General features: G+C 39.1%; 11 protein-coding genes and 1 long non-coding RNA gene across 25 annotated transcripts in view; 6 read left to right on the plus strand and 6 right to left on the minus strand.

Annotated features, from left to right (window-relative positions):
• The window catches only part of KCNB2 (potassium voltage-gated channel subfamily B member 2), a 193465-nt gene extending 186767 nt beyond the window's left edge, over positions 1 to 6698 (plus strand). For both annotated transcript variants that reach the window (XM_085221277.1, XM_085221276.1), the window contains one exon: positions 1 to 6698. This exon is cut by the window's left edge and continues 2974 nt beyond it. The gene's annotated coding sequence lies outside the window, so the exon portion shown is untranslated.
• An 8808-nt stretch (positions 6699 to 15506) lies between these two features.
• On the plus strand, positions 15507 to 41745 carry TERF1 (telomeric repeat binding factor 1). Of its 3 annotated transcripts, none has more exons than XM_085221279.1 (10): positions 15507 to 15732; positions 19599 to 19694; positions 21548 to 21678; positions 23135 to 23221; positions 24906 to 25055; positions 27607 to 27713; positions 28967 to 29007; positions 29537 to 29601; positions 36473 to 36621; positions 39532 to 41745. In XM_085221279.1, the coding sequence occupies exons 1-10, from the start codon at positions 15561 to 15563 to the stop codon at positions 39551 to 39553; spliced, it is 1020 nt and encodes a 339-aa protein (XP_085077405.1). In that variant the 5' UTR covers positions 15507 to 15560; the 3' UTR covers positions 39554 to 41745. The 3 variants fall into 3 exon arrangements, with proteins under 3 accessions (XP_085077405.1, XP_010707354.1, XP_085077407.1); XM_085221281.1 differs by lacking the exon at positions 15507 to 15732 and adding an exon at positions 15763 to 17288; XM_010709052.4 differs by lacking the exon at positions 39532 to 41745 and having other exon boundaries at positions 36473 to 38111.
• SBSPON (somatomedin B and thrombospondin type 1 domain containing) lies at positions 38535 to 50296 on the minus strand. 2 transcript variants are annotated; one of them, XM_085221278.1, is made up of 6 exons: positions 50091 to 50296; positions 48468 to 48955; positions 41327 to 41521; positions 40595 to 40682; positions 39628 to 39804; positions 38535 to 38909 (listed from the first exon to the last, which is right to left on the minus strand). In XM_085221278.1, the coding sequence occupies exons 2-6, from the start codon at positions 48949 to 48951 to the stop codon at positions 38792 to 38794; spliced, it is 1062 nt and encodes a 353-aa protein (XP_085077404.1). In that variant the 5' UTR covers positions 48952 to 48955; positions 50091 to 50296; the 3' UTR covers positions 38535 to 38791. The 2 variants fall into 2 exon arrangements, with proteins under 2 accessions (XP_085077404.1, XP_003205161.3); XM_003205113.4 differs by lacking the exon at positions 50091 to 50296 and having other exon boundaries at positions 48468 to 48972.
• A 45150-nt stretch (positions 50297 to 95446) lies between these two features.
• Positions 95447 to 111800, plus strand: LOC146544748 (uncharacterized). Its single transcript, XR_014882565.1, has 5 exons — positions 95447 to 95599; positions 97261 to 97423; positions 101334 to 101424; positions 107308 to 107420; positions 111523 to 111800. It is a non-coding gene; the product is annotated as an uncharacterized LOC146544748 (long non-coding RNA).
• Positions 111801 to 119892: 8092 nt separating this feature from the next.
• On the minus strand, positions 119893 to 126496 carry RPL7 (ribosomal protein L7). Of its 2 annotated transcripts, none has more exons than XM_003205114.5 (7): positions 126335 to 126496; positions 125483 to 125585; positions 124493 to 124659; positions 123712 to 123849; positions 123338 to 123447; positions 122100 to 122310; positions 119893 to 119955 (listed from the first exon to the last, which is right to left on the minus strand). In XM_003205114.5, the coding sequence occupies exons 1-6, from the start codon at positions 126346 to 126348 to the stop codon at positions 122102 to 122104; spliced, it is 741 nt and encodes a 246-aa protein (XP_003205162.1). In that variant the 5' UTR covers positions 126349 to 126496; the 3' UTR covers positions 119893 to 119955; positions 122100 to 122101. The 2 variants fall into 2 exon arrangements, with proteins under 2 accessions (XP_003205162.1, XP_085077409.1); XM_085221283.1 differs by having other exon boundaries at positions 126277 to 126395.
• A 596-nt stretch (positions 126497 to 127092) lies between these two features.
• RDH10 (retinol dehydrogenase 10) lies at positions 127093 to 152162 on the plus strand. Of its 2 annotated transcripts, none has more exons than XM_085221282.1 (6): positions 127093 to 127771; positions 128098 to 128333; positions 146835 to 146933; positions 148326 to 148471; positions 148818 to 148949; positions 150772 to 152162. In XM_085221282.1, exons 1-6 carry the CDS (start codon positions 127492 to 127494, stop codon positions 150893 to 150895), a joined length of 1017 nt encoding a protein of 338 aa, XP_085077408.1. In that variant the 5' UTR covers positions 127093 to 127491; the 3' UTR covers positions 150896 to 152162. The 2 variants fall into 2 exon arrangements, with proteins under 2 accessions (XP_085077408.1, XP_003205167.2); XM_003205119.3 differs by having other exon boundaries at positions 127099 to 127771; positions 128095 to 128333.
• A 39002-nt stretch (positions 152163 to 191164) lies between these two features.
• STAU2 (staufen double-stranded RNA binding protein 2) lies at positions 191165 to 356123 on the minus strand. Of its 5 annotated transcripts, XR_014882566.1 has the most exons (16): positions 355156 to 355286; positions 336149 to 336356; positions 334541 to 334671; positions 330269 to 330428; positions 327522 to 327657; positions 304682 to 304841; positions 300378 to 300485; positions 294054 to 294266; positions 290490 to 290627; positions 287182 to 287313; positions 283017 to 283077; positions 271104 to 271411; positions 255781 to 255894; positions 213808 to 213880; positions 193141 to 193229; positions 192276 to 192296 (listed from the first exon to the last, which is right to left on the minus strand). XR_014882566.1 is itself a non-coding variant. In XM_085221287.1 (15 exons), the coding sequence occupies exons 2-15, from the start codon at positions 336345 to 336347 to the stop codon at positions 192203 to 192205; spliced, it is 2043 nt and encodes a 680-aa protein (XP_085077413.1). In that variant the 5' UTR covers positions 336348 to 336356; positions 356011 to 356123; the 3' UTR covers positions 191165 to 192202. The 5 variants fall into 5 exon arrangements, 4 of the variants coding, with proteins under 4 accessions (XP_085077413.1, XP_085077410.1, XP_085077412.1 ...); XM_085221287.1 differs by lacking the exons at positions 213808 to 213880; positions 355156 to 355286 and adding an exon at positions 356011 to 356123 and having other exon boundaries at positions 191165 to 192296; XM_085221284.1 differs by lacking the exon at positions 213808 to 213880 and having other exon boundaries at positions 191165 to 192296.
• On the minus strand, positions 354044 to 355149 carry LOC146544749 (uncharacterized). The gene is made up of 2 exons (XM_085221289.1): positions 354335 to 355149; positions 354044 to 354149 (listed from the first exon to the last, which is right to left on the minus strand). Exon 1 carries the CDS (start codon positions 354916 to 354918, stop codon positions 354481 to 354483), a length of 438 nt encoding a protein of 145 aa, XP_085077415.1. The 5' UTR covers positions 354919 to 355149; the 3' UTR covers positions 354044 to 354149; positions 354335 to 354480.
• Positions 356124 to 369029: 12906 nt separating the features above from the next.
• UBE2W (ubiquitin conjugating enzyme E2 W) lies at positions 369030 to 402238 on the minus strand. 4 transcript variants are annotated; one of them, XR_004159285.2, is made up of 6 exons: positions 401760 to 401982; positions 384229 to 384320; positions 377994 to 378096; positions 375516 to 375671; positions 373742 to 373836; positions 369030 to 370251 (listed from the first exon to the last, which is right to left on the minus strand). XR_004159285.2 is itself a non-coding variant. In XM_085221291.1 (6 exons), the coding sequence occupies exons 1-6, from the start codon at positions 402096 to 402098 to the stop codon at positions 370238 to 370240; spliced, it is 456 nt and encodes a 151-aa protein (XP_085077417.1). In that variant the 5' UTR covers positions 402099 to 402238; the 3' UTR covers positions 369030 to 370237. The 4 variants fall into 4 exon arrangements, 3 of the variants coding, with proteins under 3 accessions (XP_085077417.1, XP_003205172.1, XP_085077416.1); XM_085221291.1 differs by lacking the exon at positions 401760 to 401982 and adding an exon at positions 402084 to 402238 and having other exon boundaries at positions 373742 to 373817; XM_003205124.5 differs by having other exon boundaries at positions 373742 to 373817; positions 401760 to 401807.
• A 7869-nt stretch (positions 402239 to 410107) lies between these two features.
• On the minus strand, positions 410108 to 424175 carry ELOC (elongin C). Its single transcript, XM_085221294.1, has 4 exons — positions 424025 to 424175; positions 416686 to 416745; positions 414733 to 414876; positions 410108 to 412679 (listed from the first exon to the last, which is right to left on the minus strand). Exons 2-4 carry the CDS (start codon positions 416687 to 416689, stop codon positions 412489 to 412491), a joined length of 339 nt encoding a protein of 112 aa, XP_085077420.1. The 5' UTR covers positions 416690 to 416745; positions 424025 to 424175; the 3' UTR covers positions 410108 to 412488.
• Positions 424176 to 424684: 509 nt separating this feature from the next.
• On the plus strand, positions 424685 to 428854 carry TMEM70 (transmembrane protein 70). Its single transcript, XM_085221292.1, has 3 exons — positions 424685 to 424958; positions 425871 to 425982; positions 427052 to 428854. Exons 1-3 carry the CDS (start codon positions 424785 to 424787, stop codon positions 427498 to 427500), a joined length of 735 nt encoding a protein of 244 aa, XP_085077418.1. The 5' UTR covers positions 424685 to 424784; the 3' UTR covers positions 427501 to 428854.
• A 5434-nt stretch (positions 428855 to 434288) lies between these two features.
• LY96 (lymphocyte antigen 96) lies at positions 434289 to 441038 on the plus strand. Its single transcript, XM_010709049.4, has 5 exons — positions 434289 to 434673; positions 436112 to 436201; positions 437258 to 437386; positions 438545 to 438597; positions 440495 to 441038. Exons 1-5 carry the CDS (start codon positions 434580 to 434582, stop codon positions 440594 to 440596), a joined length of 468 nt encoding a protein of 155 aa, XP_010707351.1. The 5' UTR covers positions 434289 to 434579; the 3' UTR covers positions 440597 to 441038.
• Positions 441039 to 501708: the final 60670 nt, after the last annotated feature.

Here is a 501708-nt window from a genome sequence, read left to right on the forward strand (position 1 = left end):
ATTTTTATAGAATACTGCCAACATTTCATAACTAAGAAAAAAATGTTCCATTTTAAATTTAAACAGCAACTACATAGAATTATTTCTGTGGCAATAAATAGTGCCAAATGGCTACCTTGATCTCAATCTCTTAATACATTTTATATTAAAAGAAATATTACTCACATTCTTTTTTCCACTGATTTAAAATATTCGCTTCTATGTGATCTTTGAGAACTCTTGATAATTCTTCTTCCCCTCTATCTCCAAATCCCCTTCTTTACATACCACGCCCATACTTCACTAATGGCAGTGCTATTGAAGCCATTATCGTGTGAAGACATAAGGCACAAACTTGGACTGACAGATGGTATTACCTGACACACCAACTTTGCCTCAACCCATTCTCCAGTGGCTGTTCCAAAAGCTCAGTATATGCTTTTCCCTATGCATAATGAAGGGAAATGTCAATGCTTCCACTGACATCTACTAAACAGCTTTGCTTTCTCTGGTATTCTCCAGCTTTATAAAAGAAAAGTGCTGAACCAAAGCCTTCATTACAAACAGTCTGAAAAAAAAGCTACTAATTTTTTATTCAGCACCAATAGCTTCCTATGCTATAGTCATAATAATAATTAAAAAAAAAGCATAGATTGTTTCAATTTCCTAAACCATAAAAAGTTCATTCAATTCATTAATCCTAATCATAAGCAAAAATGCAGCTACACTAATGTGCCCTATGAAATGTTCTTTTTTTTCTTTAGGAAATCAGAATGCATGTCTTTTTGTTTGCTGTCCTCTGATTTCTTCTGAAACTGGATGCTCCCAACAGCTTTGTCAGTGCAGTAAGTCCAGCCTCACAGCTAAAAAATAGGCAGAAGGCCTGGCAGAGAAGTCTGATGAGCATCAACTCCCTGCTGTTCTATAGGTTTATTGCCTGAGACTGAGCCTCTCGCATCCCTATGCACAAAAGGGAGATACTGCTTCTCTCAGGTCAGGATTATTACAATAAACCTTGTAAAGGCTGTGAGACAACAAGGATGGGAGCCTTAAAAGCACTTTAGACCAACCAAAAGCTGGTTGATCACAACAGGCTTCTACTTTCCATAGAGGAGCTCAGTTAAATTTTGCTAATGTGTCATTTTCTGTTACGTAAATTAGTATAAATCAGCACCTAATGCATTTGATGTAAAAGAGCAAGCATTTTATTGCAACATTGTCCTCTGCTTGACATGGCTGGGCTGATGTCACAGCCTGCTCCACAGAAAAGAGGCAAGTTTGAAAAGCACTGGTGGCTGGACCAAATCATGAGTATACCACAAATTCTTTGCTTAAGTAATCAAGTTTTGTAAGATTAGATTTCCATACAAACAATAAGTTTTCTCCTCACTCATTTGAAACACTGGGAATATAATGTTGTTTCTTCAGAACAGTGTCTGGTCATTAATTCTCAAAATAAAAATGATATATATATATATTTTAATTAGTTGCAGTTCATTGCAACTTGTTGCTGCATTCAATTTTAACTATTTATATGGCATCCTGCTTAATCATGTTGTGTCTCACTGTCCCAAAACTTAGCTCTTAAGTATTTTAAAGTCGTTAATCTTCTATATTTATTTTTATGTTTTCTTGCTAGATATTTTCAGTGACAAAAACTAAATGCCAGTCAATTTTTATATGCCTAAAGTGTTGGTCTGTATTTTCTATGTGCAGTTTTAATGAAATCACATGGGCCTGTTCGATCTGCCTTTACATCCTAGTGGATAAGGAAGACCAAATTAAGTCCAAATGGGACCTGATCCCACGCACTGGATCTACAGAAAAATCCCATTCAAGATAACAGTGTTGTTCTGGCAAGGCTGAGGTCTGTGTCCTGTGTCTAATGTGTGCTTTTTCTCCCCGCTGACCCTTACACTTTTGGAAAGCCCTCTTGGATCAGTGTCATTTTTGGAAAGGGAGGAGTCCAGCCATAGGGAACTTATTTCAGGAGCAAAGATTTAATTCTTTATGCTCTCTTGAACTAAACCAGTACTTTATGCAAATTTGATTCTAGCCTATGGAAAGTTTAACAGTGGTAAAATCAAAACCTCAAGGACCACAGTCCTTGTGCAGATGAATTCCCCTGAAACCAATGAGTGTCTGCCAGAAAAAGGGACTGACTGTAAACAAGGACAGTAAGACTCTCTCTTGAGTACAATCAACAGGAGCTTTAACTATTGTAAGCCAGTTGAGAAGACCAGGCCCTTATTGACTGCCATATTTAAAACATTTTCAGAGAAGCACAGTTATTTTGAAATTATACAAGCAAAAGAAATGCAATTCTCTTTATTAACAGATGTTGTATTTTTTTGAAAGCTTTAAAGCAAAAAGATCAAGCTTTAGAAGTGCTTTTGTTATAATTTCATTGATTCGTTACATACTTTTGATTATGCTGAATATTATTTCCAGAGTCAAGGGATAGGACATTTGGTATTTCCTGTCTTGGCTGCATACGTGAGATCCAGTCCTGCATACCTAGTTCAGGAATAACTCCTGATCAAAATATTTACTTGACTAGTTACAGGACTGGATCTGGATGTGCTGCACTATAGCATGTGCAAGAAGTGCAGTCCAGGACCTCTTCATTCATCAAGAATATGAATTGCTATGTAGCAAATTATGCAAACTACCTGAGTGTATTTTTCTGCTTTTCTAAAATTTCAAAGCCATTTCAGACCTATTTTCCATTTGCCACACTAAGGGGAGGGTTTTTTCAGTCCCGGAGTCAGCCTCCAACAGTTGTGGAATTTTTATACAACTTAAGGAGCCCTGAGACAAAGTTACTCCCCTGCACGTCTGAGAGGAGTCTGACTCTTCGTATCGTTGGAAAATGAAGATAGTTCAGGGAGATAGCTTTGCAATCAATCTATTTTTTACATTTTATACTAACTGCAGAATCCTGAATCAAAGTTGTAATTAATTTTCAATGATGAAACCAAATGAACACGTTTAAACGATGCTCACAGAGTAATCAGAACAATTTTTGAGTAAATAGGAACATGAATTCAAATGGAGGGTGGGGGGAATCATGTATCGCACAAATTGCAAAGTAAGTTCATACAGGAAAGCTGTTTACAGGGGAAGCATATAAAGAATGTAACATGGTGTAGAAAGTTATTGCACTAGGGAATTTATACAAAGTACAGTTTTTTTAAACAAAAAAACACAAAAGGCCTTTTAATGCTTCAATGTCTAGAATATAGGAGCTTCTGTGCTAATGCAGAAATCTAATGCACTGTGTCCTCGCCTCAAAATTGGTCTCAAAATTCAAACATTAGTGCTGTCAAAGAGGTGATATCTGATCCAACACTAGAGCAACTTAAAGAGCTGTTTCTTTTTAGCACAAGGTTATGCAGCCAAAAGCATGTACAGAAAATTGTATTTTAGCCTATAACATGTATACAAATCACAGTGACAATTGGCTTCTTGAGTATTTCCATAACACCTGGCCATATTTTTGTTCCTTGCTCACTTCTCTAAGCGATAAGCAACTTGTTCATTTAAAACTAGGTTTCTTCCTCTGCGTATATCCTGAGCTTAGATCTGTTTGAAACAAGATTTACCTTCAAATTACCTAATTAACTCCTTCACTCTCATCCCTAAAGCACAGTTCAGTACAAATGCTACTTGTCTTTTTCAACTCCTACTGCAAACAGTCATGGCCTACCTAACCATTTTTTTCATTCGTATGATTTTGGGGTCAATTCATGCCCCCCCAAAAAACCTTTTAAAAGTAAAAAAGAAGCAAGGAATATGTTTTTTTCAAGTTAGCACAGATCAAGCAGGAAAAGCATTTAAAGCAAAGAGGGAAGAAAGACAAAAAACCGTAAGTAAACAAGGCATGCTTTAATACTGTATAGAGATATAATAAAACATACATTGATCATACTTATTGAAACAAAAGTGCCAGCAAAAGTTAATTTCAGACCTACCCCATCTTAAATTTTAACGTGGAATCAACAGGTCTCTACTGAAATTTTCAGTGATGTTGTTATCCAGTTGCCTAATGGAAACATCTGATCTGTAACTGCTTTTCAAAAGACTTTCCTGAAAAAGAAGATACTTATCACTGTTGATCTTTGGATCTGTTCCCCTTGCCCTCCAAGCACCAACCTTCTCCTCTGCTTGGGAGCCGTCAGAAAACAAACACGATGATAGAAATGTCTTGTTTTTCAGGAAAGTATTTTTGTACTCTGATGCAAATGGTCAGATAGATAGTAACTCTTGGAAGTCCATTTATTGCATTCAAACTGAAGAACGGGAAGAACGGTATCCTTTCATTTCTGTTACTGTTGCAGCCAAACCCTCTCACAACTTTACAAGTTTTCCAGCTTTAAAATGCTCTATCTTCTCTGGTGCGCCCCTCATCCTGCAAGATGTTTCAATGCATTTGTTCAGTGCTTTTGAAGAGCTTGCTTTGCTGAAAGAAGTTTATAATTCACTATTTCATTAAGATAGCCATCAGTGTTTTTGCCTTTTGTCCAATACATTCTTATTAATAATGATATTCAGCTTAAACTCTGGCCGAAACGCTTTCATACTGTAAAACAGATCAGGTGTTCTGGGAACCAAATCCCTTGCAGCTCTATGAGCAGATTTTTGCTGACAGTTATCAGTTTCCTCACTGAAGAAAGGTCAGATGACTGGCAAGCATAAACAGAACTGTATGCATCATGCAATGTTTTCTTGCTCAGTAATCATATACCATGTTACTTGACAGATGGAGTAAAACAGATATCCTTGTATTTCTTCCATTTAAGTTTTTTTTTTTTTTTAATGTTGTGTTAGGATATTTAAGTATTACCTTTTAGCTGCAATGGAGATCTCTTCCAAAACAGCAGCAGTACCTCATAAATCCATATTATTATTGATTGCTATTTAGTTTTCTTTTATGACACCTAGCACAAACCCAGATGGATCTCACTGTACAACAACGAAGTAGCACACAAATATTATTGACCTATTTAATTAGTAGCTAAAAAACATTTAATTTGAAAGATAAGATTATCTTAATTATAACTGTGAACCAAACTGGGTGGTGATGTCACTATGCTAGACATTGACTGTAGGCCTGTGATTAATGTAAAGCCTGAACCTAAGAACAGTCTGGGTAATTAATTCCATTTTATCACTTTAGTTAATAAATTTTTACCTCAAATATACATATGGTATGAATAAAAACAAATGCCTGTGCAAACAGCTAAGCAGTGATGGAAGATCAGAAGCCTTAGTATTTTTTCCCATCTACCATGCCTCGGTATCTTTCCATTTAGATGTCAGTTGGAATTGATTTAAGCTGCAAGGTTAGAGGGATTCAGTGGTGTGCTTAGTTGCTCTGATCTCTAGGCCATATCTCATAAAAGGTATTTCAAGAAACAGTTATTCCTTATTCAATGGCTTTTATGATTGCAAGGTTAAGGCGTATGTTCTATATTGATATTTTGGCTCTATGTTTTGCTCAGATAGCATCTCTCAGTGAAGGTTCAAAATACAAAACATATATGCCTACTTTTTAAGTCCTTAAGCAGAAAGCCAATGGGAATTCTGCCTGTATAAAACTGAAGGAAGGAGCAATATATTATAGCTTTAGGCAAAAGGAAGTTTCTAACACATACTGCAAAATGAAAAAAGAAATCCATCTGCTAGGATGCAGACTTCTGGATTTATACCTCTGAATTTTCAAAGTTATGCAGTTTTACCTATGTAACTCTCAAAAATCAAAGGAGCCATGCTGATAAGCTGAAACATGGAGGGACTGGTGTACAAAGAACCTGAGAGTTGAATACACAGCCTATTGCTTTAAGATCACTGTAAATATCAACTAAATATGTACTAATTCATGTTTATAAGTTATTACAGTGTTAGTTTCATAGATCCAGTAGCATGACTATTATTAGTTCTGTTGAGTTGATGAACTTTATTTTGTATTCCTCTGTGAATGCTCTGAATGCTGCAAACAAAAAAAAAAAAAAAAAAAAGCACAACAGTATTTTTCAAGTTCTCTTGGCGCAATAGCAGTGTCTTCACTATTGTTCAATTTTACAGAATTAGCAACACTTCATCGTAAACCGCTGTATTAACGACGTACCTTTCTTTTATGGAACTGTCGCTAGCAGATAAAAGCATATGTGATAAGTCTTGTCTAATCTCATTCATCTGCCTTTACAAAATGCCCCAGACGTTTTGTGGGAGAATATGCTGCTTTTGCTTCACGCATTGTTTGTATTCGGGGGCGGGGCAGGAAAATAATAGGGCATTTTGCAATGGTAATTGCATCAAATACGCTTTTTTCATTATTATTGTATTTGTTAGAAACATTTGGATTTAATTTCTTTTCGTAGATAACTGTTTGTCAGTAGCTTTATTTTTTCAGCTAACCATCTGATTCCATTAGAATAACTTCTCATATTTAGTGGTATTTGTATCAATGTCTCCATATCAGCTGCATTTTAACTTCATAAAAAAGGAAATGTGGTTATTATTTTTGTCATACTAGATTTTGCTGATCAACTAAGTATTTCTGCACCAATCTACATATTAATATGCATGTTGTAGTCTGTACAACTGTTCAACATCAAAATATGTTTAATTTATGTCAAATGTCTGTAAAATAAATGCATTGTTCTCCATTTCAGTCTGATAGAATAAGCAGGATAGTAAATAAATGTGTAAATGAATCATCTGTGTCTCATTTCAGTTTTCTGCATGAAACCACTTTACATTGAGCATTGCATATATACCAAAACAATAATCCATAGTGTCTTTAGACTTTTTACGTGACTTGCCTATACAAGAATCTCTGGCAGACAGTGTACATAGAAAATAATTTGGCGATGCAACTAAAGTCAGAATCCACCATTTATTAAAAAAAAACAAAAACAAAAATGAAAAAACCCTACAGCCTTTTTTCTCTCTTCAGCATTACTGCTAATTACTGATTGCACTGACAAAGATATAAGATCTCAGATTGCTTTATGAGGGTGAGTAAACATTCCTGCAGAAGCATGGAGGCAGCTGGTTCTGGATATTCAAGTCTCAGCACCTCTGCCTAATATTCAGAGATGGTGGATAAATCAGGATCTTGTGCATCTTACTAGAAACAAACATTCGAGCTTGGACCCCAGTAATTTTTGCCTAAGTAGACCTTTTTTCTTTTTTTCTTTTTTTTTTTATAGCTCAAAAACTGTGAGAGAATGTATAAATTGTATTTGGAATAAGGTTTTTATTCCTTCAAGATGAGTCAACTAATCTTTTTTCTACAGGCAAAGTTTTGCTGCAAGTGGAACTTTAACAGAGTACTGGTATGGTTCACAAAATAAGGAATGTGATTTTTCATCTTTAAAGTAGCTGATTTTTAATTTCTACATCTGAGCTGTATTGTAAGGAAATAAAAATGCAGGACCAAATTCTGCCCTTTGGTGAGCATGATGATTGTAATTACTATGAGAGAGCTTAGAGATACACTTCAGGTTTACACTGATTTTGTTTTACGTACCTTGTGACACAATCCATTGCACTGCAGAATTTTAACTCTTTCAGCTTATAATCTAGGGGTTCTTTCTCTGAATGAGTTGTACTACACATAAATTTAAATTTGTTCCATCTTACTTAAACACATTCCTATTTTCCTCTCTTCTTTAAGAACAAACATCACATTCTTCTGATTGCTTCTTCCTGTCTCTTCTTAATATTGACCTGAATAACTGCATTTGAAAGAGAGGATTTTGAGTTTAGCCTATTACTCCATAAACAAGCAGTCTGCCACCCACACATCTATCCATACCTTAAAGTATTTCAAAAAACAGGTCAAGGTGCACATTCCAGCTCCAAAATAATTCCACTCCACAGAACATCTCCAGTCTTCTGTAGGCCCTTTGATCCTGCAAATTTTGACTGCATGGCAAGGAAACTAAGCCACAGAGGAAAAAACAAGAGCAGAAACATTTTCAAATAATCACTGACTCTGGACAATCAAGGGACCTTTTTTCTATGTCCTCCTCTCTCTCTCTTCTTGTTTACAGAGCTCATTTCAAAAGACGAAAATGAATTAATAAATAAAAAAACCTAGCACCCTAGTATCTCATCTCAATTCTACAGCAGCCTAAGAAAGAAATGGACTTAATGCTATCAAGAAAAGGCAAGTACAGAAAATGCACCACTTTACTGGAGCAATCTGATCTGTGGCTGAACTCAAACACAGATGGAATGCAAGCAAACTATTTTATGCTAGACTGCAAACGTGAATTGTCATAAGATTATTTAAATGGGTGGATAATGAGAGGACAATGGGGAATGGTTTTAAACTGAGACAGGGTAGATTTAGGTAAGATACTAGGAGGAAGTTTTTCACATAGATTGTGGTGACGCACTGGAACAGGTTGCCAAGGAGGTTGTGGATGCCCCATCCCTGAGGGGTTCAAGGCCAGGCTGGATTGGCTCTGGGCAGCTTGGTCTGGTGGTTGGTGACCCTGCACATAGCAGGGGGGTTGAAACTAGATGATCATTGTGGTCCTCTTCAATCCAGGCCATTTTATGAATTATGTCCTAAGGGAAGAAGTATTAGCAGACCTGGAATAGAGCAGGTGGTAGAGACAAAGTACTGAGATGTCAGAAGGTGAGGGTAAAAGTACCCCCCTGCAATGTATACATAGTGCTGTTTATCTTGCTCCACAGCTTCTGCTCTGAACAATTTTTCTTGTATTCCCACACAGTAGGGAGATCTCAAACTTTTCTAATATAAACATTAGGGAAGAAAACAACCTAAACTATCAAGAGATCACCACATTAAACCTTTATTTACTGTAGAGGCTTAAACTATGTTTCTGCTGTCTCTATCAATGCAAATTTTTGTTGAATGTAAAAAAACTGTGTAATGTCTGTTCAGGTGTTTTTAGTCTCTAGGAACCACATCTACTCCTGGATCTTTATAAAAGACTGAAATGGGAAAAAAAAAAAACAAAAAAACAAAAAAAAAAAAATACATTGTAGTATGTAGTATGCAGTAGGTTGGGTGCTTTTTAAAGCTTCCACAGCACCTCATGGATCACAAGCCTCAATTGCCCGCATAAGCAAATGGGGAAGACAAGTGGCTACAAAAAACTTAATTACCTGTCTGTGGTGCATACAGTCAGTTTCCAGGCCAGACAAAAAAGAAAATAGCTTTCTGAAAAAAGCCTGCATTCTTGACTGTTTAAACTACAGTTTTCTTCAAATAAAATGCTCACTTTCTCGGTTATATTCAAGAGTGGTTGTTAACAGAGCTGACTCATTTTCAGATGACAGCCAATAAATCCCCAAGTAAAATAACTCAAACTGCTGTTCAAACAGCATTTTTCAGTTCTTAAAGGTTCTCATCCACGCACTGAAATACAAGCAGGCATCTATGGGCAACAGAGATTCCACAATTGTAATTACATTCATAAACAGCCAGTACATTTCCATATCAGTTTCACATAAATAAGCAGCCACTTTTCAGTATTTCAGCACTGTTTTCTCCTCAGTTGCACAGTGTAATGATACCAAGGTTACAAAACATAAAGTTACTTTCTTTTCGTCAGCTCATGGTGAAAACACAGACTCTCCTCAATGAATGCCCCTCTTTTCCAGCTGAACTGGGGGTTAGCTGGGCTTGGAAGAGGCTGAACCTATCCTATGTCCTCATTTGCACAGAGTATGTAACAGGACGTGTGACTTTGGTTCCTACAGCCAGAAATGTGCAGCGCAGGGCCACAGTCTGAGGGAAGCAAAGCCTGGCTTTCAGCACAGAACTGGCAAATGGGCAGCTTCCAATGCTTGCTTTTAAAACCAGGACTGAATTCTACTCTGTTCTCCCAAAGCCACCATCTTTGGATACTCGACATTGTACAGGAAGCACTGGTTGATCTGAAATCCAACTAAAATAAGTCGATGCTATGAAAACAAGAGCTGCCTTAGCCACACTAACATTCTTCATATTTTAATAACCATGTGTTAATAAAACCCTCCTTCCGAGCATGACAGTGCTGATCACTATGAGCCAATGAAGCCTGAGGACCCACATTAATGGAAGGTTTAATCAGAGAACCTAAATGATTCAATCTTGAATCATTTACAAAATCTTTTACATAATTTGTTCCTTTGGGCTTTTTGGAAAAAAAAGCACAAACAAGAAGGCTACATACCCCTACAAAAATATATATAACTGCATTATTTACTCATGGTGGCTCATTCATCAGAAGACTTTATGACTTTGTCTTAATGAGGATTTTAGCTGGTATTAATTGCTACAGGTATACCGAGATGGAGTTAAACACATATTTTTTCTTCCTAATGAAGACAAGACCACAAGGAGCAGGGTCAGAGAGACAAAAATATTTGCTAATCACCAACATGCCTTCAAATACATTCATCCTAAAAAACCTAAAAAGCATTTAATCATATTGAACTATTAACAACTACAAAGCATATCATATTTTACTGTAGAAAATAAGGACAAGCCAATCATGAACATTGCCAACAGGAATAAATTTTAAAATTATAAAAATAAGCATGATTTAGTATTTCTCACTTTTCATCCTCACATTTTCTACAGATATTAGCATGCTTGTCACACCATAAATCTGCACAGTGACAATACACTGCTAATCTCTATGAAATTATCATTTAAATATTTCTTCTGAAAAAAAAATCAGGTTGAGTAATTCTACTCACTGTTATTTAAACTATTAATGAAATTGCTATTTTTAATTCACAAATCTACCTGTTTTTATCATTTGCTATCTTACATTATGCTTTTCAAATGCATATTTGCAAATACAACTTATAGTTGCTCTTAATCTCTTCCACATCAATTTGTTTCTACTTGATGGGAAGATGTGAGCTATTGACTGTGAAGTATGAGTACAGTATCTATATCCATACTATTAAAGTTAAAAAGCCTCTTGAGAGATTATTACAACTTAGAGATTATTACAACTTGGAGCATTCATTAAGAAAAAGAGCTCAAAGTGAACTTCACTCTAATTAGATGCCAGATAATCCACAATGACCATCATGAATGCCTTAAATTCAGGGAATGTTTCACAGTTTGCATGTTCTTAAGCATATATGAATCTAAGCACAGAGCACAGACCATAAAGACATCGACTCATTAGCTCAGCCCCTCAAGAAGCTACTTGCATTTACCATATTTTCAACTGTAATGTTTTCATGTTGTCAATTTAATGATTTAGTAGGACAGAGTGAAAAGCAAGTGAAAAGCAAGTTACCATTCTTAGAAAGGAGCACTGTCTCCAGTTGCCCAGTCCTTCAGCAGCATGATAGAAACATCTCATCTTTGTGACTTAACTTCCAGTAGGAAGTCTGGTGACTACTTGAGCAAGTACCTCACACACTCACACAAGGACACACACCCCACACGCTGCAAGTGTACAGCCTGGCACTGTCTTAACACAGTGGTCTGCAAATCAAAACTGTGCAATGCCTCTCATGTGCTACAATGTAGCTGCAACCTAAAGGGGATTTTGCACAGTGGACAGAAAAAATTCTTCCTGACTTCTCATCATAAGAAAGCCCTGTTTGATCACTTCCAACATCTTCTATAGGTATATTTCCCTTAGCAAAGACTGAGAAAAAGGAGGCATCAACACTTCGGTCTGCAGCTACCTCAGTTTTCTGCAAGAAATGTTTCACTTTAGCATTTCCCCACAGTTAAAACTGAAAAGGAACTTTGGATAATCAGCATGTCTTCTTAGAGTTTTTAATCATAACTTCTGCAGAAATAAGGATTGTCAGAAATGTATTCAGAATTCTGAATGAATAAAACTGTAATTTTACAATTGGAAGAAGAGTATTGTTACAAATTATTTTGACATTCATTGTGATAAATCTGATCAGGGCAAACTATTTACTTACTTTGTACATGCTCAGAAGCACAGCCTGTCAAAACAGCTACTAAAATCAGATAAGATCTACTAACCTCTTGGTTTTTACATTTTAAACAGCAATAAATTATTCTCCTTTGGTTTGAAAGCTGAGGTTGGTGACAGCACTAGATTCAGTCTCACTCATACAATTGAATCTAAGATCATGTATTCAACAAATCAGCAAAACAAGAAAATATTATTTCCAAGACCTTTTTTAGCAGCGTGTAGAGTTTCAAAGCTATTTGTCCCTAGCACCCAGACACTAAGGAATAAACATGTAAATTATGACTTCTAAATTAAGTAAAGTTTCCAAAGGGTCTCCACAGAAATGGTGTTACCTAAGCAAAAACTGCATCCCAGGAATAACTTCACAAAAAGCAGTGCAAAGTCTCAGTCATTGAGCACACCACAGAGATTGGCACCTGACTAGTAATTCAGGGACTCATTCTGACTATCTTTCCCGAATAATCTTCATTTAGATAAAATGTAATCTGTAAAGACCACTTAAATTCATTCAAGCATTGAAACACCATGAATTTGCTTAATTGCTTTAAATGCCTTACCCTGATGATAAAGTCAAAATGTAACAAGAATTTGCATTGGGACTGCTCTCACCACTATCTAGCATGCCAGGTCATCTTTTCTTCTTTTTTTAATTCTTCTTTTTTTTTTTTTTTTTTTTTTCTCCTGCTAATGGGATCATTCATGCATTGTAGTAAAGGTGGTTTGATACTGAACAATGCAAATGCTCCAGTGGGCTGGGCATTGAATCATTGGTGACAATGTAGTCAGCCATCTCACTTCAACTCTTATTTGACTTATTCAGCCAGGGCAAAAAATAGCTACAAATTTCTTTTCTGTACATGAATTTGCCTCAGCAAAAGGGACGAGACTCCCCTAAATGCATGATATTGAATACCTTCATATATTTATATTTAAATTGTGCCATATTAGCTAAGAATAATGCAAGTTCTGTTCTCGCACATACATATTAGCTTAACAAGCTGTTAAGATGTCTAGTATTCACAGCACACAGTGTGAGCTTTAGAAATGAAATGAGTTAAGATGTTAATAATACAACATGTGAAATACAGCCTTTCACTTACTTCTCATTCCCCTCTCACTCTATCTACAGAATGCACCTATTTGCAAATGAAGCAGAAGCAATCTATAAAACAGAATCAAGTAAGCCAAATCGGGAAAGGCAAAATGTTGGATAATACCCAACTGACAGCGAAGTGCCAGGAAATTCCACCCATTTTCTCTCACACTTTCTCAATTTCAATACCAGGTGGCTCTCCCTTTAGCCCTGAACAGAGTCCCATAAGGAATCTGAGCCTCTGAACACAACAACATCCAGACACATAGGTGTCACTTTCTCTGCAAAGCCCAAATTGTCTGCACTCACTGCAGGGACCAAATACAACTGCAGAGCTGCAGAGCTGTAACTATTTTTTACTGCAGACCAACCTAACCATCATTACTTTTCTCTCACAAATTTACTGCCTGCTTCTAATTACTTCTGATCAATTCCCTACACAATACCTATAAATCTGTGAAATTTCTGTAGGATATCATCCTTTCATAATCTTGGCATAATCATATGTAGAATCCTTCACTCAATGGAAAGTTACTGTCAGTAATTTCTAGAAAGAGGTGATTTTCCAAGGTCTGTTATTTTTGACAGCATTACATGAGAACTCTGCTATATATTTTATATATATATAAATATATATATATATTATATATATATATTATATATATATATATTTATATATATATATATCTCCACTATATATAGTGGATAACTTCAGTAACATTCTTTTAACTGAAATTCAAGGCTCTGTTACTTTGATTTTTCCATCACTCCATACTGAATAATTATTAGCACTGAAATAATTTAATGAGGTAGAGAAGTATTTTTGCTGATTAAATGAGTATCAAGAGTAACAAAACCCATCTCTCCCACCTTTGTTCCAAAATAACAGCATTTAAAACTATATAAGGGTTATCATAATTAAATGTATGTTTCCTGGCATTGAGGATTTTAGTATACTTTATTCTGAAGTATACTGACTCAGACTAATGGCTCGGTGCTGCAAGTAGGATAAAACAAGAACCTGTGATGCAGTGTTCAGGAGAAGTGATAACAAATGAAGCAAGAAGCTTTGTCATGCAACAAAATGTAGTACAACATTCTGAAAATGCTCCACACCTTTGAAAATGTGCATTTTGGACAGAAAGGAAAGGTTAAGAGGTAAATTAGACTAAGTCTACAAAGACTTCACAGAATGGCTCAGGCTGGAAGGGACCTCAAGGATCATGAAGTTCCAACTCCCTCACATCAGGCAGGGCCACCAACCTCCCCATTTGATATTAGACCAGGCTGCCCAGTGCCCCATCCAACCTGGCCTTGAACACCTCCAGGGACGGTGCACCCACAACCTCTCTGGGCAGCCTGTTCCAGCACCTCACCATTCTCATAGTAAAGAGCTTCTCCCTGACATCCAACCTAAATCTTCCTTCCTTCAACTTAAAACCGTTTCCCTATTATCTACCCTTGTGAAGAGTTGACTCCCCTCTTGTAAATGACTTCTGTAAATGAAAGGGGCCTTGGAGTTTTCAGTGTATGTCTTATTATTTTCACATCATTAGCTTTTCTGGTAAGTTTTGATTAGGACTCTTGATTCTGGTTGAGGTCAGATAAAGTATATCTAAGATCAATCCACAGAGAGATTTATAAAATGAAGGTCTTCAGAACACGAAGGACACATGGACACTCACATCCAGGACTGGCTCTTCGCAGCCCCTCTCCGTCTTGTTCCCAGCACACTTCACCCACCCAGTACTGCGTTCAGGTTGATGTCTGTCAGTGATCACACCTCGCTCACTCATACTGCAAGTACCACAGCACACTGTGAGCCCCTCCACCCAGGAAAGGCAGAAGCAGTTTTAATAAGACAGGACGGACTCCACTGATCAGGCAAAAACAAGGGTACCAGCCAGCTGAACATTTTCATATAACCCTTTTATTCTTTAACAGTTGTGTTTTTCCACAGCTGTCCCTTCATATCGTCAAAACTCCTATTTTCTGTTTGCCATGTAATCATAGAATATCAAAAGTTGGAAGGCACTCCTAAGGATCATCGAATCCAAATCCTGTCCCACACACGACCACTCAAAAAGCAGACCGTATGTCTAAGAGCACTGTCCGGACAGTTGAATTCTAGCAGCGTGGTGCTTGGGAAGCCTGTTCCGCCACACTCTGGTGAAGAATCTTTTCCTCATATCCAACCTGAACCTCCCCTCTCGGGGTCTCTCCTAAGAAGTCCCACAGCCAGCTCTGTGCAGACCCCATGCATTCTTCCCCAGCACCTTGGCAGCAACTCCTCCGGTTGCGAAAGGCGCCCCCCCATCACACGGACCACGGCGCACAGAGCCGCCGCCGCCAATGACCCCAACGGTTCCTGGAGCGCCGCGTGACGTCACCACCACACTTCTCTCACACAGCCCCTCTCGCCGGCGGACGTTACGACACCGAGGGCCGCGCTGATTGGCCGAAGCGCCGGAAGGGGCGGGGATAGGGCGGAGGGACCGTTGGTAGGGGCGGGGGGAGCAGTGGCGCCCAGATTGAAAATGTCGGAAGCGGGGAAGGAGCGGGAAGGTGGTTTGGTTCCCTTCGTGCCTTCAGCGTTGGTGGAGGCTGTGGCTGCGGATTGGGTGCTGGAATTCAGCTGCTGCTGCCTGTGCCGGCATTTCGTGGAGGAGTGCGGGGCCGAATTCGGGCGGTGGAGGGACGTGGCTCAGGGTGAGAAGCCGGGCCTGGGTTATCCTGTAATAATCTCCAACCGAAGACAGTCGCGGTTGTGGAGAATTTTTCAATTGTAGTTAAACGAGACCAAGGAGGGACGCGAACCAGTCTTTCAGTTTGATGGAGGGATGTCTTCTAGATGCTCACGTGAATGTAAGGGAAAGTCATCTGCCCCTGTACTCGGCATTAGTGAGACCTCACCTTGAGTACTGTGTTCAGTTTTGGGCACCTCAGTACAGAAAGGACATTGAGGTGCTGGAGCAGGTCCAAAGAAGGGCAACAAAGCTTGTGAAGGGCTTGGAGAATATGCCCTATGAGGAGAGACTGAAGGAACTGGGGCTATTCAGTCTGGGGAAAAGGAGGCTGAGGGGAGACATTATTGCTCTCTTCCAATACCTGAAAGGTGCTTACAGCAAGAGTGGGGTTGGTCTCTTCTCACTGGTGACAGGTGACAGGACTGGGGAAATGGCCTCAAGTTGTGCTGGGGTAAGTTTAGGTTGAATATCAGGAAAAACTTCTTTACAGAAAGGGTTGTTAAGGACTGCAATAGGCTCCCCAGGGAGGTGGTTGAGTCACCATCCCTGGATGTGTTTAAAAATCGTTTGGATGTGGTGCTCAGGGTCATAATTTAGCAGAGGGTTGTTAGAGCTAGGGTAGTATGGTTAGGTTGCAGCTGGACTTGATGATCTTTAAGGTCTTTTCCAACCTGAGCAATTTTGTGATTCTATGTGAATTTGAATGTTACTGCCATCTTCATTCTAGAGAGCTTGAATGTGTAGTATGAATACTTAGACACCATTTTCAGTCACAGAAGCTGAGACCTCAGATGCTGGTAGTTCAGGGCTGCTTACAAAGTTGAAGTAGGTTTAGTGGAAAGATAAATTTGTTGTTTGTTTCTTTAAAAAAAAAAAAAAATACCGTTTACAGCAACTTACATATGTGTATTCCTTGGGTTTATTTTCCGGTAGAATGCTAGAAGCATCTCAAGGAATTATAGGTCAGTAAATAGCCATGGAATAAAGCCTGATGGATTTTTGAGTGGAAAAACATGGACATAAAATGAGGAATACTTTAAGAGTGACAGTAGTTATTGTCTAGATACCAGACTTGATGAGCAATTTTATCTGTTGGCAATCATTATCCTGAAGATACAGTACTAGGGCTTATGGGGATTTTTTTGTGGTTCAATTTCTTGACCAAAGTAAATGCGGTATTGTAACTTAATTAAAACTGTAAAACACTGAATACCACATCGTGCTGTATAAATACTATGGAAACTAATAAGGGGAATTGCTAAAGTTAAGAAATTTGAAGATAACTAAAAATAGCAGATGTAGGGTGTATGGGGCTGCTGAATCACGGCCTGAACTTTTGATTGATCACCTGAGGTGAGCAATGAGTCTGCCATGGGAGCACAGGTGAAGGCAATTCAGAAAGGGGTGGAGCCTGGCTCTACCTCTCCTAGACCTATTTAAGAGCTGACTGCCAGTGGGGAAGGATCTCTCTCTGGAGATCCACTCCATCAGGAGTTCATCTTGAGAGCCCAGGACAGGGTGAGTGACTTTCTCTTATTTCTCCAATATAAATTCTATTAGCCAAGCTCCTGGATATATATCTATACCATCTGTATATCCATTGATTAAACATAGGGTGTGCTAGATTAAATTACTGATAGTGGTTGGCCTTGGGACTGTGGCTAATTGTTATGAAGTGTCATTAAGAGAGGAGGGAAGTAGAGATGCTTGCAAACACAAATATAAGTTAGAATATCTCTCCCAAGAAGAATGGGAAGACTTTAGAAGTATTGGTAGAAACAATTCATTTATTTGTGCAGAGGGCAAAGTTAGATAGAACTAGGATCTAACAGCAAACTTGAAATGTGAGAATTCATCTACAGAAAGAGCAGCATGCTGTAAGATTACTAAGTCAAGAGTGTATTAATCTATGAAAAAAGCTAACTGCACCTATAAGATTGCATTAGAAAAGGCTTTTCTTGTGGGAATGCAAAACGTCTGCATAGATCAAAATAAGATTTTACAGAAGTGATGATTGGCTTTCAACGGGAAGGTCAATTGAAAAAGAAGCAAGTGCAAAAGTTTAGTACAAATAAAGCAAGAAGAGGAGATATTTTATTAGGAGCTAATGTTTGTTTAGAGCTCAGTATGCTGCCAGGTAGAAATTGGTGGGATACCTTGCTATTTAGCCTGGAGTTCAAAGGCAGCTTGTGAGGGGTATGTGCTTTGCCTACCTTATCTTGCTTTGGCAGAACTACCTTGTTCAAGTATCTACATGGCAAGGAACAGGGCTTCTAGCATCTCTCATGAAAACCGACAAATATATTTAAGTGACTGTATGGAGGGAAACAACTTATGGTTGAGTGTACTTCGAAATGAATTAGTACTACACTGTTCTAGAATGCTTCTCTAAGTCTGTTCGTCTGCATTACCTAAGAATGACTGAATGACTGATGCTGTGGACCTGTTATCTATGCTGCGTAAGCAAGGTTTCTTTTCCTTTAGCTGTGAAGGAATTTAGAGCTGTGAAACAAACCAAAGCACAGAATGTTTTATGTAACATCTCCTCCCTGAATTGAAGTGCCAGTGTAGGTGCAACCTGGAGGTATGTGGAGGAACAGAGAAAGCTTAAGTGATCTCAAGCTACTTGCCATGTGGACCTCTTGTTCTTTTGCATTGTTTAGCTGCAGCTTTCTTCCTACTCAAGAAATTTCCAAACTCTGGCTCCATCTTCAGGATACAAGCATAGCACCCACCTCCAATAACTTAAATTGTTAAAGCTTGCTATCCAGGCCTGTTCTGACACTGAACTCTCTTGTTTGCTATGGGAGATGCATAAATTTGTGGTTATAACAAGTGGCACTTTTTTGCTGTTCTAAGCAATATCCTTTATCTTGTATTTTAGCTAAAGCTCTTGCAATTCTGTTTCTGAAAATAGATATACAAATGTGTTCTTTGAAACCCAAATGATAATATAATTCTTGATATTAGATTGGGTATTCGTTCAGGCTTTTTAATTAGTTTGTAAATGCATACTTCTCCACTGTTCCCTAGGAGATGATCATACAGTAATAAGCAAGTAGGCTGAGCACTTCCAAGTAAAACAGTGGTGTTGTGTCAGTGAAAACCCCATGTGGGAGGATTCCCATGCTGCACAATCCTGGTTCTTGCTAGGCTGACACTGGGAAATGTATACAAGCATGACCTGGACTAGGGTGCTCAGTCTTCAGCTGTCTTGGACAAGTTGACCTGTTCTTCCAGACTGGATGTGACTCTGGGCAGCGTGGTCTGGTGGTTGGTGACCCTGCATGTAGCAGGGGGGTTGAAACTAAATGATCTTTTCAACCCAGGCCATTCAGTGATTCTATGATATGATTCTCCTAACCTTGTAAACCCGCAATATAAATCCTTATATTTCTGACTAGGCTGCTCTTGTAGCTTTTACTGCTTTTGATCTGTCAGTTGTCACAGCAATACTGTATGTTACCAGTTAATGTACTCATGTTGTGCTCCTGTTCCAGGGAAATATTTTCTTGAAGCAGTTACCTGTCTCCATAGTACGCTACTGAGTAAAATAACGTCTTATTTAAGATGATGTGGTGATGTTATGAGTTAATAAACATGAGTCTGTGATCACTTCGCAACTTTTGAGTTATTGTTACGAACTGCTTCAGAGGAATAAATTTGATTTTAAATATATTTAAGTTCTTGTAATACAGAAGAATAAGTGATCATCCCCTGAATTTAATTTGTTAGGGATCTGAGGAAGCATTTTTAATCTGATAATAGTGTGTAGTACAATTGTAGCCACACTGTGGCAGTGTTGGAGCAAGACTTTTTCTTTTCCAGCTGTTTCTAATGGCTTCTCCAAAGTAACAACACATCAGAAAAAAATGGTGTACCTCTGTCAGCTTCTAATAAGAATTGCAGAAGGAAAAAGACTTGGTAAGTACTGTAGTTTATTGGTTTTGTTCTTTTTCCCCTCCCACTTGCTGTTGAAGTAGCTTTGTCTGAGCTTGCATAGAGGTATATTATGCTTTTGCACAGCTTCTGCTCTATATGTAAAATGACTGAATTCTCTACTGTTGGGTTGTTTGGTTCACATATTTGAGCTATATGCTGGACAGGTGTTATTACTCTGTGCTAACTGATTTAACTGTGGAGTTTGAATGGTTATATGCTGTTCAAGTTGTAGGTCATCTTTTCTCAATGATATCAATGAAAGAAATATACTGGGGAAAAAAGCCTAACCTTAGTGAGCAACATCTACAAGCGCAGAAAAGTGCTCTCTGCACTTCCTACGTTTAAATCTAGATATGTAGGCAGACACAGCATGTATGAACTTAAATGAGAAGAGTGACTTTCTTTTTACAGAAGGCTGCAAGGCTTTCAGCTGGCAGGGAATCTTTGGTATTATTGTTCACTACTGTCTTCTGTTTGGCTATGGTCACAACTTACTGGTTTGGCCAAGCTGATTCTTTGTCCATGCTCAAGTTTTGGGGGTACTTAAGTTCTCTGCTGCAAGTTTTTTTTTTTTTTTAGGAACTTTAAAAGCAGTCTTGTGGCCATGAGCAAGGAAGAACAAAGATGTATTTTAGCTTAGCAGTATCACAAAGGCTTGTTTTCATACAATTAAAACTTTTATTATCAGGTAATAACACTTTATTTAGTTCAACTTCAAATTTAGCACATGATGAGTTGTTTTATATGTAATGATAGAAATTTCTCAATATTTTAACATTGTTACTGTATGTGTCATTAGGGAATAGGACTTCAATGTGTTTTTATCTATTGCAGTGTAAGGGACCTGTGTGGAGAAAAAGACTACATGAGCTTTGTAGTTAGTATACCAGATGTAGTTGCATAACATATCTGAATAGCTGATGTATTTTATGGTAGCTTTCCCAATTCTTTGTTTGATTAAAATAAGGCTCAGTAAAGATTAGAAAAGGGTAGGTTGTTTCAGATGCCAATTCTTGAAGAGGTAAATGCTTTGGTATTACCTTAAAATAAACTCAGTGTGGAGTGTCATGTTAATTGAAGCAATAATTAGGAAAGCACTGAAGTGTGACTTCTTTCTTTTGTGTGTATGTATATATACACATCATACTGCTTAAATTTTAACAGTTTGTGTTGTAGCTGTTTTCAGATATTTCTGCTTTTTCAGTCTTGCTTATGTAGCTGTTACCAAATATTTTTGCTTTTTTTTTAGTCATGCTTAAATTATTTGCCTTCTGTCTGAAAAATACTTACTGGAAGGAGTAAGAAGACACAGAAATTATCCCATGGTGCCTTTTAAAGTAAAAGTATACATGAGGCTATAGTTGAGTGAATACTTTCAGCTAAGCTGGCATTGCCACAGACAAAAGCTGACTTGTACTTGCTAGGATCTGGTGCATCTGTTACATTGGTGCACTCACTCATGCAGGTGCCCAGTGATCAGCCTGGGAAACTGTAGACTGCAGAAGGAGTGGTTATCCTGCTAGGCTAGACTTCTGTTAGAACTGGTCACTTTGATCCTTTGTGCTGGGCATTTGCACAAACCTTATTATTGGCAGAGTGACATGAGAGGATGCTTCTACTCTTCTAGTGACAGCCTTTTGTTATGCTATTTGAATTCCCCTTGGTTTAAACTGTTCAAGAAAGGAAAGAGAATTCCTTCTGATCTTGAAAAAATACCTGGAGAGAGAAACTAAAAATTACTTGAGGAAAAATGAATTGAATTTTTCTTTGTATATATGACTTCATTGTGAATAAATAATGAATATACTTCATTTTCTATTGCTTTTCCCTCTAAGAATGCCAATTTGAAAACGATACAAGAATTTCACCTTTGGAGTCTGCTCTGTCTTTTTGGACTTTACTTGAAAGGGAAGAAAGTAAACTAAATACACTTCATGAAGAAATTCGTCGCTTGATTCAAATTCAGGTCTGTGTGACTTATTCAAAACTCTTCAGGATGTAACTATTCATGCTATTAAAACAGAGCTTGAGCTATGAACAGGCTGAAGTTAATTTTGAGTTTCTTCTATTTTCAACTTTAGGGCTGTACAAGGGAACTTTTTTTGGTTCTGGTTTGTTCTTGTTTGAAGTACTTGAAAAACCTGTCAATTTGAAAAAATTAGATATCAGTTGAGCACTTCAAAACATTGCATCTTTATCTTTACAATGTACTTTAAGTAGCTTTAATTTCACATGAGGCTTCTTGTCTAAAAAATATTTCTCTGTATTAGAGAGCTTTGGATTTCAGAGAGAAACACATAGAAACTAACCTGTTCCTAGTAAGTGTTTCTTTTTTGTTGTTTTTTTTTTTTCTTGAAGTGTATTTTAAGATGGTGTTACAGTTGGAAAGATTATTGTGGTGGAATGGAAAAAGAGACAGAGAGAAAGCTCACCTGTATCTGAAGATCTAGGCTCACGGGGTGGGAAAAACTCCACAAAGGAGGGATCTCCAGGAAGAGATCCTTCTCCAGTGGCAGTCAGCCCTTAAATGGGGGCTAGAGTGGAGTGTGGAGCCAGGCTCCACCCCTTCCAGTGACACAGGTGAATTGCCTTCACCAGTCCTTTCCTCAGGTGATCAATCAGTGGCTCAGGCTATGACTTAGCAGTTCCCATACAGATTGAAAGCTTTTGTAAACAAATTCTTAACCTGCTCTGAATTTTTTGAGAATTCAGACTTTCTTTTGTACTTTGTATTTTGTACTGTACTGTTCCAAGACACTTGAACAGCTCTATTTTTGCTTTTTTTTTCCCTGGCATGCAATAAAGATGAGTGTATGCATGCTGAAGAGCTGGAGTTAGAGAAGATAGGATAGTTCATAGTCAGACTTCTAAATTAAAAAAAAAAAATCACTCATTGAGAAGTTCCTACAAAATGTCTGAGCTTAAACAAGGGATAATTACCAATTGTTTTAGGATTTGGTGGATTTTTTGTTCTTGAATAGTCATCTAAAATATACATGTGTTATTATTACAAGTGGACATCACTGAATTACTGAATTCAACATGTCCTCTTTTAAGTTCCACCTAATAAGAAATGTCAGATGATCACAGTACTGAGAAATGCATTTGTTGTACTTTAATTGCACTTAAGGAAAAGTCAGCTATTGGACTGTGAAAGTCCTTCAGAGGGAAGATCTAACTACTTAGTAGGTAAAGGAAATTTTGCATCAATTAAGATCCTTTTAAATGTCTGGTTTTAAGCCTTTATACATGACACTTAATATTTTTAGAACTTGCTCTAATTAGATAATTATTAGTCATCTTGAGATACTTCAAAATCCAGGGCTGTATATTTACAAAACTGCAGGAGGTGACTCTTGTTTTCTTCAGAATTTCAGATCAAATGTTTCAGCGTACCTTGAAAATGTAACTTTTGATTGTAGGTTGTAGCAGTCTATATGGAAAAAGGATATTATAAGGAGGCTGCTGAAGTTCTTGAAAGGCTGTTCACAGACTCAGAATCACATAAGGTAATAACTGCTTCGTTTATGCTTGTTTTTGTTTGCTTGTGTTAGAGGAAAAGAGAGAGGAACAGTTTCCCAAAGGTAACAAATGCTACCTGCATAGCTTCATCCTTTGTGCAGTCACTTTCACAGATGTGGCAGCTGTCAGTACAAAAGAATTTGGACATAGGGGAACAATAGGAATAACAGGTGACTTGTGGGAGTGAAGCAACTCCTCCTAGATGCAGATATTCTCTATTGTGGGCAGCAACACTCCAAACTACATCTTTCCCACTCTGATTCTGGGAAAGTGATACTGCAGTTTTTTTTTCAAGCTAAAGACCATATAAACATGCTGGTAGAGAAATTAAGAGTCCTTTGCTCTAATTGGGCTGCTGACCTTTTCTGAGCCACTGCAGTGTGCTTTATCTGTCTTTTCCATTGATTAATTAGCATTGTAGAGGTTGAAACATCAGAAGGAAAGAAAGGTCATTAGCATCCATAACATAGAGGAAACGTTGTTATGCCTCTATCTGGAACTGCTGACATCTGGGTATGATTATCTCTTGGTTTGATGTTCACTGCTTCATGTAGATGCAAATCTTGTGTATCAGTTGAAAATAATAGGTAATGCACACACCTGAATTTGCTGAAAACAGTAAATATAATAAAAGTGACTTCAGCAACCTATAGACTACTGCAGTAATGGGGGTGGCTTCTAGGAGGTTGAAAACCAGGGAGGGGGGAAGAAAAGGAAAAATAGATTGTATATAGGCTTAAGGGATTTAACTTTTCAGTGTGTGCAGGTTCTTCTTTACTTGTACTTCATTAGCCAACTGAAAAAACTTTTGACATCCTCCTTTCCATCCCTCATCCCGCCCACCTTGTAATAGCTACGTGTCATAAACTGCTGAAACAGGAGGATCTCTGGCATTTTATGGAGACAGAAAGTGATGCTTTTTAGTATGCTACTCTTAGGAAAACAGTATAGAGAGGAAAAAGTGGAAGAAGGCCAACACTGCAGACAAAAAGAAGAGTGATAGCAGTTCTAGATCTTCCTCTGGTATATCAGCATAAGTGCTTTTTATAAATAGAAGTATGTGTATAACTTACTCTTCAGAAACCTTTCATTCAGAAGACTTAGCTGTTTTGAAACTGTAGGTTGTAGTATTAGTATTCAAGTTCATAAACAAGTGCAGTCTGAATAAATATGTTACTTTTTGACTGTATTGATCTATTAGGATTCAGGGTGGTTTGTGGATGAATGTGAGGTTGTGATTAATTACAGGTGTTTTTGTCTTTAATGCTACTATAATAAATAGCCCTCTTCCTGATTACTGTAGACTCCTTTCTGTAGCAGTTTGCATAAGGAGCAAGTAGGAAAAGAAACCCAGTAATGAGTGAGCCTTTCTGGGCGTACGTTCCGCTCTATTGACTGTACTGCTTTCAGTCTTATTTGTAAAGGAAATGAAAATGTGCATCTCTGGAAAGTTGTACTTACTGCTTATTGAGCATATAATCAGAGCAAACTCCAGGTGTTCAGTCTAGTCCACTGTAGAATCCTTTCAAGCTGTATCATGAATTTGTGTAGACATATTCAGAGAACTACATAATCATCTGGTTTAGCTTTGTCTATCTCCTATTTATCATAGATGCTAAGATAACTGCAAGACACATTTTTAGCTTGTCATATATAGCTGTGCTTTTTTAGCCTTTAAGGATGAAGCTGGCAGCCATAGTCAAAAGCAAGGATCCATATGTTCCCCTTCTCCAGAGCTTCAGTTACAATCTTTTGTTAAGCAAAGTCAAGTCTTACGTTGAACTTTTCCTGAAAGAAAATGGAACTAACTTCTTACTACAGGTAAGTGAAAGCTATTTTCAAAACTTTTTTTCAAAAGAGGTACATGATGATAAGATGAAATAGATGCATATTTTCAAGGAAGCTGTTTAGACTGTATTCAGTTGTTATCTTAGATGAAAGAGAAGCCTTATCTTTCTATGAAACATATTATTAATTAAAAAAAAAATTAAGGTTGAATGTTTAAGAGAATGTAGGAATAAAACTCTTCTAAAATACTTCAAATTTGTCATCCATACCTGTCTTGACTAGCAAAGTAATTTAGAGGGTAAAAAGGCTGGGGCTGCCACTAGGACCTGTTCTGATCCTAGACAGATAATATAATTGTTTTGCCTTATTTAGGTCCTAAGAATTATAGTAAAATGAAAAGATCAAGACCTCTTAATTTGTTTAAAAGTTTGGAATGTCAGTGGATTTAGAGATGAAAGACTATTACTGCTTTTTCCTGTAAGATTTTCTTTATTTACAAACGGTCTTGCTCAAAAATGATTTAAAGTTGGCGAGAACAGCATTCCTCCAGCAGTTCATCTTCAGGAGGATTGTAAAGAATTTCTCATATGTTTACTTGCTGTAGAAGAGTATTGAGTTGCTCAATTACAAAAACACAAACATCTAAAGGTAATAAGAGGTAAACTTTAAAGTAAACAAACTGGAAGTTCCTCTGGGGTTTTCATTTTATTGTCAGAAATGGACTAGGCAATCTCTCAAATGTATTCAGAGTAATACAAGCAATACTCTCAAAGTCTTGCTGTGCTGTCAGTTCTTAAGATTATTTTCAAAGCTGTATCTTTTGAACCTGAGAGAGATTTGGAGATGTTAGGGAAGGCTCCAGAACTCCACAGTAATATACTTAGACCCCCTCTCTGTATACACATCCTTCCTAGTGCCTGTGCCATTGTTGTCGTCTTCTGAAGTCTTTTTTTACTTTTCCCTGAATTACCTGGGATATGAAGGAGGCAAGAGGAGTGAAGATTACACTTGGCTGAACAATTTAAGTAACTGTTTTCCAGTACTGTACAACAGAAAAATACCCTAGCTTTAACTATTTGTTTGTCTGTCTTCTGGTGCCTCATGAGGAAATTCAAAAAGGTCTGTGTTACTAGACTGTTTCGTAGGCTGCTGTTTCCAGCTTACTGGCAAGCTTGGAATCTGCAAATTTGCAGCTACTACTGTTAATTAAATTTTTTTTACCTGTAAGTTTCTTGAAATTAAACTGTCCTAAGAAGAGTCTGCAGATACTGCAATGCTGAGAAAAGACCAACCAGCTAGGGTCACTCAGGAACTAGTTTTAATTTTTACTGTGTAATAACTTCTAGTATTCTTTCAAAATAATTAGTTTTAGGGACAAATCTGAAAGCTACTGTTACTTTCTAAAGTATTTAACTTCATGTAGTCTTCTCAGCTAATTTATTTGTTTAGGAACTCATCCTCACTTCTTGACTGTGGCTAATGATCATGAAATATACAGAAGACAGACCTTTTGAAAATTAACAAAAAAAATTCTTGCAGATGTTGAGATTCTACAGGTTCCTGTGAAGGAAAAGTTAAGATTTCTGGAGAATTGAAAACTGTTCTGACAAGAAATTACAGGAGGCAAAAGCATATTTTGAAAGAGTGAATAATTGAAAGCAACAGGCTAAGGAGAAAGCTTACATCAGGCTTGCAGTGAATTTGTCAATTGACTTGTTTTGACTAATAATATTTAAGCGCTGTGAAGCAGATGTTATGGATTGGATAGATGGTGTTAGATAGAATGCAGAGTGCAGTGCTTAGTACTGGTGGTGCACAACTAGGACTTCTAGGTCATTTGACCTGTAAGTATGCCTTAAGATAGTAGAGAAGAAAGTCAGCACCAAAGTGACCTGAATGACATGTGCACTAAGCTTGTTGGTTTTGTTTAGGTGTTATTTATTATAGCAAGTAGATGAGAGGAACCTGGGGATGAGAGGAACAAGCACGAATCTTACAATGTCTTGAAGTCTGTAGCGTTCCTTTCTCCACTTGGGAAATGAGGAGAAATCATCTTAGTTTGTGGCTAAAAGGCTTTAGGCAGTATGTTAAATGTCTTTTTGTGAATGTGGGAAACCTATTTTACAAGCTAAAAGTCAGATGCATCTTTTGAAAGTTTATAGGTATTCTTGATCTTGACACACTCTGAAGTGAGTAGAATTATATGAACTTGTAAGGACTGTCAGCTTCCAGTTTGTACTCTAGTCATTAAAAAGGTAGATTTTAGAGTACCTCGCTAAGATTGAGGCTGCAAATACAACTTGTTTCACACTATCTGTATGTTCTGTTACTATGCAAACATTCATTGTATTTCTCTGTGTACATACAGATGTTACTTGTGCCTATTACTAAACCTTGATTTACTGGCTGGTGAATGTTTTATGGATCTCAACTTGCCTCATTGCAATTGTTTTTAAACTAATTATTGATAATGCCTCTTGAAGGGTCTGCAAAATATGCACTGTTAGAACTAATGCAGGCTACACTATTATTATTTAGGTTCTGGTTGGTTATAATTGTGAAACATGAATTCCATTTCTCACAGGCAGCTACAAAACAAGTGGAATCTAAAGGAGGGGAAGTAAGAGTGTTGCAAAACAAAACCTTGAATGTCAAGGAAGAGAAAGAAAATAATTTGGAAGCAAAACAAAGGTTTGTATTTAGCAATATGTTGCTGAGGATATGCTTGGATAGTAATTTGAAATTTGTTGAACTACAAGTAGGTAGAAGGAAGGCCATTAAATTTTGAATTTCTTTCCAACAGACAACGAACTACAAATGCATTCCCTATTTTTAAGTATTGGCTTTTCTTTGGTTGTTACTCTTGGCATTTACATCAAATAGTTTGATACTAAGTACTTGCTCAAAATGCACATTTCTCAATTTAAACAGCTGTCAGTCTTGTGTAACAAAAACATTGAAATACTTGACATATTTTCAAAGGAGCTCAATCAAGAATAGTTCTTAATTTCAGGCTATAGGTTGTCTGGAAAAGAAGACAGGGAAAAAGAATTTCTGGTTTTTGTTTTTGTTTTTTTCCAACTAAACGTAGGATTCATGAGTTTAACAATACTGGTATTAAAGTAAATATGTAGCTGTGTTGATAAAGCATGAAGCATGACTAGCAATATGAAGTTTCAAAACAATTAGATTCTTTTCTAAGAAATACTGGGGGACCTCAAAGCCTGGTTTCTTTTTCTTTCCCCTCCCCCTCTCTCTGACAAGGTAATATTCTAGGTTTATCACAACTTGTTTTTCCATGGAGAATAAACTGTGGGCTTTAGTCATGGTAGAGTTTGTATTTCTGCAGTTTTATACCTACAATTCTTAGCATCATTTAGTTGAGAAAATTGACTGACGCAGATAGAGTGTACAGCCAGGCACGTAAGATATTTTTGGAAGGAAAGGTCCTGACACAGTTATATCTGAAAAAGATATGGGAATATTTGTTGAAAACTGTTGGTAACAATTCTTATTCTGTAGAAAGAGTAAGGTATAAAAAAAGTAGATACTTAAAATTTAAGAAATTACTTCATGGAACAAGTTCCATGTTTTTCGAGGCCGTTGGTATTGGCTAGTGCTAGTTCTGGGAATAAAGGAATTGATGCAGTTCGTTTTGGTCTACTCTGTTTTTGTAGAGAAGTCTTTGGTTTTTATTTTATTTAGATATTGTTGATTCACTTGAATGACAAGTTGCTGTTTAGAAAATTATTTTTATTTAAGACTTACAGAAGAGCTGTGGAGTACTACAGATTGGTTAACTGGAACCATAGCATCCATAATAAGGTTTAAAATTAAAAAAAAAAAAGAAAAGATTTTTAGGAATTGGTTTTAGTCTTAGATATTTAATGGTTTTTCTTGTATTTTTTTCTTGTATTTTTATTGTAGTTCTGTGTTCTTTGCAGGCCTTCTTCAAAAGAGAGATGCAGAACAAGCAATGTTCAGAGTGAGTATTAGCTTATTACTTTGAAAACAAAATCACATCAGACACTTTTCCAGACCATTTGTTGGTTCAATGACTGCTGTTCAATGTGACTGGTTTCATGTAAGAATGATTATGGTGAAAACTCTTAATTACTGTATGCAGTTTCTCCACAAATGCACGCTTGGTGGTTGCCTCATTTAGAAAACTGAAATGATTTAAAGTTCCCTGGCAACTCATTTTACAAAATCATTCTTTGTTTTTTTTTTTTTTCCTGGTATACTTTGTTAGCTTGTTCTACTAGGATTCTGGTATTCTGTAGAGAATGTAGCTGCCAGACTAGTAAAAAGACTTACCTAGGTCAGAAGCCAAAGAGACAAGTGAAGGAAGGAGCTAAAGAGGCTCCTGACTAAATATAGTGTATGTGTGTATGTGTAATTAAAAATGTTCATATAGATTGAAACATCCATGTGTCTCATAATTGTTTGAATGAAAAACCACTACTTCACTGTTAACTCCTTATTGGTCTGGATGTATATTTGTTGCTTTCTAGGGCTGAAAGTCTTGAAAAATGTAGACGAACGTGGAGATGATTTGCCTTGTGGTCGAAGAAGACAGGTTTGTAATGCTTTCTAATCTAAATGGTGTTGAAATGAATTTGTAGTGCAGTAGAATCTTTTTCCAGCTGTAGTAGACTGAACTTTGACAATGCCTGGGATTAAGCTTCTTCATGTTATTCAAGCTGCTCTATAGTGCAAGTTTGCATCCCTATCTTTAAAAAAAAAAAAAAAGCATTTCTGTTGCAGTCTCTATTATTATTGCTCATGAGGCTTAAATTTTTGATTATAAATTACTAAAGCTAATTCTGACTCTTCTTAAACATATTGTTTTTGTAGAGCTGTAAATGTGCAAGTTTTATAATAATAATGATGAAAGTATTTGAGTTAAAGAATCCATTATGTCACTTGCTCATAAGGCTTTGAACATCAAAGAATGTCTTCCAATATGGAAGCTTATTGGAAATTAAGTAATTTTGTAACTCATAGAATCACAGAATCGTGGAAATGCTCAAGTTGAAAAAGACTTCAAAGATCATCAAGTCCAACCACGACCTAACCACACTACCCAATTCTAACAACCCTCTGCTAAATCATGTCCCTGAGCACCACATCCAAACGATTTTTAAACACATCCAGGGATGGTGACTCAACCGCCTCCCTGGGGAGCCTATTCCAATGCTTAACAACCCTTTCTGTAAAGAATTGTTTCCTGATATCCAACCTAAACCTTCCCTGGTGCAACTTGAGGCCATTTACCTTTGTTCATCTGAGGTAAAAACATTTACTTGAGAAACTATTTTAATTATTGTAAATGAAGTGAGAGGCTTTTCACAGAATCACAGAATCGTAGGGGTTGGAAGGGACCTCCAGAGATCATAGAGTCCAACCCCCCTGCCAAAGCAGGTTCCCTACACCAGGTCACACAGGTAGGCGTCCAGGCAGGTCTTGAACATCTCCAGAGAAGGAGACTCCACAACTCCCCTGGGCAGCCTGTTCCAGTGCTCCGTCACCCTCACTGTAAAGAAGTTCTTGCACACATCTGTGCAGAACTTCCTATGCTCCAGTTTCTGGCTGTTTCCCCTTGTCCTGTCTTCACACACTGCTGAAAAGAGTCTGACCTCGCCACTCTGCCCCCCACACCTTCAATATTTATAAACCTGGATCAGGTCCCCTCTCAGTCATCTCTTCTCAAGGCTAAACAGACCCAGTACACTTAGCCTTTCTTCATAGGGGAGATGCTCCAGGCCCTTCACCATCTTTGTGGCCCTCCGCTGGACTCTTTCCAAGAGATCCCTGTCTTTTTTGTACTGGGGAGCCCAGAACTGGACACAGTACTCCAGATGAGGCCTTACCAGGGCAGAGTAGAGGGGGAGGATCACCTCCCTCGACCTGTTGGACACGCTCTTTTTAATGCACTCCAGAATGCCATTGGCCTTTTTGGCCACGAGGGCACACTGCTGGCTCATGGCCAACCTGTCATCCACCAGGACACCCAGGTCCCTCTCCGCAGAGCTCGTCTCCGTCACATCATCCCCCAACTTGTACTGGTGCATGCAGTTATTCCTCCCTAGACGCAAGACCCTACATCTGCTTTTGTTGAACCTCATTTGGTTTCTTACTGCCCAGCTCTCCAGCCTGTCCAGGTCTCGCTGAATGGCAGCACAGCCTTCAGGCGTGTCAGCCAATCCTCCCAACTTCGTATCATCAGCAAACTTGCTGAGGGTGGCCACTATCCCCTCATCAAGATCACTGATGTCGAACAAGACCGGACCCAGCACCGACCCCTGAGGAACACTTTTCATAATTTATGTTTCAAATAGTCCTTGAAATTCCCTTCACGGATAAGCCTACTTCTCTGCATTACTTGAAAGTACTTGTTAAATCCAGTAATGTTGTAATTCTGCAGATGAAAAGTACAGATAGAAGTGAATTTGAAGTTGATTTTATTTTAGGAATGAACTACAAACTGATCTTGTGTATAGTCATTTTTTTCTTAGGGTAAAGTGATAAAGCATTTGAGTTAAGTTAATACTAAGTTAATTCCTCTGTAAAGTATCTCTTTAGAAATAATATGGAGTCTTTCTGCTGACAATTTACAATGTTATCTGAACATGTCCAATTTAGTGCAAGTTATTTCATTCTTCTGTTCATTTTGACACATTTTCTCATACAGGAGAGGAGAATATGCTTATACTTTTTTTCAGACTCCTTTGTGAGGAGAGCTGTGCTTATTTCTTGCTTAAGAATTTTTAGTGGCTAAATCTTCAATGGTATGCTTTTCTCAAAATGGATGAGGTCCTAATGGGAGCTGTTAAAGAATGATACTGCTGTATGTTCTTGGAGGTTTCTGGAGGCCCCTGCTACATGAGAACACAAAATTCTTCATTTTCTCACAAATTTTAGGGATATTTAAATCACTGTAAGATGCCTTAACAATTTGAAATACAGCTAATGCCCTTAAAAGAAAAAAACACACAACTATTTTCACATAACTTGCCTGTTGTACTCAAAAGCATGATTTTTTCCTACATCATACTTAAATAACTGTTGTTAGCCAGTTGCTGACAAGCGTGCATGTTTCATCAATCTTGTTTCAAACTTGGTAACTAGTTGGACAACAGACACAGAATTAATGGCAGCTTTAAGTCACCTACTTACTCATTCAGGTGGTTTCTTTGTAGTCAGCTACAGACCTAGGGCAAATTTCACTAGGAAAAAAAACACACTATTCTTTATTATAAATCCAGCATTATTAGAAACATGAATTTATAGAATCTTACAGAAAAGGACATCTGATACCCTTGAACTTGTTTTAAATTTTGTTTTTTTTTTTCAAAATTGTGAGTTTCTATCAACAACTTAAAATATATATATGCATTTGCTTTCTGCCTGATACTTATGCCCCTTAGCATCAGCAAGGGCTCTTAATATTGTATAGAAAGCAATGATAATGGCTTTAATAATAACTGCACTTCTGCTTAATTATGTGCATTATATAAGGTTGTCCACATGCTTGAAAGAATGCTATGGACTGTGCGTATCAGAGCTGTTGACTTCTAAAACTTCCTTTTCCATCCAGTTCCTCTTTCAATGTTGGCATTGTTTGCTCTTGTTTTGTAAATAACATTTCATTGCGGTGATTCAGTGCCTGTTTTCAGCCTTTCATTACTGTTTTCAGTTAGCTGCAAACAACAGCCTGGAGTGCTGCTGAAAGGAAATGTTTTCTTGTTCCTAAAATAAACTCCTGTGGTCTGCAAGTGTCAAAGAATTTAGGGAGCCCTTCGTTCTCAATTTATCTTGTATGCATGTCCAGTCCTTTTTGTTGTCTAAAATGAGTCCGAAAAAAAATTTTGACTGAAAATCTGGGTCCTGCTTACTACAAAACTATTAAAGGATATTTGGAGCATCTGCCTTCTACAGCAGTTCCTGTCTAAGGTTGCTGGAGCCCAGCCTGGTGTACCTAACGATGTGGGGTTTCTGCACAAGCTGAAGGATACAGGTGCTGTGTTCCTATTTGCAATTCAAGCAGTAGTAAAGCTGAGTCATATGTCCCAGACACAGGCACTGATGTGGCCAGTCACAGCGATCACCTCAAGCACTGCCATCAGCAATGCTCACTTAGGGAAGACTCACATAAAAGCCCCTTCTTCAGCTGGCAGAGTTTACTTGTGGCAGCACACACATTGGTGGATTCCCCCAGCTACTTGTATGTCCCTTCTGTCAGCTTTGTACACCTGCCTGAGTCCTGTTATGTGCTTTGTGGATCCTTTGTTTTTCTTGCTGGAACAGACTGATACACCAAACATAGCACTTGTGCACTTGTCCCACTGGTGTCTCACACTTGAGTTGCATTCCAATGTGCATCTCTTCATGCAAAAGGCAAATCATGCTCTGTGCTTTTCTGGCTGTCATTTAAAAAGCTTTACTTAATATTTCAGAAAGGTAAAAGTGATAAAACCCATGGCTTGAGATAAAGACAGTTTAATAAGTAAAAAACTGCACACAAGCAAAGCAAAATCAGGAATTTGTTAAATAATTCATTAACTACTTCTTGTTAGCAGATGCCTAGTTATTTCTAGGAAAGCAGAGTGTCATCAGGTCTAGCTGTTTTTTTAGGAAGACAATGTTCCCATCTCCTTTCCTCTTTCTTTTGCTCAGTTTTTACTGCTGAGCATGACATCATAGGGTATGGTCATTTTGGGTTACCTGTCCTGACTGTGCCCCCTCCCACCTTCTTGTGCATTCTCCTCGTTTGTTCACCAGAGGGCAGCATGAGAAGCAGAAAAGACCGACATTGATGTGTTATTAATACTGTTTTTGTCACGAATCTTAAGCGTAGCACCATATTCTACTATGAATAAAGTCAACTTTGTCTCACAAAATCAATACAGTTGCACAACCTATTCTTCACCAAACCTAGCAGATAAGCAGAACATGGTAAACAGGAACAGCAATTTAAATTCTTCGGAAAAGGGGGCTCTAGAAAATACACACTTGTAAAAGCAACCAACTCTTCACTAATTAAATTGTGCTGACTGTTGGGACTGTTATTTGCAAATGCTCGGTGACTAGTGAGACCTGCAAAAGCCTGAGACATTAGCTATTTTGCTTCTATGTATCAATAAGTGTGAATATGACTCAATGATTGCAGTGCTTTTGATCACTAGTCTGCATAAACTTCATAGTGCTCTTCTGAGCAGGGCTATTGACTGGTTTTGCTATTTCAGTGCAACTCCAAAATAAGGCACTGGTGAAATGCAAAAATAAGAGACCTTCGTGGTTGGTTTTTCAGGACTTACGGTCACGATATGTGCAAGCACACATGCAGTTTGGATCATCGTGTATTTTGTAGAAGTCCATTAACTAGAATTAGACTTTTAGTTTGGAAGGTAATGGTACTCACAGAAATGCCAGTGTGAGGTCAGTAAAAGTTGACCTTTTGTATTCTTTTGTAACAATTGTGCTTCATGAGACCATCAGGAGCAGCAGGATTCTTCCAGTGAAAGAAACACAAATTAACAGAGATTGATTAAATGGAACATCTGCAGAATTCTCTATACATCTCGACTCGATCTCAATAATGTTTCTGAGTTAATGCTCTTTTCTGTAAGTGAAGTCTTTGTTTTTTCAAAATTTATTCCCCAAAATCTGGAAAGCATGTTGTAAAGTGCCCTTTCGAACAGAAATTAATTCTTACTTTTTAGATGTATTTTTCCTAAACTGTTCCCCCAAAGGGGATTCTGTTCTCTTTGTAGAAATGATATACAATTTGATTTGAGGGGATGTACACTGGTATGATCATGTCCTTGTTTTGGCTGAGATAAAAGTTAAGTTTCTTCACAGTAGCAGTATGATGCTATGGTTTGGATTCAGAAGAATAGTACTGATAACATACTGATGCTTTGATTGTTGCTAAGTGGTGCTTACTCTAAGTAAGGACTTTGGATTCTCACACCTCCCTGCCATAAAGGAGCTGGGGAGCACAAGAAGCTGGGAGGGGACAGAACCAGGACAGGTGACCTAAATTGGACACAAGGGTATTCCATATGACATCATGCTGAATAATAAAACTGGGGAATTGGCTGAGGGGACAGCCACTGCTTGGTCTGTCTGGGCACTGGTCCTTGAATACTGAGTAATTGCCTGTGCATCACTTGTTTTTCTGTGTATATATGTAAAACTTATTATTTTTTCCCTTCCATTTCTGTCTTGTTATAAACTGCTTTTGCCTCAATCCACAAGTTTGATTGTTTTCCAGTTCTCCATCCCACTTTAGGAGTGAGGGGTAAATGGCTTTATGGTACTTAGCTGCCTGCCAGGTTAAACCACAACAAAAGGAGGTGAAGACATGTGGAGGATCATATTGTGGCAGAATATATTTTTTCTAAATAATTTCTTTAAAGTTGTGAATTGATATTCTGGAGTGAAAAAATTAGTATATGTTATTAGAATAAAAATGCACAGGTTAAAAATAGCATGATTAGTTTAAAAATAGCATGATTAGGATATGTATGTTCTATAATCTTTTTATTACATGCATGCTTTTTTCTAATAAAGCTACAATTAAAATATTTTTTTAAAAAAATCAAGTACTAGACTTCAGTTTTCTTTTACGTCCACTCTTAAAATTGTATTGAGATGTTTGTATTGAGAACCAACTGAGGAATAACTGCTTACTGAAGGAATTGTTCACAAATATGTAACTGCAAGTAATTTTCTCTCCTTTTATGAGACAAATGGCCTCCCTTACAGATTAAAAAGCTTGTAGATCATGACAGTGAGATATAAATAGTAGGCTCAATAAATGATCAAATATCACAGAATTGCAGGAGTTGAAAGGGACCTCTAGTGCTCACGAGTCCAACCCACATGGTTGAAGCAGGTACCCTACATTAGGTTTCACAGGTAGGCATCCGGCTGGGTCTTGAATATGGGGTTTTTTTCCTTAACCACGCTAAAATGTCATTGTTGTTGATAAGCAGCATATTGATTCTCAGTTTCCAGGCTAAGGTATGACAAAATACTTTCTCTTGTGACACGTGCTAGGATCCAGCTAAAGTTTCTCGCAGCTTAGTTAGCCAATAAAGTAAAATTCTGCAAGGCTCTTTTGGAACAAAACCAAACTTTACCCACTGTCTTTTTTCCTTCTGTAACTTATGAAATTTGAAGTACTTTTTTGGTTTTAAGTGATGCCTGCTACTATACAGAGGCCTTGTAATGCTTCTGTTGTAACCTTTCATGTTGCATTCAGTGTCAAGTTATCATGCTCAAAAGAAGTCAAAATGAGCCTATGGACAGCTAACACATCTGTGTTGTCTGGTAATAACCAGACAGATATGTAAATACTTGCTTTAATGTTTACTATAAGTTCAGTTTTTACGTATCTTTCTCTGTTCATATATCCTGTATTTTCTCTGTTCTTCCCCTAGCCATGGACTTATGAAGAAGATAAGAAACTGAAATCAGGAGTAAGAGAGTTTGGAGTGGGCAACTGGGCTAAAATTCTGATCCATGGTGACTTCAACAACCGAACTAGTGTCATGTTGAAAGATCGGTGGAGAACACTGTGCAAGATCAAGTAAGAATACTTTGGACATAGCATTTGATTATTCCTGTGCTTTCCCTACATAAGGAGCTAGTCTAGCTGTTCAGAATGATGAATTCATAGTCTCAAGAGTATCCAAAAACATTGTTCTAAAACATGAAAAAGGTGTAATAAAATTTAGCCTTCTGTCTGCATGCAAGAGGTAGGTTAATTTATGCAATGTGGAAATGCTTAGGGTGATTACGTAGGCAGGAGTCTTAAGTGGCAACGTATCGACTTTATAGATGCTCTTAATAAAAAGTCAAGTGCTCTGTGTTTTTAAAGGGTTTTATCAGGGCAAGGTTTTATATGCAGTCAGATAGAACTCTTTATCGTTTTGTATTCTACTATAGTCTATACTTATCTGATTTATTTCACTTTGAACTTTGGGTTTGACTTGTTATCTCTTTCAGCAGGTTAAACAAAAAATAAGTATGTCATTGCTAATTTAACAAATTACATTTTTAACTTTAGCAAAAAAAGGAATATCTATGTACATTTATATTTACAAGTAGTAAAAGTGCTACATGTGTACTGGAGAGAAAATATGGGATTTTTTTTATTTTTGAATCAATCTTAAGTTCTAGGAAATAACTTTGAAATTATTTATGTTGGCATAATAACAGTTCTTACCTTGCAGAAGATAGTGGAAAAGATGTGAGAAGTGATAACATGATGCTAGCTCTTAACATCTTTTGATTGTCTTATGCCATCTACCTTGTCTTGAGGAGTGGCATTATTCTAGACCAGCAGGAAAGGGAAAGCTCCTTTCCTGAGCAGCCCAAGTGGGGCTCTGTTTTGGCAGCGACAGCACAGACCATGAAAAATGTTTCATCTGTGCTCTGTTGTCTCTGCAGTGCTAGCAAGCAAAGACACCCTATTCTGGTTAGCTAGCCACATAAAGGTTTCAGTTGATCACTGTAAACATTCTGCTCACGAGAGACTCTGAGATGTTTCAGATTGTATGGAAGACAATCCCAGAACCTCAAAAAACACATATGCTTTCCACTATCGTACTGGTGTGAATCTAGATACCAGGTACTGTAGCATTCTTACAGGGCTTCTTGCATTAAGATTAAATAGTGATGTACCATTACAAAGGTTTGTCCTATTCTGAATGCATACAGGACCTTAAACAGATCACCTAATTCCTGCCAACTGATGCAACATTTCTTCTTACAACTGTGGTAAGCAGTTGCTGTAAGGTTCCACAGAGATGCGCCACGTCTTAACAGTAAATTTTCTCAGCCTTAAGGCATCATTTTTTTTCTGTAAACATGGTGAATCTCAGAAGCTTGAGCTTAATCATTGCACATATAGCAGGTTTAACTAGTAGTAGGTGATTTTTCTGACTGTCAGCCAAAGCTCTACTTATGATTGTTCATTCCTGTATGTAAGATTGTTGCTGTTGTTGAAGCTTGCTAACTGCTGTAATACAATCCTACTCAAGGCAGTTTACAATAAATTACTGTTCATTAAGAAAATGAGTCTCTTCAAGACTTAGTTTATTTATGGATGTCTTGTTTAGGTTTGTCTGCCATAAAATTCACACTGTATGCTAGAGATGTGAAATTCTTAGCAAGGCTACTTCATTAACAACACTGACTAGTCTCACATTTTTATGAGGGTGGCTAAGCAGGGAAACTGCAACGTAGACAAAGAAATACAGCATTCATACTGTAAACCACTGTCTAGATGATATTGATACTGGGAAGGAACAAAGGATCTAAACTGAAGTCTGGTTTTAGCTCTCAAACTTCCATTTTTATTCATCCATTACAACTTAATGATGACAGTAACTATTTCCAGACTTGAGAATGTTTGGCTGGCTCACTACTGAAAAGGATCAATGCCTGTACACAAGAGTATAGCCTGTAAAGAACAAGAACCTTAGGAAAAGAAGCTACTACAGTTAGAAACATTTGCTCTTTAATCACAAAAGAGAAATACGGAAATTTGCTTACAGCATTCTAATACAATAGTCAGTCTTAAGTGTTTTCTATTAAGGCAAAAAGAGTACCCAAAAATGCTTGTTCCAGAGGCTTAACTCCTTTACAGTTCATTCAGTCTCCACAAAATACAGACAAAGATGTAGGTTTCTTGGCACTTGTGCTAATTTTCTCAATTTTTTTTTCCTGATGCTATTTAAAGGTCTTTTAAACTCTTACGTAAAAATAAAACTGTGCACAAGGGGACATGAGCACTGCTCCAGTTGCCGAATCTTCTTCCAGGTTCCTTGGCACCGAGAGTTGCCAACTGCTTCCCAGTGTAAGATTTTACCTCTGAAATGTGACAGTAAATGAGGAATAAAAAATTGGTGCATTTACAAGCAACCAAAAAAAGTATACTTATGTTCAATAACACAATTCAACAGAAGACTACAATCAAGACTTTAATTAGCTCATCTTGGTCTTAAAATGCTTTTGCTGTCATAATACCTGCGAATATTCCAGAGCAGGCACTGTATTCCTTTGTATACAGGATGGTTGGTTGAGTAAATGGTTACATATGTATTGCATAGCATCTTAATAAATGTATAGTTATGTTGACATGTACAAAAGATATACACTAAATAAAAAATCTGTTGCAAATTGTAAAGGTCTTATTTCAATATCAGCATTCTAGAAACAATATATATAGTTTAAAGCTGAAATCTGATTTGGATTATGGTGGGAAGTACATTTTTCTAAGTAAAAGAGCTACTTTTAAGAAGACGTCTTGCACTACAGAAGTTGTGTTGTCCCTTTACAATAGTAAATAAAGCACTGAGATTTAATTCATGTATTGAAATTATTCACTGATTTTATCTGTATTTCAAATACATTAGTTCAAAGCCGTTTGTATGTGAACTAGAAGGGTAAATCTGAGCTCTGCGAGTGATACAAGCTATTTCTTTTTTTTTAGGCATAATCAACACAGCTTTTAAAGAGGCCTTGAGAGGTCTAAAGTTCTATACTAGGTTCCAATACAGAAGAGACAGCAAAGAAAGGTTTTCTTTACCCATCTGCATTATGGCCATCTCCGGAACAACGGTGTGTGTCAGTATTCATAGCTGGTGGCTGGCAAGCTACACAAACAGTATGTCCTTCTCGAAGGTACTGCATCCATCGAGCATACGGCCGAGTCTCCAAAGCGCAGTAATGGGAAAGTGATTCTGTTTTGAATTCTACACAGTATCTGCTCAGAAGGGAGAGAGTTAAATTAGCTACAATAGATAAAGTATAAGCTAGAAAGAAACTTGAAATCTACTTATATGTCATTTAGGTGGAATTTATGAAGTGAAGTGCAAGTTTGATGACTGACAGCTAAGAAGTTTGTTTCTGACCCTAAGCTAATTAATGGATTCTTAAAAACATTAAGCAAATTGTTTCTCACATTCCATGCCCCGTCCAGTACTTTATGTATTATCTCACTTTCTGGTTGTGTTCCATATTCTTAAATTACGTTGGAGAACATAACTCAGTAACCTGTATTTTTTCTTTCATGACTGCTAGAAGAGTAAATGGAAAAGATGCTTCAAGAGTGCCTATAAGCTTTATTGTTTTGGGCAAAGCATTATGAGCACTACGGAACCAGTGATAACACTCTGCTAGTATCCAAAAGAGGTCTTCACTGCTTGTCATTTTTTGTTAAAAACAAGCACTTAAGACAGATTGCATTCAGCCCATTTTGTCTGTTCAGAGATCTAATTTCTTGGGCTTAAACTTATGGATATATCCAGTTTTGGTTTAGCCTTATTTATGGATTTGCTTTGAGAAGCATCTGTCCTCAAATTTGCTGTGACCACAATACTTAATTCAAGACAATTAGCAAGTAACAAAAAACATCTAGAAAATGCAAATGACCTGCAGGAGACAATAACAAGCTGTAGTCTGTTGAATTATGGCAAATTTAATTAAGTTTTTCTCTGTAGACAGATATTGGCTATGAAACAAGATGACCCACATGCACATGATAAATAGATTACCCGGTTTCTTTGTCAGAGGGCCAGGGGGATGCTGCTGCTCTCAGTTTTCTTTCTTTACCATATTCAGAGGTAGTTATGAAAGCGGGAACTGGGGAAGAAAACAGTAAGGCAGCAAGACACAGTTGAGTCATATTTCAATTAGTGTAACAGTGGATACATGAATCAGGAACTTGTGGATGGTGACACTGACAAACTTATTGAAAAAATGATAAAGGATTGGCAACACTGGACCTCACAGCTAAGTTCTCTCTGTATAATGTACCTAGAAATGGTTGCCATCTAGTGCACAAGGAAATAGGATGGGCTGGAATATTACAATGAGCTCTGTTTCCTGTTTCGTAATGAACTTATGTTCTAACTTTGCACAGAGATAACTTGATAGTTAATGCAGGGTTTAAATCAAGAAACTGAAGAAATGCGTGCAGCTCAGTTGTCTGTTTAATAGAAATTAATCAAAAGTGAGCAGCAACTTGACAGCAGAAGATAAGGATGGAGGTGTTCAGGTTGGATGGGGTCCTGGGCAAACTGATTCAGTGGGTGGTAACCCTCACCACAGCAGTGGGCTTGGAACCAGATGATATTTTAGATCCCTTCCAACCTAAGCCACTCTGTGATTAAGTTGCATTTTCAATCAAATAACTGCAGATTGCTGCTTTTTCAATTTCTTTACGTCAATGGAAACTATATATAAAGGCTCTGATGGGAACAGGTGTGCAGATAAAGAGAGAATACCATGTTCATGTCCACAGTCCTGTCCCTGGTAAGTCAGGTATTCCAAGCAGCCAGCCTTCTCCTCCAGAGCAGGACAAGGTTCCCCAGCATTTGTAGGTTCCTGTTGCACATAGCGCCTACGTATTCGCAGACTGGGTTTACATTGTTCAGCACAGCCACTCCAATGACTCCACTCCCCCACGATGCACGGATGAGCTGAAAAGCAGCAGTAAACACATAGCTAAGAGTTAAGACTTCTGTTTGATCCTAATTGCTCTCCAAATCTAAAGTAATAAGACAAAGCCATGATTTTTTTTTCTTACATGCAATTTGGATTTTGTGTATTCTCAAAACAATGCAGGGATGTGTGTATCACATTTGTGTGTTTGTGTATATACAGATGTAGATAATTAAACATAATAAAATGTTTAGAAATATAATCTCAGGTCCTTTTCTTCTAATTTCCAATTAGAGAACAGTCCACTGAATATGTGAATTTTAGTCCTCATGGATCACAGACTTTCTATGAATTTGACCCAAATGGGTACCAAAATGTTATGGGGAAACTACCATTATTTTTCAAGGGAACTCTGAATCATAAGAAATTACAATTCCCTCATGGTTTTGTATTCTGTGGTATTTTTCCGATGTCTGTTGAAACCTTTAGCTCGCTTAGGAATTTTGACACCTTTTTTATTAAAAACCATGCAGGTCTATATATCGCTAATTATAGGTGCTGGAATGGACCTCTGCAGATCACTTTGTCTAAGTCCCTGCTAAGCCAGGTCCTGTGGAGTAGGTTGCATAGGAAAGTGTGAGCAAACAACCTGTTGTGATATGAGCACTTGGTATAAAAAGCAAGCCTGACACAGAGATTGCCAGCTATTTGTATCAATCCAAACCAGAACAGGCAAACATGTATCTCTAAATTTCAGAAAGTGTAGACAGTTCATGGAAGACAGATTATTGCAGAGATAGTAAACATAGACATTTTTTACCTTTCCAAATATATCAGCTTTAGAAAGGGAAATCACTGAATGATGGACAGTGATGGAAGCCCAGGCTGATTCCCAAATACACTCAGTGATGGACTATGAGGTCACCCATGAAGGGGTTGTGATGTCAGCATGATGTGACCTCGCTGTATAAATTCAGGTACTGTCAGACCAGCGTAGACTTGTGTCCGGAGCGCATCTGTGAGACTTGGAGTGCTGAATGAGGCCTTGGTTGGGTTGTGCTCTTGGGCTGCTGGCAGTTCTTGGTGCCCACAGCACCCACAGCATCACCAGTGTTACCCCAACCCTGCCTGGCTCAGGCAGTCAGGTCCACACAGGGTGCTCTTGCAGCAGCAGAGGTAAGCGCTGGGAAGACACAGCCCTGAGGTGGCCAGCGGGGAGTAAGGGCCACAGGGATTTGCTGCTGAGGGCCAGGGGCATCGCTGCTGCCTGCCCCAGAGACAGAGTGACCATGGACTGCTCCCCTCTTCTTCAGTTTGTGATGCCTGCCGCCCACCGCAGCATAAGTGAGGGGGCATTAACAGCCCATTATAGCTCCCAAGCTGCTCCTCAGCCTCACAATTGGCCTACTTATTCAGTTTCCATTTCAGATAAGGTGTAGATTTCTGTATTTGAGTGAAAATTGTTAGGGCAAAACTTAGCTATAATTTACCTGACATGACAGTGAAAACAAATAGCATGAATGACAAATCCCTTGTCATTAAAAGAAGATATAAAGCACAGTGACTGATATTTTGTATCATATCTTAAGAACTTTCTTTTTCCTCAGCTAAATCATAAATGTATTTGTGAAGGCTGATAATCCACCCTACTGGCCCTCACTTCCCTTGAAGTAACACAATGGTGTCATCAAATAATGTAAAGACTGACCCATGATTTCATGTTTGTTACTTTTCACAGCCTTTTCAGCAGAAACAAAAATGACAAACTAAGCATCTGCTGGATTGGTACTGTCTCAAAACTAAGAAACACTCAAGATCTACCATATTTGTTACCCTCTAGCCATTTCCTTATTTTATATTCTGTGGTGTGTCTACCAACAGTGGTAGCTCTCATTTACGTTAAGCATGATAACCATCTATACTTCTCCCTTCTCTTGAATTTTCCATTTATATTCTGGCAAAACGCCCTCTGTCTTAACCTAGCCAGTGTAAACATAGACAATGTGTCAGCTATCTTCCACGTAGACGCAGATATCTTCACTAGAATAAAATGCTTTGCGGTCTGATTGCCAGAAAAGAGGTGATGGGCGAGTTGTTCCTGAGAATGAAGCTCTGAGACAAGCAAATCTTCATTTGTCCATTAACCTCCCAGAACAAAACACAACCATCACGTCACATCTTCATGAGACTGAATTTCCCTTAACTCCACCTCCACAAACCCCAGGTTTTAAAAACTCTGTGGCCCAACAACTTCATTTTTAGAAGTCAAAGAGAATACTGTAGCTCTTCAAAATGGTTCTGAGCACTGATCCCCTGGGACTAGATGAATATAACACTAAGGTGCTTACTGAGAGAACAAGTACAGCTCCTCCAAGGAAGAACTCCATGTCCACACAGCCACGGCAGGCAGAGCAGTAAAAGCAAGAAAAATGGCTCAAGCATGGGTGTCCATCATGAAGAGTCCTCTGAGGACAAGCAGTAGTTTTTCTACACGAAGAGCACTTACCCTGTGTCCTCCCAGGACATTTAACCTGAGCATCAGCCCACTGCCAGCAGCAACTTTTCCTGGGAGCTATGTGGAAAGGTGACCCAGGCTGAACAGACGTATTCCTCTGGGCCATTTCCCTTCTTGTAAGTGCATGTGTCTGGTACCTGCACACCATGGTCCTGAGTGAGCCAGGAAAGGCTGTGTCTCCTGCCTACCTCAGCCATGAAGTACTGTGTACTGATCCATGCTGCTTCCCTCAGCATCATTAGCTGCATTTTGTCCTCTGATAGGCTTATTTTTTTTAATTATAATTAGCATCATGTAATTGAAATACTATCAGAAGTAGTTTTATAAAAACCTGAACATGTCTGTGTTAATATTACAGTTTTTCTTATTGATTTGGAAATTCCCCAGTTCTTCAGTGTTTTCATTGCACATTGCAAATAGGTTTAAAATTATTTTTTGTGTGGTATGAATCACATTTTACTTTGCCTTCTCAGTCTTTGCCTCTTAAAGGCAGGTCTTCAGCATGGTACAAAATATATTTTATAATCAGTGGTTGGGATATCTTAAACTGGTTCTGAATTGATTGGAATCTTGCCTCTTGTTAACTATACCTAAATGAAGCTTATGCCTTTTCCACTAACATGCAATGGGAATATACCACATGTTTTGGATCACATTTTTTCCTAAGTTTCCTGATTACAACTTAAATCCCCACAGGAAGCTTTACAGCTTAACTGTTAGTTACGTTCTTTTATCAGGGTTGCAGGAAACTGATGGGACCAACAGAGTCATTCAGAAAAATATTGCATGCCCTCTGGGATGCTGCCAGTATGAGACACTGGGAAGAAGCAATAAAATGCAATAACCTCTGGTGTTTGTAACTGGTTTTGTATAACAGAAATCTCTGGGTTTCCTCTCTCACTAATTCTCTAATTTCTCAGAGCACTACAGACATCATAAAGCGGGTAAAATCCCTGACAGAGGCTACCTGGCAGACGTCCATACCGCACTATTAAAGTTCCCCTGCACTCCTCTCGTTTTGCACCAGACCAACCTGCCCACTTTAAGGATGACTCGACAGCCCAGGTAGGCAAGTGGCCAGGGATGCTGCAACTCACCTTCAAGGAGCTGTACAGCTTGATACTGCTAACTGAAAGAGAACCAAAGAGCATCCTTGGGGACTCAATCACTGGTTGTCCACCCAGATTAATCATCGGCATCCCCTGGCATTTGCTGCTACTTTCCGACAAACACTTTCCCCAACATCCGGGGTATGATTAGTAGAACAATGAAGGAAGCTGGGATGGGAAAAACTGCATCAGACATTGCTTCATCAGGAACTGTGCTCCAGCACCTCTAGCACCCTCAGGTTGTACCCCAAAGCACATCACAGACACTCTGTGACAATAAAAGCAATGTGTCTTTTTATTTAACTGTACAAGCATTGATGTTGATGCCTCCCACAGCTTAACACCACCTAGAGTGCAGGATATAACCATCATCTAGCCTGGCTTCCTTATCTGCTGACTCTGTTCCAAGCTGGCTATTAATGACCTGCAGAAGTAAGAATTTCCATGTAATTTTAATCCCACATTAGCACCCTCACATGCAGATAACATCATGGCTGCATCACATTTTCCACACAGAAAACTCCCAAAGGGATTTAGCAGCTGCATAACAAATAAAGGGATGACTTTATGTCTTCCTGGAATTAAACCAAGCTGACAGTGAAATACTGGTCATCTGTAGCAATATATGGCAATTTTATGATCATAAAGATTTAGAACAAGAAGTCTGAATTGCCTCAGTCATGTGAAATAATAAGAAAACTGGGTTGCTAGAATGGAATTCAGCCAGAGGGATAATAATCATGTCACTTGCAGTCAATACCCAGAAATCATGAAGGGATAGTACATCAATTTTGTGCCTCATTGGAAAGATGTCAAGTTCTCCAATACAACAGAGAAATTGGTCTCAGAGCTGACATATAAGGAATGGTGCCATCTCTTGAAATAAAATAAGTAAAATAAAATAAAATAAATTATCAGAGACCCAGATCTACGTCTTCATGGTCCCTGTCTATGCTTTCACTGGTCCAGTTTAGTCAAACCAACACTGACAGATGATCACTCACTGAAAGAATGAGGATTAATTTGGAAGAGAAGGATACAAGATAAAGGAATGTGAAGGATGGGTTGTGCTCAGGTACCTACAAAATGTGCATGCTAATGAAGCATTTGGGGCTTCAAAGATACCCAAAAAATTGCTTTGCTGTCCTATGAAACGTAACTTGAATTCTCAGGACTTTTTAATATATGTATATATTAAGGACTGCAAACCATACATTTTTTTCTGAGTTGCACTCTATTTTATTTCCTCTCATCTCTGGAACAAAAGGGTATCTTCACTGAGTCACCGCAAAACATGCGTCATAACATATACGGTGAAAGTCTGTGAACTTTCTTAGAATAATCATTTCCATACAAGTGACATGGTCATTCTTTTTTCAGGCTTTTTCATTGGACAGTATTTACAAAAAGTCTTTGCTCATTGCTAGAACTATAAGGAAATTTTTTAAAAAGTGTAAGGAAATTTACTTAAAAACTGCTGGACATAGGTTTGGCAGCCCCCAGACTTCTGCTGAGCCATCTATTTATGAAGTACCAGGCATAGAATGACTTTCAGGCATGAGAAAATTTAACCATAGTGTTGGCAGAACTCCCTGCCTTCCATTGGTTTCTAATGTTTTGGAGTATTGCTTTTGCACGACTCCTTGATCAAATATATTTAATGATGTAGGTATTTTACACTTTCCCCAAATACGTTGTCCTGTAAAGTATTTGCAAACCGATTAAATGTCATTTCTGCTTGTGCTGAAGTCATAAGTAGTGAACAGGATGACAAAAAAGCTGTAGCACAAGAACAGCTGGCCACCTTTCCCCGCGTTTCTGTTTGAACTTGTTTTACCTCTGCTTTCAGAACAGCATTTTAGAGTGAACTAAGCCATAAGCACCCTTGGTTTCCATCAACACAGACTGAACTAAGAAAGGCATCATGGTGAATCTTCAAAATCCAACAGGAACAAAAAACTCAAACTACTTTAAACATGCACACTATCCTTGTTTACACTGAAGAGTCCCACTTCATTAGAGTTTTTGTTCACACCAGACATACTGCTGCTTGCAATAAAAAGTCTCTCTCCATTTACCTTCTAAATAACGGTTTCTGGTGATCCATTTTGCAGTTTAGGGATGTATGAGCTATAGGACTGCCTGGCTGGGCTGCCAAAATGCTGTCCTCCCATACCACACTCACAAATGTCCTGCTGCTCATGGCTGCACTAGTACTGATGCTCATGGAGCCAGGCAGCAAGGGATTTAAACCGGTCAGAAAAAGATACAGCAACAAACAGCATCAGCTTCCCAAACTGGCCCACTAGTGGCCTCCACCCTGGTGCAGGTAGACAGACAGGCAGAGACAGACGGACAGACTCTGTGAGGCTCTCTGAAGTCTCACTAAGACTTCACCTTCCCGCCCAGACCCAAAGTACCCATAGTCCCCATGGGGCATGGATCACAGTGTGAGGCCACCACCACTGGGCTCAAGACAAAAAATACCACATCGATAATAACAAGGTTCCTGATCAGAGTTGCGGAACGAAAACTGTCCGACCAGAACCTTTCACACGCATCTCCTTCAGAGTCCTGGTGTCAGCTCTTCTGCTCAGATAGCCGTGCCCACTCCCCATGCCAGGCAGCCACAGGCCAGCTCAGGTCCCGCAGCGCAGCCGCCATGGCGCCAAGCCCGCTGATACGCCCCAACTGGCAGCACCGCGCTGCCCAGGCGATGGCCTGACGGATGCAGGCTGGCACACCTCCAGCCAGCTCCGAAGGGCCGCCGGGCTGCCTGAGGCCTCGCTGTGTGCCAGAACACGAGGGCAGCGTCCTGCGTGGCAGCGGAGCAGAAGCAGAACACCTCCACTCATGGGCAGCACTGCCCAGGCAGCCCAGCCTCCCCTCGCCAGCTCCTGCCTCCACAAACGGGGCCTCTCTCTAGAGTTCCCCAAGATGTTTGCTGTTTGTTTGGCTGCACATGAGGAATCAGCTCAGCAACACTGCAGTCCTGCGTCCACACTCTAATGGCTGTGCACTGGGGATGAATGTGAGCAAGAAGGAAGAAGTGCTGCATTTCGGAGGGAAAAACAATGTCTGACAGCAGAGCTAGGCAGAGCTGATCCACAAACCTGGCCAGCACCCAGCGTGGCAGCCCTGCAACAAGTCTTCAATGCCTCCTCATTGAGCACCTGCCTATTCCTCCCCCCTGGGCTACTGACAGCAGGAACCGACGTGTCCCTTACAGCTCGAAGAGGCTGCCTCAGACCCAGGAGAGCTGCCAGCCAGCGGAGCCCCAGCGGCAACGAGCAGCCCACTCACAGCCACTCTGGGTGATCCCACTCGGGGCACGGGACGGGGCCGGCCCGCGATACTTACCAGGGCACGCTTGGCTGTGGTCGTGGCAGCAGTCCCGGGTACGCCGGCATCCTCCGTCGCAGTAGCAGCTCCCGTAGCCCCCGTCCTCCCTCCAGCCGCTGCTGACACACGCGGCGTCCCGGCCCTGGCAGCACCGCTCCGAGCAGCTCCCGTCGGCCCCGGCCCACAGCCGCCACAGCAGCCCCAGGCACAGCGCTCCGCTCAGCGCCGCGCCGCCCATAGCCCCGACGGCCTCCACCGACACCCGGCGGCGCGGGGCGGACTGGGCAGGCGGGCGGGCGGCGGGGCGGGGGGGTGGCGGCCGGGGAGGCTCTGCCCGGCCCTTCCCTGCCCGGCCCTCCCTGCCCCGACAGCGGCAGCCGCGGGCTCTGTGCAAAGTAATGGCATGTGGGAGGTGTGGGGCTGGAGTGGGTGTTGCTGGAGGGTCAAGCGCAATAGTGACCCGTACAGCGATGTGCCGCACTGAGTTGTCCTGCATAGCCATGACCCTGCATGGAATAATCATCGTCACAGAATCATAGAATGGCTTGGGTTGGAAGGGACCTTAAAGCCCACCACCCAGTTCCAACCCTATCACTATACTTGCTGATAAAAGAATCCTTCCCCATCTTTCCTGTAGACTCCTTTTAAGTACTGAAAGGCCCCAAGGAGGTCCCCCTAGAGCTTTCTCTCCAGGCTGAACAAGCCCAGCACCCACAGACTGTCTTCAAAGGAGAGGTGCTGAAGCCCTCTGATCATCCTCAAGGCCCTCCTACAAATCCACTCCAACAGCTCCACATCTTTCTTGTGCCAGGGGCCACAGGTCTGGGGACAGTACCTCAGATGGGGCCTCACAAGGGCAGAGTAGAAGGGAACAATCACCTTCCTTACCCTGCTGGCTACCCCTCTTTTGATGCAGCTCACGATACTCTGGCCTTCCGGGCTGCAAGTACACTCTGCTGGCTCACGTCAAGCTTTTCATCTACCAGGACCCCCAAGTCCTTCTCTATCTCTAGGCTCCTCTCTATCCCCTCCTCACCCAGATTGGATACACATTTGGGATCACCCAGACCTGGGTGCAGCACCTTGCACTTCACCTTGCTGAACCGCATGTTGCTCCCTGTGGGTGGCATTCCTTCCCTCCAGCATATCAGTATCACAGAACCATGGAATAGCTGAGGTTGGAAGGGCTCTCTAGAGGTCAGATGATCAAGCCCATTGCTCAAACAGTGTCACTTAGAGCAGGTTGCCCAGGAAATTATGTCATGTTTGCCAAGCGATGTCCTTCAAAGCAACATGTGGGTGATGACACCCACACTGCACACAGCAGTGACCCTCATAGCAATGTCCCTCATAGCAGTGTTCCATACACTGCACACAAAGTGATGACCTTTGCAGTGGTGTCCCCAGCTGGACTGATAAATGCTGCAGTGTTCCACACAGCTGTAGCCCACTTTGTCACACTCACATGTCCCACCATGTCCCACACAGCTTTAGCCCACTTTGTCCCACTCACATATCCCACCATGTCCCACACAGCAGTGACACACACCACAGAAACCTACAGTAGCAACCCACAGTGTTCTCCACAGCAGTGTCCTGCACAACAATGTCCTTCACAGCAATGTCCCACATTGTACTTACTCCCACAGCTACATCCCTCACAGCAGTGCCCACACCCTTATGACTCACAGCAGCACCCACATAGTGACGTCCCACACAGTGACATCCCACACAGCAGTATTCTGCACAGTAGTGACTCATGCAGTCGTGACAGCTGCCCCTGAGCTCCCTGTCCACTTCCACACAGCCAGGATGACCTAAGGGCACCGGACATGCTTTATTGGTACAGGCACTTCTCATTTCAGGGCACATCCCACACAGCCAGGAGCATTTGATTCTGATATGTTTTCATTTTTCAGGAAAGAGAGAAAAATTCTCTTTCCTGAACAGACGAAGCAAGCTTGCAGGTGCACAAGGAAAGAGAGATAGATCCCGAATAACTTCCTGAAACATGAAGATTCAGGTTCTGATTTTCAGTTATCTCCAGCTCTGAGAGGTCTCTAGGATTAACGGGACCTGATCTTTTTAGCCAAAAATCAAATCCCAAAAGCAACTGGTGATGTGAGTGTGAAATTATGTTAGCTTCGCACACTTCCATTTGCAGATATTTAGCTACTAAGGCTAGAGACATCTGGTCTCCCAAAGCTGCGCAGAGGCAGGAGGTAACAGTCTGTTATATTATCTGCTACATGTGGGTACTTGGACCCCCTGAGACAGCTCGGGCCAGCCAGAGTTTAATTTCTTCTAGCAGTCACAACACCAATGTTAAATTGTTATGTAAAGCCCAGAGAGCTGGGTCTGTGCTGCTCTCCAGTGTGCCACTAATGAAGTCACTGGACTTCTGCCAGCCTAAAAGTTGACCCTACGAACAGAGTTAAGTCGGGGGAGTTCCTGTGGTGGGTGAGAGGAGAACAAGATGTGCAGCCTGCCGTCCTTAAAGGCGGTGTATGAGTAGGAAGGCCTCATTGTGTTTTCTGTTATGGGATTTCTGTGGTTCACCTAAAAGGCACAATATTAGCAAATTGATGTAGAAACTGCCTTTATAAGCAGATTAATTGTGTGCAGAAGACTTATGCTAAAGAGATAATTCAGTAAAATTTGGATGAGTTGGGAACAAAGTAAAGAGCAACTTTATCTTAGAGGATATGTTTATATTAGAATAAAAAATCCACCAAAATTCTGCTTCTGCAATGGTCTATTACAAGAAGAAAGGAATGAAAATTTCTACTAGGTTCAGTAAAGCAATTTCTTCATTGCACCCAGAAAGAGGAATCTCAATTACGGGAGAGAAAAATACTCACTTTATTGTAGCAAATACCTTGCTTTTTCCCTGTTCCAGTTCCCTGCTATTAGGGGCAGTGCTGGGCAGCTTCTGAGTGTGAAGGACAAAAACACAACAATGTGTTCTGGGGCACTGAAGCAGTACTGAAAGCCCTACTGCCAATTCCAGCAAAACAGGCAGAGATTTCTTTCTCTTGACATGAGGGGGTCCACAGAAAGGAGGTGTTGCTCATACCCTGCCATTGCTTATCTTTGTGCCATGGAGACATCTTTAATTATAAGGAAAAGCAGTTTTGGAAAGGCAGACGTAAACAGGATATGTAGGTAAGCTTAGGGAATGAGCAGAGCCTTTGCTCTGTCCTTGTCGTAAGCCATGGAGGAGCACTGTTCTGCACATGCTCTTGGTGCCAAAATAATTTGCCTTGTTCACAGAGGTGAGGAGGAATCTCAGAATCGTGCTGCAGCTCTCTCAAAACTAGACATTTCTGCTAATTTTGCTGCTACCCTCTCAAGCTCAAGTTGCCAGCCATTTTTGTATTTTTCTATAATTTCTGCCCTATTTTAGTTTTGCTCTTCAAAAGGGAAGTTCCAAAGCTACAATATAACTGCAGAATTGTGTAGTAAGAGGGCAGAAAAAAATAAGACTGTGAAACATGCTTTTCAAGTAGTTTCTCTAATATGTAAATGGTTCCAGTGAGCCTCATTCCATTGTTTTTGTACTTCCAAGCAAATTGCTCCCATTGCCTTAAATGGAGTTCTCCTTAGTTTTTAATACCACAAGGACAAAACTGAGCCAAATGAGTCCCAACAGTAAATTAGGAAGAGAACTAGTCTCAATTATTTATTGTACTTACCAACTCTTCTCTTTACCATGGTACTTATACTCTGAAAGAAGAAATGTGAAGCAGAGCCACACTCTGTCCATTCCCATTGAACACCTCTGTCTATAACATCAGACAGAAGACTGACAACACCTGCAACTGGGTAAGGCTTGAGTCTGGGAACAAAATTATGTTTGATAATAAAATAACTTTCTTTTATTTTTCAGGTTTAGCTTACAGCAAGTGTGCCTTTGAAGGCCTGATATAGAGACTATTCAGTGCAACTTCAAAGTCCTTTTCAGATATATTATCTGTCAGCCCATAGCATTCCTCATGCCCACACCTCCTCACGAGCAAACTCTCTCTGGAAAGTCCTGACTTGCACAAATGGAGCTCATTTTTGTTTGCTGCTAAGAGGTTAATCGGAAGGCAACTAAGTGAGAAGACTTCAAAGATCTTGCAGGGCATTTTTTTTTTCTTTTAGACCTGTATTTGCACACAGTTCTTTATTTATTTTATAAAAATGCCCTTCTGAAAGCAACCTGCTTCAATTTTAAATCGGGACTACGCAATGAATGATGTGACCACAAAGGCTGTGGGCTGTCTCTGTTCTGTAGAGATATGGTGCTTGGGAACACCAGTCAGCCACAGCCCGCACTGGCTTCAGAGGCCTTTGTTCCCATTGTTCTGGAAAAGCAGACTTTCTCCTGATAAGAATTAATCCCACTCAGGTGAATAGCCAAAGCATGGTATTGCTGACATTGCTTAAAGCAACAGCACCATTTCATAGGTAAGAAAAGCGAGGAGCAATTTGTCTTTGCTAACAACTAGTCACTGTAGGAACACTGCAGATGACATAAAAGAAAGCTTTTATGGTTTCATAGTCCATACTGTTAGATATTCAATGACTAGCTTGAGCTGTTGTACACTGAACTGCTGTAAGAGTGCATGCTAAGTACCTGGGGAAAAGTTATCTGCTGCAGAAACAGCCTTTACCTTGCATCCGCTTTGCCCTAGAAGCCCTGACAGATGAAGTCCTGCCATGGGAGCCACATTTACATGCTACATCTCAATTACAACCATTGATTTTGGCTGGGACTGGTAATGATGCATGAAATTGCTTGAGTTCTGGAGGTTAGTGGGAACAGAGCAGAGGTATTTGTCAGGATAATTTTAGCTGGTTTCTAAAGGCCTTCACCCTCCTTGAAAGTTACTGAAGAAATTTCCAAGTATTGGGATCAACACAGAACTACTGCTGAGCAAAAAATGTGAGGCAAATCTGTACGCTCAGCCTAAGAGGGGTTGAAAATTATTCCTGCTGTGGCTTCTTTGGGAGTTTACCTTTCTCAGGTTCAGCTGAACTGAAGTATGTGAGCCAGTACGAGGATGGGAAGGCAGCCCAGGTCAACAAGGTGATGGGAAGCAGGACTGCTGCAGGGCTGCGTCCACCAGCAGCAATTTGCAGTTACACTGGCTTGACCCTCTTGTGGGACTTTTCCCTCCGGCCACAACTATATCTTTTGTCTGAATAAAGAGAATGTGGATTATGAAGTAATAGTAGCTCAACTGTAAGTATACTTCTGCATGTTAGTTCTTATTTTTTAATCCTAACTGCAGTTATAATCTAGAAATGCCATCATGAGGCCATTCCAGTTGTTCGTTTGTTGTTGTTTTTTCTTTTTTTGTCTTAGTGATGTTGAGAACAATATTCCCCAGGGATTGCTTTTAGGAGAGCACAGTAAGTACCTGGCTATGTTTGACAGAGAATGTTTGTAGCAGAAGCAGTGATGCATAAAGTGATGACTTTGCTAACTCCTGGTCCTGGAAAGTCAGCTTGTCCTGATTCTTCAGGCTAAACAGTGTTTTCAGAAACTTTGCTCAGGTGTGAAGGCATCTACTCACAATGCATGATGAGCAAAGCCACTTGATTCCCATTTGTTATTTCCAGAGTTTATCAGATGGTTTTCTTTTTCAAATGCACGTTCAGCCAGAGTAAGATAAGGTGAGTATTTAACACACTCCTCAAATCAGAACTATTTATAAGAATTAGCATCAAGATATTACTTCACATACTCCCCTATTTTTCCTGCTATTGAGTTGTTTTGTACCTACAGGCCTCACCTTTTCTGTAGCTGTGACAAAATCAATTACTTCTCATCTTGATGGAAGTATCATTGTTATGATTACCATTATAAGGTAAGATAAGAGCCAGCAATAGAGAGATACAGCCACTATCCTGCAAAACACTTGAACACAGGCATAACCTGATTACACCCCACTGGTAGGACTGTTTGCTCCTTCTAAGTTATGTGATTTACTGAACCAGGGCCTCCTGCTTTGCCTGAGGGCTCCCAGTGACACAATTTCCCACATCCCAATCTCTGCTCCCCTGGCATGCATGCTGCTCTGTCACTTATGGCAGATGGGAGCCCTGATATTGGCCCTTTTGCCTGCTTTTGCATCAGGTTAGAAATCTGAAGAGATGCATAGCTTATCCTCAAATTCATCATTTAAAATAATGCAAAAATCCTCGATAACTCCAGATCACCTTTGCATTGCTTGCTGGTTTAAGCTCTAACTATTGTTAGCATAGTACCAAACTGAATCTGTTTATTCCTTTCTCCATTTTCACTTCTAGTAGCAAAGATTTAGCATCTTGGAGCTAGTGAACAATTTTGACGTTGGTGCATTTTTCAGGGAGGAATGCTGCTACCCCTCCTGCTGTTGATGGGCATGCTGTGTTCACAGTGATAAACACCCTTTCCTGTCAATGAGGAAAGCAGGAATAGCAGTGAGTGCATGAAATTAGAGCACTGAACAGTTGAGAAAGAGAGTCATTTTTTCTGATCATAATCCCACTTTTAAAAACCTCTGCCAATCTTTCCACTGGTCTAATGAAAAGGTGGATTTTGCTGACTTGAGTAATTTGTAAGTAAATGATGATTCTGTTGTCCAGAGCTGGCAGGGGAAGCTGTTTATATAATTCTGGGCTTGCTAATAACCCTCTTCATAGCTAGAAATGGTGCCAGGGAAGCTGCTGGCTATGTAAAAATGCTTTCACATTTCCTTGCCTTTATTGTTTTCTATCACAGCTTGTTTTTCTTTTTTAATTAGTACTTGAGCTATTTTTAGTGTCTGTAGATAAAAAATGTATTGTTCAGGCTAAAATGAGGCCAGGTACCATGAAAATGTATTCAGGAAAAAAACATTTGGAGCCAGGGTTATTCTTTGGCTGTGCACAGCAAATGTTTGCATGCTTAGCCCAATTAGTTACAGCTTTGTCACTTCACCTAAGTCAGGGGAATTTTGTCAGTGTAGAAGGGCCAATTTTGGCTCTCAGGCTGCAGGGAAGTATTCTGAACTACACACACCTAGCCTGTGCAGAGTCTAGAGTATTCTGAATGATTTCATCTATCCAAATACCACACATATCTTGCTGCTGAAGAATAATGAACAAAGCTTTTGAGTCGGATGATGGAATCACTAAAGTTGGATTTTTGATGAGACAACTCTCTGTAACTCATCTAACTAACCCTCCAGAAAGTCTCTGATCTGTAGGCAGATCATATGCTGCCCGAGTTATACCCATGTGTTTAGACAAATGTGCTTGCACCTTGCAAGAAACAGCTCAGGGAGATTTTGTGAGCCCTAATGCAGGCTGAAGGAAATTGAAGAGGCTTTTCTTGTTACACAATCTAGGCTGAAAGGCGGGACGTCAAGCTTCCACATCAATTTCCTGTAGGTCTTCTAATCAAGCTCAAAGGCTTGATCTTTTTCATCAAGACTAATGGTTGCCCAAAACCCAGTCCCAGGATATGCTGCTGCTCTAGTCAGTCTTTAAACTCTTCTAAGGTGATGAAGGCTCTGCTACAAGACGAAAGCTTACATGTGTGGATGTTGTATCAGGAATGGAGCTCATGAGAGGAATCCACCGGAATTGAAGGGCTCTACCAAAGAACCAGGTGCCTTTTATATTCCAGCCACTGCCTCCTCATTCTTTGATCCTGCTTAAATAAAAAACATACATATTTACCAAACTGTCATGGTTTTATGTTTTTCCTTTTGCTTTTCACGATGGTGGTGGTTCTGAGGAGGGCCCCTCGCCTGGATCTTCCTCCACCTCCTCCTCCGCTTCTTCTCTTTTCCGTTCTAGATGCGTGGACACTCGTTTCCATTTCTTGCCTTCCACAGGAGCAACTGACATTGTTACTGGTGTCTCTTGTAACTGAGCAGATTTGACTTGGAGATTCTCCATTTTGGCTTGAACCTCAGCTCGGAAACTCTCTCTCTCCAGAATAGTATTATATAGGGCGCGGTAAGCACAAGCCAAACCCCAAATAAGTTGTACCTCCTTAGAGTTATGTAAGCCGCGCTGTCCCTGACTCAAATACTGACTTAGTTTCTCAGGATCCCACAGGTGTTCAAGAGTAAAATCCCACGACATTGCGGATCCCCTTGCTTTTAAGATCTTTCCTAAACCTCTCCATATTCCCTGCCAGTCAGCATTCTCTGGTTCTGGAGGAGACTCCTTCCCTTTGTAAAGGAATACAATCCAGGAAAGCAATAGCACGCACCCCAACATGAGTATTAATTCGAGATTCGAAAACCATCTGACAAACCGATAAGAAAGCCTGGAGACTGGTCTGAACATCCTGCTGTTTGTAAAATTAGCCATTCCATCTGGGATGTGAATGTCAAAATTCAGACCATACCTCATTGCATACAGGTACCATGCAGGTGTCTCCGTCAATGCCCTTAGGTAGTTATATATGAACACAATTCCACAACAAGTAATTATGACATTGATAATTCGCCAATAAGTTGAGAATAGCATATCAGTTGCTCCTGTGGAAGGCAAGAAATGGAAACGAGTGTCCATGCATCTAGAATGGAAAAGAGAAGAAGCGGAAGAGGAGGTGGAGGAAGATCCAGGTGAGGGGCCCTCCTCAGAACCACCACCATCGCGAAAAGCAAAAAAAAAAAAAACATAAAACCATGACACAAACATATATGAACAAAAATCCCTTCAATATACATGCTTCTCCTGCTACAAAAACAAAAAGAAAGAAGAAAAGAAAAGAAGAAAAAAAGAAAAGAAAGGAAAAGAAAAGAAAAAAAGAAAAGAAAAGAAAAGAAAAGAAAAGAAAAGAAAAGAAAGAAAAGAAAAAGAAAAAGAAAAGAAAAGAAAAGAAAAGAAAGAAAAGAAAGAAAAGAAAAGAGAAAGAAAAGAAAAGAAAAGAAGAAAGAAAAGAAAAGAGAAGAAAAAGAAAGAGACAAATATTATTCCTGCTGTTAAACACAGCAACACAGCCATGGAAATTCATCCAACACTGTGGTGGCAAGTACAGCAGAAGCAACTGTTCAGAAAAGCAAGACATGTCAAGTTTAGGATCAGTTCTAGCTGATGTTTCCTGATGCTCTTTTCAGTAAAAGAACCCAAGTGTATCAGACAGAGGAGTTAAAAAAGATTATTTCCAGTCATTTGCTGTCTGTACAATGCAGCCATTCAACACTTCACAACATAATTCCTATGCAGAAATAGATGATTTATGGTAGCTGTACTTTAAAATTGCTGATGTTTTCAAGTTATGGATTCCTAAAATATTCCCATAAATGCATAGATCTTTACAGAAATCTTACCATATCTAGCAAAGAAAAGTTTACTTTTCTTAATCATCTTAGAAATAGTGCACAGAATAGCCACAGAAATCACGAGCTGATAACTACTTAAGCAGAGAAACCCTTTCATGCAGAAATGAAGCACCAGTTTAAAGGTGGGAAACAATGGAAAAGTCACCAGATTCCATGGTAATCCAAACAGCCATGTTTTGATACACGTAGCTTCAGCCAGCCACCCCTGAATCCTTCTTGTAACATAACTACCAAACCTGCTGCAGTGCTTCAGCTGGGATTAAGCTGGTGAGCAAAGAGAAAAAGTGCTGTGCAGATCAGCCCTGGTGTTTGGCTTTGTTGGAGCCAAAAAGTGGAGACTTTAACCCCACTGCCCTCTCTGGCCTTTCATATACTACAGGATCTGAGTATAGTTCTCCACCTTCAAGTGCCAGAGGCAGGACTTGTAGGTCCACAAGGGATGTGTAGGTGCTTCTGTAGGCAAGGGAAGCTCAGAAGTATTGAGTTAGTCCAGTCATTGCCACTTTTTTCTTGTGTTCAAATCTGTCTTGATAGCAATATCCTTAGACTAAGCTACCAGAGAACCACAAGCATTTGGGCTGCCTAAGGGCCCTGTGCACTTCTTATCCTTGGTTTGTGGCTCGTGGGTAGAGGTAGTCAGCTGAACTCAGGGAACATTTTAGCAGAGACCCTGACTGATCGCTGCCTGGCAGGCTACCTCGCTCCTCTGCTTTGAATGCTCTCCTTATGGAGTTAAGTGCCCCCTCAAAGACAAGAGGAGAACACATGAGGGACCCGTGACAGAATTTGTGTTTTCTTTGCATTCACTCACCGTCAGTGCTATTACATGCTTCCTTTTCTGAGTTTTCAGTGAAAGGTACTTCCTCACTTGAAGGATTAACTGAAAGTGCAGGCAGGAGTGGTGATCACAGAATACAAAAGGTTCCCCTGCTGCAAATGTAAATATTTTTGAGTGTTTTGTAGTTCAACTTACACAACCTGGGTATTGTTTAAAAATAAATATCGTGATCTTCAAATAAGAGGTCAATGTCCAGCCTCAGCTGACCTCAATCCGTGACTTCCATGGAAATATGCTATTTTCGTATATGTCTCTCAATGTTTTGACTAGTTCACATACTAAGAAATTTTCTGGATGCGTTGTGCTTCATAAAATGTCCCTAAGTAAATCTGGGGTTCTTCCTGGTGTTCTTCCCGATGTGCAATAAGTGTATCTGAAGTCTCTTTTTCAGAACGAATTTTCAAATATTATTAAAGAGAGTTGGAAATATCTTCCTCCAGCTTCTGCACGTACTTGTGTCACGTTGGTCCCATCAAAACTGAACTTTTTTAAACAAAGCCTTGGCTCAGCCTGCATATAAATGTAAGCTATCCATTGATCTTAATCAAATAATCATACGCTTCAAATTAAGTGTGTGCTTATGTTTTCTAATGAGTTAAGACTGACTTACTGCTCTTTCCATTTTTGTCTGAACCTACTGATAAAGGGTGAGACTGAAATAAGGTAAGGACCTCGCAAGCGCTGAATTTCTGTTGAAACTACACAGTTCAGAAATAAGAAACTTCAGACAAATTAAGTCTAACTTGTTGATAATTAAATTATTTGGAAAAAAAATAAATGAAGACAAGCTACACTTTAAAAATGTGATAGCATCAAAGCAGAGGTTTGAAAAAACTAAATCTTTCTATGGCTCTGAAGAATTGGTTTGCAGTTTGTTGTCACTGCATGGCTGGAAGAAGAAAGAGGCAGTGTCCACACAGGCAATAACACGGCAAGGATTCGCATCCTGCTGGGGAGGATAGACCAGCCCTGGCAAAGGCAGACCAGCCCTGTACTAGACAGATGGCAGCTCAGCTTTCCTGCTGCTATGGAGCAGAATAGATATCAGCCAGTGCCAACACGAATGCCAGCTTTTCCCAACCAGGAAATACACTTATTCACAGGCTTGAATTTATCTCTGTGTTTTTAAATGTATGTATTATGCATACAGCTGCATAAAATTACAGAGAAAAATGATTTTAGAGCTATATTGTTTCTTGATTTGCTTATTTCTTAATTGCCTTCTTTTGCTGTCTAGCTCAAAGATTTCAGCTGTATTTCTGTCTCTCTGGATTCTCTTACTGGGGTAGTAGCAAAAGTAAAGGTCTGCAGGGCAACGGGTATCTGCAGTTATATACCTCTATATTTGAAAAATGTTTTTCAATTCCTCATGCAATTATCTGCACATGAATTTCATTTTATTTACATCAACACTGCATTTCTACAAGTCTGATATTGAAACTCTTTACATAGGCTTTTTGTACAACTCAAGAGATAAGATATCCACTGAGAGCAAAACTAGACCTATCACATGCAGATGTTTATATTTCAGAGGGAGAGAAAGGACTTTTCTCATGGGATCACGTTCTGTGTTTGTTTGCAATTCATGATATTCACAAAGTCATCCTACTGCTGCACTCAATGTATATCCATGCAGATTGGACTGGTTTTTGTTTCGTTGTTGTCTTTTTCTTTTTTTTTTTTTTTTAAGTTAGCAATCTAGCTGTCTATTTGCATGAAGAATTAATTTCTGAAACTTAATATACACTTCAAACTCATTATATAATTCAAAGACCCTTCGGTGTGACTTTCAAAGGTCCTGAACACCTACATCATCCAGGCCATCCATTCATAAGTATGTTGGTATGTTTTCTGGCAGATGAAGATCAGCCTTGGAGAGATATTTCTGTTCACCCAAAGCAGTCAAAACTACTGCAATTGCTCATATGTAGACAAATGTATACTCACCCATTTTGAAAGAATGCCTTCAGATTTTTAACATTAGGAAAAGTCTTGACAGCACTGAGTGTTTGATCTGCAAAATGATTGTAGTTATCTTCACACTATGCACACTTTATTAATGCTAATGGGAACTGCACCTCCAAGACTCGCCTTAAAATGCTGGCTGTAAATTGCATCCCAGTTGGATAATTAAAGACCTGGTAGAAGTACAGCAAGTTCCAGCAAACATTTTCTCCCAAGGTAAGTGATGATAGAATTTGGAAAAAAATAATCAGTAGTTTGCCTGATGAGCTGAGCACAGGTTTTACAAACAAGCACATGCACAAAATATTTTTCCAACTTAGTTGGTGTATTTTGTTCAGTTTCTTAGCCTATTTATCTTTTCTTCATCTTTTTAATTTGGCTTGACCTGAAGTTCAGTGCTGGTCAATGGTCATTATTATAACAAGATCGCCTATTCCCATTTCTATTTCCCTCACAGTGGAAACTACTGGGGAAAAAAAAAATCAAATCATTGCCAGAATTTTTTTTTTCTCATGGAATAGAATCATAAAATCACCCAAGTTTGAAGAGACCTCCACAATCATCTAGCCCAACAAACTACCTACCACCAATATTTCCCCACTAAACCATGTCCCTCAACACAATACCTAAATGTTCCTTGAGCACCTCCAGGGTCGGTGACTCCACCACCTCTCTGGGAAGTCCATTCCAGTGGCTGACCAAGCTGAACCTCCCCTGGTACAACTTGAGGCCATGCCCTCTAGTCCCATCACTAGTTTCTTCTGCTTAGTCTTAACAGAAATCCATGTTTCATCACTGGAGTACAACTGTTGGAAGACAGTCTATCTTCTGCCACGATTAACTGAATGTTCTAGAATTATGAGGAGGGATTAAAAGATAAAAACAACAAAACTGATTGGTTGGTTGGTTTTTTACTATTTCACAGAAGTTTTGAAATTTCTAGGTAATATTAAAGTCCTTGACACATGTCAGCTGATATAAGATGTTCACACAACAGCTCAGTTACCCGGGAATCTATGAATCTCCACCACCGATAGCAGCATATTTCAGACTTTGCTTCCACCCCTTCCTTGTTTTGATCTCAGATGAAAAATGTTTCCTTGCAGTGTTATTTGCCTTCTCAAAATCCTTGCACATCAGCTCCTGTTCCTTCTGGAAGTGTCTTGGTAAGAAGGTGAACTTTTCCCTTTAAGAAGTTTTCATTTGTCTACAGAATATGATTTCTTAATCACCTGTACAACTCCTCTGAAACCAATGGACCCTCTTGTAACTAGATCCAACAAACTGACAAAAATGGGGTCCTACTTCTTTATATATCACCAAATCTAAAAGTAGCAAGATGAGTAATGCCCAGCACAGCTCATTAAAAGCAATGGGATTAAAACTGCTCCTAGAACAAGTAGCAAATGGATTCATGATGCACACACACACAACATAGAACAAGGCAGTTCCAGTTCCTAGTTGTGCCCTAAGAACAGGTGGTGTGCTTGTTGGAATTATTGGTGGTAAAACCCAACCAGCCAGCAAGCAAACAGCCACAGCCTTGTGACACTGCTCATGCAACACAGTCTCAGGAACGAACATCTTTAATGATTAGTGCTGGTTTGTTGTGGGAATACAAGAAAAACTCTTCAGAGCAGCAGCTGTGGAGCAAGATAAACTGCATGAGAACCAATGGCACTTCTAGAAGAAGAAGGAATGGCGCACAGCTCTGACTGGATAAGCGCCTGCATGCACGGTTAAGGAGTGTTTGTAGAATACTCTGCTGACATGTAAAGGTGGATGGGAAAGCTAAAAAAAGAAAACTTGTGAAGGTATATAAGTGATGAGAGAACTTGTAATAAATGATTTGGGTCGTTCACATCTGAGTCTGTGCATCAGACGCTGCATTTTGGAGAGCTTGAAGTCTAACCATAAGCAAGCACTGTCTCCCCAGAGCAGTGTGGCAGGATGCTGCAGGATTGCTAATTTCCAGTGGGCTCTAATGGCTGCTGTTATCACTTCTTTTCCAGAGCTTAATCTCTGGAAGAGAACAGGCACATTTGTCACAGTGAGAGTGACAGTGGCACTGGAAGTGATTGCCCAGAGGGGCTGTGGTATCACCATCATTTTTGGAGATACTCACAATTAGACTGGATAAGACCTGTAATATCAAACTTGGCCATGCATCTCCAGTGATAGGAACTGTGCCATATTCTTTTCATAGCTTGTCAAACATTTAGTGACCTTGACAGTATTCTCTGTTTCAGAGCCACCAGAACTCAAAGCATCAGCTTTTATATGTTGCCTGGCCTTGCACAATATACACCAATTATGTACAGAGAGTAAATTGAGATGTTTGGACTGCACAATGTTCATATTGTTTCTTTGGACTGTGTGCTCTATTCAGAGAAACAGCCAAACAGTGGGACAAGAGCCTGCTTGAAAAAAGATGGAAACTACAGATGCCTACTGCATATGGAAACATCATAAATATGAACTTAGAAAAGGATTTGTCTTAAAATGTATTTTAAGTACTCAATTATTTATCAAGGATATAGTCAGCATCAATGAGGAAAAAATAGCTGTTTACTGAAAACTGTGTGTCTAAGCGTACTGAACTGCTGTGTATTCAGTTGCTCATATTAAACAGCTGTTGGTGTATCTGAGCTTACATGTCATTTAAGTGTAGTAAACACAGTTAGCTTTAATGTCATGCCCCTCCTTTACAGCTGCAAGGTAGAAACCACTGCAATATTCAATAGATATTTCCCTATACTCAAAGATAAATGCAACACAAATAGATGCATTTTCTGTTCCACAGAAGAATTTCATGCTAATCATAGAAAAAATCCTTCCTTTATTTTCCAAGCACTGATTTTTGCTTACTAACAAGGAGAATAGTAGGGAATTTGCTTTGTGATATATACATTTTTAAATCAACTGCTTAAAATTTTCATTAAATGTGTGCAACTCTCTGCTACTGTAAGTTACAAAACGCTTTGTTGGCAGTTACATCAGATTTTTCATTTGGTTCCTAATGGAAATCTTGTCTATAATATTAAAATTCATTTGATTTTAGGTACGTAAAAGTAAGATAGCATTAAGAACAAATAAGCAGCTTAATAAATGAAAATTCAAAGTTTTGCCCTCTACTATAATGAATAAAACTAATGCTTAGCTAGATGCTGTCGTGACTTCTAAAGTGTTCTTTACAGTGATCACATTCATTTTTACTACATTAGTCGAAAGCAGACCTAAGGAAGAGAAATGAATTCAGCCTTCATGCTTTCTGCTTAGCACCTGGTGGACTGATTTACACCTGCAGGAAGAAAATGTGAAACACTGCCAAATGAGACCTGTCAGTTCAGCTGCTCTGTTCCTTAAGGCCAGTTCCTGCAGGCTGGAAGGGTTTCCTAAAGAGCAAGGCAGTGGAAAAGCAGAACCATTCAAACCACCCACAACTTTCTGACCTGGACAAATTTGTAATGTCAGGGTTTATTTTCAGGATTAGCTTAACCTTTTTTAAGGTTTCTGCTGAAAGGATAGCCCTACCTTTCCACCATTACTCCATGTACACTTCTGCTACTGTGTCTAATATTTGGGACAAATAGAGGTACAGGTCAGCTTACTAAGTCAGATAAATGTTGATCTTTATTTATTTGTTTGTTTATTTATTTAATGACCTGATTTGATTGTCAGGCAGCTGTGCAAGGAGATCCAGCAGCTCTGAGTCTGCTTAATTGCCAATGCTAACGAGAGAGACTTGGTGGGCACACACAACTAAAGTATATATGACAGCACAGGCATTGCTCATGGTAATGTGACCTTGTGTAAGTTTAAGATATTACCTGCAGAATGTATTTTGTGATGTTAAATCTGACTTAGTACTTGCATCATCATCATCATCATCTTGCTTAAATGGTACTGAATATGCAGTACTATATACTCTTGAAATGAGTGCCTTAAGCTACAATGTTTTAACTTATTTCATCTGATTAGGTTTGTACCCTTTGCTCAATTAACTCACTTTCTTGAATAAATTTCAAAGTTTTAATTTAATGTTCTAAAATCAGCTTATCCTAATAATAACTAGAAGCACAATGTTCAGTGTGAATGATCAGATACTTCACAACAAAGCAAATAAGCAGAAATTCATCTTGATAAGGAAACAGTAAGAAAAATATTTGTCTACATCAGCATGCTTCTCAAGAGGTATAGGCTTATCAAGTCCAAGGATATTCAAAATTAAATCTGGTGCTAGAGTACTCTATTCCCTTGAGCAGACCCTTAAGTGAGCATGCTATTTTAATGCTGGAGTCAATGAGAACTGATCTTGCAATTTGACTTCATTGAAACTGTGAGTAGATTTTTAATAAGAGATTTGTCTTTTATTTCAGGAAAGAAAGCTGACTGGGCAAGAATGTTTCCTGCTGGTTTATCAGTCTTTGCACTTTTTGGCATTTTTTGTTTCAGCTTCAATAGAAATGAAGAAAAAGCCTGACTGAGGTGTTGCCAGCTCTCAGAATTTCATCACGAGTCTCATTCTGTCTAATGTTTTTTTCTTAAAGCCTCAAGATTCTGCCTGAAAGCTAAAACTTTCTTATTTCATAAGAATGTCCTATTGCATAAAAAGAAAAGCTTCTGTCCTTTTAACTTGTGGACAAGGTATGAAAAGAATGAGATGAGTACACTCTCAGAGCTGAAAAGTCCCAAGTCACTTACAAATAAAGTGTTATTTTCTTCTTCATGACTTCTATGCTATTTCAAGGATATGAGTATTATATTCCTGTTTTCTTTACACTTGTGGCTGGCAGAACTGCAAGCACAGCAGGAAAAACACGTGAGCATCTTTTATCTATTTTCAGTGTGACCTATCAAACTGATAAAAGTGAGACTGGGATTTATGAAGCTGCCTCCAAGATTTGGACAGCTATTAAAAATGGAAGGAAATGGTGCAGATAAATGAAATTGCTTTTGTGTCAAGGGAAACAAGATTTTTAATACTCAAGATGTTGGTATTTTTTGTTTATTTCAACTTAATATTTTTCAACCCTAGATCATTGAGGTTGGCAGCCTGTGAAAAAGGCAAAGGATTGTTGGGAAATGACCAGCTTTTCACAACTTTATCTTTTGTCAAAGATGCTTCATCTCATAGTAAAATTTCCATATACAGTGAGTAATCTGGGAATAACAGAATAACAATGAAGATAAATAAATTAATAAACAATCCTGCCTTATCTGTGTAAAAAACAGCAATTGGTTGGTTAATAATGAAGAAAAAATAAAGTGGTTTTGTCATCCTATGACATTAGCAGAGACATCGTAAAGTTCATATTGTCTTCAACATTCAGGTTTTAAAAATTAGATCATGCAAAAGCAAGAAGAGAAAAGTTGGTATTTCAAACATTCTTAATTGTTATTTCCCCCCTCCATGTGGCCTGTTTATAGATAGACACACAGCCTGGCAAAGAATAAAATATTATTTCCCATCTTTAGGTGTTCCACCTAAGTCACATAGCAAGAAAATCCAGAGAGCAATTTGCTTAACTAGTTCCATTAATGGAACAATTTACATGGCTCTCATGAGACACATATTTTCTCTGCCGTTTAATTTCAAGTAAACAAGCACTAAGAAAGATAATTGACACAGTTATGTAACTAAGCTAAAGCTCATTAATCAAAGGCAAATACTTATTTATGTGTTTATATAAAGTAAAAATGCTACAAAAGTGGGATATGTTCATGGTTTGGACTGCCAGCCCTCACCAGTCTGGCAGCAAGCCTCCTCCTCCAGCTAGTTTGGCCCTGTGTAACAGTCTGTCAGGGAGAATGATTACTTTTCCTTCCTCTTGCCTCTTCCTCTGGCCACACGTGCTGCAGAAACAGGGAGATGCGAGAGGGTGGCTGGAAATTTTCTGTTAGGGAACGAGTTCTTGGGAAGATAGAAGATGAGGTAGGAAACTTCATTCATGTACTTTCTTTAAAATTTTCCCATTTGTAGCATCTGAAACTTCTTGTCTGTATCCTCATCTAAAGCTTTATTGGATCTACCAGCCCAAAAAACATCACACACCCATTTAACTATCCCAGCTCCTTGGTCTGATCTCATCAAACCTCTTCTGTTTCTGTTGCCACACTGGACCATGCTTAACCCAGGACAGATGTTAGATCTGCAGAAGAGCGCTGTCCTGCTGAGCCATGGTCAGAGGAACCCTCTCCCTGCTGACCTGGAAACATTTTCAGCCTTATGTGCAAACACAGCAATTCCAAACACGCTTCCTTTTCTTTTGGTTTTTGTACTTCTCATAGTTTTTATAAAGGGAATGAATTGAACTGGATTCCCTCCTACAGAAGAATCAATTGAAGCTTCATATTCAAGTGCTCTGGAGGCTGCAAAACAGGAATGTACATGGGATAAAATTTTGCTTGCTCTCCTAGGATGATATTGTCTCCTGCTTCCACAGGCTGAGATGAATGGGATTTGTCCCTTGTCCTGCTTGGTGTGCAGTACCATCATGTCCAACACATTATTTTTATTGAAGATCAAAATGGCATTCATGTAAATAAACCGTATCTCCTTTAGGCTTTTTGGAACACGTTCTCATGAAAGGAGTAGAGGTTTTCATAATATTTACTAGGAATATTTATTTAAACTTCGGAGGCCTTCAGCACGTACAGTTTTACTGTTAACATTTCCCAGACATTATCTGCAGATCACCTACGCTAATTTTATCAGTTCACACCATATGTGGTATGATATTGGGGTTTTTACAGGCTGTTGCCCATTTTTATGTATTTTCCTCACTGGTAAAATAAAGCAATTTTAGTTGTATGGTTGCCTCCATTGTAAGGTTTTGGGTTTTTTTATTAATTGTTTTGTCCATACAAGGAAATGTTGAAGGCTTTAACTCTGAGACCAAAAATAGAGGGAAGGAAAAAGGGTTGCCAAAGTTGTGACCCACTTTTTCCTTCATTTATATTACAGTCCTCTTAAATACATGAGAAGAGCTATGAAGCTTTTTTGACTAAGCTCTATAAACCAGATTCAGAAGGCTGTGGAGTTAACTCTAGATTTCCATTACTACAAAGGAATTCAGAACAGAGAGTTCATGTTGTATTTAACATATGCCCTTCATCTGAAGAAAAATATCCAACATGATCCCTGATCATAAAGAAAGAAATGGCATTCAAAGAAGCTGCAAATAAGATGCCATACCACCTTTTGCAATATGCTTTCCTATGCCAATATTGTTGCCTTTTCTCTGCAGGACAGCAATTAACAACTTTCCTTCAACTTTATTCCAGAATATATATATATATAGTGCCAAAGTGTCCTGGACCAATTTTATGTACATGAATGCTCTTAGCTCAGAGGTAAATACCATCCAGAAACAGTGAATGGTTCCTGCAAGGATTAGAAGTGGGCAAAACATTTCCATTGTATATGATTCTTGCAGCACAATAGACCTTTAGAAAGATGTGTTCAGTCCAGACGTGTGGACATAGCGATTGTCCACTTTCTTCTCACCGGGTTCCATTAGCTCTATTGCTTCCAGCAACATAATGGGCAAATATGCTCTTTCTCCTCAAAATATATCCTTTTCTGTATTTCTCTGCCAGTAGCAGAAAGCTTGCCCTAATATCTGGAAAAATTAATTTGTCAAGTTCAAAAATATCAGAGGAAACTTCTTAGTTACATGATTGAAAATGTCAAGGGATCACTGAGAGTTTTTCAGATGCTGTTCTGTGCTAACTTTTTTGGGTCGATCTTCGTCCAGGCTGAAGCTGACATAATTACAAGACTATGGCCAAATAATTTTTTGTCATAAATTACGTCTTGCATTGTGTTTAGTTTTATGTTTAGTTTTATTTAACTTTTTTTTTTTCTTTTTTTCTTTTTTTTTTCGATTTGGCAAAAGTCTCCCAAAGTCTCCCAATCATTTCAGATGGAGGTATTATCTGCTGCAATGTATTTGTCCAGCATTATACAGTTAGCACAAATAACTGAAGAGAATGTTTCTGACAACTCCACGGCACCTATTGGTAAGGTAGTTAAAAAATGTAGCACAAGAATTTGGGAGAAACATTCATGCAATCTGCTGAAAGAGTACATGTGTTACTCAGATTAGCAAGGAAGCAAAATTTGCATACCTTCTCTGTCTCATTTATTTTTTTAACTCAATTAACACATGTTAACAAAGATTTTACATCTGTTTGAAAACAAAGGACAGAGAAAAGAAATGTGCTTGACACAGAGAGAAATCTTGAACACATTATTTTCTATAGACTTTACTAAAATTGGAAAGTGTTGAGAATCATAGAATCCTATAGAATCACCAAGGTTGGAAGAGACCTCCAAGATCATCCAGATGAACCATCCACCTATTACCAATAGCTCTCACTAAACCATGTCCCTCAACACAATACCTAAACGTTCCTTGAACACCTCCAGGGTCGGTGACTCCACCACCTCCTTGGGCAGCCCATTCCACTGCCTGACCACTCTTTCAGAGAAGTAGTATTTCCTAACGTCCAGCCTGAATCTGCCCTGGCGCAACTTGAGGCCATTCCCTCTAGTCCTATCACTAGCTACATGAGAGAAAAGGCCGACCCCCAGCTCACTACAACCTCCCTTCAGGTACTTACAGAAAGACCAAAGTGATTCCTCTGTGAAGGAAAAGCAGTTTTAACAGAGCTGTGTTTCTGCTCTGTGATGCAGCCTTATCAATGCAAGCTGCTTTTCTTGTTCAGTTGAACATAAAGCAGGTAGAGAAAGAACTGATTATATTGCAGTAAGGAATGGAGTCTGAGTACAAGAAGGAATGTAGCATGCAAATCCATGGAAACTATATTCATTTGTTCAGCTAGTCATGAAATAAATATTTTTTATTAAGATGAGTAATTGCACAGATTTGTTTAAAGACCTCTTTCTCATTTTTTGGTTGAATTGTGTTGAGGGATTCATTCATTGCTAATAAAAATACTGCAATCCAACATACAGTGCCAAAATGTTTTCCTGAAAAAGATCAGACAATTGTTTTCAGGTGGAGTATGAGTCAGCAAGTACAAAGGGTTAGCTGTTAACCAGTATAAAGTTGCTTGAATTATCCTGAAAGACAAAGCTTAATGTTCAGAAAGACTAGATAACTAGCAGCATTGATAGAACTACTGAGAGATGGCTGAGACAAAGTAGTTTGAATTGAGAAGGAAGAGAAAAATATGTAAGATACAGAAGGTATTGAAATGTATTTGGGTATTTACTTTTATTACTAGTGCTCAAATAAAAATATGTATTTGGATGGATGGAGAGGAAACTTGTAACTTGACAAAGTCACATGAACTGAAAGATCCGTGAGTTTTGCATGCTTTTTAAACAAGTGTCACCCATAAAAAGGATTGGGTTGAAAGCCAGAGATAACAGGAAAGATGGAATTAGCCACAAAGATCTCAGTGACTGTGTGTTTATGTCATTTATGGCTATAATTCGACTTCTTTTCTCAGCTTTATAGAACTGCAATAGAGAATGTCTGCACAATCATTTGAGGGCAGTCACGAGCTTACACTGCCTACTGACTGGGAACCATGTTGCTGTGCTAAACACATTCCTAAGCTAGTACTAAAATACCCTCTGTTAGCTGGGGTTCAGTACCACAGTAATGTAGCATGAGATTTATGCCCTATGAGAGTCCAGGGAAACGGAACTTGTGTTTAGTTGCAAAAAACTCTATAGGCAACAGTAGCTACAGGTAGATATTAGCACAATTATAGAAACAAACCATCTGTTTTAGCATGCTTTCCCCAGACCAGGCTGGGTTTTTTGGGAGGCGGCAGGGAAGAATGTGCCAAATTTTGCATGTCGTGTTTTGATGAAATTCTGATGGCCGTTTAGCAAATATAAAACCAGTTTTAACTGTTACATTTCCATTGGCAAAAGGCCTGAAAGAACTGGAACAAAAGGAGTTTGACCAAGAGAGAGATATGCACAAAGCTGGATTAGCTACCTATGAACACATTAACAATTTACAGCGTAATTGCCAGGCCACAGTCTGAACCAATGGCTAAGCACCAGGTGAGAAAGCATGGCTCAGAAAGCTCAGCTGCAAGCAATGCACTTGAGGAACCAGAGGGGGTGGAGCCTGAGCCCACCCCTCCTCACCCTCATTTAAGAGTTAGCAGTCAAGAGATTAGTATCTTTTTAAATAGGGATTGTACTCCTGTTAAGTTATCATCAGTTGTTGGAAGGGGGTAAGCTAATTTTCATTCTTTGTTGCTTGTTGTTTTTATGTGCTTTTGTTTGAGATTAGGATGTACTGTTATTGCTTTTTTTTTTTTTTTTTTTTTTTTACCATCTGCAGATGCTAGCAGTTCTTAATACTAGTAATCTTATTTTAAGTAAGTAATGTTGTTGCAAGGGCAGAAGACTCATGTTCTTATTGGCTAAAACTGCTTGCAGGAGCAAACATGCTCAATGAGTCTCTGTTTCAGACAGTTTCAGCTGTCCCAGTGTCTAATACAGATATACTGGGGAGTGGAGTAAGATAGCTTATGCAAGCACTTGAACGCTCCTTAGATGTTCATGCAAGGAGCAACCACAAATGTCCTTTACCTTTCAGATTGCAACCTTTGAAGAATTACCCATCTTTATCCATCTTTTAATTCAGTGATGTAAGAGAACTGTTGTGCTATGGCCTGACCTAATGATTGAGCACCTGGTGAAGAGGTGGCTGGCCCAGGAAGTACAGGTGAAAGCAATTCATCAGTACTTCTCCTGTGTCCAGAATGAGTGGACCAGTGTCCACCCCTTCCTGAGCTCATTTAAGCCCTAACCTTTGAAAGGAGAACATTTCCTGGATGAAGACCACTTCCTGAGAAGGAGCGATCTGTAGCCAGTGTTCCTATCATGAGTTGGATGAGTGGACTTCTTCTATATGATTATTGATATTCCTAACAACACTTTGCCTGTTATATTAAAGAACTTATTAGAAGCAATTTCACTGCTTCAAGGACCTACAAGTGGCATTGCTCTTTTATGGTCTTATCAATGGCACCACTTTTTTTTAATCCTGTTAACAATATCACCCTTGTGTGAGTGCAGCTCTCTCCTGAAGCTCTATTTATCTTGTGCTGAAGGTTGGACAAATTGGATCTTCACAAGACCATTGTGCTTCAGACAGATCCTACAGACTTTAACTCTTTAATGCCATGTGTAAACATCCCATATGTCTTCTAGAAGCACAGCATATTTTTATTAATCATATAAAAAGCTGAACTATTTACAGAAAGCAGCAGTTGTGTAGTCAAGAAATAATGACTGAGAGGTCAGGGAAGTTCCTTTGATAGCATACTACTTATTCAATGTGAATCTGTCTGGAGTTTTTCCAGATAAACACTGGTATTTACAGCTTCAATAAATTGTTATATCGTCTGAAGTGTTTGGATGTGTGTATGGAGAAAGGAATAGCCTACTTAAAAGCCAAAAACATAAGAACCCAATTCTGACGTCTTTATATCAGTTTTGTTATATTCACCAACAGGAGCTGGCAGGTCCTAAGACAGTACCAGAGGCATCTGCAATTTTGAATACTTCTCTGCAAACTGTTGAAGTCAATTCTATGTTTTCATCAGGTTTTTCTTCTTAAGTACAGCCTTCCTGGTTTTGTTGGATGCTGACTGTGGTTCCCCAGTCTTTCTGAGGATTTGTATCTGTCTGGGTGGAGCTTCAGGGGATTATTTTTAGTGAAGTTACATAACATTTTTCTAAGACTACATCTTACAAGACAATACCATTCAGTCAAAGAATTCTTCAATAACTTAAACTGAAAAGCTCAATGAAGGAAGACTGCCTTCTTCAGAATATTCCCAGTCAACAGGCTGTATCCTCAAGAAATATATATCAACATGGTGCTGCAATACTCTGTGAGGCCATGTTCTAGCTGAGAACTTGTCTTGCAGTCTTCAAGTGCAGTTCATGTCCATAAATTTGGTAGATAAAAACTTCTCAGGGTGTATTTTTGCTGCTTATTAACCAATTCAGAAGAAGCGGTAAACATAAAAGTTCCTCGACTATCAGATACCTTGAGCACTAGAAGGTGTGAACTTCAACCTGAGGGCTGGTCCCTGAGGGGTTGCTTACTTTATGTTAATGTAGTTGCTTTGCCCTTTTCTTTCAGGGGAGCATAATAAATAATTAATTCTTTCCTGAAGAAAAGGAAAAAAATCAAAGAAGTTTTACATCTAGGATAGCTGGAGGTTTTTACCAAGGGCTGTGCCTACTCAAAGATCTAAATGGAAAGAAACTTTCTGAAGGGTAAGGCTAAAGAGACTACTTTAAGGGGAAAAAATTATTCCACAGATGTATTCTCTTCTTTCATATCTATCTTATTTTCTTATTCTGTTAATAATACTGCTGATTATACTATAAATATATCTATTATTTTCTATAGAGAAGATGACATTTGAACTGACTCCTTTAAATGTCACTAGTTAGATGAATTCTCAGGTACTGCTGAGACTTCTCAGCTTATGAGTGTAGTTAAGACTGTATCTGCAGTTAATGGTCACAGAAAATGAGTTTTACTCTTGTGAGGATGTGAAGCAACAGTAAAATGCAACTGTTCCTGGAAAAGTCCAGGCTGTGCTGTAATGGTTTCTGATTCTCCTGTGAGTCTTTCAAAGGAGACAGGCAACTCTGTCTTTAAATAAACTATCTAAGGAAAGATGGAAAAGAAATTATTTTTATCCAGTGTTTACAGGATGAACCTCTAAGGAGAAGTGTGTTGACAAATGGTTACCGAATGAATGCTTGCCCTCTAACTTTTTAGGAATAAAGAATCTTAATTAGTTGCAATTCAACATTTATTTTCTACAGCAGCTATTAAAGAAGATTGTTTTCAAAAGAAAAGTTTAAAAAATACATATAAGCTTGTCTTCTATTTTACTACACCCCACTGAAAGTTGAAAAGTTCTAGTAAGGAGTAGAAAATGTGCATTGTGGGAGGTATTCAGATAATCCTCCTGCAATTAGGAAGAGTTTGAGATGCTATATGGAGCTGACCTGTGCAAGAGTCTGGCTTAAGCAGTCTGAATTCCTACAAGTCCTGTCTTTGTCCACCAGTAAAAGAAATAGTGCAGAGTGACTTGGTGCCTCATGGTTGGTAGACATGTGCTACCTAGGCTGCTCTCTTATGCCAGAGTGAAGGTTGTTCATCTGAGCTGGATGTTGGCCCATAAAAACCTATATTATAATAACAGACGCTCTCATTAGCTAGTCTAATCCTCACCACAGTTTAGCTGTGTTGCTGTCCCATTCCAGATATATTTGTCTTAGTGGAATGGCAGGATATCCTGTGATACACATAGTATTATTAGAGCAAGTGCAATGGCAGCAGCATTAGTAATAACTATACTATAATCCAGTATAAGAGAGCATCCACAACAGGCCCAATATTATGCATACTGCACAAAATGACCATAATCTGTAGAGGAGTTCCTCTTCTTTATGTGCATATGTGAAGAGTTATGCAGCAGGATCTTACAAATTCCAAAAATTTTGAGAACTGAAATTGTTATTTGACATGATGAAGTTTAATGACAGGTAGTGAGTAGATTCCTGTTACTACCCTCTCCTGCAATAACATTCATGATGTACTTCAGCACCCCGTAAGCAAAGAAAACATTATTAAGCATAGAAGGTATAATGAACCACAGTCGTCAATTGTCATAAAGAGAGAAATCCAAACGTGAAACAAACAAGGCAAATAATCCAAAGTGTGAGACTTGTTCTGAAGAGAATGAATGATACTTTTGCAATATTATTGTTCTGAGACATGTACCATCAGAATGCCTCCTTTTGTGACAAGATGGCACACACTGTATCATATTGATCAGTTATGATTCTAAATAACACCCAAAAGCCAAATGCCAAGTGCCTGGAAGATACGTTTGATTCACACCTAATGATCTGACCTTCACACTGTTGAATCTGGGCCAAATTAGAAACGCTGAACTTGTCAGGTTTCTTCCAGGCCTAACCCAAGCAGCATCAACTACAGCAGAACTGAAGAACCAACAAGATTTTCACCACGTGGGGGCAGAAACTTCACCCATCAGTTAATCCTGGATTTACTTGAACTCTGAAATATAAGCAAATATGACTGGATTCTGCTTGTCTTTCCCTGCCTTTCACATTTCAACAGACACAGAAGTCTGTTACAATCTGGAAAAAAAAAAAAAAAAAAAAAAAAAAAAAAAAAGATGCAGTTGCTCTTTCTGCCTGCTTTATTGTATCTGAATTTAGCATCTCAGCATGTGAAAGCAATGCTAAACAGGCACTGGTGTCTGCCTGCATTAAAAGCGTACAAAATCATATCTGTTTATTTTCAGCAACTTTCATTTCTATCTCCAGTCGAAGCTTTACTAAGCAGTGACTCAAGCCGAAAGGATCTCTGCTGTGAAATTTCTCTCTGATGGTGATTTATTTCTTTGCACCATCTGGTGGATTTTTGGACTAAGTGCAACAGATTTCAAGATTGCTTCACTCTATGTTGTAGTGGGGTGGTGGAGGTGTACCTTGCAAATGGTTGTGGGATGATGCCGAAGGTAGCACCCGTCATCAGATCAGTTACTAATCTAGAGTGACACAAATCCTTCTGGTGTGACAGAAATCCTGCTTTTTGATTCAGGTTGTTACTCCATCATTCTGATCACAGGCCTCTTCACAAATGCATGGGGAAAGTACAAAATGAAATCTGACCAAATTGTATTTATAAGAGGAAAAAGAATTCAGTCAAGGCTTAACAAGTGCTTTAATCAGGATATTCTACAAAGCCTGCCAGAGGTATGTGCCAGCTAAAAGCAACTTTCGACCCCTATTTTTGGCTTCATTGACTCTTGGCACTCAAACAACTTGCTGGCTCAGCACTCCAATGAAGCCGACCAATTGAATCAGATTGTATTTAAGTGTTTTTGGAGGAGGACAGCCATCATCATTAGATGATTAAAAAATCTTAGACTCAGAAGTAGTGTAACAAATGCATGTCGAACTAATTGACTATAGAGCACAGGTCAAGGAATAGCTTAAGCAATTGAGGAGGAAAAAAGCATGGAAAGACATACATGTCCCCATAGGAATGCATGACATTACAGAACAAGTCATGTCTTCACTCTCTGCTTATGAATCCTGGAGCTGGTGACTGCGGTGAAATGGTTTAATGTCTCAGCTGCTGAAAACAGCAAATCAGAGAGGATCTGATTAGACAAGTTCTGCAGACTCTGCCAGATGCTGAATGTTGCTCAGTAAAAACCTGGACTAACTCCACCAAAGTCAGTGGAGTAACTAGGAGCAAATAAGGTTCCTTTAGCCCAGAATCATGTCCTCCCCGCACTTCACGTTATATTGAAACAGCAAGATACCATGCCTTGATGCTTTGAAAAACTTTCTTTATGCAGCTGTAAAGTATTTCTGCACACCCAGATGGTCTCTGGAGATGTGGAAATGAGTCACAGACCAATGGGACTCATCCTTGGTGAATATCCTTTTGTAAAGGGCAGAGCTCTCAGAATGGTGGCTGACGGCTGGTTTTTGCGATACCAGAGATGCCTCAGGAGATGGCACCAGTGGAACTCAGGCTGTTAGTGAAGCTGTCACCATGCTGTGGCTGTGACAGAGATAAAGAACTTCTTGGGAGAGCCCAAGGCTGCAGGAAAGTTCAGAACAGGCTGAAAGTCCTTCATTCCTCTTTGCCCTCTGCCCTCCTCTCCACACCCACATCCACCTTCCTACAGGGAGCAAAGGCTTGCTCTCTTTCCCTCCCAGCTCCACGGCGTTTTTTATGAGAGGCAAAACAGTATTTGAACTTTCCAGCGTGGCAGGAAAATCTCTATCTCCTGTCTTTTGTTGGGTCATATCATTCCAATATTAGCTGCCAAGTCTTTTTCCCACCTGGACATCTGTGAGAAGGACCTCACACACTCAGGTTGCCCTCTCCCATGAAGGCTTTTCCAGTAAGACGCACCCTTTTTGAATCTACGTGGGATACAATGGAGGCTTTTCAGAAAGTATTTCCCATTTCCCTGCTTCTTACGTGGAAAGTTGTAGTTTCTCTGCCTTGCCAGTCACTGACCACTGCTCAGTGGAAAATGCTGTATAGATATGGCCTCCTGGAAGGAATATTCAAACTGCAGAAAAAGTTGATAGATGTACTGGAAAGTAGGTTTATTTTTAAATAAAGATCTCCGCGGTGTTCCTGTCTGATCCATGAGATATCTCTCTGTTTATTACTGATTTTCTAACCTAAGAAAAACTCCTCCTGAACTCATTTTCACAAAAAAATGCAGATTGACCTTCTATTTCTGAAATGGTAATAAGTGTTTTTCTATTTTTGGGGTTGGTGTTATTTGGTTTGTAGGGTTTTTTGTTTGGTGATTTTTTTTTAAACGTATATTTTTAAGTTGATCCAACATACAGATGCAGAGCATTATATGCTATGAATCCATCTTGAAAACACCTTTGCTCACATTTAGATTTGTGAGCGGTCAACTTTAAAAATAGATTCATTTATCAAGCTTGCATCTACATCTGAACTCAGGATAAGGGTTTGGCTCTGGTAAGAGCACAGTTTCTGCTCTAAGAGTCTTGCCTATGATGGGAAGAACTTTCTTTGATCTGTTACAAACTGATCAAGGCTTAATAGTCATCTAGGAAGGTCTTGGTTCGTAATTCATTTTTACAGCTGATTTCCTTTCATTTGTTTTGGGTTTGTCTTGGGTATGAGGCCCCTGAAATGGTTTTAAACTTTTCCACAAAATTCCGAATGTAAAATCTTCTGTGAAGCAATCCAGTTTCTGTGTTATCGTGATTAATCAGGCTGTGATTCTCCAGCAAGGCCATCCCAAGGCCACAGCAATTAAGAAGCCTGCATCTTTTCGTGGTTCCTGTTTTGTATTTGTTTTTATATACTCCCAGTAACTACCAAGTCATTTCAGTTTAATCACTGCAGCTCTTTAGTACTCTTCCCTCCACCTCCAAAAAAGAATTCTTCATGAACTTTTTGTCCCCATGCGCTAATCTGTTTTTGTGACCTGAATAGCGTTTATCCCCTGGTCATAAATGAAATCTGTATTTCATCACATTCATCACTCTGTTCGTGCTACAGCCAAATAGCTGCACTCCTACAGCTTCAAATGATGGCACAGAAGAGAATTGTTAGATATGCACATTCCAGCTATCCCACATCTGCCAGGTCTGTTGTGGGCAAAAATGAGGAAACTGGAGCCAAAAAACAACCCTGCTTTGTGTGTATGTTTTATTTTAAACCATTCTGAAGCCAAGAATGTGAAGATCAACCAAATGCTGACATGCTAGTAATATTTTGTTTTACACAGACCTATAAATATACTTATCACTGTTTAAACTACAACCGAATATACTGTAGTCATAAGAAACACACATGTTCTAGAAGACAGATAGAAATAATTATATGAAACAAAGACTGGAAACACTTTCTTTTTCTGGGTGGGGTTAGATTTCCTATAAAACTTGATTGGGGAAAATCTTCCATTCCTTGTGCAGGTGTGTTTAATGGGAGTTTTCTCGAGGATTCGGCCCAAACACAAATACATTATCTGTGCCTTTAGTTTTCAACTTTTCCGCAGACTTCTTTCATTCTGGAGCTGCTTCTAAGCTGTCTATAGCCATGAATAGCAAAACTATTTTCAGTAAAACCAAAGTCGTTATATTGGTGCATCTTTACTGGGAAAAAAAAAAAAAAGAAAGAAAGAAAAAAAAAAAGGCTCCATAAATTCTCCCATAAATTTAAAAAAAAAAAATGTTCAAAAGGAAGATGCAATTACCTCAAGCAGGGATCAGACATGATTAATCTAGTCTGCTCTGCTGTCTCTGACAAAGTCCAGCACCAGCCACAAGGTAGAATACTGGCATGGAAGGATATAGCAGGATGGGGAAGAAAAAGGATAAAAAAGTAGTAAGTGTTCTACTGTATGGACAGAAGGTACATTTTGACTTTATGAACTTTCCATATGCTGAAGATGAAGGAGAAAGAATAGGCAGACTTGACTGACTGTCTGTGGTGAAGGTGAAGAGAAAAAGAGAAAAACAGCAGTAATAAAGAGTTGTAAGCAAGGAGAAGAAATACCTCTGGTTTTCTGTCTTGGAAGGGAGAGAGCAGGCAGGAATGGTGTCCAGTTCATCTAGTGGGAAGTGTGGGAACCCCACAATAGATTCACTGGACCCAGTTTGAACCAGGGAAAGAAATGCATTCAGGGAAGTCAATGGAATAGTCACAGGTAGGCTGACAAATAAGCTCATCCTTGAAGACGAGAGGTCCTTGAAGAATTTAGATGGGACAATTGGAATAAGCAAGAATATAAGTAATAATAATATGAGTAATATAATTAAGAATAATAAGTAAGATGGGAAAAGTGGAATGTAGTAAGATAGGAAGATAATAAGATGGGAAAAGTGGAATAAGTAAAGATTGAAGCTCAGTTAAAAATGGTCACATTTAAATTTGTTATGGACCTTGGACTTCAAAAGGTAGCATGTAATAGAGCAGGAAGGATCTCTAGGAAGGGTATTATGAAAGGAAAAAGAAATATCAATTAGACTGAAGAGCAAATTATCCCAGAGGAGAGAAAATTAGAAATGTCTTTACTGAGGAAAAATCACATTCACAGAATTATATATTTATTTATTTATTAGGAAATGTGAACAAAGAGATCCACAAATAATGTGTTAAAATTGGGAAATTAGGAACCTACCAACAACCAAATTGTGAAATAGACCAAGTGAAAATGAAATTTAAATAATAATAATGACTGGGCAAAAAAAAAAACCGGAAAGCCTTAGAACCTAGGACTGAATAAAGGGTAGATTTTTGTAATCTCAGGATTAAAATAACTGAATCTTTAGACATTAAGTAGATCTTGGGGCATGATCAGTAGAATTTAAGCTAAATCTGTTGTGAGATAAGTACAGTTTATAACCATTGACAGTACAGTTGACAGAAAATAACTGATTGATTGATTGATTGAAATTGAAAGGTTGTTAAATGATGCTTTGTCAGAGAATTGCCAGTATAGCAGCTATTATAATCTGAGATTTGTCAAATTTTAGATGATTATGTGCCTCTGTATCAGTGACTGAAGAGTATTTCTGTATCAGAAAAAGAAAAGGTCCTGAAATCAATGCCTGAAATAATGAAAATGTTCTGGGCTGAAGAGCTCTGAACTGAGAACTATGCCTCTGGCAATAGGGTACATCCTTGTATGAGAACACTTTCCTTAGGTCTTCTGGTGCAGCTTTGATAGCTCCTGGATCTGAAACCAGAAGAGTGTACGCATGGAGACATGCATCAGGAGATGAATTTGGAGCTTTCTTTACTCACAGAGTAAAAGTGGCTGGTTAACTACACATCAGCCTGCTCGCAAGCTCAGCAAGAAGCAGCCAGTTGTTGGTGTCAGGGAGCCAAAAATCCCTTCTCTGCTTGCTCTGAGGAAACAGCAGTGAAGCAGGGGAAGCATCCAGCTACCCATATCTGACTTGCATGCTGGCAGTTGGACCACACTGGTTTTGCATATGGTCGGTAAAATGAGAAAACCTTAAAGTGGGTATTGATGAAGTGTGATTTCACCCTTATAATGCAGCTGAATTCACTGCATCAGCCCAGGCAAGTGCCAAAAACATGAGGGAGCTGCGGCAGTATCACATAATCTGTGCAGTGAATAAACTGAGAGTAAAATAGACCTCACAGCATGCATGTAGAGACTATGCCTATCCAGTGTGAGAAAGGCTCAGAATACAAGCTAGACAGAGAGATAATTCCTATAGGAACCTGATCAAAGGAGATATCTAAAGAAATCACAGACCTAGGCAAAAACCATCATCACCACCACTTCCTGGCAGTAGCAGGGGGATATTGACTTCATCAGTTCATAAATAGACACTGGTAAGGTAGCACCCAACCTGCATACTTTTTGCACATTTAAACTGCTCAGTCCATGGAAATGTGTCTTCTCTGTATCATTCTATTTACTCCCATGGCCCCAGCAAAAAAGTTGGCTAGGAGGGAATGAGAGGCTTTTTTATTTTATTTTTTGCCTTGCTATCTTTTTTTCCTTAAGAAAGAATCAGAATAATCCCTATTTTTTCTTGTTGTTTTCTGTCAGCAGATTGAAAGATGTTATCAGATTGAAAGATGTTATCAGATTGATAAGTTTTCTGAAGATTTCTCTAGGAGGTTTATCTGAACCAAATGTAAATAGTAAGCAAGGAAACACTCGTCTTTTTTAATTCAGTGTGGTTACAGAAATCGTTAAAGCAAGTTGGCTTGGACTGAGATCTGTAACATTGTTTTTGGTGTTCATCAGAGTTCAGTAAGTAACTTGAGAAATGTTCTTTGTGCGCTAATAAACAAAAACAAAAATTAAGACCAAGTCTTTCTCTATGTCATTCCAAAGTGACACATTTTAACTCCCTTTTAGGTTTGTCCTTCTCTTGGAAAATATATTAGAGTTTAAAAATTGCCATACTGACAATTGACAGACTGGCATGCTGAAACTGGTGAGGATATTACTGATTCTTTATGCTCCCTGGAGCATGACTGCTACACTTATTTGGTTCTCAGTTAAATGCTCATGTGGATAATTCCACTGCAGTCTTCCAAGAAGTTCAAATACATTGGGATTTATGCTCTTTCTGATTCCTGAACTTTGCTCTATAGACACTGTTTGTACTACACCTGATGTTTATTAAATGCTTGCTGTTCATGAGCGTCTTATCCTTCTCGTGCAACAGCATCTACCTACTGTTTATCAAAATCCATGTAGATCTAAATAAATTAAGTCTGCGAGTGTATCATCATGACAGACAACTACAGAGGAGTTAACAAAAAAGAGCTGGCTCAGACTTTATTTGTAATTAATAATTAAGATACGTAACACTGCAAACCCTTCACTCCCACTGTCAGACTGCTACTCATCAAAGCATTTTCAGCGCAGTAAATGAAAGGCGTGTAACTGCTGACAAACATGAAAACGAGTCTGCAAGTCTTCAATACTGTGTGTACTCTGCAGAGTCCTCTGTCAAATCTTGTTGCCTTTTTTTCAGGACAAGCTAAATCCATTACATGGCTGCTACTCTGGAAACAGCTCTTTTTTATTTATCTTTTTTTAAAAGAATATGCAACTTTTTTTCCTCAGGTGTTGAGGGTAACTCAGGCATGTCTACTGCATATGTGGCTAACAATTGGGTAGCACATGTCAGTAACTCAGGCCAGTGTGGAACTGGCGAGAGAAACTGCTTTCTGTGGAAATAACTCTATTGCAATTCCCTTTGATGTCTGAAACCACCCGTGCATAAAAATTGTGCCAGAAATCTGACCTAATGTGTTACAACATTCATATCCTGACACTGAATAATGTTGGCTACATCCTTAGTAAGCATAAGAGGTTGAATTTCTTCCACAGTCAGCTTGTTTTATTTCATATATCTGGCTCTATAGTTGATAACTCATATTAACTACTGGAAACTAAAATAAAGGGAATGTGTGACAAACTCCTTCTCTTGAAAGCAGCAGTGACAGAGACACTGTGACTGCCCTCCCTCTTAGTAGACTTAACATCATAGGGTGGCTTGGGTTGGAAGGGACCTTAAAGACTACCCATTCCAATCTCGCTGCCATGGGCAGGGCTGCCACCCTCTAGATCAGTCTGCCCAGGGCCCCACGCAACCTGACCTTGAACATTTGCTGGGATGGTGTACCCACAGCTTCCTGGGCAACGTGCTTTGAGGAGCAGAGGAGAAGGTGGTCTGTTCCATTCCTCTATCTGCACTCCTTTCTTACAGATTTCTTACCAACTACTACACCATGTGCTTTGACTTTGGTAGTACCTTTTATGCTCCATAAGTGTGAATGGCTTCCACCCATAACAGACTCCCCACAAGCATGCCAGCTCACAGTGCTGTTCTGGGAACCCAGAACACTGTAAGAAAACTCTGGCATTGGCTCTGATTCAGTTGATCCTTGAACGTTTGCACAAGTTTTTGGAAAAACCTGAGAACACATAAGAACAGAAGCATCAGAGTAGCTACATGACCACATGTTCACCACCCATCAGCCTAAAAAATTATTGTGGTGTCTAGAACTTTGTGTTTAATTTTCTCATGCAGGTAACAGTCCGTGTCTGTATGACCAGTGCCCTGTTTCCCCCTGCTGGCACCACTAGTAAGGGGGCACTGAACTCTTAATTTTAGCTGCCATGTGTTAATAAGTTAACACAAACAAGTTGTGGATTCAGACATCAATGTGTTATTCACATTTAAATGTATGGTGGACTACGACAGGACACAGAAAAATAATTATGTGCTTAGTGTGAACCTAGGTGGCACAGAAAACTACCATGTCCACCAGAAATTTCAAACTTTTCAAGCATCTAGAAACGTGCCTTATTCTGCCAAGTACTGAACATTTGTCTTAGCAAAAAGCTGCCTAACACATTTCTAAAAGTTGAAATAAAGCATACAACCTCCTCCCCTAAGTTGTTGAGAGAGATAGCAAGATGTCAGTGTGTTATATTTCAGATGAATGAAGGTTTAACTCTGCTTTTTACAGTTTGAGTAACAAAGACATCTTTCTTTACTAATGGAGAAGTTGCTCTTTGCCTCCCACATGCTCTTGCTGCTGTTTCTTATAAATACATGATTATTGGACTTGAATTTAAAATATATTAAACATCTAAGGATCATAGTATTTCAGTGGGAGCTCTGAGTTCTCAGTATGTAAGGTCCCCTACTTCATTCTCTGATCATACAGACCATTGTTTTCTTTCCATGAAGTTTCTATACCCCTTAATGTCTCGCTCTGAAGAGATTTTTTTCCTTCACCTGAATGCTAGTAACATATAGCTTTTGAGGACATTATTTCAGCAGTTAGCTACTACTTATTACTTCACCTGTAAGGTAGATGATAAGTATTATTATCTCCAGTTTTAGTAAAAGAAAATCTGTGACCTGTGGGCAAATGGGAAAAGGTTCCTCCTCCTTTTTATAAACCTGTCTGTGTATGCTCCTGCTTCCTACTGATGATTATATGGGGTTCCTCTTAAAACTGGTATCAGTTCTTTCAAACTAAAATTAGTTGCTAGATGAAGAGCAGGAGGGTGAAGATTGCAGTGATGTTAGTGGGAAGACTGCTGTACCAGCTAGAAAACTTAGCGATTAGTGAAAATTAATTTTGACAATTACAGTGGTAAGACTAAATCTAAAAAGCTTGCAGGTTTGAGGCACATCACAAACCATAAGCTGACATTAAAATTTTTTAAACCTGTTATTTCATTGCCTTTAAATAAATTTCCCAAGTGATTTTTAGAATATCTTTGGAAATACATTCTTATCTTAAAGTTCTTGAGCAACCTTCTCAAAAAGCCTGACTAATAGAACCCAGGGAGTCCATCCACAGTTTTAAAGTGTATAATGTAATGATACTGCATATAGAGCACTATTTGTACAGTGAGACTGTAATTGCTAGGTAGAATGGCATCAAAGCCACTGGAAGCACTTATTTGCTGAAGAAACTCTTAGAACACTAGGAATGTGTTCTAACACCTAATGACAATGGAAAAATCTCTATTTCAGACTTTCATACAACACCTATTTCTGTCATGAGTACAACATTTATCTTATACACTCCTATTCCGAATAACTGTCCTGCTTGAATGCATAGGCCTCCCAGGGATAGCCTTGGATGGCTGAATCTGAATATCTGGCCAGTATCTCTAACAATTTTGCTTCTCTGTTTCATGAGAGAGAATCCAGCTTTATTAGATTTTTTCCCTATTTAATATGCTGGGTATGTGCATGGTTTGATGTGCAGCATAATATTTGTTTGGTTTTATTTCCCCTCTGTGACATATAAAATCTAATAAGCAAGCCTTTTTCTTTCGTTGCTATGGCAGAAAGATTCTTGAAACACTTAGTGATAGAAAATAATTTAAGAAAACATGGAGTGGCATCTCACTTCTATTTTTGGCAAGTTTGTTCACAGATGTGTTTACAAAGCCAGAACTCTGAAATGCTCTAAGCTAAGAGTTCCACAGTGAAACGAAGCCAACCTCATAAAGTTCAGTTACTCCAGAGTCTAAATTCTTATGCTAAATGTATTATTGTTCAAAAGCAACTTGTGAGGATCATTTACTGGGAAGGCATGCCTTCTTAATAATTTCCAAAGAAAGCATTACCTTTTTGCCACGATGAGGCAACACATAGGGCCCATGCTTTACAGGCCATGATTTCAACCCTCCAGCAGTTCACTACTCCAGAACCCCTTTGACATACTTTCCCAGAAATTTGCTTGCCCACCTCCAACTAAAGTCTGGACATTTTGCAAAGTGTCACCATTAAGGAAGTTTCTAGCAACATTTATACTGCTGAGTGGTTCTAGGTTTCAGGGGGGTGCACCACAGCCTGTGGTATCAAACCAGTAAAGTAGAAAATCACAAGGTAATGATTCTGTAAGAATCTTGTTAGGAATGCCACCATGTCAGTGGGGCACTTCCTGGCTATGCAGTGCTTTAACTCAGGTGATTAATTTTAGTTTGCAGTGGTGTCTGATAACTAAGTGTTGCTGGATGGAAAAGATAAAATCTTATTATTGATTTAATGTCTTTATCTTCTCTCCTATATATTGTTCCCATTTGCTTTCCATTTTCATTTTTCTTGGCCTCATTTCCCATCTTGCCCAGTAAACCTCCACATTTTTCTGCAGTATCTATTCTACCACGAACCTGCTTTAATCAGCCCAAGCTGTCAGTGCTCTGCACCCATCACCTCACACTGCTCCCAGAACACACCCATGTGCCACCTGAGGCACCTGGGGGCTGGAAACATCAGGAGAGAGCACTTTGCCAGGGAATGTGTGCAGGGAGTGCTGAGGAAAGCTGTAGAAAAAGCGAGTCCTTTTGCTGCGGTGAGGTCTTTTGTGTTCCCAGTGCTTTCTGATACTCTGGCTTCATGCAAGACTCTTCCTGAGCTCTACATTTAACGAGAAAGAATAAATAAATTGGAGCACTTCAAAACAGTTGCAATTTGCCAAGTGATAATAAAAGTACCAATGATCAGACAACAATCCTAATTACCCCTAAAAGAAAAGGCATGAATGCTCCATCTCAGACAAGGATTAGTGTATGTTCACTTCTCCCAAGCATGCAGAGCAAAGATTTTTGCTGGCATGGAGGAAATGAAAGTTTGGGGTAGGCAGAATGTTTTTAAGTCAATAGCATTTTTGCTTTGAAAAAAATGGCAGTTCACAGAGGAGTTAGGAGCTGTTCTTGTCTTTGAATGAAGGTGTGAGTCGTCCCTGGAGATACTCCAGGTCAAGCTGGATGGGGCTCTGAGCAACTGACGGAGGTGTAGGTGTCCCTATTCATTGCAGGGGAGTTGGACTAGATGACCTTTAAGGGTCCCTTCCCACCCAAATGATCCTATGGTCCTCTGTGTCTTTTCCTACATAATTCTGTCATAAATGCTATTAAAACTTGTCTGATCTGTGCAGAACAGTGGACTGCAGATACTACACTCATGTCTATTTTTCTCCCAAAGTACAGGAACTGCTCCCATAATATTGATCTGAAAATATGCATTCAGGAAACTGAACAGTAAGTTCTTATAAGAATGAGTTTTCTAGCATATGAGCAGGGGCCAAAACTTTAATGGCACTAAACTGATCAGAAAAGAACAATAAAGCATTGTGAGACCTTATCACAGTCACATTATTTACTTACATACAGAGAAAAATTTCTCATGCCATTGAGCTGCAGGTGTTACATTTAGGCTCCCCTGCAGGCTCAGTGGCTATCATGATTCAGATAATTTGAATTTACATTTTAATGTTGTAAGCAGCACCAACGTAGCCAAGTAATTTCCACTTCTTATCATAATCATAGCATCACAGAATCTCCAAGGTTGGAAAAGACCTACAAGATCATCCAGTCCAACCGTCCACCTCTCACCAATAGTTCTTACTAAACCATGTCCCTCAACACAAATCCAAACGTTCCTTGAACACCTCCAGGGTCGGTGAATCCTCCACCTCCTTGGGCAGCACATTCCAGTGCCTGACCACTCTTTCAGAGAAGTAGTATTTCCTAACATCCAGCCTGAATCTTCCCTGGCACAATTAAGGCTGTTCATGAGAGTTACATGAGAGAAGAGGTCGACCCCCTGCTTACTACAACCTCCCTTCAGGTAGTTATAGAGAGCAATGTTCTCCATAATTCTGTATGATTTTTTCATACATTCAGAGGATTGCCAAAGAAGTAGCTAAGCATTTGAAAAGCTCATTTTTGGTGAATCTGCTATCAAGAGGCTTGACAGCTCCTCAGGCAAAAGCAGAATCACGTATTTCCCAACAAGCATCCACTTCAAGTCAATCAAGTGTGTCTGCCTGGGTTAGCAAGAAAGCCATCAGAGTGATAAGGATTCTGGCTCACGTTAAAAGAAATAAAATGAGCTTACAATACTTCTAAAAGTAAATTTTAATGAATGAATTTTTTTCATGGTGTTGCGAGAAGTATCCAAACACAGTAATATACTGTACATGTTTGTATTTGTGTTTTTTTCCCTCACAATCCTGGCTGCTAGTGGAGTCATGTAAGAGGTTTCGAAAGTACAAGATCTTGCAATAGATGACTTTTGAAGCTAGGCCCCAAGAAGCAGACAAGCAGAACTTGATAGCTCTTCTAAAGAGTTCTAGAAATAGCTGATGCCAGGAAAAATTAATATCCTCTTTTAATGTAAAAATAGTTTTTATGGGTCAGAGGTACAACATCGATATCATGCAAATATTTTCATGAGAAAATAATGAATTTACAGTATTTTGCTGAAATGTTATCTGAGGAAATGATGTAATTACTTGTTTCAATGAGAATCTGTTTTCTATTATTTTTCTCCAACTTTACTCCATGTCCCAATTGCAAACAATGCCACTGCAACAGCATGTACAGCAGAACAGAAAAGCAAGTTAGAAACTAGGATATCTGCATGCACACAAAGGATGTGTTTCACCAGCCTGTGAATTAGGACACAGTCGCTGAAATTTCAGATTTCACTCTGGAGAGGTCATTTTGTGACAGTGGCTCTTCGTTGCTTCTAAGTACAATGGGATGAAAGTCTCTTTGCTATTTGAAACTGGAGAAAACAATGAAAACAAAAAGATTACTGGGCCTGTTAAAAGTGTATAACCTGTCCTCTGATAAGATTCCTAGAGAAATGGAATATATTACTTGAAAGGTGCCTCTAAAGTACCCAACATCCAGTCACTCAAATACCACTACCGCAGACCAAGTTTGATCCCAGTATCCCACAGCAGTTCTTGATCTTGGCTTGCAGCTACCTTAAAGCAGAGTGCAAAGGTCACATCAGGATCTAACCCTACATTTATGGACAGCAACAGAAACTCTACCCCAGTGTGGGAATTCCTTGGGAACATCAGACTAGGGTTATCATAGGTAGAAGACCAAGTTTTTGTCTTCTGTCTGGTAAAGTGTGGGGGAAGGCACTCAAGGCTATCTCTGATTGTTCAGGTTTGAGAAGTGCTTGTGAAGATGGGAAGGGGGAATAAGGCTCTCTTCCCTCATCTTGCTCCATCCTGGAACCTGTCAGCTTACCTGCCGGCTGTATTGTTGAGTACCTCTTGTTGAGGGGTTCGAGCACTTTGCTCTTCCTTTGCAAAAGAAAAGAGGAAGAAGTGGTTGGCATAAAAGGCCTCATCAAAATACAGCTATACTTAGAAATATGAAGTGATTTATTGTGAGTGATAAATTGGAGTAACTGGAAACAGCCTGTTAGAGGAGTGTGAAACATGACAGTGGTGTACAGAATGCTGTACAACAACCTGGAAGGCCAATTCAAGCATGGCTATCATATGTGCAGTTGGAAACCCAGAAAGTCTGAAAGAGAGGACAGTATATAATTACTGGGAGCAGGGTCTTAAGGAAAGCAAACCTTAAAGTCTGTTGGCACAGTGCAGAAGCTGGTGATGAGTTCACTTTTAAAATTGACTAACATTTAATTTTTTTTTAAATATCATTAAGGCTTATGTTTTATTTTAATATTTAAAGGTGGTTTTCTGGATTTTTTCACTTATTTCCTTCTGCATTTCAGAATCATATGCAAAAAATTCCCCAAGACCTTCATTTTTGTCATTAAATATAAGTGTTTTATTGTTGTTATGTAGTATAAACAGCAAGACACCAGTGAGATGAGATGCAGGATCTGTTGCACTAAAGCTGGACATGGATGTTCTCTGAGCTCATCAAGCTGCTGCTTTTTTATAGATCATTTCAGTGAAAGAGGCAGTTCTGTGTTTCGAATCAGGAGAAGACTGGATCACCATTGTTACTGGCTTGTATTAAGATTTAGCATTATGACAGCATCCCACCACGCAGTGTGAAAAGGAGAAATGTGCAAGCTTGATGATGTCCCAGGTTTTCAGTTCGGGGAAAGATAGGAGCATGTTTTTTGCTTCTTGCTCTTTCCAAGTCTTCTCCTCTTCCTGCAATCTGCTTTTCAAAACGTGGTGATATAATTCTAGAAATTTAGAGAGGTGTTTATGGCAGACAGGTTGTAATTTTTTGCATTGTGTCCTTTTGGGCTGAGGTTGTGGTGTTATGTTACAGTTAAACAATGTGACGGTGAGCTGCTGCCAAACAGAATAGAATCACTACAATTCACCCTCCATCTGCAGTTTGTGCTCTGGCCCTAGCTGCCAACTCCCTGTGTTTCACTTGCATCCCACCTCGTGTCTGTGTGACTTCAGGATTAGTCTGTTTAGGTGGCCCATGCCACAGGAAACTGAATCTGCTTCTTCCCCAGGGGGAGTTCTCCTGGATCGGTCAATCCATGGTTGCACATTCACTAGATCAAAAACACAGCTATGATTTTCAGTCGTTTGGATATTGGGCTTTGTTGGTGGTGGTAGTAATGTGTTTGTTTGTTTGTTTGTTTGTTTGCTTTTGTTCTATTTATTTAGTTAGTTGTTTTATTGTAAACACCACAATAACGTTAAATTTTTGAGAATGTAGAATCTCTATTTCTTCCACTTCTGTCTATGTGCTCGTCCTCATTTCCAGGAACAGACTAATGTAAATGTCACAAGGGGCATTTGGTCTGTTAAGACTCTTGAAAAATTAAACAAGAAGGGAATGCAGTGCTTGTTAAAACTTAAAGGACAACACTGCATGTTTTCCTGTCATCACTTGTGTCTTCTCTAACTTTGTTAGGCTGTGATGAAATATATGTCCAATTAAAAGATTTGCGAACTCTCACTGATATTTGTATACCTCAGAAAAGAGCATTCTTAACTGCTTTGCTTTGTGGATCCTTGGTGTTGCAATCAGTTCAGGCAGACATGGAATTCCAAAAGACAGAAGGCCACCCTCAATGATCAGACTTGTCTCTGGCCGCAAGAATTTCGTGTTACCGCCTATGTGGGTCAGAAGCAAAAATTTCTGCTGGATAGGCAGCATGATTAAAGAAGCAAGATTTGTTCCTCTCAAAAGCAGCATGGATGATTTGGAGATCTGGCTGATCCAGATGGTACCTGCTGGTTAGGAGTCACATGGTGTTGACAATCACACCTGATATCTTCAAAAATTCACCTCACAAATACAAGATGTCATGACAGCCTTGGTAATGGAGACCAGATCTCTTTATAGCTGACAGAAACATTTGTTTGCATTCCACTGGGTGATTCTGTTTCCCATCACAAAGAGCTTAAAGAATTTCTTGACATTATGAGTTTTTTAATAGCTTTTCTTTTTATTAACTTAAACAATTTTCCATTAACATGCCAGTCTTCTAACTATTTGTTTAATGTCTGAGGGTGATGTAGAATCACCTTAATGGCTGCTTTATCACCATTTTCTATGCTGGTCTAGTCTTTCCCCAGTATATATCTGAAATAATCCTATCTGTCAGCATCCTCTGTTCTTGTTGGAATAGTGTGCTGGCATTACAATAAAAACAATATAAAGCACAGTCAGCCTCATACAGGGTCTTACTCATAAAGAACACAAAACCGATATCCAAAGGATTTCAGGATGTGTTACAGGGTATGTTTTTGAAGAACAAAGAATTTCATAAATAATTTCAGCTAGTTATAAAAGTTTTCTATCCTCTGCTGAAATCACAGAGATCTTTCTTTGAAAACTCACATCTACTTTTTAATCTCTTTGCTGGTGTCCCAGTGTTTTTAATGACAGTTGTACTGACAGGTAGAATACTTCATCATTACATAAAGTTTTTATGGAAAGGGTGGTTGTTGTGGTTCTGAATCAGTGCGGGTCATTTACATTCATGGAAATTTATTCAATCATGCTTCATTTGGATTTACAGAACATAAATGATTTACCCAGAAAGTACAGAGGTGTACATAAAAGCTGTAAGTTGTAGAAGAAAAACTTGATTGATACGTTCAAATTTATTTTTTCCATTTAAAATATGTTAAATCCCCCTCTTGCTTGAACAGTCAATAGACGTTGTCATAAAATACAAAATTGTCATCCATTCTTGTTGACAGTCGTTTGTTATTGTGATCCACAAATCTTTTGACTTGTTGAAAAAATTTAGCCAGTGAAAAAAAATCAGCCAGAAGGATAACAGGGCAAACAAATGTGAGGGGCTTCAAGAACTTGCTTGTGTGCCTGTCAGTAACTGTTGAGCTTACCGTTGTATGTTGTGAAACAGTTCCTGCCTTTTCACTGCATTCATTGGTACCACCGTGTCTCGTGTTATAGTAGATACACACATACATACTTTTATTTCTAAAGGTTAGAGAGCAAGTATGGATTTCCTGGGGAAGAACACTGAATTATGAATTTCTTCACTATTTCCCACATCTTTTCCTTCCCTTTGCAGTTTACTGACACACATTGTTTTGGAGATAAAAATCAACACATTTGTGCATTGTAATCTGAGAAGAAGTGAGTTTTGAGTAGCCCTGATCTAAGATATCTACACATGTGGGTTCTGCTATTCCAAGTGCATTCCTTGGCATGAAGGAGACTTTCAGTGTGAATTCTGCATTTCCCTTGCACAGATCATGCACTGTCTGCCCATAAGGCAGTGTGAGTTGGCTGCTCACCTGCCTCAAGCCGCAGCGTCACTGTTAACTGCTGAAGGCTGACACACACTGCTGCCTCACTGCTCCCTTCTTTGCTCATGGGTCACTCTCTGAGCAATCACAACAAGTCATTTTAGCAGAAAGCTAACACTTTATATTAACTTTGCTCATGTTTTAATGGAAATAAGATAGAAAGCATTTACACAGCATCTCTAGGTGAAGAAGCAATGCATTTGATATTAGTGGCAAAGAGGTACAGATGTCTCCTGCATGTTCCATAGATGAATTCAGACAAATGCTATTTTTAGAAGTTGCTCGTAACCAAGTATCTCAGCACTGTGAGACCAGCACATGAAAAGCCTCTTTCTCAAAATAACATGCCTCTCATTTTAAATTTATACAAGGACTTTAATAGGAGTTAGTTCATTGATGTTCTTAAATATATCCAATGTCATCATTATGATCTAATGTTAATGCTCCATATGTGTCTCTCTAAATATTCTTTTTAAGCAGAATATACTTCAGTTTTTCTTGAGGCATAGTGAGCAGAGTGATGCAGTACCTTGTCTTACCGTAAGTCTTTAGAGCTGCCAAGCCATCTCATCTTTTTTCTTTCTTTAGACAGAAAAATCCCACCAAGGTCTGGTGCTCTGATTTCCAACATGGTACTCCATATATATACTAAGAACACAGAGATATAATGTAGATATATACACACGTCAGTTTTTTACAGATCACATGCAGCATGAATGATACTGCTTTGCTATCTGTCATAACTCCCTGTAGGTGCTTAATCCTGCAATTTCAGTTATTACGTCCAGAGGATAGCAAGCTAAATATAAAGTATAGCTATGTTATCATTTTACTCCTGAGTGATGTTTATAGAAGAATAGCAGTTACACTGGATACATAATTCTGAAAATATGTTTCTGTGGAGCCAGTGAAAAGATGATAAAATTTACCTTTCCCTTCCAAAACAGAACAAATCCCATAGTACGTTCTAATCTCTAATTTCCAGTATAAGTTAATAGTGTCATACAATTCAACCTATCTTCATGTCACTAAACAGCACTGCTACATGAGAAGACATGGATAGACCTGCAGACAAACTGCCAGAATCGCACTGCTTGTTGTTAGTGTAGTTCTGCTACTCCAACAGGATTTCTTCACCTTGTTCTTACAGGCATTTTACATAAAGAAGTGTTTTTCTGGAATAACATATCCTTTGTAGGATGTCATTGTTCAGCCATCTTGACAAAAGAGTACAAGACAGGCCTGGCCTTGGAATAATGGAGCATGTTCAATATTTCTTTCATTCTTTCTTCAAAACCTTATGAAACAAAGGTCTTAATAAGCTCCTAAAGCACTGTAAATGTATCAGTGCTTTTGTGTTGTGCTGAATTAATGGCTTGTGGAAAAAAAGTTTCTACCTCAACAGGGAGAGAACAACTCAATCTATGGACATGCAGCTCTACCTGCGTGTTGGACAGTTCTGTCCTCTGGTGCATTTCAATGTTTTAAAGTTTTCACATTTTTCTTCCAGATTGTCCCCCTGACTCAAATCACGGTGTTTCCTGCTGGCAGATCAGCATGGAGGCAAGACACAAGCATTAGGGTTGAAGGCTGGAGACCAGAAGCTCTTTTAATCAGCTCTGCTGCTTTCCTTATGTTCAATGTACATGCATTACTATACATTAAGTTATTTATACAAGTATTGCTTAGTTTATTGAAAAGTCAGTTAGGTTCATGTGAAGTAATACATACTTCTTGCAGTAAAACTTTTCCATCCATCAAAGATCATCTAGTTTCAACTCCTCTGCTATGTGCAAGGTTACCAACAACCAGACCAGGCTGCCCAGAGCCACATCCAGCCTGGCCTTGAATGCCTCCAGGGATGGGGCATCCACAGCCTCCTTGTGCAACCTGTTCCAATGTGTCACCACCCTCTGTGTGAAAAACTTCCTCCTAATATCTAAACCTCCCCTGTCTCAGTTTAAAACCATTCCCCCTTGTCCTATCACTATCAGCCCATGTAAACAGCCATTCCCCCTCCTGTTTATGTGCTCCCTTCAAATACTGGAAGGCCATAATGAGGTCTCCCCAGAGACCTTCTCTTCTCCAAACTAAACAAGGCCAGTTATCATCCACCCAAAACTGAGCCTGGGCTTAACACTGAGTGCATTATCTACCAAACAACCATTTACTTTTTTTTTTCCCTGCTGTTTTCTGGAATGGCACGTTTGTGTGACTGGCTTGAATCTTATAATAAAGAAGAGTTAGGGTTTTTCTGATAATTTACAGCAATATTCCAGATTGGATATATTTGTGTGATCTGAAGTATTCGATGCAGTGATGAAATAATTTCTCCAGTACCATCTATGCCAGCTTCAGTATCTGAGAAGATTCAGTTCTTTTCTTTTCATGTTCACACTGACAAGAAGACATTGCTATGCTGATAACTTTTGCCCAAGAAAATCCAAGTAGCTGGCCTCAGCCTCTCTCTCCTTTTATATTACTAGTACTAGGAGCATTCTGGATTTTAGATAATCTAAGTCAAACAATTTTTCAGCTGTTTATCCAAATTTCTATTGAGGCAGAGTTTAGTATTACCCAATCCTGTGGGCACATTTCCTTGCTGCCCCTTCACACATATATGTCACTGATGAATGTGCTGGCCTTTCTGAGAGTCTTCACAAACCTCTCCTCTTTACTTGCTTGTTTTAAGCATTAAGTAATCTATGTTGACTTCCTCTTCACTGTTCCTTCTGAAAAAGTAGGAGAGTTCATGCTTCAGAGCTGTTCTTTGTGGTAAAGACAAATAGGGAGGCGTAATTAAGCACGAGCCCATATAAGTCATCCATTTTGTCTTTGCTGGAAAGGTAGCAATGGTGAGAAACAGAATGACTACACGTTTTCTTCATAACTGTAGTGGAGATTAAAATCTAATCCTCTTCTGTTACTTTCTGAAAGACTACTCATCATGGATTGAAACAACTACACTACGCTGTACTCATGCAAGGGAAGCTAGACTGTATTTATCGATATAATACAGATACAATATAGTGATTTCACAAAGTTTAATTGTAAATAAGGCAGCGACTTAACAAGATTAGAGATGTCTGGATACACTTGATTATTAACTGTACAGAGGGCAGAGTACATACACTCATGTAGGTGACCCTCTTGTTGAGGTGCAAGGTTGAGAGTGGACCCTCGTGGTTCCAAGACACCCTGAACCACTAAGGTAAGGAGCCTAGGTGTGGGTGAATCCAATCCTAGTCCCAGAACTGGTCTGTAGTTTATGGCTAAGGGATTATACGTGCACAGTCGATCTAAGATATAATCTTTGCAAAGCTAACAAAGTCTAAAACTAACTGTTAGTCACTTACTGAGGATTTGTGTTGGCAAGATATCATGCCATAAAGGTGTAAGGGATCTCTGTACAGGTGTAACCTCGAGAGGCTTGCTGGCTCAAGCAGATATCCTGTTATGCAGCCAGCTGCCATGCAAGACAGCTCCAGGGGCTCTTGGGCTGCTCACTATTAATGGAGTAAGATGACTGACTCATAGTCATAAGGTTGCTTTTTAGACTCATGCTCAACTGGTCCTCAGTTGTTGAACCAGGTGTCTGCTATCAGTTCTTTCAGCTCTCCAGTCTGAGACAGATTTATAGTCGTTAATCTGTTCTAGCCGGAGTGTTATGAGTACTGTTGCTCACTGTCTTCCTGTGCAAGGCCTTCTGTGCAAAGCCAGGCCAAAGGAGGAAGCTGAGAGAAAGAAAGAAGGGGAGGAGCACATTATCACACTACTTCTTTCTGCAGAGAAGTGGACCTGTGATGGGAGCAAAGCATCTTGGTACTCTGGCGCAGAGGAGACTGAAAGTATGCACAGAGGAGGAGCAGAGTTGCAAAACTGGAGGTAAATAATTTGTAGTAAGGCATATAATAACTTTATGTTACATTATATATGAATAGAATATTAGATATCAGAACATTGCAGGAAACTGGGAACAAGCTACGAGAGAGAAATAGTAAATAGATTTTTGCGAGTTTGATTCTCTAGATAGGCTCACTGATCAGAGGAATGCCAGAAAATCTCCCTTCTGCTACACTCTATGTCTGCATTATAATATCTGGAAAAATTTGGAAAGAGTAAGATGAGAAAAGAATCTGTAAAAAATACAGTAGAACTGCTGTGAGGAAAGAAGAGCTCCTACAAAAATAACAGAGACTCTGTGTTTTTGTTATTGCTGTGGGGATGCATTGTTTTCTGTTTTTGTTTTTGTTTGATTTTTTTTGACAATAGAAGACATACCATAGAAAATTCTGTCATCTTTGGTTTGGCTTTAATACTCTGTTTAGCAACACAGAAATCTCTGGGGTTTGCTGAGCTATAATTTCCCTGTATGGAATTTGACAAGGAAATTGGATGCAATTTTACATGGATAAGAAGCCATACTGAACAACAGGCAATATCCTTCATCTAAGTACCCCATCAGAAAAATAAAGGAAAGCAAGTATATTCTAGCAGATAAAGTGGATAAAACTGTTTCAGGTTAACAATTGTACACCTATTAAAGAAGCTCTTGGGGAGATTTTCTAAACCATGATGATTTAATTGGCACCAGACTTAACACTGGCTTTGGAAAATACCTGAGAGACATAGAGTGCTGTACAGGAGTGAAATCCATAACTAGAAAGGAAGGAGATTCCTCACATGAACTTCTTAAGTAGCCATGAGCTCTGTAGGAAACAATGGAGCTATACAGAACAACTCCAGGTATCGCTGTTTGTACTTCATATTTAAGTACGACGCTAACACGTAACGTTAATCTTAAGGCTTCTTGTTTTAACAGAACCATAGATCCAAGAAAAATAACATTTATTTATTTATTTATATTTATTTTTGTAGTTGCGGTGGGAAGAGACTGAATGCAAGACGTAATAATTGTAATGCAGGATGTTCAGCACTCAGAATGTCATCTAGCCACTAGTCATCTAGTCACTGGTCATCTTGTCTAGAAATATCACTTAATATTCCACATTTTGCATGAGATAGGCAAAACTTGAGAAAATGTATGGGTGGTCCTATTAAAATACAAAAGCTATCATTTATTCACTGTGATGCTTTAATAAGTACACAAATGCACCACATATTGTGGGCCAGGACTGAAGGAGTACATTTATTTCTGAGAATAAAGGAGAAAATAAATATAGTAAGAGACTGAAAGATCAGCTAACTGGCAAAATCAAGTTCTTAAAAATGTCACTTTGTGAACATAGTTGTTTTTTTGCTGTTGAAATCCCAAAATTACTTCATTTTTCCTTAAAGCTTTACTAATGTATTTCATACATATCACAATTGGGTGATACATATTTTATATGTATATATATCTATATACATATAACTGCACCATATTCAATTCAGTCTGCTGATGAATTACTTTGCTGGTAAATTTGCTCTATAATAGCTTTGTATTTATGTAGATAGTTTTTTTTCTCTTTTATTTCTGACTTTATTGACTTTATTTCTGACTTTTTGAAACATCAAGGAAATCCTCTCCCCTCTCTTCACCACAGCACATTTTCTTCTTTAAACTTCCACTGGGTGGCATTGCTTCTCCCATGTAACAACCCAGTAAATGTGATTCTCCTCCAAACTCTGTGATTCTCCGGTAAACTTGGAACTTACAGCTTCTCTGCCTCTTGGACAACTGTTGTTGTTGCACTGGTGGCATAGATGGTAAGAGAATGTTCTCTCTGGAGTATGCTTCTTCTGTCTATTTATGGCAGTCTAAAACAGTCTCTGACTTAAGTTTTTCCAGGCTATTCTCAATAGAATTGCTAAGTACCTTTCTTCTGTTTTCTCCTTTTCTATCCCAGGCATCTGAAGAAACCAGCATATTTGTCACAAATTGTCTTGTATTTTACAGAGCCTTTTATTGAGAAGGCAGGATTAATGAAAACAGCAACAAAGAAATAATGGAGGAAAAAATATCCAAGAACTATACTGTACAAGGACCACGCAGCAGACATTTCAGTCTCTTTCTAATAGCTCCAGTATACTGGCATCCAAAGCTGCTACTGAACACAATAAAAGAAGCTTGCATCCACGTTGGAAGAAATCTCAAAGGAGTACAGACTTTAATTGCCTCCTCCCTCCCCCCAAAAAGGAAAGAAGGAAGGAGAAGGAAGGAAGGAAGGAAGGAAGGAAGGAAGGAAGGAAGGAAGGAAGGAAGAAGGAAGGAAGGAAGGAAGGAAGGAAGGAAGAAGGAAGGAAGGAAGGAAGGAAGGAAGAAGAAGGAAGGAAGGAAGGAAAGAAGAAGAAAGAAAGAAAGAAAGAAAGAAAGAAAGAAAGAGAAAGAAAGAAAGAAAGAAAGAAAGAAAGAAAGAAAGAAAGAAAAAAAGGAAAGAAAGGAAAGAAAGGAAAGAAAGGAAGAAAGAAAGAATATGCACAAAAGATAAATTGAACTGATGGGGGTAGGAAGTATCTCCAGTCTGTAGAATTTGAAACTGAAGCCTGTAAATGTACTTGCTTTTGTGAATATTCCTACACTCATTGTTAAACAGTGATACTATATCCCTAACTTTTTACGGAATAACTTGGAAATCTTCTTGACGTAATGTTCCTGCTCAAGTACAGAAGTGCTGGTGAGAAGGAACTGAAATTTCTAAGTCCTCTGTTAGCTTTGGTCAGCATGTGTTGTCATGGGACACAGAATCCTAGACCTCTTCTACAGCCACCAATTGCCTAATGTTAAAGTGTCAAATGTTCTTCTATATTTGCCAGTGAAAACTAGTGAAATAATACTTGTGCACAACTAGGAATATGATATTTCCTGCTTTTTTTCCAGGTCTGTGGATGTATGACTTGCCAAATTATTTTATATACAAGAAGACAATTTTTGGCATGTAGGGTGACAACTATCATCTTATTGCTAATTATTAATTATTAATTTCTCCATACTTTCTGATTCTTAGTGGTTAGTTCCTCCCATAATATATCTCCACTGTCTTACCCAGATCTAATATAAGAACAACTGTCTAGTTCTCAAAAATAAAAGAGAATTAAATATTCAGGCAATGGAAAAAATAACTGCTTCATTACATACAGCATCATCCAGCTTGAAAATCAGAAGGAGCTCAATTTTAATTTGACTACACGCATTAACAGATGTGCTCATTCACTTGTGACCCTTTATGGTTCAAGGTGGTATTTTGGATAGGATGGGTAGAAGAGCAATGAACTTCTGTTAAATATTCTATCTCTGCACATATCTGCTTTGAAAATGAAGTACTCCATAAATGCTGCATGCTGCTGTTAGACAACCTTTTTATTACCAAATAATTGGTCTTTATCTAAAAACTTCTTAAGAAATACCGTATTTAGTGAATAACTGCTTTATCAATAGCCTGCAATTAAGCAGAAGATGTGTCATGATTTGCAGAAAAATATCATGATCTGCAAACAAATTTGACAAAACATGATTAGTTGCCTTGAGAGCAATTCAGATCTTATAAATGCTGACAAATGTCTCACCCTACATTTAGCTGGTTTAGGAAGATAACACATCTTTTTTAATGCATGGAGCCAAACTGTGAGGAAATAAGTATGCTGAGTTTCATTATGTGGATGGCAGCTTTAGGAAAAATACGAAAGCTTCATTCTGATTTCTGCAGCATTCAGTAGGAGCTGCAGGTGCTTAGCATTTTTAAAATTCTGACAACATTTGCTAAACATTTTCAGTGAATGAAATACTTAGAAATGTGGTAGTATTTCAGAGGATAGTAAACACTTATTATATCTTAGAACCCAGAAATTGAGGTGACACATAAAGAAAATGAAAAGCATTTATTCCAATCTTTATTAATGTATAATATTATAGTGGTGCAAGATTAGAAAATGGGATCATTCAATATATTCTACATGTACACATTAGTACAAAATGAAATACTTATTTTGTGGAATGTGCATCCAAAGAACATCCCAAGATTGGTATGTCTACAGGGTGAATTTTTCAAGTGACTGGATAATGTGTGGAGTAAAAAAGGCCTGCAGGTAGTTAATCTGATGTTAGGGAGATAAATCTTTGCTTCTCCCTTAAGTTCTAGAATTCAACTACTAACAAGAGAAACAAGTATGGTGAACAAATCGTTAGGTCTTGCAAAACACAGAAAACAGATTTTGCTTGCCGAATAGTTATCCTTCTTTAAAGCTAGGAAGTATAAATGTACATAGGTCATTCTGAAAGTAATGCCTCCTATTTATTTCCATGGAAACTACAACAACTACAAAGAGCACAATAGCACTATTGGACAGAACAAATTCTAAGCTACAAAACTCTATTTTTCAATAGTCACCATCATTACTTATGTATTTTTGTGACCAGAAATGATACTATCCAGGAAATTGTCCTCTTCAGCCTCATGTTCAGTGGGTCCTGACAAACTGACATATGGTGTTTCTGTTCTTGTATGAGAACTTGTGGGATCCACCTGGCTCAAACTTTGGAATATTCCAGCACTGGCACCATTGTTTCTAACACATTGAAGCTGCTATTCAGCTCCGTATACAGTTCCCTGGTTGTAAACTGACTCAAGTGGATTAGCTGATCAAGATGCTCTTCATGTTGTGGTGTCGCAGTTGCACATGGTGGTCTGGAACATGGCTTATCTTTCAGACCATTGTCACCACTGCTGAAACACATCCCCACCACTTCACTGTGCTCACATCCACTATTTGCTCTCCATAAATGTTCAGCAACAGTCTATGACTGTCAATGAGTGCAATTTTTTCCAAAGAGAGGAATTCAATTCCACACAACTGCTCTGTACGCACTTCTGTGTCAGACATCATTTTGTCAGACTACCCACTGCTGCTATCTGTCACACGGCAACAAAATGAAATGGACTACTGATGGGAAGGTTCAGCCTCTACTGTCTTACCACCAACATCTGCCTCTGGTGTCACGGGCCAACATAATAAATTAGGATGCATTACTTTCAGAGCAGGCTTCATATTCCATTTCAGGCCTTCATTTATGGGTCATATAAGAAAGCGGAGCAGGTAAAAGTGTGTGAATTGCACTGTGATACCTTGTCAACTGTGATATAAATGTGTATACACACTATTCTTTGTATCTCAGTATTACAATAACATATATTCACAAATCGCACTATGAGCCTTCAGTCCTTCTCTGTGAGAGTATTTGATGACTCAGCTATTAAAGTTGCAGGGTTTTTCTTTTTAGTATTTTTTTTTGCGCTTGCAATGGAACTAAACAGAATACTTAAGGATGATATTCAAAATTAGCTTTAGGGAAGTTTTGCCAAAGAAAAAAAGGAATCGAGTGTCTAAGCAGGCCTGGGTTTTATAATTTGAAAAACCTGTACTTTCTTGTCTTAGTTTTTTATCCACTGTCCCATGTATCTCAAGATCTTTATATACTTTTGTCTGGATTTGTTTCAAAGAGTGTGAATCTTCCAAGTGGATATGGTCATTCTCTAACATGGTGAATTTTTACTTGTATCAGATTTTGACAAGACTTTTTTCTGTTTGCCTGGATTACTATGATATTTTTTTCTAACATTTTAGTGTTGATGTCTTGCCAATATGTGTGGTACACATAATAAACTCTATTTTGTTTTTGCAGGATATTTCCTCTATAGCTGATCCTTCTATCTACTTAGCTTAAAATGAGAAAAACACTTCATTCATGACAACTCATCATAACTTCTGGGCAGGTCTGTGTTTTCAGAAGCTTTACCAAAAGTTTTGCTATCTTGTACAAATGTAATTGAAGAGCATGTCTGATGTCTGCCTGGACACAAGGGTGTCAACAGAGATGCTGGACGAGTGTGTTGATGGTCTTAAAGTTGAAAGATATCTTCTTCTCTCTCTTTTGTTTCTTCTTTTCACAAGGAACTACTTCTTGCATTTAACAGAGTTGCATGTTGACATCTCTCTGTCCACTAAAACTCAACTCCAACTGAAGTACAGATAGTTGTATTAAGCTATGTTTTAGTTCAAGTCAAAAACATTATCTGCTTAACGTTTTCCAATAATGTTTCTTTGGAATTTGAATGTCTGACTATGAAGTCCTTGTTCAGAAAACTCTTATAATCAATCTCTGAAGACATGACTCATGATTTAGTTTCATGGCAGCAATAAAAGAATGTTCCTTTTCATATCTTACATGCCAAGTAATAAAGTTTTTCTTTTCTGTAGTTGAATTATTTATCATTTTGCTCTGGCTCTTCTGAGTTTCAGATAATTATCTTGTCACTCTAGTTCTCATCAACTGTCTAACTGTAATATCTAGCAGTCTTCTCAGGAATCTGAAACACAACCAAGTCGTGCTATGGACACTCAGAACAATCTCTTTCCTGAAAAACTTTCCTACTATTCGACATGGGCTTCTTTGTTAAGTAGAGCTTCAGGAGTCATTTATCCCAAGTGCTACTACTGATGCCCAGTATGTAAGTCTAAAACTTTGATACAGGGAATGCCACAGTTTGCACTTAAGGGACAGGGTTTAGTGGGTTGTATTGGTGACAGGTGAATAGTTGGACTAGGTGATCTTGGAGATCTTTTCCAACCTTGGCGATTACATGATTCCATGACTTTATCAATAATGTTCTGTCCTGGGATGAATCCTTCACTGTGACATAGAAAATCCTTTTTTTTCCTATGAGTCTTTCCTAGAATATCTGGGACACTAATATCCAGGTACTGTTGTACAACTATCCTTAAGCTAGATAAGTTTCAGGATTTGGCTTAGCCAAATAATTGCATAGTTTTCTTTTATAGGCAGAATTTGATTCTTAAAAAAGTTTTTTCAATGCTAATTGTAGGGTGTTTTGGCATAATTAGAAGGTGTTGGCTTTTTAATTTAAATAGCTGTTATGCTGTAATCCGTATAAATAAAATGGGGGGGAGGAGGGAATATATTTACTTTCCTACTTTTCTTGCTAGAATCCAGAAAACTTTTGTGGAAACTGCGGAGAATAATTTTTAACAGCTGGTTCTCAATATGATGATTGAACTGTTGTTTAACAGTATTGAAATAAGTGGCTTATCTCAATAAACTAAGCAAACTGCTGCCTTATTTGGTAAACAGTCTTGAGTCTGTCAAAGCTAGAAATAGATACAACCCTTACAATAAATATTTAAGACTCCAGCAGAATTTCTAGTGATTTTAGTTTTATAATATGCTTGGAGTTTTTGTGCTGATTCTTTTGTTTAAAGAGCACTCACTTTATTTGCAAGCATAAGAGCTGTGGTGTGTCTTTTCTGATTGTTTGGTTTTTGTTGTTGTTTTGTTGTTTTTTTGTTGTTGTTGTTGTTGTTTGTTTGTTTGTTTTGTTAAAAGAAGTGAAAGACAATATCCCAAAAGAACTTTTCCCTGTCATTATATTAGCTTTTGCATTGACCTGTATTAGGCAAATTGCTTTAAAAAATGTTCTGAAATTCTTAGTACATTCTAAATGGTGAAAATCTGATCAAGTTCAGTATCTGAGTTTCCCTGAATCTGTGCCAGATAGATGCATGAACTGAATTGTTCCATTTAAAACTAGTCCCAAATAAACAACTGGCAACAGAATTTAGATTTAGTTGGGTAAGTAAGACAGCAAAACTACTTTAGAAAATCACCACAACTTCAATTTTCTAAGCTCCACTTATGTCTCATGTCTCACCAAAATGACATGTGAAAAAGGAGGAAAGGTAGGAATTGATGAAGAAAAAAGAAAGTTGGGAGTTTTTTACTCTCTAGTTTGGAATGTGGAATGAGGGAATGAGGAAATACCTGAGATGGAGAACCTTTGGTGTAAAGTGTATTTTAAAAGCAATCTCATGGCAAACCATCTCGAACTGTGTAGGTTTGGCCTTCATGGAGGTGGATAAGGACACTAGGTTGTGCCTTCCTAATCAGGATCTTCCTTCAAAAATAAGGGTTCTATTTTTTTTTTTAAATAAAAATTATTTCATTGTCAAAAAGATTTTTTTCAAAACAAAAATGTAAATAACCATCAGCCTTCCTTCCTCTCCATCAGAAGAGGGGTGGCCAGCAGTGATTTTCCCTCTCTACTCTGCCCTTGTGAGGCCCCATCTGGAGTACTGTGTCCAGGTCTGGAGCCCCCAGTACAAAAAAGACAGAGGGGTGTTGGAGAGGGTCCAGAGAACAGCCACAAAGATGATCAGGGGACTGGAGCACCTTTCCTATGAAGACAGGCTGAGGGAGCAGGGTCAACCTGAAGAAGAGAAGGCTGCAGGGTGACCTCATTGCAGCCTTTCAGTACCTAAAGGAAGCCTACAAACAGGAGGGGAATCAACTCTTTGAAACGACAGGACAAGGGGAAATTGTTTTAAGTTAAGGGAGGGAAGATTTAGGTTGGATATCAGGGGCAAGTTCTTTACTATGAGGGTGATGAGGTGCTGGAACAGGCTGTCCAGAGAGGTTCTGGATGCCCCATTCCTAGTGGGATGATGGCCAGATTGGATGGGGCCCTGGGAAGCCTGGTCTAGTATTAAATGTGAAAGTTGGTGGCCCTGCTTGTTGTGAGGGCGTTGGAGAGTCATGATCCTCAAGGTCCCTTCCAACCCAGGCCATTCTGTGATTCTGTGATACCATTTTGACATTTGAACTTAACATTACTTGAAATATTTTGGAATCCTATGAGAAAAAAAAAAGTCTTTTAAAATGTGAAGATTTTCATTATCCTTCATTACTGGTCTTTTACTTTCTTCTATCGTAACTATTTTTTGTCAGCATTGTTGCATTTTGTTTTTTTTTGTTTTTTTTTTTTCCTCTATGCATGCAGAGGTATGTTTTTTATATACACTAGCTAGACAAAACTTGTATTTGTAAACTCTTGTTAAAAGAAACATCTTTCAAAGAATAGTAAGACACTTGCCCTATTAGCAGCATAGCCATACTAGCATGGATCCATCCTTAATTAATAAATCTGGGTAGTTTTAACCAAACTGCTATTTGTCTGTAGTACTGTTAATCCACAACCAGAAAGACAACTCAATAAAATAAGAGGTGGTTCTGTGTTTGTGTTCATTCTTTTGTCACAAGTGCATATGAAGTTGACTTTTCTACATCTTGCTTTTGTAGATTACACATGCTGGTCTTTCCTAGATGGTGCAAGTCTTGGGTTTATTAGGATGTAGCTTTTACAAATATGAACTTCAGTGAAACATTAGTAATATTTTAAAGCTGGTCACAAAAATGGGCAATATTTAACACTCAGCCTTCAATTATTGAGTTTATCTGGGCATGGATTTCAACCATGCCCAGAAGTGATTTCATTAAGAGCCAACTTATTTCTGGCCATTCTAACTACCACAGTATTCAGATGAACTAAAGAGCTATGTGGATTTCAGCATTGCCATGGTTACAGATTTAGCCTCACTTTTCCTTGAGCTGGTTCTATGTGTAGTTGGAGACTAACACTGCAGAGGCAGATTTTATCAGATTTTATCATACCAATACTCCTTAACATCTTTATCAGTGACATAGATGATGGAATTGAGTGCACCCTCAGCAAGTTTGCTGATGGCACCAAGCTGAGCAGTGCAGTTGACACAGCAGAAGGATGCGATGTCGTCCAGAGGGACCTCGATAAACTCAAGTGGTGGGCCCTTGTGAACCTAATGAACCTAATGAGGTTCAACAACACCAAGTGCAAAGTTTCGCACTCGGGTTGAGGTAATCCCAGATATATATACAAACTGGGAAAAGAACTCCTTAAGAGTAGCCCTGCTGAGAAAGACTTAGGGGTCCTGGTTGAATAATAAGTTAATATAAGCCTCCAGTTTGTACTTGCAGCCCAGAAGGCCAACGGCATTTTGGGTTCCATCAGAAGAGGGGTAGCCAGCAGGGTGAGGGAAGTGATTGTCCCCCTCTACTCTGCCCTCGTGAGGTCCCAACTGGAGTACTGCATCCAAGTCTGGGGCCTCCAGCACAGGAAAGGTGTGGAGCTTTTGGAGAGGGTCCATAGGAGGGCCATGAAGATGAATCAGGAGCTGGAACACTTCTCCTATGAAGACAGGCTGAAAGAATTGAGCCTGTTCTGCCTGAATAAGAGGAGGTTGCTGGGAGAACTCACTGTGGCATTCCAGTATTTAAAGGGACTTTATAAACATGAGGGAAATCAACTTTTTACATTGGTAAATAGTGATATGACAAGAGGGAGTGGTTTTAAACTAAAGAAAGGGAGATTTATGTTAGAGCTAAATCTCTCATTTAGAGGAGGAAGTTTTTTACTGAGAGAGTGGTGAGGTGCTGGAATAAGTTGCCCAGAGGGGTTATGGATACCCAGTGCCTGGAGGTGTTTAAGGCCAGGTTGGATGGGGCCCTGGGCAATCTGATCTAGCATTTGATCTAGTGGCTGGCAGTTGGAACCTGATGATCCTTGAGGTCCCTTCCAGTCCAAGCTGTTCTATGATTCTATGAGTGCAGTTTGATTGCAGTGGGTTGTAATGAGTCAGTCTCAGCAACGATCTGCTGGAGTTATTCATATTCCTCTTGTCTGTGCTATTCTCTGACCTTTAAGTTCCCATAAAGCTTGTTTATTTACTCTCTATATCGTGTGAATTTTTCAGCAAGCCCTAGTCTGGGATTCTGCATAGAATAACAAATCTTCTGTGGTGTGCTGGATAGCACAAGGAACAGCCTGCAGTGTTGCTGTTCAACACCTACTTCCAAGTTCCAACATTAAGCAAGAATTAGCATGAAGATGTTCAGTTCAGGTTGAACCATTTCAATGCATAGCTACTCAGAGGCTTCTGCATCATGCTGTCCATAACTTCTCTCTTAGACACCATGTTTTCATGTACAGTTTTGTCTCTATAGTTGGAGACAGTGCAGCACATACGACTCTATATACTCAGAGGTTTTTGTATATGTCAGTACAAAATGTGCAAATTTGCAATTTCAGGAGTGTGTTTAACCATGCTGTAAACACTTACCATTTCCTATGTGAAGTAATGCAGTTGTTAAAAGAAAACACTGAACAAGCAAAAGGAGTTAACCTGATTCCACTGAGGGAGAATCTGCTTATGAGAAATCTCTACAACAGACTGAAATCTAGCTGCTGTTGGTTTATTTGCTGGAAGAAAACCAGACCATCATTTGCCCACTTCCCAGAAGTGTGTCTGTGTGTGTTCTCTTTTCTCTCTCGCTAATACTAGAGTTGCAATCTTGCAATAAGGCCCAACTGTTAAAAAGACTATCTCAAGGAAACCATCGTTACAGAAAATACTGACATCAGCCCAACTTCTCTGTTGTTGTACTTGTACTCCTACTGGTGCCACAAGAGTAAAGACTGGGTTGCTTCTTTCTTGGAACAAGAAATGCAGCAAGAATTGCTAAGCCTAGCTTTAATTCTTTGCTGGGTTATTTTGTTTACTTAAAACGTTCTTTGTCCCAACCTCTAATTACATGTATTCTGTGTAAATATAGATTAGAGAAAAAAATCTTTACGAACACTGAGTTCTCCAGGAATATGAAGATGATGGAAAATGCCTCATCCCACTTGTATTTGTGTGTTCCAAAAATAAAGCATGCCTCTGTTTACAAAAGAGATATTTACAATTGGTATTATTCCTTCATTCAATAGGAGAGGAAGCAACCACCAACCCTGCAACACTGTGAACTGGGTTACTAAAGGAAACATGAATTTGTGAATCTTTGTAATACTCATTACAGTAGTTGAGTACCCTGCATCAGCAGGTAAGTGCTGTCAGTTATGTCTTTGGACTGTTATGAATCCACTAAGAAAAAAAGAAAAATAACAACAAAAAGTAAACGGGGCTTGTATTCCCTTTATAATTTGTTCTGCTTCCTACTGGTAGAAAAGGTCAACGTTAAAGGATCATTGCTATAAATCTTTAGAACAGCCACTTTCTGCTCTAGTTGTGCTGTTTTTAGCTAGTTGTCACTGTCCATCATCTGGAACCTTTAGAGCTTCCTGCAAAACCGTGCAAGAGAATGCTCCCAGTCTGAAACCACTTTCACTGTTGGATGAATGGAGCTGGTCTACTTTGCCTGAGGTGATAAAAGATTATTTACTTCCCTGTATCAACAGGTTTAAGAAGATGGTGACAAATATTAGTGTAAAAATATTTTCATCACGGCTTCACAAAGCAGTTATCCCTCTGGTTAGTTTGATATAGTCTTTCCCCTTCATCCATGAAGACTGTGTTCCTAAAAAGTGCTGTGATTAATAAGTCAACGGATATCAAAGCATTTTTTTTCCCATAAGAATGACTGTTACAGATGGGAGATGCAAACACAGACTTAAGTACAATTTATATACATGAGGACGGTGTGGGTGCTGTGACAGGTGAAGAGGCAGAAGCAGGATTATGAGCTGGAGGAGATGTTGGATTTTGGACAGCTGAGATATTTCAGAGTGATCCGCCACACTGTTTAATACCCTGTTCTGCTAACTGTCATCATTATCCTGTTTTTCATCCTTCATTGTTGATAGGTAAATGAAACTCACTCAAGTTGGAGGAAGATAATGACAGTGATGAAGGATGCATTCAGATGTGGACTCTTAGTAGAGAAGATATATGAACCTGTTGAAGTGTGTCCAGAGGAGGGCCACAAAAACGATCCAAGGGAGGAAACACCTGCCCTACAAGGACAGGCTGAGAGTGCTGGCGCTGTTTTGTCTGGAGAATAGAAGGCTCTGGGGAGACCCAAGAGCAATGTTTCAGTATCTAAAGGGGGGCTATGAGAATGAAGGGGACTCTTTAGCAGGGTCTGTTGTGATAGGACAAGGGGAAAGGACTTCAAACTAAAAAATGAGTGATTAGACTGGATGTAAGAAAAATGTTCTTTATAGCAAGGGTAGTGAAGCACTGGAACAGGCTACCAAGAGAGACGGTGGACACCCCAACCCAGGAGGCACTCCAGGTCAGGTTGAACAGGGCTCTGAGCAACCTGATGTTGCTGCAAGTGTCCCTGTTCATTGCAGAAGTGTTGGACTAGACGACCCTTAAAGATCTCTTCCAATTCAAAAAATTCCATGATTCTATGAAAAACCAACCAGAAACAGGCAGCAAAAGGCAGAAAAGGTTTAGGTCAGGCTTTTGGCCTTGTGACGTGACAGAGTTTGATAGACATGTATGGTCCAAAAGAGCTCAGCCACACACATCAGCCCCCTGGAAAGCAGGCATCTCCTCCAGCTGATAAACCAGATGATTTTACTGCCTCCTTCTGAACAGTTATGCTTTCATCACTGTTGTCTTTCTCAGATGAATTAAGGTCGATAAATTATGAAGGATGGAAATGTTTAACGGTGGTTAGTAGGGAAAGCTGTTAAACGATTAGTGATGCTTTTGATGAGCAGCTTCTGTCTAGTTTAATGGCTCCATAACATAACCGTACTAAAGTTTATATCATGGAAGTCAGATTCTTTGTTCACTGACCATTAGCACAAGCTATTACATTGTCACATCATTACACAGTCCTAAGCTTTTTACTCAGCAGCACTCTTGCCTCATTTGGTGTAGCAGATAAAGGATGTTCACTCAATGAACAACAATTCAATACTGTTTCCCCTTGCTTACTCAGTGTGTGGCCTTCAAACTGATTTATTGCATATTGTTTTCAAGACAGAGCTATGAAGACTGTTAGGAATTTTCCTCACTAGGGTGCACACGCATGTCTCACAAAGGAAATTATTTTACTGTTGTTATAGACAAGGGGCTACACCACACAAGGATTACATTTGAAATTATCTGCTAGTTTTGGTTGCCTAATCTGAGGCATTTTGGATCTGGTTTGCTCAAAGTATTTGTAATGAATAGGCCTTTATATGATAAAATACAGATTTCATTGCTCTTACTGCAAGTGCTGATAGCTTTTGCAAGTAATAGCTTGAGTTCTCCAGCCAGGCACATAGAAAATAAGTAAGTATATATACTTCCAGTCATTTAAATGCTGTAATTCAATTCTTTACAGTGAAGTAGAATGAACTGAGATCTTTCTCTCCCAGCATCTCCATATCTTAACTTACCATCGTTGCTAGATGCAAAAGGTGTGAACAAACTTGAGGGCTTACAAGAGAATTAATGGGAAAAAGAGGAAGGATGTCACAGAACAGTGACCAAAAAAGCACCAAAAAAGCTCTCATTCAACCTATTTTTTTTCACTGATAGTGCTTGCTGGGTTACCTTCTGAGGGAGACAGAAGTCCCTATATGTTGCACTGAGCTGCTATTTCCAGAGGTTTACTGCTTGCCTGAGGCCTATACTGGGACACTGTGGAGACCTTGCTGAGTAATCTTGATTTGAACTACTGTACTTTGCCTCTCATCCACACCTGCATGGACACGAATGATACTGTTCTCCTAGTGCAGTCATTGAGCAGATTACTGCAGTCCTCTCAGGGGCAAGAGTGAAGAGTACGGAGCTCCAGGTAGTGTTTTCCTCAGCCTTCTTGTCAAAAGAATTATAGATTCATAAAATTAGCAAGGCTGAAAGACCTTCAAGATCATCCAGTTTAACCATCTACCTACCACCAATACTTCCTCACTAAAACATGTCCCTTAGTACAACAGCTACATGTTTCTTGAGCTCCTCCAGGGACAGTGACTCCAACACCTCCCTCCCTGGGCAGCCCATTCCAATGCCTGACCATTCTTTTGGAGAACTTTTTCCAGGTGTTCAACCTGAATCTCCCCAGGTGCAACTTGAGGCCATAATACTCTGTGAATACTCTTGGATGTGTGGAAATGCTGCTCATTATTTGTGTGACCAATGTTATTAGAAGGGTTTTGACCCTATGACTATAGGATTCTGAAGAACGAGAACTGCCAAGGAAAGATAGGGTCCACTTCAAATTGTGGAGAAAGAGCTTATTTGCCAACAGACCTGCTAACCTTGTGATGTGGGCTTTAAACAGGGTTTAAGAATCATTTCTTCAGAAATGATATGGGGATCCCGGGAAGCATGAGCCCTCCAGTGTACCCTTGCAGTGGTGAAGGCTTTCTGTATACTGACCTGTGATAGCAAGAGCATGTCCAGTAGACTGAAGAAGTTGATTATTCCCCTCTATTTGGTACTGGTGAGACTACATCTGGAGAACTGGGCCCATTTTAGGGCCTCTCAAAAGATATGCCAAGAAACTGCAGAAAGTCTAGAAGAGAGTCACTGAGATGTTTAGGAAGATGGCACATTTTGTTATGAGAGACTGGAGGAACTGAGTTTGTTTGGTTTGCAAGAGAGAAGGCAGAGGGGACTGTAACTGCCTCTAGTTAGAACTAATTATATGTTGGAGAGAAAGATGGAGCCAAATTCAGACTTCGTGGAGGCACACAGTAAAAGCACAAGAAGCAAATGCCATAAGCTGCAAGAAGTAAAATTAGTTACATGAGAGTAGTTGGGTAATATGGAGAGAGGCTGTAACATCTCCATCCCTGGATAACTCTAGCAACAAGGCTCTGAGCCTGAGCTAACTTAGAGGTTATTGTGTTGTTAGCAGGTGATTGACTTCAAGAGCTCTCATTCAACCTATTTTTTTCACCTCTATTATCTACTGAGATTACCATTTACTTAAAAATTATCTTCTTGTCATTACAGAGCACACTCTTCTGCTACATAAATCACATTTCAGTGTTGCTCTGAGGCTAGAGACAACGTCCTACTATTTGATATTGCACTATGAGTGTTTATCTGGCTCATTTTTTTGCCAGGGATCATAGAGGAATATTGTAGTAGAACTAGAGCTGCCATATCACCTAATGCAGTTATTCACACTGAACAGCAGATAATGGCAAAGACACTGTGCGTACATTTACATCTGTCTCATTCTCTCTTTGCAGGTCACTACAATGGTAATAAATCACTGAAACAATGTGATTCCTATAATTGCTTTCACTTTTTGTGTTGAATGGACATCTTTCATCAGAAATAGCCTGAGCAAAGATATTCTTGCCCCGCAAATGAGTCTGCGGAGAGATGTACATGTTTGCAGTTTTTCCTTCAATCACAAAGTAAGGATCATCAGCTAATTCGGGCAAAAAGTTTCTGGGTCAATATGAATGTGGGTACTATTGTCTGAAAGGAGGATTTATCTCATGCAATAAAGACAAAAATAAATTGATGAGTCGTGGGACTTTTGACTGAGCAAGTAAGGGTTACTTGCAGTCTTTGCCAAAGCCATTATTTACTATTGTTGCAACATCAGAGGAGCAGTTACCAGGAATTAGTGCCAGTTTGGTTCTATGCAAGGCAATGCTCACGGTTCTCAACATGTCTCACTGGATTCTGCAGAATCTGTGAGCACAATCACTGGTGGTAACTAACTTTTTTGCCAAGGTAGGAAGAAATTGCAAGGCAGTGAGGATTCACTTAGAGATTGTGCAGTCCAAGTAGTAATTAGGTTCAGTGCAGAAAGATATCCAAGATATAACTTTTTATTAGTCTTACACAGTACGGCACAAGTTCGCTGTTTTGATCCAGAATTGGCTGGTGGGGCCCTGTTCTATTGTACAGCTACCTTCAGATTCAGTGGAAACGGAGAACAGAGAAGGTTCTCTGTCAGAAAGTATCTTGATAGCCCAAAAAGTTGTTTTAATTTGGTCAGTTTAACTTAGATGCCTCTCTACTCTTCCAAATATAGCAGTTAGCATTGTGACTCTATAAAGCCATGTATAAGGTTTTATGAGGAAAACATGAAAACAAAATACAATTTTGAACAGTCTTTTATTATGGTGTGGCCTACTTAACAAAAATAATTAAGAATAACATATAAAATTAATCAAAAGTTATTTTACAAGCGTTACATTTGTAATTCTCAAGGATTTTTATCTCAAGGATAAAAAGCATCTGTCTGTCCTAAAATATCAATAAGCACTTGTGGCAATAACAATGTTGGGATTCCTAATCCTGCACGTATAACATGGCTTGTGATTTTAAAAACAGTGCACATGATTGGCAAACTAGATATCACACCATAAATACAGGAACAAAAGGGAACTTTTATGACAGGCAGTTGAAGAAGCTGACAGTTCTGAAAATCATTAACGTGCAAATACATATTCAAAGAAAAACCATGAGAGTACTGTATTGATTTTGTGTATGTGATGGATGCACAGGTGAAGATTTACTCAGAATGAGGGATTCTAGCTTTCCATTAGCAATTACTATGTAGTAAAATGTTGTGATTTACAGTTGTGTAGACTATGTGCACTACAACTTCCTGAGCTTAAAAGGCTTAAAAACCAGCTAGAAACAAATAATTTTCAGGTGCATATAAAGAGCCATTATGGAATGAGATGGTTTTTCATAGCTATAGGCCTTCAGTAAAAAGTCTTAAGGTCATTTCTTTGCAAAACTCACACATTATTAGATCTGTTTTGGCTCCATCTAGAGATTCATTTACAAATTGACAGCAGTGCAGTCATCCACTGTATCCATGTGGGCTCTGTATAAGAGACCAAAAAAATTCAGTATTTAGACCTATTTTGCTTAGATTGCTGTCAGATAAAAACACACACATGGCCTTTGGATCCCAGAAAACATGCATACTTAAAAGGAACTCTTTATATTTAAGTGAACTTTAAGAAAGAGTAAAACTTTCTGCAGTTTATAGGCTGCCATGAGCTTTGAAACATAGGTACTCAGCAGTGACCAAAAGCGTAGATCACCAGAACTGCATTTCACTCATGAAGGCTCCAGATGTTGGAGCTGGGGCTATTTAATCTTCCCATCCAAAGCCTCGGGATGAAATTCTACTGTTAATTTCATGTAACTAGTAGTACTGCTGGGTCTTGATATAGGCACAATGCTTTGAAATTAAACAGTTTCAACATACTGCAGCAATTCAGTATTCTTTTTGTGGCCTTCAGCTATACGTAGCACTGTACAGGAGTGTTACCAGGAAGAACATTTACACAGTATGTTATTGCAGAGGAGTGAATTTGCCATAGCGGTCAGTATCATGAGCTTTGGCATCTTCATAGGATCCTGATGGTCATAAAGAGATCCTTATATGGTACAGCAGTGCTGTAAGTAAACTTGTAGCAGTTCTGTACTTCAAGAGAAGACATTGCAGATGTTTAAGCAATAGGAGGCCCTGTGCGTCAAAGCCGAACTCTAACCCATAGAATAATCTATAGAGGCAGATTTTTAGTTTACAGCAGGATCCTCAGTACAACATTCTTCCAAGAAAGTATGAGTATAGTTTTAGAGAAAAATCTGCGTGTTTAACTCTGGTCTTGGTTTGCTACTCCAAAAGAAAACCAACCTTATTACTAATCTAGATTACTTGTATGATGGAGAATCAATGGACATGTTAAAAAAAAAAAACAAAAAACAACAACAACAACAAAAAAACAGTATGTTAAAGGGAAATGACTGCATTCCTTTTGCTTTTTTTTTTTTCCCCCACTCCTCCAGTTTTATATAACCAAGCAGCAAAAGCTGTAAAAAAATAAACCAATTAAAATAAAAAAATAAAACCAATTAAATTAAAAAAAATATCAAGTAGTGACCTGAGGCCTTCCTCCGTTCAATACAGCTAAGGAGAGCAGACCTAGAATGGAGTATTCCAAGGATGCTGCCCCTCTGCTGTTCCAGCCCAACCCTCACTGCAGGTGAAAATTTCCCTGACTTGGATCTGTCTCTGGATCCAGTTCTTATTTGAAAATAGGTACCTGCATTGGTATTTAACTGGGTACATGTACCTACATGCTTAATCCTAAAGTACGAGAGCCAAAAGTGTCACCTAAATTCTCCTACTGTGCTTGTTCCAAATAACGAACATTTTGGCAGGGCAAAGAATCTCAGTCTAAGTTTGCTTAACATTCACAATACAAATCTATAGACCAAAGTATACTCAAGCCATTAAGTTAACTTATACCATATGTAATGCTGAGGTCAAAAGAAAGCATTGCTATTATCCAGAAATACTCACTTTTCTAACAAGTATACGTCATTTTTGCCGTAGGCAGACAGATGTGAAATTGAACCCTCAATCACAAAATATTATTTTGTATATATAGAAAACTTCTTCACAGGTAAGTACACTGCTCCAATCTGTTAAGAAGAGCAGTTACCATCTGTCCAAGTACTTTTGAAAACCTAACCTAGTTTTATGTTTGAGAAAAATAAATCTGGGACAGCATTCTGGACAGTCCCCACTCCACCTACAAAGACAGTTGAGCTGGGCAGCTGTGGGAAGATAGGAAGCAATCACATCTTTATAACGCTAGATTTTGAGGTTTAACTCCCTTCATTTGTGACTGTAGTGACCAGGCATCAGAGTCCTCCCTGGCCCTAGTACACCAGCTGGCACAAATCCCTTCATTGGCCTTCAACAGCTACCTGTTCCCTAGCAGCACACAGAAGCTTAATTCTGTAATTCCAGGCTGTAGATTCCACTCCTGCTCTTTTAGGATGAGTCCTGGCTCACCTACTAGCTTGCCATGTAAACCATGGCAAATTGTGTTTTCCACTTAGGCTTTTCTCTTAGCAGAAAGAAGACAGTAGTACTGATATCTGATAATTACTTCAAAGTCTGCTAAGAAAAGTGCTGACATACAAAGGCCTTAGCAATGGAAGCTGTAGAACAGTAGTTCATTTCAGACATACAGTGATTGTAATCCAAAAGAGGAGAAACAAACAGCTTGACAGCAGGAAGCCAGATGTCAGGCAGACAGGCAGCAGGCAGACAGGCTAGAAGAAAGTTAACTCAGTCCTTCCAGGTATTGGAAACGAGCTAGCCTGAAGAACTATTCAAAATGTGTGCCTCTAGAGTCATTCACTTCTTCCTACATTTTTAATTATATACGGTAAGGAAAACAAAATAAATAAAAAGAATAAATGAGGTTTTCTTTTTGTTTTAGACTTTTCGTCTACCAAGTTTCACGCCCTCAAAACAATTACTTGAGAGCAGCAGTTTCAGAGGTAGTAATGAGAAATAAAACAGCAAAGATCATGCAGGAGCCCCCCAAAACACCAGACTCCAATCTAACAAAGTGATCATTAGAACTAAATCACAGCAATAATAAAAGCAATGCTACCTACCAGTTAACACTGTGCTGAAGTCAGAGATAACACCTCCTCATCTTCAACACTTTTGATTATAAATAAATGCAACATTTACATCCTAGATCCTCTAGTCTTCTAGAGTAAACAGTCTAGTGCTCTGTACTACCAAATAATTGATTTAATTTCTTCTTAACACCTTACTAGCACTTCCTATGCCTAACCCAAAACAACTGTACCCTTGCCCATTATTTATGCTGATTTTCAATTCTTCTGGCTTCTCTTACAAAGGGAGGATATATCAATAGACTGTTTATATAAAAGAAAAGCTTACCACAATTTTCCTTCTTTCTTTCACCAAAAGATATTTCAGTATTAGAAGATATTAGCAAAATACAAGATTATAAAATATTATTTAAAAAAAAAGCCAGTATTACAATTTACACTTGATTTTACACATTTAACATTTAGATGTGTCCTACAGTTCAGTTATATTAAACAACGCCTGTCAAAAGACAGTAGAAGAATAAGAATCCACCTGTTTTTCAAATTAAAATTAAAAAATTAAGGAATCTTTGTGTGGAAAAGTGTTTCTGGGCATCTCTATTCTTAGTATCCACAATTCATAAACTTAGTACTTGATTTTTCAGACTACTTGGTCATGAGAAACACTGCTTAAGAGCCTGCTTACATCAAAACTTGTCTTTAAGCACCATGAAGATACTTTTGGGATCCCAGATTCTCATAGTCTGGTGTGGTACAAAAGCTTTTAGAAAATAAACAAGAATGCCAAGGAGAGTACAAACTCCATAAAAGAAACAATCAATCAATTTAAACATCACTAATGAAAAAAGAAATTCCTACCGCAACCTACTGAATGAAACTAGTTTCGCAGAATATATTTTCTAGGATCTGGGAGACTGAAGTTTTGTTCCCTTTTAAGCTTAACTCTTTTCAGATCTCTGTTCTCTCTGTAGTTTTCAAACCTAAGCTAAAAATCCAGATCTTCTCACTGCCATAGACTTGCATGTAACTTCAATAAGGAGCAGCGCAGAGATTTTCTCACTTGTAATTCTGTGGACATTACTCTGAAAATTGGGAGATGGAAGGAATGTATTGAACAAAACACACACATCCAGCTTCCAAGGTGTAAGACAGTTACTGCACAATGCAGACTCCATCCTCCTTCCTTACTGGAGACTCAGAACTGATTGTGAGCCCTGACAATTCTCTAAAAATAATAAAAAAATAAAATAAAATCGGTCCCAGTCTTCCAGTGAGATCTGCAAGATCTGCATGGTCAACAGGCGGAATCAACAAAACTCGTTAAAGATAGGCAAAAGCCTACCATTGTTTTCCTGAGTACTACGTCCTGCTAAGACACAACTGGGTGACTTCCCACTGTGTGTGCTGCCTAATTCCAAATCCCTTCTAAGCACATACTATCCACTGCTGTAGTTCTCAACTCCACTGTGAGTTGCAGTTATCTGGAAGCAAGAGCCTAACTTCTGTCCTTTGAGTACCTTAAGAGCTTGCAATAGTAACTTTGACTAAGAGAGGCTCTTACTCAGAGGCTGTTTTAAGGGGAGAAAAAAAAGAAACAAACCTTGATTTTTAGAAATAACGACCACTAACAAAGGACCTGGCGTTCTACTGGTTAAGTGTTCCAGCGGCTAATTATCTGTTATTAAAAATGTTTAATTTGAAGCCAAATTTTATCTGGCCTCAAATTCAAGACATTTCATCGTATTATAACTCTGCTAGATCAAATAATTATTTTATCAAACTATTTTTCTCCATGGAGGAAATTAGAGGTAGATACTCATTTTGTAACCACGTCTGTATTTAAACTGAATAAATTAAGCTCTCTTAATACTATAAAGCATGTTCTTGATTCTTGGCATGAGAACTGGATACTGCATTTGGCACTAGCATCAGCACTACTGGAACAAAAGTAATATTACCTCCCCCATACCATTTGATATTCCCTTTTTAAAGCATCCAAAAGTTGCATTTGGCCAAGTGGGAGCGTATGTTCAGCTGACTATCCATCATGTCTCCTAACTTTCTCTCAAAACGCTGATGCCTGCGATGGGCTCTCATTCAGTTTCCAGATGTATGACTTTACACTTAGTGATAGTGAAGTGGGCTGTAGGAGCTGGACACCAGCAAAGGAATACCAATCAACTGTAAAGCCTATAAACCTTAGCATGCCTGAAAACTTTATAAGCAAGTTGTTAGTGTTTCAGAAGTCTCCTGTTGCTGTTCCAATGGCTATTAGGTAAAGCTTCTGGCTTCAGTTCTGAGAGGGAAAAAAAAAAAAAAAAAAAAAAGGAAGATGATGGCCATTCCAAAAGAGGATAAGAGTTCACAGAAATTTTATTCCAGAACGTGTCGAGAGTCTGGCAGTTGTAAACAGTGAGAAAGTAACATGTTTACAAGAACCCAAACTTTATCATAAAGGATTTACATTTTTTATTGCTTAGGGACCAAGTGATTTTCTTCAGCATCTACATTTAACTCATATTACTTTGTAAATGCTCCAAGATGTATTATTCATACATTGTGTAAACAGATCATGCCTCATTTCCAGTACAAATTCTGATCTTAACTATCCAACCACAAGCTTCTTCTATAATTGCATACTATGAAACATGCCTGGCGAGCAATATTAAAATCCTTAAATTTGTGCTAGCAGAAGGGATGACCAACCCCTGAATCTTATTGCTTATCTATGCAGCCTTAAGCTAAGAGAATCAAGTCTGTGACATGACAAGCTGAGAACTGAGGTTTCCCATGATTCTAATAGCATACGTGTAATTTCCACGGGAAGACAGTTTTCTCTTCGTCCAACATCTTCATGACAATGCTTTCTCACTGCAAATCAGACTGCATATCACATTAAAAAGATGTTTAAAAAACAAAGTACTTCAATGGTTTTCAATTCACTCACCTAGAAATCCACTTATTTACCCCTAATATTTATTTAATTGCACTGAAAATCCAAGGAACTGATACAATCCAATTTAGTACAGTGATCAGCTTAACTGGACAGAGATGGTGTTACTTTCACTTTTGTCACAACAGACTGCGTTAATGCATTTTGGACCTCCAAAGTCACAGCAGGGGAACCGTCAGGCATCTTCAGGTTTCATAATTTAGTTTGTTCAACCTGTAAACACTGTTACCAATAGACACTCAGCCCTTTCAGCAATTTCTTCCTAGTGATTATTGAAAGCACTCAACTTTTTCCAGTGAAGCCACTACCTTCACTTGCTGAGCCATTTACAAAGATGTAACAAAATTAGCCTTTGACGAGCCTTAACAATCTGGCACTCCTGCTACAAGCTTTTGGAAAAAAAAAATGGAAAAAAAAGTCAGCACCAGTAATTTTTAAATCAACATCCTTCGTTAGTGCAATACAGTGCCACAGCTCACCCTGAGAAAAACATTCAGACAGAACAGATGCAATCTGTTCATCTATTGGACTAAATGTCTCAGCAGGCTAAGATCCTTCAGTTAGCATAGAATGGCTTGGGTTTGAAAAGATCTTCAAGACCATGTAGTTCCAACCCCCTGCTATAGACAGGCACACCTCCCTCTAAACCAGGCTGCTCAAAGCCCCATCCAGCCTGGCCTTCAACGTCTCCATGGAGGGGGCATCCATAATGTCAGCTTGAATACAAGTTCCATTCAAGAGTCCTGCAATTTTAACAGTCTCTCTCTAAGATTGTTAGTCCTACACATCAGCAACAATTGGTCTAATCCAAACTAATCTTGTGGCCTCCAATTCTGCAATATCCAAAATAAAACACTGCAAACATATTAGGTAAAGCAGAGTAATTACTCAGAATGTTTAAAATACTTTTTGCATATTGTATTTTATTTTTCCTTTGGTGAAAAAAATAATCATCTGAAGTCATTAAGAGCAAGAAGTAAATACTATGACATTAAAAACAGCATCTTTATGTTTTAAGAACAAAAGATCTAACCTTGACTATTCTTTATATAAAGAAATTCTCACATACTTGTTGTCACTTAAAAAATAATTAATCCCTTGCCTGTCTGAAGCTGAAAACAGTATTAGTTGCATACTGGGGATTCAAAGAGTAATTCATATTTTTAAAGAGGTTGCTCCAAATTCTCTTATCAACTAATGCTGCTATGAAAAAGGGTTACAAAAAGAACAACTGAGATGACTCTTTTGTGCAAGAAGATTTTATTAACAGACCAGACTTTGAAAAACTGCAACTGGGCATCTGAATCTGAAACAGAAAGAAAGAAGTATCATTAGACACACACAGATCTGAAACTACTTTGGCTACCCAAAGAGTTCATATACTGTTACACTTAGTAATGCAGACTAAAAACACTACTTTTTCTTTACCAGACTTAAAACTTTGCAAACTTTAACTTCTAAACTGACATCTCTACACTGAAAACACCAATTTCCATTGAAAGAGCTAACTGAATTAAACACTTCTACCTTGAAGTATTGCTATCACTTTTCCTATTTTTCTGAAAGCTTAGCAGAAGACAATTCTGTACATGAAAACATCCTGAGGCACTGAACGTATTTAATATCTTCACCAATAACCCTGTTTTCAGTAAGGTTCAGGGACTTAACACAGAATAATTAAAACAAAAAGCAAACTTGTCTCAAGTTTCTTTTAAAGTCTGCTTAAGAGCTAATAGCGTCCAGTAGCTTAAATTGAAGCACAGAGTAAGGCCCTGATATCTGCCAGTATTGTTTAGATGCTTGACAGAGAAGATGGAGGGCAAAGAATCCACGCTGACAGCAAAGCTACAAAGTTTGAATCAAATATAGTATTTTTCAACTTATGCTCAAAAACCACACAGAAACACAATAGTAGTTGTGCTCAACCTTTCTTTTGAAGACTCACAGATTAACTTTAGAGAAGCATCTGTGAGAACACAACATTTCTAGAGAATGCTACCAGGAGCAACGTAACACCACCCAAGGCATCAAACATAAGAGCAGCTCACTCTCTCAAAATCAGTTCTTTACATAGGCAAGCTAAAAAGCTTTATGGGAACATTGTCCCTATTTTCCTGAAGTGCCAGGCTTCCATGTGCTGTGTAATCAGTACTTCAAAGGTCCACCTCTTCATACAACAAGACAAACAAAAGAATATGCCAGAAGTTTGGAAGAGTGAGAACAGAGGAAGAACAGCCTACACATAAGCTTCAATAAAACAGCTCAGCCAGACAATTGGAAGGTTATCTCACAAGGCTCTCTGGCTTCTTGCACAGAGAGTAGATATGAAAGAGCTCAATCTGCTTAAAGAAAAAACAAAACAAAACACCACAGCAAAGCCTGATTAAAAAGAAGCAGAGATCACCTTCCCTTCAAAAACATGTTTCTAAGAACAATTTATTAGCATTTTTAATAAATGTACTAATAATCATATTAACAACAAATAGCTTCTACTCCAATTTTTAGCTCTAAAATCTCATTACTACCTGCTATTTATATTAACCAAGCCCTTGGAAGTTACTAGCTCTTAAGCAAACCACAAGCTTCTTGCCTCTGAGGAGTTTGGGGAAAACTGCATTTTTGCCTGTTAGTTTTTCCAATCACTCTGAAATAACAAAGCTTTCTTAAATTCTAGAATATCTGGTGTAACAAAAAGGCATTTATCTTTGAGGGAAAATTGATAATGGCAACATTGAAGTTGGCTTAGTGTGTGAGAAAGATGGAAAGATGGAAAATACAAGACTTCTGAAAAGAAGTTTTGTCTCTGAATGATTTTTCACCAAAACAGAAACAGCAGAATGACAACCATAAATAAGACAGACAGTTTGAAGCAGATACTAATTTCAGGCTTCAGCAGCCACTTCCAAACTGCTTTAAGTGACGTGTCAATAAAACTACCCATTTCTAAAGGATAGCATATTCTAAGTGGCAAATTAGTCTTTCTAAATTAAAGTCTTAGTTAACATGAAAGCTTGAATTGAATCATTTTGAACAAAACCTTAAGCTGAGAATTCAGATCATTAAAATGCTGTAAACTGAGAATTTAGTTTCCCCCAATCCTAAATAAACTTCCTTCTTTTTTGGAGAAATCAGAAAGTATGAAGAAATACTGTATTACAATCACAACAGTAATTGTATCAAGCGTTTATTAAAGAGAACTGAAGCCAAAAATCTGAAGGCCTTCCATCGTAACATATAAACATGCTACTGGTGAAGGGAAAAAATTACTGTAATGCTTCCACTTCATAAACGTCTCATCTATAATCAACATTTAACTTCACAAAGACTACTCTACTTGGCTATTCCAGGTACCTACAACTCAAGCACTAATGAACTGTCAACCAGAAACAACTCCAGCTTACGTAGCAGAGATAGAATAGTGGATAATGTTAACATTTGGTAGTATCTTACCATTAGTTCATTCTCCTTATCAGTCTGTTTATCTGATCTTCTCTGTTACCAGCATCTCCACCCTCCACAAAGTGGATTGTTTTCTTCTTCATTCCACCCCGAGGAGAGGATAACTTGAAGGGCCAAAGGAAGTTGTTCACAACTTTGAAGTTTTTGCCAACAGTGTAAATTTCATGGATCACATCTTCCATGCAGATGATGCCAAGTTTTCCTAAAATTTAGAAAAGTTGTTTCTAGAAGGTCTACAGAGCCACTACCAATGACAAGCTAAAAATTATATATTTCTAACTGCCATATCTATCTAGCTTAACAAAATTCACTAAGTGAAAAAGCATCCACTCTATCAATACAGCCCATGACTGACTTTTCTAACAAAAATGCATCAGCCGTAGCTAACTCAACATTATTTTGTTGATACTTTTTTTTGTAATTGAGTCCAGCAATGAGGAACATAACAACTGCTCAGCGGCTCTTCAGAAAATACACTTTTAAATACAGATGGATACAAGTTACACGTAGCTCAGGGAAATTCACTGAACAACTCTTGTTGTTGAATGGTGCAATAGCATGTTTTCTTCATGCCATTCCAAATTCTTCAGTGACGTGTAACGAGTGAACTTCATCAAATACAATGCTAAAAAGGCAGGTGATAATAACATAATACCTGTACCTTCAGAATTTGAAAGCATAAAACATGACACTTCTGACTGGAAGGAAGATTTAGACAAGAGAGACTTTACAATTTCTTGGCATGACTGGGAAAAAAGGAGCCTCTTAAGAGTTCAATCTGACAACTGACCACCACGCTGTGCTTTGACAAAGTACACTGATGGCTTTTTCTTCTCACAGAAACATTAAAAGGCCTGTTTATCAGAGCATGGACATCTAAGACGTAAGTAAATTCCAATACTAAATTTGAAACTTCAAGCAACGTATGATAAACTTCCTTCCTGTTCCAGCACTTTCTGCCTACAGAAATATCTCCCATCCCATTAAAGGTCAAGAAGATTACAGTCAAAACTTACAAATCTAAAATCCTAAACTTTGGTTCTCAACACTTCTACTTTCAATACTTCCTAGTGAAAATTACTGCATGCTTTGTATTAATACAGAAAAAAAAACCTGTTAACTAATCAATTCTATTCCCAAGAGACAAATGCACAACTGTCTAGCTCAGCACTAGTTGTCCAACTGCAACTGGTTTGGTTTTTGTTTTGTAGAGTGAAATTTTTGTTTACCAAGGCGCTTCCGAATCAGGGAGTTATCGGTCAGAGCAATGCGCTTCTTGTTGATCTTGCCATAACCACGCTTGTAGATCAAATCATGCACAGACTTCAGATTGGGATAACTGAAATAATAGTCAGGTAAAAGCTATTAAACTATACAAGCTGGATTCCAAATGGAATTTCAATAGCAAACAACTCAAGGTAATTACAACACATCCCAAAAGTAAACATAGAAGTAACAGAGACATAAATCTTACTTCTACTGAGCTCGCAACAGTGCTGGCAACAGAATGTAATCATATGTAGCAAACACTGCCTTAACCATGTTTTTGTCTTTCATTCCTTTGATTTCAAAACATCTGAGCACAGGAAAAGCAAAATCTCACCCCCATGCAATATAGGGCTCAACAATCCGCAGCATGTTGATAGAAGCTTTGTTGAGCTTCACGAAGGTGCCATTAAAAATCTGGCGCAGGCGAAGAAGCTGTAACACCTTGCGGACCTTGGGGCTGACACCATTGATACTAGAGGAACACAGCAAAAAGCCTCAGTTATCTACATCTGAAAACATATAGTATCATCACAGCAGTAGCAAGCATTAAAGAAACAAAAACTCAAACAGAAAAATAAACAGTAATGTCTTCCTATCTTAAAGCACATCACGATTTGACCCCTTTCACAAAGTAAAGTTAGTATGTTATCATATTTATGAATTCCAGCATCAAAGCAGATGTAACTCCAAGAAAATAATTCAAACAAAAATTACACTTCTTAACTACATACCCTTGTGTTCTCCAGCATATAATTCATTCTCGTTAGTTTTCTCTAACATTTTTACCAAAAGACTAACAACACTCAATAAGGAACACTGGTATAAAATTTTATCAAGATGAACTTAAACAGATTAACAGTTTGCAGTCTTGTTTTGTTGTATTTGTTAATAAATCAAGGATTCCCAATGGCAGTACACACAAAGCAAAAGGACTTTTCACTCAACTGAATAAAGTCACTAATGTATCACCAATGTGACTGCCAGTGCCTTCCCAAGAACCCTGTCAAAAGCTTGCATTTATTTACACGTTTAAGCCCACAAAACAAGGAAGGTGACAAAAAAAACAGAGACAACTTCAGTGCTTCTGAATAGAAGCAATGTATTCTTATTCTTACCCTCTTATCCTGATGACAAATGCAAGCTTGGGTTCAGCTGGAACATAGTAATTACCGGCTTTTCGGGCCATCCTGGCCATACGGATCTCCTGTCTATACATGTGTCTGTACTCCTTATGGTAAGCTTTGGCCCTTTCATAGATGATTTTCCTTTGCGCTTTACGAAACTGGAATAAACCAAACATTACTTAAGGCTATATAATGCATTTTAATATATGAAAATCAAACTTCAAATAATGCAGCACATTCCTGAACTCCCCACAGATATGAGGCACATGTTCCTGTAATGCGGACTTCAGGATGACCAATAGACAACAAAAATGTGGAGAACTCTGCCACCCTGCAGTAGTGCCTTATTTTGAACATTACCACATATCATGCTTACCCTCACAAACATTGCAAAATCTTTCCTTGCTGAGCATTAACTTTTACAGATGCTTTGTCTCTGCTCTGCCTAAATCTAATTCTTTATACCTAATTTTGAGCCCTTCTAGTGAATGTTTCAGATCTACATATACAGAAAATATTGTGACCTTCCAATACTGGAAGGGAGCATATAAACAGGTGGGGGAACAGCTGTTTACGAGGGTGGACAGTGATAGGACAAGGGGGAATTAAACTTAGACAGGCCTTAAACGTAGACAGGGGAGGTTTAGGTTAGATATTAGAAGGAAGTTTTTCACACTGAGGGTGGCGATGCACTGGAACAGGTTGCCCAAGGAGGCTGTGGCATCCTGTGTGAATCCCTGGAGGGATTCAAGATCAGGCTGGATGTGGCTCTGGGAAGCCTGGTCTGGTGGTTGGTGACCTGCACATAGCAGGGGGGTTGAAACTAGATGATCATTGTGGCCCTTTTCAATCCCGGTCATTCTATGATTCTATGATATAAACACTACAAAGTCCCTGACTGCTTTATCAGCAGTGATAGCAGCTTGCTCAGCTGCCTACAAAACAGACAGCAATCCAAGCAAGGAGTCATGCAACACTCACCTTTTTTTGTGCCAACAGCCTCTTCAAACGTTTGGCTTTTGCAGCTGCATAAGCCTGTCGCCTCTTCAAGAGGCTTTCCGGGACAGATGGCACCTTCTTTGCCCTAAGTGACAAGAAAAACACTCTTAAAACTCACATTTACTAAAATCAGCACATCATAAACACCAAAAGCAACAAAAAACAACATATACACAGGCCTTGCTGTCTCCAACCAGTTTACTGAGGCATACAACTTGTCCTCACTGCCACTAAGCTTTGACACAGCCTGACAAGATCACCTTTTGTATTAAGACAAGGAAGTCTGACATACTATTTTTTGGTTTCTGCACACCTATCAAAACTAATTAGCAATTCAACTTCATGAAACATTTAGCAAGTAGCTTTAGGAAGAGAAAAGCCTGATAATTTAATTAAATTTTACTTTCACGACGTTCAAGCTTACTTGCATTTCAAACTCCTTGATGCTGAAACACGTGCAAAACTGGCGTTTATACGGTACTAACAGCTCGGGCCTGAGCCTGGGCCTGTGAGCCCTCCCAACCCAGCACAGCCCCGACTACATTCAGCCCCGCAATTCCCCCACCCCGCACAGCTGTGCCCGATGCCGGATCTACCTTCCTCCCCCCCCCCAACCTCACGGCAGCCCGCAGAAAGGAAGGGACAGAGAAGGCAGCCGCATCCCCACCGCGCTCAGCCCCAACCTCCCGGCGCTCCTAGGCCGCCCTCCAGGTCACTAACAGAGACCCTGCAGCCAGGGAACGGCAAACAGCGTCCCGATCGCAGAGGCTACCGACAGGAGCCGCCACAGCCGCGGATGGCAGCGGATTGTCGCGGGGCAGGGTGGCCACTTACTCCTTGTCCGCCATGATCGGCACCGGAAGAGAGAGAGCAGGCGCATGCGCGGGGACAACTCAAACCGCCTGCCTGCGCGGGCAGGGCCCTGAGCTGCGGAAGGACCCCGCGTTTAGGTGTCCAAGGCGGTGCCGGAGCGCAGTGCGGAGTCCGGGGTGGCCCATGAACGCCTGCGTCGCTTGGGCGTGCGGTCCGTCGTGCGAGCTTTACGTGGTTCAGCCTTAGATGCCGCGCTCGGCACTAAGGCACGCGGGTCGCCGCCTCTCGCTGCACAGCTCAGCACAACTCAGCACAGCACAGCTCAGCTCAGCTCAGCCCCGCAGCGCGCCGGTGTGCGGGAAGTTTCCTCTTGCTGCTCGCTGCGAACATCTACCCGTTTCCTAAGCCACCTTATACCCCCACTGAGCTCATTAAAACTATAGCGAGGAACGCAAATAACTTCCACCAAAGCGCAGATGTGCGATAAAACACCTATAAAATCGGGGGTAAGCGCAGAACCCGCTTTTCCCTCCGGCGGCTGCAGAGCGCCCTCCGCCCACCTCCGGCGGACCAGCTGCGCGGCGTTCCGGCCGCCGCCTCAAGGTGGCGCTGCAGCGCGCGGGGCAGTGCACGCTGGGACATGTAGTCGGGGGGCGGACTCGGCCCGAAGTCCGGCCGCTCCGCTAAGAAGAGAAGCCGCTGCCGGCAGGCCGGGCCTGGAGCGGTCGTCGGACCCTCCCCCGGCGGCGGGGAGGGAGAGCGGGGCGAGGAGGGGCCGCGGCGGGGGTAGGGGTCCCGGGAATGCGGGGCGGGCCCGGGGGAGGGCCGGGAAGCCCGGGAGGAGGGGCCGCGTCGCCCGGCCCGCCCTATATAGGGCGCCGAGCGAGCAAGATGCTCACTGCCAACAGCGGGGCTGCGGGTGTGCTGGGACGGGGCGGGTGGCGAGCTCCTTCCCCGTGCTCCTTCGTCGGGTGTGGGGTGCGGGACGGAGCACGGGGCGTCCCGAGCGGCGGCGGGTGGAGCGGGGCAGCCCCGGCGGCGGTAGCTCCTCCGGGCTGTCTCGGCGAGAAAAGCGGCCCCAGGTGCGGAGCCGGGCGAAGGGAGGCTCCGCTCCGCGCCGTGCCCGCCGCTGCGGGCGGGGGTGAGGGCCGCCGGGCCGGGGGCGGGGAGCCGCCAGCATGAACATCCTGCTGGAGCTGTTCGTGGTCACCTTCCGAGTGCTGTGGGCGTTCGTGCTGGCCGCTGCCAAGTGGCTGGTGCGGCCCAAAGAGAAGAGCGTGGCGGGGCAGGTGTGCCTGATCACCGGGGCGGGCAGCGGCCTGGGCCGTCTCTTCGCCTTGGAGTTTGCCCGGCGCCGGGCGCTGCTGGTGCTGTGGGACATCAACACGCAGAGCAACGAGGAGACGGCGGGCATGGTGCGGCACATCTACCGCGAGCTCGCCGAGGCCGCCCCCAAAGGTAAGCGGGGCTGCGCGCTGCCCCTCGGAGCCCACCTGCGGCCGTCCCGCCCCGAGCTCCTAGACGGCGCCGGGTGAAGGCCCTCCTGTCAGGGAGTCGGGCTGTACGGCCCGGGCCGTGTCCCGGGTGTCCCTTCGTCCCCGCGGCGGCTCTCGGAGCTGGCAACGATAGCGAGCGGGCGAGTTCTCGCGTACCGCGGTGACACCAAAGTAAACAGAAGTTTTAGTGCTTTGGAAGTAAGTTTGCTTTTTCGCTCGATTCTTTATTTGCCTGCTGAAATCCAACTGAGAACTTATCTCTTTTCTTTCCTCTGTGTTCCTTAGTAGCTGGAGACGGAGAGAAAGATGTGCTGCCCCATTGCAGCTTGCAGGTTTACACATACACCTGTGATGTGGGCAAAAGAGAAAACGTCTACACAACAGCAGAGAGGGTCCGCAAAGAGGTTGGAGAGGTTTCAGTCCTGGTTAACAATGCTGGCGTGGTCTCTGGGCACCACCTTTTGGAGTGTCCTGATGAGCTGATTGAGAGGACCATGATGGTCAACTGTCACGCGCATTTCTGGGTAACTATAGTTCATTCATCCTCCCTTTTTCTGACAGTTAATTTGAGGGAATCAATTGCTGTTGCTTAACTCCTGTCTCCTTGGGTTTTGCACAGGGTCCCTTTCATTTGCAAGCTCTCCCCTTTGCAGGCTTCTCTTTTAATTTAACTTTCTGTTTAAGGTAATGGTGGGTGTTGAAGTTATTAATAAATTGCTTTGAATTGGCTCTATGCTCTTAGAATCTTGAGTTCACAATCTCATACACTTATTTAGCCATGGATATGAAATCTGTTGCAACCATAACTTCTAAATTTACCTTAAAGGTCCTTGCTATTAAGGAATGATTTTGCTCCCTCCTCCTGTAGTAGAGCAGAACGTCAGCAGCTTTAAGATGCTGTTTTGATGATGGCTACAATAGCACAGTTGCACACTTCTGGAGAAAAAGGCTTATTAGAAGCCCTGCTGGAGATCTTGTTTGAATTGCCTTGGAGGCAAATTGTTGGTTTGGTGGCTGGGAGAACAGGCCAAGAAATCAAGCCAAGAGCACTTTTTTGGGAATCCTGTGTATTTGTCTTTATAACTTTCTCCTGGGGCTACTGGTAGAAGTAAGAAAAATCTTCAAAGTTGATTCTGAGGTGATAATGTTTCTGTAACTAGCAGATTGTTATCAAGAAGTTATTTGATGAAGCTATTTGATCTTGCTCTTCTTATCTGCCTAAATCTTGTTTCCTTGCAAGTTTTTAATCTCACTGTAGTGAGCTATAAAAGTCCTCGTGTTGAAGGAGGGCATGATGCACACTCGGGTTAGCATTAGCTGTCAGACCGAGCCCATTGTTAGTATTGAACTGTTCTTTGGTCCTTCAAATAGTGTTATGAAATACACTTGCATAACAATCAAATGATTAAGCAATCTGAAATATGCTTCAACTTGAGCTTTCCTTGGCTGTTCTTACCTTTGGATGATAAAATTTTGTAAAATCCCCCTCTTTAAAACGTAGAAGGGCCTCACAAACCTGGGGCTTTAACATGGAAGTTAAATGCTGTTTCATAACCCTAAAGGAGCCCCTTCAAATCCGCACTGTGAAGTACTTAATGGCAGAGCAGTCTTTTTCCAATGTATTGTAAAGCTTGCAGAAAGTGTGCTTATACTTCAATGCACACAAGATTGTTTAGAAACTATTAAAGTGTATTTTAGGGCAATTTAGGTAATTTGAAAGTTTTGAAAAAGTGCATAAGACCTAGCAACAACTAAGAGCTCTGTGTATTCCCTTCATAGAAGTGAAACTGATGCTGAAGCAAACAGAGATGTATGCTGGATTTAATGACTGTTATTGATGTGGTTTAAAAGCAGAATTGACAAAGTTTCCAAGAACTCTAAATTATGACATCACCATGAATTAAAATATGGGAGGATCCTAAATGCTCCAGCTGTTCTTCCTTCAGGCCTAAGTCATACACTTATATATAACATTGTTTCAGATACCTTTTTAAAGCATCCTGTGTGTGTTCTTTTTCAGTAATTAACTATTAAGCTCAGTCTAGTATTGCTGTGACTGTTATTTTCATAAGTTTCATTCATCTCTAAATGTTAGTATCAAATGAGTTTAATTATACCTTTTTAGATTACTTTTTTTCCTTAAGATCTGAACTATGAAAATTGAGATCCTGGCATAATCTTCTAAGGAGTAGTCAACACTCTTTCTATTTACTTGAGGATCTGTTCATATGTACGCTTCCTGCAGATCCTGTGTCCTGCTTTGCTTTTCCTTTTATTTATTTTTTTGCTCCTGGCAAAGCTTTTTCCTAGTCTTCCCCTTCCTGATCTCAGAAAAGACTGGCTTGGCCAACAGTGGGTGGACTTGTATTAGAAAATAATACTTAATTCATAAGATATCATCTGAATCAGCTGATTTGAAGCCAATTTTTTTAATGTAAGTCAATGCTGACTTAAATAAAACAATCTGTCTAGATGTGTGAAGTCTTATGCAGCTAGACTTTTCCATGTCAGCTAAACTGGTGGTCCAAAAGCAAAGCAAATACTCTGGAGTATTATGTAGACTTCTAACTATTCTTGAAGGATGTTTCATCCAAAAAGCTGTGAAAGAATTTTGTATTGACATGAATCTTCCCTGTAATATTGCTCAGTAGTACAGTGTTTGTGCTTTTGGGATCGTCTTGTTTTTTTTGTTGTTGTTGTTACTTCTTTTTCCTCTCTCTCCTTTGTAACACAGAACATTTTCCATCATGTGTTGATCAATAACAAGCCTCAGTATGCTTCTACATAAAAATGTCAAATGGAACTATGACACTGTCCCCTTGAAGCCTCTGAAATGGGGTTGACTGCACATTCTCTGCAGGTGAACTGAACTTCTTTTTTGTTAGCAGCTACGATTTGAATGCTGCTGAATCTCTGCAGTAGGCAATAAAACTAAAGCCTGTCACTGGTTTGCTGTTGTGACTCTAACTGGGCTGTGTACCATATCACAAACTGGCAGTAAGGAGAGCTTTAGCAGCATACCACAGCCTAAACAGATGCTTTCCATTTTGCTGACATCCATGATTTGTGTAGGCCTTCCTATGTGTGTTCTATATAAACATGTCACCAATGCATCATGTAGCAATTTCCACAGCATAAAATCCATTGCAGTATTAAAAACCTGTTATTTCATGCTGTGATAACTTGAATGCTTCTGATATTGAAAACACAGGGACAAAATCCATTCTCAGTTTGAAACAAACCAGCTCTGGTATACTATAATTTGCAGATGCATAAAACTGTAGCAGTAATGTAACAGTATCTTTCTTGCCAATCTGTTGCAAGAATAGCTAACTTGGCTGCACTTGTCAAATACTGGAACAGGACTCCTACAGACAAGGGGTTCTTTTCCTTTATGTCAGGATCCAGATTTGAAATAATATTTAGTGCAGGATTAAGCAGTTGTTTTACCTATTTGAAGCAAAGTTTTGTATAAGATTTTACAATAAAGTCTAAGTGAAATATCAGCACACTGTGTTTTAGATCATAGAAAGTGTTCAATAAAACTACTGTACAGATTATTTCAGGATGGATTGAGATTTCTTGTATCTATTGTTCTGCCTGAACATGTAGTTATAAAGCCACTGCTGAATAGACAGGTATTAGTATTGTACCTCAGTGTAGTTCCTGGTGACTTCTCCCAGATTCTGTTGTTGAACAGAGCGAGATGATGATCAGGCACCACAAAGTTCTGTGGTAAGAAGGTCCTTCTGTACAGCAGGTCTTCGGCATCCAGCTCTGAGAGAACAGTGATACTACTTCTGCTTTTCATTGTCACCTCAATCCTCTGAAACTTTCAAGTTGAAGCTCTCCTCCTAGTGAGTTCTCTTCAACTTACCAAAAGGGGGAAGCAAAAGCATTTAACTCCGGCTCTGTCATATTTAAAAAGCGGAAGGCTAAAGCCTGGACTTGTACACTGCTACCTTGCTGTTCATTCACTTATAAACTACTCTACTTCTGAGGTTGTGTGTACGTCTCCCTTTGCAGGGATGTAACAAATTCTAAATGGTCCAACACTGATAATATGAGGGGAGAGAGGGACTCTGTAAGAGGGAAATACTGCTTGAGTAACTTAGGTATTTTGGACTATATAATCTCCTACATGTAAACACCTTTGAAAGAAAAAGCTTCATGGAATCTAGAGAGGTTACTGAATTAAATACATATTTATGCAGGTTGTCAGCTTAATCAGACTGAAAGACTTGGTAAAACCTTGGAGAATAATTGGCTTATCTATAAGTACTATCTAATCTCCAACTCTAAGGATTCTGTGATTCTAATCTCATGTAGTTCCCCAGTGTTCAATAGAACTCATAGCTGTGGTTAGTATGTTAAAATGTTATGAAAGAATGTTGCACATCAAGTGTGCTTGGTGACTGTTCTACAGAAGAAAAGATAATTTAATTATTTGAAGCTGCTATCCGAAACTGTGCCAGGACTAATCTTTTATAAACTATTGGCACAGTAGTTTAATTCCTGTCTTCATTTCTGAAGTTCTAGTGTTTATGATAAAACATACAGTATTCTAGTGTGCCAACTGGCTGTATTTAGCATTTTGGATGAGTGAAGTTAGCTGTCTTAATTTTTAATTTCATGATAACGTGTCCAAAGAGGTTTGCTTATTAAGTTTATAAGTTCTTGACTTTTTTCTTTGAAAAATGAGTTGGATCAAATTCAAGCCAAACCATGTGTATATGATCCAAAAAGTGTCATCAAAACTAACTCTTCCCTTGCAAAATGATTCCAATTACATGCCACCAGTAAATTACCCTAGACAGCACATGTGTTTCATATAATGCAGTAGCATGCTGGGTAATGAAAATGAACCAAAAGCAGTCAGGCTCTTAGCTACAGAAATAGGGTATTGGTCATATTTAAATCTTGCAAGTGCTTTGGTATGTTTCTGTGGTTCATATGTTCTTGGGCTTATTTATCAAGGAAATAGAGGAAATCTTCTATCAGTTGAGGAAAATACTGTCTTCCAGATGTAGTTTTCTAAAATATTCATCTTTCCCTCTAATGCAGCAATGTATTTAAAATCTTATACATACAGCCATTTATTTGCTTATTTCATGCCCTCTCATGCTCCAGAAACTACTGGCTTGGAGCTTTCTTTATTGATGTATTGTATAGTGTACTAGGACCTTATCAAGTATGGTTGCTATCAACCTGGAGTCTTCTATTCTGTGACAATTAGTTATCTGCATCTTGCAATCTGTATGTGTCTAAAATCTAGTCTTGTCATATTTAAGTTGTTGTGATTGTTTTCAAAAAAATCAATCTTACTGACTTTTTTTTTCCAGTTTTCTGATCCTTTTTGAGGAAATAAACAAAAGAAACACATCTGGTAAGGTACTAGATGTCTAAGTTTCAGCTGTTGAAGGGATCTTACATCACTTCCAGGAGTATCCATACGTGTGGATTGAAATGAGTGTACTCACTGCTCTGAAGAGTTATTGAGCAGTATGGGTTGGGGAGGTAGATGAGTCTCAGCCATATTTGAAAGAAAAAAAAAAAAACCACCCTTAGTTTGTCATTTGTAGGAATTGTGTGAATTCAAGCAGTAAATTAGTATGTGAGAGGAGCTCTACCAAAACAGCTTCTAGAGCTCTTGGCTTCATTGACAACAGTTCCATCAGGACTGTGAGAAGAGTGTATTGAAGATTCTTTAGATGTGTTACAAAACAAGCTTTCCTGCGTGTATGTTCTCCATCACACAAGTAAGATTACCTAGCACAGAATGCTGACCTGTTTTGTTCAAGCAGTAGTTGAATCCATGCCTCTCCCTTTTCTATCTAATGGTGTAAAGTGTTGGTTTTTGTCCCTGTCAGTTCACAAAGCTGAAATGATGGCTCAGAGGTCTTAAAGTGCTTCAATTATGCTCAAGTTTTTGTGGCTGCTCTCAGGCATACTTTTGAGGTGGATTTTCTGCATTGTTTGAAAGATGTATGGAACTTGGGCTAAAAAAACCCCAGGAAATAAAGATTTTCAAATTGCAGCCCGTTAATTGTTTGTTGCCTGTAGGTCAGTGGCTGTGAAAGTGGTGGGGCCAAAGCAATAACGCTATTTTCACAGAAAAGAAATGTGATAGGCCCTTTAAGGGAAAGGAGAGTTTCTCTGAAGAGAACATGCCAAGACTTCTCAAACTAATTGAAATACATTTGAAGAATTAGTCAGTTATTAGTGGCTTGTAATTCCAAAGACTTCTAAAATAAAGCTGGAAGTGCAGTGTAGCTTGCGGAGGAGAGGTCCTTGAGGTAATCTCACACTTCAGTCTCCTGTGACTTTTATGAGGGTTAAAGACTTGTCAGCAAACCATATCAGTGCTTTCAGGATTGCTAATCTGCTCTGAAGAAATGGTGCTGGATGAGTGATCAGTGTGGTGATTAAATTTCTCCTTCTTTTGGAATGAGTTAAGTCAGCTGAATAAGCAAAAACCCCTGCACTGACTTTGGTCTGATATTATGGTGTTACTTATGAAAAACTTGGGAAGCAGGAAACCTTGAATGGAATGACAGTTTTTGCCACTGTGGTGCTTAACCTAGCTTGAAGTGGAGAGAGTGTCTCTGCTGTTTCAGGGAAATACTCCATATGAAAATTACGCATATGCCTTCTTTGTCCCTCGGTGGTTAGAAGAGCAGTGCTTTGATAGAGTATGATGAAGTGTTAAATTACTGATTGTTCTGTCTAAAGTAACATTTATAATTTTACAAAAAGTGATGATGTTAATGAGATCTTAACACATTATTACCTTTCTGTAATAACCAAGTGACAATAGTATGCTTCTAGAAGGCAGATGTGTTTGTGTGCTCAAATACAGAGAAATATAATCTTAATTAAGATGTGAATAAGTGTCTTGCTAACCCAGTATTTTCCTCATTGGCAAACCAGCCTTAAGTGAGCAATGTGAGCTAGCAATCCTTGTCTGTAATTCTGAGGGCCATCAAATCTCTGTCTAGACAGGTTGAAGTAAGATGAATGCTGTGTTTTCTACCATTATCCCTGCCATTTTTTAGCACCATGTTTTTATGATTTTCTGTACTCTTATCTATACGAGTTGGAAAGTATTATCCTTTCCCAATGCATCTCATAATTTGATTTGATCTGGATCTTTGTGTGTGTGTGTGTGTGTGTGCGTGTGTGTGTGTGTGGTTTTTTGCTTGTTTGTTTGACTGAGTTTTTGTTATGCATTTGTAATATTAGATCTTTCTCAAGCTCTCTGTATGTAAAAGCCAAAATCATTTACACATAAAACATCATTTACATGATAAACCTTGCTCCCCAGCCTTTAAGATTTCTGGCTATTCACATTGATAATAAAACTGAGTAATTGATACATGCGTGTCCTTTGTGAAGAATGGTAGCAGTATTTCTGCACAGGCAAGCTATTACTGAGTTGCATGTTATGCTGTATGCTTGTACTCCTGGTCTTAGGCTTCTTAGTCTGCATAAAAATACGTGTATTTAAAAATATAGCTATGATCTAAATAAGGGGACATAAACTGCTGGCATCTCACTTTCTTATTGTTTGGTTTGAAAGGAGATATGTAACAAGCAGGAAAGATTTACATCAATGCTTAAACTTCTGAATGAACGCTTTGTTCTTGTAAATAATTGTATTAGAATAATGATTTATATGCCAGCCAAATTAACACTTGACACAAGTGAGGTATTGCAATCAGGAGCGGAGGGCGTTATAGGCCAAAGAATGCAGAAACAGCTGCAGAGCAGAGGTGACTCTCTTGGTGTGAGCCTTTTGAAATTCAAGTTTGTTTGGCTGTTGAATTCTGCACCTAAATGCGCCCTGGTCATTTCTGCCATCTGTTTGAACTTGTGTGACAGCTTCTGAAGCACTCCACTTACAGCGCTGGTTTGTATAAGTGCTTGAGCATATGCCTTAAAAGTAACTTGGCCACAATTTCTGTTGACTTAGGAAAAAATTTCAATACAGCTTAGTGGCGGCAAGCATGGGGGCATCCCTTGAATCAATGTTTTACGCTAGTTTTGGTGTTCATCTGATCCTTGGATGAACCAACTCAGCTCACAGAACTCTGCAGAGGGAAGCTTCATTTTCTTGTCCAAATTGATTCGTTTTGCTTCTTAGAGACTATACTTGCTTCATCAACATTTTAGACTGACACTTACCAAATAGTATTTGTGTGAAAGAAACTGGAAGTAGGCTAAAACCGTGTGGTAGCAGAGGACCTCTACAGCTGTCTAATGAAACCTTGTTCTTGCCAAGATTTTCTAGAATAGGATATATGGGCTTAAATCATTTAAATAGGTATACGTGGTTCCAAGCTTTGTAAATCTGTCAGTCATAATAGTCTGAATTTAGTAACTTCATTTCTAGAGAGAGCAGTATTTTAATTATGCACTATTTAAAAACCCTTAGATAAAGGGTTAATGACTCTTGCTTATTGCTTTGGACTGATACTGTGATTGCTCTTGTGCGTTGTAGAAAGCAATCGCACTGTTTTGGTCAATTTATTAGCTGTAGTTCTGGTCTTTTTTGTGTTATTTGTGTCTTATCAAGAGAAAATTTACCTGCTAAGATTTTTTTTTTAGACTTTTTTTTGAGGAAGGACAGGGAGAAGTATTTCCACTTCAAATTTAAAAAATGTCTTACCTCCATATGCTTAAAAAATGTTCCTTCTCATTCAGTGATTTACTTTGTAGTAAATGGGAGCCTTCTTTTAGAGTCTTGCTTGTTCCTAAATAGGCTTTTAAGCTGAATTTTCATTCAATTGCAATAGCTTCTGTATTTTTTAGTTTCCAGTAAATTGGACTATTAAGTGAAGAGAGAAGCTCTCCTCCTAATCCTGTTTTTTTTTTTTTTTTTTCCTGTGAGATATTCAGTTATGGTGCAATTACTTTCATTTTTAACAGTGACCTAGTTACTGAGTTGGGATGGGTGAATGAAGTGACTCAGTTTTCATCTGCATGCAGATATTGCACAGCACTAACAATGCTGTGGAGGTACTGCCTTAAGGTATGTAAAGAAATCAGATTTTTTTTTTTTTGGTTTAGCCACATCTTCAAAAGTCAGTTACGTAAATTGTAAAACATGAGTGATGACTTCATATTTTCCCTAAGTACTGTTCTCTAGTAATATTTGGAAATATGCAGACTAAAATATTAAGCGTTACTAAGTATTCCAGAGCATGACTAAGCTTATGGCAAGCTGGAGAAGAATGTGTATTTGGAAGTTGAATTGCGTTCCTGTTCCCTGAACAGAATATTCTGAGCTCTTATCTAATAGCTTTTCTAAAATGAATTTGTTATGTGGATTTTTCACTGACTCACAGTGGCATGTTTTCATTTTTTTTTTTTGTCAAGATTATCAAATAGCTGGCAATAAATAACTGCTCTCCAAATGGTTGGACATTTGCTACAAACTTGTGCTAATGAAGGTGAGGGACTGATGTGTTTGTTACACTAATGTCAACATTGCTCTGAAATACCACAAATCCTTTGACTGGGCCATTTGTCAGTGTATAAACAAAGCAGAATTTCTAGTCATTTGACTTCAACAGGGCTTAAACCCAGCTTTTGTGGAAAGAAGTAGCCAACTGTTAACTTCTGATATTGCTTGACCAGCAAACTCTGAAGTAACTTTAAATTTGGCATTTGGATAAATGCAAGTTAGATCTTTACTGACAGACATGCATGTGGAAGAAGATAATGTTGATAGTGCTGTCTACTGAAATTGCAACTTAAGTCCTTTATCTTCTTACAGTGGTGGTGGAACTCTGTTAGTTTTGAGTTTATGAAAAACTTGGATGCTAATACAATTGTTTTAAAGAAAGCACATCCTTGTGCTTGAAACTGCATGTTAGTTTTCAGACTACTGCCAACTGTGTAGCACTTTAAATTGAACCGTAATCATGGCTTGGTAGTGGCTATAGTCTGAAAGCATTGAAATATTGTTTGTAGACAATAAACATCAGCCCACCTAATGAGATCTTTGGGCAGGTAGAAAGAGTTCATCTTTTCAACATGATGACTTCATCTGAAAGCTTCAGTTCTCATGCTTGGTTACGTCTTAAACTTGTGCTGACCAGAGAAATCTGCATGTATGCATTTGTTCCCAAGTTCCACTAGACATTTATCACGTTTATTTTGCAATGTGAGGCAGAACTAAATGCATAGCTAAGCCTCCAACAGCCCTCTTACCATGCTATCTAACCTATTACTAAAACTTTTCGGCTTTTAAAATTTTAATTTGGCATTTCAAATGGCAAATCACTGACAATCTATGTTCTGCAATTCTGCCTTGCTTAAGGAGATAAACTCTTCCCCTTGCTCATTGCTAGCTGTTGAGAATCCAGTATGATTGTACTGTTAGAGCCTTAAAAGCCATTGAAATTCAGTGCAGGCAGAATTGTCTGTGAGTGCTCTGAATGAATACCTTTAAGAAGCAGGCAAAGGAGCGCAGTCAGTGGAAGGTTTCTGATAGAAGGGGAGCATCATTTTATTTTTGAAGATAATACAATATGCATGTGTCCTGGATTCAGCTGAAAATACGTTAGTTCCAGAGCATGCTCATCTATGTGCCCTTTGCTGCCTTACCTTACTGGACTCACTTTTTCCAGTTGAAAAGCCTTTAGACCAGAGGAGAAGAAGTGGAAAAGATGCTATTTTAGAGCATGATAATATATTACAGACAAAACTATATGGGAGATACAGAAAAGAAGTAACAGGGGCATCAGCATACTTCCCTAAAATTTTTTTTTTATTAGCTTAACATAGGGACAAAGAATGTAGCGTCTTTGCTTATGAACTTCTTTCTCTGCAAGAGGCAGAGAAATGTTTTGCTGAGAGGGGAGCTGGTAGCTTTGACTTAACTGGAGAATGTGCTCCATTATTCATAGCCACATGAAATCAAAGATTTGCAAAAAGTGAAGAGCCCTAACTGTACAATTGGTGATTTAAGTAGCAGTATATACTGATGCACATATATAAAGCAGTTATGCAAGCCATATCTGTAAGTGCAGATAAAGTAGATAAGTTTATATGCATGTATGGTAGAATATATACAAGCATATCCATGAAAGGCAGCCAGATGCTTCCACAGAAATGACTGGTGCAGCATACACTCATTAGGAAGACTAGACACTTAAGTAGAAGTCTGACATCTGTGGGTGGAAATAATTTAAAAAGCTTTAAAAATCTACAACCTGTTTCTTCTCTGTAGGGAAGAGTACAAAAGATCTTGGAGCAAAAGGGTGAAGACTGCATACCAGTAACGTGAAAGCTCTAACTTCCACTTGCTGGTATAGAATTAACAGCGGTAGTTCAGCTTGAATGCCCAGAAAGCATACAAAGCAGTGGCTTCTCTAAACAAAAGTGAAATATTCTTAAGGAAAAACTGGGGCCACCTTTGGCTGTGGTACATGTACCTAAAGTACATGCCCTAGGTAAAGGTGTCTAAAGTGCTGCTGTGATGGTGAACACAAAGAAAAGGTTTATCTAAGGCAACTGGGACTTTGGTTAGCTCTAGATTGCCTTAAGCCTTAGGTAACAGTGGAATTTCCATCTTGACTCTCAAGAAGAAAAATTCTGAAACAGGAATTCTGTTATTTAGGTAGCATGCTTGAGTACTTACGTACACTTCAGAGCAAGGGGAGAACAAAGCTGTTTTCTGTTCCAGTCCTAGTTATGCAATTTGGGATAGTATCACAGGAAATGAAGCCCTTAAACGAAAGGGGAGGGAGAGACAATGTAGTGACACGATAAGTTAACAAGAGTCTCTGTTGCAAGGTCCTTTCCTAAGCACTTTTCATATTCCACTCTCTGTAGACACAACCCTTTTCTAACTAAGCCCTGTTAACAAACTATACAAAAGACAATTTAGCCAGGCTATGTTCAGTTGTCCTAGGCTTGGCATAATTAGTTCTGGTAGTAAAGAGTGGAAAACAATGATTAATGACTGAGAGATAACTAGTGGTATTAGTTTCCTGTGATTTTTTTTCTTTTTTTATTAGCATTACTTATCTTATCTTTACTATCTATGCATTGTAAACAGCTTTCTGGCACTAAGTTTTGATTAAGGAAACTACTTCATTCAGTTTCAGCTTTCTTCTGATACACTCAACATGAGTTTATTCATTGTGAGAGGAAACTACCACAAGAGCTGAAACTACCACAAGAGCTGAAACATTCAGTGGAAACAATGGTAGCTATTGATATTGAAATTTCAAGAAATTTTGTAATGGCACTTTAAGTACTACAAACGCTAAACAATATAGAAATGTAATTATGGACTGTAACGTATTTTTCTTCAGCAAATTGCATGATATATTTTTGTTACTACTAACAAACCCTCTTATAAACCTCAATAAATGAGGTTTAACCTAGTTTTCTACAGATATGATGCTTCTTAGCTGATTGTGTCTCTTGAGAAGCAAGGGATTTTGTGGATGGATCAGATATGAGAGAGGAGAAAGCAGGCACACTAATTACTGATTTGAATTAATAAAAAAGAAACCCCAAACAAGTGATTCAAGTAATAGATCATGATTTCTCTATGCAAAGACTTTGTGTACTTCAAAGTCCTATTTCACACAGAGTTAGAGAGAGCAAAAATATATTTATTTCTCTGTAAATCAAATATAGTTTTAAATTATCTGGTGTTGTCTTAGTGACTTAGATCTTTGGAGTACTTATTTTGTTACCTTCGCCTCTTAACCTGGTTAGGTCTTATCTGTAGTTTCACTCTATCTACAATTGTAGGGCACACAGAATATCGGTGTGCCCATGTGTGGCTTTGCTTCCTTGATACTTGTCATCCTTACAGACTTCCCGTTCTTTCGGGAGCTTCTGGTTGCAAGGCAACTGTAACATTATTACTGTGCATGTATGTTAAGCATTAACTGCTGTTGCAGTTCAATATTAAAGGAATCCCCATGGTCCCAAAGCAGTGGGTTTTTATGTGAAGGACAAATAAAGCTTTAGTGAGAAATTAAAGGTTGTGTTGCCTGCCAGGAGGTAAATAATTAAGGGATTCCTTTTGAAATGAAATATTGGAAGTGCTAGCTTTTTATTTTGAACACAAGGCCTGTTCAGATGGTTTCTTTCCATGTTTTTAATACAGATGTCTGTGGCAGCTTGGCTTGAGGAAGTCAATCTATCTCCTGTTCCTTTTTACTCTAGAAGGAACTGGGCGTGATCACCCATGAACAATCCAAAGAAATGTGTGGCATTTTTAATTCATTACTTTATGAAAATTACATAATTCTGACTTGTTTTTCACAGTAGTTTACTGAAAATAGAAACTGAAGATCAAAAATAGCATTGATCTCTACAGCTATTTAAATATTTACTTAGACAGTGGCTAATTATCCAGAGGGGGCCCAGTACTTCTTGAAACCAGCCAGCAGAGACATTTGAGCTCCTTTCAAGTAGAGGCACAGTTTTGGTCCCTTACATTTGCAAGGTCAACAATAGTTGTAGACTTCTATCTGCCTTCTGTAGTCAGCTTGTTAACAACACAGCCATGTCTGCTGTGTTGTGTGGTCTCTCTAGTGTCCAGTTGAGGACTTTTGATGTAGTCTTTGCACAGTTAATAATCTCACCTTCAAATATTTTGGAGATGCTTGTATAGTGGAATTTAAGAAGGGTGGGGAGAAAAAGTAATTGAGATGATAGTGCAAATATCAATTTATTGTGCCCAGTTCTCTTGGAAACAAAAAATAAAAGGAAAATGAACTGTTAAATCCAATCTTGTGATGGTATGCTTTGGTGTATGAGAAGGCATTTTTGGATATTGTAGCTTCTAATGTGAATAAATTCTCCTTTGAGAGTTGCGTAGTTCTAGGGTATGCTTCCAAGACTCTTCTAAAAATATTTGGCAATGGCTTTTGTTATAATGCTGTAAATGAAGTTTTACCCCATGTTTATAAAATGTATTTAAAGTGGTTCTCTTCTGAAATAAGAGAGACTGTATGACTATAGTTGAAAATAACTTCAGTATATTTACTGATAAGCTTGCCATGGGATTTTTCTGCCTTTTAGGTGCCTCACTTTTCTTTTCAACATGCAGGAGTGCATTACTGCTATTCTGTCCAGTTTGGAGAAACCTCCATTAAGACTTAGGCTGCCACAGACTGTTTGCAGAACAGTTTGATGTTCTCTTTTGTCAGACTTCTGTGCCTTACTTTCCAGTTATTGGAATGGAAAGAAAACTGGGGCACATGATAACTTCTGAGTTTTACCCCATGACAGCCATGTGTTGTCCTACATGGAAGGAGAACCTGCAGTGCTGTACTGTGGTCCACGAAGAAAGTGAAGAATGTAAAATCAAATGTCCACGCAAGGCAAAGAGAGGATGAAGGTGCATTTTAAATAGAAACTGGAACTTTTTTTTTGTCTCTGTCTCCATTGCTTCATATTAATACTTTCATGTTATTAGCCATGGTAGCAGGCTGTTGTGACTTCTGCTACTTTAGTTCTGGGCTTAAATAGAGTCATCTAGATGGGTCTGTGACTAATGTCACTAACTCTGCCTTGTGGATCTGGCTGAAAAGTTTTTAACATGAAGATTAAAAAAAAAAAATGCAGTTACCCAAATGTTGTACCTATTAATACTGTTATGCATCTGGCTGTTCTGGCAGTCAGGAATAGCTGCGGCTTGAGTAAAATCATTATCTGTTACACCAGCGTGCCACTCTTGTGGATTAACAACAGCAATAGGAATAGGCAAGTTTTCCTATTAGCCCCTGAAAAGTAACTACACTCTATCCACCTTATTTGAAGGGATCATATGGAAAATAAGCTATTCCTTTGGCAAAAAAGAATTTCTACCTTTATGTAAAGCAGCTTGTTCATGCTATCGGAATAGTTGTAAAGGGTGGTTGGGTGTTGGTGGAAGGCAAAAAGTATAGAAAAAAATACTGCATTGAAGAATAGAAACTTTAAAGGATCTTGCACATTGGTCCCTGCTTTATGTTTCTTTAATATAGAAACAAGTCTATAAACATGAGGTAGCATGTGCTTTTCCACTTCGGTGTGCTTTTTGCATTCAGTATTCATTGTTTCGAGCTGCATACATCTAACATTGTTTTCTGTGTAGGCTTGCTTTCTACTTTAAGAACAATTACTCCAAAATTTAATTAAAAAAATCACTTTCCCAAACAGAGTATTTCTTCATATTCTCATTTGCTGTATTTAGGCTAATTTGTCTTGACATTGCAGCTGTGCTGTTCTTTGTGTTGCACAATCTTTTGAGTTTTGTTTCATTAAGAATGGAACTAAAGAATTTGGGGAAGGGGAGGGAAGAAGTGCTAGACTGTTAGAAGTTAATTTGCCGTAAACCAAAATGTTGAGAACAGATTACGAAAGCTATGAAGTGACATGTAAATGCTTGTTCAGTTTCACACTTACGAAAAATAAGTCATTAAAGCTGTGTGCACATGGAATACATGTTACAGCTACTGGGAATAGTTCTTATATATTCAGAAGCATGGAGGAAATTGCTTAGAAGGTTTGAAATTGGTCTTTTATGGAGCCTGAACATAAAGATTAAACAGTCTCAAAAACAAACAAACAAAAAACTCTCTGTTTAGAGTAGCTTCTTACATTCAGTCTGCCCTACCTACCTGATTTATCTAATCTGAAGTGCAGATTAGAAAACTTGCTTGTACCATACTTTGGGCTTTTTTCTGTTTTTCTGGGGGAGGGGGAAATAAAAAGAGAGCAATTCTGAGTAAAGAAGATGCTTAACTTAAATTTCTTGGCTTTGGACACCGCGTATCTTTCCTGATTCCTCCTCGCATAATTCCTTTCATCTACTGTACTTTCTGGTTTATCCTCTGTGTTGAAAACTGTATGACATTTATCATTAATAAAAGACCTCGCTTCAACTTGAACCACTTAAATGATTTTAGTTATATGTCTTCCTCTGCAGCTGTGAGATGTAAAACTGAAATTAAAAGATCAAACCTGAAGGCAGATAGTTTGATTAAATCATTTCAGTTAGTTTGGGGGCCTGGTTCTTGACCTCTAATGCCATGGACAGTACCGCATTTCTTGCATAGTATTTTCTAATACTTTTTTTAGTGGAGGATTAGTGTGTCCACACATCACCTCAGAAAACGAATGTGGGCTGTGCTACCTGTTCAGACAAATGCCAGATGGGAAGGCCACCCAAGAGGCATCTTGCCCCTGAACCAATCGAACTTTGAACCGCTTTCTCAGCATCATGACAAGCACAGAGAAGATGTCAGGTCTGGTAGGCAGATGTAGCTGAAGCTGAAAGAAACAAGAAACTAGGTTGGTCTGGTTTATGTACCAGACAGAAAAACTGGGGACCAGAGTATGGAGGAAGCTGCTTTGATCAATGAACTAGACTGTGCCAGAAGCTCAGTAAGAACACTGATTTATTTGGGGATTGCTTATACCATGAAAGAGAATAACTTCACTTTGGGATTGTTTTTCCCAGCAAGAGAAGGTTGGGAGGAGCAGTGGGCAAGCCTTACTCTGAGACTGAAAATGTGTCCTCCAGTAGGGTGTGTCTGTCTCTCGCCATGCATGTTTTTAAGTACTGACTCCCAGCTGCAGCAGATGGCTGGAGGATGGCAGAGCCAAGGTGACTTACTATTATCCATTTAGCTGAGGTGTTGATAGTTGACTGCTGTGTTTGTACGTTTTTGATGATGCAACTATCTTTATCAACTGTAAGAATAGGTAATAATAAGGATTTACGGACACAATTACAATTCAACGTATTTCCTCCACAACTCTCAACAACAACAAAAAAGATGAAAAGAAAGAAGATGACAATATAATAGAGAAGGCAATAAAAAAAGAAAAGAAAACCACCTCAAAAGCCTAAAGAAGCACTTTCCTGTTCATTTTCTCCTACGAGATAAACACTGTCTATGCCTTGGATGTGGTAGGACAAAAAATCTGTTGCTGCTTTTTTCTTTCCATCTCCCCCCTCGCCTTATGAGGGACAAACTCCAAGGCAAGTGCCTTTCTTTCTTTAGTTCCTGTGCTTTGTAGGCATGGCTTCAGTCTGCGTTATCACACTTTCTGGCAGTGTGGGGTGGCAATCAGTCATTCCGGTGTGATGTGGACAGATAACTGAAATCTAAGTGGAAACTGCTGATGGAACTGACTAATGCTATGGAGGGGAGTAAATTGTTAGCAGGACTGAACTGGGTCCTCTGCTGTCTCTGAGGAGGTTGGTGTGGAAGACCTGGGCCAACGTACTGTGGTCAGTGCTGTGGGGTGACTGTGGAGAAATAATGTACTGTATAACTTGAGGAAAGTGAAGCTTCTTACCTTTTTGAGACTCTGTTGCCTCGTGATAACCAGGCAACATGGGAAGGGAGGCTGAAACTTCATGTGCCTGGCACAGATTAGTTTAACAAGTGAACTAAATTCTTGTCTGAGGCTCTATATAAGAGGTTTAGAGATCCCTGCCACGAGGAAAGAAACAAATGCAAGACAGCTTGCTCTCAGATTATATTTTATAATTAGCTTCATTATACAGTTATGACAGAATCTAGGAGTTATATGAATCAACAGTAGAAAAGGCAAGGAGTCAGGAGGTCTGTTAATCTTCTATCATCTGCCAGCTATCCAGTGAAAACACTCTTTTGTGTGGTGTTAGGAGGTCTGGATTAGTCATTTAACACCTGCAGGCAAAAACGTTGTATAAGAACATGTGAAAATCATTAGAGCAAAACTATCCTGACGTCTGTGATTGGAAAATGCAGACAGCATAAGAATGGAATTAGATGGATTCAGATGTAGCTTGCATGTTTCTTTAACAATGCAGCTGACAAGATTCAGACCAACAATTAAGAAAGCAGCAAATACTTCAGGGGCATTTGCATACTCTGGGTTCGGATCCAAATTACATGGGAAAACTTGGTTTCTGGGAGGACAAAGAATTTGTAGTTCTGCTTGAGTTAGAATGGAATAGAAGCTTGCCATCAGTAGATTTATATATTAACCACACATTTGTGATTAACATACATTATCTGAAATTCTTTAGCAACTTAAAAGTGTTCTAGCATAGTATGCTGATTACCTACAAGCAGAAGTAAATAATAACTGAGCAAACCATTTTACTACATAATTGATTTTCAGCATATATGATGTTCTGCTTGATATTATATTAAAAACGTTAGTGTGAGTTGGCTTCAAAAACAGGTGAGAAAGCTAGATATTGTAGTAGAGGTGGTCTTCTGAGAACTGCCTTCAATTTATCACTTAAAAATTTATTTTTTTAAAGGTGTTCGGTCTGATTTGGGTGTTTAAACAAACAAACTTTGAGATAATCAAAGTGGTGGTTAAAAGCACTCATAAAGTTTCATCTTGACGCTTGATTTTGTTTTATCTTTGAAACCTTTCAGATATGGAATTAATAATGGATGTATGCATCTACTTTTAGTTAGAGCAATGCTAATGGATACTAATAAAGATGGAAAGCAGTTCAAACTAGCAGATGTTTAGTGTATTTTGCATGTGAAAGGTAATATCAGCAAAACATCTGCCTCTCCAGTATTTCGTTATTGTAAAATGCACAGGGTAAGTTAAGTGGATAAAACCAACCATATCTAGCTGAGAAAATATGTTATCAATAATCAGAACTGGTAGTTGGCACTGATCTTAACACAGAAATGCTGTACAGCGTAATTAAACACTTTGCATTCCTTTTTCTGTCTTAAAAAAAAAAGTTACTTCCATTTTAGGTTCAAATTATCTCTTTCTGATAACTAGTCTCTTGCAGAAAAATAAACATGTCTGAGCTCAATTGATCTTTTAACCTTCGCATTTCTGGAGATACAATCATTGCTGTCTGAATTCACAAACATGCTATAGATTTTCTGTTGGCATTTTTGAAAAACCAAGGAATTCCAAACCTATGCAATGATCTTCTAAGTTCTTTATCGTAAACTGAGGTAAAGGTTTTAACACTTATAACTAATGTAGTAGTTCACTATTTTTTCTTGTTTGTATTATTTATTTTGTAGACGACTAAAGCATTCCTTCCCAAGATGCTGGAAATGAATCATGGACATATTGTGACAGTTGCAAGTTCTTTGGGACTGTTCAGTACTGCTGGAGTAGAGGTTTGTTGAATTGTAATAATCTGGCTTTTTTTTTTTTTTTTGGCTTACAATAAGGTTTTTTTTTGTATTAGTAGCTCGAGAAAATAGTCAAATCTTCAAAAGTATTTGGAGATTACAGTAATATGGATACCAAATCACCTAACATCCCTCTGTGAGTGGGATCCACAGACACCATACCTGTGCAGTTGCCACTTGGATTCATTCAGAATGCTGAATGATTGTTGAGTAGCCTGGTAACTACTGGTAATTCAAAAGGTATCCACCTACCCATTACTGCCAAGAAATGTAGTGCTAAGGCTGAAGTCAAAGGCAAGGATTTTTGAAAAATCTTGGTTTTTATTTTTATTTTTTTCCGTGAGGAAATGGCTACCTACCTTGCTTGCAGAATAGGTGGCTCACCTGCCTTACTAGGCTCCAAGTTGTAAGCAGTAGATCATCTAGGACCTATCAGCCATTTGAGAACACCAGTTTCTGTGACTTGTTTGATACATAAAACTAGGTAAGGATTAGAGCATATAAGCTTGCATTTTGAGTCATTAGTACAAATGCAAGTGGTAACAAAAATCATTCAAGTAGTGAAAAAGAATTAATAAGTCTTACAGAATGATGGTCATACTACCTTGTAAAATGCAGGGATTTTTTTTTTTATTATTTTTTTTATTTTTTTTGCATATAGTTTAGACTCAATCCAGAATCTTAAACTGCCCTGTTTTTTTTGGTTTTTGGTTTTTTTTTGTTGTTTTTTAGCAGAAATGAATTAATCTGGTGTGAGTTAAAGGTTTTTTTTTTAGTGTATTTACTTTCTTGAGAATTCTTGAGAGAATTTCCTTGATGATGGGTGTGGGCACATCCAACTGAAAACTTGGATGTTACTACTGTCTCTGCAATTATTTTTGAATTTTGAGTATTTTATGAGATAAGCAAACTATACAATTTTCTAAAATTAAATATATAATACAACCAAATATTTGTTATACCTCCTATTGAAACTAACAAAAAGTGAAACATTTCAGATTTCTATATGTCCTGCCAAATCACTAAGCTTCTTCAAATCTGACCCCTAGGTAGTATTAGATTTCTCAGTCTTCCATTCCAGCATTTGATATTAAGCAAACTGGTAAACAGAGTAACTTGCCACACAAACCTGCCTGCTTCAGAGACTTGAATCCAAGTTAATCTCATACATTCAACTTTTCTGTTTTCATGATTCTGCACTGATTGCTTTAAAATTGAAGTGGCAGATGAGTTGATGTGATGCTGTATTCAGTGGGTGTCTTTTGTTGTTGCTACATTTGTGTAGAGTCGCATCAAATATGCCTTGGCTTTAAATATGATTCATTCTGTCCCTTTTAAGGTGCTATTTTTTTTTCCCCCTGTTCATTGCCAACACAGGATTATTGTGCTAGCAAATTTGGAGCTGTAGGTTTTCACGAGTCTTTGAGCCATGAACTGAAAGCTGCTGAAAAGGATGGAATCAAAACAACTTTAGTCTGCCCTTATCTTGTAGATACAGGAATGTTCAGAGGGTGCAGGATCAGGTGAGTAAAATTTGTCTCCCTTATATTTGTAGTTTTATAAAAGTATTTGCTGGTAATTTAACCTCATTACCATAAAAATATTAAAATAAATATTATGTCTGTTTGCATGTGTTAGTGTGATCAGTAATCCTGACCCCAGAAAAAGGGACTTTCTGAATTTCCTTTGTCCCATGGTGCTTAGCACAAATTTTGACCTATATTTCCTATTACTGAATAGTGAATGCAAAAGTTGAAGCATTTGTCTTTGCTAAGGCATTCCAAAAACAAAAGAAGTGAGTTAATGAACTCTCTGAGGTTGGCAGTCCTTTATACATCTTGATTAATCCGCCTTAATCAAATATTTCAGAAAAGAAATTGAGCCTTTCCTTCCACCGTTGAAACCAGAATACTGTGTGAAGCAGGCTATGAGAGCTATCCTTACAGATCAGCCGATGATCTGCACACCTCGCCTCATGTATATGGTCACCTTCATGAAAAGGTAACATCTGAAATGCCACTTAGTTGGCAATACAAGCAGCAGAATGCTAGTAAAATATGTGAACATGTCCACTTTCTAGATTTAAACACTCTCACACCTTTTCAGGCCATAGGTGCTGTTCAGTTATAATTCCTGTCTCTTGGCTTGCATAAGTGAATACTGCTTTCTTGGGAAGTTCCATAAAACTGTAATCCTATGTATTGTACATCCTAGTTTTGAATTTCTGTTATCTTCCATCCTCATTAGATTCATATTCTGTTCAACAGATTTTTCTTCCATTTTGTGAGTTCTTTTTATTTAGGAATGGGGGAATAAGGAAGCTTCCAGCAAAGGAACCTGTAACTATTTGTGTCTAGGACGAGTATGGAGGAGGCCCTAATGTGTCTAGGACTCGCATCAATACAGTAAAAATCTGCACATTCAGAACCAAATTGCAGAGTCTGTTTGTGGAAAAGGTTATTTAAAGGAATCATCTCCTTTTGTTCTGTCTAACACTTCAGGTTTGAGATGAGAACTCTGTAACTAGCCTTCTATTTGAGTGATGCAATGTAATACAGTTGGCTCACTTCCACTTATGCATCATCACTTGCATGCTAGTTTGTAAAGAACAGTTTCACAGCTGTATGGATTTTTCTTTCTCTTTAACCTTAAGTGTGTAGTAGGAACCTTTAAAATCTTGCAGTCCTGTGAGAGATGGTTGAAACTGAGAGCATTGGGATTTTTTTTTTTGCTGTACTTACAAAGCATTTGTTCTCTCCTTCAAGTCTCTCCTGGTGGATAGGGTCACCAAAGACGAGGGAGGACCTTGACTGCTCTCATCTTTGCTGGAAGAGAGCATGTATGTGTTTCTTCTGCCAGCAACTTGAGAACACTACAGTCTTTGAGCTAGCTTCAACCAGAAGCTCAGAGGGTGCTTCAGTGCTCTCCACACAAGCAGTGCCTCCTGCAACAACAGTCACATCAAAGGCCCTTGGGGTTTTCTTGCATTCAACACTTTAGCTTCCAACAGGGAGATCAAAGCTTCTGCATAATCCATGCCCCAGGCAGCCGCACTTAGATCAAAGGCCCTCCAGTGGCTACTGCACAAACAGTACTACTGCCAGCAAAGACACCTGTACCAGTGACATCTATTTCAGTGATCCTTACTCCTAATGCCTAGATTCTGTGCATTACTTTCCACTAAATGAGTGTCTGTCACACTGTTTCCAGAGGCTGAAGAGATTCCGTCTTAGTCCTTTGATAGAACTCCTATTATCCTTGAAATAAAAGTAGTATATAGGAAGAAGGGGAGGGTCTGTGGTCAGATATTCATCTCATTTTACCTCTTGGAATTTTATCTGAAGGGGGCAGAGAGGAAATTGCTTTCTTTATTCCAGACCTCTTTTTGAGGATGGATGATTGAGTTTAAAATATGTGTAAAAGTTGCTAGACATCTGGTGATCAAAGAATTGCATAAATTAATACTAATTCCAAATTAGATTTTTCTAAATGTCTGTTGACTTCTGGCCCTACTTTTGATTGCTAGTAGACTTTCTGTGGTGCACTTTGCACAGGTTTGTGAAGAAGCAGCAGAGAATCTGTTCTAAGCTGATAGCTGGTGAACAAATAACTACTTCCTCCACCTTTATGCCTGCCTGTATGGCTGGGTGTCTAGAATGTCAATTTTGTCAGTAAAATGTCCTGGAAAATACTTTTACTAAACTGTCTTAGGAAAGCCCTGCAATAGCTATTATATTCCATTTGAAAGCCCAAGTACATAATAAACAGGGTTTTTTTTATTTTTGTGCCATCTTTTAACAATTTTACAACTTGTGTTTTGCAGTATTCTGCCCTTTGAAGCAGTTGTATGCATGTACCGGTTTTTGGGAGCAGACAAGTGTATGTACCCCTTCATTGCTCAAAGGAAACAGGCTACAAACAACAATGAAGCAAAAAATGGAATTTAACACTGGTTTGGATGGACTAACGTTTATAGGTGATTATGATAATGTTACCTGAGTGAATTGTGAAGTGCACTTGCATCTAAGAGATGCAAAAAGTCATCATCTTACTGTGGCATTCTCTTGGGTCCTCAACCTGTGTATTGAACTCTAAAAATCAATGTTTTTTTATATACTGTAAATAAAACTGACTAGAGTACTTGGAAAATGTGATAGGTAAACAAGGTGAATTTACAATGTAGCCGCCACCATTGTCCTTTAGAATCTCACTGTATGTACAGTAAACTAGTCATACTTCTTGTAGGGATGCACTGTGTGATATCTCTTCCTCAGCTTACCAAGATTTATAAAAGCTGTCTACAACCAGAAGATGCAGTGTCTCGGAAGTTGTTCATTTTTCCCTGTAGTGTTTGGTAAGGGGCAGGGAGGGAAATCTTGATATTTAAGCTACTGCTTATGACCTTTTAGCAAATTCAAGGACAGTTTCTGACTGCATCTCTTTGCTTGTTAATCCAAGCTCTCTAAAGGACACACGGCCAGATTGTGGTGTAATTCTCTTTTGTACCAATTGTGTGTATTCTATTTAAACAAAGATAAAATTTTTTAAAATCTCTGCAGATTCAAAGGCAAGTGAATGTATCAGAAATACATTCAAACTTGTACTGGGCATCTGGCTTTCTAGGAATGCAGTCAGTGATTTAAATCGACTTTTTTTCAAGTCACTTGATTTGAAATATGCTCTGTTCTGTTTCCCTCTATATATGTCAGAGTCCAGTCTGCTGTTACGGACTATGTTTCTTTTTGTAGTACTTATTTCCGACAGAGTTCTCCCACCCCCTGAGGAAGCTCTTGTACTAAATTTCTGTAACTGGACTTGTGCCTAAAAGACAAAGCAACTCAGCTGAGATACAAACTGTTTATGTAACTGCTGGTCATATGCCAACTATTAGCAAATGAAAAATAGAGTAACGCCTGATGCAACTTTACATGTGGAGTATGGAAGGGTGTAAAGATTTTTTTGAGTTGTACTCACATTGTAGAACAGCAAATGACATTTTTACAGTATTTTTTGTAAAGCGAACAATTTTGTGCCTTGAATTTGGTAATCTGTATTAGTGAAGCATTGTAAAAGTGAACTTCTACCTCTGTATCTTAATGTATACCATCCACTTGTAAACTACTATTGGACAAATTGTGATTACTTTTTTTAGGATGTCTTGTTACATAGTGACCAATGCCTGTGGTTATTAAAGTGAGCCACCTTTTCCTTAAATTTGTGATTGGAATGCTTCCTTGAAAGACTAATTCAAGCTACTTGTGCGTGCTCCGTAGCTCTTTATCATCAACACAGTTCACATACTTATTGCTCAGTTCCTGTGTCCGCTTTGTCAACTACAAGGTTTAGTCTAATCTCTTAAGCATTAGTAAGTACTGTGAAATTAGGCTTCAGGAGTTGACAGTTTTTTTTTTTTTTCCTCTCTAGTTTCTAACCTGGTCAATGAAGTAATTGGTCAGTGAGCATCTGAAGAGTTTTGGTTTTCTATAGAACTTAATTAGATATACATAAAAATAACCTAGTGTGGATGTGATTTTAAGGGATTAAAAAATGTTTCAGTGTACTTGCAGTTACTACTTATTACATATACATACATTGTTTTTTATTTTATATGTTTGAAGAATAGTGTTTTAACTAAACCTTTTAGAAATTAGTTTAAAGTAGATGAAACTGTTTACATTAGCCCTTATTCCAAATTCCATCCTCTTGAAAATGACTCTTAATTTGACCCTAGGGAAGTAATTAATTTCATGTTCTTGCAGCAACTAAGAGTAAGTACAGCAAATTTCATTCTATTACACAGCATAATTTTAATGCATTTTTTTTCCCTTCTAAGGTGCTTTAGTCTATATTGCTGTCTGAGACTGAGAAGCAGATTTTATAGTTGATATATTGATTCCCAAAACACGTACTAGTCTGGCAGAAATGGAAAAATAAAAAACTGACCATAATACCAAGTTCCTATGAAGCATCATACCATTTTATGAGGGTAATAAGCCAACTTTAAAAGCAAATTTCAGGGTTTGTAGAGTTCTACTTCAGTAAGCAGATACGTTATCATACTGATTTCTGTGAGCTCAATGCTATTCCAGAACATATGGTTCATCTCTCTGTTTGAACTGTTTGGCTGAGGCTCATGGTTGGTGCCCTCTGTGACCATGTTTCTAAAAGTGTTCAGACCCTTAACTTTCAATCTCCTGTTCAAAAGTCAATTAGCTGCATGTAGAGAAAGGAGATAACAAATGCCATGTAGATCTTAGAAGAATTGCCTAAGTGCTTGTCAAGAGGTCCTTTGAGACTAATCTTTTATTTTTCTAGTTTGTCAAGTATTATCAAAGTTATTGCAAACAACGTCCCCGGAGACAGCATAACTACAGATTTAGCAGAACTGATAGCATGTCTTGCAGAATGCTACACTGTGCTTAAATTCAGTTCAAGCTTCACGTTAAACAAATTCAAAATGTTAGCTTCTCCATTTCATGAAAAAAACTGATTTGGAAACAGTTTTGGAACTTCTGTCAACTCTGGCCATACCTTAAAATGAATAGAACGTTAGAAAGATTGTCACCCATCCAAGACATTTTTTTGTTGACTTCATGGCTTTCCAGTTGCACAGGTGCTGCATGCAGAGCAGGAAGTGACGACTTGTGACTTGGCTTACATTGTCCTGAACTGCTGCAAATACCGTGTCACACTCAGAGCTTCCTTTAACACTGGGATCAGAAACTATGACAATTACTGTGTAAATAGATCAGATTAAAAGTTTTAAATTAATACTGCAAATATGCAACTTGATATGGGAACGTTTTCCTTCGTTCTGTAGGACATAACCTGTTACACCTAGATGAGCAAATGCGACACACCTCTTGGTATCTGTCTGTCTTTGTCATGCTGTAACAACCATCTGGAATAAGCAGGTCATTGAAAATTTCACAGAAGGCTCCTATCTTAACAATGCTAAAGCTTGTAGTCATGTAAATCAGGTATTTGAAGATCATTCTCTAGAACTGCTTTCCTAGTACACAGGACAAATCACACCCTTTACTTGGCACATCTACAGTGGAACTTATGGGTTAACAGTCAGTGGAGAGAAATAGGCCCTACCTGAGTTAGACTCTGGGGATTTTTCATCGCATTTTAGTTGTGTGCCTATATGAGGACTGGGTACTTTCACTATGAAGGAGCTGGATTCTTTCTCACTAAAGATGGTTGGCTAACCAGTTGAGACATTATCATCTGTGTTTGGTCACAGGAATGGTGCCTTTGGTGTTTACACATGTTCCTTTTAAACTGAAGCTTGAAAGGTATGAGATAACACTTTTCTCTCTCTAAGGAATAAGCTTTCTTGCGTTTGGTCGGTGTTAAGTAAGACAGTTACTGCAGTATAACGGTATGTCAGAAATGTATTCTCACAACTAGTCCTATCTCATGGTAGCTTGCTCTTTGGCTTACACTTTGAGAATTTGTCTGTAAGTGTCTACACAAATAGTCCTTTAGAGCCAAGCCGTGTTCACTGGTGCCCAGTGCCAGGATAAGAGGCAGCGCGCACAAACTTGAGCACAGGAGATTGCCTCTGAAGATCAAGAAAAAATTCTATGTGGCATGGGTGAGAGAGCACTGGTACAGCCTGCCCAGATGCTGTGGAGTCTCTTCCTTCGAGTTTTTCAGAGCTACCTGGACATGGGCCTGGGTGCCCTGCTCAGTATGTCCATGCCTGAAGTGGGGGTTGGTCCAGGTGGATCCAGACGTTTCTTGCCATCTCAACTATTCTATGATTCTTTCAGACAAAAGGGAAGGAGCCTTCATTCTGGTTAGTAGATGTGCAGTGCAAGTGAACTAGCATCTCTTAAAGGCTGGGCCATATAGGAAAGAAATTTACAGTAATCTGAATCCACTCTCAGTGAACCAATTAATGGGAAACAGAATCTGGATTAATCTCATAAAATTATGAGCTAAATAAGAGCCTGAAAGCCTAGACTTTCCTTCGGTAGAGCTGATATATCTGGGGAGAAAACTCACTGTTGTAAAATCCAAGCTGTTCTCAAAGTGAGTATTCATTCTCTTCCACTCCCCAGCCTTTATAAGAAATATGCAGTCACTGGGCTTCTAAACTGGGTATACCCACTAGGTAATCCGAGTGAGAAAAGGCAAATTTAGGCTTTAAATATCTTCAGTTTTGGTGTTAGCAATTTCTTGTACCACGTACATGTTGGTTACTTTATGTTTTAACTTCTTTGCAGATTGGAGCAGCAAACTTAGATGCTACTGTAGTACAAATAGTTCTTTCCTCACATACAGTTAGGCCTGTTCAGGTGGTGAATCGTTAGAGCACAGTAAACGCATACCTTACCTTAGATCATATAAGTGGTGCAGAAGATCTGTTGCTGAGGTAACCTAATCAGGAACCATATCCTTTCACTTCATACTGAATAAATACTCCAGGAGCAACCTTTGCTCTCTACATTCAAACACTGTCACAAACTGTCATAGCTTATGTACGTGGACAAACCCTGAAAAGCCTTTTCTTTATGAGGAACTTGGGGAATTCAGAGGAATCAAAGATGTGTAGCTAATGCACATAAATTAAAGGATTATACCTGATCACTATGGCTCTGAACATGTGCATCTGCACAAGAGTTTAATGCCTATTAAAGTGTTAACTTAACCTCTCAATTTGATTCCTAACTTTTCTCAGTGTCTCTGAGTAAACAGTTCCTAAGCATCTATTTAACAAGAACAGATGATCACAATGTTAAGTGGTAATCCATTATGTACTTAGCTGCAGAGTCTGTTTCTGCCCATTAATGTGTAAAACCTAAGTTTTCTGAGTACAGAAGCTTAGGGCTGTACTCATTGCTTGCAAGTTCATACTGCACGAGAAAGAAATAAAACTGTCTATCCCAGGCAGAAGCTTTTCTGAGTGCCCCCAAAACGCAGTTAGGCAGAGCTGGTTGGTGAGGGCAGTTGATTTAAGGCTGACATTGTCAGGAAGCTCCTAACCCTGAATGCCAGGTGTTTAGTCACACAGCTGCTTCTCTTCCTTGCAAAAAAAAGTAAAGCTGAGAAGTCTAGGTCCCTGACAAAGTTAGAAATACAGTTGCAGAAATCCTCAAAACCTGGTATCCTAATCAGCCTACCATGATTCAACCTGGCCATTAAATGCTGATGTATGTAGTGACAGAAAGTCTGGCTTTATCGTGCCATCAAAGAAATGAAGAAATTCATACTAACTTTATTTAAACATAGTTTAAGTGGACAACCCAAATATTTAAAATAACTTCAGAAACGGCATTACAGCTTGCATACTTACCTAACTCCTTAATGCTGGCTATACACAAACAATTCATCTCTTCCACAAAAAATAAAAAAAAGCTTTTGAACTAAATGATGAATGCACAGAAGTCATGATCATGTGTATGTATGTGTACATAAGTTAGATCATCAGGATGTTTTTTTTCCCCCTCCCTAAACAGGGCTACTGTAGCTCTTAATGAAGAAGCTGCAATGCGTTTTCAAAAACAGCTCCTTTAAACACAGCCTGACCAAATTGCCCTCAAGATGTTAGCCTGTTCTGACCAAAAACATTTCAGCAAGCAATATGCCTGTCCCAGTGTCTATGGCACTTTTATAATTGGAGCCTTTCTTTCCTAATCCAATTACCGATAAAAGCTGCTGTGGCACTGAGACACTGGGATCAGCTCAAACAGAGCGATTAGCAAAGCCAGTTGCTATGTCCAGGGACAGATTTTTGGAGAGGAAGAATGGGATGCTAATATAGCCTTAGGGATTTCTTCTCCATACCCCATGTTAGCAGCTTCATGCACACACAACACCCAGCAACATGCTGACATCCAGTCCCCATTGGATCGCAGCTGCAGCAAGCCATTGTCCCAAGGACACTGCCAGTACTTGTCCACACACATCCCAGCTCAGAAATTACTATGGGATGACAGTGTTTACATGTATTCTTGTGTGCATGTACCTTTATATTTTGCAACAAGTGTAAACTGTTCCGGCTTCATTTAGGCAAGAACAAGGCTCTGGATACCAGGAATATAGACCTTTGCAGCTTTTTTGGAAAGGTACTCCTGGCTAGCTCGACCTCTGACATTGTAATTTGAGGACTGTCCCTGTCAGCAGAAAGATCAGAGTAGAGGGTGGAATTAAGATCTTCTAAGTATTCCCAAATCAACATAGTGTCATTTCTCTTCCTTTTATGGGTATCTGTATGGAGTTTTCATCACCAGCTCTTGCCATGTTGCTTCTACTAATTCAACCTTGCTTCTGGTAGAAACAGTGGGAGCCCTAACATGAATACATCTCCAAGGGACCAGTGTTTCCTCAAAGCCTCAGCTTTCCCAGGGCTTGCCTGTGAACTGCAGTGCTTGATATGCTGAAGGCTGCCAGTTTCTTGTCTAACAAGTGCTCACGGTGGTGGGAAATAAGCACAAGGCAGATGACACTAAGGCTTCCAGTGGAGGGATCATAAACCAGAATGATCCAGCAAAAACACTGATACATGGATTTTCTCATCTCTCACTTGTATCCACAATCCAAACAACCTGATAAGAAATGCCAGCTTTCCTCCTCTTGCAGGGATTCAAAACAAAAATCATTTAAACAGTTGTTCTCCTTTTTTTTTTTTCCAAACTTACAGAAGCGAAAATTTCTCTGGTTCTTTAACTAACAGTTTTGAAATGTAAAAGTAACGTGTGGCTCACATAATACATCATCTTCTAGAATGTGCAAAATAAGGCAGTTCATTAGTCTCAGAGCAAAACTGGGAATTCCTGAGGAATACTAGTATGGATCTGAAAATTCAGATTGCTCAAGTGATAGCTCAGACTGTCTGTTCAGCTGTAGCATTCTTTTACATCCTTACTTTGTGTAGCAAAGCCAAACAAAGAGAGCAATTAGGTGTGTAAGTGTCCTTCCTAGGCAGCAGAACAAGCTAAGCTCTCCATGGTAATTCCAGGTGTATGAAAAGTTTATAAGCTTCGGGAGTAAGTTTTAAAAAATAATTTGAAATATGTTTTAATATGCAATCTTTATGTATAGGTAGAGTACTTACAAGCCACAGCTGTTGGAGGAGTTTTCTCAAGAAAATAACTCATTTCACTTCTATTGACAAAGAATCATAGTGACTTTCAGCAAGCCACTGTCCATCTCAGGATGGGACTTGGACCAGAGCAGTGAATGGAAGAAAAGTTATGCCCAAATTATCCATTCCTGAAAAAGAGGCAAGATTTTATCTGGAATGAGCAAGTACAGTAGACCTGGAGGTAAGCATTCCCAGAGTCTCCAAGAAACGGCTTTTAACTTTCCCTGGCTTTTTGGTATTATAAATATCTGCAGTCCCTTGTGAAGGTTCTCCTCTGAAGACCTAGAGCATCTAATATGAGCAGTCAGGTCAGCCAAGGCAGCCCCTTTTTACCGAAGGGCAAAACTGCACTTGGAATTCCACGACCCTTGAGCTTGTGAGACCCAAGTTTCTTGTTTTCTCAAAAACACATATTTTCATTTTTGCCTTCCTCCTGATGTTTGAACGATCAGATGTGGAGATGCTGTCAGTGTTCCTGGGATTCACCTTGGGAAGCCGAGCCTTTGTTACTAAATATTTGGAATTGGACCTAAAATTATTCTCTCACTGGGGACTCATAACACAATCTGCTGCCTTGAAAATTCTTACACAAAACAGCTTGTGGGACCGGGATGGCTGGGAAGCGGAGAAACTAATACGGCACTCTGGGCCAGAGGGAACAAGGCAGAGCAAAAGCTAAAGCCCCACTGGGAAATTCATTAACCACGGCTCCTACAGCTGCTGTAACTTCCTGTTCTGTCACTGTCTGGAGTTTTTCCCCAAGTCTCACTCCCTGAAGATAATCCCAGTGTCGTGGTCAGGACTGTGAGGCCTCTCACCTGCTGAGGTGCCGCATCCTCACCCCTCTCCCTGCTGGGCTGCTGGTTCAGACCCAGGGGACTGGAACTGACTGACGTGGCTGACCACATCAGCCTCCAGAGGGGAAAAGGAAGCTATTTACCATCATTCTCGTGCTCTTGCTTCTCTCCCAGCCTACGCTGGGAAGTTTCAAACACCCAAAAAAGAAGTGGGGGTGATATTTACCACACAGAGCGGTGATTTTTCTTGCCCAAGCTTCTGGTGTTGCTGCAGCTGGAGAAGCTGTTCTGTGAGTTGTGCTGCCCACAGCCCTTCAGCTGGACAAAAGCATTTTTAGCCACAGACAAGAAAACCAGGGGGCACGTGCCCTGACACCCTTCTCACCTGGCAGAAAGGGGGTGAGAGAATGCAGGCATGTGAGGAGGAGTGCACAGAGGTGGTCAGGGTACTAAACAAAGCTATCCTGAAGATTGTGAACCAATCCTTCAGCAGCATATATATTGTCTTCCTCTGCCCTCAAGAAGAAGACAGCCACTGTCCCACCTCCTTACAAAGCTGGAGTGGAGCTGAGGCCTTTGGCAGGGCTGGCTGTGCTGCTGTGTGGGCTGAGTCTGCTTTGGCTCCTTCTGTCCTCGCAAAAGCCAAGAAAAATATTCCTGACACACCCAGTGCACAATAAGCACCAGGCTGGCATTTGGCGCTTGCACAGATGAGTCAGATGGCAGGGATGGGGCAGGGGCAAGGGCAGTGCTGTGTGTCCTCATGGTGAAGAGCTCCCAGATCCATTGACTTCTCCCTAGCTGAGACCTTCTCAAGTAGAAAGCATCCAGGGGTGGGAGATCCTCACCTCCCACCTATAAAGAGGGCAAAGCAGTTAACTGGTTGGAGGGACACAAAGGTGGGCATTCTGAGTGCCACCAGTACCCCTGTCTCTGAACAACACACTTGAGAAATGCCTTAAGTCCAAGTTCTGCCACCATAGAATACAGCCATGGTAGAACTGATCATTTTTCAAGGATCAAGGCTGTTAGGCCAGATTCATCACCCAAAGCCATCCACGCAGGCTCCCATCAAAAACAGCAGGACTCACTGGGAGAATGAAAGCCTTCTCTGCTGGAACAGCCACCATATGTATGCCACTTTTATTTCAATTTCTTTTTAAATAGCCACCTTGGCCTGGTATCAGTCTTAACCAGATAAGTCATTGGCTTTCTACCTGATGCCCTGTGGAAGGGCCCCACTGCTGATCTGCTTTGTGTGTTCTGTGTCCGTGCCTGAATCCCTGGCTCAAAGGAGCCCAGTGCTGGGGAAAGGTAGCTGAGATACAAAGAGAAAGAAGGCATAATGGCTGCAAAAATCTGCCCACAAACAGTGCTTCATAGCATTACTCTGTGTCCATCCATTAAATCATGGCCCTCTGCATCTGAACACATCACTGTATTGTTCAAGTCTACAAATTCCTAGTGAAAATTGTCACTCATATCTCACATGCCACTAAACAAAAATGGTTTACATGTCCTGTGATATCATCTTGCTTCTTTGCAAACCCTTGTTGCATGACTACCTCTGCCTTCTTCCTTATCTAGTTGTGCTGTGCTAGATCAAAGCATGGGTTTTCATCTTGGACAAGGTCTTGGAGCGTGTAATTTACCTCACTTGGACACTTCATTTACCTACTACACCAACTTCACAGATCTAACTATTGCATCAGCTTCACAGATCAGGTTTGCAGATATATTTACAAAGAGCAGTGATTGTTAGCAAAAACACACAAGGTAGACTGGCATTTGAATGCAGAATTCAAATACAGGGAAACAACTTTATAGATGTCTACCATGCATAGAAAGCAGATCCAGCACGCAGAAATAGCCCCCTCGTTCTCAAATCTGTATTTTGAACTGACTTTCAACCAGGTGTTTCCACTTTAATTTGATCCCAGGCATTCCTAGAGGTGATGTAAGATCCAGATCCACGAGGTAATAACGAAGTCAAGAGTTGAAAAATTATCAAGGCCTAATCTGGCAATTTAGTCCCTTGTAAATCATTGTGGTTAGTTATTGCAGGGCCATTCTTACCAACCAAGTTCTCTTGGGACTTAGCATTAACTTTGCCACCTGTTTGACTGTCAAAGAGATAAATTTCCTTGAAGGGAATCTTCCACTCCTGGCTTTATTTATGACTGGGGGGAAGAGGATGGATCAACTGGGAAACTTCAACTGCAAAGTTCTGCATGTGCTGAATGAGGAACTGATGCAATTCATTTAATCTGTTTGATATTACACATCAGTTCCCAAAATTAAACATAGAGGATACATGTAGGATCAAGAAATTCCTCTGGCCTGTTTGCCAGACTGAAAGCTCTAATGAAATGTAGTCAATTGATGCCTTCTTCCTCTTTTATTTATTCATTTTTTTTTTTTTGAAACAATCAGACTCAAAAGTCAAAAGATCACTTCAGAGCTATATTGTAACCTCAACTGCAGGCATGTCAGAGCACCTGTGCTCTCAGCGTCTCAATGGCTAATTCACAAAAAATGTATCAATGAATTTGGAAAGCTCCTCCTCTGGGAGAAAAACTGGAGAAAAACTACCAGTTGCTTCTGACAATATTTTCCTGAGTTCCTTCACTTTGAACTGATACATCTAATAGCATCTGGCTCGTAGAGAGGTTTTGGATGCAGACACCAACACAACACAGAACTTTCAGCCTTGCCTCCCCTTGTTCAGTACCCTGGATCTGCATCCAAACCTCACAACTTACTCTGAATCAAATCTGTCCACATGGCGAGCGATGTTTTTACTGTTCACAGCGGTTTTGCATGTATTTGTAGTAAGTGGTGCTATCTAAAATCCAGCCAACTGATGTTGCCTCTCACAAAAGGCATGAAAACTGCTTCCACTGCTTCTCTACCCCATCAACATTCTGACCAAACAAAGCAAGTGGTGTAAAGAACTCTTTCAACCAAATTTGCATGAAGTACCTCATTTGCCTGGCTTTTTTCATGTACTTATTTTGTTATTCTGTACTTTTGGAGACTGCTGGCAGTGTTGGAGGCAGCACTGTGCCTCCATCAGCACAAGGGCAGAAAACTCCCTGTTTCTGTTGGCCACTTCACCTACCCACACAGCAGAACAGCCAACAAAGTGCTCTTTGCCATCAGGTTTTTTTGAAGATTTGTGAGAAGTTTTAAGTGTGGAGGGGACATCCTTTCTGACAAGGAGAAAAGGAGAAATCTTCATCGAGAAAAATAAACAAAGGAACAGTTCAGTGGGAAGGAATTGGCAGAGTGAAATGGGTTGATAATGATAGGACAAGGGGGAATGGTTTTAAATTAAGACAGGGGAGATTTAGGTTAGACATTAAGAGGAAGTTTTTCACTCAGAGAGTGGTGACACACTGGAACAGTTTGCCCAAGGAGGTTGTGGATGCCCCATCCCTGGAGGCATTGAAGGTCAGGCTGGATGTGGCTCTGGGCAGCCTGGTCTGGTCGTTGATGACATTGTACATAGCAGGGGGGTCAAAACTAGATGATTTTCAGCCTTGGCCATTCTATGATTCTATGAGTGCTGGAAGATGCCATGAGTAAAGCTGGGTATGTAAGTCCATCCTGAGGAGCTAGAGAGAGAGAGAAAGATGATACAGGGCTAAGGAAGTATTTGGGATATGACTGGGACAAGTTTCTTTTGGGATATGACTGGGACAAGTTTCTTTACAGGATATGGATCTTGCACGCTATTTATGGTCAATTATATAGGGGGCAATGCCCGGACTGTTATCCTCTACACCTTGGTGGGACATGAGGAATAGGGAGGCAACCGGAGCCGAAGCCCTGCAGTACCTCTCTTGAAGGCACTAGGAATGTCCCCACATGGGTGGAAGCTGTTCTTAGGTGCTCTGGGAACACAGGATCCATCGGGTTGACAGTGAGGATGTACTCAATATCCTTCCTAACACTTGCTGGTATTTCTGGAAAGGATTGACAAACTTTCAGGTTCAGGATCCCAACAGTCCATGGCCCAGAAGACCTTGGAGTGTTTAGAAACCATTCATTCAGTTAAATTCATTACATCACTTTTGATTCTATTAATGTTACCCTTTTTTTGACCCAAACTTTAGTCAAATATGTGAGCTGCAGGTGTTGCATGGGAAACCAAAGATGGAGTCAGCTGTCTCTGTGAGGCAGTCCTGTTCACTTGCAAAAAAATTCAGAAACAATGCTTTGCCTGGAGGTCTCAGACTGCAGGTGACAGTCATATGGCTCCCTGCTTCACGTCACTGTCAGCCAGTGCTCTGCTCAGGATGCTGCCTCTCCTCATACTTCTCTCAGAATCACATTTCTGAACAAATATATCAGTGCAGGGATTGCACAGGCAGCATAGGAAGGGGCATGACATCACAGCTCCTTACTGGAGATCCTTGAGCACGCATTTTTTAAAAATGACTAGTCACTGAGTTTAAAAGGAAAATAGAGAAAAAGGAGACAGAATTCAGCTGCTTTCCAGACAAGATCCACAATGTTCAGCTGCAGAGCCATGGTCCTGTCTGTGCTGCCTTGCTGGACCAAGAACCTTGTTGTTTTCTGGCTCAGCTTCAGCCCAGGAAGGCTCTGGGAAGCTGCATGTGGGAAAGGATTTTCCTTGTGCAGGAGGGAAGAACAGCTTTGCTACTGCTTCTTCTCCAGCTGAAATGGAAGAGGCTGTGCAGAGAGGCTGTGGTATCTCCTCCTTGGAGATCTTCAGAGCTACATGGACAAGGTCCTAAGCATCCTGCTCTGGATGTCTGTGCTTGAGAAGGTGTTGAGCCAGATAGACCAGAGATCCCTTTCTCACCTCAGCCATTCTGTGATCCTGTGATTCTGTTAAATGTTTTGGGCTTTTTTTCCTAGAAGAAGTAACCACCCTTTGTCAGGGTCCCAGTTTTCTTTGCAGATGCCTCTTCTACCTCTCTTGGGTCCTTTAAGACATCGTCCCTTCCTCTGATCTATGGGTACCAAAGGCTGCAGACAGAGACTAATAAATTGGCTTGCACCTCTGCAGAGCGCTTGGCCTTAGTCCCTATGGCCTTTCTCTGTCTTCATTTTCAGAATGGGGCTATTTGTATCTTTTACTGATAGTAAACAAAGTGTGTGGAAGACATGCTGGTAGAAGATGTACTTGTCTTTGTGCAAAATACACCACCACTGTGTGTCAGAGTGTTCAGTGACAAACCACACTTTGATAGGAGAGGGCACTGGCTATTGTGGGCCAGGAGCTTAGGAGGGGATGGAAAAACAGGGTTAGAGGTGTGAGAGGCTGTGATGTGATGAGTGCTCTGGAGGACTGGGCTGTCCAGGGTGACAGAGACTCAGGACACGGAGATTGGAGGGAGTGATAAGGGTAAAGGCCAGAGTGAACTGGGATCAAACCTAAGTAAAATCCATTTATGTACGTAAGAGTAAGACAAGGGAACAAGACTGTACAAGCAATTTATTTTGGCTTTTCTTAACTGTTGAGTCCTTAAATCAGTTAATTACAATATTTTCCACTGTGTTCATAAGAACATAAAAAGCATATGCATGCCTAAGATAAATTAACATTAAAAAAATACCCCAATGCTTGCAAAATAGCATTAGCCTAACAGAAAACTAATTAATTCTTTCCCGATCTCCCTTTCTAAGAGTTGTTTTTTGAAAAATGAGCAAGAAAGTCTGTAAAAGATAAAGCTGGAAAAAGGAGAGCCAGATCAATCAGGACCACGTAAAAATTTGGGGTTAAGTCCCACTGGTTATTTATAAAATATAGCCCTATAGAGAGAAGAGTTTCTGTGTTCAAAGGTATGAATTAAGGCCATGTGAGACTGAACTCTGAATTTTCTGGCTTGTGTCAATGTAAGCCATTATAAAAATGTATGTATAGGGGTGCGAGTACTTATAATTCTTGCTTTTCAGCTATCTGAGACACACTTCTGTGCTGTTAGTGTAGGAAATGTAACAAAGCGTTTGGAAGAACAAAGCTTGGAGAAGTAAGTCTTCAACTGCAATTTGAATACACACTCTTAATTATAAGAGAAGAGCCAAATCAACCTTTGATTTTGCAAATGTGTGAGTCCAAGATTATTTACTGGCAACTGGGTGTGTGCACGTGTACACACACACTGTTGCTTGCATCCAGCTTTACAAGAAATGTTGAAAAATATTCCAGTCTGCTTTGCAGGATTACAGTAAAATGAATGTGACACCCTTTGCTATTATGTTTGCTGCCTGTGATTCAGGCGGGGGTGGCGAAGGAAGGGGAAAGCTTTTGGCAGAACAGCTCAAGGTCCCCCTACACTTGAACTTTGAATAAGCAGTGACTGTATCTTCAGGAGAACTGTGGGTGTTGGAGCAGGACAGTGAGATAGGCTGAGAATAAAAATACCTCAGCAGGGGTTTTCCTTTTACTTTGTGGAAAATGATGCAAAACTATTCATGAGTTCCTTGTAATGGCAGTGTAACGGGGCATTTTTCTTATAATTATTAATGCAGACCACAGATTTGTGCGGTCATCAATCTTAGTCATGGTTATCTCAAAATGACCAAGTAGCTTTTCCACCTTCGGCCACACTGCTCACCCAGCACCCTGGCAGCCTCTTTTCCTGAGCAGGTTTGAGAGATGAGTTTGCAGGAGAGGATGTTTTAAGAACAAAGAGCATTTCCTTGTGACTAATCCCTTTCTGAATTTTTTTTTTTTTTTTTTTTTTTTTTTGATGACATGAAGTTTTCTAGTGCCAAAAGCATGGCTGATACTGCAGCTAGCAGTTGCTCCAGGGACTTGCCCATTTATTTTTGACCTGAGGAACAACTCAAGAAATTAGAGGTCTGTAGCCTTTCCCATCATCCTCACAAGTGCGGGACTACTGGAAAGTTAAGGTTAAAGGGCTGTGTGACCCTGGCATAATTCCATGAGCTCAGCCCTTGCAGCATCTGCAGGACCAGGAGACACCAGCCCAGCTTCTTGCTGTGGGTAGAGCCCTGTGCAACATCTCCCTGCACCCATGGCAGGGGCTTGGCACCAGCTGATCCTTAAAGGCATTTCTTCCAACCAAGGGGCTGTGAGCAGTCGAACAAAGGCCTATGTTTGCATTGTTCTCACCTCCACCCACATCTAGGGTGCAGAAAATGGTGGAAACACAGAAAACCACATTATTGCAGTGCCTCAAATGTTTAAAATGAGGAACCACCATGTGAAAAAAGCATTCACATCCAAAGACAACTGATACTGTCACCTCTCAAAAATCAGAGATGTACGTTCTTGCCTACTGAACACCTACCTACGCACACAGAAACACACATCATTTACACAACCAGAGCCTGATGGGCCCTCTGACTTCCTTCCTGAACTTAACTAAAAATAAAAAAACTTATTTAACATGTAGATTTTGATAAAGCTGCGGGCAGTTCCTATATATCTCATGTATTATATTTAAAACCCATGTTAAACGACTGCAATCTTTCCTCTTACTTCAGTGTCATTGGATCAGATCTGCAAAATATATCTAAGAGCTTTCAGGCTGACAGTAATTAAACTCTGTCCCTGAAAATATTACTAAATCTGATCAAATTCTTCTCATATTTCCTTACTGAGCAGCTCTACTCTTACGAGTTGAGAATTACGTACTGTGCCTCATGGCAGGCTTTTAAATAACATACCAGAACTGTGTTTGCCACTTGCTAGCCCTAGTAAATTTGATATTTACACTGTCATCAGCTAAAGTGCATTGGGCTCCTGTTGTGTGACTTTGGGGATTTGCTGGGTTTTCTATAAAACACAGTCCAGCTGCAAGAGTGAAGGCAGCTCAGTTTAATAAGCTAATAAATACTTTTAATGACCCTCATTATGTCTCACAGTGATATCTGGTATTAAACTGCAAGTGTTAGTCCAAGCAGAATGTAAAATAGAAAGCCCCCTGCCGAAATTGTGCAGTCTGTTTATGTGTGTATATGTACGTAAACACACATACGCATATGCATATAAACCCACTGGAAGTTTCCTACAGAAGAATGTTATAGCATTTATTTTTCATTAATTATTGAGAGATTTCAGCTGTCTTTACAGCTCAGAAAAAGGAAATCATTTTAAGCTGCAAAAGATTTGGGTAGATAGGAATGGTGAGATCGATTTGCCCAAATGTAAATGGCTGCTGGCTGGCTGACAGACATACCATACCCAAGGCTGTGTCACAGGGCCCAGTTTCCCATGGGGCTTTTTGTCCTTTCCAATGCATTGAATTGCCTGAAACTTCCACAGACATGAATTGCAGTAAAACTGGTCACCAAGTTGATGCAAGAGGCTCCCCTGAGAGCAGTTGAGAAAACACATCAGTTACCTTCATTAACACAACTTGGAGATAACGTAGGCAGTGGGAGCACCCTGCACCCCTGTGGAGCTGTTGGCTTTCTGGGCACTTTCCTAACAGGACATCACTGATAATCCCCAGGGACAAGGTCCCTCAGATGATCCTGCAGTGGGTGTGAGACTGTTCTTTGATGAGAGGCACAGGCCACACTGAGGAGCTCAGAGCTGTCGGAGGTCAGCATATCAGTTTGCTTAGCCAAATGTGTATTTGTAGCACAGAAAGACAAACAGAAGCCATGGAGTTGGTGAAAGCAAAAGCTTGCATATGCCTGCACATCCTACAATGAAGTTGCAGCACACAGCTCAGAGTGGACACTGTTATCCCAAGGGATATCTCCACAGCTTAGACCACTTCAGGCTCTGTATGGGCTCACACATCGTGTTAGGACATGGAAGTCAAACGTTTCAGGCTAAGCTGAGAATGTAGGAAGTTTTTTAAAATCTCCTTCCTATTGAGGTTTATAATTTTGGATGGACAAAATGAAAGGGAGATGCTGTACGGGAAACAAATTTGAAGTAAGTAATTCAGAAAGGACCAATTCTGAATTTAAAAATAAATTTTATTAACGCTACAGTATGCAGTTTCTGAATCAAAACATGTCAATCATTAGTTCATCTGGACCAAATGTCAGCATGTGCTCTAGGCACAAACATATCTTTTTCATGCACAATACAGATAAATTCATGAATTAACTGGCTAGAATGAATTTGAGCTCTACAGTAAGTATGGGAGAGGAGCTTGAGTGGTTTCTATTGTAGCCAGAAAAGCAAGATTATCCTAGAATTCCAAATATGTCCAATCTTTATTTTTAGTTAATATGTTAATCCGCTTAGCAAAATCTCCCACTCTTGCAATATCCCTCTGCTTTCCTGCATGTGGGATAGAAAATGATCTTGATTATTAAAGAATTCTCTCAAGATTTGCTGTTGGTCATTTTACACAGGAACTTTTCTAAACCAGTCAGGCACTGTACAACCACTGTGACTTTCCAAGCCAAGCATGTTTCTACCACCTTTGTATGGCAGGCATATCAGTATCGTGTGTGCATCCACATGCTGTCTTTGCTTGGGGCTCTTCTCGGAAGTATCAGAGCTGCTGGTGTCTGTTCTGTGTCCAAGTTCTGCCCACAACCTCAGTCTCTCCTATTTGTAGGCACCCCAGATAACTTGCTGGCCACAGCTAAGCTTTGTGTTTGGAGGCACATAGAGACAACTCTAGGTAGTTCAGCTGCCAGGAAGGTGAGTGCTCACGTCATATGTGCTGTGAAGTTCTCTGATACTGGCAAGCGTGACAAGCCACATCTTTGCTTCAAACAGCTACTCTTCTCAGGAGCAAATTGAGGGACGATAACAATTTTGCAGCTGGTCGGGGAAATGTGGGACAGACCATAAAGCTCTGGACCGCAGGGTTTCTGAGACAAGAAGCATGGTGGGCCTGGTCACCCAGGCCAGAGAGGTTGCCCTCATTGGAGTTCAATAACACTGTTAGTCACCATGAAAATATTGAAAAATATAAACTATGGGTGAACTTCTTGTGGGCTTTAAAGTTAAGCTGACCCCCAGAACATCCCCTCTGAACTAGGGATGGGAACAGTATGCAACCGCAGGCTCTGAAGTCAGTGACCTGCATTTGGTAACATGGCCCAAGCTCTTGTGTTCCAAGTCAGGGGCGGGGTTACAATTAACTGTCTCTATCCAATGTCCTTGTATTTTCCTTCATCTCACAACAGAATTCTGTGTGGCCAAGTGCTGATACTCATCTTAGGAGATCTGATACTATTTTTCCTAGAAACCCCTGTAGCAAAAGAATGCTGTGAGGAGCACAAGTCTTGGAGGATCAGAAACTCAGAAGGCCATAGAGAAAAAGAACCTGATTACGATAATTGCTTAAATCTCATGTATTTTTTTTCAAAGAACATTCTCGTGAGCTCTATAGTAGCAGTAGGCACAACGGCTTTGAAATACATAAACATGTAAATATCCATGTCTTTTCTGTAGGTGGACGTGGTATGTACAACATATTTGTTTCATTTCCAAATAGCAAGTCTATGCCATTAGAGGATGATGATGGCATTGATAGGGATGATGCTGAGATGCTCTGACTGCTATTTGGCAGAATTCTGGGTGTCTGATTACCAGCTGAGAAGTTTCTGGACAAACATTGGAAACAAAGGATGTCAAGGAGCAATAACTTCCGTGTTAGATTTTTCTTTTCATCTCACCAAGTATCATCCCAAAACTTTGCAGAATGCGTAGTGGCACTGACTACGCAGTTTACAATCACTACAGAGAGTTGTGCTGGCCTGTGTGTAAACTTGTCCCCAGTGTTACTATCCATATGATACTATTTTGATTCATGCCATGCCATTGTTGGTGTGTTCCTGGAACACTCCACCTGCTGCAGCACATGACTCTGCTCCTGCTACTATTTGGTTTTTTTTTTTTTTTTTTTTTTTTTTTTTTTTTTTTTTTGAAGAGTGATTTTTCCTTACAGTTGGGCAAGGTATGGGGTGCAAGATAGGAATGAGTGTGGAAGGGAACTGAAGTGTGACCTGGTGATGATAGCATCAGCAGACCAGCTTGTCTTCAGCTTTGTATGTTTCTTATGTTTCAGATGATTTGATGACTTCCCAAACCATCATAGCACTGCCACTAGTAACAGCAGAAACCATAATGGCCTTCAATTCAAGTTTGGCCCCAGGAGCCATGTGCTGGCAACAGCTAATATCTCACCATCTCAGTCGAGCAAGTCAGGATCAATACAGAGAAATTCCTTCATGTGCTGCAAGAAGTACAGCTGCATTTTCCAGAGTTGAAATAACTCCCACTGAGTCTGGGGGGGATGCTACATAGAAAAGGCTACACTTAAAGGAGAGGACTATGGTTAAAGAGAGATGAAAGCTGCTGTACCCCACAATAGCATAGCAAAGCTACTGTGCCTGCTATAGCCTGTGGAAGAATCAAATGCAAGTTGGTGAATTCACTCAGGCTGGCATGACCTGGCAGTGCTCTTTAGGAGAAAAATTGGAAAGGAACCAGCTTCTTTGTCATGGAAACGTTGAGGGCCTTCTACAGAACAAGCAGCAAAGAGCTGTGCCACTGAAGGACATGGTTAGTGGGCATGGTAGTGATGGATTGATGGTTGGACTAGATGGTCTTAGAAGCATCTTGCAACCTTAATTATTCTATGATTCTATGATTCAATGACTCTATGATTCTATTAACTGTTTGACAAGTTCATGGCAAAGAATAGTGCCTTTTTTAAGAGAAAATTCTTGTTTTAGGCTGTGATGATGACTGTCTGGAAGGGTGACTTTCTAAGCTCTCACAGTCCCTCCAATCTTTAGTGATAGCTGCTTATTTGCTTTGAGAAAAACGAAACTATTCTTTCAGTGGAGTTTCCTTGTGTTTTAAAACCAAGAGGTGCTTTTCTGAATACTTTGCAAGACAGAAAACCAGAGCCTGTCAAGGCAACTGGCCAGGCAGGCTGCAGAAAACCTGGAGGCAAGGAATGGGCATCCATGAAACAGAGTCAGAACCACCACACTCTCATTTAACATTTCAATTTCAGGATATCTACATTTTCAGCAGAAAGAAAAAGCATTTATCTAGAAAGCACTTAACTAGCTCTGGTGGCAGGGATGGTGCCATTCTGCAGTCCTCAGCTGTAGCTTGAGGAAGGCAGGAAAATCTTTCTCTTGTTCTCTGAAAGGAGATCTATAAATCATCAGAAAGGGAGGACATTTGGTTCCTCACAGAGTAACTAGATTACTGCTTCCAGACTTGCCACACATTTGCCCTGGACAATCTAATCTTTAAAATTATGTGTCTGGTATTTATGGTGACTAAGAACAAAAGAATAAGTGACCTTTTCATTACGACTGCTCACAATCTGTTTCCCAGTTTTTATTCATCTTGATAACCTCAGTCATTCCCTGCTCTGGAATGAAAAAGAGTTGGATGAGTCCTGTCTAAACCACACTCTTGCCTTTCCGAGAATGGTCTGCACCTGACTGTTGCAACAACAAAAAGGTACAGATTTGAGATACAATAAGAGCTGGAAGCTCATTCTTTCATGTGAAATTGCAGAGAGGTATTCCTTTGAAAAAGCATACTGAGACTTTGTGGGACAGAGCAGATTCAGCATAGACAACTCTGAATGACAAGCCCCAGTGTGGGATAAGCAGTGAAGTTTGCTCAGTGAAACCCAGACTACTTGATGGAAGCATCTCCAGAAAGAAGACTGTACTTTGTGCCAGACAAAAAAATCAAGGTATATGATATAGCGCTGTTTGGCCTGCCTCTCTGGTGCTCTTATCCCACCTTAATTCTTCCTAATATGCTTTCTGTCTTTGACTGGTAAACCCAAAGTGTCGAGGGAGGAGAAGGCTAACCGAATACTCATTTCCTGAAAAGGTTTCCTGTATGGTGTAAGAATGAGAGTGGGAGAAGCAAGCAGCTCCTCAAACATTAACTGTATCAGGATGCTTGAGATTGAGTGAGGCAAACAGTACTCAGGGGCTTGAAGGAAAACTCTTTTCATTAGTGTGTTTAATCAGTAGGGGATTTTTTTTTTTTTAAGTTTTGCTTTTCCCCAGCTCTACTAGGAATCTGAAGGTTAAGAAGGGGCCCACCTAGCTAAAAGGAAATGTCCCCTCCATTCAGGTTTATTACTGAAAGTGGGCAGATGTCATTTGTTTGTGACTAGAAAAGGGAAGTTATATTACAGAACATGACACTTCAAACCCCATGGTAAAAACAAAAATGAAAATGGAAAAGCATTCAGCTGTACTCATTTACATTTGTGATCCACAACCTGGGACCCCTTGACATGGCGATGAGAGTGGAATTTTATCACATTTAGGTATACTCTATGTGTTGTATGCCCTGAACATTTAATTGGGTGTTCAGAAAAATCCAAAGCCAGCTGGGATTGTGGGTGGTGGAGTGCTAGTGGAGGAAATGCACTATGTGAACTGGTTGGAAGTAATCTCACGTTAACGGTCTTTTCCTTCCTGGTCCCAAATGGAATGCCCTCTCATACTTGCATGCAGAACTGTGAATTTGTGCCTTGTATAGGATTTGAGATCTGCTAAGAAAAGCAAGATGAAGATCTTTAGCAAAGAATGAATTACTCTGATTCTTGATTCTGAGCAATAATTGGGGTGGGGGAGGAAGAAACACCATAGCCTCCAAGTATCTTACTGAGTTTAATAAAGAAGAGGCAGCGGGCAACACCTCCACCAGCATTCATGGTTCTTATCAGAACTGGGAAACTTCTGCCACTTTTAAAGTACAAGACAACATGTACCACCCTGCAGTGTTTATACCAGCAAGGTTTTACCATGTTCACTGGAAAATATTTAAGGTACTTCTTTTTTTCAAGGCATGTGAAAGATACAAATTCAACTATGGACTCACAGGTAACAGCAGAAATTGCTTAGGCAACATGACATCACATTCAGATTCCCTAGACACAACTGCCTTGTATGAACCTTCCTGGTGAATAAATGTCCTGGAATAAAAGCTGCATTCATTTACAAGTATTATTCTCTCTACCTTCTCCATAAGTCTGCACACACCCAGTGACAATTTCTACGCCATGAATAGCCAAAGGGTATGAAAGGAGGCAAGGCCAACGATTCCTGTCCAATAGGCTTCCAGACAAGAGCTGAATCTCACAACTTCCAGCCATATCACCAAGAGCTGGATGTGCCCTGAAAAAAAAAAAAAAACAAACAAAAATCTCTATGCTGTCACTCACATTCTCTGCAAATTCCTTCTCACATATGGTCACTTTCTGTGCATATGCATGAGGCCAAGCATTGCTATCACAAATGTTTACAGAAGTATTGTCCAGAAATACCTTTTTTACCAGCCAGGAATGTTGCTCTTGAGTAATTATATCTTAAATCTAGGACTTCTTAGATTGGGAAAGGGGTATTCAAGTTACTTTGAATTATATAATAAAATAATAAAAGAAGATCTGCTCCAGATATGCTGCCAATTCCCGTGTTGATAAATTAAATAGTACCAAAGAGTGTTTCCAAGCACGCAGGCTGGCTAACCTGGTGAGACGACTTTAAACTGAAGGACTTGGCAGTGGGGTTCAAAATGGCAAAGCTTACGCCCTTGCAACTGACTGGGGAATAAGTCAGGCCAACCATAATAGTGATAGAAGTTCCTTAACTGAGTCCCATGACACGAGCCAAAAGGTCAGTCATATCAAAGGTGTGGATAGCTGTGGGGGATCCCCCTGCACCCCTCTAGGGAAACCCCGTTCCCTTTCCTCCTCCGAAATGCTTGTATACCAATGCATGCAGCATGAGGAACAAACGGGAAGAACTAGAGGTCTGTATGCAGCCACTACAGGGCACAATCACACTGTGATCATAGAGCCATGGGGGGACAGCTTGTATGATTGGAATGCTACCATGGATGGGTATGTACTTTTTAGAAAAGGCAGGCCAGCAGGACAAGGCATTGAAGTTGCTCTTTATGTCACAGAACAATTGGAATGTATTGAGCTCTGCATAAGGATGAATGATGAACAAGTGAAGAGCTTATGCGTCCAGTCTTGTTCAACATCTTCATCACTGACCTGGATGAAGGGACAGAATGCACCCTCAGCAAGTTTGCTGATGACATGAAACTGGGAGGAGTGGCTGACTCATCAGAAGGCTGTGCTGCCATGCAATAGGACCTGGGCAGACTGGAGAGTTGGGCAGAGAGGAATCTGATGAGGTTCAACAAGGGCAAGTGATGAGTCCTACACCTGGGGAGGAATAATTGCACGCATCCATACAGGTTAGGGGCTGGCCTGCTAAAAAGGAGCTCTGCAGAGAAGGACCTGAGTGTCCTGGTAGACAACAGGTTGGCCATAAGCCAACAGTGTGAAGGCTGATGGTATCCTGGGGTGCATTAAAAAGAGCGTGGCCAGCAAGTTGAGAGAGGTGCTCCTTCCCCTCTACTCTGCCTTCTTCTAGTGAAATTATTTTTCATAATTCCTTTCCTGTTTTATTAGTCATACCTCTGGCTTCTGTTGGAAGACTATTGGATACGTATCAGAAAACGATTGGAGGCAAACTCCAAGCCTTCTAGGGAAAAAAACTGTGTGGGGGGACCCAATAGAGAAAGCAGTCTACCTGGAATGGGTAGAAGTTGCTTCAATCTTGAGTGTCCCCAGGTGTGCTTCCTTAGGTGCCACTGCAGAGAAGCTACCAACTGTGTGCCAGCTCATGTGGAGGCAGAAGATTTCAGCTGTTCAGGCTGTATTAGCTCAATCCTTTGAAGAACTTTGATTATGCTAGTGACACATGTGCCACAGGATAGGGCTCCTCCTGCTCTGAGGTAACACTCCATAAAAGGGAGATACTGGAGAAGAAAGGAAAGAACTCATAAGTTCACATAAGGGAATAACTTTCTGGTCATACTGTCATCAAGAAACATGATTTTATCAGGATTTCAGTGAAATCTTCTTGGGTAATAAGAAGGGCTGATAAGCTGTTGGTAATTCACAAATTGATTCTTTCCTTTGAGGAAGAAGGACTTATTCATTTTCAAGGAGATCTGAAAAATAGCAGTGAAAGGCTGGGTGCTACCTCAGTATCAGAGTGAACAAAGCCACCTAGGCTATAGCAACAAGGAGCATTCCTTGCCATATCCATGAGCGATTGTCCAGAAACAGCAACATCAGTGAACTCAAAGACCTATACAGACTCACTACCTGTGTACTACTTGCAACAACTAGAGGTCTACAGACAACGTGGATGCAAAATACTCTGTTTTTCTCTAGAATAAAACTAGGATGGGATCCCTTGAAGCCTCTGGAGCAACACAACACCTGTTAGTTACACTGCGTTCTGTTACTGCCTCTGTGAGATACAACTATTGGCTCTGTCTCATGTGTGTCAGCATTATCCATTCCAGCTGGTTAAAATATTCTGGATTGCTTCACAGATCTGGTACAGATATGCTGTCTCTGAGTCACTGAACTGACAGGTCACAGTAAAAATATGTTTTTCCTCTGTGCTATCTCTTTCTTCACTAGTAATATCCTAATTGCCTTGGAATTTGACATACACGGGTTATGAGTGATTTTGTACGTTTTAATCTGATCAATTGCTCACAGTAATTTATCACTTTCCTGAAGTGAAGAAATGAAGGTATTTCAAAATGGAAGTCCAATACTTAAGATTTCCATTTAAGCTGCACAAAATATGAGAACTAATCTCTTGCTTCAAATGTATAAATACAAATCATGGACCTGGTCCAAGTCAGAGCTTTAGCAAGTTTGGGTGTTTCCAGCGGTGCTTTTTTTTTTCTTTTTCCCTGCAGCCGATGGTCAGACTGTCCTAACTGTATGTAATACAAATGTTACATATATGAGGATAAAATTTTGGTTGCCTCATTTGATTTCACTTACTACAATGTCAGCACCAAACAAATGGTCATCATAGGACTAAGAGAACACTATACAGTGCCAATCTGCAGGACTGGGTCTGACTGTGGCGCAGATCTCAACCTCCTCACCTCCCAGGCATGATCTGTACCTGGATGAAGCCAGTTTTCGATACACTGTGTATCTTACCTGTACAGGATAAAACTGAAAGATAGTGAGAAGAACCCATTCCATTTGAAAAGAAGATCTCAAATATACATATCACTGACATATTGCTATATTGAGTAGGTCTTTCCAGCATAAATTAGCAGTGGACCAATTTATATGTGCTCACTGGATTTGGGCTTACAGACCAAGGTCAGTGAGAGAATTCCAAGAACATTCCTAGAGGAGCAGTATTTGCCCTGGAGCTGGACTCTGTCCATCCAGAAATACACCAGATGAAGAAGCAGCTGCTACAGAAAGGAGGCAGAAAGCTGGCTGCCATGAACCCTGTACATACTGCTCTGCATCTAATATCCACGAGGAAAGGGAGATTCTGATCCAGCTCATGGATTTACTAAGAAGCTAGGACAGATGATGAATTTAGGCTGTAAAATAATGGAGGCTGACAAAATATGGGTGAAACGGCAACCATTTGGAAAAACATCAGTGATACAAAAGAATGCTGTTAACACAAGGCCAGATGGGGCAGAAGGGGCATCATCAGTGTCATCAAGCTCATGACAAGAAAGGAGATCAACCTGAAGGTGTAAAGACCCAAATTAAAAATCGTCTACCAGAGGGCAGAACTTGACAGAGACTGAATGACAGAAGAAAAGAAAGGCATATAGCTACACTGATCCAAGGCAAACAAAGATAATTACACCAAGCACATTAAGATCATGGAATGGGGGGTCTCTTCCTGGAGCAACTGGTAGCAGATCTAACAGAGAATGATGAAGGAACACGGGATCATCCACACAGTGGTTTTGAAAATGGGACAAAGTGAACATCTGAGTCAATACAGCTAGTGCCTGACTGTGTAAAAGGGCTGTGGGAGGAGGAGCATCAGATGGCTCAGAAGGACTCCTCAGAGACACTTAGTGAGATGCACTGTGCCTGGCTTCCATCTTGACACCAAGGAGTCAGCCCAGGTTGGAGATCTCTTGAGCCAACATATGAGTATCTTTCTGCTGCTGTTGTGCTGTTGTCCCCTTCAGTCTGGGGAAGCAATGCAGTGACACTGCCTAGCTCTGAAGGCAGCCATCTCAGACTCAGCATGCTGTTTTGGTTCAGGGTACAAAAATGGCTAACCCATTTTCAGGCCCAGGATGACTGCAGCAACCACAGTGACCTCCCAACATCATTAATTTGCCGTCATCCACCGAAGAAGGAGAAGACCTCTTTAAAGTGGACCTTAATTAGAGCTTGATAACTATTGGTAATGGCAGCTGAATTTATGCTCTAAAAAGTGATTACATGGGACTTAATCTGGTTATTGTTTGAAGACCATGACCAACATGCCAGTTGTAAAGCCAGCTGGGATTTAGAGGGTGTCACACTCATATATAATTTCCTAAACAGCACGAAGCTGTTAGGATCAGCATAGTGAAACATCAGCCTTGAATACATATATAACAGAAGAAAGTGGTGGTGTGCATGCAGTAAAGATGTGTTCTAACAAATGTAAATGTGCCTCACATATCTGCTAATCACCACTGTGACTCAGAGATGCTAGTTGCCAGAAGTGGAGGTTAAGGCTTGCCGTGTTCCCTCCCTGCAATGTAATACAAGCTGCCTTGCTGGGTGGTGGATTAGTTTTGAAGACTTCCGTTATTGCTAAGTCAAGGTGTAAAGCTCCACGAGTATCCATTCTCTTTAGCACATCTATTAAGTTAAGTATCTGGGATGGTTGTCTTTGCAAATAGGGAATTACTGCTGGTATATGAACTTATTGTCATAGCTCAGCATCATCTGCACAGCAGTCAGAACTGTCTATGTATAAAAGGGTGCAGGACTATTGGCTTAGATGATTTCTAAATAAATATTGAAATGAGAAAACATTATTGAAAGGAGAAAACAAGATGTGATGGCAAATTTTTCACAATTACTTGTACAAGCTATAATGGAAAATGTGTTGCTCTTCAGCGCAGAAAACTGAGGGGGAATTCTGCTCTGTGGGGATGGTGCTCCCAATTCCATGAAGTACTTTGGAAATCCCTACCTCTTTTATTCATGGTCTGTAATGTCATGTTCATATGTGGATTTTAAACAATTTTTAATAAGGTCTTTCTTGCATGTGGACTAACGGGATTTGAGAACAATGCTGAGCATGTGCTACTCAGGCTGCTTAAATAAGGCAAGACACTATTAAATTCTGACACTATCAAGCGACACGTTGAATTTTCTTCAGTGGTCTTGAATCTCTGCGATTACATCTTTAACACATCAATAACTTAGCCTCTGGTTAGCAAGGATTGCTGAAGCATGACTAATCAGCAGATGAAAGTGTCTTTGTGGGGATTAGCTTTAATGAAAAGAAAAGGGATAGTTATTTTGGTAGTTTGAAATCTTCCATAAATCAAAGCGAATACTGACAAAGCAGGTTCATATGCTAAGAATGAAGCTATTGTGAATAAAATTAAGGGAACAGCTACTTTTATATAAATCGCAGACCAGGACAGCATTTGTAAGAGAGTTCATGGGAACAAGATCATTTAACTTCTTCAGGTGTAAATAAGTGATATTTAGCTAATGTTACAGCATCTCTAAAGAAAGACAGATGGATGAGAGTCCTTGTTAGGGAGTTTCTTTCTTTTTTTGGTTTTCATTTTCTTTTCTTGTTTTGCATGCAAAGAATACCCAGCTAGTTTATCTTGGTCACTTTGTTCTGTGCAGGCACAAACAGCCAGCATACAACTTGTTTTTTACCACTGCCAGAGAGAAGGTCATGACCAGAGAAACTGAAGTCTGGATTGCTGATAGTGGCTGTTTCTGGCTGGTGTAAATTAGAAAGTTTCTTGGTCTTCTATAATGTGGTTTAGAGGAGCTCACAGGGGCCAAGAGGACGGCAGCAAACAGAAAGAAATGCAAACACTACACCTTCTGGGGGGTATTCACGCACAGCTCCTGAACTTTAGACCTCCTATATACTCCTGTGAGATTAATGTGATGTATAAATAATTGCCCCTTGAGCTCCTCTGGGCAGTGACTCAGAGCACCCATGCTGAAAGTTTAGCCCTCTCTGATGACCATATGGGAGGCCTGAAGTTAGATTGTACACATCGATGCACCTAACAGCCACCTTCCCTTTATGTTCTCCATTTGGTTTGTGCTATACCTTCACGATGGCTTTATCATAACTTTTAAATTTAATCCTTGCGGATGTGAGAATGAACTCCAAACTCAGGTTTATAATATTGGGGTGGGTCTCTGCCTCTGGTTTAACTGAATATCCTCTCAAGGAACGTGAGGCAAATAGAAAAGCCACTCAGATCCAAGTTTCCTTTTTTTCAACTACTTTTTCGTCAGGTATGCTGTCATACGTTCATTTTGAAAAACCTATTTAGATGTTTGATCTGCATGTTGCAGGAGCCACTGCTGAATGGCTGATTGGAAATCACAAATGCTTTCTCATCATTCTAAAGATACGTGGCATTAAGAGTAAGGCTGTATATACAAATATTGGTTTATTGTGGTGCTCAGCTACTGTATTGGAGGTCTTTTCACACGCTGTAAGTTTTCAGGTGTGGGTGTTTGTCTTTCTTATCTGCTTTCATTTTCCTGTGCTCTCACAGCACAAAGTTCCATGGGATACCTCAGTAAGTGACAAAGCTCTGCTGAAGGGTTTATGAATTAAGATCTTACTCTTAGGCCATAAGCTTTTTATAATGCAGAGCTCTCACTTTTTAAAGACTATTTCCAGGTAACTAAGGATAATGATTAAATACCCAATATGGATCTCTTTCTCCTTCGTTTTTTCCTTCTTCCTATACAAATATGCTTTCTATTCAATGTCGGTGTACAGAACTGTGTCTGTGTTTTAAAACCATATTTCATTATTACAAGTTTTCTGGGGAAACTGAAGCAAATCCTTGTGGTTACATTATTCTGTTATGACAAGAATAGGATTAAAAAGTCATTATTGGGGAAGAATTGATCATACAGCCTGGCATAATTATTTTCCCATTACATAGTTTTGAAGTTCATTATGAAAAAATAAAAACCTCAAACCAACACAAATCTGTAATTTGTGATGTTTACAGGATTCATAATTTACAGTGCGAAGGGAAAGGAACGTTATGTGAAAAAATGCTATGCACATTTTTGTGTAGCATTCTACTGATACATGAATCACGCTTGTCTTTGGTTAACTCAGGGGAAATAATCCCAGTAATGTATGTAAGGCAGTCATGCCCACATGTCTGATGTTTTTTATATCCAGATTTCAGTGGAAAGCGAGATACTTTTGAAACAGATGGCAAACAAGCCCCTTTCCCCCCAACTACTTATAAAATTTAATAACACAGCTAATTATAGGACTATATATGTTAATCCATTCATATGCTTGCTCCATATATTAATGTCACCAGTTGAAGAGATCTATGGAATTGCTGGGCAATGTCAGTTTAATTACATCCAGACAATATTCCCTGTATACTCAGTAGTATGCTTTTGAGACCAAATCTCTTAGAATTTCTGTTGGCAATTCAGTACAAAACTAACGTAAAATTCTGTAGCTGCAGACTGTCAGAGATGTTACAGAAAGCTGAAACACATCTAGAGGCCACATCTGCATGGTCTAAGGTGATAGTCCATGTCACAGTTATTCCCAAGGCTCAGTAAGTGTGTGAAGATGATCATTCTTTGTGAATTTTCCTCTAGGCCTGGCTATATGAAAGGGCCATGATTCTTTACCTTCTTCACTCTGAACTATTGCATTTCTTTTAGTCTTTCCGTACTCCTCAGTCTACTATAGAAGATCAAGACACAGCTGCTGAAAATACTAGACTGGATCTGCATTGATTCACAAATGTCAAGCTCCTACGTACTACTGAGAGCTGCTGGTTGATGTCAGCAAGGACAAGAAGATGACACATGGATCTGTGATGCATCAGCTCTACCTTTGGCTGTAAGCAAGAGAGAGCATGAGTGTTTCTTGGTCATGTGTTTGGTATTATTTTGCATGCATTACCACTAAGGTATGTGTGACGCCATTGACGCGGGAGGTCATAAGCGACTTTGAAAACGTGCCTGTACGATGGGAGAGGCACACTAATTAACTGTGAGGACAATGGCTTATTTCGTTGTGACTGACACTCTGGTGTATCTTGTGCCAAGAAAAGCTTCACCTCAAGTGTCAGATGCACTGGGTAAATACACAGAGTGTTCTTACATCAAAAGCTCTCTGTACGGTAAGGAAAATGAGATCAGAACCACACCACATCTTGATTAGTTTTGTGTTTGTCATACATAAAAGATTTGTCAGACAGGAAGGTCTGGCTGTTTACATCCCTGGTTCTTTTTATGTCAAATTCAAAGCATATTACTAATAAAGTATAGAAATTCAGGTTAAAAAGTATCAAATGTGTAAGAGAAAGCAGGAATACTGTCTGAAACGTGGTAAACAGCAAAAAGGGAAGAGAAAATTTAGAGTATCCAAGTCCCATAATCTGTGGATCTGCCTTCATGTATCTGTTTGCTTTAAGTGCTCTTTGTGAGCATTTCAGAATTATTTAAAAACTTTGAAAAATGTATGGAAACAAATTTAGTCACGTATCATGGACTATTTCAGGAGAAAGAGAAGTCCCACAGACCACAGAGGGATTAAGTTGTGGGGATTCAGAAAAGTGAGGGCTGGGGAAGTCTGTCTCCATGCAAGTGCCACCCTCACCCTCGAAGTTTAGATGTCTCTCAGCTCATTTAACCATTTCGGCACCTGTTCAGTTTCCATAAAATGCTGAAAACTTAAAGTATTCATGCTGTAGAATGTGGATGGAAGATAATCTTCCTGTTTGAATTTCCCTGCTAATTTCTATCATTTTGAAACTTTTGTCATTACAATTATTTTCTCACACACTTTAACTCTTGGAGCTGTGAGAAAAAGCAAAACTGCAGTTAGGTTGTGTGCTCCCACACTACCCCAAAAGATAGAACTTTTCTCCAGCCTCTTCATCTATTCCTACAGCCCTTGGCAGGGTGGAGGTTCTCCCACTCAACCAAGACTAAAAAGATGCTGGAGTCTGCTGCACACACCATTTCTACTGCTGTCTTGTTACTGCAAAGCCACACTTCTGTGCAGAAGTCTTCATGTGATGAGTCTCCCAGGACACTTTTCCATTGACACCAGGCCAGTGACTCAAGCCTCTCTACTACCTCTGTCTTCCTCTGGGACCTTGACTCAGTTCCATAGCTAGTCTGTGCCTTTACACTGAAGGCAGTTTCTCTCTCCTTTGGTTGTATTCCACAGAATCATAGAATGGTTTGGTTTGGAAGGGATCTTAAAGATCACTTCATTCCGGTGCCCTTTCCATGAGCAGGGACACCACCCTACAGATCAGACTGCCCAAAGCTTCGTCCAACCTCGCCTTGAACATTTGTGAGGAGAGAGTGTTTCTCTGATGGATGGAGTATCTCTGAAGTTTGAAATCCTGGAACAATTTTTTTCCTGCCACATGGAAATTCTATATTCTTCATAAAGTCTGTAGGCTGCTTTTAAAAATGTAGTATGCCCTAGCTGTGTGTCTCACTGGGCAGAGGGCCTACTGTCTGTCAACCTTGATGTCTCTCTTATTACTTGTTTCAGCTGGTTGTTTTCTCAGCATTTATAAGCTCTGCTGTGTTCCACACTTTCAGTTAAAGAGGAAAAATGCTCTCTATGTTGTAAGAGTGAAACTGGCAATTGTATGCTTTGGTTTGTAGCATAAACAGTTGCACAAGGATTCATTGGCAACCTTCCCTTCAGTAAGGAGGCTATCAGCTAAATGTCACAGATGTGTCTGGGTCTTGCCAAGAGCTGGAAATGCACTGGGAATCTTCAGAAAATGCCCTCAATTAAAAAAAAAAAAAAAAAAAAAAAAAAAAAAAAAAAGGCTCTCAAGGATCTAGTGGACACGTGCTTGCTGCAGCAGAGGATGGAGACTCTCAGAGCATATGGTCAGTGTCTCTCTTGCGCATTCCTCCTTATCTCTGGAGTCCACTTCCTCACGCAACAAGCCGTGCCTCTCCCCACATTTGAAGCAAGTCTTCCTGCTCGAAAAATCACTCTTCCGTGTGGCCTATAAAGCTGAGGTTTTCCTTCTTGGTAACAGGATCACAAATAACATAAAACATTAAAAATGCCCTAACCCCTTGACACCTTCATATAACCAAAGCAACAGCATGATCTTATTGCTGGAACTCTTGCCTTCCCTGCTCCTCATCACTAATGATCACGTCATGTTTTAACTATAGTCTAATCCTGCAAACACTTCCTACCCAGCAGAGCACTTACCAACTTGATTTGCAAGCTCTTGGGGGATATTATCTATTGTCTATAAAGAATCATGCACACACATATTGCCGTATAAATAATTAATACTAACAGAACACACATCAAACAAGCCTGTATGGGAATTTATACTGCTTTTCCTGGCCACTAGAAGAAATAATACAGAATTATGGAGCTTGGAGTTTGCCTTCTTTGGGAAAGCATTTTCTTTTCCTCTGCACCAGAGGAAATATTGAAGAAATAGGGAAGAAATGCACAGGAAATATATTTTAAGTTAATCCAAAATCTGACCAATATCTCCCAAAGTAAATTAAAGCTCTTATCACCCTGTCTAACCTTTAATTACATAACACAGGAGATCTGGGTTTTATCAAACTATTGACTGTTTTTGTGTTAAGATTTCTTTGACTTCAAGCAATGTTGCAGAAATTGTTCCTTGGTGGAGGCCTGAAGCAATACAATATAATTGCTAATTTTATTTCCAAAGCACTTTCACTTTTTGCTCTGAAATTTTGTTCTGCCCTTTTCTTTCTGAAATATTGACGGTGAATCTGAATGAATCCAAACTGACAAAAGATTTAAACAGAGAAAGCAAAAATGCAAGCAAGAGCAGACTGAGAGGACATGGAATCTTGAAGCAATTTACAATGTTTTAATACAACTTCTCAATCAAAGAGAAAAGCAACTAAGAAGGAAAAAAAAGCTAAGGTATATTTTAGTACATAATGCCCTTTTGACTTCAGATGTTATAGGTGTTTTGAGTCCAGAAAACCTTGAGACTGAGCCCATTCTCTGAAGATGTTGATTATGTCATGGTCATGCGATGCTCAGACTTACATCACCTGTTGCAGAGAGGGAAGTTCATCAATTGAGTAGAGTAGTCATGAAGAAAGGTAATTTCCCTCTCAGTAACAGGGCTTATGCTTCCTTATGGGGAGGGTGGCACATGTATTTCATGTTCAATTGCTTTACTTTCAAAGACTAGACCAGGTTGTAAGAATGCACAGGGTGAGATTACTATGAATTTTTGTCAATGTCTTTGATTAGCAGGCAAAATACATATTCCACCTTCAAAGAATACTTTAACCAACATATGAAAGTCATCAGGCAATTTCACATCTCTGTGAAAACTATCTATCTCACTCAAACAAAATAATTTAATATTCAGTGGTTGAGAGTCAAGGAACTGAACATGAAAAGATGCCTTGTGATTAGCTTATATTGATACTAATCACTAATCCACAGAAAAAGTTTAGAGTACCAACCTCTTTTGCATCCCATTCTATGAGTACCCTGGGTAATACAGTACTTTCCTCATTGCCTTAGTGAATGCTAAATAGGTCTAACCAGATTGAAGAGGAGAGATGGATGACACCCAGCTTCATGGAAACTACAAAGAAAGGTGCAGAGGAAGAAGATAAATTCCAGTCTTAGCTACTGATTATAGGGAAAAAAAAAAAAAATAAAAATCACCTTGAGCTCCTCTTTAAGCAGGATTTTGTATGCTGACCAAACTGGTACGAGACCCTGAACACGTACCTGTTTAAGCCCCAAATGTTTCTGAACATGTGCAGAAATGGAAATTGTTGTGGATGAGCTTCTGCCTTGATGCGGTGACTGCTGGTGGACTTCAAGATCTTTTGTGTTAGATCTGGGGTACATGGAGACTTTTCCATACCTGGCATGCCCTCAGGCAAGACAACTACATATTTACTCATCTAGAATGTAGGTGAAGCACAGGTATGTACATAAATACATTGAGATATATATTGATATATAGATAAGTATATATATAGTATAGAAAATATATTACACATATACATTATGTTTAAACCCATTCAAAAGAGTTCAGTACTGTCCTCTTTTCCACAGTAGTTACTTTATGTTTATTCTTTTACTGAAATAGAATGTGATGGACTTCTATTTGTAGAAGAAAAAGCAAACCACGATTTTTTGGGAAGGGTTTGTTGGGGATTTTTTGTTAAGTCAAAATTTAATAGAAAATAGCAGAAAAAAAAATTAAAAAAATCATGGAAAATACCAAGTCCCTGATTACTCATGAGGTTTGCTCCATGAAAATGTTTGCACAATCTTTTTCAGATCTGTGTAGACATCTTCACACTCCAGATGCCTGCAAAATCTGCAGTGAAATTTTGTACATAATGGTGTCAATGCCTTGCAAGCATCCTTCCTCCTCTACAAGCCACTTGGTTTCCTCTAGAACTTCACCACAGGCTGGTAGATCTGCCAGTATTTCCAAAGCAATTTCAAAATGACTCCAAAGGTGATACTGAAGACAGTTGTGCCCAGCTGGGATCAGATTTTCAGAAGATGTCTGAAAAGATGTCTGAAAATCTTGTATTTTCTGGTTTAACTAGGTCAGCGCTATTAACATTCTGGCCCTTGGGTTATTGTGTCTATGAGTTAGAAGAAACATTGAAATAGTAGCAACATCTTTCTCTGTGCTTTGTTGATCACATGCAACAAATATTTCACAATAATAAAAGCATCTTTGCAGTGAGCTGCATAAATCAGCTGTACAGCCTTAGGCTTGGTGACTTTTCTTCTGTATGGAACTGCTTATTTTCTGTGCTCATTTAATTGTTTACTTCTACCATCTACTGTATGCGAGAAATGTAGCCTCTGCTTACCAGATACCTACCTGCAGTATTTCTAACGCATCTGCAAACAATTCCCAACTTTATGAGTCATCACTGGGGCTGAACTTGCAATCAATAGCCCTACTGATACAATAGCTGAGAACTTAGTTAAGCCATGTGTAATACATGGTCTGAGTACAGTTATTGCACTGCACTCTGGCTTGGTATGTCTTACCTGACAAGGAAAATATCTTGCATCTCTTTTACTTTATATTTTGTTTTAGTACAGTGGAAAGTTAAGTTTGGTTTGCAATAAATTTTCATTTTATGATAATACAAGGCAAGACAGCTCGGTGTAAGTTCTTTTTGTCTTATTGCTATTATATTTGATCTAGCTACATGTCCTAAGGGGACAATATTTGATCAAATTTATGCTTTGCTCAAGTCAATGGACAAACTTCAGTTGATCCTGGAGCTGTCTTTCAAAAAAATCAGGTATATCTTAGGCATAGGTAATGCAATTTTTTGCACCACATACATTTTCATTTCATTTTTGCCAACCATAACAAAATATGTGTGCTCTTCACTTTGAACCACATAGAAAGATCTCCTGTCTTTAAGTCTAAATAACTGTAATAATAACAAATCTGTCTCGGGTCCAGTTCTACTATAGTGTACTGGGTGGACAGGGTATGGGTGGACAAATGGAAAGGGATCATTTTAAAGCACTATACTGACTTCATTTTTACTGCCCTTGAATGTTTTTAACAAGTGGCTTATAAAAAGAAAATATGCCACACATTTAATCACAAGCGAAAGTAAATAAGTAGACTTATGTGATCTGTCTTCATGTACAAAGAAATCTTAATATTTTATAGGGCGAGGCACAACCTGTCTTTTGTGGATGAATTTTGTTCTCATTTATTGAGTGCTGTCAAATAAATCTTCTCTGGCATTCAGGCTTCTATAAATACTGTTCATTGTAGATAGAAGGAAACTTTGGCCCTTAAGTAAGTTTTATTTTCAGATTAGCTACCATTCTGTCTTGTTTCCCCTCTTCCCATACATCAATTATTGAGGGCTATTTAATTAAGAACAGATTACAAACATTGTCATTGTTGTTCTTTAAATTTCCTTTGTACTGAAGTGCTACAGAGTTAAAACACCAAGCACAAAAGTGCACAGCCATCCATGACTAACAGCATACAGCAAATAACAAGCTCTATGATCAAAAATGAAAGCCAGTGCTGTTCATGTGGAATAATAGAAATCATACCACCATGACACTTCATACGCATCCGAACTACCAATGCGCATACACTTGCTCAGCCCATAAGATGCCTCAGGAATGCAGCTGCAACACAGACAGAAACCTGCACGAGAGGTAAATACCCAGAGGGAGGCTGCTTCCCACATCTTACACGGATGGTTCTTCAGCTGCAGAAAGGGAAGGCAACAGCTACTCAGGACATCCTTCTTGCAGCTCTGTGGAGGTATCCTTGGGGTGCTACAGCAAACATTGGTGCTGGTCGCTGCTGTTCTAGGTGTAGCTCAGTGCTGATAACTTCCTGTGTTTCAGTGAGGAAGATGACCAACGACAGTCACCGGCTTTTCCCATCTGTCACACAACAACGTCCCCCCAAAGAGTACAGAATTATGCAATGTGGTACTCAGGGCTCTGTCAAGTCCCTGTCTTCACTGTCATTAAAAATAACCTTCCAACCTCTACTGGTTTTTCTTTCGGGTTGCAAATGCCATTCTTAATTGAGCAGAGAAAGAAAATCTTACCTGCTCACAAGTGAGAATGGAGAAACCCTGTGTGTTTCAGGGAGAGAATAGATTTTACAAGTGTGTTCTCTGCGCTGTGTTTTGAAACAAACAACAAAAACCACCAATCCTCTGCCCATTAGCTGGAAAACAAACCCAGCTTAACATTTTTGCTCAGCTCTCACTGCAGGAAGTGGGAAACTTTCTGCTGTTTCAAGGGGAATTGGAGCAAGCCAAAGAGAACAAGAAAAACATGCAGCCTCCTGCCAATAAAATGCATGTAGTAAAGGACTGTCAGGGAGATCAAGGGCCTCACAAACTCTTTAGGAAGCATTTGATTTCATTGTCATTTCACGCCATAGAGAAGGGGATTCCATATTCCTGCAGTCACCCGTCCCAACTACTCCCATTCTGACATTCAAAACCTGCTGTGGCTGAGCCCCATCCTCATGTGTGAGAGCTGAGAGATGGAGAGGGAACAAGGACTCACTATGCAAAGACCCTCTAAAAAGACTGACTGTGAGCACCAAATCTCTTAAATCTGTAACTTTGGCTTCAATCGGGTGAAATTATACACTGGTCGAATTTTTTGCTAAATTTGGTAGGGACTACAGCTGTAGGATAACCTCACCCCATTGTGAATGACAGGTGAATGCTGGGGTGCCTGCAGAAGGGCCACAGAGATCAGTGTTTCTTCTCCAGCTCTGCGCCCCGCTGCTCGCTGCATTTGCTGGAAGGAGCACATCTGTCCTTTTGGAAGTCAGTGCCTCATGTGTCAAAGTGAGAACAGAAACTTCCAGAGCGTGTTGATTTGTTGACAGGCCAGCGTGCAACTGGAGATGATAACTCAGATATAAAATTAACCATATGAATTCTCATCCTTCGAGCCCTATCAGATACCCTCATTCTGTTATAAGGCTTTTCCTGTGCAAGCTCTTAATTCACTGATCTCCAGAAGGTGTTGAAAAGATTTTCTGAGAGAGTACCTGAGGGTCCTATTTTCTCTCAAGCATAATTCCTCCCGATTAATGATGGTTGTAGGTCTAGAACTAATGATAATTTGTGTTCTAAGTCCTTAAAAAAGAGTTTAACACAGTGCTCATGACAGCGCCCACTGTTTTCTGCTAGATAGGCACTGTTTCCAGCCTTATTCCTAAGCATCAATGTGCACCTCAGATCCACATCGGTATGGCATTCGCTATCTATAAAGTGCACTGAGATGCGGGATGCAATATGTGGGATGCATGCTAAACAGGGAAATAAACTACTCTCGGAGCTTTGCAAACAGAAGGTTGGCCAAATCTCTACCTCAGAGACGATATAATCTAAAAATAATAACCAGAAATGATTAATTGCTGTCAGAAAAAGAAAAAACAACTCAGACATTTTAGAACAAATAGGAGCTTTCTAAACATATTGATCCTTTTTTAGTGTTCATCTCTGGCTAATGATTCAACAAAGTAAATGTAGACATTGCTTTGTTTCACATGCCCCTATTTACCCACCCTTACCTGAATTTAGGAAGCAAAATCAGAAAATAAAAGGGGCTGCAGGAGGAAAAACAAATTAGTTTTCAAATCACTGGGTCTAAGTTCTTCCCAGCAGCTTTCAGATGCTGCCAGCTCAGACACAAAGAGGAACAGCTGTGAACCAACAAGATTGAGGATCAGAGACGAGTCCACCGGCTGCTGCAACATCTCTGGTACAAGAATTTTCCTCGGACTCTTGGGAGGCTGCTAGGGATAATGCCAAACTACATTTAAAGTGCATTTCTGTATGCGTGTGTGTTTATACTGCAGGGTTTTCACTGAGAAACTTCTCATGAGTGAGACACAGGTAGACAAATGGAAGTCTCTGTGTTGGGACAGGAGCCTCAGAGTGCATTAGTAGCACTGAAATGACATAATGGAGTTCAGGTGCAGCATCTTGATGAGCTCTGCACAATGGTCTCGGTGCTCCCATCTGTATCGGCAGGGAGCAGGAACTCTTTCTTCAGATTTATGTCAGGAAAAGCTCTGTCTTAGCCTTCAGTGGAGCCTCTTTGGAGAGGCTTTTAACCCGTGGCTTGGGAGGTGCTTTAAAACTGCCATCTGTATGTGCTTTACCTCAGGCTACAAAACCTTCTGTCTTGTGATCATGACAATTATTAGCCGGTCCTGCATTTGGAGAACAGTCAGAAGTCCAGCCATTAAATGACGTCCCCAAAAATCTATTAAGTGTTTCAATAGTTTTGGGAAAAATAAGAAGCACCACCACTTCCCTACCTAGATGGAGTGAGAATCAAGCATGACTTTGACCAGCAATGAGACGGTGAACATTTCACAGAGATGACCTTGCTTTACCATTGTCTTGAATGGAGGGAGCCGGATGAGCTGCCTTGAGTTCAGGCAGGGTGGCATGCATTTGGCTGCCATTTGCCCATTCAGAGCTCTCCTGCATGTACGGGTGCAAGCTACCATCAGTGCAATCACGTAATAATTGGAGAATTACTGGATGCATTTTTGTAGTTGTGACTCGGGAATGGCATCATGTTGGCAGCATGCCTGAGCACTATGTACTATTGCTGACACCAGTGCTCAAATAAAAAGGTTTGCCATTCCTGCTGCAGAACATGGGAAGCTTTCCTCCTGCTGTGGGTGAGAAAGTATCAAGCTGTACCTTCATCTTCTGAGCAAACCACTACAAAGCAAAGGGTTTCTCTGTAGTCACTGGACTGGGAACACACTGCAGAGGTGCTGCTAGTGCCAAAGAGACCGTACTGCCAGTCTCCATGTCACATCCTCCCAGCAAACTCAGCCTCCTGCCCTGAGGAGCAACTCATCAAGGAACCTGTTTGTCCTTTCTTCTGCTCTTGTTGCCCATGGGAGGTGATGGTAACGCCATTCGCATTCTGCATACTGGAAGGTACTGCCACAGAACAGACCAAGCCTGTTTCTGAGCTTTTCCAGCTGCTGAGATGAAGAAGGAACAGAATTTCTGCTCTTTTGGGCAGGTCAGGTGTCACTGAGAAATACAGCGTGCAAGAGCTAAGTACTATACTCTGCTACCTCACTAACTTGAGTCTGCCAGGTGCCACACACTGCTGGAAACCTCCCAGTTCTGTGGAAACTGACAGAGTCTGCATGCTCCTGACTCTATTGCATATCACAGAAGCAGAACCTTGAGAAACTGCAGACTCTTAGCACAGAGGCTCCTTGGGACTGTGAAACATACTCCTGAGAAATATGAAACAGAATGAAGGACTCCTCAGTGTTAGAGATTGCCGGTTCTGTAAGAGCATGATACACATTACCCCATAAGCCTGTCCTAGAGCTGAATCAATGCCGCTGTACCTTGCACCATTTCCTTACAGTGCTGCTTTCCTGAGTGAGTCACTAGGGTTGTGATCCCTGCTTTACATGCTTCTGAAATCTTGTGCAATGTTGTCAGGACTGTTATGAAGTTGGCAGTTGCTTTATGTGTTTATTGCAAGAGGTTTATAAAAATAAAATAGTCGTTTTGGACAAAATAAATGACATACAAGCCAGGTTTACTGCTGTAACACAGTAGGTTTGTAGAAGGCGGTGGCATGGGGAACAGAAGATTGAACCCAGGCATTGGCATGGTAGCCAGACCTTCATTCATTTGCAATTGCTTTTTGTGCTGTTATTTCAACCCATTCGTTAAGCTGTCTACCTGCAAGTGGTAAAGAAAGAGACGACACTGTCATTGTGCACATGAACTGATGTGGTTTTACTGCATTTGGCCACACACTGAAATGGGATATGCTGGTACAGAGCGCAGCCACAGGTCTTATCTCTGCTGCTGCTCCCTTCACAAAAGAATAATCTCCACATCAACAGTTTTCCTACGTTGGCTTGATAAGGTTGCAATCCTACCTTTTGCTGTTGGTCAGAATGCAGAGATTAAAAACACTCAGTTGATGCAAACGGTGGGCTGATACAACACACAGATGGGGTGTAGATGTGCTTCACACAACAGAGAGCAGAACTGAAGGGGAACATGTCGCCTGGAGGCAAGACGCCTCTTTAATTGATAATGGCAAGGAAAATCAAATACCATATTTGCTTTTTCCTGGAGTATATTGAGACTGATCATAACTAACATCTGTTCATGTTAAGCAAATACTTGTCATGATTTAAACTTCTGTTTGCATACAACTCCGAGTAGTGCATCTTAAAGTCATACATATTCATATAGAATGAAGAATGCATAATGTCTGCATAAAAAGATAAGCTGTATGACTATATATGAAGACAACAACTACAATTCTCACAGCACTGTCATTGGTTAATTTTAAAATATTCAAGCATTATTTAAAAAACAGTAAGCTGAACTTAAAACTACACTACGAAAAATTGTATAACTGAAACAATGCTGACTGGATTTTCTCAGTATTAATCAATTTTAATGTTTATCTTTTTTTTTTTTCGTTTTTTTTTCTTTTTCTAACACTTTTGTTAATTAGTTGTTGTTTTAACCTCCAGTAACATGATCAGATTTCTTCTGCCTCTGGGCAATTGAGTTATGCTCTGATCTCAAGTTCTAAGGGAAATGTTCAATTTTGCTTTTTTCCACAGTTGAATAAACAGTACCATGTATACTATCTCTTGTGTTAGAATAGTGTTGTCTTCACATAAGACTCAAATAATGGTATTAGTCATTCATTTCCTTGTACACATACACCCTATTGCGTGTTGACAGGTTTATAAGGATGCAGTGGCAGCCGTGGGTGCTGGGAAGCTCCTAGACGACAGCCTTTGAATCCTTGCAGTCCTGAGCAATGGTGCCTGAGTTAGTCTGTTTATTGTCTGCTTTCTCTCCCAGATGCTTGACTTGTCTGAAAGATTAATACATTAACAAGAGTGGTAAGGTCCAGGGTTGCACATCTTTAAGACATGTTTATTAGCAGATGGCACATGAAATTCAAAGGTCACTGTGGAAGGTAACATTTTAAAGTGAAACAACAATATTTATGTTCAAATACTATGCTGATGAGATCATATGGAAAATTGCTTCTGATTAAATTAGTTTATAAATAGCTACGATATATTTATTGAAGACTCCCAATGCCACTTATAGTCTTCTTTCTCTTTTACTATGATTCCCTAATTTATGTGGTAATACAAGACCTTATGTAAACATACTAACAGCAGGAAAAAAAAAAATCTGTACTGGATGGACAATCCAACTTTCCTAAATACTTGAAAATCTACTGTGAAACTTGTATCCATTGTCTTCTCCTTAAAGATAATAGTCTGTATAAGAATTTTTAAGACCTGAAAGAATTTTTAACTTACTTCTAAATTCTCTAGGATAAAATTCACCCTGCAGACATAGGGACTCACTGCAGATAACTATCCTATTTACAGGCAATATCAATTGCTACAATACATTGGAGAAAAATCATGTTATGCTACTTAAAGATAATCCATACAATAAACAGAAAATCCTTTTCTTTAGGGTTTCCATAGGAAGATTGACTGTCTCATAGTTCATTAGTAAATATTATCAGTAATACTAAACCTGAAATCCTGCTTATCCTCTCAAATTGTCAAAAACTACGCAAATTCAAATGGAAAGTTTTTGCACAGGTCTAAAAGGGCAAGTAAGCTCTTAATTAATATTTCTTATCTACAGTGCCACACAGGCATTAAAATGCAAAGGATTTAAATGGTACTTACTTTTCAAGTGATCCATTTTCAACTTTCATAGCCCCTTCCACTGGATCCAGTCCTTGTTCTGAAAACTGTTTCAAGGCACTTAACGCTGCCTAAATAAAAAATGAATTGTTAAAAACCCACTGACGTGTTAATACCAAGGAGGATGTATATTTTGGTATTTTGAAGCCATTTAAACTGCAGAGCTTATAAAGAGGGTACAGAACAGCGCCATGATAAACAACTGAGTTTGTGCACAGGTTTGGAGATATCTTCTTCTTCCTGGGTGTAGAAATGATTTCTGTATGTGCTAACAAAAGCTGCACTATCTACATCAATAACATGATACATTTTTAGGATATCTGCTTCTCCAGCTAGAAAAGACTTTCCACCTTCCCCCTGTGCTTTCTTAGATTTCACACTTCCTGGAACTTCCTATGGAGCTTGCAGATCTTGTCCTGCAGATGACTGCAGAAGGTGTGAACAACAGGTAGATGGGCAGCAGGGCACTGCCAGCACTCTGAAGCTGGAACCTGAACAACACAGCAGACTGATGTCTTATACATTAGTGAACTGTGCTAAACAGGGTAAGCCAACGTGGGACAACTATGAAGCATCAGAATAATGATCAATTTTTAGCTCATATTTTTCTGCATAATTGCATTTTTTGTTGACAGACTTCTCTCTCAGCTTCATGAGTCCTGCTTTAGTTCTGAGAGGCACATTGTTCTTCTTTCCCCTAGCTGCTTTGGCAACAGACAAATGATTTTTTGTAATTAATTTAGCAAAGGTTGATTATGAAACTCTCAGGCACCACATGCCTTGCTTAGAAAACACACTCAGAACAATAAAACGAAGTCTCTACTGTATCAAAGGTGAAAGGCAAAGCAGAACTTTCTATTTAATCACTCCCACCTAAGATGCATTTATCACAGAGTGGAAAAAGAGGTGACTTTCCACAAACACTGTCACCCAAGGTGACATTGCAAATACTGGAACTGACTGCAGGTTCTTTGGCACTGCTGCTTTAGTTGAAGCCAGCAACTGCTGTTGAGAGAATTGGAAGTTGCTCTCTTTGTCATTGCTGGGATAGAAAGAATCAATGTCTCTATCTTCATTTCCCGTTCCTTTTGGACAGCAGAGGCTCTGTCAGGAACAGGAGCTGCCATTGTAATGAAGTACTAGATTTGCTCTCAAACTAATTCTTTGCCTGGATTCTCTCAACAGCTCCTTCCCTTGAAAGGTATGTTTATACAACTTAAATATTATCAGACAATGTGTATTTTGGCAAGATGAATAACAGTGCAAAAATTGCCAGGCTGCCCTAAACTAAAAGACCGTGTATCCCAGATTTGTCTATAGTAATGACTAGCTGCCAAAGCTTCAGAAGGCTGTACACGGTACTCCCACCCATAACGCATGGAGAGGAATCTTTTCGTTTGTGAGGTTTCATGGTTTTTGTGCTAGCATGCAAATACAAAGCTAAACACTTCTTAAACATCAGATTAGCACTGCTGCTTTTTGTCCACTCTTCTTTTGCCATATGCTCTGTGCCCCCTGTATCTGAAATCTGTCCTGCTCTCTACTAGTTCTTTCTTCCCATCCGTTCATATGATTCCCTTCATCTTAAATTATCTGTTGCCTATATCTTTTTATTACTTTTCCATGCTATGGTTGAATCTCAGACCTTCACGTCAGACACAGCTTCACCTGTTAAAGGATCTAACAGTTTTATCATCTTTCAGTATCCTTCCTTTCCCCATTTATTCTAGTTTTCTTGACATTTGGTATATTTGCATTTTCTTATGAGACATCTCTTTCTCTGCCACCTGACAGTGCCTGTCATTTCAGAAGTGTATTCTCAGCTCCTATAGGCTCTGATCACCATCCACCTTTCCATTCTGGATCTCGATCACACAGTGAAATCACTAAGTTTGTTCCAGCCAAATCAATTTTTCCCAGTGGCAACAAGGTTTTTCTTCTCTCAACTTCTCTGTTTCTTCCAGTAATCCAACACCTTTCTACATCCTAATTTCTCCCATCTACTCCTCTTTGTGGGATTATTTCCAACACAATGCAAGCATTGCTCAGCAAGTGAGGGAGAGGCTAGAACTAGGCTCCTGTGCTTCCTTACACAGGGCTGTTTCTGTATTGTATTTCAGTTGATCATGGGCTATCAACTACCAGCCACAAACAATCAAGGGGTAGGGACTGGCACGCAAGTATATCCTTCCTTCTCATACCCATTTTTTACTGATTGACATCAACAAAGCAACCAGATCTCATTTGTTCTTATTTATGGTAGCCCAGAGAACTTTACTAGGTAGTACTGTGAGAAGGAAGCTGAGACATCTGCTCCTCCTACAGCTTTATTGCTATCCCATCTGTTTTTTTGAATCTACCTTGTTTACTTTTTTTTAATATCCATTCTTAGCTTCCTGGTCTGACGTGTGAACTGTAAACTTGTTGTGAAAGGATGGTTTGTTCAGGTTATTTGTTTGTACAGTGGCTTAGACTGAGAGGCTCTGATCATAGTAACAAGCAGTGCCAAGTAATGCTTCATTTAAAATTAGATCACAACGTAATCATGTGATATGTAGGACAGATTGATCTTGATAAGTGGTCAATGAAACCCTCAAATCATAAAGAGATTAATTGGACCAACCCAATCTTCCTTTCTAGAATTGCTTTGAATAAGTACATATGTTACTCACTACTGTTCTACTCACAGAACTGGTTATTGCAAGGCAGATCACACAAATTGCAGCAGAGCAGCCTTAATAGCTGCTTTCCAGAAAAAACAAACAAACAAACAAACAAAAAACTGCTTTGGAATGTCCTGGAAGAATATGAGCCACTGTCTCAAAGGGAAAGTCTTTTCCTCTTCTATCAAGAAGGGAAGAAATATTGCAATACACAATAATGAAATCCTTTGCCTGTAAGCATGGATCATTACTATATGGGTGTCAATGATACAAATATAGAACAATTCATGGAAACATATAAAATGAAGGAAATGAAGGTAAGATTAAAGATGAGTAAAGACAGACATTCTTAATAAGAACACAATGTCCAAATCCTAATTCTTGTAATTTGTTATGACCTCATTTCTCCATTTTATCCTTCTTCAAACCATGCCCTTCCCAAATCAAAATGTGATATAAAAGGTGAGATCTCAGATATATTACTAAAACCAAATTATAAAAGACTCAAGCAGCAGGAAAGCAATCCCATATTTGGTATTCCTGACCTTCCAGGCAGAAGTGTCAGGTGCTTGTGTGAACACTGCTGAAGAGCCAGCCCCCTCCATCAGTCCTCATCAATGGCCTTCTCACCTTTGCTGCTCTGGAAGTTGACAATCTTTTCAAAATCTCAGGCTTCTCACTATTGAGTCCCTATTCCCTGTCTTCTGCCTCTTTCCCTTCTCTTTCCCAGCCAATCTAGTGCCTCTGGTCTTCCCTCATTAATACCTACTTCAGTGTTTGGTCTTCTTTAACAGCAGAGGAAAACACCTCTACTTCTCTACAAATCTCCCCCTACCCAGGCCTCTTCTTTTTCCCACTCCTAAATGTTCTCCCATTCAGGATCTCCAGCTGCTCTCCTTCCTCAAGTCCTCCCAAACTCTTACAACTTACAGACCCTCTTTATCTTCCAATTTCCTAATGTATTCCAGGTTTACATGAAATTTGATTTCTTTTGCATGGAAAAATGTCTTTCTCCCTATAGGTTACCTGTGGAGGAAGCCTAACTACATATATCCTGACTTCTGCAACAACTTTTGTATTTTGGGAAAGTTCCTTTCATTTAAAAATATCTACTAATGGGAGGCGACTGAAGAGCAGTAGACAGAAGATAGAGTGAGATGCTTTGGACCTTAATAGGTATCCTTAATGCTTCTCCTTGCCCTGGAATACTCCTAGGCAGGCATGAAGATTTTGGATTCAGGAAGGAAGCTGGTAGCTAAAGGCTGTGACCTGAATAATTAGCAGTGACACAGAACCCAAGTAAACTGCAGTCAAGAAGTGCTACAAGCAGACATTAGGCTAATTTAATCTATGATTCAATTCTCTTAGTCTCAATGGATTTACACAGTTTGGCTTAAATTTAACTTGTGAAAGGCAGATAATTTAGATTAAATGAAAAGGAAAGAAAAGAATGGAACATTTGACAGTGAATCTGGTGAACAATTTCCTCTTTTCAAGGCTCAACACTTCCTTCTATTGATATTTTTCTTACAATAGCATCTGCACAGATATAGAGAATTTTTTCTCTCCCCCAGAAGATTTTACAACTGTTTTGTGAGTGAAGCCCCATAGGTTAGAGAACAGATGTCCTTACACATTTCTTGTATCACTTGTTTTCTATGTAGCTAAAACAGTGCCAAAAATACGATGCCAACAGGATGCACCGCGCTCCTAGCTGTTTGTCTTGGCTGCCATTTCCATTATTACTGTGTGTCTGTATCAGGACAGGGATGGATGTTTCCAGTCATTTTTTAACTTTCCTCGAGTCAATTGGCAATTAGTAAATAGCATTCAAACTTGCAAATATTCTTCCTGTTTCTCACTCTGGGGATTAAGCATCTTGTAATGACAATCTAGTAACATTAGATCATACTTTTAGCAAGAACTGCAGACAGGCACTACACTAGTCCTTGTGCATTTAAGCCCATATCCTCATGACAACCTTTTCCCATTTTTTTTATATGTACTTATATGTACTTTTCCTCTTAAATCCATATTGCATTTCAGATTAGTCTATGAAACTGAAAATTTTCATTTTGTTGTTTTTCTGAATGAATGAAGGGTCCACAGTAGGCAATAAAGAATAGAAGGAACAGAGGAGGTAGAAGGGATGGAGATGCTGACCTCTACATCAAGGAAGGAATAGAATGTGAAGAGCTGTCCCTAAAGAATGGCCATGAGCAAGTGGAAAGTCTATGGGTGAGAGTTAGAGACAGAGGCAACAAAGGGAGACTTGTGGTTGGGATCTACTACAGCCCACCTGATCTAGCGGAGCCTGTTGATGAAGTCTTCTTCCTCCAGCTACAGAAAGCATCATGTTCACAGGTTTCTGTCCTGCTGGGGGACTTCAACTACCCTAATATCTGCTTGAAAAGTAGTATGGTGAGTTGTAGGCTATCTAGAAGGCTCCTGGAATGCATTGAGGATAACTTCCTGAGACGGGTAATAGACATCTCCACAAGGTGGGATGCAATGCTGGACCTATTGCTCACCAATACAAGTGAACTGATTAGTGACACCAGGATTGGAGGCTGCCTGGACTGTAGTGACCATATAGCACTGGAGTTCATAATCTTGAGAGATATTGAACAGCCAAAGAGTAAAATAGGAAGCTTAATTTTAGGAAAGTCAAATTCCAGCTTTTTGGAGAATTAGTCAAGAAAACTGCCTGGGAATCTGTCCTCAGGGACAAAGGGGCAGAGCAGAATTGGCACATCTCTAAGGAAATTTTCTTGGGGCACAAGAATTCTCTATTCCCAGGTGGAGGAAGTCAGGAGAGGAAGGTAGGAAACTGGCATGGCTGAACAGAGCCTACCGGTCAAACTTGGAGAGCAAGAAGAAAATGCATAGGCAGTGGAAGCAGGGAGAGGTAACCTGGGAGGAGTACAGAGATTCTGCTAGGCTATGTAGGGTTAAGGTCAGGAAGACCAAGGCCCAGCTAGAACTGAACTTGGCAAGGGGTGCAAAGAAAGATAAGAAAGGCTTTTATGGGTACATCAATTGGAAAAGGAAAGTCCAGGAGGGCATATCCCTTCTAGTGAGCAATACAGACAGGTGAGTTACAACAGACTGAGGCTGAGGTATTCAACAACTTTTTGCCTCAGTCTTCACTCGTGACTATTCTATACACAGCCTTCAAAAGGGAGGAGCTGAAGCAGCAATGACCCTCCTGCTGTAAGTGAAGATCATGTTTGCGACTACCTGAGAAACCTTCATGCCCATAAGCCTATAGGTCCTTATGAGATGCATCACAGAGTCCCGAGGGAATTGGCTGATGTAGTCACCAAGCAACTCTTGATAATATTTGAAAAGTCATGGTGATTAGGTGAAGTCCCTGGAGTCTGGAAAAAAGGTAATATAGCACTCATTTTTAAGAAGGGTAGAAAGAGTGACCCAGTGAACTACTGACCTGTCAGCCCCACTTCTTGGCTGGTGAAGATCATGGAGTAGATACTCCTGGAAGCTATGCTAAGGCACAGGGAAGAGAAGGAGATGATATGGGATAATCAGTATGGCTTCACCAAGGGCAGGTCCTGCTTGATCAACCTTTTTGCTTTATGACGGTGTAACTGTGTCAGTGGACAAGGGAAAAGCCACTGATGTCATCTATCTGGACTTCAGTAAATCCTTTGACATGGTCCCCAAAACATCCTTCTCTCCAAATTTGAAAGATATGAGTTTGATGGTTTAACTACTTGATGGATGAGGAACTAGTTACTAGATTATATCCAGAGAGTGGTGGTCAATGGCTGAATGTCCAGATGAAAATTGGTGACAAGTGGTGTCCCTTAGGAGTCAGTACATGGATCAGTGCTCTCTAACATCTTCATTGATGACATGTACAGTGTGACTGAGTACACCCTCAGCAAGTTTGAGGACGACATCAAGCTATGTGATGCATTTGACATGTCCAAGGGACACGATGCCATCCAGAGAGATCTAGACAGGCTTGAGCAGTGGGCCCAGGTGAACCTCATGAGGCTCAACATATTCAAGTGCAAGGTCTTGCTCCTAGGTTGTGGCAACCCCTGCTATCAGTACAAGCTGGAACATGTAAGAATAGAACATAGTTCTGCCAAGAAGAACTTGGCGGTACTGGTGTATAGCAAGCTGGACATGAGCCAGCAAAGTACCTTTGCAACCAAGAAAACCAACTGTATCCTGGACTGCATCCAAAGGAGTGTGATAACTAGGATATGCCTTTCCACCCTGCACTGGTGAGACCTTACCTGGAGCACGGTGTTCTGGTGTGGAGTCCTTGGTGCTGGAGAGAGGTGGACTTGTTAAGAGTGCATCCAGAGGAGGGTCACAAAAACGATCCAAGGGTTGGAACACCTCCCCTACAAGAACAGATTGAAAGAGCTGGGGCTGTTCAGTCTGGAGAAGTGAAGGCTTTGAAAATTGGTGACAAGTGGTGGCCTTCTGATACCTAAAGAGGTGCTATAAGAAGGAAGGGGACAGACTCTTTAGCAGGGTCTGTTGTGACAGAACAAGAGGAAATAGTTTCAAACTAAAGGAGGGAAGATTTAGATTGTATATAAGGAAGAAGTTTTTTACAATAAGCGTGGTGAGGCAATGGAACAACTTGCCCAGAGAGGTGGTGGATAACTGGAGACAGCCGAGATCAGGGTGGAGCAGGCTCTGAGCAGCCTGGTTTAGCTGTCCCTGTTCATTGCAAGGGAGTTGGACTAGATGACCTTTAAGAGTCCCTTCCAACTCAAATGATTCTATGGTTCTATGATTCTGTGACAAGATTTTACCATCTTAATAGATGGGTCTGAGATCAAGGTTGAATCTGCAAATGACTTGTGATCACGGTGTCTGTAAACCACATGCTACATACATGAACAAGTATGAGTGTAAGCTTGAGAAAATGCTTGCATGCCACGTCAAAACAACAGAAGCATCAAACTCTAGTCCTTGATTACCCTTGCAAGACAAAAGCCGAGAAAATAGCAGAGTTGATGCATGAATCAATCTGCTCATAAGTGTATTTACAAACACTCAGTGTTCATCTGCTTTCTAAGCTAAAAGAAATGGTGCCCCCCAAAGCAGGGAGGTTCTTCTCTGCTCTGTGACAGCTGAGGCCTCAGAAGGCAATATGATTTTGTGCAACAACTCTGCAGAAATCCTGTCTGCATCAGTAATGGCATGCATTTCATGACTTTTTAATGTGTAGCTTTAAATTTCACATTTAAAGGCTATTGAAAAAAAAAAAAACATCACAGCTGTTGAGGTGAGTTTGAGGACTTAGAATTCCAAAGTTAGGCAACTATTAAACTCTGTGTGTATTTAAAAATATTGTTCTTGCTGACTATTTTTTACTTGCTCTTGATGAAGATATTTCTGACCAAGCCTCCACCTTTAACTTGTCCACATCCAAAACTGCACACAGATGCATAAAGGGAAGAAATATCTCTATGTGTAGACTTACATACATGCGCACGAGGTAGCTAAAATTTGACTTCTTAATATCTTCATTTAATCCCCCTGGATTCACCAGGTTGGCAACATATAAGCTAAAATGAAATGAGGAGACAGTTACTGAAACAAATCCCTTTTCCCAACAGCTTCTGTTCTAAATGATTTCACTACACTGGAAGTGATAATTTCTGCTAGCAGTTCTCACTGCTTTCCTCACAATGTGCTGTTCTCCCCAGTTGATTAGATTTCATGTGAACCAATGTTAACATCTGTTTAAAAATTGAATTCAGAAAGGCTTTTCACACTGCACAATGTAAACCTTAATTAAATGACTTTAAGCCCTTTTCTCGCACAGTTTTTGATATGCGTGAAAAACGCAGAGTTATAATCTGATTAGCTCACGTAATTTACATGGAAGCAGCATTTTCCAAACTGATTAATGTTTGCACAAATGAACAGTCACCTCATAGGCACTAAAATTAAGGATACTGATTGCGCCTGTCAAGAGAAAAAGGCTGGAGGATAGAAAGAATCCAGTATCTTTGAACTAAGGAAGCTGCACAGATGTACCTTAGAACAAGTCCCATGCAGTAGTTAATGCTATCCCAAGGCAGCTCATGCATTCACCAGTTGAAATGACACATAATCAATGTAAAGTCTGACCTTGCCAGCTTTCTGGGGGTAATCATAAAGTAAGGATTAACTGTTCTTGAACAAACTTTCCTACAGATTAAACAGAGCTTCTATCAACAACAGCAATCATGTCACCTTCATCCACCTAGTTTTACCGGACACACATGGCTTGAATCCCTTCATGCCTCTCAATATTACAAGAAGTGGATGGAGTGAAAAACACTATTGAACACGACATTTTATTTCTGCAGATCTTCAACAATCTACTTCAGCAAAGGGACTAGCTGAGTTAACAGTCAAGAGTCACTTAGGAACTGGTATTTTCTAGCATGTGAACTATCACATTAGATAACCCATCACCATCATTGGGACTATGAAATAATTTCAGAAGTAATGAATGGCAAAGCATTATCTTTAAATCTATGAAACAGCACCATGATTATCTGAGGTGAGGCAGTCCTATTGCTTTAGTGGTGATTCAAGAGTTCCTGGCCACAAGGAAAGAAAACTACATGAAAAGCACTTAATTATTAAAATAATGAAAAAGTATGGGGTTTTTGTTTGTTTGTTTGTTTGTTTGTTTTGCTTTTAATGAGGAGTACCTGATCAAACAATATGGAATAAGAAACTTAATATTAGAATAAGAGATTAATCAGGGGCAGAAATGCTGGTCTGTTTGCCAACTTTCAATTCATTTTTACTTTCAGATGAGAGTAAGAGATGAAGGGATAGCTGAAAGTTTGGTAAAAGGCTCAGAGAAGTGTTAAATCTGCAGACTTCTTTCTCTTCACATACACTCTATTGTGAGGAACAATATTTTCAAGTGACAACAAAATGCTAACTTTGCATTACAATTGATGCTGGAAATCAGTAAATTAGTAATTCCTTCTAAATATCTCAGAAGATCTTTCAGGTTCAGTGCGAGTATCTACTGAGGTGTGTCTATAACCTCCAATAGTGAAGAAGTGAGGTGTGAAAGTTTAGCCCAAGTATCAACAGTTAAATCCTAATCAAGCTCCCTTTGTCAGGTCATTTCACTGCCTCTTCAGTCTTTACTGGATCTGAACTAAAAGCCTGTAAATTCTTTAGAAGTGTATTTATCTTTAAATTTCCCATTTTTCCTTCAATTGTTATAAAAGAAAGAATAAAGATGGAAAGAATAATGCATTGTCACAACTTACTAATCGGCATAGTGAAAACGACTTAATATTAAATTTCCAAGCATTTACTCTGTATGCAAGAGAATTTCACCAGACAACAATTAAAATTCAAATTAATCTTGCTTATAATTTTTTATCCTCAGCCAGAAGCTACTTAAGTACTAACTTTCAGAAGGAGGTACACACCAAAGCAACAGAGGTTCATTCAGTAATTACAGATGAGGGCATTTAGATGCTAGTGATTGGATGGACAGGTAGAGGTATATCATACAATCTAGGCAACACTAAAAATTGAGAAGCTGCAGATAAAAATTATAAGAGATTTTAAGAAGTATGACTTTAAACCTAAAACTGAAAACAGCAGAATGTATATCCTCAGGCAAAACGCTGCACCAGCAGGGAAGAAAGGTTATGAATCACTGTCTCTTTCACCACTGAAGGCTGGAAAATATCCTTGTCAGCTGCGTTCTCAGAAAAAAATTGGTTTATTTAATTATTTATTTCTAGGCATTTCTACACATCCCTGTGTAGATTTGCAAGTCCAGTGTCATTAACCCTATGTGTACTGCAGGAGAAAGTGATTTAAAATAAGTGGACCAAGCTTCTTGGCTGTTTAAGATTTCACGGTGACTTCTAAAACACAGCACAACAGACCATCTCCTTCATCAGCCTGATGGTCACAGTTCTGTACTGCTTCATATCACTTTCCCAGTACTTAAATGAGGAAAAGACCCTGTCATTCTCCACCGGGAAATGGGCCCTGATGCATATTGTTAATAATGTACATGTTGCCAGAACTTGTTCCAATAAAACGAATGAGTTCTAAACTGTGTTGCATTTAAACAAGATATAAGCATTTATTCCATTATTTAAGCAGTTTTCTTAGGCAAGTGCTGATTTAAACTCACTGAATATTAAAAGATTTTTGTGAACTCTCAAATCCAATTCATATCAAAATTAATATACAACAAAATAATACAGAAATTGATATACAAAAATTAGTATACAATGAAGTTGTAAAGATTACGTGTTACTCTGCTTACTTCAGCATGGTTATACTTCCATGCAAAGTAAACACTACCCGTAAAAAACACAGTCATTGATGTTTAAATGTTTTTCATCTCTACTTGCAAGTATGTTCTTCATAAGACAAAATGGCACTCAAGGACGAGAAGTAGTTTTATTACTCTTGTTTTTCTAGATAAGGAAACTGAAATAAAGGAAGAGTGCACAAGCACAAACACGGCTGGCCAAGATTAGGCACTTTTGTTAGTTTACGTGCATTTTACCATAGCCCAAGAGAGATGGGGAGATTCTGAGAAAAAGTATGCAGTGATGGAAAATAAAACCACATGATTGTAATTCAAGTACCTCATTCCTTCCACTACCACACAGCAAGGTAATATTTTCATTAATATTAAATACTTTTCACAACATAGCAGATTAAAAGACTCTCTTCAAAGAGAAAGAGGTAAGTGAGAGCCTCTAACAAACTTGTTTTTTTCATTGAAATGGGTTTTTGTTGAAATGTTTTAAAGAATATATTTTTATTCCAATGTTTTACAAAAGAATTCTTTATTTTTGTTCATTAACATTTGACACATTACTATTTTTAAAGTCTGTACACTTTAATTTAGTTAAGGGATTGATTTCCTTAATATCAAATTCCTTGGCTTTAGCTGTTTTAAAATGAAAGAGTGTTCAAGTCCATTAACGTAGATTGTAAGTGTGTGTCAGTCTAAATATGACAAGAAACTTGACTTTGAAGACAAAAGCAATAGATTACACTTAATACAGAGGGCTGTCCACTGGTGCAGTCAAGCAGCGCATTAGAGCTTGAACAATGGGGTGTTTAGGGATCTGGATTCTTGCATTACAACATCTCCTGCAAAGTCCACACACTAAATTGCGTAGTATCTCTGTTTTCGTGTAACTCTACTCTTGCAATCTACATACAAGCATTCAGAGAAGATGCTTTCACCCTGAAAGCAGTAAGGACCAATCCCTCTCTTCATTCTCCAAGTCTCATTTTACAAGTGTGCGTGTATGTCCCACAAAGTACCAAATCTAGATTGACAGCTAAAAGTGTTATATTTAGCACATATGGCATGTAATTAGAAATCTGAATGTTTCCAAAAGGCAAAAGTTTTTCATTCTGATCTCAGTGTATTTTTATACTGCATTAACCAGTATTTGTCTCCTAATTGAAGTTGATTTAAGTGAGATCAGAGTCAGGCCCAAGAGCTACACGCCGAAATTCTCATCTGAAGCAGTTTGTAATGTAATTTTGTCCTTGCTAACTGTTGATGGCTTATCCTCATCCCATTTTAACCTACAACCATCAGTTCCTTTAATGGAAGTGCCTATAAAGATCTTCTCTAAAATATGCTTTTCCAGCACACTTAATGTCTTTTAATGTCTTTCCAATTAAATCCAGATGTGAAAAGCTTAAGGAACAGTTCTCAGGACTGAAAAAGATGACATAAATCTTGCAGCTGACAGAGATCCCACTGAGCTCAGTTGGGGAAACTCACAGAGGACTTCTTGTGGGCCAGAAAAGCTGCTGGGTATAAAGACAGATGTGTATACTCCTATTAAAAAAATTTAAATAAAAACTGACTCCTACAATGAGGTATCCACAATTATCAGGGACATTACTAACTCAATCCCTCAATGTGCTGAGCACATCCTGTGTGGCACAGATTTCCCTCATCTTTTCAGGAAGTTTATCAGAGTTGAAGGGGGTCACATCTGTTAAGGAAGGAGCACCTCACCTTTTAGGATTGCAGCTCTTAAACCAGTGGAGAGGCTGATTCTGGAAAAGCTGTCTGTCTTCATCTAACACTGTATCAACAAGGAGATAACGTGCTCAGCAAAGCAGGACCCTGAATTTCTGTCTCCTTTACCTCCTCCACAACCAGGTTAGCAGATTAAGCTGTGATTTCAGTACAGAGGGGATGCTAAATGTGCTATTAATTATAAATTCTTACTAATCTGATGGGAAACTGGGCATTCCTAGTAACTGACTACCACTGCTGGGCAAGTGCTGTTTGTGCAGCTGTCAATTTGGGGTTTATTTTGCTGTAAGCACTTGCACACTCTCAGGTTTTTGTTTTTGTTTTTTTTTAATTTTTTATTTTCACAACAGTAGATCATCTTGTTTTGCCCCTCCCCAACTGTTTGTAAATGTGGGCTCAGCTCAAGCCATGTCTTTTGGATACACAGGAAATATCCTCCTCCCCCCAGACTGTGTTACAGAGAGTTTCTAGAAACCTGTCCAATGCTAACAGCTTTGATGCTTTTCCTACTCTCATGCTACTGACTTATTTTTGAAAGTGGTAAAACATCCAGACAGATCAATAATTTTTGAAGAGCTGTATGTCCATGAGAAAACAAGAAAGAAAAAAAGGAAAAATGTTCCAGGAGAGCAAAAGGACCCATTTCTAAATGAAGACAAAGTTTGAGCCCATGTTTATCAGTGACAGAAACTTCAGTAGAGATACTTTGGATACTACTAGTTTCATTTTTCTATTCCCATTACAATATTTTAGCACTGTTGTCATGAGTCAGTGTATGGAACCATGAAACTAGGTAACAATCTATGGACAATCTTACTTACTCGGATATAACAATGAATGATTGAACATGGGATGTAGACAATAGTGCGGACCTAACTGAAAGTGGAAGGCTCCTAGACGCCCTGACAGAGCACTTGAAGATAAAATTCCTCCAGATCTCCACTTGCTTTATTTTCCACAATGGCAAGCACTTTTAGACCATCACTCCTGCAGGGCTGAAGGCTGGATCTGACTCCCACCAAAATGAGTGTTTCATGACCATCACTCAGGAAACACGAGGAATGCCCTTCCCTTGGAATGAACTGCTGTCTCCATGAGGATCCCAGTCTTGGCTAGCTTAGGGAATGAGCTCAAATCTCCTGTGCTTTGCTGCCAGGGACCACCAGGACAGCTCTGATTTATAGTTTTTTCTTTGCAGTTTTATAATACAAGAATGTTCACTTGTAATTACAATAGCATTTTGTTGGCTCCCTGCCTTCACTTGGGTATGCACAACACCATATCCTTCATTCCAGCCTTTTTATGTCAGGACCCAAAATCTGAGAAGAAAATTACACCAGAAATATCATGAAGATGCTGCAGATCTTGCTGTCCTTCAAAGAGGTGACTCACATATTTGTTGGTGGGAATGTGTGGCCAGTTAGATGGGACCTGAACTAGAAGTCAGGAGGAGAGACAGTCAAAATTCTTTTTCAGAAGGACACTGAATGAAGAAACAAAAATATTTTGTTTCTTTTAAAAGAACACCTCGGTTTTGAGGAAAATCTGTCTAAGTCCTGAAAAAACAGCGGTCAAAAAAATCACAGGGAAGTGCCACACATGACCACTGGGCCGTTGAGTATGTGTGAGGTGACACATTCATACTTGTTTGCTCTTCTGTGTGAAAAATTTCAAGAGATTTCTAATTCATTTCAAAGTGAGTGAAAATACTTGAAATCTTGATGTGTTACATGGGATAAAAAATCTGTTTCATTCAAAAGAGTGACTCTGTCATTAATCTGCTATGTGACATTGGGGAACAAGTTTAGCTGAATATTTTTCAGGCATATACTCAGCTCTCAAGTTTGAGATCAAGTAGCACATTTTGATAATCTTTTTGTGTAAATTTGATTTTGTCAGTTTCAGTAGAGGCATGCACTTCTTTAAAGGAAATTCCAGGTATTTTAGATACCATTTAACAGTTAACTGTCAAACATTTTCCAAGTCTTTTGAACAAAGAATACTTCTGTGCAACTTTAATTTATAGTGCCATATATGTCCCGTTTAAAGTGGCTGTGATTAAGAAGAAACACTGAGCTTAGATTTTTCTACTAAATGAGAAAAGTTTAAAGCCAATAAACTGTATCTAGGGTTTTAGCTGGGAGATGAAATAAAGGGCACGTTTGTTCCTGGTCACTGAGTTTTTAACCTGGGTCTGTTGCTCCTGCTGTTAAGCTCCTATACATTCCTCACTAGCACACAGCGTCCAGCAATCCCAGCTCTCAGAGTCAGGAATTAGAGGTGAACTGCATAAAATAAAGCAGCTTTTTAGGGAAGAGCTAATGTATGGCAAGCACCATACACACTAACATAAGAATGAAGCTGCAAAGCTTAATTTTTTAAAAGAGGACTTCTTCCACAGACTTTTTACAATTTTAGATTGCAAGCATAGATTCCAATTTATCAATTGGATCTGAGGATTCTGACAGTATCTGGAAGACATGGAGGGCACTGCTGAATCTGCTGAATAGAATGCCAACTGTATTTCACCTAGCCCTTCAGTGCAGCGGAGGAGAGGCTGAGCCTTATGCTTGGACTCAGCTTTCTGAAGATGTGTCAATATCTTTCAGGTGGCCCAAAGTTTGTCTTTCCTGTACAACAAGAAGGACGAAAAATGCCCTGGTTTTCTAGCAACAAAAGAAAACTATACTATTTTTGTACCCCCATTCCCTTTCCATGCTTGAACATGCTTTGTTTCTTCAAATAAAATACTTTAGCCTATCTTTTTACAGTACAGAAGCAGTATCATAACTAACTTCATTGTTTCTCCTTTTGCCTCACAGTTCTGCCTTTCATGGACATTTGATTATTGCTTAAAGGCGAAATAGAAAATGGAGAAAGTCTAGTCTGCCTTCAACAATTCATCACTTCAATGATCAAATTAAATGACAGCATTGTAAAAAACTCTAGTAAAACTTTGATTATTTGTTTGTTTTTGACTAGCGCAACCCTGCTATTGTACAAAGAAATTCAACCATTTCTTTAGAAAATGCAGGTTGAAGGATTAGTCCTTACTTAAAATCAGTATCTGCTACTTTCCTATCTACATTGTGAAGTGGAAGATGTAATTTTCACAGTATTATTCCAAATTTTCTATTTCCTACACCTCTCCTTTTTAATAAATAAATCTATTAAAATCTAAATCTACCCTCAGATTCAGCATCTATTTCCATTTTTATGTTAATTTATCTGTATCTGAATTTGCTCTACAGTCAATGATTCCCACTATTGGCTGCTACCGAAACAAGTAGGAAGATAAAAGGACTACTAAGACTGCGGAACCAGGCACTTCCAGATATCACAGAATCACAGAATCACAGAATGGCCAGCGCTGGAAGAGACCTCAAGGTCATGAATCTCCAAACCCCCTGCCTCAGGTAGGGCCACCAACCTCCACATTTAATACTAGACCAGGTTGTCTCCATGAATACTGTCCTACATGCTTCTTTGCTAAAAAGGGAACACACAGGGTACTCTGTCACCCAGCAAGTGCTTAAATGAGACATTACCAAGGAGAAGGGAGGTTTTCTCAAGAACTCTGACTTCTTAAATTCAGGAACATCTCCAGCTGGCAGCTCAGCAATGCAGATTAGGCATTTCTTGACTCTGATTAACGGAGCTCTGCAACTATGGACCTGCTTTTCCTCCACTTACAGTTACAGTCAAAGAAACCCACCCAGATACATGTCCAAAAACTTTGCCAAACAGCTGGCTTATAGTCTGGAAGATCTGCTAACGGCTATTTTATCATTTCATTCTAGCAGCTATTATTAAAATCCATTAACCACAGATGTCAAAAAAAGCTTATGCAAAATCTTGCTAGTTACAAAATAACCTGTCAAGGTTAGATTCAATGAAGAATTTAGGTGCTTACAAATTAGGCACTGTAAGAGTGAGGTTTTAAATAGCACATCCTTGGAATAAAATCAAAGGTCTAAAGTTAAGTACTTGGCTTCTTTATTTTGTGTAAGAGAAGAGGCGGGTTTCTCTGAAGAACCTGAGAAAGCCACGAGCTGGACATGGAGCTACCTGTAGCTGAATTGCTACTCTCTAGAGTTCATATCCAAAACCAGGTTCCCATACAGAGGATCCGGGAAGACACACGATCCTTCTCTACGATAGCACTTCCAGCTCTACTACAGACATGAGCAGAGCTCACTGTTTTCACTGATAAGGTGACCACTGGAGAAGCAGGAAGAGGTGAGGGTCCCCCCTTTTGTCAATGGCATGAATGAAAGCATTTGTCCACCATACAAAACAGATAGATTTTAGTTTCTTAGCTTTAAGCAAACAGGACACACGTCCCAGCTCCAACATGAGAATCCAGTCTTCAGGCTCAGTGACAGAGAAGATTCAGCTGTTGAACTGGGCCACTAGGTAGAAAGAATAACTTGAGATCCAAAAGGGAAAGATATTGCATAAGAGAGCCTGACACTGTAAGCTAAAATGATCGTAACAATTACTGACTTGTTCTGCGGAGCACCCTATGTCCCCAAGATAATTTCTGTTCTTCACCCAACTCTTGCTTTACCACAAAGCTCAGAAGTGGTAAAAGCAGAAACCGTAATCCACCACTTCTGCCTTTCAGTGACTTTTTAACCTGTAGGATACAATCATATTCCTTATATTGTGCTTTCTCTTTGTGAGCCTGAGTACGTTAACTTTCTGTTATCTGTTATACAGTATCTCTGATTATCTGGGAAGGTAGATAAATAGCTATACTTGCATTAGTGTGTCTCCAGTGGCCTGTCATGAATACCTTCATGCTGCGAAAGGAACAGAGTCTGAGTAAGTCAGCATTATTGTGTAAAGCATGGAAACGAAAAGTAACTGCTTCAGCCACAGCTGAGAAGAAAAGTCTTCAGGATATGCTATTTTGCCTTATATTTATTCCATATGATTCATTTTAATTAGTATACAACTGTGTCTTACTAGAAGATTTTATTAAGATAAGTAATAGTAATCCTTAATTAGTCAAGCTGTCTTTATGCAAAGGAATTCCAATAAGCCTCCTCATGCATTCGAACTCCATGAGAGGATTTCCAGGATCAGGCTACAAGCAGTTTTACTCTGCCACGATGGAGTGAAATTAAATTGATTAAAATCAACACACTCACAATAGAAGCAAAAATACTAATGTAAAAATAAAAGGAAAACTATTAATTTAAATTAAAAGGTAGTACAACGATATGCCCAACCTTATTTTATGCTAAGAATTTGATATTTGTAGCTACCATATAAAGAGTGCAGTGATGGCATGAAGTAAATACTAGCTTTATAAGGCTACCACCAAAAGAGGAGAAAATGCAGTCATAACCATGCACACCGTACAGTGATATTTTTCAAGCACAAATAAGACCTCACCGAAACCATGTTTGAGATAAATGTTATGCTATCCAGTTACAATAGAGGAGATCAGACTTATTATTTCCTTCACAATGAAATCAGTATAAACAATTCGTATAATGTTTGGACACCAAACTCCTGAAACAAAGAAGCCTAGAAAATCTCTTACAACCACCCACAGATTTCGCATGCTGGCCTGTGATTATACAACTGGAGAAGATCATTCCAACTGCCATGTAAACCAATGTCAGTCTGCAAAAGGTAGTACCACAATGGTTCTAATAAAAAATAAAGCAAATTCCTGGAACAGTCATCAGTAAGGAACACTTCTATGTTTATCTAACCATTTTTCCCTGTAAATAAGGAATACTTTGCTTAAATTTAAAGAAGACAACTTAGTTCTCATAGTAAGGGTCTTGTGTGCCTTTACTAAATTACAACACACATCCAGCTATATAAAAAACGAGTCTACGACCAATAGAGCATTTCAACCTAGTCCTCCATGAAACAATCTTGTTCTCATATTTTCTTGCTATATGGGGATAATCAGCCTAATTTTTAGAAATACATATCTGCCAAACAACATATCTCTATCCTATATCCTATGGACTATACACAAAACAAGATATTTAAATGATGAAATATTTTCAGTTCTCTCAGGAAAATACAGTGTTACTGGAAACCAGGCTTCCACCTTTGGATTTTAGTTTTTCTCTTCCCTTGCAACCAAAAGTAAATTATCTGAATTAACATGGCCTTACGTCTAAAAGAGATGTGAAAGGATACGGCAAGTTCTCTCTCTATGGATGTTGTCCTGAAAGTGTAAAACACTGCATACTTCTTAGGTTAGACACAAGGAGCAGGTCACAAAATATAAAGGACTCTAACGCACTGGATTAAGCCAGTTGCTGTGAAAATAAAGTCTACGATCTATTCATTTTGGGCCTGTTTCCACTCCATACCCTTTAAGGCTAGAAATTATTTTACTCAAATCAGAATTTAATGATACGAAACATCCACCTCCTCTGTCCCAAACATTGGGAAAAGCAGTGGCATTTCTTGGTTTCTAATTATGCCATAGAGAAATTTTATCATTCATATATGCACTTAGTAAAGAAACTTACTTCATGGAAATCAACCATCTCTGCAAATTGGTTAATAATTTATATTTACCTAACATTAATCTCATTCTTTTCTTTAGGCTACAACTGACTGAACTGTAACTTCGTATGAAGAATGGGTATTAATCATATAAAAGAAAACAAAAGGAGCAGTAATGAACTGACAAAGCTTGTTAGTCCTCTCCAGAAAGAGTGCAACAATTAACAATACAGTGAGGGAATAGCAATCATTCAAATGCAGTTAAAAAAAACAAAAAAAACTATATATAAACATGTATATTTATATTTATATATATGTAAAAGAAATGAAGAGTAGTAGCTGATAAAAACTCAAAAATCTTGGGGAAAAAAAGTCATTTTTAGACTTAACAGGCTGAGAACATTTTATTTACTATGAAAACAGAAAAAAAAAATAACTGTAGTAAAATGCATAAATTGTCATTCTTAAGAAAGTTTATTCAGCATTTATATAAAGGCTGTTCCCTTATATAGCCATATGTGCTTTCAATCTTGTATTGCTAACATCTCATTTTTTCTAGGTCTTATTTACATATGCAATAGCATGCTGAGTTAACAATGCATTTGTTCATGAGCACTTTTCAGGAAGCACAAGACAATCTTTGCTCTTAGTGATCATTAGTTCTCTTGTGTTAAATGTGATGCAGTGATATCATCCAAAATGGGCATATATGAAGAGCTAATGACAATCAATTTTCCCCAATATTTTGATATTGTTTTTAATGTGAAATTCTAACGTAAATTTGAATACTACTTTGAATTCTAAAGGCAAAATAAAAAAGTGAAAAAATGTACTTTTAAGTTGAACGTTCAGTCAGAATATAATCTTCACCTTTCACTGGGATAGGGGCAAGAAGGAGTTTTCAATAAACTGTGACAATCATATACTGATATTTTTTGCATAATAGCTACACGTTCACAATGTAGACTGCATATTTTACTAAATGTCATGCTTAATTTGCTAATAAATTCTAAAAAGAGCAAACCCCTCCTAATAACAGCTGCAGCAGCCCAGATGCCATAAAAACAGAATGCCTTTGCTATGCAGGGGAGGGGCTGCCCTTTCCTCTGTGCAGGCACGTGGAGATGCCAGCCAACACCAGCCATTCGCCAGCACATTGTGCACTGTGGGATTTAGACATGGGGCAGGGCAGGAAAGCGTGCAGAACTGATTTAACAAACAAAACATGGAATAAAATTTTTTGGTGATGTACAGGTGGCAAAGGAGTCTCATTCACATCTGGTTTGCTAAGTGGAAAATGGCAGCTCCAGCCCCAAGCCTCAGTCTCCCCATTGCAATACAGTGGAATTGCATGGTTTTTCTTGCTTTGGCAACAGGATCAAGCTCTAGCCCTAAAAAAATTGATTCCATAAAGAATACATGTGCACATGCTGAATAAAAACTTACCAAGTCTTTAGAGTTGATTGTTTCTGAAGAACAGCAAAGTTTGGTAGGCAGAGGAACTGTCCTTTCTGTTTGGCTTGTGGGAAGATAACATTATCATTTTCTCTTAAAACTCTTAATATACTATTAGACTAAAAAGAACAAGCATCAAAAGCCCTGATTTATCATGAAAAATAGGGAAGCTGCTTCTTTACAAAGGGTTGTGGAAGGCCTTACCAGTAGCTCTAGAAACTCCAGTCCTCAGCTTTTCCAGTGAAGTGGCACAGTGGCTCTTAGCCTCTCCCACTCTCACTATGCCTCATCCACTGTTTTTACCAACTCCTTTTAGCAGTGAAAAATCAGGCACCATGCCAGTGCTGTGCCAGCCATGCACAAGTCAGTGTTTGGCTGAGGGAATGGATAATGTCCCTGGGCACTGAAAAGGTCTAATAAAAGAAAATAGAAGAAGTAGTTCTCTGCCTCTAACATCTCATAATGAGAAAAGGGTAAGCAGAGGGTGAAGTGAGGCTTGAGATCATACAGAAACTGTTCTGTGATCCTCATCATGCAAATGAGGGACTTAGTCATACCCTTTTCTCCTTGGAGAATGCTACGAGGCAGGAGTAACTTGACAGCTGCTCTCTCACAATAGTTAGATCAGACTCCAATATACTCTTCAATCCTGGGCGTTGTTTTATTACTTCGTACTAAGATGTACAAAACTTCATGCACCTGCATTACACAGCATTAAACCCTACATTTACCAAATCTGCCAACACAGAAGCCGATTCAACTGGTGGATTTATTTGATGTGGTTGCTCACTGGGAAATGGATTGAAAGCACAAGCTTCTCTCAAGCCTACCACAGAGGAAACAGCTATAATATTTTACTGATGTGGGCAGGACCCAAGTCAGTGACAGAGTTCACCCAATTTGCTGCAATAAGTTCCTTCTGAAACAAAGAAACAAAGTTCTTTTGTTCAGTTTTAACACGTTTCTTGACTTCTATTACCCACTTGCCTTTTTCCATTCCCAAGGAAGGTTCCATTAATCATCCTTCTAATGGAAACACTTGTGTCTGATCACTTAGCAGTGGACACAGGCATAGCATTGGGCATGCACTGAACAAGAAGCCCAAGGGAAGCCCAGCTGAAAAGTTTGGAGAAGCAAGGATGCCTTTTTAAAATAAACTTTGGAAAGGTCAGCAGGACAGCAAGGGGTCAGCACCAGGCAGCCAGTGGGTGGATGGCACAGGAGAAAGACAACAACACTTGTCATTAATTATATCTGTTGGAATGCTACACATTTCCCACCCCCCCCAACTGGTAGTACTTCAGACATCCAAGCACAGTCTCTCCCACGTCCTACTCGACCCCAGGCAGGGCACATGCCAAGAAGCTTTCATAGAAGCCAAGAAGTGGCTAATACAAGCAGAGGTTAAACATTTAAATGTGTCCCTCCACTTTGAAACTTTTTTTTCTCCAGTTCAAAGTCATCCCTTCATATTTCTCTCCTCTATCAATAAAATACATATTCTCTTAGAGCTAAACATGAGTAGATTATGGTGCCCATCCTTAAGCTAACAAAACTCTTAATTTCTTTGGAGAGGAATAATTACTGGGAATTAGACTGCTCAGAGTACGAACTCCACTCCTAAAATTGACGATGCAAGAATATAATACTATGCACCACTTACCTAGGTCTAGATGTATCAGATGTCCTATATCGTTTGTCAAAACGTATGTAAATATCAGAACGCACTACCTGTGATTTTGCATACCTTGCCATTGCAAAACTTCAAAATATCCCTATATATAAGGTTATTTGCTCCAAAACAAGTAGTATATTATACTTTAATAAAATCCCCAATAAACTGTTGGTAGGAGAAGAGATGGCAGGCTAGTAATTCATGAATGGATCCATTCCTCCATTAACCCCAAACTCACCAAGGATATGGCCAAAGATTTCTGTGAGTCAAAGAAGATAGGTATCTCTGGAGCGTGATACTTGGGCTATCTCCCAAATAAATAGCTGGAAGGAATCAGCTTCTGTAAATGTCTCTCTCTGTTCTTTCAGTATAGGTAAAACTATACAACTATCCCAACCTGGAAGCCTTGTAGTTGTCTGAAGGTCATCCAAGATGTTATAGTGATGATGTAACAAAGAAGCTTTAGGTATTAGAACTTCTGCTTAGTAGGTTTAAAACATGGAATGCTGTTATTTGTTCACACTGTGAAAATTTCTGCATGTTTCTGCAGCAGGGCCAGAGGAGTCTTAAAACCAAATAGTGGGGTTCCTTTGGGAAGATAGAAGAAAAACAGCAGAATCTAGAGGGAATTGTGCTGAAGAAGAGTTAGGTGTACTCTGTGCACTTGCAGAACCCTGCTTTGTACAAGTGTAACTATACAGAGACAATGACTTGTGCTAATGGGTTATGAATATTATTTGGGAAGAAACGAAAAGCCAGCACTAGGGTCAGTGAAAAGTACTGTACAGCACTGTGGCTTAAGGAGAAATCCTCCAATGATGCAAGGTAAGCTCCTACCCAAAATCCAGCTATTAAGATTGCAGTGGAAAAAGATGTCAAAAGGAAAAAAGAGTTTTCTGGGAGATTTAATGAAAAAAAAAAAAGTGACTCTGTTTTTATTTGAACGATGCTTCAGAAAGGGAATATTCAAACTGAGTGTTACAGTCTGTGTACTCACGACCCAAGATAGGGTTTAAATTCACAGCTTTAAAGCCCAAATTAAATCATCATACATTTTTGAGAGTTTTATTTAACTTTTCCTCTGTAGTTTTCAAGCTTTCATACAGTCATAAAGCATGGGCAAACATAGGTTCACTCTACAAACAGAAAAATATTGTGGAAGGAAACACACATTGTGGTAAAGCACAGTATCCACATTAATCATTGTTAACTGAAAAAAAAAAAAACAAAAAAAAACACCAAAAAAAACTACCCAGTGCTGAAAAAGTAGTAGCTGTGTGGAAGTAACTTGTTAGTTGGATAAAGAACCACAGAGTGACCCACAGTATTCAGCACTCATGAGTTCACCATGCATTGTCAAGCCACAGCACTGAGCGAGAGAGTTAGGGATTGAGTGACACAGGTTGCACATAAGAATTTAAACAAGCAACTCTTCTTGCTTACTGTACTGAAAAAAACAGCAAGCAAGCCAAAGAGTGAGGCTGGTGGTACAGATAGAAGCTATTCGCAAAACTGCACTTTTGAGTTATGCTTGTATTAACCAGAGACTGGATATCAGTTCCTCTCTTATGATGATAGATAGACTATGTTCTACCTATGTCATAGCCAGAAGCTACTTGTACAGAGATGGAGAGATACAGGTCTAAAAGACAATACAACAACATAAAAAATGAATTCACTACTCAATACCCAAGGAGAAGTGAAAAAGAGACCTGTCCAAATTATAAGTTTCAAAAAGAAGCACCCTCAGGTAGCAGGATTAACTCCTAAGATTTCACCAGAGATCTCAATACGAAAACAAGTTGCCACCCCACCCCAACACGCTTTTTCCATTTAGCTCTTTCTTCCTCCATGAAATTGTGTGCTGATTTTACTGTTGTGTGCTACCTGGACCAATGAAGAAAGCTACAGGTTAGTGAGATTTCTGTGCTATACTTACAAACCACATGCAGTCAATGCTTCATAAAGCCAGAAAGAAACATTTCTTAATTCCGACCTCCTGTGTATGTCACATTGTATTAATGCTGTGTGTATGTGTTGACTACAGAAATCCTACCCTGACCCATAGAACTGCAGAGACATTTACCAGCTTGATTCCACTGGTGAGCATTTTACGGCTCAGAACTCACTGTCATTTGAATTTGAGAACCTACTGAATTTTGCTATTGGTTCTTATTATGTCCTCCTCAGCTAGATCAAAGAGTCCCCTAGGAATCAACAATTTTCCTTTGTAAGTACTTTGACAGAGTCAAGTCAGCTCCCAGTTTTTCCCTTTACAAATTAAACCAAATGAGCTTGCAAGTCTCTCTCCAGAAGATATTTCCCCCCCACTTCCTCCAGCAAATACTTTTTTTGCAACTGTTTTCTGAAACTCAGTGTTTCCATATCCTTTTAAAAATGCTGACAGTGGGACTAGATGAATTCTTCCAGTACCAACTTGACCAATGCCATTTATGTGGATGTACCTTGTAGCATACTTACTGTTATCCAACACATCTGTGGCTGAATAGTGTAATGGGAACTCTTATTCAGATGCCCATTCCTGATCACTTACTAACTTTTGGGCTAAAATTCTCCATTCTGTCAGTATGGCTTTGATCTCTTGTTCCTTGATGAATAATTGTGTGGTTAACTATGTCATTGCGGACCTTCTTTGAATCCAGCAGGTTGGCTGCAATTTATTCTATGACTTACCATATTTAAGAGCATACTCTGCTCTTCTTGTGCTATCAACGAACACTACTGAGAGATGATTTCATGCCTATTTCCAGACCAATGCATGTAAGTGAAAACTAAAACTGAATTTTGAAGTGTTTGCTTTTGTGTCATAGGGAAAGAGCAATCTCTTATCTACTTTGAACACATAGGATGGCCCACGAAGGGCTGTACATGAAGCATATAAAAGGCTAAGTCACGTTTCTGCCCTAGTCTCCAATTTCGTACAAATGAATGATAGGATTGAAATGAAGATATTTCTGTCAGCAATAAAGACACTGCAGGTCGAACTCTCAGATTTCTGTGCAGATCAGGTCAGTAAACCATCTTTATTCAACCTAGTACATAGCATACATAGCACACTCAAAATCTGTGGCTTTGTCACTTTGCAAGACTAGGTTTAAGGAATACATACAAGATCTTGCCTGGAATGGTGTGTATTAATCTACTGCATTCTCAACAGAGCTAGCAAAGGAGAAAGGAAAAAAGAAACATACGATACCTAGTCCACAGTCTTATAACATTCAATCCTCCTCATAGAAGGCTGGGGAAAATGACATGGGTGAAAGTGAAAAAAAAAATTGTGGGTTGATGCAGATAGTTTAATAAATAAACTAAAAAAGAGGAAAACAACAAGTGATGCAAAGGCAATCCCTAATCACCTTCCACTTCAGACCAGCCAGTGTCTGAATGGTGGTTACTTGGGAAAAGCTCCCCTCCAGCTTAACAGCTGAGCATAAGATTATAAAGCATGGAACATTTCCTTGATCAGTTTGGCTCCATTGTTCTGCCTGAGTCTTCTCCCAGCCCTAGCCCACTCCCTTGAAGGGCAGAGTAAGAAACATAGACCTTGAAACTGTGCAAGCATTCTGTATCAACAGCTGAAACATCAGTATGTTACCAACACAGTTCAGGTCACAAATCTAAATGGCACCATACAGGCTGCCAGGAAAAACATTACCTCCATCCTAGCCAGTCTCAGTACTCTTCTGGGCAACAATACAGCAGTACTGGGTACAGAATTAAGATTATGAAAGCAAAAGATCAAATTACCAAAGCTGCTCTAGCCCAAGTGGATATTTATCCTATCTGGCTATAGAGTGTATAAAGTTGTGAACAGCAGTAGTTTACAAACTCAGCAGCCTTGAGAATGTGTATTGTTATAACCAACAGAGCTCTGAATTTCCTCTTCCTTTAAAAAATACTGTGTTTCTTTGAAATTTGTGTTACTTTTTTAAAACTAAGTTTTCATATGATGCTGCATGGTCTTGCAGTCTTAAAAATCTTGCTTTGCTAATTTCAGTACTTGAAAATCAATTACTTCAAAGAATTAATTTTATGAAGAATTAGCAGCACAGATTACTTTAAAAAAGACCGTTCAAAAATTTGGATAGGGTGAAATTATTTAGGGCAGCCTAGATGTAAAAACAATGTCTATCTCAAATCTTACCCTTATATTAGCCCACCATACCATTTTAATAGTAAAAAAATCACATACTAATATATTGCTCACTGTACAGTAGGAGCCTGCACTGTCTCAATGACAGGATATTAAATACCTTTCACTCTGTTTTCATTTAGTGTAGAAATGAATCTAGGTCTGTTGCATCCAGAAATGGAATTAAGTTATCAGAGAATATGGATTTCAACATTGAGAAACATTGTGGTTTCTATTAAGTGCATATATATACATAATAAGATAGAATGTCATCTATTAACTTCAAGTAGAGTATTAGAAATACGAGACAAAAATTAAGATCTGAAAATTCCGTTTTCTGCATCATCCTCACTCCACTGTGATGTTATTACTGGCCAAAACCACTTGGTTTTGTTCCCATAGCTTAGCTAAAAGTTTATTTGTTGATATATGATCACAAAAAAAGTCATTCTCTGAGTTGGGATAGGAAAACAGCTTAAACATCCAGCCCTTCCTTTGGAAAGGTTTTGTAAAGGCTCCATTGCTTTGGTCAGACATTTGTGTCTGGGCTCATAATCTGGGAAGAACAAAGCCACGAATCCCTCAGAGTTATTATTTTACACAAAGTGACCTGTTCTCCCAGTTGTTTTTCCAACTGGGGATTCTTGTGAGAGAGATCAGGATTATACCTGCCTAAACAATAATAGGCTCTTCCCAGTGTACTCCTGAAAGCTGAAACACTGTGGCTTTTCTTTCTTATAAATATCCAATTTAAGAAAGGAAAAAAGGGATCAGGTAATCCACAAATTTAAGAGATGCTGGGATCCCATTATAAGCAGAAAACTTTGGACCTTTCTTGAGGCATACATTCCATCGCCTGAAGCATTTCCTTGAATTATTTCTTCCAGAGTTCAATGAGTTGAACAAAGGGCTTTGGAGGGAGAAGATCTGAATAGATTTGAATTAGCTGAGAAGTGAACATCGGACAGGAGAATGGCCACAATCCACACACTTCTATTGCTCCTTGGGATGAGGCCTTACATGTTGCGCTCACCTGGGTGACTACTCCAAGAGTCTATACTTCAGCAGTTCCTGGGTGCTTAGGATGAATGCATCAGGTACCTGCAGTGAGGGCCCTGCTGCAATTCTCCTACCAGCCCATGCATGTGGGTCACCTTTGGAGAAATGGAATGGAGGGAAGCGTGGCCGCTGGGCACATGTTTCTTGTCCCCACACATGGCAGTTAGGTTGTCAGAGCATGCAACAGTCTCAGGAGCTCTAACACATTTCTCCAGTGTATTTTCCTAGATGATTTTCCAGTAATTACAACAAATGGACCAAAAAGTTGGACAAAGTAGGCTGGGAGAAGCTTATTAGTCTAACCATACAGATTGAAAATGATATTGTTCTGAATTTTACTCTTCTCCAGATCTGCCAGAAAGAGGATATACTGCATCCCAAGTTTCCACACATCATCAAAATCATCACATCCCATTATAAATACACAGGCACATAGTGCTTTTATGACAAGTCCTATTCAATTCACATTTACCAACAGTGTCTATCCTCAATTAGAAATTTTTGATTCTTTGTTAAGTTTGAAGGTAGCACCCAAGACAGTTTTTGAAGCGTTCATTTTTCATTTTAATAACAAATCTCAGCTTTATCTCTTTCCTTGAGTAAGGAAGCACTACTTCTTTATGTTCTCTTGAAAAAAGTTTCTCCTACTAGTTCTGATGAAACTTCACTGCTTCTGATGAAGGAGGTACTGGAGATGCCAACTTTTGATGCTGATTCAGAAGCACCCGCCACATGTTGTAAAAGTTGCTGCCTAAAAGGGATTATGTGTTCCTTCAAATAATATACGCTTAAGGAGATATGAATAAACTTCTGAATTCCAAAATGATTAAAAAAATATAATACTCCCACAGAAAAGGGGAAAAAAAAAAAAAAAGTGAGAACCAAAAAGAAAGTTGATGAAATGGAACCAATTCACGCCAATTTTTGCCAACACATTTTATATGAAAAAGATGTCAGATGTCCTGGAGTTATTTATAAAGCTAGTCTACAAACAAGAACTGTCAGTACCAGAAAAATGGGTTTCATCTGCTTCTTTGTTAGTTTCAGAACACTTACAAACCTGTTGCAAAGAATAATCCAAAAAGACTGTCATATTCAGCAGATTATGTAAAGAAGAGTCAGAAGACTAGTTTGGTCTGGTATAATTTAGAGTAGCACTAAGTCTGATTAACTCATGCTAGATACTGTACACAGCATACATGATATGCAGTCTTCTCCGACCTCCTCCTCTAGGTCCTAGTTCAGAGGGTGAGGAACGTCTGAAAGGTGGTCCTTTTCAACCCAGGCCGTTCTGTGATTCTACGATTCTGATTCTATGAAATATATAAGATCTACTACGTAAATGTAATGGACAGTTTTCACCAGGTATATTTTCACTGCCACAATGCTCAATCATCTTTCTGGTATACACTTAACAGCTTCGGGTCACTATTCAGTATCTTTTGAAGACTGAATTATTATCTCCTTCTTGCTTTGAACAGCTTCAACAGGAAAAAAGCAATCCTTAACTTCTCTTGTCCTTGGCATTTACCAGAGGATTTTTTTCAATCAACAGAGAACCATAGTGGCTGAAAAATCTGAATGTAACAATCCAGGAATTACAGAACTGAACTATTTCATAATACACGGCAGTTCAATTTCAGTACGACCCTAAGCTTTATTGCATTCTTCCCCTCAGAAGCAAATCTGCCTTAGGCATACTATTTTTGACAGTCTACAGTACATCCTCCATAAACCTAAATTTATATGATAAGCTCTTATTCTTAACTCCAATTTTATCCTCATTTGGGGGGAAAAACTAAAGATAAGGATCAGTTTCTACACTTACTCTTAGCTGCTTCAGAAAAGAGAATGCAAATAAAGCTTCTTTATTTCTAGTTATTATTCTAATTACTTATCCACAGTTTGGACCATGATTGCTTCTATTTATACTGGGAGCCTACACAGTGCACTATTTCTGCATGACTGCTTGTCAAACAGACACCTCAAACAACGATAAACAGCTTCCTTTCATAATTAGAATTAGAAATTCAGAATTTTCCAGGGGAACCAAGAGAAACATTTTTTACATAGAAAACAATTGAGCTGCAAATTGGAGTTGGAAATTAGTCATAGAAACAACTAGAAATAAAGCAAAATCGTAAAATAAGGACCAGGGTTCAACCATGTAAACTTTTACTAATAAAGCATATTTGCACATGTGAAATAGTCAAAGTTTTAAACACATGGTGTAGTATGCAGCTACACTCTGTAAACATACTTTAAAAATACTTCAGGTGATCCTGTTCTGAGTAAAAGGTTACCCAGAATTAGCATAAAACGAAGGGTTTCTTGACTAGGAAGAGCAACAAAACTGAACATAGGTAACTGTCTTTGTTTTGAAGAGTCATAAAGAAAGAATGAACATGTAACACCAGCCTTCATTTATAAACAAATCAACATCTCGAGTCTTGTTATAAAGTCTTTACACAGAGTACGGGCTAGCAAAACAAAACCTGCACATCATTATATGTCAGGAAATGATGCAGCTAAGTAGAAGTGACAGACAAGTTTCCATCTAAAAATTAGGGCGGCTAATGGGGAGCACTGACAGAAACTGTTTTTAGCTTCAGCATAAGAACCTGACGTGACAGTGACATGCCCTACAGGTCTGACTCATAGGCTTCTCTGCGTGACAAGCCTCCTTCATACACTGCAGAGCAAAGTAACAGCAAGGAATTACTTGGGAGAAAGTTTGGTTACCCCTACAAATTTAGGCAGAGAGAAAGGCGCAGATGATTTGACAAGAACAGCACTTGATTTCTGAGGAAGGTAACATAATGCAGTCCACCCGCTAAGAGCCTGACGTGGTGAGGTGCTGAGAGCACTCCAGTTCAAGGGGCTGCAATCAGTGTGGGATGCTGAGCACATTGCAAGTCACGCCCTGACTCATGCAAGCACCCAATATGCTCACAACAGTTCTACCAGCCACCTCAAAGATTTGCACATAACCCACAGCCACACAAAAAGAAGGTTGGAGCATATGGCAAGGTTTCTATTTGCTCCGACTGACATCAGAGAGCTTTCAGGCAACTGCAAAACACTACACATCCAAATGCTTCAAAGCTGTTTGTAAAATACCACTATCATGCTGTGGGACTGATCCTGCTGTCCTCCTTCCCTTTCAACAAACTCCTGCTTGGAATCTGTTTGAGAACACAGTGGCCCCAGAGCTCTTTTCACTATCACAGTTACTAAAAAATAGCAGCAGAGTGAATAGGGAGCTGAAGTTCAAAAACCCTGCTCTATGTGTAGCTCTTTCACGCACTAACAAAAGTATATTTATATAACAGCAATATTTTGCAGGTCCACATTTGTCCTGTCACCTACACTGTCTGCTCCAGTTTTGCATTTCCAGTAATGTGAGCATGTTACTGAACATGTGATGTGACACCTGCAAAATTCCCCTCTTCCTCAGCCCTTTCTCCCCTTCACACTGTGTGAACAATCAACCCTAGCTATGCTATCTAATCCCAGGAGCTCCTTAAAGGACTGACTTACTGCCAGTTTTGGTCAGACAACTGTTTTATCTTACCCCATACTCAGGACTCAGACTCACACTCACTTTGGCTGACAACATGAAGCAAACTGCATTACTACTCTAATCTTCAAGATTGTCACGACTCCTAGTGTGGCAAGTTGGGAGTATGAGTAAACTCAGACCTTCTGCTCCAAACACAGATGTCCCTTACACTTTAGATAAAGAAAACCTTTGCCAAACATTTATTACAGCAATGGTTATACAGATATCTCTTCTGATGCCAATATCTAAGCAGGTCTTTGCTCCTTTTTTCTCCTCTCCCCTACTGCCATTCCAGCCCGCGTTGCTCCATTAATTATGCTGCTACAACCATCTATTCGCCAGGAAAATAGAAGTTACATTTCACATTGGCCAACTTTCCAGACTCATTCACCCTACAGACCCAAACAGTTGCACTGACACTGTGGGGTGGCAGTGCCAGGCGTACATGCAAGTGTCACCACTAACAGATGGTCTGTGCAACCATGCCTGATGGACTACATTAAGAGCATGATTCATTTGGAAACTTAATTCAGTTATATAGGCTGACTCACAACAGGAACCACAGGTTTATTGTGGAACAGTGCAATTATGCATTTCTCTACAGAATACTAAGGCTTGTTGGACGACTAAGCCCATCTAACACCATGTCACTGCTCAAATGAGCTGCCCAGCCTTCCTCCTTCCCCTAGAAACATGCTCCTGCCCCCAGTCCTCCAACACTATGGGCACCCAACCAACTCTTAAGGGGAGTCATAAATCTCTTCTCATTTTTACAGAGTAGCCCTCCAAAGCAAGTCTTAGGTGCCCGTGCAACAATGAGAGTAGAAGCAAGATGGCAGGAAAAGGATGAGATCATTTCTTTTGGTAGCAGCTACCAATTAAGCTGAGTTGCAGTGTCAAACTAACAGTCAGCGTAATGGACGATGGAAACACAAGGGAGTGCTACCTATCTGCCAGCCATTCCTCCAGTGAGCACAAAAGGGTCTCAGACAGGTTCATCCTCCTAACTTAACCTGGTAGCATGTGTTAGAGTTGGGCAAAGAAAATGTATTAATTTCTCCTGAGATAATAACCAGTAAGGCTTCATTGGGTGTGAAGATGGCTTTTCACCTGGAGGTTTAGGTAAATACAGAATTATACGGGAAAGTATTCTAAACATCTAAGCAGTCAAGTTTCAGAGGAAATATCAGACTGAAGTTTGTATCTTAGCTGTCTTTATAACTAGTGGAGACATATTCTATGTAAATTAAACATAAAAGATTTGTTTTTAACCCTTGGAGATTTTCACATGATAGCCTTTTATTGATTCTTTGGTAAAAAAAGGTCCTTGAATTTTAACTGCTTCATCAATGGTTTAACAATACCAACTTTGGCAGTAATATTGCTATCGAGAAAGAGGGGATGACTTCTCATCTCTTTTAGTCTGAATTTTCCACTTCTTAAGTATGCCTTAGCACTAAATGATAGAAGTTAGGCTGTACAAAAAGAAAGTCTTCTGATAAAATAATATGGTGACTGGGAGGATGGTCTTCTTCTACAAGCATGGACACAGGAAAAAGTGACAAAAAAAGAGAGTAGACTGAAGTGGAAAAAAAGGATTTTACCCCTCAGATCACTTCTCTTTCTCTGACCTTTCCCACATCACAACCTCATCTGAGGCTGTGCAAGGATGAGCAAGGAATAGCTCAGGATTCCCAGAAAGAGAAGAAACAGGTGCCTAGACTCTAGAAGTGGGAGAAGAAAGACCTTGATCTAATTTTCTACTATTAGAATTAGTTGTCCATTTGAACCAAAGTTTTATATTCTAAATATACAAACAATTTTAAGTACAACACTAAGGTATATTTGGAATTAGGCTACCGTTAATATCACAGAAAACTAATTGTGAGTAAGGTGAGAAGCAATAGCTTTTTCGTGTTATATTTCATTTGAACATAGGTGTTTAAGTAGCATCTATTTAAAAGCAGTTTATTCTTTGACTGTCTGTAACTCTGAGCACTTCTTTAAAGTCAAAAGTCCTGGTGAATGTAGTGCTAATCTCTGTGGACTGCACAGAATGCAGCAGGAACTTCATCCACTCATGGGTCACATACTGCATAACCAAAGGTACTTCTAGAGACGTATGGCAAAAAACTTGATGGGGATAGCCTGAGAGGTCATTGAGAGCCTGAACACATGTCAACGAGATAGGAGGAGCAACTTACTTAGATTCTGTAGCCTGCATAAAGGTTTACCAATATACTGACCACCTGTTTTAGCAGCCTACTGCACTGCACTGGAGTTGAAGTGTTTTTCCATCAGTGACATGTTTTATCCTAAAGTTTGTCAAGCCAGTTTGTCTTTTTAATGCTTCTAATAAAAGATTTGGGGTTACACTACTGCCATTATAAATTGAATGAAACTGTGACTTCTCTGCTGTGGAATCCAGTTCTTCAAAGTTTAGGCAGTAATTCCAGGTTGTTTTCTTATCTAGCACTGCTTATTCACCTGTTACTAGCACCACAATGTTTTCATTCAACAGAGAAAAATTTGCTTGATTCCTGCCTCTCAACAAACAGAAATTAACTGGCTGACTTGCAACCATGCATGAAGACTTCAGCTCCAGCTGCTGTACATCTACAGCAGGCCTTGAGTTAAGATTAAAGCAGCACACAGTGCCAAGTAAATTGACCTAACCAGTTTTCTCTGGAAAGCATACTGAACTCAACTGTAATATACCTCGTCTAATTTTCTTGTGTCAGCACTACAGATAACATTAGATATTTGCTTCACATCATTTACAGGGGGGAAAAATGGCATGGGAAAGTGTAGCAGCAAGTGAAAGAGGTAAAAGGGAGGCCTGGTAGAGGGAAAGGTTGCTGGGAGGAATCTAGGACAGAAAGTAATGGGCAGTGAATCCTGTACTTTGGAGCTTGCTTTCTTCATGGCTACACAACACAGCAATGCTCATGCTTAAAGGGAAGAGTGTGTTCGGAGAGGCTTTTGCTGGCTTTCCTTACATAATTTTGCCCTGTGCAAGAGCTTGTACAGGCTGCAGATCTGATGTTGCTTACTGTACAAGTGCAGCACAGCAGCAGAAGGCCCATGTCCCACTGATGTCAAGTCCCACCACTCTGAGGCTGTGCTCCAGGCAGGAAAGCTGCAGAGGTTACTGACCGTGGTGCTGTGGACTGGTGACACTGACACTATCCTACCAGACTGAAGCAGGCAGCTTCCTTCACAGAGGCCTCCCATGGACATCACATCTCAGCAGCTGTCAGTCATCCACGCTCCAGGCCAGACCCGTGCGGGTGACCTACAAGTGAAATGTTTTTCCCTACTAATCCCTAGCAGCCATCTGAGGCTCTCTTTAATAACATAAGATGTCACCCCGTCAAACAAAAATGGTACTAATTTCTGTTTTTGAGGTGAAAATTACATTTTGTTTTCTAACAATTATTCATATCAAAGAACAAAAAAAGCAAACCAGTGACCCGTCCTTTACCTTCAGCTTTCTTTGCGTCCCCTGTTCTTCCAGACAAAAACAGTCATGGGAATGGCAGCTCTGTAGGGCTCAGCAGTCCCAGTGCCTGGCCGAGCTGCTGCCTGAGTGTAGCAGTTCTGCTCTAGTGAGCAAAGAGCAGCAGGGCAGCCACGCACGGAACGGCCAGGGAGGGACTGAAGGAGACCCCACTCACCACACTGGAGATGGGTAATGAAACAGTCAAAATCTGTGGCTAAGTATGGTCTGTAGACAGCATCAGCAGTTGGGACTTCTTAACCAATATTAAAATCACTTGCAAGGCAGGAAAACAAAACAGAACATGGGCCTGTGGAAGTGACTTAACATTTAGATGCTCATAACCCAGCTGGTATGTCGAGCTGTGTGCTTGCTCCCTTTGCCAATAAAATTATAAGGATCTAGATACTTGGGATTACATATGAGAGAAATGTTAATGAATTCAATATGGCACCTTTTTGTTGCTTATTTTATACGACTACTCAAATATTTTAAATACATTAAGTGCATTAATTCTCTGGGGAGGTACAAATACAGCTATTGTCGCTGATTATTAAGAAAAAAGCTTATATGGCAACCTTCAGTTAGTTTTGGTTTAAAAGTGAATTATGCTCATAGAAAAAAATACATCTTTTTCTAACAAGAAACTTTCAAAGAGTCTTATGAAAATTCTCTATGTATCGAAGCCAAATATTTCACAAAAAAAACTTGGAAACAAAATACTGGTATTTTTTCTTGGATTGATCTCAAACAGAGGCTTCTGACTACAATATTATTCAGCACTTTCATGATATGAACAATTGCCTTGGGACTGAGAAATCAATTCTGTAAAGCTCTAAAAGTGCTGAAGATCAGCACTGTGCAGGACGCTGCTGATATTCTTTCAGGGATCAGTTAGTTGCTGAATAGAGAAACCCAAACTGACTCAGTGCTACTGATGTATTTCAAATGTTAAACATGATTTGCAGATCTGAACACTATCTTACTAAATAATTTTTCTCCAAGCATCTACAAAGAAATGCTTTTAAGCACCTTCTTCATCAGAAGTATTTTTAAGTATTTGAAAATTCTTCAGGAAAAGATGTGGATTAACTTTGTAGACCATGGTAGGTGTTCCATGAGAAGTATGTTACACTGATGATGATTAAATCTGTTGCCTGAAAATGCATTAACTAACCTGATAGAGGAAATACTTAGGAAAAAAAATCAAGTAGAGATATGTGGCTTAGAAAGAATATATTGATATCTTAGCTTTTTTGATTTCATGGAATAACTTAATCACTAGTATTTCCTGTACCGCAATACTTTTGAAACAACGTAGTGCTTACAGATGAAAGCAGTGCTCCCAACAAGTAACTAGAGCTCAAAAACATTATGGTAAAAGTTTAGAAAAGGATTAGCAAGAGTAGTCGTATCAGTGCTGACTGACTCTCAAATACATGCCCATGGGTTGGTTCTCAGAAAATATTTGCTTGTTTCTGAAAGATCAATTTCTCTGGTGATATTTTTTGATACTGAGACATCTACAGTCACTAGCCAGTTGCAAACCCATTCCCTCTTCCTCCTAACACTTTTTGGTAACTGCATTCTTTACACTTTTAACTACCAGTAGTGAAGAGAGAGTTTCTAAAAGGGAATCTTGTCAGCACATAAATCATTGGCATGCCACTTAAATAGCTTCAGTCTTGGTATGCTAAATTTTCATGCTCTGATAAGATTTTGGCATGATCCTTTAATTACTCTTGCAAAGAACACAAATAATTAAATCATGAAGCACTCAGTTTTCTTGGCGTTGTTCCCAATCAAAGGCAATGTGACTATATGCAGAAGATCACTACTGCTATTACAATGTAAATAGGGCAGTAAAACTCTAATATGGAGATAAAAAGTAAATTATTATAGTGTATAAACTCTGCAAAAATTTAGTGGTCAGCTTATTCATCTCCTGATAATGGGGACTAATAAAAACTGCTTGAAAATACTTACAGGCAGAAGAGCAGCTTTCCTTACAGAGCTTTACAAACTTCTGGCTGTGTATTTGAGGGGAAAAAAGGGGTCCAAAACTTTATGAATTAATCAAGATATCTAGGAGTATTGTAAGGGATGTGCCCTAGAACATTCTCCCTAGTTCAGAGCCTCTGCAAAGCAGTACAGTCTAAAGGAAAGTATATTCAGAAACCCTGTACTTGGTACTTTCTAGTGACCATTTGAATAGATAGGTAGCACCCACTCACTTAAGGGTCAGCACAGGTACAGAGAAGCAGTCATCACTGCCTTCCTTATCCATTGCTATGCTGCTGTCTTCGGACAAGTGGATTAAGCAGAACAGAAAAACACTCCACACCATAAACTTTGTTCCTGCTCATAAGTTCCTGACTTATGAGTGGAACTTAGCACCAATCTGTGCCCCTGATGCAGCTGTATAAATTCTGACCAGGTCAGAAACATACAGAACTGTTTAGAGTGTCTCAGAAGCCAGCCCTAGGCAATTCCCCCTTCAGCATACAATTCTATCTGCTGCTATGCCATCTGCTGCCAGGACAGCTACATCCTGTAGAAAGGTACTGAGAATTTAGGTTAGCAACCTAATATACAATTATAGCTTACTTTGTAGACCTTTGAATGCATGATTAGATGTAGTCCATAAAACTGCAAAACTGAAGACTAGAAAACAGAGAGACATTGGCCATAAGACTGTCAGCATGACCCTAGCATGGTCTTTTATGCATAGATGTGCACATCTGTGGTACAATCTTTAAACACATGCTCTTTCCATTCTGAGCCATTGCCATTCACAAGATGAATATATAGGGAATAATAGCACGTTCCCAAACTTCTCCTATAACAAACTCCAAGTTTCATGATAAAGAAAGTGGGAGATTGTAAGGATGCTCTGTATACAGGGGAAGCAGCTAAGTAGACTGCTTTACCAGAGTTTATACCTCTAGGCTTGCCATCAGCGTGGTGGCTGACTTTTAGCAAAATGTTGACCATCTTCATGCCTCATCTCCCTACCTCTAACACATGCTATCAGCTTTCTGGATAGAGCATTTGAGACATATTGCTGAAAAGTGCTATGCAATAAACAGGTTTCTCTTTCAAGAGACCACAGTTACACAACTCATACAACCTTCCATTGCCAGTGAAAAGACTGAAAAAACTCCACACCTTTCAGTTTAAACAAATCAAAACATTCTTGCTCTTTGGATCACACCTGGAACTATTTATTACCAAGATCTGATCCTGTGATTGGATTAGTTCAGCCTCAGTGTTACAGTAACTCCACTGTGGTTTCAGTCTTGTAACAGGGAATAAAAATACATACTTCTGGAGTTATGTTTCATATTAGATGGCGAGCGTATTTGTACGAGCCCTCATTTTCCCATTTAGCTTCAGAGGATCCCATTACAGACTTTTGTATGGTTATTTTCTATTTCTGCATTGGGTCAAGCTTTCCCCAGGGTACACTTCTAATTCATGGTCTTCTACATTATTATTACCCTTTTGACCTAAATGATTAGCCAAAGTTTGAGGCCCTGAGGGCCGTTCCTATTAGGAGGAGAAAATTATGAAGTCAAGAATCTTTTAGGCATATCTAGTTAAAAAAACAGCTCTGAAATCACCCACCCCCAACATCATTCCTTTTTCCTTGAATGCAGGAGATACAAAAAAATAAAAATTTCCTGCCATCCCTTCTTGAAGCCTTTTCAGTCAGGATGCAGACCCTTATCCCCTTATGGGACTGTCATAGTACTTACCTAATTATTTCTTTCACTTTCTTATCCTCCCTTGACTTCTTTTGCTAAGCATTTTTCTTCTGCTTCCTCTGTTTTACTTTCTCCTTGTCTTTGTCTTCCAGATATACCCAACTTCCAGGGAGCTTTGTTTAACACTCAGTCATACCCTCCTTCTACTTAGTTAAAAAGCCAGTTCATCCCCACACAGTCTTCTGTTTTGGAAGGTGAAATTAGGACAGAGGCTGCTATTGTTTGTACTGCTACTAAAATTACCTTACCTGTTCCTTAAAAAACAGGGTGCAACACACACTAAATTCCAATATTTCACCCAAAGACACATCCCCAAAATGTACATGAAATTCTTCTGGTTTGCCTGTGATGTCTCTCATCCAGCTGGCTCTAGGGTCTGCACCCAAACCAACATTTCTGTGGGTTGTGCCAGCGGTGTTGGCAAAGGAAACAGTCCTGTCCTCCCCCATCCTCACCTCCATCACTGCTTGCAGGAAAAACAGCTGCAAGAGCTCAAAGGAAAGAGTGGTAGAGGGTCAGGAATGAGCAGCCAAGAGTGGGGGAAGGCAGGACGGCGCATTTGGCACTGGTGTCAGCACACCTGGCTTAAAGTATTCATCAAACTAGCCTTATCCACTGAAATCTCTGGGAGTTTTGGGCAAGCAAAAATGCTTGCAAAAGAGACAGCAGTAGCTGCTGGTTCTAATCAGAGAGAATTTGGATATGGACTACATAGAAAAGCTGTGAATTTTTAAATTATGACAGTTACACAGAATGGGCTCAACTCTTTCTATCTGACATATATAACTACCTATCAAAATGAATTGGAAAACATAACAGGAAACATGCTCACAGTGAATCCTGCCGTGGTCTTGTCCTGACACAAGGTTTCCCTGGTATTTCACAGCCTTAACATCTGGAACCCTTAAAAGTATTAAGAATGTAGTCATCTCCAAAATAACATTATGAAAGAGAAGCACAGTTTAAAGGGAGAGTAAGTGACTTGCTCCACGTTCATAGTGATGTTTGTGGCACAGCCCTTATGCCCACAGCCCTATCTCTGAGGCTGCCTGATCACAGAGCTCACCTCACAATGGGAGTTTAGCTACTATCTTCAAAGAGGAAAACCCCATGTGAGTAAGCTGTAAAAATATCTAGAGAGAAGCACTTCAGAGACTGCACTGCTATTCTTTTCTCTTGCAGACACACATTGTCAAATAAATTGAAGGCATCGATTCTTCAGGAAAAACTCAGAGGATTCTCTGAACTACTTAAGCAACCGTGCTATGCCTATAGCCCCAAATAACACAAATATTAAAGCTGAAAAGCATGCATAAAATCTATATTACCACATTAATCTCAAAAAGACATTTGGCTAATATAAAATTCAGCATCATCTTCATTGATGGTTCAGGGAAATAAAGTTGTAATAAATTGCTGCAAAGCAAAGTACTAATGATTGAGTGAGGCTATGCAATTAAGATATAACTTTTAAAATCACCTTTGAGGTTAAATGCAGAAGAATTATGAGTAAAAGGGCAATTAAATGCCAGACATTTCAATCTAAGGTCTTCTCATCAAAGATTCAGTTACCTAAATTGTTTTTCACTATTTCAGAGGAAGAGCTGGGTGTAACAATAATTCATCCCCCACAAGAGGAAGTAAAGAATACTCTTTCAAACAAAAGCATTACCAGGCTATCAAAATCTTTACAAAGAAAAATAAACTAATCAAGATTGATCTACTAGGGCTCTCAAGTTCCCAAATTCCTAAATGTTAACATTAGGTTATAAAAGGGAAAGAAGAGTAAAATGTAGCCATTACCACCTTCACAGCACAACCTGAAGTAATATATATCTCAATGCAACGTGAGCTGCATGAGCAGCGTACTTGATATTTCTATAATCTGTAACTTTTTACATAATTTTACATGCTGCATCTAAAAATAATTGGCTTCCGAAACACTTTAAGACTTATTTTGAAGGAGAAACATAGATTTATTTATGATCTGATCCTGCAGACCCTTATACATCTGACTGACTTTATCATACATAATGGCTCCGTTGAGTAAAGTTATTCAAATTTAAGCGTGTTCAAGATGGCAAACTCATTTTAAGTTTTCTTTGGGAAGCATGTGAAATATCGAGCATTTACTGACTGAAGAATTAAACTAGCTGAAAATTACATTTGTAAATGAACGTTACAAGAATATGCTTTGCACATTATTTAAAAGACTAACCTTTATCTACATTTCCTTCTTCTTTCCAAGTGATAATGTGCTACTACATATGTCTAAAGGAATATCAGAATGTTGTATTGTCACACCATTTTTCACCCAAATCTTCCAAGTTATACTAAAATCAGCAATATAATAAGTTATCCCGTTTTGTGAAGTTCTGTGCCTCTAATAATAGCAGAAAGAAAAAAAAAAAGAATATAAGGAAACAAGGAAAAAGGAATATGAGGAAACAGGTTCTCATCCTAAATAACTGTGACAAGATCGGGAATCTGCCTATTACTGAGCACTAAGATTTAGACTACTATACTTGTATCATATAATTAAATAAAACCTTCACGCAATTTCCCTTGGGTAGAGAGAAAGAGAATGAAGAAGTACATTTGACAAATGCTAGTCACATCACTTACTGCATGTCTGGAAAGACCTTAGAAGGCGTATCTATTTGAAAATAACTAAATAAATTCAAAATTCACACTGGTTTGTTGCAAGAGCTCACAGTTTTTATTTTAAACTAGGAGTATGCTGTTTTGCTCTAAGCTAAAATAGTCTGCATAAGCCTTTAAAACATACATTGAAAATGTGCTCTTAAGATACACAACAGAACACTGAAGTTGAACCAAGCACCTCAAATTAAAGATTTACATCCAGAGTGAATAAAGTTAGAGTTTGGAAAGGTGGGAGAAAAAAAAAAAAAGTCTATTCTAATGTGGTGCTTTTTATCTTGCGCATAACGTACACATTTTTATTTTCTCTTCATTTACACCATATACCCTACGGACACTGTTGCAATAGTACCACACAAGTTGGTTGATGTATCAGTTTAAGGAAGTCACATTACTTACTGCTGCCATTTGCATGGGCATCGGGGTAAAAACCAAGTTCTCGGACTCAAAAAACTCCTCTCAGAGCTGTTTACAACAGCCTTTCCGTCTTAACATTTCTGAGATACATGCACAGCTCTCCTGACACATGGAAAAGAGTGCAAATTGCCTGAGTATTCAGCATCGTAAAACACAGTCACTGATATAAAAGCTGAAAATGTGCATACCAGCTTTTTATTGTGCGTTTACAGCCCCATTCAAGTTTATGAATAAAGTTTCATTAAGAGTTGAATTATTACGTATCAGGTACGCTGGCACTCCATTAACACGAAACCAAAAGCCGGAACCAACTGCATTTCTACTTGCTGCTCACCATCGGACTTCTCCACATACATCTGCAATTTTTAAAAATTCCTCCCACTTCCACAACAACCTTCTGCTAATTTTCTTCGATTTTCTGCTCCACTAACTTAAAAGTCATTTCCTTAAGAAAACAGATGACAGACAACTTGAGTGACTGATGATATTGTGCCATCACTTTGTTTTTCTCTGAGGCCTTGGTTTAAGAGGATGGATGTTAGTGTAAATGACAGAAAGGGGAGCTTCGCATAGGATTTCACTTCTGTTCAAAGACAAGCTAATGCAACCTCACTGAGGTGCAATCAACTTGACAAATGGATGCTGTGCAGCCCTGTGCCTCCCACTGAAACCTGAGAGTCTGATTTACACAATATTCCCCCTGTAAACTGAAGGAAGACCAAATTCCAATCAGACTTAACGCTGCTTGGCTGTATAATGGGTTGATCAGATAATTCGTCCCATATAATGAAATCTGATAATAGTGGGAAAAAACACATCAGAGAGAATGGAATACATTAATGAACTTGTAAAAATACACTTAAGTCTTAACAGATTTAATAAACAGAAGAGAAACAGCTCAAACCGGGAGTCTTCATATGTGGTCAGCAGTTCTCGGGTTTAACAATGAAGCTGACCGAAAATACAGAGTTTCTATTTACAATTGACTACATTCACCACACCTTTTTTCAGATGGCCAGGAAAAGAAAAAAAAAAAAAAAAAAAGTATTTAAATATCAAAGTGAGCTTTGTAATATGTTTACATGTCTTGCCTTGTTCTGCTTCCCCCTCAAACTAAACTAATTCTATGATACAAGCTGTTTTCTCAGGGAAATGTGAGTCAGATAGAAATGTTTTCCTACCCAAGAAACAGCGTTTCATTTACTAACTGGAAAAAATAGGAAACATTTGCTTTCAGACTTTTAAGATTACTGAGGGGTTGAAAAACAAAGACAATTCTGTTTCAAAACACTTTTTGCACAAGTTTGATGGTTGGCACAGAAGTTAACTGAATGTTTACGTTGGAAAAATGTCACAGAGATGTCTATTAAAGCCAGTATTTTTTGTGCCTCACGATAAACTACCCAGATTGTCATGTTTTCTGCAAATAAACATTCTGCCTTAGCAACTACAATTGCCATCAGAAGCCGTTCTCACACATATGTGAGCTAAGTAGTGCCGAATTTTTAGGGTTTTATTTACTTTGCTGTTGTCACAAATAAAAGAAAAGAAAAAAAAAAAAAAAGAACTTATACAAACATCTCATGCTGAAGTGAATGGATTTCAACAGCTGCTGATTTGGTGACATGGAGAACCCCGGTGGAGATGTCCCGCTGAATTAACGTCTTGGAAATGTTAAAAAGAAACTTCAAACAGCCCTTGTTTAGCAGGCGGTCGAAGCTCGCTCTCTGTGGGGATCATGTGAAGACTAGCAGAGCAGTCACTCAGTCATGTATCAGCCTTGTCAATAGTTGCCTATTTTCTCAACAGGTGTCTCAATCACACGCCATAATCCTTTCCCCCCGTGGGCTTCTATTTAACAGAAATCACTATCACACATGACACTGTTTTCACTTAATGAGATGTATATTGATTTCTTAATAACTAATTCCTTCCTACCATCTCAGCTGAGTTTCGGTATGAACACTTCTCTCTCACCCATCTGGACCAGCAGGGAAAGTGTGAGAACTGTAGCACAGGAGTGAGGACGCGTTTAATCCTTTGTTATTGCAGCAGATAAGTACAGCAAACACCAAATGATCACTCTCTGTTCCGTCAGATAACTATGAAACCAAGCTGCTATGCTGAGGTATGCATCACTTTGCAGCAGTTGCTTGGTGCTAGGATAACAAAAAGCATCAGAGACATAAAAGACCTTTCTGTAGGTAAAAATGTAGGGCAATTGTCTGTAGTAACTAAGATTTAAATAAATGCTTAAATAAAAATCCAGGTAGCCAATTTAAAAATACCTTTTTCCAAGGTAACGTACAACTGTGAGTTTTTAAAACCTTTTTTGTGTAAATTCAATTCCTTCTTTAGATTTTGAAAATCTCATTTATTTTAGAAGTCACATACATGTAACAGAGAAGTAAATTACGTCCTAAGGGTAACAGCTATCAGACACCAGGCAAAGGATGAGAATTCACAGAAAACTTAAATTCCATACAGTTTTTAGCCTATTACAAAGTGCATATCTGTAAGCTAAAAGCTATGCTTTTTGAGCTGTATCAGTTTTAAGCAACCCAACAACCTTCTAACAAAATGTTACAATATTTTTTTTCGGACAAAAAGCAACAAGCCAGTAAATATTCTACAGCACTTCCTAAATTTGCACAAATCAGATCTCTTACGATGTGAATTAGAAACAAATATGTATCACCAAACTACTCTGGGCTTCTTGTTAATTATGTTTACAAATATTACCCATATTTACTCCAAATACGGAAAATCTGATATAACCTTTTTATTCTCAAGCCAACCTCTTCCTTTATCGATGAAAGAAATACACTTGTAAAATAATGTAGGCAGGTTAGAAGCGGCATGTTTCACTTTCATAGTAACAGCTCTTGCAGAAACCACAGCTTCTGCATGAATCACAAATTAGACACAAAAAGAGATTTGCTGAAAAATCTATCAGCTTTGCTGATGCTTGTGCAGAGTTTTCAGATCATAAGCCTCCTTCTATCAGGCATAATAAACAAGTTCCCTAAGGACTTTTAACTCTCAAAACATAGCATACAATTTAATAATTTCCAAATACCTTTGAAATTCATGTCAACTGAAGTTAGAAAGGAAAACTGGTGCGGTTTGATCATTCCAGCTGTATGTCAAAATTCTTCCACATTGTTGGATAACATGAAAGTGCAGCACCAGTTCCTGTCACCCTCAATTTAAAAACTTTTGATATACTACCTCTGAGCATGGAGTTGTTTAAGTACTATCTCTAACATCAGTAAACTGCATGTGCCACCTGCACTGTGACTTGAATTACTGAAACACAACACTATACAATTAAAGAGAACATCTCGGATTTCAGCAGAAAAAACATTGCACTGAAGAAATTTATATAAAAAGAAAATATTTTAAACATATTTCAAATGTGAAATATAATTTGATTGCGTATCTGATGTATACACAGATTATTAATTTATATGAGATACACCATAGTGACAGGTTGTTTTAAGTACTTTGATAGATGCATGTAATGCAGGCCAGATCTTGAAAATCCTACGTAACGGAGTGACTTTATGTACAAGTAATCCCTCTGAGTTAATTTTAACTACATGCATAAGTGCTCTGCAATCAGACATTTTAAGTTTTTGTAACCTCGATGAGAATAAACATATATACGTTACTTCCTACATTGCACAGACAGCTGGTGAATACATTTTCTGCTCTGAGGTAGTCTGTAAGAACTTTGTCCTAATCAGAGATTTAATTTTATTTCATTTAAAACTGTAGAAGTATTTTGAAATAAGACTGGGTTAATAACTGACTTCACCAAGACTGCTTAGAGGTCTGCCACTTCCTGCGTGTTTGTAGACATAAGACTTGCATTTTTATGGTTTATTTGGTCTGTAATGCTTGACACTACGTAAGGATATTAGGCAGAGAACATGTCAGACAATTATTTAAAGAACACAGATACACCCTCAGCAAATGCACGCTTTAACGACGTTTGCTTATGAACCTCCCTGGGCACTGATTGATTGATTCTGAATAGGATCCCAGCCTCGCACAGTTCACATTCATCAAAAGCATCCTAATCATACCAGCATATTAACATTTTGAACTTTACTGCCAGCACTCAAGGAATGCAACTCATGAAATAATGAAATTTAGGGTAAACTGAATCTTGTTTGCCATATATAAAGACCTACTTTCAACACATGCGATACATTCTTGCTGCATTCTCAGCTTTCTTGCCAGCACAGACTATGAATTAATAGAAAGGCAGCTATTTTGGAGCGTATCGGTAATGCTGAGATACAAGCATTATAAAATTTTTCAACAGGTAATCACCAATGGTACAGACTGCATCTCACTCAAATACAACTCATTTATTCCAGAAAAAAAAAAAAAAAGTAGAATAATAGATGGAAAAAACTGCACAAGCAAAAGTGTAATGGCTACAACAGCTATCAAGACCCTTAGACGCAGGCAGAACAATATCAAGAAAAGGAAAGTGTATTACCAATACAGACAGCATTGATATTCCAGAACTTGGCTGTGTTAAGCTTTAAGCTTCCAAGTTTAAGTGTATTGACAGATTTGAATATTCTGAACAAACACTGGTAGAAGAAGGTGAATATGTACAAGCTTCTTTGTACTATGAGACTAAATAAACTTCAGTTATTCTGCTTGTGAGAGAAGGTGAGGAGGTAATCTCACAATGTAGTGGCTTCACCTACATTGAGAGATCTTCAGAGAGAGGTGCCAAAGGTAACACAATTCAAAACAAGATCTCGTAAGAGGTTGATCAGACAAGCAGAAAGGTACACATCTCCTATCAGTGTACAGAGAGAAGTAGTCTTGAGCCCTCACTTTCTTCTGCCATACAAGGAATGTAAGGGAAACTTTAGCTGCAAAATATGAAACTTTTGAAAGTTTCTTTAGGGAAAAACTCCATCCCTTGTTGGACGCCAAGGGCAACTTGGTGACCAAGGATCAGGATAAGGCTGAGGTACTTAATGCCTTCTTTGCCTCAGTCTTTAATATTAAGACTTCTTACTTCCTGGGAATACAGCCCCCTGCGCTGGTAGATAGGGATGGGGAACAGAATAAGCCCTGCATGATCCATGATGAGATAGTTTTGGACCTGCTCTGAAAGTTGGATGCTCACAAGTCCATGCGGCCGGATGGACTGCACCCTGGAGTGCTGAGGGAGTTGGCGGATGTGATTGCCAAGCCACTCTCCATCATTCTTCAGCAGTCCTGGCTAAATGGGGATGTCCCAATGGACTGCAGACTGGCAAATGTGACACCCATCTTCAAAAAGGGCCAGAAAGATGATCCTGGTAGCTACAGATCTTTCAGTCCCACCTCGGTGCCCAGGAAGGTTATGGAATGGATAATCTCAGAAGCCATCATGGACCAATTAAAAGTCAACCAGGGGATCAGGCCCAGTCAGCATGGGTTTCCGAACGGTAGATCTTGTCTGACAAACCTGATTTCATTCTATGACAAGGTGACCTGCTTAGTGGATGAAGGTAAGGCTGTCGATGTGGTCTACCTGGACTTCCGTAAGGTCTTTGACACTGTCCCCCACAACCCCCTTGTGGAGAAGCTGGCTGCCCACAGTTTGGATGGGCATACGCTCCACTGGGTGAAACACTGGTTAGATGGCCGAGCCCAAAGAGTTGTGGTCAGTTGGCAGCTGGTCATGAGCAGTGTCCCCCAGGGCTCAGTACTGGGGCTGCTCCTATTTAACATCTTTATTAATGATCTTGATGAGGGGATTGAGTGCACCCTCAGTTAGTATGCAGATGACACCAGGTTGGGAGGGAGTGTTGATCTGCCTGAGAGGAAAAGGGCACTACAGAAGGACCTGGATAGACTGGATTGATGGGCAAGCTGCATGAGTTTCAATAGGGCCAAGTGCCGGGTCCTGCATTTTGGTTGCAACAACCCCAGGCAACGCCACAGGCTTGAGAAAAAGTGGCTGGAAAGCTGCCTGATGGAAAGGGACCTTGGTGTACTGATGGACGGTCGGCTGAATATGAGCCAGCAGTGTGCCCAGGTGGCCAAGAAGGGCAGTGACATCCTGGCTTGTATCGGGAATGGTGAGGTGAGCAGGACTAGGGAAGTCATCCTGCCCCTGTACTCGGCATTGGTTAGGCCTCACCTCAAGTACTGTGCTCAGTTTTGGGCACCTCAGTACAGAAAGGACATTGAGGTGCTGGAGCAGGTCCAAAGAAGGGCAGCAAGGCTTGTGAAGGGCTTGGAGAATGTGCCCTGTGAGGAGAGACTGAAGGAACTCGGGCTATTCAGTCTGGGGAAAAGGAGGCTGAGGGGAGACATAATTGCTTTCTTCCAATACCTGAAAGGTGCTTACAGCAAGAGTGGGGTTGGTCTCTTCTCACTGGTGAGAGGTGACAGGACGAGGGGAAATGGCCTCAAGTTGCACCAGGGTAAATTTAGGTTGGATATCAGGAAACATTTCTTTACAGAAAGGGTTGTTAAGGACTGGAATAGGCTCCCCAGGGAGGCGATTGAGTCACCATCCCTGGATGTGTTTAAAAACCATTTGGATGTGGTACTCAAGGACATGATTTAGTGGAGGCTTGTTAGTTAGGGTAGTATTGATAGGTTAGGTTACGGTTGGACTCGATGTTTTTAAGGTCTTTTCCAACCTGAGTGATTCTATGATTCTGTGATTCTATGATGTCTTCTTCCATCAAAGCACTGGCATACTTGCACAGTCTGCTTCAACACCTGAAAGGACTTTTCTGGCTTCTTTGCACAATAGAAGCTAAAGGACATCCCTGATTATACCTATCTTTGCTGGCAAATTGGCTTACTTACCTTCTAATTCCTCTTTGAGCACAAGAATGTGATCAGGAATACAGAAGTTCATACCAAGCACCCTAGAGGCTCATCTGATAAAGACCATCCCCAACAATATTGCACTCCTGCCCAAAATGTCAGTGACATACACTTCCCTGAAAATCTGAGCTGCTCCCTCTCCTTCAATTGTGAATTTGTACCCTGGAATGATATGTTAGAAAGGAGGCCTAGCAGAGAAGAGGCACTACCTAAAGGGAGGTCTACAATGTAGACCTAATGTGGCTCTTCAAGACACAGCCCAGCACATACATCCATACTCAGGACAAGGGTTGTGATTTAATGTGATTGAACAATGACCTTTTACCTTTCTGTACTGTTCTCCATCACTGTTCCTAAAATCGAGACCAGATTTTCCTCTTCAGTTACCACTACCCTACAGGAAGCAACAGCCAGACAAGCTCCAGTCACAATAACTTGTGAAATAAAATAGAACAAAAAGGGGTCAAAAATACAAATCATTAATTATACCACAGAAATTGTTGACATGGCTAGAAACCTCAGTTTTTATGCAGTTTGGAGATTAAAAACTAACCGTAGGAACATCAGTTATACTGCTTGAGATGCTGTGTTTTATTCTCATGCACTTAGACAAAATCCTAGCCAAAACAATGTCTGAATACCAAACCCAGGCAATGCAGCTACAGTGGGTATTTTACTTCAGATCACCTTCCATTCACATCAGATGAACTTTCCATTTCTGACTGTATGTACAATTGCACAGACCAAACATCAGGTAACCTTTATGGGACAACACATATGCAGACCTATAAAGATAGGAAAATGTGTATGGGATCAGAACATTCGGACAAAAAAATAAAAAAAATCAGATTTTCTTATCAACCCAGCAGTATGGCTACTCATCTGGTATCTTACAAAAAGAGAATGGGTAAAGTTCCTGCCAATGACAAAGCACACAGCCTTTTAAAAGCTGTGGATGCTCTTTGCTTCTGGCTACCACAGGTTAAGGTATCTTTAGTCAGAAGTCCAGAAATAGAGGGTATATCCAGAACGCCAGCTTCAGTTTTTCTCTCGGGGCTTTAATTTGTAATCCAGACTTCAGATCTCCCATATTATTTTTGAAGCTTCAAGATCTACTTCAAACTTTACTACAACTATCCAGATATCATGAGAGCCGATGTCCTGTTACGCATAGCACTGTCTATTCAGCTGCTGATGGAACACATCTTGCCTTAATACCTCAACAAGTGACAGCCCCAGAAATAATGTCTGGTAGGCTGTTACATATATTACTATTTAACACATTGTCATACCTTCTTGCATTAAAGAAGTCTTTCCAGCAAAAGAAATGTACATTTATTTTGAATCCTACATTTTATGTTAAAAAATCGATTTTTCTTTGATCAAAAGTCTTTGTCTCATCTAATTTTTGTCCAAAGTCTTGTTTACTGAAGCCACCAGTTTACTCTTTATTATTTTTCTTACTGTTCAGTCATAATCAGATACAAGATGTTCCTTAAGGTGTTTCCTAATTTTATCAAATTCCATAATTTTTCCAATCAGTTTCGGTACCGTATGCTCATTCCATTTTTCATTTTGTCACATTTCCCAAATCTTACTATAACTCAGAGCTTGTTATACTGCTGTATGCTCTACAGGTTATTGAAACACGAAGTGCTCTTGGCTTGCTATCCTAAAAGGCATATCATGTACACAGAAAATAAGCTGTTTCTGAAGTTAAGATTTGCTTTGTTCCTTTTCCTATCAGTGATGTTTGTTGATGTAACAAATAACTGTGACAACTGTATTTGGCCATTGACTTTAACACAAGTTATTTTTTTTCTTTGATAGGTAAATACTGCTGTCTTTCAGAATCATTGTAAGATGGAGGATGTATGCCTAAACATATTAAAATCTAGATTCATAAGGCAGATACAGTATGAACTACAGTGCAGTAAAGCAACCATTTCGCTAGCTGAAAAACTATTGAAATGGAATCTGTTGAGGGTAAGGAATGGACTTTCATTGCTGTGCTGCTCAGCTGCTTCTTCAAGAAGCTTCTCTGGTGCTACAAATGTGTCCACGCACTTCCCTCAAAAGTAAAAGTTACTTTCACAGAGCCGCTCCAGCCATGTTAAAGCTGTCAGCTTTTACTTTTTTTTTCCCCTTTCATTATGTCTCTGATAAAATATTTGATAAAGAACAAATCTGATTCCAAATTGCAGAGCTTCTTTAAATTTCTAAATTACATCCTTTACTAAATATTGGTCTTGTACCATTTAACCCTCAGAAACCCTCTGAACAGAGGAGAGACTCACGGATATCAGAAATAACAAGGATGCAGCAAAAATCTTATTTTTCAGTATGCTATATGTACCACTTTTACTGCAATTAAAAGCCACAGCAAATCAGACTCCTTGAGGAAAGAGGATGAATTTAGACACTTTCTGCCTACATTTGGCTCAGGTGTTACTCTGCCTAAATGGAAAAATGCTTAAGTTAAAGGAGAACTTCCCATTTTAAATGAAAATACATATTGTCCCAAACACAATTTCCTTACACTCTACTAAACACAGACAGGGATGGCTAAAGGCTACAAATCTTTAGGTTCTCCACTGATGCATTAACTAAACAAAAAAGACAACCTTACTTGTTTCAGAAAGCTTTATTAGAATAGGAATCTTTGAAGACAAACACAAAAGATTCTAATATGTTTAGATTTTATAATGTAAACAACTAATTTAATGCATCACTAGCAATATACAATAGTCGCCATCTTGCAACATGAATGCAAGTAAGAAACTGATGTAATCTGTGAGATATTTCAAAATAATTAATTTGAGAATTAAAAAAAAGAACTTTTATTGTGTAAACTTTCCCTGTTTGTCTTTTTTAAAAGGATCAGAAAACCAGAGTAGTTGAACCTTTGCTAACTGAAGGTAACAAGCAATCATTTGAACTGGCCTCTAAATTAAGAATGTGTAATTGCTTGAGAAAAGCTATTTGATCAAAAATGTTTCAAGTGTTACTTACTAGAAGTGTACAAAAAAAATGCCACAAGATCCAGTTCATTTACTGAGGGCCAAAAACCTTTCAACTTTTTGCAGGTTTTCTCAAGGTAGTTTGACATGTCTACACTGTTGTGTAATATTTCCCAGCATGTTAGACTTCTGTGCTGGTATTTTTGTACTGTAAGGGCAAATCAGGCTTTAAGCATTCTGGGGTCAAGCCAACATTTGATTCCTTCTTTTCCCTTCCTCAACTCCCTCTAAAACCTGTGGCTCCTTGCTTAACTATTATGTAGAAATTAGAAAATTATACCAAATACTCCTTTGTATTTTTTTCCCCCTCCTCTACTATTTTCCTTATAAGGATGGACATGCATAAGAGGACTGAAACAAAGTTCTCACACACTGATCCCTGTTTGATTCTGCAAGAACGATCCTCTTCTCCAGCACACTCCAAAATCCAGCCCTAGATTCTGCATTGATAAACCGAGGCACACTATGAAGGCCCACGTGCATGAGCAAAGCCTCATACAGGTCCTGCTGTCCCACTAAATGAATGACAGTGTATTAGTGCAATACTTTACATCAGTGACAATGGGGTATTGAATCAAATATAACAGCATGGAAATCTCCTCAATTAATAATTTCACACAGCATGCTCTGCTGGAAAAAAATTACCGCCATTATTTACAACAACGCTGAAGTATGAAATACTTAGGGAGTAGTCTGAAATAGGACTGGCTTGCTGAATAGCCTGACATTTTGAAGTCATGGTTGAGCAGGCCTTTTATGATCTCAGAAAGCAGCTGGAATCTTTAAGCTGCTGGGAGGAGACATGTATCAGTAATAGGTGTGCTTTTCATGTGAATAGTTGAGGCGTGACAGGTATAGGGACCGCGACTGCTCACAGCACCAGTGCCGGCAGCACACACAATCCTGCCTTCAGCATCGGTCTTAGAGCAACGCTGACAATGTAACAGATTTAGCAATAAATATGTGCCAAGATGTCCCCTATAAACCCATGCAACTGGGTTTTAAAATTCCTGACACAAATGTGATGCTTTTTTACAATGTTGAGGAAAGGAATCTCTCAATTTGTCTGCAGGTTATGCTCAGAGGAATTACAGAAAGGAGGCTTCCTGGGTGCTGCTAGGGAGTGCAAAGATTAGCTGAATGTGTCTTACTACCTGAAATTGATTTTGCAGCCAGTCCGGTAGACAAGTGACCCATGTGGCAACTAACACCCATTTCTAGCAGTGGCACGGAGGTTTGGCAATGCCGCCACCAGCTGGATGTGCACTGCTCCCCGGTCCTTGCCTGAGGGCAAGCACATTCTGTACTAAAAATACATACACTGGAAAAAGCAGTTTTGCCTTGACCAAATCTGCTCCCAATCTTGGGACTTATCTGTTATGCTTTCTTAGCTTTGGCCATTTCTGGCTAAAACAAAAGAGCAAGATCACAGAATCACAGAATCATAGAATAGCCTGTGTTGAAAAGGACCACAATGATCATCTAGTTTCAATCCCCCTGCTATGTGCAGGGTCACCAACCACCAGACCAAGCTGCCCAGAACTACATCCAACCTGGCCTTGAATGCCTCCAAGGATGGGGCATCCACAACCTCCTTGAGCATCTTGATTCGCCCAATACCCAACAGGTAGGGACTTGACTATGGGAAATTGTACAAAAAAGTTCTTTGATTTACAGGATCTGAATCCTTCTCAGTTTTCAGAACAGCACCCTAGCTGCTCTCTTGTAGGGTACTATGAAATGAGATTGCCCAAATTCTTCAGCTCACATAGCCCTGCTGAGCATGGTTTTTGATCAGTGAAAGAAGAGATGGCCATGCCAAGGTTATTGCTTCACATGCCTGTGACTACCTAATTCTCCTGCCATGTAGCATAGGAGGCAACATGGATAGAATAAGATTTAGATCACCTGCATCTTGCATGAGTGCACAAACAACAGAGCCAGTAGGCAAAATAATTCATCATCTTTCCCACAATTTTTGTAAATCTCAGCCAATTTTCTAGTTTCAGTACAAAAGCCCATGTACAAAATGAGTTATTGTTTTTGGCGAGCATAATTTTTTTCTTTATTTTGGACCAATTTGAACTATTTTTGAGGGGATGAAGGATGAGACAGGAGATTCTGGACTGTAAAATCAATTATTTGTACAGCCATAAAGATCTGTGAAAAACTAGGTCTCCCAGTCTCTTTAATGATGGGAAAGAGAAAGAGTGGATATAAAGAAATACGTATAAAATGCAAAGTTTAACTTAAGAGTTCACTGTTTTGGTTTTGCTCGATATCTCCATTTTTGTGTTTATTATCTCTAGCACTGGATCCTTGAGAGAGTAAATTACTTGGAAGCACTCTTACATTTAGCATATGTGAAGGATCTCGCTGGAATGAGACATATCAATATTGGAATTCAGGCAGTCTGTAATGCTACAAGACGGAGAAGATGAGTACATGAGAAGCTTCTGGGGATGCAGGAGTTCCTGCATTAAATGCGTATCCCACATATTTGATGCTTTAGAAAGAAGGCCAGACAGTGACTCCTTTCTTCCTATCTCAAACAGGTGAATGTTCTCACTGGGTGACTCCGCATTACAAAAAACTGTACATGAAATGTATTTGCGAGTCAAGAGAAAATTGTTATGTTATGTTAAAGGGGCTCTACTAAAGAATGGAAACACCTTTTTCCCTGGATATGTCTGACACTTTCTCTCTCTAATCAGAGCAGTGATTGCAACAGTAGAAAAAGATTAATTCATTTTCTCAGGTAAATCACTAGCAATCAAGATGGGAAAATCTTCAGCTCTTTCTCTTTGAGGTATTTCTGTTGAATACAAAAAACTGTTCAAGGAAGTAAGCAGGATGCTGTTGCATAATTTTGTAGAAATTGAATTTAATCTTGGTGCTCCTAAACAAAACTCCCAAACTTCCACATGCACCACAGAGATCCAGACCTTTCATGCACCAATTCATGCCACAAGTTGTATAGCTAGGAGAGTAACTTCAGAACTGAACTTCAAATGGGACAGGAGCTTGCCACAATCTGAACAAATCATATATGCATGACTACTTTCACGCTCTTCCCAATACTTGACTATTCCTTTGTTCTCCCAGTAATCCTATCCCTGCCCAAAATATAAACAAGTTTGTCAAAAAGACTGAGAAAAGTGCTTTAGCACTGCGGACATGGGCCGAACTACATACACATGAGTGCTTAAGCTCTGTAGACACAGATAACAAGAGTTGGCTGTGGGAAGGTGGTGCTGGAAAAGAGTCTAAGTTTACAGAAGTTATACTAGCCCACCACCAGGGCTGGTTATAGTATGTAGGCCTATCTTAAACAGAAAAAGAAAGAGTTTTTAAAACTCTGAGTAGACAGTCACTTACCATACCAATGGGACCAAATGAAACCAGTGACAGAAGGGAGTGGTCTGTTTTGCTATCCGGATGTCTTTCACAGTGTATAGGCATGACTATTCCCCCGCAATTATTTATAAAACCCAACCTCCTCCATTTCTCTATTGTCAGAAGATTAATTATGACATCCTGGCCTCTTTGAAATGAAGGGGTATAGGATGTCACATTCAGTTTCTACTTGCACTGTGTAGGTCCAGTATGATGACTACTCAGACAAAAAGCTCAGAAACTCTGTAGCACTTGAGTGCATAATGCCAGCCACGTCATGTTATTTTAACAGGAGTGAGAAAGCTAGGTGGCAAAACCAATTTTTGGCAAAAGCACAATTCTTCAGATGCAACATGTGCAAACCATTATTTTGTCTTGTAGAAGTATTAAGGAAATGCATGATGAAATGCCAATTATATAATTAGTGTGTTAAGCAATTTATTTGAACGACAAGTGATTAAAAACATATCAGCAAACAGATACGGCATTACTTTGATTACAGTGTGAAAAATAACTCTGGAAAGTACAGTGTAGGCAATAAAGTAGTGTGTATATTTTCCTAGTACCAGTCTAAAATGGAAGTGCCTTTAAAATAGACAACTGGGTTTTGACTGAGCGTTAGCTTTAATTCAGAAGGCTCGGAAGACTTTACCAGACCTAGAAACTGAAACAAATATAGCTATTAGTCTGAAAATGCTGCTCATTGGGGGTCAAGATGAAAGATGAGACCTTGTCAATCAATCCCAACTGCAAGACGAGCTATTAGAGGGATCTACTTTCACTTCATTTTGGGCTCCATCTCTGTCACCGACTTTTGTCTAGTGGGACTCTGTCTATCCATTTTTAAGAAACTACCCCTGTTGTCTTCCCGCCGGTTGTTCCTGACAGGGAAAAAACGGTTAGATTTCTTGATTCTGCAAATGGGTTGAATATCCTGCTGCAGTGTGACAAAGCAGAAAACAGGCACTTTCAGCTTTCCCAAGTTTCTCCAATACCTTTATCTTCTTGCCTTCCCTAACAGCAATAGCAGCAGCAAAAAAAAATAAAGATTTTTTATTTCACAACTGGTCTGATGAGCCTAAAGTACAGTAAAGCAAAATAAACTAGAAACACATTACAAAGGATAGCAAGCAGCTGGTCCTTGGAAGGCTGGTTCATTGCATGTTGTTAATACCTTTCTTTTCATTTCCACATGTTGCACTGCACTGAAAGCCCACTTAGGTATTTTAATACAAGCAACAACTAAGGGTGCAGATCCAAAGCAGCTAAAATTCTCTAGGTTATGAGCTTGAGATTAGAGATGCTATGATCCTACTCTTTCTCCTTTTGTGTGCATTCCTGTTCTCTTCTTCATGCCAGATCATGCTACCGAACAGGAAACAGGTTCAAGGATGCTAAATAAGCCAAACATTTATACAATAAAATCAACTTTCTACAGAGTTAATTTTTGCCTCACCCTCTTCAAGTGATATTTTACAAGATAGGAAGTTGATCTACTGGCTGGCTGCTGTGAATAGTGCATGCAACCCATTCCATCTTACTTGTCATATCTGGTCTGTCCTGATGTCTCCCTCATTTTGGCTCTGGTACTCCTCTCACTCTCAGTGGGCCAGTTCAACTCAGCAGGCTAAAAGCTCGAGCTACTTTTTATCAGCTCAGTGGTTTAGGAAGCAGAAGAGCCAACAGCCAGGGCTAGAGATGAAGTCAAGTGAAGGAAAAAGCCAAGGTGAAGACTCCCACTTTGGAGATACTCAAAGGCTGAATGGACATGGGCCTGGGCATCCTGCTCTGGATGTCCCTGTTTGAGCATAATTTGGATCATTTGGAGGTGAAGGGCCCCGTGAGCCTCAGTTATTCTGTGATTCTGTGAACCTCACTACTGTTGTGAAACTTCATCTAGAGTTGTCACACGGATACCTCATATTTTTTTTAACAGAGTAGGAAACAGACCCCAGAATACAGGCATTTGTCATCATTTACATGATAAACATGTAAGATACCCGCAATCTGCAACAGTAGCATTTTATATCCACTGATATTACTGTGTAAACAAACATACCTACACAGAGTGCTGATAATTCTTGCTCTGCATCTTCAGTGAGAGGCATTCACATTAGGATGGCGCTCAAGGAGCCCCAGATGAGAGCACTGAAAGGTCTGGGAGACAGCAGTGTCTTGGTTTACATTTTGTTCCCATTTGGTAGTTAATTAGTAACTCACTTTTGGAAAATGAAAGATTACACATTCTGAACAAATACAGACGTTTGATCTCAGGCTCATCAAGGAAAACTTCAGCTGCTGCCAGGGAAAAGCAAATGTTCTGTCACGTACATCCAGAGTGAGTTAATGTGAAACAGAAGATGAAGGCTACGGAGACAGCGTACTAAAGCAGTCGTGCAGTTGTGGGGAGCACAGCAGACAAGGAAGAAAGTACAAAATAGCAGACAACAACCTGATGAGCCTAACCTAAACCTGCTGGGATGACTCCTGACTGCAATGTCAGCCTTAAGAGGTGCAAGTCTCCCAACACAATATAGAGGAGCAAAGCTTGGTGCTATATATCAAAAGCAGTTTATATTTCTGTCACAAGCAAACTGTCTCCTTGAGAGCACCAGGGGCTCAGTTCTGGCCATGCCCTGAAGGTTATGGAGCTGTCAGGGAAATGGCAGCAGCCAGCCTGCTCACACCAGCACAGCAGCAGCCTTGGCTGTGGGAGGTGGTTTCACAAGAGCAGGTAGGTGTCCTCGTAGTGTAGGGGCTATGACAGAATCACCCAGCCCCGGGAAAATGACTAGAAGTTTTCCATGAGTCATACCAAATCCTTCTCATTTTATTGAGGAAATCACCCCAGAGAGATGAGCACTGAATTGACAGTAAATAAAGCAGAAATTAGCCGACAATGGAAACATACAATACCAGTTGAAAGAAGAAATACTTGTATTTTTAAAAGAAAATCCTAGCATTTTCTCTCTCTCTCTTTTTTTTTTTTTGCTATGTCTACTGAGAAGTAAATCTGAACATCTAGAAAACACTAATTTCAGTCCAGAATGAAATTCATTTCAAGCAGGAATTAATGCAGTATCCAGTAAAACAATCTTTTTTTTTTTTTTTTTCTGATGTAGATGGTTACAGCACTGGATGAATTCCCATCCCCTATATTCATTGACTGCACCATTAATCTTTTGCGCTTGTTTTTCTCACAGGTTAGTGACTCCAGCTGACATAACTTCCCTCGATGACGTTCCTAAGCATGCTCTACAAACTCAGAGCATAGAAAATAGAGAGATACGAACCTCCACATGTATTAAGTATTTGCTATTACAACAAATTCTCCTTATACCTCGTCCTAAGTCTTAATGTTCCAAGCCTGCCAGCCATTCCCAAGGCCTTTTGTCCCCAGACAACTGCTACTTCGCCAGGAGCTGCTCACCTTTGGGTGTCACCATAAGGCCTTAACCTCGTCCAGGAACATCTGTTTGCAGGTCAACAATGACAGTTTCCTACATAGCATGTTTCATTTCATTGTTTGCTGCTGCTGTCTTTACAGGTTCTCACCAGCAGTTTTTGAAAGAGCTCCATGCAGCAGCATCCTTTCAGCACAGCCTCCCCATCTCTGCTAGGCTGTCTCACCAAGTCTATCTCATCCATAGGTATTCCACTCCTATTTCTGCCCCTGCTTATTTTTTTTCTCCATTTATATTTATACTAAAATATAAATGTGATTATATACAATGTTACCAAATTGTTACCTGCCCTAACAAATAAGTGTTCTATCTTATGCATTGCAATGTGTAGGAATGTTCAGAAAACATAATCTAACATACAACTTATGCAGTGAATACAATTAAGATGGTACGCATTCAAGATACAACCATAAAAGATAAATTTTCATTCCTTTAACAGCACATGTCATAGAGACTACTGGCTGAAGCAAAAGTTAGTAACAAATAGATAGCACTGCCAGTTTCAAAAAACAAGCAGATGTTCAAATCTCCAAAATCATGAAAAAGTATTAAAATAATGAGACTTAAAAAAAAAATACATTAGTTTTTGAGCTGCTTCTTAAAATCTATGTAGATAACTGGTAATTTCACAATGAACATAAAGTTATCTAGGGGTTGGAAACAGCTGTAACGGCAGAGTATTCTATGGCAAGCTTTCAAAATCTCAGGATGGGCTTAACCTGTTTTCTCTATTACCAGGATGGACTTTTAAAAATAATTTCATTTTAAAACAAATGTTCATACTTTCAATTTGTTTTCTTCTCTACAAGCCTTAAGATTGCACCCAAGATACCACCAGGGGAATTTACATTCCTGCAGTCCTACATTCAGGAACTCAGAGATGAAACACTGAGAAAAGCACCAACCGTTACAAAGTCACAAAAGACAGCAAATACTAATTGCAAGTTTGCAAAATAGATGTGCAGATATGGAAGCTGTTCAAGATGAAGTTGAAGCATCACTTTTATACTTAAACTATGTTAATTCTGACTTCTTGTATTCCACAAATTGTCAAATTTAACTACATACCATTATAACAAGTCCTGTAATTGATACTGAGTGGAGAACATCTCTAGAAACTTGTGGTACTTAATATAAGTGGTGACTATAAGTAAAAGTAGCTTGTAGCTGAGTTCTAGAAAAAAAAAAAGAACAAAACAAAAACCACCTAAATAAGAGTGGCCATTAAGGAAAGAGAAATTTAGAAGGATGCAGTTAGATACTGCACAACAGAACAGAAAAAAAAAATAACTCATGAAAAAATATTCTAAAAATCATGAAGTTTCTGCTGAGGAAGTAGGCATACATGAATTCAAAACCCAACAAAACAAAGTTGACTACAGTTACACTGTAGAAATATTGCTCTTTTTTCTTACTCTTTGCCAAAAGAAAAATGAAAAAATAGTGATAGCTTTGAAAATACTACCACATAACCAAAAGAAATGTGTTCTGTCAGACAGATGTTTGAAATACACACTTATTAACGTACCAGTATGAACAATTTGTTACAATCTGAAATTGCTCAAATGGTGAAGCATTTGGAACAACAATAACAAAAAAAATTACTCCTATCAAACACAGAATCTAAAACAGCCTAAGGAATGAAAAGACAAATTTCCTACCATGAATAGGAAAGAGCAAGTGACTTTGAAAAGCGCTGTGTCAAGACTCGGTAAATTTGAAACACCAAGGTAATCCTTTCTTAGGATTGCAGCAACACTGGGATCTGTTGGGTACAAATCTCCCACTGGATGTGAAAAGTGAGTTTTCTATGCTACAAAAGGAAATTTAGCCTCAAAAGTAGACTACAGTACTATTGGAAACGTGATTTTCTTATTTTTGCTTCTTTTTTTTTGATCAAGGTATTTGGTCAGCTGTAGCCTTTTTACCACGACATAGAGACAGATTCTTAAATTAAACTAAACTATGCCAGGCCTCACAGCTGCTCACAGCTCACAGATCACACATCTCCACTGATATTAGAGGTGTCCAGGTGAGTAGCCCACCTGAATTACTATACAGTGCAAAACAGATGATGATGCAGAAACAGGAACTGACTTACAGAAGAGTTTCCAGTTTTATAGTAGTATATGGCTACCTTGCATTTATTCCATCTGAAACTTCAGAATGAGGACAACTCAGCTTAACAATGTACAGCAGTTCTGCTTCTTACATTTATAAAAATAAGGGTATCACATAAGCCTGCTGCAAGTGAAGTTGTAGGAAGAAAAAAAAAAGTAAAAAAGTAAAATCATACCAAATCACATAGAAATTAAAAAGAAATGGAAACTTTTTTATCACTCAATCACGAGATCCAGTTCCATCACTAATTAATTCCAGTGCCTGGCCAACACACTATGTAGATTCTGTCTGTTTGCTAATTACTACTTTTTCTCTGTTTACTTAGGTGATGGCAAATAATGCTTTAACCCAGTCCTGCCATTCCCTGTACCAAACTAAAGCTGTCACTAACATCTTTCTTCCCCCAAAAGTGGGACGCCTTTCACATCTAGAAAGGGGATGAGCAGAACTTCGTGCCTCCTGACCAGCATGTGGATCTCTTTTGTGATCCATGAAATTGCCTGTTGGCTTTTAGATGATTATCTTCTTCTGCTCCCAGCTCAGATGAAATCCTTGCACAAGTGATGTGGGTTCAGTAATGCAACAACCACTCTATCATGCAATCAAATCATTTTTCTCTCTTTTTTGAAAGCTATGTGGAAAATTACATAACTAAAAGAAACGATGAAGGAACATTACTTAAACTGCAAATTGAAGCAAGATTAGGAAATTCTAGCTTCATAATGGCCCAAACAGACTTAATTCTGCCCACTTGTGTACAGTCAATAATATAATCTTTAGCTATTTTTTTTTAATGCAGTTTCTCTCCTCCCAGAAGCAAGTCCTGTTTTTAGCACTGAATACGTACTCTGGGATCAAACTAATGCTGCACATAATCTGGAATTTCCTAATATCTAGGTGCTTAACTTTTCAAGCTCAATAACACTTTTTCACTTAGACTTCTTAAATATATAATTATTTAGATGACTTAAACGTACTTTTTGCTTACAAAGTCTTTTTCTGTTTACATATCATACTCTAGCCTAAATAAACGCTAAGACAAAGGCCAAGCTGGCTGGTAGCCCAGAATGTAGTTGTTAGCAAGTTGACAAGGACCACCTTATACTCATGGAAATGTCTAAATATTGTATTTGAGACATAAGTAAATTTTAAAAGGCGATCTTTACAGAAAGAAAAACTGAGCGGATTTAGAACAGCATAAACAAGTTGCTGGATGAAATGAAGACTCAATGGAATACGTCTGTCGAAGTCGTCTGACTTACCCCAGCTCTCCATTACTGTAAAACACCAAACACTTAAGGACAGGAAGTATCCTCATGTTACCATGTAAATAACTAATGGGCTTAGTTTATGTTAACAACTAACCCAGAGACTTCCAATTAAAACAAAACAAAACAAGAAAAAAAAAAAAAAAAAAAGACAAACCATCAACCTAAAACATGGCTGAGTGTCTGAACTTTTTCCCCAAAGGTAACTAATTCTCATAATTCTTCAGGTGACTTCCCTTTTCTTCTACAGATTCCGATTAAATGTATGGTAAATGTGAGCACAGCACAATTTAAGGATGGTCTGCAAAGACAAATAAAAATGGTACTTTTTCCAATCTACGAAATATCTAAAAGGTGCAAGGTGCAGTTTAAAATTTTCTTGTACTTGTTTCCTTTTTCCTTCGAAAATTTGTGCAGTGTTAGTGTCTTATCTTGTTCTTACACATAAGAGCAATGGAGGACGAAAGGAGTAGCATGGAAGTCCCCCTCAGTTCCCATCGGAAGCAGTAGGGTGATGAGTGACATTTTTTTCTCTTGGCTGTTCGCCCAAAGCTTGAATTAAACATTTTAACAATAGCCAAACAAAATGGGAGTTTTATACAGCCTGACTGAAAATCCCTTTTCCCTCTCAAATGACAGTTTCTTGTGACAGATGATGGCTAGAGATGACGGCTTCACCTCCGTGTTTTCCCAGCTACTCACAATCTTCCAGTAAAAATAAGATAGACAAGAAGTGATACATATTTAAAATAAAACAAGACCTTTGCAGAAACCTTACATCTGACTACAAAAACAAAGCAAGTTCTTCAGGCTTTCCTAATATGTCTTAAGAATCTGTAAAAGGGAACATAGTTCTGCCTCCTTTTCAGGAATTCTTTAGAGATTCAGGATTTTACTATGGTGAGATAGGCAAATCCCATTGACAAACATGCCATACAAAAACCAAAAGACGTGTCTATGTATAAATTTACTAATGCTGGCATTCTAGCCTTACTAGATATTAATAAAAGTACAGGAGTGTGGGTGAAGGTATTATACCTGGTCATGGCTGGCTTCAATGGAGCTTCCGATACCTTGGAAAGTCATCTGCACAGGAGACAGTGTCAAACAGGTCATACACTCTTTGCCATTTTGTCTATCATTGTAGTGTACCTATAACAGAATAACATACGTAATCTGCTAAACACCAGGTTTGTACAAGGGAGTCATGCTACAATACTGTCCCTTTTCAACAAGTTTGTAAGAAGAATTCCAAACATTTACATTGAATTCATCTTTAATACAAAACAAGGATTGTGTAAAATATTCTAGGTAGTCACATATTGTACTGGGGCCAAATTTTCCGAGTCAACTGTTGGATAATTTACAAATGCTATGTTCTCCAGTCCCTACAGCCTTTTAACTCAATCCAAGATGTTATACCTACAAATTACAAGAACCTAGTTTCAAGTCACAGTTTCAAAGGTAGATGTCATTTTTAACATTTTGTAGCTTGGTTATAAAACATCCATGTAAGTCATTACACCTCCAAAACCCTGGCAGTAACAGTTTTCATTTTTCAACTGAAATGCCATATCTAATAAAATTCACTAACTTACTTGGCATGGCTACACACTGTTGTATATTTTAATTTGATTTTGTAATTAAATCAAAATGACGGATAGCATGGTGAAGAATTCACATTCTTCCTGAGACGTCTAGGCTATCTTTTTCTAAGAGTAACTTGTTCTTTACTAGCGTCAAGATGTGCATGTTAAACCTGACTCTTGCGTGAAATACAGAGGAAGCTATTGCTTCTACTTGAATTATTTTTCTTGTCTTCAGTCCCCCTTCAGATAGTTCTTAAATCCCCTACAGGAAGGATGGATTTTAATACGTCGAGACAAAATTAAGTTAAATGTTGCCAGCATTTCATTATTAAGAACACGTTGCCACTCATGCTGAATTGCTGAAATATTACAATCTGCTATGTAGCTCCCAGCTTCTAGACAGGCAGATCAAGCACTTTGTTCTGCAAGAGAGATGGAATTTGGTTTATGATGGTAATTTACATTGGCTATGTGACCCCTGTCAGAAATGGAAAGAGAGATCAGCTCTGCTGGAGACAGACCTTTTATGTTAGTATCTATTTACAGCTGTATAGATCTCAGGCAAAGGTTACGTGAGAAAGTCTCACCTTTAAACGTGGGCTAAAAAATTATTCTTGAGAACAACTAGGAGCCATGTTGTTCCTGTGGAACTGATTTAGCAACATTCATGATACTGATTCGCAAACCATGCATATTGTATTCACTGTGCCTATATCTTCCCTGCCACAGGTGCAAAGTGGGAATCATTCAAGTGAAGCAAAATCAGTGCAAGACTGGTTGAGTGAGAGGAAAACCAAATCGTTGCTGTACTGCAGAATTAATTTACTGACAACACATAAAAAACAAACAAACAAACAATTCAGCTGTGGCCAAAAGTTGGATACAGAATGCAAAGTTCTCGCAGTCAGTATAGAAATACTGATTTCACTCAGGTCTTGTTAAAGCTTTCTGGATTGCCCCCGTCTCTCCTCCTCTCTCAACCCCCACAATACGTGCCTACTAAATTGCCTATGGCTCTCTGCCAGAAAAGCCATACTACTTACTTAGAAACCACAAGAGGCCCCTTCACATATACAATGGTTTAACTTTGATTAATCGAAAGAAGTATGAAGGTATGAAATTTGGCTTGCATATATAAACTGAAGTTCTTTAAATGTCAAGGACTACTGTTATGACAAGAACTTATCAAGACTCCACAACTGCAGTATCTAGTTGCAAGCTAGATATTCTGACCAGTATGTGTTGTGGAAAAGCAATGTGGAGAAATGGGGCAGAAAAACTGACAAGGAAGATTCTGTCCTGCAAATATGACATAGCAAAAGAGGCAAAATCTGGTGACCTAGAAAAGTACACATTGTAGAAAGCATATGGAGAAACAGAAAAATGGAACTTTCTGAACTGCTTAGCATGCGGTAGGTTTATTTTTAATGGGAGTAATAAGAATAAAGTTACAGTACACTAATGCTCACTGGAATAAAGCAAAGTTAACAAGATGAAAGAACAGGAGACACTGTGAGGAAAAATGAGAAGTACCACATCACATCATCATTTGCAATAGCAGATTTGATCCACACCCTACTTTTGAGTTCCATGTTGAAACTGCAATAAATTCAGAATTTTGGTATCTTTCTAGGCTTAACTTCCCTGAAAGAATTTCTTGATGCATTTTTGGCCTCATCTTAATGGATCAAGGCCATTACTTCATAATTTCTTAGACAATAGTCCTCTAATTATTTCTTGCTCTGTTGTTCATTCTTCATTTTAACCAAAATAAACACTCTTGATGTTAATTATAGAAAACAGTGATATAAAAACAAAAGACTGGACTTCGAAAGTGGGACAAAATAAAATTTTGTCCTTTCATTAAGTCTCTCTAGCCTACAGATTCACACAGTCAGCAAAGGAACATTCATTTTTTTCTCTATATTGTTTGCACACATGTGACTAATTTCGTAGTTTGGTTAAATGACCTGTTTTGCTATTTATCAGCCCAGCCACTGCATTCTCAAACTCACTATTTTATTTCTTCTTCAAATGTGATCTGTAATCTAAAGTTTGAGAGCTTTTTGTCAACTAAATGTGCGGCGGTATTTATTGATTTGAGCAGAATGGGCACTCAGATAGAAATGGTGGTAGTTGAATAGTTACCAAATAGTCCAAATATCAGCAGATGGTTCTAGATTTTCAGCCAGCAATATACTGTAAATGTTTTGTCTGACATGTCTGTGCAATTATGGCTAAGTATGAGAGGATCTTGAATGTCTATAAAACTGCTTTAAGAATACCATTATTATCCGAGGCAGGGGAACACAAAAGGTGTAGAAAACGCTTCCTTCAGAATCTGTGACCGAGGAGCAGCAACTGAAGGCTGGCCAAGTGCTCCAAGAGTGCTTGCACAGCTATTGCTAAGATTAACAACCGCAGTAATCCTTTTCTTATTTAAGTTACTAAGTGCCTGTGGTTGAAGAGCTGTGAGCGCTGCCCCCAGCCTGCCTGCACTGCGCCTCTGCTGGGCAGGAGAAGAGGCAGTGGGGCCCGTGAGGGATGGCTCTATCATAGCTATAACTGGTCGTTTTCCTTTTCCATATACTACGTAGATAAAAAATTAAAAAGTTCTGAGAATAATTACAGTCTACATCCTAATTTTCAGGCTTTGATTTTTTGTAATTAAGGGATTAATACGTGTTTTAAGGATTGAACAGCAATGAAATTTCACTCATTAAGGTCGGAATTTGATTTGGTTAGCATAAGAGCAGAGATTTCTTTTACTAGAACAGCATTAGGATTTGGTTAGAAAATAATGGCCAACGCATTGATGTTTGCAGTGTGGGTTGTACAAGTTCCTGAGTTAAAACTCAAGAACTCAGCCTCAGCCCGTTACGAGTGATTTACGCGTAACTCTGCTCAAAGGTACTTCCACACAGCACGAAGTAGTGCCACTGCCAGATCCTGGCAATAATTCTAAATGAGTGCCCATTTATTGGGAAAAGCACACAGCACTGCTTGCTTTTCTCCTGGGTAACTGCACATGGCCAGTGTCTGAGATAAATCAAGTATAACCCGCTCAGGAATCCCAAACACAGCACTCCATTGTTCTGTGTAGACAGGGCACAAAACTGCTGCACATAAAACGCAAAGTGCATCCCAGGCATCAAAACAATGAAATAAATCCTAGGCGACTTTTTTCCACAAGCACACGCCAAAATCCAAGTGGATTTACTCATACAACCATGTTTTTATGTTTGATATTCTCAGGAGATGCAACTGTATATCTTTTTAAAAGATTAAGTCACTCGGGAACAAGCTGTATGGCACAAGTATGCATGCAAGGGCTCTACCAACAGGCACATACACATGGAAACATATGTGAAGATCTGAAGACATTTTACAGTCACGTTGAAATTTAGCCCTTGTTTTTAATATTTTAAATTACTGTAGAGATGGAAATATTTTGATGAACACTTTTAGCTTTGCAAAAAGGAAGATATAAAATGAATGTTTACAATGTCACAACTGAATGTGGAATGGCATAGCCAAAATTCTCAACCACGCATGCTATTTTACAGAGGAAAAACTAAGCTGCAGTGTATAAAACTGCATAACAAGTTCTAGTTAAGGTTACTTCTATCATAACTGTACTCCACAAGTAGGAAATTTCCCACTTACTTTGCATTGATATAAATACATGTCTCTTGATTCTAGCTTTACTATGATATCCTTCAGCATATGTGTTATAATAAAAACAGCAAAAATATTGCAGGACTTGTCTTGCAACGGGCTAGTTTCAAACACCGGACCAACATACAAGTTCAGACAATGGCCACAGTTAACCCACATGCATTATTCTACAAACGCAACGTCCCTAACATCATGCAAGAGTTACTCTCCTGGTCTTCAGTGGGCACACTGGGATTTGAGCACCCCTCATGCATGAACAAGGGCCATGTTTTACTGAGGCATCACTGAGGAAGGCAAGAGAGCTGCTACAGGCACAAACTCACTCGTCTATGGTCAGCAATGGGCTGGGCTAACTGCACCAACAGAAGATGAAGGGAGGGAAAAGAAAGGCTGCTATTTTCACACAGCACTGCTTAGATGTTCACAGTTTGAGACACAACTTCTGCCTGGCCAAATGCTTTCTTTATTGAACATTTATTAACTTAAAAAAAAAAAAAATAATATGAATTACCAAAAGAAAGAAGTCATCTGTGACACTGGAGTTCATGTTTCCAAACCAAAAACTACTCTGAGTCAAAGCATCAGCGGGAGTCTCAGAATGCTAGGCAGAAATAAACTAGGTAATAAAATGCCATTATGTTCAGCAAGGCACAAATCTTCTGGATTGACAAGCCTTGACTATTTTGTTAGAACAAAGGATGCTATTTCTTTAAATCTGCCCCTTAAAGTGAAAGCACAAACTTTTGTCCTAAATTTACAGAACTTCTCAGATTTTACATAGATTTCTTTGGATTTACAGCTAACTAAACCAACTAAAATGAACTGAAAAATCAGATTTTGAAATAGTAATTCTGAGTTGAACAAATGTCCCATGAAGCACTTTTGTTCCTTCAGCTTCCTGCTGAACTGCCTATCTTTGCTATGTCAGCCTTTCAGCTTATCCTCTCTTTTCCTCATCTATTGGCAGCCAGGTGACCTAATAAAACAATTCAAACCATCCTGATGATGCTCAAATGCTGTTTCATGCACATTTATCAGTGAAGAAATACTAGTGGTGAAAAAAAAACATTTAAATCTACTTGCTATTTTCAAACCGTTCCCTCAAAGTCAATTCCAGAAGCTTTCATAATACGGTATTCTAGTACCTAAAAACCTGAACCCTTATATTATTCATAGAGCTTTCCTAACAAATAACAGGTTCACCAATTCAAGAAACAAGAGATTGTCTCTCTAGACATAAAGTGTCACGAGAGAGATCCAGAATACCACTTTGCTTTCTTCCTATCTGCTTTACAGTCCCGTATATCTCATTTGTGAGAGTGGAACAGAAGAGGAATGAGTGAAAAAAATTGCCCCAGATGAAAAAATAAGAGAGAAAATTTAACAAAATATATTAAAAAAAATCAGAGCAAAAGCATTGAATCAAACTGTTTCCTGCAATGCTGGAGTTCCTTGATGTAGTGCGATTACTAAATATAGTATTTTACTAATCTCAGCAGGGAGCTGGCTAACTGCGTGCCCGTCAGATGTGTTTAATAGTCACCCCCTGTGGAACAAATCTAAGGAGTGCATGAAAAACACCCACATTTTAAAAAGACCCCTTCCTAGATCATTAAGGAAAGATAAAGGTCTGTACATTCATATGTGATATATAACACAATCATTGTGTCAAGAAAACACATGTTTGATTAGCACGCCTCGGGCTCATCAATCGTGGTGTCTGCTTCCCAGCAGTGGCCAGGGATCTGCTGCAGCTACTGCAAGATGGGGGAAGGCACGCGGTAGCCCGAAGACTGACAGCTCAGCAGTAAATCTTGAGCAGTTCTAGCGTGCTCTTCTCCTACAGAGCTCAAATACCAACTGTATTGTAGCCTTAAATCTCCATTAAAATACAATCCTAGGTTTTGGACTAAGAAATAAACCATTACTCTGCCAGAAATAGATAACAGTAAGCAGCAAAAGACAGTCACAGTTCGCTGCAGCAGTATTTTACATTCCTGACCATAGCAAGGCAGACACTTGTCACCTATAAAAGCATGAGAAGTATGAATAAGAATGAAAAAACTTGACACAGTTCCCAAAGAGAATATATAGCATAACTTAATAGCAAAATCAGTGTATCCGAGCCAAAGAAACTTGCACATAGTTATTTTATACAACTTATGTATAGTCAGAGCTCCTGTCTTCAGTGACATGGAGGATAATTAAGGTTTGGCCATGTATGATACTCAGTCAGGCCAAGCAGACCCAGCTCTCTCCTACCTCTGGATGTGATGCTTGCTTCTGACTAAGAAAAAATTGGCTACTGGCACTGGCTTGAAGTATGATCGGTACAATACAGGACCTACTGCTCACCTTACTTCTGTTAGACCCTATCCCCGGTAAGCATTTGTATTAGTAAAGATGGTGATCCTGTGGAGCACATGCAAAGTGAGGTATCCCAGCCAGCACTCAAGAGAGCAGAGAGCAATCCCTGCTGCCTGTGGCAGGAGGCTGAAGTCATGCCGCGGGACATGGCATGCTACAAATAACCACAATTATGTTGAACAGCACCTTGCTGCCCAGTTCCCTTCCTGCAGTCTACAACTAAAATATGTAATACAGACGTAGAAGAGAGTAATTTAACCACAGTAAATTAAAATGCTGAACACAATCTCTCCCCAAAAAGAATGAGAAAGACCTGATAAGGAAAAATGAGTTATTCAGAAGTGAAATCACTACAAAGCACAGTGAAGCAATATATAATACCAGATGTTTTTCTCAGAAACAACTTATTTGCCTCACACATACTGATTCAGACAGATACTATATGCACAGCAATAGGAACTGAAATTAATTTTATAACTCCCAGTCAATGGAAATAGAAGAATGGGTGGGGGGCCTGGATCCCTTATTCTCATCACATGGCCTAAGAAGAAGAGGAAGATGAGAGCTGTGTTCTGCTAACGGAACTGACAGAGATGAGGATGTTACAGGGCACGTGTAGAGGAGCTGTTCCCTGGGCACCTGCCCCACAGCTGGATAAGGTGAGAGGGGAGTTCAGCCAGTCTGGAGTTAGAAGGTCCTTGATATCGACAGTGCCAATGGGAATACGTTTTCAGGAACACTCCTCTTATTTAGGAAGATTGCTACTCAAGTGAAGAGCTAAAGCGTGAGCTGTACACTGTTTACACGCCGTGTGTGAAAGTCCAAAACGTTATACTGCTGAACAAGGAATAGAATCACCATGAAACTGCATATACAGAACCAGCTGCCTGAATTCACTGAAAGACCCATCCCAAGTATAGACTACTTGTGTGCGCCAGCTAAGATACATAACATTGTGTGGAAAGAATCATCCTGCTTTAATTAACTCAGAAGAAGAAATCATCTCACTGCTGGAAAACATACCACTTCATTTGTGCTCTCCCGAGGCTGAAGGAGACTGAGTTTTGAGCAAAAAGCCTCTGAAAGCCTCACCTGAAAATCACAGTGAGAGATGACTCGCCTCTTTTCTCCCCCTTCACCCCTTCAAGCTGTTTGTTAAGGGTTTTTGCTTCAGACCTGAGTTCCTTCAGTCCAGGTCAAGCTGGGCCTACCAAGCCCCATGCTGCATTTTCACCTTGCTGCTGACTGATATGCACAGTCACCTCCTGGCCATATCCCTAACTGGTGCTGTGTGAATCACAAATGCCACTGAAATCATCAATAAAGTCCCAACTGAGCGGCTGCTGTTGTCTAAAGGAAACTTCTTTCCCTGCTAATCTCTATTACTGTTCCAACAAAACTAGCAATCCTCTTGAATAAAGGAGGAAATTTTGTAACAAAATAACCTGATAAAAGAGTGTAAGTTTTCTCCAGAGAACAAAGACTGTAAGTTCACACAGATAAAAGAGTTCTCCAATTTCCTGATCTCTGCCTGGTGGTACAGAACTGTAAAAATGCCAGAGAAATTTAGAAAGCTGCAGTGGTTTTGGCTGGGATGGGAGGAATTTTCTTCACAGAAGCCTGTATGGTGCTGTACTTCAGAAATGTGACCAATACTGTGCTGATAACACAGCAATGTTCAGCCGTTGCTGATCAGTGCTGCACAGAGCCAAGGAGGTTTCATTTTCTCACACTGTCCTGCCACTGATGGGGTGGGGAGAACAAGGAGCTGGGAGGGGACAGAACCAAGACAGTTGGCCTCAAAGACCAAAGGAACATTCTATACCGTGTGGCACTGCGCTCAGCATTAGAAATGAGGGGAGAGAAGTGGGAGCTTGGACTTCCGATGTTTTTCTTCCCAACTAACCATTATGAGTGATTTCTAGGAAATCATCTGTCTACCAAAAGGAAGTAATGAATGATTTCCTGATTTCACTTTTCTTGCGTGTAACTTTGCTTTATCTATTAACCTGTTTGTATCTCAACACACAAATTTTCTCACTTTTGCCCTTCCCGCTCTCACTCCCAGCTCACGTCAGAGGGCAGACTGAGTGGCTGTATGGTGCTGAGCTGCCTGCCAGGGTTAGCCAACAATAAACACCTGTATTGAACATCATGCAATAGTTTAGTCATCAGCAAAAGTGCAAACCTCACATTAGGGTTTAAAAAAAAAAAAAAAAAAAGAAGCATCCCGAAGAGACAGAAACCAAGATAATGAGGACTTTGTCATCCGTTTCTATAGTAGGTATTTATATTCCCTGCTGGTAAGAGACAAATATTGCTGCTGAGATCTGAGATTCTGGTAGTGGCCATTGAGCATGTTGTATTACAAACACACAGGAACACACTGTCCCTCTGCAGAAGCCAAAATTCGATATTCTCAGTGATGACTTCCACACATCTGATCTATCTGATCAATGAACAAGTACAGGGACAATCAACTTGACAAAGAACCAAGGTACAGGGAGAGGATCCAAAAGCCCAATTCCAATGCCTGTATGTTGCAGAAGATACTGATAATAAATGGCAACACAGTCACCCTCAAGCTATTCCAAGGGACTTCACATATGTGGATGAAGCAAAAATTGCTTTAACAGCCTTATTTAATTTTTTTTAAATCCCAACTTGTCCTGATTTAGCAGATAGGACCATCTTCAAAGAAGTATTTATTTAAAAACAGCTTGCTGACATAGCTTTCAAATCTGTATTACATTAATGATGCCAGAAAGACTGATACTGCAGTTTCAAGAGTTTCCTTTAACTACTGCTTATATTTTTCAGTTTGAACTAGTGGTGAGATCTTTCTACTCACTGGCACTAGACCATTTGCTGAGACTCCAGTTCCAAGCACTGGGGCCACAAATCACTCTGCAGCTGCCAGAATCAGGGACAGAAGAGCATCATCTGGGTTTACATTCTAGTTTTTAGCACTTGCTACGTTATTCATGAATGGTTTTAGGGGAACACTTGACAAAACATATCTTTTTCATTCATCTGCAGTGAACTTTGAAACTGTACTTTCTCTGACAACTCACAAACCTTATAATTAAAATTACATTCATTTTATAGGCTTCAAACATAGAACCTTTCCTCCCCAAACACAATAAATTGGGTATTTTCCCCCTAAGTTTTGGGTGACTCTGTGAGCAAAATCATATTGGTCTTTCATGATTCATAAGAGACAGGTCTTTGTTTTCATTAATTTTACCACAGTTTAGTTATCTTAAACACTTCATCACCTTAACATAATTGCCCCAAAATGATTAAACTTCTAGCTATAACTTGTGCAGAGTAGGATCAGTAGATAACTACTGAAGAAGAGATGAACTGCACAGCATGGGGTCACTTTACACAATGCAGTGAGCCAGGAGAAAAGGCTGAAAGAATCAAGAAGCTGTTCCCTGTCTTGAAGAAAAAATGGCATTGAGGGCATGATTAAGTGATGGGACTCACCAGCTCAGGTTGACAATCAAACTTGGTGATCTTGAAGGTCTTTAATAACCCAGATGATTCTATGATTCTATACTTCTATTCAAATGAAAGCAATAACAGAAATGAAGATCATTGTGTTGAAAAAAACAAGACAGGACATTTAGACTCTGCTGAGAATGATTTGCAATATCGAGCATTTCTCACACTACTTTCACCCAACCATCTGCAGCTATCTAAATCTGGAATCAATGGGGAATGCTTGGGTCTTTTTTCTGCCTGCTTTTATCCCTAACCTTGCAACCCATACCAAAGAATTCTTGCAATAATCAGAGTTAATGCAGAGAATTTGTTCTGCTTGCTGTGGGAAGTTGGAAGTTGGACTGAAAAAGGGTAAGGTATTGTTTTTACTGAGGTAAAAAACAGCTTCAGAGGCAAGAAAACAGGAGGGAAATAGCTACTGTCAATTCTCCCAGGGAGCTCTAGCAAATACAGTATGCATATTTTAGTGAGCCACGTAGCTAACAAAAACTAACGAAAGGAGAGCTGATTCCATCCAGTGAAGAGCAATGAATTTTAATTTAACTAAATAAGCAACATTTCTTAATTGCAACCAGCTTTGGAAAAGAATTTTTGAATGGAAATTGTTATTTCGTCCATCATCAATGAGTTGTTGTACTTGAGAACAAAATGTTAATGAAGGAAGTTAAAGGCCATTGCATCAAGTTTCAAGAATATATACATAAAAGTTGTGATAACAATTTATATCTCAATTATTTACTTCAGGCTTAATGCTGGATTCCTTGCTCATTCCTTTTGTATTAAGAATTTCCATTGAACTCAGATCCAATTGTCATGGTGGTCTCTTAGTTATCTCCCTGAGAAATGGTTTCAGGCCTAAACTCTTTATTATTAAAAAGACCAGGAACTCTTCAACTGTCATTAAAACTGTTAACAAGATTCAAATACCTTCACAAACTCAGTAGGGGTGGATGAGAAGGTCACTGTCCTTTACTCTGGAAGACAAATGACCCTTCTGTAGTATTTAGCAAGTTAAACCCACAAAAGAAAACACAAGTTGGTCACAGCAAGGCCTCAACTAAAATTGATGGTTACTTCAAATACTACTCTAAGTCTGGAAAAGACAAGACTTCCCCTTTTGCTCCTCCTGTAAGAGTGCTTGCACCCTTCAGCACAAGGTATGAGCAGACATGGAGGAAAGCAGCATTATGGATCACACCAGAGTGAAATCCAAAGCATGTGAGAATGTCCTGAGAGACCTGTGCACATCTGAATCAGACAACACAGCACAAGGCAGGAATTGTACAGGTATGATAACTTCAAGCAGTGAGTTCACAAGGAGTACCACAGCCTCTGGTATGAGACAGCAGCCCAAATCTGTGGAACATGTAGGGTAGCAAGGCTTACAAGTAAACTGGAAGTTGGGTACTAATCTGCACAGGCATTTATGAAAATCCTAAGCATCTACCTTTCTGGATGATTTCAGATTCAATGACTTGCTGCGAGCATCCATTGTGCCTGTGTCAGCTTTGAAAATGGTATTTACATACATTATATAATTTGACCTGTGGTCCTGCTGCAAGGAATGTGCAAATACACAAAATCAGTTCAAAACTACAGCTTTAACTTGAAATTCAGTGAGGTACAAATTTTGCTCAGATTCGCATACCTATCTCAGTAATAATATCCTGTCTTTGACTGATTTCCAAATCCAGCCTTTAACAATGCAAAATGAGTGCCTACTGTAGAGAGAGGCCTAAGCTCAACATCAATCCCAATACCGGTGTGAAAATTTGGTTTAGACCCACCTCTGCCTACAGTTCATAACCACAAGTGAAATATAGAGGCACAAGTAAACCTGACTTGAGTGTCCAGCAGGACTTCCTCTGAAGTGTATGCCTGTATTACTGGAAATGGGAAACATCCAGAAATGCCCAACAGTACAACATTCAAATCACTCAATTGATCAAACGGAATGTTTAACCACTAAACAGATGTGGGAAGAAAAAGAAAAAAAGAAAAAAAAAGCGATCAGTTGTGTAACCACTGTATTCAGAAAGAAGTAGAAACATACTACACTCTGTGTGAGGTCTTATTACATGGTCATCACAGAGAACAAGTTAACATACCTAAGTCCTGCCAAAACTGCAAGCCAAGTGTACTACAGCCATGCAGGGGACAGTGGGCTCTCCCTCATGACTTTTTTCATTTTAGAATCACAGAATCCTGAATTGGAAGAGACCCTGGAAGGATCACTGAGTCCAATTCTTGGCACCACATTTGTACTATCTGTTCACCATGGAAGCTGCCAGGGGCGTTTCCTACTGTACACATACTACCTGCAACATACGTTTTGCCTCTGTAACAAATGCAGGCTCACATTATTCATCTGTAAAGAGTTTCTCTGCTCTTTGAATAAAAACTCTGAATAACTTACTACACTTACATGGTCACCAAAAATAACTTTAACTAATCTAGCTGCAAAACAATGACTAAAATACCACAGTCACTTAAAAAATAACAATTTCACCAAAGATGAATTTTTCTTTAAACAACATCTGGGGCAAAGTCTGCAAAACAATTAATTGATAGCATACATCAATATGAAGAGAGCACTAAAAATGCTCCATTCAGACTTTGTAAAGGCTTGCTTGTAAAGTATTTTTGTTTAATTATCACTGGTAATTCGAAGCCCAAGCCTTGAAAGAATCTGAGCTAAACACCTGTTGGTTTTTTTTTTTTTCAGTGACACTGAACTGCTGCTTATCAATTACAAATATATTTAGAATTATAATGCAATTTTTTTTAGCACTTTTCCATACACTGGTCGAATAACTTAATATTAAAGGCTTACAATAGAACACGACAGAGATCATATACAGTTTAGTAGAGTTTAAATTAAATCATCACATTTTAAATACAAGTTCCCTGTAACTAAAGAAGTTCAAATAAACATTCAAAAGACTAAATAACATGTTTTTACATTTACAAATGAAACATCATACGAGTATTTATTGATTTTTTAAAAATCCAAAAATACATTGTAACAGAACAGAATGTATATGTTCTTCAATAAAAGACAAAACTATGGTTATCATCTGGACCATAATACAAATACATGCTAAAAATTTAAAAATCATTTGGGTCACTCGGGGAAACATGAAACAAGCTATCTGTTTGTAAATGCAGTAGTTTTCTACTTGTAAATACATCTGAGAAAATTAACCTGTAAAGAAATAGGCTTTTAGACTCTTGAACACAAAGAGCTTTCTAGACTGAAATGGTGAAGAGACCTGTGATATGCACCTGCCAGGCCACTAAGCCATTTCCCACAGAGATTCTGTTCACCGCTCCACCTCAGCTCAGGGATCCAGCAGTGTCAGAGTTTCACATCAATACCAGACTTATCCAAGCATGGTGTTAGAAAGCATTCTAATATGATGTAAAAACAGCAGTTACATACACGAAAGATATATGCCAATAATAGACATTCTCTACCAAACTTCTTGATTTGTATCAGGGCAGGTAAAATGTATTAGTCTAGTTTATGGACTAACTGGATTGTATTTTTGGCTCAAGGTAAGACCCTTTAAAAACAATCTCTACATTAGCAACCAGAATCAAAGCATGAAAAACAAACAAACAAACAAAAAAAAAAAAAACAAAAAAAAACCCACACACAAAAATCAGGACAAACAACTAATCGTTTTACAATCACCACATACTGCAGGCAAATAGGAATCAAAACAATAACACAAATTGTGCACTGGTTCTATGAAAATAAAGCGTTACGAGTCGACACAAGCAATCTGACAAGATGTGAAAGCAGGCAGTGAAAGCATCAGGGATTGAATTTCTTTTCATCAGAATTCATCTGTTTCTACTGCAAGGCAGGTAACAAGTGGAACTCAGAAAAACCGAATTCCTCTTAGCAGCTTAAACGCATACTGTGAGGCTTAGATTTTATTGTTTCTTCTATTAAGAGAAATTCAAACAATTGAATCAAAAATTACATTTTAAAAATGAAAGCCAATAGAAATCTGAATGAATGTACATTTTAGACAGAAACAATGTTAGGTCAAATCTACAACGGGTGATCGCTGATGTCCGCAAACGTTTTTTGACTATGCTGCTTATGTCAATAGAACTTCTGACACTATTTCCATAATCCTAGCAGCCTCTTTTAAATCATTTCCAACAACTGTATACTTTGTAAATTACATGGGCTTTGATGAAAAATATCATTATCAGGCATGCAAAAATTCCAACAGAAACCTTCCATTTCCATAATTTGGTTACATGTTCAAATGACATATGCTACAACACACAAAACCAACTTTTCCAAATGAAATAAATTCACAACTCTGAAAAGGAACAAACAAACAAACAAAAACAAGGAGAAAAGCCTCTAAGACAGGAAGAAGAATGTTTCTACATAATTGGTCCTATCCTTCAGTGGTGCAACATAGTAACATGAGCTACCATACAGATACGTATGTAATTTTGCATGTAATGGTGTTCGGGAAGATTTCATTCTCCATCTTCCACACTGCAGAAATGACGTAACGTACTACAGAGGCTTTCATTGTCTTACAAAATATATGGTGTTTGCCATTGTTGGATACAGATCACCAGTGCTGAAGGACCAGCATGCTGACTCAGCATAGTACATCTTACATTCTCTAGCACTGACTGTGATATAAAAACCAATCTGTTCTGCACTAATACCAAACCTGCTCCTAGGTCGCACCTTCTGATTGAAACTCTTTTCTACAAGTGACTGTTAACAGGTGCAGTGTGGGAAGCAGAGGAACAGTTTTAACAACCCAACCCAGAGGACAAATGCAGAGTTAAGGGAATGCATTAGTGTCGTCTGGATCCGAGTCCATGAGAAACCAATGTCAGAGCAGTTTGTAAGGCTTTGAATGCCAAGAGGTGAGACACTCAAAGATTTCAAGCAGAAGCATGATTTGAGCCTGTAATTCCTTATAGAGAATAAGCAACGGAGAGAAAGACAGGCTGTAGTAAAGTGAATGGAAGGAAGGAATAAAAAAGAGGAGGGACATATGTAATGTATACTGGTGCAGGGTTGTATCTCCTGGACCCAGAAACTGCCTTAGACACGAGCTAATTTTACAAAATAAGTTACATGCATGCCCAATTCAAGAGGGCAAGAGTAAAACCCTGATGGCAACGCTATGACTCTGGCTGGAGAGCTTCATTTTCCCCCTCCCATACCTGAAAGCCTTGAATCCTTGCCAAATACTCCAGCTGTTTTGAAGGCTGCACTGCAGAACAGGGGGAAGCAGGAGATATTCCTTTTAGACCTATGGCTTCGGCAGTCGGGGATGTTCCATTCATGAGAAGTTCCCTGGCAATTGTAGCTGTGCTATTTGTTGTAGGAGATATGCTGAAGAAAGAGCTAGAAGTCTGGCTCATTTCTTTGGGTGACAAATAGCTTACAGTGGTACCAGGGGCTGATTTGTTGCGGCTTGCTTCCATCTCTTGATAAACATCAGGAGAGAGATGGAGTATTCCCTTTGGTGCTGAAAGTAAAAGCAGAGATCATTCTTATTATGCTAGAACAGTCTTGGAATGTAGACAATTTTCATTAACATACTTTTCACCAGAATACAAAGTAAGCACTTAAATGCAGTATCTTTTTTCCACAGTAATTGTAAATGAAATTACCTAATTGTTTGGAAGCAAAGCAGACCTGAAGTGCTCCTCTTCTTCCTCCCTCCTCCCCCCAGCCTTTTTAAGTAGTTAAAAAACTTCTGGACTTCAAAACTGTGGCAAGCACAGAATACACAATGTGAATAAATAAGGTTCTGAGTTCTGCAAACCATGAGGAACAGCTGCTGCTTCAGAATAGTAGCACTATCATTATTTCGGTACAACCTTCTGCTTCCTACCTGATAGAGTAATTTAGGCTGTTGTTTGACAAATACTCTAAACTAGTCTGTGTCAGCACATCACCATCAGAAGTTGTTCTTCCCTCTCCCACCTACAGATGTTGTTTGTTCTCTCCAGCTGCTCTACTGCCTGTGCCAGCACAAGCACCTGTAAGACCATGCAGTGACACTCATGAGAACGAGCAGTTGGAGTCAAAAGGAGGGCAGGACAGCTCCTTGTAGTAGCTGCAGTGCCTCAGGAGCTGGCTTAAAGCATCTGCTGAATTACCACAGCAGCCTGAGCTTAATTAATCCTAAATGGCCTTGCAGCCACATCGTTCCTGTGCTCATGACTCCTATGCAACTGCCTGCCCTTCAATCTTTTTTAATTTTTGTAACATTTAGCTGCACATACAGCATCCTATAGTTTGCGTTGTCTTGGACCACGCTCACACTGAGCATAGAAAGTATGCAAGTGTCATTGTTAATATAAAAAAAAATTAAAGCAAACGTTACAGAATTACATTCATTCATGTGAATTGCAGGAAACATTCAAATATTTCTAGTGACATCTGAACTAGGAGCAACGGGTCCACATTTCAAATATTTAATATTTTTAGAGAACATCTTGATCCCAAACATCCTCAAAAACAGGAACAAGTACTTAAGCAGTTTTGATAATATTTTTGTGTATAAAAATGTGCAGAATTAGGGACAAAGTTTGCTGATTTTATACACAATGAAATATTTGTTGGAAGCACAAGTACCTGGTCTGCTGATATAAGAGGAAAACTTCTTTCTCATCGTTATTAAATTGAAAAATGAGCTTGAAATGTTTAATTTCATAATAGCACACTGATTTTCTAGTGTACACCTGAAAAAAACATCTGTGAACTCGAGCCATATGGCATTTCATTTTAGAAATGACAAACTTATTTTTCAACTAATGTAGTTATCTCAAGAGAAACCAAAGTATTCAATGCTTAATTCACTTGCAATACATATTAAAGTCATCTCAGACTGAAAAATAAATTCAAAGAAGAGAAATAATTTCCAGTTTCCTGCAAAGGACTATTCTGCTCCAAGAAGTCCAAGTGGTATTCTTAAGTGAAATGTCTACTACAAAAAGACTTTAAAAATATTACCAGTGATTAATATTCTCATTTTCAACCACACGGTGAAAATTGAACTTCCTCACTGCTGACTCAGCAAATTGCTTACAGGTGAATCTTTTAATCGATTTACTCACACATTTGGCTTTTAAATTAACAGTGATTTCAAAGAGTTGGAAAGTCAGCTTATACCCTTCACAAAGCTCTGGAAAAGTTCTGTGAAGGATCTAGCCATGGGGCTACGCAAACCTAGTTTGGAGAGCGCGGCTGTTCTCTTTAAGAACATGCGGATGGAGGATAGAGCTCTGCCTCGTCAATATCTCAGTTTCAGAGAGAAATGCTGCTGCCACTGCACCCAGCACTGTGTCAGCACCGAGGCAGAGCTGGATGCACCTGTACCACGTGCCTGCTGCTTGACCTGCCTGTGTGGGGCTGAGGAGTCCTAAGAACAAGGGTGATCTTGCGCTGAAATCCAGAGCTAAGAACAAATTCACAACAGTACTACTGGGGAAGGATGGAGGACGGGGTCTCCAAAGTGTCTTTCTCTCCATCTGAGACCAAGGTAGAATATAACCTTGCAGAGAACAGCAGCTGTGTAAACACCCATTATTATTCTATAGTGCATAATCATCATGTAATAGAGTGGAAATATACCCTTTTTCTGAGGCTACAGCCTCCAAGGCTTATCACTGATCACACTTACATATAGTTTTATACAAGAGACGATATGAATGAAATTAAAATAGATACTATAGATTCTGGTAGTTGAGGTCAGGGTTCAAAAACAAACACAAGGACACTGAGTGACAGGTTGTCTGGCCCCTCCTAAGAGCTGGCCCACTGTATGTCTGATTTTCAACACGTACTTGAGAAACAAAAATCAAAATTGAACACAGTCTATAACAACTTTAAAAATAATGCATTAGTTCTCCAGAAAATAAAGATCATGCAACATTTAAAAAAAAAAAAAATTCAAGACGTTTAAAACCAAATCCAGTACAGCAGATGTCTGTTCCATTGATGTAATATTACTTAAAACAAACATTTTACATGCTTTCTCAGCCATCTCACTGTTTTTACATGATCCACCCAAATGTCTAACTGCTGTCTGGAACAATGGTTTGGAATACTTCCAGATTACTAAGCTCTCTAAATGTTAAAATAACTAATATGCAGCATATGATGAATAAAAAGATATTGAGCAAAGTATAGCAAATGCATCTAAAGCACTGCCTTTACGCTAATGGTGATGTTAAATTAATAATAGTACTTCTACACTTATGCAACACCTTTCAGCTACAGACTTCAAAGTGCTTTATAAGCAATAATTAATTTAAATCATACATTGGCTCAGAGAGCAGATATTATATTACAGTCATTGATTATTTCTGGAAACAAAGTAATGTAATATTCCATTACAATATAGCCATTACATTAATATAGTTGCAAGCAATTAAGATTTTATATTCAGGCCCCATGTTTCATGGAGCCTCTTAGAAACTTGCTGTAAAATCCAATAAAATTTGCTCTCTTTGAAAACGTCTATCAAGAACGTAGGGTTTTTTTGGAACTCATTATGTATTTGTAACATATTATTACGTTTTTTTTTTTTTTTTTTAATATCATGCCTCTGTTGTCTGCTTACTTCAACTCTGTTGAATCCTTCAAGGATATATAATAACATCTTAGTCACTGTGGTAACTATGCTATCACAAAACAAGGAGTATGACATCAATAGAGGAATAAGAGTCAGACCAAATCTCTCCAGGAATTTTCATAATTAGTCTTCAAACAAGCACTTTAATAAAAAACATGGGACAAAGAAATCTTTTGCTCTAACATTTCCTTGTGTTGCAGGAGAACATCTCTAGGTGAATACTTTCATATATCTGCTAGTCTTTCTCTCCCTCCTCCCCCCCAGAAAAAAAAAAGATTTTTATGTCTCTGCCTTTATGGGATTATCCCATACTGACTTTTTCAAAGGTAACATCACAACTATTAAGAGTCACAGGCACTGTAATTCTACCACTTAGACCAACAACACTGCACCTTCTGCTGGACATAACTAAGAGGTACATTCATGAAACATGTTAAAATAATTTTCATTTATATTATTTAAACTTGTGGGCAAATGTGTTACCAAAATATCCAAGCAAGAGATGCAACGTAATCACTAACATTTGAAAAACATGTCTTACTCATCCTTGGCAGTAATTGCTAGCAGTCTCTTACAAGCTTCTATAGTCTCTGAAAACTCCAAACCAAAGACCTCTCTCACCTAAGAATAAATCTCATTATCCTCTGTCTAGTTTTGCTGTCACAACTGCAACACAATTTAGACTCCAACGCAAATGTGTGATGCAAAATGGCTTATCCTTCCTGAGTCTGTCCCTTGAAGTGCATCTCCGTACTTTGATTCCACTTCTTTTTATAGCAGCAGCAGTGGCAGTCTTCAAAAGATCTGCTGAAGTGGTGCTATTTTTAACCCTAATCCTTTCTCCATAGGGTCTCCCTGCCAGAGGGGACAAGGGCACTTTTCTGCAAATGGGCTGCCACCATACAACGGCTTTGGATCTTCACTCCACATAAGCAATGAACAATGGTATAATTCAGTATTTGACTTGCTCATAAATTGTTTAACACCGTTATCTCTGAAATAACTCTGAAAATAACTCATCAATGGATTTAAAAAAAAAAGTAAAAAGATTGTTCACAGAGATTATCAGTATTTCTTGGAACTGAATAAAAAAACTCAATCAATAACCATCCAACAACTTTGTTTCACTGTATGTTACCCATATTCAGATTGAATAAAGCCTTCCACTGCGCTGCTAGAATATGTTGCAAAACTTTGAACTAAGATATTAAGTAAGAAAAATTAGACCCAAATCCAACTCTGATTTCATTATTATTTAAGTTAAAATGGACAAAATCTTAAGACACATGGAGAATTTTCACTTGCTACAATTCCTCCACAGAACTGGCATGTTCTCATCTTGTCTTATAGTCCATTACAAATTCACTGGGAGCAAAAAAAGAGAATTTATGTAAATAACTATTTCAATAACAAGATCGAAAAATATAAATACTATCATAAAAAGTAATTATCTTTCCATATTTCACTCATTGTAAATAAGCCTATTTATATACTGAAATATTTTCCAGTTTTATTACCTCAGCAGGAACACAGAAAACATCAGTCAAACAAGTGAATAGGCAAATAGTATGTCCATTATGTTTTCAGTAACAGTCTACACACAGTCTTGGCTGGAAAAGCCAAGATTCAATCATTATCTACTTATCACAGCTATCTGTGGTATTTCTAAGTCAGCAGCTACTGCAATATTCAGATGAGAAAAAATGTTTTGTCATTACACAATGTCCTTCCATCAATGATCTCGTCTATACGACCTTAAACAAACATGTTATATAAAGACACTTGTTAAAATTCTAGCTTACTTAACCTTAAAATAACCATGACATTTAAGTAGAAGCTATTCAGTTCTTCATGAGGTTAGGTCTTGATAGACAGACAGACAGATAGATTGATTTTACTAAAACTCTTTTTCCGTACATCCAAATTGAAATTGTAGTATCACAGGAGACTTAAACTGTTTATATTTTATGTAATAATTGATGTTAAATTCTAATGATAAAAGTCCTTTGAAACATTTCACAGCTCTACTTTGGAAGATTATGGGAACATGCAATTTTGCTAAAAATAAGACAATCTTTGTAATGGGAAATTTCTACAGATATAATATGAAATATTCTAATAGACACAAGCAAAACACCTACACCATTATTTCTACACTATAATTTCTGCACAGTAAGGATTCAACAATATAATGGTGTCCCATGCAATCTACAATCTAGATGAAGCAGGTTCTGAAAAGAACCAATATATAAATGCAGAAAGATACTATTCCTATTAGTAAATGAAGCTAGTGAGCTGACAGATCATGGTGCTTGTAAAAGCAGCAAGAAAGTAATCTTTGAGGATGTGAAGCAATTAGGAGAGTGCCTAAGTACAACCAGACAGTGACCTGTGCAGGCAACACTATTCATTAACAGATTAAGAAGGGAATAATAACTGTGATGATGAAAACAAAGGCATGACCTGTATATAGAAGAGATGAAAGAATGAGCAAGTCTGAAAGACAAGGATAGAGAGGTTGCTGAAGCTAAGAAGGTCAAGGGGGACATCAACAAACACAGGTATGAGTGAAGATGAAATCAGAGGAGGAGAAAGCGGTGGGGGAGTGGAAGTCATAGGGCTAAGATGTTTGATGTAAGTAAAGAGAATGGAGGGGAGAATGGAAAATTAAGTCTTGGTTCTGACAGCAAGAACTCCTCAGTTCAAGATCTTCAACGAAAATATTACTCTAGACTAATGGCAGTGTAGCTGGTGGGTTCCAGGTGAAAAAAGGGTAGGGATGGGAAAAAGACAAAAGTGAAAGTATTTACAGAAATGCAGTATTGAGGTTAACTGCGGGGTACTGCTCAGTTTGCTTGGCTGAACAAAGAAGATTAAGTGCAGATCATTTTCAGAATTAGATTCTTAAATCTGAATTTGAGAGTTAACATCAAGAAAGAGCTTTGAGCTAATATTTCACACTCAGTTTTTTTCAAAGGAAAGGACTAGCAACCTTGAACAAACATAATTCATTAGGAAATTTGGAAGACTTGGAAAAGCAAAAGCTGAATTTCTCTGAAATTAACTACTCAGACAGTTACTATCTACTGTCATGGTGGCAGTTCTCTCTTACCCATTTATACATTACAGGCTTTGTGGTTAAGCAATCTCCTAGCTAAGACTTGGGTTCTTTCTCAGCCTCAGAACATTTAAAATATTGCTCTCACAGCCCAAGTGTATGTTTCTCATTTACACTTAATCCATGCTATTCAAGAACCAAGGAACAGGTTGCTTGCAACATTTTTGTTTAACCTGTACCTAAAATACACAGAAGGTATTTTGTGCAAACCACTGCAATACATAACTGCACCTTCACTTACAAATGTTTTAATCAACAGATAATCAATACTACAATGTTGTGATTGCTTTAGATCATACTTTCTCTGTGGATTTATTGCATTTTGACAACATCTGATCCTTGAATCTCTGTCCGCAGATCATAGTGATTATTAGATATGCATCTCCACACAGAGGTTTCCATTATCCAGATTACTCTGTACCTTGTGAGTACTCTCCTTCTAGTGAAGAAGGAAACTGAACCTACATCGTAAACCTCTCAACTTTCTGGATGCATGTTTAAAACACTAGGTATGCTAGAAATATACATCTATACTCAGCAATGATGGTATCACATCTGAAGACGCAAAACTTGCATTATTTTTATTACTTAACTAAGCATCTCAAAAGGAGGAATGGAGGAGGACCAACAGTCTCGCACACCTCTGTTGTGCCCAAATCCCATATCACATACAGACACATTAATTTGAAGTCTTCCAGAAAAAACAGTACTTAGTACTGAGTAAAAATGCATACAATGCACTGGAAATCACCTCTGAAATACCCCAGAAGGAATTAAATGTTTCAGCAAAATATAAAACAGATAAATTTCATTTTAAAATGTCTGAAGTATAAAATAAAAACTTTACACCCAAGTTGTACACTTCTGTTACCGTTCATAGAAATATAGAGGTATTAAATTAACTACTGTAAGGCTTCATCCAAATCCCCAGCTGGAAAATAAGCATACAGAGGACTATTTTAAAAAGTTTTTATAAAACCACCAAGTGCCAGAACTATGTAGTTCACATAAATTTTATTTCCTCCAAAGTGAAGATACTCCCATATAAAAGTTGATAACTTATTTATTGTGCTCCTATTTCCCCACCTCCCTCCCCCTACTCCCCCCCCCCCCAAAAAAAAACAAAAAACCAAACCCTGAGATTTCTAAATACAAATTTGAATGTAACCATACAATTAGGGTTTACATTAAGGCCATTTATGGACAAATGCTGAAATTTCTCATTACAGATTTAAGAAACTTCTGAATATCTAATTGTTTTTTTCTTTCACAGCTTGTTTTCTACTGAGAACAATTGCAAGAGATCAAGTATCTTTGTTCCTTAGGAGATCATCTGCTCCTGCTGCTCATTTACCATCTGAAATCATTGTCATCTGTTGGTGACAATCTAACCATCTTCACAGTGACTAACTGTGATGTCACAAACAAATGATTATGATTTCAGGTGGTGAACAAACAGCAGGAGCAGATGTACTTTGAAGAACAAAGATTGTAAAGTCACACAGGAATCCCTAGTAATAAAATGTTAGGCAATAAAAACAAAAAGTCTGTCCTTTACAGAGAGGTAGGCTTGTTCTGAATGTAGTTGTTTTATCATTAGTTTTTTAATATTTACTTTGTGGACACTAACATTTCTGGAAATAGATAAAGGAAATCTAGTCCATGAAAACTGAGAGTAGGACAACAAAGAAAAATTATGAAAGCAATTTTTTTTCCTTTTTAGAAATATAAAAGAAACTCAAAATACTTTTCCTTTGAATTTTACACAATTTTGTTCTTCATTTTTCAACGTTTTATGCCTCATCTACAGATTCTTCTAGAACACATGCTGTATGACATGTATGATTATCCCTATCCAGAAAAACAAAACCAAAAGCTGAATGTTCCCAAGAGAGTACAGTTTGCATTAGGACTGTTTATTGGACTGTTTATTTGTTTCACATTTTGTTTTTGTGTACTTGCTTAAGTCAAATCCTAAGAAATAAATGAGCATCCTGTTGACAGTAAACATCTTCTACATGAGCTGCAAATATTTGCGTTGTGCTCAAAGAATACTGGCTTCAACATCACTTCCAGGAGCATCACGGAAAAATCTCACTCATATCTCTGTTATTCCACGTGTGGAAGATGTCTAAGATCTTCCAAGCAAAGGAACAAATAGGTACTTGTTTCAAGTCATCCTTGGGATTGTGAAATGAAGATGAAAGGTAAAGAAGTAAATCAATGGGAAGAAGCTTTGCCAATGAGTAGGAGGAACAGAAATGAAGTCTGCTGCAACAGTAGCTACAAAAGCACATGAGGTAGGGGAACAGGAGAAATTTCAAGGACATGTAACAGGAAATACTAAAAACAGATCAAGTATGTAGGAGGATAGACTGAAGGGTATTTCTCAGCCAAAACAAACTACATAATGAAAGCACAATGGAATCTGCTCTTCAACTCCACTAAAATACATAACTTTTTTGATTCTGTTGTACTACAATGTACAACTTCACTTTACTATTTCAGTTTTATTTCACATAGTTTTACATTAAAATATAGTGCATTATGTACACAAAGAAAGAGTACCTGCCTGCCAAAGGAAACTGATGAATAATATGCTGGGCTAACAGGATACAGTAACTTTACTAGGATAAAATTACTAGAAATCCAAATAGGAGATGCCAAATTGTAGATGCAGCGATCTTAGAGCCTATCCTAGGTTTTCAAGACCACTTAAAATTAAATTTTAGGATTACAACAAATGCAAACATCAAGTGAATACTGCATAGGTATTCAAAATCTTCCTCTTTTGTAAAATGATAGCACAGTCCCTCCGAAAACAAAAATGATACACTTTAGTCAGCTAATTAACATGGATGAGTCCTCTAGACTAGAAAAAGGAGTAAAGGACTCAGGGGATTAAGCGCATTTTCTTGTTGGTGTAATGGATGGTAGTAGATGGTCATCCTATTATCTGTACATATCTTTGCTACAAGGCATGGTGAGGATAGCAGAGAAAAGCTTGAGGTCTTATTTTGCTGTCCTAAACTTCAATATCTTAACACTTGAAGATGTTAACATTTGTAGATGGTAACAGGCCATGTCCCTACAGATTTTGACAATACAAACAGTTCTGGTAAGGACTTCCTTCAAGATAGGGCTTGAAGGAAGCAATTAAAACTAAGTCTTAGATCCTGTAATATCCTCCATTTCAGGGAAAAAACAATGGCATATGTTGAACCAAGGTCACTACAAATACTGGTAAGTCTTTGGGATAAATTGAAGCACAAATTATTCCTCAATTCTTCCCCAGGTCCAGCAAGTGAAAAGACTCCATATATACTTGAAGACCACTGAATTCCCTTAAAAACTACATTTAGGACTAAGTCAGATTTGAATTCAGATGTGTAACAAAAAAAAAAAAAAAAAAAAGACAGCTAATATACTTTCACCTCTACTACAATTCATAGTTTAGAGATGATATTTGAGACTCTTATGAAGTTAAAAAATCAACATGGTTCTAGAGAAGAATAAGGTACTCATGGAAAAGTGAAGAAAATGCTATTTATATGACCTTTGCCACACTACAGCAAGTCCAGAGCTGGGAAAAATCATAGAATAATGGGATGGTTTGGATTGGTAGGGAACTTAAAGATCATCTAGTTCCAGCTCCTGCCAGGGGCAGGAACAAGTCCCACTAGACCAGGGACCAGACCAAAGCCCCATTCAGCCTGACCTAAAACACGTCCAGCGATTCAACAGTTTCTCTCAGAGACCTATGCTGACAGACCCTGTCACCACCCTCACAGTAAAGAATTTCTTTCTTGTATCTAACTTAAATCTACCCGCTTCCAGTTCAAAACCATTACCCTTTATCCTATCACTGCACTCCTCGATAAAAGAATCTCTCCCCATCTTTCCTGTGGTTCCCTTTAGGTACTGGAAGGCTGCTATACAGTCTCCCTGGAGCCTTCACTTCTTCCAGCTGATCAACTATCTCATCCTTGTCTTCATTGGAAGGTACATTCAGCCCTCTAATCTTCCCTGTGGCCTCCTCTGGACCTGCTCCAGCATGTCCATGACTTTCTTAAGTAGGTGGGCCCCATAAGAGTGGAACAGAAGCGATAAATCATTTTCTTAGCCAGCTTAATCTATCAGAAAGACCTACAGGCTTGTCCTATTTGTTAGCAACTGTAGTATCTGCAGTGAAACTGAAGTTGGCCTTCACCAGCAAGGTCTCCCATGTCTTTGGATGCATAGACAGGTCTCAAGGAGGAAGACAGAAACAACTAGGAGTGGAAGTTGATGTGATCTCTAGAGAAAATTTCACTTCATAAAAGTCCACTGGACCAAATGAGATATATCTCTGGGTTCCAAATGAACAATCTGTTGTCTTTTGTGGCCACTATCTATCATCCGTGAAGAGCCACCCAGATCAGGGGGAAGTCTCCAACAACTAGAAAAAAGACCTCATTACCTTTATGAAAAAAGGCAAGCTGGTCAGCCTTACTTTAGTCCCTAGGCAAATCATCAGTAAGTCCTCTAAAAGCCATTACAGATACACTCAGGAAAAAAAAAAAGTTGTTGGGAAGAATCAGCATGAATTTATCAAAGACAGAATAAATACCTAAACAATAATAAATGCCCGAACAACCTGATTGTCTTTTATGATAGAAAAATTGGATTTATGAATAAAGTGAGAACAGTGGATGTAATTTGCCTTGACTTAGCAAGGTTTTGACACAGTATCCCACAGCATCCTTGTATGCAAGCTGGGATATTAGAGTCCAGGAAATGTAATTTTTAGATGATGAAAAACTGCTTGCAGGATAGTGGTATGCTTTGTGAGATCTAATAGTAGCTTTGCAATACCTAAGAAAAGGTTGATCAAAATGATGGAGTTGGGTACTTCACAGAGGGAAGGTAGCAGCAAAAGAGGAAATGATCATCATAAATAAACAGATGTTCCAACTGGATAAAAGTAAAAAATACATGAATAAATAAATCAGCGTGAGGAAAACTATACGTTGTTCTGAGAAGCTGTGGAGAAGAAGATACATAAAATACATGCAACCTTGCTGGAATGCGGTACTGACCCTGCAATTCAGATGACTTCTTTAATTCCTCAACAACCTGCAAGACTCAATGGTTTAATAAAATCATGACTGATTTTATTAAATGAGCAAATAAAAAATGTTGAAAATAAGGGTAAGTGAAAATCATCTTGTTCCTGCATTTATTCACATCTATATTCACACACAGGATATTTCAGAGTTAATTGATCAAATTGCAAATTTAGAGAAAACATTTCAATTGGCTTGAATAATCTAAATCCTACAGAGACTAAAAGAACCAAGAATAAATATGAATGTAAAAAACTGTACTTACTGCTACTTGTTGGCTCAGGAAACCCAACATTCTGTCCGTTCCAACTCTTGTTTTCTCCAAGCTGAAACAGGTAGAAAGAGACAAATAAGTAAAGATTAAAATACTACTTAAATAGAACACTCATATTTATAAATTTGATTGAAAAATTCTAAAAAGGGTGACTTGGGATTGCCACATCTGCTCACACATCTTTGCTAATATATCTTACTTTTGGTCTAAAGTAGGTTATTTAAGGAATGTACCCTTCATGAATAAACATTAATAACTACTGCCTAACACTGAAATATAAATATTTCTCCAAGGATTAGGCTCTACTCAATCTTACCAAATCAGAACTTAAAATTAAATGTTAAAAGCAGCTCTCAACTGAAAATATACACAGACTATAGTGAAATCACATTCTAAAACAAGAAGATCCTAATATCTGCTTATGAAAGAATGCATAAATAACGCAAAGTACTTTGAGTGTAATTTTAAAATATTTACTTGCTAGGAATCCACTTAGTTACATAAGTAAAACCAAAATAGATTCCTGTGATTTTTTTTCCTAATATATAGGGTTTTGAGGAAGGTAACTGTCTTCACAGGGATTTTGTTATAGAATCATAGAATCATAGAACTGGTTATGCATAACAGTGGGTATTATGTGATACCGGAAAAGGAAGCAATTAACATAAGATGTTCAGAATAAAACAATTCCTGAAATCTACGAAGTAAATGAAGTGTCAGTATTCTAGATTTATGTGTAAATGTAGAGAAACGTCCTCATAAACTATGAGCTATTAACTGTCGGATCAATTAATGTAATACAAATGATCCTTTTCAAATTTCACTGAGATGCAGACACAGACAGAAAATTCCCACTATCAGTACAAGCTGGGGGATGTAAGGATGGAGCACAGTCCTGCCTAAAAGGACTCTGGGGTACTGGTGTATGGCAAGCTAGATATGAGCCAGCAAAGTGACCTCGCAGCCCAGAAAGCCAACCATATGCTAAGCTGTATCAAAAGAAGTATGGCCAGCAGGTCGAGTAAGGTAATCCTGCCCCTCTACTCTGTGCTGGTGAGACCTCACTTGAAGTACTGCGTCCAGATGAGAAGTCCTCAGCACAGGACAGACATGGACCTGTTGGAGCATATTCAGACGAGGGACACAAAAATGATCAGAGGGATGGAACATCTCCCCTGTACGGATAGGCTGAGAGAGCTGGGATTGTTTAGCCTGGAGAAGGCCCTGGAAAGATCTGATAGCAGTGTTTCAGTATCTAAAGGGGGCCTGCAAGAAGGAAGGGGACAGACTCTTCAGCAGGGTCTGCTGTGACGTGACAAGGGGAAATGGTTTCAAATTAAAAGAGGGGAGATTTAGATTGGATAAGAAAAAAGTTTTTAGGATAAGGGTAGTGAAACACTGGAACATGCTGTCCAGAGAGGTGGTGGATGTCCTTTCCCTGGAAACATTCAAGGTCAGGCTGGACGGGCCTTGGAACAACCTGATGTAGCTGTAGGTGTCCCTGTTCAGTGCAAGGGAGTTGGATTAGACGGCCTTTAAGTGTCTCTTCAACTCAGATGATTCTAGGATTCTGTGGCAGGTCTTAGAGATAGATGTCTCTCAAACTGGACACACAATTCCACAAACTTAATTTCACTTAACTTTTTTTATTCACATAATGAATAAAAATATTATAAGTATATCCAGAGAAAAGACAGTTCTTCAAAAGAATACACAATCTGAAATCTGCAAGTAGGTTTGTATTTGCAGCTGTCTGTTACAACAGCATGGTTTTAGCACAAATCCACAAAAACATGACTGCAAAATCTGCCAAATGCACTGCTACAAGATGAACAAAATTCTAACACTCTTCCCATTCCCCTCTTTTGCTGTTTATTATTTTCATCATGATGGAGAATTTAACAAGAATTCAACTGTCTGTAAATTATCCTTAGTGCTGCTGTCTCGCACAGGTGTAACGTACTCCAGTTTTCTTCTAAGAGAATAAAGATGGCAATACAAAATGAAAAGGTTAAAATATGAAAAAGTGAAAGCATTAAAACTTTCCATTCTCACCCATTAGAATATAATTCTGGTAGCTACAAAAAATCTCCCAGAGCACTTTCTCAGTACTCTGCACTTATACTACCGATTTCTTCCATAAATTGGATTACTTCAGAAAAGAAGTATATTTACATTTTCATGTTACCTGGAATAACTGTGCTAACATTGGCACCTTGCATGACTTACAGCACTCCCGGTCTTCACTGAAAGTAGGGATACCATTGTATCGTATGCATCAAAAGTTGAGAAAGAAGGAACACAGAATTTGAGAGGTTTTTGTTTTAAGGAGAGGAGGAAAGGAGATGACCAGACTCAGCAGTTATGAGTTTAGGGAGTTTCATTTTTTGAACACATCAGAAAAAACAGTGAAAATTCTCCATTTAGAGGCCAGCTTGGTCTAGCTAATCTGCATTGGGCTTCACTTGGGATGAAAAGAGACAAGCAAAAATCTGCACAGCTTTACAGTGCAATTTATACAGAAGGAATTTTACAATGGTCAAATCGGTAGAGCTCTAACAGCTGTTTTCCTTCTTCTCCAGCACCAGACATGTCTTGATTGAGGAGATTATCTGAGCAGGTCCCAGTTAGTGTTGACTCCTCAAGCAAGAATGCTACAATTTTTAGTGCTGAATTAAAGCATCCCTCAGATCAACCAGAAGGATATATTTCACTCATACTGTGTACAGATACCATGAGAATAGTTGTCAAAACACCAGTCTGACACTCCAAATTTAAACAGTGAAACAGAGTTCCAATAAACTCAAAAAACAAAACAAAACAAAACAAAAAAAAAAAGGATTTTTCTTGCACTAACTCTTTGTTTTATGTGTCCATAGTATTTTGATCTGGTAATAAGAGTCCCAAACCCAGATGGTACTACTAATCTCTCCTGCTCTATGTGTGGAGCACTTGTTTAGTTTGAGAACTGTTTTTTGTTTTTCTTTTAATCTATACGAACTATCATGTTTACATGCTTAACATGGTCAGTCTACTGTATACAGAAAATCAATTCAGATGTTCTAAAAATGTTTTATGTCCTTAAACCCAACAAAGCTATAAAAAAAAAAGGTTATTTTGAATGCACCCATTTCACAAAACTTGAGTAGTCCACATTTCGTGTATACAGTATCATATATGATCATGATGTTCAGAATAATATTAGGCTTCTGTGCTATACCCCAATCCTAAGATCTCTACTTCTGCAAATATGTAATAACACTTGTTTTACTGTCTTTCTTTTTTTTTTTTTTGACAATGCATAGAATGCAAGAAAATAAAGCAGCATCACCCCTTCCCTAACCACTCAACAGCACTACAGACAGATTTATCATGTGGTGCCTATTAATGCCCAGCAGAATATCCTGTTGACCTGAGTCAACAGTTGGCTTATGCAGCCACAACAAACATTTAAGCTGTGATCAAAATATACACATGCAGGAACCCTATGTGTGTGTATGGCAGAAGCTGTCCAGAGTCCACAGCTTAGCCAAATGCCTTGCTCTGATCTTGTCAGGACAAAAAGTAAAACTTTAACACCTACTTTGATTACAAAACCTTTAATCAATGAAGTCAAGATGGGCCAGGAGTGCTACTTTGCACATCACTAACAAGGAAATACATAAAATAACACACTTCAATTTAAAATATTATTTCTTTTCCAGGAAATACTGGCACACATTTTCTTTCTCAGACATTAAAAGGCTGGAAAGTCCATTATTTTTCTAGAATTATTATAGAATATATTCAATGGGAAGACAAATAGCAATGTGTACTTTATGTATGAACATTAATAACAACATTCTTCCCTATTCCAGAAGAGGTATCCTTTCATTGTACTTAAAGCAGTATAAAAGAGGAATATTTTTAAGCAGAAATATAAACACAACTTACATTACAATTTTGCACACACACTTCCTTCTGGAACCACATTTCTGTTCTCTATTGCTCTTACTGCACTTATACTGCCTGCTGCCATGAAATGAAGGCTGATCTCTGACATGCAACCCAGCAATGCAGTGCACAAGTTTAAGGTTCTGTTCATACCAAGTGATTAGCTGATATGGCTAAGAAATCTAGACAAAGGTAAAATTTGGGCATCACAATTGGTTCTCACCTTTTCTGTCTGGTCTTGAAGAGGAGTAGAGGCTTTGTAACCCAGCTGTAGCAACATTGCTTCTGCTGCATTTCTTTTAGCTATTTTCTTGTTTGGGCCTGTTCCAGTAGTAATCTCATTACCTACTTTTACCTTAAAAAGAAAATATTAATCATAATTACAAAAAATGCAAGACCCTTTGATATCACCACACAATAATCTTTTTGACCTACCATCAGCTCTTCTGATAAAGATGCAATCCTGTAAAAGTAAAAACAGTACCAAAGTGGATTACAATATTGCTTACAAACTTAAAGCTTGTTAGGATTTTTCAAGAAAGTCCACAAATTCATACCAAAGAGCTACATTTCTATTTATCTTTTTTCCACCAACATCTGTGTCAACTCCATTCTCTCTCCTGAACATCTTCCCCAGTTATATTCCTTACTCTCTCCTAACATTAGAATAAGCTGGACTCCCTCGTACAAGCCTTCAGCAGCTCCCCAGCATCAGCAGGACATTATCCTGAACAATGGAGAGACAAACAGTGACCCAGAGATTGTGGTTCAAAGAGAGCAGTTTCTCAGAAGGATGAAAACTATATTCACATTCCTTCCACCTCACTGCACTGCAAGAAATGCAGGAGTAGGAGCCGTTTCCTTTTTCTGTCTTCATACCTGACAAGCTTCTATCAAAACTTTCTCTGAAAAGAAGGCTCCCTCACTGCTGGACCTGTGTTTGTACTGTCCAAAGCACTTCCAACAAACAAGATGCCTTTCAGACCACAAAGAGAAGTTAAAATGTCAAAAAAAAAAAAAAAAGACAAACTGTAGATGATGAATATCCTCAAAGAGCAAGCCTCAAGCTCATTCCCTGAGTTTTGTACCACTCTTAACCTACTGAGGCTGTATGCATCTGATTTGAGGCATTAATACTGTCACTGCAATTCATTTGTGCATTATTCAAAGTTCTTGAATAGCTGTATTTCAGTTTGTTCATTAAGATATTATATTTTCCAAATTATCTCTGGAAATAATATATGGTTCCAAACCATATTTAAAAAAAAAAAAAAAAAAAGAAACATTTAAAAAAAAATACTCAAGGCAATCTGAATAAAAGAAAGCTTAGAGGTCAGTGAGATGAAGCATTTTGTATGGAGCTTAAAAGATGACAAAAACAGGCACACAGCTCTTAAATATGTGTTATTTAGTAATTTATGGTATTCAGTAATTATTCACTTTCCTCAAATTATCATATATATATTTTCCTAAAACTTTTAAGTTTCCTTACGCAAATACCTATTAATTCTGAACAGAAAGAAGAGGTCGTAAATAAATGATCATGAACATCCCTCCAAAATACATATATAGTAAAACAAAAATATTCAACCACATAAAACAGAAATATTAATAACCTTGATATAAAACCTTTATGTTCTATGTAGATCAGAAATTTCAATCAGAAAACAGCCAATCTACTACAAGCTTATATGCAATAAAACTGAGAGACTTTAATGGAACAAGACAAAATGATAATTTATAACATAACCCACAATAAATCAACGTTCTGCTATTTCTCAGACCTGTAAAACTGGTTTAGCTATTATTATAACCTCTATCAAGGATTAAAGGCCTGACTACAAAGAGAAAGAGCTTTCTGAAATTAACTTTGGGAACAGAACACCAACTAATGTCATCAGAGGTTTTCTTCTGTTTATCTAGTGGTCAGGACAAGTAATTGGATCCATTTCATCACATCTCAACTAGCTCTTTGTGTGACAGATAAAAATGAACATATTATCTTTAGATATTTTACTTCCACATTCAATTAAATTAAACGAAAACACTGTTTAAGTAGTTTATACAAAGGCTTTTTATTCTGATAAGGTTTTTTGCACGTCATAATGAATCCACAGAGACTTCCTGAAGTCAGGAGAAGCAGAGGTATGGTTTTTGTGTGAAAGAATTAGAAAAGAGTAAATATATGGCTACAGTGTTTAGAAGTATACATGAAAAGCAAACGCTCTATGAAATTTGATTTTTTTTCTTCACAAGTCTTCTGAGATAGTGGAATCTTTTATGTATTCACTGCTCTTAAGATTCTTTTTTTATTCAAGCCAAATACTTTACCACTGCTGAGAATTCTTCAGTGGAAAGCCAAATTCTCAGCTCATCACTCTAATACTGGACTGTGTTACACAGTACTTTGCTGACTCCACATGGAACCATCTCTAACTGGGGCAGGATTTGAGCATAGGAAAAAATATGGTCTTTTTCAAATATTTCTGAGTAGCATAAACAGTTGGAAATCCAAGATTATATTCATAAATCAGAACCTAAAACATAAGGAACCCTCTCTCTCTCTCTCTCTCTTTTTTTCCAGAGATAAAAACAAATTGTTATCACTGAGATCCAAGGAAACGAAGATTGCTAGCCTGTCTAGATAGACACGAAGGAAAGATTTAAAGATTTCAGTGAGAATGTAACTTTTTTTTCTTGAGAAGAAAATGCTAGTACATCATAAACTCTGCTTATCATCAGAAGTGACATTTTGGTATGGCTTGTGGACAACAGGTCAAAACATGCTCAGGTTTGCTGTTCTGGATGGCACAAAATTATTCCAGTGAAAACACAATATATGTTTGGCTACACCAAATCTCTGCAAATGTTCTAATTTAAAAATCAAAGAAACACTGATGACCTACTGCATTATATCCAAATCTATTAACTGAAGAGGCTAAAACATGTGACAGAAGGCTGTTTCTGTCATATTTCAAATAACAATAAAAGTACCGAAGCAGATGAAAATCTAAAAGGAATTCTTAGAAATTTACAGTACTAACTTTTTTAAACCAAAACACTTGGTAATATGGAGTATATTCTTCATATTTCAGAATACTTTCTTGTAGTGCAACACTCTGATTAACAACTGCAAAACTTTCAAAAAGAAAAATGGAAGTATTTTTATTTTAAATTATGAACATAAAGCAGCATTAGGGATAAAGCCAGAAACCACTAGGTGAAACAAAAATAAGAGTATAAAAATGTAACTACAAGAAAAACTTTCATAGGGCCCTAACTCTATTTCTTTCCACCAAAAGAAAGAAGGAATAGGGCAGGTAGTTCAAATGGAAGAGACCTTCAAAGATTATCCAGTCTAACTGCAAAGAAGTTCACACAGGTACTGTGTTTCATACTCCAGTTGTATAACTGACTGTAAAGCAAAAAGTTAAACACATAGGAATCAGCTTTTGTATTATGCCACCATTTTTCTCATGTTAGAACACGACAGAGCAAGGGCACTATCTCAGACACAACAGCAGATGGTACCTGCATAACAAACTCTCGACGGCGAGGCATCCCTCTCTCAGAAAGAAGAACATACTCTGGCTCCTTCTCCTTCTTGGCCTGTTGGATCTGAGCCAGACGACTGATAGGATTCATTCCTTGACCATATTCAGGTCCAGTCTAAAACAGGTTTAAAAGATAGATTTCATTATATATCAATATTATACATGCTATGCTATTTTACTACCTCTTCTCTAATACTCATTTTGAGAGAAATAAGTAAATTTCATACCACCTATTGCCTGCCACAGTTGTAAATAGCATGGATATCTATCAAAGGTGAGTTACTAATACCTTAATCTATCTATGAACATCTTGTGGAGATGGACAAAACACAAATTCATCCATTATATTTCATTGCCCTATTTCTACAACCCTTCCCTGTGATCCTTAAAATAGGCTGCTAGAATGCCAAACATGCAGTACATTAAGAAGAGTTGGTTTTACATGGGAACAAAAAAGATTTGCGATATAACAAAGGAAGGTGCATTTGTCTCATACTTTCCATCTCAACATTCCTGCCTTCCATCCTACAATGCAACTAAAAGTGGAGAAAGCTTGCTCTGTTTGCATGCCAGAGGAATTTACCCTCAAAATGTTTTTATGCAGTGAAGCTAGAAAACACAAAGAAAAACTCCAATAGCTAAAAATGGTACACACCATGAGCCACCCACAAAGTATTTCAAATGCTTCAGAATGTACAGATAATGGGAGAACTTATCTGATAGGGGAAAACAAATGGACATAAAAAAATTTTCTGTCCAAGATTACACAGACAGGTGAAAAACCACAGTCTCTACAACCTATTTGTGTTAGTTCTGAAATACTTTTAATGTTATTATTCATATAATGAATTCTCTCTCAAAGCAAACAACTTTGAAAATATGGTTTGTAAAACCTAAGGAAAAGAGAAGAAATTTAAGATTCAAACACATTCTTCTAAGTTTTTATGTAACAGATGAATATCATAACACAACAGAAGAACTTAAAAATGCAAATGACGTTTGAATGTAGAATAGTGTTAGTGTTACTGTGATAGTTATTCTTCATTTGCAGCACAAATGAAGAGGCAGAGCTGTGCTTATTTGAGCTTCTCAAATAAGCAAACAAGTGGTCAAGAAACTAAGAGATGATATTAAGAAAGCTGTGCAGCGAATCCTTATAGTATTACCGCTGAAGTCATTAGAGAAGATGAAGGTGAAAGAATTAAGACAATGTCATGCACAAGGGCAGCTGTGTGGGCAAGGAGCCAGTCAGAGACAAAGAGAGAGCAGGCTAAATAAAGTGCGGGGCATAAGATACGGCCTCATAAATACATGCACAAGCATACAGGAGTTATTGTTGTCATTCTTTGTGATGCTCAAAATTCGTGCAGGTTAAACTAAAAGAAACAGACACAACAAAAGCATTTCAGAAGACTTCATATTCAAAAGCCAACAGCTTCCTACACAATCAGGTTATTTTCACTACTAACGTCTGTTTCTAACATCACCTACTTTGGATAATTCAGTTCAAGTCTGTAATGGCAAATGGTGTATGGTGAAATAAGAGGTTTTTACTTGGTTATACCCTTAGCATCCTTCTTGAGCAAAACGTACCAAAATGAGACAGCCAGAGAAAACAGCCTTTTTCAGATCTCTCAGCCTTCAGATCCTTAAAGCTGCATTGATGTTGGTAGTTCTGAATTAATAACTTTTGATGCTAATTTTTTCCTATCACTTTTTGAGATTATAGACCATGAATTTCAGTAGGAGCTAATTATCTAATTAACCTAGATTTCCTTAGAAAATCGCTTGTCCTGTTTTGAGGGCAAACAAGGAAGATGAAGAAACAACTTAGATGTTTTACAATTTTGCAGTCTCCAAAGTATTTGCTTAAACAAGATGGTTGTTCCTACACAAATCTCCTCTCAATGTACTCAGTATGAAGATTTCAAATGGTCACACTTCTGTGTGTTTATTTATTTATTTTTAGTATCCATCTCGGTAATACTCAATGAGGACTGAATTCAAGCTATATTTAAAACTTCACATCATCCTGGTGTGATGTTACCTCGCCTAACATAATACAAGCCATGGACATAGCTGTGCACTTCATCAAAAGCTGTGAATCATCACAATTGTTACCAAACCCAGAAAACTTGAAGAGGTTTTTTTTTCTCCCTCTCAGAAACAGAGATGAAATTTAAGCCCTAAAACATTACTCCAAAGCATAGGTTTTAAATGTGAAGGTTCCCTGCTATTTCCTGCAGTTTTTGCCTTGAGGCAGCATATTATGGGAACAAAAGTGACTGTAACACCAGGCACTAACAGCCCAACTCTCCATCAGCATCACTAATCTAACACAAGTTTGAACGGCTAAGTATGCTTTATGTATACTTCAAGCAGTATTATTTTGCATAGGTCTAAGTGACCATCCAACATGCCAGACGATGAAAAGTCATGTACAAAATGTTTACTACTACCTCACAAAATAATACTTCCTAAAATAAGATATATTTAGAAGATTTTGATCACTTGCAAAGCATCTTCAGAAGGATTGAAAAGATGACAGGTTAATCCGATTAGCTGTACAGTGCTGAGACAGTGAAGTGATGCATCATAAATATATGGAAACTCTGTGGCTGCTTCTGTTGGATCAAGTGGAGGATTGATTACTTCAGATGGACTTTTGTTTCTGTACAAATTGAGGATGAGTACACAAACCAGGGCTAGTCACTGCAGGATAACTCAATTCTCTAAGTAGCAATAAATCTGCCACCAAGAATAAAAGCACCATTTAAGAAACTTGAGCTTAGAAGACTTCAGAGACCCTAAAGTGATGTCTCATTGGTGCAGCAAAAAGCACATGAACATCTTCTGGGATTGCATACAGTTTAACGGAGTGATGGTTCAAAGCCTACAAGTCCTCCTTGAACTGGTCTCCAGAAAATTTTCAATCTCTTTTTGAGAGCTGAAGGATGTTATCAAACAAATGCTAACCTTAACAAAGGCACATGAAATGAAGAAAGTATGACAAGTGACACGCTAGGCTGAGATGGGAACAAACTCTTGCATTTCTTTTAAATCTCTCCAAAATCAAAACAGACTGATGTTGAAAGCAGGAAACTCTCAAATCCAGCTCCATGAGGGGAAGAAGCTGGACTGTACAACATTTCTCCAGATCAGTAGTATTTCATATACTCTCTCTTCAAATCGGGGTGAGGAGGAAAGAGTTGGGATAAACCATTATATATTCCAACGAGGCCTCTCAAAGGAGATGATCCTCGTGAATGTGCAGAGTTGCTTGGAGGCTTTGATTCTCCACTACACTTGAACTAACTCTTGATGTGATGTGAGCTCAGTTAAGAGACAGCTCCTAACAAGCCATTGCATTGGAGAATTTCACAGCATTGTTAGAATTAAATAAATAAGTAAGGTATGGGATACAAACAAATTAGTAACAATATTGACAGAAAATGGCAAATGAGCCTTTACTGACTTAAAATCTGAGTAACTGTTTCTCTCCCAGCAAGTATTCTTAATTCTGACAAGGGTAGACACATACCTTCAATATTGTTTTTGGACGTTTTTTGAAGTACAGTTTTGGCTTTTCAATCACAGGAAGAGGAGGAAGCTTCTTCAGCTCCTGAAGGACAGACATTGCAGCACGTTTCTTTGAGAGCTTCTTACTGTTCCCTTCTCCTTCTGCAGTGAATTCTCCTACTGTAACGCGTGTGACGAAGCTCTTCATGTGAGGAGGTCCACTTTCTTTTATCACCTTTTAAACAAAAGTGTTTGGAGTCAAATCATCCTATAACCTAATGTTTATATTTCTGCAACATACTTAATACCAATGAAGTCCTTCTCCTACTCGGAAGCATTTAGACGGGTTTTCACAAAATCTAGATGAGTCTTAATAGCAGTACAAGGTTTGAGGACAGAAAATGAAGGCTGATAGGATAACAGGAATCTAACCACCATATTCAGTGTTTCGCAGAAAATACAGTAGACCTGCATTTTCAAAATATATCAGTTACACAGTATACAACAGTAATGCATATTTAAAACAAGGCTGCTGTTGTCTTCTTGCAAGGCACTTCCCATACTAAAGAATTTCAATTCATGAAGGTCCATCAATCTTTCTCTCCATACAACATATTCAAAACTGTGCTTACACAGCACTATTTAAATATGTTGATCATTTTCTTTTGTTATCATTACAATCTGGAATGTTCATACATGGTTCCAAACTTCCATCCTAAAGGCCAGAATTTTGACATTATCCTAGCTGCAGACAGTACTGCCTGCTCTCAGCAATTACCTTGCCAGAGCACACAGTTCAGAGACATCATGCCCACTAGAAAGAGTGCCACAGCATTGTCTCCACAACTCTCAGCTGTCCCTCCCACCAGAAAGGAATGATCAAGAGAACCATCGTCACTCACACAGAAACCAATCGATTCTGGAAATTTTAATTCATTCGTCCATTTCCAAACATACACAAGATGAAAGACAATGAGAAAACGCTCTTGAAGTACTCCTCCACTACTAAAAGTTGTAATGAATGAAAAAATAAAATTGAGTTCTGAATGGTGCACCTTTGTTTAGTATTTTTCTGTCTACACTCTTCCATGCACAGAAATATCCTCCTAGGAGGCAGTGCTGCTAGGATGTAGGTACCAATAGATCACAGTACTGCACGTGCTAAGACAGCCATCTATTCATGTACGCAACACTTACTGGTCTGGATAATGTCTATCAGGAATTAGAGACCTCATCTGGGAGAAGGTTCAGTTATTTTGTTTGATGGGCGGAAGCAGCTACCTAATTTAATCTTTGGTACATGTAATGTGCGCAAGGAGAGATTAGAACATCTGACAGGCACATCTCTCCATTGTCTTCAAAAGCAATACAAATATATATTTTTCAGTAGGTGCAGTAACATCAAACCATCCATTGAAGAAGTATAATGCCTGAGTGCAAGAGAAGGGAGGTAAAGGTGCTAGGGCCTTCTTGGTGCAATAACTGTATTTTTAATGGACTGGAACCTTCAACCTTAATATTATTAAAACATGTTTTGCATTAAAGTTCTTTTTATCAAGGTCATGTCCCTTGCATTATTTAGTTTTGCAGTTACACTGTAATGAGGCCTCCCTAGGCTTGTATTTCTTTTTTTAAACTCTTTTTTTGTGGCATTTTCACCCAGCAAATACAATTATCACAGCATATCTCAATAAAAAGACACAAAATGAAGACTAACAGACGACTTTGTCCACATTTTGTCCACATTTTCCCAGAATAAGGCAGCATCTTTGCCAGCATGCAACGGTTACACTGCAGTCTGGGAGTGTTCCCACTCTCAGATTCAGGGTAATGATTTCAGAAGTGTTTTCGATATTGCTTCACTTGAAGGTGAAGTGTGAGATGCGGCCATGCCTTCATGGCCCCCAGCCTAAGCCAGGGAAGCTGCATACCCAGGGTCATTCCACTGCAGGCAGAGTAGAGCTGTGTTCCTGCACTACATCCTTCAGCACTGCCCTTTCCTTTATCATTAGTATGCATCCTAACTGACTACTGCACAGTGCTATCCAAATCTTACAACGCACCAGCTGTAAATAGTAAGGCTAAATTAATGTTACTAGAGTCTTTAGTCTTTTTGTAGACTTATTAATGGCATTATATAGGTGTTTCTACTTATATGCAATGCAGCACATTAATAAAATATACAACAATGTATATACTGACCAGATGAAAAAGGACAACATAACTTGCTTAACAAACATAATTGCTGAGTTCCTTAAATATTAGTTTTATATAAGTTTTCTCATATATATATAAATGCACATGAAATATATATATGGAAAAGAATTTTAATATAAAACCTGATTATATTTTCATATGCATGAATATAAAACCAATGTATTCTGCTGTGATTTTCATCTTTTAAACATCTAAGCATGTGGCACAAGGTAAATAATTGCCTGGAAAACATTCAAAACTGTTTCTTTGCTAGTAAGTATATGAAAAAAGTCTGTACTGTCAATGGAATGAACCTCATAGAATTTGGATGGGATCTGGATCAAGCTAAACATCCAAAATTGGTAATTTAGCAAAAAAATATTTACCTAACAACATTTTTTGTTAACCTCAGATTTTAGATCTTTTTATTCCACATGATTTCAAACAGTTGTTCTATAAGCCTAGGCACACAAAACACTTAAAAGAAATTCAGCCTTTGCTCTCCAAGAACACTATATGCATTAGTACATTAAACCATTTCCTCAGTTGAAAGATACGACCTATGGATCAAATCATGGCTAATTTAAAGCTGAGAATTTGATTAAGGGTGACAGGTCAATACACTTTTCTTCTCTGTTCCACTGATTTAAAGAATAATTCCAGCAAGAGAAAACACATGGGGCCAAAACTCATCTAAGGTCAAGTTACATCAAGAGTGAATTTGGCTCAATTTAATGAATCATGCTGACAAATGAAAAACAGCAGTACAATTACAATGAAAGAGCAATGCTGCTTCAATTATTAAAGAGACTACAGGTACAAAAATCAAAAGACAATGACAAGATTAAATGCACATTAAAAAAAATAACAGAGAAGACAAAGAACAGTCCAGCAAAAACATGTCACCTATATCCACGATTATTTAGAAAATACCAATATGTTTCCATGTGCTTGTGTGGGCTGACATGTCAGATTTTTCCAATTTAAAATAAAAAGAGTCTGGATGGTTTATTAAAACAGACGAATGAGAGCTACTCAGTACATTCATCACCCAGTCTGAAAGACTAATGCTCAGGAGACCAGGAGCTAGATGGGCACAAAACTCCTCGCCAAGAACATGCTCAGCTTTTCAGAGGCAGCAATCTGCTCTGCTCTTAGCTCAAAACACTGAGCCTTCATCTCACTTTGACCAGAAACAATTCGGGAAATAAAATAACAGTCTGAAACATCCTAAGGCATCTAATGCCTGGTGTGAATACACTGGACCATTTCTACACAGTTCTTCTAACTGTGTTGACTTCAGTTTTGTCTTCCAGGCCAACCTAATTCAATACTAACAAGTTTGGAAAGTAAAAAACATCCATGGTGCTAGAGAACTAAAACAGGAAGATTTCAGTCCATGCTAAAGGATGGAATTGGAGGTCAAATCTTAGAACTGTTCTAACAATTCCTAGCAGCTTTGTACCTCTCCTTAAAAATTGCTCATTTTGCCCACATATGCCTTTAGAGTTGTATAGTGGCTGAAAAGTTGGCAAATAAAGGTTAAGTAAAGATACACCCATGGTAGGTGTGTTATGAAGCTTTTTTTTTAATTTTTTTTTTTTTTAATCAGAACTGAATAGTTTTATTGTAGTTAGCAATTTAATAGATAGAAATTCTTTAAAACTCTTCCTAATGCTCCAAGGCAATTAAAATCAGCCACATTATACAAAACAGGACAAACAGAACAAGCACCTAACATACTGGCAGAGCAGCTGGAATGAAACCATGTACAGTTTGAACAGTTACATTAAAAAAAGAGAACTCCTGGGTTCTGCACGCTCTCCTTATTTTCCACCCCTTATGCAATTCTGAGAATGTGTTTACATAGAACTTTACATATCTTTATGACCATTAATTAGTTGCATAACACAGCACTGTTGGAACATTTGCTAAAGCTTCGTCAGATGAAGGGAAGGCAGATCATTTTATAGCCATCGCACAAAAACAAGCTGGAAAAAGCTTTGATGCCTGCCTGGAATAACACAAAACCATTTGTAAATAAAATCCTATTAGAAACATCAGATCCTGGGGATTACCCATAATTGCTTAGCAGACTTATTGAAATACAAGCTAGTACCAAGTTAAATCAAAATTCTATCTTCAAATGTCACTTATACTCAGATTTAAGGGCAGGAAATAACACAAAACCTGTCAGGAGAGCGAAAAAATGTCTTTTTTCAATGTTGTTAACATTCTTCGGCAAAGGACACATTAGAGTTTTCCTGCACTAAGTATCTCTTCCTTCATTCTCTCCTTCCCAAATGCTCTCCCTTAAATAAGCTGAAACACAGGGACGAAGTTAGGAACATATTCAAAGCGCTACGCCTCTTTCCATTCCAACATCCAAGCTATTCTTTGATCTGTGACCATTTACCTCTCTGTATTTTATTGTACTGATTTCTGTGGAACTGTTCCAAATACTTTTAAATACTTAAGATAGAAAATAACTTGTGTGAAAACTGAAGCATTAATTCTTCTCTTCCTTTTTGAAACACAGGCATGTTTTTCCATTGCACTGATCATACATAGGAATTACATTCTTTCCATGCGGTTGCAAATTGATAAACCAACACCACCAGACACTCCAGTTTTATCCTTGAGATTTTCCTCTCCCAACTTTCCATGTAGTTCATATTATACTTTTTTTTTGCAGTTATATTCCCCATATATGAAATACACATAAATTTGTTATACCAAGGAATTTCTTCATCAAAATCAATACTCAATATCTTTGGCTCCCTTGTCTAGCTTATGAGTGATTTCTCAAATTTCCAATAAGGACCAAGTAGCTCAGTTGACATCAGCCAAACCATGAGTACTGGCCAAAAACATCAGTAAACTGCATAAAGCATGCAGTACAGCATGTCACATAACAATATATTTTTTTTAACATGCAAGTATGTCCATGTATGTCAAGACGAAAAAGGCCTCGAGAAAATAACCATCACCAGTGAAGGCACTTCCCATGTCCTTCACATTTGCTCAGTGTAAATGTGTAACAATACATCCACTTTTCCTGCATTAGAAAAGCAAAATTAAAAAAAAGACAAACAGCTTGGAAGTCTGGTGGCTTCTACCACAATAAAGTTAGATTTTTACAGTTTGTGTAATAGCTTTTTCATTGGAAAAGTTCTGCTGCTGTTATCACTCAATCCCCCAGCTAGTTCATGAATGCAGCAGAGCAACTCCAAAAAGTCTCTATTACTTAACGTAAACAAAGGTGTAAGAAGTAGATTCGTACACTGAGGCTTAAGTAGAGATAGATTAGGTGTCAAAAAGTGTGGAAGACCGAAAGGAAGTCTTGACTTTCTGAAAACAGAACACTGGATGCAAAGTCTCTTATTGGGAATTTTTGTACTGCGTGAATACTTACAGTTAAAGCCACGACTTCATCTAACTCTATTTTGAAGATTATCTGAAGTCAGTTTGAGTGTGGCCACTGATTCTACATCCCATAGTATTATACAGAAAATGCATGAACTGCCTTCCTGCAATTTACTTGTTTCCAGCCAAATATTGGCATTATTCTTTTTCTGAAAGAATGTCTCATTTTATAGTAGAAGCTCAATTTTTCAGGTACTGATACAAATCAGTCATTATAGATACCAGCATACCACTCCACAGACTGAATCTTAATCTTTCAGCGGACAGCCCTGTCAGTCTTATTTTGGTGCCTGGCAAAATTGTAGAGACTATTCTAGGAGTTCCTGAAAAACACCCGAAAGACCATCCGCCCACTGGTCACGGGCAGTACAGTTTCACAGGGCGAATGCTTAAGAAACTCAGTGTCTTTTTTATTATAGTTACGCACCTAGATGATCAAGGGAAGGAAGCCAGTTGATGTCTTCTTTTTGTATTTCAGCAAAGATCTTGATACTGTTTCTGACAGTATCCTTCTAGTCACTATGTCCATCATACATAGGGTTTGAATTTTAGGTGCTCCTGCATGGAGCCTTTCGGGACCCTTCCAACTCAGAATATCCTATGATTGTACCAAAGATATTTATTTATAGTTTACATGAATTTAAGTGCCATTTTTAACCGTGTTGAGTTTCAGTGCTGGGTTCTTCAATACTTTCTCAGTGAACAGGTAATATGGAATACATACCTCAAAACTGACAGGTATATTGCGCTTCAAAGCAATTTCAAACACAACACTGATCTCAGACTTGTTTGCATCTTTATCTTCTTCTGTTTCTTTTCCCGTTTCTCCATTCTGAAAATGAAAAGTACACAACAATAATAAATTCTCTATCATTTTTGCATTCTTCTGTCACACTGTGAATCAGCGTTGGTACCCCACCTCAGCACCCCATTATGAGCCACCCACTGACCTGTGAAGCCAGATATGAAGCAGTTATGCTTCATATCAAAGGAACACAAACACATTATTTTATAAACCAATGACAGAGGGCAAAATAACTTCTATGGGTTTTAGTCTTATAAATGGCATGGCTAATTATCATCCGAATACAAGCTTTGAACACAAGTACTAAAGACCCTGTGACCCACTTAACAGCCTCTCTGTGGGTGCCCCTTCTAAACAAAGTCTCCTGTACTTCTCAAGAAAGACTGAAGACAGTACTTCTGTCAGAAGGGATAGAGTGAACCCTCCTGTGCTTTGACTGGGTCACCAGGTTACAGGTGTCCCCAGCAGGTCCAGCTGCTTAGCGGCCCCTCTGTAGGCTTCCCTCTGGGAATTAATGACCAATATGAAAAGGTAGTGACAGAGAGCAGCTTGCTCAACACAGAGAGCTATTTATTTATCCATAGGAACATAACAAACAAAGAGGATTAGAGATAAAACAACAAAAGGCACACGCAAACATTATCCTGCATAAAATGTGGCTTTGCTTTGCACTTTAGGTTAAACCCTATTTTTTTCAGACAACCACTAGCATAGGGACCAGATATCATCTCCTGCAACTGCTATCTTTTGGTGTCACTCTCCTAGGCCACATTTTACTAAGTTTACAGAGGTTGATCTTCCAGCTACTTTCACACTGCAGTACCCTGAATGCTTCAAACTGGGATCTCTCAACAGACGTGTAATTTTGGCCAGACTCCTAATTTTTTATTACTGGAGGTAAACATCAAAGAAGTTTGGGATGAACTAGGTGGATTCCTGCAGAGTTCCTATCTTACATAATCAAGCCTGATGTAAATCTTCAGCCACCAGCACAGCTACAAAATCCAGATACTGAAGTTAAAATAACAGTAAAAAGTAACAGGTTCTTCAGAATAACAAGCATTTACCAATATTGTATCTATCATTTCTTAACTCTTAATATATATCATATATAACAAAAGGGAAGATCAGAAATACACCAGCAGTAGTACAATACATAGTCTTAGGAGCACTTTTTGTCTCACTAAATGGTTGACTTGTAAAAGCAATTTACATCCCTGCCACTGATCTGGAGCTAAATACAAGACAAAACTGATAAAAGTCTGCAGAACCTGCTGAAAAGAAAGGGTACAGTGTAAAGCAGAAACAAGGGGAGTTAGAATGAAATTATGTAGGACTTCTAGCTCATTTCACACAATGAAAATCAAGAATGTGGATCATTACAGGACAGGGAAAGCATTGATTCAGCGAAAGACTTAGACTTGCTGATAATAGCCAGCTAAATGGAGTTAGAAGGACAATATTAAAAACCAAAAATGTATCTTTGGGTAGACAGAACGTCAAACAAATAGTGGAGTAACATTATTTTGTAAACAACTTTAGTGAAAATCTTACACAATATGGTATTCAATTAAGTCTTTGTTTTATAAACTGAAAATATGAAAGGCAGACAAAAAAAGCTACACAGATGAACAGCTGGTTAGAAAGAAAACAAATTTACACCAAGACATTATGGAAACCATAAGTTCTACAAAAAGATTTAAAATTACTTAAGCATAATCTCTAAATTTTTAATAGTTGTTTTTAGATTTAGCAAAGATAAGAAAATACTGATCAGACAGAAAAGCTAGGTGAATTTAACCACATTCAGCTTCACACCAAATTTATTTTATATCTGAAAGGGGGAACAACTAGTCACTGGCATAGTTAACATAAAATAATACAGAGTCATACAGACTTAATACTTAAAATCACTGAATATTCCCTCCACCCTTAAAATTTCAGCCCTGGCATATCCTTTCATCAAGCACAGTGGAGTGACTACTTGAACTTCCTCAGGTTTGGGAAGATAAAATATGCTCAGGAGCGTCCCAAGTACTCTGAATTTAAATTTGATCCTCATTCCAGAGCTGACACTTTAATTGTAAGGCCTTTCTTAGCCTCAAATCTATGAGATAGTAAGGTGCTTTGGCAGGCACACAATAGTTCTTTTATGTAAGCAGTTTCAGATTCACCTATGCTCCTGCTCTGCTTGCTGATCATTTCTTGCTTCTACTCACCTCATGCTTTCCATATATTTGCTCAAGGAAGCACTAAAATGGTAATATTCTTTAACAGTTCAATATTGATGAGGGATTTTATCCTTAATGCAGTTGAAAAAGAAGTAAATAAATGTGGGCATCAAGATGAACGAAGACTATACAGAAGCCTCATTAAGCAAGCAGGGTTCTGAAGATCAGAGTTGAAGACCTACGTAGTGTGCTATTTTACACAGACCCACTCCAGCAAGGCTCACCAGTGGGATGCAGGGCCAGCCTGGTCTCAGCAGGCCTATCTCCTCCCTTTCCTGCTCTCTTCAGAAGCACAATGGCACTGGCCAGAGAAGAGGGGAGCTCCACCAATCAAGCAATTGGAACCAGTCAGACTCATGTACTGCTCTGATCCCTGCACGAAACATAGGGAATCTCACATCTTCCCTGGCTGATCCCAGCATTTCAGTTCTGCTGAAGGAAGCAGAGCTCTACAAAGCTGGAGCAACCCCGTGGTTGAGGGCACATCCCTCCACTCAGCAATTCACATGACCAGCAGCAGAGAAGAGCCCAATCCTTGGCAATATGAGGCTCTAAATTCCACTTTAACCTGCACTTCTTGGGGTAGATGCACCCAACCCCATATAATTCATCTCTGTGTACTCCAGAGTCTCTTCCAGCCTTCTCCAGTCATCTATGGCTCTAACCCATAAAGAGACAAAGAGGATCTTTCATCATCCCTACCTACAACCAGTAGCCTCAGTCTGACTAAGATACACGGGCTTTCCTTGGAACTTCATTCATTTTCCTGCCCACAGACATCTGCTACTGAGATCCTACATCACCCCAGAGGGCCTTCAGCTGCTGCACCAGAATGTCACAGCACTCCCACAGATCTTATCACTACCACACAACTCCTAACACACTCAACACATGTTATTCTCTTTTGACAGTCCTCCTTTAATTTTTCTCTTAGCTAGTTGTGGATTTGATTCAGTTTCACCACCTTCATGGTGGTGAAAAGGAGAATGAAGTTACTTCCTTAGCTCATGAGAAAGACAGCAATACAGAATGCTGCAAGAATTTAGGAAACTCCATTTTCCATGGTGACATCTCCTAAAAGCCTGCACATTCAAAAAGACACTAATCTCAATAGACACTAAACAGATTCAATTAGACGTGAAGGTTAAAGATATTATTACTTTTCCTAGGTAAATATCATACACACAGAGGTTATTAAATCTCTGTACATAAACCAGGTATGCATCCAGATTATTTACATATATTATTTACTTCCTTATACTATGTACTATCCTCTGCATTTAAGATAAGAAAAAAAGATTGTCTCCTGATGCATTATTTTTGGCCTATTTGACTGAGCAATTTTATTGTTCAGTTTTTAAAATAATTTTGGTTTTATTTGTACTTTCAATTTGCAAAGATTATTCTGTGACTAATTTTTCTGCCAACTTACTTTAAAATGACGATTTTCATTTTGAAGTAGCAATATACACCACTTACATACACAGCACCGAGAAAGTTAATTATTCAAAAAGGGAACAAAGAGCTGAAAGACTAAAACCATCAGACAGCTTTGCAGTAGACATCAGTGACCTTAGCCACATTCCTAGGTACACTGGCAACATGTCACTTAAGACCACATTCATGGCACGACAGTCATTTAATATTAATGATTAATTCTTCATGAAGACACGGATTACATTGACATTTTCTTGACTTTTGGTATAAACTCTTGGGAGTTCATACTTCAGGACTTTGGGATAAACTCTCACACTGTGGACAATTTCATCTTTAAATGCCTGCTTATTTTCACTGTTGAAGTCTTGCTCTATGTTAGGTGTGCAGTTATAAAGAAAGAAACAACACTAATGATTTCTTTGCATTTCTTCTCTGCCTTTAGGGCTAATATGAAAACAGAATATTTAAAATTAGACAATGAAAAACTGGTAAGTAGACTGTTGAACTTGGTACCATAACATGAAGGTTAGGAACGGCATGTTTTCTGAAACAAACCTGAGGTAATTTTTCCGGAATAGGCTCATTCTGGAGAGCTTGGAGGGCCTTCATTGCAGCATTATGTCTAGCAGCTTGGCGAGTCTTTCCTTCACCAAAAAACTCACTGTTGCCAACAGTTAACTGGACGTAGAAAATTTTAGGCACTGGGCAGTGATACCTGTAAAGAAGTAATGAACAAGTTAATGCCTTTCTGTGTGTTAGAAAGCAGCAATATAAGTTACAGATTTTAACCATCAACTGTATGCAATATAAACAGTAGCTAGGACTACAACATTGTTTTTGCTCACAGAGCAAGCCCTCTCAAATACATGAAAATTGACCAGCAAGGCAGCTCCTACATGCACACCAGCTCTTCATCCCCCATTTCCACACCTCTGCAACAAGCTGGGCAGTGTTCCAAGTCAGCAGCCTAGCTCTGCTGTCTTCCTGGCCTAAGCCTTGAGAGAATTAGGCCAACGAGAACCGAAAGCTCCTGTGGAAGTTACATCTGGGAGACAACACCTGTTCCAGGGGCAAGTGGCACGGAGGAAGAAGGAACACGAAGACCCTCCCACAGGGACAACAAGCCTGCACAGCTTAGCAGACAGAAAGTCAGATGGAAGAGAGTGAAGGACCTAGACAACATATTTCTGGCCTCTAGTTGAAGTTCAAGCATTGAAATTGTTGCAAAGGTTAAAGACTTCTCTTCCAAAAGCATAATGAAGCTAGTACGGAGAAGCTCTCCACCAGTACTAAGATAGCCAAACTTTTTTGCAGATGCTGCAAGAAAAGCATAAATCACACCCTATTGCTTACCCTTTTTGCGCCGGAAAAAAATTCCAAGCATAATGGCAGAGTTTGTTGTTTTGAATATGTTTGAAAGGCAAAATAAGGAAAAGATAAAGCAAAAAAACCGAAAAGTTTTCCTATGAATTAACAGTTATATCTCAGAGAAAGCAGTACCCTTATTCGCATCAACTCCAACATCTCTGTTTTCAGTAACAGAAATAGCTAACCCAACTCATACTACCTACCCTGACACCTGTCCCTTGCTAGCAGGGAATGAAGAGTCAGCAAGCCATTCTTGGTTTTGGAAGGTACTGCCAAAGCAGCATGACAACAACAAACACAAGAGCTTGCCTACATCAGCGAGTTCTACAGAAAAGATGCATTCCCCAAAAACACCACAAAAAAGTAATTTACAACAGATAGTTTTATGTAATTAATGCTAAAATAATAATCCTTTAATTATGTTTTATGCAGGTAAGGAAATTAGTTTCTTATTCTATAGCCTAGTCTGCCTGAGGAACTTTCCTTAGTGTTTCTTCTAACACAACGGAGATTTTTTCCTTGAAAATACATACACATATGAGGAATGTTTTCTCCTTTGTGATATATAACTTGTACCTACTTTATGACAATATGCAAAAGCCCCAAGTTCTGAAAGCTTGGACAAAAGCTTGATCCACTGCAACAATACTAGAACCACTCAAAAACGCAGCAAAGTACTTCTTCCTCTTAAAAGCCCTTTATTAATTTTTTTTTGTGTGATGACCTTTCGTATGAAGACTGACTTTTCATTAATACATGTAACTGATTTGTTTCAATTATAAAACAAAATACATTTTCTTCTGTTAGCAGCACATTTCAAGTTCAAACAACTGTGAATAAGCAGCCCATTCCTATTGTCCCTGAACTTTGTGTCAAGTTCTAAAAACATGTTTATACGGAAAGAGGAAAACCATAATACTGGCTCCAATAAGCCTCCAGCTATAGGGCCTTGGAGGGCTGAACTAAGTTGCCTTTATGAATGCAGAAAGTGGGCACTTACTTTGCTTTCCTGTTTACAGTTTAACACAGTTACAGGGAATTATTAAGGCCTAGAAATGCATTTTCTTGTGTAAAATTTTCATAAAATTATAGAATGACTTGACTTGGAAAGGATCCTAGAGGTTATCTGGTCCAGTGCAGTGCCAGAAGCAGGGTCGAACTCTGAAGTTATACCATCTTTTTCAGGCACTGTCCAGGGTATTTTGGTATTTTCAAAGATGCACATTCCAAAACATCTCCAGACAGTCTGCTCCAGTATTTGACCACCCATTCTGGAAGTATTTTTTTCTCATATGTAACTGTAATTTCTCTTGCTGCAACACATGTCCATTACTTCTCAACATTTTGTTGTGCATTGCTGAGAAGACTCTGACTTTGTTTTCTTTAAAACCACTCATCACATTAAATGAAGACCACAGTCAACTCCCTATCCCTACTCAACCTCCTCTTCTCCAACTAAACAAACATGGCTCTTTTAGTACTTCCTCATACATCATGAAGAATTCACCATGGATGCACTCCAGAAACTTTCAGGACTGCTCGCGTCCTGCTGTATTGTACCTCCAACAGTTAACTGGGATAGTTAAAGTCTTCCATGAGGATCAGGGCCTGAGACAGTGAGGCTTCTTCCAGTTCTTGAAAAAGACCTCATCTATTTCATCCTCATCATGCTATCTGTAGGAGTCACCCATCACAACATTACTTGTATTGGTCTACCCTCTAATCCCCACCCATGAACTATCAGGTGTCCTATCACTCATCCCCTGACAGAAATCCATGTATTCTCACCACTCTATTGCATAAACCACAATACTTTCTCCTTGGTATACCAGCTTGTCCTTTCTAAAGAATCTGTATGCACCAATTATAGCACTCCTGATTTGTGAACTAACCCAGCACACCTCTGCGATTCCAGTGAGGTTATAGCCTTGCACCTGCGTGAAGTTCTCCCTTTCCTCTCATTCGTTCCCTGTGCTAAGTATGTTAGTATGCTTGCATTTCAGATGGGAATCCAGCAGTGCTGATTTCACAGAAAGGATGTAAAAAATCATGCTATCCTTATTTGTGTGCATACACTTGAGGTGGGCCTCCACTGGCATTGTTTTGTTCGTTTCAGGATCTCTCTTTTCAACATTGCCTTTGTTTACTAACGTGGCCCATCAATTCTGTACTTGAATGTAGATCAATTCCATTCTTTCTCTCCCTTGAATTCACTAGATTGCTTAGCCTAATGCTTGTCCTACCAAGGGCAAGATCCCCTGGTCTTGTCTCTTCCAAGTAGTGATTCTCAAAGAGTGCGCAACAATTGTAAAAATCCAGTCTCTGTTGTCATGTAGTCATGGCTGTTATGCTCCACATATCAGGCAATATCTTTGGTGCCCATAATGGAGATCAGCAGCAGGTAGTACAGCAGTGAGGAGCAGACAATCTTTGGCAGTCACTCCCCAATTTCCAAGCCCCTGGCAAGCAGCAAATCTTGAACAGAGGTCAGGTTCACAGATGAGGAGCTCTGTCTCTTGCAGCAAAATTCTGCCCAGTGTTATAAAATGCCACTTCCTTCTGGTGTTGCTGCAGGGCTCAAGCTCAGCTGGATGCTTGAGAGCTCCAGAAACCTTTTTTGTTGTTGTGGCACTGAACCGGTAGTTGCAGAGCTGACAGTGGAGCAGAAGCCTTCCTCTCGATGCCAAAAGTTGCAGACTTCCAGCCTTCATCATCATAGGACTCCCCAACTTCCAGATCAGTAAGCACTGACTCTCCTTGCTCCTCCTTCGAGAATCAGGCTCTTATATCTGCAGGGTCTCGGAGAAGATCAAACCAGTCCCTCATTCATCACTTCTAGTGATGCCAGCACAGCTTGCTAACATCTTCCTGCAGGGTAATATAGATCTGTCGCTCCCAGCCGCTGCTTCCAGCAATCCTGCAGCTGGAGATCAGGAGAGCTCCATCTCCCCTCCAGGGCGAGATCTGACTCAAAGTCTCCATACATCAGGGACAGCTCCTGCTGGAGCTAGGAACCATGCAGTGTGGCATGCCACCGCCATCACTGAGCACACACACACTGTCCTCAGCAGAGCTTCTGGCCCCCTTCTGTGTGAGGCACTGTGCAAGGCGCTCCTTCAGCTGGCTGCCTGTGAGAGTGGTGCTTTTATGGGCTTCTCCCTCATACCCAATGAAAGGGTGTCTGGCCTTCTCTAGTCAGGAGCTAGCTGGAAAAAAAGCTCAATGCACGTTTTGATTAGGTGTGACCGACAGAACTTACTAGGAGCAGCAGCCTCCGCTAGCTATCCTCTCCCTGCAGCAAGAGGCACTCTCAAGTTCCTTACGGAACTTTCCAGCAATCTTCCCACAAGAAGCACCCTGATAATCCAGAACAAAAAGGTGGAAACTGCTCTGCAAACTGCTGCCGCTGTTGGCTGCAGCATACCAGAGGATATGTAAAGCCAGCAGGTATGTAGATAGCACATCCCACCTTATTACTATACAATTGCCTTTATGCAGAAAAAAAGATTTGGGGAAATTCCACATCTGTATCTATCAGAAGTTCCTAGGTGTTGAGCTACTAAACTCACCTTTCTCTCCATTATAAGCAATGTAGGAAAGTCTACAAACCTAAGTCCGTTTTACAATTCATATTCTACAATAGGCCCTCACTTTTTCCCTCAGCCCCTTCTCACCTTTTCTTTTAAAGGGTGTTTAGGGAGTTATTTATGTGATAATGTGGAAAATGATATTCAGCCTGTGGCTCTAGAGCCTCATGCAGCACTCTGGCATCGGTAGAATGATTAGGTTTTACATGGTTTTGATTAAACTTCTCTTGCTCTGCATGGCCTCAAGCTGAGTTAAGAGCACTGATAATGTGAACATTGCTGAGGAAGTGCAGCGGAGTACCTGAAATCCTTAGATGGCGGCCTAAATCTGTGAGGATACTGGCTTTTCTACAACATGGAATGTGTCAAATAGAAACAGAGCATCCTCAGCTTTTCAGTGCAAGGATAAAATCTGTATTAACAAAAACCTTTAAAGTAATCATAATATTATGCCTGAAAGCAGAATGCAATGTTTAAACTGAGTTTTAGCACAGAATAACTCTGGGTCCTAGAAAGGCATGCCCATTCAACACCACACAAAGTTAAGATTTCATATCTACCACTGATCATTAACAAACCTATCCAGCACACGTCTGAGTTGCCAAAAGGCCTGAAAACCAATCTTGTTGACTATTTGTTGACTATTTGTTGACTATTACACAGTAACATACCAGCTCAGTACTTCTGTGACAAGCACTTGAGCACTACTCCTCAGCCTTCTGTAGGTCTGTTCAGTCATAGAACTGGAACTGTCAGGATTTCAAACAGCAACACTTCACACACAGACTCATTAGGTTTTAAAACTATCTACATTTGAATAACATGCATTTCCCTGCATACCTACTACTACACACAGGTCAAGATTGTGCTCTGGAGAAAATTCTTATGTACAAACATTCCCAGGTGATACTGAAACTATCCACGGAGCAAAAACAGTCAGACAATTGCAAATGACAAGACTACAAGAACAGAAGAGAGGACAATACAGATATGAAATGATACACACAATTAGAACGTGACAAAGGATAATACATTAAAAAGCAATCATACAAAACCTATTAAAATAAGTTCATTTTCATCTGTCATTTCTGGACATGAGATTCCTAAGAAGATCCTTCACATACGATGTCTGGGAAGCAGGTTCTCTTAATTACCTCTACGTTTCATAGAATAAGAAATCTGCATTTTAGCTAGTACCACTGGTATCACTTTGAAATAGTCAACCCGAAAAAGGGCATTTGCTCTATGGTTGTGACCTTGAATGCCAAGTTTCAGCAATGAGCAAATATTTACAACTAGTTATAAACTCCCAAAAATAGGGGTTCATAACAGAAATGCTGACAGACCTTAACTAAGTTGGTGTGAGCGGGCGCCACAATAATTAAATAAATCACCAAGGTCTGTTGACAATTAGAAAACTCATTTTGGTTTGCCACAGAGACAAACAAAAATTCTGTTCATTATAATTTTACTGGAATATGATGTCATAACATGTAAGCATACTGAAACAATCTGCTTCTTTTCTAGCCAAAATATTAATTGCATACTAAGGAGCCCTTGGGGCCTCTTCCTTCTTGGCCATCAAATCCACACACACAAAGACAAATAAAGTATTAGTGCATGCGCTGTGTGTTCATATATATTGTTCTCGATTCCTCAATGGCATAAATGTTTCTGATAAACATTGTTACTATACTCTTAGAAGGGGCTAAAAAAAACAAGTGCAAGCTGAAGCATAAGGAAACCAGGAAGTTTATTTAGATTTTGTCTCCAGCTAATAAGCTCAGTGAGGTTTTGTCTAAATTCTAATGGTCAGGGTATTCTTCGCCTATGTAAAAAACAATGACTAAATCCAATTACTCCCCCGGTATGGAAGTGTTACAGAAATTATTATTATCCTATTTCCATTCCGTATTGAAAGTGAAAAGGAACAAGGACTGGTATGGCCAATATGAAACCTGCTAAAATATGACATCCAAACTGGTACAGGAAAGTCATTCTTCAGATGCCAGCTTCATGCTGAAAGGGTCATTCTCTGCTCTTGTCCCTTGAGCTCCTTTTCCACTGGCAGCTTTGCAGATATGGCTCAACCAGAAAAATGTTCTGAGCTCTGCAAGTGCAGAGACAGAGACACAGGCTGTGCAGTGGAGTAGGAAACAGGATGCTCTGTGAGCAACTTCTTCTCCACAACAGCTGAAACTTCTCTGGGGGAGCAAGTTGCTTAGTGCAGCTGTTCCCTGGCCATGCCCTGTTTTTCTAAGCAGTCCATTAGCCACACGGATTTCTTACAGATGTGAGTTCTGTTTTGAAAAGGGAAACATCCAACACAACCACTTTTGTCTTCACATGATCTACCTTCTGGTTCTTTCCACCTTTCAGGTCCTTACCAACACCTGGAAACAAAGACTTTTCCAAGTACTCCTTTGAAGAACTACAGCCCACTATCCCTGGATCAATCTGGCTGTCTTCTCCTGGATCACCTCCACATCCTCCAAAAACAATCTTTAAGCAAGCAAGACAAAGCATGATGTTACACTTTTAGCTATGCATATCCCTTATTAGATTGAAAGACAGATTTCTGAAAACTCTCTTCAGCTGATTTATTTAAACAGTCTATTACCGTTTTCACTTTTTCTAATGTTGACATCCCCACAGCCATGCCACACAGCTGAGATAAAAATACTGTAATCTTGTCCCAGATTACCCTTCATTCAAATGATGATTTAAACTGTGATCTGAATCTTTAAAAAAATGATAAAACCAATGTAATTCTGGAAGATTAAATATATTTTCTCTATATAATACTTGATTCAATATATTTTCTCTATGTAATACTTGCTATTATCAGTTTATGAAACCAATTCTAACCCACATACAGAACCCTCCTAAGGAAGTGCATGTTTAATTACCTATGTCTAAATTGTAAAGAATAACTGAGTTGGAAACATACTAGCAGAAAGAGACTCCAAAACATTTTTTTTTACTTTTTTTTTTTTTTTTTAAATAATAAGATCACAGAGCACAGATACTTCCCACTTTAAGAAAGAGAAATCCCAAACCTTCTCTATTTCTAAAATATCAGTGTAAGCAAATCCTGAATTAAAAAGGCAAGTGCCATGAGTGGCAGGTACCATGTGGTCCTGTTCATCTATCAAGGTCTATCAGAAAACAAATAAGATACTTGCTTCCAGTACTTCTACTGGGAGGACGATCTAGAAGCTGGGATGATATTTAGAAATATTCTAATGTTCAGTCTGGTTATAATGTTACGTTTTGTTTTGCATTTGACACTATCCTTTAATCTACATATTTCGTGTACCTTTTTGTTACATTTAACTTCTAATGTAAGCATTCCCATTCCCTCACAGCCTTTGTTCTGCAAATGAACAACTTGGGGTATTTTAGAATCCTTCTGCTTAATTAAAGGCTCCGCACTGTCCTTACAACCCCTCACAGCCCTTTCCTATACTTGGTCCTGCTCCCGAACTTACAGGTTAAGATTGGTGGACGACACACTCTACGAAAGACCAACAGAGCTCTGTATAGCGGCAGTATTTATAGATTTGTACCAGAAATACCTTGATCAACACATTCTTAAAAATCACATTTGTCTTTCCTCTGATTCAATCAAATCAGTTGTTCTTAGTTTATCTTGCAAATAGTTATTACTATCAGATGACTATCTTGTTTTGAGATTTCCATCTGAATAATCCTCACATGACAAATGAATTTGTACTACAAGTGCCTATACTCTTAGGTTTTATATTGGAAAGCCTGCTTTCATGCCATTTCTAGTGCATTAGTTTTTACAATCACCCAATTCTTCCTGTGTATTTTGATCTTCCTTTGTAGTGATGACACCTTCTGCATTCCATGACTGCTTTCCTACTTTCTGTGCACCTTTAACAAAAGTAATTTAAAAGATTGCTTCTAAATCTGGAAGAGGAATAGCACTTACACTTCCTCCAAGCTTGATTTTAATACTACTGATCACTTTTCTTCTCCTTTGCCATCTTGCATTCCTTATACAAATCTCCACCTCCTTCATTTTAATGAAAACAGAATTCTTATCTAATGCTATAAAATGCTACTCTGAAACCCACTAAATCAGGTTTAGTTTTCTCTCTTCCTAAAAAATATGCTAACATATACAAGGTTAATGCTTTAGTCAGACATACTCTACCTTTAGCATATGGTAACAGCAGGGTTGAGTTTTAACCTGTTTTACTTCCCTGTCTTTATTTAAGCTTTGTTTTAAAATTTTCTGACTCTGCAAATATTTAACGAAGTTAATGATTATTCACTTTTTTTTTCTTTATATTGGGTCAGAGACTATTCAGTTCTTTCAAACAACGTGATTAGCATAACAAAAAAAATGACTCACACTTTCACTATCACACTATCAAATCTCTTCAAACAATTCTATGTTAAAAAGAAAAGGGGAGGGGATTCAGTTTCATGTAATATTATCTACCATAGAATCTTCCCAGGAGAACTTGTGATGATAAGACAACAATATTGCCACATCATTGTATCTTTGAATTCCAAGTTGCTCAATACAGATATTTGGCTGAAAATAAATATTCAATATTTACTCTCTCCACATGCCACTAATTTGTTTACTATCTGCAATAAAGAATATGTACACTGACGAGTGTTCCGTATCCAAAGTAATTAGAAGAAGCCAACAGAAAGGTACAGAATACTTTAACTGTCACAGATCAATCTAACAGGTACTACAACAAATGTTTGTTATGATTCTATGAAATACACTGAGCCAGCTTTGCAGCACCAGTGATAGACAGATGCTCACCTGCACAGAAAGTTCAGATCTCTGATTCTGCTTTTATTTCTCCCTCTACTGGGAGATTCAGTCTAAGGCCCTTATTAAAAGTGAAAGAAGAGACTCAAAGCCAGCCTGAGTAACCTTTTTAAAACAAAAAAAAAGCTAAAGTAAGAGTGTCTCCATGGCAGGGGGTTGGAGCTTGACGATGTTTAAGATCCCTTCCAACCTCAGCCATAGACTCAGAATCATAAGGTTGGAAAGGACCTGCAAGATCATCTAGTCCAACCATCCTCCCATTACCACTGCTACCATAAGCCACTAAACCATATCTCGCAGCTCCTCATCCAGACACCTCTTGAACACTGCCAGAGACGGCGACTCCACCACCTCCCTGGGCAGCCATTCCAGTGCCTGACCACTCTCTGAGAGAAAAAGCTCTTCCTCATGTCTAACCTAAACCTCCTCTGGTACAACTTGTGGCCATTTCCTCAGGTCCTGTTCATTGCCTGGGAGAAGAGGTCAAACTCCTCCTCATCACAGCCTCCTTTCAGGAAGTTGTAGAGTGCAATGAGGTCTCCCCTGAGCCTCCTCTTCTCCAGACTAAACAATCTGAGCTCCCTCAGCTGCTCCTCCTATGATTTGTGCTCCAGACCCCTCACCAGTTGCACTGCCCTTCTCTGGACGCGTTCCAGGGCCTCAATGTCTTTCCTGTAGTGAGGGGCCCAAAACTGAACACAATACTCGAGGTGCGGCCTCACCAGTGCTGAGTAGAGGTGGATAATCACCTCCCTGCTCCTGCTGGCCACACTATTTCTACTGCAGGCCAGGATGCCGTTGGCCCTCTTGGCCACCTGGGCACACTGTCAGTTCATGTTCAGCCAACATCAACCAACACCCCCAGGTCCCTTTCCTCTTCATGTCATCCAGCCACTCATCCCCAAGCCTATCACACTGCATGGGGTTATTGTGACACGGCCACTCTATGATTCTATGAGATATGGGTGAAAAAGGCTGTGAAGAACTATAAAGAAAAAACAGGAAGAAAAGGATCTTGAACTGAATCTTCCGAAGTACTATACAAGGGACACAGGGTGGGAAATAAAAGTGAAAAATAAGAATCAAAATCAAGAAGAGAGCACAGAACAAAATGTTATGTTCCTCTGGAGAAGTACTTTTATCTATCAACCAAGCAATTAAGTCATGAAAATGGTCAACACAACATCAACTTATTCTTGACTGCAGACATAGCATAAACACTATGAGAACATAACAGAAATATTGCCTCCAGAGTTTAAGGCACTGAAATGTCAAGTGGTCAATGTTGAAATGGGGATGGAGGTTGGGTAGGGAGAAAAAGATAAATAGAAGTAAAAAGAAAATGTTCTTTTCCGTGACATAAGAACAAGTACAATAAGAACAAAAGAGAAAACATAGTGAAGCTGTGATGTACACTGCATACTTAGAGGTTAGAACAGACATCCAGAAGACAAACATCTCAAACTCTTATCTACTTTAGCTCATAAAATTTCCCATGAACTGTATTACTCACTAATCTTTACAAGCACGCAGAGTGGTTACTGAGAATGCTGTACAAATACCCATTACAGTAAAAGAACATAAACAGTGTTGCATATCGGACTACAATAACATTTTCCTTCTCCATAAGAAATTCTCATTTAAAAAAAAATCACGTCACTTGCCAGCCTATGGACTTAGCAAATGAGAAAATAAAGTACATCATCCATCTAACATACTGCTAATATGATGTGTATAAACATAAAATCACCTATGGGCTAGGTCTTCACAGAAATTAATTAACATTGTGCACAGAGGAAAAAGGCTCAAGAAAGCTTAAAGAGCAATTCTCCCCATCCAATTTAAGTTAAATTGAAATAACTAGTGCATATCGAGGTACATTCTGTTCCCACTTGGAGGAATGTAAACATACAGACACTAAATTGCATTCTGCTGAGTCAAAATTTAACCTATCGTTTTAAGGTTGGCAATTAAAGGACTGACACTGAGAACAAATTGAAAAATCACACTTAATTATGGCTTAGCAAGCCTCCTCTAAGCAGCTGAGCATAGTTAACTGAGAGCGCATGTTCTCATAGCTCACCAGTCATCATCCTCTAAAAATGCACTATCACGGCCAGCAGCAGCTTCTGTCCAGAAATCTGACCACCTTTACCATCAGACTTGGAAAGAAAATGAAACATGGAGAAAGAGAGAGCTTGGACAACGGCGAACAGAGCATATCTTCTGTTGCTATGCGCTAATCCCATTAACAAGTTGAAAACAACAAGGATGACCTTACAAGGGAAGACTTGGGAAGCAAAGGGAAGCCTTGGGAAGCAAAGGGAGGGATCTCCTAATCAATTATAGTGAAGACAGAAAGGGGCAAAATGGTAAGAGAGCAAAAAGAGTGCTGACTTCTTTCAGTACTTCAGTTCTTTCTTACATTAAGGCATAAAAAGTGCAGTATTTCCTAGGGAGCACATTCATCAAAAGCACGCATAATACTTCTCTTCCAATGCTTCCATTTTTCAAACTCTAGTTGATGTAATGGATTTACACCAATGACCAATGAGGAAATATATAGTCAGAGCTAATAAAATGATAAATGACTGCAGTGAGGGTCCAGTACCAGTGGTCACTGATGCACACAGTGAGTTGCCTCAGCTGGCCCACTGAATACAATTCAATGCAGAATATTAATAAAGAAATGAAAGTTGGATTGCATTAGCTCAATATACTAAAGCGTAGGATGCTAGAATTGTTAAAAAGCAGGAAATGTAGGAAATGTTTATAAGCTGGTATGGAATTACATTTTAGAAAGCAGGGACTATGAAAAAGATTTTGAGGATAGGGATACCAAAGATAATTGATCAGATGTGTATCCAAAATGGCTGTTCTGACTTTTGACTTAATAAACAAATCTAGTATAGAGAATTACTTGTATCGAGTAGAAATAAGATCCAGCTGCTACTGCCCATCTTCTTAAGAACTGGTCACTTCTGTTTCACTGGCATGAATGCCAGACTTCCATCTAAGTCAGTAAGATGGTCGGACTCCATTTTCTCTTCTTTTGTCATGAAAAAAGAGACTCAAAGCTAAGAAAAGCTGTTGTTATTTGGTTGGAGTTTTTTGTTTATTTGTTTTTCTGGAGATGATTTCCCTTTTGATCACAACTGGAGATGATGCTTGATTTCAGTGAAATAACTCATACAAACAACTGTTGGTGCCAAATTACATGATGCTGTGAGTTCAGCTGCCCTTTCTCTGACAATAACCAACTTAAACTGGCATTCTTCTTTAAAAAGGTCCTGGAGAGAAAAGCAGATCTTCAGAAGATCCTGGGAATTAGCATTCTGAAAAGATGTTAACTGTACTTTCTTTCACAGAAAACAAGCAGTCACCAAAATTACTGCTTTAGAAAAGACAAAAAGAGGAACAACATAGTGTTGGTTGGTGAGAATTTCTGTTCTAGACTCATTTGTAAAGGAATCCTGTCATAAAACAATCTTAAGACATCTTTTTAAAGAAAATTTTATACTTTCTTAGTCTGTGGCAAAACTTCCAGTTCAAAAGGGATAAAGACCTTGGCCTAAAAGAGATGCTGTTTCCATTACAATTCTAATCAGATCTTATTGAGTTGTTATCTGGTAACAATTAGTCACTAACTTTCTTTTGCTTGCTTCCTTCAGTAAAATTATTATACTCTTTCAAACTATCATTTGAGCTCTAACAGCAGTTGATCCGTGGCATTACAAGAAAAGCAGGCAAAGAAAAGAGAATATATTTAATGATCAGGGTTCATGTTCTGCACATAGCAGAAAGGCCATAACAAGAAAGGAGGGCATCTGAGCTTGCTTCTGTTGATAATGTCTTACAGATCTACAGTTCAGTAGAAACACAGGAAAAAAGACAAGAGTGAATAGAAAGCTAACTGTGGAAAGAAAAAAATACAGTCTAAACATTCCTACTCTTGGGAGAGCATTCTGAATCAGTACTTACTTTCATACACACAACAATGCTAGTCTTCTGTTGGTATCCTGATAGTAAAGCGGCCTTAAACAATCAGATATAAGGAGAGGACTGGGGGACACCCAGCAAACTGCAAGGCCAAAAGATGGAAGAAATTCTTTGGGTCTTGGGGAAAGATGCTGGCTCTGAAGATTTTTGAATCAGATTTACAAGAAGTCCCTCAAATGGAAGAACAGAGCTGAAAGACATTTGATAAGTAAAGATGAGGAAGGAAGATCTCTATTTCATCCCCATGCTTTTCAGCCTAAGTGAGAACAAGAAAAATCACAGTTGACACTCGAGGACATGGATCTGTACCTCCTCCAAAGCCGAGATTGGAGGAAGTCTGAAAGTCCAAAGAAAAAAATGTACCCACCCAAACTCTGTTCACGGATGGAAGCTTGAGGAGAAATAATCACTATGTGAGCCAAGGACCACAAAAGGAAAGAGCAAGCAGATAGGGCAAGAATGCAAGTGGTTCGGGGAGCTCACAATATCCTGAAATCAAACAAATTTAGAAAAAAAAAAAAAAAAAAAAGAGAGTGAGAAGAGTAAAGTATTAAGGCTCAGGAGTTCCCCTCTAAATAGGGCCAAGAGGTCACTGACAAAACTACCCACTCTTGAGTGAAGACAGTTCAGAAGAATACAATGGTGCAAAATGTTATTCCTTACGTTTCACATTTTAGGCATGAAGAAGTATGGAGCAGCTAAATGCTCTACTGCAGAGACACTGCGCTGGGAAAACTATCCACAGAGTTTTCCCTGTATCCTGTGAGCTCAATTTTAAGCTACATAACACTATTTTTAACAGCTGTCAATGTAAGATTGCAAATACACTTAAGAATATATATTTTATTGATTCCTGATAGGTTAAATGCACCCATTAACGTAGTGGATGGCAGCAATAGCATGAATATGTCAGAACAAATCCATTCCCTGTGTCAAGGCACATCACCTAACACCATTTTGTGAGCGCTGTGAAACTTCACCGTAACAGGATGAGGCGACTACAGAAAAACAGCTTTCATGAAGAGCTTAATGGAGCCCATAGATTCCACTGCAGGATCTGGGTTTTCTGATCCCACATACTCTATGCATTTTTTATGATTTAAAACACTGTAGAAATTAAACGTGAACTGTCAGAATTTTTATTGCAGGAATAAATATCCTCTGTCATTTTCTGACAGATTTAGGAATATTTTTTTATTTTTTTTTAACAGACCATACTAATCACTATTGTCTAAACTGATAGCTACTGGCAATGGCAAAGCTCATCACCTGCAAGCTCCCTTGCCACTTTCTTTTGGGAAAACTATCTTAAGACAAACAGATGTTTCTGCTGTTTTAAACCAACAGGAAATGGACTGACTTTCTCCCTTTTCCTTTCCTAGAAACAAATACTAGCAAAGAAAAACCCTAGCACAGCTGTACTCAATGCTTGCCTTAAAACAATATGTCTGTGTGGGAGGCACGCAATGACTGGGAACAAACAGGCCGGGGAAGTGAAATGTAGCATGCAGAAGATGAACACAAAGAATTCTTTTATAAATCTGGGAGTGGATTATTACACCGTTACATTGATGCACCAGCAGGGTAATAACACTGATGTACAAGATTTCACTCTGTATCCTGTCCCAGCTGGCAGTGTACAAAAGTTAATAAAAAATCAGCTGGCAATCTTAGTCCCTTTCAAGACAATCGATGTCCACACCATCAGAGAGCATCATTACGTTGAACAGAGTGTGGGCTTGGTGACCTATCTGCAGCCTTACCCTTAAGGAAATGTTTTTAGATTAAGCTTGAGAAATTCAATACTACACAGAATTCTTGTTGCCTTGTTGTAGATACACCCAATGCCTCAATTTTCACTGCTAACAAATTGATACCTTTTACATGCACTAAATTTACACATAAAAGTGAAAATGACGTTGAAGTTGTTGCACTATAGCCTCAATCATTATAGGACAAGAAAGCTTGAAGAAAATGATAGAACAGTGTAGTAAACCTACTTTAACGATAGTTTGATACCGGAATTATGACATGTTAAAGTAAAGAAAAGCTTTTCTATAGAAGGCAACTTTTTACAGTGCTTCTGCTGTGAAATTCTTGTACGAAAACACAAATTCATGCTGCCATCTAATGGTCTAAACTAAATGTTTCCAGCTGAACAATTAAATTGCTGATCTGAACTATCACTTTCATTGCTGTTAGGACTACTGTTTCTTTTCTTAAATTCTGAAATCCACCCACATCTGTTGTTCAGAATAAAATTACACTATGTTAAGGGAAATCTATTTCAGCCAAACTTTTTATTTCTACTCTCTCTACAGAGTTTTTTAAATTTCTTCCCAAAGTGTTTTTGTTCATTTGTCCAGAACACCAGGGAGAAAGGGGTAAGGAATGCAGAAGAGAGTTTTCTAAAAGTCACTTATTAAATATCTTTATCATTACACTTCTTAATTTATAAAACATAAATTTTAAGGACAAAACTTTTCAACAGTTAGTGGAAAAACAAGACAAAGTGGCTCCTTCTGGTCATTTTAGGGGAGAGATGTTGCACCTTATAGATTAAATAAAAAGCAACCATTGTAACCAGGTAAAAACCCCAGTGCTGCCCAACCTGCTCCATGAGCAAGGGTTTTGTTCACCCTGAGAATCAGAGCACAAAGCCTAACAGCTTTCTGCAGCAAAACATGACTTAGTTAAATCAAAATAATTTCAGTAGAAAGTGTCTGCTTGCCTCTCATTAGAGCTGTTATTACCCAGATACTAGAAAAGATTTCATTCTTTCATATACTCCTGAAGAGTCTGTTCTTCTGGAACTTTTTCTCTCTGAGGAGAGATTTTTATCTTTTTACAATCCTTCCACTGCCATAGCCTGATGACTCCCACTGCATCATACAATTATTACATATCAACATTCTTAGAATTACTTCTTAGAGTAGGATTCAGTGCTAGATTCAGACACCAAAATTTATATATTTAATAATGTGTAGAAAACTAAGTTGCCATTACAGTGAAGCCCTGGAGAGACCTACACAAAATGTAGACAGCTTATGGCACAGCAAATAGCACTCCAGACTGATGACTGCATTGACCAGGCCTTCCACTGGTTGTAACAGACAATAGCTTTACAGTGCACAGGCTGGTACCACTACTGAGGTATCTGAGCTTGGATCTGAGTCCCAGCCTTGCACTAGCCTCTGGCTGCCTGAACATGAGCACACCTTACCATGTGGGATGCAGTCATGCACTAAAGATATATGCAGGACGTGACACATCACTCCTTTATGGAAACTAGAAGTTTCCCATGAATAGCTGGAGTCCTGGTGGATTATCTAAAATTGCACACTGAGGGAACTTTGGTTTTAGGGGTTCAATTTCTTGACTAAGCATGGATATGCAGGGTGATTTGAAAAGCCCTAATATACCTGGCCTTCACCTGCCATCCTATAATGGTCTCCTCTAAGTCTTTTGCCAAATCTGCTGGTCTGACACAGGCATCTCAGAGATCTTACAGTGCCTCAAATGGCACAATTTTTTTTGGCAACTTAGGGTCGCATAGGAGCTGCAGTATATATGTATATAAACATCTGCTTTGTACACATTACACTGTGTGCAAAAAGCTTCAATAACTGAAATTCAGCAAAAGATAACAGGCTAATTACACACCCAGATTAATGAAAAGACATAATTCCACAGAGCTTTATCTTTTCCTCGCTTCTGGCAGATCTGGTCAATGTTAGACTGAAACCTCAGATGGATGAGGCCCTCTGTGAACAAACATCTCCTCAGTATACTCAGGTGGCACAAAAGGACTTCTAAAGGCCTGCACAGCTTCAGGCTTCATCCCATTTCTCTAGATTACGTATCTGGGCTGTATAATTGCAGGTGTACTTCTGGAGACAGTCTCGACAGATTTTGTATCATATCCTGCAGTGCAGCCTACTCAAAAATTTGGCTTACGTTATCCGCAGCTGTTCTTCTGGGTAGATTTTTCTCTTTCTCCATAGCACTGAGTAACTTTTGTGAAACACACAAAGCTGAGTGAGGGTTTAGACTGCATTCCTAAGCAGACTCAAAGTCAAGTAACAGTAGCTTCTAATCTGTTCCCTCTGATGCATATATTTAATCTTTAACTCAGCATTCACAGAAGAAAAAGAATATTTTCATTTTTAATCCATTCTTTCATCATACAATCTTTTGTTTATCCAATCTGACAATTTTAGTTATTTATCCAATAATCACACTATTTTCTTTTCAGTCAAACTGAATTTGGAGAACATTAAGTCCACAGATGGAATCAACCAAAGACTGGTCCCTCAAACTTCTTTTTACTATGCCACTTTTTAAAAGCACTTATTTAGTATTTAGGACACTGATTCACAGGGCTGATACACATATTTTTAGGAGCAATTAAGCCTAAGAAAACAGACCTATGCAGCAGCTCAGCCCAGGAGAAAGGATATACATGCACGCTTAGGGAAATGCCTGGTGCCTTAAGGCCAGGCAGCTTGGCTGGCTCCAGAACAGGCAAGACTGTGCTTCATCCTCACTTCTCTAAGTTTGATATTGTAAAGAAGTGCTCAGAATGACAGAGCTCTAAAGAAAAAGACAAGGAGGAACGGTCTTTGTTCTCTCATGCACTAAAGAGAGAGATAACAGTCTTCTTTTTAGTCTGTAGTATACAATATACACGCAGGAAGAAGCAACCCTGAACAAAATGAACGGAAAGGCTCAGTGCAGAAGAAACTGTCACAGTGCACAGAAGCTGCTGTTTATCCCAGGAACATTACTATCTTGCGTGACATGTGCTTTACAGAACTAACATGCCATACAAATTCCCTAAAACCAAACAAGAAACTGCTCTAATTATTATTATATTCCCATCCTTTAACTTGTCATTGTTTTTTCCTTTGTTCCTATACTTCACAAGTGTTTTTAATTTTGAAAGCTTTTAAAAAAAAAAAAAAAAAATCAAGGTTTTTCAAGCTCTCTAGATTGTGGTGAGACGCATTTTAGAGAATTTTATACAATAAGCAAATAACTTCTGAATTCTCCCAGACAACAAGGGTTGAGTTGTGTGATCTCTGTGACGCTGCTTTCCATACTGAAATATCAAAAGCTGGTGTTCAATTTCTAGTGGTTTTACTTCTTGGCTGAAGACACTTAGTTTGGGTAAGTCTGTAAGATATCACTTCTTTTCTGTCATTTATGGACATTCTACTTGAAAATACTTCAGGGACCACTGTTTTCAGTTCTAATTGAAGACAAAATATCCTACAGCAAGCAATCAGTACAACAAGGCAAGCTGGATGACCCTGTGGTTGGTCTGAACTCATATCTTGCTTTATTAATTGCTTTAATTTGAACTGCATTTCTTTATTTTCTTTTTTAACTTATACATAGTTTACACCAACTGCCTACTGCAGGGTGCGAGGGAGTTTCTAGCGCTGGCCGCTGATATGGATAATACGCACATTTCATCCTCAGTTCTGTCAATATTTTTCAAACCTGACCTACTGTTTCAAAATTCATCCTTTCCTGAGCAGTTTGCCAGTTCTCCCAAATGGTGCCCAGTGGTGCGCTGACAAATTCCCAAGATGCAACCAAAATGAGTTAGCTCATAGTCCATGAAAGCACTAGCACTTACTTCCCTAGAGTTGGTTTGTAAAGTTTTTAGATTAAAAAATTAACCATACCAAATGCAGTGCTCACCATTATTAGCTTTTCTGTAGTGCATATTGTTTGACCAAAAAGGTTCTTACATGCCTTGCAAAACTGCTCAGAACTGAGAGACTTAAAAAAGGTAGGATTCACCTGGTTAATTTTGACTGATAGAAAGTCTTTTTTTTCCTTTACATTATAATTCAGTAGAATTGAGCCTTTTGTTAAATAAAAAACATTGTCTAACATGGCCCTGGATTCAGGGCTGAGAGTTTTTTTTAAAAGCTCACCTTATCAGAGACAATCGAGTTTCCTAGCAACAAAGCTGGTGCATAGACTCTACTGGAATAATCTGGAGAAGACTCCATGCTATGAGTGAGATGAAAAAGCTTTAAAAGTCTTATCTCTACTTATCTCAATCTAGTATGAGCTGCAGTCTACAGATACTTAGTGTACTGGAGACCAAAGCTGATGCATTGACATCATTCAGCACAGCACTACACAGACTATCAGCACAGGTCAAGATGCAGCATAATGGCAACCATTCAGTGCTGCCACCCCAGTGCCAAACCACACGCACCACCTTTGAATGAAAAGTCAAGCTGGTACCTTCAAGCTCTTCTCTCCTCTGTCCTCTCTCCTTGGCAGTAACTTTTGGCATACATTACTGAGCCTGGTGCCACGCACACACAAAGCTCAGTAAGCAGCTGGCATTCAGCACCTGCCCTGATGCAGCACCACCAGCACTACAAGCAGGAACAACCAACAGGAAGTGTCAGCAGGTCCTCCTGAAAACCACAGGAGAACTATGGGAATATGGGGAGCACAAGCTGCATGAGAAACAGTGCTCAGAGGAGGATGTTCACAGAGGAGGTCTCATCACTTTTCCCTTACCAGCTGGCCTCTGGGAAGGGTTTCTCTTTTCCTTTTTTTTTTCTCCTCTCTCATTTGTTTATTTTCCTTTCTTCCATACAATTCACTTTCATATTTAACATCATTTTATGCCAATGGCTGTGTACCCTACAATTGCAGCATTGCATTCTATGTGTAAACGTCTTTCAATATCATCTGTGCTTTATACACCCACTGCCTATATCCGTACGCCCTACTGCAATAGCAAGCGCAGTCCTTCACAAATTTAAATGAGCCTTAGCTTGCAAACTCATTTCTGGCCCCCTCTGGTGACAGCACAAGGCCTTGTGATCAGGTGAGAGGGTGTTTGAGGTCAGATGTTAGTCAAGCAGTAACTCATTCTTTCTTCTCAATACCCTCCTCCAAAAATGATTAGTTTCTGAGCAGCTCATCTCCTAGTGCTGGAACGAGGAAAACTGAAAGGCAACACAGACTGGTTGCAATGGAGGAGGAGGAGGAATCAAGGTCACCTCAGCACAAATCATTTTAGGTTGATGTAGAAGCCAGCTCTCAGCTTTGCATGCAAATAGCAGCTCTTAGACCACACTTTCACGAGTTCCTGAAAAGGATCTTTTGTGCCAATTGAAACACTAGGTATAACTGCTCTAAAGATATGTCCTGAGATGAACTCAGCTCTTTCCTCTTTCTCCCTCAAGTCATTCATCTCGCCAGAATCAAATTCCCCCCAAACAATCTCCAAGTCTTAATCTGGATCTTCACCTACTTGAAAAGCACATTTTTTAAAATGGAGATGAGAAAAGGGAATTTAGTTACGATATTAAAAAAAAAAAAAGTCTTCCAACTTTTCTGCATACTTACTATCTGTTTTAATAACACAGCTATTTCCTCAATCTAGAGTCAGAAACTGATGAAAATGAAAAATACAGAGTGCAGCATGCTACCTACGCTATATTTCAAATCTTAGGTTTTGATGCTATGGCATATAAAGGGCATAAGATCATCTATGCTATTCTCTTAAAATGTCAGCTCTAATAAACAGCGTTCAAATGATGCCTTACAGAGTCTAAGTGCTTTTCTTATGGGAGCATAATGAACTAGCATATTCTGATGCAAAACAAGATGATAAACAATTATTTCTGACATAGGACAAGTCCCTAGACATTATTATAAGGCACCATTCTTCCTTCCTCTGGTATTACTGCATGTGCAAGTGTATGCACAGGAGGTGCGTGCACACATGCAGACAGGCAGGTATAGTTATTTACTACTTATTTACTTTTAGTTACTTATTAATTTACATCCACCATACTATTAACCATCCTGCACAGCCTACTGCATTCAGCTAAGCAGAGTAGAGCAGATAAGTGGAGATTCTGGCCTCTGTCCCACCTCATCTATTTGTTTTGTGATCAAAAAATCAAACATATTTTAAAAGTAATGCTGATGTACCATCTGTACACTAACACTGGAACAAAGTTCAAGAAATAAGTAAACTTAAAGACTGCACTAGACATGCTACTCATTTCCCATGTAAAGAAAAACAAATCTTTAAATTTAGCACCTGCTAAACTGGGGTTCTGCTTCCATAAATATATTTCAGTAACTATGTTGAGATTCTAGAATCTCCTGTTTTATGTTTCTTACTAAGCTGCACTTTTTCCACCATAGCCTTTTTTTCTAATAGTCAAAATAATGTCATTGCAAAAGCAATTAAAGTAAATGTAGGATTTCTGGATACCAACAAAGCTCATTTCAGGCCCCATATCCAGCTACTTAAACCATTACATATGTGAGTCAGCAGCAACAAGAAATAGAACACAAGTAACACAATAACCAGACATTCTGCTCTGTAGAATAATGAAACAGTTTTCTTCCAGTTGGTTTGTTTCATCTTGCACTTTCATTTCAAACTGCCTAATTTTTAAACACTGCTATAAATTCAGCTTCAAACAAGAATAATTTGAGCAAAACCACTTTTCTGGCATTCATAGTCATATTCTTCTTGATAATTACGAGGTGCATAAAACTATTACAGAATCCATTAAGTAAATCCCTTAGCAGAAAGATAACATATTTCACTGCAAAAATATTCTGTTGGAAAGTCTAACGATGTTCATATTACTTTTGGAGTTTTAGTCTAATTCTGAAAGAGCCAATAAAACACAGTTCCTCTGGGAAAGAAAAAATAGGAAGCATGGAATGAAATCTCAGAGAAATAGCCCTCAGGGTTGCAAAAAATACACGTACTACCTGAAGTTTGTCTCAAATTGTCACATGTAATACAAATTATATTTTATTCAGACTGAAGTAGAACAGTTTTTCTATCTCTACTATAATCATACAAACACCAAAGATATTTCAAAAATTTATGAAATTTTCAAGGTGATATTTTGATGGCCATTTAAGAAAACTGCCTCTCACATTTAAGTTTTCAATTGTATTTTACTCTTCACAAATTTGATGGTTTAAAAGCAAAATTTGGAATACTGTCTTCTCAAAGATTACTCCAAGTTACTACTGTCATTACAGGATCAATGGAGATCTCCAAATATAGGCTTCTAAACTGTGAAATAAAGGATTTTTACTCACTGAATTCTGAAGATTAAGGAATTGAGATAGCTGACAATGCAGGATGGTAAAAATTTGGAAACTTGAGAGTGTTTTCAAGCTAACATTGAAAATGCAGTCCTTCTAATTTTATAACCAATTTCTAAGAAAAAGCTGTTTCACTTTTAGTGCTAAGGATCTCGATAACACAACAGGAAATATCAATAATAAAAAAAAATCCCCTCTCTGAGGTTAATGTCCTGCATCCTTACTGCCACAGCTGGAGACCATAAATCCAATTTGCACATTAAAAGAAAAATAAATACAATTGTTTTACATACCTTTGTTTCTTTTATTCAAGCTTTGGGTGCCTGTCTTCTTTAAAAAGGAGGTTGTGCACTTCTAAATGAGGCTGCACAGACTCTCCTTAGTAAAATCTTACTTTTATTTTACTCTGAAATATTCCATGAAGTTTATAAAGATTTAACACACATTAACAAAGAACTGAGGAAAAAGATCATATAATAGAAAAAGTACAAACCTCTGATTGTACATGCCCCGAAAATTATAATTTGCTCTATAATTGGGGATTGGCTTTGGATCTAATGGCCTGTAGATGGCAGGCTCTCCTCTCTTCATAGCCAGACCGTTCAGCTCCACTGTTGGAGTTATACTGCCTGAGGAAAGAAAAGAGCACACGTAAGGTACTTAAACCACAAATGCTGCAAAACACACACCCAGGATGGAGATGAGCAGCAAGAGAGCTGTAATAAGCTCAGAAGCTATTTGTTGCTCTTAAATTAAAATCTAAATAGCTACAATGACATTTCACCACCTCTACAAGATGGGAATATAGATGCCAATTAAATCAAAAGCAATGGAGAGAACACTGAAGACTTTATGCAGTTACAGTAGATTGATCTTCACAGGTGAAAGAGAAAATCAGTATAATAATCAAGCTGGTAATTCATCTTTGCAAAGTGCTTATAATAAAATATAATCTGAAATTATAAAAATAAAAGAGCAATGTTTCTTCCCGCTGAATACGACTAAATAAAATCACAGATCAAGTAACGAGGCACTGAAACAAACAGGCAGTAATATACATTTTGGTAGTCCTTTGGTAACCTTAGGACAGAAGTTGGAAAAAAAAGTTTTCTTTATAAAACTTCAAAGCCTCAGACTAGGACTAAAAACAATCTAACAGGAATCATCTAACAAACTGGAACTGTAACTACTGGACATGAGTGCCACTGCAGCCACCTACTGGTGACACAACACAAAACCAGAAAACCACCACCACCACCACTTGTCCAGTTGCATCCATGCCAAACAAGAAGCTACACTATAGCCTCATCTCAATACATTTTTTTTCAAGAACACATTCATCTACCATATTCCTCACTTCCCTGTTGTAACAAAACCCTGAAGGAGCTAAACATACATTACAATAAAAAGGAGTTATTATTTTCTCAAAATATTGTTACAACAATTACAACTGAATCTAGCTTTTAAATAGTTAAAATGTATCAAATGATGAAAGTTTTTATGCAGTACTTACTCAGAAACTACATCAGCTACAATTTTGATATATTCCAAAGCAAGGATGCTATGAATCCAGATATATACTAAAAATGCAAAAACATCATTTTGACAAGAAGATATAGAATCATAAAATCCTGAGTTGGAAGGGATCCATAAAGGTCATCTACTCCAACTCCTCTGCAATGAACAGGGACATACACAGCTAGATCAGGTTGCCCTGAGCCTGATTCAGCCTGATCTTGAATGTCTCCATGAATGGGGCACCAACCACGTCTTTGGGAAACCTGTGCCAGTGCCTCACCACCCTCACTGTAGAAGACTTCATCCTTATATCTGACCTAAATCTACCCTAGATTTAGTTTGAAACCATTTTCCTTTGCCCTGTCACCACAGACTCTGCTAAAGAGTTTGTCCTCTTCTTCTCTATAGCTCTTCTTCAGATACTGAAAGGCCGCTATCAGGTCACCTTGCAGCCTTCTCTTCTGAATAAATAATACATTGTACTTAAAGCAAAATACAGTGTTACAAAATACGGTTTTTAATAAATTCTTTTAATGCCTGTTTCTTTTATTTGCAGCTTTTCCCTTTACAAGCATGCTAAAAGCCAAAAATAAAAACAAAAAAAAAAAATCTAGAAGCTGAGAGATACTGTGCTATGTCAAGAATCAAATCTCAGGATTCATTTTTACAGAGATCTTTACCACCCACTTCCTGAACAGCTAAAAACACCTTGACTGCGAATGACACAGGATCAAATCAGCATCCTGGAGAAGCAATGCACTGATCTCCAAAGGAGCAAGAGAATACTATTGCATCACTGGTGAACAATCCTTAATGTCTAACGCTCAGGATAATACTCTTAAGCTCTAACAGAAAGTTAGTCCTGCTTTCTCACAGCCCAGAGATTAACTGCAAAATGACCCCACTGTAAGAAAGTGTCTGAAAGGAGCAGGCCCAACAGAAGGGAAAAAGAGGAGTGTAAAAAAAGAAAAGTAAGTAAGAAAGCAAGATTCTTTTTTCCTCACTATTTTCCTTCTTTCATATTAGTGTGAAACAAAGTTAGAAACAGTTTTTTTTTACTAACTTTCTCAAATAAGACAAAACTGATCATGCAGCTGAGATGTCAGCCACTCAAAAGGTGCTGCATGTATAGAAGGCAACTTACAGGTAATGCTTCAAGATGAATGATGCAGGACAGCAATGTATGTTCTTTTAATTGTTCAAACAACTTTTAAAGCTGTTTAAGGCTTTTTAATAGTACAAGTTGCTAAGAAGGAAAGTGTATAATGCCAGAAACTGAAACTAACCCTCATAGCAAAAAAACATGCCAAAACTTCAGCTTACATTTATACCAGACATAATTTCACAGGATTAGACTTGCTAAAATTTTGCTCTTCCATTGGAAAAATAGCTAAAATAATCCTCTTTTTTAAAAAAGCCTTTGCTATGGCAATATTGGTCAATTTGTTCCTATCTTTTCTGTTTACTGTTAATCACATACAATCACTTCGTATACAGTTGAATCTTATGTAAACAATATTCACTTACATTCAGCTGTTGTAGTCCATTCATTAAAAACTCTCCTGTGCAAACCCAGCAGAGGTTCTTAATTAATCTTGTACGTAAAAGAACTAGGTTGATTGTCATCTGCCAACTTAACCTACATCTTGTTCAACTTACTAATCAGTGATATACTATTCCAACACTTCAACAAGACTTATTATGCAGAGGAAAATGTCATACCTGGATTGTTGTTAACATTATTTTTGGGCGGTCTAGGAGTTGGTTTGGGAAGAGTAGTTTCATTCAAAGCTTTGCTAGCAGCAGCATGCTGGGCCTTCTTAATACTGCTTCCTTCAGCTTCCCACGTCTGTTCTCCAAGAGTCAGCTGCACTGTGAACATCTCCAAGACAAAGAACAAGTGAACACTGGCAAGATTATCACTGCACATACATCAATCTGTATGAAAGCCTATGAGAATGAAGAGAATACGTCACCTCTTTACCTTATATTAAACTCTCAGATAACACATCTGATTCTTACAGAGATCAGTGGGTCCTTAACAGAGGACACCACTTGGTGTTTCAGATGGCAAAGTGAAACAGCAACATCATAAAAGAATACTCTTAAAACCAAATAATAATAACTGTGCAAAGAGTCATGGAAGACTATATACAGGTCAGTTAAGACCACATTTCTTCACACTTTTTAACAGTCACTGCCACCTGTCGATAACACGTAAAGACTGCTACTAAACCCATGCAGTTTTGTAATAAATCTGAATATAAATTGATATATAATCTGGATATAAATGACTGCACATTCTTCAAGACAGCATATTATTTGGTCAAAATATTTGTACACAGTGAAAGGATTTCTTGCATAACCCGCATATTGCAAGGGCAGAGTCACAACTCATATATGTGCAATAGTACAAGGTAACAAAGGAAAAAAAGTATTATCTTTGTTGAATGAAAACTATAGCTCTATAATGTGGATTCTACAGTAAAGATAGGAAGTATAGAAAAATTCACAGTTCAGAAACTGGTGGCTGATAAAACTATACACACTTCAAAATCTATGATAAAGGATTATTCCAAGCAGTATCTATGCCCGTGCAAGCTGTGAAGGTAAATCTGAAAGCACATTTAAGATACTAGATAGCATCTATCTTCTGAATGATATGTACATGTTCTGTTTAAAATTGAGCATCTAACAACAAGAGGAGAAAAGATAAGAAACTAAAGTCTTTTCCATACAAATTCTAACCGTATAAAGCAGGATATAATTGTCAGATACACATGGTAAATTAAGATAGCCCATCTTCTGAGGTAGATAATAACTTAATGGAGGCAAGCACAAAGAAATCTACGTATAAGAGTCAGTATAAATCAGAATTTTCATTTGGATAGTTATTTGCTCTATACGTTTTAAAGTGATTTAAATTAACTAGATTTGGAACCAGGTATCCAGAGATAGGCATGATGGACAACCCTTAAATCTGCCTTTATATATTGCTATTTATCAAGAACTTGCACACAGGTTGAACTGAAGCTTCTTAACACATGCACACAGTGCATTTGAACTCAATTCCATAAATTCATACTTTTATCCTAATTGCAGGCCTGAATATTGGCCTACTGCAAGCTTCAGAAGCATGGTGCAAGACCCTGGATCGCAGTTCCTACCATCATTTCACTTTTTCACAGCATTCATAATAACTTCCTCATATGTGAGGGGGAAATGAAAAAAATCTCTTAATTTTGCATTCTGCCAAACACTACTCCCCAGCTAAGGTGAGTAATACAGCTAAATACCCATAATTATGTAAGTAATCAATAAACATATATCCTTATTACTAACAGACCTGATTTTTTTTCTGCTTCTGAAGTTTATATATACATATTTTGCAAGAAAATATTGGTGTAATACTTTCATAAAAGGACTATAACCAATAAAAATATGATCAGTAATGGCTATTTAACTGCCTGTAATCCCTTACTTATTTATTAGGGCAGTAAAATGGAACATTTCAAGTTAATGAAGGACTTGCTCAGTAAATTTCTGTACTTGAAGCTCTAGCCTTCTTACTTACTCTTCCCATAAAACCTTTCTCCAAGAAAAAATAAATAAGTAAACAGCAGAATAGGTAGGAATAGGATTAATGAAATGGGTAGAATGCAGGAATTTAATAAAAGGAATAAAACTGGCTAAAAACAAAGTGTGAAAAAGCTGATGAAATTTTCAAGCTCACAGTTCTGCTATGATCAGACAGGCATTTCTCACCAATTTTCTGAGGAAGCATTTATTCCCTATGTTTAACCTAATTACCTGGTGAAAAGTCAGCAGAAATGCAAAGAGTTTATGCTTGTTTTCACTGGGCTGCAATCTTGACATCAGTCCCCCTTCACTTTGGTAATTCTTCCCTCCTCTCTTTTTCTGCACGCCAAACTCTCTCTACTTCTCCCCAGCCTCTTTAAGTGCTACATCCCCCAATACTTGCCCACATGTCTGTACTACTGCCTCATTTCCTTGGTCTTTCTTTCTTTCAAGTTTGCCTACTGGGATGCTGCTGACATAAAAAGTACACAAGAAAGGATCATATCTATCTGACAAATCCACCTGGAGACATAGTTAATGCTAATAAAGAGCTTTTTTCAGAAAGCAGGCAGACCTCCAGACATTCTAAGCAGACTGTTAAGAAATATCACTTCTCTCACAGTTTCTAGCATCCCATTTCATCCTCGTTGTAAAAACTTACTTTTCAAAGACAAGCAGAAAAAAGAAAGTAGAAATTTACCATGACCATAACAGAGGCTGCTGGACAGTAACACAGTATGCTTGTGAACAAACCAAAGTGAGATTCCTTAAATGGAATGCAGCAACACATCCTTTAGGTCATGTTTTCTAGAGCAGACTGAGCTCTGATTGACACATTTTATCAGGTAAACTAAGCAGCACACTGTAGAAAACTGCTAACACATCCAAAATCTCCACGTCTGTGCTTTCCAAAGGCTGAAGGTATATCAATCTGCATTATCATATTTGTTCTTTATTCTCTCTCCTCCTGTGCCATTCTCACTTGCTGCATAGGACAAAATTACACTTAACATTCTTCTGAGCAACAGCCAGTCTGTACAGCACGTAACAATTTTTCATCACTATGAGGATAATTAAAAATAATGAGAGGTGAACTGAAAAACTGAAAAACTAAGAAACTCATGAAAAATCCGTTTTTCAAAAGTGAAGCTAACACAGGCTCAATTCCAATGATTCAGGAAAATAGCAATGAGTTTATCTGAGTTGTATCTTATTCTGCTAAAAGTTAAGTTATAGTAGAAATGCAATACAACTCATATCACAGAATCACAGAACTATAGAATGCCTTGGATTGGAAGGAACCCCAAGGATCATCAAGTTCCAACCCCAAACCACAGCTTTTTGCATGACTGGGGCACTTTAACTGCAGTCATGAAAACAAAATGAACATGCCACATCATAGGAAAAAGTTACAGAAAGCACAACAAACTTAATACATCACATCCCACAGCCAACCAACTTGTGAATCACCTGATGCCAAACGCTTTCAGGGGGAGGATGAGAACCTCAATCCTCATTTCTGATGAGTGATTCTGAAAGCCTGCCAAATCTCACCAGCCCTGTACCTGCTGACATCACTTCCACCAGCATGCAGTATGCACAACAGCAGCCAAATCAGAACGTCAGGAATCTACATCAGCACTGTTGACATGATGGGCGAGGGAAACGAAGGCCAGAGGGCACAAGAGGATCTCACTGCTGTCTGAAACTTTACTAATCTGCAAGTTCAAGCCCACTGTTGTATTTGGTTTTGCCACTCCCAAAACAGTTCAGTACAATGCAGCTATTAATTATGTCATTTTCTCTCTTTGACTTTATCAGGCTTCTTTCTCCTCCCCTAGAGCGTGCCTAATGATGGAGGATATTCAAAATCATTTGAAATGATTACTATGAGACTATCCTCTGTGTTCCCTGTAACCTGAAAGCATCCTAATTCGTACTTACAAAATGAAGACAGATATCCAAATCAACGTGAGAAATGACAAGAACTGCCAGCTCACTATAAAACTTTAATACTACAATCATATTAGGAGTCTTGTTATCACTACATATAATTAGCTCCACAGCAGCCTGCGCTACTATGAAATAAATTCAGTTAATTATCAGAGGCACACCAACAGGGGAAAAGGACTCACATGTTTAAAAAGCACACACTCCAAAATGATATAGAAAAGGTGGTGATACCCTCAGGAGGTCTTTACAGAGACCAACAATAAACTCAAAGTTATAAGTCAGAGCTCCAAAGGAAACAGAGACGTACTTTCTGAAATTGAAAATAATAAAGCAAAATAGGTAAGTGTAAGAAACCCTTTACACTAAAAGCATGGTTGTGTTTTACAGTCGTGCTTATCAAGATCAAGACATAATTTGTTCACCATTCATCATTTGGCTCATAACCTGGAAGCGTGACCTTACCTTGGCATGAGCAGGCCCTCTTTCATTCAGAAGCTTATACTGGGGTTGAATTCTATTGAAACGGGCTAACTCATTTACCAGACACATTGGAGTTTTCTCTTTGGGGTTTGCCATGTTATCCTGGAGAGGAGCTGCAAACAAAGAGTCTGTAAAGCTTTTGTGGAGAAATGTACACTTCACAACTTTGCAAACTTTGCAATATTAATAGTATGTTTAAAAAAAAAAAAATGCTTTGGATAAAAAATATTTTTTGCAAATATGCTAAATACAGTATTTAAATACCATTTACATATTAATCGTAAGATAATATGCACTATATAATGATCATTTTGAAAACATGCAATTTAAAAAATATATTTTCACAATGCCCCTACAAAAGATGACAGTGGAGATGGGCATAAACCTATGCTACACTTCCTATGTTGAAGTTCATTCTCAGGAGTATAACTAGTTCTATGAATTGACTGTGCTCTCAGAATAACATGTCAACACTATGAAGGTTGCTATACAAAACACAGATGAAACACTACGGTCTCTCCTTCCGGTCTCTCCTTCCCAGTTCTCAATTTTTCTCATAATAATAAAGTCACTGTCAAAGCACTACCAAGATCTTTCCACACTCCAATTAAGGATTTTGTTCTACTTTCCTTAGACTATTTACTTCATGTACTCTGCCTTAGCATTTTTAAGCTTTCTTCTTCTTTTTTCAGATTACTTGTATTTAACCTTAGCACATGCTTTCCCTGCTCACTTAACTTTTTATAACATTTCTGTATTTTATACCCAGTTCAGCATAGGAACTACTGCACTTATTAGGCTACAAAGGAAACACTGAATACTGCCAAGCAGTCTGAAGACATTCTGTTCTAGGGAAGAGAAATATACTTGGAGGCTTTCCTGCGCAACTAAAACTTCTCTGTAAAAGATACTCAGAATTTAACAAAACAGACATGTTCTTTTCTGAGCTTTTATATTATTAACCAGCACTTCACTGTAAATCTGGCTCAATTAAAGAAACTTAACTCAGTGAACAGCCAATTCAGACAAAATATTTTTCTACGGAATCTTCTTTCTTGACTTTTATCCTCCTTAAGACCTCTTTTTTTTTCTTTTTAGATATATATATATATATATATATATAACTTTTCTTTTTAATTAACAAGTGAACAAAACGACTCCCTTGAACATAGAATCATAGAATCACAAGGTTGGAAAGGACCTGCAAGATTACCTAGTCCAACCTTCCTCCCATTACCATTGCTACCACAAGCCACTAAACCACATCTCATAGCTCCTCATCCAGACGCCTCTTGAACACTGCCAGAGGACGGTGACTCCACCACCTCCCTGGGCAGCCATTCCAGTGCCTGACCACTCTCTGAGAGAAAAAGCTCTTCCTCATGTCTAACCTAAACCTCCTCTGGTACAACTTGTGGCCATTTCCTCGGGTCCTGTTTGCTGCCTGGAAGAGGCCAAACCCCTCCTCATCACAGCCTCCCTTCAGGAAGTTGTAGAGTGCAATGAGGTCTCCCCTGAGCCTCCTCTTCTCCAGACTAAATAATCCCAGCTCTCCAGCCAATCACACTGAATGCACTTGGGCCACCTTACCTGGTGGGTTGCTGGCGGGTGCGGGGTCTGCAAGGCCAGCAGTGGGGCTGCTGCAGCTGGCAGCCGACTCTGGAATGGATCCGTTCATGGCAGAAGGCAGGCCCAGTGTGTTTGCGGCTGTAACTGGCAGGGGTAGCACCATGGGGGACATTGGAGGGCCGGACAGGTTTGCTGTTGTCTGCATCTTAACTTGCGCCATTGTTTATCACTACAATAAACAAATCAGCATAAGCTGGGTGCTTCTGCATTTTTTATATCAAATGACAGTACTGATGTCAACAACATTATTTTTGATACTGGATCTGGGTCACAAAACTATCCACAGAAGTCACGGCCCTGCAAAAATTACTTCCAAAGCACTGTACGGAGGAACAGAGTGGTTTGCTCACTGCCAGGGAACAGCACCAGAGCAGAACCCACATGTCTTGGCTGTAGGTTCTGTTACTTAACTGTGGGATGACCCTGCCTGAAGAACAGCAGAAAGAATGATTGCTCTAGAACAAAATTCCATACAGTTCTCCTATTGGTGAAATCAGCAGTGGCTGCTTTCTCCAAGAACTGATTTGCAACAAATTGCAGTAGCAAGTTTTTCAAGTAAAGTGCATGCAAAATACCAAAGAGGGCCACTGGAGAAAAGTTCTATTATTTTTTTTTTTTTCTGTTAGCAAACTAGAAAACAGACAGATAAAAAGGAAAAAAAAATGGAGAAAAAATAAAGAAAAAAAAAAAAGAGAAAGTAAGTTCTGAAAAATTACTTATCCAAGCTACACGTGGAACATTTCAATACTGACATAAATAAGCACAGGTACCACAGATTTCCTGTACTGCCGAAAATGCAGTGCCTAAAGCATTTACCTTGGAATATGTCAGATACCAATCATCTCATCCAAATAGGACAGCCTGATACTACCACTTGTTCCTATCCAATAATAGACAACAAGTGTATTTTCAAGGCTCATATACACTAAGTGTAGAGCAGACAATCTCTTAACAGCCAATACACAGCCTGGGATCTGGGACCTTTGCTGGCTGCAGTTCTGGTCCATCTGACCAAGGTGCAGGAGGACACAAAGTCTGACCTCATACTTCACACAAAGCATCACCACTGTGCAGTTCCTTGTTACGTTTGCTGGGTAATTCTCTATTCCTGAGCAAAAATCCCATTTAACACCTAAAACACCCTTCCTAGTTAGGACCTCACTAGCTCCGTGCAAGTTTTTGGGTGATTAAATTGGTATTTTTGACCCCTTCTCTCTCAAATCTTTTTTAAAATATCCAAGTATCAGTTCTTAAAAGGAAACACTAGTTGGAATAAAATCACACATCACTACATACACTGTGCGTTGGACTACTTCAGCACAGCTGCACTTATATAATGAAAATTATATTACTGTGAAACTGTACTTTGAAGATGATGTTAAGATTGGAAGGCTATTTATATTACTTAGGGAAGACACATTGATTTTTAATCTCTGGAAAGCCAAAATGGAAAACATAATAATTAGAAATGAAGCTGATGTGCAATTATTTGCCCTTTTCATAAATATCATAAGCAAAATGCTAACAGTGACAGACTTTAAAAATACGTACACAGCTGAGATACACTCAAACACTTCATGTGTTCAAGCTCAAGGACTAAATTCAGACTGCAAACAGTTTACTGTCACTTAACAGAAAGCGTCATAGAATTCAGCAGTATTATTAGAGGGACCTAAGATTGAGAATATAGAACTCTTTGATATAACTATGTATTTAATACTCATTTCAAATATTTTATATGAATCAGAATCAATTCAAAAAGTTTCTTAATTGTTAGTATCAAAGTAAATAACGGCAGAATCAGGCCACAGTTATTAAACATCATCTTTAAAATGACATCAACTTAAATAATATGAAAAATCATTATTATAATTAAAGCTTAAGGAACACCTTAAGCTATTTACAGCATTTTAGTTTCTAACCGTGAATGTAAGAAAGATCACTCATATGATACTGTATGAGATACTCCTCAGGCCCTGTCAGTTCTCAAGCAATCCTCTGGCTTCCAGTATTTTTAGAGTTTATTCTTCTTTTCAAGAAAGCAGAACATACCAATACTCAAATAAAAACTGTGTTTTACAAAGAATATTCATAGCTGTTATAGTACTGATTTTCCACCATACATTTTCCATCATAGGACTGATCCTTTTCTATTAAGGATAAAAAATAAGTTTGGTAACAAGATCATGGAGAACAAAAGGGAATAAAATAAAGTTTAGGAGAAAAAAAGACATCCTGTACTGCCATAAAGTATGTAGGAAGTGAGAATAACATCACAACATATTAGAGATGTGGAGCTTTGTTTATTTCATTTCTTTTCTTATGTCTCCAAAGTTGAAGAACTCCTAGAAGAAACCATTAATTGTTTTTAAATTAACCTGCATAAACAGAGCTGCTCAGGCAGTCAATGTAATTGCAAGGTGTAACTCTACAGTAGGTGAGACACACAGATCACTGACTTGTTCTAAAAACCCACTGCAACAGCGACAAGAGAGCATACATGTAACATCCTTTATCAGGTAAACAAACTTTGATGTAAGAGAAAGCCTGTATGTTCCCACTCGTCTCCACCTCTGTACAAGTGTCATGGCATTCTAGGAGCAGTGAGCACACTGTGGACCTGCAGCACGGAGCCACTCATGGCCAACCCAAAATGTAGGGCTTGAGGCAGGGAGATCCTACTGAGCTGTCAGAGATAAAAACCCAGTTACATAATCCAAACAACTGCAAATCTTCTGCATGGATATCTGTGAAAAATCCAGCAGATAAAAGAGGGCTAACTCATTAGGCCATTACGGGTACGGCCGGAACAGGCCACGCATTTCATCTCAAGTGGCTAACCAGCTCCCTCCATGGGGCTGATACATCAAAGGGCCCACAAAGGATTTTTTCTTCGTGGTGCACAAAGCTAAACACTTGGATCTTTGTTGGAAATCTTTATTGTGCAGCCGCTGACTGCCAGCTTTGTTCCTTTATGAAGTCCCCAACTGCCACGCCAACACCACAGCAATGATATTACTTTGCAGTCCTCACTGCAGATATGTACGCAGAGCTGAAGTCTGTAGGCACAAGGCCACAACTTTTGTAGTAAGAGCCAAAAGCCTGGGGTGCCTTCTGAAATACAGCAGTGCTTTTCCTCTTAGTTTATCCTGCACAGTTACACCAGAAAGGCCCCACCAGACTCCTAAAGGGATGTAAATACACTGTAACTGCATTTTTCTTAATCTCAGCTTTTGAAAGCCTTTGTATCCAGGCAATGACACAGGTGTCAGTAGGCAGTTTGGTATTAACTTTCTCATTCAATAATGTATAAGCTGTGATTTTTTCTCTCACTTTAAAAAACAGAACAAAAAACCCTCAGACGTTAAAGACAAAATATCACTGTCAAGTATTCCATTTATTTTTCCTTTATGCCGGAATATGTTCATTTAGTTATATTCATAGATTCAGAATATTTTTAACAAACGTGAATGTCCCATGAATGTCCCATGAATGTCCTCTTTTGAGCACAACCCATGTCATGCTCAAAAGCTTCACACACATTACACTATTAATTACTTCTGTTTTTCCTAATGATTAGCATTTCCTCTGCTTTTCTAGAACATACATTGGCTTGTTCCTTCAATTAGGGACATAAGATACAAATGAAATGCTGAGGTAAAAAGATTCTTAGAGTATGTCAAACTAATCTAATAAGCAAAGAAAGAAAAAACACAGGTAAGACAGCAAGGCAGAAAGACAAGCAGAAAGTTTTCAGGTTAAATGTACTTTCAAAATGTGAACATTTCAAACAGCAAAAACTTGACTTGAAAGAAAAGCTTCCATGGGAAAAAGCAACACAGCTGGAGAAGCTAATGACCCAAACAGCAATTGGAAGGCTGAAGTTCATCTGAGCAGAATGTGAAAATACACATACAAGCAGCGTGCTAACCACAGGCTCACATTACTGTGTCATGCAACTAAATGTACATAGTCTATTCCATGAACAAGTGTGAAACCAATGACACGTAGCATTCACTTCAGTGTTTTACAAAAGCTAACAATGAGAACCAGACACTGACATCTTGTATCTCATACATTCAGTACTTCCAGTTAGAGATTATAATTAGTGCTCGCTTTTCACAACAGTGTCATCTTTATGATTCCAGGTCCTTTACCAGAGAACTGCTACTCAGCATGTTACATGCTGTGTTTTATTTGTGAGGTTGACTGTTTCGCAGCTAATGAGACTTTGTTCCTGTCTTCCTAGAATTCCCTTAAAAAAGACCAAAGAGAAAAAAAAAGAAAGAAAGAAAGAAAGAAAGAAAGAAAGAAAGAAAGAAAGAAAGAAAGAAAGAAGAGAGACAATTGTTTCAATTTTTAAGGATCCTAATGAAATCTAATTCTAGTTCTGAAATGTCTGCAGTCTCTTCCAACCCTGCTTTGTAGCATCTATACCTTTAACAAGTGTACTATTTATTCTATCATCCACAATAATGAAAATACTGAAAAGCTCAGGACCAGCATTATAACAGCCTGTGGTTAGGGTCTAAGTGGGCAGCATCTCAATGTTGTCTTCCAGACCAATCTCTGCTATAGTTATTAGCTTGTTGATGGAACTCTTTTACAAAAACTCACGAGTCACTGAGCTCTTAAACAGACCCCTTATCAAAGAGGGTTTGGGTTTAGCCTTAAAATTAATTAAGCCCATTTATTCTCCTGATATGATTTCATTCTATAGCATACAAAACTGCCAAAAGTTAAACGTACCTCCTATGTGCTGCTACTCACTTTTATTGTAAATATTTTGATACAAATGTATAAACTATAAAGCAAAAGTATAATGTACAAATATTTACATTTTACAAATATATATAGGCAATACCTGCTATATATATACTTACATGTATGTATACACACACGTATACATATAAATATTACACAGGTCCTAAGCTTCATGTTTATTTGTTTTACTATGGTACTGCTGTATCTGGCAGCTGATTTGGGGATGACAGAACACACACAGCTCTGCACTACCTTCCGAGCAGCAGTTAATTCAATCTTTTCTGTTCCATAAAATCAAATAATGTGATATCCACACAGAAACAGGTTAGCAGGAACATGAGTTAAAGCAACAGTGAGCAGATGGCTCTCTAGAATTAGTAATGAAATTTACTTTGTTTATACATTTTAAATACACAAAATTGAGAAACTACACATGAAATGGGTGTACAAAGAAGACTCCATCACTGCTAGTCCTCACTCAGCATTTGTTCCTCCATCAATCTGCTGCTTCTTGCCCTAGGAGGGGCGGTGTGACAGCAGCCAACTGACCTAACACTTGGCTGCCACAGCTGAGGGCAATCCTGTGTCCGATCTTCCCCCAGCACAGAGCTCCCTGTTAAGTTACCTGACTGAACCAGCTCACAAGCAAGGGACAGATCAGAGAAGAGTCTGTGCCCAAACACAGAGAGCCATAAACTCATGACCTGGCACGGGTGCAAGCAATCAGCCCTTTCAACTAGTGCTAATCAGCTTAGCTTCCCTGCCAAATCACACACTGAAGTTCTGCTTCTTCACACTGTCCAACATTTTTTCTTAATTGTTATTATTTTCCTACAATGCCTCACACTGGGACAACTTAACTTCAGCTGAAACGTGGACACACCTACAAGCTAGTCAACATATAAGTAATATATGACAGTAAGTGAAATCAGGTCTTACAAGCATTTTAATTTCACAAGGTATAAGAAAAAAATAAATCACTACTTTTTGTTTTAGTAAGGTCGATAAAACAATTTACAGTCAAAGATAAAAATGCACACAATGAGGAAGGTGAATGGACAGAGATTACAGACTAACGCTGGAGTTTAAAGGAGCTGCAAGGCCAATAGGAAAGTTCACTTGATTGCTCAGCACTAAGCCGCACCTCAGAGGAACAACTAACTGCTGTACTTTCTCAAAAGTGGCTTCCTTGGCTTTCTGAGGGCAGCAGAAGGTAGCACACACAAATCCTGGAAGGCTGGGCAGACGCAGGCAGAATGAGCAGCTGTAGATTTCTCCGGGGTTTCGCCAGGTCAGGACATGAAATCCTATCACACTTTCAGAAAACACAGAAGTTATTTCTGTCAGGATATTATCATCTGCAGAGGAATATCTTTTGCAAACTTCTATATATGATCAGTGAAGTTTTCTGAAGAGTGTTCCATTGCTGGCTGAAACCCAGAGAAGCAGAAAAGTATTTTGGGGAAGAATAAAAAGAAAAAGGAAGTTGAACAGATGAAAAATCTGCACTCACAATTTCAGCCACTTCTTTAAACATCTTTCTTTAATTGCTACACAGGACAAGCACCTTAAAAGCAAGAACAACGATTGAGAAGACTATGCTGGAATCTGTTTCATCTTGCATGTTTATTTCTTTCACAATGAAACTATATTGGTTTCCTAATCTCAAGTGCTATGGTGATCCTAGATGCTACATAAAGCATGAATCAATGCCTAGATCACCTCTCCTTGTTAATAAATATCTTACATGTCACTGATTTAATCCTTTTCTAACAACTCTTTTTAGAGTTACTAATTTTGAAAAGACAATAACATTTCCAAACAAAAACAGAATAGGCAAATAAGGTAATTAAGTATGGAATCAAAATGCTAAAATCTAAGACATTCTCAGTAAACAAAATGGTCAAAGGTGAGGATTTTTATTGCTATTAATTATCATGTGTTAGCAAGAGGACTAGAACAGAAATGGCTTATCCTGTAACTGAGATAAGATTCATACAACTTGAAATACGTATCTATTTGCATTCTGATATATAATGGAACAATGAAATGTTTTTGAACTAGTAAATTGCTTAAGCAACTACCGCTAAGGTACTCAAGACAAAAAACGTGTGATCTGTAAGGCCATCCAAATGTGTGGTGCATCTCACACCACAATAGTAAACTGTACCTTATGACAAAGTTGTACAGCAAGATACAAAGGATTCAGGTGAGGAATAAAGACAGCTGTAATTCAGGTTTCCAAATAGAAGCAAAGTGCTTATGGAGTCAAAGGAAATACAGTGTGAAAATCAGTAGCCCGTCCACAGTGCTTTTAAGACGTCCTAAAACATCACAAATGGATACCTTCAAAAAAGCAAAAGTCCTCACTAAAAACCAATGCCACATCTGACATTTTACGTGGCAGATGGCTCAGATAAACCTCAATGTAAAAAGGCAACGAAATTACACTACTGCATGTGTTTAAACAGAAACATTACACCACTAGTCAAGGCGATCAACAAGCAGGCACTATCTCTGAGTAGCTGGGCGATGGCTGAGGACTAGACAAGATAACTTCCACTCCAACTGCACTGGATGTTGAAATACAGACAACTGAAGCCTACTCAGAGGCTACTGTCAAACCTGTCTTAGACAAATAAGTGATAATGGATCTTATTAAAACTAACAGACATAATTGTGGAAGCAAATAAACTGTGAGAAGCACCGCAGACTGAAGAGCCACACCTAAAGCATTTGCCAAAGATCAGATTTTTCCTAAAGAATGAAAGAAAATACACACATTAGGACATTGGTTATCATTTGCACGTGCAAATTACACAGTCTAAAAATGTGTGATGAGAGAACCTCAGCAGAAAGTGAGGAAAGGAAGGACAAGCCATCCCTCTGGCTCCCATAGCAACTGGAAGGCTGACACCAAAATGCTGAGAAAGGAGCAACACAGGCAGCACCGTGCCTCACACCACTCAGCAAGGCCCAGTGACACCAGGAGACACAAACAGTTCATTTCTTTGCCTATGATTAAAAGTAGAGGCCAGTCCTGTGTATACTGGTGGGCCACCTGGGTCAGTGGGAAACTTCACTGGCAAATAAGTAGCAGAGTTCCAAAGTGGAGAAACTTCATTAATATGCATTTTGAACCAGGATGGAAAAAAGAACTGCCAGTCTTAGAAAACGTTGCTGATATCAAAGAACACTGAAGCAAAGTCTGAAACAAAACAAAAAAATGCAAACATCCGGAAATTCCTCAGAGCACACTGTGACCAGAGCAAACATCTCTTGGGGTAAGGGGCTTGGCCTAAGGCAGTCTCAGAAGCATAATTACAAAACTCCTGTGTGAAACGATGAGGGAGATGAATGAGACTATCAACTCGAAGATTTCAGTGCCAAAGGAAAACTAAAAGATAACAAACGTCAATCTGCTGCATCAAAAACTGAGTCTGACATACTCCAACGCTCTTCAACCTGCTCATAACCCACAGGACAAAGGGGAAAGATTAGGCTCTTTCATGCAAATCTCCACCATCTTTCAAAGATAAACTCATCAAAAAGATGAACTCATCCTGTTTCACTGATGCTGTCCAGAAATCAAAGAAAATGGTAAAAAAAAAAAAAAAAAAAAAAAAAAGAAGGGGGAAATTTCCAACAGCCAGTTCCCAGTTTGCACGCTCCCACACACTTTATCCCAATAAAAAAACTGGACCAGCCAGCCCAAATACTGGTTCAGACACAGCCACCAGCTTAACCTAGCCAGGATGTCCTGAATTATTATCAAAAAGAAAATGTGAAACTTCCCCCCACCAAACAGCAAACGCAAAAGCCCTCTTTGCAGAAGACCTTCTACATACCAAACTCATCATAGTTAGTGATAAATCCCAAAAACTAGCATAAAGACACCTCACTGATTAGCTACACAAAACTAGAGGGTCATGTTCTTTGTTATATTAGCTTGCTGTGACTGGGAGCAACCACTAATCCAAAAGGCAATAGCAGTATCATAACTCTTTTAGCTATCATGGTAAGGAAGTGATCTAAACTACTGATGACTTCTTGGAAACTGAAAGCACGCATCTCCTTAGCCAGTCTGCAACACACAGCCACACCTGTAACTTTTTCAAAACATGACCTCACCTGGTTCCACAGTCAGTGGAGTACGACAATCATCAAGAGACTTTGCAACACTGACTCTAAGTGCTGAATTTTCACGGCTATTCCAGAACTGATTCATACAAAACATGTCAGAAAGGTTCAAGGAAATGAAGATTCTAGTGACTCCAGAAATCGTGAGAAGTTGAAATTCAGTAAAATGTGAAATTATTGTATGTTTTTGTTTGTTCTGTGTTTTCTGAGATGAGTCATTCAAGTGAACCATTTACATATTGCACCAAGACTAAAAACAAGTTTACACTGAAATGGTTCTTGGTTGCCATTGTATGCAGAGGATGTCACACCATCTTTAACTACAGATGATGAGCAGATAAAACACAATTGCCTTAGGTTAAACAAAAATGAGTAACTAAGCTTTTTCATGAAGAAAAATAGCCGAAAAGAAGGGCGATCTAAGCCACTAGTTTAACAATCAATCATCAGCTTAAAAGTTCAGAAGGAGATTAAGTCAATGAAAAGCCATGACTCAGCCTTGACATGCTGCCACTACAGAATTGCTCATAAACTTGTAACTGGTTCCTTATTTGTGGTATCAGCATCTAAGCTGAACTCTTCCACAGATTCTAGCTTCTTATTCAATTATTATTTTAAAAAAATATATGCTATATTTTCTCCACTTTGTGCTAACAACCTGTAATTTTACTCTTAACATCTCAAAATAGCTTTGATTGACTTTAAATTACAAAATACTTTTATTCTAAGATGATTCTAAGCAAAACATTCCTGCAACTCTTACTTTATTCTGAAACATGCAAAAATCTCTTCTTGAGTAAAAACATACTCCTTAACTAGAAATTACACATTAATGGCATTCAGAAAATGATTTTGGTTCATCAGTGACCTTGATGAGGGGATAGTGGCCACCCTCAGCAAGTTTGCTGATGATACGAAGTTGGGAGGATTGGCTGACACGCCTGAAGGCTGTGCTGCCATTCAGCGAGACCTGGACAGGCTGGAGAGCTGGGCAGTAAGAAACCGGATGAGGTTCAACAAAAGCAGTGTAGGGTCTTACACCTAGGGAGGAATAATTGCATGCACCAATACAGGCTGGGGGATGAGCTGCTGGAGAGGAGCTCTGCAGAGAGGGACCTGGGCGTCCTGGTGGACGACAGGTTGGCCATGAGCCAGCAGTGTGCCCTCGTGGCCAAAAAGGCCAATGGCATTCTGGGGTGCATTAACAAGAGCGTGTCCAGCAGGTCGAGGGAGGTGATCCTCCCTCTCTACTCTGCCCTGGTAAGGCCTCATCTGGAGTACTGTGTCCAGTTCTGGGCTCCCCAGTACAAAAAAGACAGGGATCTCTTGGAAAGAGTCCAGCGGAGGGCCACAAAGATGGTGAAGGGCCTGGAGCATCTCCCCTATGAAGAAAGGCTAAGTGAACTGGGTCTGTTTAGCCTTGAGAAGAGATGACTGAGAGGGGACCTGATCCAGGTTTATAAATATCTGAGGTGTGGCGGCCATAGCGGTGAGGCCAGTCTCTTTTCAGTGGTACGTGGAGACAGGACAGGGGAAACGGACATAAGCTGCAGCATAGGAAGTTTTGCACGAATGTGCGTAAGAACTTCTTGACGGTGAGGGTGACGGAGCACTGGAACAGGCTGCCCAGGGAGGTTGTGGAGTCTCCTTCTCTGGAGATATTCAAGTCTCGCCTGGACGCCTACCTGTGCGACCTGGTGTAGGGAACCTGCTTTGGCAGGGGGGTTGGTCTCGATGATCTCTAGAGGTCCCTTCCAACCCCTACAATTCTGTGATTCTGTGATTTTCCTTGGCTGACTGTGACAAGCTACTACTGATCATTTCACATAACACAGATTAGTGAAGCAGTAGAAACATGCCTAATTCTTCACAAAAAAAAGAAATTCTTCCTTTTCACAAATTCTTATGTCCCTTCCTACGAGCCCTCCTTGCTCTATAATCAATCTCCCATCATAACAGCTCCAAGACCTTTGGAAAAGGATGTTTCAGTGGACAAAGTAGTGGATGTTATGCTTTACTGAAAGAAGCTGATACAACTTTGGTTTACGTGCTTTTTTTTTTTTTTTTTTTTTTTTAAATTACCCTCAGAAGTATATTTAAATAAAAAGAGCATTTCACAGCCCAAGTGGTGAATTTTCCCTGCTTGCCAAGGAACAGAATGGGCACACTGCTAACAGAAGCAGCCTACCTCGTCAGATTAGGAGCTCTTCAGAGAGTCCAGAGAAAGAGCATTCTTTCTATCTCACATGCAGCCGTCATCAGTTGATGAATAAAGGCAAAATAACTAGATATAACTGAGTACTAGATATGCTGTACCAAGTTATCTTGCCGAATATCTGTTTTCAACTGGAGGAAAGTTTAGAGTTGCTAAGTTTGGGGGCAAGGTCACGAACTGTTGCAAAACTGATGACACAAGCCTGACTCAGAGACGAAAACAGTGTAAAAATTATGGAAGTGAAAAGATCCTACTTAGTCAGTGGTGACTTGGTGACACTAACTCTCAGCTCCAGCAAACCAGGTGGGAAAAGACATGGAAGGGTCTAAGAGAAAGCCAAAGAGGACAAAGCTAACACACAACAAGCAGCCATCAATTCAGACTCTTTAAGCATCCTGAGAATGCAAAAAGTCATCAGCAACAACTCAGCACATGCATGAGTAAAGCAACGGCCTGCTGATTCCTTATAGCAAATCCATGCTTGGGGCATTTTTAAGTGGTGTGATAAAAAATACTTACCTCTACAAGAAGGTGCAGATTACAGAAGATTTTGGCAATCCTGGAAGGGGGAAAAATCCTAGCGTTATGCTTACAGATCCTTTCAGCTGATGTAAATTAGCAAAGGCAAAAAACACTGAAGAAAAACTTCTGCCTATATGATCAGACAGAAGCTAAACATTAAAAACCTGCTGAACACTGAGCAAACACATTCCAGCACAGCAGAGTCTAACACGCATCTGGCAAGATGGCAAAAGGTTAATCTCTATAGCTGCATCAGTGAGGAGGATATTAAACTAACAACAAACAGCAGAAAAGAGGCTAGTAAAAAGAGATTTGGTTCAAGATGAGCACACTGTGAGTACACAGAATCAGCATGACAAAAGCAGCAGACTTTTTCCTCCAACTGCTTACATACTAATGATTAGGAGTAGGATGTATTACAGAATAGCAAGTGAAAGATCTCAATCCATATAGCTGATAATTAGAATAACTTGGATTCTGAATCTGGAGGAAGTTATAAGCACAACTATTACAGGAAAAAAAAAAAAAAACAACAAAAAACATAACCACAAACAGAACTTTTACACAGATATAGAATTAGAAAGGACAAAATAGAAGGACAACTTTGACCAGAAGTGCAACTTAATTCGATGGTAACATGAAAAGATTCGAAATAAAAGGTAACAGAACCTGCAACTGAGTGACAATGAAAAAGAAGTTTGCAGATAGGAGGAACACCAAAACTGCTAGCAACAGTACAAGTCTATGACTGAATGGACAGATGGACCATGCTCTGAGCTTCACTTCAAAGGAATTTCTTTCTTATCACTTACTGTGCTTTCAGGATTCCCAGGGCATTAAATCCAGCAGGATAAAGTTAATTTTTGTGAATCAGGAATCACTCTAAATCAGAGTGAAAGAAAAAACTGCTCTGAACTTCCAGGGAGCTAACGTTCCATTCCATTCCTGATCTAAGAGTCTTATTCCTCACCTTCAAAATAAAAATCAAACAAATAAAGAACACTTTAAAAGGGAAGGAGGGCCCACTTTTCTAAGATCTCCAAGAGAATACATGCTATTAGGATACATGTGTCTGATGTAGTCTTATCACTAGCCAACAAGAATGGCCTTCAGTACCAAAGGGATGGAGTGCTCCTAGCCTGAAAAGACAACCAACATCTTGGCTGTTACGTGTCAAAAACAGAAGTTCTGGTAAACGTGCAGACTCAAAGCTGTGGAGCAGAGGTTTGCAATCTGTTGTTAACAGCACAGACATCCGAACTAATAAAGCAGAATGGGTCCTGGAACTAGAACTGCCTTGGCTGAACAAGTACAACCAGAGTGCTCGGCCCTACCCTGTCTTCATTACAGTGAAATGAAAAATGCATAAACCAGAATAAAAAACTAGGCTGCCAAAACTGAAGAAATCAGGAAACTGAGAATGACCTAGGCCATTAACTATATTAGTTTGAGAGCAAATACATCTCTTCTGTTCCTGATGGCAGAGGTGTCTAAGCAAATGTAAAGTGTACAGGACTTAGAATCAAAGAATCATTAAGGTTGGAAAAGACCTCTAAGATCATCTATCCAATCCATCACCACCATGCCCACAACTCATGTCCCCAGGTGCTATGTCCACACATTTCTTGAACGTCTCCAGGAACAGCAATTCACCACCTCCCTCGGCAGCCTGTTCCAGTGCCTCACCGCTCTTTCTGAGAATAATTTTTTCCTAATATCCAGCCTGAGCATCCCCTGGCAAACTTAAGTCTATTACCTCTTGTCCTAACACTAGTTACCTGGGAGAAGAGGCCAACCCTCACCTTGCTACTATATTGCCACTGTAGAGAGCAATAAGGTCTCCTCTGAGCCTCCTCTTTTACAGCCAAAACAATTCCAGTTTCCTCAGCCACATCTCCTAAGACTTGTGCTCCAGAACTTTCACCAGCTTCACTGCCCTTTGCTATCATTTGCAACGATAGCAAAGAAAGCTACTGCTTAATGCAATGGTCACATGAAAAGCACGTACTGCAGTGAGTTCACAGTCTTGTAATGCAACAGCTGGAGAAAACTGAAGAATTAATTCTTCTCCTGGAACCTACGGCTGGTTTCAAGTACACATTCAGAACGTCCTCATGAATAACAGCTTCATCAGTCCCTAGAAATGGGATCTGGTCTTATTATCTTCAATGATTTTTTCAGTTGCTCAATGCTTTTCCTAATTGATGAAGACCACCCAGTTGAAAAAGAGTGAAAAAAAGACAATGTGGGCTGTTCTCCCTTTCTGAAAAGGTCAAATCCCATATCTAACCTTATGGATTCATCTAACAGAGTTAAGAGATAGTATTCAGAAAGCAGGGTGGGCTTTACCTGCCTCCTGATCCAGAACAACTTCTTAGCCCCTTTCATGATAGACAGGCAGCCTTAATTGCAGAACAGAAGCAGAGAGTTTGCCTATTTCATACAAGACCTGTAAGTGTGTTGGACTGAGTTACAGACAGAAGGATTTTCATGAAAACCTCTCTGTAGTCACTTTTTTCTATTCATCGAGATTCCCAGCCTCTCACCAGTTGCAAAAAGAATACATCCTGAGTGTATACTCCTCTCTTAAGCACAATTACAACACTGACAATGTCCATGTGAGAAACACTGCCACTACAGATGGAAGACAGTTCAAAGCAGGCTGGTTTAGTACTATTAGAAACATAACACTGAAACCAAAAGAAGAAAAAATGTTTGCCACATTCTGAAAAGAAAAAAGCCCTGCAAGCTAGTATGCAGAACTGAAGGAGGATCAAGAGGGGAAACAAAATGGTAAAATGGTTGAATTTCTAACAGGAACATTTAGACTACTTTTTGTTTTTATCTTGTCTAATAACACAGCCAGATCCCCTACAAACAGTATGTCAGTTCTTTCAGTTCTTTGTTCGTCTCAGTACAACTGCATATGCTACAAATTGACCCAACGCTGCTTTGTACCAACTCCGCAGTTTCACCTTGGGAACAGTGCATGATGATTCACTCACTTCAAAACATTTCAGTTGTATGGATATGTCGTCTGGATGACACAGAAAAAGTTCTCTTTTCCAAAAAGTCAGATAAACAATTACTTTTGAATAACTTTTTTTTTTTTTTTTTAATAAATAAATACAACTTCAATGACAGAAATCAATCTACATGTCTGGTATACTGACATTTCCTTATATTGTCAAACACTACTTTTCTTAATTGGGTTTATTGTACAAGAAACTGGAAACAACAAACACGTAACAGATAAAAAAAAAAAAAAAAAAGAAACTAAGAATAGCAATAAGAGTAAAAATGAGGTTTCTTGACTTTCCTAGAAGTCTTCTTGTTCCCACAGAGGCCCATTTGCGCTGCAAGAAGCTGCCCTGAACAATCCAGTCTCCTACCCTCAAAAAACGTTCCCTGCAGCCAGGAGGCAAACAGCACTAATTCCCTGTTCCTCAAAGCTGGCAGGCAGAGAAACTGTAAGCTCAACCAACGTCAGTGAAATCCTTTGGAGATTTTCAAGAGATTGTAAATATATCCTTTGAGTGTGTGGTACTATGGCCAACATCTTAGCAAGCTGCCTTTCTCCAGAATCAGCCCAGTGTATAAGCTATACGACAGCCACAGGCAATTACCATGATCACTCTCAAACACCATCTGAAATCTGTGCCCAAATGCTGACTTCTAATTAGTCTAAAAAGAATCCCCCACTATCATTTCAGCAGTGACTAAATTAGAAGATCATGGGGATAGAGAACTATAAAATTAAAGATTTTATATGAAAGAAGTTATTTATTAGGAAAAAGAAATAGTGGTCTGATTTTATTAGATAAAGTATCAATAAATTTGTTACGTATCAGTCACATACTATACAGCAGTATACTTGAGTAAACCAAAAATAAGACATATGACAAGGTGAGGACACTATTAGCATTGGAGCGCAGTTTTCACTACCAGGAAACACTCCAACTACCATCAGCTTAAAAACACAACGTTGGCTGTCAAGACAGTATGAACCAATTTTGCAAGCTACAGACACACGTGTGACTTCAGTCTTACACTACCAGAGACAGGTTTTCAAAAGTCATTTTCAGATGAGAACCTGTGACAAGAAGTTTTTCTATTCTATATAGTTTCCAGACCAAGGCACGGCAAACTGGCTTCTCGGGTTTTAACTGAACTCTTGCTCTTCTAACACAAACACACTTTGGATAATGTGATGGTGACTGTTCCCTGACAATGAGCAGACATGAGCACTAAGAGCAGGGCACTTGGCTCTTATTATATATTAGTTGTTATGCACAGGTTCCACTTCTCCTCTTTCCAAGGTTTGCCTCATGCTCCAACCAGCTCTGCTCCCCTCACATTTACACCATCACAGACTCCTCCTCCCTGCACAGAGATGTGCACCTCATTCTTTTCCCTGCCTGCTTCTCAGCACCCCCATCTCACACCTCATACACCCCGTACCAAACAGAATGTCTGAACTTGTAAGTATTGCAGCAGCAGGCAATGAACAGCAAGCAGGGAAGGAGGGGTCAGGTCAGGACCACAGCATGGGCTCTCACAACTCTGATCTTCACGTGGGTGTGATGCTAACATGCTCAGTCCAGCAAAAGAGTGGCTGGGAAGCATGAGCACCTGAAGGGCTCTCCTGCAGACTCCAGCAACAGCACCCATAGGTGCTTAAGGAAAGCATCCTCCTCCTCTCTTCCACTCTGGGGAAGATAGAGAAAAATCAGGCACCCCTGTGAGAAATACAGGCTGTGGGGGTGATCCAAAGATGAGAAACGTAACATAATTGGTTCTGGTAAAGGCAGACCTATCTGAGGGAGCTCCTTGATGCTGCTGCTGATAGGAGATCGATATGGCCAAGGAAGGAAAAGTGAAGCTTTGGCAGCTTATTAACAGAAGTTATCTTCTTAGAGTTATGCTACAGATCACCGGTTAGGTCCTCCCTCACCACATCCACATGGTGTGAGGAAGCAGATATTCAGCTCTCCAATGGATGAAATCTATGCAGGTGTCTACATGTATGTACACACAATAAAACTAGCACTGCATATGCACACCTTATAAGGTCTGCTTCCCTTGCTGCACAATAGTGTAATAGGATGCATTTTGAAGGACCAGCCACAATCAATCCAAGCGCTTCTCTTCTTTTCGAGGACTAGCAGATCAATAGCCATGTGCTCCAGGCAGGTCAAAGCAAAGAGACAGAGCATGACAGGTGCAGCCCTCCCAGAGGCTGAGGAGCAGGGCTGCAACTGCTGATCTGCTCTGCCACACCATTCCAAGGTCATTCTATGGCACCTCACAACCCCAATACACCCAGCTCCACCAACACGCACCAGGATGGCGGCGGAGCTATGTTTGTAAACTTCTGAGGGAGACTCAGCCCTTGTATTTGCCCCCAAGGAAGGAGCTGATGAATTAATTGCCTCTTTAAACTTGGTCAAGTCATTGAAACTGCTCTGACAAAGTTTTGCTACATGTAAAATCAGGGTGCTCTTTTACAAACCACTTTTACAGCTCAGGACTGAAGATTATTCAAATGTGTTATTACTTTGACATTACTCTTGAGGAAAGAGGTAGCTGAAGCTGGGAATTAGATCTGAAGTCTCCGGCCTCCAAATTGCAGCCTGACCAGAACCCAAACTGAATGGTCTCTGCCAAAGCCAAACAGCACCAAAGTTCCTTGAAGCAAGGAAAACCTGAATTACACTCTCCCTCACAAACCACAACCAAGCAGCAGCCTCACTCCAGCTCCCAGCACCCAGAATCTGAGTGAGCACAGCGAGAGCAGGCATTTCTCTCTCCGGGAGTTTTTCTACGGCAAATTGGAGGATCCATTATTGGAAGTTGGTGCTGGGAATCACACTGTGCTGCTGGATGTCAGAAAACCTTTATTCAGGGACAGGGAACTGTCAGACCAGCACTGTTTACAGGCAGCAGTATCACAACAAAGCCTGTGTGGAATCTCCCTGTACTTAGAAAATAGTTTCCCAACCTGGAGTTACTATACATCTCAGGCTTTACTCCTGGGCAGCAGTAATGTCATTGAGACACAGAGCAACCTGCACTCAATCACAGAAGCGCAGTGCAACCCCACCTAGCCACACCAGAGCCATAGCTTTACTTGTGCCCTGTGGCAATCCACACACATTTCCTCAGTAATCACTGAGGCTCAGTAAGGAGCAGCAGGAGGGATGTTCCACCCACTCTTTAGTGCAACAAACTTTATTTGGTACTATAGTAATTGCGCAGGGGACAATCCTCAGAAGGCAGAGGCACAGCTTGCCTACCTCAGGGCCACGCTGGGTGGGTGCACTGCCAAGGAAAGGTGCTGCTTAGACATCGTGGGCTGGGCAGGCAGCACCATGAGCTGCAGGTCCACACCCAGCGGCCCCATTCTGACCCCACAGCACTCAGGATGAGCGTTCTCTGCCCACAGACCTGAAGGCCAGGGAGGGCCTCGGCCTGCTGCAAAACGTATCCCTCTCCTTCCACCCCACCTCAAACACAGCCCCGCAGCCTTCGAGCCCGCTGAGCCCCCGGGATCCGCTCCGCTGCCAGCCGCCTCATGGAAGGAACACTGACATCCATTTTGGGAGTGCGACAGCGCAGTCCTGCTGGCAAAGTTTAGGACCCTGTCCCAAGTTCAGGCGAGGAGCATGCTGAATGAAACGAAGGCAATGGACGTAACGCAGACGAACGGATGGGCGAGGTGCAGAAGCCCGAACGTTACTGCACGAGGAATTTCCGAGCCCGCCGTGAGGAGCGGGCACACCGGGCCGGCGAGGGAACGGCAGGCCAAGGAGAGCGAGACCGCTTCAGCCCACGCCGGCTCCCCGCGCAGCTCTGGGCAGGCCCAGCCCGCAGCCCCGCTGAGCCGAGCCCAAACGCCGGGCCCAAAGCCAGGGCCGCGTCGGACCGGGGGCTGCGGCGGGGTGCCCACCTGCCTGCCCACGGCGGCCGTCCGCTGCCCGGCTCCGGCGCCCGAGGAGGAGGAGGAGGAGAAGGAGGAGGAGGTGGCGGCTGCGAGGGCCGCGGGGCGGATGGCGGAGTCGGTGCCGCCTCCGCCGCCCCCCTCCTCCATCCCGCCGTGGCGCAGCGGTGCCTCGGGAGGAGGGCGCCCGGGGGTCGGCTGAGTTCCTGCCCGGGGCCGCGCCGCGCCGGCGAGAGGGGGCAGAGCGGGGAGGAGGAGAAGCGGGACCAGAACCCCATCATGGCTGCGGCAGCCCCCTCCCCTCCGGCCGAGGCTCGGTTCCCCCGTCCCGCGCCCGCCCTACTCTCACTGCGGAGGGGCGCGGGGCCGCCCGGCGGGCCCCGTTACCTGCTTCCCGGGGACACTTCGGAGCCGCCTCCAACATCGGCAAACACTAAAGAGAACTGACCCCGCCGCCGCGGCGGCCGCCGCCGGCCCCAACCACTCCGCCCCCCCCCCCCCCGGCGCTCCCGCCGCGGCTCCGCCGCGCCGCCGTCCCGCCGCCCTCCGCCCCGCGCCCGCCGTCGGCCTCGCCCACCGCCCTGCCATCCTCCCTCCGGCCCCCGACGCCCGCGGCGGGTTCCCGGCGCCGCTCCGCGGCCTCGCTCCCCCCCGCTCCCGCAGCACGAATGGCCCCGTCCGCATCCCTTCCCGGCCTGGCGAGGCCGCGTAGCGCCTCTAGCGGCAGCCGTACCGCGGGCGCCGGGGCCGCCTGCCCGCTGTCCCCGTTCCTGCCGCGCCGCTGAGGCCGGTTCCGTCGGGCTCTCCGCGGCGGCCTCGGGTAGGGACGAAGCGGAGCGCACCGGACGCTGCCAGCACCGTGCAGGCACAAAGCCCCAGCGGCCCCGGCCACTGACTCGGCGGCGGCCGCGGCACCGTGCAAGGGGCTCCGCTAGCCGCGCGTGCTGCGTCCGGGCCGGCTCCTCGCGAGGCGGCCGTACGAGAGCGGCGTAAGCATAGAGAACGCGGCGCCCGCAAGTTCTCAGCGGGCGGACGGATGAGCCGCGGTAACGCTCCGGCTCTCGCCCCGCTGCGCCCGCCGTCCTTTTAACTTCATGGTTCTTTCAGTTTCGCACTAGAGAGGAGCCCCCCGGGAAGAATCAGCTTTTACTCCAGCTGTGTTATCATCCGTCTGAGCAGCAGCTGTCACACGCCGAGCTGCTAGCTTTTACCCCCTCCGAGAGCAGACCCGCAGCGCTTTACCTCTCCTTTCCTTCCGTTTTCCCCCGGCCGTGACCCGCCCCCTACCGACGCCGCACCGGGAGCTGCTGCCTGCGCGCTAGGGCATGCAGGCAGACCTACGTGCGCGGCCGGGGGAACGAACGGCGTGAAGAGATACGGGCCGAGAGGAGAACCGCTTTTGTAATGCGGTTTTATTCATCTCGTTCTGCCTAAGAGCCCCGCTTTCAGGCTGCTCGCCTCTCCCAAGCAGGAGTGGTGAGAGGAAGGCTGAATGTCATTAACACGACTGATGTCAGCATCTCAATCCGTGCGGATTACGTGGTGTCCGATCAAACCACGACTCCTTGCAGCAATACACACGGTGAAGAGGAGCGCAACTGCTGCAGCTGTCATGTATTGCCTCGTGGAGCAGTAGCCGCAGGCCTAGAGGCCCCAAGCAGCAGAGCAGTGGCAAAACCTCGGCTTCCCAGCCAGGAGCTGCCTAGGGAGGCTGCAAACCCCTTCGGGTTATCAACACTCAGTGCTGCTTTTCAAGGGCTTCCGCCCAACAGCAGTCCTATGGTTCTATTACCAAAGCATCGTCCCTAGTACCATCTTTCAGAGCTTTGCTTGTCACTTACGCAATTCAGGGCTAGGCTGGAAAAACAAAATGGAAAGCACTTTGTAATGCCAGATTTAGGCTGAAGCATTTCACAGCAACGGAGCTTTTTTTTAAAATTAACAATAAATAGAAAAATAAAAGTACCGAGGCACATGTTAAATAATTAATTTCTGATATCTTGGAACATCAGATGCATCAAATATAATTTTTGAAGCCAACAGATATCAGCTCATGATCAGAACAAAGCTCAAGCTTGCATTTCTTTCAGCATCTATGCTATTCCATGGAATTATTTTAAAACCTCGTCTTGAAAATAAGCAGGGAATTGGTGTGGCATGATGATGGATAGAGCCCAACCAGTTTCCCAGGTGCTGGGGGTCTAAGTGCACCTTAGCAGTGCACCCCCAGACATATTGTATACGTTTGTATATTAGAAACAATAATTTATACATCAAATACACATACTGACGCTTAGTGACAGGATGGTGTTATGAGTATCTAGGTGACAGCGAGGTTTTATTCACACTAACAGAACACTACTGTGACATAATTTGTTTAAATACACTTTTGGGAATGCAGCATTTGCTAAGACAGCTTTATACACCCTTGATTCAGCTGGGGTAGCTTATAATCTCCTTCCCTTTTCATTCTTCCCTTGTTTAGTTTTCTGGCATTCCTTACCTTGTATTCCATGTAAGAATTGCGCTCAAGAATACAGTAGGATATAATTCCTTATGTACTCTTCTGCTATAATATACTAATGGGAAATAATGCACAAGCAAAGGTCATTTAGAAGCTGGATCATGACAGATTCTATAGAAGTTTGTTTTCTCTTACTTATGGCAATTTTAACTAACAGCCTGAAGAACTCTATCGTACCATAAAGTACTGAATCTAAGCTTTCAGCAGTCAGTGTATTTCCAACAAGCTCCTAGTATCTCCAGTCTGTGCTATTAATATTCAACATTTGTATGATATTGTCAAACAAGTGAAAACTTAGTTTAAAAATGTATGTTGAATTTTTTTAAACAAACTCATATTAAGATATGAGATTCATCTAATATGTTCTGTGCCAAAAATGGTATAAATCTGAAGAAAACTGAATACAAATTAAAAAAAGCATGTCTTATCCAAAAACTTACCATGAGTCATTATTTAAATTTTCTGTACCTTTATGATGATTTTTTTCTTTCTACTGTAAGATACAGAATAAAAGCCAGACAGTACCCCCAGTAAGAACAACTTAATAGAATCATTAAAAAAAAATCTTGATTTTTGACAGTAAGAGGTGCATGGTTCATGCATACATCCACTCTACTTCATACGTACACAATGAGAGTGCTATGACTTGCCCAACATTCTGTCATCAACAAAGGTTTTTATTCCTCAACAGATCCTATGGCGTGCTCCAAAAAGCCCACCACACAGTGATGTATTTAACAAGAAAGAGATGGTCAGAACCACAGAAGCAGGTGCATGCTTTCAACCTACACATTAGAGCAGTAGAACTGGTTGGAAGGGAGCTCTGGATGTCATCTGCTCTACATCCTCTCAACTCCTTCAGAGTAGGGTCGATGTTAAAGTTGGATGTAGCTTTGAATCCAGCAGTTTACTCAGGGCCTTGCTCAGTTTAGTTCTGAAAACATTTGAGGATGGAAATTTTACAGCCCCCTTGCATACCTTCTCAGGCTTTGATAAAATGTTTATTTTTAGCCCTACTTTTAAAATGTACATTCATGAACAATGTATGTTACACAAGTGCCTAAAACCATTATTACCTTGTGTAGGACACAGAATGACAGACATGAACAAACCATGATACGACTGAAAAACTTAAATATAATATAGAGCTTTCTCAGCTAATGGAAACTGTTCTTCATATGCCAGTAAAGACTTGTGAGGAGCAAACCTTTAACCACTCACACATCATCTTTCATGATTCACATCTAAAATGTGAGTTCCCTACAGCAGATGAATCACACAATCACTTCCAGAATCAAAATGAATTAGAACTTGTGGTAGTCTTCATATATTCAATGCTCTTCATCGCTTCCAGTTAATTGCACAAGTCTGAGGTCCTTCATTCTTTTAAAATTATCATTATTCAAGAACACACCACCAAAGTGAATCAAATTAAAACGATGTACTGACTTTGGAACCACCAGCTTGCATCTAGTTTTCTCCACATGAAGGTATGATAGGTAGTTCTTCATTAGTTGGCCACTGACCAAATCCAGATTGCTTTGCAGGTAGAATTGCATTTCCCTGAAATTATTTGTTCATGTTGTACTCATACATCAGTGCTGGAAATAATCAAGCCCTGCCTAAATAAATGCTTTGCCCTTTTAATAATGCTAGTGAAAATTAAAAAATTATACTGGAAAATTATTTTATAGTACATAGTAGTAATTGCACTCATACATTAAGAAAACTACACAGTATTAATTATTCTAGCTCATGTATCCAAAATTGCAATAAAGTCAGGCCTAAACCTCTACTTTGAATTTACACATTTAATTTGTTTTGGGTTATAAAGACATGACTGGCTTTGTGTCAGCTATTTGCATCATCACACATCTTCCTAATTTATTTTCTACACAAGGAACTGTAAGAACTTCATGTACAGTCATCCCGCCTTCTTATAACTGAAGAGAATGTTATGCATATTCATGCACATCTAGTTATTAGGCAGGGTAACTGTATGAACTTGTGTGTGTGTGTATTCAGTCACTGCACACAAGTTTACCATCTACACTGAACACAGAGAACTTCTCATATTTCTAATGTTTTCCTCACTTTTACAAAAATCTAGTTTTGGATTATCTCTCTGAAACACAGACCATAATGTTTTAGAAGGAAAAGAAAAAGCTAATTTAGGTTAATCAGTGCCTCAAATCTCCTGACTGCAGGCAGTGAAGACAGCTGTAACTACATCTTGATGAATTACTGAGAATAATACAAGAATTACTAACCTAGAGATCATAGCGTATCTGCTTCTGAATTAGGAGGGTTTGTTACTTATTATGTTGCCTTTACTCATGAGAAAAGTATGGGAAAGTCAAAGTGTAATCACAAGCCAAAGCAGCAATAGATTCTGTAATTAAAAAATAAATTGCAGTTTACAAGATTTTTTTCCCCTTCCCTTCACAGATAGCATTCTGACTATGTAAAGAGGCCTTTGAACAAGTCCAGACGTGGTGCTGTTTTCACTGATGGTGTTGCAAAAAAGCATTGTGCCCATCTTGCAGTGCTTTGGTTTCTAATTATTGCCTCACTGCAGACAGATCACAGCAGCACACTTCAAACACATACAAAGCCACACTCCCAAGAACACAGCTCTGTCTGCACACCAGAGTCCATCCTAAGAATGCTGGCCAAGCTGGTGAGAGGGTGCACCTAACCATAACCATACCTACTACATTTTTCAAATCAAAGACTTCAATAGACTAAGTCACCAAAAAGAAGGAGGAATTTGAGCTTTTAGAATCTTTCAGTTCAGACCAGTGTTGCACATCAAAATTAAATATTTTGCTCATAGCCAAATATGTTTTTGTACTGTAATAAGTTGACCTGAAGTGGATTTAAGAGATCACAACTAGGCTGAACATAAGCAAATCAGTAGAAAGGTGCTTTCCATAATGCATAGTGTGTTTGTTTTTTCAATCCAGCTATGCGAGGTAAACTAATAAAAAACACACTGTGCATCACATTAGCAATCTTAACTACCTTGTGTGGTATGCATTATAAAACTGACAAAGCCTAGCCTTCCTAAAATACTCCTTTTATTGCAGGACAGTGAATATACCCTGCAACAAGTTGAAAAGGAATTATATTTTCCAGTGACATTAAACCATTCACTGGAAAAAAAAAGAAAAAAGACGTAAGGCAATTGGGCAAGGTTATAAAATTATACAGTAATTCAAAGCTATGTCAAATGAGTAAGACTCTAAATGACTGTTTTCTTGGAATAAGGACTATCTTAGTCATACATGACTTCATACAATAAGAAAAATAAATCCTCTGTACACAACATTATGTGGACTTTTCATATAGGAAAAAGTTTCTTTATCCTCCCAGAAAAAAATAAATAAAAGTTACAAGTATCGTAAACAGAAATCAGTAATGATATACAAGCTTTATCACAATCAATAGGACACTAAAGCAAAGTTATTGGCTACATATGCTCAAAGTTTACAGTGAATTCTTGAATGGAAGCACTAAATGCAAGGACAACTGGCAACACTGCAACTCAAATGATATCCTGTTTTAAGAGAATTATTGATTCTGTGACTTATGCCTTTCATTTTTTCATTACTAAACAGTATTACATCAATTAGAAATACAGAACCTATGCATTTTTACATACATCAAATGTGACTTAACTACCCAATTCCACCTACCAAGTAGCCATTTTTAGATGAGTTTACCATGCAAGTAGTTTGCCACATATTGTGCATGTTACAGCAACTAGCGCTGGAACTTTTCCATAGGACAGCGGAGAATATCATAGCAATGTATTTTGAAAATAAGAATTATTTGTTAGATGAAGTCTGTTGGACTCCAGAGCATTCCTTAGCATGACTTTCTAATCTTGTCAAAATTAAGTTTACTATCCTTAGTAAAGGTCTTTCATGTCTGCTAAGAAAATTTAAAAACTACGCATCCATAAAAAGCTTATCCTGCACTGTCACCAAATCATCAGTTTGCAACTATGTGCAGTCAGGGTAATGGCAATACAGGGCTAAAGGAGTTTCAAAATATTTTAAGAAACAACACAGATGTGTTAATTGGATGGTTCTTCTAAAATGTTGCTTTACAGCACTCAGTTGAGCCAGGCCTTTCTCATCCATTACACATACACACTTTTCTTTTTTTTAACCATTTGTGATATCTGACAATTTAAGCAAGAATAAACCCCACTTAATTTGTGGAGTTGTGCGTATTTAACAAAGCACTACCAATCTACATGAACAGCAATTTAAAATGCTTAAGAAAGGAGTACCCTATGACAGATATACATATTTTTCAATTCATCTGGAAGTTTAAAAAAAAATGCAGTGCCTACTTCACCTTCAGAGTTCAGCAAAACATCCCCACCTCTGAAAATGTTTTTATCCTTCAAAGCTACATTAGGACAAAACGTAATCTATAATGTACCACATCTGTACAGACAGAAGAACACCACCCCAAAATTCTCCAATCAGTTTTTTCACTACATATACAGCTCTCTTTGAAACCCGATATATTATTGTTTTTACATATACATTTGTTAAAAGAAAAAATAAAAACAAAAGATATCCTTGACAGTGAAATTCAGGCTGGGAAGGAGGCAGCCCTTAAGTTTCGACTTCAAGACCTTCTCACTTCCTTTTCCTCAAGTTCTTTTTAATTTTTTTATCTTTACCTTTAAGAAAACAAAGAATGAACATGTAAAAGCACTTTTAAAGAAAATGAATAGCTAAAAATAAATATGGTAAAATACAACATACCTATCAAGATGGATATACACTGATCTCAATCCAGATTAACACGTGACCAAAGCAAGATTTATTAAGCATCTTTAGTATCTACCCAGACATTAAACTATTGTGGAGATCAAAAACAAGAAGCCAAGTTCTAGCATAAACCCGGCAGCAAGATTCCTTTCCAGAGCCTAAACCTAGCAATAGTGTTTTATAAATAAGAAAAAAATTAGGTAAATGCACATTGTGACAAACTCCTAACAGTAAAACTTAAAATCAGGCAGGTTTTATAATGACTTTCTTGTGCATTTCAAGGCAGCTCTCTTACCATAAAACAGTACAGCTTATACAAGATTACCAGAAATTTTCCCATTTATTTACTTTTATTTACTCCATATAGAATCCTGAGACATTAAACCCTGAGGGGTTCAGCAATGCTCCAGGCTGGGTTGGCTGGCACAAAACAACTCTTGTCGTACTTAACTCAGGAACATCCAATACTGGATAAAAAGTTTACATGAATTTATGCTTCAGAATTTTTAGGAAGATGAACTCATTCAGTACGACCTAAAGCTTTCTACAGTCTCTGATGTAAGGAAGTTTGCCTTCCAAATAAAACACCAATTCACATCACGTACAAGTAGTAAATCTTTAAAATGTTGTTAGCTTTCACAAAATGCTGAAATGAGTTTAAGGAAAATTACCAAGTAGCACAGATGTAGATAATATAAACAGACGTGACATCTATATGAGTGTAAAGTCTGAAAAGAAGCATTTGCATGGTTTTTAAGAAAAAGGTTCAAAGCTTTTCTATTTAACATTCCATTGCAAAGGAAGACACAAGTGATGCAATTTAGTCTATTCCTATAGACTAAATAAAGGAACGAAAACAAAGGACTTTCAAAAACACACAGTAAAGTATCACATTATATCTACTTTTCATCTGCAAAAGTTCAGAATCTCTTGTCTGGTAAAGTATGAAGTCTATTTGTCTGAGTTTATTAGGATTTCTGGAGCAACTATTGCAAAGGTATAGAAAAGCCATTAGTCCATTTGTAGAGAAGGCTATCCACCTTTTGAGTTGCAGTTTGACTGGGCCAGTGTTTTTTCTTTATTTAGCACATTCTGGCAAATTGATACATGTTTTCCAATACTATTTTTTTTGGATCTTGATAAAAAATTAAAAACCTCTGGCCTTTCCAGATTGTCACGGTTGCTTTTGCATTTGCCCTCATTCACCTTTTTTCAAGAGATTCATAATGTAAAACATGCAGCTTATTGCAATTACTGCTGCCCTCTCCAAAAAACCTACCTACACCATCAGCCACCACCAATATTCTAAGAATAACAGAAATCTATCAAAATTGATCTTCAAACTCTCATTAATCCCTCCAAGCCCTCTTTGTAAGCATAGCTTATCTCCATATGGCATCGCTCGTCAGTCAACACAATTCACAGGACTATTTGGAAAAACACTCACAGCACGGGATTGTCCGGCCTATTAAGGAGACCAAAGTCATCCATTATCTCAGCATGATGCTTAAAATGGAAACTGCTGCTTGGGGCACGTGGTTAATGCACAGATGCATAAAAGACTGAAAAGAGCACTACACTCAGGGTGACGTACAGCACATCAGTGCAGGCTGATGCCCCCAATTTCTTCTTTCCCTGAAAACTCAAATACTGTTGCAAACCAAGACTTCAGGCTAGATATACTCTAAATATACTCTAAATCATACGAATAATGAGTATTTTTACAGGTATTTGCAACTTGTTTGCCTAGTGATACATACTTCCAATACTACTACTTTTTAAGTACTAACTGTCAATAAATTGTCTACATTCAATTAAAAAAAGTGTACTTTATCTCATACACATAAAACAGCTACTAATGTTTTTCTGTAGACATATGAACAGTTTAGAGAATAAGAGAAGGCTGATCCTCTGCAACAAATTCACTGTCAGTCAGAATGACAGCTGCCATTCTTTACTGACTCAGTATAACTAGATATCAAAACCATCACATTTAATCTGCCTTTTCAAAAAGGCCTTCAGAGAAAGGGGTGAGATGACAAATGGTGTGGATTTCTCTTGAAAACTTCCAATCTCAGTGATAAGAGTCCAGTCTGCCAGGAAAAAAATTGGCAAGCTGCTAAGCACGAAGTACTGTGTCCCATTCTGGCTTCCTCAGATCAAGAAAGATGGGGAACTTCTACAGAGTCCAGTGGAGGGCTACAGAGATGATTAGGGGCCTGCAGCACCTCCTTTATGAGGAAAGGCCAAGAGACCTGGGGGGCTCAGCCTGGAGAACAGAAGACGGGGGGGGGAGGAGGGGAGGATCTGTGTATGCTTATACATACCTGAAAGGAGGGATCAAATGGATAGGGCCAGGCTCTTGTCACTGAGCACTGCTGAAAAAGGGCAACAAGCACAAACTGAAACATAAGAAGTCCTACACAAACATGGAAAAAAACCAAACCAACTCTATTTTGAGAGTGACAGAGCATTAGAACAGGCTGCCCAGAGAGGCTGTGGAGTCTCCTCCTCTGGAGATATTCAAAACCTGCCCAGATGATTTTCTGTATAATCCACTCTAGGGAATCTGTTTTAGCAGGGAGTTGGACTGGTTGATTTCCAGAGGTTCTTTCCCAACTCTATAATTCTGTGATCCTGTTAATAATGCACCATAGCAGTAGCTATTTCAGTCCTTTTATCCAGTTGCTCTACTGAAGCAATGACAATGATGCACTTTCTTTCTAAAAGCTATGTCTGAAATAATAGGAAGTGCAAAGATGCTAATCAGAGACCAAGAGATGAGACAATTGCAAGACAAAACATGAGCTTTCAAGCATTCTGAAATAGATCTGCAGCAGCAGACTACAAAGCAAATTTAAGAACAACAAAAAAATAACAATTCCAACAAAAAAACAATACATAAAAACACCCACAACAATCAGTGCCTGCAGCCTCAATATTTAAAAATAATTCTTAAAAGAGGTGTGGGGGGGGGGGGGAAGGCAAAGGGACACAAAGTAATAGTCTTGGGCACAGATACTTGTGGCATCTAAACGGAATGTAACAGACTACCTGAAGGCTTTGGACCATTAGGATTTTTACTAGAAAACAGAGCTGAAACATACAGAAAGAATATTTTTCACCACAGATGGCCATAGGCAGTCCAGTCTTCCAGGTCTTAGAATTCTCACTGCATATAACTCAGTTCCTATAAAACAACGTTTCTAGTACTTTGCAATATACAGAAAATCCTAAATATATGACTCAAGTTTCAGCCATCATCTACCAATTCCCAGCTGCTCAATCCTTTCACCTTCGTGTACAAGCTTCAAACCTCTTGATCATGGAAGCAAACGGATTCAGTTTGCTAATGGAGAAGAAAAATCTCCACGTTTTCTTCTTGGCTCATTTCTACTTGTTTAACATACCAAATCATCTCAGTGCAGACTGGGACAAAGCTAGATGCAAGGCTGAATTTGAAGCATGAGGTTGGGAAGAGGAGAACAAGTTCTTCCTTTTGAGTGACAGTTAACTAACTAGAATACTAAATGGCTGGAAACCTGCTCTGTTCATCCCATCTCTAAAGATGTAACGCTGTGCATTGGAGGACTGCATGAACAATATTCAGATGATACTGCAGTTCTGGGAAGAGAAAAGGCCCAGAATATTCATCTGAAAAGATTTAATCTTGATCTTCTTGGCAGAATCCACTCAGAAGTGCTCAAACAGAACAGGTTTCTCTACTGCTGAAGACAAGACAGGAGTTTAAAGGTCTTATTGTGGAGATTTTAAATACCAGAAAACAGAAGAGTATAAGGGGAGTCAGTATTACAAAACTGATTAAAAGGCATCAAATGCTTCTTTTTTTAAGCAGTTAAAACCTGGAAGAAAAAATACGGCAAGAAAATAAAATAACCCTCATTGCTGATATCACAGTAAAAATAAATAGTAGTAGGTAAATATGAAAATTTGTATTTCTGAATTATGTTTTAATACAGTAAAAGAAAGGATTGGGTTTTTTTTTACTCCTCAAATTATTTTAAGGTATTTATGAGCCTGATGGTCTGCAAATTTCTAGAGGTCCTGGAAACAGCAGGCCAACAAGAACTTTCATTACAAATGAAATCCCAAATGAACCTTCTCAGTCTCCTGTGCAGCTGCAGCTGAAAATGGAATATTACAGTGGTCATTTAGTTTTCTTTATTCAGTTCAACACTCAGCTATTCAGCTGTCTTTTTAGAATGACTGGGATTCATGAGGCTTCATTCTAAGTGTATAGCACAACATAATGCTGAATTCTTTACCAAGGAGGCAAAAACTACACCAGCTTTTCCCAACCAAGGTAGATAATATGCAACTCCACTGTCACAAAGTAACAAGACATATTTAAAAAACATGAGTGCCACAGCTGGTTTTTTCCTTAAAAAAAAGAACAAAACAAACCAAAAACAAAAAAACCCTTAATTTTAACAAATGCCTATATTAACAACAACAAAAGCAAAAACCCCATCAAAAAGTCTTAATATTCATTATATATAAATTTTTCATGGCAAGTGTTTGTCTAATCTGCTAGAAGATACTTACATGGAAATCTTATGGTTTCCTTAGTCCTTACCTTTAAAACTTTAGAAGTTGTGGCCAGAATTTCAAATAAAATGAGAACTAAAAATCAAACATACAGAACACTCTTCATAACAAATGATACATGCATTAAAAACGGAACTTTTCACGAAAATATTTTTTTCAGATATCACGAAAATGTCTTACTTTTTCCAAAACAGAAGCCACCACATCTTAAACTAATCCAGACTGAAAGCAATTGTAAGTTTCATTGAGCAATCCTGACGTATGCTAATCAATCAAGTTACAGAAACTCTCTTTCCCCTAGATGTAAACAAGCATCTGAAACTCCCACTCCCCTTATATACAAAGCATTTGTCAAACAACAAAGAACAACAGAATGGAACTATTTAAAAATCTATGAGAAATGAAAGGTAATCTCACAGCTCTTTTATTTATTGTATCTTAAGTCTTTGTTTTGTTTTCTAAAGATATAATTTTCTTCAGCTTTGCAACAGATGTTGTCTGGAGGAAAGAGGAGACATCTCAGTACTACAGAAATCCCTTCCTGGATATCCATCACAGCTTTTAAGTAGTACGGACAGTTTTGTCTCAAGAGCAGCTGAATGAAATGAACAATGCTCCTGCACTCTACCATGAAAAGGTCCACACGTACTTACATTCAAGGGTAGTAATCTATTTTAAAACAAGAATTTATTGTGGTATAGTATAAAGACACTAAACACAAAAACAAAGTGTTTAACAACATTAACATTGACACAAAATAAAAGCAAGACCATTTCAAGCCAATTCTGTAACCACTTCATGTGAGAAACTCCAAGCAAAAGAAAGTTACATACACAGGCTCACCCTATGGAAAGGATGGCAACGCCCTCATCTAATTTAAACCTCCTTTCACGGCACCATAGTATTGTCAGAATAGTTGCATTAATTTGAGGGCTTGAGTGGTATGTAAGCCTTGTCCTTGCCCTCTATATATAGGAGAACTTACCAGTAAATCTACAAGAGAACCAATGAATGCATTTCTACTGTAAACTAAAAGACTTGAGGTAAATTCTAATCTACCTTGGATTTCTTTTTCTCTTATTACAGAGGATTTCATTGAAGAGCAGCATAAATTTAGTTAACTTCATTGTAGTCCATGTGATAGCATAGATCAAAAAAAACAACGCTTTGCATTACATCGCACAACTCCAACAAAATACATACAGTATGTCATAAAGCTTCTTTGAAATCATGTATTGTAGAACGGCAATCCAACATATGAAAAGATTTAAGTATCTGAGAAAATGCACTTTAATCATTTCTTCAGACACATTACCTTGTATCAAAATAAGGTCTCTTCACTGTGGACAATCTGAAAGGATCCGTTATGTGAACCAGCTGTATGAAAATACATGAATTGCTCAAAGATGTGACAATCCTTTCAATCAATAATAGAGAGCAGTTAACAAGAATATACAGATTAAATATTCAGATCACTGCTCATTCATATGACAATCTTTCAACATAATAGAAGCATAACAGAATTCGATTAACTTAAAGCAATAAAGTTTATCTAAATAAAAAGTTAGGAGCACAACTACTTCATTTGCTTAAAATGATTATTTTTGGCTCTTAAAAGAATCTGAATTCTAGATTTTAAAGGCTCTTTGTGAAAGTATATATACACATCAAATTTATATCCAAAACTAGATTTTACCATTGCGTTTTAAAGGCCAAGAGATATTTTCAATATAGTAGAAAAAATAGCAGTTCCTGAAGCATATTGTAGCCTCACCTTACTGACAATATCAATAATTGCTGTACAAAATACTTCTCCAAAGCAAATCCATTTGAACTCTATCCACCCTGAGTTATGCTTCTGTGATTTTTAAAAATGTTTTAAACATTAGATTACAGAGAAGTATGTACAAGGCTATAAAATTTGTCAGTTATTATACAGCAGTTAAAAAATTCAGTACTATCAGCCAATTTTGTTTTTGAAGTTATTCAGTCTGGGTTGTGTCACTGTTGATTTTCTGTTTGTTTTTTTTAATCAAGTAGTCGCTTCATCTAAACATTCACATATTGACCACTTGATTCTTTACTTTTGAGTGCAACAGTAAGGCAACAGTAAAAATAAAAGTCATAGAAATTTTGCATACGTGTAAAGGTATTAAGTTTATAAAAGTGCTTCCTAAAAAGATAACCTAATTGCAATATCAAAATATTACAGAGTGGTGAGAACAACTATCTATTATTTCAATAAAATGTTGCTCCATAGAAAATACATCAATCTGGTTTTAGGATTTTTCATCTTTTTTTTTGGGGGGGGGGAAAAAGGGGGGGAAGGGGTGAAGTAAAAACCTGGAGGAAAAACAAAACAAACAAAAACATAATGGTTGTGAGGGACAAGCAAGTTAAGAAAATATACTTTAGTCTAAACTTAAATAAGAAGGTCCACACTTTTTTGTCAAAACATTAAGCCTCTGTCAAAAATGTATTTTTTTTCTTTTTATAGTACAGGATTAAAAGACAAGGTGATGCTTACAAGAAATAATTTACATGAAAATAACTTCAGACTTTTCAGCTTTTCAATCAAAATATTTTGTAACATTCAAACATGACATACAACAAAAGAAACAGTGAATGCAAACAAAAATGTTATATGATTTCTTTCAAACACATAAATAAATGAAATATTGGTGTAGGCAGTAGGGCTCATGCTGATGGCTAGCAGGAAATAACAGTGTGCAATCTATTTGGAAAAAGCTCTAAAGTACAAATTACAAGCCCAATTATGGACTGCAGCAAGTTCAGTTATATCACTGCCATCCTCTCTTATCTCCAAAATAAATTCTTGATTAAATCATTCATACCCTAAATTACTCATACCTTTGCTTCAGAGATATGAATAACTATATACAAAAAGTAGTTTTATTTCACCATAGGGATAACATTGTACCTCCCTGCCAATGTCACTTGAAAAACCTTCCATGTCAAAACAATTTGACAGCAGACAAACAATTTAATAAATATGCAATGATCTTATTACAGTCCTTCAGCTAAGCATGTTAACTCATGCTGCTAGTTTTGTGATCACAGTGCATAGAATCCAAATACAAAAGAATGGGGTGGCTTTTAAGGTACAGGTAGATCCCTTGCTTATAATTCAAATATCTGAAACTTTCCCAAGCTCTATTATGCATCAATCTTTTTGTGGCAGGAGCAAAACCTTTCCCTGGTACAATGTCCATTGCCGGCAATGGATGCACCAAAACCGCAAAGGAGTTCAGTGTTATTGCACAATATATGAAGACCTGGAATTCTTCCAAAAGCTTAAAATAAAAATAATGGAATTATTCTGACATTTCTGGACACCTGCATTAATACTGTATGACTAATAAAAGCATGTCAGTTGCATGGACTGAACCAGCGATCAACATGCGCCCAGAATGCACACTAGTAAAAATGCAGTCAAAGGAAGTAGTCTTCTTTGCCTATAGGTCACTTCCAGTCAAAGGTTAAAGTTCAAAGACTGAATGATCAAAGTGCTCGTTTTCTCAGTAGGACTATCTTCTGCTACGAGGATCACAAAATGGTGGCATCAACATGTGTCATCTTTAAAATAAGATAAAAAAAAAAAAGAGAATGTTTATATATTTACCATAAATACCAAGTCCGAATTACCAAGGAAATGTATGCATAAGCAATTCCTGGCATAGAAATTAAGATGCAGTGGAAACACACCAAATGAATAAGTTCACAATTTTGTTCAATAATGACTCAAGTAAAAGAGATGAGAGTATAAAATATAAAATTTCCAAACTGCTATCCACACATTAAGTGTATTAGTATTGGCAAGCAGTCAATTAAAAGGACAATAATTAGTACACTCAATATTAAGAAAGTCAAACACTAGGAAAAGGAAATACCAAATATGCTTAACATTTTGCCCCCCTTGAAGTAAAAGCAGGTCTACATCCATTTAAGAAACTGAGAAATCCTTTCATAAGGAATATATGTATCGGTAAGTGTCAGCAGAGTTGGTTTATCCAGATGCCTCCAATCTTAACGCTTTTTTATATTTCTCAAGAATCAACACAAACCATAACTAATCGAACCATGCAAAAGAAATACATCACTCCTGTAACACTAAAACTTTAAATGTGAAAATATTTATATTCACTGAATTTTAAGTACTGTGACTGGACCCATTAAAAAAGGAGAATACTGTGCCAGACATTTCTGCACTACACTTTAATATTTAAATATAAATATTTGCCTGAGGAAACTTACCCATTTAAACCTTTCACTCCACATATCAACATGTAGAATATTTGCAACTGGTAACAGGAGATATTAAGCTTGTAAACAGAAAGTAAACTTACTGTCCAGTCACTAATGCACTAACATGTAATCTCGCACACACAGAAAAGGTAGCCATACAAACAGCATACATTACTAAAATCCATGAACAGTAAAAATAGAAGTAGCAGCAAACAGTTCTACATTCTCACTGGCAAAACACTATGTCCTCAATACTATTACATATGAGAAGAAGAAAAGAGCCTTTATTTTATTAAGAGGGTAAGGAACAAAAAAATTGTACGTGTAAGGAAAAAAAAAAAGGGTAAGAACACGAGAGAAATGAAGAAGTGTTTAAACAGCATACTAAAAGCTTAGAAGTATCAGGGAAAACACCTCCTAAAAAAAAATAAAATCAAAAGCAGTAAGGAAGTGCTGGCTGAAAAAAACCACCACTGCCACATACTTTTTCTCCCCATAGAATTCTACTTCTTAAACACAAAGGAATAGACAACAGCTTTATGAAATCAATTTCAGCAAAACATGGCTAAGAAAACCTTATCTGGAAGATCCTCCTTTGTCTTTGACACAGCACAACCAACTCTGAGAAAGTCAATGTGAAATTCAATGTACAGTTGAAGGAGGTGCTGAGTGTGGTAGTCAAAGAGATCGTAAAGCAGGTTTCAAAAGAAGGCTTTTAAGGATACTGAGTTTGTAACAAATAAGGATCTATAACTGTTTATGGAATAAGTTGCTTTGTTGAGTCAGGGATGAAATGACAATTTTTATCTAAGACATTAGCAGATTTTACTTTTTTAGTTTAAAAATTTAAAAGGATTGGAAGCACGATAATAGTTTAATTATGATCTCCTTTGTAACTAGTAGCTAAAAAGGAAGTAAAAACAAATGAAAATATTATGAAGCAAAACAATAAGTTATTTAAATGAACTGACTTGTTTTCTCATCTCTTCAGTTGCTTTTCCAGGTTACTCCAACTTAGCAGGTTCTCCAACTTTCAGAAAACAACTACTGAATAACTACTTTGAAGTAACTAAATGATTTGTTCAACAGAATACAAGCAGACTGATTTTCTTTCTTAATTTTACAATTACATAGTAACTTTCAGAGTCAAAAGCCACATTTTTTTTTTCCATACTTATTCGATCTTTTGCTTACTTAACTCAAATTTCATGAATAAGAAACAAAATTATTATCTGTTTTACTTGAGAGAACTCCAATTCTCAAATCAGAAAGAGATGGCTGTAGTACCAATGCAAAGTAAACAGGACTTATTTTAACTACAACACAGAGCCAATAAATGAAACTTAATTTCATTTCTCTTTAGAATTAACTAACAAGTAAAAACAAAATTAAAATAGTAAATAAAAAAAATTCAAAATTGCCAATAAAGAGAAAGTAAACTCAAAATAATTAAGCAGCAAAGATACTGCAAGAGTGAAAAACAAAAAAAGAAGAGAAAGCGAGTACTGAATTATCTAGTGAAGATGAAAAATCCAGCCTATTATCCTTGCAGAGAAAGGTATAATTATTATTGGAGTCAATTTCATAAACAGCATTATTTACAACCATATGATTAGCAGCTTTAAGTTTCTTAAATACTTCAACACCCTACGACATACAGCACTGCCTTACTGTGATTGAAATCAACTTGTTTTAGACTATCACAAGTAACACAGTTTCATTCTGTTCCACTTCCATTTACCAAAAAACCATGGGCATCAGCAAATATTATGGAACTCAAACATTTATTGTTAAGGCATCTCAGGTTTTTGATCATTTACGCATGAAAGCAGCATCATCTCTCCAGTCCTGCTATCTCAAACTACCTGTCCTCACTTCATGTACAGAACAGAACATTTCCTGGGGTTGGGAGACAGCAGAAAAATGAATGTCTTATGATGGATGCTTCAGTTAAAGGTAAGACCAGCTCCTCCCTGCATCATCTAAGCATACAGCATTTTCTGCTCTTTCTCAATGACTATTTGACAGTATTTTCCTAGTGAAAGCCAAGAACATACTGGCCAACAAGAGAAAAGGAAAGCATAGCCTCTGTCCCTCCCATCCTGCCTTACTTTTTTTCCAGATCGGACAAAACTAGCACATACAGCCAAACCTATATCTGGAAGAAGATGACAAATGCTGAAGCAGAAGAAAGAAACCACACAGCATAACGTCAGATAGAGAGCAGATGGCAAGGAAAAAAACAACAACAAGAAAACAACACTAGCACTACAGACACTGTAGTATTATAAAAAGCAATTCTAGTACATAAATATTTATCATGTACATGTAAAATCTTATTACTATGCTTCTAACTATAAGTTCCTAAGAGTCTTTAAGTCATCCAACTGTCTACACGGAAAATTCTGACAGATGGCGGAATTAACTGAAAACATGTGGTTGTTAGAAACATGTAAATGTATTTCTACTGCAGTGAAAGCCTTAAAAGCCCTTAAAAGCGTTACTGGCAATAAGAGAAAAAAGAGTCACACTTTAATTAAGGATATTCTACACCTAAAACTTAAGACCTGTCATGGATTGAGACAATTTACAAGAACTATTATTCAAATTTACCCCAACAATTTAAAACATATAAATCTGTGCTGTCTAAATTTCAGTTGGGAATTATTAAACTAAGATATACAGAAATTCACATCAAGTATCCAAGAAGCAGCTTTTCATAAACTTTTGAAATTAATGAGTTTAAGACTTTCAGTGCATTTATCTTTCATTCTCACATTTGAATTGTCTTCAAAATTCCTGGTCCTAGTGAAATACTTACCATGATACCACCATTTTGTTTTCTTTGGATTCTTGTTACATGTTCTTACATAAAATGAGTTATCTGGAGGTCGCCTCTGCAACAGAAGAAAAGACCTACAAATAATCAAACAATCCCCATATAGTAAATACGTGAACTATTTAAGAAGTTCGTGAAAGGTTATGTGAATACAGTCAAATTAAGGCAGCAAACAGGGATAGTCATCTTGCAAGAAAACTCTAGGTAATGGCTTTTACTGCAGATAATCCAAGCTGAGATCCCATGATAAATTCCAAATAGACTAGAGAAAGATTGGGGTAGGAATATGTGGTTATTAGGAAGAATAAGTAAAGAGGAGAGTCAATAAGAAAGGAACAGCTTTTGATAAAAAAAAAAAAATAAGAGTTTCCTTTCCAATTCTTTATCTAATTGTTATATATTAGGTCCAGTTCACACCCATAAATCACAGATTAGAACGAGTGAAAAATGAACTTTGGTTCATTTGGTTTTGTTGGGCAAATTCAGAGGCAGAGGATAGAACAAAGCAATTTGAGAGGTATTTTCCTACCAAAATCACATGACTAGGACCGACTGGGATATGTTAAATATGCATGTTGGGAAAGCACATATCTGCCCCTGTACTTGGCACTGGTGAGGCCTCACCTCAAGTACTGTGTTCAGTTTTGGGCACCCCAGTACAGAAAGGACATTGAGGTGCTGTAGCAGGTCCAAAGAAGGGCAACAAGGCTTGTGAAGGGCTTGGAGAATATGCCCTATGAGGAGAGACTGAAGGAACTGAAGATGTTCAGTCTGGGGAAAAGGAGGCTGAGGAGAGACATTATTGCTCTCTTCCAATACCTGAAAGGTGCTTACAGCAAGAGTGGGGTTGGTCTCTTCTCACTGGTGTCAGGATGAGGGGAAATGGCCTCAAGTTCCACCAGGGTAAGTTTAGGTTGGATATCAGGAAAAAACCCTTTACAGAAAGGGTTGTTAAGCACTGGAATAGGTTGAGTCACCACCTCTGGATGTGTTTAAAAACCATTTGGATGTGGTGCTCAGGGACATGATTTAGCAGAGGGTTGTTAGAGCTAGGGTAGTACAGTTAGATCATGGTTGGACTCGATGATCTTTAAGGTCTTTTCCAACCTAAGTGATTCTATGATTCCATATGTACAAGCTCTGGACCAAATTAACATCCACAGAAATTCCACTCCAAAACTAACGGTCAAAAGTAAAAGAGCAACCCTCTTTTGAAAAAGTCTGAGCATCACTCATGATCAAAAAGCAGCTTAGGATCATTTACTTTTCAGAAATAAAAGTAATCAAGGTCAATAATAAATAGTACAACTTAGACATCTGCAAAAAAGACGTTTCATCAGTCGTTTTGACTTGCCTTCAGAATTGCAAGAATTTAACTTTACGTGTTAATATAATGTAATGACTTGGTACAAGTAGAAGCATGCTATTTATGCTTCTTCTCCAATAAATCCATACAAACAGATTACCATCAAAAACAAAGTTATGAAGTACTTAGTGTACTGTTTAGTTTGCAGTTCTAGCTTAATACTTTCAAATAACAGAAATTCAGATATAGCAAATTTGCCTATTTTAGAGTTTCAGAAACAAATCTTACTTCGCAAAGTAGAGAACTACTAATTTTCACTTATTCTACTCCAATGGTGCTGAAATCAGCAGGCAGTGGCAACCCTGTCCATCACAAGGTGACTGGAACTACATGATCTTTAAGGTCCCTTCCAACCCAAGCCAGTGACTCTATGACAAAAAAACCTCATACCTTTTCTTTGCAGCTGGAAAGCATGCTAATAATGCTAAGACAAACAGATTGCACTGAGAGAGCTGGAGACCAGTCTTCTGTTAGAATGGACAAACAGATATGACCATTGCTATAAACATGTGGATGAACAGGAATATTGTCACCAGTAAACATGACCTAAAAAAAAAAAGAAATACACACATGTATAACATCCAACTTTTAATAAATAAAACTACACCGCTTTTGTAAAAAAAAAGTGGGTTCTGACATTTTCATTTACAATAAATATTCATTTTTTGAGCTATTAGTCAAAATGGAAAATGAAATGACAGAAGCCTTGTTAGCTAGTGAAAGTGAAGTTGCATAAATGGCTAAATGCAGTTTTTCCTTTGAATAGCAACAAAACAAAAAGAATATAAAAGCAACAAATATATCTAACTGAGGTTTTTAAATCTTGCATCCTCAGTCTTTTATATCCTAAAGAATACAGCTGCATACCCAGAAGGTTAGATTCATAAATTAATATTTCTATGGACACAATAAGACAAATTCTGGACAACTCAAGAAGAGTTAAACACACTAATCCTATTAGCTATAACATAAAGGACTCTTTACAACCATGCACATTATCACATAGGAAATATTTTAAATTGTTATTTAAGTGAGATTTACTTTTATTTAACAAAAGCAAACAACAGAATAGCACTGAGAACCTCAACTCCCCTCTATTTAAGGATAATAAAGGTTAGAAAATCAATTTTGACAATTATTGCTCTTACAGTAAGTTTGACAAAAACACGAGGTCAGCTCAGGATCAATGAAAAGGGAGTAAAAAAAATCAAAATCCTCACAGCAGCATTATCCTCCTGAGCTCCTTATCCAACATAAGCATTGTAATCTTTTACAAAATGACATAATAAATCTCTACCACTCAAATCAAAACATCTTCTTAAGATTTTCTAAGTTCATGTGCATGTTCACACACCCCATCACATTACTGACTACCAGAAAAGTTTCACCTTAATCACAAATTAACCTGAGGTGAGAAAGCTCAACCTATTTGCCAAATGGCATGCATTTTTCTTTATAGCAGCAGAAAAAAGTGGATGCAGAGTGATCTTTATCTGGTATTTTTTTATGCACTGGAAAGCTTACCTTTGTAACTTAGCAATGTATGTAATTTCTAACTAATGTTTCCACTTTACAGGAAAACTAGTACTAGGCATACTAGTAAGTAAAAGCATGCACACTATAACAGACAACATTCAATTAAGGCAGAAAACAATCAAGTGATTAAACAGAAGAAACAAATTGTCAATTCAAAGGAAGTAGATTTATAGGAGAAAGAATTATAAATCAAGAGCTTCAAAACAGAGAATGAAATTACTGTACAGCAGCACGATGGAAATTCTAGCCATTACAACTAAATATGCAGCACTTAAATTCTTAATTGTCTTTTATGCTTACAAAGAAATAGCTACATTTGTCTATGTGTACTGATCTAGATTGCTTTTTTACAATAATTTTTTTTACATGTTGGATACTGACTACAAACAGTACCTACTTGGAATCAAAACAAAGTGAGTCATGTGGATCACTTCTGAGTAGCTTACTGCAAACCTGACAAAATGCAAATGGGAATGGAACGTGCCAATTTGTTCCTTCAAACCTGAGACTAAAGAGTCAGCATTTCTTAGTTTTTACCTTAATACTTAAAGATATGTATTTTTACATTTTAAGTGACTGCCGCAGCTCCTTGCTGGAGCTTCAACAACCATGAGAAAAGCAGAGATGACTCTTCAAACTTTGAGCTGAAACAGAGCCAGAACTAAAGCACTCTTGTTTCTTCTTTCATTCTCAGGAGAGCCGAAGTGATAACTGAACACCTACTTTCCTCCTGCAAGCCATGATTTGTAACTTTCCTCTCAAGTAACAGACAGATGGATGTACATAGCTCATTCTGCACCCTAGTAGTAATGTTGCCCTCCAGTACTTAATGTTACCATGAAAGCAGTAGCTCACACTTCAATTATAACCACTAGATTTGCAGACCTGCCAGAGATGCCAGGTGTTTATGAGAATTCCTACCACATAACAGTATTTTGACAGCCATATTAACAATGGTAGTAGGTGAAAGAGGTTTAAAAAGGAACTAGAAGCTGAAGAGGAGACAAAAGAATTGTTGTTCATGCCTGTGCTGCAGCAAAAGGAACCTTTCTACTATTGTGTTGCTCTTTCACAGTTTATAAATAAAGAAACCTCAAGTGTACATTGTTCTTTCATCTTTCATGAAACCAAGTGGACTGCAGTAGGCACTACACTTCACTGAAGATTTGTTTCAACTTATGTTAAACATATTGTGCAGATGTGTTTTTTTCTAGAAACAACTAAATCTCACATTAGGATATACAAACAGCATTAATATTCATGAATATTCAGCATGTTCCACACAACTATTGCTTAGAGGTAGAATTAAGTAGGAAGGAAGAAAGCAGACACCTGAGGCGAATCAAAAGGATATCGGCTACTGAACTTAAATAGAAGTTGAAATTTCTCCCCTTCGTATAGCGTTCCTGGAGCACCTTCCATGTCTACAATCCACCTAAGAATGGAGAAAAAACAATAGTATTATGGACTAACAAATTATTATTTTACTCCTGGAACACAGTACAAATAAAATCAATTATCATGCAGCCAATCTTCCAAACTCTCCATTAGTACAGCTATTACAGAAGTGAATAACGCCTCAAGCCCACATTTGAAAGAATCAAGCTTGGTATTTCATATACAGGCACTGTAAATTATGATGACTTGAACTCATCACAGACTCATCAATTCCCTGTTACATGAGCCACAGCTAACATAGAAGACTTCCAAAGACTATTCCTACATAAAAATAGGCTTGGAATAAAACAGAATAGCGGGCATTCTCCTTCCATGTTGTTTCTATCTTTCTGGCAGGGAAATCATCGATACAGTTTATTAAAATTAAAATCTGCATCCCCATGGTGAGAAGGAATGATGCTCCTGTGCATGCGTGAAGAAGTCAGAAGTGAAATGCTACATAATCTGACACACAAGGAAACCGTAAAACTGTAAAGGCTAACAGCATAAAAATGAAAAGGTCATAGAAAATTAAAAATAGAAAATGGATGACTTGCAACTGTAATTAAGATGTACTTCTCTTCTGTACTTGATCCTTCCATCACAACATGGAATAAACTGACATGTTTTGTTTTTTTAATTTGGGCAAAAATATGATTCTGTGCAGTGTTCGTGACAAATAGCAACACCTTGCTCAGCCAATTCTATTGCTTCAGAGTTCTGTTGATAATTTAGTACCACCCTTTGTAGAACTGTTTCCCCATTTTTGTCTTTCACTGACAGAATTTCACACATCTGAGGGATAAAGTAAGGTAAAGATGTAGCAAGAGACTACAAAAACACTCAGATAAGAACGTTTACATCAGTTGCAAGTGAGGCAAATGAGATTTTTCAAAAAAGAAATACATTCAAAGAACAAGGTCTATTTCAGCTGAAAGTTCTGATGATACTACTCCAAACCTCTCTCCATACTGCCATCATACAGGCTATCCCCATATTTAAGTGGTGCACACTAATCACAGAATTATTTGAATTGGAAGAGATATTTAAGATCATCTAGTTCCAACTCAGTATTATAGACAGGGACACCTCCCTCTAGACCAGGCTGCTCAAAGCCACAACCAGCCTGGGCTTGAATGTCTCCAGGGTAGGGGCATCCACAACCTTGCTGTTCCAGTGTCTCACCAACCTCACAGTAAAGAATTTTTTCTTAACATCTTGTCTAAATCTACCCTCTTCCAGTTTAAAACCATTTCCCCCTATCCTGTTGCTACGTGCCCTTATAAAAAAGTGCCTCCTCAGTTTTCCTGCAAACTCCCTTCAGGTACAGGAAAGCTGCTACAGGGTTCCCCCGAGCCTTCTCTTCTCTAGGCTGAAGAGCCCTAACTCTCTCAGACTATCCTTGGAGGGGAGGTCCTCCAGACCTCTGATCACCTTTGTGACCCTCCTCTGGACCCACTCCAACTGCTCAATGTCTTTCTTGTGTTGAGGGGTCCAGAACTGAACACAGTACTCCAGGTGGGGTCTTGCGAGAGCAGAGTAGAGGGGCAGAATCACTTCCCTTGACCTGTTGGTCACATGTTTTTTGATGCAACCCAGGATATGGTTGGCCTCCTGGCTGCAAGTACATTTTGTTGGTTCATTTTAAGTCTTTCATCACTGGACACCCTCAAATCTTTCCCCTCAACTCTGCTCTCAAAGCATTATTTGCCCAGCCTGTATTTGTTTGAGATTGCCTTGATCCAGGTGCAGGACTTCACACTTAGCGCTGTTGAACTTCATGAGGTTGGCATGGGCTCAACTCTCAAGCCTGCCCAGGTCCCTCTAGATGGCATCCCTTCCCTCTAGCATGTCAACTGCACCACTCAGCTTGGAGTCATCTGAAAACTTTCTGAGGATGTACTCAATCCCACTGTCCACATTACCTATAAAGACATTAAACAGTATTACTTCCAGCACCAATCCCTCATCTTCTTCTCTACTGCATTAAAATTATTTTATTTTTAGAAAAATTGCTTCCCTACAGAACTGCTGTCATTCTCCTCAGAAGGAATACGGTAATATGGTAATGGCTGTAAAGGGAGAAGAGCCCTTTAATTGCAGATGAAGCAAGGGGTGTCACTGTATGTAACAGAGCTGGATTGTATGGCACTTACACTTGGCAATTACACAGTTGGGTGTCTCTGACTAAGGATTAGGGGGAAAGCAAATAAAATAGATATTGTTGCAGGAACCCATCATAGATCATCCAACCAGGATGACAACATTGATGAATGACTTTACAATGAACTAAGGGATATTTCTAGAACAGTTGCCCTTGTCCTTATGGATGATTTCTACTTCCCAGCTTTAACTGGGAATATCATATAACTGATATAAATAGGCTCAGGAGATTACTAAGGGAGCTTACTAGGAAAGGTGCCCTCCTAGATTTGTTACTTGTAAACAGAGAGAGTCTTGCAGGGAAGTGGCAATTTGCAGCCATCTTCGGCCACAGTGACCACAAAGCAGCTGAGTTTCAAATCTTTAGTGACAGGAAAACTGCCACCTTCAGCACTGGATATGGGAAAAGCAGACTTCAGGTTACTCAGGGAACTACTTTGCAAGACACTGCAGAAATCTGTTTCTGAAGATGTTGGTATCCATCAGTGTTGGCCACTTTTAAGAGTCATAACTTAAGTGCAAAGAAGCAAGGGAATTTCAATGCATCAGAAATCAAGCAAGAGAAGATTAAGGCTGGCTTGGTTGAGCAGGGATCTTCTTCACAATCTCAGGTGGAAAAAGAAAATGTACTGACATTAGAATTAAGACTGTTTTTAAACAGCAAAAGGAGCACCAGAGAACACTGGCTCATTACTTGACAAGTCACCTCACAAACAGGGATATTCATAAAGGAGAAAACATAATGCCTTTTTTTGCCTCTGTCTTCAATACTGATGATAGAACTCCAGGGGATCCAGAGGTGAGCCGGAGGAAATAAACTTCCAGCCAACTCTGAAGTTGTGCAGGATCTGCCATTCCAGTTGGATATATGAAAATGTGTGTGAGGGGATTCATAGGGCTCACCATAAAATCTCTTTCAATTATTTTTCAATGGTCTTAGAAATCTGGAGAGGTTTCAGCTGGCTGGAAGTTAGCAAATGTTTTAATTTTCAAGGAGGTCAATAAATACGTCCTGGTAATTACAGGACAGTCATTCTCACTATAGTGCCTTGTAAACAGTATAAAAAATTATCCTGGAAGTTACTGAAAAACACTTGAAATAATGAAGTCGTTAGATCATTATGTGAAAGTCCTCCTTCACTAACTTAACTGCCATTTACACCAAGGTTGTCTATATAGCTGATCAAGGGAAACTAGTGGACTAGTGCGTTTTTTTGCTTTTTTTTTTTTTTTTTTTTAAATTTCAGAAAAGTTTTTAACACTTAGAGTAGCCTTCAAGGCAAAATGTCCAGCATCCAACTAGAGAAGTTCACAGTATGACAAGTAAACAACTGGTTCACAGGTCAGGGTCAAAGGGCTATAGTAAATAGGATTATACCAGGCTGGCAGCCACTACTGGGGTTCCACATGGCTCAATTTTAGAGCCTGCTCTCTTCAGTGTTTTTATAACTGATCTGAATGCAGGATTCTAAGGACACTAGGTAAGTTTGTTAATGACACTAAATGGGGAGGAACTGTTGACTCCCTCGGAGGTAAAAAGGCCTTGCAGAAAGATCTTGGCAAATCAGAAAACCAGATGATCACATGAAGTTTAAAAAGAACAAGTGCTGAATTCTGCACTTGCGATGTGTAACTCCATGTATATGTAGACACTCGGGACAAGAGACTGCAGAATAGCTTTGTAGGAAGCCATTCTGACTGTCATCAAGTTGAATCAAAATTAGCAGTATGCTCTGGTAGCCAAAAGGACCAACCATACCCTGCAGTGCATCAGGTCCAACACTGTTAGAACATCAAGGGAAAGGACTGTCCTGTTCTGCACTGGTGTGGCCTCACCTTAAAACACAATGTGCAGTTTTGGGTGTCACAACATAAAGACATAAAGGTATTCTACTGCATCCAAAGGAGGATTATGAAGATGGTAAAGAGCCTAGAAGGCAAAACATGCCAAGAGTGGCCCAGAGAAGAGGAAGCTGAAGGGAAGCAGCATGACAGCCTACAGCTTTTCACGAGGAGAGCAAAGAGACTGGTGGTGATGTCTGCACTCTGGTGATTGTGACTGTACACAGGAGAATGGCATGAAGCTGCATCAGATTGATTATTAGGAAAAGGATCTTCCCCAGAGGGTGATCAGGTCCTGGATCTGGCTCCTCAGGGCAATGGCATGGCCTTGAAGAAGCCAATACTATCAGTTTTAATTTCGGATGGTCTTGCTTAGACCCAGGAGATGGACTTGAGGAGTCTCCTGGGTCCCTTCCAACTCAGGATATTCTATAATGATTTATTCTAGCTGCAACTGAGACTACTTATCTCTTGCTATACATTCTGCTTTACATTTATAGACATGACACATCTTTAAAGCTATGCAGCTTTACCAGTCTTTGTGATCCAGAATCTCCACTTTCAAGTTTTTGAACTAATTTCACTTAGAAAGTAGAATATAATTCTTTCCGAACACTGCTCTTTTTATGATTGAGATATTACTGTTTTTTTTTCTTTTTGGTTTGTTTTGCTTAAGCCAAAACTTCTAATTAATGTGTATTAAAAAGAAACTGATTAAACTGGGTTTAAAGTGACCCAGTTACACTATGGGCTTCAATTAATTGATTCAATTCCTTTCAAACCTAAGTGAGTACAAATCTATACTGTACCAGCTCTAATTGCAATTTGATCATCTCAGAACATTCTATTTAGCATTGACAACACTTAAAGGGCAAAAAAAAAAATAGATATTTATAATGGCAGGAAGTTTTTTACTCAGCAACAATTTGAAAAAAAAAAAACTAGCACAACTGTAAACAGGAAGTTTCTATTTGTAACGTACTGAAAGGTATAAAAATTGCATGTAGCAAAAAAAAAAAACCAAAAACCACAATGTAGCAGCACTCTGGTAACAAAGATACCCTTGGAATAACAGAAAATTACGAACATAAAAAAAACAAGCTTTTCTTTTTACAGCTCTTCATTTTCTGTAAAATTACTTTAGTCATTATTTCTCTTTAGAGAAGTTGAAAGAAAATCTTTAAGCTTTCTTTGAGAAGTAAAATGTTTACCTTTATTCTGAAGAAAATGATGAAGTAAAGCAAGAAACAAAACTTGCAATTCATGAATTGTACAGCAGTTTGTTATTAGTAACAAATTCCGGAAAGCACTATTTCAATTTGTTTCAGTAATATTCATCTGCATCAAGTATCACAAAAAGCAGGAACATTAAAAAGCAACAGTTGTATAAAACTTCACCTGGCACACTCTGTGTGCCATCATCAGAAATTCAAATGTGAAGCCACTTCCACTGGGCAGCTCCACGTTTGGTTTTTAAATTGATCCATCAGTCAATGGCATACATATCACAAATTCACACTCACAGAAAACCTTAGTAGGTGCAAAAATCTAACATTTCCCTAAAATTCAAGCTAAGAAAAACTTGACAAAATTATTCAAAAATGTTAAAAGAGTCTAAGTCTTTGAATTTCAGTCAGTTGAAAGAATTTAATACAAGGAAAATACCTGTTGACTTCAATGAAACACAGAGAATACTTAACTACACCTATTTCAGTTTTACTGATCACTAATAAAACCACAGCAAGGAAAATAGTGCAAAAGAATGAACTTCAGCAACTTTGCTTTTTTAAGAAGCTTTCTCCGCTTCCTTTAGAAAACAAGGATGGAAGTTAAGAGTCTAAAAATAGATCTAAAAGCGTAAAAAAAAAATCTAACTCAGCTCCATTCTTTGATGAAATTTAAAGGAGTCTCACAGGCTAGCAGCTGCAAGAGTTTCTTAAATTACTTTATTCCAAACCAAGAAGAGTTTATTCCCTAGGTAAAAAACAGAAGTTCAGAATGTTACCTGGAGTGATTAGTGGAAAATGTATGATGGGATTTTGATTACTTACATTCTTCAGCTTGATAACAAAAACTAAACAGTGTATACATATATATATATATAGTATATATACCATATACTTACTGTGTAATTGAGTTCTGTACGCTCTTTTCATTTAGAGTCATTCCAGGAGGCGGATCATTTTGCAATGCCAATAGTTCTTTTTGTAATCTTTTCTAAAAAGGAATTGTAGAGAATATTTGAAATATTAAGTTCAACAACGAGCACATGCATTTAAGTAAACTTTAATCAATTACCGAAGGTCAAAATTGTTATACGAATCTAGTGTTAAGTACAAAGTGTAATTAAAAGCAGAGAAAGAAGAAAGTCATCTCCGAGAAATCAAACTGCAAATTCATGGGCCTTAAGCTAGGAGGTTTGTGATTACAAAATTTTCTAACATTTACAACAGCAGTAAGCGAAGCACTTTCTTACAGTAAATGTCCATAATCACCAGATAGCATCAAATTTACAATTAATTTTCCAAGACCTTAAGAGTACAACTCTACCTTCTCTTCGCTGTTTAAGATAATTCTATGTGGCATTGGTACAAGCATTTTCTTTGTTCTAGGTCATCTCAAAGCGACAGAAGACAAAGCTAACAGGATTATGTGATTTTGCAGAAAATAAACTACTTTATAACCTTTAAACAACTGCATCTTAAAACCTACAGAATAATATTTACAGAAGTAGTATACCAGTAGGTCAGGTAATTCTCACCTTTTTTTTCTTCTATACAAACTAACAGAGCTGTCGTACAGAGCGAGCGATATGGGACCTCAGTAAAGTGTTACCACTGGGAATGCTTTCAAAGAGTATTTTTCCTCTCCATAAAACATTATGCAATATGTTTTGTCATTTCCAAGCCGTCCATTTAACGGGAAAAGTCAAGGCTCTTACATATCTTATTCTCCCTTTTCCTGCCAATACTTTCATGTTTTCAGCCTACCATTCCATTTCCATCATCCTTACTATTCTAAATGTCCTTACATGAGATTTAGAGCTTACCTAGCACTAAGGATTACAAAATACATCTTCTTTTGGAGTTCAGTACCTGATTTTCATTCAACATACATTTTTCTTCTTTTTTAAGTGTAGGTTTAAAACAAATTTGTAACTTTGGATTTTTGTTGTTTGTTTTTCTAAACTAATTCTCAAACTAATGTTCCCAATGCTGAATCACAATGTAGAGGTGATTCAATATCTCATTAATATATTTGAAGAAAAAGCCTTGGAACCTCCACAGTTTACATTTTGAAATAACTTCCTACTGAGCAGCCCTGAAAACTTGCTTTGTGCCTGCAGTACAAAAGCTTCTGCCAAACACAGACTTTGAGTGCCCTATTTGTAAGAAATTAAATCATTTTGTTTTGAAGTGAAACATTATGTCAGAAAAGAATTTTAATTAAAGGCTATTATTGCTTTTACCGCACACCAACTATATTGCTGAAAATGCAATAACAACACTTTCATAAGCCTACATAATTTACTAATATAAGACTTTGTGTTCATTTTTCTTCTCCCCAAATGGTAAAGAAAGAAGCTTCAGACTGCCACACCAACTGTATTTAGCACTGCTAACATGAATAAACTGAATATTCAGACAAAAGCCTCAATAAAACAAGCCTCTCCAGAAAAGCAATCCTCTAACATTTCTACTGTGCAAGAAATGAAAACAAGTTTCAGCAAAGAAACTTACTGCTTTGAAACAAGAGAAACCACAAAGAAAAGCTGACTATCACTTCCTATCGCACGTGGAAAACTCCAGGGTACATCTGACTAACAGGAAGTTTCTAGGCACAGCTCCTGTGGAAACGTCAGAAGGGGATGCCATCAGCCAAGAAACCTGGACTCATTCTTCACTCGGAAGAATCTCCCATTCAAAAACAAGTCCTAGCAAAAGGCGCTTTTTCCTTCAGCCTCAGTATATCTGTTCTAACCCCATACCTTCCTCAGGTCTATGCAGGAGTAGGTGTTTGTGTTACCACCATACAGATTTCATGCATCCCAACACTGCTTCACTTGAGAATAAGGTCAGAAGTGTTTTGGTTTTTTTTTTTTGTTTTTTGTTTTTTTTTTCCCCTAAGAGCACCATTTGTTATTAGAGGATTAAAGGACCCAGCCCAAAGCAGCAAGAAATAAGACAGGAGACCAACAGCTGCCATCAGAGATGGCAGAGAAGCTTTTTTCATGGTTCTCTATCAGAAAAAGATGCAACTTCAGCTATATCTATCAGCTTAAGATAACTTCTCTTGAAATGAAAGGACAAAAATACCATTTCGTAATCAATTTCTAGGTTTCTCCAGTCCCCATCATGACAAATCGTGGAAGTGTTAGACAGCTCAAGGTGAAAAAGTACTTCTAAGGTTTCGTAACTGTTATTCTAGCCATTACAGTCTAAAGATAGAAGCAAGGCAGTCTTTACACAAAGAGAGTGCCTTTTATTGGACAAAATGATAAACAGTTAAGATTTGAAGCTCCGGTGTATCATTTTTTTTTTTCCCACTTGGAAAAGTAAAATATACAATTCTACTGCTCTTTAACACTTTATCAACCAGGCCATACAAATCATTCATAGATTAACTGAAAAACATACCAGGACTCATAATACTCTTTTACCAGAAGTTTTCAAAATTTGTTCTAACAAGTATCAAACTCAGCTACTTCTGCAGACTACTACATGCCTACAGACCTTCTCTGGAAGATGCTATCCAGTACCTTAGAGAAACCAAACCAAAATTCATAGAGGGAATTATAAACTACTAACCAGAACTTATTCAAATATTTAAAAAGAGGGAGCTAACTAGCACTGAGAAAATAGTCTTTTAATTGGCCACTTTGGTCACTCCAGTCCACCCTTTGACTACTCTCACAGTACAAAGTGTTCTCTTTACCTTTCTCTTTATCTTACTGAAACATCTCCCATTCCAATCTGTCTGTTGCCCTTTGGCTTCAAGCTATGAAGAGTCATGGTTAGTTATCCCTGTTGCCCACCCATCCGGCCACTGAAGACATCAGTGAGAACTCCCCTCTGTCTTCTCTTCTTCAGAATGAATAACCTCTTGTATATCATGCAGTTCAATCCCTCATCATCTTGGTAGCCATCTGCTGAACTCGCTCCAGTACATCAGTGTCCTTCTTCTAGCAGGGCTCCCTAAGGACACTATACTAGATATCGTCTCAAGTGCCAGAAAGGAGAAGAACCACATTCTTCAAGCTGCTGCCTACTCTTCATTCTTGCACACAAAGCACAGAATGCAGCTAAAGATAATCAGAAGACATTGAAAACACTCTCTGAAGTTTCTGAAATTAAACACTGGAAAAGGCACTGTTTCACAGATAAAAGACAACTTCTGTGTATCTGAAAGCCATGAATGTAGCAAACTGCTTTTCAGCAACAAAACTGACATTAGCAGTGGCACACATAGCAGGACAAAGGATAACGGATTAACACCTTTTCAACTATCTTAGCCATCTCATTTGTACAATCTCACAAACTTAAAGCTTGATCATTACTAAAGGAAGTCACCTCTTCATCTTTCTACCGTAAGTATGGATCAAAGAAACTTTTAAATACCACTGAAGTTAAAAGCCTTTATTATTTCCCACGTTACCTTACCTCTACTTGTTCTGCTGCTTTTGCAATTGGAATAATTTTTTTCACAGTAAGAAATGCGAGTGAAATAAATTACACCAAATCACTCCTCCTACTCTTCTTACAGGTACAGAATACTGTTTCCAGCTTACTTAAACAATCTTTACTAAACAGACTATTCTTTAACTCTCATTTTTTTCCAAGTATTTCATTTTTGCTGCTAACTTATTAAATATGGAATACACATCCATGTATATACAGAAACTTGACACTCAAAAGCAGCCACTTTGCTGAAGCCTCACAGCTGCACAGTTGAAAAAAGAATGTTTACTCACTATATTTTCATGCATATATCCCACGTATTTGCCTTCACCATGTAGCAGCACAATGCTTTTTACTTGCATTCAGAGTGCATTCTGCCCTGGTTTCAGCTGGAATAGAGTTAATTTTTTTCAAAGCAGCAACTAAGCAGCTATATTTTGGATTTGAGATGAAAAACAGTATTGATAACACACTGATGTTTTAGTTGTTGCAGAACAGTGCTCACATAGACTCAAGCTCTTTTTTATTTCTCACACTGCAATGGCAGCGAAGAGGCTGAGGCACAAGCATTAGGGACAGGACACAGACAGGACAGCTGGTCCCAATAACCACAGGGGTTTTTCACACAACTCCTGGTCAGCAGTAACAGCTAGGGGAAAAAAAGAGGGGGCAGTGGTGTTTGGAGTTACAGTTTATGATTTCCCAAGTGACCCCTATGCATGACGTAACTGTGGTTTCCTGCAAATACCTAAATGTTTATCTGCCAATGCAAAGTTGCAACTGGATTCCTTATGTGCTTTCCTTAAATGAAGCAAAAGCTTCATGTGCACTGCGTTGGCCTCACAAGTTCTCATTCTACATTTCCAATCCTTATCCCCATCACACGAGGGTATGAGTGAGCAGTTGCATGGGATCTAACTGTCCATTCTGTGTGGTTAACTCACAGCAGCATTGTCTAGAGCCTCAAAGGAACACTGGTCCCTACAGTTAAATACATCATAGGTTTCCCTACTGAATCCTATTTTGTTCATTTTAATCCTCTTTTCAACTGCAGCTTCTCCATTCGTTGTCACTTTAGTATTTTCTTAAAATTCCAATCATCTCCAGCTGATAACAGAAAGCATGGTAAACAACACAGACTGCCTTCAAAATACCTTTTGACAGGTCCTGTCAGCTTGACAGAACAAAATTCACTTCCTCAATCAGACACTCATTTGAAACAGGAGTAATTTCACTTCAACCAAACTACAGCTGTAATACCTTTAGCTATTTCTGTAGTTGGGACACAAAAAAAGAATCCATTAATTTATATCACATTTTTCTTGCTGACTCATTTAAAAGTTACAGTAACACAAGTCAAAAAATATTTACATCATGAAAAAACACCTACCGTTCCACTTTCAGAATAGTTACTACACATAAAAAGAATAGAAATAATGCGAGTTCAACAAGATGGGGAACTACAGGTCTGTCTGACCTCAGTATTGGGGAAGGTCATGGAGCAGACTGTCTTGACTGCAATCGTGCTGCATGTGAGAGACAACCAGGGGATCAAGCCCAGCCAGCATGGTAGGTTCTTTAAAAGCAGGCCCTGCTTCATCCACCTCATCTCCTTTTATGACCAGGTAACCTGCCCAGTCGATAAGGGAAAGGCTGTGGATGTAATCTACCTAAACTTCAGTAAAGCATGTGAGTCTGTTTCCCACAGTATCCTGGAGAAGCTGGCAGCTCATGGCTTGGACAAGTGTACTCTTCACTCGAAAAAATTGGCTGGATGGCTGGACCCAGAGAGTAATGGAAAACAGAATTAAATCCAGCTGGTGACCAATCACAAGAGGTGTTTCTCAGCAACTGCTACTGGGGCCAGCCCTGTTTAATATCTTTATTGATGATCTGGGTGTGGGGATTTAGTACACCCTCAGCAAGCTTGCAGATGACATCAACAGGGAAGTCAGTGTCAATTTGCCCGAGGGTAGGAAGGTCCTACAGAAGGATCTGGACAGGCTGACTGATGGGCTGAGGCCAATCCTATGAGCTTCAACAACACCAAGTGCTAGGTCCTGCATGTTGGTCACAGTAACCCCATACCTCGCTACAGGCCTGGGGCAGATTAACTAGAAAGAAAATAGAAATAGCGCAGTCAGCAGGACTAGGGAGGCAATCATCCTTCTGCACTCACCAATGGTGAGGCTGCACCTCGAGTACTGTGTTCACTTTTGGGCCCCTCACAACAAGAAAGACATCGAAACAGTGAAGCATGACCAAAGAAGGGCAATGAAGCTGGCAAGGGTTCTGGAGCACAAGTCTTATGAGATGTGGCTGAGGGAACTGGAATTGTTTAGACTGCAGAAGAGGAGGCTTAGGGGAGACCTTATTGCTCTCTACAGTAACCAGAAAGGAGGTTGTACAGGTGAGGGTCAGCCTCTTCTCCCAGGTAACTAGTGTTAGGACAAGAGGTAATAGACTTAAGTTTGCCAGGGGATGCTCAGGATGGATATTGGGAAAAAATTCTTCTCCGAAAGAGCGGTGAGGTACTGAAACAGGCTGCTCAGGGAGGTGGTGAATTGCTGTTCCTGAGACATTAAAGAAAAGGGGACTTGTCGCACTGACTGACATGGTCTAGAGCTGTCAAAGGCACAGGTTGGACTAGATGATCTTAGAGATCTTTCCCATCCTTAATTCTATGATTCTATGATTCGTCCTTAAAAACAGCCAAAATGGATGTCCCAGCTATGTATAATTTATCTATTTACATAGGTCACTCCAAAAGTAATGCCCCGTATTTATTTCCGTGGAAACAACAACAGATACAAAGAATACAATAATACTGTTTGATAGAGCACATACCCAGCCACAAAACGCTAATTTTCCACCTGTCATCGCCATTAGTAATGCATTTTCACCAGCTCATAAGAATCTGCACCAGAGGAGTCAACCCATTCTTGCCACCTCTGAAAAGCAGCACCCACCACCTCGCTGCGCAGTTTCCATAAATGTTCAACAAGCATTGATGAATGTCAGTGGGTGTCTTTCCCCTCCCCATATGGAAGAACTCAACTGCACACTTTTGCTTCACCCACACTTCCATGTCAGACACCATTTTGTCAGATCGCTCCTCTGCTGCCATCTGTTGCACAACAACATGTAACAGAAGACTGGTGGGAAGGTTCAACATCTGCTGCATCCCTCAACATTCACTTCTGCCATCATAAGCCAGCATAATAAAATTAGGAGGCATTACTTTCAGAACAGCCTTGATACTAGAGACCATTTGGTTCAGTGATTTCCAGAAGTCATCCTTCTAGATGAAAGCAGAGGAATAAAAAAGTATTTATTACTTGGAAACTCACTCAAAATAATTCCCCCCAAAATTATCAGAATCAGATGTTTAAACACTTAAACAAAACCAAAAAACACCAGTCCAAACAGTTGAGTCCTAGTGGCTGACAAAATATCCAACACCAAAAAGCTATACAATCTGTCCTATCTTTGGCACGATTTACTGCCTCATTGTAATTAAGCATCCACGTCATCTGTTCTTTGCTTTTCTTTTCCATTACAGGTTCATTCCTTTCTTTATCTTCCTTTTATGCGATGAACAAAAATATTTTCAAATCCAGTAATAAAAAACAATGCACCGTGGGTAGATTTCACCCTTTCTTTTATAGTGATTTTCATTACACTTACTATATTTTTTTCCATATGGAGACAGAAAAAAAATACTAATTTACAGTGGAAAGCTATGAACTTGTAGCACTTTGACACTCAGCAGTCCTTCCTCATTTGCAGGTCTCCAGCTGTGCTGTAAAATCTAAAGTAAATATCATTATTACTTTTTCTTCTTTTTTGTTTGTACCACAAACCAAGTATATCATTCTTTTCATCGCATATTGAGATGCTTTCAGCATCTCAACCAGCTCCTCTCAGTCAAAACACAGCTAGTGCAGCTACTCACTCCCACAATAACCTCCATCACTCACTCAGATGATTTCTATACATTTATGCACTCTTGGGATTTCTGATTGCTGTACTGTTCATAAGTTCATCATTCCAATGCTTGTGCTAATCCATCATGTCATATAGACATTCCCATCCTGCTTGGCCACTTTTGCTTTAAGAAAAAAAAAATCTGATTGCAGTAAAGGAGTTACCTACATAAAAGGGGAATGAATGAAAGATGCACAGGCAATCTGAAATTGATAACTTCCTTATTTTTGAGAGGATTTTATGCTTAAGCATTTTTTAATACAACTTCCAATTAAACAAAACTAAAAAGGATCATATTGATAAAACATTCACTACCTGAAGAAAAAGGGAAGAAAAGAGCTGGAAGATCAGAAACCTGAGAGTAGATAACATCAATCTTTTAGTTAAAGAAATAACCAGCTGCAAAAGGCAAAGAGTAACAGCACAGCCAGCAGTCAACATGAGTACTTTCACAGAGATGGAAGCCTTTGAAACCAACACTACTTAATTCACCTACCTCTACAGGAAACAGCAATTCAAGGATGAAAACAAAGATCATAGCTTAACATTGGCCCAAACATCAATTCCAAAATGAAGTTTATTCAAGTAATTAAAGTTACTTTAGATAGCAATGGCTTGTATTCTACTGCTAATTCTGTCAAATAGGATTTGTGCAACCCTTTCTGTTATCCTCCACAGATTTTCTTGTGTGTCAAACTCGTAAGACTTCTCAAAGCATACGGAGCCAAGAATAAAATTAACCGGGTGCAACAGAATTCTTGCCAGCTTCTTAGACAGCTGACTTTATCATTTCAATCCAGAAAGATGGCAGCCACTGTCTGTCACAGTTCAGGTTTAAATTTATCTCCAAAGCCAGTAGCTTCTAGCACCCTTTGCTAGGCAAAAATATACATTCTTCTTTCTCCAACATGGCACGTCTTTCTTTGCCAACTCTAGAAGCAGCTCAGCAGCATCTCAAATACCACAGCCACATTTCTCACTTCTGTTGATTCCTGAAGAATCACATAAAGAAGCAGAGGCAAGGCAGAATGATATAGAGATAAATGTGAAATAGGAACAGAGTGGTAGCTTAAGATAGGAGATTAAGAAGGTGGCAACGTTGGGCTTTCAGAATCCAGCTCCTAGAATCAGCAAGTTTGATGACTGCACCATTAAGCCAGATGTTATTTATCACAATATCAGGTGTCTATTTCTAGTTCTAAGCCAATTATCACAACAGTTCCACCCCTCCTTCACAAAACTGGACACTAAAGAGAGTTAGAAGTCTCTCCACAAAGCTATAAGAAAAAAAGAATGTAAGAAAGTAAGGTACCCTTAGCAATAAGGGTCACGACCAACTATTAATACAGACGCTGTTGAGAACTATTGAGGCAGCCAATTCATACTGTTTCAATTAAGGTACTGGATCTCATAAATGGAGTGGGCAAAATACACATACACTGTTATATTAACAGTAAAATATTAATGCCATAATGCAACCAAGTTCAATAGCGTGTCCTCCTTATCTCCTCAGAGCTGAATATATTGTGAATACTTCACAAAGGTAAATGATACAGAAAAAATAAAGCTGCAGAAAGCTCACTGCATACCTTCAAACTTCTGCAATTCTTGAATATTCTACCTCCCAGTACTTCAAGGAATGTCACATAAGATGTGCAATTCTTTAAATGGGTAAACTGCAAAACTAAATAATGAGCTTAGTCAAATACTCTCATCTGTGAGCAATCTTTCAAATTGACTTGAAATTTCTGGAAGAGAGAAAAACCGAGCTGACTAATCCAAGAGGAGTTTCAGTAGATAACAGGACATAGTAAGGGCAGCTAGAACAATCCTCTCTAGCACAATAGAAAACTTAAATGGAAAATGAGTATATAGCTTCCTTTTGTTTCTGCTGGAGGGAGTGGTCCACTGTCACACCTTTTTTTCTCTAACATAAACTGGGATGGGCAACTAAACTGCAATGTGGGAGCCTTTTCACCTTGAGAAGTAGAGAACTCAATAGCTGTAGTCAGTTAAGTGCTATCATAAGGAAATGGAAAAACTAAACTAAGAAATCTAACAGGAACTTTGAAATATGACGCACCAGAAAGGATGGGAATCTTAAAAAATCTGCAAGTCATTTTTGTTAGAAATCTATTTCCAAGCAATAGAAATCCCCTTTCTTTAACGTGATGATACATGAAAGGGGTAGCTCTCCAAGGCCACACAGTCATATACTCTAAATGCAAATCTTAATCTAGTTTTGAGACCTGCAAGGAAGAAAAGCTAACTCATAAATAGAAGTTAAAAATTAATCCCCTAAGTGCTCCAGTCTTCTGCTTTGTGTTACAATCCACTGCATCTCAAGAGAACCCAACAGTATTTCTCCAGTAACTGCAAACTATCTAAAGACTTAAAACTGTCAGCACAAAAGCATCCTGTAATGAAGTTTTGGGGAAAACAAACAAACAAACAAACAACAACAAAAAAAAAACACCTTACATTTTGCTTTACAGGCTTTCACCTCCTCCCTCCTTCAAATTACAAAATATTTCATGAAAACACCCTTTTTGAGTAGGAAAAGTTTTAACATGCAAGAGATGTGCTCCTGCCTTGAATGAAGGCAAATGGTAACCACGTACCAGAATAGCTGTCACTAGGCTGTAACAACTCTGTTGTGACAACACCACCAGGCTGTTTCATAAGCAGAGCTGTTACAAGTCTGCTGGCACAACCCACTAGCTGGAAACAACAAGAGCAGTAACAACCCTACTTTCAGTATTTTGGTTCTTCCATTCACATATTTCTTACCGAAAAGCATCTCGGATCTCAAGGGATATGAAGTTCAAAGCATTGGAAAAATAGCTCTGCTTGTGAAACAAAGCTTCTATAGGAAGAAAGAGCAAAAAAAGCCACAGCAGAAACAAACACACATTATTAACAGTGTTTTAACAGTGCTGCTAACATTATTAGCAGCAACATTATTGCTGCAACTGCTTCCAGGTTACTCTAGTTAGACATCCAAATTTAAATACTGAAAGCTCTCTCACAGAAGAGAAAGCAGTAAAGATTAAAAAGACACAGCTAATACTTTTTTTTTTTTTATAACTAAAAATCAAGCAATCAATAGAAAAGATGCAAAAGACAGCTACTGCAAACTAGAAATCCTGTTTCCTAACAACTGGATCATTCAAGAAAGCCCCAGCAGACTATATATCCAATTATTCAGGTGAAATCATTTGGCCCAGACTCCCAAACCCACAAGCCACCCAGTCACTTGACTATCACAATCCTGGGAGAATTCTTTCTAATCAAAGTTCTCATGGTAAGTTTTAATCAAGGCCCAGAGGAGGAAGGAAAAAAGATGAATTGTCTGATGTGCCCAATTAGAGCTGCAGCTTCACACTGCAAAGTTGCTTCACAAAATAATACGTCCATAACAAAATAAAGCAGGATTTGATTTTTAAGAATTGTTTTTCAGTTTGATCTATTTTTGGCTAAATATTAGGTTTTCAATCTGTACTCGGATGCAGAAGCAGATTAGTCCCCTCCTTCTTATTTCTAATAAAACATGTTAACATCTGGCAGCCCAGTTCCACGTTATTCTCCCAGACCAATCCATAATTCAAGTCCCAGATACCAGGCATTTTGCACATTGCTCTCTTCTTAAGGGAACCTAAAGGCAGAGCATGAAGAAGTTTCCACCTACAACACTTTGTTATTCTGAACATTTTAAGACCCCACTAGGATTGGGGAGGGATGGGCGAGTGGTTGTGCTGACCTCTCAGCTGAGTAAACAGGATATTTTCTTCATGTGCTTTACCAAGATATTCTAAAACAAAGCAAGAAATACTGCATGCTGTGGATTTCTCAATATTTGACCAGAGGTCAGAGGAACAATTTATTCCTCTTCTAAAAGGAATAAATAGTACAATTGACTTAGTGGCTAAGAGACAACATCAACCTTAAGTGAGAACTACAAAACAATTAAACAGAAACCAACAACCACACACAAAGCCACTCTGCACACCACAGCCTGAAATGCTTTTTGTCAGCTAATCCCTTTTTTGACACTAAACTTCTCATTTTAAAGCTAATTACATGAAATCCATCGATGAAGAATAAAACTGACAGCTAATCATCTGCTTTTTGAATTGATTCTTCAAACACACCAATGCCCAGGAAAGCCCCACATGGTGCTAACAAGTCCAACAAATAATTCAGTCTTCAAAGGACGTTATTTAGCCTGCTTCAGTTAAAGCAATGAATTTACCATAATAGCATGGGTTGGCATAACGAGGACAACCAGGCAATTTCTTATAAAGAATAATCATGATATAAGGCTGGATTCTAAGAAAAAGGGAAAAAAAAAAAAAAAAAGCCTTTTGGAAAAAAGAAGTTGAAAACAGCAAACTATAATGAGATTTATATATTCATCTAATCCATATCATTAAAATAGGACAGGGAGGAAATTTGGGAAGTCTCAACCCATTCAGTTCCTTCATTCCTTCTCTTTATTGGCTGCTATTTTCAATCAAGAAGAAATACACCAATCTATACAAGTAGCATAGAATTCTACGAAGATTTTTATTCCATTATTTTAGAGACAATACTTGCTATACTCTGGTAAACTTAACACATTAACAAATATACAGGACCTTTTTCATGAGGCTAATAAAGCAATACTTTTTATGAGTTGAATAAAAATATGACAACTTTGGTTTTGTTAACAAACAGTAAAAGCTCTTGTTAAAACCGTGTACAAAAGGCCAAACAGCATCCTCAATCACATCAACAATCACCACCAAAAATAAGTCTCAGTAAATCATGTTCTGCCACCATTCCCTTCTGTCCTTTCTCACTGAACATTGAATGGTGGTGTTCCCTCCCCTTCTTTTTGTCCTCTACATTAATACTCTGCTTTAATTCCAGTGAGAAAGGTGACCTCAGATGGAGGGAGGCAGGTGACCAAGGAAGCAAACAACCTGCAAGATTTCAGAACACCTTTTGAAAGCCCTCAATTCTTATTTATAAGCAGGCAGAAGGCAGGTTACTTGACCTGCATTCTACTGCAAAAGGTTATTTACTGTCTCTATAAAAGAAAAAAAAAAAAAAAAACACTTTAAAATTACTCTTTGTTTCAGTTTGCTTTTAACTTACAACATTGCCTCTTCTGTCCATACAAAGGGCAAAATGCAACCCAAAGTACACAGCTGTCAGTCCTCTGCTACTTCACAAAGATGCAGAAATCTTTTGGAGTAAAAGACTCATCCTCACTACCACCAACCTCAGCTTGCAAACTCCTTGAAAGCTCCTCTTTTGAATGTGAAACAAGGCTACATAAGAGATAGGATCGTCATAGCAAATCTATCTGCGCACAGCCGTAACAATGGGCAGGGTTCATGGAACTTGTGCCTTGCCTCTTTCATATTAGATGGGGTAATTTAACCACTTAACCTCCTGCAGTATCACCAGTACGGCCCATACCTGCGTAGTGAAGAGCGTTTTGTCTGGAATTCTTTGCCTGATGGATTTTCACCAAACAAATAAGTGCTTGATCGCCTACCTTTTGCTCATTATTTCAGCTAAACTAAGCTGCTTTGGCTTATTATTTACAAACCCAGAGCTTTCCAAGGGCACAGCTTAGCAAGACAACATTCCCTGGCTTTTGCAAATCTATTGTCTTCTCTCTTCTCCTTCTCAAGCCTAAGAGCAGGAATAGAGCACTACGAGAACAAACAAAAAACGTCCACAATCAACTGGGATAAAAGTTCTTCACTGTAAATATCTGCATGCTCTTATTTTACTAGTTTAAACAATACACACATTGATGCAACATCAATGCTCAAAATAGCAGGTTGAAAGCTTTCATAGCTTTCCATACTCCAGCCATGCAGTTGGCCTATTTGGGAGACAAATCTGCTGCTAGCCAGGTATATTAATTTCTAGTAAACTGAAGTCTCCCATTGCCTTCTATTTATAAAGGGAATTCTTCTATTCTAACCCACAAATTCTGCAGCTACTGCACAGCTAAGTATTTCCCAAAGCATTTTATACAGGTGTAGATACAAAAACAAGCATGTGAGATTCCTTAGGGCCTAAAAGAATTTTTGTTTTATTTTTACTGAACTAATAGCTGTGAATCTTCAATGGACTTTCAACCCATTTTAAGTAGTTAATTAAAAAAAAAAAAAACATTAAACAAACTCATTTTGGTAAAACAAATACAAATTTTACATTTATCTCATTCCGTTTTGGCTGTAAGCCCAAACTAATATGCCCCCTCACAGTAGAGACTGATAACTGAAGGTTACACAAAGGACTGGCAACCACTCAGTGGACAGGAGAAATGCTTTTTACTCTCTGCTCATTCTGGTCTCAATTGTGGTATCTGCATCTTCTAGTTTTAATATTTTATTATCATTATTATTTAAATCTTCAACAGTATTTTACCAAAGGCACTACTATTTCACATAGTTACTACCAGTAATCCCACTGTGCTTACATCTCAGAACTGGTTATATAGCTATAGCATCTACTTACTTTATTCTCATTTTTAAAATACTTAATTTAAAATAACAGAAATAACATTCTGTGCTGTGACCTCCAACAGCACAGGAGGAGTGTGCGACAGCACTGAAGTTCCACTCAAATTTAAGTCTTACCCATCAAAGTTCTTACTCTTTTCTTGCCCCCTTCCCTTCTCTCCTTCCTACCCACCTCACTTTTTAAGTTCTACTGAATATACTTTAGATTTTTTTTTGTCCTCGACAAAGCTGTCAAACAGACAAAAACACAATTATTTCCAAATTATTAAATAAAACCACTACCAATACCAAAGAACTCTTGAACAATAAGCAATCAAAAAAAATAAGCAATCAAAAAAGCTGAGATCAGCTGGAAACAGAAACTTCCACTGAGATTACAGGAGCTGGTAATGAACAGAAGCAATGAAGTTAAAATGAATGCGGGCATATTCCAAATGTTATATTTTCTTACATTTGGAAAACAAGCAGCCTATTGCTTTTACAGTAGCTCTTTGATTTTGATGTATGCATGTATTTTGATGGTGGCCTCACAGCAGGCAGTTTTCAAGGACAAAAAAAACCCAAAGTCCTGATAAGACAAATGCGTGCTGAAGGCCAACAATCTACAATCTTTACTGAAGTTACTTTTGTCATTAATTACATTAGCTTTGAATTTAATCAGTTTTAAATACTTAAAGGTACAAGCCTCGTGTGCTTAACATAATGAAAAGACCAGAGTTGATAAAATACACAGCTAAAGCAGTTCCAATAGATGTGTTCGTGAAAGCCACTTAAATGCATCCTGCCACAACTCAAAGCTTCAAGGAATTCAGCATTAAGAATGAAGAGAAGTAAAACAGGAATAGTTAAGACCTCAGTGTTCCAGATATGGTGATCTTCCAAGGTTTAGATGCAAACAGTTGATACTTGTGGGCTTGGGAAAAGGCACTGACTACTCAATACTTAGCACAGAAGTTATATATTTTACATTATCTCTAGCTTTAAGACTAAACATACAATGCCAAATTTTCTTAAGCAAGTTCATTCAATTCACTTGCTCTACAGTAATCACAATTTTTCAGTTTTTTTTTTTTCTTCCCTTTTTCCAGGAAGAAATTGCACAAGTTTGGACTTTTATGAGAAATTCTTGGGGAAAAACAAAAAAAAAACCCACACCATTTGCCTTGAGGCAATGAATCCAGTGAATCCAACAGCAAATTAGACAACGCTTTGGACGATAGAGTGCTTATAAAGCAAGACAGAGGATCTCAGCAACACTGACTTCTATTATTCTAGCAGAAGCCTTACAGTAACCTACCACAACAGGCGTCCAGCATAAACAAATCATAGAACTTCAATATGCACACAATGACTCATACTCACAAGTTTTATGAGTTACAACTCATCAACTGAGCCACAGTAGCTACTCAACCTGAGTAGCTACTCAGGTTGACCATGGCAAAAAGCAGTGATTTGACATAGTTTCAAAGCTTTCCTTCTAGGATGGCTATGTTGCTTTAAGCTAAACACAGAAATTTCAGTGACTACCTAAAAACAATGATCAAGGGCATTACATCGTTGTACAAAATTACGGCAGCTTAAATAAAGTCTGAAATGTCTTTTAAGTACCAACGGACCATCCTTATCAAAAACACCAATGATGCTGCCGTGACAGTATGGAGACAGACTTGCGTATTAAATGTTAGCACTGATTAATTGAATAACGCTGAATGGAAAAATCACTTGGAATTACATGCAACAGCTTCTGTTGTTTGTAAAATGTTCTTCATTAGAAGAATTCAGAGCCTTCATATCTTGTTCATCAGTATAGGTGTCCAAAATTGGGAAACTTATGTCTTTACAGTACACAGGTTTAGGTTTCCCACTTACTCAAAACAACAGTTCCTAAGGAATTTCTTTTCCATTCTTCTAGATTTTTTAATATAGCAGAAGTGAATGGCTAAAATTGAGAAAAAAAGTCATTATTTCAGATTCCTATAAATAGTAGGATGTAAACTAACAGAAAGAACTCTGTAAATTTGTCTCATCAAAAGACAAAAGAACAAAATTTAAAGTATAATCTTACAGCAACTATATCTAAAACAGAATCAATTACATCATTAGACCTACTATAGCCATGTTTACAGGAAGAGAGTATAACCTCTACACAACCGATCTTTGAGACAATATTTATCATTCTGTATCCTAAACAGCGTCACTTTTTGTAATCACTATTTCTCTTTTTCAAAAGGGATCAACAGGAACAAGGGTGAGGCAAGCTGCAGAAGGTCATTTTATAGGCCAAACACAGCAGCACAGCCCAGGCTTACAGAGGCCCATAGAGTGCCTCCCTCCTTCATGTTTCAGAACTGTTATTTCCCTATGTTGTTTTTCACCCCACATCGCTTCATAAAAGGTTCTGCTTCATGAATGACTGCCTCAATTCTGCACTTGAGGTTGTGAAGTTCAACCATAAAAAAAAAGCATTACAAAAACGCATCTGCCAGACTAAGCTGATAAATCAAAGACGCATCAGACTATCTGTCTAAAGTACTGCTAAATCAAGAACATTCTGTACAGTATGTTCAAGTGCGTTCAAGTTCTTGATCCCATTTCATTTCAATAACTCAGAAAGACAGACGGTTATTTTTATGGCACTAAAACATCACCAGTAGAATTTTTACCCCAAAAGATTCACTGTTCTGACATTTTAACTCTCACTAATACTAAAGCTGGGCTATCAGGACAATTAATCTGATTATTTCTACACTCCAGGGTTGTCCAATTAGTAGAGACAAAAAACCAAACAAACAAAAAAAACAGAATGAAAACAAGAGAAGAAACAGCAACTGGAAAAAGAAAACAGAAATATTCAGTCATCTACATTTAAAAACAACATGGAAAAAAATTAAGGTAAAGCAAAGCAGTTACAGGTAAGGTAAGAAAAGACAGAGACTACAGCCACCAAACCAGCGATCCTTTGTCCTGGGCACGTCACAATAAATCCCCATCCACTCCGAACAGCACGCAGTGAAAGCGATCCATTCTCGCAGAGCAATTTCTACAGCTACTATTTAAGACTCACTCCTTCGGAGCAGGTACGAATAAATAATTCAGCTGGAAAGACCTGTCAAGCAGCAGGGTGTTTCACGCCACCCTACCTCCAGCAGCCCCATCCATCCATCCATCCATCCAGTTAAGCCAAACAAGACGCCGGCCGCCCGCAGGACCGAAGCCGCATCACGATCTCGTTTAACACAGAGGGGACAACAGGGCCACGCGGATTCGAGCCCGCCTGTCGCAGCCCCCATCAGCGACAGTTACAGCCCCAGACAGACGGAGCCCTTGCCCCCGTCCTTGCCACCGACCTGACGGGGTCTCGACGGGATGCCCCTGCGTTCCCCCCGCGTCCAGCACACCGCCCGGCTCCCCAAACCCCACCAAGGGACAGGAGCAGTGCCGAGGCCTCCCCTCTACCCCCTCACCTCACCTCCGAGGACCTTCCGGGTCGGGGCCATCCTCGCTAGGCCAACGCAGCTCGCTCCCTGAGCCCTGCTCCCCTCACCTTCCCCACAAGGCCGCTGCCCTCTCGCTTTCTTCCCTCTCCACAACAGGGGTCCGGGCTCGCTCCTCGGCTCGCCCCTCAGCTCGCCCCAGCCCTGCCGGACTCCTCTTCCTCCTCAAGCGATCCCGTCTGACCCGCCGCTCCCCTCGACCGCCCGCACGACTCCCCCAGAGCGCTCCCGCCGCTCGGAGAACGGCTCGCCCGGCTCCCGGCCCCGCAGCCTGCCTCGCCGCAGGCCGCTCACCTGCATGGACGCCATGATGGATCCTCCCCCTCCCACCGCGCCGCCAGCCCGCACCCTCACAGACGCAGCGCCGCGCGCCCGTCTCCCTCCCCGCCCTCGGCGGTCACGTGGCCGCAGGGCCGCGCATGCGCCGGGAGGAGGCGGTGCGGGCGGATGCTGAGGCTGACTGGCGAGGCGGGCGGGCGAGTTTTGTCCTTGGTCTTGCTGCCCTCACCGCGTGGGAGGGGTGAGGGGCCGGCGCGGACCGCTGCCGGCCTCCTCCCGCCCCACTTCAGCCGGCTGGCCCGGCGGGTGCGCTGCCTGCAGTGGGACTGTCCAGCAGGGTCCCGTCGGGCTGCTGCGCGTGCGGGGCCGTTGGGAAAAGCCTGCTGAGCGGGGGGAGCGGGGACGCGCGGCTGCGGGCAGCGCTTCCGCCTGAGGCGGGTTGGCACCAAATGGCCGGTGGGGATCGCGTTAAGGCCGGGCGCCGCTCCGCTTGTGCTGTGCTGCTGACGTTGTTCCTAACGGAGGAAGAAGCTGCTCTTTGCCTCCCGTGCAGCACTACCGCCTTTCTGTTTGTTTCTTTCTTTTTTTTTTTTTTTTTTTTTTTTCTTTCCCTGACGTTGCAGGGACAGACGTGCCCGAACTAGCAAGGGCGTGTTTCAGATGGGAGCATTTCTGGATTGTTTTCATTTCCTGGAGTGAACTGTTACGCCTTTTGCATCAGGTGCCTTTGCGGTGGCTGTGTAGGTGAAAGCAAACAAGCACCGCAGTCAACCTGCACGCAGCCCATAAAGCAAGCACCCTGTGGAAACACCTTCTATATAGCCATTACTTCCGCCTGAGTGTTTCAGACCTATCTGGTTCTCAAAGTAAACATACACAGTGCTTCTTTCGAAGACAACCCCGTGGAATTCCTAATGTTAGCATAGACACAAACAGAAAGACTTACTGGAGATGCTGGCTTTATAGCTACAGCTTCTGTCTCCCTGCTAAGCTAGCTGTATGTTCCGGGGGCTTTCTGAGTCCCCTCACACCTGTACTTTGTGATGATGCAAAGAACCGTCTTGAAGCACCTCTCCACCACAGGCAGCACCTGATTTCCTTTTGAAAGTGGCCTAATGGGTGCAGATCCAATTAAATGGCTGAACAATGGTTCTCTGTTTATATTTGCCTTTGAAATCTAACACTTTAAGTTTAGGACTAAAGATGGGTCTGAGACATTTGAGAGCCCGCTTACTTTCTGTAATCACATTATTTGATGTGACGCAAGGTATTGCTTCCAGCTGTAAGTGTTAACTTCTGGTATGTTTTTACGTATCCTCAACTTTGAGAACGGCTATCTGGAGAAAAACAGAAGCTCAGCACAATGTGGCATCAGATTCCAAATTGTTTCCGTGTCAGCAGTGTTACCGTTGATAAAGCAAGTGTACAACAGTGTTCTGCATAAAAGGACCAACAGAAGGCAGGAGGAATATCGTTGCTCCATGAGCTAGTTGCAGAAAGGAATGAGCCTATGGGCTTTGGAGGAATTTGCTGATGACAGAAATGAATATATGTGGATTTGAGTAGGAAATGAGACCATCCCAATGGAAGTAAGGATAGAAGTCGTATTGCGATGTCAGCTGAATCCTATACGTTTTGCCCTCTAAATCCAACCTCAATTCTCAGTCATACATGATAGCCCTGCAAGCTGGCATTGCTCTTCTGCCTTCATTTAAGTGAATTTCTTAGAAGCTACTGCTAATACATGATATGATCTCTCAATATGTTTTTAATCTCAGAGAATTTATTGCATTCAGTAGACATAGAAGGTGTTTTTTCCCCCCGCAGTTCTTCATAACTGTCTTGGGCAGTTACAATATTAAGCAGAACATTGCTGTTGCTGTTTTACTAGATGTTGTTATTTTTGCATGATTCAAGCATATGTTTATCCTAAAATACATTTCTTAATGCCATATGCCACAGAGATAGCAAGAACATCAAGTTTAAGCAATGGACATGTGTTCAGCTAAAACATGGACATATTGACTATTCTTGTTGATACAATCATAGACAAAACTGATTTGAATCTTAATCTTGTTCTAGAAAACACTGATCAAGGTCAGAAGTTATAAAGAGGCATAAAAGTGTATGTAACAACTGTAATCAATAGAAATATGTCCTCAGCTTGTAATAAATAATCTCTGAGCAATAAGTGGCTTTAGCAAAAATTCAGACCTTTTAACCATCCTTAAGTTCAAGGCCTTTTTTTTTTTTTTTTTTTTTTTTTTTAAATCACCGAAGCTTTTCAACGTTAAAAATAAAGACACCTCCTGCATTTTAGGCTAAAATACTGCTTACTGAAATTATTTAATCTAGCAGCAAATTCCATTCCTCAGGATAACAAACATGAGAAGCAAAGTTCAGGATCTGCCCTTCACAGAAATTACAAACGCAGAGATGGGCTATTTCCCACCCTATCCTTAACCAGATATTTATGAAACTGAACAGTTACTCTGCAGCTGAAACTTGTGACTAGAAGAATCCAAACATCATCCATAAACTTCTAGCTTGCTCTTACACAAAAGATCTATTTTACACTACACATCTTTGTTTTTTTTTCAGTTGTCATGCAATTGACTGATATATTTGTGCAATCTCTTTACCTCATCATTATCACTGCAATAGGGGCAGCAGGAGAATTATCCCCTCCCAGTACCTCAGTAACCTGAATTGGATGCAGTATTATTGATAAGCATTTGTACAGTGCATAATGTTATAAGAATTTGAGCACAGCAAGAAAAAAATATTATTAGCAGACTTTCAGGAAGAGTTTAATAAATACAAGTATTTTCTTCCTTTCAGTTTTGTCCCTGACTTTGTGATGGCTCATAGTATTCTTTGTTCAAGATTACTCAGTAATCTAAACACCAAAAAGCCCCAAGTCCCAATGTGGGTAGATTTCACAAGGTGTTCGTTATAATGCAATTTACTGTTCATTTTGGTGTTGACCCTTATACAAAATACGAGAGAAAACACTTGTGCAGTTAACCCGTAATCTGTTGCAGTTGTAGAGATAGTCAGTGCAGGAACTGAAAGATTTGTGGTTGGTTGTGTGAAAGAGAGCTTTAGTATTAGGGCTAGTGCAGCCTCATCCTGCATCAGCCAACTTTGGTTTTTGCCAGAAGCTTCCTATATTGTGGTCCTAGATCACAAACACAAGAAAACTGTAGAGGTAAGAGGAATTTAATGTGATATCTTCATTATTTCAGGATGTATCTTGCTCTGGTCTCATCAAATGCATGGTGATGACTCACACAAGTAATGTATGTAGTGCAAATCATGAAAATTGCAACTGCACCTCCTGCTAAAAATATATCTGAAAATATTCATGAATTGGATTTAAAAATCCACCTTTCTATGTAGTTTGCATTACCTTGTGTAATTGATATTCAGTCATGAATATCAATGCATAATCAGAAATGCAATTGATATTCAGTCCTCATTTCTCAGGTAATTTTCTGATCTATCTAAACCAGTTTTACAAAGGTTAGCTATTTTTATTGATCAGAGTTCTTTACATTCCATTCCCTCCATTATTGTCACCAGTATTTATTCCTCTGCTTTCCCTTTTCCCTCTATCATTCTTCCTCCACTATAACACCACAAACTTGGTTTCTTTTTCTTTTGTCTGAGCGCACTGTACGTTTTAGCCTTCCACCTTATCTTTTTCTCCCACAGAAGTTAGCTGCGCGTTGACATCAACCTCCCTTTGTAGCTCCAGTGACATAGCAACCATAATCTGCAGTGCCAGGAGACTACGTCTCCGGAGCACAGAGGACTACATACCTCGGAGGAATTGTCCAACTTCTTCCACTGCCAAGCTTATGGGCACTGAGCTTAAAATGTCTCTGGAACGAGATCTTCTGATAAACACAAGTTTGACACACCTGCAGAAAGCACTGTCTGTGTCATACTAGCAAAAGTCATAGAATTAAACCAAGACAAAAGTCTATCAAGAATACAAATGAACTGCATACATAGCTAAAAATGAAAGATATGCTTTATTTTGAAGATGTCTTTTACCTTTGAAATTGTATTGCTGTTTTATTCCTTACTTATTTTCATCAATTGCTTCTTCTATTTTTATCTTACTTAGCTGAGAATACTAAGGAGCACATTTACCACTTCTGTCTAAGGTCTTTTGAAGGAGCAAATGCAGGCTCAGGGAAAGTTTTTACCTTATTCCCAACTTGCTGCAAATGCAGCATCTTCAGAAGAGGGTGAGCCTGTTCTAAGATGTCATGTTTCCATTTCTTCTACTATGTAGGGTTTAGCCATTTTGCAGCTACTGGACTATCTGTACCTTTCAGCTTAACTACTGGAAGACTGAACTCCTATTGTGGTTTAAACCTGACAGGCAGATAAGTGCTGTGCAGCTACTCACTCACTTCCTCTCAATGGGATGTGGAAGAGAATCAGAAAGGTGAGAAGTCATAGATTCAAGAAAAGATAGTTCAATAGGTAAAGCAAAAGCTCCGTGCACAAGCAAAGCCAAATCAGGAATTCATTCCTAATTCCCACTGTCGTGCAGATGTTCAGCCACTTCCAGGAGAGCAGGGCTTCATCACACATAATCATTTTTCATCAGATCAGAAAAAGAATCTGTCCTATTCTGTGACACACAGTTGTTGTAATTACTGCAAGGGAAGAAGGACACAAGGCCAGGGGAAAGGAGGGGAACTGTCTGTTTTAGCAGTATATTACAATTAACACTTAATTGTCAAACCATGCTTTTGGCACCAGTACTCTTCTGACTCTTAGAAATCCTGTAAACTTACATATTTTAAAATACACATAGCTATGAAACTTAACTATAATCAATTAAACAGATAAACAGATTAAATAGTGTGACATGATGTAATTATTAAATGTTCTTCCACATAAAAGCATTATTTCCCACTTGTAAGTGGGATGATTACTGCATCTATTACACACACGTGGTCAGACTCTATTCAGTGATAAGAAATACATTCAAGATTTAAATATAAATATCGCTTAGGTTTTTGTGTTAGTTATTTTATTGTTGTTTTTTATCTTTATTAAGACTATGAACTGAAAGCTTCTCAGGTTAGCCCAAGGGGTAAATTAATAGATTTTGTTATAAACAGAAGTGACTCATAATTCACAACCAATGAAGGAGATAAATACTGATAAGGGATTTTCAATCTGTGTTGCTGTTTGGTCACTCAAATCTAGAACAAACATAAAACTGCTGAAGTGACTTCTCAGGTGACTTAGCAGCTGTGCAGTAAGCCATCACATCTCCTCAAAGAGGGAAAACGAACCCTCCAGGTGTGCACATCACACTGAGCACTATCTTTGCTGGCCTCCACAGCTTACAAAATTCTATTTTGCAGGCTTGTACACCAAGACATCACTAGCTCAGCCTGTCGGTTAGAGGTTCTTTCTGCTTTTAACACCCCTTAAGACAAGACTTCATACATGGTATGTCTGCCCTGAAACAAAGTCTTACCTATGTTAAGAAAACAAAAATGATGAGTACCTACTTGATTATTTCAGCTAAATATCTTCAAACAGTTCTCCTAAAACAAGTAGTTTTCATAATTGAAGTGCTCTATGACTACCTGAAAACAGTTTAAATGATAGTGTATAATGGATAGATCATTCATACGTTTCAAGTAATTGACTAGAAATAATTCTGACTCAAACTTCTGAAAAACATTGTACATCCAGTCTACTACAGTAATGCAAAAAAGCCTTCCTCTATATAAAAAAGTTAAATGAAATCCTGTATGCCATGTGCAAATAGATCCCAGATACCTTTCAGTCTCAGTGATACCAAACAAAACCAAGAACTATTTATGCAAGAGAAATTAACAGCCTAACAAATATATATGTGTGTACATATATTATATATATATATTTAACTAAGCAAAATAACAAGAATTTATAGCAACCAAAACAAAAATCATCGATTACTTATTGCTTCATAAAGCAGGCATTTTGAATATTTTTCTATTATTAAGTGCAATTGGGTATCTGTTGTATTTTTTTAACGGGAAGAAAAAGCTTAGCTGTAAATTCTCACCTAAAAAGTTTTAAATAATAATTAATACTGAAAGAATTCATTGTATTTATAACTTTTTTTTTTTTTTAAAGGCAATAAATATGGAGTACCATTAAATCACTCATAGCACAACACTATCCTGAGAACCAGTAACTTCTTCATCATGATTTTAGTTTATTATTCGAAAACTCTTGTTACTTTCACCAATCTAAAATGCTGCACATATTTTAAGGGCAATTTTAATTTTCCAATTCTACACTCAACAAGCGAGGCTACAAATCATTACATGACTAATGTCATGTTCAGGAGGAGAAAAGAGTGAAGTACTCCATTTGTCAGAGTAATTTTGACCTTTCTTACATCCTAGGTTCTCCGCCCATACAGTGTGGGAGGAAAATCCTCTATTCTGTAAACATAAAACAGTAACATAGCAATGACAGAATGTTTTACTTTTTTTTTTTTTTTAATCTCAGTGACCTTTCTCCCACAGAGAAGAGATTGCACTGTAATCTATGTTTGTAGAAGTAACATGTTCAAAACTTTATTTCATGGCATATAACACTTTTAAAAACTTATAAAAAGTCACCGTTCTCTCAGTGCTGCCCTACTGCCAACACTCAAACAAGCTTCATAAATGACTAATAATCACCACATCTACTGTGTGCTTGTCTGGCTCTTCCAATTGTTGTGCAACACATCAAGGTCACATCACCACTTAATAAGTATATTTAAAAGAAATCCAGTTTCAGTTTATTGTAAAAAATCTTCGAAGTGAACATTTTCTATGGGAAAAAAAAACAACACTATATGCTTTTTCTTCTGATTTCAAAGCTTTGAGCTACTTTAAAAACAGCATTATAGCTTAATATCTAAATCTACCCAACCTTAGAAAAAAGTCTTCCTGCTATTTTTTCAGTTGTTCAGATTGAAATTAAGATTGCACCTCAGCCTCCACTTTTAGTTTCAGCTAGGACAAATTACCTGTTTCTCATTGATTCCTGTACACTACTATGATTTTGTCAACCCTGCAATAGCTGGTACTCTTAAATTACAATGCAACATTTGAGACAAAATTTAAAAACAAATATAAGTTGTCATAAAACATGGACTGAAAAAATTTACTATGCCAATAATTTCCTTGCGGTTTATCATATAAATCAACAGATTTAGATGGGTGTTGGGAAATTCTTTTCTAAGGCACTGCGCAAAAAAAAAAAAAAAAAAAAAAAAAAAAAAAAAAAGGAGGAGGGGAAATAACCACTTCAGCAACTCATGACTACAAATAACAATATATATACCAAAAAAACGTAGCCAGAGGCAACTACATATTACTACTATTTAAGCAATTCCTTTTAAAGAATGTGTTGAATGCAGCTGTTGAATATAATGGCCTCGTGAGTCTTGATGACAAGTTCTCCATTTTTAAACCTCAGAACCAAAAGGGAATTTCCTGTATTGTATAACATATTTCAGATTTCTCCAGATGAGCAAGCCATTTCACGTTGGAGGCCATCAGAGACTTCTTCAATACCTTGTACTGTGAAAAAATCATAACCCAGCATTTGGTAAAGAATTTATAACTTTTCATGGCCAACGTTTAAAATTTGAATCAGATACAAATCAGATAAAATCACAAAACATCAGATACTAGCAGACTAAGCAAAAGGGAATTCAGTATTATAGGACATGGAACCTTAAAATATCCTCTTCAAGGCAGTTAGAAATGCCATCCTCTCTCAGTATTCGGCCTTCTCTTTTAAGAACTGTGAATTGTTGCAGTTAGGAAGAGCACAAAGTATCTAAATACTGACTAAATCAACAAAACTCTTCAGAACTAGGAGAAAAAACTTCTTAATATTATACATGTTTCAAAACCTGTAACTCAAATGCTAACACGAATACTAGCTATTTATTCATCACACATTCACAAAAATTACAATTCTACACAAGTCACAAATCCACAAAAACACAGTTTTAAAAATTTTCAATTTTGAAATTTATTTAGAACTCAGGGGTTAAGTGTGGTAATTTTCCAATGTCTGTTAATAGCATACCCACGTTGCTACCAAATAAATTGCACTAATTCCCTCTGCCCCCCTCCCCATTAGAAATCTGCAGGTTAGTTTTCTTAACAGCCAGTGGTTTTGCAAATAGTGTGTTCTAGGACACTACTGCATTTCCTGAGTGTTCAAAGCTACTGTATGATACGTCAAGCTGAAGGAAAAACAATGAAATTATAATTCAGAAATAAAACAGGTATTTTATCTTGTTGCTGAAGCATGGAATCATAAAACACAACGTATTTCAAGAAGAGGTCGTTTTGGAATGCTTAAAACAAATTATTATTATTTTTTTAATGACATTATTTTTACTTCCACTTTAAACTAAACAGTCTGAGCTTCAAGTCACTGACTTCAGGACTATTAAAAATGGCTGAAGAACTTAAGACTCTCAGCCTGCAATGTAGTTGGAACTTAAACATCTATGTCAGTACTTCTTTAACTTCTAGAGTATATTCCTACCAGTGCTAACAAAAGCAGCATAACAAGATATTTCTGTTTTGTGTTCTTTTCAGTGCTCTTGAAAATGAGTTACTAATAGCATTGACCATAGTGCTCAGACACAGGATTTCAGACAATCGCCTTGCAACACACTTCAGCTTTATCATGCAAAACCAATCTAATCATAAACATCCCCACACTAAACACGATAAATTGTGCCAAAGTATGTGATGTGAATTAACGTCAGCTCATCTATCAACATGTTGACGTATGTCAGCTTGTCTATCAAGCATTGCTCAAGTCCAGAGTAAGTTGATTTATCAGAACTGAACTCCTCCATAGGCAGACTGCATAGTCTATGCAAGTTACCATTTTTTGTCTGGAAAACCTCAAGGTTGTATTTATGTTGGTAATCAGGCTTAGACAAGAGTTTCACCCTTAGTTAACATATTAACGAAGAGATCCCAGCATCTGTTAGTGGGACCATAAAAGACCACAATCATTTCTTAAACAAAAATGTGAATCAGAGACAGCTGATGGAAATGCTAACTACATTGTTCTTGCATTGCTTTTCATGACACATGCTCATTTACAGATTACTTTGGCAGAAGGGTTCTTCAGGCTGTGACTGAACAAGAAGCAACTTCTTCTCAGTTTAATTTTTCATTTTTTTTTCTACTTTTTTGCTTCATGGAAATTTGTTTTAAACTAAGAACCATCTGTATAGGCAATTAGAAGCAGGAATTAGTAAGAGCTAATGTGCTTCACTCTAGTTTGTGAGTGGCTTGCCAATCCTTTTCCTCTAAAATATTTGTAAAAACATTGGAAATAACTATATTACATTTATTTAAAAAAAGCTCCTTAAACATCTCCTTAATGCCCTTTCCATCCAATACAAGGCCTCCACATTTAGGGTCTTTTTCTGTGGATTTAAGGGAGAGGTCAGGGAAGAGGTAAAGAATAGGATAACTGCTATCATTTCAGTTGCTATTTTAGAAAACTGGAATGACTGCTAATCTAAAGATTAAATACAGTACGTAATCCACCACAACAATGGAAATAAAGCATAACTGAAACTATATAGAATCCGTATCAGGTCAAGTGACAGTACATTAAGAACAACTTTATATGTTACACAGAATATACACAGATTAAAAGCCACTGCCAGTACGATCACAGCGTTACTGTACAGACTAGTGACTTGAATATTTGTAATTACTGAAGGAGAAAATTCAGGTTAGAAAGGAAAAATGCATCAAATACACTTCTTCACTTGTCTAAATGATGATTAAATTAAAAGCCTTAAACATTTTCCTACGCACTCTGCTTCCAACTTAAATAGAATATTGCTGTCAGTATACAAACCTTATAGAGAGGTCACTTCTAATCTAGTTAGTATAAGTATTCTAAAGAACAGCCACCTTATAAAGGAGATTAAGTTCAGATGTTTAGAAACTTTAACAATAAGAGAAAGTTAGAAACCCTAAACAGCTACTTATATTTAACTATAATTACCTTTTAGAGAGCATTAGGCTAAACTCCAGTATTTTATACAGTCATTGTCTTAAAAGAAAATTCTACCACACCTAAAGGATAAGGCATAGCCATCTACTAATTGGCATATTTGTTTATTTGTCTCAGTTGTGAAAAGGTCCTTATTTGTGTAAGCAGCAAAACAAATCTCAACTGAATGATTGCTATATGCAAAAGGACTGAAGACAATTGCCTCTGCAGTGAACTTAACAGTTCTCAACAGCACACACGCAACATGCTATCTGAAAAAAGTTACTAACTTAACTACATGTATTAAATACTGAAAAAAGTTTTACATTTTTATTATAATTTATTTTATTTAACAATCTAAGAAGTTTGCAGCCATCAGAAGTTCCAGTGCAATTTCAGGTGCAATTGGGAATTCAGGAATCTCCGTAGAGCTGTTAGTATAGCGGACCTTATAGGTGAAATACATGCATACTTTGGATAGGACATGGGATGGGATCTCTCTAAAATTCACCTCATTTGTTTCATTTTCTGCAAACTGTCCTGTGGGAAAACAAACAAACAAAAAAATCAGAATCTCAATTCACCACAAAATGGAACACTTTACTACAATAATACAGTATATTCCAAATGGACTTGTTAGGTTCCATATTCCTAGCTGCTACATTCTTCAGTGCGAAGCAGGGTGTTTCACATTCATAATCCTCACAAATAAGAGGATCCCTTGCATTAGAAAATGTTTTTTCATTTAGGCTGCAACATATTAATATTCTGAACCACTTCACCAGTAATATGTAATTCTGATGTTTGCTTTCAAGAGGTTCTCTAAAACTGTAGTGTGCTCAGCACTAAAGCTCACAGTACCATTTAGAAAAAGAGGTATACATCCAAATTTTTAGCTAGCTTTTGCAAGAAAAGAAAATGTTTTACATATGTTCTGTATTTGCATATGCACACTCATCAGTTCTGTCTCCTCCCACTACCACTGAATTTCTTGGACAGTCTCTGGCAGATTTGACAGAGGGTTGAAGTCTTAAAGATACACTAGCTTGATAAGCTGTGGAAAAAAAGGCATGCAGGAACAAGAGGAAAACTCTAGTTGTACTGCAGGAAACATTACATGCTTTTAGAGTTTATACCTGCTAGATTTGAACATTTTATCCAAAGCTCAAATTTCAAAACGCAAGTATATTTGAACCTTTCTTCTGTGCCCTCTAAGCACGAAACAGAGGATACAAAATCCTATTGTTAGTCCCACAGCCTTCCTCTACTGTTATATTTGTCACTGTTTTTATCTCTCAACTTTAAGCTTATTAAGCTGAAAGACAATACAAAGCCCACTAACATACACTCCATATTTATAGGTGACCTAACAGTTATGTAGTTATCTCTACAGGGATATCTCTGTAGGGATCCCTTTCATAATAACCACAAAGCAGAGTTATTTACTAATGACTGCATGTATTTGTGTAGAAATATCTGAATACACATACTGAAGCCAATCTGCCTTAAAGTCTATAATAGAAACAGTAGGAAGCAACAAAATTGTTAGCATATTGACAACGCCACAGTACTGAAATAGAGAACGCTTACGCATCAGTGAAACTGCGGCCTGTAGACAGTAAGAATAATTTTACTTGCAAACTTGTTTATCTTACAAATGTTTATGTAAAACATGCTTAAATGCTGACTCCTTTACAGAGTCACTTTTCTAGCCCCCTTTGCCTTTTATTTCTTCATATTTTTACAGATCACAGAACAAATTTGGAACAGGTTTTGTAACTACTCTTCTTGCACACCTCGGAGGCAGATACAGAGTGAATTAGACAATGGATCTGCAACGTATTTTCATGTTCATATTAAGAATATTAAGCTGAGAATTTTAATTAATTAAATTGCCCAACTATTAGTGAGTAATTTAAAAGTATATTCAGCAAATAGATGTTGCCAGCAATTCCATTCATCAGAATCAAAAAGAGAATGACCATATTTGGATCAGAGGTCGATACAGCCTACTGCTACTTGACTGGCCAAAAGTAATTGTATGGGACAAGGGCAGATAAGAAGGAAGAACATGCAACTCAATTTCTCATTCTCTTCTCCACCCTTTCATGCTTCAACAATTAGTTCAAACACTTCTTAAAACAGAAGTAGTCTCACATACCTATAACATGTGAGGGCTTTCCCTTCAGTCAATTTATCTCTTCTTCAAACTTACACTAACTTGTGCCATTAAGTTCAAGTACTCCTTGCCATAAAGACTTTGTGAATACTTCAAGTTCTATCATGGAGGCAGCAACGGAGTCACTTATCTTGAATTTGACAGCTGCAACCTTCAGATAATGACCTCAAGTACATTTAACAGAGGAAAATGGTAGTAATAACATCATACAATTACTAGCCATCCAGAAACTTATGGAGTTCAATTATACATAAACAATACTCCACGGAGGTGGACTGTTCCAATGGAAATGGAATTAGTAATGGTTTGAACAAGTTATTATTTGCTCCAGCTTTTGCTTACTATATAATAGAAATTCAAATAGTCCAACAGAGAAAGAGAAGGACATGAGGGTACTACATCTGTTATACTTACCTGGTCCACTCAACATAGCTTTTATTGTTCCTGATGTTAATGCATGCTCTCTTTTTACAATGAACTCATGGCCATCAGAAGATATTAACTTCACATACATTGCATCTGGGCCCTCACACCCACCGTATGTTTTCTCTTCTCCATCTGTGATGGAAAACAACAGTTTCAGTATACAATGACTGATTCCAATTATCAAGAATGCAAGCTTCAGTCTTTCCTGTGACTATGTTTGCAGACAGAAGAACCACTGCAGACCACCAAAAATAAGGTAAATATTTGCATATATCAAGACTTCTCTGAAGAGTTTGGTAACCTATTTCAAAAGAGGAATTTTTAGAAAAATGAATCTATTTTGATTAACATCTCCCTCCTCTCTCCATCACCAATTTCTGACATGATTTCAGCAATCTGTGTAGGAAAAAAAATTTTCCTCCAGATGAATTCTCAAGTGAAAATAATTTACTCATTTTAAGAACATGCTACTTGTTCCATTCACAAAATGATTGCCATGTCTGGCACGCTAGTATTTATAACTTACAAGTCATCTAAACACATATCTAATATTTCAAAATACAGACTGTAAGAGAAAAAATGCTTTTTGAAGCATAGGAGGAATGAAAGCAGTCAAAGCACGTATTTTTGTGCTGGAAAATTGAAATTGAATTAATTCCTTGCTCACTGCCAGTCAGACTAAGAAAATTAGTGCATACTCATATTGTGACTTTGGTGAGAAAGCACAAAAACCCAATAAGTTTGTGAAGTCTCCCCATAAGTTTTGACTATGCTTTTCCTGTCTCTCTCCTCTCTTTTGTCTTACTATGTGTCTGCTTTGACAACATGCTCTTTGGGGTAGGAACCACTGACTACTCTGTACCCACATGATGTTCAGCACCAAGATGACTTTGGAGATGGTCTTCATGCACACCTGTAAACTGTAATAAAGATCATCATAACTTTAAACCTTCTTTCCATTTTGTTGGGGTTTACTTTGCACTTTAAACTCAATAAATATACAATTTCTATCATATTCAAATTGGAAAGTTAATGTTGTATTTCAAATACTGCATTTTTTAAAGGAGTACAGAGCCATTACACTAAGTATTGCTTCAGTTCTATTAGAAATTAATACTTGAGTTTGATACTGCACATAAGATTAAACATTCAGGACAGTATTAATTTTGGCAGTAAGGTAAAACTGGAAGTCTTTGAAGTTCTAACAGCTTGGAAAATCAGATGATATTTATATCCTTCTAGAAAAGTAATCCACTGCCAATATATCATGATTGCATGCATGAGTACAGAGATAAAACAAACTACAAACTTGACATCTGGCCATTAATGTTGTGTTTATTTCTGACAAAACAAAAAAATATAAATTACATTAACTGTAATATATTATCTTACACTGTGGTGCTATTGCAAATATAATATTCTCTCCATCAATTGTTTCGTAAATTTGAAATAAAGTTACTATATAGTTACTGACAATTTTAATAACTTGCCATAAGTGCCAAAGATGCTAAAATACTTTCAGAAAAAGTATAGCTAGCACCAGAATCTTTCCAACCTTGTTTCATTAACCATCATTTGTAGTGAGAAAGATATGAAAGGTTCAAGTAGCCATGTTTCACATACATACAGTAACCTAAAGGCATCCTATTTTAGCACGTACATTTTCATCATTTGGCATATTAAGATAAATTATATTTTACTGTTCGACAGATACTCATCTCAATAAACAACATTCACACACACACAAAAAAAATCCTCTAAAAACTACATTAGTTGGAAGTTCCACAAAGTTTTCAGGCTACAATAAAAAAATGACACACACAAAAAAGCTACAAGATCAACATTTAGAGTCTTATAGTCCAACCATTAGTCTTAACAATTTAAGAGCTAAAATGTTTCACATGAGAAACAGCAACAAAAATCTAAGAACAATTCACTTACCCATTCTCTTCTTATAAAAAAATTATTTCTTTTCAACAGCAGCTTTTGCAATAGGAGCGTCTGAAAATACACGAGGCAATGTTTTTAGTCACTAATACAATTTCTTAAGTCAACACTAGTTATTAACTTTTACATTATTATAAAGGCTATTAAAAAGAATATGATGACACAAAGCGTGCAATGTCATGAATACTAAACACTGTTTTGAAACTGGTGTTTCCTGGTTTGGGTTGGTTTTTGTTGTTGGTGGTGGTTTTGTTCTTTTTTTGATATATATATATATATCAATATATATATACATCCCCACCAGCTTACCATATTCTAGAATCTCCAAATTGTTGCTTTGCAAAGAGATGTTTCTTTAAGGTTTTTAAAAGCCCTTGATCATCAAGTCAGGGTTACCTCAGGAGCCTGTTACACTTCTACTACTACAGACACCACCCATGCAGCTGTAGTAGGGAGATAAAGAGAGCAAGTTCTACCACAGCACAGAAGGCACTGAAGAGAATAAACGGAGTGTCTACAGAAGAAACACCAGGCAACAGTTCAGTATATTGTGAATACAGGAGGGGCTGTTGCATAGGTGTCCTGGTATTCATTGGACACCTCAACAAGGCAAACAGGAATTCTACAAAGTTCAATGGCAAACGCACCTTTGGAAGAATTACACCATGCACCAGTGCTGACTTCTCTGACCAATATCTCGGTCAAAGGGTGCTGGTAGACAAGCTGTGGGATGGCAAGAACACACACCAGCAATGTGCCCTTGTGACAAGGAAGAGGAAGACCATCCCAGGCTGACTGAGGAGGAGAGCAGCCAGCACACTGAGCGAAGGCATCCTTTTGTTCTATTCAGCCCTGTATATCTGGAGTACTAGTCTGGATCTGGGCTCCTCAGTACAAAATACACTGAAATGCATCCTAGATTGAAGCATCTGTCAGTCACAGAAAGACTGACAGAGCCGAGGAATTTAGGCTGGAGAAGAGAAGGCTCAACAAACAATCTGATCAGTGTGCATTAAATACCTGGCCCTTCAAGCCGTCCTTCCTAGAAGATTGAGAGTTCCTGACACATACACCAATGTCATTTAGAAAATCTACTCCAGATATTTAATGTAGGTATTCACATGGTAAGTTAACCAGGAATTCCAGAGCTTATAAGCTGACACTCAGCTTGCTGCAGATGTTATTTGTCATGAAAATGATTCCAAAGAATTATAGAAATGAAAGCACTTATTTGCATAACAAATCCAGTATTTTCAGATTCAACTTGTATTTCTCTATATTGAACTGCATCTCTGCTGTGGCAAAGAAAATTATGAAAGAGAAATTCCACCCACCTGCTGTCCTAAAATTCCTTTCGTGTCTACAGCTGCTCTCCAAACATTAACCCAGTACAAATCAATGACATACTGCTGCATGCCCAAAGGTTCAGCAAAACATGACCAGGGATTCTGGGTAGTTATTCAGTAGAAGCCCAGGGTTGGGGCAGCAAAAAGTCTGTTAAGAATTCTGATAATTCATTAGATTGCTACGAAAAGCAACGAGCAACAGCAGACGCATGAGCTGCTATTGCTCACTGCTGAGAAGGATCCCAAGAAGGCATGAAAAAGCAGAAGAGACTGTTCCTCACATTTCCTCCCTCTTCTATTTGTGGTAAAAGCAGGGGCCAAAAAAAAAAAAAAAAAAAATTAAAATTAAATAGTAAGCAAGTTGAGGAGGGAGCTGAAGGACTTGGAGGAAGTTTTACAGAGATTCCTAAGCAAAGTCAAGAGACTCAGATCTTTGGAAGCTGCAGCTCCTTGCTACTGCAGATAGCTTCACTTCTCAACAGTACCTCAGTGCTGAGCGTTGATTTCTTCTATCTCCCTTTTTTCATAACCATTTCAGGCAAGGAACTATGAAATAATCCCAATGGTTACTCAAGCTCTCACAAGAAAGCATTTTCAGTATAATTAACCATTCATGACTAGTTTTTAAGTGACTGCAGAACACTGAGCAAAAAGCATCTCCTGCTTGCTTTGCTGTTGTATTCGAAATTTATTCCAACCTTACAGAACTATCTTAAATTTTTTTCCTTTCCCATTGGTATACTTCAAATCTTCCTCCATGTAAAAACTTGTTGAACATTAGGCATGTTCAAGAATGATCTTAATTTGTGCAGACTGCCATTCCGTAATATCAAACTTTAAATGCCTTCACCATTTTCAATAATTCCTGTAACTCCTCCATTGAAATTACATTTGAGCACTGGAATAGTAAGAGCACAAAACTGATAGCATCTTTCATCTGTTCCAACAAGTTTGGAAATGGAAATTATCCCATTGTAGAGTATCGATTACTCAGGAACAAAAAGGCTACCTTGTATAACCTAAGGGAGCTAACACATTAAAGCTGGGGAACTGAAATAATGTCTACACCAAAATATTAGAGCTGTTGCAAAAAACAAAACAAAACAAAAAAAATCACCACAGTGAACATTTTAAAAATGTCAAATGGAATGTGTTATCATACGATGAAAGAGGAAAAAAATAACAGTTATTAGCACACAAGAGTAAAAAAACCATGGTCAGAAGTGGCAGCCAACTGTATGAAATATAAAGGAAAACAGGATACAAATGCAGTAAGGATTAGCATGCTGAAGTAGCCTAACATTAAGAAGTGAATCTGTTATTTCCTTGATAACAGGAAAGGAAGGGAAAGTAGATGGAACCTGGACAAGGCAAATCATGTGGTGTTAAACAAATGTGGTAAGAGGATAATCTTATGAGAAAAATTGTCTGATAAAGAGATGACGCAAATGTGCAACTATTAGACTGAAAAGGACTTCTAGGTCCTCCAAAAATGACATTAAGCATGTTATTCTAACAGTGTTGTAAAAAAAAAAAAAAAAAAACAACAAAAAACAAAAACAAAAAAAAAAAAGCCAGCAGATTCAGATGAGACAGAAGTAGAAGGCACTGCAACAAAAGGGGAACAGAGCCTCACACAAAGAAATGATTCACTGGTCTTGAAAAACAGCACATGAAATGAAGTTGTATGAAACTTCATTATCTCATTCAAAGAGAAAGGTTCCAGGGGGAACCTTACAGTGGCCTTCCAGTACCAGAAGGGGCCTACAGGAAAGCTGGGGAGGGACTTTTTATAAGGACATGCTGTGACAGGACAAGGAGAAACGGTTTACAATTCAAAGATGGAGGATTTAGACTAGGAAGAAATTCTTTACTGTGAGAGGGGTGAAACAACAGAACAGGTTGCCCAGTGAGGTTGTGGTTGCCCCCTCCATAGAAGCATTCAAGGCCAGGTTGGATGGGGCTCTAGATCCCTCACAGCTTCGCTGCCCTTCTCTGGAGAATCTCCAGGGCCTCAATGTCTTTCTCTCATAGTGAGGGGACCAAAACTCAACATGGTAGTTGAAGTGTGGCCTCACCAGAGCTGAGTACAGCAGGATGATCACCTCCCTGCTCCCGTTGGCTATACACTTTCATATACAAGCCAGGATGCCATTGATCTTCTTGGATACCTGGGCAGAAGTAGCACAGGTAGAAGTAGTTCAAATTGGAAACACTATAGAAAGGAGCTAACAACATGATCAAAAAGCCTGCTCGTAATGAAAAAATTAGAAAGCCTTGCTTGTTCGGCTTAGCAAAATGAAGACAAATACAATTCATCAAATGGATAAGCGAAGAAGAAAAAGCATGCCAAGATCATCCCTTATTTTAAGTCCAACTAATCAACATAATAGGATTAACAAAGAATAAAATTTGTACTTCTAATAAAAAATAGAATAACATAGAAATTATAGAATAGCATAGAAAAGCTTTTTCTCTCAGAGTGGTCAGGCACTGGAATGGCTGCCCAGGGAGGTGGTGGAGTCACCGTCCCTGGCAGTGTTCAAGAGGCGTCTGGACGAGGAGCTGCGAGATATGGCTTAGTGCTTGTGGTAGCAGTGGTAATGGCAGGACGGTTGCACTAGTTGATCTTGCAGGTCCTTTCCAACCTTGTGATTCTATAATTCTACAGAACAAAAGCAACATACCACTGCTAAAAGCAGAAGGCTTGAGAAACCTGCCTACTTTTAAGCAAGTAACATCATACATCCCATTATATTCACCTTGGAAGCACGGGACAAAACTTGGTTCCACTTCACTTCATCTGTTCTGACATAACAATGTATAATTTCAAAAAAATATGTAAAGTGATAATTATGAGTAAGAGTGGTTGCATAGATTTTCTTCTGACAAAATATGGGCAGTGAAGAACAAAAAAAGATCACAGGATCAATGCAACAATAGAAGAGATAAGCAAAGGAAAATAGGAAACTTGGAAAAGCTGTAACAAAACTAAGAAACTGTTTGCAAGTACTGGTTCCTCTTCAAGAAGTGTCATGTGTGTCATGATACATTATGAAGATCTGAACATATTTCAGTTCTATGTGATTGTTTTGTGAAAAGCATCTTCTTTCCAACAACTACACCCAAGTTATCTGAGATGTTATTAACATGATTCTGCACGAGCCACAGCCTGTTTTCTTCAGTCAACTCCCTTCCTGGTTCATGAGCTTACACAAGAGTTAGTGGAAGCAGTAACAGATTTACACGTTGAGGTAGAATATAACTAAGAATCATAAACCACCATCATTGTCAACACAAAGCAAATGTTCCTGTTCCCGTGCTTGAATTCATTCATCTCCTCACAGCCCCAAGAAGAAATGATATGGTATAGTGAGTTTAGTTTTTTTCTTTTTGTTTCTCTTGAGCATCAAATGTAAGAAAGAAAAAAAAAGCCCATGACCCCTTTCCTAACTTACGCCCAAAACTGCATGCTTGTCAACCAACACACCCTGAATTTTCAGAACATCACTTCCTTCTACAACTTCTAAGCCTGGGAGACTAAAATATAATTGATGGGCATACGTTAATTTAACTGAACACACACAACTGCTATACACATTCCAGAAACTCATCCTTTTAGTCCAGTTAGCACAAGAAACTTAAATCTATGCAAACATTTGCAAGCATTCAGATTCTTTGTTCCCACAGAAAAATGTCTGAAACTCAGATTCTGGTGTAGGGTAACTCGAAAGGCTTCCAATTCATTAGCTGTGCAATACAAGCACACACACGCCTTTTGTACGTTTCAGTTGGTGACATTTTTGTATTTTGTGAGATCAACTTTTTGGAAAATGTGGGGCAAATAACAAAAATGCCTTCACAATTCCTGGGTTTGTTGAGAAGTCAAATGTGGAATTTTCTGAGTGTCATTTGTAAATTAGGAAGAGTTCTTCAGCAAAGAAAGGCCATTGTATGCAAAATTAATAGCGTCTTACTGTTTAATCCTAAGCTATAGTCCTACTCTAGATCCTAAAGAGAAGCTTGTTTAAAAATATCACTCTTCAGTTTAGTATTCACTGTTTAGGGCACACAAAAAAAATAATGTAAATATGCATTGAAACATATTTAGAAAAATAATGAGGGAAAACTGGTACAGCAAGATTGCCAGATAAGCCAGTTTACTAGGAAGGTACACTAAAGGTGAATGCTAGTTCAGACAAACAGATGAGCTAGGATGCTATGCATGGAGTATCAAAGGCCTCACTTTATTTAAGGTACTCTTTTTTCTTAGCAAAATTTCTTTTCCAGTAATTCCGAAGAGGAAAAAAAAAAGTAAGCATTACAGTTTTCTCCCTAATATAGAAGGAAAACCCTGGTTACTTTATATCTCTAGCTGTTAGAGGAAATAAAGCTGCTTGCATATTCCAAATTTTTAATACAGTATCAATTTCTGTTCTCTCATTAAAGCATTCATCAAAAACTACAATTATGCAAACTACCCCACAACAACATTAACTACATTCTGAGCCTTTCCAGATGCAAGAAAACTTGTAAAAATCCTATAAAAAATTTTATTCTGATTCAAAAAATATTTCTAGGACAAAATGTAGGGCATACACTGAGAATTCCAAAAAAAACACAGCAAAAACATCTGAAGTTAAACAAGCTTTCAAAAGATATTATTTTATTCCCATAGAAAGCATAAGGGGTAAATGGATCAGGAAAAATTTACAGAAGTGAGAGACAGAAGAGTGTACCTTACAAAACTGGACCTCCTCAGTGAACCAGTATTAACTCCTCACATTAAGAATATACGAAATGTTGTACATCATTTTATCACCACTTCAGTACTAAGAAGAAAAAATCTCGCATGACTTTTCACCACTACAAAGAAATGCTAGAAGTGATGAAAGTTTCAAAGATCACGTATCTTAAATTTCTCAGTGCTGAGGGTAAATCTTAGGGAAAAAAAGTTATTTACACAGTAGATAGCTGATCTCAAGTTGTATTACAGAAAAACACTTATATCTTTCTAAGGACCCTTTAATAAATTGTACTTTGCTCCCGATTATTTTTTTGTTCTTAGCATAGCAAAAGGAGGAAACTTGAGTACAGAAGGAAATAAATACAGGCACAAAGCTGTTTTTATCCTGAAGGTCTCCAAGATGTTTATATCTACATTCCAAACTGAAGCTCTGAAACAGCAAAGCCAGAGCAAACCCAAGTAAACAGCAAACCGACAACTACATCTCCCTGTAGCGCAATGTTCGCATCGCAATCTACAATATTAATCATCTTTAAAGCTCCTTCAACTAAACTTGTAACAACCTCAGAGCTGCCTGCTAGCATCACACTTTTCACATATGTACCTAAAGCCATCGTCAACTTAGCAAAGCTTGTGGTCACCTACAGAAAAACAAAGCCTGCCTTTTAAGTAGCACGGGCTGCTCAGAAGCACGTTTCCTTTACTACACGTCAGTCAATCGCTCTTCCCCATCAGTCTTGTTTTGCTTACATTCACCGACCATTACAGCCAAAGCACTTCCACCAGCACTTCGCACCTTGGCACAACAACCCCAGAGGACGCATCCTAAATTCTTTCGGCCTTAGTTACTGCCCTTTCTTTAGGGCACGGCGTGGGAAGAGGGTGGACGTCATTCGTAGCGGAAAAAGTTTAAGAGCGATATTTAATTACAGCAGCGTTCTGGAAAGCCCCTTTCCCGGCGGCGTGTGGAATCCAGGGAGACTTTTACAGAGAGGAGAAACGCTACCAGCCCACAGCCGGCAGGGGAACCCCAGCCTAGCAGTGAACGTCTAGCAGCGAGCCTCCCGCACCGTGCACGCACGCACCCCCGCCTCCTCCCCACACGCCCCCGGCTCTTCCAGGCCTCTCCGCTCAGCGCTCCGGGCCCCCGCCCCCAGCAGCGAGGCTCGCTGCTCTCCCAGCGGCAGACCCCCGGGGACACCTTCCAGGCGGCCGTGGCGAGGCCTCTCCAGCCACTCACCCGTCGGTGCCGCTCCCTCCGCCCCACTCGCAGGGCCCCCGCCGTATCGGGCCAGCTGCCTTCCAAGCGCTTCCGCTGGGTCACGGCGCACTTCCGGCCCCCCGCGCACTGCCCTTGGAAGGCGTGAGACCGCTCAGCTCCCGGCGTGCTGCGCGGCGGAAGCAGGGCATGCCGGGAACTGTAGTTTATGTAGGGTGTCCGCCATGTTGTCCGCAACGCGGGTGAGGTGCGAGGGCAAGGTTTGCCGCGGGGCCGGCTGGAACAGCTGAGGCTGAGCGTGCCCGATAGCTGCTAGTGAGGCCGCCCTGACACTCGCGGACCGAAGAATGGCCGTCAGCCACGAAGCCGCCGGGATTACCCGGCCGCTCGGCCCTGGCAGTGCCGCCACGTTTATTGCGCGCTTCTCGGTCCCAAAACACCGCCGGTGCGCTAGGTCAGAGCGGAGCCCCGTAATGCACAGCCCGGCCATTTTACGGTGAAGGGTTCCTGAGTAGCACAGCGGTTTCAGCCCGTTTTACGCTGCTTTGCCATTCCCGGCCCCGCAGCCCGCAGGTGCCCGGACGTTTCCATGATATAACCGCAGCGGCAGCCCCGGGCTATGTTACACTGCTGGGTGAGAGCCGGGGGGGCCCTTCCTGCGGCGGAACCAAAGGTCGGGGCTGCGCGGCGGCGGCGGAGGCTGCGCTGGTGCACCGCGCCGTTCCCCTTCCCTTCCCCACGCGTCTCGCTGCCGGCTGCTGCGGGACGGGCCGTGGCTGCCATGCTGCTCCGCGCCGCCGGCTGCTGGCGTGCCGCCGTCTCCCGGCCCGGCCCCGTTAGGCTAGGGGGTGCGGCTTACCGTGGGCTCCCTCTTGCCAATCGCCGTCTGGGATTCCCCCAGCCTCTGCCCGCGGGGGGACAGCGGCTGCGGAGCGGTTGCGGGGCGCTCCCTGAGGTGCGCTGGGAGGGGAAGGGGCTCGGGTTGGCTGCGCTTTGCTTTGCGAGAAATACGAACGTAATGGAGAGGCTGGGTAGGCATATTTGGTTTCTCAGCTTTGCTCGGCACAAAGTTTGCTGCGGGATGGTGGTCTGTGACTGGGGTTCTGAGAGGTAAAGTTCGTGACTGCCTCCTTGCAAAGCTGTGTGCAGAAAGGATTGCAGGTTATAGCGCAGCGTGTCATACAGTGAGCTGGGCTGTACAGTGTGCTCAGGTGGCCAAGAAGAACCAGCAGCATCGTGGCCCGTATTGGAAACTACATAGCCAGCAGGACCGAGTATGTGATTAATCCAGTTGTGCAGGGAGGTTTTGGGTTGGACACTGGGAAAGAACTCTTCATGGAAGGGGTTGTGAAGCATTAGAACAGGCTGCCCAGGCAAGCAGTCACTGTCTCTGGAGGAGTTTAAGGATATGTAGATGTGGTGCTTAGGAATGTGGGTTAGTAGCAGTGTGAGGTTAACAATTGGGCTTGATGATCTTTAGAGAACTTTTCTGGTCTAAATCATCCTGTAGCAAATAGCCCAACCTTAATGGCTAATTCAGGTTGCTGGGAATAGGTTCAGGACACAGAGAATCTTCTGTGAATGTAGTGGCCTTAAGTTGTTCCAAAGGAGATTCAGTCTGGATATTAGGAAAAGCTTCTCAAAAAGAGTGGTGAGATATTGGAACAAGCTGCCCAGGGAGGTGGTGAAATCACTGTCCTTGGAGGTGTTCATGCTTAGATGTGGCACTGAGGGACATGGTTAGTGGGTATGGTTGAAGGGTGGGTTGGTGGTTGGACTAGGTGAACTTAGAGGTCTTTTCCAGCCTTACTGATTCTATTCTGTGATTTTCTGAAGTACTGATCCTGATTTTGCTTTCATCTTCCAGGTTGCATCTTTTCAAGGGGTAGCAGTTCGCAGCCTCAGCACATCTGCCCCTTCTGACCACCCAGAACATGGAAGATTGGTTTATAAAGGAAACTTAGCAAAAGCAGTGTTAGGTGTGTAACTTGAAAGGATCTTCATTGTTTTTTTTTTTTCTTAATATTTAAAATATTTAAATGCAACATTAAGAAAGCAAATGTTCTTTCCAACTATGCTAAAACCCCAAATCTCTGTACAGAACAAGAATATATATCTTGCTGCGATGCTTAATTTTATATTCTGTGGCGTATAATGATTAATGTTAACAGTATTTCTGTTTCAGTTAATTTTAGGTCTGCAGGGATTTCTGAAGATACAGTGCAACTGTAATCCCTCAGCCTGCTTCTGTTTCTCTTGCAGCCTTTCGAGTGATTATCCAACATTGACCAACTATAACTATATTTGCATTCTGTATGCTTTTGAATGTCACTAAAACGACAGAAGTGTTGTCTGTAATGAGACTTTGGTTAATCTCCCTTTGACCAGCTAATGTTCTAAAGGCTTAGCAAAAAGTAGTTCACTGATGTTTTCTGATGGACATTTTTTAATTGAAGGGGGAAGTATGCCCTGATACATTCAATTTTCACAGCATCTTTAGACTACTGGTTCTCATTGCGTCTCAAGGATGGTGGGTGATGATATCAGTGGCTGCTGTCTTTCAAGCCTTATGCAGAGATGGCTGCAGAATGCTTGTGAATGTACAATAGCCTACATTTTTCAAATTAAACACAGTGGGGGACCAAGCAAACTTTTTTTCTCTAATGCACACTGAGTGTCTAATGTGGTTGTTGATGAAGAGAGAAGTGCCCAGCCATATCTTTGATTGTTATTCCTGTCTGAAGTGAAAAATGCATACATCTGCATAATTGCATGATAGCAGAGTTCATCATAGAAATAAAGCCAGCTACTAGCTTTGATTAAACCCAGCATGTATACAACAACCCTTGAGAGTGGCAGGAAGAGAGGACTGGACCTCCTGGTACTTGTTAATGGCTTCTTTTATTTGAGAGTGTTTTAAGAAAGGCCTTTAAATAATTTTAGGTGTTCAAGTAATGACAAAAATTTGTAGCAGCAGAACATAGGTAATTACAGAGACAATTTTACTTACAGGTATTTATCTTGGTTTTTTGTTTTTGTTCTATGTAGGCGTGAGATTTTTCTCCTACTCCACCAGCATATTTAACTTGTTCATGGCGCCCTACCTCATGCTGAAAACTGGTATTGGATTTGACAGCCTGCTTCTACAAGCTGCATTTTATGGGTTGATAGGATTTTTTACGTTTGTTACTCCAGTTACTTTGCATATCCTTACAAAGGGCTATGTAATTCGACTCTATTATAAAGAGGAAATGGACACATACACAGCTATTACATACAATGCAATCTTGGCAGAAAAAGCAACTGTCTTCCATCAGAAAGATGTAAAGATTCCAGACATCACCAAGATGTTCACAACATTTTATGCTAAAACTAAATCAATGCTTGTTAATCCAACACTTTTCCCGGATCCTCAGGATTATAACCGTCTCATGGGCTATGACAAAGCCTTTTGTTTTGATTTTGAGAAAGAAGAGAAAGAAGGTGAAAGTAAATAATGTGAAGATAAGGAATGTCAGTTACTGTTCATTGTGCACTGCTATAAATGTGAAAGAATGTTAAACTATATTACGGTTTCAAAAGTATCAGGTAACATTAGAGTTTCTCAAATTTTGGAATGAACTGAATTTTTTTTTAAACTTGTAAACAATATGTAGGGCTTCGGAATTAACAACACAAAATACACTAAAAATACTTCTGTTTTTCTTGTGCTTGTTCTTGGTTTATTTTTTATTATTAACTAACCAGGGGAACCATGCATGGACTGTGCTGCAAACTCACCATCTCTGCTTTAAAAGGAACTTTTTATATAAAAAAAATCTGGAATGTTCATTACCTGTCAAGCACACTGTTAAGTTTTTAAGATTAGAGAGAAACTGTGCTTAACACAGAAAGGCCGGGCTGTTTTTAACGGATACTACTCTTCATCCCATGAGAGTAGGGTTGGCCTTCACTTAAGGCAGGCAGATATTACTGCTGACACCTCTTGTAGCCTTTCTGGAAAAGATGGAAAGAATGGCAGTCTCTAACAATTCACAGCTACTTAAATGGTTTTCTGAGATAGAATCACACTCCCAAGCAACTCTTTTCCCAGAGATGGAAAAGAAGTAAGGTTTGTGCTGTGAAAATCTTGCTAAGACAAATATTTGTACCAATTTAAAATACCAGCATGTAGTGGTTTAAGTGGATTCTTTTGGTATTTATGAAAGCCAGGAAAACAAAAGGGAATCTCTTACAGAGTACTGCTTAGAGCTTGTGCCTTTAAAAAATACACCTCTTGATTTTTAACTGCAAAGAAAGTCATGTTTAGTTCAAGTAATGAGTATAAGATCTTCTCATGTGAGTAGGTTGTTTAAATTAGTTCTGCACTCTGAATATGTGGAAATTGGATTGAAATATTTTTAGACCAAGCAGAAGTTTGTCACAAAAACTGGCAGATACTTGTATACAAGTAACGAAGGGCCTCAATATTTTAAGGCTTAAAAAATTACTGAATTAAAAAAGAATAGGTGCTGAATTCAAATTGATTCTTTCATATTAGCAGCTTTACGTTGAAAAGCCTGATCTATCTCTGTTAAGCCAGTATCATAGGGTAAGTAAACAGTGATATATTTTTGTATGTTTAATGCATTATGCTGAAGGCAGGAGGCCAGTAATAAGCAATTCTAATCACATGGTTACGGTACTTGTTGAAGTCATGTTTTACACCAAATTAAACATTTGTCCATTGTTTTCATGTCAGATGTGTTAATTCTGTTTTGTGCTCATGTGTAAAGTTAACTTCATCTTTGAATGCCAAATAGAGAGAGAACAGGAAATAGTTTGCAAGAGTCAATAAAAGAAAGGCCCCAACTTTGTGTTTATGTGCTTCTTGAAAAATCCTCAACTTTTTCTTCTGAATGCAAAGAATTTTTACTGTTGAAATTTGGAATTTTGCTGGATAAGAATTTAAGCAACAATAATAAGAGATTTTCATCCAAGCGATTACGTTTCTCAAAAACAAACAAACAAACAAACAAAAAACCAAAGAAAACAGAAGAATTATCTCTGGTACTTAAAATTTATCTCCTGACTGGGAAATGCAAAGTAAGTTAGTAATGGCTTTCTGACACATGGATGATTTAAAAACAAACAAACAAACAAACCCATTTTTTTGCCAGAAGTAGGTTGATAATTGTGGCCATGATATAATCTCAGGAAAGTATTTCGTACTTCCAATGTGTACCTTGAAAATCATGGTAATCATTTTACTTTATTTGAATAGTACTTTAATACAGAAGTGCAATCTTATTAAAATGTGAAAATAATTTTTGCTCTCCAGCACTGGGGAAGATCAAATTTACTAGAGATGTACAATATTCCACTGAGTCAACAATTTATTTTCTTCTAAATTGGCAAACTCTAAATTCAGGAAACAAGCTCTGTATCTTATAGACATTATTATGGCCACCAAATAAGAATGCTTTTGACCCAATTCCTCTTAACATTTGACTGTCCTTGTTTGTAATTCCAGGATTCTCAGAGCTAGCTTCTTTTGAATATAGGTGTCTGGTTTAGATACCTGGAACTTGTTGAGACCAGAACAAATTAGTACTCAAGCAATGATATTTTGTTCTTTATGTTAGAATTATTTATATAAATATATATAAGATATAAATATATATATATATAAATATATAAAAGATATATATATATAACAAATATAAATAAATATAAATTTTATATATAAAATATATAAAATACAAAAAGACTTCTAGATGCATTTCTCTTTTACTTTGCGTCCAGAATAGTCTGATTCAATACAGATAGTTTACAGTGTCGTTACTCCCCACTTGCAGAACCCATCCTTTTATCATACCACACAATCCAGTTCTCCAGGTACTGAAGTTCAGATGCGTTCCGTAGTGCACTGAGTGCATTTCCAAGTCAGAAAGTATGAAATGATTGATGTCCTTCTAAGCTAGAAAGTGTACATAAAACAAAACAGCCCCTTCTGCTACTAACACATTCTGTTGGAGAACTGACTTCATGTTTTGATTTTTTTTTTTTATCAGCTCCACATCCTTCCCTGTTCATTTATTAAATTTATTCACTGTTCCTTAATTTCGTGAACTACCATTTTCTTGTTGATTTTTCTTCGGTTTTAAACTTTTGGTGAAAAGCAGTTATAAGTGCAAAGGGTTTCCTACAATCAAATGTTTTCAGTTTTTTTTTTTTTTCAGGTCAGACTTGCATGCATCATGGACAAAAATTATAAGACTTGAATCTGTACGTACATGTGGGTTGAGATTTTGAAGGAAATACAGATATAGAAACTCAGTCTTCTGAAAGATGTTCTCTACAAGCTGCCTTACTTGCAAGGCTATACCTTCTGTAGGAGTTGCGAGCTCCTGCAGCCCTTCAGTGCCAACCCATTTCTTGTTATCAGCAGCTGGGTCTCACATCTTACTGTAGGACTGATTTTGCTCAATGTGGTGTGAAGAGCAGGAACATACGAAATGACTCAAATCTCCTTCCTAGATGCTTGCCTCCTATCCCCTTCTGGCCTTAAAAATTTCCACAGAAGGTTGTGGATGACTGCTGTTTTCTTGGGAAAACAGGATACAGGCAGATTCTTCTTTTCAGTCTCTGCCTATGTGGTATTCTCTTGCCAGTGTTCCTTTCCCTTTTTCTCAAAGTCTTTGGCTTTGTCCTCAGTATTATTTATCCATATTATTAATCAATACCTATCTGGTCTGAATTATTAAGTACAATGCTTGTCATTTCTTATGTTATTTTTTAAATTAAATTATCCCACAACCCTCAGTCTTTTCTTGCATACATAAAATATTCTGATCAGAAAATGATCCCCTTTTGATTTCAAAGAGAAATCTTTAAAGCTCTGAGGTGCTTCACACTCCTAAGTACACTTCCTAAAATTAGCTAGTTTCACTGGAGCATACTTTATTACACACCAAAGTCATTTCACTGGCAAAGATTGAGGAAGTGCTGAGTATTTTCAACTGTACTGTGAGAGTCTAATTAAGGTGATGGAAATTTAATGAAATTGTACTATGAAAAGTTAGAGCACATGAATTATTCCAACTGTTCAGTATAACTTCATAGGTGGAAATGTGTTAAACTGCTGTAATTTGGTTGCTGTGGAGTTTCATGGTTATAACATCAATTTCTTGATGACCCTATGTACCACGTAGCCTGCTGCAGCCCCCCTGAGAAATGGGACAAGTGAGCTGGCTAAGAGTTGGATCCACTGTAATAAGATTATAGCACAGCTATACAGGCCTCAGTGAGTAGCTTAGAATAAGCTCAAATGAGCGGCTATTTAAAGCAGGGAAGAACAGAAAATAAGAGCAAACAGAAAACTTGTCCATCTATCTTAATTTCTTGAATACCCTGGTAGGCAGTGTTGCTTGGTATGCTTTCTGACTGTTCAGCCTCAGATAGGGTACAGCCCTTTCTTTCCCCTTTATCCTCTGCTTTCTCTTCTTCCTGCAAAGTTTAATGGTTCAATGTATTGTTTAGGATATAACTGTAAGCTTTGATCCTAAACTTGGCTTGGAATGAATTAACTTGAAGCTTACTGGTAACAGTTATTTGCAACACAATTATTTCCACAGGATAACACTTAGTCTGCAGTTACTTTTAACAGTCTCTGGTGGCTTAACGTGATATATCCAAATCACATCATTAAGCCAAAGTGCATACAGCATTAAAAAAAATACATTTGGAATAATACACATCACTTCTTTATTTCCACTGTTATTCTCTTGCTCTTGTCTCAAATGGTACAAACTCATTAGTGGTGCACTGCTCCGGGATGCATCTTCCTTGGCACTCTCAGCACTCTATCAGCTGTATATAGAGGAGCCAAATCCTCCAGCTCTGTCTAGTATCCCTCGTCATGACCCCACTTCCATAATATGCCACAATTCCATAATATTTCATTCTGCCTGACAAACACTTTGGAACAGAGTGCTTTGCTCTGCTGCCCTGGAATACTGTTCATCTGGGTTCTGTTGTTGTTGTTTGCTGTTTTATTTTTTTCTTGTGATGGGATATTATTCTAAAGTATATTGTAAATCTTTCCCGAGTAGATTTCAGTGACTTATGAGTGCTCATCTAGTCATAGCACTCATCTGCAGCCAATGATCTAAATGCAAATTTTTTATTTTAAAGAGATCTCGGCACTTGTCTGGGTGTATTGAGAAAGAAGATAAAAGTCTCATAAATTTGTTTAAGGTTTTTAAACGCAAATCAGCTAGGAGGTTTGGAGTTAAATTTTACTCTCAGCATCTCAGATGTAGCCAAAATGAAAATTCCTAAATTCTCCATATTTGGATTTATTTTATTTTCTGTTAAATGGACATGAGACTTGGTAGCTATGGAATGTAGTTATGAAGGATTTCAAAATGAAAGTAAATTGTCACAGTACTCTGGAAAATGAACTTTATTGCGTAGCTCTTTCCACTGTTCTTTCTCTTCTTTTCACCTTCCTCCTGGATAAGAGTATAAATGAAAAACATTAAAGAAAGATTACCTAGTAAAAAATAAATGTAGAAATATACACATCCTTCCTCTCTGGTGCCCTTCATACTAAATTGAAAGTAGAAAAGCACACCTACAGTGTTCTAGTTTAGGGCTTTGGCCATTGAGTGCCACAGAAGATCAGTTCTGTGAATGCCATTGATACAAGCATTAGAGTACTCATACATCTAAAACTGAATTTGGAGAAGAGATTTGAAAAGGACAGGTTTGAATTAAGTACAGTTTGACCAGACATGATAGTAAAGGTTACACACTTCATTGTCACGGTCACAAGAGAAATTTTAGCCCTGACACCATTAGGACTTATTGTTACATTTCTCTAATTAGACAGCCAGATCCTTTTTAAAATGAAGCCTAGTTATGCTATATTTTTAAAAGTATTGAAATAGTCTTGTGCAGTACAATGCAACAAGGAATAGCAGAGGATGCAGGGGTTCCCCATGTGTTTGTGTATGCCACCAGGGGGGACTCCTTCCTCATCTATTTCATTTATGGCAGTAACTGTGAAGAAAACACGTAGCTTGGAACCCGGTCTGGAAAGTCACTGGATTCAACTAAGTGTTTGTCTTCATTTTAGTTGTGAGAGCTTTTATATATGACCTTGTAAATCTGCAGAGCTCTTTCTAATGAGTCCATCAGTTACCCAACGTGCTGTGCAGCGAAGCAAGTCCCAGTCTGGCAGCAGTGGGGTTGCATTCAGTGGGGTCATCTCATGTCAATGCTGCACAGTCAGTGCAGTCTCCCACCTACTTAAAACTGGCCTGTGACTTTTGCTGGATCTGTTGAGTCTTCTATCAGTCCTGGCTTGTTCTCTGACTGATTAGACTTACTCCAGAATATGGATATATGGATTTTGTGATTTAAAATAAATATTTTCTTTTGACACAGTTATGAGGTAGCTATACTTCAGTGTCTATTTCATTATTACTGTTTCATTATTTCTTTTTCCAGCTACTACAACATCCTAGCTACTACAGCATCCAGATTTATTTTTATTTGCAACTATGGTTGCAAATTGTTTGCATGTTTTATAGTGTCCTGTTAAACAACAGCTGAAGTCTGTGTGAGGTGTATGTACTCTGTCAGGGAAATTGTATAACGTTGAAGTCATAGAATCATTGAATGGGTTGGGTTGGAAAGGACCTTACAGTTCATCTGGTTCCAAACCCCCTAACATGCACTGTACTGACAAAATGAGCAGTGTTTGGACTTGATGCTCCAGCATGAATTGCGTGGTGCAGCTTCTCTGCTAGAGATTGCAGTGAAGAGCGTGAGAAGAGGTCACAGAGCTAGGGGGAGGGGCATGGAGCTCATTAGTAGAAATTTTATAGATTTTTAAGGTTGTTGTCGCTAAGAAGTATCACCGTGATAGATGCAGCTTTGAAAGTAAAGCTGACATAGAGCAGAACTTCAGTGGTCTGGTCATTAATGTGTTAACTGGTCGCATTAATCTCCATCCTTACCGACTTTCAGAAATATATCATCCGATTAGTCCTATCCATAACGTCTGAGTTTTCTTATGGTATGATGAGCTTTGTGAGAAATTCACTGTGAAAACATACGAGGACTATTGACTAACACACCAGTAAGGGTGGACTAGGTTTTCATCGTTTTGTAACTTTTTTTTATTATGTTCAGGAAACCTTGTGAGCATGAGAAATCAAGCCTTCACAACAGTTGCTTCTGTTGAGTCAGCCCCCACTTGCCTTCTACATTCTTCTGGTAATCGTATTTTTAGTTTCTCTCACTTCCTTATTTCACACAGTTTTCTCTTTCATTTTTCACTCATGACATGAGCTGTGCTGTCTGGAGAAGATGTAACAACAAAGGCAGAAATTCTTTTCCTTCATGAAGTTTATGATGAAGATAACTGATAGCATTGTAATAGGATTGATTAAGAGAATTAAGAGAATTTGACAGAATAAAACAAATATTCCCTGGAGATGTGTGACTGAGGATGACCGTGCTGAATTTTTGTTCCTCTTTCTCCAAAATGAAGCATTCTGCCCAATACCGATCAGAATAAGTAAATATGTTTGAGTTTGTCTTTTTCATTTTGTTCACTCCTGGAGTCAGTGGATTTTTCTGTACATCGTCAGATCTAGAACTGTCGTATACTTTTTGTGGTAAGTAGAAACTAGCTTATTCTTTTCCTTTTGGCCTGTGCACAATAATTACATTAGCCTAAGGCAATGTGAGCTTTCTCTTCCATATGTTTCTTGGATGAATCAGGCAAATATAAACAAGAGTTTCAGCTGGTGTATATTTCTGTTATTAATCACCCTATTATAAAAATTATGCTGCATAAATGTAAATATTACCTCGGTGGCTTGCAGTAGGTAAGAGGGAAGGTGTTTACTACTCAGTAGAGAAGGCATGAGGCATATTTTGATTCAGGAAAAGCTGGAAGATTTGGGTTTTGATTTTGTTTGGAAATTCTGTATTGTATAAATTACCCACACTGATTTAACTAATATTCTACACTCAAAATATTGAAAAAAAAAAGCTGTCTATGAGACTGTACCAGGCTGGGGGTCAGTGCAGCTTTGGGGCAGCAAGACAGGCTCTCTCCTGGTTGCTAGCTGTCTCTGAGCAGTAGGCCATAGGATCCATGTATTTCACTGACTTTTTTCATCAGTTCTGCAGCAATGAGGCACAATGAGACTGCGAGGGCCAAGCAGGTTCTGTGTGCACACATATACTCAATGGCAGGAAAGTAGGAATTTTAGGAGACAGATATTTTTTAAGGAAAGAAACATGTCTATGTGCATTACCAGTGTTGATCACCTGTAAAATATCTATGTAAAGTAAAGCATGAGAGGGAATGTTTACCTCGGATACTTTGCTTTCCATTAACACACATTTAAAAAATGTAATGAGTCTGTGTCAGGCCTAAGCTTGCAAACTGAGCCTTTGAGACTACTGTGTGTTTTGTTCTCCATTTTTCTACCATAATTTCCTGTACGCAGTTATGATCAGAACATGACTGCCAATTACCAGCAGTCACACCGTCCTTTTGCACAACCCTTGCTTGAATCCACGAAATAGAAGTCAGAGCTCATTATAAATCATGATGAAGTCTCTGTTGCTACCTGAGGTGGCCTGCTAGCCTTGGGCAACGTGCTAGTATGGATAATACACAGCTAGCGTAAGTAGGAATATTTTTATCAAAGGATCCTGAATGGCATAATGCTAATGTAAAGTGTGTGACTTTGAAAAAGAAAAAAGCATATTTTTTGCCTGTTTGAGCGCAAAATGTAATTTATCCAACAAATGACTTTTCTTACTTCTCAGTCACAAAGTAATATGATGGTCCTTTTGCATTCTAACCATGTAAGCAATAAGGAATATCATTTGAAAAGATCCTTAATGTTTCCTACAAGTAATTAGATTACACAATTGCATAATATATACTTTATATTAAATTTATTTGTATTGTGTTTGTGTTTACTGTGTGTTACATATGTACGTTTTTAGTAATTCACTGGAGAAATCTCCAGTAATAAATATAATAAATAAATAGTGTTATTTTCACTAACAACATGAAATCATTTTATCCTGTAGATTCTTCATCTCATTATTTCAAGTTTAATGTGACACCCTGCAGCATGCTGAACAAATCCGTCTGGTATGCTGCTGTTACCTGGATTCCAAGTGAGTCACTATTGCCTAGAGAATTATATTGTCTGAATGCAAAAAAAAATATAGTAAAAGTGATGCAAGCAAAAAACTGTCACTTTACCCTAAATGTCAGTGTATTTAAGAGATACGTTTCTGTGATTAACAATGGAATAGACAAACTACAGCGATGGTCAGAAATAATGATTTCTAAGCAGTTTGTGAAGATAGGAGTGTTTGAATTTGGTTTGTGCAGGTTCCGTAGCTCAGTACACTGACTGGCACTGCGTGTGCCAGTTTGAGGCAGCTCAGGTACTTCTAGAAAAAGCAAACAAACTTTTGCTGTGTACAAGCTCTTCTGGTCCAAAAATGACCCAAGATATTTTAAGGGGAAAAAATATCCAAGCATGTCAGGACTATGAATATGCATACTCTAGAAACTGGAAATATGGTAATGGAGTGTGTGTGTGTAAACCTAGCTTTAAGCTAAACTTTAAACCAAGTTGTCAATGTGTAATGAAATGTGTACTGACAGTGATTTCAGTCACATAGTTTGATTTTTGAGCAGTGCTGTGTGAAGCCTTGAGTTGTACTTGATGACCCTTATCCCTTCCAACTCGGAATATTCTGTGATTCTATTAGTCTGTGAGCTGCATCTTAAACTTCACCTGCTCAGTAAAAATTCTGAAGCTGTGGTAAGGTTGCTTCCCTAGTAAGGTAACCTTATGACGGCTACTAGCAATCTGGACAATTTGTTTACAATACCTGCTTAAAACTACATGTGTGGAATCTCTCAGGGATGAGCTATGGAGCTAAGTGAACACTGTTGTCGTTCCTGAAGAAATTGAAAGAAATTTTGAAATATGTCACTAATATATTTCTTAAGACTGATGCCTTTTGGTAAAAGAAACCAACTTTTTTTTTTTTTTCTGGAAAGAACGGTTTTCAAGAAATGCATATTTATTAGTTTTGAGGGACTAAAAAAATCCAGATTTCAGAAAAAAGTAGTTTTTTAGTCTAAATAGTATGTCTGCATATGTATTTTTTCCTCCCTACCAATTACTTTTTTCTTACTTGCAATATCTTAACTAGAAAGTGATGTTACCTTTTTGAAGATAGTCTTCACAGTCTGGTATGAAGGTGCCAGAGCGTTGCAATGGGGAGAAGTTCTTTGCAGTGGAACTGATGACGAATATTCTCTGTGTGGAAGGCTGAAAGGAGGTCAGTGGGAAACCTTGCCTTGCAGGTTGCAGACTGTGGTATAATCTGGCCACTGGTTCTTGCCACCAAGCAGATTTCTGAGAAGACTAACTGATCAACCCATGCATATAGAATTTTCTCTTTATGATCAATTCATCTCACTTAGAAGGAAAACCCAGAAATATTAAGGTGAAGCTTCATCAAGATTAGCTGTGCTATAGCACTTCGGCCTTCACTGAGGTGTCCTTTCTGTCTCTGGGACCTCTGGCTTCTGGAAGCAGCAGCTTAAGGCACTGAAGAGTATAATACTTCACCATTTCAGAGTGAAGCGTTGAATCAGAGTTTGCACCCAGGTGCACTCTAGTCAAGCCACATGGGTCAATGATTTCACCCCTCATCTCATGACTCAGGTGGCAGAATTTAGAGCAGGCAGTTTTCTGCTGGAATAACTCTGCTAAGATTGAGTGTTTTCAAATTATACTCTTTAATGTCTTTATAGCGTTGTTTCCTTCTCTGTAAATTGGGATTAGTAATACCCTTTATTGCATTATGACACTTCTATTGCAAACATTTCTAAAATGACATGGAAACACTAAACTTGACTGGACTGCACACAAAGCTGAGGAGGATCTAGGGTCACTACTAACATACAGAACAGTTTATTCAGGTAAGTGTCTGGATGGTGTTCTAGAGATTCTATCTATAACCACATAAAATGTGTTTTATTAGAGAAGAGTCATCCTGTAGTACAAGCTAACCAACATTAGCATGACAAAGGCTCTGATCCGAAGTGTTCAGGATATCAGTTCAAAGCCAAAAAGACTAGAACAGATCTCCAAATATGTAGTTCATATTTTCCTTTTTTTTTTTTAAGTGAATATCAGCTCTTCTCAGTTTTCAGTTTGTCTGAACTACTATTACAAATTGAATACAGTAGGAAGGGTTTGTAGAAGATGTTGCAGTAGCTTTCTGTTTGATTTATATTTTCTTGCACATTGTTTAGGCAAACAGGCTGAGTTTTAGGAGAATAAAGAGGTGGAGGTTTTATGCCTGGAAGAGTAAATGGCATTGGCAGTGCTGCTGAGAGATATGCTATATTGCTTTGAAGTTATTTATGAAGTTTCACTAATGGCTTTATGTTTAAGTAACCATTTATATTGTTGCTTATCTGTTTTACAGAAACAATTGACACAGAATTTGACATTAAGGGTAAAAGAACATTGTTTCCAAAGGTACTTTTCATTTTATTTAAATAGTAATGTTAAAATAGCATACTTAACAGAACTGTATAATTATGTGATCATTCAATCATAGAACCAACGACTAGTTTGGGTTGAAAGGGACCTTAAAGACCGTCTAGTTCCAAGCCCTCTACCCTGGGCATGGAAGTATTCCACCAGACCAAGTTATCCAGGGCCACATCCAACCTGGTCTTGAACACTTCCAGGGATGGAGAACCTGCAGCTTCTCTGGGCAACCTGTTCCAGTGCCTTGCTACACTCATAGTGAAGAATTCATTCCTTGTACCTAATCTAAATACACTCTCTTTTAGTTGAAAACCCCTCCTCCTATCCTCTCTGACATTCCTTGACAAAGACTCCCTCCACCTTTCCTGTAGACCCCATTTAGGGACTGAAATACCACAGCGAGCTCTCCCTGGAGGCCTCAGCCCTCTCCAGCCTGAACAAGCCCAGCTTCCTCTGCCTTTCTGTGCAGGAGAAGTGCCCCATTCTTCTGATCATCTGTGTGGTCCTCCTCTGGACCACTCTAGCATGTCCATGTCTTACATTTATATATTTTCTGGAAAGATAGGTTCAACTGAACTGCAGAAAACAGGAAAAGAAAATGTCAGAAAACTTTCTTGTGCTTGAGGTGACAAGTCCAGAATGGTGGCATCTTTGAAATTCTAGTTGTGTTTGGATTATTCTTCCTTTATTATTCCTCTATTTTATAAATGACCAAAAGTATAAATTTAACGTCACTTTAATTGTTCATTTTCATTTGGTAAGTTATTCTGTTTCTTTTTACCTTTTTTAATACATCCATTCGATTCTTTCAGCTCATTTCACTCTTTTTCTTAGGTTCTTTTCACATGCTCATCTGTTCATTCCTGAAACTCTTTGCAAAGTTTTGGTGAGGAATAATAGTTTCCAAAAGTAAAAGCAATGCTTCAGTGTTAAATCAGGAGTCGCAATTGTCCTCAGTGCAGCCCAACACCTTCCTCATCAACTTAAGCCTTTCTAAGACTCTAACATTAGCCTTAACAACTCTGTTTAACTCCGCAAATGACACCAAGGAGTTCCAACTGGCACAAAATCTTCAGTCTCCCCTTAATGCAAAATTCATGGGCCCCTGAGGAGGTTGGACATCTGAACATCTCTTCCAGCCTCAGAGCTAGCAGTAGAGAGGGAGTGTCTCTGCCATAAATCCTCCTATAATTAAGGTGTTCATGGCTTACCTGATGCTTCCTTATGGCTAATCATCTTTTACTGGAAAGCAGGAACTCATACAAACCTCACAGTCTTTAGATTAGTCCAGAGAACCCTTCAGCTCCCAAGTGCTCATTGGTACAACTAGCTTGTTGTATCAGAAGAGGAAGGTCTCAAAGGAGGTAGAGTGGGACCTGAGTTCAGCGAGGGCCATGATGATGTCTTTTGTCCTGATGTATACTAATTCTGCTTGTGTAAGGTTGTGATGAGTTGCTAGAAAACAGCTGGATCTAGAGTTGCACTGCTTAATGGGTCAGACTGCAGGATATACATGGGCAGAACTGTGGGTCTGGAAGGAATATCCAGCTGACTCAGAGACCAGTGTTGCTTACAGTAGTGGTCACTGCAAGAAAACATGGATGAATTACAGCTGGGCTGAAGGTGCAGGTTTGGACAAGCAGGATTCTACTTGTCCAGGAGTAGTTGTTCTATGAAAGGAGGTGAGCTGGGAGCTGCTGGGGACAGCTGAGCCACCACTGCCCATGCTGTGCACAGTCAAGTCACGCAATGCAGAGCTGATCACTGTGACCAGAGTCTCTCAAGGCTCGGGCACCATGATTTAGGATAAAGCCAAGGGGCCACTGTGCCAAGAATGGACAGCATTATGCACTAATCTCCTTGTTTTCTTCCTGGATTTTAGGGACATTATATAGTTGTTTTACAAGCATTCTCTGATGATTCCGAGAAGAATATTATCACGTGCTTGAACTTCACCATGATAGTGAAACAAGATTCTTTCTGAATTCAACAAACATTTCAAATAAATCCAGAGCTTAGAGTCTCCTTCTGCAAACAACTGGAATCCATCTTATGAAATATAAAGCAGTTTTCCTGAGGTAGAACACATCAAGTTCTGTGTGGAAAGCAACATGGAGTCTTATTCCATTTATAGCATGGCTGTGATCAGATGTTCAGCCAATATACGCAACTTCTCTTGGAGCTGGGCATCCCAGTAAATTCACAGAATAACTGCAAATGGTCAGACTGAGAACTGCATTTCAGTGTTGTGCCTTCAGTTATGGAAAAGCCAAGTACTTCAGACTATGATATATTCATTCAAGAATTTTTGAAGATTTGAAGAATAAGAATTAGAAGTGTTCAACTTAAAATACAACAGCATTTCAGACTGAAAAAAATGCTTTTCTGTTTTTTTCTTTTAACAATAAATTTGTTTGTACAATCAACTTGTGAAATGACTTTTACTTTTGGTCGTTTTCCTAATGTTCAACTCCATCTGCACAGAGCTGTAGCAGAGGAGCAAAAGGTTATGTGGCTGATGTTGATAAAACTTGAAGTGAAGAGTGTGTCCAGTTGCACCAATCCAGCACAACTGAGTTCACCTGTCCAGAGCTATAACTACCACAACACCGGTTTTATGTTGCATTGAGCAAAGAGCTGGGCAGAGACTCCCAGGCTGTCTCCTTCAGAAGCAGGAGAATGGTCCTTCAGCTACAGGTTGAACTTTTTCTCAGTTACCAGAAGCATGCTGAAATCTCTTTTCATACTCAACTTTTAGGCTTAGTGAATTAAAGCATGTTCTTCCCCCCTCCCCCTCCCCCATTAAACGTGTCCATACAGAAGCTGTGCACACACTGGCCACTGGGTTGTGCTGTACCTGGCAGATTGCTTCAAAAAGACCAAAACCATGAAATCAGAACTAACCAGTTATTTCAGGCTGCTCAAAGTGTGAAAATTAGTGGAAGTAAAGCTTTTAATCTCACTTAACACAGAGAGACATATTTAAAATTGAGGACCAGGAAAGGAAAAATTAAAAAAAAAAAAAGAAAAGGGGAGGGGGGAGGTGAAGTATAGAAATAAAAATACTAAAAATAGTTTCAACATAGCTAGTTTGACAATCTAAGACAAAATCAATAAAAATATAAGAAACAAAACTGTGTTTTGGCTGGAAACAAGAAGCCACAATTATATCCAAGTGGTGGTGGAAAACATCTGAGATGCAATCAGTCCTCAGACCATGTCAGGATCTTCTGAGCACTGAGTGTTACTGCTTAAGATTGATTCAGGTTACTAGAGCTGTAAATAGTTTCCTCTTAACCTAAAGTGTCAGTTAATACTCAGCCGGAAAGACTGATAACCAAATTCTACTTTTCTTCTTCTATTTTACTTGTTAGTATTACCTGTCCATGGAGAAATCTCACCATGATGTCCTCTTGTACCCTTTTCACAAGTATCCAATAGCAAGACAAAACTTCAAAAAGGTTTTAGTGTCAGTGTTCCAAGATAACTGTTGTCCCGAATAATTCTGGATGTTAGACTAAGTGCTATGTTTATTTAATAGCAGATACTAAAAGTGGGAGAAAAACAACAGTAACTTGGAATCAAATACATGCCCCATGTTTTTTCATAAAACTGTGTTTTAATGCCTTACGGATGTTACAGAAGTTTACAGTACATAGAGGTAGAACTAGAATTTCTGTATCTAAATAGAGATATTTACAGATAACCATCTGTGCTCAGCAGCTTACGCTGCAGACTTTTATAGTGTGGCTCCAGCTGAAGGGCTATGGTTACACATGCCAGCAGCTAGGATTGCGACATAGAGTGCAGGAGCCACAACTTTATAAAGCAAAGACCTTTCCAAGGCCTTAGGCCTCTCTTCTGCCCATAATTGAATGTTTCCACTTACTGCAGCATTGATGACGGCCACACTCTGCTGCCTCCTGTGAGGAGGAGGCAGAATTTCTGTAGAGTCAGGTTCATACAGGCAGCATGCCCCAATGTCACCGAGGCACTGCAGCGTGGACAGGAAAGCTGAAGGCAGAGCTTTGCTCTGTGTTCACGTACTCCAGGCAGAGTTGCTACAGCACTTTTCTCTCTTCTGTTGGTGCCTGTAGTTGACAAAATTTGTTATTTTACTTGCTTGCCCTCCAAACGTTTCCTAATCCACTGTCAGAGCTTCCCAACAAAGAGGAGTCTTTTAGGACTAAGGAGATTGCTTGGACTCAGTAAAGAATCGCAGAATCATAGAACGGCTAGGGTTGGAAGGGACTTCAAGGATCATCAAGTTCCTACCCCCCCTACCATGGGCAGGGTTGCCAGTTGATAGATCAGGCTGCCCAGGACCCCATTCATCCTGGCCTTAAACACCTCCAGGGATGGGGCATCCACAGCCTCTCTGGGCAGCCTGTATCAACACCTCTCCACTCGCTGGTGTTTAATCAATGGATATACAGATGGTATAGATATATTGTTTAATCAATGGATATACAGATGGTATAGATATATCCAGGAGCTTGGCTAATAGATTTTATATTGGAGAAATAAGAGAAAATCACTCACCCTGTCCTGGGCTCACAAAATAAACTCCTGACAGAGCAGATCTCCAGAGAGATCCTTCCCCACTGGCAGTCAGCTCTTAAATGGGGTCTAGGAGAGGTGGAGCCAGGCTCCACCCCTTCCTGCAGCACAGGTGAATTGCCTTCACCTGTGCTCCCATGGCTGACTCATTGCTCGCCTCAGGTGATCAATCAAAGGTTCAGGCCGTGATTCAGCAGCCCCATACAGCTGGGTACACAACTTCTTCCTGATATCTGATCTAAATCTCCCCTCTTTTAGTTTAAAATCATTCCCCATCATCCTATCGCTACCAATCTATCCTTGTGAAAAGTAGATTTCCCCCATATTTAGAAACTCCTTTTATATGTTGGAAGGCCATAATGATGTCTCCCTGCAGCCTTAAACAAGCACATTTCCTTCAGCCTGTCTTCATAGGAGAGGTATTCCAGCTCTTGGATCATCTTCATGGCCCTCCTCTGGACCCTCTCCAAAAGCTCCACGTTTTTCCTGTGTCAGAGGCCACAGACTTGGATGCAGTACTCCAGCTGGGGCCTCACGAGGGCAGAGTAGAGAGGGACAATCACTTCCCTCTCCCTGCTGACCACACCTCTTCTAATGGAACCCAGGATACCACTGGTTTTTCAGGCTGCAAACACACACTGCTAGCTCATAGTTTTTCATCAACCAGGAATGCCAGTGAAGACTGAGACAAAGTACTCACTGTGTTGAATCACTGATAAAGATGTGTTTTAATTTTTCCTTTTTCTTCTGTTTACTGGGTCAGCAAACTTTTGATCCATTTTTTTTCTTCTTCGTCTCCTGGCTCAGTCCTGGCTCAGTCAGAATTTGAACGGTGTGCAGTAAGCCATTCACTGAGTACTTTTGCCTTCAAACATTCAGTGAGAACCACAGATTCTGACATATCTGTACTTTGCCAAGAGTTCCAGTTAGCTGTGCAAAACTCCCCACTATAAAAAATTAATCAAGGAAGGCCTAGTGTGCAGCTACAGCATGAATCCAACACTGAAATTCTTCACAAATATCTCCTTTTTCTCTCCCTCATTACTGTTGTTTTTAAGAGGCTGTCAGGATTTGCTGCAGATGGGAAAATAGCTTTTCTTCACCCCCTCACCCTCTGTCGCCAAATATGTAATTATCAGAAGAAGCAGTTCCTGTAAAATGTGTTTTTCAGTAAGAGCGCACTCTTTCTGAGCTGTGTTATTATTTGATAAAACAGAGAAGCACAGATAATTTTACACAAGAGAAGTCCTGCTGACCGTGGTAACACACATCTGCTGGCACCACTTGGGATGGGGACAGAAGGAAAATTCTACATAATTCAGGTATTACAAAAGCATAGCTTACTCCTCAGGAGGTTCTGGGAGGCAAAAGCAATCATTCAGCCACCAGCTAGGTTGGCTGGAGAAAAGCACTCATTGTCACCCTGAGCAGATAAGCTGTACTGTGCCTGGATGAGGAGCTGGACATGGTGATGCTGGACTTAGGTCCTGGTCTGTGCTAGAAGCATTAAAAGGGACACACAGCAGCTCTGATTAATTTTTCTTTTTCCATTTTTTCTCTGCAGAAAATGCTAGTAATTGCCTTTGGAGTGCCAGTGTGGCACACGGGGCTGAATAACGTCAGCTGCTGCTTCTGCCCATATGAGCCTGCCAGCACAGCAAGCTCAGGGGCAGCAGATGGGGATGTGACATTTGTAATGGGAAGGGATGAGTAGGGACAGCGGGCGTGCTCAGAGAGCTCAGGGAACAGAGGACAGCGAAAGGAGCTGTGGAAGATCTCCTCAGTTGCGTTAGAAATGAGTGGGCTTTGGCAATCCCAGAAAGCAGTCCCTGTGCACACGCATCGGGTCTGTGGATCCCAGACACGGCCTCACTGTGCGCCTGCTGTAGATGGGTACGTCCATAACCTGCTTTACTCCACATACATTTTTTACTGGCAAGAAATACTGTATACATATATATATGCATATATATATACAGTATATATCTATATAAAAATATATATGCTTTATATACATGCATATATATGATATACATACTTGGCCCAATAATTTATAACATTTTCCCAAAGCTTCTGCCTGCCTTTTTTTCCTTCTTGGGCTTTAGCCTAAATAGCTGCTAATGTGCTGTGTTTTTAAAATTAAATTTCTTACTGCCATAACTAAGAAAGCAAGTTCTAATAGCAAGCCTGGCTCTTCGCTCAGAGGATAGAATGATCACTTCTGGAATATAAAGGTCTCCGTCTGGCCCTGTTTTCCCCATTTTGCACATAGCCTTCGTGTACAACAGAGCAGATAGTTTTTCCCAAAGAGTAACTTCTGTTAGCTGAGAGCATCCACTGAGGTTTTTGTTCTCTGGCATGTTTGACATCTCTCCTATAGAAATACTTCAATATGGATTTGGAAGTTGGATTACTTCATATATACATTGTTTTCAGTCAGAATCCATTTAGACATTTTATTTATTTATTTATCTTTTATTTCATATAGTGACATAGATTACCAGTTTCAACAAAGGAATTAAAAAAAAGAATCCCTACACAATTAAAGATATATACAGAAAACACTGCAAATTTTCAGTATTAGTCTGCTGAAAGTATTAGAATTGAAAAAAAATGCATTTAATTTTCAAGATACATAAAGGAGTAAATAATCAAAGACAATGCAATGCGTTCAGGAGTAAGCTGTTATTCACTTTGACCCTAAATTAACTCTGTTTTAGGATGACTTTATTTCACCTCTGAATAGCAGCTGAACAGACAGGTAGTTATCCTTCATGATCATACATGGCATTGAAGACATCTGTCCCATGTCTGGGACATTTCATATAGTGTAATTTTCGTTGTTTCTTTAAAGCTTGGAAAAGTAGGTGAACAATCATCATTAATGAAAGTTGCACATAGGACTGTCAGAAAAACAGACTGCCAGCAGCAACATGAGTTTCTGATTCTCATGGCTGCATATCAGTGACTCTGGCTGCTAGATACACAGTTGCTCTCACCTATAAATGTTTGGGAGATTTTAATATTTTAATTATGGAGGAAAAGAGTTCCTAAGGAATGAACCAATGAACAAACAAAAACAACCTAAAGAAATTGCTTGTCTAAAGCAAAACTGGTGCTCAGGGACATGATTTAGCAGAGAGTTGTTAGAGTTAGGATAGTATGGTTAGTTTGTGGTTGGACTCAATGATCTTTAAGGTCTTTTCCAACCCGAGCAATTCTATGATTCTATGATGCTAGATATTAAAGTACAGAAAAAGTACTCACAGATGACTAATAAGGTAAAAAAATGAAATACATTGCTTTGATAATTAATTTCAGAAAGTTATCTATCTATTTTGATGAAATAACTTAAAACTAGTGGGCTCCAAGTTGCTTAAATTTGAGGAGTAGTGTTGTTCATAAGTTAGTAATTTCAAAGCAATTGTCAAAATTGTATGCTTCAGCAACAAATACATTTTTTCTACTTCATGTTTTTGTCATATTAGCACTATTCAAAGATAGACTGCGCCAAAAAAAAAGTTGTCATGATTTTGTTGACAAGCTCGGAGTCAACAATTATTATACTCATATTAAGCTCTACTTGATAGTCTGCATTGCCTGATAGATGCAGATGCACAGCCCAGTCACTGTAAGTGACTTCATATACCTCCTTCTGGAACTGGTCTGTAAAAGGCAACATGAAGACTTTAGGAACAGTAGGAAACAAAATGACTTGGGGAGCAGACCAAATCATGTATATTTTTTTAACTTCTCTGTTTATAACAAGGAAAGGTTTTAATAAATATAACTGATGAGTCCTCTTTGCACTAAAATTTAATCCACATACTGCCTCCCTCCATAGAGAGAGGCAATCAGGGATCCACAGGGTTTGCTCTGGACTGAAGCTGGAATTTGGTCACCTGAGCATGGAGCTGAAGAACAATACACAGCCCTTTATGATTTGCACTAGGATTTTAGTGAAATTCTCAGTGATTCAATACCTTCTGATGAGCCCTAATAGAACAACAAATTGTACTGGAGATACTCAGTAACATATTTTTAAACGTATTAATCTTATTGTGGTCAAAATGGAAATGATTTTTACTGTAAATGAGAAATCTGTGATAAAACAAATGATCTTTCCTTCTAGGATGGAATTGATTCTATTATAAATGTTCATTGATTCACAAAGCTTGAGCCTGAATCCCTGTGAATTGGAAAGGAAGCAAGGGAGGGAATGCCTCAGTAGCTGTCGTTCTTGGGATGGAGCAGAAACATGACTGCTCTGTGTTTCAGTGCTGCTTCATCAATAGTCTCAGCCAGTCCTAGTGACATTCTGCTCCTTCACCAAAAATCACAGTGTTTGAAGGGAGAAAATATTGAGTAAAATGATAAACATGGTTTAATCTTTGAACATGTGGAGGAAAATAAGGAAAACAATATAGGCGGGGTAAACAGTTACATAAAATATATAATAAAATGCGGCTTGATGTTTTAAATATTTATAGATAAAACACTGCAGTATCAGTGAGTCAGACAGCAATATTAGATTTACTGGAAAGAGAAGACTTTCTCTGAACGTTCTGTCAGTACAACAGAGATGACTAAGACACCATTTTGTGAGAAGAGCTAAAATTAAGCATAAGGTCAAGGTATTTAGCAACTACAATTATAATAATCAGTTTGTTTGTTTTTAAAATTTGGATTCCATTGGTGTCTTCTGAAAGTAGCTTGTAATCAGGGTAGCTGCTTCCCTGATTGTTACTGTATAAATATTTATGAAATTAGTAAAAAAAATATTTTAAGTATTCTTTGAAATATTATTAATAGCCAGATTCAAAGCCCATAATAAGCATCAAGCCTCAGGAAAGTGACCCCAAAATCTCTAAGTTTTGTATTAGGCAATGAGATCTTTTGACATCTCCAAAGAGCAGCCCAGAAATGCTACACTGCCAGGTGGCTGTGGTTTGGAAGAGTATGAGATATCTTTCTGCTAAGGATGGCTGGCAAACTGCATTAATTCTTATTTCCCACTGTGACTTCCACTGTAATCCATTAACAGCCTGAAAATCATATAGCTCAATACAGTGAGATATATTCCAAAATCTAAGCAGGAGGATTTTGCTGTAAAATCAAGTTGTAAGTGGAGCCAGAGGCCTGTGATGGGTCTTGGACATATAAATTGTCTTGATGCTTAAGCTGATGTTACATAGATTTGACATCAAATTCAGCTTTTTTTGCAATGCTGTTACATGTTTCCAAGGGACATCACAGTTCTCTCAAACGGAAGATTGTAGACAAAATGAACCAATTATCTACCACCATAATTAAGTACATGGCTATGTTATTTAAAATATTGTAACACAAGAGCATTAATGCAATCCCTAGACAAAGTTATTGATGTTTCAGTGATTACTTTCTCTATCTTTAGGCTAGATCTGAAGGTTGAGAAACTAGTCTAAGAAAAAAGCAGTTTTTGAGGCGCATTGAACGTAAAAGTTTCCCCATTGGGTGAAGCTTTGGCCCTATTACTGGAGATGGTCAGTTACAGCAGAACAGTGGGGATTTCTATACAAGCCTGGTACTGCTAATTTGTATGCCAAATAATAAAACTTACGTTATCCTAAAAGGGTACATTTTCTGAGTCGTCAAGAGAGCATTATTCCCTTCAGGAGTATGAAAGCAAACCATGCAATGTTGACTGAATGTTTTAGTTTGTAATTACTCTATACATTTCTGTTGGGGGAAAGAAAAAAAAAAAAAGGATGTAAAATCTGACTACTTAAACCAGTAATATAAATACTAAATCTTTCAAGAAAGAAATAGAATTTGCTCCATTTATCCTTTTAAAATCTTGGTAACCCCTCCAAAGCTGGAATGAGGCCTAGAATAAAAGATGGAGTGGCTGTAAGTTAGTGCTTCACGTTGTGAAACCAACAACTGCTCTACGAATTACAGCGCTAGGAGAGCCTATCTTCACTGAATAATAAAGGAGCAATCAAATGTGAAAGGAAGCTTTGTACTTGGAACAAATTCTATGCATCCTGAAGCATGACACAAACTTGCTTAAGTCAATGAAGCCATTTTTTAGGAGGATTTTTACTGCTTGGCCCTTGGTAATATGAGTGCCTACACATAATATGTACTTGTCACTGCACTCCTGAATGACTCAAAACTAGTAACGTGGCAGAAAGCCATTCACCTGTAGACTGTCAGTTTGAATCTGTCAAACAACCAAAAGTCACTGCTGCAAGAAATTTTATGCAGAAATTCCAAATAGTGCAAGGAGAATATTAAGGCTGTGTTGTTAACGTGCTTAAACTGGAAAACGTTGTCACTCATTTTTAATGTATCCCTTTCTGCTACATCCTTACAATTCAGTCTTTAATAACCCAATCATTTAAAACCTTTTAGGCAGTGCAACTCGCATGTTTTCCCAAAATCTGCAGAAATCTTTGCTTTGATGAAGAGAAGTCTTCATGCAGTTACAGAATATCTTGTAAGCTTATTATCGTCTTAGAGAAGGAACTGAAAAATAAGCACTCATCTTAATGGCACAGCACATCACAGTCACTGCCTCATGATCAAAGTTTAGCTGTACTGGAAATGACTTTACTGACAATTGAGCTGAAGTACCAAGGCTGGAAGGGGGAATAGTTGTTTAAACTATGTGGAAATCAGTCTCAGATAATCAGTAATGTTAGAAATTGCTGGGTATAGATTAAGCTTTTACCTCCTGAGATTTCATTGACTATTAGCAAATGAAATGCAAGAGATCTAGGTGCTCCTTTTGCATTTTCAAAGACAAATATGACTTCTTTCAGCTTTACAGATGAAGGCGAATCTCTCCTAAAGATAAGTTATGCTGCCTAAATTTTTCTGAAACTGTCTCCCTTAAAAGGTCTCCCAATTCCTGAAAATGCCTCTATTTGCAGATTTCCTCACCTTGCCTTAGTACATTACCTATGGCATAAAAATACCCTGCAACATAGAGTTGTTTTTCGCTTGTCAAAGGACTCAGGGTTACTCAGCTCCACACAAAGGGCTGAAATTTTGAAGGCTTTTTCCAACGTTGTGCACTGGCTAAATAGTCACCTTTATACACTCATCTTCAAAGGAAAACTAAACAGTAATTCATGTAGTGATCACACGTATTTTTTCTGAGTCAGAGCTAGAAAGTCCTTCCAATATTAAAATTCGCTGAGATTCTGAGTCCTGGTCAGCACTTAATGGATTTGCTATCAGGTGAAGTTTTTCTAGAGTTATTGAGTTGGAGGCAAAGGTCAGATTTAAGAATACAGCACTGAAATGAAGATAATTATTTTCTTGCTTAAAATGAGATGTTAATTATCTTTCTGATTAGAAGCAAACTAATTAACTTGGTGAGTGATTGAGGTCATGCAAGAAGAGTTGTAAGGAAAAGCAGCCTCAGAGATGCTGAGCCACTGAGGAAGCATGCATCAGGGGATGAGAATTAGAATTTCTTACCCAAAGATCTGTGCATGGTTTGCACCCTCTCTGTGACTAAAGCTGCACATGATTGCTCAGGCACCTCCAGAGCTGGATTACAAGTGGTGTGAAGGTCCATCAGCGAAGCGAAGGCCTGCTATACTGTATGCCCCACCAAAGTGCTTCTGCTGAATCTGAGCTGCTTCTGTGAGCACTAGCTGGGGGCTGGGTCACCCTGACGTCCCTCCTTTTTTCCTACTTCCTGTTTGCACTGAGGAAGGAAGAGGAGGTTAACTCATCCATTGGTACCCAAATGAAGAGTTACTTGGATCTAGAGACAACTGTGAGCACCTCTGCCTATAATTCGACATCAGCCTGAAAGTAAAGCTCGGAAATAGCAGTATTCACTGGAAAGAAAGAGGATGGCTTCTGTTGCTTGAGAACATTTCGCTTTCTAGCATGGCTGCTTTAAATATTCAAGAAACTAGTAGTGATTCAAATTAAAAAGCAACGATTAACAGTATGTACCAGCCAAGGGCGCTCACACTGTGAGAAAGCAACACACAACAGAGGACTGCCCAAGGCTGCCTTGCAAAGGTGAAAAAGTTAAGTGGTACAGTGCTTGCTGGATCTATCACATTTTATAATGCAAGGTCACTCCTATGTTGACATTTGATATGAAGCCAAATTCTGGAGAAAACAGAAAGCATTTTTTCTATAATTTTTAATTTTATTTTAACCAGAAGCATATTTCCTTTTATTTTATGGATTTTTGATATGTTGTTTGCTTTTCTCTGGGTTGAAACTGTGAATATATCCAGCAATGTTATGTCCACCAATATTACTTTCAGATTTAGCTTTGCCATTCTCTTTTACGGGCTTAGTGTTAATTTAGGTTTTGTTTGTTTGTTTGTTTGTTTGTTTTGCTTCTGCAATTGTCTTTGATTATCACCCCTATGCCAACTGCATTCCCTTATGCATTCTTTATGTTTTTCTTTTCAAGACAAGCCCCAGCTACTCTATTTGCCTTCTTTAAATTTTCTTTTATTTTAAAGCTTTCAACTATATTTGTTCTTTGTGTGGCTGTTGAACATGATACTTATGGCTAAAAATGATTGTTCTAACCAGCACGTTAGAAATACTTATTTTTAAAAACAAACAGAAATAAACGTAACAGTTTATCAAAGATATTGTGTGTATGAATGTATGTTTGTATACATAAAAGCTTTAGCAGCAGGCATAGCAAAATGGCTGGAGCTTCGTTTCAGCACTAGTGATGAACTGATGCAGTTTGAACTGATGCAGTTCAAGCTCCTGCATGGCCTCATGTAGTCATGGGGTTTCACAGGTTCCTTTTACTCTCTCTGATTGGATCAGGCTGTCCCTGCCCTTATAGCAAGAGTATGTGGAGTTCATCGGGGTGGGAGCTACCTCTGGGCAGAAAAACCTAGTTAGCCCTCTACACTTCTCTTTACAGATTTGGATTTCATCCATACAAACAAAAAGATCACTCAAATGTTTTCTAAATTTTGTGAAAAGCAGACAAAAAAAACCCAACCCAAACCAAACCAACCAACCAACCAAACAAACAAAAAAAAAAAAAAAAAGAAAGAAAAGAAAAAACCCCCACCAAACTCTGACCTGGGGAAAGCTGTCAAGAAGTTATTTCTCCCTGCAGGCTGTACCTTGTGTTGAGAGGTGCTAAGCAGCCATGGCTTAGAGTGCTACTACACCCAGAGTGCTGAAAAATCCTGTGATAATACGAAGCCAGTTCACTTAAACACACACACTGGGGACTGTCAGAAATGTCTCCTGTGTTTGGCTTTACTGGTTATGGTCTGTTCAAAATAAACACACATTTTTATATTGCTTTACATCAACTGGACAAATCCAGTGTGGTGAAAGCTGACACAAACCTATTCACTTTATTTAGAGATGAAAAGACTTTGCCACTTTTCTCATGAGCACATTTGATCCACTGCAGGTTAGACAGAATATTTTTTCCTCTACAAAAACATTAACAATCTCAACTTATGCTGCAGCAGAAAATATTCCAATATAAGTCCTACAGCATTAAGACTATTCCTTTTGTAGTTTTGAAATACTACACTCACCTAATTGCTAATAGGCTATTTATTCAATAATGAGCTTGTGTGGTCGAAACTAATAAGCAACCTAATGAGACTGGATTTTATTTAAATGTAGATATTTCAGCTCCTTCTAGTCATGCTAGACTTATATATATTACTTCTCAAAAGGAATTCTTGGCAGCTTTCTTTTAACTGGGATTTGATATCTCCACAGGTTGATGTTAAAACTAATGCACTATTCATGTGACCAGTGTTCCAAGAAATTACAGGCTAGCGGGCTGCATGTGGCTTCAAATTTGCAGATTGTTTAGTAGATAGTGAATCCTTGTTCTATGATATGTAAATCATATTATTCTCTGGGTTCAGAAAATACTGTACAGCAGTGCTAGTGACAAAAATTTAAGTGTTTAAAGATGAAGGTGTTGATGCTGTCAAAATGAAATGCAGAGAGATGATGGTTTATCGGCCTTTCCAGTTTGCCATATCATTTACTGAACTTTGTCCTGCCTACAGCCAACAGAGATGAGACTTTCCATATCATACTAATGTGTTTTACCTTTTTTTAGATACTCAATGGATTGTGAATTTGACTCAAATCTGAAGGAAGAGGTTCCACTCAATATTCTGTCGAAGTAGTGCACTCAAGTTTATATGTTCATGAGAGAAGGAAAGTTTTTTGACTGCAGTGGGATATTGGCAGATCTATGAAGGCCTAAGGAAAAAGGAGAATGAAATAGAATCTACAGCCTTTAGCCTCTGGGTAGATTTGAATCTAGATTTCTCTGTTAAGCAATAAGATGCTTGAGCAGTGTTGTAACTCATTCTGGAGACCCTAAACTACTTCTGTAGGATTCCAACTTCGACTGTATTCTTAGGCATAATATGTGACACAGTGTATTTTCAAAATGAAGGACTGGAATCTTCAACACCAAATATAAAAAGGCTATTATTTGCCAAAAACAGGTGGGCATTGCTATCAAATGATAGCAATCCAGCCCGACATGATGTGGGCTGGATAGTCAGAATTGCAGCAGAAATAGAACAATCTGCTGGACATCATTGGTATGATGTTTTTATGGGACATGCACCATCTGCAAATGGCATATTGTGTCTTGTGTTACATCCTATGACCATTGTGCTATTGTGTTGTATTTCATTAGTTTTGTTGTTAATATGCTTTTATATCCATGTTTATCACTTATCTCACTTTGCTGAAAGCATATATCACCAACTGCTACCTTATAGCAGATGCCAAGCCTGGCTTGTTTGAGAGCACAGATCTTCCCCATGCTCTCAGCTGGGCATGAAGAGCACCAGTATGTCCATTGGCTGAGGCAGAAGTTTACTGGATGTTTGGTCTATTGCCAGGGATATGACTGCATCAGGTCCTGCTCGTACCAAAACTTGATGTAGGCTGGGAGCGTTGCCATTAGGGCACTGTAAGAGCAATATTCAGGCAGGACACAGAGAGCAGGAAGAGATAAGGGCTGTTGTCACCTGAGACTGCTGTCCCCTGCAGCTCTCTCCTCCTGCAGCTTTGCATAGTAGCTGTCTGGCAGTGCCTTCAAAGTCAACTAACCTATGGAAATAAGCAGACCAGCCATCTGAGTTAGAAGTATAAACACATCAGCTTACTAAAAAACCCTCTGAGGTGGATCTATTGCTAGGAAATGATGAATTAAAGAACTCACATGCTAGATTAATCTGTACAAAGGTGACTGAGCCCATATTTCATTTTCTTTTAGCCTAATAACTCCTGAAATAAAGTTTAATTTGCTGAGTATATTGTTCTATAAGCCAGGGGGACCCAAATAGGTGATGATATTTAATGAGAATCTCTGATTTCAAAAAGTCTACAATTCAGAATGAATACGAGATTGATACACCACATATGGCTTAAAGTACCTGTAGATCACTGGGGATTTACAGATTCTTGAGTAACAATACTATTTATTCTTTTAAAAGGAGAGAGCACAGCTCTGGCTTTTCAGAAAGTCTGGAAAATCATCAAGGCTTTTCAGATAAGAGTTTATTTATTGATTGATTTATTTGGTCTGTCATTATTTCTGTAGGTGTTGTAAGATCTGCCTTGAGACATACTTTGATCCAGAAAGACCAGAGGTGAAGTAGGGTTATTTGCATCTGTGCTTGTGGGGTTTACTTGAGGCACAGTGATCCAAGTTTAGATGTTCAAACATCTACTTATTGTTTTAGCTTAAGAGAATGATGCTTTCCATAAAAAATAAGATCCTCACACAAACCTCATCTTTCTCTGAAGACTTCTGCTGTTGTAAAATTTTCTGTTAGTTCCTCCTTCTCTTTCCTACCATTGTCCTTATCTAGGGAATTTTCCTCTGCCAAAGAAGACTACAAAGCTTACCACATACCACACATATCTTACATGCTGTCCCGGGAGTCAGCTGCAGAGTCACTTTCTGTCTGTTGCCCAGTCAATGAAAATAGATTCTTAGTCCCACAGTTATGAATCATAATATAGTTCCTGGCTGTGTCAACTTAGTTAGCTTGCTTCACAAGAAAAAGGAAAATGGAAGCGGCAAGGTTTTCAAAGATAAAGACTGTGCCACTAACTAATCACTGAGCCAAATAAGCTCATTACAAATCTGCTCAGTAGGTTTCAGTGAAATACTTCCGTTGCTGTCTTAAAAAATGCTTAGTGCTACAGCTCTTTGGTGTTTGGCAAGAAAGCTTGCTGGAGGTGGTCTGGAAGAGCATCCCAGCTCTCTAACAGAAAGTATTTTTTCATTAGTAGGTGTCGCTTCCTAGAGCTGACTCCACTGCCGCCTCTCCAATGCTGTCTGTCAGTGGCTTTGATTGCTAAGAATTTCTAGGAGCATGCAATAAATGTTTCCCTTCCCCTGCTGCTGCTGAGAAAAGCTGCAATTACCAAAATGTCATGTTTAAGCCTCCTGGCTTGTATGCCTGAGGTCAATTACCACTCTCAGATCAAGACTGGTTCACTTTGATATATCTGGATGTACAGGCATTTCACGTTCAGCTGTTGCTACTGTGTGTCAGGACTGCACTAGCAAGGGTTAAAGTGTGGGTAGGAGATGCACTCAAGACACTTTGATTGCCAAACTAGAGGCTTAATTCAAAAGCATGTCAAGCCCAACCCTTATTTATATCTGACAAAGCAATAGATCACTTTTAGCTCACTAGCACTGTTAGTGATAATATCACTATTGAGGATAAGTGAAGAGGGAATTCACCTGCATTTCCCTCTTATTTTTTATTACCTGTCCCTTCTGAGCCTCAGTGATTATTTGGCAGAGTGACTGGTAGCAAGAACAGTAAATGTATACTGAAAGACTCGTTATATTCAGTTTCTTTGCACAGAAGGGAACAACATACGTGAGAAGAAACAATCTGTAGTCTAGTGAGAAAAAGGCAATTTTAATAGCAAGTAAGGAAACTGTGGGGAAAATAATTCTTTAGGGAGGTGAAGCAACAGAGTTTGCTTTAGAGTGGTCTATGGGATCTGCCTTTTAATGGCCTGCCTGCCCTTTCGGCCCTACGGAGCTGGATTGGCAGTGTGGGATCTGGGGCAGAGTGCCTCTCCTGCTGATGTTTTGGGATGGTTGTCTCTGACAGAGCATGCAGCTGAGCCCAGAAAGCCTCGAGTGGCCCAGGAAGGCTTGCCAGCTTTCATCTGCTGATGCTTCTGCTTTCCTATTGCATTGATTCACTTGTCAGATCCACAGAAGGTGGCTAATGAAGGACTTTAAGTAGCGCTTAGCATCCTGTCATGGGAAAACTACTGTGGGGATACAGCAATTCTCAGTTGTTTGCAAAAAAGTAAAGAAGAAGAAAAAGCTAGGGGGGGAGGGGAGGAAAGGGGAAGTATTCTGTGGTCCTAGTGAGAAAAGAGTATGGGGAGGCTCTGGTCTGACATCTGGTTCGTGTTGTTGCCAGCCTTCGCTGCTTATCCTTTCCCTCAGGAAAGGTGATCTGAGGTTATTCAGAGCTATGATTTTGATTCGTCTCTGTTGGGACCTTTAGAGTGACAGTGCATTTGGGCTTTGTGGCTTTGTCATGTTGCAAGCGTCACAAATAGTTTACATAATGGTCGCAGTGAATGAGTGGTGAGTATAAAAGTGCAATTCATTATCTGCAGGAAAGAGTGGCTGATGTTTGTGGCACCTTCTCAGGGCTCAGGGAAAACAAATCCAACTTCTTGGCTCTACTCAGTCCTCCTGAAAGTCACTCCACCTGGGCTGCTTTACATGCAGGAATCCTAGACAAGCCATGGAGCATTACTGCCCACCTCATGTCTCTTGCACCCCAGACATGCCTGACTGGTTGTGCAGCCCTGGGACAGTGGCTCCCATCTATCCCATATGAGGCAGACTGGCTGTGCTTATGCTGTATATTGCCCATACATCTATGATTCCAGGGGGCCACATTCTGGGCAGAAACAGACTTCTGGACACAGTCAAATGCGATAGCCTGGGTAAGGGGAGAAAGCATTTAGGGCTGAGTGTTAAGAAGCCTTGGAAGTGGTGACCAGATTCACAAATAACCCTGGTTGGATTAAGGGAAAAAGGTAAACATATCACAGGAAGACAGAAAGTGTTTTTCATCGATCCTTTACACTTGGGCAGACTCTGCTGTTGATTCATCCTCTCTTTAAGAAAGACTTTGTTCTGACCTGGTGAAGACAAAGATGTACCAACAAAACAGCAGAAACCATCCTCATTCTGAATAAAATAAGCTGCAAAATTCTGATTTCTTTGAATGATCCCTTAGATAAAAATGCAGCAATAAGCAAGACTTATATGTGTCATGTTATAAATACTAGAGCTTTACTGCCTCTACTGAATAACTCTTATGGAGGATTAGCCAGCCAATGCCTGCTCAGTAGTTCCAGAATGGCACCTTACCTGACCATGCACTGTTGATTTGTCAGCAAGTAACTGTTTGAGGACAGCATTTAACTAAGTGCCTGTAAAACTCTTGTAATGACTGTCACATTAAGTAGCTGAGCTCAGTGGATGACTGACAGTGCTTGAGATTTGCTGTGAATGTTGCTGCTTCTTCAGCTCATGAACTTTTTACAAGCAGCGTGCCACTTTCTACATATCATTTGTTATTCAGTTTGAGTCAGAAAGAACCTGAACTTAGGAGTAAACTGTGTTCGTTGTGATAAGTTCCTGTATCAAAATCTGACCCTGAATTAATCTTTTTGTTGATTTATCTCCCTAAGATGTGTAATTACAGTCCAAGAGAGAACCTGACTGCTCACTGTATGGCTACAAGTAGACTGCAAGCATTCTGCCTAGGAATGCATGGCTGGGGCTTGTAGATGTCTTGACTTCTGCTACTCAAAGAGAAACTCAAATATCAACTTGTGGCTTTGAACTTTTCTCAAGAAGGAAGCACGACAGGGAAAGGAGGTAGATGGCAACATTGTGGTGTTTCAAGAAACATTAAACACATTTGTTTGGGCTAAGGACATCTTGCCCAAGAGCTAGCTGAAGTAAAACTCTAATGGCAAGTGTTAAATGACTTCAGATTCTGTCATGTTAATATAGTTTCAGCTGTGAAATATTTCACAGTGTTGTTATCTGACAAATTACACTTCTGCTGTGCTGGGTTTCAGTTGATACCCTTTGGGAATTCCATCTTTCCACTCAGAATGAAAAAAAATAATATATTTGCTTAAGAACACAGGAGTCAATGATATCCCAAGACCATTAATAAAAGCTATATGTCAGAGGCCCAGTTAGCATTCACTGGCTATCATGCCATGCAAAATATTTCTTGGGGGCTTTTATATTTCTTCCCACTTGGGAACATCAAAGGGTTATGTTTTTTTTGTTTCTTATTTTTGTTTTCCTTCCAATTAGAACTTGGATGGTGTTGCAGGGATATAACAGTCTGGGGCTCAAAAAATACAGAAATGCTGATACAGAACTGTGCCTGAGATATTATATCAAAAGGAAATACACTTCCAAATGCCATCAGTGATCTAAAGTTTACTTTGCACTTCCCTCTTGCTTCTTCTTCCTGGCCTAGAGAGGCACCAGAGGAATTGTTGTGGTGTTTTGAGCCTTTACTCTCTTAATATAGACATACCCAAAGTGATTTGTCTAAAGTCCATTGGATTACAGTAGAGGGAATCCAAATCCCACTGCTTGCACCCTCAACATTTTCTGTGTAAGAAAGAACAGAGAAAACCATCAGTGTGTCAGTGTGTTTCAGCTTGCCTTGGGTCAAGTGTGGGATGTATACGCTGCTTGCGTAAAGGGAGCACCTGGCAGAGTGCTGAGATTCTTTTTCTTCAGCATTCTCAGGTAGGAATTGAGCTTGAATTTTGTGTTCAGTCTCTTCTTCTCCAGGCAGCATTGTGGTGGCATTTGTCACACTTCAGGATAACATAGCGACTTGTTTATCTGCTGCAACCAAACCTTCTGAGTCCTCAGTGGAGTGGAATTACACTCTGAATGGCGACTTGGGCTGCAGCCATGTCACTCCACATTCGCTAAAGTTTCCTTTGGTTTGTTGTTGCCTTCAACCTAGCCCCCATCGGCAGTAATATTGCTGGGAGTAGAAACAGAAAAATCTGTGCAATTCGTTGGTTTTCTTAACTGGTGTCATCTAACTGGAGAAAGCTGGACGCTGCAAATATTGTAAACATCAGCCTGTGCTCACATGGCTTTCCCTATTCTGGTAAATCTTGGGTTTATTTTTGTTGTAGATGTGGGTAGGATAACAAACTCTTCTACTCTCACCCAGCATCAGACAGCTGCCATTTATTCAAAACTTACCTAAAGAAGCAGATCAATCACAGTCTGGGTTCCCCTTTTTTTCAGCTTCAGGAGCTGGTGAGGAAGGCTGCCATATTTGTCTTCTTAGTGCCAGATACTGTACAGATATGGGGTGAGAAGCTGGGACTTTGGCTGGAGTGGTGCTGGGCAGGGTAGCTCAGACTGGAAAGCACGTGGGGTGAAGAGCAGTCATAATGCAGCAGAGGGGGGTTGGCTGCTGAGGGCAGGGAGGATTTTAAGTCAGGATTTCATAAAGCAAGATTGAAATCTTTTTTTTAGGGAGGAGAGAATAGGGCGTGCTGTCCATAAGTGAAGTAATAACCTCGCATGACCTCACTCCATGTATCTCTTCAGAACATTACAGCCCGATGCCCTACCATTCATGCCATATATAATTTATGTCATCAGGGGAATCATTTAAACAGAGGAATGGATTTTAATGAGGAGGACAAAATTCTTTCGCGATAAAAGAGGCTGTATATTAGTGTCAAACTATCCTTTCTCAGAACTGCAAAGAAGAAAATGTAGATTTAATAACAGAGATTATGTAGCTAAACAAAAGTAAATGAATTTCTTGTCGGTGCATCTAAGTCAGCTCCTTACTGGGAATTTGCAAACCCACTTCTCTGCCACTCATGCATGCACAAACCCCATTCCATCACCTCAGCTAACTCCTCACAAGTCTCAGGACTTGTAGGAATGGATAGTGGAAGTGGGCATACTGGGAGAGCACAGCTCATTTCAGTCACCATTCTACTGCATAACAAGTGCTATACACACTCACTAAACCTTGTCTGTTGCACTGTGGCCTTGGATTCTTTAAAGCAGGTGCTAAAAAAAGACATGAGGGTGGAATATGGAACTTGATCCTGTATGCCATCCATTCCCTTGGAGATGGCAAGGGGGACTCAGGGGAACTAAAACATAAATAGAGCTTCTTTGCAATGCTCAAAGTTAATGCGTCTGTATGATAAAAGGGAGATGAAAAAGGGGAAGGAGGTATGCAAAACTGATACTGATGGAAACCCTATTACTTAGCAATGCTAAAGAACAATTTATCTGTGAGAAAATATGACACTTGTAATGTAGCCAAGGCCTTTGCAAGCTGTAGAGCCAACTGCATAGGCTTGCCTGAGGCTCTGAGTGTGCCATCTGAGCAAGGTACAAGGAGATCTCTATTTAAATGAAAAAGAAAAATAATAGTAGTTCATGAATATTAGGCACTCTGTGTTCTGCCAGAATGTTCTCTTTTCATATCAAGGGTCTAATTCTTCTTCAGGAATACTGAAGACTGCTGATTGATTCAGTAGAGAGTGAGTGTAGGCAGAAAAATGATTTTCATCCATGAAATATGTCTGAAATAGAGCTTTCTGGATTGTCCTATATCTCAAAGACTCATTCATGGGTACATAGAGCGTGATTCAGCTTTGAACAGGCTGAGATTCGTTTTTTCTAACTACAGGCATCTGCAATGCCTGCATCAGAGATAGCTGTCAACTCACTCAATAGCAGTCTATGGAGAGAAATAAGTAGCTACACAGGACTGCTACTTCTGAAGTGTTTCAGATGCCACTTTTCCTTGCTAGAAAATGACAGTTCATGGAAACAAGTAGAACCAGCAGGAGCACAATAGCTTCAATCAAATTTTCCCAGTGAAGTTTTTTTTTTTTTTGCTGTGTAATACAGTAAGAGACAAGGAGGGCTGGGTCAGCTACCAGGAATAACCTGGGTTCATGTCCTAGGAGTACTCTGTTTAAATTTGGGGTTGGACTTCTCTCTCTCACATGTGAAGTGTCTGCTATCAGCCACTCTGGTCAGTGTTGAAAAAAATGAATGTTTTTTTTTTCTTTTTGTGGAAAATTTCGAGAGGACTTTACATCATTTGGATATGAAATGAGAGGAAATGTTACCTGCAAAAGTATGAGAATGAAACCTGTCCCTGTCAGGAGTCTTTGTGAAAGAGGCTAACAAATTTAACAGCAGCTGATACTTGCTGATAAAAGTGATGACCAGTGGAGTTTTGGATTTGACTTATTTGAACCAATTAACTCTAAAAATGAGTTGGTTTAATAAAAAATTGTGATGATAGTCCAGATAGACTCAGATCTAGGTGACATACAGTTTGTGCTGTTACTTTCTTTGCTGCAAGAAACCTAGATTGCTGAATTAGTTCTGGAAAAAAAAAAATCGTGAAAGGAATAGAAATGATATAGGGAAAGTAAAGGAAAGGTTCTGAAATAACTTCACGTCTTTTTTGCTTGTCAGAGTAGGGACATGTCTAACACATGCAGTGACACCCCACCTACTGGAGGTGCACACTAATGCTGGTGATGATCATTTTGCTAGAAACACACCCAACTTTAGAGGACTGAACAAATGTGTTCTATTTAAAACACTGCCTTGCCCCAAATAATCAAGGTGCTGTAAATTGCCTTTGGAAGAGATAAGGTGAAATACATATATTGCACTATAGGTTTCCAGGTTTTAGAATTTATCTTTTTTTTTCTTTTGTAAACATGCTTTTGATATTATTTTATGTGGTAGGTAGCCAACAGCCACTTCAGTTAGCATCCAGTACTATAATTAGCTTTAAATAGCCTTGAAAAGATCAATAACTTGCCCATTGATCCTTTACATTCATTATTTTCTATGTTTGAGAGTTAACTGGTCAATCAGTTAAAAGGCATTCTGTGAGAGCACTGTTGGATCTCCGAAGGTGGAAGGAGGGGATGTGGCACAGATGTGAGGCAAGTTACTTGTTGAAGGAAAATGGCTTCCATGCCCATGTTGCCATGCCAGCTAGTGCTGTGAAGCAACGTTCACCGTGTTCTCTGCCCCTTCCTCAGCACCAGTGAAACACTTGTCTCCCAAGACCCCTTCCTTTTTCATGCACAAGCCAAGAAAAAGGAAATTAAGAGAAAAATATGAAGCTAGGAAATATGCTGAGTGAAAGGAAAGACAGCTGAACAGTAGCTAAACTCCTACTGCAGCATGTCTGTATTTCTTCTCCCAGCTTCCGTCCAAACACCTTTGGACACATGCCTGTTTCATGCAATCCAGATTTGGATTTCAGGGAATGCATATGCACTACTACTATGCTATAAATAAAAGTCTGCTGTAACAGGCCTGCAGTAGGCCTTAATACTCTTCCTACCGATGCTTTTTGCCTCTGGATTTGCACTGCTTTTGTGCTACCTCATATTGAATGTGGTTGTAATATTCAGATTCTTTATTTATATAGGAAGGTAGAATTATTCCCTTAGATAGGTGGCCCTGAATTGTCAGGGAAGAAGTTCAAACTGATCTTGCTGACTACCCTACAGTATAGAGACTGAATTTGACAATCACAAGAACTTGTGATATCCATGGTTTTGGGAAGAAATTGTTCTAAAACTTAGCTGAAAGTCAGGACAAGATCAATTGAAAATATATTCCATTACAAACAGCTTGCCTGATTATGCGGCAGAGCAAGATTTACACTAAGCTGCATATATTTTGATCAAATATTCAAATATTTAACTTCCCTGGCCAAACTACCTAGCAATGATTTCTGTAATTCTACAGAGATGGAGTAGTTCAAAGTCATGAAGTTAAACTTCCCCAAAATGCGAGAGACTCAGATTTTGAATCCAAATTTTCATGAATAATTCCCAGGGAACACAACGCTGACTCATATCACCATTTCCATAATCTCTGTGACTGGGATACATGAAGAGGTCACTCTGAGGCAACTGCTCTGACTATCTTTCCCCAGCAGTTGGACTTTGTGTAGCGTTATTTGTGGTGATATCCTAAACCAGCTCCCCTGCAGCTGTAGACTTTTCCTGAGCCAAGACTGCAGGAGCACTGATTGCTTCCTTGTCTTCATTTCTCATTTATTCAAGGGAAATACTAAGTGAGATATTAAGCTGATGCAAACACTCTAATCTGGCTTTTCTGCTGTACTAAAACAAATAATTTGAGAGTGTTTTTTTTTTTTTTTTTTTGAGATCAGATCATTTCCCCCCTTCCCAATGTCCCCAGAACAACCTCCCAGCACTTTTCCTGCAGTGGACAAGGAGCAGAGCTGTGTCAGCCTTCTTCTCTGTGTTTCAGCATTCTCCTTTCTTTTCTGGTCTCATATCTGGGATAAATAGCTGTTACATCAACATTATCTATTTTCCAAATACTAGGGCAGTAAGACACATTTAGTTTTTTTTTTCTTTTTCTTTTAAAAACAGAAAATATTACCTGTTATAGCTAAATTTCTAAATTCTAGAGAGAGAGATTTCATTTCCATGTTTCTGTGTGGCAGGAAAATCAAGTTTATCACTGAAGCCAACTTTTGATTACACTGACCTTTGGAAAATAACGGAGCTCATTTTCTACCTGTTGTTTGTGGAGCAGCAGCTGAGCAGAAATATGAGGAATAACAGTTTGCTCTACTCTGTGCATTAAATCTCCCAGGCTAAAGAGGAAAATCAAATCCAGCTCTTCTCCAGACAAGCAACCTTTCACTATTTTTACTTCTATAATCTTCACTGGTGTGTAGGGAGAAATCAGAAAAAAAAAGGAAAGACTAAATTTTATTCCATTCTTCCATTCTTACACAGGCAGAAAGGTATCCATGCAATAGACATCTTTTAAATATCCATGGGAAGATGCATCGTGTCAGCTTTGGGCAAAATTTTACAGACTTAGATTGTACAAACCCTAAGATAAGGGGTTTGCAAGATTTTCTTTCAAATCCTATTTGAATTGTTTGTTTCAGATTGCTCCCTCTAAGTAGTTGCAATACAACAACTGCAATGTAGGTTTCCTGTCTGATGAAAGAACTGGCTGAAATACAAATAAAACTGTCAATGTTCAAGTTGAGTGACACATAAAAAGCAAGCAAATGACACAAATGGTGAAAAACACGTTAGCTTTTAAAGTGTTTCCATTACTGTTGATCTAAGAAGATGTTTAATACAGGAAGTTCTGAGCATGTTGTAGTCTCCATTATGTGCAAAAATCATCTTATTGCACAGCTGGGTTCTGTTCCTGGTTTATTCTACTGGAAATGGTAGTGATGTATCTAACAGCAGTAATTACTTGTACAAGCCATGGTGAGAAACATGTTCTCATGAGTCTTTTCTATAAAAATAATAAATTTCTTTTATTCTCAGTTTATGACAGCATTTTTGAAAGCCATTCAGAGAAGAGACAGCAATGAGGTGATGTCACTCATGAATCACTTCAAAGACAAGTGGATTATAAGGTGAGAAAGAAAAATATGGCACCTATGAGATCATTAAAAGAAAGATGCATAAAACCTGAACTTAAAGAGGACTAAGTCTTTGCTAGCTAGCCGCCAAAGGCACACTGAAGAGAGCTTTATTAGTGACTATAGAGTGATAGAATCATAGAATGGTCTGGGTCAAAAAGGACCATGATGATCATCCAGTTTCAACCCCTCTGCTATGTGCAGGGTTGCCAACCACCAGACCAAGCTGCCCAGAGCCACGTCCAGCCTGGCCTTGAATGCCTCCAGGGATGGGGCATCCACAACCTCCTTGGGCAACCTGTTCCAGTGTGTCATCACCCTCTTTATGAAAAACTTCCTCCTAATATCTAACCTAAGCCTCTCCTGTCGCAGTTTAAAGCCATTGCCCCTTTTCCTATCACTATCCACCGTTGTAAACAGCTGTTCCCCCTCCTGTTTATATGCTCCCTTCAATTACTGGAAGGCCACAATGGAGGAGCCTGCTCTTCTCCAAGCTAAACAAGCCCAGTTCCCTCAAACTTTCTTCATAGGAGAGGTGCTCCAGCTCTTTGATCATCTTAGTGGCCCTCCTTTGAACCCATTCTAAGAGCTCTTAAAAAAAAAAAAAAAAAAAAAAAGGAATGCTTCACAAATTTGTGTGTCATTTTGTTCGTAATCTTACTCTGGTTAACAACCAACTATTGCTGGAAGTAGTGATGGTGACAACATCAACAACTCCAGAATTTTACTTTATGGTATATCAAAGGAGGCATTCAGCTGTTCAGGCTGTTTGCAGTGTGATGGGCTCTGGCAACCAGCACGCATACTTGAACTGCTCTTTGGTAAAGCTTGGTGCTTTAATTTTGGGAATAAGAGATAGATTGTATGTGGGGGAAAGAAGAGCATGAAAAGGGATATGAGAAGTAGTTATTATAGTTTTGAGAATAGCTGCAGTTATAGGAAAAGTGATTTAGATGACTATAGAGCTGCTACTATGGCCTTATAGTATACAGGGTGCCCTGTAATCGGACAGCAGGGGTGCAGACTTCTGGGAGTTATGATTAAAAGCTTCTACTTCCCAGCTATGGACTGAAGAACACATTAGTAGTAATGATGCAGTATCACAATTACTAAATAATGGAGTTATTTACCCATATGACTTTGATCTAACACAAAACAATGCAATTTCTGTCTTCACTTTGGGTGAGCAGTGAGGACCCAATATAGAAGTTCTTTCTACTGAGCCAGTAAATAAACTTCATCACGGAGGAGACATGGAATTTCCTTGCATCATAAACTTTCTTGAGAAAAAGCTTGTGGGATGACCCGAATCATATCAGCCCTTCTGAAGGGAAGCACAGGGAGTCCAGGGGCACCGTTCCCAGAGCAGGCAGCCATGGCTTTTACAGTGCAGTGAGGGAGAAGTGATAGCTGCAGCCATGAGGATGGTTCAGTCTGATTTGCTGCCAGTCGCTGGATAACGGCCAAAGGTCTTTCTCTGAGGAGTGAAATAAAGACTAGAGTTCTCTTTGAAGTGAGCTGCAAGGTGAGAAGACTGTTCTGTTTCTTTCCTGAACCTCACCCTCACTCTCACCTAGGTCACTTGGTGTGTGATGCTCCGACTTCAGAGCGCGCAATGATTTAAAAGACGCTTTGAAGGGGGAATTTAAATACAGGGATGAAGTTCAGTGTGAGAGACTGTGACAGACTTAGCTAGACATCTGCCTTTCATAACCTTTTCTAGAGACGGTAGCACTCTACTGCCTTCACTTACGCCTTTGGTATAGGACTACATGAGAAGTTATTATTTCATTTGGAGAAAAGGACTGAGGAACCAGCAATAAGACAACTGCAGATTGTGTTGGAAAGGTCTCTCAGATCAGAAAGGTGTACTGTTTGTAGTTCTGACTCCAATCCTGTTTAATGCGTTCGTTAATGGCCTTGTCACAGAGAGTGTTTGTTTGCTAATGGAATTTGCTGACAACATGATTTATGACAGAGATGATTCCTACAGGGAAAGAAAAGGATGACCAGTAAATAGAGAAACAGAATTAGGATTGAATTTAGTGCTTTAAAGCGCAAGCTCATGTGTTTAGGGAAGAATAGCAGCAGTTTTTTTGCAACATGACAGGATTTCATCTGTTGAAAATACAAAGGAAAAAAAAAGTCAGAAACATCTACTGCAGGAATGGGAAAGGAGCACTTATACTGAAATATATCAAATAGTTCATTCATAGCAGACATTTCCATAGGGATTAGCTTCACAGGAATAATTTCCTCTATGTAGGACCCTCTGCAAAGCACTGGTGAGACCTTTCCTGCAGATTGTTTATTGTCCTGGTCTTGCATAATTAAGATTGACCAATTCACATTATAATACTTGCAGAAAATTATGTTGCTGTGACACAATATTTAGGAATGTATTAAAAACCTGTTACTTAGTCTAGCAAAATTAATTGTTTTCCAGTAAAACTTCAAGGGTACAAATGCCAGGAAGGGAAAGAAATGCTTAAACTAAAGAATGATGCTGACTTGGCAACAGATGCATGCATACAAACTTCAGAAAGAAGTTTTAGTGATCAGAGAAATGGGGATTCAGATCTTCTAGTTGGAGCAGTAGTGCCAAAAATCCTTCCTCTTCCTCCTCAATAGCAGTTTTTGATAGTGATGGACAAAGAACTTTAATGATTAACAATCACAGGAATATGGTCACAAAGTTTCAAACATGATTTCCTTATGGTTTCCTTGCAGTTGCTGCATTGTCAGTTCATAGCTGCTTTTGCCATCAGAGTGCCACCAAGACAGGTTGTCTCTGACAGATCTAAAATGGCTGTTGTTCCCAATACTACTGTCTACCAGGATTACATGGCAGTAGTGGAGGCAAGAGTGAGGTTGATCTGCCTAAAGCTCAAATAAATTTGATAATAAATGAATCAACTCAAATTACATAAACAAGTGATGTAACTGGACACGTGCCCAGAGAGTTGATGGAGCTACACCCACTTAAACCAGCTGAGAATTTCTGCTAGCCATGTAAGACCCAGGATACAGAGCACTGTGGAGTTGATTCTGCTCAGAAAAGGGCATCAGTAGGCATGTACAACACACCTAGTCTATCAATAGCATCTTGTTGGAAACTGAAACATGAATTATTAGCTAGCCTCAGGGTTCCAACAAGATATGGTTTTTTAATCCAGCCAACTCATCTCCTCTTCACAAACAAAACAAGTATCTCTTCATCATGTTCAAGGCCAGATCCTTCCAGACATCCTGCCTTACTTAAAATAACTGTTTCTGTACCCTGATTAAGGAATTTATCTTCTCCAGATCCTGTTACATGTGGCTCTGGTGTAACCCAATGCAGAAACTTGTAATTTTCCATTACTTTTGTATATGTACCTGAGAGCAAGTGTGTGCACGTCTGTGCCTAGTAGTTAGTCTCCATAAACATTTTGTTTAGTTCATGATACAAATGACAGAACAGTAGCTGAGCTCAGACAAATAAACAGACTTGAGAAAATGGAGAAAATGATGGGAATGTAGAAAAGAATGATGTGATTTTGCTCAGTGGATTCACTGAATTCTGCATGTCTGGCTAACAAGAGTACAAACTTTCCATAGCAGTGGACATAACTTTCACATTCAAGCAAGAGAATAAGGGAATAGCAGAAACAAGAACTTGTTTCATTGCTGATTGCTTTTTTTCTGGAGCCAGATTTAGGACTTATCAGTGTGATTCTGAGCATATGCATGCCATGTGGTTGTGCTTTGGAAGGAAAAGGGAAGCTATTACAGTGCACAAATGGCACTACTTTGGAGTGTTTTGAGGTTTGGCTGGCATTAATTGCAAACTGAGGTACTTCTTACAAGTGGAACCCTTAATATATTGTTCTTATATTTTCATTTTGATACGAAATTGAAGTATTTTTACCTCCAAATTAATGAAGAAAGAAGCATGAATAAATAATGAAATGTTTTTATTTTTCTGTTGCACTTATGTTTTTTTACTATAAATTTACATGATCTATTTATGTACATAAATAATGTAATAGATTAAGATGATTAATTATTTTGTTAGATATTAGTATGTAACTGTATACAAAAATAACATCATTAATTAAAGTTCACCTGGAAGTAAAAAGCAAAATTATAAAACTAATCAGCAAATCTCTAAAATCTTTGTAAGTTTTATTCACTGGATTTAGTTTTGTTTCCTTTCTTCCTTGTCTTTTTTTATATTTCCCCGTTTAAAAAAAAAAAAAAAAAAAGGATTTAAATCCAAATAGAGTAGATATAGCAAGATACAGCAATTCATTTCAATTATTACATCTTTATCCGGGTCCAAAGGCTGAAAATTTGTACTTGGAGATATTATACTTACTAAACTTATTTGCTCTAAAATAATTGCTTTCCTCAGTTGCTAACTCATGATTGCTGAAGGGTTACTGTATAAATACAGTTTACTCCCATTTACCACTGAGTAATAACATTCAATCTGTTTCTCAGTTCTTACTTGAGAAGTCACTAATAAAAGCGAGTGTGCAGCTGCCTCAAATTTTACTATTTTCCAATAGCAAATTTAGCCCTCAGACTTATCCCAAGCATAAAGGAGGCATATCTATTCTCAGAGAATCAACGGACTATTACTAATGCATTTGAAAGTGCTTTACACCTGAATGGCTGTGTTTGCTGTGACTCAAGGGGGATAAAAGTTCCTTTGCAGCGCTGCAGTGGTGCGCGTTGGTCACTTGCTGCGTGCTGTCACTCACAGCTGTGCTGACTGAGAGCAGGAGAAGGATTCTGCTCGTTTCATACACTGCACATCACTTGCTTTTTTAGCCTGAAGCGGTACTGCTTACCATCTGGGAGCCTGCATATGTCTAAGGTCAGCTAAGGGAATTCTGTTGCTTATTAATGAAAGCTGTTTTGAAATAAACTCACCGTGTGTAAAAAAGGAGAGCTAAGTGAGGCTCTGAAATCTCAAAAGGGATTTTCACCCTTTTCTTTCGTCCCAGAGGGAAAAAAAGCATTTTGTAGAGTGTTTTTTTTAGTCTCTGAGAATTTGGTGTTCGCTTCATTAACCCCAAATTAAGATCACGCGCTGCTGTATAGGTGAAAAACTGTATCTTCAAGTGACGTACATTACGGAGCAACTCAGCACTCTCCAGATTTAATTTTGACAGACAAGAGCAGGTGAATGCCATGCAGCATAACCTTGGAAAGATGACCCCAGGCGACTATTAATTTACATTTGATAGCTGTAAGATAAAGTAAGGGTTAATTAAGGAACTTCTAGAAGGGGCACAGGATGTTCAGGTGAAAGGTGGAGCGAGCAATGTGCTGACGCAGAAATAGGCCAGCTGCTTTATGTTATTATTTTATTTTTTTCCTAAGACCTCCAAGTGATTGTAAAGCTCTACATTAAAATGTGCTCTGTGATAGCCTGAGTGTAATGTTTCTTTCCAACACCAGTGAATTAAATGGCTAGTGGCTGAGGCTCTGCTTTACCATGGCATTTTGTGAGTGTTTGTCTGCTACAGGTTAAGGCAGTGCCATGTTGACCAAGCACAAAGCAAACAAATTTTGATGTAATTTATAGTATGAAATTTTGAAAAAAAAAAAAAAAAAAAGTTTTTGACTGCAAACAGGGTTAAAGAATTGGGCAGGAGAAACAAAAAGCCTTTAATCATTTTTTTCCTTCCATTCTTTTTCTACCAATTGTTTCCTGCCAGAAACCATCTATATCTCCCAGTAATAGAGCAAAAAAGATACGTTCTTGCTGAGTGGGAGTACTGCTGATGCAACTTGTCTCCTGTGCATAATATCTGCTCATCTGTTTTGCTGTTAGCAGTAATAACACCTGCAGATGATCCATTACATCATCAAGAGCATATACTGGGAGGGGAAGAACTCAATGTCTTTGCTTTGATCCAGTCAATTTTTTGTTTTTTTTTCTGTGAATGAATTTTTAAGTTAGAAAGGATATAAAAAGGCAGTAAGCTGTCATGCAGAAGATACATTTCCGTGAGTAGTATTTTATGGCTCTGTTGTTTTACTTTGTTCTGTTGAGAATCAATAATAAATGCACCTTCCCAGGAAGTGGGAAAGACTTTGTTCTTATTAGGCAGAGACTTGGATGTCTCTTTTATTGAAAGCAAGCCTAAAGAATGTGATTTCAGCCTGAGAAACATCTTTTTCAGTTTTCCATTTGTTCTCAGGCACTGCAGTCCTTCACATTTCACCATCTGGACTACAGATGCTGATTCACTTCATTGAAAGTAAGAGATACTCTTGCTGTTATAGGCAGAACCCTCCTGGCCCTCTTTAAGTGCATCTGCCAGCTGACAATTCTGGCTCTGTATTTCTCTCTGGTGGACCTTCATAATCCATCTAGTGAGATCAACTCACTGGTTAGCACAACTGTGGTTTTCTATCTGTGATATCAGACAGGCACAGTGGGTTTTTGCACCAGAAAATCTTCCTTCCCTGGGGATCTTTTGAAAGTGTGAAGAATTATTCATAAACACCTGAATCACAGTCATAGCGAAGTTCGTAATTATACCTCCTCTCACTTAAACCTCCATCCTTCCACCCATGCTTTATTAAGAAAATCACACCTGCTACCTCAGCCCATAGGTCAGAAGCAGTGCTCTGTTCTATTGTGTTTTCTCCTTCCCTGTCTTGCATCTCCAGGATCCACTAATTGCTGTGATATTTACTCCCCACCTGGCCCCACGTAGGTAGATAATCTTTGTTCTCTCTTTCCTACTCTGTTGACTTTCCTTTGTCAGAGTTTGGTGCCGAAATTCGATTCAGGTATTTACATGAAGGTTTTCAGTAAACTCAATTCAGATATTTACACAAAGGTTTTCAGTGTCTCCAGTGCCTGTCAGGCACCCAAACCAGACACTCTCTTGCCCTGTGCCTTCAAGACCTTTGAGGAAGTTTGAACATCAGTGCTTCTTCAGTTCCCAAACTATGTGGATTTTCTTCTTCTCTGAGTATTGAACAATACCACTTTTTTCACTTACGCTGAGTGCTGAATGAAAAAACATTGCAAGTATATCAGGTTGACCAGCATTTCTCTATGTCATTGTATTCCACAGCAAACAGTACTTGGTACTGAAGCATTATGGATTCCCAGCAGCTCATACATGAAGTAAACCGTATATACTGTTTCAGTCCTTTGGTGACTTCCCATTTGTTGTTATAAGGTATGGGGAAACTTCTCTAACCTAAGAATTTGTCATATAAGTGACTGAGCTTCTGCACAAGCCAGTGATGCAGAATTACAAAGGACATATATTTCTAGCATTCCTCTGTCGTCTCTAATTCATGAACAACAAATACTTTTGTCAATAAGTGATGCAGTTTGGTAAAATTCCTTAATGGAATACTGTCTTCCTGCTTCTAAACAGCTGCTGTAGTAAGAGACAAATAATAAAGTTTACTTATTAATTTGGGGCCTGGATCTAGTGGATACCTTTGCATGAGCTGCTGGTACAAAGTCATGTTTTTGTTTTGTTTGTGGTCCTTTTGGAATTATTCAGAGGTTTAAGGATGTCTTCCTTGCATTTTTTAATAAATAAGTAACAATACATCCATGTAACAAAAATTTAGTCTCCAAACTACTTGACTCCTGTATGTTACAGAACAGTCTTACAGTCAGACTAGGGATAAAAATATGAATGTTAACATGGAAATTCCTCATCTAAGGAAAGGGATTGTATGATGTATTTGTATTATCCAGGATTTGTGTTATCCTGGGATTGAAAAGACTCCTTCTAGTCTAATGCTTAGCAAACAAGAAAAGGAAAAATGCCTTTGGTTGCAGTTAACCGTTGTATCTAAGTACTTCCTCAGGAGTCTCTTTTATGCCAGAATATGTAGGGTTACATATGTCTGTCCAAAAAAGCCAGGCTTCATGCAACACTTTCTGACACATGGGAACTTGGTCATACCTAGGGAGAATTGTCCTCATGGAAATGAACAAAACACATGGGTGTTTGGTTCACTTGGGGAAAACCTTGGAGTGCAGGTGAGCAAATCTCAGTGGGTCTCTATCAGTGGTTTTGGGCAAAAATAAGTTGTTTTACATCCTCTGTGCCTGGATGCAGAGGGAGAAGTAGTAGGATGCATACCCTGCACAGGTTTCAGGCCTGCCTTCCTCACCAGGTGCAGGGAAGTCTTACTGAGAGCAGCACAGCAGGCCGCCCTGCACACCACCATCTGCTAATAGGAATTTTCCTTGTACATGGTTTTGTGGACAGAACACCTCATCTGTGTATCCAGCTTGATCATTTGACAGTAAATCCAAGAGAGAGTCGAAAGTGAAATTTAAATCTTACCTAGAATTTATGGAAGGAGAGGTAGCACAGGGACTACCATTTCCTTTTGTTCTAGCATCCTCATTATAAAAATAAGCATTAGTGCAGTGCGTTTTTAAACCGTATTGGAAAGTCTCAGAACTTTTAATATCATGCAGTCAGTTATTTCTTCAAATTCAACAAAGAAAGCAACATTTTTGGTCTTTGAATTTTTTTTTCTACTTGTTTTTCTCTTTTTTCTTTAGCATGATGTTTTTGATCTTTTGGTTTTAATCCTTTATTAACTGGATTAAAAACCTGACAAACTGTTAAGGCTGGTGATAATTTTTTAGGTTTTAAGAAGCATAGCCAGACAAATAAATCCCATGGTAAAGAAGAATATCACCTAAGATACTGGAGGATGTAAGCACATCTACAGGACAAAGTAATTGTCCTGCAGATAACTTAAAACAATACTCTCTATGTTAAATTCATCTTGCAATGGATGAACTGTGGTAAATCCTACAGAAAAGATGAAGGAAATGTTAGTATTTCTGCCAGCAATGTCTTTTTAGCGAAATCTAGGTCTGTGACAAAAGTAATATGTTTGCAGAAATAAGAAAAAATGTTATCACCATGTCCTTTAACTTAAAAAGAATATTTCTTTCACAATTATTTGGATGATAAGCATCGGAATTAGAGCTAGTGGTTAAATTATCAGTGCTTTTCAAAGAATCAGAGAATCATAGAACTGCTCAGGTTGGAAAAGACCTTAAAGATCATCAAGTCCAACAGCAATGTAATCATACTACCCTAACTCTACCAGCCCTATGCTAAATCATGTCCTTTTCACTTAATAAAAGGGCTAGAAATATTTTTCTTTGGTGGAAATAAACAAAAGTTTAAAAATTATAACTGACGAATTTTTGCATCATAGAATCGAAGTATTTACTGCTGGTTTTCACTTGAAATGTGTCTCCAGTATGTGTGGAAGGACAAGTGATTAGATTCAACAACAAGTGAAATAGGAAAGCCATAGAATGTAACTTGCTTTTCAGTTGTATAAGGTAGATGTTGACAAACACTGCAATAACAAAAACTGACTCAAAGTAGATGGGGCACCTTTTTGATGGAAGAAGAAAAAGGAAAAAGAAAGTTCATTGCATAACAGAGAAATGAGAGTTTCTAAAGTCTTGCTTAGAAAGCAAACTTGTTGTTCCGTTTTCTCTATAACTTTGTCAAATGTGTGAAAGATGCTTGATGCCTTGAGAGGCTGAATCCTGCTGCCTGTGCTGAGGCTAGGGATCTGTGGCACCCTGTGCATCCCTTAATATCATGGAACAGATGAAAGTAATTAAAGAAGCACAGAATTACATACAGGGTGGTAGAAAATAATGAAGACAGCAATATGTGCTATTGTATTAGGTGTGGATTCTTGCAAAGCAGTGAAGGAGAAACCAGGACAACCTGTTGCCAGTGGTTATTGAATCAGGGATAGGATATCTCAAGGACTGGGCTTCTCCTGTGTGAACTGCAGCAGGGCAGCAATAAGCTGTCCATTCTTGACAACAGGAGCATATCTAGAGAGGTCACTGTGCTCAAACAAGCTTTTGCTGCTTGATTTTAATCTCTGTGGTGCTATTCATCTAGTACTTTAATTGTCTGTAGCATTACTTTTACTTCCTCTAACAAATGTTGGCTTTACCATTTCCAGCTGAGCAGGCCATCCGTTGCCTCAGCACAGCATCTACTGTCCATACTTTCCATATGGACACCAAGACTCCCATGATCAGAAGAGAGTCACATAAGATTAATACGTTAAATGCATAAGAGACCTATATTACTTGGGTCTTCAAGGTAAATTTATTCAACTGAGGGCAGAAAAAGTGGGAAACAGTCTCTGCAATCTTAAATTGTTTTACAAGCATGCTTTATGAAATCTAATTGTTACCATTGCTGTTCTTACCCAGTTAAAACAAGTCAAATTGCAATGAATTGTGAATTGAGAATCAAACAATCCTGTCATATAACTAGATTGGTCGCAGATAGCAAGAATCTCTTTCTAGGAAGATGAGAAAGAGTCAGATTGGAGAATCCACCGTATCCTGGTTCTTCTGTCAGTTTTGCAGTGAACTTCAGGCTGGTTTATCTTCAGGATCACGGAATGATTTGTCTTGGAAGGGACCTTACAGATCACCTAGTTTCAATCCACCTTCCATAGCAGGGACACCTGTCACCAGATGAAGTTGCCCAGGGCCATGCAACCTGGCCTTGAACACTTCCAGGGATGGGGCATCCACAGCTTCTCTGAGCAGTCTGTGCCAGTGCCCCACCTCCCTGTCCTGATTTCATGCGGGACAGAGTTGATTTTCTTTATAGCACCTGTTATGTTTTAGCTTTAGGAGAAAAACAATGTGGGTAACACACAAATACCTTAGTTGCTGCTGAGCAGTGCTGTACCAAGCCAAGGATGTTTCTATTTTTCAGTTTCTCATAGTGTTCTGCCAGTGAGGAGGCTGCAGAGCACAAGGAGCTGGGAAGGGACAGAATCAGGACAGCTAACATAAACTGGTCATAGAGATATTCCATACACATGTCATCATGTGAAAAAATCTACAAAATGCAGGGGAGATGGCAAGAGAGGCAGGTGCTGCTCAGTGGCTGACTGGGCATTGGTTGGCGGGTGGTGAGCAATTGTGTTGTATATTGCTTGTTTTGTAAATGAATGTAGTATTATTTTTATTGTTATTTCTCTCTTCCTTTTCTATCTTCGTAACTAGTTTTTATCCCAACCTAGAAGTTCTACATTTTTTTTCTTATTCTCTTCCCCCATCCCTTTTCGGAGTGGGAGAAGTGAGCAAAAGGGTGTGTGGTGCTGAGATGCTTGCTGAGTTACAACATAATACATCCTCATAATGAAGAATTTCTTCCTTATATCTAATCTAAATCTAGTCTCTGAACAAGCCCGGCTTCCCCAGCCTTCCTTCACAGGAGAGGTGCTCCAGCCCTCTGACCATCTTCATGGTCTCCTCTGGACCTGCTCCAACATCTCCATGTCTTTCCTGTGCTGGGTGCCTCAGGTCTGAGCTCAGTTCTTCAGATTAGTTCTCATGAGGGCAGAGCAGAGGGGGACAATCACCTCCCTTGCCCTGCTGGCTCCCCTCTTTTGATGCAGCCCAGGATACCATTCGCTTTCCGTACTGCAGGTGCACATTGCTGACTCGTTTTAAGTTTTTCATCAACAAGAGCCCTCAAGTCCTCCACAAGTCTTCTTGCAGTCCAATCTCTGTGCAGCCTATATTTGTCCTTAGACTTGCTTTGGTCCAGGTGCAGAACCTTGCACTTGGCCTTGTTGAACTTTCTGAGGTTTATATAAGCTCAACTTGTCCTGTTTGGCTGAGTGAAGTTTTGTCACTTTTGATAAATAAGATATTTAGGCACCTCTCATCTGAATTAGTTCTTTTTTTTTTTCCTGTAGTTAAAAGTGAACCTGGTAACCATCTAAATAACCTAGATGTTAGTTGAAGAAGTGGCTTTGTAGGGAAGGCAAGTGATTTTTTTAATTCTTGCTAGACCAGCAAACCATTTGCAGCATTGTTACTGAGCCATGGGTAGAGAAAGATTCATGTGGAAGACCTGAGTAACACGCTTTAGTGAAGTGTCAGACTTTCAGGTTCATACACTTCGGTATTTGGTTATTTGTCCAGCTTTCTTGGAACAGAGCTGGCTGAGAGTGACTGAAACTGGAGGAGATGGTGAAAGGCAGCATTCATAAGGCGTGCTGTATATTCATCCCCGTTAGCTTTACAGGGGGATAAAGTATCAGTAAGATGAGCTTTCGGATTGCAAGCTGACAGTTTTTCACGCAGGCAGAACTCTGATACGACAATTCCCCAAAGCATGTGGAGGTCCAGGGGCCATGAAGAGGTTGAGAAGCCACGCTGAGCACAGCAGAGTGTCCCAAGTAAACTAACAAGGTGCTGGATTTGCCTTTCAAAATTTTCTGGTTCTTCCTCTGCTGCTTCGCCTACAACTATTTTTAAACAAAGCAAATAGGACTATGTTTCTTGACATACTGTGAGGGCAAATGTATTGTTTCTGTTAATGCTTAGGAGCTGCAGCTCTGGGCCTGGATTCAGCTGCACACCAGACAAATAAACAATTCCCACCCTGTCCAGAAGCTTCAGGCAAATGGAGAAGGACTTGCAAGCATTGAGTCAATGATGGATTGCTTCACACACAGTAGTCTGAGCCTATCAGTAGTTTTTCCTGCATTTTATTTTTATTCATAGGTCTCCTGGTGGACGACAGGTTGGCCATGAGCCAGCAGTGAGCCCTGGTGACCAAGAAGGCCAATGGGATCCTAAGGTGTAGTAAAAGGAGCATGGCCAGCAGGTCAAGGGACGTGATCCTTCTCCTCTACTCTGCCCTAGTCAGGCCTCATCTGGATTATTGTGTCCAGTTATGGGCTCCCCAGTACAAAAGATAGGGATCTCCTGGAGAGAGTCTAGCAGAGGGCCACAAAGATGGTAAAGAGCCTAGAGCATCTCTCCTATGAGGAAAGGCTGTGTGACCTGGGCCTATTCAGCCTTGAGAAAAGAAGACTGAGAGGTGATCTTATTAATGTTTATAAATTCCTTAGGTGTGAGAGTCAAAGGACCATGGCCAACATCTTCTCAGCGATCTGTGGGGGCAAAACAAGGGGAAATGGACGTAAACCAGATAACAGGAAGTTCTGCACCAATATGCACAAGAACTTCTTCACAGTAAGGGTGACGTAGCACTGGAAAAAGCTGCCCAGGGACGCTGTGGATTCTCCTTCTCTGGAGATATTCAAGATCTGACTGGCTGCCTACTTGAGCAGCCTGCTGTAGGAGGCCTGCTTAGCAGGGGGATTGGACTAGATGATCTATGGAGATCCTTTCTAGCCCCTACAATTCTGCGATTCTGTAATTCTGTGATTTCTACTCCCCCTATTTAGTGAATGAAAAATTGAGGTTTTGAATGACGTTTTCTTGTGACGGCAGCTGTTTCAACCATTCTCTTGAACAGAAACATCCCTCTTTTTTTCTGTGAGGTTGTCATGGTAATGCCCTGATCCATTTAATTTATCAAGATTAAATGTAAATAACGGTAATGACTTGATCTCTGGAGGTCCCTTCCAATCCTCACAATTCTGTTATTCTGTGATCCTGTGATTCTGCATTACAAGTACGACATAACTTGGTGGAAATAGCAAATATGGCAAAACAGATCATACTAATCCCAGCCCACATGATTCCTCTGTGCCACACATCAGAAGGACTGAAATGGCTCATTAACTGAGGAGCTGTAGGCTAGAGGGAAATAGCCACTGGGCATGTGCTTGTCTGTCATCCCCTTTATTTGAACAGGGACTTTTGGGAAAAGAAATGGTTACTATCTAAAATCACAGTTGTCTAGAAATGTTAGTGTTATAGGAATTACCTTCTGCTAAAATTAATGCAGGCACCATGTCTAAGGATTTGCAGGATGACTGATTCAGCATCACTATGTGTGAATTAGTGTGTTTTATCTAATAACTATCTCAGCTGCCCTTTGCTGTGCCTGTAGACTCAGTACCCACCATGGTGTACAGCTGGCCAATGGGCCAGGGCCATTAAGGCCAGCCAAAAGCAGCTCTGAGATGCAAATCTGGCACAAACAGGTTTAAAATTGTGAGACTGAGCACACATTAGCAGCCCACAGATCAAAACATCTTGAACACTTCTGCTGCAGACCTCATTCAGATGGACTGCAAGGGTGGACCTTCAGCACAGCTGCCAGCTGCATTCTGGAGCAGCCAAAGCTCTCCTATGTGGTCTGTAGGTCAGTCTTTCTTACTTGGGGTTGCAAGTGCCTTGAAATGGATCTGTGAACTTCTTGTAATGTGCTTCCTCCTTCCTTTTCTCTGAGATTTACTTAGTGCCTTTACTAACTATGTAAATGTAATTACCTGGTAAGTAAATGCTAGAGTAACGACTACAAACTCGGTGTTCCCCCACTTCTTTTTCTGTCCTTCCTACCCAGTGCTGTTTATGAGCTCTCTGTAGCTCCTGCGTATGCTTTTTTTGGCTATTGTTGACATTGTTGACTGATCTTCTTCTACATCAACAGCAGGATGTAAACCAATCAAAATGTAAGAAGTGCTTTAAATTATCTTCAGAGTACTCTGTTTTAAGGTATTTCCTTTGAAACACACACAAAGAGATAAAATTCAGAGCTGACAAGGTGATCCCTCTCACAGAACACCTTTGTTGGTTTGCAAGAGATCATTTTCCTTGATCTCATTACTTTGTCAAAGGAGACAAATTAGCCTCAGAAATAAACTTTATGTTTTGTCTTTGTTGTTCCTCTGTACTTATTTTGCAACCCTGTTAGTAACATGTTTATATGTGCAGGGCTAGTGCTATAACAAACATCGATGTATAATATGGCAAGATTTTCCCTATCCTATATTTAAATGAGATTAAGAATAATGGTTTGTATCTGGTCTAGATTAGAATGTACAGCAATACTTGTTACCCAACACCTGCTAAAATATGACCAAAACTCTCAATATGACCACATACACCCTAGTGAATAGGCAGTGCTTTTGGAATTAAAAGGCGTTGAAATTAAAAAGCAGAATTTGAGGCCCAGATGAGGAAAGATAAGGAAATGAGCTCTGGAACAGGCTTTTAAAGTCCTGTGCTCTGGTAAGCTCTCTTGATGACCTTGATACCTCAAAAAAAGCTGCAAAATTTCCTTGCTTTTGTCCCCTCCACTCTCCCTCCTTTTTATTATTTTTATTTATTTTTTTATTATTTTTATTTTTTTATTTTTTTTTCCTGAGTAAAGAAAAATCACTTTTTTTTTAATGTCAGTTTTAAAGGTCTGGGCAAGATATTTTTAGCTGTGCCCCCGTCTCCTGAGAAATAGCTTTCAAGATCATGAAATTAGTGAAAGATCCCCACTACTCATAATTAAGCCTCTATGCTTGCCTTTCAGATATAGAAAATGACCCTCCCTGTGCCTGGGATTTGCAGGAAGAAGCTTCACTGCCCAGCTTCCAGAAGACAAAGTCTCTGTTACAAACACCCTCCAGAATGCGGTCCTGCCTGTCACTCATTGATAATTTCTTTTGTTGGCAACCAAAAGAGATAAGAACGAGGCAGCCTTTGCCCAGCAACTGTTCTATGCAAAGGGCCCTGCGCGATGGGAGGAGGTTTTGTGACTAATGCAAACTGATAGCCCTTGCATGGGGATGTCAGAGCCCGCGGCCGTGTGAGCCCCGCTGCTTCCAGCAGGTCTGTGGAAAGAAAGCAGCACTGGGTCATGGAAATCTGCTAATATTCTTTCTCTGTGAGAGAAAACACACATTGGCATTAATGAGCATGGAAAAATTCCATAATGGTGTCCATGTGTATTTCAGATGGAGGGATCGGGGCTGAAGATAATCAACTATTTTCTCTTTTCTGTTAGAATGGAAGGCAGCTGGTTAATAAATAAATATGCAGACAGAAGAGCTTTTGTATTAGGATGTAAAGGGTTTAGAGGGAGTGTCCCTGCCTATAGCAGGGGGCTGGAACTAGATGATCTTAAAGGTCCCTCCCAATCCAAACCATTCTGTGATTCTGTGATTGTATGTACAGGGTCTTCAGTGGCACTACTCAGTAGAAGAGGCTAACAGGCTAATGTATTGTTTTTCTGAGACCATTTCATATTAACCACCATTTCCATTTTAGTCCTAACTTTTTCTATAATTTGCCCCAGTATTTCTTCTAGAAACCTTTTGGAGAAAATATATAGAATATATTGTTTCTCAGAAAAGAGCTTATAATGCACCATTACCGAATATATTTCCTTCTCAATATTATGTTGAATATTATTCAAATATATTACATTCTTCTGAATGATCTTTCCATTAGATGCTCCCCACATTTTTCAGGCCCTTTTTGCCAGTTTGTTTTGAACGCTGTCCTGAGATTCCTGGCTAGGAAAGAAGAAATAAGTTTTTCTCTGCTTTAACCCCTCCACACTCCTCTTTCTCCAGTTTTCAGATGACAAATGTGATTACACTGTCCTAGGGAGAACTTTTGGCCATGCCACCATGAGCGGCTGATATCCCCACGGGGTGGTGGGAAGCAGGATTAGCCAGGCTTCAGCATGGACCATCGTCTCACCGGGTTTTATGATGCCACAGAACCAACCAGGCTTCCTGCTTAACAGCAAATGATGATGGTGAGAAGATGAAGACAACAAAACTCAGCCTGGAGGTTGCTGTTCCTGTTATGAGTAGGCAGGAAGTCTGCACGATTCCTCCAGGGCAAGGGGCCTCCAAAATCCTGTGAGGAAACACAGTGGTAATCTGAGGCCCAATCCCTACCAGCCTGCAAGTACAGTTTAGAGGAAAGGTGGTTGTGTGGGATGGAGACAGGGAAGGAGGAAACTCCAAAAGACATCAGGGTGGTTGGCAGTGATCTACACTTGGCCACCATTTTGAAGCATCCTTGGAAAGATGCAGAGGAGTGGAAACAGAGGAAACCAGGCGTACAATCCTCTATGTTCCCATGGTGAGAGAATGTGTTGCCACTGCGTCATGCCTGCAGCTGTTGATGTGCCTCAGGTATGCAGCACCCGTGATTCCCTGATACTGGAAGTCAGGCCGTGTTGAAATGGTTGAAATGGCTCCGAAATTCGGGCTTTTGGTGTTTGGCATTCAAATGTATTTATCTTAATGCGTGTGAAAGGACAACATAATGAAATCTGCAGCCAAAATGGTGACTATTTGGAAAATATTGTATGAAAACAATACATTAACTCTCCAGTAAGTCAAACCAGCATCTTTTCATGTACTCAATTTCTTCAAAATGTGTGTAGGTCATTCAGAAAGTAATACCTCCTATTAATTTCCATGGATACTACAACAGATACAAAGAGCACAATAACACTGTTTGATAGAGCAAATTCTCAGCTACAAAACACTATTTTTCAACATGGTCACCACTATTAGCTATGCATTTTCACCAGCAATGAACAAGAGCCTACATGCTACTTTCATAAAAATCTGCACCAGTGGAGATGACCCACTGTTAGAAAGCTGTTATGATTGTGTCATTGCAAGGAAGATGTTGCCCATGCAGTCCGTCTTTCATCAGCCCAAACAGGTGGAAGTCAGCAAGTGCTGAATTTGAACTATACAATGGGTGTGGTAGGACAGTCCAGCCATGATTGGTAGTGTGTTCCATGGTATTCAAACTGCTACAGGGCCTGATATTATTGCGTTGCAAGAGAAAGTTGTCCTTCTTTGGACTGACTGGAAGTTTAAGTCTTCAGTTTAGTCAGTGTGATGATGCAAGGGTTAGAGTTGATGGTTTGCCCAGGTTGCAGGAAATCCACAAGGATCACTACTTTCCTACTCCAGAAGACAATGCACATCACTTTACCTGCTGAGAGCTTCATCTTGAAATTTTTCTTTGATGGAAAATTCGAATGTTATCATTCCATGGACTTACATTTTGACTCTAGCTCATAGTGGTGACACCATGTCTGATTACCAGTAATGATGTGATCTAAGAAACTGTCACCTTCAGCCACGTATTTGTTTAATGGAGCCTGACAAACTTACATATGGTGTTCTTTCTGTGCCTCTGTGAGCATTTATGGGACAGACCTACCTGGAACAAACTTTGCAATATTGTAACATTGCCACCATTTCCAAGGCATTTAAGCCAATATTCAGCTCCATACACTGTTACCTAATCTTAATCTGCCAGTTCAAGTGGATGAGTTGATCAAGACACTCTTCATTTTGTACCATGACAGCTATGCATGTCCATCTGGAATGTAGCTTATCTCTCATGTCGCAGCTGCCGCTACTGAAACACACCACCCACCACCTCACTGTGTTCACATCTACTGTTTGGTCTCCATAAGTATTTAGCAAGCATTGATGAATGTCAGTGCCATTTTTTCCACATGGAGGAGTTCACTGACACACCTTTGCTTCATACGCACTTCCATGTCTGATGCCATTCTGTCAGACTGTAACTCTGCTGTCATCTGTCACATGGCAACAAAATATTGGATATTGGTGGGAACGTTCAGCTTCTATTGTCATACCACTACCATCTGTTCTGATGTTGTGAGCTGACATAATAAAATAGAAACCATTACTTTCTGAACAGCCCATGTAAAAATACCTTTTTTGGAGGAATTTTCTCACAAGTGTAGGTAAAATCAGAAGGGAAGAGGGAAAATCAGGAAGAGGGAGGTTCTCTATACTTTTATAAACAGATCTGTAGTGATACAACAAAGATAAGTTCAGTGAATGTTGGATTTACATTTTTTTTGCTTCTTTCCTATCTGTCTTTGCTATTCAGAAGTCTCCATCACTCTGCTTGAAGCAAGCAGCTGGATGCCTCTCAGGGCTTGCCCTCATGTCTACAAGAGAAGTGAGCTGCAGAGCTTTTCAGAAATCCTATCCAGAAGTGTCAGTGGAGCTCCCAGGCAAGAAAAAAGTGAAGTTGTGCATGTGTCATGCCACAGGAGCCATTGCCTGAGTTTAAGCTCAGCACTGCAGGCTGTTCACAGTTTAGGGTGGGAGCTGGAAGAGGAGGCTGGTGGTGGTAGTCTGACAGAGCACTGTGGGGATGTTCCAGGTGAAATCATACATTCCAAGCTTTACCTATTTAAATATTTATTTGCTTTTTTAATCCAATGGAAGGAAAACGCAAGAAGTAGCAGAAATGATGACGTGATGGATGCAACTATGCAGATAAAGATTCTGCAAAGAGCAATCCATTCCAATTACAATTCAGCAATGTTTAAGCTTATCTTTCTAATTCACAGTAGAAGAATGAGTCTTATCTTAAGCATTACTAATCATGAAGGAATTTTTCAGTTTGATGAAATTGATCTGGCCCTACTGGTTATTGCTAAAGTATCAAAAAATAACTTCCTGTTATCAGCCCATGTCTGTGGTGAATCACTAGTTTCCTATATCTTCTTTAATTTTTTATTATTTTTTAAATTGCCTACACTACTGCTTTTACTGATTATTTTTTAGATTTTGGTGTTTTGGAAAGGAATTAATTGCCAGATATTTATCAAATGTGTTTTGGTAAGACTGCATATCTTACTGATGCTAAAAATAAAAGTAATTCAAACTGACTGAGTTAGAGAGTTATTGTTACCATACTGAAAATGTCACTGTGACAGAATAACAAATTCTAGAATAATGAGCCTCAGACATCTGTTGGTTTCTGAACTGCTACCATTCTTTCACTGTTGTGTATGATTCTTATTTTTTCCTGTACCACTTTTAGATTGTTTTTGTGCCATACGAGCATCTCTTGATATTTGGGAAAAACTTAGAATGGAGTCACTGTGATGTACAAACTCTGAATTGAGGTGAATTCTTTCTTCTAGTTTTGATCCAAATTGCAGGGAGCATGGTCCATGCCTGGAGCAAGGGAAGAGAAACTGGGCAATGTGTTTGTTTATGTTATAGAAGGTGCTGCCTGCTGTTGTACCCCTGTTAAGTCGTTTAATACCTCCTCCAATTTTCATCTTTCCTTCCTCTCTCCTCTGCCATGTGCTCGGCATGCGCTGCATGAGCAGGTTTGTATGATGCTGTTGTCACCAGTGGTACATGATCTGCATCATGTAATTACAGCTAAATGTTTACCAAGATGAGAAGATTAATCACTGTTCAAGAGTGATTGAGAGGTCAGTTTGACTATTCCTAATACTCTGTGCAATCTTTGGGTTAAATTCAATTTGTTTTTCTAGAATTTATAACATTATCATTCAGGAAGACATTTTTTCCTAAATTGTAAGTCTAAGTAGAAAGCTCTGGCTTTTTTATCCCCTACCCACAGAAATAAGCTGCTAGCATGCTGATTTATTACACTCAAATCATCAGTGATTTCCATTTCTCCGATGGAATCAAATTCCACTGGACTAAGTGTACTGTGAAGTGTATAGCATTCTTCCAACAATGTGTATCTTCAGGAATTAGAGAAGTACTGTTCTGAAACAAAAACAAGTGTAAACCCCCACCGTGAATGGGGAGGAAGCCAAGCATGTTTCTGCTGAACTGACAAGCTTGGGAAGTCAAGAGACAGCTTAATTGAGCAATTGGTTCATCGACTGGATGAAGTCTTAAGTTACATGAATGACAAAACTATCAATTATTAAAAAAACCCACAAGGTATTTCTTGCAGCAGAAGCAGCATGTAGTAATTAAGGGTTGGGCTGTCTTGCTTTCATAGCTGAAGAGAAGGATGAGACTCCAGTTCCAACCAACGCAGCATGGATTAATTGTACTTTCTCATAATGCAGCTTTAGAAACGCTTCATATCTTACATTTCACTTCATGTTTTTCCTTGGTTGTAAACAACAGTTTGAAAAAAATAGCTGTCTTACGCCAGACAGAAAACAAATTCCATTCCTACCCTCCATCCCCCTTTCCTCCTTGTCGTTACTGTTCTGCTTTATGTTATTTTCCTCTGTGTTTGCAGGCAGGTTGCTAGTGAACAGAGCAGATAAGCAGAGTGAGAAGGTAGCAGCTCCAGGTCAGCATCCCCACTGTTACAAGAGGGATGCTGCCTATATGGTTTCTATATGCTGCCTTTAAATACAAGACTCCCAGAAAAATCCAGGAAACAAAAGTGTGGGAAGGTGCTGAGAGGGAAGTGGGAAGCCTGGCTCTGCTTATAGCTCTGCTCTGACCCTCTGACCTTCTGCAAGTCACTGTCATGCTCTGCCCTCCTGTACGTGCCTTTGTCCTTAGTGCTGCTCTGACAGCTCAAAGAGTAACCTGAGAGTAACTTGAGAGTAACCAAGCAAAAGGAGAACCTTACTTGCAAGCTATGGGTTTATCTTTGTTCCTTCTTATCTACTTAAGCTTATCTATTATCTACTCAGTGCTACAGTAGCTGTTTCCAAGGGTGACTGGAGATCCCTTTATTCTGCTTGTCTCCTGATTTATGCTGCCCAAGGGGTCTCCAAGGGCTCTATTACGTTTTTTTTCACCTGATTTTTGGATCTGTTTGAAATTTCTTAGTATTGTGTGCAACTTCATATATGGAACTCTACTGAAGATAATATTATTTGTCTGGTTATCTTTGAGCCTCAAGGTGTTGGTGGACAGAAAGTTAAAAAAATTCATTTCTATTTGGTGAGTTTTCAGCCTTCTTAGTGCTACGAACCCCAAGGTGTGGGAAATTCCAACACCTTTCTCTTCAAATCTCATCGCAAAGACAAGAAGAGCTCTCTCTTGTCCCTCCATGTGCTCTGTATTCTGGTGATTATATCTAAACAGTAGCATTTGGAAGTTTTAAAATGCAAATGAGACAGAGTGGTTTTATTTTTATGGGATTTTTTTTTTTTCCTTTCCTTTTATTTATTTCTGAAGAGCAAAGCCCTTCAAACAGACAGAAAACCTCATGCCTGCTTCCTGCTATTTTATTCTTGAAAGCTGCAAAACTTCACCAGTCATAAGGGATTTAGGTAGTAGATGGGCAAAGAAAAGAAAGCACGACAACTCTATCATTTTGCTACCAATTAACTTTTGATCCTCTCGTTGCTCAAAAACTCGTTTTAAATTTGAGACACGGTGATTCTGTATACAATATATATTCAAGGGAGCTCACTGGTGGGACGTCACCAGGACCTCATATATGTTCTTACATTTATGAGGAAATGGACAGTATAGCAGTGATAATATTTGCTAATGATACGAAATTACACAGAACAGTCTTTAAAAATTGATTATTAAGAGCTGCAGCAAGATCCTACAGTAATTAATACAAAAGGCAGATGAAATTCAATGATGCTGAGGGCAAAATATGCATGTGGGGAAAAAGAAGTTTAAGCATGTCAATGCATTGAATTTTTCTAGCCTACCAGCATGAGATTTTGGGGGAACTGCTGCAGTCTCGCACAGTGACAGCTCAGGATGCAGCAGTGCCACATGGTGTACACACATTAATAAGAATCTCGGCAGCACTACTGGGAGACAGGCTGGTTCTCATTATCTTGATTATTAAGTTACAGTACTCTGTTTTCCAACACGGAGGATGCAAATAAAGTGCAAGTTCTGTGTGTTCTTAAGGTCGGGAGTTCTGAAATGAGAAGAACAAAATAAAACTTTATTGTCTTTCTCCTTACTAGAAATCTAACTTCTCCAACACACTGAATCTGAAATTCCCACTAAACATCATTTTATTGCAACATTTTCAAATGCAGAAAAAGAATGTCTCTGTTTGGAATAAAGAGGTAGGAGCTTTTGTTATTAGAAGTAAATAAAAAACTTTCTAAAAAGATTGCAGAAAGAGAAAAAAATAAAAGAAAATTTAAAAAAAAAGGAAAAGAAAGGGGAAAAGAGAAAGGAAAAAGGCAAAAAGGAAAAAAAGAAAGAAAAAAGAAAGAAAAAGAAAAAAGATAAAAAAATAGAAGGGAAAAACAAAAGAAAAAGAAAGGGAAAAGAAAGAGAAACAGAAAAAGAGAAAGAAAGGGAAAAAGAGAAAGAAAAAGTATTTAAAAACACAGAGTTCAGTTGTGAAACTGCTTTGTTTTTTGCTGAGCTTACTGACATCTGTGACAGTGCTGTTTTAGCCTTAAAAACAATAAGGCAGTGAGATTAAGAAATTAGTACAATATTTGGCATTTTAATTATTGGTAGGAAACTACGAGACATGAACACAATGCTTTAGGAAACTAAAACTGAATTCAGGATGTACTCCTCATTGTTTACGCCAGAATTGTGCTAGTCTGACAGTAAAATATGAACTGAGACACTCTTTCCACTTCTTTTTAAGAAGCTTATTAAGTGTTCTCTTTAGCTGATTAAATTAGTTTCCTTTCAGATGTACACCCTGCAAGCTAAAAGTCTGTCTTTGGGTTATAGAACTTCCATCCCAAGACATTCAAAACGCATGAATCAGAACGTCAAAATCATGACATTTCGAAATACAGTAAAACCCTGGATTTTCTCACTTCCTGGATTTTCTTGAGCTTGAAAATGCCACGTTTTCCTTCTCTTCTTTATAACCACAAGAGACAAATGTTTTATTGATTTACGTACTTATTTTTAATGGAATTGTGCGGCTTTGGGAGTTGAAGTCTCACTTTCTAGTCCTGGCAGACACAAAAGAAATAGTAGTGAATATGAAATTGTCCAAGACTTGTAACAGGAAAATGAGAGCTGACAGTTGGATGGTTGACATTTAGGTAGTATAAAAAGAACAGAGTCCAAAGTCTTACTCACAGGGCTGTTCTGTGAGGTTGGTATGGGGTTTGGCAGCTGGACTGCACCAGCCAAAGCAGAATACCGAGCTCCTGAAGACCACCAGGTGCTCTGTTAGTGGCCATGACTGCAGCATGCTGCTCAGCCTTTTACCTATAGGCTTCTCCTAAAAGTTCTTACTTAATTTCAGAAAATTGTGTCCACTCAATGCAAGTAGAATATAACAAACATCAATGAGGTGGTACTTTGAGAAACTTTCCCCTTTGGAGTTTAACTGCTTCACAATTTTCTTTCTATATTCCTAAAGTCACTCAATGTAATGCAAAAATAAAAGCACTTAATAAAATACTGCTGACACTTGTGTCCTATTTAAAACGAAAATACCGCGTAAGAAGAAAGGGATACGGATGCTGAAGGTACTTAGACTCAATCGTTCTAAGTGAAATCTGGTGGTTGTCATCAATGCAGATCTCATGACACTGCTCCCAAAATGGAGGGTAAACATTTTTCTGTATGCAACATCAGTGTTATTTGCACAGAAGTTTTAACTTAATATGGTATTCCTTACTTTCTGACAGAAGCTGTTATGTAGGATGCTGTGAGCTTTCAAGCTGTTGATGCATTTCGCTCTGGACGTGGGTGTATTTAAGTGATAGGCATAAGGGATAGACAGATAAAGACAGAAATCAGATAAATCCTTGCGCTGGAGCCTTCCTGTATATTCACACCGAAGACACACTGTTCCTACACAGTGCAGCAGGTCGCTGCTCTCTCTACGTGGCCTACCCACAGCATAGCATCCAACCAACATCACCACCGCACGGCGCAGAGCCGCACAGCATCAGTGTCTCACCACACCAAATCTGCTGCTCTCACATTCAGACAGTGCCCGAGAAATGAATGTAACACCAGCTTTGCTAACTGGCACCAGCAAAGTCACTTTATTTGCTGACTATTTATATCAGACTTTTTTCTAGGCCTGTCTTTGGTAGTATAATTTTTCGTAAGACACAGTGCAGTCTCAAAGTGCTTCATCAGAGCCATACATTTCTACTCTCCCCGCAAGTACAATCTTTTTAAAATACAAATTAACCTCTATTTACTTCCAGAATACAAACCTCTACCAGTCCCTTTTACTAGACAAGCACCCTAGAGAAGGCACATATGTACCCCAGGAGCATAAGCATAACCAGCAGCTTCTTTCAACTCAACCCCTTCAAAGTCATGCTGGAAACCACATTGCTGGATTGAATCCACAGGCACACAGCAGTGCTCCTGCTTTTCTCTTGCCCTGTGCTCAGGCTTAAAGGTCACTGCAGTGCTCAGGTGCCTGCTTCTTGGCTGGGATGTGGGGTCTGGGAGGTTCACCTAATGGGTCTTCTTGAAGTGACCCAAATATAGCATCCATTGAGCCAAAAAGAATAGAGTGAATGTTGTTAGGAAAAGTAAATCAATATCTCATTGATTTCTAGGTGCACACTGAGAGCATTCTGCACAGGTCTTTACGTTATTGGCTTTCTGGAAACTAATGGGAACAATTCAGTGGAAATGGGATTTTTTTATTTTTTTATTTTTTTTTCTCAAGCTAATTCCCAGAGGTAGAATCTCCTGGTAAAAACAGAAAATGTCCATCTCTGAAACCTCAAACTAGCTTCAGTTTAGGCTCAGGAGTAGGAGAATGGAGGAGGGCTGTTCCTCTCTCCTTTAGAATTAGCAAGGTCCTTGTTCAAGGCCAGCTTGGATGGGGCCCTGGGCAGCCTGGTCTAGTATTAAATGTGGAGGTTGGTGGCCCTGCCTGTGGCAGGGGGGTTGAAAATTCATGATCCTTCAGGTCCCTTCCAACCCGGACATTCCGTGATTTTGTGACACACAGCCCAGACCCAGTGAGGGCTCAGTGCTCCTTCAGTAGACACACAGAAGAAGAGAGCACTCTCTCCATCAGGCCACTCATTGCAGACATTCCAAACACCCATCTCAGGATGAGATATCACACTTTCTGGATACATCTTTCCCATAATTTGCGCTTAAGCCAAGCCATTCCTCTGGAAATGTCCACAGTGAAAGTTAAGCTATGGATTTCTCCAAAGTGCAGAGGTTGTAAAAAGAACACCAGAACAAATAGCATTTGGGTACAGATCCTCATCCTAGATTACCGGTATAAGTCTGGACCAGTATTTGGCCAAATTTATCAGGATTCTGTCAGAACATACAGAAGAGGGAATTCATGCCAAGAACTGCCTATTTACACTGCTCTGCAACCTGCTGGAAAAGCATTATCCTGTGACAAGCCTTATTTAAATAGCTCTTTAGCATACACCTGATTATGGCACTGTAAATAAACTATCTTTCATCTTGGACTAGCCATCAGTTTTCTGATGATAAGCTGAAACTTACTCAGCTTGAGTGTTCACTCCAGTGAATTTGAAGCAATCTCACCTGAAATGTGTGAACATTCCTGCATTTAGATGTTACAAATGCTTTTTTTCACATAGGGCTTCCTGAGTAGGCTGCCTAATGAGGTAGGAGAATGTGTGTCCTTGGGGACTAGAGGGACCCAGCTGAGCAGACACCCCTGGGAGCAGTGTAGGCACTGCTGGTGCAGCACAGCTGTAGCTGCTAGGAAGTAGCAGGGAATTCCTGAGCTTACCCCCTGAGATCCTTCTCAAGTTGGTTTTCTGCAGGATACCCTCATTGCACAGCATGGTTTGACTAGCTAACAGAGGAGCTGTCAGCTGAACCTGACCTGGATTTCTGGTAAAATCTCCAGAGTTCGAACTTGAAAACTCATAATTCTTGTAGACAATACTGTGTGCAGTGAATGAATCATATAATCTGAAAGAGTTTACCTAGGACCTGGCCACATCTACAAAGAATTAAAATTTGCTACTGTATTCATACAGCAGTACTTCTATTTACTATGCATTCATATACTTCTTAATGAATGTATTTTTTTGTAGCTGAGACTGTGGAACACCCTAATTTGTGCTCAGATTTATTAGCTGTCTCATTTGGATGGAGGTCCAGTAGACCATACGTTAGATGTGAATGTGCACTTGATGAGCGGTCACTGTCAGAATGATGAGAGTTTTTACATGCTTCATGTCTTAGGATGTACATTATATTTCATACAGTCAACCCAGTAGAAAGATTCAGAAAGTTCTGAAGGGACTGAGCAGAGTATCTGCTACAGATTGATTCTTTGAAATTTTGTTTTCATGACATAATTTTCCAAATGTATGTTTTTTAATAGTCTGATGTCTATTCTTGTCTCTGTTAACAATTTGAACTGAGTTACGCACTTTTTTCCTGCTGAATGCTTACATGAAATGGTTCACACGTATCTCATTTCAAATTAAGCTGATATGTTGGACACATAAGACCCAGAGCCACCAGAAAATAGCCTGTACTTCTAGCACTTCTGTAGTTGGTGGCAGAACTACTCAAAATTACTCAGCCTCTTCGGCTCTTGTGGGATTCTCTCTTCAGCTAGATGGAGACTTGCTGTTAGGAGAGACTCTCTAGTCAAATTGATCAGATTAGCTGGATCACGTGATGATCCTGTTTCTTACGTTAGCAGTGGGGATATATCTTCTCTGAAGTCTTTGATAGCTTTGAAATAAAAACTTATCTTAGCAGAACTGCTGTGTTTTGCTTGTTTTCCTGTGCCAGACTCTCAGAATGGCTTGAAGTTAATAAGTAGTATTAATGAAGTAGTGATAACTGTAGTAGTGATTTAAATTCACTAATTATTCCCTGTACTAGACAACTATTTGCCAAATATACGTGAATGAGAATGCAATCAGACAGTGACAATTCTTTTTTCTTTTCTTTCTTTCTTACCATAGCAGTGTTGATGCTAGCGTAACTTCAGCCTATGATAACTGAATAAGATAAAAAGAACTGGCCAAAACATGCAGGCAGTGAATGTGCAACATATGTATACCTTCTCATCCCGTGGGGCCTAAGGCTGAAGATGCCTTTCATGTGCCCACGGTGCCTGCTCAATAACTGAATTTAATTGTTCTGCTTGCATCCAAACCCAAGGCTGAGGAAGCCAGGACCTTCAGTCCCTGAACTAAAGGCTGGACTTTCAGATCAGCTGCAGTGCTCCATGGAGATTTTGCTAACCTGAATTTAACTTTAGAACAAAATATTGAGGTCTAGGAGAAAGAAAGAAACAACAGACACTGTCTGAAAAGAGATGAAGATTAAAACTCTGGTTTTGCGAGGGAAAGGGAAAAATTGGTGTAGGGGAGGTCTGCAAATAGGACCAGCGTCTGCTCCTGAGGTGGATGCTCTGAGCAGCACTCCCAGGGGCATGTCAAGGAAGGTGCAGACAGGGCTTATGTCAGCTCCCTGATAGGAGCTCCTGCAGGAATCTTTGGTTACGGCAAGTAAATTATTCTGGACAGAGCACATTAAAAGAATCCTACCAACTCCATTATTTCCAAGAGGGGAAGTTGTGTTTCTAGATCCCCTTACACGAGGAGGTTTCAGGGCACCAGAAAGCTCAGATGCTTGCTGCAGACTGCAATCCTTCCAGTAAAAGACCTCCTTGGGTTTAGAAAAAATCACACCAGTTTGCTGAGCTCACCAGCTTCACACTCTTTCCTCTCCCTTTCTCATGGCTCCATCTGTTTCCCAGTTTTCCTGTTTGTCTGCTCTTTGGGGCTGGCTGTCAGACCTGACCCAGGCATGCCCACTGGGGAGAGCTCCTTGAGATGTGCTGCGTAGCTCAGCCTTGCTTTGAAGTACTGATGTTTTTGGAGATGTTTCCTGGCAACTTTATGAAATCAGGGTATACTGACAAAGTTTGATAACAAAATGACGACTCCTTTGTTTCTCAGCTGGAAGGGAATAAAGCAAAATTGCATGTGGAAGAAAAAAAACTGTACCTCCAAATAGACTCCAAATGATATTCCAGATCGTATGACATCATGTGAAAAAACTTTAAAACCTGAGGGAAGTTGGCTGGGGGGGCAGTGTGGGCATCGATGAGTGGTGAGCAATTGCACTGTGCATGTCTTGTTTTGTAAATATAATTTATATTATTATCATTACTTTTATTATTTCCCCTTTCTCTTCCTTTTCTGTCTTAGTAAATAGTTTTTATCTCAACCCACAAGTTCTACTTTGTTGTTTTTTTCTTCCAGTTCTCTCCTTCATCCCTCTGAGAATGGACAGTGAGTTGCATGGTGCTGAGCTGCCTGCTGGGTTACACCACAACATGTTGCCAGCTTAGAAAGCATCTGGACTTTCTTCCTCTGTTTTTATTATTATTATTATTATTATTATTAGTGGTGCCATCTGTGAGCACATAGTCTATCATATTTCATGGAGAACTGTATCCTTCACATCAACAATTACACATTTTCTATGCAATCATTTTTTGTATTTGCATTTGTATTTGCATTTGTATTCATCTTATGCAAATAAAATGTAGTTGACTATAATCCAGAACATTGAAGGGAATTAAAGTACAAGCCCATGTGAATGTCTGTCTGTAGTTAACTTCCTTCTCTTTTAAAAATTTATTTTAGGGCACAAATGTAAAAATTTACCACTACTTAGACAATTAGCAACAGCTGTTGATAAATTATTGGAGCTGTCCTATCATTACTAACAGAGCAGACAGTCTCTGTATTAGCTCTGATCAAAATAAATTCATCGTGTGTTCCCATCTTTCAAGCTTTAATGGGAATTTCATTGTAATTTAGCACAACTGACATGTTCATTCGAGCCAAAGTACTGTTAATGCCTGAGTTAAGCACAACTCTCTCCTTGCTGGAGCTTTGTGATATTGGTTGCTCTGGAAGCTTTAAAGTTGCACAGTCCTGAACTAAATACCCAAAAATGCTGAAGAACTTCAAAGGATTGTAATGCTCAAGTAATCCAACAAGCATTAACAGTCTCTCATCCCTAAAAAGAGAATCATTTATGTAACTAATTAATTTGCCATAGTAAATAATCCGTTGACATTTACGATAAGCAACTCTATTGGCGGTTGAAACAAATATTATGTTGCACATAAAACTATAAATAGTAAGAATTTTGATGCCAGGCACGGTTTCAAAATACTACGGAAAATAAATGAGCACTGGCTACGGGAAAGAAATTTGTAGGTCTCAGAAACTTGAGTGTGTTAGGAGAGTGCAGAAAGTGGCTATCTGCAAAAGTAACCGCAGCTTCGATCATGCCAGCACCTTCCTGCTGCTCAGATGGGGCACACTGCTCAAGACATTCTCTGTCTAATCAAAGGAAAGTGTCTGCATTTTGTTTCTCATAGCTTCAGCTTGTCTCAGTTAGAGATAACTCAGCACCAAGTCTCAGTTTAAAGGTTGATGCATAGGGGGAGCAGGCTCTGGAGTCTCACTCCCACTGCCACGGGAGGTGTGGAAGACCTCTTGCAGGATAGATAGGATAAAGATGAGTGGTTGGCATGGTGTTGGACTTTATAGGCAGGATGTTGTCATTTTGACTGCTGTCAAACCTGCTGATATAGCTGGCCTGTGAGGTTCCTGGCCAAAGTTGCCTGTTGTGCCCGCTTCTCTCGCTGGAGGTTAGGGAACACTCCGACTGGTTCCCTTTTGCAGATATTCTTGTTCTGTTAATGTGCTCTGGGTGCAAATTCCATTTGTTTAAAATGTTCTTGTGCAGCTCCACAGATGTAATGCATATAAATGTACGTATTACAAGGCCACTAGCATAAGTTGGCAGGAATCATTTTGGCGGTGGTGGGTGAGAGAATGATACTCCACATCTCCTGAGCAGCTGCAAGGAGCACAGCCCCAGGGCATGAAGGGCAGTCTGTGAGCTGCTTCCAGCCTCCAGCTCAGCTGTGAAGAGGCAGCAGGACTCACAGAGTGATTTAAAGTGTCAAGGAAGCACCAAATATCCAAGCTGCAAGCAGAGAGTGTTCCAGACCAAGAGTAGGACACATAACTGGACTTCATTCCCACTCGGGTTTGAAGGCAGAGCAGCGTGGTTCTGTGGCTCAGAGTTGTCTGCAGACAACTCAGTCTCCATTCTGCAAATCCACTGCTCAAAAGAGGAATGCTGGGAGTCAGTAGATGTAGTTAGCTCAGTGCTGTGACTGGAGGAAGCTCTGGGGACACGGGCAGCTCAGCAAGCTGTGCAGTGAACTGCATGTGTGAAGGGCACATTTCTGCTGAGAAACAAAAGCTAATGCAGAGCGTGACTCTGGAGTAAGTCAGATCTCTGGGAAGTGCAATACAACCTGCAAAGGAGAATGATGTTTCACAACAGCAGTGGGTACTCTTGAAAACAGCAGTGTTTTATATAACCTGGTCAGCAGAGATCAAACTAAGTTGAAAAAGATACTGTAGGAACAGGGGAGATGGGTGAATGGAAAGAACTGGAATACCGTATGAATAAACTGTAAGAAAGAAGAGAACTTGACAAAATAAATGAAGAGTAAGACAGAAATGTAACACAGCTATTCAAAAGACTAAAGAAAGTGAGTTGTTCCATTAATTTATCTTCCCATTTAATGTAAGAGCAAATGGACTCTTCTGTTTTGAACCAAATGAGCAGTTAGAGAGTATCTGGATTTATTCAAATACTTATAAATAAGACTCAAGCCCACTCCTGGATTTAAACCTGATAGGCATCAAAATAGAATCTATAGGTATATATATAGGTATACACCTGGCTTTGCTATCCTAACCTCTTTGATTAGTTCTACTCTTGAACATGTTTTCTATTTGAAGTGCCTGTAAAGGGGATGCTGCCATTGCAAGACAGTGGTTTTAAGGACTGAGATCTTTCACCCTAACACTCTGCTCATGAATCAGCGAAATCTCTAATGTACATAAAATACATTTTCTGTTTTCGTAGCCATTTCATTTAAGATTTAAATGGTGCATATGCCTGCTCTGTTCTATTACTCATCTAAATCTTGTGTTGAAAGGGGTAGCTTTGAATGGAAGGGATGCACGAATTCTCAGTGGGTAAGATCATTTCCATAGGTACCTTTGTTAAAATGTAGGATGGTGAAGGATCCCAGGCATAGTGTTAGAAAATCAAGATACTGCCATGAACTTCCATTGGAATAGATCTTATTATTATGGAAAGATGTAAAATACACAAAAGTGGCTACTCAGAAATTGAAATCTCACAAATATTATATACATTTCAAATAACATGAAGATGCTAAAGCTCACGTCCCTCTTCTTCCACTGAAACCTAGCTCCTTTTGCAAATGCTATCCCAAATCTGTTAGTAGGAAGACTTCAGTTTCTATCTCAAAGATGAGCATCTCAACATTTACCATTGCATCTGCCCAGAGTCACGGATTCTGCAAAGCCTGACTTGAATTTTGCTGAATGTGAGGAGAGGTTGTATTTAGGCACAGTTCCAAAGGTAGTGAAAAACCCAAATTTGAGAGCTTCATTTCATTTTTAATCTTAATTTAATCTAACCTTCAAGCAAACATGCTGAAAACAGTTGGACAGATGTGCACATGTGTATACCCACTGATACATCCTTTCCTCCCCAGAAAGAGTGCTCTTGCATTTGGATGACTGTTTTTTTTTTTTTTTTTTTTATTCTTAAATTGCAATAACACTATGATTAAGCAGATGCTAATTACATCCTTAATGCAATTGAATTAATGTAATAAGTAATCTTCTATCGTTTTATTAGATTCCAAGTAATTATTTACATTCTCATTATACTCTGATTTTGTGTGTTATAGAACTTAAATTTTCTATACTTTCTGGTGAAATGTGTGCATTTCTCAATGAGAGAACTCACATCATCTAAAGTTTCGATCTACATGAAGTTTTCAAGTGGATAGGCATTCATTTTGAAGTCGTATGATCCTGACAAGAACAGTCTCTGTGAAGTCAAGGAGAAACAACGTCTAGTATCTTTGTGTACATTTCAGTAAATACCAGAGATTTATTGATGGCCAAGAGGGAGATGAAGGAAAGGCTCCCAGAACAAAGGTTAAGACTATCACATGTAACTTTCACATCACTAACGAGCAGGATGAAAATGTAGCCCTTTGAAGTCCCCCAGACTGAATGGTGTGAATACTTACCATCTGCCCACTCTGCTGCTCCTCCTTGGAGCTGGGCCAACATGGCACATTCTGCACTGACGTCCAACATGTAGTGGTCTTTCAGGAGTTAAAAGGAAATTTGGCATAGAATGGGGCCTCTTGCACATTCAGTAATAAAATGTTGCATTTTACATTTCTTATTCACCTTTCATTTAAAGATCACAAGGCCAAATTATGTGAATCTCTGAAAAACATGGGAAGACTTAGGATGCTCAGGTGAGACAGGTAGATTTTAACACGTTAGGAAGACATAGGAAGCTCTTGTTTCTGGTCTGGCTTTTATACTTGCGTCACTCATTCATCCAAAGCTGCTAGCCAACATTCTTTCAGAATCAAATAATATTTCCTTGTAGAAGGCAAATCAGCTTGTAAGAACTCCAATCCTGCTATGCCAGTAATCGTTTGACTGCAATCACATTTTCTGCATTTCATAAATAGTTGTGGTTAATCATCATTATCACTGAATTATAATATTAACTTTCTCGCTTAGGAAATTGGAGTAATACAACAAAGGGAGGTATAGGAACAGGTTTCTGATGTGGACATGCCATGTGTGGCACCTGCGGCTCCCAGAACAAAGCCTCTTCTTCAGGAGAGAGATGGTGTCTTCTTTAAAGGACACGGATTATGAAGGATTTAAAGGCAACGTGATTCATTCTAGAGCAAAGTGCGCCAGCCTGCTGCATTAGATCTGATCTCGTGCTTGACTTGGATTAGTTCTGCAGTGGTGAGTATTAAGGTTAGATGTACTGAGCGGCATTTTGAAAATCAAAAAGAAACCGTCAGCTGTAGCAATGGGGCTTGCACCATTCCGGGCTAGAACATGTTCACTAAACAACGGTGATAACTCAGGACTGCAAAAATAATTTATCTTTGTCATAATTTTTGGAAACAGTACTTTTTTATTGAATACGCTCAAGGATCCCTGTTACAAAAAGTGGTTAACACGTTTTGTTAGGGTCTGGGCAGTAATGCAGGAGGATGCAGTCGTACAGCTACTATGCATAACAGTAAGCTGTTCAAATGTTCTTACCTCAGCTTTCCTTGGCTTTTCCCGGTGCCTCCATAGGATGTATTCCAGACACATTGCAGGTCTCCACTGCTGTCTTTTTTGGAATAAAACCCCATAATTCCACTCTATGTCATTAAAATGAATATACTGTAAAAACACCTGTAAATACCCTCCCAGCACACTTCGTCTGCTCTGAAACAGGCTTGTATTCAGTCCCCCGACACAATGAGAAGGTCAAGAGAATAGGGAAGAATGACACAGCCCGTGCACTTGTGTCATGCCAGCTCCTGAGTGCCAAAAGTTGTTCTCAAGCACCTGGCAAGCACAATCCATTCATTTCCCAAATGCCAGCAGCCAGCCAGCTCCTCAGGACATTCCCTCCTAACACAGGGACACTCAATAGGCACAACGGGGCAGAGCCTGGCACCAGCCTCGCTCCTGGTCACGTGTGCAAACTGTAAGGACGGAACTGCATCTTGTTTCTGTTTTCATCTCACAAGCGAAAACATTTGCTGTTATTCTCGGTGTTTGCTTGAATTTGCCATTAGCATTTCATGGAATTTCAGCAGGGCTTTTGTAGATGCGTAGCTGGAATGTTGAAAATGCTCCATAGGTACCAAGATACAGCAATTGGCTTCTGATCTAATGCACCAAATAAGAATGGCATGCTGCAGTCACCTGGCTCTGAGGTGTAGAGAGCCCACCCAGCTGCAATCTGGCACGTGTGTGTGCTTGCTGTGTGCTCCACATCCATCAGTGCCTCCTCTGGAGGCATAGCCCCAGCACATGTGCTCTGTACTATGGGGTTGAGCTGAGGGTGCTGCTTCCCAGCACCTGTGCTTGCAGCTCCTGCCCTGCAGCTGTAGGTCCCATTGCTGGCCCTGCACCCTAAATCCTGTATGCATGGGTGGCTGGATTTCCCAGGAGCATTGAGCTGAAAGGAGCCCTGTCAGCTACATAGAGGATGCTAGCTGGTTGCAGTAGGCCTGTGTGCAGCCAGTCTCAGCTCCAGTAGACATAACATTTCCGTGTGCAAATCATCTTTGAAGTTCTCAGACACACAGCTGTAATCTGGAAGCTCAGGTCATTTCCACCAAAAATAAACTCAAGTCATGTTTCTCCCCAAGCTTGAAAATACATTTTCTTCAGTGTTTTCACTCTCTTTTATTTTAATGTGAAAACTACGAGGTGGGTGAAGTTGGGATTTGGAAATGTCAGGCAATTAGCGTGTAGCCATAAGATGAATTGAAAGTGCTTCTCTTTTTTCTATTTTTTTTTTTTCCTTTATAAGACAGCATCTCACGTGTTTGAACACATAACTGCTCAGATTCCTGCCAGCTGAGGCCAGCCTTCTATTATTTGTTTCAGACACTCCAGGCTTTCAATTCAAACAACAACTGAAGACATTCTGATGGTTAGAATAAACAAATATTTGTACAAGTGCCCAGCAGAACTAATGACAGACTTTACAGCTGGATGTGTGCTCTATGCATGTGGTATATTACCACTTTGGCAGCTATTGAGCTATGCAAGTGTTCAGTCTATTGGGTCAAGGATGAGCATCACATGTCCACGCTGGAACACCTTTGCTGTTTTCAGGCTGCCCAACTGAGTGAAATGTCCACAGATACAGGCAGAAAACAGTAAAACGGCTGTTTCTGTCTGGCTGAGAAGAAACAACAGTAGACATCAGTGGGTTTGTGTTTGTGCATGTATTAAAAAAAATCCAAGAAAGTAAAAAAACACCCTCCCACTTCTATGAAGAGTAATGAATGACTTTGGTTTGTCTGAGACACACATGCTAAGTATGGACACGTGTGTGGCCACAAAGCATGAAATCATTGAGCTAGCTCACTGGGCTAGGGGATTCTGGTTCTGAGGAGGCAGCACAAATGCTGCATTCTGTGCTGTGTGCGTGCACTCAGCCAGAATGCGGAGCTGCAAGCAGTGTTTCCAGCCGTCACGTGGATATCACTAGTCATCTGACCACAATAAAGCAACATCGATGGAGGTGGGGCTTGGGTGATGCACCCAATCCTCAGAGGTGTGTGGGTGCCCACATATTCTCGTGGGGTCTGGCATAAGCTGATGACTTACTCAGGTAAGTCAGAGATAGAAGAGGTGTGGTTTATTGGAAGGAATCCTTGGTTAAAAGTTGTCTGTCATCTCAGATTTGTTTGTCTTCAGGGAAAAGCTCTTCCACCAGCCTGGTCAGGCTGGAGACAGGCCGAAAGGTGCATGGTCAGGGAGAAGGAGAATACTAATTCTTTGGACAACTGACATTTTTTTTTTGAAAGAGGGTGAAATTTATGATTGGCCCATTAAATACATGGTTTTGTCAAGGATAAGGTGAACACAACACTTGATTAGCAGCACATACGGCCATTGGTGCCAACAGAGCATCATAGCTTACTCTCTGGCTATGAGTCATCTCCCTCCGAGGAAGTTGCATGCAAATAACGCTTAACAAGGATGACAAAGACTGTAGAGATAAAAGAGTGAAGAATCTGTTAGCAGTATTTCTGTAGCAAGCAGATGACTGAATGTATTTCCAAATGTTACATAATTTTTTGCATGACTCACAATAACAGAGTCTATAGAGCATATGCAACATTTGGTACAGCAGCGAATCAGTGTAAATACCAACAGCATTTTTGTTGTCTGAGATGCTCAGAGAAAAGCAAAACTATAGCTGTGTGCTAATGTTCTGAATTTCAGACAGGGAGCTTGCATGATTATATGGTTGTTTATTTCTTTCTTGCGTGTTTTATCCTATATTAGCAGCGAGAAAGTCCCATTGGATAAAATAATTTTCTTAGAGTGGTTTAAAGCAAAAAGTGAATAAATAATACTGCAACTGTGCCTGTATTATGGACTTCTTTTGTGGAAATCAAGACTGCTGCAACAACAAACTGTTATTTTCTATGGATTTTGAAAACAGTAAAGAAGACACCTTCTTTAAACTCCAATTATTCCCACAGTTTAAAAATTGTATGAAATTCCATTGGATACATTTGGCTGAGAAAACAAAGGGGATGGATACTTGTGCTGCTGCTGAAGAGCCGGTGCACTCTTGGTGTTGGTTCTCTGCTCAGGTCTTCTTTAGGCTCTCTGGCTGTGTCTCAGCGTGGTGTTCTTGTAGGACTCCCAGCCCACTTCTTGCTTATTCTCCTTTCTGCACTACACATCCTTCACAGTTCAGATTTTTTTTTTTTTTTTTTTAATTTGGTCAACTATCCCCTCCTCTCATGTGTCAAATCCCCACATTCTTCTTAACTTTCTATTGTTCAGGTTTTCTTTCCTACCATCTGTCTTGTCCTTGCATTTTCCTATTTCATTTTTTGCAG

This window comes from Meleagris gallopavo, chromosome 3 (assembly GCF_905368555.1).
Source record: "Meleagris gallopavo chromosome 3, MGAL_WU_HG_1.1, whole genome shotgun sequence".
Taxonomy (NCBI): Eukaryota; Metazoa; Chordata; class Aves; order Galliformes; family Phasianidae; genus Meleagris; species Meleagris gallopavo.

Excerpts from the sequence above, each read along its gene's own strand:
- TERF1 (XM_085221279.1), top strand. The coding sequence starts at position 15,561 with ATGTCGGAAGCGGGGAAGGAGCGGGAAGGTGGTTTGGTTCCCTTCGTG. Across the intron at positions 19,695-21,547 it reads TGCAGAAGGAAAAAGACTTG|AATGCCAATTTGAAAACGAT; the intron begins GTAAGTACTGTA and ends TTTCCCTCTAAG. Across the intron at positions 21,679-23,134 it reads GTCGCTTGATTCAAATTCAG|GTTGTAGCAGTCTATATGGA; the intron begins GTCTGTGTGACT and ends TTTTGATTGTAG.
- SBSPON (XM_003205113.4), bottom strand. The coding sequence starts at position 48,972 with ATGATTATTCCATGCAGGGTCATGGCTATGCAGGACAACTCAGTGCGG. Across the intron at positions 39,805-40,594 it reads CCCTCTGACAAAGAAACCGG|ATACTGTGTAGAATTCAAAA; the intron begins GTAATCTATTTA and ends CCTTCTGAGCAG. Across the intron at positions 38,910-39,627 it reads GATGGCCATAATGCAGATGG|AGGTAAAATCTTACACTGGG; the intron begins GTAAAGAAAACC and ends GTCACATTTCAG.
- RPL7 (XM_085221283.1), bottom strand. The coding sequence starts at position 126,380 with ATGCGCCTGCTCTCTCTCTTCCGGTGCCGATCATGGCGGACAAGGAGT. Across the intron at positions 123,850-124,492 it reads TTTGTCATCAGGATAAGAGG|TATCAATGGTGTCAGCCCCA; the intron begins GTAAGAATAAGA and ends GTGTTCCTCTAG. Across the intron at positions 123,448-123,711 it reads GAGCCCTATATTGCATGGGG|TTATCCCAATCTGAAGTCTG; the intron begins GTGAGATTTTGC and ends CTATTATTTCAG.
- RDH10 (XM_003205119.3), top strand. The coding sequence starts at position 127,492 with ATGAACATCCTGCTGGAGCTGTTCGTGGTCACCTTCCGAGTGCTGTGG. Across the intron at positions 127,772-128,094 it reads CGCCGAGGCCGCCCCCAAAG|TAGCTGGAGACGGAGAGAAA; the intron begins GTAAGCGGGGCT and ends TGTGTTCCTTAG. Across the intron at positions 148,950-150,771 it reads ATGGTCACCTTCATGAAAAG|TATTCTGCCCTTTGAAGCAG; the intron begins GTAACATCTGAA and ends TGTGTTTTGCAG.
- STAU2 (XM_085221287.1), bottom strand. The coding sequence starts at position 336,347 with ATGGCGCAAGTTAAGATGCAGACAACAGCAAACCTGTCCGGCCCTCCA. Across the intron at positions 304,842-327,521 it reads CGGGGCATGTACAATCAGAG|GTATCACTGCCCAGTGCCTA; the intron begins GTTTGTACTTTT and ends ACTTCTTTACAG. Across the intron at positions 283,078-287,181 it reads TTCAAGACCAGACAGAAAAG|CTTGGAGAAAACAAGAGTTG; the intron begins GTGAGAACCAAT and ends TACCTGTTTCAG.
- LOC146544749 (XM_085221289.1), bottom strand. The coding sequence starts at position 354,918 with ATGGAGGAGGGGGGCGGCGGAGGCGGCACCGACTCCGCCATCCGCCCC.
- UBE2W (XM_003205124.5), bottom strand. The coding sequence starts at position 401,792 with ATGGCCCCGACCCGGAAGGTCCTCGGAGGTGAG. Across the intron at positions 384,321-401,759 it reads GGAAGGTCCTCGGAGGTGAG|AAAAGATTACAAAAAGAACT; the intron begins GTGAGGGGGTAG and ends ATTCCTTTTTAG. Across the intron at positions 375,672-377,993 it reads ATCCTTTTGATTCGCCTCAG|GTCATGTTTACTGGTGACAA; the intron begins GTGTCTGCTTTC and ends TTTTTTTTTTAG.
- ELOC (XM_085221294.1), bottom strand. Across the intron at positions 412,680-414,732 it reads AGCTATGTTGAGTGGACCAG|GACAGTTTGCAGAAAATGAA; the intron begins GTAAGTATAACA and ends GTTTTCCCACAG.
- TMEM70 (XM_085221292.1), top strand. The coding sequence starts at position 424,785 with ATGCTGCTCCGCGCCGCCGGCTGCTGGCGTGCCGCCGTCTCCCGGCCC. Across the intron at positions 424,959-425,870 it reads GTTGCGGGGCGCTCCCTGAG|GTTGCATCTTTTCAAGGGGT; the intron begins GTGCGCTGGGAG and ends TTCATCTTCCAG. Across the intron at positions 425,983-427,051 it reads CTTAGCAAAAGCAGTGTTAG|GCGTGAGATTTTTCTCCTAC; the intron begins GTGTGTAACTTG and ends TGTTCTATGTAG.
- LY96 (XM_010709049.4), top strand. The coding sequence starts at position 434,580 with ATGTTTGAGTTTGTCTTTTTCATTTTGTTCACTCCTGGAGTCAGTGGA. Across the intron at positions 436,202-437,257 it reads TGCTGTTACCTGGATTCCAA|AAAGTGATGTTACCTTTTTG; the intron begins GTGAGTCACTAT and ends TATCTTAACTAG. Across the intron at positions 437,387-438,544 it reads GTGTGGAAGGCTGAAAGGAG|AAACAATTGACACAGAATTT; the intron begins GTCAGTGGGAAA and ends TCTGTTTTACAG.